We start from the raw sequence: 573150 nt of genomic DNA, 5'->3' as shown, positions 1-573150 counted from the left end.
TTGACTTTACTTTTTTGTTACTTTTTGTATCTTACCATGTGGATTATTATCACTATGCACATCACAAGGATTACATCTTCACCACAGCAAGCTCTACAGAGGGGAGGGAGAATTTGTTTAGAGTTTAAGCAGACAAGTCAAAGTTGGAAAAGGAAGTGAGATTACTGTTTTGTTCTTATTAGAAAAACAAGGCATCAAAAATCTCCTGTGCAAGACAGTGAATTTGATCAATAGCTTAAAATGGCTTCTGTAGTAAAGTATATCCCCGCATCACAAAAAAGCAGAAGTATCAGCTGCAGGAAAGGTGGTGATTTGCTTAGAGGCAAATGGAGGTGGTTCATTTTGACTTGCTGTTGAAATGGTTTCTTTAAACTTTAAGAGCTAACTAGGAAAATAAAATCAGATTTACTGGATACTGACCTTGCTTTTTTGCCATGCATGGCTGGATCCCCCCCTCCCCAGTCCACTTAGTTACCAGTTCTCTCTTGAAGGAAGATCTGTGTTGTAGGAAGAACAAATCAAGCAGTTAGGCTTGTTTCTGAAATGGGTTAAAACTCCTTCAGATTTCTGTTGGCTTTGATGTTAGCCATTTAGATTTTAAATAGTACATAATTGCTTGTCTCATTGTTCTCTGAAGACCTTCAAAGTCATAGTAATACAGATGAGTTCATGTAAGCAATTTGCCTCCTTTAAGTTCCTATCAAGAAGCCTGATGTAACAGCTGTCTGGAGCCCTTTGCATTCCAATTATTTAAAATGTGCATTCAGAAAGCGTGTGTGAATTCAGGTTTACTTGTTAATGTTTCTAAACGTGCTTCTGAATTCTTTGGCCTACTTTGCCAACTATTTGTGCTCAAGAGAATGGGACCAGAGTTGGTTATAATTATCCCTTCTTTATTGAAATAGCTTTTTCTTTAGCAATTATTTCATATTAAAAGAAAGTTGAATTCAGCTGGTGTTTATTGTCTTATTAAAATGAGTATCACTTAAATTACAGAAGTCTTAAATACACTTAGTCTTCTCCAGAGCATGTTACTCTGATACATTTAGAGGAAAAAAAAAAACCCAACTTATTTCTGCAAAGGAGATTGGTAAATATAATTTTATTCCTGTTCTGTTGCTCTTTACATGTTTCTGCTTTCCTGAAGAAGTAAGTTTAGTTAATGGTGTCAGACATAGCCAGTCTCTTCTTGCAATTGAATGGCTGTGTTTAAAGCTGCTGATGTTCTAATGACTTCTGTGCTGGAATCTTCTGATAAAGGAGTAGGTTGTCACTTGCTGCCTTTAGAGTTGGAAATTTCAGGTAAGTAATTTGTAAGCGCTTATGTTGACCAGGGTCCTTTTATGGAGTGCTTCACCTACTCATGTCTCCAAGGAATCCTTTTCCTTGTTAGTGTTAGTGGAGAATCTGTAATGAACATAAGGAAAGCTGAGATGGTATTAAGCTAAATTTAGGATATGGTAAGTGTTTGGTTTTTTTTTTTAATAGAATCTCACCTTGGTTCTTTCTTCTTGGCAGAGAAATTTCTCGATGTCTGTAAACAGTGCTGCTGTCCTGCGGTTGACGGGACGTGGAGGAGGAACGGTGGTAGGGGCTCCTCGAGGTCGAAGTTCCTCTAGAGGTCGAGGTGAGCTGTTGCTGGGGTGTGCTGCAATATATGCAGGTGATCCAGGTCAAAGCTTCTGAAAGATGTTAAATGGAGCTTGGTTATAGCCATATTTCCCCATGTCCAGCTTCTTTTCCCTTAAGAGACTGAAACCATTCCAATAAGATATTGTTACAGAATGAACATTACATTTAGTGATTGTTCTGCTCACCTTGGTGCACATCTGGTCCCTGTGTTATGTGTCCTTGTCAGATTGGTGGGTGTGGAAAGCAAAAGGAAAGGTAATTTTGAGGTGGGCTGGGAATTTTTTTTCTTCAGAACTGTTAGAAATAACTTTAATAAAGGTATAAAACAAATTTATAGGGAAAGGGGGGAATAATCTATAAATGTATTTAAAACACTAAGATTGTAGCAAGTGGTGTTCAGAAATGTCATTTTTATTTATTAACATGCTGAGAATAAACAAGAGAAGGTTAATGGAAGGACATAATTGGATTTGGGAGAAATTTAAGTCTTGCCAATTTCAGTGCATCACTATAGTCTCATCCTGGATCACTTCAAACATTTGCAAATTAATTGAGAAGATGTCCTCAAGCTGTATCACTAGATTCAAAACAAATTGTTATATCCAGGGTTTATCTTAGCAGTTCCCTTTCAATGTACATACTGCTGTGAACGCTAATTTGGAGTTTTTATATAGAAATATGATGGGTTACCTTTAGAATACTGAGAAACTAATAACTTGGAAATACCATCAGGAGTAATTAATCATGTAATCTCTGTCTTTGCAGGTGCTTAGCTGAGGTTTCTTTTAGGGTCCTTTCTAATTTAATTCTAAATGTCCTTAACTGGTGGTATTTTCAATAACATCTTCAGAAACCACTTCCATACATAATTAAATGCTTGACCAGAACTTTGCTCTGACTTAATTTGTCCTCTCATTTTCTGTTCTCATTTCTTGCTCCTGCTTTCTTCTTGGCTCACATCTTTCAAATATTTGTAGATTGTCATCTGTCCTCTTGTGGTTGCTTCTCAGCTAAGGTATATACATTTAAACTTCTGCAAGGCTATCTCTGGATTTCCCTGTAACTTGCCCTTCTTTATTTAGCGTTGTCTTTGCCTAAATGCTCTAGGCTTAAAAAAAAAAAAAGGATGTGCACATACATAGATGTGGGGTGAGACTGTTACTTATTTCTTGTTATATTTCTGTTGTACATTTGAAAGCTGTTGCTTCTTTACTCTGTGCTTGTAATGTGCATGTTGCATTGCTACCATCTACGTTTCACTTTCGCTAGGAATACATGTATTAGCTATTTTTTTCTAGGTGCATTAAGGTTTAATTCTGCAAATGAAATGAATGCTGCTTAAAATTTGGTGATTTAAGACCTTATGACCACTAGTGTGCTCTCTAGCTTCAATCTCAAGATACCTTGACCATTTCTAATTTGCCAAACCCTTTCTTTTTTTTTTTTTTTTTTTTTTCTGCACCATTAACAGTGAACGTCATCCTTATGCAGTGAGCAGTGGGTTGCTTTTTAATTGCCTCGACAAGTTTCAATGAACTCATAGGGTTAAATGTGGTGGAATATGGCTTCTAATTGAGCAATTCTGTTATTGAATCTATTTGTATGCGGAGAGATTTTGTTTGGCAGGAAAACTTGATTTCATTACACTTCTGTGGACAGAATTTATAATTTATGCAATATTATTAAGGCTGTTTGAAAGCTTCTACTCCATATATTTCTGTTTTTTCATACTTCATTTTTGAGATATGTTAAGAAATATTAGCTCAAGAACTTTGTTGCAAAATTAATCTTTTTCACCTGTTTTTGTTTTCATCCTCATTTGATCTTTTTCTCTTAATTTGTATGAATTGTTATATGCTGTGATTGTTAGGCCATTCTGTCATTCTTCTGCTAAGCTGTAAAGGACACATTTCTCCACCTTACCCCATATATTTTTCATTCTTGATACAGTTTGAAATTGTAAATTACTGAGCTTTCCCTCTTTCATTGCTTGTTTCTTCCACTCTTCCCTTTTTCTTTCCATGAGCAATTAGTCTTGGGCTTTGGGCATGATGATTCTTCCCAAAGTTTCTATATCTCAGGAAGCAAATTAGGGCTTCTGCCAGGCGAAAATTGTAGATTTTTTTTTTTTGTCATTATATACACAATGTTCTTGTAATTAAGGACTTTGTTTCTAATAGTTATTTGAAAAAAGCTCAGTGTAGGGCTGTTGACATGTAACTTGCAAAGTAACACTTGCAAGTGGCAAGCTTTAAATGCAGTTCTTTTTTTTTTTTTTTTTTTTTTTTTTTTTTTTTTCCCCAAGTCACAGTGAAAAGGACTTAGAATGTCTTTGGAGTTTGTTCACTAAATGGGCTGCTTCACTTAACATGTGGAAAACATTTTTCTTTATTCCCTTGCAAAATTGTCTGCCTTCAAAAAGTTATCTGGTGTTTTTCATGAACTTTACATCATTGTATGCAACAAAGCTGCCGCTGATCAAATGCGGGCTTCAGCTTTACTAAAACAAGATTACTGTCATGAAGTGACTTGCACAACAGTAACTTCAGGGAAGAATTTGCATGTACGGTTAGTTCCCTCACTGAGACGCAAATCACAGTTGTGTTCCAGCATTTTGGAGCCTGAGAGGGAATCTGTGGCAGACTGGCAAAGGGAAGAATGGATAACCTGCTGGTAAAGGAAGGTTATTGTTAGAACTCTAAATGTGACTTCCTGTTTCAGTATTTAAAACTAAACATAACACAGTAGATATTTTCTCAATAGTCAAGTCCTACTGATAATGATTACGTTTAGCTGATGTGAAAGTTATTACTGTGTGGAGATTGGTTTGATTTTATGTTTAAAAAATTTTATGACTGTGTGCAGAAGTACATCTTTGTGTTACTGTTAAAAAAACACTTGCAGAATATAACTTCAGAACTGAATAAAATATTTTGGATTTATATCTCCACACAAGACGCATACAGTAGTAGTCACGGCAGTTCTGAAGTTATATTCTCTAAAGAAACCAAGTACTTGCACGTGACCTTTTTTCTAATTGACTTGTTTTCCTGGGAGCTCCCTGTGGTGTGCAGTTAAGCCCTGTGCTTTGTTCTGGCGGGACTGGAATGTCAACATTCATGAATAAGAGCCTCAGACAAGGAGAGATTTAAATAGTCCCTGGAATGGGCTGTAAGCTTACAGACACCTTGTTTTGTAGCTGTTCTCCTTTTTGGTTAAGACCCTTGTGAAGGGTACTTTGCTTCCCATTAGAGCTCTCTCCCCTCCCACCCTCTCTCCCCTTTGTCATCTGTCTCTTCTGCTGTTGGAAAGTGTGGAAATGGTGTGAAAGTGGAAAGATCTCATACCTAAACAGCAGTAGTTGAATTACATTTATCCTGCTTGTCCCACACAGTATTCTGTCTATGATCATAGGTCCTAAACTCCAGTCATGCTCTAATTTCAAGAATTTCCATGTTGTATTGTGTTGGGTTGTTTGTGTGTGGTGTGTGTTTTTTTTTTTTTTTTTTTTTTTGTAATGACAATTAGAATCACAGTGTGTGCTGCTTCTTGCCCTCTTGCTCGTCTTGTACTTTTCACTTGGATTCAGACTTGTCTGTTTTTCTGGTTAGAGACTTTTGGTGGTTGACTGCAATATCCAATGGATTGAGATCCTCATTCTGAGGTTTTTAAGGAATTACTGAAATACAAATGACACAGCTGCTCCATTCGTTTCTTAAATGGAAGAGTTTATTGATGTCTATTGACTTTGCATTCAATACTTTGTGCAACATCTACACTTTGAAAGTCTGCTCCTCCTGTGCCAGGCATTTTTTTTCAGAAGAGGCATTCTATTTAAAATAAGCATGTTGTTCATGTTGTTTTAAATTTATAAGCCATTAAAAAAAGCCAAGAAGTGCAGAAACAGCATGGTGAACGGTGTGCTTATATGTGCAGTTTTATCCTCTCTGCAAGCATTTTTCATGTGTGTCCCAGTGTGCACTTTCAGGTCCGACTCATCTATGTCATACTTGCTGAATAACTGACTTGGTATACCACAGTTTTCCTTAAGTAGCTACTTATCTTCTCTAGCTTGGAAAGATCCGTTTTAACACAGTGTGCTTCTCATATAGTGGGATACTTGGTTTCTGCTGGAGTTGCACATGTACTTCTATGGGGAACTGTTCAGTGGGCACATCTTATTTCTGCACCTCAATGGTGTGCCTTGGAGAATGCAGTGCAGGAGGGTGGCAACACAACTAGAGCAAAGGTGGTTTAAATAGGTCCTGTCCGGTACTGTGTGGTATCAGTGCAGCTGGGAGTTGAGTACTGTGGCCCCACAGGCAGCCTTAATCTGAATTGCTGAGATAATTTGTTTAGACCTTTTGCAAGGTTATCTTTTAGTTCAGACCATTTCGGTGGCTGAGCACAACTGAAATACTGATGAACTGTGGCAGGGGGGGAGTGGAGAGAGGTTTCTCAGGCTGTTGTTTAACATACTTTTAAAGCTGCCATAATCATGCTGCTGTTAAAGCAACTCTGATTCTGTTCTTCCCCTAATACAGGGCACTTACTTTATTTGCTGATGAAATCTCCCGTATCGCCAGCCCTCTGGCTGTGCTAGTTGTGTGTGTGCTATCATAATTAGTGTACTTGCTCACACTGCAAGGGGAGCACTACAAATGTTGCTGTTACTCACTGTAAAAAACAAAAGGATGACCGGTTTTGTTTCTGTTGGAAAAGTATATGCAACTTTCCACCTCCACTACCTCAAGAGACATGAGATGAGTCAGTGCCTTCATTCTGTTTTGACTCTGCCTGCCTGTGGCTTTCTTTTGTGAACTGCTTTTGCTTTAGTATCTCCTGTGAGAGGAAGGAAGAGAGCTTTCCTGTAGCAAAGAAACTAGGCAAAGATTGCCATTGCGTGCCATTCCTGGGCTTTTATTTGTGAAGAACAACAGCTTGGAGTCCTTTTCCAAGATCTTAAGAGACCCATAATGCCTTAGCTGAATAAACATTGTGCTACTTTTCATGTTGTGTCACATCTTTACTGTTTCTTGCTTTTGCAACTTACTTTGCACTCATGACTATGGTCAAATTTATAGTATTGGACTTCCCATAGTGAAGGTATTCATATTTCTAGTACAGTCATAGGTCCAATACTAACCTCTCCTCTCTTGCCTTACGTGTTTGGTCAACTCCTGTCTCCACCTGAGTTTGTGTAAGAACAGCTGTGCTGAATCAGGAGAGGGTTCCTTTAACTCAATATGTCTCTAGCAACAGCCAAAAGAACTTACCTTGGCAAGAGAATAAGGACTGTGTAAAAATACAAAGGTGAAGAAGCATCACGTATATGCTCAGCTTCCAGGCATTTGCAGCTCAATGCACTTCCTGAGCCAGATGTGGTCTCTGTGTTTAGTAAATTCAGTGTTATTTATCTTTTATGAGTTTGTCCATTCTCCATCTGAACTTAAGCATCCCCAAAACCGTGGTAAGGAAGTCTGCATCTCTGTGACAAGGAGGTCTGCCACTGGTCTGTGTTGCTGGTGCTAGGAGCAGGATAGTTTTGTACAAAGAGGGTGTTTAAATCCTGTTTCTGAAGCAGAAAGAGAAATTGTACAGACATTAACTTTATGTGGCTTCCTCATACACCCTGCAAGCTGTGCTGCCTGATAGAAAATCAGTGTGTATCTGGGGAGTCTGACTGGATTATCTGGGGATCGTTTGTCTTTTTCTCTGCCTGGAAAGCAACTCCCCTCCGCCTTCCCCGAGAGATTTGGCATAGAACAGTAGAGAAACTTGCAACTGCCTTAATTATTTCAATTTTTTTAGACCTTTTTTCATAAGACACTGAAATAGGGTACAGTTCCTTGATGCATCCAGGGTTCTTTAGATTTTAGATGCAGAGGCTTGTTATCGTTACTTTCTTCAGAAGACTACAGAGACTGGAGTCCATTCTCAAGGTGTTTATTTCCTGTTTCATTTGGTCCTTCTGTGTTACTCCTCCATGTCCCTGGCCTGGTTTGTACCCCATACTTTGAGGTGTTAGTTTTCTTGAAGCCAGGAAGAGAGATATATGAAAGGATTGAGGTTTGTGGTAGTTTCACAGCCAAGAATAACCTGTATCAGGTGCTTTTTAGGTTCTTGGACTTGACAATAGAGACTCTATGAGTAGGTAGGCAAGGAATTGTCTTGACAGCCAGCTGATTGATGTGTTTCACTGTTTGTCTTCTTTCAATGACATCCTTGAAATGCTAAGTTAGCTGATAAAAATCTCCCATTTCTTCTGCTGTAGCACTTTGTGAAACAGTGTTTATCTTTTATGGATCTGGAAAATTCACCCCAGCCATTAATCTAACCGGTGCTGAAAGCTATCTTGAAGGTCTGGGGATGTGTGTGGGTGTTTTGTTTGGTTTTTTTTTTTTTTTAACCAAACACCCCACGCTTACTCAAACACTGAAGATGTGCTTCAAGATGCTTTTACTTGAGGATATATCCGTAGCTCTTTGGCTTGAGGCTTGATAATTGGTAGCCACCTATAGAAAATAATTTCTAGAAAAAGCAAGGAAGATAATTTTTATTCTGTAGCTGTTGGGGTTGTTCTTGCTGACCTGCCTATACTCATCCAGTGATCCTTCTTTTTTCCCCACTGCTTCTGGGGGGAGATTTCTGCTGGGAATCACTAAAACTGAATAGTGGTGAAGCTTCCCTTCTCCCTTAATAACCTTGACAGCAGTTAATTATGAGTACATCTGCAGTGCAGTACCATTATACTGGATTCTGCTGTTAAAAGCAATCTGTTTTTTATGTGTAAAGTACACAGGTACTGTGTGGATGTTGTGTGAACAATGTATTCTTGTTTGGTAATTTCTGTTGGGTAAGTATCTGTTTTCTGTGTTTTTCTGCGTAGAATTGTTTGCCTGTTCTGTCTGATCTTGTGCTTCTTGATAATTTTTACATAAGACTCTTTCTTCAGTCTTTGTTCCTTTTTCCCTTTGCCCTAGATAATTTCACTGGGGCTTAAGACTTCAAGATTAGTTCAGAGGGACACCGGGAAAGGGAAACCTACTTGATTCTTTCAACTTCTGTTATTATTTGTACAAATGCTTGTGTTTTTTGTCTTTTTCAGGCAGAGGCCGAGGAGAAAGCGGTTTCTACCAAAGAAGTTTTGATGAAGTGGAGGGAGGATTTGGGCGAGGAGGGGGCAGGGAAATGCACAGATCACAGAGTTGGGAGGAAAGGTAACATAACTCTAGCCCTTAAAGTTTTTTACATACATCTGCTCAGCTTCCATTTGTGCCTTTTGACTTCATAAAAACATGGTAGTAAAGTTGATTAGGTGTATCTGTGAGTGGAGCGTCTGAATTTCTAAGATGGAGGTGACACAGTAGTGTTTCTAGAAACTCAGAGCAAGTAAAAGAATATTTTTGCAAATAATTTTTCTGCTGAGTTCCTGGGAAGAAGGAACTAATTTAAAAGAATATAAATTATGACAGTTGCAGTGGAAGTGATGTGATGGCTGAAAATATGTATTGCTAAAGGATTCACTTCAATTTTAGTCTCAACATTGTTGACAGTACTTAGGGTCACATTTCAAAACACACCTAGTTGCCAAAGGCTGTGTGTGTATCAGTGTTCCTGAAAATTTCAGTTGTCCCTTGGACCTTTAAAGATACTGTCCATCAAGCTCCAATTTTAAGAAAGCCCCCTACTAAGAAAAAAAAAAAAAAAGATGGGAGGGGAGCCATATCTACAATGAGAGGAGTAGTTCCAAAACCTTATTTGAAACTTCTATTCTGCCTTTCTAGGGGAGACAGACGCTTTGAAAAACCAGGGCGAAAAGATCCAGGTATGGTTTTGGTACTATATGGGCAGAAAATAGGAGGGAGGAGCAGGGGGTGTTTTGGGGAAGGGATCTGTATCTACATAAACATTTCTTATTCCTCCAAGTATATTGTTGATACAAGATTCATGATACTGTGCCAGGTTACCTAAATGTGTTCTCAAAGTTGTTTTTCTTATTTTGTGTTGGTTTCACTATTAGATGTGTAAATGTTTTGGATAAGAAAAATCTGCACTAAGTAGGTTCTGTTTATTCAGTTAAGATGTGATGTCTGCAGCTGAAACTGAATTCCTGTACCTCTGTGAAAGGAGTCTTTACAGATTAACAGGTGTGCTGTGGCAATAATGCCTCTTCAGTGCAGCTTTTAGACATTCCTGGCCTTTGCTGTTTTGGTACCTAGGACTTCTGGACCATGCGAACTGTTAATTTCTTGAATGCTTGCTAGTGTGAGGTAGATCCCAGCAGCAGTGTTTTGAGGTTCCCATGCTGATGGATTTACTGTCTGTCAAATTAGTTTAAGTCATCGTACAAATCTTCTGTTCAGTCAGGTTATCAGGTTATTCTTCTCCTATTCTGTTTCTTAAGTGCTTCACACTGGCCACATTCAGGCAGAATACCAGATCCTTAATTTTGACCCAGTATGTCTGTTTGAATGTTCAGTTGAACTTGGAGTGAGTTGTCATCTTGGAGATGGAACATATCCACTCTATATTCTGAATGGTAAGAACATTGAAGCTCTCCTCTGTAAACTTACATTACACGTGCAATGATTTCTGCTTGGTGGGATTGTGCATTGATTGTTCTCTGGTATGACCTTGCTCTTTCTCTGTGGCATGTTTCCACATACACGTATCACATCTGTGCTTAGTGAGAGTTGTGGTACTAGTAAAAGCTTGCAGACAACGAGTCTTGGCCTTTTTAGAACCCAGAGGATCTTTTCATCTTTGAATATCTTTCATAGTGAACGTATTGATAAAGGATAGGTCAAAAAAGACAACTGCAGTTTGGGTTTCAAGGCAAACAAAACCAAAGAGATTCAGTTGCAATTAAAAGTTGACAGGAATGTATTTCAACCGCTGCTTAGCTGTCAATTTTTTTAGGGAGAGTAGCATAAATTTCTATCTTAATAATATTCCAGATTACCATGGTGGCACATGCCTTGGGAGTCTTAATTTACCGTGTTTGCTTTCAAAACCCTCCCAATCCTCTCTCCAGGTATGAATTGATTTTCATATAGCGTGCTTTTATTTTTCTGCTTTTTAAGTTGAAAGACAGCACAAACCTAAGATGGTGCTTGTTTTCCTCATTGTTTTCCTTAAAAAGAGGTTACTTCTAAAAAGAACTTGAAAGTGGTCTGAGATTGTCCATCTTAAATGCCAACAGTGAAACTTTAGTATTTTACTGTGTTTTTATATCAGGCACCTTTTGGGGAAAAAATTAAAATAGGAGAAAAAGTACTGCTGAGATTTCAGGACTGCATTTTTTACAAAAGGCAAATGGATGTAAAAGTAGTATCTACCACAGTTGATTCAATTTTATTTATTTAGCCCCTTCCTTTTCTTGTGATAAAATTACAACACTTCCAGACCCAGACTATAGAATGTACCACATTTCTGATTAAGCCTATGATAAAAATACCACGTGCCAGTTTAGGATGAGATGTATCTCTCAACTGAAATAGAGAAGAACTTACAGTAGGCAAGATGTCCTTACTGAAGCTGACTTCTGCCTGAACATGGGGGGTTAATGCTTCAGCTAGTATAGAGCATATCTTGTTTGTCGCAACTTCTAGTGATCAGGACTTTGGAATGCATCTTCTCTGTACCATTTTCTAGAGAAGCTGGTGTCCCCGTGTGCATTGTTGGAAGTCCTGGTTTATTGTGAAGGGGTAGCGTGCTTATTCTCAATTCATCAGCATCATGGTGAATCTTTCTGTAGTACCTGATTGCCCCTCTTGTCTCTTGTTCTATTTCTCTTCTAGTTTGATTTACTTAGCTAAAAGCTGTGTAGCACTGCATGATAGAGGCAAGAGACCTACAATCTTTCTGAAGTTTTAATAAACAAAAATTGTTTAAACGTAGTAACCATTTGCATATTGCTATGCTAGAGATTAATGTCCCAATAATTGGGAGGACCATTTCTCTCCTTTTTACCTTCAAAGAGAAAGAAGGTGGAGAGCACAAAAATACTAACAGAAGGTGTTGATTTGTTTTGACTTGAGCCTTGATAAACAAATAGTTACTGTTATGTATTTTTCCAGTGACAAAATATTTTGAGAATGAGATAGGAATACAGGTGTGCCAAAAGAAGCTCCATGATAATACCAAGCATTAGTATACCACATATAAAGCAGTGAAAGCAGAAAGAGTGAGTTGACATGCAGTTTATAATTCAGGCTAATATGCTTTAGCAAATGCATATATCGATTTCTGTTTCTCTGGTTAAACTCCTTAGTTTAGGATTTTATTCTCCAACTTTATTGTGCTTCAGTTTCTCGTTGTTCTTTTGTAGGGCCTTGGATTAGCCTCAAATTACGTAATTTACTGAGTTGCCAGCTTTTTCATATTCCTTGTTCTGGGTGATCACATTACAGAATTAATAAGAGATCAAATATTAAACTCTTCTGGGCATTCATAATGGATCACAATGCAAGAACCCTTCAATTAAAAATCACGAGATTAAAAAAGTAATAGACCTTCAACAAAGAATTACTTCTCAAATATGATCAATATGGTGTTCTTAAAAATTAATGATTGCTTTTTCAGTGCTCACAACAGTTTGCAAGGTCGCATTTGACTCAATATAAACAATATCTGTTCCTAGTTTCAGTATGCAAACTGAAGATGCAGAAAGTGTTTGTGAGTTTCTGTTGCAGACTGTCACAGCTCTGACAGACTTCATTGAGAACACAAATTGCTTCTGGAAGGCTGAGGCCATTAGCAAAGAAAACGAGCAAGTTGTTTGCTCGATCGTGGCTGTCTTCTAGAACTGCACAAAAGCTGCTTAATTTTCTGTGCAGCCCCTTGACTAATACCAGCTTAGTAGCTGAGGGGATTTGATTAGTTACCAGCAATTACACACTGGTAGTTAATAATTGTAATGTAGATTAAACAAGACATATAGAAAGTCAGTTGTGGAACCTGATTGAGTGCTGTTTAATGTGTATTTTTTGGTTAGGTTAGGAAGACTTGAATATAGAAAGGTTGACTATAAAAAGGATGTTGAATTTCTTTGAATCACACTTTCCCTTACAATGCCTAGCTCGTTTTTCTTCCCTACCTCACTAGCAAGAAGTGCATCCAAAGAAGGTTCATCACCAGCTTGCTCTTGAAATGTTAGTCAAAGCATAGATCAGAGCCCATCAGCAATTTTTCTAGGCTTGTGTTCCAGTTTGGGCCATGGCCTATTTCCAGTACTTTATGAAGCATCCATGGTTCACCAGTCTCTGGAACTGGTGAGCTGGGAACTAAAAGCAATAGGGGTGTTTTGTCTGCACTTTGTTCTGCACCTGTTCTGAATTAACTACACAGTTGTGTTTGCGTGTCTAATTTGCTTCTGTATAGTTCTTCAGCTTTGCATTGGAGAGTGTAGTATTTGAAGATTGCATTTAGTGTATACTAAACATATTTTTTCTTTACACTTGCTGTTCTACCCCCTTTAAAATGAAATCTATAAATAGAAAGTTATTTGAAAAACAGGATAACTGTAAAGTATCAAGTCATTTAGAAACCAAACAAAGCAGCCCACAATTTGATTAGATGTTAATGGAAATGAGAAATATCCTTTTATGTCTTTGGCTCTAAATGGTGAGATTATATTGCCGTCCTGCTGGGTTTATGCATCTGAATTTCAGAACAATTGGTTTGTCTGAGACTGGAGTATGTGATATATGGGAAAAACAATACCTCACTTAAAATACTGCTCTGTTTTCCTAAGTGGTTATTTCAGACTTGACACAGGAATCTGTTCTACTGCTCTTGCACTGGTTCTTCTCAATGTCTTCTATTGGTAGAGAATGTGGAAATAACACTTGCAAGAAATACTTAAAAATTACTGGCACTGGTATGAGGGTTAAAAAGGAATCTTTAGACTCTATATGGGTCAACAGCTAAGAAAAGTAGGGATGAAGGCAAAGTAACTTGATAGTGTGTTGCTCTCCAAGCTCTGCAATATTCATGAATGCTTTCACATAAAATTAAATTTAAAAAAAGAGATTTTGACGGTATCTGAGGTCTGGAATGTGGGGAGGCAATACAGTTTGGAATGAGAGCTGAATTGCAATGAAAACGTGAGCCTTCTGCCTTGTTCCCCCTCCTTGTGTGAAATGCGTCTATGGGGCTGCTTCCCATTTCCCCAGCTCCTAAAACAAAGTAGTTTTTTGCTAACATCTTTAGAGTTGTGAAGATACTTTAGTTAACAGAGTTTTGGGGCTTGAGAAGGATTCAGTTAAACAGTATTGCATCAGATAGCTTGAGACCATTTTTCCTGCTGCTGACCACTTCAGTGAAGTTAAAAGGAAGTGTGTTTGGTAGTCTATAATGCTCTTGTCAATGAAAGTTGGCTATTTATGCCATCTTGGATTCTGGGAAAAGTCTTCTACCTTTGGAAAATAACTTTTACTTTTTTTTGATCCTAGACTTCTAGTATGAACAGGCACTGCTTTTGTTTAGAGCTTGGAAATAATTATCCGTCATTCTGTTTATCCTTTAGCTTCTTAAATTATTTAGGAGCTTCAGAACAGTGTCTTAATTGCAATAGGTTTATGAGGCACTTAAATACAAAAGTCTCACGTATAGTTTGTTTTAATTTTTTATTTTAAAATTGATTCAAGTGTCTCTAAATATTTTTGTGCGGTGTGTACAGGCAAATATTGATGTTAAAAAGCATAAAATATAAATGGATGCAGTTCTACTTGTGTATATAGCGCATCCTTCTGGGTCAGATCTACTTGAGATAAGCAGCACAAAGGTGACAATGTGTGGAATGTATGGTCTTTTTAAAAAAAGTACATTAATTCTTTTAGAATAGTCTGTTTTCCACTGCTAAATAATTTATTCAGTGTTTCCAAATATGAAAAAAAATTCCACCGCAGCATTTGTTGAACATGAAGATTTTTGTGATAGTGTCTTGAAATGAGATGTTCTCTTATTTGGCAGAATGAAGAACTACAGTTAGTATTTACAATTTTGCTTAATAAGCACAGCAGGAGTGCTTTTCACTGCCATAAGAGATTGGCAGTACTTTCTAAGAGTGAATTCAGCCATCTGAAAACTGATATAACTCTGTATCCCCAAAGAGGTAAGAGAACAGGAAAATTAGGATCTTGGATGAACAGAGTTGCTTATCCCAAAACTAATATATTTACTGAATGACCCCATATGGCTTTTGACTGAGAATTTTCTTTTGTATTGTCCGTTTTGTCACAAGCTGCTTAATTATGATTTTGGTCAGCTTTGGGAGTTTTGAAGGTCTCTCGTTTCGGGGTCAGTGCGGCTTTAATCATAGTCTGGTGAATTCAGCAGGTAGCTCTTTTAATTTCCAAGAATTAGTACTGTGATTCTTGTACCTGACTTTATCCTGGCTGGTTAATCCAGCCTCTCCTCAGTTTACACGGGTACACCAGTTCTCTTTACTCTGCATATCATGTTGTAATCAAAAGGAGGGGAGTACAAGAGAAAGATCGCTAGAAGATGGCAGGGCAGGCAAGGAAGGAAGGTTGTAAGTGGAACCTGAAAGTTCAATGTAATAATAATTAAAAAAAGCCCAAAGTTCACAGTCTGTTCTTTCTATTCTGTGAGGCCAGTCTCGGAGAGCTGGAAGCTGTCGGCATGCTGTCCATTGATGCGGATCTCCTTGTCAGTCCTTTTTGGACTATTTGAGTCAGCCGCAGCTGGGAGCTCAGGAATAGTCTTGTCAAAATTCTCCATCTTGATCTGATATTCACCCTTGGGGCTGCGGGCTAGCACGGAGGCGAAGCGGTGGTACAGTATGATCTCTGAGGGGAGGTAGGATGTTCTCCTTTGACACATTTCTCCTGTGCCCTCCTGCACCGCTGACAGAAAAACGACCAGCTCAAAATGGTGAGCGGCTTCTCTTTGGAGGAGAGCAGCCAGGGGGCTGGATGGAGTGATTGAATGGTAGTAGGTCAGTGGAAAGATGAAGAAAGGACACTCCTCCAAAGTAATGCTGTCTAGGTGGAAGTCAACGCTAGTTTGGTGCAGCTGCCCATTCTCTTGTTCTTGGTAAAGTATAGCAGAAATCTGGACGCTAGTCAGTGGGCTGGAGCGTGTGTTGGCCACCTGGAACATAAGGTATGGCTTCCCCTCAGTGTGTGCCACTACAGCAGAGCGGGTGAAGCGGATGGAGAATGCCCGATTCTTTGGTCGGGCGATCTTTGCCACAAAAGCACCTGCATCACAGAAAAGAACAAACTGAACAGGAGCACCGTGCCTGGGTTGGGTCCCTGCAGCCTCAGAGCTCAGCGGTACAGTACAAAGGAACAGAAGCAGGCTTGGGTGGACATGGTCTTTCTAGCCTCAGCCTGTGTGTTAGAAAACTTCTAGGCTGGCATCACACTAACCCATTTTTGGTGTAAAAAGTATAGCTTTCCTAAAATGCTGCTTTTTCTAAGCTGTGTTCACTTATTAATCTTTGGAAAGTGAACTCTAGCAGTTGGAAGAAGAGCTGTTAGCTTGCTCCGATGTACTGTAACTGGTAATACTACCTGATCTTGGTGTTCTACCACAGGAGAAGCTTGCTTTTACTACGTAGTAAACTAACCTGTGTATTTTTAGTCTATTGAAATACTTTAAATCAGAAAATTATTTTAAATAACTTAAAATACCTCGAAATAGCTGTGACCTTTTTAAAAGGTTCATTACATTGGGTATTGAGGAACACTGAATTAAAGATCAACAAAAGTACTTCAGCTAGACGAAAGTAAACCTTAAAACTGTTAATGAAAACAAATTGACTTTAAATACTGTAATTCCATGGAAAAAAAACTTGGTGAGATAACCGTATAAGAAACAAGTGATTGACAGTGGTAAATCGGGAGTTGCCACAAGTATTGTCCAATGAATAGTGGAACTCTCAAGCCCAAATCTTGATGCCACCTAGTTTGTCTTAATGAAAGATATCTAACTTTTACTACTAGGTAGCTTAAATTTCATCATCCTTGTAGTGACTGGCTTAATTCTTCTTTCAGGTATCAATATGATCACTATTTATTTCTAGCTCCATTTCTTAAATCTGCCACACCTATTCTATCTAAAGATTAAATGCGAAGGATTACCTGTGATGAAGGCTTCCAGCATGAGCCCCAGGACCATCTGTATTGCAAGCAGTGCAATAGCACTGGGACAGTCCCCACTTGGGAACATAGTGCCGTAACCAATTGTGAGTTGCGTCTCCAGTGAGAAGGAGAAAGCAGCTGTAAAACTGGTGATATACTTGACACATATAGTGTGGTTGTCAGGTGGAGCATCATGGTCCAGTTCCAGGTCCCCATTCATCTCAGCCAGCAAATACCAAAGCACTGCAAAGACTAGCCAGTGAATGACAAAAGAGGCAGAAAAGACAAGCATCATCCATCTCCAGCGCATGTCCATTAATATTCCCCACGCATCTCGGAGGTATGCCAGACCTTTTCCTTGGGCACCATCCATCTGGAATGTGCTGTGTCCATCCTTGGTCACCATTCTCAAGTATCTGTGGGTCAGGAGGGGAGCACTGGATTTGGTGTTATTGCTCTCTATCACGTCTGTTGTCATCTTCTAGGAAAGAGAAAAAAGGAAATAATGTGATACAACGCAGAGTGTTTGTATTTTGCCTAACGTTCACAGTTTTTGACACATCAGCAGGGGTTGAAATACTGCAGCCAACAAAGGAAGGCTTATACATTGCAATCCAGAGAAGATTAAGTCAGGAGCCTGCAAAGGAATTTACCACTGTTTGTGGTAATACTTTGCTAAAAAAGATTAAGTTCAAAAATCTGACTAGTTCTCAAATTTTCCCTGCTTAGTTGTTTAAATATAACTTTCATACTTTACCTTCCTAAATTTTTATTTGCGTCGCATGCTTTAGTTCTTTAGGGGTGAGTGGGATAGGATTAAACATACTATATCTGAAAAGAAACTTAATTCTGCCTGATTATATCAGGTTTTGTAACTTCTTTTTAGCAGAGTATACTAGTTTACCAATACTATTATGAATATTATTAGCAGTAGTACTATGGAAATGATGTTTATTATTTCTCTAATATATTTATGCGTTTTTAGGGGAATGCTGTAGTTCACCTGGTAGCTCTTTCAGACTTTTCTAGCTCAGGAGATGACTGCTGTCTGCACCCACCATGTCCAGTTAAGCAGAATTACAGTGTTCAGGGCAGAGCTGCTTCTGTGAGTCTGAGGCCGTTTGAGTAAGGATTGGGTAAAAAAAAGGCAGGAGACCGATACTGAAAATATACTGTGATATAATTTGAAGTGTAGTCTGCCTAAGCAGTGGGTTTTTTTGTTAGTGACTGAATAAGAAAATAGGACAGCGAGTGTGTGGGAGTTAAGAGGTGAAGGTGGAATTGCAAACGTGGGAAGCCAAATGGATACTTGTAGGTATTTGAGATGTTAGGCCCCTTTGTTTGCTTTCAAACCTCAAAACTTGCCAAACTTGTCAGAAATGCTGAGTGTCTTTTGAAGAGACACTGGCCACTCTAATCTGTAAATTTTATAAATGCTTGAAAGCTTAGCTGGGAGAGACTAAAATAAATAAGGGCTCAAGTAAAAATAGAGACTTCATAATCTGTGCAACCCCTCGTAAAGACTATTGTGAAGAATCTTGTTTATAGAACAACAGAGTATTTTAAAGGAAAATGTAGATTCTACAAGTCATAATTACACACGATGTATTTAGTAAATTTTCTCATCAATTTTGACCTCTCTCTGAATTATGACTATTTCAGTGTGTAATACAAGTGTACAAACAGGCTAGAGGAATGGGATTTTATTTCCCCAAGAGTGCTTAGTTTTATCTTGAAACACGTTAGATCTAAGGTTCCTGAATTTCAGAATGAAATTATGAAAGGTAAAAATCTTCTCTTCCAAAGAATACAGTGGACTTTCTGAGATTTTACTGCTCAGTTGTACCAGGCTACTTTTCTTAGGGGATTCTGATCACAGTCCATTCGGTTTATAGCATGCCCCCCCTCCTTATCAAAGTTTGATCTTTGGTCTACTGTGTAGCTCTCTAAATGACAGTTTTCAGTCTTGCTGCACTGTTACACAATTTACAATAACCTGAATACCATTTTAAATGCTTCAGGAACCAGATGATATAGCGACTTGTAGAGCAGAGTCCTTCTGCAAAGAATTAGAAGAGCCCTTCTGGATGCCTTGAAGGAGCTGGAAAATGGGCATCCCTGAATGGGAAGGATGATGGGGACCATGCACAAAATGAGCTGCGGACATGCCTTGGTTTTATCATCTTACAGTAAGCAGTATTCGCAAGAAGCACTCCCTCATTTGAATAGAGAACACTTACAGAACAAAATGCCTCTGGGTGTAAACCTCATGTGTCCTTGGGGAAAAAAAAAAAAAAAAAAGCCTGACAACCTAGTGTTTGTGTAAATTCTCATGGTACTTTGAGGGCAGCATCTGCCTCATAGCCTCCGAGTAATTTGGGCTTGCAAAACAAGCATATGCTGAGAGAATGAGTCTGATACTGACTGATTGGTGACAGAAGGCTTTTCTACAGTGTTTTACATACTTAATGTATGTTTTTCTTTTTCTCTTTATGTGGTACATTTTTCTTGGCTACACTTCGGACCTTCCACGCATTAGTGCTAAGGTGGTGTGCTTGAGCCCTGGAGATTTTACTCGGAGCAAAACGCTGTCAGCGTTGCAGGGTCTCAATTTTGTCGATTAAGGGGCTTTCGAGAGTTGTGATTAATCAGTTAATGTTGGCTTAAAGCTCTGAAAAAAATTAGTTGGTGTTCACCATCAGGTTGTTTGGGATCTTTTTTATGGGGGAGGATCTATTACTGATAGGTTTCGAAGGTACTTGAGAAAGAGAAACCTCCATTAGCCCCCAGCAGCACGTTTCACGGCAGTCCTGTGTCTCTGCTCCTTGAGACTCCCAGCAGCGGAATTTGCCTGCTGAGGTTAACCAGGTTACTACTCTGGTCTCATTTGATATAGGCCTCTATTTTTCTTGTCTAGGACTATTTAAAATATCGGGTATCTAATTAGATGGCAGTGATAGCATTGGAAGTCTGTAAGCTTGAGTTCCAAAACTTTTTTTTTTTTTTTTGCAAAAGCTACAAGTCTCAACTTCTTGGGGTGGGGAAAAATGGGTAAAAAAACCTGCAGATAGTCTCTGAGAGCGATGCCGTTAGTTCAGAATAAGAGGTGAAAGAGCTGCCCTGTGAGAAATAGTTTAGTCGGGCTGGAGGATTGGTCCTCTATATTGTCAAAAGTATAGTCAACTTAAAAGTAAATCTGACTTTGTATTTAAAAAGAATTATTGTATTCTGTCTACGCCTTTCCTTGTCCACTGTAGTAAAAAATACAAATGCCTTCTTTCCATGTTAGTGATAAATTAATGAACTCAGAAAGTACAATTTAGGTCATCTGATCTGATCCCCTGCCCAGTACGGTCCTCGATGTCCCCACGTTAATCCCAGTTTCAAACGGTGCATGTTGTAGGAAAGACATTCAACTTTGACTCGAAAAGAAAAATGCTGCATTGTTTGTTGGAGAATACTTGTCTCCACTGCTAAATGCATACGGCGTTTCTAACCCAGATTTGTCTAATGTCATCTCTTAACCTTTTATGTTATGCTGTTTGTCTGGTTTTGCTTTTCCTGGTTCCTGACTTGTGAAACTGTTGTATCTTTGGGGTGTTCCTTCTCCCTTCATCTCCCAGCTGATAGCCGTTGACTGGAAAGACAGGAACTGTCAGAAAGTACTTTTCTAAACCTCTTTTGGCATGCTGACCAGTCTTTTATCATGCATTCAATGTGTCTAATCCTTCCTATTTCCAGTCTCTTGAAAATTAAATGGTTATCATCAACTCCAGTGCATGTGTCAGTTCTTAGCTTTTTTTTTTAATCTCTTTACCACCATTGTCCTTCATTCTGGCTGCTTCTGTACATTCTTCTACGATAAGCCAAGGTAGGGTGAGTACTACCTTCTTAAATCAAAGTTACAGTTTCCCCTTTCCTAGCAGTTGGACAGGTTCTAAACTGACCTGGCTTGCTAATGATTTGTGTGTAATAAAACTTTGCCTTGCAGCTCTAGGATATTGCTTGCGTTTCTGAAATTCACGATCCAGCACACAGATCTCCCACGCTTTGCCTTTTTGATTGAGATCTTCTTTGTGTTGTAACAGCTCTTTGCGTTGCTGCTTCATGCCACCACGTTTCTTTCCTCTTGCTTAGCTTTTCTCTTGACATCAGGCGCTCAGCTGTTAAGGCTCTGGTAGGATTGCAGGGGGACTCATTTGCAGCAATGTCTTCATTTTCTTTGTTTGCCTTCTCTGTTGAAGGCATTTGAAGTGACACTTCCAGCCTGTTTTCAGCTCAGTATGCTAATGCACCTGCAATCCTTCTAGGAGCCTGAATGCCGTTATGTGGAGCTGTGTTCAGGGGAGACTTCTGCAGTGTTGCCCTACCTGCCCAACTTCTACTCTTAACACAATCTATTCTAATTGACCTTGGAAGGGATTTGTGGCAGTTTATAGTGCACTGCCTCATTGTGACAGCAAAGTAGTCAAGAGAACCTGCTGTTTGCTGGGGCTAACTGCAAAAACTGCTTACAACTGTAGCATAATTTGAAGATTTAATAGAACCCAGGTGGTGCTGGCATGCCCCTCTGGGAATGTGTACCTTCCCTCTTTACTTGACCTGGGTCCACATAATCTTGTACTAGTTTCAGATTTAAACATCTTCTCTCTACTATAAGCTGTGATCATTCAGATGTGTTGCTGCCTCTGTGCTTTGCGACACGAACAAACTAAGTTTATCTTTTTTTTTTGATAGGCACTTTCATGCTATTAAAATTTCAATATTATTATTTTTAGACTGAATGGCAATCCTTGAGATGCCCTGACATTAATATTAGGAAATGAAGGGTGTTTTTTAGTATTGCTGACATGACTGGATCATATAACTTACATTAGGGGATAATCTTAGAAATATAGTAAGTAATTTGGTTAGAATAACTGCTTTGGTTGAAAGCTTATGCTGCAGTTGTTAGTAGGATAGCTAAAATTGCAAACATGTTTGTCCTTCGGGTTTTGTAGCTAGTGCCTCATTGAGATGAATGGGAGTAGTTTGTGACAAAACTGTTTTTTCCAAGCAGTCTGCGGAATTAAGATAACAGTTTTCAGGACTTGTTACATATATCAGTCTTGTAAAAACAGGAACTTTAATTTGTTAAGCCCAAGTCACACTTTTCAAAGTAGGTGCCACAAAGTATAGGATGTGAGAGCTCGTATTTTGACCTTCAGTTACAGAATGCACTTTAAAAAAAACTACAACCAAACCCCCAAAATTTTGGTGAAATGGGAGAGTATGTCTTTTTTTATAGTACAGAAAGCAAAGCTGCTTATATACTTGCTTTTGGGGGACATCTGTAATGCTCTGTTTTATGTATAATGTATTTTCACATAATACAGCATGCGGAAAATACTGTGAGGATCCATATGAACCCTAAATGTTGATTATGAGATAGCATCTGAGTGGACCAGCTAGGCTGGCCACCTTTAGAGAAGTAGAAAAACTTTACCAAGACTTTGCTTAAATGTTGTTAAAGGTTTTAAAATATGTTAGTATATATTAAATCCTTACAGAGAAGCTTGAATGTAAAATTAAGTATTGTTAATGGAGGAATAAACTTAGAGTTAAGAGGGGAGGATATTTGATGTAAGGCTGTAGTAATAGAAGTCAGCTCCCATCCATTTTTGTGTAGAACTTGCAGTTTTTGAAGAGCCGTCCTGCCCTATGTGATGCAAACTTCCTAATGGCTTGCCTAGAATGAGTTTTCTAGGATGTCGTAGTTTGTGCTCGATGCCGATGCATGTTTTCCTGAGCAGCAGTGCTAGCTCACAACAACGTGTTCATAAGCCCCATCAGAATACAGTGGTTGAAAATTATTGAAGGCACGAGATATAATTAGACATGGTAAAAGCAGGCTTGAAGAGGTGAAGCTAATTTCTTTAATTTGTGGAGTTGAAGTTAAATGCGGAGTTACAATAAACGCAGCGAGAAGGGGAGGATGGCTCTTTCCTAACGCTTGGCTGGGTGACACCCGGCTACCTTGGCTGTGGACTTGCAAGTGTTCCCTGTTTGCAGAGCATTATGGAGTCTTTCCAGCACTGTTTATCTTTGAAAGCTTTCTGAAAAAACATTGCATGGTGATTTTGGTTTTGCTGATAGGACTATGGTCACCTGAGAGAGCATTTTCTTTTTGGACACAATGAGAAACCGTTTTGTTTAAGGTGATGCTTAGTTGACTAAGTGTTAGAAATAAAACTCTGCTCTGAAAACAACTTTGATTTCTTTGATTACAGAATGACAGAAAAATTGCTAATTGTACAATAAGAAAAAAGAAAAAAATTAAGATTGTTTTGTGTACTTACCGGTCTTTGAAGGGTTTGTGTGCAGGAGAAGGGGAAACCTGTGCTCCAGGAGAGGGATTGGGTTGGTCTTGTGTATTGGTCCCAACACTGGCAAGAAACTCCCACAAGTGCTTGGTAGAGGTCTTTTTTTTTTTAAAAAAAAAAAAAAAAGTAAAAAAAAATGGGTTTGTATGTCTCATTCCTGTGTTTATAGTGTTGAGGGGGGGTTGGTTTTCATCTGAAGCTGATTCGATTGGTCATTTTGCCTGCAGGGGGGCTGGTTAGCTCTGATCATGTGGAAAAGAATGCTGGTTTGTTAGGAGCAGTTCCTTACCCAACACAAACCCATAGCAGCCAAGGAGAAATCCTCAAACACTTAGATGGAGAGGAGGTGCCTTCCCCCTCACCACCTTAATAAAGAAAATTTTTTTAGGTTTGTATAATCTTAAAGTTTTACTTAAAAGTTGAAAAGGCCAAAATTCCCCTGGAAAAGCTGAATGAAAAATGTTCCCTTATTACTGCTGGAAAACACACACTGTTCTCTGGTACTTTCTCCCTCACCAGTGTCAATTACTGGGTTTTTTTTTTAGCTCAAAAGGGAAACTCTTGTGTCTCACTACTGCTTGTCCAGTACCACCTCTTCTCATGAGGTCCTGAGCTCCGGAGTGTTGGTGTTAACAGAAGGGTGGGCTGCAGCTAATGGTGCAGCCTGCGGTCTCTGAAGGGTGTTGCTGAACTGTGGCTTAATGCTGGTCAGAAGATGTAGATCTGGCCACTTCTCTTCCATCTCCACAGTGCTCCTTTGTGAAAACACGGAATTAATCAGAGGATTTTGCTAAAGCCTAGGAATAAAACAATGCAGACTAGGTGGGTTGCCGATTCCATACATCAAATGAAACCACTTTCACTTAAGCTGTTTTCTCTTTTGCTTATCAAATTAGAAGAGTTATTTATGGAAGATATTGTAGCTGAACAACCACACAGAGTGGTCAGCTTGCTGCACTACTAAACTGAACTCTGAGGACAGCTTTGTAATGCGGTAGTATTTCACACTTTTTTTTTTTCCCCCCTTGGTGAGCTGCTGATGTGAGGGCTTTGATCGAACGTCAGATGTAAGAGGATCTGCGAAACAAAGGCTGTGGTTGTTTGCAGGAAAACTACTGAAGGCCTGCTGGGAAAATTATTAATGTAGACTTTCCTGCTTAGGAAACAAAATCCTCCTTTTTTTTTTTTTTTTTTTTTTCTTTAACCTTCCCCCCAACCCTAAATTGCAAAACATTAATTCTTTGCTTCATTAGTATGGAACATTTTAATACATGTTCAGGCACAGCACCGAAAATTGTGATAGGCATAGTCTGACCTTCAGAACCAGGGCAAATAATAATGTAGTGCAAGGGGACTCCCACCACTGTGACAAGCCTATAGGACAATGTGACTTGCCCTTGACCCTTCCCTCTATACCGCTGCAAAGTTGAACTTCCACTACAGACAGCCTCTCTTATTCAGAAGTAGGATTATTTTTTACACAAGCGGTATTTTCTTGCAAACCATATCTTGTACTGTAGAAGGCGTATGGTATCCGGTCACATGTTTTCTAATCTGATTCGACTGAATGGATCAAAAATCTAACACAATTGTACAGCAGATGAAATAGCTACAGTATGTGATTTCCAGGTGGTGTTGTGGAGTTAAACTGTGTTGTTAGTTCCTTTAATTTACTGGTTCACCCATACCCATGACGGTGGACAATTTAGTGAAAAGGTATGGAGTGATATTTGAGTAGTATGTGTTTGAGACCTACTGTTGAGATTGAGATTTTTAACCAGAGAGAGTGAAAACGTGAAGCTAGAAATGGGCATCAGAACTTCTAATCTGTCGCTGGCTCTGGTTACAAGTGAGTCACTTAATTATGTATGTATTCCTATAGTGTCCCTAGCATGTCACATACTGTTCTAAAGGGAAAGTAGTCCTTTTTTAGAAACATCATCTTAAGGCCATTTGTTTTATTCTTCTGTAAAATGAGCTACAAAATTACACATCTAGGGAAAGTTATTTGAATTCCTTTAAAAACACTAGCTGCAAAGGTTTTTCTTTCTATCTTTTTCTTGAGGAAGTGTGTAGCATGCAGCAGAAAGAAGAGAGCAAGTCAAAGCACTTAACAGACTCTCCTAGTTTTTCGCCTCTTTAGAGGAAACAGTATCGCTGTCGATTGTCGCTTTCCTGTTTATTCTCTCCAAACAATGAGCGTGTCATAGGAAATGTGGACTGACTGCATGGAGAACAGAAGTTATTTGCCATTCTGTTAGTAAGTCCTCTTCATAAACGTGTTGCCACGGGGCTATGTCCCAGAATCCTAGTCTTGTTCTTCGTGGTTAGTCTCCGTTGAACCCAGTGTTGCACAGCTGTAGGCTTTTTTGGCTGGAGCCCACTAGGCTCTATCTGAAGTTTTCTGTAAACACCATTGCTGGCTTTATGACAAACTTGAACAGAGGTGCCCTTTTACTGCTCCTTCTCTTCAGGAAGTCCAGTCAATTAGTCCAAGGCAAAACCATAGATTGTGTTTTAGTTTTTTTCATCCTTAAAAACGTTGCCAAATACTGCCTCTCTGACCTAAGTCTTTTCGGCTGAAGTGAGTGTTCTCAAGTCTTGGAACAGTTTGCAGAGACAGTACGTTAGGACTTTAGAAGTTACGAATTTACGTGTAAGCTATAGGAGTATTCCTGTATACGGTTTTGTTACAGTCTTTCTGTCACTTTGGTAGCTTGATTTTTTTTTTTTTTTTTTTTTTTTTTTTCCCCCTGATCCTTAACCTGTGACTGGTTTCTTGGATGGTCTGTCTACTGTTCAAGATAATCTAATGCCAGGTAATCTAATTTAAAATTAGAGGAGGGGTAGGATCCCACTTGTGTCTGATCTTGGGTTTTTTTGATACTTGATGCTTTTGGTGTTTTGTCACCTCTGTAGAGAGGCATGTTTTAAAACCCACAGCAGTAAATGGAGATGCTATTTTCTGCAAGTTCATAATACAAAACCTGGCTTCAGTAGTTCAGAATACAAAGTCTGACTTCAGTTCTTGGGAGCAAAGCGAGCTGTCTTAACTAAGAAAACCTGAGTTGCCTTAGGTATGCCTATAGCATGTATATATATGCAGAGAGGCTAAGAATATACAGATATTCAGTGTAGTAGACTTCACAATATTCTTTAGGTGGCTTTTTTTTTCCCCCAGATGTTTTTGGAGCAGCAGAACTGAGCCTGTGGGCTGATAGCTTGCCAGTGTTAAAGAGCAGTCTCCAGAATCTTAAATGAACTTCATAACAATGGAAAGAAATAACATAGAATCATAGAATGGTTTAGGTTGGAAGGGACCTTGAAAATCATCTCGTTCCAATCCCCCTGCCATAGGCAGGGACATTTTCCAATAGACCAGTTTGCTCAAAGCCTCATCCAGCCTGGCCTTAAACACCTCCAGGGATGGAGCTTCCCCAGTTTCTCTGGGCAACCTGTTCCAGTGCCTTCAGAGTGAAAAATTTCTCCCTAATGTCTAACCTAAATCTCCTCTCTTCCAGTTTAAAGCCATTCCCCCTTGTCCTATCACTACATGCACTTGTAAAAAGTCCCTCCCCAGCTTTCCTGTAGGCCCCCTTTAGGTAGTGGAAGGCCACGATAAGGTCTCCCCAGAGCCTTCTTTTCTCCAGACTGAACAACCCCAACTCTCTCAGCCTCTCCTCATAGCAGAGGTGCTCCAGCCCTCGGATCATCCTCGTGGCCCTCCTCTGGACTTGGCCCAACAGGTACATGTCTTTCCTATGTTGGGGGCTCCAGAGCTGGATGCAGTACTCCAGGTGGAGTCTCACCAGAGTAGAGTAGGGGGGCAGAATCACCTCCTTTGACCTGCTGGCCACACTTCTTCTGATGCAGCCCAGGATATGGTTGGCCTTCTGGGTTGCGATCGTGCATTGCTGGCTCATGTTGAGCTTCTCATTAATTGGCACCCCCAGGTCCTTCTCCTCAGGGCTGCTCTCCATCCATTCTCTGCCTCCGCTGTATTTGTGCTTGGGATTGCCCCCACCCAGATGTAGGACCTTGCGCTTGGCCTTGTTGAACTCCATGAGGTTGGTATGGGCCTACCTCTCCAGCCTGTCCAGGTCCCTCTGGATGGCATCCCTCCCTTCCAACGTGTCTACCTCGCCACACAGCTTGCTATCATTGGCAAACTTGCTGATGGTGCACCTGATCCCACTGTCCACGTCACCGCCACCATCTTTTTTTCTTAATTGGTAGAGTCTAAAACCTCTCAATGTTACTGAATGAGTGTCAGGTAATAGCTGTGAATTTTGATGAAAAGAATAGATACGTGTCTAAAAATAATATTTTTCTAGTCTCAGAATAGCAAATTGAGTAACTTTTTCTCTCAGTAACTGTTTTAATGAGGAAAAATGAGTGTCTTGTGCTGCAGAACAGGAAAAAAAAAATTACGTTTTTCTTCTTTCTTCTAGCATTTTAAAAATAAATTCAGAAAGAGTAAGGCATATTCCTTATCTGGGTCTTAGGCTCGCCTGGTCTGTTGGATTGCGGTTCTCTCCTGAGCACATCTCAACACTATCTCTGTGTTTTTAATTTTCAGCTGATGTGGTTCTGTAGCTCTGTCTTAGTTTTCTACTGCGCGAAGCCCATCCCAGGAGCAATACTGAGAAACTTCCGTGCACTTCCTGTTACGTTCTTCTACATGACGTTTTTCAGAGGCCTAAATTAAAAAACAACAAAACCCAAACAACAAAACAAACGTATATTTCCCACAGTTAGATTTTCTGTTGTCTTCCTTTATTTTCTGTGAAGCATGGGAAAACAGAATGTTGTTGACCTTATCTGGAATGCGTAAGTCTTTGCAGACAAAGTACATTTGCCAGCATTGCACCTATCAAATTAAGGGAGTCTCTCCAGCAATTTGGAGCCAGTGTCACCAGAGACTTCCCAAAATACACTTTTAAAATTTTTGTTCTCAGCCCAACAAGTACAGAAGTGGTCTTTAGCCAGATGTCCCCTTCAGTGAAGTAAATGTGTATCTGGGTTATATTAAGCTTCATAGCTGAGGTTGCCTGTTGATACTGATGATGTACTTTAAATTGGCCAATGTACTTTAGCTCGCTCTTTATATAGAAACAACATAAGAGGAACACAGTCCAATTACCTGAGGTCCTCAAGTAGTCACTTGTAGTCTCTCAAGTAGTCATCGGGGTGGAAGAACTCTTGCATCTTAAACATTGTGGTGTTTCCTGCCTCTGTTGTCTACTTGGTAGGTCAGGGGTCCTGTCATCTCAGAGAAGCTCGTTCCTGTGCCAGTGGTAAAAGGATTTCATATGAAACTGGAAACGTGGGGAATTTTGTACGCTGGATTGAATTCCACCTGTACTTTCTCACTATAGTCCCTCCCTAAACCAATATATGGTGGTAAATGTTAAGCTGGAGAAAGGAAAAGTTTTTTTTCCTCTGGTGAGATGGTGGAGAAAAGATGTTGTTTTTTCTCCAAGATATATGCAAAGTCCAAAGACAGTGTGTTTCCTGTTTCCAGAGTGCAGTATCTCTAGATAGGAAGAATTTCTGAGTTCTAAATGGAGGTTTGATATGCCATAGAATTCCAGGTACTGTTTCCTCATTTTTTTTCATTAACTGAAAAAGCTGCATGATGTCAAGAAAAGGGAACGCAATCTCCTGTCCTTCCTAAACTAAATTCTTAAAAATGTCCCTTTCTACCCTGGGAATCTTAGTGTGTAGTCACGCTTTCTTTTGTTTTTCCTGTCTAAGCCAGCAGGCATACTATACAATCTTCACTAAATATCATCTTATATTTTTGGTTTTTAAGACTCGAAGAAGGAAAATACCTTTCGTTAGTACTTGAATTTATTTTTTTTTTTATAGATAACCACACAATTTCAGGTTAACACTGGTTAATAGTATCAGCAAAGAAGTAGCATCACCATGGCTCCTGTGAGAATTCTGGTGCCACACAGCTAAACGTATTTAAAGAAATACATAGTCCTGAAGCTAGTATTTCCATTTATTTCGGTGGTGGTGTATCCTTGTCGGGATGAGTCAGTTGTAAAAGCGGCATGTATGTCTAACCTGAGTTACTGGTGTAGAATGTGGATTCTTTTTATAAAAATACTTACGTCATCCTTTTGTGACAGTGTTGCTCTTTAAGTACTTGAGGATTTTACATGTTTTATTTTAAATATAACTTAATGTAAATTAGGAACTAAGACTGTCCTACCTCCTAAACTTTTGGTAGGCTCATCCTAGAGCTCGAGCATAGTTGCTTCTAACACTTAATATGCTGACCTTGGGTTTCCAGAAGATGGATTCACAGGATAATGTTAATACTACTTTGTTTTTCTTGTTTAATCCTTAATCCTACTTTAAATTTCAGTCTTTCTTCAAACATTGCAAGAATGCTGTACATCGTATTGGATTAAATATATAGATCTCATGGTCCTTTTATTGCAGAAGTAGCAAATATGTTTGGTTTATAGAAAAGACGTGTAATGTTTATGGTTTACTGTATTCCCATTTTCCTTTAACGTGAGACTTTTCGTGGTACAGCAGTTTATTCTTTCTCTCTGCACACTTTGGCTTCTTCCTATGCTTCCCTATGTCTCTTAAACTCATCTTTTTCTCCTCTGTCTTTCCTACCCATGCCATAATTTCTTGTATGCTTTACTTTTTTCTTGTTGTTTTCCTCAGTGTTTCCATCCCAAGGTTCATAGGCATGTGGAGGGATTTCCTAAATCTGTCATCTGTTTCCTTCCATGAACTGCCATTCTTCTCCTAGGTTCCTATCACCACTTACTTCTGGTGCATTTTTGCCTCTAAGGGAGCAAGATTTCCCCCCTTTTGTTTCTAGGTTCCTAAAGATGGGATGCGTGTTCACTGGCATATGTTTTCTTTGCAGTGAGACCAAACTTTGAGGAAGGTGGGACAGCAACGACGGGGAGGAAGCATGAGTTTATACGCTCTGAGAGCGAGAACTGGCGCATCTTCAGGGAGGAACAAAATGGGGAAGATGATGATGGAGGCTGGCGACTGGCTGGGTCACGGAGGGATGGTGAGAGGTGGCGCCCTCACAGTCCAGGTGAGAGATCTGGAGAAAAATGCATCTGTGTTTCTAGGGAAGGGGCAGTGGGTGAATCGGGGCATGGGGAAAGCAGAGGAATGCCAGGTGGCATCAAGTTTCGAACAAAAGTAGGTAAGGTTCATGCAGTTCTGGTCATTAAATACTGTTTTGTCATACATGAGGCTCTGGGTCACAAAATGATCAGCACAAAATTACGTGCCTTTTGTTCTCTTTTTAATATCTTCAGTACACTAACGTGTTTAAGGGAACGATATTTTTCAGATGTGCTCTTGTCTGTGTTGCGCTCCAGGTGTGTATGTGCCTGGTAAAATCAAGGGGGTTTCTTAATAGTACTGTCCCTCTGTAGCTGTGGTGCTGAGAGGAGAGAAGTTACCCTCATCAAACAGCATATCTAAGGCTGTAGAGTCACGCTGACGCTAAACCATTCAGGTTATTGGCCTATTTCTAGTTTTCCAGATGTGTTTACAATGCCAAGAGGCATCCTTGGAAAATCTCAAAATATGTTGCTCTCTGCATTTTGTAGTTAATTATAGGATGTCTTTTCTCGCTAAATTTCGGGTGTCTGTCTGGTGTCACTCTCCCCTTTGCTGGCTCGACAAAGTCAATCTTGTTCACTTGCTTTCCAGCACTGCGTTGCCAGAGTTGCAGGAGAAATACAAAGTGAAGCTTTTTATTTGAGTAGTATGGCTGAAACGTGTGTGTGTATATATATATATATATATATATATTTAATACTATTTGAAAAGATCTAGCCAGTCGTACCTGTTGTGGGATCTTAGTTTCGGGTGTCTTTTGGCTGCAGGGGAAACCATGGGAGGATTGTGGTTCTTCTACATGTTACATTTTCACAGGGAAGCAAAGGAGGCATGGGACGTTTTGGGGCTGAGGTGGACAACTTTTTTTAATTGGAGAAAAGTCACGCTTGCTCTTACAATGGGTCCATCACTCTTTTCAACATCCCAAAGGACTTTCAGTACTATAAAAGTTGTGAGCAACCATTACCTCTGTTCCTAACCCTCTCCACAGCTACATGTTACCCTCAAACAACTCTTAGTTTGTACTAAAATTCAGCAGTGAGACCAAGGCTAGACTTATTACCAGATTTTTCTATTTAGAGCAGGGCTAAGGGGCAAATTTTGAAGAACGTAGTTTTCTTTTCCCCAATGTTTGGTCACAATTGTTCATTAGACACTGCTGCTTTGTAATATAGTTCAGATGACATCAAGCCAGCTATGATAGTACCTCATGATGATCAGATGCAGCATGATACTCAGGAGTGGAGTGTTTTGCAAGTACAAGCCCGCATACTTTAGCGCAAAAGAAAGCATAGACCTCAAAGTTCAGAAGTTCGTTCATGTCTTGAACTTTTTTTGGAAGATCTTCTGAGGAAAGGTTTTGAAAATTCTTCTTACTTCCATCATAGGAAAGATTACTGCTTATTTGAATTTTCACTGTAGGAGACAACTAACTTAATTTCACTTACGAGTCGGTTTTAGCAGATATAATAAAAAGCCTGTTCTAAGAGTTCTGTGAATCTACAGGGAAGTTGCTAATTTTGAGATAGACTGAGTTGACAGCTGTGTTGTACTAGTCTCAGCTTTGCTCAGAGCTGTATTTGAATTCTCCTGGTAGTAGTAGCCACAGGACCATCAAAACAGTTTAAATCACATTCTTGCTGTAAACAATTAGTTTAACTCAAATTGGCGTGGCTTAAACTGCTTCTTTGTACTTATTCTGATGTTAGGTAATAGTACTAATCATGTGTCCTGCTAAAAATAGAGAAATGTCTTCAGAGTACTGTCGTCATTTGTTTAACTGGACCTTCCTTTGACTTGGCCCTGCATAGTCCCTGCTAGATTGTATGCTGCTTGTTTTTTTCTTTTTTTTGTTTTGGGTGAGAACAGTTTAGAAGAATGTAGCAGTTGTCAGGCTTGAGTTTGTCCTCTTCTGTTGTTAAGCAAAGAATACTTTGATTCCCACAGACCATTGTTTTTCTAGCTTTTGAATGCCTCTTGCTCCTTCAGCTGTGTTTACTGCAGCATGGCTGACCTAAATCTGCTCATTTTGTGCTTTTTCAATGGGTAAAAAGGATGAAGAGAATGGGCTGCTTCTACTGAAGCAGTCTTTTGCCTCTAAGTCCAGTTTGCCAGATTCTGTGGTCTGATTTATTGTAGCTAAAGTTAACTCCCTTGACATAGTTGAAGGGATTTGTCATGTGTCCATGTTGCGTTTAAACTGTTCTCCTCTCACATGGCTATGCCTCATAGGAAGTGAGGGATCTTCTGAATATTGGTAGTAAAGTGAAGAAGAAAATTGGTCAGATGACTTCTTAAAATAGACAAGCCTGATGCCTTTTTCCTTTTACGACTTAATTCATAAGGATGTAAACTTGTCTAGTTTTGCAGCATGAAGGCTGTCTGGATTGCATCACTAGGGTTCCCCAGTCAGTTTATGGGGTTTTCTACTTTTTCTACTACTGTCTGTGTGCTAGGACTTGAAGTCTGATGAGAAGACATCTTTCCTTGGCTTATACAATGGAAAAGTTGTTTTGCTAGTTGTTCTGGGTAAATGTGGTACTGCTGCTATAGTAGATTGGAAATAAGATCTTTAGACTGGGTTAACTATCTGTAAGAAGAATGTGACAATAGCTTTAAATTCACTGGCAGCTTCAAAGTTCTCTTTTAATTTTTTTTAGACATCTTTTTTTAATGATTTAATGACTGCTTACCTAAAAAGCTGCTTCTTTCTGTTTTTCCAGTTCTTGCGGTCATACAATGATTGCCCTTTAAATTTGCAGAGCAAGTCTGTTTTATCAGATATATACAAACTTTTTTGGTCCCCAAACTAGTGAATGATGTATAGAAGTTTTTGGTTTTATTTTTTTGTTACCAATTCATCCTTAAAGAATAGGAATAATCTCTTCTTGCCTAATTTTTTTTTTTTTTTGGTATGATTTTTTTTGTCTTTGCTTAAGCTGTTCTATTCCTGAAAAGTACTTTAGAGAGGCCTTAGTCTGTAATCTGATATAAAGATTTTTTTTTTTGCTGCTTTTTTGGAAAAGGTTTTCAAATTCATCTTGGTTCACTCCATTTTCAGAATTAACTGCTGTGAATGAAGTAGACTGCTTATTTTTTGGCCGTTGTACTTTGTGTTTCCTGAATATCTTAAAGCAGCTGAAGTACATCTTGCTCTAAAATTGAGCAAAATAAAAAGGAGGTTCATATACAATATATTCCAAGAAAAGTAAAATGTGTCTATTCTTGCTTTTGTTTAATATTTAGTATTTTTTAGTTTAGTATTTAGTATTGTTTTAGTGGACACTAGAAACTTCTTTACTGAATTAGAGACTATAACTTTTAAGAGATAAATAGCTATTAGTAATTGAGACTTAAAGTGTACTTGGATTTCCTGAAGCAGGCAGTAGTCCTTTCTTTCACCTATAATGTCACCATAAATTGCAAGGGGTAAATTTAGCTTAAAATTATTTTTTAACCTTGGAATCTTGATCATATAACTGGTGTCTGATGATGATACAAGAATGAATTTAAAGCTATGTTTGTGTCCTAACTGTTGCTTGAAAAGCTTTAGGTAAGAATTTAAAGTTTGCCTTTACTTTGGCTTGCTTTAAAGATTGGCAGCCCTGTATTTCACACCTCAGTTGCTCACTATATTCTAAATAGGCTTTTATAAACTTCTGTTGTTAAGAAACAAGGGCATGAATCTTCTCCATTTACCTCTCCTTTTTGCTTGTCCACCTAGCTCTGAAAATGTGTGGGATGTAAAAGGAGGTTGTGTGACGAAGTCGTTGCAAGCAGACCACATAGTAGACAAAAACTTAACTCGAATTTTGAAAATACCTGGCAATAACACAATGCTCAGAATTCGCCTTCAAAAACCATGTTTCCGAGTCCCACTATGAAGAGCCTGTGCTGCTGGTGTAGGGATGTAAAGCCGTGTAAAAATAATTGAGGCTCCTCAGTGCGTGGTCTCAAGATGGCCCATTTATGGCTGCACAGAAGGTACTTAATACCAAATTTTCCTCCTCTACACAAAAGAGAGCTGAAGAAGGGATACTTGGCTCTTTGCAAGGAGGGTAGCACGCAGGCAGAGATAGTAATTTGCTTGTAGGATACAGCATTGCCAGGTTCAAGCCATAGTTCTGTCTTTCCATATATTGGGAAACCTGACGTGGACGTTGCTGGGTGTACTGAGGAGATGTCTGCCTGTGGTTTTAATCAGAAATGCAGTCTGGTTGTCAGCAACCTCGCACACTTAAACCTCGGAAAAAGCCCTCCGATTTCAAAGGAAGTCCTGGTTTTGATGCGTTGATATTCCTAATGGGGACAGGGGAGGGAAACTTAACACTGCTTCTCATGCCGTGTCGGTGGAATTTTCGTGTCAGGCCTTTTCTTTCAGGGAGACTGTTGTCCTGCTTAGTTGCTGGTTGCTCCCAGAGATGCTTTTGTTCTTTTATTATTGGGCAGCATTTTAATGAGGCGTTCATATGCATGACTTGCTTGAAAAGAAGGCCCTTGGAAACCCGCACCTCCTGAGCGCGCGCTAGGCTGGAGCCCAGGGCGCTGCGGGCAGAGGTGCAGGGGGCGTGATGCGGGCATCCTCTTCTGAAGAAGATGGCGAAATGGTTATTACTTGAGCTCTCACTCCATTCGTGTGTCTTCAGTGAGCCTTTGTCTTTGCTTCCATATTTTTCAAGAAGGTCTTAATGAAGAAGAGGCTGACGTAACAGGCCTAAGATGTTAAGAACTGCTTTAAAGCAGGCAGAAAAGATAGGATGAGTGCAAGCTTAGAGTGCCTTCTTTCTTTCCTTAATGACATTAAAAAGGCTGCCTCAGAACATTGATCTGACAGTTTTGCATACCAAAAATGTTACTTGTTTGATTCCCAAAGCATGACTAGAAGCATATACTAAGTTATACGGTGGAATTATTTGCAAATAAGCACAGACGGTATAGTGAAGGCCTTGTTAAGGTCTAACCTTTTGTGTTTCCTTGGTAAAATATAATCTTAAAAATTCATAGTGTTTCTAGAAGGAGCTTGTTTTACGATTTCCTGTATTTGTGAGGCAAAAGTGGATTTTTGCATGGTTAGTATTAATACTTAGGATATTAGGGTTGATGTGGAAACATTGCTCGCTTGTATGAAGCAAATGGAACAGAGGACAACATTTCTCTTCTTTTCTGTGATTTTTTTTTTTTGGTAGCCGTTTGATAAACATTGAGACTGCACTGATAGCACAAATTCTGAGACCGAAAAAAGAATTTTTTGTTTTCTCCAGAAAAGAACACAGCCACCACTAAAAGCACTAAAAACTAAAGTGCTTTCATTTTTGCTTTGCACCTTTCTGGTAGAGACAGCTTCTATTGGCTGGAAAGCTGTTTACAGTCCTCTCATGCCCAATTTGTTTTCCTTAGCAGCATGTTCTCTACAGTTTAAATAGCATTGTTGCAGTCAGAGGATTTTAAGCTTCGTTGAATGAAGATGCCTTCTGAAAAGATTAGAGAGAAAAGTGAAATAAGATTTATACTTGACTTCGGAAAGCTGTCCCTCTTTTCTTATTACCATTCCAAGTTTCGGTATTCCATGGCTAAAAAATTACCATTCGAGAGATGTAACAGTCCTTTCAAAGGTATTTGAACAGTCATCAGTCCACTTTTCGTGTATGTGTGCAAAAGAGTCTCTGAGGGGAAGAGGAAAAAAGCATGGCTGGCTTGTTCAGGAGGTGACTTTCACAGATTGTCTGAAAGAAAATATAAAATCTTATACATACAAGGGTGCCAAAAAAAATGTAAGTCAATGATGGCCAGTAAATTGAATCAGCATTTAGTGTCACTTGTCTTATTTTGATGTTCTATCGTGTTTTAGATTATGTAGCCCAGCTTTCTTAGCCTTATGTGTTTTTTTTTAATGCCCATAATACAATTTATGATGTGGGGAGATACAGTGGATAATATTTGAAACTCTCCTGCTCAATGGTAAGGTCCACCTTTTCTCTCCCTTTTCCTTTAAGATGCCTGTTCATAGTCGGATCGTACCCTGTAGGGGCTTTCTGAATTTCTGTCGCTGTTTGTCCTCCCTTCACCCACCCCTTCACCCTTCCAAGTAAGCTACTACCCTCGGGACTGCCTTGTAAAGTTACTTTCCCCCCACCTTAGACGGCCCTCGTTCTGCAGGCTGGCGAGAACACATGGAGCGACGGCGGAGGTTTGAATTTGATTTCCGGGAACGAGATGATGAACGGGGTTATCGACGAGTACGATGTGGGAGTGGCAGCATGGATGACGACAGAGACAGTCTCCCTGAGTGGTGCTTAGAAGATGCAGAAGAAGAAATGGGAACATTTGACTCCTCTGGAGCATTTCTCTCTTTAAAGGTGAAAAGCTGCCTTGGGCCCTTTGTTCACTTTGAGCAAATGTCCTGCTATGTCGGGTGGATTATGGATGATTATGTTGACTTTGTAGAAGGTGCAGAAGGAGCCAATCCCTGAGGAACAGGAGATGGACTTCCGACCTGTGGAGGAAGGGGAAGAAAGATCTGACTCTGAAGGGAGCCACAATGAAGAAGCCAAAGATCATGAAAAGACCACCAAGAAAGAGGGGGAGAAAACAGATAGAGCAGTGGCAGGTAAGGGGGACTTCTCATGCATCTGTTCTATGCTGCAGTGTAGAATTGCCGTTAATTCAGTTACGTAGAACCATGCAATGTTACAGAAGCAGTAGAAGAAGCAGTCCAAACATCTTCACCGGCTGCCAGGTCAGATACCCCACCGAAATCCCAGCCTCCAGACCCGCTGCAGACAAGCCTTTTTGAAAGGAAGGAAGAGTCTGTGCCAGAAAGAACAGAAAAAACAGAAGATAAAGAGAATCGAACAGAGAATACACCGCCAGCCAAAATGTCCAACAGAGGTGAAGGTAATAAACTTGGTAGATAAATTTAGTAAGTTTCCAGTACTTGCGATTAGTCTTGGTCTCTTTTAAGAGACGAGGACTGGATTATGGTGATGAAAAGCCAGAATTCGCCAACTGGTTTTATAAATTCAGGATTTGTTGGATATGCTATCTCAAATGCTTGCAGTTCACTGGTAGTCCACGTTGCAGTGCAGTTTAGAGAAACGTGAGCTAGCTGTGGATGTGTCTCATTGTGGTAGAGCAGATCAGTCTGGAAAAATGTATATGGCCAGGGAGTGGCATATGCTGAAATGTGCCGAGTTCTGCACTGTGAGAACTAAACTGTTTGTTCCTTGAAGCTAGGTTACAGAAGATCTGAAAATACTTTTGTTTTGGTGCTAATTTTGAGCTGTTGAATGGTTTCTACAGTAAGTTCTTAAAAGTAATTTTCATTTACTTTCATGTTAAAGATACTGACTTAATTTTAACATTTTTCTTTAGATTTGGCTTCTGTTGCTCAACCTTTGCCACAGATTTCTGCAGACACAGCTTCTCCTGCTCATCTTTCTCCTCCTGTTTCCAATTCAAATCCTGCTCTGCGGCCAGTTCAGACACCTGTTACAGCTGCTCCAGGCATGGGCAACATTCCCACTGACCCAGATGACGAAGAGGGCCTCAAACACCTAGAGCAGGTAAAATTTCTCAAATTCCTTTGTTGTTGACAATCGTGAGACTGGAGGAATGCAAAAAATATTTGAAGCCCATAAATAAACAGGAAAGCAGCTGAAACTTTGTACTCCACAATGTATACTGAAAGCTACTTTTCTTACCTCCATTTCCATTTTTTTTGAGAATAATTCAATGTAGTATTTTTATGAATAAGAGTACTATACCTAGTGTTAAGAGCTACAGATACTAGCACTTATGACCACTGTCAAGTAGCCTTTACCATTTGCCTTGAGAAACCGTAAAACAGTATGCCCAATATGTTTAAAAAACAAAACAAAACCCCACCCCGACATACATAAATGAAGCGCAGACTGTGTTCGTGAAAGTTTAGTGCCTGCTGGCATGTAGAGCATGCTTCATGCGAGTGCTCCCATACCTGTTGTATTTTTCACCATGATACTGTGGGGGACCTTCTGGGCAAGTTGTTGTAAAGCTTTATTTATGCAGGTGAACCATGCTTGTTCATGATTCCGACAAGGTGGTAGGCTGAGCTCAGGGCTTGTGGTGCAGTTACACTAGCCCTTGAGTTGCCTGTAATTAATTACTGGTACATTCTTGAGCCCTGGGTAGTACAAGGTGGTTGTATTTGGCGTGCTCATTTCAAATCCGTAAGCACACATCTAACTCTTGCATTCCTTGCTGGTTTTGATGTCTCCTGCAGCAAGCAGAGAAAATGGTGGCATACCTGCAGGACAGTGCTCTTGATGATGAAAGACTAGCAGCAAAAATTCAGGAACACAGAGCAAAGGGTTCCTCTATGCCATTGTTCCATGAAGCCATGCAGAAATGGTACTACAAAGATCCACAAGGAGAAATTCAGGGTAGGTCTGTGCCCTTTACACTTCCTCTTTTGTTTCGCAGAACTGTTCGAGTTCTTCACAAAGTTACTGCTGACAGATACTGATGCTTGTCTTTACAAAAGCAGCATGGGGAATTTACCATTCTAGAATTAGGTTTTGAAAATAAATCTTCTGCTCATCACTGCCCCCGTCAGCTCAGCGTGCCTAATGTCCAGAATTAGACTTTATTGTGGCTCAGGTTTGCCATCACTTCATGTTTCTGTAAATTGAGGTTAGACTAAAACCTGTTTTTCATGCCAGTGGTTACTCAGATTTCCAGATAATGGTAGAAACAAAGCAAGAATGTGACCATTCAATAGGTTGTTGAAGAATCCATGAGAAATGTTGAAATCTGTTTTCTAGTCTCAGCCTGAAGACATTGGGTATTCAGGGAAGGGTAATTTGTTTAGAATCTAGAGCAAAGAGGAAGCAAATTTTCACAAGCCAGTGCTTGCACATAATCTCAGTTTAAATTATACTTGCAGCAGTGCATTGTCAGTTCATGTAATATCAACTGTTTCATGCTTGAAGTTTTCACTTAAGTAATCTTTTTTTTTTTTTTTAATGGAAATTGGAACAGGCCCTTTGTATAGTAGCATCTTTGTGTTCAGAAGGTACCTTTCTTTTGGAGGTCTCAGGGCTGTGTTTTAGCAGCTGCTTAGCTGCCTCCCCAAAATACAATTGAGCAGTGAGTTCCTTGCTTGCTGTTCTTCACTAAGTAGTTGCTAATCGTAGAATTGGTGAGGTTGGAAGGGACCTTTAAGATCATCAAGTCCAACCGTTAACCTACCCTGATGAAAACACCACCACTTCTAAACCATGTCCCTAAGCACCTCATCTACCCTTTTCTTAAACACCTCCAGGGATGGTGAATCCACCACCTCTCTGGGCAGCCTATTCCAATGTTTAATAACCCTTTCAGTGAAAAAATGCTTCCTAATATCCAATCTAAACCTGCCCTGACATAACTTGAACCCGTTTCCTCTTGTCCTATCACTTGTCACCAGGGAGAAGAGGTCAGCTCCCATCTCTCTAAAACCTCCTTTCAGGTAGTTGTAGAGGGTGATAAGGTCTCCCCTCAGCCTCCTCTTCTCCAGGCTAAACAACCCCAGATCCCTCAGTCGTTCCTCATAAGGTTTGTCCTCCAGACCCTTCACCAGCTTTGTAGCCCTTCTCTGGACACGCTCCAACACCTCAATGTCCTTCTTGTAGTGAGGGGCCCAAAACTGAACACAGTACTCGAGGTGAGGCCTCACCAGGGCCGAGTACAGGGGGATGATTACTTCCCTAGTCCGGCTCACCACACTATTCCTGATGCAGGCCAGGGTGGTGTTGGCCTTCTTGGCTGCCTGGGCACACTGCTGGCTCATGCTCAGCCGGTTGTCCACCAACACCCCCAGGTCCTTTTCTGCCATGCTGTTTAGTGTTAATGACTTCCTCACCTATCAACCCTAGATAGGATTTGTGGGAGTGTTATTTGTGGGATCTGTGCCAGTCTCTTGTCTGCAGGTATTACATATCTTTACATTTTTCTTGTCCCTTTAAGTTTAAAGGATGGTAACCATAAAGCATTTTTATTTGCATGGTGTGCTTCAAACTGTATGCTAGTCACTGCTGGGTGTCTGTCGCTCGGTGATGGTCTGACAGTTTTTCATTGGAGTAAGTACTTCCTTGAATGTGACCTCCAGAATTAAACACTCCCACATTTTTTTTTATTTTTTTTTTCCTGGGATATCTTTTGTGGTTTCATGGGCTCTGGGCGGCATTACGGTCTAAAGATACTTTTACAGAGAAGGCAAGAGTTGCTGAACATTCTTGCTTTTCAGAAGATATTTTTGCAAAAAAAAAAGTATTTATGTGGTTCTTACTCTGCTAAATAACCTATTTTATTTATACTGGCTTTGTTTCCATTTGGATATGTAAAATGAGTATAGGAGTCTTCCTTTGAAGGGAGTGACTGAAATCTTTCTCAGGAAAAAGAGGAAGAGAAGAAGTAGCGTTGCTTTTTGAGAAAGGAAAAGAGAAGCTGGTTTCCTCATTGTCTTAAAAAACGTAATCTTGCACTCAGAGGTGGATCCGCTCATCTGCTAAGTTCCAGAAACAAAACTTCTATAAATGATATGAATTCCTCTGATTTGAAGGCAAGAGTTGAAACAGGCTAAGATTGTTTAATTATCTGTGCAGTATATGTGGGGAAAGTAGCGCTTGTGCTTTTAGCGCTGCCAGCTAGCGGATACTGCTGAGTCCAAACTGGAAATTGCAACTGTTGTCAACCTTATGCTGATCCCGAAGCAGCGAGCTTTGCTGGAAGGCAGGATGCGTATTAGCTGGACCAAGGTCCACACCACGGTGGCTGCTTTGCTCATCTCCCTCCAATGCATGGTGAAAGCAGTCAGGCACTTTTCAATAAAAGCTGTCCGGGGGAATGTTTTTGCCGCTGTAAAACATCTAGATATGTGCATTGACACTCCAGTCTTGAATGTACTGTCTGTCCAGACAAGTGGATGAGATGGACAGGAACACGAGGTATTGCATTACTTTAACAAGCACTGTACTCTTTGTTTCCGGAATGCTCAACATGGCCTTACTTCCCCTTCCCCCATGTGTATTGGTTGGTGTTATTTCAGGTCCTTTCAGTAATCAGGAGATGGCAGAGTGGTTCCAGGCTGGATACTTCACTATGTCGCTGTTGGTTAAGAGAGCCTGTGATGAGACTTTCCAGCCGCTGGGAGACATCATGAAAATGTGGGGCAGGGTTCCCTTCACTCCAGGCCCAGCACCACTTCCACATCTGGTAATTATGTGAGAGTTACAGTATTCAAATAGTCCCGTAACAAATGGGAAGTGAACTATTTTCATGTCAACTGCTCTGTCTTGAAGTTGCAGTTGTTCCAAGCACCAAAGTTGAACCCTGTGTTAAATTACCTTTTTAAGAAGAGAAAAGACGCTCAGTTTAAAAATGCTTGTTTTGCCATGTCTGTGGCTGGAAGGCTTGGTCCTGTGATACATACAAGTGCTGTGTATTTCACAGTCACCATACTACAGGCTTTGTTCGTAAATGTTGATCTCTGTCTAGGTATTTTTCTACTTTCTTTGTCTTTTCAGTTCAGAATGCAATTTTTACATCGCTTGCATTTGCTCTATACTACTACTGTTATTATATGTTATTAAAATAGAATGTTTTATTCCTAAACACAGGGTGAGCTGGACCAAGAGCGGCTAACCAGACAACAGGAGTTGGCCCTGATCCAAATGCAGCACCTCCAGTATCAGCATCTTTTAATACAGTAAGACTGCCAGTCCCAGGGGTCTTCCAGTGGCTGTGTTCTGCTCTGCATTTTTAATCATCTGGGTTCAGCTTCTTGTCATTGTTTCCTTGGGCAATGGGGCTGGGAGTGCTTCACCCCCAACAGCAATAGCCTGCTTCCACAAACACCGGAGGCCCGATAGTCTACGGGATTAGGACAGAGCGTGGCTAACTCCGGCACGCTTTTCAGAGTATTTTTTGGTGTCGTGCATAGCTACTTTGGTGAGACCTACTATATAGGTAGTTGTTATGGTGAAACTGAATCCCAACTATCCTTGTAATGCAGTTTGGATGTTTTGGAGTCAGGGGAAGGCTTACATGTCTTTTGAACTGGAGATGGAGAAGGCAGAACTTATTTTTGGTCTGCTTGCTCAGCTTTCTGAACATCAGTGGAAGGTAACTGCTGGAGAAAGCAGTTTGTCATCCGTTTTTGCCGAAGTTGGCAGTTGTTCAGTTCTGGCCAGTTCCTAACAACTTGTGTTGTAGGAGCTTGGAGGAAAGAAAGCAATTGGGTAGTCTACTTGTTCAAGGGGTCCTGAAAGCATGTGCCACGATTATGATTTTTGGATACTGATTGTCATCTTTAATGATGTTTGATAAGTTTGATAAGGTGAGAGCCTGCACCTGTACTAGGGGATGCCTTGGCATACTGGGGAAAAGATCCATTTGTATAGGTGGGCAGTCATCAGAGCCAGATTAATTAGAGCGATCTGTATGTAATTTATAGAAAAAAGGAAGGAGTGTTGCGTAGCTTACAAGAGTAACATTGGACAGCAATAACCAGTTGACATAGCTGAGGGTGAAGAGACATTTGGTTCTGCTCATGTGGGCCAGTCTGTTGTATTCTTGTATTCTTATTCTGCCTGAGGCCCCATTCTGTGGTTTCCTCTAGTATTTAGCACGTACATTATATAGGTCAGTGGGCTTTAGTCCTGGAGAATGAATCTGTAGGCAACTTCTGCAACTTGGGCATTATATAATAAGCAAGTGAACAAATACCAGTGATTCTCTGCTTCTCTTTTGAAGACAACAATATGCACAGGTGCTGGCTCAGCAGCAAAAGGCGGCCCTCTCATCCCAGCAGCAGCAGCAGCTCGCTATTCTCTTGCAACAGTTCCAGGCCCTGAAGATGAGGTGAGTTAGCCCAGACTTGAACTGAATACCATTCTTCCTGTACTCTAACTTGTATGTAACGATAATTATAATCTTGGCGGGGGTCCATCCTATTCAAGTTTGCTCATATTTGAGGATTACATGTTTTAAAGACTGTGTGAATATGAAACAGTTGCAGGATGTTGAATTCTTTTTATAGAGAGAGAGTTCACCTCAGAGAATGTTTATGAAAATAAGGAGGAAAATCTTATAGTTGAAATCATACCTTTTGGACAGATCTGTTGTGCTGGTAACAGAATGGCTTTGCCAGTTGTGTTCTGCAGTACCGTATGCTTGTTCCTTAAACTAGCCTATACGCAGCAAATGCAAAACTATAGCAGTGTCTGGCTTAGCCCTTGACTTGGTGCAGGGATGAGATGAGCGAGAACTCTGCAAGCAAGTAGTATTGTCCACATCATATTTTTGTTTTAAATAGAGGTGTGGAAGGAAAGGAGTATGTTACAAGTTACTGAATCTCATGCGTGTTCAGAGCACTCCTGTCCCTGGAAGTGGCATGTTGACTCTTCCTGTTGGTATTGCAGAATATCTGAACAGAACATGATCCCACCCGTTACAAGGTCTGTGTCAGTGCCGGACACTGGCTCAATATGGGAACTTCAGTCAGCTTCACAACCTACAGGTAAGATGCTTAGCGTGTGTCGGATATGTTGAGAAAAGTTCATTGATTAAGAGCCAACATCTTCGAGATGATCGCTCCCTTTTTAATGCTGGGGAAATTATTTCTGCATCAGTATTTTTTTAACTGGTTCAGGCTACTTTGCCTTGCAGCTTAAATTCCATTTGAGAGCTGTGAATAATACGGTAATTTTTCCTGTGGTTATAGGAAGTCTTGTTCCAAAGGGATTGAGTGTTACATTATAAAGGTGTTCTGCTTTGGGAGGAGTTGGAATAGCTGGTTCTTGTGTGGAATTCTGTAGGAAACCCTGCCTTGCTTCAGTAATGGACAAGTCTTTTTCTACAGGAAGAAGGAAGATAAAGTGGCCCTCTACTGACTAAGACTAATGTATTGTCATGATTTTAGTTCATAAAATATAGTAACTGCATACACAAGATTTTCCCCCTTTAGTTGTTTTTTGGTGATATGCTTATTTTTGCTTGTCAATGTTTTTCTTCACTGTCTAGTCTGGGAAGGAAGCAGTGTCTGGGATCTCCCCATTGATACTGCGGCTCAGGGACCAGCTCTAGAACAACTTCAGCAGCTCGAGAAGGCCAAAGCTGCAAAGGTCAGAAACTGTTTTGTACTGTAAGAAGTTGGGATTGCTGTTCTGCAATGTAGCTGTGTTTCTTGAGCCGATGGAAGACTATTAGCTCTTCAATCTTCAGGCCGCTCTGTACAATTTTGATTAGATTTTCATGGAAAACACCATAAAGAGAATATGGGTTATAGAAACCAGTTACGAAATCCTTATGGACTGCTGTTTGGAAACCGTTGCTGTGGAGGTACTACTGACCTCTAAAGTAGGGGTTATATTTTTTACACTTGTGATTAAAAACTCTTCACTAGCCACCTCTGTTTTAAAATGGGATCATCATGAGCTGTCATGCCAAACCCTGAGTAGGAGCAGGTAGTCGTTCTCTTAATCCTTACATCTTTTCACCAGAATTGGTTTGGGGAATTGTAAGAGTCCTGTCTGTCAGGGTTGTTTCACACTCACTCTAGGATTAAATTATTGTTGTAAGTTTGAACCTGTATGATTCTGTACATTTCCTGAAACTGATTATTTTATGACATCTGCAAAGCAACTCGCTAGTAGCTTCTAAAGTCAGAGGTTATTTTAAGGAGCTGATGTAGTAAGTCTGACTAGAGAACTGGTGTTCGTTACAGAACAGAAATTGTCAGAAATTGTTCTAGACTATTTCAGCAATCTGACCCCAGCAGGCAGCCAGCTGGTAGGTAAAATTACAATTAAGGGAGAGTATCTGTCAGAGGCTCCACCTGTTATGTTGTTACTGTAATCTCAGCAGAGTCGCCCTAAGAAATGGTGTAGGAATACGTTACCTGCATCTGAGTATAGTTTTATGTGAATTGTAGCTAGAGCAAGAGAGGAGAGAAGTGGAAATGAGGGCCAAACGAGAGGAAGAGGAGAGGAAAAGGCAGGAGGAGCTTCGGAGGCAACAAGAAGAGCTACTTAGGAGGCAGCAGGAAGATGAGAGGAAACGACGGGAAGAAGAAGAACTGGCCCGCAGGAAGCAAGTGAGTTTCCTCAATGTAGTTCATCTCTAATTAATTGTAATACTTTATAAAACTCACTTTAAGAATCCTGTGGGGTCTAATTAATCTTTGGTAGGTGTGTATGAAGACAGTTCTAATATTTTTCATGTGAGTATATGAAATGATACTTCTGCTCTTGATTTTTAAGAGCCCAAATTGCAATCTGAGAAATGGGCTTAGATGGTTCACTTCAAGATAGGTTCCTGTTTGTGAGCTGAGAGGCTTTATTCCATGTGGAATATTCCCTCCCAACTTCTTAGTGTCAATACTAGACTTTAGTTAGTTGCCCAGTTATTACATGTTCAATTTTTATTCACCATTTATGCAGTCTAGTGTTTTGATAAGGGTGTGTTTTGGAGTAGACTGGAGCTCGAGCAGCTGTTTCAAATGAATAAAATGTAGAGTGCTATAGTGGAAAAAGTGAGTAATATTTAGCTTTTTCCTCCCCCCGTGTTTTTTTTTTTACTTAGTAAATAACTTTTTTGAGTAAATGAATAGCTGGGTTATATTGTAGAGTCTGTTAGCTTTATTTTCTTGAGTTGATATTGGGAAGGGAAGGGATGTAGTTTGGACAAGCAGATTTGTTAAAATGAATGACGTGATCTGTGTTAAAGTAGGAGAATGAATGTAGGAGTTGTAGTATGTTCTTAATCTTACAAGAACACAGGATGGAGACATTATTAGCTGGACGTTTCTTGCATTTACTTCTGAATTCTGTATGGAAAAAAAGATTAACTGTTCCTTAAGTGTTGTAGAAGAGAAAGACAGTGAAAGTTAGTTTTCACTTTGCATGTGAAGGATAAGGGTGAGCACATTGAGCTTATTCACTAAGGACTTAGTCAATAAATGCCCTGTAAAGTAGCACATGAATAATAGGTGAAAGTAAATAATTTTGTCCTTTATAATATCTTCTACATGCTTGGGTAGGCAGTTGTAAAGTGCATTTCCAGGTTTAAGGATCAGACATTTCTGAGGAAGCCTCTAGAATCTTTAGTTTTATTTATAGGTTAGTCATTTCACTCAGTGTTTAGGTTTTATCAATGAACATCTCTTTTAATAGACTACAGTGTGATATGTAGTTAGCTTTCACGGTATCTTTAAGAATCAAGTCTATAAATAAATGGCTCCTTGCTTTAATATATCTACTTTGTGTACAGCAAGTCATTACGGTATACAGTGGAAAAGCATCCTTTGATGCTCGAGTTCAAGCTTTACTGCAGCACTAAAGCAATAATATACTCAAAAGTTTTAACTTTTGAGTTAAGTTGCTTTAGATCTGTTTTAATAATAACTAACTTTTCAGCTGATCACCTGGTAACTCAATGTGTTTCATCCATGGTGGCTTGAAGTAAATAGACTTGGGTCGTTTTTTTCAGACTAACAGTTTTGCTACTGTGTATAACTTCTTAGAAATGTTCATTAAGTTCCAAAGTGTTTCGTCCACTTTGGATTTGTACAGTAAACAATCTGTTTCTCCCTTTCTGAGATGTCATGGGAAATAATTATTTACAAGGAGGAAGCAGAATGCGGTTGAAAAGCAGTAACAGCAAGTATTTTAGTTCATTGCCAATGGAATAATTGCCACAATGCTTAATTCTGAGCACTAATGGTCTTGAAAAGGTAACAAAATTTTTCTCTGGAAAGAGAAAATAATATTGTATTCTGTATTAAAAAAAAACAACAAACAACTGGTCTAATATTTGAATCTGACTTCTGTACTGGAAGGCATTGTAGAATCAGGGATGAACTGATTTATTAGCATGGATTTATACGGAGGAGATGATGCTTAACAAATTTGATTAACTTCTTTTGAGGAGATGACAGTGAGAGCTGAGAGGGGTGAAGCAGTAGACTTAATCTGCCTGGACTTCAGGAAGGCTTTTGATGTAATACTGCATAAAAGACTAGTATATAAGGTTAGTAAATATGCTGTTGATGGTGAATTCTAAATAAAAAAAAATAACTAATAGAAATTCAATTCTGTAGGATGAAATGTCATACCAAATGTTGAATCCAGTTCTGTTCATAGTTTTCATCAATTACTTGCACTGTAGAATTGCAAACAGTAATGCCCAGCTTGTGTAGCTGCTATATTTCTTTTTTGTTTCTGGTCTGGTATTTTCTGTTTTGTGATGATTGCTCACTTTCAGGAACAAAATTTGAGGTTTAATAATTAGCTAATAATTGTTTTCTCTGAATTATATCTTTAGTGCTCCCTTTAAAGTACCTGGTTCAAAGATGAGATCCACAAAACTAAAAGACTCGTAAGCCCTAGTAACAGACGAGCAGAATTGCAGGTGTTACTAACTGCAAAAAATTCTGTAATATTTTATTTAAGAATCCAGAGTCTACTGAAATGAGGCTTATTACTTAAGGATTTGCTGATATTTTAAAAGACCTGAAATAAGTTGTCTATACAGTAAGATATGTGTGCTTGAAAACAATTATTAGAAAAGATGCTCAAGAATATTGGGATTCTCTTGGAGCAGGAAGCCATGAATACGGGAGAAGAGCCAAAAGACTGAGTTTGTTTCCTATGCGAGTCAGTGGCAGAAAGCTGGAGAGCTGGGAATGTTTTTGGTCACATGCTCAAACAAAAACATTGAATAATAAGATACAGAAGTAAATATTAAGACAACCTTTTCTATAGCTGTGAAGAGTAGGAAAAAAGAATTACATCAGCCATGTGGTTCCCAGCTTTTCATAATCTTGCAGATTTTTTTCCTTGTGTTGTTACAACACTGTTCATCTTTAGTTCTCTAGGGGAGAGAAGGGTTTTTTTGTGGGTTTTTGTGTGTGTGTGTTTTTTTTTTTAATTGCTGTCATTCAACAGTGTCTCTCCTGGCATGGCTGAGCAAGAAAGAGATCCCTATAGTTTTATTAATGGCAATTCTAGCCTCATTTCCCAAAGGGAAAGTAGGGCAGAGATCTCAATGAACTGCTGCTGTAAAGGAGGACTTGGTGACTTTGTTCATCTCTCTCAGGTACTATGTGTTACGTCAGTGACTAGTGCTGAACATCCCCCGGTCTGGCTGGCAGCTGGGCATCCTGAGCTGAGATCCTGGTGTGTGGTCTCTAGTCAAACAAAACAGACTGGCACACCTCCAGCCTCCTCAGTAGACTTTTCAGCAAAAGAAACAAGCAGAAATTTTTCAGCCCTTGTATTGGGGACACTTGATTAATGTGACTTGACTGCATGTGTCCAGTTAATTCAGTTACAGGCCCGAGGAACAAAATGGTCTGGGTGTTGTGTGTTGCGCTTGAAGCTTTTGTGGATATGACAAATCAATGACTTGATTAATGAGAAAATGATTCACAGGCTACTGTTTTATGTCCAGCTAGTGGAAGAAAAACTTACACTTTTTGCACTTATATTTAGCACTAAACCATTTAAGAGACATACAGGAATATGAATTACTTCTTGGCTTGCAGCCAGCAGCTCTTCAGTGCCATAGGACTGCTTATAAAAAAAATGTTCTGTCTACTGACAGTTATATTGTAGACATCTGAAGTTAGCTGTTGTCAGAGAGGAACCTGCTCCAGTTGTTCAGTGAACTGTATTGCAGTTTATCTACACTGTATGTATATGAAGGTTTGGTATCAGATTTAGTAAAAGGGTCTTAGCTTTCAAAAATAACTTCCTTGATTTACCAGAGTTCACAATTTATATCCGTGCTGCACGATTAGTCTCCCTTCATCCTGTGAATAATATATTGCTTATAAAAAGCTTGTAAGAGTACTCTTGCACAGTACTGATCATTCAAAAGGAAAATGTATTTCTGAGAGCTTAAAGAAGTTCTTGTCCAAAAATTAGGATCTTTAGGTTGAACTGATAGGATAAGTCAGTAAGTGGAGAGAATAGAAGGGATGAGAAGCCTTAAGGGTGGCCTTAACGCAGTTGCTGGACTTCAGAGATAAGAAAAGGCAGCAAAACCCAAGGGTGTTTTATGCAAGGGCAAGTTAGAACCGGAGGAAAAATTGCATGGATGTGCTCCTGTTTAACAATATACAGGAAGCCAGCAGGAGGCTGGTTGTGCCCTATTCCTCCAAAAAGCAAGTAGCAGAATGGAAAAATTTCTCTTTATGTTAAATCTTCAGAGCAGTAGGAAAAGGTGCTGATGTTTATTTTTGAGTTAAGTAAATAATTGTGCTACTTGGAAAGCAAACCATAATTTATTGGAAACTATTTAAATAACTTGGGGATAGCCAAAAAATCAAAGCCCTCAAGAGACCTTTTGTCGCCCATAATGTTTAAACAGTATAGGAATAGCCCAGTCAAAGCCCTTTCATTGAGTTCCACATCTCTGGGACTTCCAAAGGTTACTGTGTCCTTAAATGCACTGGGCTGCTTCAGCTTATTTCTGGTGTCTGGAGATGTGGTTTGAGTTTTGTAATGCACTTGAGTAGTCAGCGTTTAGAAATTCCTATAAGTAGGAAAAGCTTCCACCTTACAGCTGACACCCAAAAAAGGGAATTATTGGTACCTACACATTAAAATACATATCTTCAAGTACAGTTAGTACATCTTGGAAAGAGTAGCCTCACCCTTTTGTTTTCATTCTCAACACCATTCTTTTTAAAACCAAAGATAGGCAATGATTTCATGTGTGTGTTTCTTCATTAAAATAATTCATTTATGTATGAGATGCACATTGCATCAAAAAACTTGTTAAACATGTGGGTCTGTAGTGTTTAATGTAGTTGTTGTAGTAGTGCTTAGCTTGGAGCTAAGGAGCTTTTCTTGAGGCCATTTATCTGGCCAGACCATGTTGTAGTCTGTGTTCTGATGTGGTCCATCAATAAAATGGCATTTATAGATTGTCATTTTATTCCCAACTCCAGGAGGAAGCCCTGAGGCGACAACGAGAACAGGAAATTGCACTAAGGCGGCAGCGGGAGGAAGAGGAGCGGCAACAACAGGAGGAAGCACTTAGAAGATTGGAAGAGAGAAGAAGAGAAGAGGAGGAAAGACGGCAGCGAGAGGAGTTAATTCGTAAACAGGTGAATGGCAAAAGGGACCTATGACATTTAATTGTGGACGCTGCCAGAATGAACAAGTTTTGAAACTCGCATCTGTGCCTGAGAGACCATCAGTTTTGGTGGAGGAAGGCAAAGCTAGTAGACAGTATCAAGTGAGTGAAAAAGAGGTGGTTTACCTGTATCCTGAGTTCAGACGAAATAATCAGAATCTGATCTGCCCTTTGGAAAATAAATTTGTGTTGAATGAGTGTTTTCCTTCATGCTTGAGCCTTAAGAATGGCTTTGCAGCATGGTTTTCCTACTCCTTTCTTCAAAACAAAGGTAGAGTGCAGTACCAGAATAATAATCTGTTTTGAATTGTCACTTTCTGAGCCTTTACTATAGAACTGTTATCTTCAACATCATCCGAGATGATCACTTTTGCCAGTCTTTCTGTACTGTGCCAAGACTATACCCACTATCAAAGTTTCAGCTTTTTTCTGCCCTTTTCTTATCTTACTATTAACAGGGTTGTTTTCTTTTGGGGTCAGCTTTAGAAGTCCATATTGGGGAACTTGAGCTTCCAGCCCTAGTTGATACTGTCACAGTCCCTAAATCAAATGCATCTTGAAACACAGTTGGCTTCACATTAGCTTCCAGGTCCATTTCAAAATTGCCAGTTATTTAAAAATTCTGTGTCAGGGCCCTCCCGTATAAGGCATTCATCACCATTTCTGTCCCACCACAGAGTCCTCTCCTTTGTTGGCAGAAGCATTTTTTCCTTTGCAACTCCAGTGTTCGGTAAAAACAGTAAACATCACCGTCTTTGTGACCTGTGTTTTTCTGTCGCGTCAACGCCTCTTTTGCCTTTATTCCTGTCAAGTTTTATTCCATTGAAAGTATAGCAGTGCTGGTCTGTAAGCAGTATAAGGAGCCGGAAGCAGCTCAGCCTTGCAAGGGGCATAACTCCTGGAAGGAAAGTGGTGTGAAATCAGCTAGTCTGAACTAGGGAGATGTCATTCTCTTCCACGTCCCTTGATGGAGCAATGGGAAAGTTACAGTGTGAGAGGATATAGACTATATTATTGGGCTTTCTTGTCTGAGAAATGTAAAGCTAAATGAGCAACCTAAACAGCACAGATCACGGATGTAAAGGCCTCTCTCTGTTCTGTGGGGCTCTCAATACCAGAGAGCAGAAGTAATTTAGATTTTCTAAGTCTGCTTAGACTTTACTCTCCTTTATGTCCTGGGAAGGAAGAGGAGGCTGCCAAGTGGGCACGTGAAGAGGAGGAAGCTCAACGGCGGCTTGAAGAAAGTCGGCTACGCATGGAAGAAGAGGCAGCCAGGCAGCGGCTTGAAGAAGAAGAGCGAAAGCGCAAGGAGCTGGAACTCCAGCGCCAGAAAGAAATAATGAGACAGAGGCAGCAGCAGCAGGAGGCTTTACGACGGCTGCAACAACAGCAGCAACAGCAGCAACTTGCACAAATGAAGGTAACTGGTTTCTACGGTTTATCTCCCGCCTTCAGTTCAGTGTAGTAAGTTAAAACCACAACTGGATTCAGGGTTGTCTGTAGACTGGCTTGAACAGAGCAGGGAGGGATGAACTGTCTGGAGGGGGAAGAGGGTGAATAGTTGACTTTAAAAGTGATGGCAGAAACAAGAGGAAGGTAAGTTGCAAAACCCAAAAGAAAAAGGTTCAGTTGATAGAAAAGTACTGGGAAGGGGTTCCTGAGTACAGATGTTTATTCTGCTGCAATGAGCAAGGGCCAGTGCAAAGTTTCTTAAATCCAAATGGATTGCTATTTGTCAGGCAGTTATGTGTTACCTTATTCTTGACACGCTGTGTCTCTGACACTATAATACATCAGAGGGCAATTGAAAGAAACATATAATTTATACTTTGAGTGTACTGTTTAATACTTAATTATGCCATATTATACTTTCCAATGTTTTGCTAAAGTTTAAAGCTGGCCTTTCTTTTCCCCTGTGCTGTGGGCTTATACTGATTTTTCATGATTATACTTCTGAAGTATTCTCTAAAACATTTTGTAATGCTTAATGATGTGTGTTTTGGCCCAGCTCCCTTCATCTTCAACATGGGGTCAGCAATCAAATTCGGGAGCTTGTCAATCCCAGACCACACTGTCGTTGGCAGAAATCCAAAAGTTAGAAGAAGAACGAGAACGGCAGCTTCGAGAAGAGGTAAATACACTAATGGTACACTAACAGACTCAACAGTGTGAGCGCTTAACTGTTGATTAAGTGATTAGAAGGGATAATGTGGATGAGGAATGTTTACTTGAAATATCAGCATCGCTCAGGTAAAATCCTATCTTTCTGGCATAGGTTCAATAAGTACTCGTTTGAATGTTTTTATTGCTTCTAATATAAATATGTGAGAGGAGGGGGAACTGTACTCTTTTAGCCCTAGGAGTATAATGCGTTCACAAAACAATATAAAATTATTTCACATCTATTCTATAATTTGTTTGCATTTATGCACAAGATGGCATTTTAAGGGGTGGGGGGGCAAGTGGTGGTAGGAGGAAAGGTATTCCTTCAAAACCCCAAATGCTTAGCTGGCTGCAGTCATGATTAGGCAAATTTATTCTGTCCTAGGCTAACGAGCAGTTTGTATTTACTAGTTACTTAGTGTCTCCCTTTGTGGAGGAACTGTAATGGCTGAAAAAATAATAGGTCAGCCACACTCTTCCAGAAGAGGGTGAAAGCAGTTTAAAACCAGTTTCCCGGCTAGACTTTTGAACAGTGATGATCTTCTGAAAACACGGACAAACACTTCTGTCTTGCACGCAACAGCAAAGGCGTCAGCAGCGTGAACTAATGAAGGCCCTCCAGCAGCAGCAGCAGCAACAGCAGCAAAAATTGTCAGGCTGGGGTAATGTCACCAAACCGACGGGTACCACCAAGTCCCTGCTGGAGATACAGCAGGAAGAGGCAAGGCAGATGCAGAAGCAGCAGCAACAGCAGCACCAGCAGCCGAACAGAGTCAGAAATACTACGGTACGTACGGTATTTATCTAATATGTGGAGGGAAACAGTACGTGACAGTTCTCCATGTGTGTTAATTACTGTTCCGCCGGGTCTGGTGCTAATAACCAGGATCTCTTTGTTATGTTTCAACAGCACTCTAACCTGCACACCAGCATTGGGAATTCAGTGTGGGGCTCCCTAAACACTAATCCCAGCAACCAGTGGGCATCTGACCTAGTCAGTAGCATCTGGAGTAATGCTGATACCAAAAACTCAAACATGGGTTTCTGGGATGATGCAGTGAAGGAAGTGGGACCTCGTAACTCGACCAATAAAAACAAAAGCAATGCCAGCCTCAGGTAGGAATTGGGGAAGAGCTTTTGTGAAGAAAGGCTGCCACTCCTGAGATGATCACTTAGCAGTTATGACATCTTCCTATGTTTTTCCTTTTTTTCCGTGTCACTCAGGATCTGTTTTGACAACAAAAATGGCTGATAGGTGACCGTTCACAATTTATTTTGTCATCTGCTAGGAAAATTAGTTGGTTCTTAAACAACATTTGCACCTTGTAAACTAGTGAGTCTTGTAACACTGTACTGTATACTATACTGTTGATAAGTTATGTTATAACTTATTTATAACTTATTTATAACTTATTATATGTGTTTATCTCAGTAAATCTGTAGGTATTACAAGTAGACAAAACAAGAAGGTGGAAGAAGAGGAGAAGCTGTTGAAATTGTTCCAGGGGGTTAATAAAGCCCAGGATGGATTCACTCAGTGGTGTGAACAGATGCTTCATGCACTCAACACAGCCAACAACTTAGATGGTAAGAGGTGGGGAGGAATGTAAGCGATCCACTCTGAGAAACAATATCCAGTTTGTTTCCTGACCAGATAGTTCTGAGGCAAAGTAATGACATCAAAGTAATGTTTTTAATGCAGTCAGCAAATTAAATCATTAAATAGTGGTCTGAAGAACTGGCTGTATCATTTTCTCCATGGTTTTCATTGGGCTAACTATAGCAAATCAGTGGGGATTGGAAACAGTTTTAAAGTGCCACCCAGAGCTCTGCTGAGGATTGTAGGTGGTCATGGAAGCATTATCAGGCAGATGGATGAGGATCCAGTTTGCATTTAAGCACAGGCCAAATTATACACCCCTGTGCAGAGCATGTTTTTACTAATTCTGCTGGAAGGCACGGAGAGGAACTCGCAGTCCGAGATCACAAAGTGATACCTCCTTGTAGCAAAACACTGCAGGCTTCCCACTGCCTCCGGCGTGGACCTGTGCAAATCCTTGTGCTCCAGCAAACTGCAAAGCTGTGGTTCTGTGGCACCCCTGAACCTGACTGGGGAACCAGCGCTGCCCCGAGAGCCAGGATCACACCTCACACAACTGCAGTGCCACAGCTGCTCTCCCAGAGGGGGGAGACTAGAAGTAACTTGTTGTCCCCATCTGCGATATACTGACTTGCTGCATGTGGTGTCTGAGGAGAGGCGGTGGCCCTGCAGGGCCATCATGGGTCCTACATCCACAGTGAGCTTCCACGCTTCCAAGGCTACTTTGTGCTGCAGGTGGCAGCCTGTTGTTCTGGTGTCTTCCTGGCTTGTGATTTGCTTTGTCCGTCTACGCGTTATTGTAAAACCCAGTGCAACAAAAGTAGTCTAAGGAAAAATAAAGATGGTAAAGAAGGCTTGCAAGGGAGCTAGCTGTTGAACTTCAGGTGCCTGCAGGTCAGGTCAGCCGCTGCGGAGTGCGATCTGTTGTGCTTCAGCCAAAGAGAGACTCTAGTGGTGACAGGACTGAGGAGGGTGCTGTGCCAAATGTAATGCCATTTGGGCCTGGCATTAAATTTGAGCTTTAAAGCTGGCGGTGGCTAAAGCTGATGGGCTAACGCACCCTTAGGATTGCCAGTTTATTTTTCCTTCTCTTCACATCAGCTGGCTTGGTGATCCTTGCTTTGACTGCAGAATAGATGCAACGTTGCACTGCAGGGCTTTGCTGTAGGGAACTTAGAAGGGTGAGCTGTTTGCAATTGCTATTAGGTTAGCAAATATTTGAAACGGAAATCCAGAGTTTGTGCCTGTTGCATGCACGTGTTCACACATCGACACTCATTCCCTCGTGGTCTGCCTTCTTCTTGCAGTTCCCACGTTTGTTTCTTTCCTGAAGGAAGTGGAGTCTCCCTATGAGGTCCATGATTACATCCGAGCCTATCTTGGAGATACTCCTGAGGCCAAGGAGTTTGCCAAGCAGTTTCTTGAGCGCCGTGCCAAACAGAAAGCCAGTCAGCAGCGACAACAGCAGCAGCAACAGGTAAATCTTACTCGCTACGGTCCTTACGAGTGTCTAGAGACTATATCTGAGTTGGAAGAGTCTGCGTGTCTGCTGGATTGGTAGGAGGATGAGCAGGATTTTACGGGTCATGTGAAACGCAGAGGATAAAGCAGACTTCAGATATTTACTGCAGAATCGAGTATCCTTTGTGACTAACAGTTGAGGCCAACTGTAGATCAAATAGTGCCTTAGCGTGCTGGTCCAGCATGTGCTTTAGGAAGATGTGTTGGATGGGCGCATCAGTGGCAAGTGCTGCCGCATGTGAGGTAGAAAGTGCCTCTTTAAGCTCTCTGAATGCTTTCAGTATAAATAAACCAAACCTAATTGCATTTTATGGCCTTGTACTTGGCTTTGTTTTCTAGGATTCCGTGTGGGGGATGAACCACAGTTCGCTACATTCGGTCTTTCAGACCAATCAGAGCAACAACCAGCAATCCAATTTTGAGGCTGTGCAGAGCGGGAAGAAAAAGAAGAAACAGAAAATGGTTCGTGCAGATCCCAGCTTGTTAGGTCAGTTTTAGTTTTTAGTAATTAACGTTTAATTTGGGAAAAGCCTTGTGGCGTGCAGAGTTCTTGTTAACCTTAAATGTGAGTACTGAATTTCAACAGAAAAGGTAGTTGTTGAAGTGTCTTTTGAATTTGTTTCAGTATTATTATTTAATGATTTAAAAAAATCTGTATTGGTTTAATGGAAAACTTGTCAAACTTTCGCTTGTGAAAAGGCTTCTTCAATACCTTGGTTATAACCTGGAAACCTCTCAGTGGTTCAGGTTTGTCAGTTAAACTGCCTTTCCTCTTTTGAGTTGACCTACATCAGTTTTATTGAATTAATGCGAATTCGTTCTTTTAAGAAAAGCATGTTTTCTGGTTCTTCATTGGGAGCAGCTTTTTGAGGCTTTATCCCTTCCTACCTTTTTACACGAGCTAACCACCCTAGTCAGAAAAGATAGCAAAGATCTTAAGGGGGGGGAAAAAAAAAAAAAGTATTGAAAAGTGGTGATGAGTTTTCAATTGGAGGTAGCGGAGATGGTGACATCACCGCCCCATTTTCTCTCTCTGAATTCTCATGCGAGGGTGGTAGTTAACCAGCCCCAGAGCATCGGTGGAAAGCTTTCTTTAAAGTGGCCTTCAAGATACAGGGGTGTCCTGTCAGTACATGAGTAGTGAGTGTTGTGGGATGTCATGTGTCGCTGTGGTATTCTTGTAGAATAAATGTGTCCACGTTTGTGCTGCCGTGTGATAAAAGGAAACTAGGGCACCGTGCTGGGCACCGCGCTGGTGCTGGTGCTACTTGGCTCGTATTTGTGTAAAGCAGCCTGGTATTGGCCACCTGGAAGTCACCGCTTTTTTAAGGCTCTAATTGCCTTTTGTTTTTTATCTTCCTTTTTTATTCTCAACAAAATCAATATTCTTCAATTAAACTGATGATTTCTGCGTTGCAGTACACTGAACTTTTCAGCGGAATCCTGAACGCCACCCCTGGATGCCGATCCAGGGAGTCTGATCTGGGTCTTCAGTTTAATAGTTTAAAAACCTGTTCATGTAATGCGAAGAAGAAGAAATCAGTAAATACAATTAAGAAGTTGCAGCTGTAAGAAAAGTAGCACATGCAGCTTCTTAAAAATCAGTACGCTCTATTACAAAATAATTCCAAAACCTTTTAGGTAACATACTGCCACGAGAGGGAGCCAAAACAATTTTCTTAAACTGACTGAGCAGAGCACGTTTTATATGTTGAAGATAATGAAGGTGAAAAGCAGTTTGTTTTCTGGCACAGAGCAAGCCTACGTAGCGGTCTCAAGACAATGAAACGTCAGGTTTGTTTAGCAGCCTTACACAGGAAAACTGTCCTTTTTCTCATACTCCATACGGTACAACCATAAAAATTGGATTTCAGTAGGAAAGTTGTATATGATATATTGGACTTTTTCCTTGTAGAAAATGTTTTTGCTTTTTCTCACGCTTTTGTCACGTGCATCATGTCTTCAGCACTTACGGTTAAAAGGTTGGGTAGAATTTTAGGTGCATCTTGAGCCACCTGCATATCACTACCTAACTTTGTACATTTTCACATTGTACTCCTGAGACAAAAGATTGTAAAAAAAGCATGGAAGTACATGGAATTGCCACTAGATTTCATAGATACATGTATTTAGGCCTTAAATAAGGGCTAGAATTGCTCACATACCCCTGAAGTGTTGAGCATGATTCCGCACTCGGATTCCAAGTTCACAAAATGTGTATTTCTGCCTCTTGGGCCATCTGAGTACAGCGTTGACAGGCGCTTCCAAGTACCCGGTGACTCAAACGCGCTCCCTTCCAAGACGTTGCTGGGCCACGTTGCCACTGTGCCTAGATGTGCCTTGTATGACCTCTGCAGATGACATCTTTTAAATGAAAGTTTGAAACCAGTGTTCTTCTGGTCTGTTTTTAAAGACCGAGTGATACTTACTTAAATGTACAATTGATTAGCTTTGATTTATTAAGGAAAAAAACAAACAGTTTGGGTAATTATATCTCTAGCCTTACTGAATCCCCCCCGAGTTCTTATTTGATATGTATTATTTACTTTATCTTACCCGTGCTACTACATGTAACAGGTGTATCGCTTCAAATACAACATACCACATCCAGATTTTTAACACAAGTCTCTTTTGGTTCACAGGGTTTTCAGTGAATGCCTCATCAGAGCGGCTCAATATGGGAGAAATAGAGACTTTGGAAGACTACTGAGCATGTGCAAATCAACTGGCTTTTCCTGCATCTGTTAACCATGGATTCTCCGTTTTGGACACAGTACTCTCCACCATGCGTTCTTCTTCGCCTTGCAGTGAATCACAGAATCAATCATCTCAGGCTGCTTCCTCTAGCCCCAGCAAACCCTTTCTGCCCAGGACTGCACAGGCGTTGTTCCTACTGTCAGCCTAGAGTCAAGTGGACTTTGTTCCGAGTCCTGGGAGGGTGGGAGATAGGATTCGTTCACAACAAGGCTGATTTGGGCAGCAAGCTTTCACTGTGCTGTGATTTCTTCTGCTGACATACCTGGGGGGAAAAAAAAAAAAAATCAATTGGGATTCTGCAAACCATTGCTTCCCTCTCCTGGTTACTCTTACCACATCCAACATGTGCAGTCACGGAGAGAGAGAGAGAGAGAGAGAGAGAGAGTTTGCGGTTAACAGATGTTGGTCAAAACCAAAATGCCACACAGATACTGACTTCCGCGCTCCATCAGGGCAAGAGGTGCTCTCCCAGGCCAGGAGTTGCATTCATAAGCTAACCTTAGAACTGGCAACAGCAGGAGAGGGGCGGTGGCGGGCGCAGTTTAGCTTGGGTTGGTTTGAAGTTGCACACCCCCTGCCAGCCCTTCTCAGCACATTATTTTTGGAGGGAAAGCTCGAGTCTGTCTTCATTAGGTGGTGATGCTGAAGCTGGTGGAGTTCCCCGTCGGCATATTCCAGCCTTCCTGGACAAGTGGGGACTTCTACTCTGGGGGGAAAAAAGTGGGGTGGCATCTCTTCTTTCAGGTTGACTTTACCCCTTAAATGCTACCTTCGGAGGTTTAGGACCAGTTTATTTTGAGCTCTTTTCCTGCAAATTTGTCTCGTTTAAGAGACAGTAGGATATTTACCGTGTGGATCTTTAGTCTTGGTGAGGGTGAACACTGGCTTTCGGATAGGTACCCCAGCAGTCTTTAGCTAGTTGTCATTTCAAGCAGTGCTTAGGTTAACGAGCAGAGATGCCCTTTTGTCACGAAGAGAGACTGTGGAGGGCGAAGCTATGTGCAATGAACGGCCCTGCTTATCTTCTACACCTTAAACTATTCCACGCACCTTCACTGGGATCCATAATCTTTAAGTATTTATGGAATCATCACCTTCCTCTCTCACCGAAAGATTAACACCACCTTCCCTTCTCCACTCACCCACATGCACACACCACAAAAGAAAGAAAACGGAAACTGCCAAATGCACTTAGTTTCAACCCCTGGTCCCATCTCCCATTCCCAGAGGGTTATAACCTGCCGAGGGAGATTCGCTACAGTTTTGGTGGAGTTGTGTAAAGGTGTCTGTCGTTCTGTCATCACTGCCTAAAGAAAACAGTTCGAGTTGCTCAAGAGCAGTTTGGCTTTGGATTTTATTTTGTTTGGTTTATTCATTTTTTGGGGTCACCTTCCCCTCCTCCTCTTCCTCCTCTTCCTCCTCCTCCTCCTCTCTCTTCCCCCTGCCCCCAAACATGTACAGTAACTATACAGAGACTGCTGCAGACTTGTATATAGTTTTTGGATCCAATAGCATGGAGAGACTTGGAACTGTTGCAAATCTGGTCTCCCTGTCTCCTTTGCTTTGTAAATTCATAAAAGGGGGAAGAGGGGTAGTTAAAATGTTTACAAAACTTTAAACTCCCTCTGAACTTTTGCCAGTGTGGGGGGGAAAAAAGAGAGAACTTAAATAAAACCTGGTTGTATTATATCTGAGAGAAAACTTTCTGCTTGCTTTTGTCAAAGCTGAGTTTTGAGATAATTCCTGGTGCTAAAACTGACCCCAAACTCGACTCGCATCAGTTTTCATCGAGAAACAACAGGCAAATACACAGGATGTGGAACCACAACTGCTGCTTTATTTCGTCCCTGGTGAGGAATACCGGTGGTTTTTTTCTACTTGATAATTTTAGAGTTCAAATAAACACCAGTAAGTTGAGATTTGGAAAATTCTGACAAGCAAGCTTTAATTTCTCTGTACAGAAACACGTGCATTCACGCTCATGTTGTTTATGCAGGAGAGATCAGGCCGCCGCTGGTTTTCTGTTACTACAAACACTTGGCCATGGAGCTTTTTTTTTTTTTTTTTTTTTTTTTTGCCAGTCGGTAACCACCCCACCCTTTCCAATTCCCTTCCCTAAATGAGAGGGTTTCTTTCTCCCCTCAGTGTAAAGTCCACATGGACACCTCGTAGGCTTCCCTTTTTAGACAGTCTTATTTTCCTTTTTTTTTTTTTTTTCCTATTTGCTGCTTGGTTTTGGGTGGAAAATCCCAGTAGAAGTTAATGGTAAAGGTCCTTCTACCGTTCACGTGACCACAAAGAGTATGAAGTCAGTATACTAACACCTAACTTACACAGTAGCTTTGCGTTATGTTTAACTGATGTCTTGGAGAGAACGGTACGTGTTTAGGCTGATAATTTGACTTTGTTCTAATATCTTTGGGTTTTTTAGTGTATAAGATGTCTGGTTCGTAAGTACTTTCTGGTTTTTAATGGTACGATCCAATTTCTGCAAGCTAATTTTGGACTATTCTCTACGGTGTAACAAATAAGCAAGAGTCTGTTAATTTCCAGCTCGGCTGGGGAGTGGGGAAGGAACAACTCGCCCATTGCTAAATGAAAATGCAGAAATGCAAGCAGGGAGAAGGCGCAATGATTTGTCGAACCCCGAGGACCTTGCTCGGCTCCTGAGAGTTAGTAGGTAATGGACCAGTGGGGAAGATCGTGCTCTTGATATCTTAATATTCTGGCTTCTGTGTTTAGTACACAGGTAAGATGCTGGTGTGTTCAGCACCTCAGCTGTATCCTCAAGTGACTGCCCTGTCACCTTCTGTGACAAACAGAGGGCCTGTTTCTGTAGCAAAGGTCACTGGGGGGGAAAAAATAGGAGCTACAGCGGTGTGTCTGTTGCTGGGTATGTATTTATGCCCTTCCAGCGTCTTTTCAGACAGAACATGAACCTGGAAAGCTAATGGGGCTTTGACCTGAGTTTGAAAGATGATGTTGATATGATGCTGGAGACGTCTGAGGTTTCTTTTGAGCACACTTCACCAGGTTACTTCCGAACTTCTCCTTTCGCTGCAGGGACAGTGCTCGGTCCTCTTTGTTTTTCCTGCTTGCCCTCGCAGCCAGGTGCTTTTGTAAAGAACCGCACCGAGCGGAATGATGTAAAAGGACAGCTGAACTGTGTCTGGCTGCCTGTTGGAGAAAGCCAAAAAGCAAAGAGGTCTTTACCAGAAAAATCTGAATCCGAAATTTAAGACAAAGCTACTTGTGTCATATTTTCAGAGTATAAAGAACTGACATTGGGGATGTTTATGTATTTTACTACAACATCTTTTTCTGAACAGAAACTGTGAAGTGTTTCATCCACATATTAACTTAAAAAAAAAAAAATCCTAATGAAATTCTTCTGTCCTCTGACAATAAGCTGGAGTGTTCCCCCTTTTGAAACACTCCATTCTTTCCCCAGTCTCTGTTGGTGCAAACGTGATTTGAAACAAACCTCAGTTTTCTCTGCTGTGAACTTTTCAGGAGCCCGCTTGGAGGGGAGGGACAGGGCGGCAGAGGGTTGCAGGAAGAGGTAGTGCCCGTGCAGTTCAAATCCGAGGAGGATGCTGGCCTTGCCTGGCAAAGGCGACTCTCCTGGAAGACTTACCAGCTTCTAACAGGCAGTTCTGCCAGCGGAGACCACACATGGCTCCTCGTCCACCTCTGTCAGTACTACACCCCAAAAACAAGGATGCCATGGAGCCGCTCTGGCTCTGTTTCAGAGCATTTTAGCCTCAAAAGATTGAGGCCCTTGTTTTTTGCTGTGCCCACCCTGGAAAGACCACCGCCGCCGCCCTGCACACCCAGGGGAGAGCAAAGCCCTCCAGCGGTCTGCTTGGTTTCAGGGTTAGCTGTCCCAATGGCTCCTGTGTTGTTTCCCGTGCTGCGGGATGGCGGGCCGGAGGGAAGGCATTCCAGGAGCATCCCCGCGTCCTCTGGGAAGGGTTCACCAACAACTGCTCGTGTGTGCACTGGCCTGGCAGGGTGACGGATGCTTAACGGCTCAGCTGCCTATGGGGTTTTAGGCACAAATTTTAGAGGGTGGAGCTGCCTTCAGGAGGAGGTGTGCTCTGCAATTCAGAGAGAGGGAGTCTCTGCTGGGCTTTGCACTCTTTCTATCCACTTGCTGCTGTGAAGGAAATCTATTTTTTTTTTTTTTTAACCTGACTGGACAAAGTTTTTACTATACCAGTGACATTTCCAAGTTGTTTCGAAGAGTTTTAAGAATTCCTGCCGACGCTTTTCCTGAGGGAAGCCATGCCCTACCACAGAGTCCTTCGCCTGGTCCTGCTAATGCTGTGCGGCATCCTGGTCCCTGCTGTGCTGGCAGGTAAGGAGCTTTGTTTGCATTTAAAGCCCAAAAGCATGTGAGGTCTTTTACTAACCTGCCTCTCCGTCTCCTCTCCCTGCATACCTCCTCTCCCTCCCCTGAAAACATCCCTAAGTATTTATTGAATTATAACTGAGTAATGGGAAACTAGGTTTGGAATTGGTGGCTGGTGGTAAGAATATATTCTCCGTCTTGAGACCAGGTTTCTGTTGGGGAAAACGGAGAAAATCCTTTGTAATTTCTCCAAGCCGGACAGCAGTAGTGCCTCCGTGAGCATTAGTGACAGTAGGTGAGTAGTCGGATCAGCCAACAGTAGATGGGGTGCTCTCGGCAGCTGATGGGACAGGTTATCCGTCAGCTTTTAATGGTGGGAAGAAATTACAGTTGTGAAAAGAAACACTTTTCCCTGGCTAAAGCCTGCGTGCCGATTTCTGGTTCCTTCTATGCTTTCTGCTACAGCAGAGCACTTCACCAGGGCTGCTCTAAGTAGAACTATGGAAGTGTCTATGGAAACGTTTAGCTCAGTCAGAAGCTGAGGTGTGCAGCTAAACTGTTTGTTTCTGCCTCGAGTTGGGTGCCCCGAGGCAGGCGGCAGCGCTGGGAAGGTACGTGGCTGCCACTCACGTTCAGCGGAGTGATGGGAACGGTCCGTGTGAGACACCTATTCCGCGAGGCGCTGGTTTTTAAGGAGGTGGTTAGTAATTCCAGCCTTATCTGCTCCCGCTTTCGGCACAGCTACGTGGGCTGAGGGGAACCGAGTGCACAGTCCGCTCAGAGGCTGCCTGGTCTCAGGTGGGTTTTACAAATGAGGGAGAACTGACTTCCAGACAGACTCCGTAGATGGGCTCTGAGCGTGCAGGTGGAAACTCCTACGGGGAACGGCTTCCCTCAAAGCCGCCTTCTTTAGGCGCAGGTGAGGCTGTGGAGGGATGGCTCAGGCCAAGATAACAGGCAAGAGCACAGCGCTTGTTTTCCTAAATTCTTGTCCTGCCTTCCAAGACCTGGAGCAAGGCTGGATCACAGTTCCTTCCCAGTTTGTTCTGAGCGTCTTGCCGAGCAGGGAGATCCTGGCCAGCCTTCTAGCAGATGAAATTATTTCTTTTTAAAGGAGCTTTCATATGGGTAGAGGAATTTATCGCTGTGCCGAGCTGGAACATCTGTGGGTGCAAGAACAGAATTACTGTAGCTGGTATTTCCCCCACAGATCCTCCCCTCGCAAGACACCTTGCTGGGAAACCTTTAAAGTAACTAAGAAATGAGCACTAAAAAGTGGATGTTTTTCCTTCTCAAACCCTGAGATTTGATTTTTTTTTTTTTTTTTTTTTTTTGCGTAGTGGAACATTAATCACTTAAGCACAGTTTCAGTTTGTAGCTTGCTCGTGCTCCCAGAAGCAGTGGCAGCGCTCTTCCCCAAAACCAGGTAAGGTCTTTTCTTAACTGTTAAGAGTATTTCACTCTGCAGAAACTGAATAATTTCCAGGGAAAAATTGACCTGTTTCCTCTCTGAGATAGGATTTCTTTTACGCTATTTTAAGTTTCCAATATTGGGTGCGTATTTGCTCTGTCCCCTGCCTTGCCAGCTGTCCTGAGCTCTCGGCTCAGCGTTGCAGCTATGGTTTGTACCTGTCGCTGCCTCCCTGTGTCACTTTGCTCCTGTGAAATACCTCAAGTTCACTTGATCCCTTTACTGGGTGAGTCACACTCGTGCAGCGAGGCCAATGGCTCTCCAAGAGCTTTGTGCTGATGAATGCAACATTCGGATCCTGGGGCGCAGGAGAGACTCCGGTGCTTTCTCTGTTGCATTTTAGAGGCTCGAGGCCTCTTAAGAAGTTTGTTCTTCTCCGCTACCTCCAGGCAGGACATGAGGGAACCAGCCTGTATGGTAAACCTTCCCAGGAACAGAAGTATTTTCTGCTGCGTTAGAGGTGGAGAGGTGGCTCCCCCCAGTACAGGAGCTTTTAGTGCACAGTGGAATCTTTTTCTGCTTTTCACCCCGTTAGAAAAGGAAATTTCCTGCCTTGTGCAGACAAAGAAGGGAAGGGCACACAGGCAGCCCTCTGGTCTCCGCGCATACACACGCAGCCCTGCCTTTCTGTAAACAAGTTTATTTAACATTCATCAGAACCGCAGCGCTCTGCGCTGCTCCACGCTGGAGCTCCCGGTGCTCGCACATCACAGGCTGCCCTTTGTGCTCCCAATGAAGGCCTCTTTTCATCCCTGCGCTGGCCCTGTGCCCGCTGTGACTACCTGGGGCTGGACAGCCCGTTGCTGGCCTCAGGGTTCACCCAGCCCCTGCCCTCCTGTCTCACCACCTTGTACTTTCCTTAGCAAAGCCCTCCGTGGTGGGCAGAAGCGGAGTCTGCCTCGGACCGGGCTGAAGTGATGCCGGCCATGCAGACCCGAGGTCCAGAACGAGTCTTCCCCTCCTTGCTGGATTTAACTTTATCTCAGTGGTGACTCAGAGCTATCTAGTACCAAAACCCTTGGGTAAGTGCTCAGGAGTTCAGTGAGATGTGAAGGATCTCGCTGGCAGTTGATGTTCCCATCTGGATGTAGCAGTCAGAACGCTTTTGGGGTGCTGGTGGGTTGTGTACCTTGATCTGGCTTCTTGCCCAGCCAGTCTGGGTTTCCTGGAAAGAGCGGTCAGGGCTCTGCAACTGGAGAAAGTGTGAATTTCTGCTCCCGAGTTCCTGAGCTCTTTCCAATATCCCATTTATCAAAGATGGGGAAACAACTGACCGAGTCTTTAACCTTCTTTGTCCACGTCATCCAGGTGCAACAGGAAACAGAGACAGTTTGAGGGCTTTCTGCACACCCAAATCTTCTTTGCTTCCACCAAACCCAAGTGGCACTTAGGCCCAGAGCACAGGAGGACTGTGAAGAGTTGGATTTTACTTTTTTTTCCTATCAGCAAAACCAGTTTCAATTCATATAATGGATTCCGAGCTCCAAGTGGAAGTTAGTAAAAAGCCTTTGCAAGGCTTTGGCTTCTGAATCATGTATTTATTTAGTATCTACACGCTCAGGTGGGCTCATGAATTTCCCTGTTTTGAGTTAATGTGGAAATACATTGTACTGCAGTAGCATATCAGAATGTGTATGGGGGGGAAAAAAGCAGCAGACCAGGAGATGACGTGCTAAAGGAAAACATACAGGAGAGGATCTTGTCCAAAGACATCTTTCTGTAGCAACTTGTGAGTCTTCATGCTCAACAACAGGAGAATAAAAGATTACTAGGAAGTCTTTAAAGTTCAAGTGCTGGAATGTGAGAAGTAGCAACTAGGTTTTGTCAGGCAAAATCTTAAAAATATGTGGTTGTTCCAATGGGTTCATCCAGTCTTACAGCAAATCTTTGTAGACCATTACTCAACTTTGCTCTGCACTAACACGCCTTACAAATTACTGACCGTAGTATCAGCTCCCGACTAAGGCTGCTGAGTTGGAGGTGGAGAGTGAGGATGATGAGGTGCTGAAACCAGCTTGTATGAGGAAGGGTATTGGTCACTGGTGAGTGATCTGCAGGGATAAAGATGTTAGGTGGCCACATCTGCCTGCTTTGAGGTCTTGCAGTCTGCCTGTGGAGAGGTTCCTTCTTGCTGAGCATGGAAAGAGTGGTTTTGTCAAGTTGCCTTTGGTGTCATCCCTTCTAGATCTCACCATGGTCCATGTAGCTGAAGTCCTGCGGGGTCCCTACGTTATTTGGAAAACTTAGTGTATTTCTTTATAGTCTGGTAACTCTGATATTTTCTTCCCTGGCCTCAGTTGTAACCAACCTGTGCTGTAGGGAGGGAGAAGACGCAGTGCAGTAGAGATATTTCCCTTAAATAAGGCAATTTGTAGTGTCAACATGTGGGAAAGAAGAGGTGCCATCCTCCACCTGGCCTGTTGCAAACACTGGAATACTTCTAGTCCATTTTTTTTCTGGGTTCCATCTCCACCCAGTAAAACCCCAATTACTAAGATTATTCCATATCTTTCTCTTAAGTGCTCTCAATCCGTATTTTTACCATGTGGGTGTCACTGGTAGCCTGTGGAGCAACAGTTGTCCTCGGTCTGTGCCGCAGTGCTGAGATGGGGTTAATGCTGGGGGCGAGCTTGTTTGTGCCATGGGGTCGAGGTTTCTCTCCCTTCAGAGCAGCCAGCACTGAGGCTCGAAGCATCGGCAGTGGGGGGGGTACCCATGTGTGTCAGCAGCCTGGTGGCCACCTCCGTGTGCCCACCTGCTGCCCCTGCTGAGTTGCTCCGGGGCAAACCAACCACGCAAGTGCACCAGGCAGGTTTTCTTAGAGATAGGACAGGTCCTAAGACTGATGCCAGCACAGCTCATGGATGGTGCTCTCACCCTGATGTTAAACATCTGGTCTTGCGATGGATGATGTGTTTTGAGCTTGTTTCTTGGTAGTTCTTTATTTCTACAAAGTTCTTGAGTGAACAGGAAAAGCCATCGCTACCTTCACTTCCAATCCTCGATTGCATCCCCCACTTAAGATTGCAGTGTGTTTGGGTCTTCTGCACGAGTGAAAAATGCTGTGCCCTGCCCCAAGGCCTTGCAGGTCCCGTGTAACTTGGCCTTTCCCCGTGAAGAGCTGCCGCTGGGTCTGGAGCTGTCACTTGGAGGCATTTGTTCAGGCGCACCGACTGCATCATCCTTGTCGCAGTCAGGACAGCAGTACCCGTGCAGACGGGCAGGCCTGGCCGCTCTGGTGCTTCTTCTCTTGTAGATCATGTTTAGAGTCTGGACTTCTGCTCGTGTGCAGAGAAATTGAGCCCAGGAGGGAGAGGGACATGATAGTCACACAAAATATCAGCAGCAGAGCAATTGAGTTCCACACCTGTACTCTCAACCTGTCCCGTCAGAGTGTATCCAACAGGCGACTGAAAGAGGCCCTCGTGTCTCACTTGGATAGGAGCACACCTTATTAATAGCCCGTGTGTTGGGTTTTGGTGCCTGACACAAGCTCTGTCCTTCCCCTTCGCCTTTCTTGCTTTTACTGGAGGACTGAAACGGGAGCACGGCACTTGGTGCTGCTCTGTTAAGAGTTCTGTCGCGCTCAGCCACCGGCAGTGTGGCCGACGCTCGCTGGGACTGTTGGGGTGCTGCGGAGGGGAGCAGGTGTGACTTCTCCGGTTGTTGAAGAAACCAGATGGATGTGTGGGGATGGCTGGATGGGTGGTTGGGCTGCTTCTTAAATGGGTGAGAATTGGCAGCATGTGACGACACGAGCTGTTAGTTTGGGAGGGAAAATCAAAAGTGAGTCTTGGAAAGAGAAGTGCTGGTTACAAAGGGGCGCTCTCCCGGGCTGCGGCAGTTTCCTCTGGAGAGACCTGTCTGCTGGCAGCTTCCTCTGGGGACGGTGCTTGCGCTGGATCTTGTGTTCCCCCACCCTGTGTGCCTGCTGCAGGGCTCTCTGCATCAGCTCTAGCAGCATTGAGGTGCAGGAACCGAAGAGGAGACCCAGCGGTAAGCCCTGGCTCTTGATGTTAAGGCGCAGGTATTTCACTTTATGCATGTGCACGACTCTGCCGCTTCTGAGCTGACATCTCCTGTTAGAGAGGCACTAAACCCGACTGAAAAGGAGTTGTGTTTCCCTTGGTTGAAGCACCGTTAAGGTAAAACCGCAAGGACTCGGGACAGAAAACTCATGTTTAGCACACTCTGCCCCTTCTGTGAGGGTGAACTGAAAACATGTTTTAATCGGGTGAGGGGAATTAACAAAATACATATCCAGAAGCCATCCAGGACTCTATCCAGGTCTTAAAAAAATCACTGATATCATAAACAAATTAGACAGTTTCCTCTCTATTTGGCTGTCAGAAATAAACTCTGTGCCCTGCTTTAAGTGAGCTGCAATAAATTTTTCAGGAATTAGATGTGCTGGGGTTGGGAGAGGCTTTCCAGGACCTGTGGGTCTGGTTAGAAAAAGAGCCTTTGCACTACAGTTGGACGGGGTAACGCTCCCTCCTCGTCCATTTGACAATGGGGAGTTAGAAGACCCTGTCCAGGTCCTACAGCCTCCCTGGATGGTGCCTGCATCGTCTGAGCTAACACCTTTTCCCCCAGTCAGATGCGAGGGGTACACCCAGCTCACTTGGCTTTGGAGAGAAAAACATTCTTGGGAAACGCAACAATGACGTCCTCCCAGCACGGTGTTCTCTTGCCAGATGGGAACGGCTGCAGTGTTGGTGCTGGTGCGGCCTGGAACCGGGGCTTCAGAAGCGTTACGTACGTTTGGTTTGTGCCTAAACCAACAGCTTCCTAATGCCACCATTGCTAACTAAATAGCCCAGCTCTGCTTGGCTCTTTTCCCTGTTGTTTTAATTATATTTACCACTAAATTCTGTATTTCCTCCTGATCTGTCCTCTGGTAGTCAAACCACAGGATTTATAGAAGAGAGGTCCACTGGAAATGGCACTTTCTGGAAGAGCCCATGGATGGGATGGGAGTCTCCAGCTCTACTGTTGGTTTTGCAGGACAGGTTGGGAAGGGCTGTGCAATGGGCTTGGGTGTTTCTGGGGAGCCATCGTGGAGCACAAACCTCTTGCGTACTCGTACCAGGGACCTGAGATGCCACCTCTGATGCAGTGACCACAGACGTACCAAGCACGTGAGGACATGGTATTCACTGCTGATCCCTGGGTGGGTCAGCCAGCCCGAGCCTGCTGGTGTCGCTCCCGTGCCAGTTAAGCCAGGCACTCAAACTGGGGGGTTACTCGTCTCTGTCATTGCTTGTTGGGCCAGAGTTAAACCTGGCAGCTGTCTCGCTGAAAATCCTGTAGCTTTTATGGCTGTAGAAAGGACTTTCTGAAACTAGTCTAGAACCCTGTTGTGTCCCGAGTCTGCAGGCAGCCTCCTATAGCTCTGGGGATGGTGGGAGCTACTCTTCTATGGTTTGTAGGTTTCTACAGGCAGCAAAGGTGAGTGTTTTGGTGTTTGTCCGCCTGTCCTTTTTGATGCAGGGCTCCTACAGGAGAACAAAGTGTGGTGGAGCACATTAGAGCTGATTCTTCAGCTTGCTCTCCTCCCACAAAGTGCCAGCTGCCTGCGGGGGGGGGGGGGGGGGGGGCAAGGAGGGCTCCAGGTACTTCAGTCTGGGGTTGGTGCTGCCAAGATGTGCTGCTGCCTCCTCTCTTGCTGGGCCAGGGAGAGCCTGGGACAAGTCTTCAAGTGCACCTGGTGGAGTGAGGGACACTGTGCTAAAGCTGGGGTGCCCGGGGATACCTCTGTGCCTTGCCCCAGGGAGCCCAGGCTGCTGGCTCCAGCTCCTCTGCCCTCTTTCCCAGCCCCAACAACCATCGTGTCGGTTCAGGTTGGATGCTGTTAGTTTTCTTCCCCGCCTCCGGCCCCCACTTTTTTTTCCCCCATCCCAGTGCAACATTCCCAGCGGTTTCAGCAGGGAGCTGTGGAATGTCTCCCGCTCCCGCCGGGGCCCACCTGAACAAGACAGGCATTGACAGGGAGCACTCGGCTCAGCCACACACAGACAGGGAGGGCTCTCTGGTTTGGTCCTTGACCCCACAGCGGGAAGAAATAACAGGAGGTGAATGGTAACATCAAACAGAGCCCGGCCCGGCTTTCATCTCCCCGGCATGGCGTGGAGGTGGCACAGAGGGAAGTTGAGGCTCTGGGGCTCCTATCTGAGGGATCAGTGTCCCTTGCAGTGCCAGCGCCTCTGGCATCCTACACTGCGTAGGCTGGTGGTGCGGGACAGAAGGGCCCTGAGATGCTGTGAATGTGGCCAGCACAGGTAGTCTCTGCCTGTTGCGGGAATGTGACAGCCCCTCCCTGCCCAGTCCCATGGGCATCCATGAGCAAATTGGCTGTGGATGTTCTTGCAGGGCCTGTTTGTGCACGAGAAGTCGCGTGGTTGCAGACAGCTCCCTGTTGTCCCATGTGTACAGCAGGTTGCCACAAAAGCTGGTGGCAGTGTGGTTTCACCCCAGGGCACAGGCATTGCCTTTGGCTGCTCCAGGTGTTGGTGCTGTGTGGTGGTGGCCCCCTCCTGGAGGAGGGCTCTGCCCCACGGGGTCATAGTCCATCCACCTGGGGGCACTCAGCGGGCAGCTGGAGCCCAGGGCCATGCTGAGGTGCCACTGTCCCGAGCTGCTGCTGTCACCAGCAGCCTGGCTGGGGCCACCTATGGCCATGAGTGACAGCGGGTGCTTCTCTCCCAGCAGAGTACCCGCAGGGCCCAGTCCCCACCCTCTGGAACGAGCCACCCGAGCTGCCCTCTGGAGCTGGCCCTTTCGACACCGCCACTACCACAGCCCGGCTCTCAGATGCCACCGCCTTCCCCCCGTACACCTCCGAGCTGGAGCCCGAGGACACCACCCACCTGCACCGGCTGGACACTGGGGACGGTATGTGGCTGTGCAATGGGCTGCCTGCGCGTTGCTCCCACAGCGGCTCAGAACGTCCTTGCTGTGGAGCTGTTCTTTAGAGCCCTGTCACCTCCCAGGAGGTGTTTGAGCCACTAGAGATGGCCCATCCTGAGCCACACTGCTCGGGGAGGGGGGCTGCTGAGGCCTTTCCTCCTGCCCCAGGTCTGACAGTCACAGCAGGCACCAGCAAGACGTGCCTCGAGCCCAGGTAGGCTCCAGAGCAAGAAACTCTTCAACCAGGGAGCGTGAGCACCTTTCCTGGCTCCTGAACTATAGCAGACACCTGTTGTGATCTGGTTCTGCAACAAGTGAAACAACTCTTGTGTGGGTGTTTAACAGAAAAGATGAGGGCCAAAGACCCTCTTTATGGCAGCTGTCCCTGTCACCGGGAGCTGGCTAAGGGGCAAGCAGCTGGCTCCAGCCCGCTGCTCAAGGGCACAGTGCTGCTGGGGCACAGGACCATACCTCGGCTACATGGGGACAGGGCCACCATGGCCAGTGGCAGGAGTGTGACCCGATGGCTGGGGACGTGCTGGGTGTGGGGGTGATCCCCATAGCCCTCCCCGTTATGGGACCCACCAGCTCTGCTGACCTCTCGCCACCTTGTTCTCTGTCCCTGCAGGCTCGCTGGGGCCCGGAGCTATCGGTGCCATTGTCATCGCCTCCCTCCTGGGTACGTCTGTGCTTGTGGCCTTGGTTGTCATCACGCTGAGAAAGTTCTCTGCCTCCTGAACTCAATAAAAGATTTTCCTGTAACAACCAGCCCGTCTCCTGCCCTCAACTCCTCCCACTCCCCCTCTGCCCAGGGCCCCGGGGTCAAATGCTGATGCAGGTGCAGCAAAGGGCACCCCGGCCTCTGTGCTGGGCAGCAAGGCTGCACCTCAAAGTGCTCTTTGCTCTTAGCATGCAGATCTCCTGGGTGCATGCAGACCTGACAGGCTCGACCACAGCAGGCACTGTCACCCCCCCAGTCAGGAGGGACCTGTGGCAGTGAGTGGCTTTAGGCTGGCAGCAGCTCTCTTGGTGGTAATGGTGTTGGGTATCACCTTACACAGCTTTGGGAAGGGTTGTTCAGTTGGTGTCAACCACCCTGACACTTGCCTGGTCTCGCCCCACTCCCACCCCCTGCCTTTGCGCCAGCTGCCCCCTACCAGTCACACTGGAGGGGATTGCTGAGGAGGTGAGTGGTCGGTGTGGGGGGAGGAAGAAGACACGTGCGTGTTGCTTTGGCGCTGGCTTGCTCAGCTATATTTCATCACACGGAAAAACGAGACGACGAGAAGTTCCCCTCAGTTCGCTGGGGCAGCCCGACGGGGACCGGGGGGGGCTCCAGCCCGTGCTTGTGGGCCCCAGGCCTGGCCCTGAACAACACTGGAGACCACTGAAACGGAGGCGTGCAGGGCTGGGTCCGAGGAAATAACACTGGATGTCACTTGGTGCCTGAAAACGGCACAGCCTGTGCCTAGGGTGTGGAGTCCGAAAAAGTCACAACACAGCAAGAAGGGCCAGAGCGAGTCCCAGGGCTTGGCGGTGGGTTGTGGGACAGTGCCCGGCAGCCCTGAGCCTGTCTTCCCTGGAGAAATGCAGTGAGGAACTACCGTCCTGGCACTGGGGAACCTGGGTCAGCCCCTCCACTAATGAAGGAGCTGTTTCTGAAGGGAAAAGGAGCGTTTCTGTGCGATGAGGAACATCCCAGGTGGGCGCGTGGGGCTGTAGTGCCTGGGCTGGGCTGGCTGCTGGGCTGCGAAGCTGAAGAATTTGGGATGTGGTGATTTCTCAGGCAATTTTAAAGACTTTCTAGAGCTGGAGCCCCTCTGGTTTTTGCATTAGAGAATTTGTGGCTGCTGCAAGGTCTAGACCCTGAGCTGGAGGTTTGGTTGAATTCAAAGTTGACTGTGGGGTGCTCTTGCAGGGGGCCTGACTTGCGATGTCCCAAGTGAGCCCAATGCACCAGACTGGAGGCTGTGCTCCCTTCCCAGCTCCGGGCTGGACACCAGCAGGTTGCCAGGAGGCTCTGGCTGGTGCGAGCTGCCCAGAAGCCCTCTCCCTGGGGTGCTACGGGTGGCCGGGGCAGGCAGAGCCCTGCTGGCCATCATCGTGTACTAATGTGGTGGCACTGAGCTGAGCCTGAGGGGGAGAATGCCTTCCCTCTCCCTTCACTGCTGCAGCTCCCACCAGTCTGGCCCTGGGGGCTGGCTGCAGCCTCACCAGTGCAGGGCTGACTGGGCTGGCTGTCTCAGGGCTGCAGTGACAGTATGGACAGCCCCAAGGACAGCCCCAGCCCCCCCTCAGCTGGGTCCGGCCTCACACCACATACCCCACGTGTAACCTGGGCCCCACATGGCCCAAAGACCAGCTCCAGAGCCCCCCTCCAGCGGCTCCCCGGTGTCCAGTTTCCTCCCCACGCTGCCACCAGCGTGGCCGTGCTCTGCTGCTCTGTGCACAGCTCCGTCAGCAGGCGGCTGCTCTCCATCCCCGTGGCACTGCTGGAGCATACAGCAGCACAGCCCACAGCGCCTGGAAGACTCTCCTTTGCAGTCTTACGGAATGATGCCAAATAATTGATTTCCCTGATGGACGCTGGCTGCAGGTCGGGAACAGCCTGTGGCTGAGAAGCCCTCGGCTGTGGCCATGTGTTCAGAGCAAGGCAGCTGAACAACAGGCGCTGCCGTGGGTCCGTCCCCTGGTTGGTCTCACTGCTGTGCCCTGGGCTTCATGCGATGCTCAGTGCCACAGCTGGAAGGAAGTGATGATCCGTCTCTGCTGGCGACGGAGGACTTGCATATATACACAGAGGTGAGCCTGTACAGGGGTTTTGCGCACGCAGGTTGTGCGTGCAGCTGGGTGGTGTGGGTTACAAGCATGCAGGCAGCGATCGCGGGACAACAGCTCCTGGGGTAACGTCACTGTCCTGCTGTGTGGCAGCTGGGGTCTGCTGGTGCTCCCATGGTACGTGGTGGTGTGTGGGGAGGCACTGCCACAGCCACCCTGCTCTGTGCCTCAGCAGCAGTGAGTACTGGAGACTGAGTGCCGGATCAACTGGAAAAGGCTGTGATACCAGGCTTCTGCAGCGGCTCTGCGGAGGGACGCAGGCTGTGGAAGAGGAGGTGAGCCATGGGGCACAGCCCAGATGTGCCATGAGGCAGAGACAGAGGTCAGGGCTGGCACAGTTGGGCTGCTGGTGGAGCGGGGCTGGGCATGGAGCATGTGGACTCTTTGAGTGGAAGCAGATCGAAGGTGGGAATGGGCCCACCAGCTTCACAGCAGAACTGCGGAGGTGGAGTTTGTGGGGCTTGTCCCAGCCTGGCGCTAACAGGCTGTGTGAGAGGTGGCAAGACAACTCCTCTGCATCTTACAGGGGTAGAAACTGAAACAGTTTCAGGAGAGCCCCAAACTCAAAAGGTAGCAATGAGCTGTAAGGGCTCAAACTGGGTGACGTTAATTGCTTAGTTACATTTGTGGCCAGGGGCATTTCCCAAGCAGCCTGTCCCAGCCCCAGCTAGCATGTGTGCAGGGAACGGGGGTCAGCTGGCTGTCACCCGGTGGCCTTTGGGCTGTGTCCGTTTGACTCATGCTCTTTGGGGCTTTACAGAATACCTGGAAAGGGGTTATTTTAGCCAGTTCGAAGCACTGATGTCCAGGGAAGGATTAGTGCTGCAGGAAGTGTGGCGGGGAGCCCAGGAACTACAGTCCGTTTGTTCAGGGGTGCATGTGCCTGGTCTGGCACACCAGGTCCTGCACCACAGCCCATGGCACCACCACCACATCCTTCCAGCTGGCAGCCTCTGTCCTCTGCCCCTCTCCCAGAGGCACTCCAGACGCTCACGGATGACAGCAGTCACTGGCGGTTTCTGCTGCCCAGTTTCCTCCGCTGACTGTCATCCGACTTGTGCACCCGGAAACACTCCTTCAAGTTCTGGGCTCGGATTTTGGGGTTCAGGATCTCCTCCCCCATAGAACTGGGGAACCAGCCCCTCTCCTGGTCGTGAAGACGCTCCCCAAATATCCAGCCTGAGCAGAGACAGAGACAGGCGTAAATGGGGAAGGACTGGCCCTTGCTCCTGCACCGGGACAGTTGCGCTGGAAAGAGTACGGAACTGGCAGTGCTTTCTGGAAGCTGCTCGGAGGCCTGTGCTGGAGCGGACCCAGTTTGTAACTCCAGCTAAGGAGGCCTGCTCACCTGGGCAGCACTGTGTTTGGACAACTGGCTCAAGGGATGCCAGCAGAAAGTGGGCACTGCTGCCAATGAGTGCTCTCCACTGCCCCTGATGCTACAGGAGCGGTCCACAGCAGAGACTCAATGTGACTCAGTTCACCACCTACAAGTGTGCCCCAGAGACCAGGACCAGGTGGCTGTGAAGCATCATCAAGGTAAGAACAGCTCTAGGTCACATCTGGGGTGGCTCTGCCAGCCCTGCCTTGGCCCACAGCTAGTACCAGGGTGGCTGTGCCAGCATTGCTGCAGTTCAGGGAAGCCTGGATTTGCTGAATTTTAGGAGGCAGTAGCTCCGTTGGCTGTGATGCCAATGTCAGGGTCTCCCCCTGACAGGAGGACCCTTCCTGTCTGCTCAAGTCACCTGCCTACAGTGTTGCCCACCCTTACACAAGGACTCCCGGCCCAGCCCCAACCCGTCCCTCGTACCGTCGTCTGTCTTGTCCAAGATGTTGAGGACGTCAGCCAGTTCTAAGGACAGCTCATCCGGCTGCTGGGCCACGTATGGGTGGACACACTGGATCTGTGGACAGTCTGCAGGGGAACAGGGTGAGAGTGAGGGATGGACTGGGACGTAGCCTGCTGCAGGACAGCATGGCTCGGGTGAGTACAGCATCGTGAGATCCGATCCAGTAAGAAACCCCACAGAGGCCAAGGGGCGCCTCAGCCACAGGGACCCAGGGAGCATCTCTGGGGGGAAGAGAGCTGGGTGCACACCACCACCGTGGTGCCACCCCATAAGGAGGTTGGGTGCGAGGGATAGTGGTGGTGCAGCCCAGCCCAGGTTGGAGGGGAGCAAACTGAGGGCCGGGCCCAGAGATAAGTGGGTATCGATGGTGGAAACACAAGGAGAGCCCAGGGAGAGGGTTCAGCAGAGGTCCCAGGCCTGGGGCTGGACTGAGATCAGGGTGGACGGAGGTACTCTGGGATAGGGGTGGAGAGCTCCTGGCTCCCATGCTGTGTCTCTTACCAACAAGTCTGGATGTAAATGAAACGAACTTGGTTCTCCGGTTTGGGGCCAGCGAAATCATCCAGCGCTTCATTTCGCTCCTGGATAGGGGAGACAAACCGGGGTCGTGAGCATGCATAGGGACCCCTGCGCTCCTGCCCAGCTAACTCTGGGCTCCTAATTCCTCCTCTCATAGCCCTCTCCTGCCTGCCTACCTCCCCCGGTCCCCGCCAGGGTCCTGGATTCACTGGTGATGCTGAGCCCCCCCCTCTTGCACGCACTGGTTGGGATGTCACACATGCCACAGTGCCCTGAGCCCTGCTGCACAGGCCTGGCTTGCTGCAGGCCCCCCCCAGGCTGTCCCCACAAGCAGCAGAATCCCCCTCTGGGGAGCAGCATGGCTTCAGAGAGCCAGCAGCAGGGTGGGGGGCCTGGCACCCCCTGAGCTCTAACCACCAAAGGCAGCTCCTGGCTCAGCTGGGTCAACAGGAGCAGTTCTTCCTGCAGAAAAGCAGTTAGAGGAACCATTTATTCCCGCAGCTGCTGTGCGGGAACGTTTAAAGGGCAGAGCTGATTAATTCACTTGCAGATAAACGCTGCGGCATACCAAGGGTACCGCTCGCTTGGCAGCGGATGAGACAACAGACCCGTGTGAACATGCTGCCAGATCCAGCATGCTGTTAGGCAAAACCTGGGCCTGCAGCAGGAGGGTGAAGATCTCGCAGGTGCTGGAGAAGCCCCAGGCCTGGTGCTCCCTTGAGGCCTTCCCTCAGCCCCGCTTGGAAACAGGGCAGTTCATCTTCACAGGCTCCAGCTCCTGCCTGGAGGAGCAGCTGTACTCCCGGCCCCGAGGGAGCTAGAACTTTCTACCTTCTCAGATGGTAGTTTTAAAGCCTGAACTTGACACACATCTAAAGCCACCAGAGTCTCTTCTGGGAGGAGAGAGGCCTAAAAGGGAGACATGAAGGACGAGTGCTGGCAGGCTGATCTGCAGGGCTGAAGCATGATACCAAGAACCAGTGAAAACACCTGCAGCTGCAGGTCGAGTGCAGCCCCTCATGCCATGAAGATGTGTAGATGAAGGCCCTGTGCACTGAGGGGTTGGAACAGAGATCAAATCAAAGGTCGTACCTTGCTTGTGGCCCTATCTGCAAGCTGGCCTTGCAGAGAGCTCCTTGTAGGGCTCTCTGGATCCTGCCCACAGCCCCGAGCTCCTCTCAGACTGTGAGGGGCCCACCTGCGCTCCAGTCCTGCCCCTGCGACTAGCTGTTTCCAAATGTACTGCCAGCTCCTGGTGGAGCCCACCCAGGGCATTAGCTGCAAGCTGCCACCAAGCAGGTCATCATTGCTGTATGGGTTCAGAGCTGGGAAATGCTGCAAGAGCTGTGGAACAGATGCACCGGTCTGTTTGGCACCCACTTATCCCTTCTAATTCTTCAGTTTTCCAGTTTGTGCCCGGTACAGCCCTGATCATCCCTGCAGCTCCGGAAGAGCAGCCTTCAGCAGTTGCTACATCACATCTCAGTGCATAAGAGCTGTTGGCAAGCAGTGTGCTGGATCACACACTCACTGTGGCCGTCTAGAAGATGGGACAGGCTGCAGAAGCACAGAACTGCAATTGCCTCCCCTGAGCTGAGGCAAACCCTGGCCTGGTTTATTGTTCTCTGCACCGCTCAGTCTCACAGACGTCAAATGTGCGTTTGCCCTGCATAACGTGACTGACATCTCTATTTTCAGTACAGCAAAGCTGCAGTCACGTGTCCAGGGAGAAGGTGCAGTTGCTTGCTGTGCAGGGGGATCGTCTTCCTGATGCCGGAGCTGCACTGTGCTGGGTGGGGGGGTCAGGGAGCAGCCCCCAGGGCTGCAGCAGGATGTGGTCCCAGCTGGGGCTGGTCTTTGTTAAGGGATATGGATGTTGAAAGCTGGACTACTGACAGCGAAGTAACATCAAGCTGGGGCTGCACATCATCTCTGGTAGCTGTTTAGCTGGTGGTACACATACACCTATAATAGTACAGATGCTGTGCCTAGAAAACGTGTGCCTGGCAAGGCTTGGGTCAATGAGAAAGCCATGCCCTGAGCTCCAAAACAATCAGGTCTGTGTTAGCGCAGCTGAATCATTTGCCTGGTCTGAGCTTGTTGGAGCCTAAAGTGAAAAATTAGTGAGCCAAAAAGATCTGTATCCAGGGAGACAAGGAGGCCCTGAGCTGCAGAAGGACTGCGCAAGATTGGCACCAGCTGTGGAAGGTGCTGAGGAAGAGGACTCTTCTCCACCTTTGCCTACAAGCAGGAGCTGCTTTGCTTCACAGAGCTGATCAGGCATGGCCTTGATCTTTGCGAGTGAAGGTGGACTCGGGAGAGTGATGCTGGGCAGAGGTTTGTAGGGCCAGCCCAGCTGCAGCAGTGGGACCCCTGCATGCCTGCCTGCCTGCCCTTGGTAATCCCGGAGAGCTGGTCCCCATGCACGTAGGGTGCTGCCCTTGCATGGGTGTAGGGAGAGAGCAGTCCTGAGCGCTGGCAGGGTGACTGTTGTACTCACTGGGACGATGCTTTCAGCATGTAGCTGGCCTCCCGGTCATCCGCATTCTCCAGCAGCCTCAAGATGAAGACGTTGGCCAAACTCTGCCCTTGGTCTTCTAACTCCTCTACTCGAAGAAGCCCCCGGGGAGCCGAGTCAAACACTTGGTACTTGTCCCTGGGAGAGATTAGAAGATTAGGGAAAATGGCAGTTATCCCAGGAGACTTTGGCTTCAGCCACCCAGAACTGTACTGGGGACACAAACTAGGAACCTCTGCATGGCAGGAGGATAGAAGATGCCCTGCTGTGGGAAGGAATGAGTGGGTGGCTACGAAAATGCACCGCAAAGCAAGAGACCCCTTCCTTGCTCTGCCTCAGGCATCCCGCGTGGCCTAGAACAAGTTGCTTGTTCTGTCTGAGCTCCCCGTGTACAAAACACAGACAGCGCTCCCTCAAAGGGGACTGTGAGGCTTAATTCATTCCTATTTGTAAAATGCTTCTGTGTTTTCTGGATACAAGCTGCCACAGAAGCAAAATATTTCCAGGCGTACAGACACTGCGGCGACATGTTTATTAGAAATGTTGGACTAGCGAGATGCTCTCTACCGGTGAGTCTAGTTAATGCTACAAAGAACGCGCTGTTCTCTGGGACCTGTCTGTTTGTGCTGCTGTATTTCACTAGTGTCTAGTTGCACAAGACATAGTACTAAGCATGATGACATTCTGGCTCCTCCTGAGGCAGGTTACACCATGTCAAATATAACTGCTAGCCTCAGGCCTAAATTTATACTCCTCCCTGCTGCTCAAATTTTCTAGCCTGCTTTCTTAGAAGTTTAACTGACCAAGTCTGAGCTGGGCTTCAGGCAGGGATGTGTTAAAAATCACTTCTTGATAGGAAGATGGGCCTCCTGGGTCAGCCTACCAGTGGATGTAGCTCACTGTCACTCTGCAGAAACTGGTGGATACGTGCTTGCTTACCCTGCTGGGAGACCTGGCCTAGAATCTGTTCAAGTCCTGTCTGCCATAAATTTTCAGCTGGAGAGAGCTGTGCCACTCATGAAGAGTCAACTGCGCTCAAAGGCAAGGTGACTGCTGGAGGGGGGTGTACAGGCCAGGCCAGGATTCCCTCCCTGTGCCTCGAGGACAGGACAGGGGCACAGTATCACAGCTTGGATAAACCCAGGGGCAAACAGGACTAACGAAGTGCCCCACGAACTACCCAGATTTTGCACTCACCCAGGAATTTGTCGGCAAATTACCAGCAGATCATTGAAAAGGAACAAGTAGATTTCTCTGAAGAGTTTCTTGGTGCGAAGCGTTCGTGATGTCTTTGGACCATTCATTTGTTGCAATTCCCCCTGTTTCAGCAGCCAGCGGGAGTGAGAGATGATGGGCACAGACTAGAAGTGAGGAAAAGGTGGCAAGGATCAGGAGAGCAGCAAAAACTCGTGGACTTATGCGGTCAAGATGCTGGAAGCAACAGGAGATGCAGAAGGAAGCATAGTGAGCTCCCATCACCACAACTTGCACTGCAGAGGACGGAGCAGAGCTGGACAGAGAGGGCAGTGCGCTCTGCCATCCACACCGCAGCCTGGCACAGAATGTAACAGAGCTCAGATGGGGACATGGCGGGGGCCTGAGAATGAACAAATACTGAAGGACGGCGATGCTGGAGTGCCAAGTGCTGGATTTAAACACCAGGCTACGCCCTGCACAGCCTGATCTGTCTCTGGGGGATCCCACGTCTCATCAGCCAGGCTGAGCCTTTCTAGCCAGGGAGACTGACTTTCAAAAACGTGTATTTGGCCTTTTGGCTACAAAAACCCCAGGTTAAACAGGTTCTCACTGGTTGGGTCTCCAATCAGGAGAAGATACTGCCCGCATAGCCACAACAGCACTTCTGCTAGAGTTTTACCATACATTGTGTTATAAACCAGAAGCCCAGAACAAAGCACATCTTCCATTAGAAGAACATGACGCTTCCAGTCAAATGACTGAAATATTGGAAAATATCTGCGTAACTGCTAATCTTTCTACCTTCACTCCCTCCCCGTGTCTGCCATGTGCATGGTGGCAGAGTCTTTCTTTCCACATTCTTGCACATTTTTCACCAGAGCGCCCTGCCTGCACCAGTATCGAAGGCAGACCTGCTCCAGGGATGATCAGCTCCTGCTTACCAGTACAGCCTCAGCTTTACAAGAGATGAAGGCAGTCTTGTGGCTACTCAAATCTACTACTGTCCTATGGACTGTGGTCTAGCCCTGACCCACTGATAAAGTGCTCTGGAAAATCAAATTCTTGGGTGCCCAGTGTGGCTTTCCAAACAAATGGTCTCTAAATTTTTTTGCTTCAGTTGTCCAGGTACTCAAAAAGGTTACTGGGAAGCTTAAATATCCTCCTTAAAGTTTGTGAAGCTGACAGATCTGAGAAGCATCTCCGCAGCACTCAAGAAAAGAATTGGCAACGTTACACACTCAGCGCTGGAGTTTCATGGCATACATTAAATGAGATTTGGTCAGACACCCCTAAATATTGATTCAGCCATTCCCTGAGTGGAGCTAAAATAGATCATCAGCAGGTAATTAGAGACTGTACATAATGCATAAATGTAGGGATTAATTAAAATAGTGGGACACTCTTCACTTTGGTATTTTCCAGCTTTGAAGAGTTTTGCTTTGTAGCTTTCATTTTCCTTTAATGTCATTTGTAATGGAAAATAATAGCTGAAAGCTGACCTGCATTTTGGAGAGGTCAGAAGGAAGAGCCAGAACTGAGTGCTGGAGCAGGAGCCACCCACTGCGCACAGGCGGTTTGATGCCAGCGTGTCACACCTCTGCACGTGCACAACATGTTGGCCTCAGTGCTGCCCCCGGCCTCTGCAGCACACATGCACGGAGATAACATGCACAGATGCAGTGCCTGCAGCAGCAGCACACCCTTCAAAGGCTTTGGAGGGGGACAGTGTGGACCAGGCCACCCTGAACACTCACTAAAAGGAGCGCAACCAGGTTACTGCTGCCATGTACGTGCACACAACACCTGGATGCTGTTGGTTCGCTGTCTGCAAAGCCTATGCTTATACCTTGATCTTGAATTCCAATTTCTTCTGGATGCTGATCATCTGCTCTGTTCGGCTCATCTTTCTGACTCCTTCATTACATGCTTTCACCACCTGGAAAAAAGAGAGTAGAAAGATTTGCCTCCACTGGCCTTAATCAGGTAAATGATGACAGCACAAAAAGGCCTGACAGTGACAGGGTAAGTGACCTGCTGTAACAGGAATTGACCAAGCCAAGCTCTTCCATCTGTGCTGTATGTGCATGATAAAGAAAAGAAAAAACAACAACGAAAACCCCCAAACACCCAGATGATGTTATAGCTGGAAACTGACTATCAGAGGACATGTTAAATGGCTGTATTGTTACTGAAGCAGACAATATTAAGCAACAGTCCTGGTTGCACAGCAAAGGGAACAGCTCATTTGCCAGACCCCGACACGCCATGTATCTCATCTTTCTTGTCCTCAACCCTTGAAACAAGGTACACATCCAGTATCATCTTCAAGAAGAGAAAGAAGCCAAAGATCCTCATTTCAAAGATGCAAAAGCTGTGGTTCTGCCAAGCAGCACCAGATGCCAAGCCTATGAAATGTCCCAGGGAAAGAGACATTCATCATACAGAGCCCAACTGTGTTCCAAGTACAAACTTTTAACTGAAAAACCACAACCAACGTGCAGGCACTACCCTATTACAAGGACCTTAACCTAGATGCCATTGCCTGTTTCGTAAGGAGCAACTCTCTTGAGAACTGGCTAGGTAGAAAAATTACATTGGAGAACAAGAGCTGCTTTTGTGCTCTGTTTCTGCTACTCAAAATCCATCAGAACATCAGCCACTGAAACCATGATCAGCTCCAACCTATCAAGTAGGATACCTACAAAGAAAATAAGCACCAGATGGTCTCTGCTGTGATGCCTGCGCCTAGCTGGACATAGGCATCTAAACTTAAACATTTTCAGACAAGTGACCATGCAAAGGGAGTTATGAAATTGATCACATGAGTCACTGACAGCTGAATATAAAAAGAGCATTTTTCCATCAACAGTTGTAGTCATCCGCATACTACAGGAACAGCTTTCCTCAGGCTTTTGACTGATGAAAAAACAACTGGCTAGCAGATACATCATGATGGACTCTGCAAATACGAATGCAGAACACTTCATTGCTAAGGTCTCTGTCTTTATCCCTAGCAATCTCCAAAGTGTACACCTCCTAGACTAGTTCAGGGCAAATCCAAGAGCCCATTTTATTCCAGTATTTCAGTCAGAAGGTGCAACCGTATCCTCAAGTCGATGTTCTAGCACAGTTTTCAACTTCAAATACTTATATTGATCTGCAGGAATCAAGAGATGTTCCAAGCTTCTGATGGAGAAGGGTTTAAACACTGTCCCAGCCCACATAGCTGCCCACTATGTCCAGATCATTAAGAGATGGGATCACCCTGTCTGACTGTGTCAGGAACAGCCCAGATGGAAAACACCCTGATGCCTTCCTGGTGTTTTGTACACAGCAGTAACTAGCACAACTGAATACCACACCTACCCACCAGCTTCAGGGAAGAGGGCTAAAAGCAGGCTTGAGTACTTCATTAAGAAACTGTTATTTTAGGTCAGAAGAAGTGGTGTGCTGTACTGGAGGAAACCTGACACAGTTGTACTCTACTGCCTGTTGCAGCTAATTACATGTCTCACTGGGATCCATCACCTTCAGGTATCGGCAAAAACAGTTTGTATTTGTGAAGACCCCAAGGGAAAACATTCTCTCTGCCCTTTCCTACAGCAGAACCATACACATCTGTTGTTAGCAAGGGATTCCTCATCACTGACATCTAAGTGCTGCTACATTAGCCCATCTTTGAGAGCAAGGAAGACTTAAGAAAAGAAAATTATTCTTGAAACACAATGACAGGATTCAAAGGGACAGCTCCAGGAGTCAATATAGTTTGTAGGTCTTTTCTGGAGGGGACAACTGAGCACGATGATTTAATCTTAATGGCCTTCAGTTAGCTCATTCCAACTTACTGTTTCCAGCTCTTTATGTGCGTCCAGGGCAGTGGTTTCCCTGTCAGACTTCTCTTCCACTTTCTTCAAAATGTTCTGCGGGGGAGGAAAGGCTATGTTAACTCTGATCCCAACCTGATGGCATAGAAAAGTCTTTGCTAGCCTCAGAGCTATTTCTGGCCATCAGCCTAATTACAGGATGGGTGACAGAGTACGGTGACTCTCACCTCTTAGCTCCTCTTTTTCATTAAAACCTGCTCCTATCTGAACTTATATCTAAAAGAAATATAGCAGGCAGACTCCTGTTTCATAAATATAAATGAATAAATAAAAATAGCTAGAGCTGGCACTAACAGACAGTGCTATTGGTAATCCCAGCAGGATAAGACCATTTGGGACTGAGCTGTTTCCTCATCCCTAGAAGTATGTCCTCTAGCACAGTGTTTAGACAAGCTGGCAAAGCACAGGGGGAAGATGGCTGAGACAGTCTGGTCCAAGCCACCATTATGTGGAGTATTACACATGGAGCATTTCCATGTTCTCCAGCTGTTCTGCACTGTGCAGCTGCATGTCAGCACCCTAACCATCAAGCAGATGGCTTGATGGACTGTTGCTATTCCTTCTAGCAGCTCAACAAAGTTCCTCCTCAACTCTTTTGCTAAGGAAAAGCTATCTGGCAAATTCAACACTAATTTGGGGATGGTTTCTGAATGACCAAAATCTTTTTACTATAGTTATTGAGAATGTCTGATTCCTCCACCTTGAGTCCTGATCATGGCTGTATCTAAGCCTCATTCACAACTGCTAGAAAGGAAGATTCAGGAGTGATCTAGAAGACCTTGGGGAGAGATAGAAAAGCAAAACTCTACCTGCACCAGCAGCTTGAGCCGAGTGATCCTTTGAAACGGCAGAATCAGGAAGGAAGAAAAGGACAGGCCTTTGCACTTGGGATCCAGCTCCAGCTGTGAGATCAATTCCCGGAAAGCTGGCTTGTCCTGGCTGAGAGGAGAGAGAGAGAAGGTGAGGGCTTTGAGTGCTACCCTGCCTGCGACTCTCGTATGTCGCTGGTGACCCAAAAGCAGCTTGGTCCCAGAGACAGTATCTGCCTGGCCTCTCCCAGTAAGAGAAAAGAAGGGAGGAGGGGACTGAATGCTTCTAGATGTATTTTAGTTTAAATCTAGAACTATTTATAGTGTTGGGGGAGGGAAAAAATAGACTTTTAATGTACAAGCCATGCTAGTGTTCACATGTGTTAGCACATCTAGCTCAGCAGCATACGCTGCGTGCGTAGGTGTGTGTGAATGGGGTGTGTGTCCAAGTAGATGAGTCAGAGGCATAATTATATATTTTTACACAGTTGGAACTCTGTGACAAGGTGAAATTCACACAGTCGTAAGAACAAGACAAGCCACAAAACAGCTCAAGCTTGGCTACTCCTGCCTGCTTAGCCTGAGGACGGAAATTGTTACATGGCCAGAGAAGGGTATGGGCCAAGCCCGGCCCTTCCCTGGTGGCATCTGCAGCAGATGAGGGCATTGCTGAGCCATGGACACAGCTGCACAGAGCAGCCTCACAAGCCCCAGCTGCCACAGTCAAAGACAATGCCTCTTGGCAAGTGCAGCGCCCTGAGAAAGACTTACGCTGCTGGAGCCCTGGCTGGCAGAAACAGCATGGATGAGAAGACATTGCTAACTATGCAAAACCTGTCTTTACCGTGTGTGACTTGCAACGATCCACGAGAAGCCATTGTAAGTATTTCTCCCTGCTGCAGCAGGTACTTGTGTGATGGGTGTGACTCACCAGAGCCACAGCAGAATGGACCTGCGTGTGTCTGAGGAACAGCCAAATAGGGGGAACTGTGGTACACCTCAGGCTTCAAGTTCAGCCAAGTGCTGCAAAATTCTTGTGCTAACTAGGAGCCTGTGGAAGGGAGTCTATTCTTTTCAATTTGCTTTAGGTTCTCCTGCAGACAAAAAAAAGAAATGCTACCCTCTAAATTAATACCTAAGAATACCTCTATCTCCAACAGGTCCTCTTCAAGCTCAAGTAATCCAGCCTATTGCTGCTTTGCTTCTGAGTGTTTAGCTAACAGCTCTAGGCAAACTGTTTATATTTTGCAGCTATACTGATCAATTCTGACTGAAGGAAACCCTGCGGTACCCTTGTTTTGGAGAGAACAGTTGGCCAAGCTCAACAGAGGCCCCTTAAAGTGTTTCTTTTTTGCCTCAAAAGCTGGAGCGCAGAGAAAGGAAAGGATTAGGGCTTATTACATTGCCCTGAATCAGATGCTGCTATGGGGAGGAAATACAGTGCATGTGCAACGGGCTGCCCTGAAAGAATCCAGGACATTGTAACTAAAGAAAAAATATTTCTCCTGCTCAAAGACAAGCTTGTAGGGCACTCTTTGTTTTGAGCTGGTGTAAGGGTATTCCTACTGGGCCAAAAGATTTGCTAAACTTGAAAAATACTGCAAAACTATCTTCGATTATATCCTGAGACCTAGGTAACGTCTGTGTGTCTAACATCAGAATGCAAAGAAAATGGCTTTTTTTTTCCTTTTAAGAAAATGTTGTTGTTCTGAAAAAAAAAAATTCTCAAATTTGGGTAGGTCAAATGACTTGCTGAGAAGCTCAGGAAAAGTAGTGGCTGTTCTTGTCATCAAAGAGCTGTATCATATTCTTGGCCTTTCAGGCTCTTGCCTCTACCTGCAGTTTAAAAATACATACGTTTCACAGGTGTGTACCCCAGTGTGCACCATAAATATTTCCCACAGTTGGGAGCTGCTGGTACGTTACTTGCATACTATATCATACCACCCTTACTATAAAGCCTTTTAATTGTGTTTTCTTTTTAGGGGTGCAGTGAAAAATCAGTGAAGTGGGAAATCCTGTTTCTGTGCTATCCAGCCCTTTCTCATAAATATCAAAATTACAGCTAAATCTGTGGCCTATACAATTATCAAAATAATTTAGCATCAAGCTCTGGAACTCACAGAAGCTGCTTGTAAGCTCTCTCCTGGTAGGTCTGGTTGGAGACGTAGGTGATGTACACAGAGAAGTGATTAACTGTATGCTGGTAGACAATATCGCACACATCTGAGATCACAATATTCTCCTCCACCCGCTGCTCCAGGTCCAACAGGAAGCTAGATGAGAAACCCAGCACTCTTGTTAATTGTGACCTGTCTGTCCCAGGTAGTTCCCAGAAGCAGCCCTTGGGGTTCAAAGCAATGAATGTGTCCACAGGCTCTTTGAAAAGTCAGTGGGTAACAGACTGCCCCTAGTCAGCTCCTCCATCCCCCTACAAATGAGGTTAGCTAAAGCGATACCATTCAGCCGGACAAAAATCCAGCAGCAGTTGTCTTACCGCTCACTAACAGCCATGACATCCAGGACATTGGAGAAGAGGATGTGTGCCTCAGACTGGTGTAAGATCTTTTTCATACGTTCATTTTCCATGAAGTGAGACACCAGCAGATTCAGACTCTTGTAGTACGAGGCTTCGGAAGTAACCAGCTCAAACATGGCCTGGGGGAGAATCCCAAAGAAGGAAATCAGCAGGTACTTTCCAATTCTAGAGGCACGCATAATGTTAATGAGAACATCTGTGCTGCATGCAGTCATGGACCTTGCATGCCCCCCCCCTCCCCCCTCCCCAGGCCTGGAGTATGAGGAGAGGTAAGCACGCAATGGCATTTGCCATGTGTTACACAGAATAGTGACTTGGAACGGGCGAGATTTCCTACCTCAACCATCAGCCCTGGCTCCTTCTGTCTTTCTCCTAAGTTGTTTGACTACATTTCTTTCCATTGAATCTCTCCAGAAGAATTATCTCTTTTTTTCAGTATATATAAGCAGTCTGATTTTGTGCATGTGCACACATAACGGCACTTCATGAGCTCCCTCCTTCCTTCCTAGCATCACTCAGTCTTGACCTGAGGCTGCTCCAGGCACCAGCCCCCTCTATGTCCACTTGTCAGTCCTGCACTTTCATCTCCCTTTCGGGGAGTTCCCCTTGGCAGTCCCCATACACCCTCCAACCCCCTGCTGATCACCACTGCGCTGGCTTCTTGCTCTGCTCGTTTGGCCTTATTGTGCTACCCAGGAGGGTGTCCTTGCACCATCTCCACTCCTGTTTTAGAAAAAACACGGTGTAGGGGCTGGGCTGTGCAACACCCAGCACACTGCAGTCCCAGTGCGCACCACATGCTCCTCGGGGCACAGCTAATACAAATACACAGCTGCGGCGCTCCAGGACCCTGTGTCTTCCCTGACCCGAAGGAAATACAGCTGTTACTGTCCAAGTGAAGCTCCCTGGCTATACGCTTTTCTGACCCAACTCACCAAGGGCTGCAACAAGACACAGTAGTCTTCAATTATTACTGTAAACCATAAATAATCTCCAAATGCCAGCCCTTGCTACTCCTGTTAAAAGAGAAGTCTCTGCTGCAAAGCTTGGCCTCCTCAGGCCAGGGATGTGGTCTGGGGAAGCAGAAAGACAAATTGATGGCTTGGTTCAGAGATAAATCATGAGTTAATGAGATAAGGATGTAAAACCTGCCCACAGCAGGTGCTGCAGTCCACTATTGCCACACAGAGTTCACTTACTGCTCAGGCAAACGCTTGTCTTTGTTCAGAGGTAGATAAAAAAGGTGATTATTTACACAACTTAACAACAAGTTGAAGATTAATTGAGATTCTCACAAAGGCTTCAACATGGTGAAAAATCATTCAATCCTTCAGACGTCTCTTGATGAAGGGCTACTTGTCCTGCGGCTGGCCCATGCTGTCAGTACTGCAAAAGGAACCTTTTTGTAGCTCAGTGAAAGTCTCGCTTCCTTGAACCTAAAGCCACTTTGACCCTTCAGCCCAAGCTCCTCTACTGCCCACAGCTCCTCTGCTGCACCCTGGTGAAGGTGGGAGCTGGCCAGGCAGTGTGGGTGCCAATCCCTGAGCTCTGCCAGCTCTCAGGCTGCAGGGACCCAGCTAGAGTCAAGGAGATCCAATGGAGCAGCAGGTATGTGCAATACTTTTTTTGTGCTGTGCATATGGAAAAATATCTTCCAAATTAGCTGAGGATCTGTCTTGTGGCTTGGTTGTTCTCTTTTGGGGTTGTTTTTTAATTGTCTTTTTTTAAGAAATTATTTGAAACTCTTCACTGATTGCTTTTTGGCCTTTTCCTGGAAATATTGCTATGCATCACAGAAGAACCTGAGGTACAGAGACCTGGGTTATATTTCTGACACTGCAGTCCAAGATCTGAGAGGACGGGCACAGCAAGGAGGGACCATTACTTAATCCAGAGCTGCTAAATTATCAGTTGAAGTGACGCTTCAGCTCTTTGTGGGGTTGGTAGCCTAGGAAATATTCCCAGTGGGCAGCTAAGTCAAACAGGTGGTCCTTTCCTGCACCAGAGAAGGAGGCTGGGTCTGCACAGCCCCCAGAAGGGAGACAGAGCAAAGAGTGTGGGTAGAAACGAACGTACTTGGTCACTGTACGTGAAACAGCTGGTGTTTAAGGAATAAAAGGATGTTTTGGTTTTTTTCAATGCCAGATTCCCAATGAGAAAAGCGGAGGAGTATCAGCTCAGCTTCTCCCAACAGCTTCACCAGGGCATCTGGTGAACCTGAGAGAACCTATTTCTCTCAGCACAACAGGCTAGGTCCTAAATGCACCTCTTACGGCTTTAACTGCACCTTTTAATTTGGTAAATGAGAGGAGAAGCGGAAATTGATAAAGATACAACAAAGAATAAGACAGGACATGCTGGGACAGCCTGTCCCTTCCAGATATCCTGGGGATTGATACCACCAGTCATTTTGCACTGCAGCTTTCCAGACACTCCAAACCAGGATCATTTTTTTCTGCCAGGTTTGATTGCAGGATGGCCATGAGAGCCAAGATCAAGACCTGCCACTGCACCACAGCCTTTAAACCCCCAGACAACTTGCTTAATCCAGGAGGTTGCTTCCCGATCTGCAGAAGCCCCTCTGCCTGTGTTTGGAGAAATTAATTTGTGTGTGTTTGCTGTTCACCATAGTGGGGGGTGCTATACCTGCATGGGCATGCGCAGAGTGCAAGCCATGCTAAAGGAATAATGAAATCCATAGTGAAAATATCAATTCACAAGGTTCTGATTTAAAGGAGATGCTAGGAAAAAGTCCCCCCCACTGGTGGGGGACAAGATTCTGGTAGAGTTCACAGGATGTGCAAGGCACAAGTTTCTTAATTTACTTTGGAGATCCAGCTGGTCCTCTGCAGACCCAAAGTACCTACTCCAAGCAGCCAACAGCTGTTTCCCTTTGAATGGTAAGTATGAGCTGCAAACCTAAACTGGCATCAAACACCCAACCACGCGATGCAATGATATGATCTCTGTGGAATAACTGAACTTTGCTAGCTCTAAGCAGTTGCTAGAAAAAAAGAACATAAGCGTCTGGTCTCAGAATTGCAAAAATAACTAGAAAAAAATTTGAACTAAATGTCAATTGAAGCAATACTATCTTCCTGAGTCTACAAATAGTCTGAAACTCTCTCTTGGAAACATGACCAACACTATTCCATCAGTCCTCTGGGTCATTAACTTCATGAAATTGAGTCACATTGTCGTGGTTAGCTATGCTAATCATTTTCATTGCTTATGTTTTGGCAGGGAGCTTGAGAAAGGAAAAGAGAAGTGAAGCCTAAGGAAGAAGGAAGTGTAGAAGATAAAAAAGGAGAAAAATTAAGAGTCATCAAAGACAAGAGTAAGTAATCCTACAGGCTAAATTCCTCTTGAGACAATACGGTGTTTTATTGCATAGATTGGAAATATCTGTTCCTAATGGCCCTGCTCTCTTCATGTAAACCACCAAGTAAGCAGGGGGAATTCTGGTCTAGTCTAGGAGGGATGTTGCTCTGATCTGATGCCACAGCACTGGCTGTGACCAGCTCTCAGACCTGGTTGCCTTCACAGGGCCAGTCTGACATCTACCTGCTAGAAGCGCACTAAGTCCAGCACAAGAGCTCTTTGGAGGCTGGAAACCTAAGGTTTGCTCAAAGAAGGAAAAGAACGAAAGAGAAAGACTGCCTATCTGTCAAATGCGCTCCTCCACACAGAAGCCATGTCACCAGTGCACACAACCAGGTTCAAGTCCCTCTCTTGCTTGAGCAACGAATATTTTCAGAGCAGCAGCTCTCTGATCTAAATTCACACCATGACACATGGTGCAGATTAGTCTGTCTCTGCCCCTTTTTCTAACACCAAAGTGACCTGAATCCAAATAATCCCTGGCAAAAACTTCATCAAAGCCCATACATCTCAGCAAAAATGGTTCAGTTCAAAGATTGAGAATGCTTTGCTAAACTATTTTTATTAGTAAATTGTTTTGTGCAAGTTCCACTCAGCTCAGAATCTCCTAAAACATAGAAGATGACAGTATAGGAAAATCAATACAGTTAGCAAGCAGAAAAGAACAAAATGAGGTAACTATGCAGTAAATAAAAGAAGGACAAACTGAAAGGTAGAGAACTGAACTGGGAAAGAGGAATAAACCAGAGCCACTCCACAAAAAGGCCATACCTATACCTAATTTAAGGTTCATGCTGAAAGAAGTTTTGCTGATTAAATGTTGTTTCTTCTAATCTCTGGATTGCTACCTCTTCAGAGCCTAGTACCCTGCTGCAGAATTTGTTTTAACCTAAATCACATGTAATACAGGAAGTGTGTTTTGTCTCTAGTCACTTGTTCCTCCTGCTACATATGTGTTGCCTGTCATTTCCTCCACGTTGACTCCATGTCAGAACCCCAACAGCATTTCTCTTGGCTTGTTCTTGCATGATTACATCTTCTAGATAGTTAAAAGAAAGCCCTTGGTGATTCATGTTTTGCTGTGTTTGATGCCCAACAGATGTCTGGATAATTAAAACTACCCTATCAATGACTTAGTCATTTCTGATAATTATTCCAGTAGCACATAATTTTGGTATTTCCCTGACCTCTGTGGTCTGTAACAAGTCTTTTGCTTTTTCTTTTGTTCTTCCTTTTTCTGCATTTGCACCCACATTTTTTGTGACACTTCCAGTCGTTGTTTTACATCTTGCTACTCTCACTTTGCTTCAGATGAAAAAGGCTGGTGTCGCAGAGGCCATCGCTGTCTGAATTCTGTTTGAGTTCCCAGGGCTAATAGGCCGTGCTGCAACATTTTTTTTGCTGAAATTGCTGGGGGGTGGATGTGGGTTTGGGGTTATTTTTGTGTTTTCTTTCCTTCCTGAAACTCCATTTTCTGGCTCATTTGTTCTGAGGACAATGACAAATTGCCTTCCATGACACTTTTCAAACATCCATTACTCTTCCAGTCAAGTTTCTTGTTTTGATGCTTGAAAAACACCTGTGTCTTGTTTTTTATCTTTTAACCTCCTTAGTAATTTTCTGTCATCGCCAATAACGAACACTGGATTCCTCTTCTTGTTCCTGTCTCTTTCATTTTGCAGATTACTGCAGATGAGCAACTTTTTCTCTGACTGTTTAAGCCCCGCTCCATCACAGCTATGATGGTGTTCCCTTCCTCAGCCGTGAACAGGGGTGTTTGTTTCAACCTGCTTTCCGTTTGTGTACTGGTATTCCTCCCCGTGGTCTAAATAATGCTCTTGTAGCTGGCTGAAGAGCTGCAAGCTCTTGTAGTCCCTGTGTTTACCACAGCTTTGAAGACAAAATGGGTCAGAAAGGTATGGTTTTGTCCTTAAGACATTTACACCAGAATTTCTGCTGCCCTGTACTTCAGGTAAATTCCTCCAATTCTCCTTCATGAAGCTGAAGAATCTACGTTCACTTAATCAAGCCCTCACGTACACTTCACACTCCCAATTCATATCCAGCATGAGTACAGTTCCAGCCCTGCAGAAGCAAGCCGTGCTTGCTTATAGCAAGGCTGAATTCAACATAATCTCTTTAATTGCCTCAGTGATTTCTCCAGCCCTCCTTGTTTTCTGTCCTTGACTCTCCCCACAAAGCAAATTCTCCACTTTATCTATTCAATGTTCAGCCAATTTCACAGCTTTCTGGCTTTGAGCAATTTCATAATCTTTTACTGTGCTAATCCCAGAACAAACAGGAAGAAAATTTCAGCTCTGATAAACTAACATCAGGGGGAAGCACAGCACTTCTTTAAGGCAGAACTGTCCCATCTCCATCTGCTTTATTTCTCTTGTTATTTAGACCGAGAGAAGAAAATTCAGAACACTTAACGTTGGGGTTTAGCAGCAGAGAGTTTTTTTCCTTAAACACCTACAGGTAACGAACATAACTCAACAGAAATGGCGCGTTTTGAAATCTATAATGCAAACTTTTAAGTTAATGTTTCTCTGTAAAAGAGTCTTCACTTTGAAGCAGAAAGAAAAAGAAAAGCTTGTCATTTTTCAGATGCCAGATTGTGTTTGTAATGCTGGCAGTTAGAAGTACCGTGTTTTGCCAGGTAAACAGAACAAATCTGATATGGAAATAACCAGTGCAGAAGAAGAACATGGAAAAGCAACAAATAATTTTAGTCACCTTCAGCCATAACCCTGACACACTAACAGCCTGTGCTTGCTAACCCAAGCTACCCTGTATAAACATCAGTCCCATCCACTAAGGGTGTAACACAGCCCTGTGGTTCCCAAGATGAGCCTTTCCAGCGTAACAGTGAAGTTAACAGCCTTGGCCAGGACTAGTGTATACACAAGGGATTCATAGATGTTGATTGTGCAAATCCAGGTAAACTTAGGGGGACCTGCTCACACCCTGAGATGCTGTTCTTCAGCATTTTGGCTACAAACTCACGAGCCAGGGCTGAAGAGATACATTGCCACAATGGTCTCATCAGAAGCAATCCTGGCGCAGGAATATAGTCGGACTCACAGGATCGAGCCTTTGAAGGCCCATCGCTTGTATTACAATGTACACCATACACTAAAAAGGGCTTGTTTTTCTCCACTGCCAGCCACAAACGCAGTCCTATGCATTGACAAAGAGCACTCGTGCTCCCAATGCTACCCAAAATAGCAACCAGTTGTAAATTGTCGTGTGACTGATGTTTTCGTTAATTGCAGCAGATACCCCCACCAACTCCTTTCACTGTTTGATGCAGCCCTATAAATTAACAGCGTATGATTCTTAAACAGTGATGTCACTGCACTATATGGCTAAAATGCAAATATACCTGTCATTATTTTTTACTGTTTTGCATAAGACTCCAAGTAATAGCATTTAAAAACAAGGAAGCTTATCAACCTCCATCTCTTCCCTTTCCATTAAGGCCATCATATTTAAAACAGATTACAGTTAACGGTTGAATTCTTGTAAGATTTCTGGCAGAAAGTATGTATTCTGCTAGTAACTTGATAAGAGGATTAATGTGCACTGGGTACCAAAAGGTCTATTGAAAGAGCCTCTTCGTTATCCTTCCCTTCCTTTGTAAATTACTCCTAACACTGAATCAGAAAATGGAAGAGAAGTTTGGTTTTGCTACAGAAATTTCTAGCAGCAATAGCACATAGAACAACACCTGTAGTTTCAAAAAAAGAGTGAGTGGTACCAGCAGTGCAACACAGAGAAGTACTCAGCAGGGCAAGGCTTGTCTGTGACTGCTATGAAGCTTTTCATTTTTAAATCTTAATCATTTGATTTAATTCACTCTCACTCTTTCAAGCAGCAACCCAGTTAAGAAACACTCCACCTTCCCCCATTACCTCCTGCAGCTTGATCTCGTCTGGCTGGAGGATGCTGAGCACCCCGCTGCTCCGGATCTCAGGAAGATCCTGCCATAAGTTGAATCTGGAGTTGGAGTTCCTCAGCAAACTGATTTGAGGTGGAGCTTTGCTTTCAGTTGTACTTGTAGGTTCTGCTTCAGTTGGGGTTTCTTCGCTGGGTGAACTCTCCTCAGGGTCTGTCTGTGAATCCTGCAGTCGTCGGGTTTCAATCTCCTGGCGTGTAGATTTATCTCGATATTCCTGATACAAGAGCCCTAGGAGGTAACATTAACAGGTCTGAGAGGTTACAGCTAAACAATGTATTGTGGGAAAGAATATTTGTTTTGCATTAGTTCACCTTAGCAAAGGTGAACTAATCCCTTCCGTGCTGAGCGAAAAAGCCAATTACAGCATTCCTATTTCAGCCAGAAGTGGAAACTATAAACGGAAGGCCATTTCTAAATCTAAAGCGTTGTCAACAATCTGCTCTCACAAAACATTTAGTAACACAGTCAGATGAATCCATGATCAATCGGAAGACATAAAGGAGCAGTTTGTTATTTGACAAGCTTTTAAATGTTTCTTTTAAACCTCGATTTTTTTTCTGCAATATTATTATGTTATAAGTTATGGAGATTGATAGGTATGCATAAAATAATACTGCATACATTGAAAGTACTTTAAAGGAGCAATTTGATGGTCATGAATATCCTTAAGGAGGAAACACTGAGCTGCTGTTACGGCATTGGACAGGTGAAGCCTTGGGACAAGTTACAGTTACTAGTTTGTCTTGGTGTTGATTTAGTGGTTAGCCTTGGACATGTTGCTTAATTTCCTTCTGTTTTCCTTCTCAGTTCCTATGATGACTGGAGATACGAAATTAACATTCAAAAGCTCCCTGAATACCACAGCACTAAGGAAAAGGCTCTGAATACACACCATCTTGCGGCAAGTCAATCACAGAAGGTGTCTTCTGAGTTTCAAGTACTAACTTCAGGAGCAGACGAAATTGCACTGAATTTGCCCCCATCCCTGATTTCAACTGACAGCACAAAAAAGTAGGAACTCTGAAATTCTTTGGCCATCTTTAGAAGATCTTTTGTCTCTCCCAGGGCTTTCTAACTGTCCCATTTCTCTTTCTGAACCATCTGTAGGACCCAGAATATTAATTGCTTGAATATAAAATGTAATTTAGAAAATATTAAAAGACAAGAGAGCATTAGCCTGCTCTGAGTCACTCTCTTCGCTTACTCAAATTGAAGGAGCGCAATTTACATTACCTCCCTCGGTTAATACTTGAATTACAAAGTGTAACATGAATGAATACAGAGAAAAGTCCTCAATGTTACAAACCCCCCAAACCCTATGTAACTTATTTTGTCTGAATCATTAGGGGTTAAAATCTATCTGGTCACATGCATTCATGATACTGGATCTCAGAAGCAGATTCTGCATGTAATAAGGTGAGAAACAACTGGGTCAGGAGTTTGTCCAGGGAGGGCAGAAATGTCGATGTTACTGCCTATTGAACGTCTGGGCCAGTTTTCACGAGTGACTGTACCAGTCACTGTTAAAACTGTATCTGAAATATGCTGGGAAAAGCGCAGGCACAAGGACAGCATTACCGCAGTCTGCAAGTGTATCCTGTTATCTGTTCTCCCTGGAAAGACGTTCGACACCGGATTAAAATAGCAATAAGGGTAGCTGTGCCTAGGAAACCATACAGTCTTCTGTTAGCTTCCTACACGATAACTGAAGAGAGGAGACTTCCCCTGAAGTTTTGCATGCTGCTGCTACTTATGTAATTTCTCTCTGCGTCAACTGGGCTTATATGGTTTTCCTAAGCATTTCTGCCTGTTATCAGCATCAGTAAGGGTGCTGAGGATGCGGTGGGGTGGAAAGGCTCCTTCAGGAATGGAGCGGAAAGCCTGCTAAATCAAAGCTGCTTTCAGTGGTACCGATCTATAAGCTCAGCAGGCTTGAAGGGTCTGGTGCAGTAGGGCACTGGGTGCTTTCTGCTCCACCGAACTGCACACCAGAGAGCAGGACAGGCTGGGAAGTATCAAGGGAAAACATGCTGGGAAACGGAAGCATAATCTATCGATTTTACTCATACTGGAGATAATTATACTTGCAGTGTCTGATTGTACAGCCATGTTGTGCTAGTGGGTCTGCCCTGCAAGTCAGAGGCAATTAAGGATATTTTGTGTAAGGGGGATTTAGTGTCCTTTGTGCACAGCTGGAGAGAAGCCCTTTAAAAAACATCCTCGAGACAAATTTCCCCTTTGCTTTTAAGGAAATAAAATCCAGACAACAAAACTTGATTTTGTTTCCAGGTTCCCTGTCTGACCAACCAAACAGATAAGACCTGCGGAGCCTTCAGTGACAGGCAAAGGCAAATACGGACACCGGGAGATCTGATTGACTAAAGGCACCTACCACCAGAACTCATCCAGAAACGACAGCAAGGTAACTCATTTTAAGGAGGGAGCTGAAGAGAGACTAGCTGAAGCTCTGCCACTGACAGCAATGTGGGGAGGAAGCAGAGAGGTGATACCAGAAGAAAGACAAATGACAGGTAGATGTCTTGGCAGAAGAAGGGTAGGAAGAAACAAAGAGGGTTGTGCTGGCAAGGATAAAAGATATTCTTGCTATCTTGGTGTAAAAGATCCATCCATATGTTGGTAAAGAGGTTACAATGGGTAGAGAAAAGGCTTAGATGAGAGAGAGAGGGAGAGAAGCCATGCAAAAGCCTACTCGAGATGAAGCAGGAGATGGTCACAGCACAGGATGGGTGGTGTAACAAAAGCAATGTCAGGGAACAGGGTTTTGACACACTGCAAGGAGAGCAATGCATCTGGGAACTGACTGAACGTGTAGAAAGACGCTGAGATCAGTAGTTGAATGTGACTCAGAAGATATGATGATTTAGAAAATGCTTACATTTAGTAAGTGAACAAGTACAAAATGTCAGAGACCTGTATGAGCTCCATTCAGTGCTTAATGTCCCAACTGTCCCTGCTGTGACCTGGCCAAAGGTTAACTGTGTGGTCAGAGCATGGATTTGATGTTGCCTGTTGACTTCAGTGGTTAAGGCTGATCTTCCTAAGGGGCATTTACGTAAGTTTGTATAGTACATAATAGACTTTTCCCTTTGTGTTTATTCCATTTAATTTTGCTATCACAGTCTCCCCGGCTCTCTCAAAAACTGAGAGGGGAATTGAAAAACTAGTTACTAATTGTGGAAAATGCCTGCCTTAGAGAGTTTGCAGTGCTCTTAAAGTAAACGTTATTACATTGAAAGCTATGTAAAATCTCAGGAGGTCCAGAGACATTTTCTCTGAAATTCTCTGCTCCAGTTTCAGGCAAAAAGTCCGTTAATGCCTCAAAGGCAGGAGGGAGGGAAGGGAGCAAGTGTGCTCCAGCCATTTGAAATGACCCCTCTGCTGGGGATTAGCGTAGCATCTCTGGTTGCCAAAACCCTCTTTCCTCCAGCAAGGTGCAACAGACCTACACTGACATGTGCAGAGCTATCGCACGGCTTCCCTCTGATATACAGCACATAAAAATATATATGAGTATCGCAACTGGGTTGCTTTGAAGTCCTGCTGGTTTTTAGTATTTTTATCATGCACAATCCCAGTAAACTGACAACGTACTGACAGATCTGCCCTGAGTGATTAGTACCTACACAGCCAAACGCAAGTAACAGATCCAGCAACATCTATGCAAGTTGTTCACCACTTTCCTCCAGAAGGCCCCAAACTCAGCTGTTTTGTCTGACAGACGCTGGCAGGCTGCTGGTTTCACACCAGTCTCTTTCCCCAGCACTGTCCCAGTGGCGTCAGCCGCTGCAAGAATCAGCCCTGCCTGCCACGACCTGAGACCAAACTGCAGCCACCTTCCTCTCCCAGAGACAGCATCAGAAGCCTCCTCATTCCTGCCTCCTAGGAAGGTTCGCCTTGCTGCTCATGAGAATTATCTATCTGATTTTCCCATGCAAAGTGCTACATTCCTAGCTCCAGATTCAAGTGCCTGGCAGTTTCATTTCCTGAAATTGAACAGGACTGTTTACGAAAAATGAAAACTTCTATATCCCCACCATAAAATCTGCCTCAGGACTGGGGGTTAACTTTGCAGTTGCCCAAATCTCTCTGAGGAATGTCATAATTCAGATGTGGGAAACCAAGAAACAAGCTGTGAGGGTCCTCTCTGCATCCCACAAGAAAAAAAAATAAATAAAAAATGCAAGAGCAAAAGCATAACAGTCCTCTCTTCCCCAGCCACCCAGATAACCTCAACTCTGCCTTTACAAATAGGCCAAAAATGAGAAAAGAACTCATTCCTCCGTTGCACATGCTACACCAGTGGCTGCTGCAAATACACGCTGACCCCGGTGCATACAGCTAACCTCCAACAGGACAGTTGACCCAGTACTTTAGTCTTATGCCTTTTCGAGTGCAAAACCAGATTTCAGCACAAAGTTGGCAGTAGCCTTAACGATTAACTGAGAGGGGAATAATTACACGAAGTAATGGCTATCTCTGAATGGAGGCAAAGCTGCTCAGTGACAGCATTAAATCGCCCGCCAGGCAGCGTGCACACCTGATGCCTCTAAAGACCGCAAAAAGCCACCGCTAAGGCCGTGGTTGTTATGTTTTACACCGAAAGGGAGAGATTTTCCCAGCAAGGACGGAGAGTTGGGTTCCCACAACACACACACCTCCCTCCTGCCATGTACCGCTTGGGGTTCGATCTGGGTTCCATTCGCTAAAAGCTGCCGGTTTGGGGAGCGGGGGGGGGGATTTAGGGGTGCGGGAGAGGGCGGCTGGGCTCGGTGTGAGGGGCTCGGTGTGAGGGGCCCGGCCCGCCGCGGCGGCACCTCTGGGGGCTGCTGTGCTGCCGCGAGTGCGGGGCAGCGGGAAAAGCGGCGAAGTTGTGGGAGAGCGCGGCCGCCGGACGCCCCGGCCGGAGGGGGGACACCCACCGAGGCGGGGGACGGCTCCTTACCGATGTGCTCGATGAGGTTCCTCCAGGAGTCGGCCGTCATGGGGTGGGCGGGCGGCGGCGCCTCGGCCGTGCCGGCGGCGGGGTTCTCCTCAGCGGCCGCGGGGGGCTCCCTGTGGGAGGCGGAGAGAGGTACCCTCAGCCGCAGCGTCGGGCAGCGGCGCGGCGCCCCCCTCCGCCCCCGGGCGCGGCCCCTCGCATACCCCTTCCCTCAGTATCCACCCCCCCCGCTCACCTGCCGGGCTGTCCCGCCGAGCCGTCCTGGTCGAGGGCGCAGGCGGCGCTGAGTGCCGCGGCCAGCAGCTCCATAGCCGGCGGCGGCAGGCGGCTGCCGAGCAGCTCCGGTGGCGGCAGCGGCGGCGCGGGGCTGGGGGAGCCCGGGCGGTTGCCACGGTAACGGGGGTAGGAAGGCAGCAGCCTGTGCGGGAGGGAGAGGGGAACTGTGGCCGCCCCCGGCGCTCCCCCGCAGCCCCCCGAGGCCCTCTGAGACCCCAAATCCCCTCAGAGCCTCTCTCCTCAGACCCCCCTCAGGTATCCCACAGGGGCTCTGCACCCAAATCTCCTCAGAACCCCCCCCAGGCGTGCCCCAGGGGCTCTCCACCCAAATCCCCTCAGAGTCTTCCCCAACCCCTCGGGGTCTCCCCGCAAAATCCCCACAGAGTCCCCTCAGAGCCTCCCCTCAGACCCCCTGGCATCCCCAGGAGCTCTTCGCCCAAATCCCCTCAGAGCCTCCCCTCAGAACCCCCTCTGGCACCCCCACAGATACTCCCCACAGAGACACCTCAAAATCCCCTCGGAGCCTCCCCATGGGCTCCCGCAAGCCCCTCGGAGCCCCCTAGCCCCTCGCGGCCCCTCTCCGTGTTCCCAGATCTCCTCCAAGGCCCCACAGAGCTCTGCCAAATCCCCACCGAGCCCCCTCAGCCTTCCCCAGATCCCTCCGGAGACCCCCTCAGATCCCGCTAGAGCTCCCCAACACCGCTCCCTCAGAGCCCCCCACTGCCCCTTCGGAGCCCCCACAAGCTCAGCCCTCAGAGCTCCCACCCGACCCCCCGAGTTCCCCCACAGCCCCTCGGAGCCCTCCTGCAGACCCTGTCAGAGCCTCCAAAATCCTTTCCGAGCCCCCAGCGACCCCTCGGGTTCCCTCCCCCTCCCTTCCCCCCCCCAAACCCCTCTCAGGGTCCCCGACCCCCTGCAGCCCCCCCACCCCGTGCCCGGCACCCCTGCCCGCAGAGACCTCAGCCCCCCAGCTCCCCTCCAGCGCTCCAACACAGGTCCCTCCTCCGCCGGGAGGCTGACTCCCTCCTCCCCAAGGGCCCCCCCAAAAGGCAGCAATCCCTGCCCCAGGGCCCCCCCACCTTCACAGGCACCCGTACCTCCATCCCCCCTGCTCTCCTGCAGAGAGACTCCTTCCTCAGATGCAGAGAAGCCCCTTCTCCATCCCTCCCTCCCTCCCCAGCAAGGCACCCTCCCACAGCAAGCACCCACACACCCCATCCCACCCCATGCACCACCCCGGGCCCCAGCCCCTCTCCTCCATGCACAGCGGGAGGGGGGTCCTGCCCTGGCACTGACCTCTCCTCCCTCAGACCCGGGGCATAGCGCTGCCCCCCATCCCCTGCACCTCTCTGCCTATCTGCGGCTGGCGCCGGCTTTGAGGGAGAAAAAGGGGTGGGAGAGGGGGGCTCTCCTGAACCGCTTCCAGATCTGGTGCATATGGTGCGTTTCTTCTCCGGGAATGAAACCCTGAGATGGAGGAATGTAACTGGGAAATTCAGCCTAATCCCTCCTGCTGGGAACTGCACCCCTGATTACCCCACAGGATTGACCGCTATCCTCCTTTCCTCCTCTGGCAGGGCTTTGCACCCGCTCGGTCATTTCCCCCGTCTCCCCTTCCTTAGCGTCGCTACTTCCATAAGGATATATTGTCTCGTTTAGGCAGTAAGTATCTCAGTACTCAATGATCTATATCTGTCTTCGTTCAGGTAATTGTTTTTCCGCCTCAGGGATAAATCCTCTTGAGCTTCAGACCGCGGTTACACCCTCAGACCGGTTGAGTGCTTGCAGACAGGTTGGGTGCAGCTCTTCCCTACACGTTAGTAACCCTCAGCAAAAAAAAAACGTCATCTGCACCACATTGCAATCGAGGAGTTAACAGTCAGAAAACGCTCAGCTATTCCTCGCATTCGGTTTCTCCCTGTTGCATAAATAACCATGTTTTTTTTCTGTACGTAATAACGTAATTTATGCAACAACATAAAATCTGTGTGTTGGTCTGTATGTGTAAAATGGTTTCCTTTTTATCATCTTTATATTGTTTTTGCTAAATGATATATCAGGATAGCTTCCAATCAGCACATGACTATACATTCAGAAAAACTCCTCCGGCTTATGTGAACTAGATCTCAATCTGGCACACTGGAGAGCTCGGTCTTTTAAGTCATTAAGAGGCAGAACAGGAGAGAAAAACAGCTGGAAATATCGGCGGAGGGATTTTAGAACTCAGAGAAGATTGTCAGTCCAGTTCAGATCCAGTCCCGGACTGGGAGGCTGGAAGGACCAGATAACCAATAGGAAAAATCAGGGTGAGGGTGAGAACTGGAGCCTGTTTTGTGCTTAGAGAGGAGGAGGAGGAGGAGAGCCTGACAGCTGGGGCTGTACAGGGGGAGATTGTCATGGGGGAGATGGTCAATATGGGATGAAAGTGGGTTATCGGCCATTAAACACTGGGACTAGGGGGTTTGGGGAGACAGGTGAGCGAGGGAGCAGCCAAAACCTTGTAGAAGGGATGAAGCGGCACAGACTATCTGAAGCTCTGGCTGATGACTGACATTTTGCTGGCTTGCTGCCAGGGCAAGAATATTGCCAAGGGTTTTAGTAAGTGGGTGGGAAGCTAAAAAGCTTCTTTCTTAGAAAAGGGGAGGGAGGATATTAACTGTACTGAAACTCTTCGTTATCTTGAATTCTGGAAAAGCAGGGATGCTGTTTACTATTTTCTAAAGGGAAGGACCAAGAGCAGTGGGGAGTTCTCCTTAGAATGCAGAGGGAAGTCAGTGCATGAGCTCTTAACTGACACTGCTGGAGCAAATATCTAACTTTTGGGTGTATCTACTAAAAAAAACCCACAATCTTTCAGAAATATGCATTAAGAGTTTAACAGATTCTAATGCCTCACATTGTTTCACTCCTAAGGGTTAAATCTGTTCCAAATTGAAATTTCTGTTTAGAAAAAGCGTCTGGGTCATGGAATGAAAAACATTCAAAAATAGCAAGCGTCTTTTCAGGATCCCATAACTGTCTGGTAATTTGATCCTGCTTGTCTTCCTTTTTCCTTCAGGTTTTCCAAAATAATTTCACTTTTGGTCTGAGATGAAAACCTGAAAAATGTCACTGAAAGTAACAATGATAATAAAAATGTTGGAGGCTAAGAAGAGGTGAGAACACCAGCTGAGAGTGAAATGCCCCCTGTGGCCATGGGAGTCCACAGCTTGTATTTTTGTGTCTCAGAGATCTGTTCCACTGTGTAGCAATGACTAATAGTCTACTTTTCCTTCCTTTAGAACTTCTTTCTTTTTTCTTTTTTAATTGTAATTTGGTCTTTCAAAAATGTTGCTTTTTCTTCCTTTCCAGATTTATTCTCATACTTCACATTGACATACAGAGAACGTCCGTAAACAGAACAAGTGTCCGAGAAATACTTTTTCTCCCAAGTGAAGTGACAGAGTGTTCCCAGCACTCTGGGACCGCAGTAAAAAATGATATTTAGAGAAAAGGAGATATTTTTGTCCTGCAAAAATTGTCAGGATTTTCCAAAGCTTGCTTTCTGTTTGGGGACAAAACAGAGAGCTTTCCAAGTTTGTCATGGAAAAGAAAGGCGAGTAAGTGATTCTCTCACAGCGGTCTGGTGTCTGGGATGTTCATGCTGGGTGTGGGGGATCCAGGTCAGAGTCCCATCTGTGTCATTGCCTCACATCCCACATGTTACTGCCTGTTTCAGGGCGGATCGGTCTCTCCTCCCAGAGCTACTCCATTTTCTCTGGTCACTGGGAAACGTGCTTGAACCTGGTGAATGCCTCATTCACAGATACCGCTTTAGGTCAGTCAATACTGGACTATTTCCGCTAAGTAGAATAGCTGCAACATTGCTGCCTCTTTCTTCCTCCCTACTTCCAAAAACTGTTAGGACTTTGTGTGCAGTTTAAGCTGACCTAGCTGCTCAATTCCACTTTTCACTTGACTCCCTGAGGCAGATTTCTACCTCCACTTTTATGCCAGCATTCACGCTCGTCTCATACTTGGTGAGCAGGTTTGGGCAGCTAAACTGGTGGAAAATGATTCATTATTTTTTTTTGTAGAAGTAGCTTTGTGTGTGTCTGGATTGTCTCACTACAGGATGAGCTCAATACGAGTGCCAGCACAGTGGAGGTGGCAGACATGCAGATGGATGGCAGGACCATGGCAGTGCCACCTTGGATTATTTTACGCTGCTGCGGAAATGCAGGCCCAGGCAGAAGTTCCCACTCCACCTAATCGTAACTGTCTGGGTAGGAGGAGGTTGGAGGAGGTTTTCTCTTCTCTCTCACTGTATCAACAATGAATATGATCCAGAGCCTAAAAAGCTTCCCCCCATATCATCAAAATCAGTAAAATCTCAGGATGACAAAACAGTTTTCTGACCAAAATCACTGTATTTCAATCTAAAATTCCCTGTCTAGGTGTTGGGGAAAAGAAAGAATCTGACTGTTAGAATAACATACATTAAAGCAAATAGCTAAAAATCTTACTCCGGCACCACGCGAGTTGTGCTGCGGGCCCCATGCTCTTGTTGGTGACAGAAGTCATGCAATGCCATGACAGACTAAAGCCCCATTTTCTCTCAGAAATTCTTAGGATCCCCGAGCACACAGGCGCTGGAAATGATCCTCATGGCCATCATTAGATGGCCGTGTTCTGGTGACATGGATCATGACCATGGTTCAGCTCCTTGCGGGCAAAGGAGAGCGGGTTTGAGCTTGTGTGCGTTCTGCAAAAAAGGGGTTCATGTGGTTGCAGACTGTTTCCAGCTTCACTGTTACTGCTGTTGGAAAAGATTTTAAATGTTGGCTGACCTGATCCATGGTTGCATTAAAAATGTGATAATTGGTGTGAGTTTATAATTAGTTTATTGCAATTATCTTATTTAAGTTATGTTTGCAGGATTAATTTACAATCCTGGCCTGTGTTTTCAGGTGCTAGTAATTTTGAAAAATGATTAATCATTTGAATTAAGACTTCTAATGTGCATCTAAACTCAAAAGCAATCCTTAGAATAAAGCTGTGCAAAGAGCTTGTTTTCAAATGATGCTGAAATGCGTTTTTTTAAAATGTTCTCTTATAGCAGTTTTTAGAAATTAGACCTCCTCTTCCAGAAACTAAAAAGAGAAGAGGCAGTCCAGCAGATCTTATTCATTAAAAATTCCCCAAACCCTTCTAGTCAGTGGGAGTTTCACACCCAGAAAGGCCACAAGATGAGGTAAGAAGCACTGTTTTAATCTGAGCTAACCAAATTTGTGGAGAAGTGTGAAGTTAGTAATAGATTTGAATAATGTTATACCTAGTCAAGGATATTTTCATACCTCAGGTTCATTCAGGTTCTCTCTGTTTATGTGTGGTTTTTAGCAGCATTTTTGACAATGGGTGTGTCTGTGCAATTTTTATTCCTGTTTTTTGACTTTGTAGTGGGAGATAAGTGGAACTCCTCATCCCTAATATTTTTAGATCCTCAAGGCCAAGAGCACATCTGTTTTCCTCTGCCTCATTAAGCATTCATCAAAATACCTTAATTGTATCTGTTGGGGCTGGCAGCCTTACCAATAACTAAAAATACTCAGAACTTCCTATTATGAGTTCCTTACCTTTAGGTGCTTCTAAGCTTTTGATGCTCACAATCATCAGGGTTACGTTTTTACTTACTGACCATCTGCCACAGATGGGTTATTTTTTGTATATTAAAAACAATTAACAATTTCTTAGGCTTCAGAAAATATTATTGGATCCCTATTAAAGGAAAACAGAAAACCTGCTGTTCTGTCCTTTGAGAAGCTTTGGTTTATGTTGAAATACAAGTTGAAATTTGGGGGTTGCCAGGGCATCATCTCTGCCACACTTATGAAATATCCATAGAAATTATAGGCCCTTTTCCACTCTCTGCAGTACACAAGAACTTTAGACTTAGATTTTAGCATCTAAAATCCCTGAGCTGCTGCGGATGGAGAGAACATATGCCCTGCTCAGGGCTGAGGGAAACATTTCTGATATTGCAGCTGTAAAAACTGCCCGGTCCAGTTCTAAGCACTGTGAATAAAGGCCATTTCTGTCGTATCCTCAGTGATTCTCGTGCTGGGTCCAGGCAGCGCGATGAGAAAACTACTTGACTGAAAAACAGAGGGAGCAAGACTCAAGCATGGAGAGGGAGGGGTCTACTTCTGGACCGGGAGACTGCTATGAAGAGAGGAACTCGCCCACAGCTGGGTGCTTCAGGAAATGGTGAGTTGGAAAAGGCTGTAAAATGTAGCACTGGAGCTAGGAGAGGAGGTGGGAGACTACGATTGCATCAGGGTGAAGAGCCTGGGGAACAGCAGGACACTGAGATAAGAGCCACAGGAGGGAAGAGAGAGGAATAATATGTTTGGGAAACAGTAGGCTGAGGAAATCGTGTGGGGAATTACAAGTTTAAGCTGATAAAAAAGGAGTGAAACAAAGAGATTGCTTGAGGAGCTGAGGCTCAGGGTATGTCCAAATGAAGCAGATCAGACTGGGAGAGCTGGAGGGCAAAGCCTAGACCTTGCCAGGTAATGAAACCATGACTAGGCTGAAAAACCTGGCAAGCAGAGAATGGGTGGAATAGGTGGGCAGGCTGGGATCTCTGGGATCTTGATTTGCTGCATGCTGGAAGGATACTTAATTGGAATCATGTATGTTATTGCTTACTATTCTATATGATCCTGTGAACTATGAGATTTTGACAGTAATATTTTAATACCTACAGTGGCTATTTTTACTGAAAATTTATTAGTTTTTAAAATTCTTTCTCCCTGCAAATACTGTTGCTCTCAGACTTTGTAAGATTCAGATTGTACAGAAAAAGTGATAGGAAAAAGTTCTCTGTCTGTCTATCTGTCTAACTCTAAAAGAGCAAACAATTGTTGTAGTGTGACAAAATATGAAGGTTTGGTCAACATGTGTTTGCACCAGATATTCCTGACTTCACCACTTGCAAACTGAAGCACCATTGGCAGCATAGAGAAGAGGTGACTATACGAAATTTATTTCATAGGAAGAAAGAAACTGCTCAAGTATGGTATAGGACCTTTTGCAACACAGGTCCCAGCCTCTCTAGAGGCTTTCACTGCTTTTCTGGTTAAACCAGGCTATAAAAGCAGTGCCCTCTGCTGCCCAGGACAAATACTGCTGTGCTAAGGGATGCTAACCCAAATTCACACGAGCATCCTTCAGAGGACTACGCTGTTTTACATGCATAGTGTTTCCTTCTAATACACGTGTTTGCATGAATTCAAACAAGTAAGATTCCCTCTTGCTGCTGAAGGTGACTATTTGTATTCACTGTTGCAGTACTTTTATTCTTCGAGCTCAGATCAAATGTAATCAAATGATTTTTAGAGGATGCTCATTTCTCTGAATTGGAGGTTTCATAACCAGCCTGAAGAAATAGTTTGCTCTGCACTGGTAGACCAGTGACCTTGCAGTGAGCTTTGCAACGTGAAATTTCATGTTGAGTTTCTCTTCCACTGTGTCTAGTGGCCCATAATAAAGACATATCATTTTTAGAATCTGACTCAGTGGGAAATGGTAGGTAAATAATAGTCATGCTGCTAAAACATCTGTATTGTATTAGAAATGAAGAGAAGTCAACATCCTATTAGCTGATAATATAGGGTAGACACTGATTAGTGAATCTCTAGGGTTTGAAATGACTGATTTTCTGGTCCCTGTGGGAGCTGCTTTCAGCTGAGGCTGACGGTTGTGGATGGACACCCTGGGTGGATGTTTTTCTGTGATGGCTTTCTGTGATCTCAGTCTGCGCAAGTGCTGCCATTCTGAAGCTGCAAGGACTGATCACAGTGGGAAAGAGCAGCTTTTGTTGAATTCATTCCCTCCAGGTCTTTGGCTCTGGTTACTCTGAAAAACAGAAGTTGTGCTAGAAGCTCAGCACTGAAATGTTCAGGGCAAGTCAGCCGAGTTGTTGGGAAGCAGCCCGTCATGTGAGGGGTTTGGATCTTTGTACGATGCAGAAGACTGGGAGGGAGCAATGTGATCTTGTGGAGAACTTTAGAGTGCTTAGGGGGAGCTGGGGATCGCATAGGAGAAACGTCATGGGAAAAAATAATTCAAGACTAGTTAGGCATTAAAATGGTCTTAAGAAATATCTTATGGAGGGCGTATGGCAGATTTTGGAACACCAGCAATAATGTTTGAGATCATCTTGTTTTCAGTCATCAATGTTCTGAGATCAATTAACTACTCTACTATTCTCAGAGCTTTGAATGACACATAGATTCAAGTCACCGGTGGGTTTGAGGGAGCCTATGGTGCTTTTCCTTAATCGGAGCACTGAAGTCCCATCAGTACAATGCAGATAACGATTCCTTTCCCCGAGCCATTTGCTACGTAGCCCAGCTGTGTTTACTTCCTGTCCTAAATTATGTAGCATGGCTATATGTGAAATTACATCCCTACCTGTGAAGAACCTATTTGTGTCAGACCTGCTGGTTGTCTTCATGCCAGGAGAAGGGATTGTGTCTGCCCAGCCCCAGCATTTATATAGTCGCTGTAGGACGCTGCTGAACGTGAGGAGATGCAGCACTGATGCCCCCACCTGCCCTCAAGACTGTGGTGGTTCACTCCTGAGAACCTCATGGACCTTCCCAGTACTGGTCAGAGGTGCCTGTACTGTCCTTTCTGCTATCATCCACTTTCAGAAGAACTCTTAGCTGACAGGTAGCGGTTTTGTTCTTTTGGGGAGAGATTAAATGCATTTCTTGACACCAGTGATAATATTTTAGTTGCCTTATCTACACGATGGCCTGTTTTCTCCATGGAAGGGGGAGAATACTGATTATTGCAAATAACGGCAGTATCCTTAGGCTCCTGCAGGCTTTTCACAATGCAGATTTCTAGTGGTTCTCTTATAAATTACAGCTGATTTTTTGGAGCAGGGAAGAGGAGGACATGAGCTCAGTTTGAGCTGGAACTCTGGTTTCATTCTCTGCCAAATTTCCCTGCTCAGTTGCAGGAGACGATGCCACTCCACAGCACTGCCTGCTTGTAGCAGACACATGACTTAGAACCTGTACTGACCTGTCAAGCTCTGTGCACAGCAGCATCTTTGATAAAACTGACTCCCAGCACAGACTCATTGTTTCCAGCTCCAGGGAGAATCAGAATTTGCACGTTTCAGCGCTGCCTAAGTGGCGGTGTCAGGATGTCAGAGACTGACAGTGATGATTATGCCACAAGGAGAGGAAGACAGATGGGTTTGACATCGCAGCAGACTGTAGCTGTCTAGTTTCATATGCTCAGTTTAATGTCAAAGTGCAATCAATTTTAGCCAGGGCAATTAATTTATTTAAATCCAACAGTTTGGCTAAAATTTTTTTCACTGGAGTCCTCTTCATAAGGAAAGGTGCCTGGAAAGGCACTATGCGTTACACCAACACAGCTGGGCTCAGTAATTAGGACCACACAGTGCAGTATAACGCATGCACCTTTAGAGGGCAAGTATTTCGCACTTTCAGCTTGGTCTTCTACAGTACAAGTAGGGACTATCTCTTAGTTATATACACAAGAGAAGAGGAGCTGAAGAGGCAGTTTGGGAGAATACCTCACTCATATATTAGAGAATGTAAGGCTGGGTAGCTGCTCCTCTCCCTGCCTGGCTGCAGTGGCAAGAGAGCAGGGGTGAGGGTAAATTTATGGGATGTATGTAAATGTATGGGTTGTAGGATCAGGGCCTTTTGCTGGACCTAGATTGTTAAGGGATTTAAGCCAAAAAGGGGTACCTCAGTGAAAGCCTCTCTTGCCTATCAGTTCTTCAAAGTAAACAGCAAACACAAAGTCGGAACACTTTAGAAAGCATCTTTGTAGCTACTTCTCAGCTATAATAACCTGTATGTAGGGTTGTGTAACAGGCTTCAGGAGAGCCCTCTGGGAAGGCCGAAAATGGGATCACCCTTATGTTGGGATGTTCCATAAGGAAATGCCCGCAGGCTCTCCTTATTCTCTCAGCAAGCTGCTTAAGGCAGTCTGCCCTCTTTGCTTACAGCACTAGGTGATAATGCATCACATTCCCCTTTTTTTAGTCTTCCTGTCTTCTTCTTCCCCCTTCTCCTTCACTGTCTTCTCTAAACTCATACTGGTAAGACCCTCTATACCACAGTGCTAGTACTATACAAGATATATCATTAGGACTGAAAACAGCACTACAAGTCAGGGTGAGAAGGCATGGACTAAGCTGTAGCTTAGTTTGACTGTCCTCCACAAAACAAGCGTTCTGGCTCTGACACCACTCTGACTATATTCTTCAGCGGAGACATGCGGAATACCTTGAGTGCGCACTTCCTTACCTTTGGATCCATAGCTCGTCTAAAGTTGTCTTATCAGAGTTTACTGGGGATGGTGATCCCTTATGAGATAAAACGTTCAGAGGTTCTTTGACAGGCTCGTTGTTTTTGAGTGAACCTGTGACATAAGAGAAAGCCAAGAGAGTGTTAAAACAGTCATTTTCTTAAGGGTCACCTTTACTGTTACTGTAGGTAGTGGTTTGCTTACACCAAAGGCAACAGGAAGACCCCAGACACAATGACGGCTACATTTTAGCTTGGATTTTCAAACAGGATTGAAGTGTCGTCGGCATGCATAGTGCAAGATTGTACAGCCTTTGTCACTGCTGCAGGTGCAATCCAGAAAAGGTGAAGGTAGATATATGATATCAGTCCTTATGTATGTGAGTAGCACTCTCACCACCGAAAACTGGGTCCCAACGTTAGTGATTTTCAGTGCAATTCTTTAAGCAGAAAAGGTTTAGCTGTTTGTGCCTGTGCATGCCAATATTTGGTTTCCCAAGTCAGGGCTTCCTTACTGCTCTGCTTTCAGGCACACAGTAGATGTTCAGTTTACTGGATAAATCAAGGCTAGATTTGGGTGAGACAGGAGCTTTACTTTTAATTGCTTCTCCAATTTCCCTCAGATGAACCTCTGATCCTTTCACAGGGAGCCAAAGTTGTATTAAGTCCATGGCTTACTACTGCAGTACTTGGCAGGAGAGGATGCATCACGCTTTTCAAATGAAACCTCCTGTTGTTTGAGTCCTGTTGATAAATGGCCTTGTTGTTTTTTATTAGAAAAATTTTGGTCTAAGTCATAATTCTGTTTGCATTTCAAACCAGTGGCAGCACAGGCAGGTCAATGCTCTGACTGAAGCTGGTTTCTGACACACCCTTTTAATCAATGCTACAAATTTTCAGAGGGAAAATGAAATTCAGACTTTTAAAACTCCCTGAAACAGTGCCAAGGGTTTATGAAATGCTAGCTTGAGTTATTCTCTTTGCCTTTTGAATAGTTTAAACATTTTATCCTTCTGTCAGAGGAGATTGCTTAAAAAAACAAACTTTCTTTCCAGTTAAAGGAAAGCATCTATTATGTTTTACAGCTCCCAGGCTATAAGCCAAAGCTAGGCTGGTGCAAAGGGTGCCTATATAGAAGTCTTTCTCTTTGCTGGATTTACATTCTTTTACATTATTTTTCTTGTTCTCATTTCTCGAGTCTTTCTTTTTTTTCCATTTTGTATCCTACTCTTTATTTTTCCCTGTATCTTTCCCTCCCTTTCATCTTTCCTTCCCCGCTTCTCCCCCCTTGTCATTCCCTAAGCAAAATGAGAACTGGTTAACATTTGAGCTTGAGTCAGACTCTTGGATAGCTGCTGTTCAAATGGGTTTGAAGTCAAGATAAAAGAGCTCACCCATCCCTTGCTTCCATGCACGTCAGCAAATGCTGTCAGAAGAAGTTCCTGCTACAAATGAAGCTGGTGTAGAAGCACCCGCTGTCCAGTTTCAGGGAGAGGGGATGGAATCAGAGGAGTAGGGAGAGGGTAGAAGAGCTGCTTACACAATCCTAGCTGAATTTAAAAGCTGTAGCTCTGAGCTGGAATTGCTACAGTCATACCAGAGAAAGAGCTATTTCTCCTAGCCCGGGTCTTGCTGTACAGACTGGAGTAAAGAAACGTTGTTCCCAGTGTATCCTGCTGAACAATTGCAGATATGGAAGAAAATACCCTGTTTGGAACAGATCCTGTTTCAGCAGTGGTAACACAGAGAGGGGGTGTGGGAGGGAAGCGCAGGTCAGCTTCTGTGGATGGTCTAGTGAGCTGCTAAGAGAGAATCCCTTCTTTTAGCTTGTCCTTCCTCAGTGACACTGGCTAGACAGGAGGGATGTCCTCCTGTGCTGTTGTCTTGATGCCGTGACGCTGCAGATGTATGAAGAAGGTGCGTCCCCCTGTGCTGGTCCTGCTGCAGTAGCACCAGCAGGTAACAGAGGAGAGGGCCTCCTCAGCAGCGGTCTGGATGCTGTGCTGCTCGGGGAGCAGGAGGGAGGGCAAGTCTCTTCTGTGCTTGCTCTGCAGCAGCGCTCCGGGAAGGCGGTGAGAGGATGGCTCTGCTCTGGTCCTGCTGCTGCACTGGCAGGGTGGAGAGCAGCTCGGCTCTGGCATAGACGATGCTCAGTTTATCCACAGACCTCATTGACAACAGTAGCAGAATATTAAACAGGAGCTCTTTGCTGCTGTCTGCTTGGAAACTTGGAGAAGGGAGGGAACTTTCCTTCTGTCCATGCCACAGGGTTGAAAGGGCCTTTATACTGCTGAAATAGCGTGTCTCCCTTGGTGAGGCAGGCAGGAGACACCTATTTTCTCAGGGACATTTCCCAGACCTCCTTTATTTTGGGGTGGAGGACGTCTGTTCTTTGTTTTCTTAGAGAACTTGGTTTGCTTTCAGGGACTGAAGCCGTGTGCTTTACTACTGCATAACAAAGTAGTAGCTTTCAGTGGCTTGCATAGCAGTCAGCATCAGGAGTAGTGTTGTATCACTTTGACTCATGCAGCTAGCCAAAGTTCAGAGTCCAGTGCATTGTTTCTGTTCGATTATAATCTGAAGACAGGATAGATATCTTCGCTGCCATTCCTTTTATGTACAAGGAGTTATAAAATTCAGTTTCTCTGAACACCTGGGAGATGAAGCAAAGGGCATTTTCTGTGTTCACAGTTCCAGGTCTCTCTCATTTACCGTTTAGATTAAAACCACTTCCAGATTTTTCTTGCAGCCCTGTTTCCAGTGCTTCTGAGTGTGTTGCGATAGCTCCTTTCCTGGCTCTCTTTTCAGCTTCTCATATCTTTATCTTGTTTCTTTCACAGACAGCTAGCTGCTCAGACAGGGTGCCAGCTCAGTGAAAGCCTAGCCTTGCAGTCTTGCTCTGTGCTGTTCGTACTTGGAGAAAGCCAACTTGTTCCATTTCTCCTGAAGCCATGCCTGAGTGCATGTATGCTCTGGATGGTGTTCCTGTTATTTCAGCCTCCTAGTTCAAAGGGAGCTTAGGTGTTTCTTACAGCTCTATTCAATGCAAGGTGGCAGCAACTGCATTTTCAGACAAGTCTTGCTCCCGTCTCACAACAGTCCATTGCAATTTGCACAGGCCTGGTCCCTAAATGTATTGCTGTTTTTTTCCGACTGTTTCCTCTATACGCCGCTCAGCTTGCCATACAGTTACTTGTATAGATCTCCCTACTTTTGAATATGTCCTTTCTGTACGCTAAAGAAGTTCCTACTTCGTTGACAGCTTCATGTCTTTCCCTGTTTAAATTATTTTTCTCTTTGAGAGCAGGGGGGTGGCAGAGCAGAGTCCCACATTTGTTTAGATTCTCTTCCATGAAGCATGTTTAAACATCCAACCATTTTGCATTTCCAGGCTGAGCAAAGAAGGATGGCACCCCTCTGCCAGCTGTGCCACAGGGCAGGGATGTTCTGTAATGTGCTGACTGCTGAGGCCGCTTTCTACCTTTCCCATCCCTTTTCTAATCTCATTGATTAGTTCCTAATCTCACTGGAAAAGGAAGCATAATGCTGTTTGGGTCGGTACTCACCTGTAGCACGCCCCATGTGCATTGTCTCTCTCGAAGTCTTTCTTTTCTCTCTGCTCGGCAACCTCATGGACCGGTAGTACCTGGAATTTCTTTGAATGGCAATGTAATGTGTGTGCGAGTCCCTCTCGTGGGCCACCGAGTTAGCACCTTCTGACTCTTCCTCACCTTCAGAGACTGAACCTGACTCTCTCAGTACCTGCTGAGAAAGGTCCTGCTGGAGACCACCGGCGGAGAGCCTGCCGGTGGCTTCTCTCCCGTGCCCATCCATGGCTTCCAGATCTTGTCTCTATGGCAACTGAAACGATGGATCTGCAGCAGAGCAGCAGAAGACAGGTAGCCTCCACAACTCCATCAGCTTTATCTGAATTAGAACTGGAGATGGACAAACAAAACACAGCAAAATAGGAAAAGAGAGGACAAAGTTCTGGTTAGTTCCGAGGCTACAGTGCATTATCTGTTTAGGATAATGGGGACTTTCCAGGATGTTTTGCCTGAGATCATTCTGAGATCATCACCTTACAAGCCTTATTCTAATGTCCTGAACATTTCTTTGACGTGCTCATGGTTTTCCTGCCATGACACATTGTAGTGCTATAGATGTCACTGGAAAAATGACTGTATTTGCTCAGTTGCTGACCACTCCCTTTTGTCACTTGTGAGCAGTAGATTACTCGTTGGTTTAGAGTGGATACAGGTAATGGCCGTGTCCTGTTTTTTGAGGCTGAAAATGTTACAGAATAGAAAGTAAAAGCTGAAAAGAAAGCTCTGTCTATTATGTGTGTACTACTGCCTGTAATAGAAGAATTAATGCCTTTTATAGGGCTGGGTGCCTTCTAACAGTTAATAACAACACTCACTCCTGTGGTGCAGATAAGTGAAGAAAAATCCGTAACTGTTGAGACGTGAAGGTAGAAGAGACAAGATTATGTAGCAACGGAGTGCACAGAGACTTGATTTTGTTTCCCAGAGTTGCCCTCAAGTGCCGATGTACCCCCTCAGTGACCCGCTGCTCTATGTGTCTGTACATGGACTATGCCAGTACTACCAAGCATTTTTAGGAGGCGAATCACTACAACAGCAAAACAGCAGTTGATCCTTCAGCCTTTGCAAGACTGGCTAAAATGTGAACTGATTACTTAAGCATTCGCTGCTGGCTTTGTCTTGTTGAATTCTTACAGCTGTCAAAGCCTTTCTAAGTACAGAATGTGATTCTGTGACTGATGGGGCTAACATGAAAGAGATGCTGTATAGGAAATGTGAATATAAAATTGACAGTTTGCCGAGAGAAGGGCATAAAATAGTGCTATGGATTAGTCATTAGATGCTGTTTTGAGAATGTATATGTATCACTGGTTTGTTACATTACAGTATATCCAATATACAAGATACTCTAGAAGGTAAGTGTCTCAATTTTTGTTCTGGGTCTGCTGCAATATCTATAAAGCCATGTGTGCCACAAACCTTTTCCTTGCTTGCCCCCAGGGTCACTCCAACTGACCCTGGGATGTCAGGGAGACCTGGGACATCACCTATGAATCCTCTGCTTTCCAAAATTTTTGAGGGCCTTATGTTTTGTCCTTATAAAGGGAGGGTCACTACCTGAAATCATGAGTTGTTCTGCTTCCTGGCTCTACAGATGAGAAAGTCTGCTTTCTCCTTTCATAACCTTAACCGCAGCAAGCAGCTTATACCTGTTAAATTTGGATCCTGACTTCAATTCTGCCAAGACTTCTGGACTGTTTGGAACCGGTGGTTGCTCTGGGACTGTTTCCAGTGTTACTGGAATTTTATGAAGGACCCATTTGTTGGTTGTGGTGTTAGGTTTGGTTTGTAAATTACTCAGAGGTATAGAGCTTCAATAAGCCTGTTTCTGTTTCTGTGGCTCAGCGAAACAGTGAAATAAAAACAGCTGCTGTTGGGGACATCTTGAAAAGAAAGAAGAGGCTGTTTCTTTTCCTGTGCCTTTCTTACTGTCCCATGACTAAAGCCCCAAAGGCTTGATCCTTGCAACTGTGATGGAAGCATTTCTGTTAACTGGACCACAATTAATATTAGACCTATAATCCTGCCTAACCCTAAACTCTAACAATTGCTTATTTGACAGGCTGAGAGAGTTGCGGTTGTTCAGTCTGGAGAAGAGAAGGCTCCGGGGACACCTTGTAGCGGCCTTCCAGTATCTGAAGGAAGCTGGAGAGGGAGTCTTTACAAGGGCATGTAGTGATAGGATGAGGGGTAATCGCTTCAAACTGGAAGAGAGTAGATTTAGATTAGATACAGGAAGATATTTTTCACTCTGAGGGTGGTGAGTCCCTGGCCCAGGTTGCCCAGAGAAGCTGTAGCTGCCCCATCCCTGGAGGTGTTCAAGGCCAGGTTGGACGCGGCTTTGAGCAGTCTGGTCTAGTGGGAGGTGTCCCTGCCCATGGCAGGGGGTTGGAACTCGATGATCTTCAAAGCCCCTTCCAACTCTAACTGTTCTGTGATTCTATGATTCTATGATTTTTTATTTATTTCTCTTCTATAAACTGTTTTATGCCTTGCTGTTGGAGGAGATGAACCTGTAACAATCTCTTCTATATTAAAGTTCCTACATGCTTCGAGCGGCCACCTCTTGTCTATGCTATTCATGCTGGGGCAGAGACCAGTCTCTCTTTTGTGGCCTTTGCAATGCCAACATAGTTTGCAATACTTAGCAAATTGCTGCTGGTGTTTTCTTGAAAAATGTATTAAAGTTTTCGCAGGAGCTGCTCACCAGTCAGGAGTAATTTCAAAACCATGTAACCCTCCGAAGGAATCATTAGCCGAGTAGATGGTGTGCATGTGTGTGTGTGTGAGTGCATGCATGCATGGAAAAGGTTATTTTCCCCTTTCACGTACCTGGTGAATATGAAAGTACATGGATGTCATTGTTGGGCTTTTACAAAGATAGTTGGTAGAGAAGGAGTCTTCTGGGTGGCTAAGTGAAACTTACTCAGCTGGGATGCCCAAAGATGTAACTATGTGTTCAGTAGCCCTGTCAAACCAGTGTAGTCGTCTTTACCAGATACACTTTTTTTGGTCCATCAGAGGATCAAAGGCTGTCTATCCTGAACAGTTAGCTTGCTGTCAGGCTACCAAACAATCCATAACAAACAAGATGTTTGACCAGAAGTGAATATAGCAGTGTGTTCGAGAAAGACTTCTATATTTTCTAGGAGAGGCAGGGGTAAGGGGGCACTTGTTTATTGTGATGGCTATAAACAATATATATTTTTTACTTTCTTCAATGAAGAGTTCAATAATAGAATGTATTTCTGAAGGCAATGCTTCCAATTCCAAAATTGATACTCTAAAAAATTATTGAGAAACCATTTACTGATATGTCAATCAAATAGTCCTGGCTTTTGCAGTAGCTTTAGGTGCATTAAAAACTAGGGATGAGTTTAAAGGATACGTTCCAATTCAGTATTACATTATTCTGGTAGCAGTCAAGCTATTCAGTGGCAGAAATGAATGATTCAAGTGGGTGTGGACCATAACTATCCCTGTCTGAGTGATCGTAGTGAATTTTTGAAGAAGGTGTTCACCTTTGATAGTCACAGGTATGTGAGTGTCAGGTCTTGCATCAGGGGTAACCCATCCCAAGTACATTCGCATGCCATCTTGAGATCACACGTTTTGCTGCAGCATCACCACCTACCTGAATGTGCGTTGCAGGCAAACATACTTCCCCGTAGTTCAAGACGACCAAAGTATCAGTCTGTAGGGAAAAAGAGGAAGATGACAACAGTAAAATCAGCAAGTGATACGCACAGAGCAACAGTAGAGATATGCATTTTGACTCACACAAAGTTCAGCCTCCAGGAATTTGACTGTATAGAAATTTTACTTGCCAATGTAAAAAAATGTCATTTACCAGCAAATGCCATATAAGAGCAGTTGAACTGGGGATGTTAGGCAAAATGCTAATAAAAATTGTAAAAGAGACTGAGGTTCCTCAAGCCTTGTGGACTTGGACACGTCAATGTGTGTGGGAAACAGGGATCGCTGCTGCTTCTGGGGGGGTGGGACTGGATGTGTTTGCAAGGCATGGTCTGTCGGTGGATGCCAACTGCTGGTCCCTACTGTGCGAAGAGAGTGGGCTGATAGGGATTCAAAGGGTATCAGGTGTATCAAAAGAGCAACTCCTGTTAATCGGTTAGATCTAATCAAAGATAGAAATGTTTTTAGCAGCAGAAGGTGCAGCCTGAAAGCTGAGATTGCAGCTGTGTAGACCTGCAGGTATTTCAAATGTGTTTAGTCTGGGCAGAGTTTGATCCAGGAGTCTGGAGCAGGAGGTATATTCTAGCACCAGTTGATCATCTCTCCCTTTTTGCACGCCTTGCGACATGCCAGGCGGGCGCAGCTGCACGAGCCACAGTAGAGGCAGACTGTGTGGTCTATCGCTGGTGGCAGCCCCGGTGCGTACTGGTAGCAGAGGGAGCTGCTGGGGTCTGGCACCCCCGGAAAGTCAGGCTGGCTGCCTCAGCTCTTGCTGAAACAGGAGGGGTGCAAACGGTGCCTTCGCTGCTGGGAAGAGCCACCTCCCTTCCCACCGAACCTGCTGCTCCACACGCCCTGACGCCTTTCTCAAGCAGCAGTTTTCCAGGGCTCCAGCACAGCAGAGCAGGCAGCTGGATCATGGCTGCTGTGCTGCCCCTGGTAATTTGCTGCACTGTGTAATGGGTTATTTTGTTATCCCTGGTGCTGGCCCTGAGCTGACAGCCTCTGTCTCTGGGAGGATTTCTTCCGCACACTCCCTTCCACTGCCATGAGAAAACCATTTGTGTGGGACTTAGCTGGCTCCCTGCACTCAGCCTTCCCTGTGACAGAAGGGGTGCAGTAGCTGCTTGCTGGTGGATCCAGTACTTCATTAACTTCCTAATTCCTCTTTAAAATGAGGAAGTGTATTGTCTGACTGGAAAGTGTTAAGTGCTATAATATGAAAGTATATACTTAAAGAATGCTTAATGATTTTGAAATGAAAAATGCTCAATTTGCCAATGTTTTACAATGCTGTTGTCTAGTCTGGAAGGGTAATGAAGATTGCTTAATTAATATTAGAGACAGGCTGAAATCTCCAGCTGTGCAACTCAGGGATGTTTCAAAGCAGGAAATAATAGGTATGAATACAACTTGACTGTATGGTTGTTCTATATAGGGGCACACAGTCACAGAAGATGCATTGCCCTTGTCTGGTTGTATAACGTCTCCCTGCCACCACCAGGGACAAGGTAACAGTATTGATGTGCCTGAGTGGCCCCACAAAATACGCCAAGATTGTGTCCCACCAGCAGGCAGGCAGGTGCTTTCAGCACAGAGGGCAGTGAACCCTTGCACTGACTTATCTAGTGGTGTGTTAGTTTTGCCATCACCTTAAATCCATCCATGACTGGATGCCCCTTTAAATTATGTATACCTCAACAGAAAGTTTTGAAGCTCAATGCAGAAATTGCTGTCTTGGCTGTAGGGTTTTTATGCTGTAGAAAGGCAGAAGGTCATATAATCTTTTCTTTCTTTTTATGTGTTGAAGTTGTTTCAAGTATAAGCCCTATTAATGACTCATCTGGAAGGTTTTGCACACTGAGTGTAGGGATGCACCTTTCATGTATATTTGATGAAGCAGATGGAGCTCTTTTAAGAAAAGATTTTGTCTTCAAACCCTCATAGTTAACATGGCTCCTTTAATATTTCTTCTTTAAATACAATCTGAATGCACATGCAAACGCTGATTTTGCTGCATCTTGTCAGTTTCTTTCTAAAGTGCTTTAATTATTGCAAAAGTCTTGTTCAAACTGAAAACAAACCTCTGCCTCCCACCGCCATCAGTCCCCCATTACATCCCTGCTCATGTATTAGGCATTGATTTTTTTCCCCTCTTCCTCGGTTTTAAGTGAAGTGGAATGTCATCTCTAAACTATTTCACTGTGCATCATAATAAGACGAAAACAGCTCTATAGGGATGGGGCACAGTCCAAAATCCAGCAGCAGGCCTTACTCATCAACTGCCGTTCTTGCTCACGTGGGTGCCAATCCCTTAAGGAGTGCCACGCGCGGGTGGGCCCCGCTGAAGGCACTGGGGCTCCACACAGGCTCAGGCCTGCATTTGCATCGGGAGATATTTCTGTCTGAGTCAGGGGAATAGTAACACCCACAGACTCAGCCCTAGGCTCTGGCAGATTTAGCTCTCAGCAGATGTAGCTATGAATTCGTTTAGCCTCATCGGTGGTTTAAGCTAATGCACAGACTTTAAGCCAGTGTAAGTGAGGCACTCTCATGTGTCCCATTGAGCCACCCCTGCTACAGGGGGACTAACTTCCAGCAGAAGGATGCACAGGCAGCTGGGCATGGTAACACCTTGACCTATAGCCCTCAGGGCCCTGAGCGGCCTGACTATAACCTATATTTATGTTTTCATTGTTACTGGTTGGGGTAACCCTCCTTGGAAGTGTTAACAATCCTCACCCTTTCTTTTAGGTGGTGGCAAGAGACAGTTAAGCACATGTCCCTGTCCAAAGCAAGGTACGTGACATTTCACAAAGGAATTTGAACTATTTAGGTGCAAGGCCAAGGTATTATTTGATTAAGGCACAGGGGTGGAGAAAAACAGGAGAAGCATGAGAACAGACTGACCAGCAAGTGAGACACAGACCAAAGAGATTCACAGCAGAAGCCAGAGAAAAGTAGACAATATGTTTGGGAATGCTGGCTGAAAGAATTTCAAATTGTTTGGCCCCACATGTTTCCAGAAAACAAACATTTTGTACTTATTTTGTAATAAGAATCAAACTACAACCACTCCAATTCTGAGATAGTCTTTTGGGTGAGAAAGGTAAGGGAATGGTTTTATTGCCATGATTTAGTGATGGTGCCTTATTTATAGCAAGCAAAACCAAGGGAGAATTATGCAGTTCATTACACACTTGTGACAATAAAACCTTTATGTCTTGCACATATGTTACAGAGAACCTGTTTTAGAAACACTTCAGAGACTAAAAAGAAATACATTGGATCCGTTTAACATAGCCTCCACAGCCATGTGCTTTAGACACCATGAGACCAAGTGAATAGGGCTTGGAGAGAGAAACCAGTACATTTAAAAAAACAGCTAAAAATGACTCGAATGGCCTTGCTAGATCTAAAAATATTTCCAGATTTAAGTCTGGAATTGTGGGACCTTCTATGGGTAGAGGTAAGCATACACGTGCAAACATAGGCACAAAATAAGTGTGTCCTATAAATGGTTACTTACACATAACAGAAAAAGATACATGCCTTCACACAATTCCCTCCACATGAAACACAAAGTATTTATAGCAGCTACTTTGTGTTAATTAGCTAATATATATCAATACATACTTAATGAATAACAGTAAATAACTGCATATTTTCTGCTGCCAGCATGAGTTATCTTTTTGACTGTTTACTGATTCTTTATGATTCAAAAATAATTATTAAAAAGATGTGCTTTCTTGCATGCCACTAATAATTGTCCTTTCTGCTCAATCCATGCATCTCAGAGTAGTCCTGACTTATCCCGTTGCATTCTAAGCTTCATCCCCTGGGTCTCATGTAGTACGCATAGCTATGGGCTATAGCCAAGATGTTAAAGAATTCCCCCTCTGGAGCTATTCTACATATGTGTGTATGTACACGCATATATATATATATATATGCATATATAAACACACAGCTCTCCAGCTGTGTAGGAGGAGTCAACCCAATTTTAAAGCCTACAGAAGAGCAGGAGTGGAAATCTACAAGCCCTTCTGATTTTCTTTATAAGGTCTTAAAACTAATTAAACAAAAACCTGTCCTTATTTTTATTCCTTTCCTTAAATTAGTGCACGTGTAATGGTGAAAGTACATCCTTGCTTGAAAATTTTGAGAGTCCTGAGAAGTAAAATGTACAAAACTCATCCTGTTCCTCTGACATCATTGACATATGTCTCTATACTAACAAGAACTAGAGGAAGCCCCCTTTCCTTTTCCTGCTGATTATGAAATGTTGTTGCCCCTGATGCCATCCCATTCCTTATTTCTGCTCAGAAGATACTAGTGAAATTGTTGCTAAGTAGCTGTGGTCTAAAACTCATGAGGTTTTCCAGGGTTATCCCTGGAAAGTAAGCAACTAATTAAAAACCAAATCACTGCATCTCCTAGGCTGGGGGGAGTACACAGCTATCAGCTCAGGGCTAGGTACAAATCACAGGACATAGCCTCAAAGCATAAGATACCAATGTACTATGCAAGTACACAAGAAGGCCCTCAGCAGTCTGCCTGGCGATCTCTCTGATTTTACCGAGTTGCACATGGGAGTTGTAAGTCCTTGTCCCTTTTTGCTTGTTCTCTTCTGTTTGGACCATGTAAAGCATTCTAGCTATGGAAAGAATAGGCAACATAAAGCTTGCACTTAAAAAAATGAAGGACTTGGGTATAGAAAGTTTAGTCTACGATTAAATGGTTTAGTTGAGAATACAGTAGGAGAAATAATATCCTGGGCATAATGCCTTGCTGAAAACAGAGAGGTTTAGTAACACCGGGATACTTAGAAAAGGATGTTAGCAGATGTCTTGGTTTGAAGCTTTTCATGAGAGACACGTTAGTGAGCAGACAGGCCCAGTGTCCCTAGGGCAGACAACACCTGTGCTGCTTTTGGGGAAAAATATAATGATATCCACTTCTATTTCTAGATTTGCTGGTTGTGTTATGAGACACTTGTTATGGAAGAAATGAGCTTGGGTGGTTATTTGAACTGCAGAGAGGTAAGAACTCAAAGGGGTTTTGATTTGAAAACTTTCACGCAGAAGAAGCAGGGAAAGAAGGCGGCTGATTTTGTTGACCAAGGAATAGTAAACTCTCAGTTTTTCCTCCCTCAGTGGTTATTGGGTGGAGGATCCGAGGAGTGCCTGTTCGGTGAATCTGCTTGCAAATTTGTAGCTGCAAGGGAGTCAGAAGTCAATAAGACATCAGAATCCTGTTAGACTAGTTTCTACTGGTTTGAAATGCCAGGCAGGGTTGGAGTGCTGCTGTGCCACGCTATCCTTGTCAACTGCATCAAGCTAATTTCAGCTAATTTCAAACCTGACATAAGCTGGTATTATTCTTATAGCCTGTTACACTGATCGCACGTGTCTTCGGTAACTCAGGAAGAATACTTGACAGACAACTCTGGAAACTACACAGCAAACAGCATCAGTCATGCAAACTTCCCCCCTCCAGAAGGGCTCTTTTTAGCTCCAGGGGAGGACCCTGGCAGGAGGGGAAGATTGTAGGACTGCAGCTCCCAGTGCAGAGCAGTTGCTTCTGTCCTAGGGCTGAGGCACCAGCTCAGGGCTTAGGCAGTCAAATCCAGAAGCCCCCTCACTTGCCTCCAGTTTGCCAGCTACAGCACTAGACAGTGTTGCATTTTAGAAAAACAGACACACGTGCATGTGCATCCACAGTTAAGTCTCAAATTTTTTTTGTCAATCAAGTAACCTGATCTCCTCAACCATAACTCTGTAGCTCACTCTACCCAAGTGCTGTGAAAGATTGGCAAACCTTTCCCTTTCAGACCTTTCCTTCTAACAGCAGTTGTTACCATCCTCTTCATCCCCAGGTTTTAAGCACAGAAAGAGGAAGGCTGGGATGCGGGTAGTGAATCTCATGGCTGTGGCACTGAATTGGGTCCTGTTGTTACCTGTAAACACTGTGAGAGCAGATTTTATTTCTCAGCTCTGCTGCAGTTCCCTGGGCAATCTTGAGCACATCAGGGATTTTCCTGGGTCTTAGTTTCCCATCTCTAGACTGGAAGTGGTATATTATAGTTTATGAATACTCCTATATTTCTCCCATAGTTTTTATTCTGAGTTACTTGAACAGGAACTCAATGTAAGTACAAAAGCATGGCATGAGATAGCATGACAGGTTCAAAAGAGCCCTGGGCAATGCTGTATTAAAGAAAAGAATGAACCAGCTTGGTTATTCTCTTTTTTGGTTATTTTTCATTTGCTATTTTCTACATTTCAGTCCCCAAGTGAAAAGCGGGCATTTTGTCTAGATTTCTTGCTCCTCAGTATCCCTATTACTCATCTTAAGTTTTATTTGAGCTGGTTGCAATTTCTCCTAAGAAGGGGTCATTGTTTCAGGGATTTCTCCCTTTTGGAACAGCAAAGCCCAAGTTTTGGGGATTGAGTAACCTGCTAGGCCTGTTTTTTCAGAGACATCCGTTTCAAAGATGATTTTGGCTAGGAAAGGAAGGCAGGGAGGAGACGAGGTTTCTAGATTGTTTTAGGTTTTACTGTCTTGTTGTTTTTTCTTACTTTAGATCTAATGGGGCTGCTTCCATGGCATGCTGCTTGGAAACATGAAATATTGCCTGTAGGCACTATTATGGGGAAAATGATAATTGCCTGTAGAAATCATAGAACAAGCTACTTCTAAAAGGAGAATTTGAGTGAAAACCCAAGGCATTGGCCACATACTCAGATACTGGTAATTATATAGTTAAAGCATTTTACATTGTCTTGCAAATGCCCTCTCCAAATTATGGCAGTGTGGGACAATGGATTCTTTGTCTCTGGGCTCTTCTGTTCTGGCAATTACTATGTCGTTTCAGACATACTCCTATATTTACAGTTGATCTTGAAGTGTATTGGACTTATCAGTCCCAATTTGAGTCTGGAGAAAATTAGACCTGACTAAAATTTCTGTCCATCTCTCAAAATGAATGTCAGCCAATTAGTCCTTTTTGCAGGTTCAGCAAAATGTTTTAAATTTTTTTTTGTTATTTTAGTCCAGTTTCCTCCTTTCAACTAGATCTGGAAGTGGGAGCTCCACTATAATGGTTGAATCCATCGATACTTTAATATCTCAAGAGCTAGCTTGTTCTTATGAAATTTGAGTCCCTGTTTACGTTGTGCGTTTAAAAATATACATAATTGCTGGGACAGAGTTCACAGCTACACTGGATACACAGCAATTGGTCTCCTGAGAATGAAAGGAAAGCTCGGCTAAGGCGAAGGATCGGCCTGGCGTTAGGAGGAAAACAGGCTGTTTTTCATATTTCCTGTCTTTATTTTATTTATATATATATTTTTAAGCAAGATCACACATAAACATTTGCCAGGAAAAATCACAACTTGTCCTGCCCTTGGAAAAAGACACAAAGTCTGGTTGGTTGGTTTTGGGGATGTTTGCTGTTTAGTTTGTCACATTAATGCCCGTTCTGTGCAGGCTGGGTCTCCTCTCTGCCTAGGCTTCCTCCCTGCGGTGGTTTTCATGCCTGTCAAGCTGTGCCAGTGGTGCCTCTCCTCCCCATCAGCCAGTATTTCAACAGCGTCATGGCTGTGCTATGTCTGGGTTGCACAGGACTCTTTCAGTGTGACCTCGCTTGCAGAGCAAAGTCAGTTCTTTGTCGGGCACTGGATTTGTGCCTTTGTTTGTGGCCTGAGGTTTCTTCCTCAGACCGTTCCAGCATCCCCCCAGAATAGGATTTTACTCACCTGACAGTCTGGGGCCGAACCAGTCTCTCATTTGCCATCGGGATGAGGTACATCCAACAAGTCTGGAGTAAAGTCCCCAAAGTTGTTAAAGATTTGCAATGCAGTTGTGAATCCTGAGGCAGGTATGTCCTCCTGAAGATCCCTGTCCTTCGGTCCTTGTACCTTCTGTCAGTTCTGCTTGAAAGTGAAGTTTCCCTCAGACTTTGTTTGCTTAGTTTCCAGAGTCACAGCAAACATAATTTAAAGGAACAGCTTTCCCTTTACCTAGATAAGTTAGTATAAACATGCCCTGAATGTCCTTTGCACTGCTTGTGCCAAAGGCTTAATCACAGGGCATTGTTAAACCTACCGTATAAATCTTTAACAAGCGGGTGAAACTTTGGTCCAAATCTGCAAACTCAAATAAGTGGAAACAGTAAATGGTATTTGCTTACACTTTTAAGGCCCACTGGCTGAGCAACCGCTCTTGCTTTACGTTATTTACAGCCACTTGAGATGAAAAGACATAAATGTTTATGACTATTTTTAGGTTGCCATTTTTAATTTCCTGTGAGTTCACATACCTGGGCACTGGGGTGGATATAGCAGAGCTAGCCCGGTTTTATTTTAAGGCTTTTTGGATCTGTTCGTCCAAATGCCTGTTATAATTTCCTTCCTTGAAGTACTTTGGTTTCTTATTCAGGTTGCGCTTACATTTGCTGTTCTCTCCACTGGCTTGCTTGCTATTATCTGAATGTCCCTCTTCTGCGGACAGCTTAGGGCCGAATGCTTCAAAGGAAGCCAAATAAGCCTGTAATTCCTGTAGATACCCATGCAGTGCTATACTTAGGAGACAAGTTTTCCCTCATCCTTCGATAACTCACTTGGTAGTTTTAAGTTTGAAAGTTTCTTACAAAAAGCATCATATTGCCACTGAATTTGATGCTAGTCTTTCCTTTGGTTTTTTTTTTTTTTTTGGAAGTTCACTGAACTTGCCAAGTGCCTTATTCGTCTCAAAATATTTTAATCGGTCACAACATTACCCTATTCCTTTTAAAATGCAGCTGTATCCCTAGCCTACTCTGTGGAAGGCCAAACATTCATTGAGTAAAGCTTTGGTTAATCTGAGGTCAGTCATAATAGCTTCATGGTCACTAGTGTCAGTGTCCCCTTACATCAGCTGAGGGCCTGGCCTGGGCATAGAGAGCTGTCAGCTATTAATGCTGTAATGATTAATCAAGGTCACCATCAGACCTGTGCACTCCTGGTCTGTGAACTAGCAGGACACGGGAGTGAGGGGTGCACTGGAATTTGGGCTCCTCTCTGTCGCAAGAGTCACTCCAGGGTGAATCTAGCTAGCCTTGTGCTTCAAACTCGCTTATCTGAGTGTCCCAGCACTGGCAGAGTACAGAAGCAAGGGACTCCAGTTTTATTGCATTTTCCAGTCACTAAATTGCTCCAGTGACTCCTTCCCAGTGTTGCTATTTTGAGGGCTAAATAAATCCTGCTTCTGCAATCTCCTTTCTGCATGTAAATCTCACCACCCCTCTTCCTTTGCTTCCCATAGATTATTGCATTCGTTTTGTTACAAAAATAAAGTATATTTAATTTTTTTCTGTTCCAAATGGGCAAAGTAAATGGAAAAATAGTGTGATGCGTATCATTGGCAGGCTGTTTGTTGGATGTTGTCTGTCACAGGGTAAGGAAGCTTCCCTGTGACAAACCCACAACTCACTGTGGAGTGAGCTTACAGGTCTGCTGTGCGGTGCTGTTGTTGCCCTTTGGGTTGAGGGAGTGTTTTTTTGATTTTGCCCAATTCTTTCCACAAGGAGAGGAAATAAGCTGTAAAAGGCTATTATTTACTGGGAAAGAAACACTGGCAGCACAATTCTTCGCTTACTCCTCCTGATGGAAATCAAAATTAACTTAACTGGAGTCAGTGGAGTGAGAAATGCTATGGACCCAGAGACTACCTGCTCCTCATACCTGTTGCTCCTGCAGCTGCTAAGGAGAGTGAGGTGCTAGTTTCAAATGTGCACCAAGGCTCACTTGGAATTAACTAGAATCGGAATGAAAAGAACACAGCAGATGTTTCTTTGTCTCCTTGTCCAGTGAACCCCATTTCCCAAAGACCTCTGCCATTAGCATTTGCATGTTACATTCATTATTATTATTAACTTAGCTTTTTCTTTTTCGGTGTCCCGTCCGTCCCGTCCCCCCCCTCCGCCCCCCCTGCTGACAGAGCAGACTCTCATTCAGACCCCAGGTCTATAGGATTTATGTTCTGCACAAATGATACCATATTCCTTCATGTCTGGAGAACAGCCCATAGCATTTTAAGTGCAAATTTGGAAAGCGGTGTAATTGCTTTCTCGCATGGCCTGACTCCATAGAGGACCTCTTGATTTCAACTCCAGCCACCTGACAACAAGCTGCCACACCATATAGCATAGCAAAAATACTGAACTACCTGAGCTGGGCTTGCTTTTCTAATAGTTTAAGGAATCAGTGGATTCAGGTTTGAACGTTTTTCAAGGGAAATACGCCATTGATAATTTTTAATGGACTGGGTATCACCCATTAAATGTAACCTCTCTTGTTTTCCTACTGATTTCTTTTCAGATATGCTCACGCGCATTAGCTTCTGAATTCTTTTTCTTAGCCTTCATTTGCAGCTATTGCTATATCTTTCCTAAGAGGTGGCACCCGAAATTGAACATGGTCCTCCAAATGCAAATGCTCCATTGTTCAGTATTCTGTCGTTACATTATCTTCTGCATTATTTTTATATCCTCTTATTAATGCACCCACACACCCCATTTGCATTTTTTAACCTTTTTAAAAACGTTTTCATTACAACAATCAGATACAAGGGCAATGAAGTAAGTGTGGAACAATAGAAGTGAAGAACTTGATTCTCCTCAGACCTATACCCATTTTAAACTTCACTGGTGACACTGATTTTGATTTATGCCACAAGGAAAGGGGGGGAGGGGTGTCAAACCTAGCACGTCTACACTGAGACATCCAATTCTTTATAGTTAGCAAGGAATGGTTTTGTAAAATAGTTGCAGCACACAACCTGTTGTTTGGAAAACACACTTTTTCTTTTATGGGGAAGGAAGCTGTTTTGCAGACAGAGGGCTGTGGTATGGGCTAGTGTCCGAGGAGCTGCGCTGGAGGCCTGGATGCTGGCAGCGCTTGGCAGTGGCCATGCAGGGGAAGTACCGCGGGGTGCCTGTGTGTTGACTCTGTGGTTGTCCTGCATGTTATAAGTTGATCCCACAAATTGATGCGAGACAGAGTCAATTAAAATTTGGAATATTTATTTAGCAAGCGGCAGCAAGCAAAACAGCGCTGGGCGGCCCGGGAGTCTCACTCCGCCGACGGCTCGCGCCCGGTTCCCGAAAGTCCCTGGTTTTATACTCTTCTTTTTCCGGTAGAGAGGTACTCTGCATCTGCACGACACGACTTGTTGCTAGGGGGTCGTTTTCTGCTTTCCTTTTCCTCCTGGTTGTCGCAGGGATGAAAGATTCATGTCTTCCTCACATCATGTACTCTTCGTCTTCATGAGCCCCCCTCCCCTCCTCCAAGTCTTTTTCACATCCTACTTTGTTTGCATAACCTGACCTTTGCAGTTTTAGCCTTGCCCGCTCACAGGATGCTGGCTATCTTGCAACAGCAGGTTCAGCAATTGCCTTTTTGTAAAACAATGTGACAATGCGAGTTTCTAGGTTTGGTGAACAAACAGCGCTGAGCTTATCACAATTCCCCCCTTTTACTTTTTACTATTTTGTTCATCAAACCGCTTAAGCGCTTGTGCTTGAGCTTTTATTGTGCTTGAGATAACCTACTGTCCAGACAGTCCTTGAGCGACTGGTTGGATCAGCAAATGATCTTCTGTTACTTATTACAATCCTTCCCCTCTTTTTCTTTTATTTACAAGAAATTTGCTGATCAAACCTGGACAGTACTTCACAAGCTGCATTTAACTCAGAGTTTTCATCTGGTATAATCTTCATTTCTAGTTTTGATTGCTTTATTACCATTAGTTGCACTGTTTTTAACTTGTTCTTAACAAAAGCTACAAATTTGTTAACAATAACAAGGCCCGAAGGTTAAAATTAACCACAGTATTATGAGGGGCCCCGCCAGGGTGGAAATTAAGGTAGTTAACTATGGTGCCAATTGAAGGGTTGGTGTTCATTTTTTTTTTTTTTGAGGCCGTGGTAGTGAAAGGATACCAGCTTTCATTTCCCCACTGTTTAATACCTCTCTGCCTGTCCTCGTCTACTCTCTTGCAGAGAGCAACGGGATATCAATATCTTCTCGGCAGCAGCAGGTAGTCTTCAGGGGAATTTTCTGGCTTTTCTTTTACCACGCCTTTCTCACTTTAGTAACTCTGCTGTTAATTTATCAATAATTCTTAAATATATTTCCACCTGTTTTGTTGCTGGACCTGTTTCCAGAGGAATCTTACAGCACACTGTCTTAAGGCTCAATACCAGTTCATTTCATATACCTCCTAGGGTTCAGATATTGATAGTTCTCATCCCCAAAATAATTTACAGATTTTTGCTTGACTTTCTGATTCTTGATATGTCAGATTTTTGCGACAATTCATACAGCAAGATTGCATGTTAAACGAGACACATGACCACTTCTTACCAAACTTTGCACACTTGCAAACAACGTAACATAGGTATCCAGAAGTATGGTGCTTTATACATGGTTAAACTATCCGTTACTTCTCTTCTGGAAAAGTGCATTTACCAGTCTTGTTCCTTAATCTTACTCAAAGGTCTCTCAGTTCCGACATCATAGTCCACCTTTCTGGGAAGATAGGTCCTTTTATTCTGCTAGTGTGAGTCTATCCTTTCTCCGCTGTCCATACTGCTGTATCTGTGGTAAGTAAAACAACAAAAAGGTCCCTCCCAGCGGGGCGTTAATGATGTTTCTTTCCTGGTTTTGATCAACACCTGATCTCCAGGTTGGATTCAGTGTATGGAAATGTCCAAGGGAGGTCTCTTCTTTTAGTGAGTTCTAAAATATACTCCGTTAAGATTTCATCTTCGACTTTCAGGTGTTTTACTAATATTCTGAAATTGTAAGGCATCCCATACAACAATTTAAAGGGGGATATACCAGTATCTGTTCTTGGTTGAGTTCTAATATGTAGTAAGGCTAATGGCAAACATTTAACTCAATTCATTCTCGTCTCTACCTTTAGCTTGGTTAGATGTTTCTTTATCTCCTCATTCATTCTTTCTACTTTCCCAGAACTTTGAGGATACCAGGGAGTATGGTATTCCTATTTTGTCCCAAATAATTTAGTTGCTTTTTGATTATTTTGGAGGTAAAATGTGGGCCTCTCTTCCAAGAGAACTTTAATAACTGTTTTCGCCGTAGTTCTTACCACCGAGAAGGCTTCTACAAAGACGATCAACCAAGACTAATAGATACTGATATCTCTCAACCTTCGGTAATTCAGTAAAATCTACTTGTATTTTTTTTTTTTTTTTTTTTTTTTTCTTTTCAAATGGTCTTTTAGCCAATTCACGCCCTTCTTGTACTTTTTCTTTAAGTTGTCTTTTATTCACTTTGTGACAGGTTAAACATCTTTCTAAGATCCTTTTTGCTAAACCGTATATCTCGACACAGGCATAGTTAGTTTCAAATTGATCTACAAGGGCTTGAATTCCTCAATGGGTTCTGCTGTGTAATTTGTTAAGTATGCCCCGGGCTAATTCTTTTGGTAGGATTTCCAAAGGTATGTACCACCTCAAAGGCATACTTGGAATCCATATAAATAGTCCCAATTTTATTTTCTAAAAGTTTTTGGTGCTTTCAACATAGCATATGATTCACAGGCTTTTGCAGACCCAGCCGTATTCAATGGCCCCGATTCTCTTATTCGAAAAGTGTACTTATCCATGATGGCATATCCCGATTTTTGTTTCCCTTCCACTACTCATGAGGAGCCGTCCACAAAGAATTTTTCTCTTTCATCTAATTCTTCTTTTTCTAAATCTTCTCTTATTTTGGTCTGTAGATTTATTAACTGGAGACAGTAGTCTTTCTTTGGGCTCTCCGTATAAAAATTGGGCCGGATTTTGAATGGAAGTCATTTCCATTTCTAATCTAGGGGAGTTAATCAGAATTTTCTCATACTTCGACAACCGACTGTCAGTAAGCCATTTATCATCTCGTTGTTGCAACACTCCCCGGATGTTATGGGGGGTATATACTTTCAGTTCACCTCCTAAGGTGACTTTTCCAACCTCCTTTATTAATAATGCGGTTGTCACTACCACTTGCAGGCAAGTGGTCCACCCCTGGCTTACAGGATCTAAGATTTTAGAATAATATCTTACAGGTTTTCTCTGCCCTGCCCATCCCTGGGTCAAATCCACATATGTTGTTCTATTATCCACATTGATGAAAATTTGAAAGGGTTTACGGATATCAGGTAAGTTGAGGACAGGTGCTTCTATCAATTTTCTTTTTATCTCTTCCCAATGCCTCTTTTCCTCAGAGGTCTACTTTACTAGTTCATTTTTAGTTAATTTCATTCATATAAATATTTTACTTTATTACTATAATCTTTTATCCATTGTCGACAGTACTCTAACAATTCTAATTGTCTTGTTTGCCTTTTATTAGTAGGTATTGTTAGAGGCAAGATTCCCTTTACTCTTTTGGGATTTAATTTCTAATGCCCCTTTGTAAGCCAGTGCTCTAGATATTTTACTACTACTTCTGTAAACTGTAATTTAGATCTTGAAACTTTTAGTCTTTGGAGACTTAGAAAATTTAGCAACTTAATGTTTTCAGTTCTAACATCTTCTTGAGTTTTTCCAGCAATTAGTAAATTATCTACATATTGTATCAGAATCAACTCGTGATTTAATTTATAGGATTCTAATAATTGCTCTAAAGCTTGTCCAAACATATTTGGGGATTCTGTAAACCCCTGGGGCAAGACGGTCCACCGTAATTGTTGTTTTCTATGTGTTTTGGGATTTTCCCATTTGAAGGCGAAATAATCCCTGCAATCTTCCTCTAAGGAGGAGGCCCAAAAGGCATCTTTTAAATTTATGACACTATACCATTTGTAATCTGGGCTTAATTGATTAAGTATAGTGTTATACCAGACAATAGGACCCATCCGGCTGCTTTACGGGCAGGATGGGAGTATCGTGAGGAGACATACAGGGTTTTAAAAGTCTTTGGGTCAAAAATCTCTAGATTATTGGTTGCAACTCTTCTCTCCCTTCTCTGGAGATGGGATATTATTTTATCTTAATTGGTTGGTCTGGGTCTCTTATGGAGACTGTGATCGGTTTAATTTTTTTTATTTATTTTTTTTTTTTTTTTTTTTTTTTTTCACCGATCTTGGGCTATACTAGGTTTCTGGATTAATTGTGGCTTCATGTTCTGCAGTTAATAAGCATAATTTTACTTTTAGTTTCTCCTGATCTACTCTCAAATTAATTCCTAATTTTACTATCAGGTCTCATCTCAAAAAGTTATATTCAGCTTCTGGAACTAATAAAAATGTTCTCACTCCATATTTATTTGGAGTTTCTATTGTTACACTTTTTATCAGGGGCACTTTAAAAGTTTTCCTCTTTGCACCAATTACTCGGAGTTTTTCCTTTGATTCAACACATCCAGATGGTAACCTTTGGACGGTTGATCTTTTGGCGCCCAAGTTCACAAGGAACTCGGACACTTCGTGTTGGGGACTCAATTTTAACTTCATTTAGGGCTCGGTGACTTTACGAGTCCCCAGTAAATAGAAACTTTGACCCCTCTAATCTTCATTAAAATCTTTTTGTCTTATATTCCTTTTCAACAATGTTTTTATAAATGTCGGGGGGGTTATCTTTCCTTTGATATTCACTAAGAGTTTTATTTATATTCTGTCTTTGAGGAACAGATTCTTTAATTTCTTGATCAACTCTGGTGCGCAGATCCACCATATGAGTTTTATGTTCAGTGTCTTGATTAGTCCAGTTTGGCCGCTGTAGTAGCCATTTAATGTCTGCGCCTGGACTATGTCGATGTTCACTCTCCTCTATTATAAAAATTCTTTTTTGCTTAGGGCGAACACACAAACTCTGCACCTCACTCACTCAAACACTCACTCAGTCATATAAAAGAGCCTATTACACTTCTCACTCACACCAAAAGATTTTCTAATTAAAACAATAGCTAGTTACGTGTAACTTAAATCTTAAACTATTTGCCGTTTGCCACTAATCTGCACCAAGATAGTCAGACTGTTACCACTAATCTGCACCAAGATAGTCAGACTGATCACAAATCTAAATTGGCCAATATAAACATTTTCTTATTTGTTTCTTTCTCTCCATATTTCCATACAATAGTGAATCAATTTCACTTTGTCCTTACCCCGCCTAGAAGGGGTAATCATCCTAATATTTGATCATTAAACTCAACGGACTGTCTGGTGGTATTTGGGGAAGTCTCACATGAGGTCCCAATCCACCCATGGGATCAGAGGGCTTGCTCTTCCTCTGTCCCATCTTCCGGAGTGCCTTCTTACACACACACACACGCTCCCCCTATTCGTGGCCCAGTCCCTCGCGGGAGATGGGAACCGCACTACTAAGGGGTCCGCACTCGCTTCATCCGGTGGACTACTAAGTCCGGTGGACGTCTCACATTATCACACTCCGGGATACCCAACCCCAACCGAACGGATAACCGGCCTATACTCACGCGTTCCTGCGTCTTCGTTCGGGGCTTCGTGCACAAAGATTACAGGGTTTGCCGGCTTTCTTTTGCTTGTTGCCGAATTTAGGGTTCGTCGGTAGAGGATGTGATGCGATAGCACCCAGCCAGGGCCGCTGAATTTCAGCGGGGCGCCTCCCCGTATGGGGCTTCTCACCAGATTGCCTCTATCCGAGTCACGGCACCAAAATTGTTATAAGTTGATCCCACAAATTGATGCGAGACAGAGTCAATTAAAATTTGGAATATTTATTTAGCAAGCGGCAGCAAGCAAAACAGCGCTGGGCGGCCCGGGAGTCTCACTCCGCCGACGGCTCGCGCCCGGTTCCCGAAAGTCCCTGGTTTTATACTCTTCTTTTTCCGGTAGAGAGGTACTCTGCATCTGCACGACACGACTTGTTGCTAGGGGGTCGTTTTCTGCTTTCCTTTTCCTCCTGGTTGTCGCAGGGATGAAAGATTCATGTCTTCCTCACATCATGTACTCTTCGTCTTCATGAGCCCCCCTCCCCTCCTCCAAGTCTTTTTCACATCCTACTTTGTTTGCATAACCTGACCTTTGCAGTTTTAGCCTTGCCCGCTCACAGGATGCTGGCTATCTTGCAACAGCAGGTTCAGCAATTGCCTTTTTGTAAAACAATGTGACAATGCGAGTTTCTAGGTTTGGTGAACAAACAGCGCTGAGCTTATCACACTGCACAGGCCCTGGGGCTCAGCGGGGTTAACCTCACAACAGGACTAGGACTACGTTCTTCATTTTGGGAGTAGTTTTAGCCATCTTAGGCTGTTACCCCTGGCACAGCCATGTCTGATACCTGCCCTGGGGCGTGGGTTGGCAGCAGGGCACCCCAGCTGGCTGCAGAAGAAGGTGGGAGCCTTGCGTGGGGAGGAAGGGAGGGTAAGGGCAGGTAGGGAAGGGGAGCTGGGTGACGGGAGGTGGCCAGAGGCACAGCTGCAATGCCACCTGCGTGCTGCCAACATAGAGCAGGGAACCATTGCCACCATAGGAAGCCACATTTGGGACTTCACACTCTAAGAAGAGATGGACAACCAGTTTTAAGCTGCAGCTGGGCAGGGTGATTTCTATTAAACGTAGAACATTTATTGGTTGTCTGGCTGCAGAAGCAAAGTGTGTGACTCAGAACATCACCTGAGTAACAGCGCTGTTAGCCAGGGAGCAGAAAAAAGGTGAAGAAATCCACAAAGCAATCGTTCACGTCTGGCTTTCTGGCAGACTGCACCTTAGCAGCCTCTTCAGTGTCGCTCTTCCTTCCTTAATTGCTTCTGTTTTCTTGACTCTGGATTTTCTCCAGGAGTCACTGTTAAAAGCTATTATCTGGTGGATATCGATGTCATTGTCTCTGGAGGGACTTTTCCTCACATTGACTGTTGTTTGGTTCCAGGTAAAGCAGCGAGATACAAATGCCCTCAGGCTTCTCTTATGCGCCTCAGTTAAGGCAATGCTTTACTTGCCCAGTTAGGTGAGGTTCGTAAACACGGGGTGTGGTTTTACAATACAGCTAATGTGATCTAATGGCCAGCTGCCAGTCAGAGAAGTGAGTCTGCTCCTCCTGTCAACAGCTTCGTGCTCCTACTCCCTCTCCTACTGCAGATCTTGCTGCTTGTCTGACTTTTGCTGACGCAGTCCAGGACAGTGACCTAGCAGAAACTGTTCACTTTTTTTTTTTTTTTTTTTTTTTTGTGTGTGTGTGGATTAGTTTTCTGCCAGACTGACGTCCTCTGATGGCTCGCCAAGGTAAGATGAGCATCAGTGCTGGCACAAGAAGGGATACAGGGTTGCTCAAGAGAGAGGAAAGATAGTAATACAGAAGCATTCCATTAATTTGGTTGATTGGTTGTAAATCCACACCTTTGCAACTCCCTATTTGGCTTGCACAGATCAACCACAGCTGCCATCAAATGAGGAGACTTTTCTTCCTCCTTTTTCATTACTAGCAAGATCTGTTTGCAGGATTGTTATTTGCATTTTTTCAGATCACTTCAAAGACAAGAAGCATTAATGGCAGCAATAGAAGCACAGTAGAGAAGAGGGGAAAGCGGGAGGAACAGCAAGGAATGGCATAGGAGAAGTAATCTCTCACAGCAGCAGCACAACATTAGATCAGTAGCACAAGTTGGTTGTAAAATCATTTGCTTGGGTACTCCCAGCAGCCGCAGGTGCTGCTTCTAAGTCAGCCAGGGCACAGCTGGGAGAAGGCTGATGCCATCCTCTTCTTCCTCAACTGGGACCCTAGACTCATACTCGCCTCTGTTCCTCTGTCTGACTCTCCCCACTAGCTCGTTGACTGCAGCTGCTGGGATGATTTGGCCCTGGTAACACCTCCACAGAGGCTGCTGAGAGCTGAATCTGCATGCACCAGCATGTTATTCCCATAGCACTGCCTGGTGATTCCTGTGTTAACCCATTTTTTCATCCAGACACATCAACAGCACGCTGATGGATGGGAGGTAGGTGGAGCCAGCAGAAGAACATGTCAGATTATCCCAGCACTATCACCTGCTGGCTATAACCATTTTCTGGGTTCTTTTGGCAAACTTTCCCAGAGCTCAGGAGCACTCTGAGAGGAAGCTCTGGAAGTCTGTGTGGTGGGACCAGAGGAACTTTCCTCCCAAGGAAATATCTTATCCCAAGGGGATAAGAGGACCAAGAAATAAGACAGCAGGGTGAACTGTACAACCATTAGAAACAACAGCTGTTCCACAGCGCTGTCAATCCATGCAGGTAGAAATATGCTGTTTAATTACTATGATAATTTAAAAGTCTTTTCCTAGCACTTGTCCAGCTCATATGGAACCTCCCCTTATATGCAAAACAGGTTTGCTATTTAAATGTCAGCTTGTGTATACATACCAGCTGCTAGCTTTTCTTGGGGATCTGAGGCAGTTGATGTTGCTGCCAATATAAGTAATTTTGCAGGTTGGAGAGTAGTTGGTAAAAGTGTGGTAAGCCTCCCTTTTATCTAATCCAATAGGAGTGCTTTTTGGTTTGTTGGTTTGTTTTGTTGTTTTTTTCTTTTTTTTTTCCTTTGACGTGACTTCCAGGAGACACGGAGTGAAAAAGGTATTTCTTTTTCCTATTTTTTTTCCTTTCTTTTTTTTCTTTAAAAAAAAAAAAAACCCACAACTTTTTCATAACAGTGGCTATTGCTAGGAACTAAAAAGGTAAATACAACATTTTGTAGGTTCAAGTAGGAGTGCAGTTTGTGTATTCCTCCACCAAACATACGCTAAGAAAAATACTGCTGTTTCATGTAATTCCTCTCTAGTGCTAAGAAAACCTGCACTTTAAGGCATGGGAGCTACTGCCAGGCTGAACCACGACATTTTAAAAGCAGAACTTGATTGATTGTTTAGGAAAGCATGTATTGGGGAGGATGAAAATCCCCTTTTAAGTGTGGTATGAAGTTCCTACCACAAGAAAAACTTTCTGTTTCTATTGTGGTTAAAAAGTTTAATCCAATTGGCTGCTGGATTAAAGTAATTCCAGTTTTGCGCATTTTCAGTTTTGAATTCTGAATGTTTTAGTTTGTTTGAAGTTTATTCTTTGACAGGTTTCGCTGATAACTCTCCTTTCCAACTTTGCATTATTTGACTAAATAAATGGGTGCTGCCTGGCTCATTAAGAAATCCTATAGCCTAGATTTAGTGTAGGATCTGGGCTAGGAGCATAAGAAGGCTGGAGATGGAGCGCTCTGATGCTGGGCTTTGGCAGAAATAGGCAGCGTCATGCTGTTTAGCTAGGAGGAAAGGCTTGCACGTAGGTACACACTGTGTAGCAAGTATTCTAGAAGCAAACGGTCTCCTATTTCTTAGCCCTATACAGCTGGAACGTGGCTACTCCTGCCCCCCTTCTATGGAATATCCCAATGGAAATGTCTTATTTTCTTTAAGTGAAACAAGAAATATATTTCAGCATAGCACTTAGTTGACTTTTATAAGTTTGGAAAACACTCTAAGTCCAGGTCTGATGTTGGGTAGAAAACAACTGGACCTGGATTCTTGTGCTTGCCTTGAAAAGCAGAATTTTAGTTGGGTTTTGCACTTGACTTTCCCAGGTCTTTTTGTTTGTGTTTTCCCCCCCTAAACCTCCCTGAATGGGTTGGTTTGGTTTTTTGGGATTTATCTGAATTCCTTCAAGAGCAAGCTGCCTCCTGCACAAAGTGCAGAGAACTCTGACAGGGACCAAGGGATAAAGTACAGCATATTACCTCATTTCTGCTGATTTGTTTTTAAAGGCATACTGTCATTTCAGCTTGGATCTGAACACGTTAAGGACAGGTTTTTACAGAAGCTGAGGCCAGTGGAAATGTTATCCGTTTTAGTCACTTTTCTTGGAGAGGGTTAAAGCAAATAAACATGCAAGGGTTCATCCTGCTATATGGACAAGTCCATGTGAGCTGCCTTGAAGGACAGAAGTGGAAGGAACAAGTATCCTCTCCTGGTGCCTTCTGGCACCTATCCCTTACTGCAACTTGGGCTCCTTCCAGGCATCAGATCCATCATAGATTCATTTGTTGACAACTGTTATTTCTTTTGACTCTTCTGGTGTGCTGGAAACAGTCTCTGCTTTGGAAATCATTACAGCTGTATAACTTGCAAACTATGAGTAATGGTTTCCTCTGATTTACCCTCACCCCCTCCCTCCCCTTATGTGTTTCCATTGTGACCGTCTTTCTCCTTGTCTGCCCAGTTCTGCCTGGAGGTGAGGTACTGGATATCAGTGCAGCAGCTTCCCTGGTGCCTCGGAGAGGAATTGCAGGTAAACATCAGTCTCTCTGAACAGGGCCCTTTGCAAGGATAAGTCTGGGAAATAAATGCAAAACTCCAGTAAATACCAAAATGCAGAAGGGAATACTGGCTTAATGGCTACGTGATAAATTTCTCTTCTCCTCACTACCATCTCTGTCATCTGGAAAGGGGTTACCAGCTACCTCTTTTTCTCCTAGGAAAAAATTGCCACATCAACTCCACTTCCCCTTTCTCACCCCTTTAACTCACAAAACTACAGCTAACTTTTCTCTCCCAGGTGACTGAATTGATGCAGGTCTGAGCAACTGTTGTCGGTTTGTGTACAGCTCTCCAGTCTCCTGCTTGTATTTCAGGCCTTTGAGTTCCCAGAAGTTTGTCTTTTTTCCTGTTGTAGCTCTTGGTCTTTCAAAAGATACTGTCACGGTCTACAAACTTTGTCTTGCTAATGTCCTTAGATCATGCTGGCTGCAACACTGCCACCACCTTCTTCCCTGCAGGCCAGCCAGTGCTGTTTCAGTAGGATTTGGGAATAAAGCATCATGGACATATGCACCCCTTGGCAATTTAATCTCAGAGGGACTGGCATGTATGATTTGAATTCCTGCAGTGCTAGAGTATGAGCTTTTGAACACTCTTCATGTAGCTGTTCTGTTGATGATTTGTTGTCCTGTCAATGATTTGCTAATTTTACTTGTCTTTTATTCATGAGGGTGTAGCTAGTGGTTTTGCCCTTGAAAATGGGTAGAGATCAAGAGAAAAATCAATTCCTTTCAATTGGCTGGGGAAGTAACTAAAGCAGCGCTATTTTTTTTTATATATATATATATAAAGATCTTTAAGCTTATTTAAAGATTCTGCATTTTCGATTCTGTGTGAAACTCAAACTGTGGTGACTCAATCTCTGCTTGAGGATCCACGAGGGACAAGGTAGAAGCAGCTGAATATTGACTTTAAGTGTGTTTAAAAAAGGATTGAAGAGTTTCTCTGCAGATGGATACATAGTGTGTATGTGTATATATATGCAAACAGACATAATATCCACACTGTGTGTAGGGAGTATATATACAAATGTGTGTATTTGTGTATACACACATACTCACACATATCCCTGTTTAGTCTCTGAATAGATGGAAGAATCACTTGGTTCTAGTATTTTCCTTTATTATAGTTGCGGGTGCTGTGTCCAGGAACCTTGGGCTTGTTTCTATGGCAGCTATTCCCAGCCTTTTAACATCCCACCTTCCCTCAATCCCCATGTGGCAATGAGAGGAAAAGAAGAGCGCTGTGACACCCACACTGAGCATCTGACAAAGGGGCTTAGAGCATGGGCAGAGATGTCCACGGATGACAGCCTCATACAGGAGGGACTCGGGTGCAGTAGGCTGCAGTACAGTCTCCTGTGGTACTGATCTCTTGGTTTTGCATCAGGGGCTTCGTGGGGCAGCCCAGATCTCTCTCTCTCTCCCTTTCTTTTCTTTCCTTTTCGCTTTTGTTTGTTTGGTTTGGTTGGGGTTTGGTTTGGTTTGTTTTTGGCCTCCTCCTTGCCCTGCCCTAGAGCAGGATTGCAATATCAGAATGGCATCATGAGCAGGAATTCTAGGGAACCTGTGCTGCGCTAGGCAGGCTGACTAATCCCCCTTTAAATAATCTCCCTTTAAATAGTCTGGAAGCATTCTAGTGAGCTTCTGTTTCAGGAGCTATGAGAACACAGCCACGACTGTGGTCTGTATAAATAGCCAGATCCATGCTGGTAAGTAGTGAACAGCACAGTTACTTGTTCTAGGAAGGTCTTCCTATTTTCTTTGTGTTGTTGCATGGGTAGCTGAGATCAAATTCTGGTAACATTTCTGTACAGTAGCAGTTCTGTTGCCTTTTCCCAGGTTGCTGTATTGTCAGTGACAGTGAGGAGCAAGCAGCTACTCTTTGGCAATAGACTTGTGTCTCCAGTGGCTTTGCATCTGAGTGGCAATGGGGCTGTGACTTGCTGGGGTCTGTACAGCTGGCTTTAACTAAAATAGTGCAGTTCAGACCCTTTTGATCGGACCCTGTGGGTTCAAAAATCTCGCTGATATTTATAGCATCTGGAAGGTGAAAGCAAGGAATATTTGAATACTTGCTGCCTAGCTATGGGTCCGGATAGAGCATAATGTCATGGTGCTGTCTGAGGAGGATTAACTTAGCTTATCTGTGCTGTCCTAACTCAGTAATCAGCACTGAGAGAGGGGAAAAAAAAATGTTAGATGAGTCTATGTTAGTTATGCTAGCTAATATATCCTTTCTCTTGTGATATGGAAGAGTGGAAACTATTCTCCAGGTAGGTACTTGCACTCTGCAGCTGCATAAGCAATCTTCAGTTTGCCCCCATCTGGTCCTGAATTATCAAGACAGTCTTCAAAAACATAAGGATCTGATACATGGCCAATAGCCACTCTAGCGCTTTCCAAGATTTAGGTAAATAGGAGAATCCTCAACCAAGAGCGCAGCGAGTCTTGCCTCAGCTGAGGTAGGAGGCATTTGAATTTCTTACTCATAGTGTATTGTCATCTTCTCCCTGCCATTCCTACCCACTCAATGCGTCAGAGATCTAAGGCTTGATTTTTATTTTTTTTATTTATTCCCCCCCCTCCCTTGCTGAATATCCCAGAGGATATTCAGGCCTTCAGTTTCTGGTGCATCATGTCAGAGATCCTTTTTCTTTCTTCCCCCCCCCCCCCCCCCAACCCCCCACCCCTTTTGCTCAGACATAATTCCCTGAGCCAGTGGGTTTTTACCAGGCTAAATGAGTTCACAGGAGAGGCTTGGTGCAAGAGGACAGAGGGTTGAGTGGGTCTGAGGAGAGGAAGAGAGACTATGTGGGGGCATAGCACAGACCAGTTAAGTAGAGACAGCTTCCCTAAATGCCCCTTCATGTTTGCCTTCTTAATATGGCTTTTAAGTCACTGTACAGATGACAAGATTTTTGACTGGCCAGAAGTCCCACCCGATGTGGTGGGACACAATTCAGACTGTTCTTTAATCTTATGCGGGGAGGGATGTTCTCTTTCTTTCTCTTTTTGTGCTCAGTGCTTACTATCCTCAAACAGGGGCACAGCTGGGGTCAGGGATTGCTTCAGTGTGTTGTTTATGTGGGATTTTAAGTCATATTTGGCAAAGCAGAAGTTCTGTGCTGGGTTTTTGAAATGCCATCACCAAAGACAGTAATGGTCCTCTGAGGGAAAATACTATAATGTTTGATTATCAACAGTCTTCTGAATTACAAAGCAAACCCACAAAAATCCCAGCCTGCGAATTTAATTAAAAAGAAAAAACAAACCACAGACAGCTTTTTCATTAATTGTATTTAGTGTACTTACCTTACATCACTCCAGTAAGATCAACCAGGCTGTTCCTGGGCTAAGTCTGGTCTGTGTTGCTAGCAGGCAACATGTAGGTTCTCTTTGGAAAAGCACAAGAAAAAGACAAAGCTGAAAGGAGCAGAAATTATGTTTCAGTGAAGGACAGGTCCCACTATGTGGGGAGGGCAAAAAGCCGTGGAATCTGCCCCGTCATGTTTTTCTGGGCTAAGGGTGGGTCAAAATGCAATGCATTTTGTCTTCTTCTCCCTAGCACAATGGCTTCGTTTCCTGTCTTGAAGCAAGAGACGTTGTTCCAGAATGGTACCTGGAGCTATCGAATTCCAGCCCTGCTCTACCTGCCGCGTTTCAGCATCATCCTGGCATTCGCTGAGGAACGTGAGGATCTGGTAGATGAACATGCCAAGCTAATAGCGATGCGCAGAGGCATATATGACCCAACTACACACCATGTTCAGGTACCAGTGTGGGGAGAAAACGGGGGAGACTGCCCACCTGTACTGCTCCCCTGTCCCCAAATGAATTGAATGTGGGGAGAGGGCAGCCGCTCCTTCTCCCCAGTTATAGGAGACATATCTGCTTATAAGTAACGTGTGTGTCATTATAACTGCTGGGATTCCACCCCATCACTGGGTAGCTGTTAAGAGAGACTAAAGCAGGCAGGTGCGGCAGATTTTCTGGGGATAGCGTTGACCTATCATCACAGAGCTGGGGAAGCAGAGAGATGGGACAAAGTTCTGTTGTGACAGCAAAGATGTGGAGGAGAGGCAGAAATGGGGAGTACCACAGGGAGGGGGAGCAGTGAATTAGCAATCAGTGACATTTTTTTTTTAATTCATCTTCTTAGGACTAATTTCAGGTTTAGAAAACAATTGAGAACAGCTAGTCTCCCCACGCAAAAGAGTGTCGTCTGGTTTGTCTGTGCCAGTGAATTGGCTACCTTATTAATCTACCAGTTATTATTAACAGTTATCTTGCTCGGTGACTGGGGGAGGTGGATACTCTATTTTTAATCTTTTTTTTTTTTTGCATTTGCAAATGAATTAATGTCTTTGGAAGAAAAAAAGTCAGTATATTTTTCTATTCCAATCCTTCGTTGGTGACTGGTTGTCTTAGATTATAGACTCTTAAGAGCTGGAGTCTGCCTAGCAGAAGCAGCCTCTGAGTTCACCTGCAGTGTCATACCAATCAGGTAACTTCTTGTGTAACCCCCCTGTAATTCAGTTAAGTAGGGCTCAGTTGGTCATAAACTTAGTAATTTGTGTTCACATGCCAGAGTTTCTTAAAATGGAAATGTTAAATATTCCAAAAAAGTTAATACTGGTTGAATAGACAGAGATAAGACATGACCAAAAAGGGTAATCAGCAAGTCAGGGTAGAAAAACTAATTAGTATAATCTTACTGGAAAATACTGCTTCTTTTACCAAACCAATAACACTATGTAGGAATAGTTTTCTAATTGCAATGTTAGTGTTAGAAATGTGATCGTGTTATGTACTATTCATTTAATGAAAGACAGGGCTTGGAGAGTAGTTATACCTGCTCTGTGACCTATTTTCTTTGTAGGAGAACTCAGGGTCCAAATTTCCACACCACATTGTGTAAAGCCATGCAATCAACTCTAGCAAGGTGCCTCAGTGAAGGCTGGGATGCACATCCACGCATGGATCAAAATGGAGGAATAGGAGTCTGAATGGAAAGGAATTTGTCAGCATCCAGGATACTTGAAAAGGGCTTAGTTATCTATCTGACTTCCTAAGAAGCACTGACACAGCACAATGTCTGTACCAGCACACCTTGACCACTGGGCACGTCTGTGTCTCTCATATATATATATGTGATATGTATATATGTCTCACACATATATATGTGTGTGTGTGTGTACTTGTGAGAATTTCTGAAAATTTAGCTACTGCAGTTTTTTAAACAGTGTCATCAGACACTAGCTGCATTGAGATACAGAGCTACCAGCTCCTTGGTGAGTAGTAATTAAAAAGGACATAACCCACCTGTTTGGTGAAGTGCATGTGCATTGTGTCATCCCAATAATTTTCACTTATGTTTGGCGATGCCAGTATAGTGTCTTCCCACTTCTTGCTCTATCTGCTAACTTGCTTCTTTTCTGTTTTTCTCATGCTCTTCTGTAGCTTTTATCCAGGCATCCTTACACTGTAACGTGGATCTCTTTGTAATGGTGTGTTTCATTCTTGTCTCCCTTCACACGGGCCCTGGCAGTGGAATAGCATGGAGACCATTGTCAGTGCGCAGCTGAAAGACCACCGATCTATGAACCCCTGTCCCGTTTACGATGAGGTCTCGGGGAAACTGATCCTGTTCTTCATAGCTGTCCCAGGAAAGATCTCTGAGCAGCATCAGCTCAGGACAAAGATCAACCTGGTACGTCTCTGCTACGTCTCTAGCATGGATCAAGGACGCACCTGGAGCACTGCCCAGGATGTCACCGATGGTACCATTAGCACAGAGTATAAGAACTGGGCCACTTTTGCAGTGGGGCCGGGTCATGGATTACAATTGCTCAACGAGGCCCGGAGCCTTGTGATTCCTGCCTATGCCTATCGTATTTTGGACCCTAAGCAACACCCCACCCCTCATGCCTTCTGCTTCATTAGCTCTGACCATGGGACAACGTGGGAGATGGGGAACTTTGTGGGGGAGGAGAGCGCGGTGGAGTGCCAGGTAGCGGAGGTGCACAGCTGTGGCAGGAAGGTCCTCTACTGCAATGCGAGGAGCAGCAGGGGAGCCAGAATCCAGGCTGTCAGCTACAACCATGGGGTGGACTTTGAGGGAGGCCAGCGGGTTGAAATGCTTGTAGAACCTCCCTCTGGATGTCATGGAAGTGTTACTGCCTTCCCACCTCCTCGTGATGCCAGGTGCCAAGATAGTTGGTTGCTCTACGCTCATCCTACAGACCCAAAGGGTCGAAGAGATTTAGGAATTTACCTCAACAAAAGCCCTTTAAATCCTGCACACTGGACAAAACCGAGTATCCTCTTCAAAGGCCTGTGTGCTTACTCGGATCTGCAGTACATGGGGGTTGGGCCAGATGGCTCACCGTTGTTCTCCTGCCTCTTTGAATATGGGACCCACCAACAATGTGAAGAGATGATCTTTGTAATGTTCACTTTGAAGCAAGCCTTTCCATTAGAGTGCTGAGTCTTGAGCCTTTCCATCAGCATCCCTCTGAAAACCACCTTTGCTGATGCTTCTTTTCACTGTCACTTCTCATTTTTTCAGCAAAAGGGTTTTTTGTACTCCTCCTGCACCCTTAGTTTGGCGTGGCTTGTGGCGTCTGTAGATTACAAGGTCTATTAAACATACTAAACCAGAACATGTGTTTGATTTTGTTTTCTGTTGCCTGTTCTCCCTTCTCGCCTTTCCATTTGGCTGCTATCTTAAACATCATGTGCTCAAAAGAAGCACGACCTTTGTATAGGGCCTCTTGACTTGAGGCCTCCGATAGACTTGATTAGGGACGTGCCCGCTGACAGTGTAGGGACTGCACAGGAACAGAGGGAAGCAATTTTATGCGGAGCGGTATTTAGCAAGTTGTGGAGAAATTGCGAGAGAGGACACTGAGCTTAATGCCTTATATCTGCAGTTACCTTCTTCAGAAAACTGCTTTGGCTCTGGTTAGGTGTGCTGCTTCTTGCACTCAGGATAGCACTCGCTGGCAACTCTAGCTTTCAGCTCTTGCTGCTTTTCTCATTTCAGCAAGGCCATGGGATGCCTTGCTCTTGGGATATTCCATGCTTACTTCTGCGGTGGATTTCGGGTTGCCTTGCTGTATTCCCAGGCCCCCCAGGGACTTCTGTCTAACTTAGCCTTCTCCTTACTTCCCATGCTGCTTATTTGCCCTTTTGCTTACACTGCATTGAGAAGCTGCAGTTTCTCACGTGTAAGAAAACCACAGCCTCGTGTGTTCTAGCTGTTCCCTCTCCCTGGGTGGTGACAGCAGGACCCATGCAGGACGCCAGGACCCCCCTCCGTCTTTGGGGACAGGGCAAGTGCCTGTATTGAAACTGCAGGATCAGGACAGGACTGCAGAGGGAGCTCCCAATTTATAGTCAGGAGGGGAAGTACTTGCTGGTCTTCTTAACACAAGTGCTAAGCTATGATCGACACAGCAACAGCTCTTATCGCTGACAACCCAATGTCTTGCAAGCATGGCTGTTATTATTACAGAGTATTATTGGCGTATGAGGCAGTGTGTCAAACAAATAACATCGACCCACTTCCAGCAAACTGCAAAGGCACAGGTGCCAGAGGAAGTGGACCTCACGAAGCCCAGAGCAACATGAGAGTGCTCAAGCTGGAAGGCATTCCAATGTAGACAGATTTTCAGCAGGTTTCTGAAGGAAACAGCCCCAGTTTTTGTGAGAGAGAGACTATTCTGAGGCTATGGTATGATTTAAAAGGAGCCATTATGCTGCGAGTAGACAAGGGGAGTGACCAGAAATGAATGGGTACCAAGGGAGACATGTCAGAGCAGATGGAGCTAGGAAAGCTTTACCCATGCCTCTGGACAAAATTCTGCTTTTTGAACCAGTCTCCGCTTGTTTGTTGTGTGCTGTATTCTGTATGCATGCACGTGTGGAATGGCTCCAAGGAAAATATATTTGTTTGCTCTGTTGGTGAAGAAAAATACTTGCTTTTCAGAGTGCTCTCATAACACATCCCCTTTGGGGCACGCTGGCAGGCCCCATAGGATTCTTTGCGCTGTCACTGTTAAGGTATGCGAGACTCTGCTCAGTGTCCCCACCCTTGCCTTTTATTGCTTATAGCTTTCAGGGGCAGTGGGACAAGGGGCCCTAATTTTTCTCACTGTCTAGGTTTGTTTCAGGGCACCTGGAGGCTGCAAGTACCGAGGGAGTGAAGAGATTTCATGGCCTTCACAAATACACCTGTAATTTGCCGAACCTTTCCTAAGCAGCAGGTCAGTAACATGCTGGGCTGGAGTAGCACAGAGTTGCTCAACTAACCAGTACTTTGTGGGTATTACTCATGTGTTCTTTAGATGTAGGGCAGAGTCCAAGTAGACCTTTGTGGCCAAGAGCCTGTTACTGATGCCTAATGAGGGAGTGTTAAATTTAGACTTCAGCGAAGCTAAGTGCTGTCCTATAGACTTAGCTTCCCTCATCAGCCATACTATGAAATACTTTTGTTTCATTACATGGAAATGCATATTTGAGAACTTTTCATCTGACCAAGCCTGGAAATGCCCTTGCTGATGCACTGCACAGGCTGGATATATGTGGGGTTTTGGGTGACCAATTATGCATCTTTAATGGTGCTACAGACAGTATTTATCCACTGGTCCTGGACAGGCTGGTGAGACAGATTGAACATTAGGAAGAAGTTTTTCACTTTAAAGGTGGTAAGGCGCTGGAACGGGTTGCCCAGAGATGTTGTTGAGGCCCCATCCCTGGAGGTGTTCAAGGCCAGGCTGGACAAGGCCTTGGGCAACCTGGTCTAGTGGGAGGTGTCCCTGCCTATGGCAGGGGCGTTGGAACTCGATGATCTTCAAGGTCCTTTCCAACCTAAACCATTCTATGATTCACAGCAGGCTGGTACAATGCTACCTGGACATCTGTAGCAAACCCAGTTTAGATAAAGCGTTTATTACAATATCTGAGCGACCACTTGGAGTAATACCCTAATGTGGGGAAAAAATGATGTTTGCTTCGTCCATAGACTGCCAGGGCTGCAATTTTTTATTATCCAACATCAAGATGTGTCCCAGTTCTTTGTCTGTGGCCTCATTCTCTCAAGTAAGTTTAAATGAAATACTGCTGCTTCTGCAGTTATCCAAAAGCTTCTTCTGAGTCTGGGTCGGATTCGTCTAACAGATGTACCCATTATTCTTCTGTTTTACAAGGGCAGCTCTTATACAGTGCTTTGTCCCAATGGTGGGATAATGGTGTAGACTATTCAAAGCACGTCCTATTCCTTGAGGAAACCTTAAGGCTGTGCTGGCTACATTGGTAGTGTCACCTGGCATGTAACTGGTGCAGGCTGATCACTATGCTCCCCCTCTATGGCAAGCACTCTAGCTTCCCTCTAGATAACTTCTCTAATCTCTTCTTCCTCAGATCTACTCACCAGCCTTCTCTGACATAGGCATGAATGGAAAGAAAATGAATGGTCTAAGTATCTGCTGCAGAACAACCTCTTGTCTCTGTGTGGGACAGAAGAAGCTACCGCTGTCCTTTGGCAATCAGGTAATTCAGGATAAGCACGTGCTTGTGTGCTGACCACGCAGGGATCGGTCTTTCTCCAGCGCTGCAGAGTTCACATGCCAGTGCCACGAGAAGTAAAACAGATGCCATTTCCTCTGCAGGCTGTGTTGTGAGCGGGCCATTAGGGATCACAGAGCTGTTTATTTTAGGGGATTGGGATTCACCTTTTGAGCAGCTGGAGTTGTACTGTGCTTCTTTCAGAACCAAGAAATACTCACAGCAACCAGCCCGTACATATTATTGCCACAATCGTTGCACGTGTTTGAATCCCATCGCATTGCTTATGTCTCCAAGTCAAGGAATTGTGTGTGGCTGGACAGGGGATTCACGTTTTAAGGAAATAGCAGCAACTTGCTAAAAACTGAAGTTGGTGGTGGGATAGGTAGGATAGATAGGAGTTAAGTGTTAAGTATTCAGCTAATCAGTCTTTCAGATCTCTGACCAGGGCTTGCACCTCTCTGTTACCTTGTGTTAACTTGCCGTAGATCAGGAGAAGCTCTCCACAGTTTCATTCCAGCAAAACTCAGGTTGTGCAGCAACTCTGTCCACTCTGCATCCACATATGGATCCACTGCATGGAGAGCACTGTGAGGTCAAGCAGAGGTTTGACATTCAGAGTTGTTCTGCCTGCTGCTACAGCTATGCTCCAGACAACCTACTGTGAGTATCAGACATCCCAAGGAGCTCGTACAGGTGAGACTAGCAGCACACTGTTGCTAGGCAGGACTGTCCAAGGAGCTGCACAGTCCCTTTGCCATATGCAGATACTCTCCTCAGTGGGGAAAATAGGGTTTGTAGCCACTCTGTAGCTTACAAGAGCTTACAGCTACTGTCTGTGCAGAGCTACTTCATGGCATTCAGCGTCTAACTCCACTTAGGTACCTGAATCCATGGGACTTACGCTCCTAAAGCCCTAGGTGGATCTGGGTGAAGCTGAAAGGCAGGTCCAGCTGAGCTAATTGACAGTGCTTGCTCAGCATGGACAGGAAGCCCTGCACATTGCAGTTCTGCCCATTTAGCAGGGTCCTATGCTGGCCACACAATTTTGAATTGCTGGTGCCACAAATTTAATTTCAACAGCAGAGATTAAGCTGGTCACTGCAGAGCAGATATCTGGATAACTGAAAGCACCAGGAAGGCAGGCAGGGATGAATGCTGGGCTGTACTGTTCCACTCTCCCTCACGATACCCACAAATTCTAATCTCTCCCAGTTTGGTGATAGGCTGCTGTCTCCTGCCTTGCTGTCCGTGCTGTGTACAGGGGCACCGCTCTGTACACGATCCAGGTACCGTGGTTCCAGCACTTCTCCTGGCTCTGAGAGGTGAGGGTGAGCAGTGTCTGTGCCTTTCCTGGGGACTCTCCCTCTGTACTCTGAGTCCCAGGCAGAGTTCCAGCTGCTTTTAGTTATAGTTCAGATGTGGATGTGTGGAAGCACTGCTTTCAAAGACAGAGTGGTTGGAGGTAAAGGACAGGCAACCAAATTTGCCATGGAGGCAGTGCCCCTGTAGCAATGCCCGTGCTTGCTGCAAACATGCCCCTCGTTGCTCTGCCTTGGAGATGCAGCACAGAGCATGCCACACAGCACAGACAAGGGGCAGATGTACAGACAAAGAAAAGGGAAGTGAAAGCTCCAGTTCTCCCCTCTGTGACGCAGGTTGCCAGAAATGGCTTTGCTCCATCCCACCTTTGGGGATTTAAAGTAGGAAAGGTCTTTGAATCCATCTCACAGTAGCTGACAGGGAGCTTTGGTCACAAATCCCCAGAGCAAATCAGCCTCTAAGTCTGCTTCTGTGCGTGGAAGCATGTGGGGGTAATTTTTTTTTTTTTTTTCATTTCTTTAAAGTCTCTTTCTCACACCTAGCTAGATGTGAGGACTAGACAAGGCAGGAATGGGGCAGTCAGTGTTAAGTATCCTAATGCACAGTGTGTTTCTGATCAGTCTGGGTTTTATTTATTCCCCGTGGAGACCTGTAATGGGTAGGACAGACAGACAGGAAGAAGGTGGAAACCCAGCGGGTCTGGCAAGTGATCGTAAATGGGACGGCAGGCCACCAGAGCCTTGGGGACTGAACCAGTGGGGGAGCAGAAGGGATCCCCAGCTGGGACGTTTTGATACAGAGTATTAGGACTTGAAGGGGAAGGGAAAGGCAGGGAACATGGGCTTGCTAGTCACTTCAGCTGCAGCATGAAGAGGGAGAGCGGGGGCTGCAGGAACATGTCACGCTCACTCTCTGAGCTGTTTGAGTTGAGGAAGTTGTCCGCGGCTGAGTTTCCTTTCCCTCTCTGTACTATTGAAACAGGAAGCTGGTGAGCTGAAGCTGCCTGATCGTTACACACAGACACACAGGCAGCTCTGGCAGCTCCTGTATTGGCATTCAGGTTTCCTCCAGCTCCAGCGATGGATCAGTGCTGGTACCACGGCAATATCACTCGATCCAGAGCCGAAGACCTCCTCTCCAAAGTAGGCAAGGATGGCAGCTTCCTTGTGCGGGCCAGTGAGTCAATTCCTTCGGCATACGCACTCTGCGTGCTGTAAGTACAGCTTTCAACCTCGCGCTTCACGCGGACACTTTTCTCCCAGCTTGTGCAGGGTGTTACCCCCTGCATCCTCTCCAGCACAGAGGCAAACAGCCACTGTACCCACTGGGAAGGTGCAGCCCACATCAGAGCATGGCTGGTTTCACCTCACTGGGCCATGGGGTAGGGAAGGGTTGGGAGCAGGGCCCGGCTGAACAAACTCATGTTCTTTTACTGCTGTACTGCTCACGCTACTCTTGCCCCTGATTCAAAAGGAGAGAATCATCAAAGATACTGCAGCTGTGCTCTGAGGAAAAAAAACCAAAACCCTCTTGACCTCTTTGAGCCTGTTAACAACTTGGGTCAGGTATTTACATTTAACAACTCAAATACTGGGCTTGGTACCCTCCCAGGCACTTTTCTTGCTCTGGTTCAGTGTGTGTTTGACCCACCTGCTTGTACGGTGCCATGTCCCATTCAGCAAAAGGCTTGAAATAGTTCCTGGAGCTATGCATGATACACCTGCCACAGCGGTGACTCTGCTGATATCATTCATGTGGCTCTCAGGGTAAATATTTTGTGTGGGAAATAGGGAGAGGAAAGAAGTGCCGGCAGCCCTGACCCCCTTGTTCTGGGTTGGGGCTGCGGACCAGAAAGCAAGGCCTCCTGCCCTGGGTTTGTGAGGGGCAGGTGTTATTCCTGGAGGCAGGAGTGCAGGGACAAGAGGAGATTGAAGTCAGTAGGTGAAGTCTGAGGCATTTGACTTTGCATTACAGAGAGATAAGACAGTTGCTGTCTGCTTAGGAGAGATCAAGAGAGCCTCTGTGGGACCCAGTTCTGCCTGTCAGATCGTCTTTGCTGCCATTGTGAAGGAGATTAATAAATCTGGTTTCATCCTTACACCCCATGAAATTACAAGCAAGTTTCTCAGTGTAGTTTGTTTCTGAAAGTAGCTTTCTTGCCGTGGTAAAGGTGGTGCTGCTGTTTCTAAGTCTGGTCTAACAGCTTGTCTCTGAGGTCAGACTTCTGGTGACAGCACAGTCTGCTGCAGAGGATTCATCCGCAGAAAAGCGTGGGGCTGGGTAACTGCCCTCTACGCGTAGGTGTTGGACTGTCAGAGATCGGTGGCTGGGTAATGGGGGTGTTCACAAAGTGCAGAGAGCCTCGGTACCCGCCTGTTAAGATGTCTGTAATAACGTGGGGAAGAGTTTTGTCTTTCTGGAGGGAGCAGAGAGAGAAGGGCAGCTGCAGATGAATAGCCAGGAGGAGCAGGAGGAAGGAGGGGCAATCATGTAGCACTGTCTGAGGGCCCAAGTTGCAAGTCAGGGAACATTTTACTAGAATAAACTGTTGCTTCCATTGAGTGTTTTTAGTTTAGACCCCTTTGATTTGCCCTGTAATGAGTACGTACACAAAATATTTTTACAGCATGATGGTAGGTATTATAGAAAGGAAAGGTGCTGTAAAAATGTCTACTAACATGCATTTGCATAAGTTTTTCCATTGTAAATGTTTACACAGCCAACTTTGAAAGCCTTTTGTGACTTGAGAGACATGGGATCAGGAAATAGAAACAATATCATGACCAGGATTTTCTGAACCGGGAGCCAAAGGTTATGTTCTTAAATCCATTCTGAGGTGGCTAACATGAATGGCTTGATTAAAGAAATGGGGAGCACCCAGCCTTGTCAGCCAAGAGCAGCCGGATCTGTGGTGCGAAGGCTGGCATTAATTACAGTCTGAGAAATGTCACACAAACTTCAGTCAAAGTACCGAACTAGCTTTCAGCTTATGCTGGTTTGTATTTAGTTTGTGAAGAGAAAGGGTTAAAGGTGGTGAATAAGTATTTCCCTCTGAATGTCATCCTGACAAAATGGGCAGCTTTGCTGAAGCTGAAGACTTCCTTAGAGATGTATCAGTTTCAGCTGTGTTATTGACTGGAAGGTGTTTGAAGTTTGAGCTCTTCAGTCACTCCTGTTTAAAAAACAGAGAGGCTGGAGACAAAGAATGAGAGAGACATGGGGGAATAATGAAAGCCTGCCTGCAAAAGGTTTTCACAAAAAAAGAATTACGCTGAAAGTGAGAAAGTGTCAACTGCATTTAGATAAGGAAAACAAAAAAACCATGAAATTTGCTCTGAAAAAGAAGTGTCATATTCTACAAAGCTCTAATATTTATTGGGCAGATCAGTCAGAATTCAGCAAAAGCACTTATTATATCATCGAATGAAATAGTGATTTTGTTGAAGAGCTGCTTTAGGAAAATAGGGTTTGTATAAATATAGACAAGTAAAGGAGGTGTATTTGCAGAGCCTTTTAAGAGTGTCTCCCCTCTTTTTCTGAAACTTAGAGCAGCAGCATTTAACTTAGCAGAGAGCTGAAACAGCAAATGCAGAGGGAACGCTCCTCCCCCCCGCACTGTTGTCCTCTGCTCTACTGGTCACACTGCCCCATAAAAGGCAAGAAACAAAACCATTTTCCTCCTCCTTTCTCTGTGCCTGGATCATTTGATTTGCCAGTTTATTGACAAGAAATGGGCTCTCTAACTTACCTGGAGGGGAATACCTGGATCCTGAAATCAAAAAGAGCCTGCTTAGCATTCACAGCTTGCTGCACCTGAACTGGTGTCATTCCTCCAGGGGATCTTCTGTTTGGCAGTTCATGTGTGAATGGCTGCAGGATTAACTACGCTTCTAGAGATGACCCTCAAAGGCTAGCTGCAACTTTGGGGTGCCTCTCAGAGGACACTGCCTGTGAGATGCCATTTCCAACCTCCTGGGGGAACAGCCTCTCTCACGGTGCACTTAGCACCATGCCTAGCATGGCAGTCCTGTTTAGGATTTCCAAGTGCTCCCACTATGCTCATCATCACCTGTGCATAAAAACATGTACAGCAGGAGAGGAAAGAGAAAATAGAAGCCTTGTCCCCTCTCCTCCTCTGGTTGGTTGAGAGGGGAGAGAGATGACAAAGTACTTGGAGACATCTTTAAGCTGAGGCTGATGTTATGTTTATACCACCTCCCCCCCCTAGACAGCCTGAACAGTGGTTGAGCAATTCTGAACTCACCCCAGTTTTTAGGGAGGACCTGGAATGCGACAGTAATTGGGACTACGTAACTTGACAGTCAGGACGCTGAAGAGAGAAAGCCTAAGGGCAGAAATGGAGCAAGAGTCCCAATCTTCTCTGTCCACGCGCACTAAATTAAGGGACTGCTAAAAAGGATTCCTGCTTTTGATCCTGGGAAGTGCTCCTCCCTGCTCTAGTCTCACCCAACAGCCATTCTTTCCTTGCTCTTCCACTGATCTTACCTGTCCTCAGCTTAAACCTCTTTATAAGTATTATGACAGCAGCCTTGTAAGGCCTGTGTGATGGGGTACTTTCTGTGGAGGTAACAGGGAGGGTCCTCTTGTGACGCAAGAGCCATTGAGCTGGTTTGTGTATCAGTTTCATAATCTCCACACAGACAAATTTTCTCTCATCAGCTGCATGAGCAGTTCTGCTTAGTCCTGTTTGCATATCAGCAGGAGGAAATGGTGTAAGAGCGCTGCATTGACAGATAAAAACAAAACCCATACCCTTCCTTGGGGCATATCCTCATCTGGCGTTGATTGCCCTGGGCTTGGTGAAATTAGCAGTGTTATGGCAATCCAAAGCAGTTGGGGATCATGTCTGTGACTTCCAGCTCTGTACTAGATTCTCAGATGTGTTAATGAATAGGTGCCTTTGAAATGGTCTTACATTGCTCAGTGAAGTGGTACTGAGCTCTGGGAGCAGTTCTGATTCTTCTGTGTCCTTTGCATTAATGCGATCAAAAGATACAGGTTCATGTGGTCACATGACAAAATCCTCCAAACACCCTAGAAAAACTCAACTATAATTTATGCGTAATTTCTTTTCATTTCCAATTGCGCTTTATGACTCCTTGTATGAGGCTGCCTAAAATCCTGGTGATCTCTCTCCTGCATGGAGTGATTCTGAAAGGCATATGATGAATAGACTCACAACACAATGAATAGACTCACAACATAATTGTAGAAGAGATGAGGATGTTTTATTGATCTTCCTGATCTCCCCAGCTGGGGGGCTGACCTCAGCCCACATTTCATGATGATTCCACAGGTAACCTGGTGTTTCTGTTACAGCCAAGGAAGCTCTGAGAGTGCATTCCATTTTTTCCTTTGAGAGGAAGGGGTTGAAACCAGCACAGTTTTCTGGCTTAAAGCCATATTGTATGTTTTAACAGAGTGCTTTGCAGGTGACTTAAAAAATTTGATCAATCTGTTGTTCACTTGGGAGAAAGGTAAAAATGTATTTTTTTAGTCAACACTTCCTGGGCAAGCTCCACAAAGCTCAGCAGCTGCTGAGGAAGGTCATGCTTACCACACTGCAGTACTGCTCAGGCTTCCCTTGGGCTCTTGTGCACTAATGTGGCCATCCACTGGGCAAAAGACTCCTCCATCCCCCCATAAATAATAATGTCAATTAATTTAGCTGGTATAAAATGTTCATTATGGCTGAGTTACAGACGTGCATGTACAGTGTGCATCTGCACCAGGAGAGTGAGATGGGTTTTCATTTAGGCTGTTGTTTAGGAATTGTGTGTGAAAATGTGCCTAGCAATCAGCTGTCTTACTGTGATTTAGCTGAAATCTATTATTTGTTTTTTCCAATACAAGTTGATGCACATACTAGCCCTTCAATTTACTCATTCATTGCTGATTTTGGCCCTGTGTCTTTTGGATTTCTGCTTTTTCATTCCTTCCTGAGACGCCTACTCTACTGACAGCTAGAGCCATTTGGTGTTTTCTTTCTTTCCGGACAGAAGAAGTTGAATAACTCACTCTGAGGCTGATGCTGGTATCACTTTCTGCAGTGACATCTGCAAACACATCTTAGTGACCAGGAACACTTCAGGTTTGTGTCAGTTCACAGACTCCAGGGAAAGAAATAAAGAGAAATGTTTAAAACCCTTGTGCGTGAAGCCATCTATGCGTCTGGGGATCTTCCAATATCTTTTCTCATGGGGAGAGGTGCCATGGTGTGATTCCGTTCTGGAGATGGTCTAACCATATCACCTCTGATCTGTTCCAGGTTCCGGAATTGTGTTTATACCTACAGAATTCTGCCCGATAAAGAAAATAAGCTAATTGTCCAGGTAAGCCATGCTATATACCATTTGGTTTCACAAAGATGCACCTAAGACTGATCACTGCTTTTTTTTTTTTTTTCCAAAGTAGTTCTAACACCAAAGAGAAAAAGGATATAAGGAGTTACACTAATGCCCCTGGCCAGCACAGCACTAGTCTCCAGTCCACTGCTATGGAGATCTTAGTCTCCAATCTGCTGCTTTGGCCATCAGAACGCTCTTTAACATGCGTGCCTTCAATGCAGTGGCACTGCCGTGTTTTATATAACTGAGAACCTCCGTTTCTGAGTAGGAGCTGGCAGCAGGGCACCATGCCAGACTTGTTCTGGGTCTGTATGCGTTACTATGGCATGTCACCAAAGCTAATCCATCTTCCCAGAGCACTGGGCAACACTGTGGAGGAACTTGTGCAGTCTCTGCAGGTTGCTAGCGTGGGGCCAGCACTCAGCTGGAACGAATAACCTGTCATTCCGATCTGGCTCCACACAGTATGCTGCAGGCTGTTTGTAGTAATACTCGATTTTTCCCCATCGTCTGATATACGTCAGCCTTATTGTCCTAAATAATGTCTTTTGGCATATTGTGCTGATGTGATGATGTGTTGTGATGGTAAGATAGGTGTCCAGAAGGTGATATGGTGTTTATCATTATTTACAGTACCTGGAGCACCTGCAGAGATCAGGATCTCATTGTGCCAGATAGCTCAGAAGTGAAGTACACCGGGCAGGGAGGGTGTTGGGGAGACCTGAGGCCCAGGGAATGGGGACAACTCTCCAAGTCCCACAGCAGCTCAGTGGCAGAGCCAGGATGAGAGCCTGGCGCTGCTAATGATGTCCTTGCTCTTTGCACTGGCACCTGGATGAGGAAGGGAACTTGTGGAACCCTAACTTTGAATGGGTTTGGGATGGGAGTTTGGCACTGCTTTGTCTTTTAGGAAACAAGCACAGAAATGATCATATGTTGGCTTTTCACCTGAGGTGGGGGAAGAAGGGAAGGCCAGAGGTTACCTGCAAAGGCAGCAACACAACCCCGTGCTTTGCCCTTATGTGGACCCTGGGTGGGTCTCAGCACCCTGGGCAAGCCCTGGCCCCCTCCTCACACCCCAGCTGCCCTGCTGGCCTGATGTGTGAGTGATGCTGAACGCGCAGCCTGGCCTGCAGCCTTTTCTAGCAGGGCACAGAGACCGCAGGTTATAAGAGGGTTTGAAACCTGAGTTCAGGTACGGTGCAGACTTGGCATGTTCTGTACAGTACAACCTGGGAAGATGCGAGTTACGTTTCCCAGTTTGTAATGGATTTGTAATTGTTTCTGCCATGAAAAAGGACCTATTTTTGTGCACAACTATTCCATTTGTCCACCGATCGGAGCACTGCAGCCATAAGAAATCAGTATTTCAGCTCTCATGCAGGATCGAGGTTTATGAACAAGCAGAAAATGTGACAGATGTCCATCAGCTCAAGGCTTTCTCCACCACACACGCACACACCCCTTTACCTTCTCACCTTCTAGTTCTCTGTAGAGAATTCTGCAGAGTATTATTTACAAATATGTCCTCATCCTCTCTGGGGAGGATTATTGGACTACGGCGGGCTCCAAACAGTGTTATTAGGATTCCAGGGGATCTTTCTGAATGAGACTTTTTGAAATCTACTAGATCTGTTAAGGAAATACGATCTACTAGAAGTACACTCAAACCGATTTGTAAGATTCTCTTGGGCTCCGTGTTATGGTTGTGAGGGATTTCTCTTGTTCATAAATTGTGGGATGCAGAGGGACTGTGGTGGAATACCTTTGTATGCTGGGTTGCCATGAGCTGTAGGAGAAATATCGGGAGTAGGCTAAATAAAGTGTGTTGTTAACTCATGTTTTGAAGACACAACACCTCTTGTGTGCTGCTTTATTCCAGTTCTGTCGGAGAGGGAGAAGAAGGGGGCTGGCTTCTTCTGGCAAGAGAGAGATGCAGTGAGAGTTGTAATTGAGGCTCAGAGCAAAACAGTCTCATGTTGTTGGCTGCTGTTCTTGGTACGTTGTTCCAGCTGGGCCAGACATTTTTGGTTGCTTGTCTGTTGACTTTTGGATAAAACAAAAACTACTTCACGTGTATTAAAAGATCAGAATTTTGAAAAGAATAGTTCTTCTGTGCAAGGACGTAAAAGCTGTTGAATAGGATGGAGTTTTGAAATAATAAAAAAAAATATTAAAAAGAAGAGAGTCTCCTAATCCTGTGGAATTAGATCAGGTGTTAAATTAATACAGCAATCAGTAGATGCTTCTCATTTCTGGGTTTATAAAAAAAAAAAAGACACAGGAAAGATTCAATACTAAATCCCGAGATTAGCCTGTATTAGTTACAAATATGGGCCCTGATCGTGCAATGTGACCTTTTTTGCCTGCACAGTGCTCCTTCCTGAAGCTAACAAAGTTGTCTTCGTGCCTAGATCTGGGCTGTTGTCTGTCAGGCATTTTTCATCATGACAGCAGGTTCAGAAGATGTGTAATATCACAGCTACATACACAGCACTTGTGACATGACAGTTCTCCCTCTGCCACTCTGTGGAGTTTTTTCACCTTTAAAGCTGCAAGTTGCTTCACATTTTTTGAGTCTTGGAGAGTAGATTTGATTTTTCTTTTTTTAATTAGAGCCCGGTCTGGCACTAGTGGAATGATACTCAGGGTCATTTTTTGCATGGTTAAATTAACTGTTTGAGTACAGGTGGCAGAAAAGGAGGTGCCTGGTTTTGCATTCATGCTGAAGAAAAAAATATTTGCATATGTCCTTCCAGCATTTTGTGGCATGCTATGTGATCTGCTATTTGGTTTCTGCATCTGCAGCAGCTCTTAGAGCAGTTAGCATAGTCAGGAACCCCTCTTGCCTGCTGTATCTACAATCATAAACTGCTATCCCCCAAAACATACCAGGCCATGGTGGTTACAGTCATAGACTTTTTTCTTTAAAGACAAATATAAATTCTTACCCTTCTCTCCTGGGACTGCTGAATTTTCTCTTTCCGTTACTTGAGACTTCAAAATGTAGGCAAAGAAATCCGTGGCTTGGATGAATCAAGCTCGCATCCTGCTGATGAAAACGTATTTAAGGAAGGAGGGGAGGAGTAAGAAAACCCCCTTCAAACACAGGATCTGTAACAGCAAGTAGAGATCTTTGTCCTAGGGCTGAGAACAATTAGTCATCAAGATATCTCTGTTACCCTGCAGACTCTCACTGTAGTAAAACACTGAGAAGCTGAGACGGGAAGAGGGCAAAAAACATACAGTTACACAGAGATCCAGGAGGAAGGGCACGAGGCTGGAAATAACTGCCCCCGAGGTAGCTCAGCTGCTGCCTGCCCGTCCGGCAAGTCACATCTGGGGCACTTCAGCTTTCTTCTCTGTAAAAATAAATGTGATTTTTCTGTTGCTCAAATGGAGAGGCATAAGTAATGCAGAGTTGTTGAAAGTTTGGGGACTAGCTGAGTGTAATCATGTTTGTGCAAAGAGGGCTGCAGCAGCAAAGGAGTCCTTGGGAATCACAAGATCAAACTAAACACTAGAGACCAACTAAAGACACTAAAACTGTCTTTCTAAGCCAGGCATCTATAGTCAGTTCTTGCCATCCAGATTCATAGAAGATAAAACTTTCCTATGCTGTCACTTAAGCATCTAATTTATACGACTAATTGAGGTGTCAATATGAAACTCATCACTGCACAATCTGAATTCCTTGTGATCTCAGCATCTTCACAATGAGGGGAAGTGGTCTTGTTCCCATTTTACAAATGGGGAACTCAGTCCCAGTCTGTTAAGGAGGAATGGGTTACCGAAAATTATTTTAAATAGCTGTCCCTTGCTGACTTTCCCAGGATCAGATGTGTGTGCTATATCAGTATTCATCCCCCCTCATATTAGATGTGCAGTCAAACCTGTCACATAGTCAAAGCTGAGGTGCATCTCTGTAGTCAGCAGGGAAGAAACAGGTTTCTGACCTGGGTGGGCTAAAATGTTCTTGGCAGCTCTTGTCTCTCTCTGTTGCCTAAAGAGCCCAGAAGACCCCCTTAGACTGCCAGACTGGGCAGGCTGAAGTCAGGTAAGGAAATTCCCATTACAGCTGACTCTTCTTCAGCACGAGAAGATGCTGAGGTCAAAAGCTGTTGTTGAAAAACTGTGGTACTGCCTTTGCCTAATGCTTTACCCTGTATTGCCCTTATGTGCTGCGATTTAAAAGCTCACTGTCAAGAGTGTAACCTGCCCTCCTGAGTGAGGGTGCTTGAAAGAGGTGGTGAGAAGGAAGACGACATTGGAGTTAGCTGGTCAGTGAATATGGATTGGAATAGGGTAGTGTGGTAGCATCTCTAAAACCCCATGGAGTTTGATCTCTCTAGATTTCAGGCTCATCTCATATAGGAGTTCACAGCTTGTGTTATCTGATGGATGTTCAGCAATCTAGCTGCTGCGCAGTCACTTCTCAGTGGCAGCTCGATTGCATCTTAGTTCATGCTCATAGTCTATCAGATAACACTTCATGGGTCGTTTGCATGACCAAGGACTTACCTCCTGTCACTCTGTGTGAAGGCTGGGGGGAGATATCCTGATGGACACAGGCCAACATTGCACAAACAGGGCTGTCACCCAAAATGCCACTGAGAGAGAGTCAGCCTCGTAGTTCTGGAAACAGCTTTAGAGCGTTGCTAAAGATGAAGTCGTCTTAAGAAACTGGGGCATCTGCAGAACAGGCTTCTGGTTGCTCAGTGCCATGGGCAGATTTTATAATCGTGTGCTGTATCCTCCTGTGCTGTGCGGTACAGTCTGGTCTCCGAGTTTGAGGAAGGCACAACCTGCTAGTGCTTTCCTGTGGGCATGACCCGATGCTTTAGCTCAGTCATGTAATGTTCCCATTCTGCAACCCAGAACTTGAACCAGACACGTTTGTCCACCACCTCAGGGCACAGGCCTTACCAACCACTGCTGCTTCCTTCTGGCAAGGGTGCTCTTTCCTTTTTCTTCTTGCAAATCTGGTTGGTTTGTTTGGTTTTTTTCTTCCTTGTATTACCCTTAAGTCTGCTTTTCCATTCGTGCCACTATCAGAGCTCTTGCCTCAAGTTGGGTACCTGCCTTGAGATGTTGTGGGCTGCCAAAGATTGAAGCTTCCAGTCACCCACAACACCTTGAATAGTGTTTTTATCTGCAGGAGAGGGCAGAAATAGAGCATGGCTTGAGCAGGAGTAGGAAATACTTTACATTTTCAAGTAAACTGGAATTTTTTTAAAAAAATGCGTTCAGGTGTGAAATGTTTTATTTTGATTTTTTTGAGCTTTTCAGAAGTTATGACAGTGTTGCCAGGATGTTGAAGCAAAATGTTATTGCAGATGGAAAAAATGGATCATCCTTTTGAAAAAGTCCAGATAAGCAATTTTGAACTTTTCACTTTTTTTTTTTTTTTTTTTTTTGCAAATTAGTGGGGGAGAGGGGAGTTGAATTAAGACCATGCTTTGCATAGCACATGCTCCAACCACCTCCTTTTTTTTTGTTTTTAGTAAACTGGGATTTTTTTTTTTTGCTTTGAGCAAAACTGACCAGCTCCAGAGTCTGGCAATTTCTGTGGATTCCCTTGTTGTGAGAAGGAATCGTGAAAAGCTGCTGCCTTCTCACGCTGCATAAGAGACTACATTACAGTATGGAAAATATTAGTATTTTTAAAGTTACTACCTGCCTTTTTCTTTTCACTTCACCTTTCCGGGCTGTCCTAGCTGCCTGTCTCCTTGACAGAAAGCAGCAGTGTGTGTGCATCTTCCTGTGCTCTGCTCCGTGGGTAAATGTTAATTTTGCAGTTCTGGTGCCAGATCATCATTTCTGTGAGCATGAGCACTGCTTGCGTTCATGCTGAAACTTACCATTGCTGCAAGGGGCTAATTAAAAATTACTTACATTTATACTAACTGTTTGTTGCGGGGGGGTGTCTGACTCTATTTACTTGTAGGTTTTGCTGACTTCAGTGAAAATTATTGATGCCCTGGCAGTGCTGTTTTACATTGAGTGATCACCTAGCTGCCTTTTTTTTTTTTTTCTGGTAAAATTTTCTAGTCTGGTACGAGGCTGTGTGCAACAGGAAACAAATGGTGCTATGTGAGCAGTTAGAAAGCAGGCCAGCAGCTGTGACTCACTGTATCAACTGACACTGAAGCTGTAGGTTACCAGTGTACTTGCAGCACTGGCTCCCAGAAGGTAGGAGAGCCGCTAAATACTGTATATAGGGTTTCCTGCTGAAACCCTCCCTTGCCAGCCCACTTCTAGAAACACGTTTTGGGGGAAACATCTAGATTTGTACTCTGTCTGCATACGGGTTGGCTAAATATGCCAGAAAGACCAAAATCCTCTGTCCCGGGACGGGCGAGACATACAATGAGAGGGCTGCCTGTTCTCGTCACCCAGTCGGCAGGATTGTCCCTGCCTTTAGGCAGAATTTGTTCTGGCTTCTGTTTATGAGTCCTACAGGGTGGAGCTCGGCGTAGAAGCTTCATCTGGCGCGCTAACCTGCTCTCAGAGTGCAGATGTACAGCTGCCCATCCTGCCAGCATGATCTGATAAGAGCGTGAGTTTAGGTCAGTTCCTGCATTCCTGGTGTCACTGCTGTTGTCACCAATTCGGAGGCAGTGTCTGGCTGTGGCACATGCAGTACCAAGTCCTTTGTGAGCCCTTTGCAGAGAGATGCAAAGTTTTTGTCCTTCTCTTTGATGCTGCGCTGCAATCTCTATTTGCTGTGCTGCTCTGATACACATGGCCAAGAAAAGGTTTTCTGTAGTAAGGATTTTGTGATTTGCCTTGAATCTATCTATATCTGATCAAAACCTTTCTACTAGGAAATTGCACTTGAGCTGGTTTCAGTGGGAGATAATGCAAAGCAAAATCCTTTGGGTGACACTCACCCATTCGCAATGTTGCAGCCACTTAACAGCTTGTCAGACAGCTGTGTAAGGATTTTTGTACTTGCTCAAATTGATGTCAAAACCTCATGGCCTCCAGTGGGGACAGGGCAGGCACAGGCCTGCCCAAAATATCACTTGCATGCTGCATGGAGACTGTAAGTCGTCCATGGTCTGCTTGCAGCCGAGAGGTGTCGGGCGCTGTTAAACTCCCTCTGCGTTGAAAGGCAGAAGACGACCAAGAGTCCCACCAAGGAGGGTGCCTGGTGGGCTGGGACACACCGGCTGGACAGCCACCTGCTCCAGGCGCACGTACACCGGTGGGCGGGGGTGTATGTATTTGGGCTGGTGTGCTGCCAAGGTGAGAGGTGTGCCAGCACCAAACGGTGGATGCTGGCGTCCCTGGGAGTTAAGAGGGGGGCAATCAGCACCTGCATTGCTGCAGGGGAGGGGAAGGGACAGTGTTGTGGTTTAGCCCCAGCTGGTAACTAGGACCACGCCGCCGCTTGCTCACTTCCCCCGCTTGGGATGGGGAAGAGAATGGGAAGAGTAAAAGTGAGGAAAACACCTCATGGGTTGAGATAAAGATAGTTTAATAGGTAGAGCAAAAGTCATGTACACAAGCAAAGCAAAACAAGGAATTAAGTCACTGCTTCCCATTGGCAGGCAGGTGTTCAGCCATCTCTGGGAAAGCAGGGCCCCATCACGCCTAATGACTACTTGGGAAGACACAAGCCATCACTCTGAACACCCCCCACCCCCCCCCTCCTTCTTCTTCCCCCAGCTTTATATGCTGAGCACGATGTCATGTGGCACGGAATAGCCCTTTGGTCAGTTGGGGTCAGTGGTCCCGGCTGTGTCTCCTCCCAACTTCTTGTGCACCCCCAGCCTGCTCGCTGGTGGGGTGGGGTGAGGGGCAGAAAAGGCTTTGACTGCTCAGCAAGAATTAAAAACATCACTGCGCTATCAACATCGCTTTAATCCCAAATCCAAAACACAGCACTATACCAGCTGCTAGTAAGAAAGTTAACACTATCCCAGCTCAAACCATGACAGACAGCAGTGTTGCCTGAAGGACAGAGGAGTGCAGGGGGGCTCGGAGGGAGTATTCGGTAGGAGGCAGAGAGGGGGTCACCAAGGGGAAGGGAAAGAGCCAGAAGGTGCAGCCCAGTGATAAGGTGAAACTGAGCGGTCCTGGCAAAGCCTTGGAGTTGGGGACCTCACTGAAGAGTCAAGAGCTCATCAGTGTGCAGAACTTCTACGGGAAAGTGGGATTTTGTGCTTTGCGTAACAGTGGATTTCAACAAAAATTAGTGCTGAGGATGGAATTGATTTTGCCCGAGTTAGTTATTACCACGGAAAACTTGCCACTTTTGTGGTACTCTGTTGGCACTGAAGGGCTGAGGTATAATTAGGGTGTTTACTTTTCTTGGATAGACACGAGGGACAAGTGGACAACCAGATAATAATTAGGAGCAATGTCTTGAAACATGGTTAAGGAAACACATTTCTAGTATGCCCAAATACGTAATTTAATTATATTAAGCTTCATTTTATTACTGAAAATGGTAGTTATTCCAATTTGAATATTTTTCAATATAATTTAATGTTGATTTAAATCAGTTTGTAAAACTTTAAAGAGTCTTTACATATAGGACTGAAAAGAATTTGCAGTTAGGGCTTAGCAAAATCTGTGTACTTCATGTTTCTGCAAACTATCCAAATCTGTTTATACAAGGAAAATGTTTTTTCCACTATTGCATCTGAGGTAGGAATAAACATAATGCATTTCACAGGTTTTAAAAAACTGAAAGGAGCAGCATTTAATAAGAGAACTAAGTATTTCCTGAAACATGCAGATTCCTGCTACTGAATCTCTCAGTATACAAAATTCTTCATACAAACAAACCATATCCAGCTTTTGTCTAGTTTGAACCCTTCCAGAATGTTTCCAGTTTCCTGAAAATATAAAAAAAAAAACATTCAGAGAAGACGGTTTAAATCAGGATAAAGTTATATTATTATTTTGTTTTTCAAGCTTCAAAAAATGAGATCAGGCATTTGAAAACTAATGCATGCCATGAAGTGAAATCTCTTTTCCTTTTATCTGAATGTGGTTTCAGATAAAATTTCACTCGAAAGAGTGAAATGCCAAAGAATGTCATCAATTTTTGTTACAGGTTGCCCTCCAAAAAAATGTGTTATGTCATAAAGCAAACAATTGAAAATTGCAAATCCTCACTGAATGTTCAGAAGCAACTTCCAGGCACTGCAAAATACTTTAAGATTCAGAAGGTAAAGATTAGGGCTGTTAAACAGTAACCAGTTTAGCAATTATTGTTTTAGAAGAATAATTGTTTCACCGTATTATCCTTTTGAAAGGCTTTGACCACCCACAACCACATACCCAGCGGCTCTTCCCTACCCCGCTGGATCTTTCAGTTCCCGCTATGAGAGCTCAAGCGCACAAACAATCGAGTTAGCTCTTGGCACAAAAGTGGGGCAGGGAGTTCGGCTGGGGAACGGGAATGAGTGGTTGGGAGGTGGTGGGAGCCTCAGCCTCCAAAAGCACAGAAATTGTCTCCAGCAGCAAATATACTTTAGGAAGTTCTTGCTCTCCCCTCACTGTCCCCGTCCGTCTGTCCCTGTCGGTCGTCTCCCTCCCTTCCCCCGCGGCATTTCCATCCTGCATCAAACATTTCTTTGGGCAGGTTTTAAAGGAAGAGCTGGTAACCTCTGGCCACGGACTGAGAATTATAAGAAGAGGTTTTTTTTAAAATACACTTCTCAAATTAGCTACAGTCTGTGCTTGAGAGGCCAAATGTATAATCCTAACTGAGATGGGCACCCTGGGGACACACACCTCAACATCTCCAGGAGTAGCAAAATGAAAATTTTCCTGAAATTCTAAACCTCTTCTGGCTAATGAGGAAAAATAACTGAAAACTTATACAACCAACATCATTGACAAGAAAATACACTCGCTTTTCCAGTAATTTGATGGATGCTAGCTTTAATATTATCAGTCACATAGCGTTTAAACCATATGATTGTCTTATCCTTTTTATATTTCCAAAAACCTCTGATGAAGCTTCATAACCGAACTTAAAGTATCCAGGGAGACAGCAGATTATTCCCCTTTCAGCAGTGTGGTAATGAAGGACTGTGTTTTATTGCTTCTGTGCTTTGAGGCACGATGGGTCACAGAGAAAAGTACTTTCAGGCAAGTCTTGAGTTGTTTTCTCAAAGAAAGAGAAGCTAATATATTGTTGGTGCTATATGAGGTTTTTTGTCCTGATCATTTAGGATAGAAATGAGTCTTGGAAAACATTGCTATTGCATTTGTATACAATGAGCCTTATGGCAAATGTTGCCATCTATACAAAATTGTTTCTGCGCTTGCTACTGACGGGGTGATGCCCTTTCTTCTTTAGAGATGTATCTTGATTTGCTGATGAGAACTATCATTGCAGGCTGTGTCCCCCATGCAGAGATGTAACTCACCCAGCGGGTGACAAGTAATACTTGGGCTCCGGTTAGATCTTGCTCACTCGATCTGCTCTGCTGCCTTGGGGAATGGATCCAAGAAACCCTACGTGCACTGCAGCTTATTGCTGATTTTAATGTAAAATATAAAGACGTGATCACTTTTAAATAACAACACGTTCAATTTGAAGTATTGTCCTGGTTGCAGTTGTTTTAGGTAAACGAGGTCTGCTCCACCAATACTTTTCAAATTTACCTTTTGGTGGTTGAAGCTATTTCTGTTTAAAGTTTTAAAAGAAGTGTGGAATCCTTTAGTTTTACGATTGCTGCATAAAAGCAAAGCACACAGGACTCGATTTCAAATGACAAAACCGTTTTAGGGAATCAAAACAGACTGTAGCAAAGATAGCTCAGATTCAGTCATTTCAGAGTCCCTCTGAGACAATGAAGTCACAACGCAGCTTTTTGTTGTTCCCAGGTCTTTGCCCCACTCTCTGACTTTTTTTTTGTCCTCAATTCGTAACTTCTGACAGAGTTTTCCATCTTGGTTCTCCTCTGAAAGTCTAAGTCGGTTCCCTTCTCCTATTCCACCCTATTCCACCCCAAAAGAGGGCTCTAAAGCTCTCTTTTCCCAGTGTTTTAAAAGATAACACCCAGCACAGCTGGGTTCAGCTATGGTTGGAGTATAGCAGAGCTCTCTGTGGGCTGGGGTTGCTCTGTGTTAGCAGGCTTTTAAGCCTGAATTAAAATTTCCAGGTAACTCCAGATTAGACCTCATTCTCCAAAACTTGACAGGGATATAGTGACCTGTGTTGTTTAAAGTGTTGGTATAACATATTCTTTGTGATTCAGCATGGTAGAACCCACATGCAGCAAGCACTGGTTGTTCACAGAGGCGCTAGGTGGCCTTTCCAGAAATTTGTCTTCAGCGTATGCCACGTGCAAAACCAGGCACCTTGGGTTGGGTCCAATTTTAGGGGGCAAAGTTGAACAAAAAATTTGTAACACCACATCTGCTATTTTTATACTAAGGGTTCAGTTCAGGGGAGCACGTAAAAGGAGAGGGTTTGAAGGATGTTTTCTGTTTGGTTTTAGTTTTGTGGTTAGTTTCGTTAAATGACAGTGCTTCTCCAGGCTGGATTTGGTATCTGTTCTGTTAGCAGGTATGGCTCAGTGCTCACTTCTAATTGAGTGAGGGTTTGTCTTATGCAGTAAATGAATGAAATAAGGGACAGTCCCTTGAAAGACAGGACAAATGGTCACCCTTAGTGTCACAAAAATAGAAAACAGTTGCTGTAGCTTAAAGCCTGAGAAATTTTGCAGGCTGAAGACAGGAAATTGTAACACTAAGGTGCTCACCCTTATCTGTGCATTGTGTATGGTTTTTAATTATGCAATCCCAGAAAGTTATGCAGTATGATGTGGTGAATGCAGCTGTTCGACATGCGCTTCCTGCCTGCATTGCTTTGCTTCAATAAGTATGACTTCTTTAATCTTACATTTTCTCTTTTCCACTCATGCATACTTGGTGCTTGGTGTCTGTGGAAACTGGGATCCATTCAGCACTGAAGATGATAGGGAAGGCAGAGAGCTGATTACAGATCCTCCACTGTCTGCCTGCACAGGTTAGAGGAAAACTCCAGAAATGTAGTGTAGGGCTGAGCTGAGCTGAGGGCTCCTGCCCTGCTCTGCAGGCAGAGCCAGGGTAGGCATGCCGTCACCTGTCTCGAGGAACAGTTCTTTCTCATAGGACTTCAAACCCCCCACACTGTTGCCTGATGTATCTGTTGCCTTCTGTAGAGGGAAAAGCTGAAGGGCACTTGGGAATTTCCACTGAGAAGCAAGTATCGGTGACCTGCACTGGCTTCCCCAGCTCAGTTGCTGTCAGCAGTGAGCGCTGACAAAATCAGAACAATGACTTACACAAACTGCCTTCAGAAATGATGACTATGTTACAATTGCTGCCTTGGTTGCCTTGCTAGCTTTTGAAAACCCGTCTTTTCAAGCTTCTCTTGGTAATCGCTAGTGCTAGATACTTTGTGAAGAAATGAAAATGGAAATTTTTCTTTGACTCCAAGCACTGAAGCTTTTCAGCGGAAAACCGAAAAGCACAAGGCTTGTGATAAAATTACAAAAGTTGCCAGAAGTAGCGTACTCCAAAACTTTTACTTAAATTCTACCCACACGCTACAGAAGTGCTAAAAAAAATGCATCAGATCCCCATGGATCTGCAGTCCTTGCTCATTCATCATCAACTCATCTGACTTGCACCCTCTAGCTAAATTTAACACCAGTGCCTCGTGTTCTGTCGTGGAACTGTACTGTTGTTTGCTTGTTGTTGATGTAAATCTTATTTATTATAACACAGAGAAATGCTGAAAGGCCCAGTTACTGAGGGGGTTTCTCTTGGTGCTATGAGTTGGATCATTATGTGCTGAGTTGGTAAAATCTTTTTTGATGACTAGAGTTTGAATGGTTTATTTAGTGTGAAGGACTACCTCAAGTATGTGGTATTGGTGCTTTCTGTTATTGCTTGATGTTCTTACTGCCTTCTATCTAACTATATTCATTAGATATTTGGCAAATAACCAACTTATTGTGTGAATTGTAGAGTGCTGGCGCAGAGTCGAATGGAGTCCTTAAGTAGGATCCGAGTGCATTGTTTTTGTGACCTATGTCTTTATCTTGTGCGGAGGAATGCAGGTTCAAAAAAACTTCTGTAGGTCCTTTACCTTTCAGAACTTCTAATATGTTTTTCTTTAGGATGTAGAATTTTAACAAGGAACTTGAGATAAAAATTTGGCAGCCAGCTATACTCTACTGAAAACTCCTTTCAATTTTTTCCTTTGCTTCAACAGACTCTTTTAATTTGCAAGAGTCCCAGTTCTGCCACAGGAGCACTTGTGAACATGACCAATCTTCGGGCTGCCAGAACGAAGCCTGAGTGGGATCATGTAGAGGAAAACTTGCAAGCACAGAAGAGATCTGAAGTGGCAGATATGACAGCCAGGATCTTTTTAAGATTAACTCAAACTGGGCTCACATTCCACCCACAGAATATGTTCAGCGTTTGAAACCGAGCATAAACAAAATGCATTGTGCTTCCCAAGACTTTTCCATGACATTGCGGATAGGAAAAAAGCGAGATGGCCATTTTGGCCAAAATTGGATCTGGAGGGAGTTCAGGTTTCAATCTAGATTTGCACTGTACCAGACAATTTAGAAGTGAAGTCATGATGTGCCCCCCCGCTCAGTTAGCCACAGAGGCAAGAACGCTTATTTGCACCTGGTTGACTTGTTTCCAACTAGCAGCAGTAGGATTCAGATTTCATGCACGTGCTGCAAGCAAGCAAGGAAGTAGGTGCTGGACTTTAACATATGTTCTGTGCAAACTAGTGTGAAAGAAAGTGAAAATTGTTTAGTGTTCCCATTTTTTAATAGGTATAATAGGAAAAGAATTGTGATGCAGTGCCAGTAATTCATATACGGTGTCTCTTAGGTCACTAATATGCACGAAGAAATGGAGCTTGTGGTAGAGGCAGTGTATAATGGTGGCCTTCAGTTGCATTTAAGGAACAGAGAGAATTTTATAGAATCATAGAATCATAGAATCAGTGAGGTTGGAAGGGACCTTTAAGATCATCAAGTCCAACCATTAATAGGATTCACAACACAGTAATTTATTGTTTTCCTCTTTCTTTTCACTTAGGTTTTCTTGTTTGGATGTCTGATTTTCAGCCAGGAACACAAGCTAGAAGTCATACATACTTAGTTGTTATTAAATTGCAAGTCCTTGTTTCCTTCCATGAATAATCTCTTTCAGAAATTCTGAAGCTCTCTTTCCCAGAGCTCTCCGATTTCCATGATTTTCACCCAAAGTCAAAATGTAAAAGGCCACTGTAGCAAAAGTGACGTGAATAAGCAAACTTGAGCATCAGGACCAAACCATATGCAAAATGAGACAAGAAAGCCTTCGTCATCTCTTGTCTCAGAGGAGGCGGGGACCGTTCACCTTCCATTCTCTTCAACATTATTCAAATTATATATTTTACAACTGCACTTACGCTGTGCCATTCTCCCAAAAATTCATATGATTTTCTCCAGGTGAGGAAGCACTGCTTCAGCCATCCGCTGGCATCCTCTGCCCAGGTTCCCTGGATTCCTCCTCTTGCCTCTTCAAGTCGTGCTAGTTCCCCTGCCAGGGACCCTCTTGCTGAGCTTTACTCACCATCCAAACTCCCCTGCCAGCTTGCAGGTTCCCACCACTTATTAAAATCCCTTCCTTTACTGACCCTCCATGTCACAGGATCCCCCTCTTCCTCAGCCACGTGCTTGCTCCTCTCCCTTTGTACTCCCTACTCAGCTCCATGTTCTTCCCAGCCCCGGGTGTTGCGTTCAAAATAGGGTATGTTTCTGGGTGGCTTGTATTTTGGGAAGTAGCTGTTTCTGCCAGCTGTGATTCCCGTCTATGATCCCATTCCTGTGAAATGCTCCTGAAATTTCTTAGCACAAGATTTGATCTAAAAATAAGAAATGTTTTCTAACAAAACAAAACTGAAACGCAACCAGGTTGCTTTAAAATGCTCTCAAAAATAAATTACCAAGAATTTCTTAGCTATTAGGTTCAGGTCTTTTGTGAAATACAAAAGCTTGCCTACATGAGAGCCAAAAGTAAATTTAAAAATGCCACCTAGACTTCCTAGCTAACAGACAGTCTTGAAGGCAACTTTTTTCCAAACCAAGAAGCCTAAGAATATTTTTTTTCAAATCTAAAAGGAAGAAAGTTCCTGCCAGCCTTTCGCACCAAAGTAGAAGTGACCTGATTTTCAGCTTCCGTTCAAGTTGGTGGGTATTGCAAGGATTTTATAACTTTGAAAAACTTATTGACTGCTACTGAAATGCCTATGTATGGGTTTAAATACCTGGTTTAAGGCACTCTGGTTAGAAAAGATTGCCCTTTAGCAATACAACCAGATGACCAGTTTCCTAGTTCCTCCTTGTGCCTTGGCTCAGGAAAGGAAAACACTTCCTCTTCCTTCTGAGGGCCCCAGACTTCCTGTGCCATCTATTTATACAATTGTTGTAATGAACCCCGAGTTAACCACTTCCTTGCCCTGCTTAGCATAGGCTTTACATCTTTTAAATCTCTTTTCACTTTGTCTTTATACTCTACTTGCAACTTCTCTTCAAGGTGCATTCAGAGGTGCTTCTCAGCAAACCCGTATTTGAAGTATCTTTGCCAAGGTGTTCTGTTGGCCAGATGGCATTGCTTGGAGATAATGAAGAAGAGGAGAGTTAGGTTGGGCGCTGTTGGCCTCTTTACACTAGACAGAAAGGAAGATTAGATGATCTCAGCCATACAAAAAGCTGTTGAAAAGTTTAGGTGGATGAATTTGGAACGGGGATCACAAGATTTAGCCAAAGACCAGTGATTAAAGGCTTTGGTCTTACCTGTTTTCATGAAACAAAGAACCCAGAAGCCTATTCAGCATGAAAGCAAGAACAAGTTGGAGCTAGTTGGTTTAAACCGTTGTACAGTGAGTGTTGAGAAGATGGAAGGGAAATTGGTAACTGGAAGGACCTGAAGAATTGAGCGCACATTCTGGAGGACAGGAAAACACCAACACATCCTGTGGGAAAGGAGGTTTCCAGCCAAAAGGGCTGGAGTCAGAAGGACATGTGGAAGATTTGAGAGTCCATGGTTTGGGATGCAGTTAAAATGGCTGGGCTGGTCATGACAAGCATGGACATGTTCAGTTTTACCAGTGTCCTTCAAGGATATAGCAGGATGTAGATAAAGAGACAGCAGGCAGATTTGGAGAGGGCTTCCTGCAGTCGCAGAATTAGGGGTGACAGGAGACCTTGCAAGGTCTCTGAGCCCAGTGTTTGCCCTATTTTCAGGCTGAATCAGGATTAGGTGCTCACTAGCCAGCTGTGAGGAGTGCCTGGGTACTCTGCCCTGCAATGCTTCCAGAGACATGGACACACGCTGTCCTCCTCTTCACTGTCTCTGCTTGGCAAGGTTCCCCGAGATCTAATCTAAACCTCCTCTGCTGTGAGGCAAGCCAGCCACATCTGCTGTCCTTGGGGGACTTGCAGCACAGCTGGTTGCCATCTTCTTTATAAGAGAATTTTAAACTTGTAAGACTGCTGCTGTGATGTCTCCAGGCTGTCCCTTTGCCAGACTGTACCAGTCCCTTTCTTCTGAGCTTTCCTTGTAAATCACATTTTCCAACTCTTCAGCCATCCTCATGATTTTTCCTTGGGACTCTCTATGGTATTTTTACATGTTCTGTAAAAAGTGGTGCCCCAGGCTGGATACAGCAGTCCAGCTAAGGCTTTATGGCACCAAGTACAGTAGAAGAGTTTCTTCCTGCATCTCATATGACATTCCCATTAATAGATCTTAGAAAGACAGGCTTTTTCTGGTGCAGTTTCCCACTGTAAAATTGCTACACAGCCTCTGATTCACTATTATCCAGATTCCTTTGTGCAATTCTGCTTTTTTTACGGGCTGTTCCCTATATTGCATATGTTCACTAGGTGTTTCCTTGCCATATGTTACGGCTACTGTCAGCACAAGGCTGAGGCACCAGTGGTGATGCTGGAGGAATCGCCGTGGAGGCAGAGCCCACCCTCTGCACTGCTTCGGTGTCCTATAAGCTGTGTGAGCACGTTTCTGGGGATGTGATGTGTTGCCGTGGAGATGACACTTGCCATCCACGTTTCTAATGACTTGAAACAATTCACTTTGCAATTAAAACAAGATCTATCCTGTGATAACCCTGAGGAAACAGTTACTTACTAAACGAAGGCGGGGGGGGCGGGAAGTGGATTTCATTGTTGGGCTCAGCTCGGGTGGTTCCAGCTTGCTCTGCACTGCCCCGTCCTGCTCGGTTTTGTTTGTCGTGCCCCGTTCCTTGTCTGCTCCCTGTCTCAAAAAACAGAGTAAGTTTGCATAAAGTTTGGGCTCCATTTTGCCTCGTTCCCATCATCCAGCGTGGTTGTCTCAAGGACATTTATTCAGAGTGCACCATCAGTCCAGTTTGTGCTAATGCACTCCGCAGCCAGATGCGGAGCCACTCAATGCCAGTAATTTACTATCTACCACTGCTTTTCCTTCCCAACCCATAAAACTTTGCCACAAGTTCAAGTGTGAAGAAAGCATATGTCCTAGCTACATGCTGCTGTCCTTGCTCGCTGGCGGTGAAAATTGTTTGACCAGCCTTCAGGTAGGTCATCCAGCAACCCAAGTGCCAGCTGCAACATTAGTGAACCGAGTTTTCTGTGTTAAACTGATGCTATGCAGGCATTGTCCCTGCAGTCCCAGGCACTGCTGGGCTGGGAACATCCCGTGGCCTGGGGGATGGTCCTATTGCCCTGCGGCCAGTAGCACAGTTACCGGCTGGTGGATTTGGGGGGGCTCACACGGCACTCGTCACCAGTGGTATCTGAGCAACTTGCAGTTGTGTGTTGAACAACGTGACTAACATCTGTCACACAAGCTTTGTTTGCATCCTTTACCCAAGGGGAGAAGCAAGTGTAGCGAGATCTTGCTTTTGCTGATTTCTCTTCCAATTCAAAGAACATACAGTTTTTGCAGTGCCTCTGTGCAGAGGGAGGCAGTGCAAAGCAGCATGCCCTGCTCTCTCTGGGGGGAGTGGGGAAATTTAGGGGGTGCCTTGAACAGAGAGAAGCTCATTTCATAGTGCAGGCAAGCAGGCGGAGAGGGTTGTTGGGCACTGCTTTGTGCTGGAGCGGCACAGCCCTTCCCGCATGCTTCCTCTGTTGAGGTCCTTGCAAATAATAACAATTATAATATGAAAAAAAAAAAAAGAGCGGGAATAATCCAGCGATCTTTGCTTTCAGGCTGTCGTGATGGCAAAGCTGCTGTGCAGCAAGGCGGTGCTGCTGCTGCAGCTTTCGTGGTGTGGTGGAGGGCCCTCGAGCTCCCCCGCTGTGAATGGGCGCTGAGCAGGTTTGAGGTTCCCCAATCCTTCTCTCTGTGCTTGGCCACTGCCGGTTGGAGCTCCTGGCCCCGCCAGTTCCCTGTTCCTTATTGCAGCACTCGCTGTCTCTGTGCAGCTGCTCGGGACACATGCTCAGCTCCCTGCTGAATTCTGTCTTAAAATATGAAAGTACTGTCCTTTATTTTTACTGTGTGTTGTGGGGAGCTGGTCCTTTTTATCCTGAACTCGCTTGGGGAAGGAGGGCTGTCCGAGCAGCCAGCATGGCTGGGATGGAGATTGCCTCTCTTTGGGAATGAGTGGCTGGATTCGGATGCGTGCAAAGCCCAGCTCCTCCACCTGGCCACAAATACGAGTTATCCTTGGGAGAGGAGATGGCGGGTTTCATCGAGAAAGGTGGTTGGAGGTGGTGGGCTGGCTGCCTGGCCAGGGTAGAAGCGGGGGCATAATGGTGGGGCCTCTCTGTGTGCGCATCCCGCTAGCCTGCATGTGAGCTGGAGCTGATGGCCACTCTGGGGAATTTGAGCTGGACCACAGGCTTCAGTCCACTCTTGAAATGCAGTGCAATGAGTTAGAGGAAGGAGGCCTGTTACAAAATGCCGCTTCTTCTGGTTACCACAGAGACCAGCACGGTTGCAGAGCCTGAACTATCCTTGGCAGCAAAAAGTGCTAATTCAGCCTTTCCTCCCACTTAGATCAAGGCTCCATTTGGCCTGAAAAGAGCTGTGCAGGGCATTCCGTCTTCTTGCAGGCGCCCTGGGAGAGCAGGAGCTGAGAGGCAAAACAAGGCTGAGAAGAGAGTGTTTGGGTGCGGGGGGAGGGAGGGATGCTGTGCGGGAGTGGGATGGAGGGCTGCGGGGACAGTCGTCAGTCAGGGGGTTCTGGGGAAGCGGGCAGACAGTGAGGTCTTTGGAAAGTGAAGTAGGAGTGTGAAGACAGCTTTGGAAAGAGGAGGAGCAGAGTAGGCTGCAGTAATTCAAGGGGTGGGAGAGAGCAGCGCTGGCAAAGCTTTCCTCCTGCAAAGATGCAGATGGCAAACCCTGACCATCCTGTTTACCCTCCATGTGTTTTAGGGTCTGAGTGTGCACTGTGATGGGGCTGATGCCTTTTTCCAGGTGCCCCTTGGGGGGTAGCTTAGGGCAAAGCAAACCATCACAAGCCTTGTCTCTCATGAGCTCCAGCCCATCTATGGGGGCTGTAAGTGGTGGGCAGAAGGCAGTCCAGGCAGATTGAGTCCAAAGGACGAACACTGCCATGGACTGGGCACAAGGGCTGCGTGCTGCCGTCCTGCAGTGAGTGCTGCTAACAGTGCACTCTGGGCTGCCAGGGAGACTGTGGATCACAGCTGATAAATAATCAGAAAAACAGGGATTTTGGAGCAGAGGAAGGTACCACAGGGAAGATGAACAGACAAACATAAAAGCGACTGGTTGAACGATTCCAGGTCTGTCTCAGTGCAGCACTGAGACTTCAGCATCCTTTCATATGATGGATTAGAGCTGAGTGCTTTTCTTCCTCAACAGTTTTCCCTGATTCCCAACCTTTGCAGTTGGCATCAAGAAGCAGAAGAGTCTGGAGGACCAAGACACTATTTGTATTAATTGGTGTAAATCAGAAGTCGTTCTGATTATGCTGAGTTTGTGCCGGTCTGGCAGAGCGGGGTCTTGCGAAGTTTTAACCAGCAATTTGTTTCAACACCTCTGGCCTCACAAAAACATAATCCAGTGTTTGCCCAAGCACCGCTTTCACGCTGAATGCGACGTTTTCCAGTGTACGAGAATAATAAATTTTGATAAATGCAGGAACACCTGGGAGACAGAAAAGGAGGCTGTACAGCCAGAGCTGTCAGCAACACCGTACGTATTTGTTATGAAAATGTGTCTTGCTGTGCCTTTAAAGACATGCAGGTGTAGTTAAAAATGAAAGGTATTTTTGATGGCAGGCCTGAGGGCACTGAAGGCTTCAAATGTGGTTCAGTATTGAAAGAGCTGTGCTAATTTCTGGCCTGAGTTTTTATTCTTCAGGAAAATTAAAAAGAAATCTTGTTGCTGCTGGGACTCACTGAAGACGTTGTTCTGTGTTCTGCTCACTGTGGTTTATGCTAGCATTTCTCTCGTTTAATCTCTTGGTTTTGCTACATTTGCATTTTAAACAAAAAAGTTCACAGATAATAAGAAACAGGGCAAGCACAAATGGCAGGTAAATAAGCTTGTTCAAACGAGTATTAAAACTTTGTGTGTGTGTGTTAATTTTTACAGCCAATAATTGCAATCCAAAAAGAAATTAAAATGTCCTGGCTGTTAGTCAGAGGCAGAATGTCTGAAGTATGGCTGCATAACAAGTTATTTTAAATTGGAGGCAAAGCTTTTATTTGTTATAACTAATCGTCTTTCCTGTGCAAAATCTAGCTTTATGCATGTAAAAGAGTGCCAATCAAGCCTGCCATTAGGGTGATCAGCTCTTCCTTTTGATTGCCCACTGCTGCTGTATCCCCACAGATGCACAGTTCCCAGTGTTGCTCTTTTTAAGTCAAGAACAACAATCTTGCGGGGCTGGAAAACATCTAGTCTGCACTGTTCTGCCCCTGCTCCTCGATGTTTTGCTGCATGTGTAGACAGGGCCTTCTTGGGTTGGTTTCTCTGGTTTGCAGTTGTCTTGGGTTTGGATGGTACTTAAGAGCAGTTCTGGAGGTAATGCAGAGCTCTTCCTTTGGGTCAGGAGGTCTGTGATAAGCCGTGACAAATCATTTCTCTCTCCTTGGTAGGGCCCTTGGTTGAAGCAACAGGGCAGAGCTGCAGGGGTGGCAGCTGTTCCTGCTTGGTGAATCCAGCAGATTTACCGTTCACGCCGATGCATAGATATAATTGCACTGAAGCTTTGCCTCTAAAGACCTCTAAAACCTTATCCCTGTGTTTGCCCTCCGCAAGTATCCATTTCCTGAGATTAGCGGCCAGGGCTGTGCTAGAAACAGGTTTAGTCACAGTTAAAATTCAGCTGGCAAGCTCGGTGTCATGCCTGATGCATTCACAGTCCTAGCTGTGTCCTCAGCCTCAGCTTTCTAAATCTTCATCTGAGCATTTTTTTACCTAACGGTACCTTGCTAGCTTATTTCATTTGAACCTAGTTCTGAGCCTTTGAATCCTGGAAGGGATGGTAGCGTCTAGATTTAGACATGTTTATCTTGCAGTTTCACAGAAAAATTCTTCCTGGATACCACAAAATTTAACATAGTCCAGGGGTTTTGTGCTCAGTAAAAGAGGGAATGCAAAAACTAATCCGGAAGAATCCTTTGTTTTTAAAGTCTTCCTTTGCTTTGAAGCCAAACACACTGAATCAAATGAGAGAGCTCTTCCATTTGGCTTCAGTGAATCTTTGAGGTTGCCATTTTTGCTGACACTGGCTGGAACGTGTGTGCATATCTGTTTGTGTTCATACTGCAGGAGTTGTTCTGCACAGAGCCTGTGGTCAGATGGGCAGTGAGAGCTGGGCTGCCTTTCTCTGGACAGCAATGTAGTGGGTTTTTCTCTCTCTATGACTTTGTTTTTCCTTCTGTGAGGAGCAGTCTTTCTGTGGTAGGAAATCCCAGACTATGACAATCTCTGTGTTTTGTTTCAGGCATCAGAGGGTGTTCCCGTTAAGTACTTCGAGAACTTAGAGGAACTGATAGAATTTTACAAGAAGGAGAACATGGGTCTGGTATGGCACCTCAAATATCCAGTGCCGCGGGAAGAAGAGGAGGCTGCAGATGAACCGGAGGAGGATGCTGGTAAGAACCCTGTGATGTGACTTGGTGATGCAGACCCTTGACACTTTCTCTGAACTGGGGATATGCAGTGCAGGCAGAGGGATTGGAGCATGTCATGCAATAAAATGTAGCAGGGCATGGAGAGACCTGAGCTGGCAAGACCTTGAGGCAATGAGTCGTCATGGCTCTGGGGCAGTACCGCATCTGGAGCACCATTTTGGCTCACCTGTGGGAATACATTGAGACTCTCTGCAGAAGTATGCTATATTGAGTGCAGGTCTGACTAATCTGTTGTCCTTCATCTGGATTCAAGCTGCCTTATGTCCAGCCATCTCGCATGTCTCTGTACCCCTCTCCCTGCGCTGCATCCCTAGGGCCACTGTCTCAGCAGCAGAGATGTTCCCTTAGAGACTCGGAGCACATCTCTCTGCAGTGCCACACACCTACAGCTGCTGTGGGTCTTGGATCATCTGAAACTCAGGCCCCCTTATCTGCTCTGATCTAGAAGACGTTTCTAACAGTCATAACCAGAAGGCACAGATCCTTCAGTGGCAGACAATCTAACTATGCATAGAGGCAGATGTATGATGAAGAGGTGTGATTGGCATCGTCCCAGCTATTTTACATGAAATGTCACTGTGGGTTCCTGACACTCACTGGTCTTGGATCGTTCCTTGGATTTTTCCCGGATCATCCCTTGGATCTGTCATTGTTCTCCTGAATCCCAGGGGAAGGTCATGCCCACAGAGCCATCCTTCCTGTCCTTCCTGACGTCTGTCCGGAAATGATGAGCATTACAATAAAACTTGTCTGAAGGACATAATCCTGTGATAGACAGACAGGCATGTGCATTAAAGCAGATTGATGTGCCTGTGTACATTTATGCAATCCAATGGATATCTAATAGGAGCTGGAAGATTTTGGTATGCAATTCTCATGGAGAAACAGAACAAAATTTTGCAAGGCTGCTCAGGAAAGATGTTCCTGCTTTTTGGCCAGCTGCTCTGAGTCTCCAGCTCTCAGGGCGGGGGAGGCAACTATAGCAAAAATAATACACAGAGAGGCGAGCAGCAGGGAATGACGTTCTAGCCAAGACTAAGAGCCTTTAGATGAAGAGATATTAGCACTGGGGTTGGGCTGTTCACATACAGAATTTAATTTTGTTAAGGCACTTTGGTGTCATTGTGCTGGAGCCATGTAGAGCCTATAGATGTCTGGCCACCTTACAGGTAGAATTGCAGAGGTGAAAGATGAGGACCCAGATACCCTGCAGATGTACCACCCAACTGTGCCATTGCTCTGTGCTGCAGTGGCTCTGTGAATCACAGCTTCTGCCCAGGAGCAATAGATTGGTTTTGGGTATCTTTTTGTAATGAAAATTCCACCATTAGGAAATAACCAAACAAAACCTCACAACTCAACCAGCTACGTGTGACAGGTGTAACAAAGTGTTGGAGCAATTGGTATAAACAGAAGGGCAACCACATCTGGGATAAATGGAAGTGAACCCACTCTTCTGCCAGGAGAGGAAGGTATACTGAGCAGCAGGATGACAGAGCAGGAAAACCCTTTGTGCTTCCAGTTTGATGCCCAAAAGACAAGGCAGGATACTCAGCCCCTCTGTGTTGGATTATGGGGTCTGTTTTCTCTGTGTTTGCTTACTTTAGCTGTCCGCTGCTTTCCATTAGCAGCTTCTGGTGCTCTTTCCATCATGCCCTTCCATCCATTCTGCCTCCCTAGCAGATCTCCTTGATAATGGTAATGATATGGATGAGGTACAGCTATGTTCCTTAAGCGTTACATTCAACGTAACTAATTAAGCTTCATAGCTACTGTGCAGATGAGACAGTCAAACTGACTTGGATGAGGTTACGCTGCCAGGCAGAGGCATACACTGCCTGCACATGAGGTCCAAGCCTGGCAGCTCACTCTGCTGGTCTCACACCACTGACAGCCCTGAGAACTGGGCTGGGTCAGTATCAAGCCCTGAGCTTTCCAGCTCTGAAATCGGAGGCCCTTCAAAAAGGATGGTTTCTGCAGTGACTGACACTGTGGTGCAGACTGCCCTGCCTGTGAGTGAGGGGGAGGAGGTCAAATTGCCATGCTGGGATGACTGTGCCTTTCCCTTCCTCCTTGCCAGACCTGGTACCCACGCCTCCTATCCTGCCCCCACGCAACATCCTCATGGCATTGCCGAGCAGCGAGACAAAGGAGGTATCTTCTCTCCCTGAAAACTCCAGGGTGGCCGACGTTAATAAACTGTCCCTTTCTGAGACACTACTCCAGCGACTGCAGTACCAGGACACAAGCAGGTGAGGATGGCGAGTCACAGGGCTGCAGAATCAGCCTTCAGCCCAGCTCTGAGCTTTCCAGGGTGCTCTGTTTTGGAACCGCTGAGGACCTGTTTGATTCAGCAAAACTGCTCCTTATTTATACTACCAAATGAAGAACAGAATCAGATCTACAGTGTGTTGGCTACTCTTTACAGTCCAGCTGTCATCTAGAAAAATATACTTTTCTGAAGTATTAAAATCACCAATAGGCTTTCTTCACTGAGGTATAGTTTTCTAATATAATGGATGGTAATATCTGAGAGAAATTGGTGTATTAGCCGTGTGCCTAAACTACAGATTGTATCAGACAGCACCAGCCAGTCCTCAAAAAGAATAAACTTGTGTGTAGATTTCCAGGTACTCATACTTACGTGCTAGCTGTGTGAAATCTGGACATTCACTGCAGCCTTAGAAGAAGCCGCATGACATTAAATGACATGCAAAGTTTAAAAATAAAATCAGAAGGCATGCCTGTTGGCAGGGCAGTGGGAGACTGTGAGCAAACAGTGGTCATGCGTGGCAGCACAGGTCCTGTTGTGGTGGCCCAGTAGCAGCTGGCTGACTGGGAGAAACCCAGTTTTGTTCAGCTGCCTACACTATTTCATCTGCTAAGCAGCCAGCTGGGGCTTTTTGCGTTTGTCAGGGCACATACAGTCTGCCTGGTTCATCCTTCCATGTGGTGCTGGAGCCTGGGCACCACAGAGACAGGGAGGAGGGCGGCATCCTGTACAGCTCTGTGGTCTCAGCTCCCCTTGTGTGGAATAAAACCTTCAAGGTGGAACTTGGTGAGGTGAAAGGGAGTCTCCATCTCCCCAGAGCCCCTGCGCTGCTGACTATTAGCAACCTTACAGCAGCCTGGCTTTACTTGCCAAGGCTAATGATCCCACCGTGGCTTTGGCAAAGCCAGGCATCACAAGCCTTCCCCTGGCACGGTAGCTCAGCAGTCACAGAGGACAGGATTTGGGGTGGGGAAGGAGGAAGAGGAGAAGGTGTCAGCAGTGTGGTGGGGGATCCATGGTCCAATTCTGAGAACTGCATATTTACACTGAAATCCAAGGCAAACTGCCCCCCATCTGTCTGTGCTGGCAGTAGAAATTTCAGAAAGGTGATAAAGCTGTCTGATATTTGGGAGCAGAGAGAAGAGCTGGCTTTTGACTTGCCTGTTTCTTTCACAGTGTCTCTGACGAGCATCTTAAACTCATCCAGGATTACCTGCGAGTTCACATCATCAGTGACTTTGAGATGGTACAGACTGGCTCAAGCAATCTTCCTCAACTGAAGAAACTACTCACAGTGCTTTGCAAAGGACTCTTCAGGTAACTAGAGGCTGGTTTTCAGAGATCACAGTGTAATGCTGTAACGCTGTAGTCTAACATAGCTTCCACGTGCATGCATTCAGAACCTGCATTTCTGGCATAGGAAATTGGCTTATCCTCAAAAACATTATATTTAGATTTCATGACCTGTGATTCTGGTCCAAAGATGTGAAATCTATATAAAAGACAGAGTTCTGACAGTGAAGTTTCCCCGTAGGCGGTTTCAGTCAGTGAAGTATTATTTTTTATGCTTTGTTTAGAAAGAAACAAACAAAAAAATGCACTAACTGATTAACTGCATAATTTGGTAATGTATAAATGACACCCACAGAATTGTCAAGCACAAGTCGTTTATGGAAACAAGCGCATATTGGTGTATAGCTATGTTTTAAATGCTGATTTTCCTTCCCACTAATGCACTGTGAACCTGGAGTGATTCCACTGCTGTCAGTAAAGTCCAGCTCAAATGAAAAGAGAAACAAGGCAAGACTACAAATTTTACCTTTCCTATTTATAGACTTTCCAGGTCCCAAATGGAAAAACTCTGATACAGAGCTAAAACCTTGCAGAGCTCCCTGTTTCTCTGGTGGAAGGATGTGATTTCCCCCCCTTGCTGCTTGTAAGCAAACAGGAGATTAGCCCACACTTCTGCAGAGATCTTCCAGAATTCTATGGCAGAGGGCACATACTTCCACGCTGATATCTGTGGCTTGTGATATCCTTCTTTCTCATGTATTTAGAAGTGAGGCTGGCGGTGCTACTGCCCTGCTCTTGTACTCCTAGAGCTCCCCAAGGCAGAAGAAAGGGCTAAAATGAGGGGTGGATACTGCTGATTTGCTTAGCTTTAACTTACAGAAGGAAGGCAGGGAGCGAGTGAGGTGCTTGGGACCACGATTACTCCTCTGAAGCGGTGGGCACTGTGCATATTTTACCAGGCAAAGGGGGAGGAATATGCAGCCCTGCTCCTTCTTCTGGAAGCCAGCCGCTCACAGATGATCCCCTGGCAGGACTGAGCGTGGGTGTGCAAAGAGCTGCCCTTCTTCTGCACCCTGCTTGAGGGTTTTGCTTCTCTACGCCCACAGAGGGGGGACCCAGGTGGCTGGCTAAGAATAAACTTGAACAATGGAAACAAAAATCTAGTGAAATCACAAGTGAGAGTTTTGCGTTACTAAAATATCTCCAGTAGTGCTGTTCTGATGATGGCTGGCTTTTTCCATTCCCAACTTTTTGTTCTTCTTCACCTTATCTGGGTTTCACAACCGTAGTCCTCGTAAACGTACATGGGATGGCAAGAAAGGAGATGCAACAGGTCCACAATCCTCTCAAGAGTCAGGACACTTCTTACATTTCCAGATTTTCTGTAGGTTTTTTTGGTGACTGGACTTTGCAAAGCGTCGTCCTAGAAGAGAGCCGGCTCTGCTGGTGAAAGCCTGCTGCTGAGCACAGGGGCACTGCACCGCTGCAAGCACAGCAAAGGGCAAGCTGCCCACCCTCTGCCCCTCTGTTGGCGTGTAGCTATGGAAATCTATGTCTCCATGCAGTTCTTCCCCCCACTTCCCCAGCAATTTCTCCCCATACCTGCATTATTTCAGTTAGATGGAGCTGCCTTCTCAATTTTTTCATGAAGGTCCAGAACTGTCCAGGGCTGTTTTCAGTCCCAGTCAGATCTCCCTGAGGAACCTCTCCCCTGCTGTTTGGATCGTCCCATGAATTTCTACTATTCAACCAAACTATTTGCTTAGCTTCAGCTGGCTATTAGCTTGGGTGTCTTATTGTTTCCTGCAGTCTTAATCTCCGAGGTTGTCTGGGGTTTTAGCTCACTTCCCTGATCAGACTTCTGATTTCAAATTTAATCAGTGGCATTACCTAAATTTAGTTTTTATTTACCTTGGCTTTCTTCAGCAGCGCAGGGATTCCAGCTGACTGCACAGGTAATTCCTAGGCTGCTTCTCAGTGGCTATGTCCTCTTTTTCTTAATAATGTTCAATTCCATTATTTTCACCATATTTGAGAATAGGTTAAAAGAACAAACAAGCAAACAACAAGAAGTAAAGTTAATTGGCACAGCTTGAGCTCTTTCACTGGAGTTAAAGCTCCTTTGAATTTCCTGGCACTGCTGAGGATTAAGAGTGTGCAGGCAGACACTGGCGGTGGCTGAGCTGACCCCGGCTGCTTGTAAGCCACACTGATTTGCTGCAAATCTGAGATTTTTGCAATGCTGTATTCTGGCTTCTTCCAACCTCCCAGAGCTCATCTGTGCCATCTTTCAGGGTCCCTTTCAGACACACTTGCCATTGCTGTGAGAAATGGAGAAATGAGCATCCCGGTGCCCTTTGGCTGACTCACTTCTGTGTTTTGCTACTGGGCTGTGGGCAAGCAGTGGCTGCCAGCCTGAGCAAGGTAGAGGGGATGTGTACTGGAGCTGTTCAGTGGTTAGGAGAAGAAATGAGCTTATAGTGAACCATGGGATTAGAAGAGGAGTTGGCCCAACAGTCTGTGGACAGCCTGTACCTTTTGCAGTTCGTGTATTATCCATGGACAGGTGCAGGATTAATTTCTGACCAAAGAGCTCAAGCACAGCTGGGCCACAGCAGAGCGGGAGCGCAGGGTTTGTAATCTTCCCCTCGCCCTCCTCACCACTGATCCCTGATTAATTCAGCGAGGGCCAGACCCCCAGGGTGCATTAGAGACATTGAAAGCTGGTTTTAACTCTGCTGGAAGCTGCTGCTACCTTCTGGGGCTAGCTGTGGCCAAGGGGGTCAGGACAGCCATGGCACATCTTCTTATCAGAGCCTGGGGGACAACCGGGCAACCCCTTGGGAGAGGCTTTTCACTCTGGCAGCTCATATACTAAAAATGAAACAAAACAGAGACTCGTAAGGCAGATGAGTGCTTTCATGAAGCATTCAGTGCTAAAAGAAATTGGCATACAAGGGTTTTCCCTAGATAGGGGAATCCTCCAGGGGCTGGAAAGCTGACTCATGGAGAGCTGGGTGCCAGTGCAGCAAAGAGCGGGGACTACCCATGCAAGTGGACTTTATTCAGAGTTTCCTACCAGCTTTAGGTGAAAAACAGTAATAGTGGCCTATACTATAAACACGAATAGTGGTGTTGGAGGACTAAGTTTAGCAGATCCAGGTTCCTACAAGTGTCTTGTACTTCTGTGTGCCCCATGGCAAGTCTTTCAGACTGAAATTCCAAACACGAGTGCTTAATTTAGGCAATTAATCATCTATGGTTCAGTACGTAGACAAATATCTAATCTTCAGACAGGCATACTTTCGCTTTGGAGCACTTTCCCCAACAAACAGGGAGTAAAATCCGGTTCATTCAGACTTGGGAAAGTGTGGGAAATCATTAATATCCACTGTTGACTAGGCACAATGCGAGCATCCTAGCACTGCTCCCCACCATCACCTTCCTTTTGACCTGCGCTCCCTGGCTGCTCTTTCCGTGATAAGTCTCGTCATTATTGGAGCACAGCTTCTGTGCCAAATCCATACAACAACGTTTTGACAAATGAGCATCCTGTGGAATCTAATTGGGAAATGCTGAAGGAATGTCATTGTAACCCATGAATGGTTCCCGTTCAAGAGATTAAAGGCTGGCTCTTCCACTCCCTCACGGCGCCTGGCCCCTCTTGTCATGTGACCTAAAAGAATCTAAAAATTAGTTTCCTTTTCACCCAGTGTCCTCAGCATCCTGCGTCAGCCTCGGCAGCTGTGCCTGGACTGTGCAAAGCCGAGCTGCTCCTGCCACTGGGGCATTCACAAGCACCAAGCTTCCCTGGGCTTTGAGATTTTTGGCTGCACTGTGATCTATGAGCTGGCACAGTTGTGTTGATGCTGGTTTTACACAGTGTTTTCTGGTTTGGCTCAGACTGGAACATCTTTCTAGGGAGATTTAAGAAGTTACTCCCTCCAAATCAAAACCCAAGGAACAGCCAGTATGCCCATGCGTCAGCCATTGCAAGGCAAAGTCCACTGCCGAACTCTAAGCTGCCTTTGTTAGCAGTGTCACTCAGGCAGCTGAGAAATGCTCTCATCACCCGTCCCACCACCTCAGAGGGCAGTAAGCAGCAGAGGACAAGAGCACGACACATGGCAAGAGCAAGCCTAGTGTGAATGTGTGCCCGTAGTCTCTGCTGCATGGCTGTGTCCAAAGAGACCAAGTGCTAACCTTCCCAGGGACCCGACCACAGCCTTAGACCTCTGCTGTGTCTCTGTTCCCAGTGAAGCCTCTAGGACTCTCCCGTCTCTGGAATCCATCCAGAAGGTGTTTGAGCAGCAGCTGCACCCTGGTATCCATCAGCGCTCACAAGTAAGTCAGCTGGAAGGTGGGAAGAGAAGAGTGAGGAGCGCGGGTGGCTGTCAGCACCAGGGGAGGGAAGGGTTCTGGTTGCACAGCAATGACCAGTGGGATTCAGGTGATCAGTTACCACTTCTGTTCTCTCTAGCCTCTTTCTGGCTGCAGTGCAGAGGGCACACAGTGAGTTATATCCCCACAGTTTCACTTATCCCATAGTGCACTCTGCCTGCTCTCCCTTCCAGCCCCAGAAGAAAGTGCAGCAAACTGCCTGAGGGCTTCCATCTCCCCATCCTCCCTCAGCCTGCAGGCTAGGACTGCGCATTTCACTTTCCATAAACTTCACTCCAGGATGTTTCACTGCCAAATCCTTCCTTCCCCCAGCCCACTTACATCCCATGACCACCTTCTCCCTGCCAGTAGCCCAGAGAACCAAAAGCCCAGGACTTCTGTATGTTAAGCCCCGGACCTGGTTATGCAAACCTGTACCCCAGCAGCAAGCTGACTCCCTTGCATGCCCAGCTGCCTCTAACCTATGGACAAGGTTTGCAAATTTGTCCTTCCACCCTGCCACACTTCTGCATGTTCAGCCAAACTCTGTGCTCTTGTGCTGCCCATTACGTATTAGAGCAGCAGAGGTACAAGTGCTGCTCCTTGCTCTGTGTGCGAGGTGTTCCTGGGGCAAGACTGCTGGGCTTCCAGGCCATGCTCTGTGGGTTTGGTAATTATATGTATCTCTCTCTCTTTTTGTTTCTACGCTGCGGTTATCAGATGATCGGTGAAGCTAGTCCAGTCAATATTGTAATGAAACTCAATCAGCTGATCTCTTTGCTGTCTTCCATTGAAGAAAAGGTAGAGTTTTAAAGCTATTTTGTATATATTCTTGTATATATTCGTGTCATCTTTTGCCTCTAGTTATTCTTCTTGTTCCTCATCAGTGCAGTCCTCTGCTACAGTGAGATTTCTTTGCTCTGACTTTGTTACTCTCAATGTAGTGCAGAATCACCAAATGCAATTTGGTACACATAAATTCTTTTACAGGTGAAAACACTGTTGATTGAAGGTCCTGATTCAACACACCGACGCTCCCTTATCCCCCCTGTCACTTTTGAGGTAAATATATTTCTTTAACAATGCTGATCACAATGTGAAAGGACAATAATGCAGAAGGACAGCAATTTGTGTCAGTATCTCAGTTCCTGGGAACTTTGCTGTGCTGCCACATAGATAACAGCTATATGGTTGCTGTTTAGCACCATGCAAATGCTTAAGAGATGTCTAGTGGGACTGGCACAACAATGATCTGTGTCCATGAATTCAAGCAAGCGTTGCATTTGTAGTACACGTGACTGAAGTGTAGAGGATCGCTTATGAAAAAGCTCTCTGTTTTCCAACAGGTGAAAGCTGACTCCCTAGGAATTTTCTCAAAAATACATCTCAAGGTTGATGTGGAAATGGGAAAACTGATTATCAAGAGAGCTAAGGATGGCCCAGAAGACAAGTTTTATACCCACAAGAAAAGTAAGATGCTTAAGGTCACAAATGCTGGACTAGACTCTCCGTCCCTTGGGTGATGGGGAGGGTTTGCTTTTGGCCCCACTGAGGGCAAGGTTTGGCCCAGAGTGCAGATATTTCTGCTAGGTCCTGGGTGGTGTCTCAGCTCCAGTCAGTCTAGACTGCGTATCCCCAAAGCGGCCTGCAGGGAGTCATTACTGGGGTAACCAACTTTGACAGATTGTTTTAGACCTGGCCTCCTGGTCTCAATGAAGATAATGGTAGCAGGACTGCAAAGAAGCAGGTTTTGATAGAGGATTCCCCATAGAGCTGGTTGCAATAGACCCATTTTCTACTGAAAAGCAATGTTACTTGAAAAACAAATATTCTGCCGGAACATATTGACTTCTGTGATGATTTTTGATGGTAAAAAGCCAAATACTCAGTTTCAGTAACATTTTTCAGTGAATTTCCCCTTGATTTTTTTTTTTTTTTTTTTTTTGTATGTGAATCAATATCTCTGCTGATAAGCAATGCCAGTTTGGTCTGTGAAGGCCCAATTCAAACAACTTCCTTTTTTTTCTGTTAGTTTCTGGACAGGCAGCTTACTGAGATTGAGCCAAGCAGGGTAGAATTTGTCAGAGAGTAAACGATGCCCTTGGGCTCTCTCCTGCTAGAAAATCAACCTGTTGCTGGCAGTGATTGAAAAGATTAGCTTTCATATATGGCTTTCTCCAGCTGGTGTTCATAATTACTTAGCTGCTATTTTAGATGGGGAGGAATCACCTTTACCACCAAATGAGGTCTTACCTCCTCTTTCACAGATGGGGAAGGAATATATGTAGGCTGATTCAGGATAGAGAGAGATTGCCTGCAGGAAGCCAAGGCTTCACTTCAGACTGCAGGGCTTGGTATGGACGAGAACTCCAGGCAGAATGAGTTTTGGGGGTACTCTTCACCTGTTCCTATGGGAAACAGGATTAAGCAACATTAAAATGTAGTTATGCAGGGCAAAGTGAGCCTCAGACATAAAAGACTGTGTAAGTCCTAAGCCTGCGAGCAGGGTGCTGTTAGTTTTGGTGGGATTCTAGTTTCAGTGACTGCAGTTCGTGACACCCGGTCTCTGTTTAGTCTTGCAGCTTATCAAGTCCCAGAAGGTCCCCAATAAACTGGTCATCGTGCTGGAAACAGAAAAAGAAAAAACGCAGCGGAAGGAATATGTTTTTTCTGATTCCAAGGTACATACACAACATTCCCTTCCTGCCAGCCTGGAGCAGGTACCTGGGTGGGAGTGGTAAAAGGGGCATTCCTTGGCAGAAAGAGGAACTGTTGAAGGATGGTGGTTGTCTTAGCAAAACTGAAATGTCTTCTTTGTTCTGGAAACATCCAGAAAATGAACAAGTGTGCTGTGTAAAGGGAGATACTGGAGAGGGCAAACATACCTAGATGCTGTCGCTGAAGCAGGAGAACAGAGTGTCAGCAAGCAGTGAGAAGAGGCAAGGAGTTGTGTGAGGGTAGCTGCCAAAAGGTTCATGTAGACAAACAAGGGGGAAGTCTAGGCTTTCTTCTGACCAGCTCAGCACTTGTTAAAGTAATGCACAAGCCAAGTGCCTAAGGAAGTACCACTGGAAAGACAGCCTCTTCGAAGGTTTTAGGATAGTGGAGAGCTAATCTGCCCTTCAAGTGTGCTGGGAATTTCCTGGTTCAGCTAGTTTTTCAAGAGGTCGTGTTGGAATAGTTAAGCATCTCAATTAATTGTCTCTGCTCCTCCCTGTCTAGAAGAGAGAAGGCTTCTGCCAACTTCTGCAGCAGATGAAGAATAAACACTCAGAGCAACCAGAGCCTGATATGATCACCATCTTCATTGGGACCTGGAATATGGGTATGGGCTCCCTTCTGACCTGGCGTTCCTTCAAACACTTGCCAAAATGTGGGCTCACCTGCCATGATGAGCTTCAGACACTGTTCTGTAGCAGATCTGTACAGCGGGGTTGTCTTTGGGACAGGAGAAGAGCTGATCTCTAGGCTTATTCTTGCATATGGTTTGACACTTTGTATGGTTCCAGTCAAAGGACCATAAAGTTGGCCCTGATGGGTACTGAAGGATTCCTCCAAGGACAGGGAACTGTGGCTGGCACAAACCTGGTGCAGCAGCGTACTCTATCCTCCACCTTACAGAAAGGGCAGGAACAATTCCAATAACTGCAGGTCAGCTGCTTCTGAACCTGACTAGGGACTGTTTGTGTCCAGCCTGGGAAGAGAACTGAGTATCTGCGATATTTAGAAAAGACGACAGGGTGTAGTTGAGCACAGTGGAATTTAAGTTATTTTTCCCGTTTTGGGAGAAAAGCCTGGTTCAACTGCTGTTAGCTGAGCTGTCTGTGCTCTGTTATACTTAAGGGGTAAGGTAAAGGCAATGGCAGGCCAGGCATACAGCTCCCTGCCTTTACACTTGGCTAGCCTTGGCCTTGGCAAGCTAATGAAACAGAGGAAGATGGCCAAAGGGGAGTCACTCCTTCATCAGTGAGTCAGGTGGGGTTAACATCTTTGTCATCTTTGAACAGTATGCCCCGGCTGACACGAAACTGATATGGGACAGAGTGAATGTGAAGCCTGTTATTTCTGTCACCATGGGTTGTCTGTATCCTGGGTTTGACAGAACATACTCTGACTTACTTTGGTGTTTGATTTGTTAATAAAAGGTGCTGCGCCTTCTCCAAAGAAGATCACCTCCTGGTTTCTCTCCAAGGGACAGGGGAAGACCCGTGATGACACTGCTGACTACATTCCTCATGACATCTATGTGATTGGCACCCAGGAAGATCCCCAAGGGGAGAAGGAATGGCTGGAGACTCTGAGGCAATCCCTGCAGGAAATCACCAGTATCAGCTTCAAAGTGGTGAGGGGTTATTCCAGCTATTGCATGTAACTCAGGCTTATGAAGAGAGTACATGTTGTGCAAATAAAAGAGAGAGAGAAGTAAGTGGCATTTTGCCTACGCCTCCTCCCCTTTCCTCCCTTTATTGTCATTGCATTTGGACGAGGGAGAGTGAACTGAATCTGTCTGTGGACTCCATGAGATCCTACCCTGGAGCTGGCTAGATGGGCATATTGCTACGGACAGTGACGCATAGCCCCAGCCAAAGCAGGGACCCTGCCAGGAAGCTCTGCTGCCTGCCAGTCTGGGAGCAAGGGGCAGATGCTGAGCACCTGAGCGAAGTGGTGGTGATATTTGACCTTCATAAAGGAGGAGACTGTAAAACTTTCTGAGTTGGCTGTAAGCTAGATCGCACCCTAGGCTACTGCACTTTCACAATGGGATGCAACAGCCCCCAGGCATAACCATAAAAGAAACTGAACCTTGTTAAGACCAGGTTTGGACATTCCTGAGTTTCAGTGGTGTCAAGAAACACATCTAAGCATATCTGGAAGGCCACGGGAGAGCAGGACTTATGACTCTCACGGTGATTGGGACACTGTATTCTGTGCAAGCAAGGCGCTCCAATGATTACCTAGAAAACAGCACTGGCAAATAGCTAGGTACTTCCACCTTTGGTTAAAATGACTGAAAGCAGATCCTGAGCATAGGAAGAGAATTTGTGTAGGAGAAGTGCTACAGAAGGAGTCAGGAAGGCTGCAGCTACAGAGCAGCTCCACAGGTACATGCAGAAATATAACCTCTAACCTTCCCATCCCTGCAGATAGCAATCCATACCCTCTGGAACATCAGGATTGTTGTACTGGCCAAGCCAGAACATGAGAACCGCATCAGCCACATCTGCACAGACAACGTGAAGACGGGCATCGCAAACACGCTGGGTGAGGAACAGACCCGGTCCTCTCCAAAGGACTGAGATCTGTTCAGTCTGTGCTAATACTGTCCTTGAAATGGAACACCTCTTTCTCCACAAGACTCCTTTGACTGCATTTATGTGACACTAGTGTTACTAAAGTTATATCCCACTCGCACTGATTATATCTTACCCTGTAAGAGAGGAAATCTATTTGTGTGTATACTTAGCACATATATATATATTTATACTCCCAGCAAACACCTTTGACTGGCTATTGGATTGCTCTTTCTTCGGTTTCACAAGGAAATTGCACTTCTTTCCCTTCGAGTAATTTTTTTAGCATCCTTAGAAAATTTGTTACCACAATCTGTGCTGTATGTACTAATTCTTTCTGTACTGATTAAGTTAACTTATTTCTCTTCTCCATCCTCCACTTCACTTAAGATGTGCTAGGTGCTTTGTTATCTTTGCTAGGCTCAGCCTGGAGGTGGATTGATTTCTTGATGTTTTTGGCTTATCTTTTTCCAGGTAATAAAGGAGCCGTGGGGGTGTCATTCATGTTTAATGGAACCTCCTTTGGATTTGTTAACAGCCATTTGACTTCAGGAAGTGAAAAGAAACACAGGTAAGATACATCCTGCCCTCTCAAAAATGGATGTTGAGCCAGGGTGAAGTTCTCTGGGCCATGTTTGGAAGGATGGCCTATGAGACAGTCACAAGCATGTTTTCCTGACCGTAAAAAATTGTTAAATGTCTCCTGGGAGGGCAATGTCTGCCAAAGATGCTGCTCACTGTCACCATTTAAATGAGGGATTTCTGCTGTATGGTCTCATGGGTGCAGGTGAAATGGACAGCAAAATGATTTCAGAGCCAAGTGTAAATGTCTCGCACAACACTTGTGTGACCTGTCATGCAAGCCCAGTATGTGAAGAAAACACTTCCCTTATCTATAGTGTTTTGGAGAGGTGTGGGAAGGCTTTTCCCGTCCCAGAATAACGTGTCAAAGGGGACTGTCTGCCCCCTCACTGTAGGCAGTGCTGCGAGCACGGGAGCTGTGGTGCGCCCTGGGGCACAGCTGAGGGAGATCCTGCTAGGCAGAGCACGCTGTCAGGAATACCAGGAGGGAGGCGTGTAGCACAGAAATATCTTCACGGTGGCTAATTCTCTATACCCAGCTGTGAAATGAGTTTCCATGGTCCGGGCAGGTTCTGTGCAGCACAGGACTGGAAGGCAGTGGGAGATCTTTGCCCACGCTGGGAGGAGCTGGAGCAGTTGGAAGGAGTGGTTTTGAAAGCAAAGAGGACTTGAAATGAAGAGGTTGGCTTTGCCATCTTTCCCAGTCCAGGACCGAGAAAACAGATGGTGTGGGATTTCTGCACAGGGTCTTTGCCACTGATGGAGTTCTATGGAAAGGTTCCTTAGGGCCTGGAATAACTGCCAAAATCTAGTTATGTGTTTGCTGCTGAAATCTGAAAGCAACAATCTAATGCTGGGTTTCTAGGACGTGCAGCTCAGAAAAGCACAGCCCCAGGAGGGAACAAAAGTAGCTTTAGGACAGCTTTCCAGCCTTTCAATTCAGGTGGAAACAGTCTGACACCCACGGTAGAGCAGCCCAGAGCTGCTGTAAATGCCACCGCCCCTTCCTCACAGCAGACTGCCCTCCTGCCCCCCACCTGCCCAGACCACACACAGTACGAGCTGCAGCACCAGGGCTGTGCTGCGTTACTGGTTGCATGAAGTAGGTAGGCTCACCAGGAGACACTGAGCACGTTACCTGGGCCCCTCTGCTGAGGCGCAGAGCCAGGCAGGGGTGGCGAGTTCTCGGCTTCTGATCTGCTCTTCTCTCTAGATGTTGAGCCAGATCGGTTCCTGCTTGGTAAAGCGGCAGTCTCTGCCAGCCCAGGCATTCAGAAATTGCATAGCAATTTAGTATGTCAGGCAGATGTTTCTTGTCTTGACAGACGCAACCAGAACTACACGAACATCCTGCGCTTCCTGACATTGGGAGATAAGAAACTGAGTCCGTTTAACATCACTCATCGCTTTACTCATCTTTTCTGGCTGGGAGACTTGAACTACCGCGTGGAACAGCCCCCAACGGTTAGGGACTCTGCTTAAATCCCTGGAGAGACTAATTATTGTGTTGCTATAGAGGCGCAATCTTTTTCTAATCTAGGGCAAGATGGCAGAAAGAGGGGAGGCAGAAGGGGTCCCCAGGGCACGAGTGTGGCACCAGCTGAGGGAGACTAAGGAAATCCCCTTTGCCCTCTCTGAGGAGTAATGGAGCAAGGGCATGCCAGGAATGCCGTCTGGCACACTTGGCTGCTCCAGGCAGCATCGCTTCCCCAAAGCTCCCAACTCCCCTTCCCACTGTGAGTGAGCATCTGTCCCTGAACAGCTGGATCCAGAGATTGCCTTTCTGCTCCATTTGGTTAGCTTCTCATGTCCCAGAACAGGCCTTCAGAAACAGGCAAGCCGTAATAAATACTGGATAGGTTTCATTAGGCGGGAGACAACAGCAAGCCTGGTGTTGATGTGCATCTGGTTGTGTATGTGTGTATGCTTGTGTAGGAGATGCGTGGGCATGCTTGTGTAGGAGATGTGTGGGCATTTTGATGCCTGTTTTGATAGACAAATGTTCAGCCATGCAGCAAAGACTGCAGCCTTTCAGTGAAGGGAAAGGTGGGGAAGTGGCAGGGGGTACAGCTCTGGGAAACAGTTCAGAAGCACTTGCCGGCTCACCAGTGAAGGGAGTATTTATAAGAAGGTTTTGCATCATCTGCAGCTCTGCTGTTTCCCTGTTGGCAGGAAGCAGAGAATATTATCCAGAAGATCAGGCAGCAGCAGTATCCGGAGCTGCTGGCTTTCGACCAGCTTCTCATAGAGAGAAAGGACCAAAAGGTGTTTCTGCAGTTCGGTAAGATTCTGAGTTTGTTGGCAGGTTCCTCTCCCATTTCCAGCAACTTTCTCTGCCAGACTGGATGTGGGGCAGGGTGTACAGAGCAGTGGCTGTCTTGCCCAGATGAGGGTTCTTAATAGGCCAAACTGTAACAAAACTATCTCTCTGTTTTAGAGGAAGAAGAGATTACTTTTGCGCCAACCTACCGTTTTGAAAGAGGTACCCGGGAGAAGTATGCTTACACCAAGCAAAAAGCTACAGGGGTAGGTGAAATTTGATTTCCCTTCAGATATATATGGCAGTGCAGGGAAAGTAGCTCCTACAGAAGAAAGTGACTTAAACCAATCTCTGCATTTTCTGCTCTTGTAGTGTTTTAAAAGGAGTCAATGCAAAGAAAAAGATTTGACACAAATATATGGTGCTTGGGCAAGTGAATTTCCTGTTCTTTTGCAAACTGGTCCTTTCCCTTCTTCTTGACATCAGTTCTCCTTTGGTTTGCAGATGAAGTACAATTTGCCATCCTGGTGTGATCGAGTGCTCTGGAAATCATACCCCATGGTGCACGTTGTGTGTCAGTCCTATGGTGGGTAGATAACAGATTGTAGATAGCAAAGCAATCAGTCTGAAACGGAAATGATTCAGAGCAGAGTCTGTAGGATCTCCCTGCACTGCCAGGCACTCAGCATAGAGGGACCTGATGTTAAACCAGGCAGAGTGGAGCCAAATCTCTCTGCCTGTAACCTTACAAGGTTGGGAATTAATTCTGTTATTCTTTTATGTGCAGAATACCACTCAGACAGCTGCAGCTGTCCAGCTTTAGGCCATGCTGTAGGATCACTTTACACCAGTTATTTCTTGGCAACAACAACCACTTTTCCTGGGCAGTTACCACCAGGAGCTCCTTACTTGATTGTGCCAGCAGGGCAGACCCTGCGTACGCAGTCCAGTCTGCAGAGGCTGGAGCTGCAAACATCTCTTTTCTATCAAATCGTATTCCAGAAGGACTGTGTGGTACCAAGAGCCTGTTCCCTTTCTTGCTGAGAGGCATCACAATAGTGCAGTGCAGTGCAGAGAAGAAAGGAAGCCCACGAGACCTGTTTAAAAAAAAGACTCAGATACTAGTTCCTGAAATGTCATCGACTATATAGGATCAAGCGTCTGAGTATAATGTTGATGGCTTCCTACGCATGGGATCGGGAAGAGGGCTGTAGAAGTCTCTTGGGGGATAAGGTGGATTGGTGTGATCACAGAGCCTATGATGATGAGGTGTGTGGTCAAATAAGCACCTCCAGAAAGTCTGGCATCTGCCTTTGTACACTTTTCTTTTCAATGGACGGGGCTTGCTGGAATTCAGTGTGCGCTTAGGTTAAGTCAAGACTTCATTCACTCATTGTTAATCTTGGGCCGTGAGTTGCTCTGTAGCAGTGAAGTAACACCAGTGTATTCGTGTGTGATTTCCTGCCATATTAGAGCTTTAATTAGCTGTGCATGTTGCAGAGGCAACCAGGAATCCTGCAAGTGCTTTTTGTACTGGGGGGATCTAACACTGACAGTCGCTTGCAAAATGATACGGTAAAGTTGTGTCCGTTAACCAAATCTTTATGTATTTTGACAAAAGAGTTACATTCCTATATACTAACATGAGATTATGTACCTTTGACTAGAGACAGTTACCACAGCGACAGTTATGTTTTCTGGAGAATTACCGAATAATATTTCTATTGCAGCGATCTCACTGGAGTGGGGCAGAAACGCAGAGCAGTAACTATCCTCCCTCTCTCGTTGGCAGGCTGCACCACTGACATCATGACGAGTGACCACAGTCCCGTCTTTGCCACCTTTGAAGTGGGAGTCACCTCACAGTTTGTTTCAAAGAATGGTTAGTCAGGCTGGGTGCAAGTGTGCTCTCTTCACCTTTGCATATAAAATGCTTTGTATATGCTGAAAGAAAAAGCTGATTCTTAAAGAGCCCACTCAAAAATGCCTTCTCATTATCTCCTACTTAAAATGCCATTATCTTTCCCTCCTCTTTCCTAGACTCCAAGTACACAGATTCCCAAGGGGAGATAGAGTTCCTGCACTGCTACGCTACTCTGAAGACCAAGTCCCAGACCAAGTTCTACATCGAGTTTCACTCCAGCTGCTTAGAAAGTATGATTTTGCTCATCTTTATTCTTTCGGTCCAAGTTTCCTGCTTGTTTGGATTAGTTCCCCTTCCGCTTGCTTTGATCTGAATAAACAGCTGTGTAGAACTGTGTTCCAGTGCAAAAAAAAAGGGACATCCTAGATTTGTTGTAGTTTACAAGTCATCCTATGCTGTCAGCAATACAATCCAAAAGCCACAGCCCTTCAGCTGTAATCCGTGCTTAGAGATGTGGCCTTCCACCATTTCTTCCATCTTGCTTAGTAATCTGATCATCTCTTTCTTGAAGAGAAATGTGTGTTGTTCTTGCTTATCACACAGAAAATCTCTACTTGGCAAACACTTGATTGATGAAATCTCTAATTGTGCCACCTAGAAACAATCAGGTGCTTTCAAAATAAAGCATCTGCATTATGCTAATAAAAATAATTTAATTACCCTGGTTTGAAAAGAATAAGTCAGAGGATCAACTTGAAGTGAAAGATAGTGATTTGATTCTGTAAACGGGACTGCGTACCCACCAGTGCTGCAGATTTTACTCCCTGTCCCTGTGCTGCAGGGCTGAGTCTCAGCTGTTTATGTAACGCGAGCCTACATGCCCTTGCTGTGGTTTTTTTTAAGCGATTCCCCATCACAGGACTGCTCCTGTAAGTGGGACAGCATGCCTTGGGTGTATGCTTCATCACATTATCGCATGTCAGAGCGCTGTGTCAAAGACAGTTCCATAAAAGATTATTTTTTGGCTGTATCAAAATTTGCATAAATTTCTATGGAAACAGTGTATTACGAATCTTAAATTAGAATTTCAAAAGTGTGCTATCTTGAGTGGCGTAGGAAGAGCTGTCATGTTCTTATCCTCCAGTCCATGTATGCACTGAGCTTTTCAGTGCCAAGTTTAACTGTAAAATAAAACCGTTTAACAATGCTCCAGTAAAATCACTTGTAAGTTTACTGTGTAAACATTCACCCAAAGCTCAGACTTTAGGCTTCTTAATACTTTTCAAACTTGCGTCCAGGTGGGGAAAACAATTGTAGGCCTTCTGGAGATCTAGCATCTGAGAAGGATTTTTAGCCAAGTTCTTGCTGTCTTTCTTCTGGTGGACTCCTTTCTCATCACTTTTCAGGTTTTGTGAAGAGCCAGGAAGGAGAAAATGAGGATGGGAATGAAGGGGAGCTTGTGGTAAAGTTCGTTGATGCTCTTCCAAAGGTAAACTGGGACTATGTTTCCATATCCGTATGGAAGAGAAGCCTTACACTTGCAGCCCATAAGCAACATTGCATCTTTTGCTGATATAAACATTACTTTCAGGACACGGTTGTGGTTTTGTTTACACTCAAAAGGGTCTGTAAGAATGCAGGATGGGCTTAAGCTAAACAGAGTATGTTATAAGCAGGAAAGAACTTTCTTGCCAGTATCCTTTTATCTGTACCAAGAATTTTGCTGGCCTGATTATGTCACTCACGAGCGTGACTTTTTTCTCACCTTTTTAGTGAACATAACTACGCCGACCAGTCTTTTAAGCAGGCCCTTTATTTTTAAGTTTTTTTTCAGTTAAGGAGCATAAAACAGCTCTGCTGGAGTTTCTTTGCCCTGTGAGGCAAAGGGGTTTTTCTTGGTATTTCTGAGAAAAGTTGACTAAGTATTTTTTTACCTGTGTTAAAAAGACCATGCATGGCTGGAAGTAGTGTTCCGCACGTTAGTGTCAAAGACAAGTCCTGTCCTTGAGATCGGAGCTGTTCTCCATTTCCTGGCATGGTGGGAGCTGGAAGAACTATCAGAGCTCTTAGGTTTGGAGCAAACATGCATGTTGGTACCCTTCTGAATAGCCCAAAAGAAGAACTGCTGACTTTGGAAAGAGTGCCTTACGCTGAAAGACTGGGGAAAGACTACAATAAGTGATCATAACAACAGCCAAACAGATTTTTGTGAACAGACTGTAATCAGAGTCCAGATCACTTCCTCCTAGAGCAATTTTCAGTCTGCACTGTAGGAAAAAACTGTAGCTCAGCCCAATCTGAGTGTTTGATTTGTAGCATTCTGTCTGCTGTGCTGGAAGTGAGAGTGGTGGGGACTCTAACAGTGTCCTTCTACCACAAACATCATTGAAGAGGCTGATCCTGGGGGTGACAGGATACCCTCATGGGTCTGTCCAGCTGAGTTTTGCTCATTTGGGACTGAGGCACAGGGAGAACTGTGTTCATGCAGACCACCTATTGTATTGACTCACATTAACTCGTCTTTGCAGCTGACTCCAATTATTTCAGACCCAGAATACCTACTGGATCAACACATCCTGATCAGCATTAAGTCATCAGACAGTGATGAATCTTATGGTAAGTGCTTAGCTCTAAAGTTCTGGATGAGTCAAAATCTACTTAGATTTTTCCAAACCGCCAAAAGAGTGGGAGAGAACAGAAGTAACTCTTATAGACTGAACATCTATGATGCTCTGACTTCTGATTTAGAAGTCAATACATACAAAAATACATTGCGGGCAATATTTTGAGGTAATGACGATTAGAGGAATATGAACTAGAAGCATCAATCTGTATGACCTTTACCAGCCCTAAAAAAGCAGTGGCTTAAAAAGAAAGTACTTTACAGGAATTAAATCAGGAGTCAGTCCGTTCAAATGGGTTTATTCAGAACACACAAATCCTGTTTCATTTGCACTTACTTGGGGCATTTCTCCTGGCTACAGAAAAGTCATGCAGTGCTGCTTGCTTCCAAATTCTAACCAGCCAGAGATTGCAGTTCTTTTCCACAGAAGGCTCTTTGCTGAAATCCCGTTAACTGAAATGGCAGTCACAGGCTCATGTTTTCCTTACCAGTAATGGAAGCTCAGAACCCTGTAGTCAACTGCGGGTGTCTCCAATGCCCAAATCCTTCACACGTATGTGAAGAAGTAAAATGAGTGCCCCCAATTTCTCAAGAGATATTACACTCTTTTCTGTGATCCAAAGCAGATTCTCTCCAGTAATCTCAGCTCCGCCAGCACAGTGATAGTAGATGACTGACACGAGAAAGAGATTTCAATGCTTTTTTTTCCCAGTCCCAAGCTCATTGTCTCCTTGTCATCCTCTAGGGGAAGGCTGCATTGCCCTGCGAATAGAAGCAACAGAATCCTTAGTTCCTATCCATACTGTGCTGACACACCATGGTGAGAAAACAGGGGTCTTCCAAGGTGAAATCAAGTTACAAACATCACAAGGAAAACAGAGAGAGAAACTGTATGGTAAGGAACAAAATCATCTCTGCAATGCTCGCTCTAGAGACTATCCATCTCAAAAGATTTCTGATAACTGTCAAGGAATTGAAAATTATCCTTGCAGTGCTTTTAGTCCCAAAGAGGCAAGAGCTTTTGGTGCTAATTGCAAGGATATGTGAGTATCATTAGTTCTCAGGAGTATACCTGCACTCTTTCAGAAAGACACAGCAAATCCATTTGGGTTTTTCTTTTTCATCATTCAAGTAAATTTGGCAGACTGAGAGAGCCCCCTGTCTGCCACTGATACTGATTTTATTGAATGGTGATAACATTTCCACTTACAGTGGCTATATGACAAGCTGCGGAAGCCCTCCCTGCTCCAGTCACCCTGGGGACCATCTGCAAAGAGCGTGTGAGGCACTCAAGAAGCAGTTCCTCAGTTAAAAGATCACAAACTTTGCTTATTCTCACCTTGCTACCTGTTCTTCTCTTTCAGAATACAAAAACAGCCTCACAACATTTACTATTGTTGTCAATGGTAAAATGACCTGTATATGAGTGCTTGAGGGATCATCGCCTATGTATTTCAAGATACACACTTTTTCCTATGTCAACAAATCCTGATATATATTAGCGGGCAGTTGAAAAACATAATAGCAACAACTGTTCAAAACTGACTCACTGTCATTCTGATAGACAGAGATGCCTTAATACAAGCAGTAACACAGAAGACTTAGGGAATCAGACTCTGAAGCTGCCAAAACACATTTTTATGCATTTTATTTCCTTCAGATTTTGTCAAGATTGAACGTGATGAAATTGCTGGGCAGAAACCAAAGAACATCAGCAACTTAGAGCCTAGCAAAGACTGGGATCAGACTAACAGGTAAAGAGCAAGTGGGTAAGTCAGTTACAGAAAACTAGTTGGCTCAATAAACACAAAGCTGGGTTTGCTGTGGGATCAGTATTAATAGGCATGGTGAGCACTGGGAAGCTGCCTTTGCAGCTCTCTGGTCAGGGCTGGTCAATGCTTCTGCGCCCAAAGCTTCAAAAGCTGAGAATCCATTAGTCAGACTGGGTGCCTGCACCTCGCTTAAAAAGGGCCCTTTTATTTTCAACAGAAAGTCCAAATCTACTCATCTGATGGCCAGAGAGGCAGCAGCCGTTGCTCGCTACTGGGGGAGTGCTTCCTCTTGTCCAGACAACCCAGGAAAGGAGGATATGTTACGGTAATCTTGCTGCTTTACCTCTGCCAGCTTGGGGTGGGAAGCTATGCTCAAACTGCCTCTCTTTTCCTTTCCGAGAGTCATAGGATGCTTCTGGGTAAGGCTGTCCTTTCTCTCCACTTTCTAGGGTGCATTTCTTTGCAGGCAGCTTCCTGCCTGCTAGTCTATATGGGTACACCTCAAAAGGCCGAATGTCTCTCCTGTTGTTCCAGCAGCACATTCCTGTGCTGTGCAATGCTGCCCAGCGCTGCCATTTGCCTCTTGCTTGGAGCCGTCCTGCTGCAGCTGCCAGCTGAACTGCTGGGTCCAGAAACCTGCAAAAGCCCCTATATGTGGCTGCAGAAGCTGAGTGCTCTCTGCAGCCTGGAAATGGAAGCGTCTTCTGCAGCCAGAGGAACTATTTGGGGTTGGGGGAGGTGGCCTTGACCCAGCTGCTTCCTCTCCAGTGACCCAGGGGAGGGAGGCACTAACAGGACTCCCACTTATTCTCTGATTCTGAAGCAACATTGACAAAAAAAAAAAATAGTAGGTGGTATTGAATCTGAAAGCCAGTGGGCACTAACTCCTTTGTAGCTGGCAGGGAGACAAAAACATAAATGTATTTGTGCATGTATCTTCCTAACAATATTTCTTCTCTTCAGCAGCTCCACTCCCACAGACATCAGCAACCCCAGCTACCTGGGGATGGCTGCTTTCTCTCAGCAACCCTCCGCAACCAGCCAGCTTAAGCAGATACCTTCACCAGACCAGCCACCTTCTCTCTGGACCTATGAGCAGCAGCCCAAAGAGACTACCTCCGTAATGGGGCAGAGTCAGTCATCTTCCACATCGCCCTCCTTGTCACCTCTATCTCCAAAAACATCCCTCCAGCCTCCAGGGAACAGAAGTGTTTGTAGTCGGAGTCAAGAGTATCTGTGAGTTTTGAGTTTTGCACTGGGGCTTAGTCCCCTCTCTCCTGTCATTCTGTGCAGTCACTATTTCATTATCTGTACGGAGTATTCAAGGTGCAGCATATTCTTTGCCTTTTATCTCCAGAATTAGAAAAAGATAAGTGAAGGTCACAAGCGCAAGCATTGATACTCAAAGAAAACTAGCATTAGTAGTTTCTCAGACTTTTGTGAAGGGAAAGCCAAAAATATATGTATGTTTAATTCTCTACCAAGAGAAGAAAAGGAGAAGACTACAGAGTTGACTGTAGTAACAAAGAAGAAAAGGGAAGAGTGTGGCATAGATCTTTCCACTGGATGGCAAGGAGAGCTCCTTCACATGTCATATGTGAAGTGCTTTAACTGAATTTCTGCTTACACTACTATACACATATCCAGCTTGCTATAGAAGTTAGCATCCACGTGCTGCATCTGTCACAAGTCTTGATGCAGAATTGCCATCCAGCAACTGAAAATATCCCATCCCTACCCAACTTAGTAAAGTGATGAGGCTACTGCACCCTAGTGCATGTACACAATTACTGCCCTCATTCCACATCTCTTTTGCACAGTGACAGCTGCTTTCTGAGCCTGGGCTAGAGTTCACTGGTAAATGTATGTGGCACTCTGTAAGCCAGAACTCACAGAAGTCAGAGCTGCAAGCACTGCCTCAATCTGTTATGAACCTGACAACCCTTCATCGTGCTCTCAGCTCTTTGCTCCTGCACGTACTGACTTCCAGAAAATAATTTTAAGCAAGAAACAAAACTCATTTGAAGATACCCAAAGAACATGTGCCTCTCACCCCTATTCCACTCTGTTCAGTGATATTGTGGCTGATCTTTTACGTGACGGTTCTCCAGATGAAAGCCTTGCCAAATCAGGTCGAGTCATACAAAACCCATGAAACCTCCCTTGTCCCATTGTACAGCTCTGCTGTCATTCCAGTCTGAGCCTCAATTCACAGGGCTCAGCTGTGATTGTCTCACCGTACAATATATAGCTATTACTTATATGTTGTGCATTTGGGTGCATTAAGGAGTTGTATCCCTTCCCAAGGAATACCACGTGGCATTGGTAGCAAAAGGAGATTGACCTAATTGTTAAATGCTACAATATGATGTGAGCTCTTACATTAACTGTCCAGACAGCCATTTCGATCCTCTCTGCCAGATCTGAAGATTCTTATTAATATTTAAATTCAGATTTGTGCGTGTCACAGAGCCATCAAAGCACTTGGCACAGTTTGGCTCAGTAGCTTATCTCTGTTTAAAGAGAAGCCGAGTATCACTTTCACAAGGCTGTAGTCCAGCAGGGAGTTTATACAGTACCATGCATATCTGCTCTCTGCTGTCATGTTAATAATGATTAAACAAAGTAAAAACAATACACGTTTGTGTTTTCTCCCCACGAATTTAATTGTTATCCTTTGCACAGCCAGTTTAATTTTATTGTGCTCATTCCCTATTCATTTTATCTTTAAATCAGTCAGTGTCTCTTGCCTGCTCTTTACAAGTCTCCTTTTTACACTGCTTTGATGACTGTAGGCCACCTGAACTGGGGAAAACCACAGCAGAGCCTTTGCTTCAGGAGGAGGGACAGCAAAAGCCAGAGATGTTTGAGAACCCACTGTATGGCTCTATGAGCTCTAAGGGCAAGGTGGCATCAAAGAAAGAGCAGGACTACCCCAAGGCCTTGCGAAAAGAGCAGCTGCCACTGCCTGATCAGAGCTTTCATCTCACAAAGTCACAGGAGCCTGAGAGCAGCAAGACCTCTGGCAAACAACCATCGCCACCTTTCCTGGTCCCCACACAGCGGTTTCGGTCCTATACTTGCTCTGGCCAATCTGAAGAAAAGAATACGGCTGAAAAGACTCAAGGCAAACCGAAGATGACTACATCATCAGAAAACTCAGCGCCGCTCAAAAAATTAGTCAAGCCATCGAGGTCTGAAGTCAACCCAAGCACCCAGGGGCAGCACAACAAGCCACCCCTTCCCTCAAAGAGCCGGGCAGTGCTGGACATGCAGAACTCCAAGGGCCGAGACTATCGGGACAGTTCAGAGCTGCCGCACTCCGGGAAGCATCGCACAGAAGAGGGACCAGTGGGCAGGACAACGACACCGGTGTGTTACTTGTGGGAGTAAGGCAGGGGGGAAGTTTTCTTAGACTGTGGTGTCACAGCAGAATACTACTAGAGCAGTACTGACTTGATCCCTGTGCCCTCGCGCTGTATTTCCTAACCAAGCTCGGAGCACTGTCCCACAAACCTACAGGGCTTGAGGAGCAGGGGAGTATCTTAAAGCAATATTGCTGCAGAAGATGTCATGTTGTGAAGCCACGACCTTAGTTTTGCATGAAGTTTTAACTTCTTTTGGGCAGTTTAAGCTTGATGGCCAGAAGAGGAATGCACATAGTCAGCTACTTTGTTATTGCTCGTTTGGTGCATACTGCATTGTTTCTGAGAATGTCCAAACTTGGCCTGACAGCACAAATCTACAGTGTTGGCGAATAGATTTGCTTTGCTGTAATTAATAAAGAGATGATTAAACGCAGTTATCTGTGGGAAAAACTTATCAACTTAGAGCAGTGGTGTCCAAAAACATTACTGAACCCTCTACAGAAATAATCACACATCTACTTTTCTGGGCTGGTGGTTTTTGGAGGGGTGCTGTTGTTTGTTTGGTGTTTGGTTTTGCTTTTTTTTTTCTCTGGAACATCATGAGCTGGATGAGAAAGGAGTAGGGAAGGTCTTAGTAAATGGGTTTGGGAGAAAAAGAGAGCCCACTTGAGCAAGTGGTAGGGGTTTTTTTTCCTTCTCCATCAAAACTTTTAGAATTGACAATTGACAAGCTGATGTCTTCTCTTGTCTCTACAGTGAAAACGACACGGCAGATGGCACCCTAGGAGGAATCCTGATGGGAAGAAAGATGGAGATTACTGCTTTGTTCACACTGATGTCCTCTGGTCTGGTTCTAAAAAGACTGGGGTTTTTTATTTTTGAGGGTGTGCCCCTCTATGATTATGAAAGTGTTCTAGCTGAGAAGTTTATCCTGTGTTGCTCAGACCAAAAGGAGCCCGGACCACAATACCAAATGCAAGTTAGCCTTTTGTAGTGTCACTTTGGTACTTCTATTAAGAGGCAGGTGGTTAAGTACATGCATTAGTAAATGTTTTGAAAAAGAGGAAGGTACGGTATAAGAACTAGCAGATGGAAGGGGTGTATTTAAAGAACTCCCTTTCTAGAAAAGCAAAATTTTTATTTTGTGTTACTGAATTCCTATTAAAGAGCGATATGTAAAAGAAAGCATTTTGAAAGCGGTACAGCACCAAAAACATGTCCTGTCCATGGAGCAAGGAGTTAGGGGCGGGTGGGAAGAGAGTCTGACTAGTGGATACTGATGAATGTCACACACTGTCCACAGAGCCAGCTTTGCCTCTAGTGTGAGCTCTCAGCCAGGCTGCATATGTGCATTATTCATGCAGAGGGTGAGCGCTGGCCCTTGGCACTGTAGATTTTTTTTTTTTTTTTTTTTTTTTTCCTAGCAGGTAGTGCTTTTGTACCCCTAACAGACAAAGGGAAATGTCAGAACTACATGCAGGACTGGGAGAATAGGCAGCCCAGGAGTACAGCTGCCTGAAGGGACGGACAGCAGTCATTCCAGCCCGTCTTACAGCAAGCACTCTGCTTTTGAAGGACACTGGCTGGCTGGTTTTGTAGCATTCTTAATAGATTAATGCTGACCTTACTGTACACTTTTGTTCATTGACTGAGAATGAATAATGTTAACATACTTGTAACTTCTGTTATATTCACATTAAGTATTAATGCCATGGTTACAATTAGGCTATGCCTGTTTGTGACTTAATCGTTGCTATTGTTTCCATGTTGATTACTTAAAAATAATAAAATAGTCACCCGTCTGATCATTCTTTACTGAAAATTTAGAACTGCCTGCCATACGATTCAGCTTTAGCTGGGTGTTACACCAGCTCATTCAGTGATAGTAGTCCCTGCCCAGAAGAAACATCAAAGGCACCGAGGAATACAGGGAAGATGCCACAATGCTGCTGCAATACTGCGACTGAGGACGCATTTGTCTGTGTGCACAGACGCTTCGTGGATACAGCTGGTTTAAAAATTCTAGCACCTGTTAGCAGGTACAGTTCCTAATTGTATGAGTATAGAAAATATACAGTAATTTTACTGGAGCAGAAGAGCCCAAGCATAGGCTTGTGAGAATGGGTGGAAGAGGACAGTCTGTAAGGTAGAAATCTTTTAAAGAGTGTTTTTTTCTGCCACACAGGCTGGGGTTTCAAGGCATCATTACTGAAACACCTGGCTCTCTAACTTACAGGTCAGCAAGACAAGCCATAAGCTTACATTCCTCCTACTTTATTCAACAGAATCCTCTCTGTAATCCCCATAATTTAATAGTTGTCCCCTGGCTCTGGGGAGTGTTTCACTTTTCTGTTCCAGATTCCAGAACTTGTATGGCCACGTAGGAGTAAAACCTTCCTGGAGCAGGTGAGCTTTCTGTCCAATTTGGAGAGTTAGATTCAGTTCCCACTAATTTTGTGGTGTGCTCATGTATGTTCAGAGATGGAAATGTCACAGGCTTTCTACAAAAAGTTTTAACTTCTCAATAATGAGACAGGCTCAGATTTTCTGTGATGCTAGTGTTTATCCACTGACTTCCTAAGCCGTAGAAAAGAAAGTATATTCCCCAAAGTTTGCGAATAACAGCTTAATATAAAGCAAGGATAGCTTCTTGCAAAAAATATTCTCCTAATTGGGGATACTGCTTACATTTGGCACAGATTTGCAGATGAGCAGAACTTGAAAACACTGGACTTACTAAGGCTTAATATAAGATTTGGCCTGTCCTTTAGAAAGGCATATTGCTGGGGGAGAAGAGAAGGGCTCTGCCAAGTTTCCAGAAGAAAAAAATACATTACTATTCCCATGCTAAAAATGCATTACTTACGCAGCTCAAGAGCTGGCTATGAATTATCACTTGAGGCTCCAAAGAGAGTCTGAGTTATTCTCTATGACAGGAATGATGGCAAATGCCACCCCACTTTTTGCAAGAGGAAAATGTTCAAAAGAAGGCACTGTGAAGAGCTTTCTGAGGCCTCTGCAGAAGAGACGGTTTTCAGGTGAGCAGCTTAGACATAGAGTGGTAGAGCTGGGCTGGTGCAAAAAGGTAGTGGGACGCTGCTTAATACTGGTCTTTATAGTAAGACTGGCTGTACCTTGAGATGGTAGAATTGATAACGCCACCTGTGGGAGCTTGCTAGATGTGAATATCAGACAACTAAATTTAACAAATAAGTCTTGTGCTTGTGTTGGTTTTATTTCATTTTTACTTTCTGTTATAAAGCCTTTAAGATGATCTCTACTGGGTTTAGTGCCTGTGTCCTGAGCCAGATGAAACCAGGACTGAACACAGAATCACAGAATGGTGAGGGTTGGAAGGGACCTTTGGAGATCATCTAGTCCAACCCTCCTGCCAAAGCAGGTTCACCTATAGCAGGCTGGACAGGAACACGTCCAGGCAGGTTTTGAATATCTCCAGAGAAGGAGACAGCACAAGCTCTCTGGGCAGCCTGTGCCAGTGCTCTGTCACCCTCAAAGTAAAGAAGTTTCTCCTCATGTTCAGACAGAATTTCCTGTGTTCCAGTATGTGCCCATTGCCCCTTGTCCGGTCGCTGGGCACCACTGAAAAGAGTCTGGCCCCAGCCTCTTGGCACCCGCCCTTCAGACATTTATAAGCATAGATAAGATCCTCTCTCAATCTTCCCTTCTCCAGGCTAAACAAACACAGGTATCTCAGCCTCTCCTCATAAGAGAGGTGCTCCATTCCCTTGATCATCTTTGTAGCCCTCTGCTGGAGTCTCTCCAGTAGTTTCCTGTCTTTCTTGAACCGGGGAGCCCAGAACTGGACACAGTACTCCAGATGCAGCCTCACCAGGGCAGAGTAGAGGGGGAGGATGACCTCCCTCGACCTGCTGGCCACGCTGTTTTTAATGCACCCCAGGATACCTTCTTGGCCACAAGGGCACATTGCTGGCTCATGGCAACTTGTCCACTAGGACTCCCAGGTCCCTCTCTGCAGAGCTGCTTTCCAGCAGGTCAACCCCAAACCTGTACAGGTGCATGGGGTTATTCCTCCCCAGGTGGAGGACCCTACACTTGCCCTTGTTGAACTACATTAGGTTCCTCTCTGCCAATTCTTTAGCCTGTCCAGGTCTCACTGTATGGCGGCACAGCCTTCTGGTGTGTCTGCCACTCCTCCCAGTTTTGTGTCATCAGCAAACTTGCTGGGGGTACACTCTGTCCCCTCCTCCAGGTCGCTGATGAATATGTTGAACAAGACCAGAGCAGTACTGACCCCTGGGGAACACCGCTAGTTACACACGCTGCTGCTTTCTCCTATGTCCCTCTGCCCGTGACTCTCTCTTGCCAATCCAGGCACACTTTTCTGCAGTCTCTGTTATTGCCCAGTATTAACTTCAATACAAGCAGTACAAGTAGAAGATATGAAGCGAAGCGTATGAATTGTCCAAAAACTGACTGATTTCTCCCAGATGTAGTACCTATCCGTAGCCTTCCGGCATCCTTTATTTTAAGTTCTTAAAATAGCCGCAGTCTTAGCGTACTTATTTCCATGGAGACCCAGCTGTCAAAAATGCTTTAAGTTCCCAGCTACAGGATGTAATGTTGTTGAACACAGTAACTTTCTAAACCCCTGTTTCCTGCCTGCACCTGATGCATCTAACACAAGCTTACTTGTCCTCTCCACTGTAAAACTATCACAGTGTGCTGTTAGAGCTTTTTGTAAAATGTTGTAGTGGGCTATATATTTCCTTCCTCGTAAAGGCAGGGTCTTACAGAAAAGAGCTCAAGGAGGAGGGAAAATAGAAAAAAAAAAAAAAAAAAAAAAACAAACCAAGATGAACTAGTCACTCCAAAATAGCAAGCGGATAATTTTAATATTGTTAGATATTATGTTGCTTAGACCTCCAGTCTGCTGAGGCCAAGCACTCTTCTTCTATACAGCTTAAAACTAATCATTTAGTCACTATCCTCCCATCTGTTTTAAAAATTAAAGTTTTTCTGAAATCTTTACTATATTTTTCTGTTGTCCTTGTGATAGCACAATTGAATTAGTCTGTATTGTGATTGAAGGGATGTACTGTCTGAAAATTAATCGATCCCCCCCACCCGCCAGCAAAGCTTCTAATTTTTATAACATTTTCAAGGCTCAGATATTTGTGTATGTTTGAACTATGGGTGCCAGGACTAGTCCACTGACCAAGGTGAGCCAGGGCAATTCCCAGAGATCTCTTAAGCAATGGTCCCAGATGGCAACAGATTGGTTGGAAATGCACAGTATCCAAATACTTATTTTTTTTTTATTTCTCTAGTCTCTGCCTGAGAGAAATCCACACTTTCCCCTCTAGGACATTTGCTAAAGAGACTCCATTCCTATGCTTATTTGTTGTATCCCTTGATGATAACGTAAATCAGAGGTGCAGCAGGTAGACTGTGCATTAGGAAAGTTTAGGTGATGGTGAAGGCTCCTCTTAGTCTGCAGTAACAACCAACGGTTTGGTGCCCTAATATATGTCAGCTGCATCTACGTGATGCTTGTTTTGTTGAGGTTGAAATATTTAATGAAGAAGTCAATGACTTTCCCTGTTTTCCATGCCCAGCTGAAGCAAGAGAGGAGTATAGCTGGAACTCTGTCTCGCACAGCTGCTCACATCTGCCACTTCAGAGGTGCTGCAGTCACCAGTGCATTCCTGCAGGCGCCTATGGAGGGGGATCGTTATGCAAGTGCTGCAGAATCCAAATAGTCCTATCAACGTGCCAGATTTCCCAGCGTAGAAAAGGTGTTAGCTGTAGAGGTACGAGATGTTCTTTATATATATATATAAGCAAACATCAGGTTTATAGTCACATGAATATGAAGAAGATCTCCTTTCTAATTCCACAGTGTGTGCACAATGTTTCAAATGTGGGTCTTAATAAGAAGTGTTTTAGGATTACATTTGGGTTAAAACTTCTGAAGTCTCTCAAATTCTTTCGCAGTTGAATCCCAGGTTGACAGAAGAGAGATTTCTTTTTACCTAGTGTAATTTGCTATATTTTTTGATGCACAATGAGATAATGCTTTGTCTCATTATGCATCACCAAATTTCCCTGAACTTCTGTTCCCAGTTCATTACCACTACCCTGTTTTACTAATTTTATTTACAGATCATCTTTCTACTAGCTCCCAAGTCAGCTAAACAAAAGGTACATTAGACATGCAGAAATTAATTCAGCTCTGCAGAACTATCTGCTGGTTCACAATGTCATGTGTATGAATCCAGCCTTTATTGCAGCCATGGTTCATTTTTGTCACAATTCTGCTTTATTTGATTTCAGCTTCTAGAGATGAATAAAAGTTTTGCCCAGAAAGACTCGGTTGCTGCAAACACGTGGAAGGGCTTCAACATATCCTTTTAGATCAAAAATAACTGACATTCTTCTGTAGTGTTCAGAGAACTGAAATCAAAACCGTATCCTCAAAACCCCAGTATTGCAGGAGACATCACAAAGACTAGCCATGAGCGTTTGCTGAGATTCGGGGGTTGGATTAGATGCTCTCCAGAGGCCCATCCAGCCTCAACTATTCTGTGCTTCTGTGATTATATTTAAATTAAACCATTCTGTGCCAGGGATGGTAATCTGCTACACATTGTGGTTATTATTAACATTTTATTGCATTTTTTCCCAAGGTCTGGACTAGATTACGTACAGAATAAATTAATCTCTCATATCATAAAGCATTAGATTATATCATAGCTAATAGATAAAGACAGCACACAACAGGCTAATAAATGTCTGGCTCAGGAAAGAAAGAATGAATGGGAACGGATGAAGGAGTCGGGGTCCAGCAACAAGCAGAAATGTTGCAGGAAAGCAAGTAGAGACTTTGTAGAATGAGAGAGAACCCAGCAGAAGGGAGGTGGGCAAAAGCCGTCTCCAATAGGAACAGGTCAACCCAGAGAAGGGAAAGAAGGAAAGGCAGCAAAGAAATTGGAAAAGAAACAAGAGACCTTTGCAGTGGAAAGGATGAAGAGTTAGCACTGGAAATTATGTCTGCTCCATACTTTACAGCAATTTGCATCTTCACAATTAGAGCTTGTAAGCACAAAGAAAACAACCAGATGTGGGAAATGTTCCCTCTTTTCAAATGTAAACTCAAAGATCCAAAACAAAGCCTAATTTGAAAATGGAGCTTTGAATTTCACTTAGCCCTTCGGAAGGACACCAGTGATCAGCATCTTCCTGGAAGACGAAGATTTCAGGTCCTAAGTCAGAAAGCAGTAGAGGAAGTGACTGATTCCGAGCACTAAGCTTCAGTCCGCCCTCGCAGCAGGTCTAAAGGGAAACTCGCATCAGAAACTCTTCCATTCACCTTTTAGCAAGGATCTGTTTCATTGCTTGAGTGTCAATCCCAAAGCAGCCATCACAGCACAGAATCACCAAAAAATAGGCTGGAAGGGACCCTGAAGTGACCCGTGCAATCCATGCACCATACCAGCAAACAGTAAACTACAAAATTCTTCACAGAGGAATGTTTTTAACTGGCCTGACATACCTCCATTGTGGGAGTTTCTCATCTTCCTCAAGCAGTCTGTTTCAGAGCTTCACTAGTCTTACCAGCCCTTCCTCATCTCTCATGGGCAATTTTGGGTGGACTTTAAGCCCTTTTAGTCTAGTCCTGTTCCCCGTGAACATGCAGATCAGGTTATTGTCTTAATTTTCTGACCCACCATATGTTCAGAATGACACACCATGCTTCCCATCAGCTTTCTCCTCTTTAAGCAATCCCAACTGCCCAAATCTTTCCTCTGGGTCAATTCTTCTATATATTTCGGTCATTCCTGCTAGGCTACTTTGACGCTCTCGATTTTTCTTGAAATGTGCTGGCTAAAGCTGGACAGGTGTCCACCAGAAGCCTTGCTCTTGCTGACTAAAAGGGAAGGATCATTTCATGTCTCTTGCTGATGACAGCCCTGTTTATCTCAGTCTTCAGCTGCTGCGGGTGTTAGAGCTTCCCATCAGAAACAGAGGTGGGTTCAGAAGCACAACAGAGATCTCGCAAAATGGGCAGCAGCTTCCAGGAGTGCTGAAATTACGCAAAGGGAAGGGCCAAAGACTCTGAGTGAAATCCTTCTTAAAAATGATCTGTATCATATAGCTTTTGTCTGTACTGCACTTTCTGGCTGATTTAACGCAGCATTGGACTACATTTAGATATTGATTGTTACCCACAGTATGCTTTCTATGGGAAGCAAAGTTTCAACCTCTATGGATGTAGAATACAACATACACTTGCTGGAGGTATAGACTTTACTTTTTCACTGTGGTGTGAGTTTTCTGAAAATCGTTAGATTTGTTAGTCATCTTAAATTTTTATTCCTACGTTAGGCTGTTGAAAGAATTGGCAGATTTTTAATGATGATGGTATCAGAAAGGTGCTTCAAATGAAGAAAGAAGCCACTTTCAGTCTGAATGAGCTATTTTATCACGTGTGTTCTTGTAAGTCTTGTTGATATAAAAGGAGAGCAAGATGACAGATGATGACATGGAGCAGGCATGTGTTATTGGAAAGGCTGCCAGAAGCTTAAGCTGAATTTAAGAAGAAAGAGGAACTTTGTATTGGAGTGGAAAAAGCATCATTAGCAGGTATTGTAAAAAAAAATCAGGATGTCCTGCACACTACGGAAATCATACATTACAGAAAGGTGGACATCTTTAACATAGTGTTATTTGTCTACAATTCAAACGTATACAGATGACAATTAATTTAAATCCTTCCCTTGGAATAGTCTAGCAGTTTTTGCAGACAGTGAAACATATACAGTGTTTCCAGTAATTTATCTAATGCTTGAGGACACACTTTTTTTTCTTTTTTTATATGCCATTTCTGCTCACACTGATTCTTTTTCTTGTTGCACTGAAAGAAATAACAGACAATTATTTTCTCACCTGGTTTTAGTGAGAAAAGCCTACTCTCAAAAATGAACTGAAGGATTTTTGTTGGAGAGGCTGAAGGAAAGCAGGTCGTTGGCAATTCAAAGGTAGCGAGAGACTTTGGGGCTGATTATATATTAAGGGCAAGGTAAGAGCCTCAGGAGAGGAGTAACTGAGTCTGATCCCTGTATTTCTGCATTTTTGTCTTCTCCCTTCTTCTCATGCTTCATCTTTGATTTCTTCTTTCTCTGAAGGGGATTAAGATGTAGAGAAGAAGATTTGAAAGGATGAATTTCTCTTAGGAGAAAGAGTTACTGCCCTTCATGAGTTCAGTAACTATATCCGTAGGATTAGGGCTTAAGCTTACAGTTACAATTAATTTTACATTTTTAAACATCTAATTTGATTTTATGATGTCTAAGTAGAAAAAAAGTATGCTGTGTGCCAAATTAGTTTTGTAGAGAACACGCATAACCTTGTGTATTGTGTACTTGATAAGACAGAGCTGCACATGAACTATTATTAACTCAGCCAGCAGTGCGCTCTTCTCCAGTGTAATAATCTAGTGAATCATCTATTTTATTCTGTTACAATTTAATAATTGCCTCTTCATTCATTTACTCAAAAGAAAAACAAAACAATTTAGGTAGTCCAAGACAAAAAGCTTTATGAATCCTACCCAGTTTCAAATTAAATTACAACAATATGGTTACCTAACACATTACTTAAGAAGATACGCAGTTAAAAGTAAAGCAATGAAGCAAGCCGTGACGGACTTTTACATTTGCCAGAGGACGCGTGGTTTCTTCGTGACACTGGGCAGGATGTGCTAGTGAAGGCTGCCTTGTAGTTTATGCTGTGTTCCAAAAAAATTTTCAAAGTAATCCTATCTAAAACCCCCCAAACCGCATTTCTTTTCACCACCAACCTCCCTGAACAGCTCAGTAAAGCCTCATAACTGGTGCTCCGTATGCCCTGCTGGAACTGCAGCTTGTCTTGTGGTGGGAGACCTGGGGACAAGACTACCAAAAAAAAACCACCCCAAAAAATAGTATTGCAGGTCTCCCTATTTTGGGCCATGCAGTACATCACCCTTCTGCTAGCTGCACGGCTTTTGGTAACTATTTAAATGTTCACCCACGGTAATGATGTTACTTTAATGTTCATGCCTTTGCCTTTTATTTTTAGCCTCGTGGCTGGTAGGTAGGCCAGCACGTGCCCTCGGTGCCACACGTGCACCAGTCCTGTAGTTCACCCAAAGCCCCATTAAAGCGTCACGTACTTCTTGGCTCTGCTGGGTGACATAATGGCAAAAGCTTTTGTTATTCTTTTAGGGAAGCTATTTATGTACATTGTGAGTCACGCTTTCTGACATGGTCCCCTTTCATCCCCTTTTTTAATAATTAGAAACATCAGGAGATCCTGGTGAAGCTGCGGCACTCTCTGCCCTCCGACTGTTGGAAAAGTGGTGTTAATCCCATCGACTTCTCCGAGTCAACTTGAATTCCCAGACTCATCCCGTCAGGCGTGCAGGGGATGGAAGGGAATCCATGCAGCCTTCAAAGAAAAAGATGGGATTTTTTTTTTCCCCGAGAGGTGACCTCAGTCAGGGCCGCGCTTTCGGGGCGCCAGGCATTCACCACCTTCCTTTTGGTCCAGCTCAGAGCATTCAATGCCTAAAATAGCCCTCTCCTGGCCCCGGCCCGAAGCCACAGGCAGCCGAGGGCGCTTTGGTGTGTCCCCAGACCAAGCCGCCGGCGTCCCCCTCACTGACCGCGGCTGCCGGTATTTATTTCGGCCGGCACAGCGGATGCCGTGGTCCCCTGAGACAGCCCAGGGTCGGCGATACCCCCCCTATATCGCGAAACCTTAAGCGGGCGAGAGGGGACACGCGCATGCGCCTCTGTAGGGGTGGGTAGAGCCCTCTCAAAATGGCGGCACGGGCTGGATGGTGGAGCTCGCCGCTCTCAAAATGGCGGCAGCGCGCGGACGCGCTTCCGGGAGGGGGCCACAAAATGGCGCGGCGCGAGGTCCCCTCTCCTCAGAAGGGTGCCCGCCCGCCTGGTGAGGGAAGCCGGTGCTGTGCTTGCAGGGCGATTTCTCCGCGGTGCTGCCTGGTGCTGGGGGACGAGGGCGGTGGGGCTAGCGGCGGTGGGAGGGAGGGCAGGCAGGCGGGTGGCGTCAGGCAGCGTCGGGGCAGCCTCTGTCGCCATTGCGGTGCGCCGCTGAGGGGCGAGGGCCCCTGACAGAGCGCGGCCGCAGCGCCATGGCGGGCGTGGGGCGGCGGCTGCGTGCCGAGCTCCGATTCTGAGAGGGCGTTCCTCGCCGCCGCACTCGCCCCGCCGCGGGCCGGGCACCGGCCTCCCGCCTCCTCCCTCCCTCCCTCCCTGCCTGCCTTCCCCTCCCCTCGGCCGCCCTTCGCAGGCCGGGCGGGCGCTCGCCCCCGCTGCCCCTTCCCGCCTCGCCGCGGAGATGGCGTCGGGGCTGCGCGCCGCCGGTTTCCCCCCGTGGAAGCGGCACATCGCGGCGGAGCTGCGGCGGCGGGACCGGCTGCAGCGGCAGGCCTTCGAGGAGATCATCGGGCAGTGTAAGTGGGCCGCGGCGGCGCGGCTCCCCCGGCGGGGCCGAGGCCGAGAAGTGGTTTTCTTCCCTCCTCATCCTCGGAAAGTGGGAAAAACGCTGTGGTAAAGGGCCCCCGAGGCCTCGCGTTTGTCGTTTTCAGAAGACTGGTTGGGAGATGTTTATGAGAAGTGAGAAAAGTTGGGGTTTCTACCTTGTAGAAAGTAAGTAGTTGCTTCTCTCAGTCCCCTCACAGGCTAAACCGAGCTTGTGCTGTGGGCAGTGATTGAATGTCTAAATTGTCTGTACAATGCCCGCTCAGGTGTTTGCAGAATTGAGAACAGTAGTGCTATTGACCACGTTCATGATCTTTTGTAAAGTTTAGAGGCATTCAGGGGCCAGCACTTACTTGTCTGTCCCTCTCCTATCTCAGCTGTGACGGGAGCGAGTGGAAGTGGGGGTCACCTAACGCTGTGGGCTCACGCTGAGGAGCTGTATGTTACAGGGGAAGGGGGAGGCAAACAAACCTCGTCAGGGCCGTGCAGTGTTGGCTATGACCAGTTCTCTGGAAGGTCTGTTTTCCTTGTTGCTATCAGCTGAGGGGCTGTAAAGAGGTTGAACTTTGAACTCTTTCTGTTTTAGCAGATATCAATACACTTGAGCAGCCTCTCTATTAAATTTTTTTAAGACCGGTCCCACATGGCATCGGGATTAATGAGGAAATTTTGGAGTTTTAGCTAAATACTGCCTTAGCCTGCTGGCGTCAAAGAGGAGCGCACACCGATGCGCTGGAGGCTTACATAATGTTTGGTTGTGTCAGAATAATTAAAGATACTAGATCTTAGCTGGTAGAAGAAGAGGGTGGGAATCTGGTTTTGCTTTTTGGTTATCTTCTTAATTGCCCTTTTTGCCTTTTCAGATAACAAGTTACTGGAGAAGTCGGACCTTCATGCGGTGCTGGCTGATAAGCTTCAAGCAGAAAAATATGACATGCAGAGCAGACACGAGATCAGGTATTTAAAATTTCTTTTTTGTCAGTCAGCTTTCTGTCATGCACACTGTAACCTAAATCACTGTTTGATGCTTTACACAAACAGCTTCCAGGTTACTACAGTAACTTGGAATGAAACAAACTGGGAAATGAGTTGAATTAAAAATAAATTATAGCTAACTCTAAACATGATAAAATTAGAATACATTTGTAGTATGCAGTGCAGAAAGATCTGACCAAGTTTTGGACAGAAAGTAATTCATCACAAACTTGAGGTACGAGGGTGGACCAGAATAAGCTTCTGCTTCTGATCTTATTGCCTTGTAGTGCTTAAAATGTTTGCGTTGTGTTGGTTCCTAATGATTATGATCTGACTCTTGAAGTTGTCCAATATTACAAGCATTGCAGTGCAGCAAGAAACCAACATCTTAGTTTCTTTCAATCTGTGTTATCACATAGAATGGAGAGAATGGAGAAAATCATGGTTGTGAAGCGTCAGTCCTAAATAAGCACCATATGCTACAAAGAATGTGTCTTCTGCCTGCTTCTAGCAGGGTTTTTTTCAGGAAACTTCCTCTCAAACCTGGGAATAGCACTGTAGGGCTGCAGGCAGGGGTCATGCTGCTTATTCTTTTGGCGTTTGAATCCACAGCAAACCAGTATGCTAGTAGTATATCCTATGTCTGGACAGCATGTAAATCCCATCAGGTACAGGCTGTTGGGTTCTGCTCTTGGTGTAACTGAAGAAAAGTCAGGGCTAAGTAGCTCAGAATTTCCTACTTCTGTAGGAATTGCTTCCTCCGGAGCTCTTTTCGCTGTATAATGCAAAACTGCATATGTGTGTCTCATTGGGTTACAAAACAAATATAGTTAAGTCTGTTGTGTACTATTACTAGTAAGGAAAGAAGAACTGATTTTATAGGAATTGCAGGCGAACTGTGAGCGTTTTGCCAGCAGGCTGGAGTTAACACCTGTGTGAAAGTTCTCAAAAGCTTTCTGATGACTGCAGTTGACTTGAACCATCTTTAGTTTGTGGGAATCTGATTCTGGCTGAACACCTAGTCTAAGAGATGAGGATGAGAAGAAATGCACAGAAACAGCATCTTCAAAGTAAATACTAAGCTGAACTCTGATACTGCCCTCAGTATATGACATTTTTTTGAAACAGAATGAATTACCTAATCCTAGATAGCTGAGGAAAAATGCTTTTACTTACCTTAAGGCCAAGGAGGAGTATCCAGTTCTGGCTATAGATGGCCAGAAGTTATAGGACACATTGGATATTACCACAGGACTTGGCTTCCTATCTGTTTGGACGTGTTTTTTTGGAAATGCTTCTAGTACAGCATTGATTCAGTTAGGTATTGTTTATTGTTTGTTTGGTTGGGTTTTGAGAAGAGCATTAAGTTACTGATATCAGTATGGGATATTTCAGCTTCTGAATGCATTATCTGTTTCCCACTGGACTGTTATAATGCAGAATGCCTGCAGAAACAGATGCTTGCAATTGCCTTGTTCTATTTGTCTGATATAATAGTGATGAACTTAAAATCATTATTTTTAAAAGCTGTACCTTACCATATAGCTGCTAACTTGCTCAAAGGCTGTGTGTATGATATATATATATATATATCTGCGTAAATGCTTTTAAAAAAAACCCCGACTTGTTCCTGTCTCTGTGCTTTTAAAGACATGAGTGATAAATGTTACAACCATAGCTGTGTGGGGGGTGATATGTGTGTTCTTCTGTTGTGTAGGAATTCCAGATTATGTCATGGTACCGCTGTGTTGTAAAACACAAAAAAAAAAAATCAACAAAAAAACCAACCAAACAAAAACAAAACAAACCCTTTACCCAATAAGAGGTTAGAAAGTAGTTAGGACAATGGACAAGCAACTTGTAACACCTGGGACTATAAACCCAAACTAAAAACTTGGCTCGCTGGCTTTTGGTTCTGTGCCCTGTATTGTGCTGTATTCAGATATGTAGCATCTTCGAGGTCTACCAGCTCCCTCCAAAACAAATTTCAGGTGTTAAAATATTTGTAATTCTCCCAGAATTTGGAGAGTGTACTTTTAAGACTCAATTGTCTTCATGCAAATTTAAGTAAAGGCTAGTTATCTTTCATTTGAATTCTGTTTTAGAAATGTACGAAAAGGTGAATAGAGTCCTCAGTAAATTTAATTTTCCTGTTTTTTTTTTTTTGTTGTTGGTGGTGAGCAATGTGTTGCAGGGGAGCTAGCTGTGGTTTAGTTTGTTATGAATGACCTGTATCTCTGATGTAGTACAGAAAATCCGAGGGAGTTTGTCCTTAGACTAACTGGTCAAAGGCACAGGAAACATTGGATTCTAGTTTGTGATGTCTCTTCTTCCTCTCTCTCAAACTCCAGTCCAGGACATGATGGCACATGGAATGATGCTCAGTTGCAGGAGCTGGCACAGCTGAAGATAAAGCATCAAGAGGAGTTGACAGAGCTGCATAAGAAACGTGGCGAGGTTAGAAAATCCTCGTGTTCTGTATTGTTCATATGCGGCCATTTGTGAATATGACCTTAATTTTACCAAGCTTATTCATCATCATTTTTTCCTTGTTTTGTGTACAGGCTTTTTAAGCAACCCATGTTGATGATTAAAATAAACCATAGGTGGCTGATCTTTCAAACTGACAGCCAGGAAGCAAGAGCTTATGTTGTCAGCATAGCATGATTTTTAAGAAGTGCTTAATTTTTTTTCAAGAATAAGTTTTTAACTGTATCTATTAAAGGAGGAAGGAACTGATCCTGTTTACAGAGCTGCACTTGACCACTAGTTCTACACTGGAAAGATTTTGAATGAGTGGAGTGAGAGATCAGGTGGCTGTGTGTAGTTTTGTTCAGTGCTCTCCCTTTGCAGGACTGCTGCTAGATAAGAGTGGATAAAAATAAACAAGCACAAGCAAAGGTTGAAAGTGTCATGTTGTTAGCCTAAAAAGAGAGTACTGATTCTGCCATGTCAATGCAGTAGGGAGCCCAGTATTCTCTCATTAGTTATGAGAGCTGGGCCTGGAAGAGAGGAAAATCACTATTTTAATTTTTTTTTTTTTTTAATGGAAAGATGTGTATGCTTCATCAGCAGAATTAGGTTTCTAAAAACCACAGCAGCGGATTGAATGAGTCCAGGAGGTGGTACCTGAATGATACTGCAGACTTTTATAGGGAGAAGGTGGGAGTGACCTGACCTGGAGAAAGTTACCATGCTCTTTTGATCACACCTCACTGGAGTTGTGGAGAAGCTCCAGCATCAGTAATTCTGAGCTTTTCAAAGAGGAGACGGCTTTCTACAGGAGACATGCACCAACTAGCCAAAGCACTGAAAATTCCTTCTTTCCCCCCAACCTCATAACCTAAACCATGTACCCAGGCAGGCAGTCTTCTCAAAACTCAAGCCTGCCCTCTCCCCGGGCTTGCTGCTGCTCACTGACTGGGTAGCTGTGAGCTGGCAGGAGCAGCTCATTAGTGTTGGCCCCTGCCCCTCTATTTCCTCTGCACTGCAGAGACTCCACCAGCAAGTTTCTGTGTGGGAAAACTCTCCACGAAACCTGTGTTTACAATATGTCTTCTGTAATGGCTGTCCTGGCTGTAACAGGAAGACTTGTTGCTTGGTTGTTAAAAATAATTTGTTGGTGTACTTACCTGGCAATTTTTAGTTTCTGTATTGATTTTTCCACTAATTTAAAAAATAAATTTTCTTCCCTATATGCATTCTGTTTGAGCTGACTTTATTCAAGAAACTTTTTGAGGGAAGGGAGTGAGGTATCAAAGGACAGTAACTTTTTGACAACTCATTTTTGAAAGAGGATTCCCAGATTTAATGACCTGTGTGATAGGGGTAGAAAACAGATCTGTATAGAAAGCGGTGAAAGAAACCCTGAAAGGTATGCTTCATGCTTGTAATGTTAGATTGCTCTGTACTCTTGCTGATTGCTGCTCTGTGTGTTATCCAGCTGGCATCCCTGCATTTTGTAATGTAATTTTCTCCTCTCCCTAGTTGGCCCAGTCTGTAATTGATCTGAATAACCAAATGCAGCAGAAGGACAAAGAGATGCAGATGAATGAAGCAAAGTGAGTAGGAACTGTTTTGTCTGTGTGGTTGGTATGGGACCCAGGCTTCTGGCTGAGTTATTTATTAGTGTTACAGCATTCTCTCGGAGTCCTAGCCACAGGCTTAAAAATTCCTTTGTTAGGCATTGTGCAAATAGCACAAAGATGATGGTATAGGTCCCAAAGGAGATCCTCATTGTTTTGTGTGTTTTGTTGCTATTTCAGGATTGCAGAGTATTTGCAAAAGATCTCTGAACTGGAAACAGAGTGCCAGGAATTGCGTGGCAAACTGCAAGATCTTGAGCGAGCTAATCAGACACTGAAAGATGAATACGACGCTCTGCAGATCACCTTCAATGCCTTGGAGGAGAAACTAAGGAAAACTACAGAAGACAACCAGGAACTGGTCTCACGCTGGATGGCAGAAAAAGCACAAGAAGCCAATCGCTTGAATGCAGAAAATGAAAAAGATTCAAGGTGAGATTGATGACCTCTATTTGATAAACTACTTCCCAATATATTTTTGAATACTTATGAGTGCATAGGATAAAACCAGATGTAGTTTTCATCTCTGAGATCTCTCTGTTCTTGCACAACACAATGGGAGTCCAGAACTTTGTGTTCCTTCTTCTGGCCAACAGAGACGGATGCTTTGTGGAAGCATTCCTGTCTTTTAAATGAATAAAATATGTTCTTTTGTTTCTGCAGTGACATTTAACTATGGCCTGAAGATCACAAATCAGAAAAACTGGGGGGTTTTGCTGGTATTAGATTTGGACTTCTCTTGTTCATATTGCATCTTGATACTACTCTTAGATTTATCCTCTTTTGACTTAACTAAGGTGTTTTTTTGTGTTCCACTAAAAGGAGCGGCTGCAATGAGACTGAACTATGTATAACTTGCAAAAATTAGTTTATACATTTGTTTCTTCTCATTGCAAAATAATAATTTTTTGTATTCTTCTGAATTGCTTCAGCTTCCTTGCCAGCTAACAATACTTGGAGACTAAAAGCTATGATACAAGTCTCGTAGTACTTGACAGTTTTGTATTATCTTTACTAACATAATCATCGTTTTTCAAGTTCTTGCACTCCAGCAAATCTGTATTCATATGGGTCATAAAGGGTTGTAGGTACACTTCACCTTATTGCCTCACTTGATTGATCTTGTCCTTCACTATTCACAGTAAGAAAACTGCCTCTCCTGCACTGAGTATCTTGAAAAGTGGGATAAAATTAGGGCAGTGGTCTGATATTTTTTTTTTTTTTTTTAAATCTTATGAAGGCTATCAAAACTGTGCAGGGTGACCTTTGGGATGGGATTAAGGAAGTTTGGGTTGTTTTTTTTTTTAAATAACCTTTCTTCTTTTTAGGAGACGACAAGCTAGGCTGCAGAAGGAGCTAGCAGAAGCTGCCAAAGAACCCCTGCCTGTTGAACCGTAAGCAGTCTTGATTTATAGAGTCTGCTTCATCACTTCATGCTTCGGTTTTATGCAGATGCATGATAAATGGTATCTTTGTTATTTCTAAATTTGGTGATGTAGAGGAATGTTTAAACTTTGTAAAGTCCGAAATGTACAGTAACTCTCCCTACTTGAACTTCCAGAAGAAGGAGCTCTGTTATGACTAAAAATAGATGCTCGGACTGAAAGTCCTAAGAACGGTTCATATGGTGAACACATATTCTTATCTCAGCATTAAAACATTTGTTATGGGGTGCCTTTGGTCTTCAAAATAGTTCTCCAATCATGAAACAACATACTCTGGAGATGCCTGCATTTTTAAGTGTTAGACTGCAAATATATTCAAGGATTTCCTGTAGGAACAGATACAGAGCGAGTTAAGATAGGTGAAAATATATTGATCACTTCCATACTGGGAAGGATTTATTCTGTAGGAAGAAAATAGATGTGGAGTTACTTTCCCTGGCAAGCCAGAGATAAATATCTGTAGTGTCTTGTTCATTTCACTGCTATGTTTACTCCTGGGTGGTATTTAACCAGATGACTGAAGTGGGCACGTATAGGTGCCTTGCATCAGATTGATAAGGTTATTGGCACATGTGTTAGCCAAATCTGGAAAAAATACACCTGCTGGTTACTGGAAGCTGGTGAGACAGTTTTCAGAGCACGCTGCCAGAGCAGTGTGCAGGCTTTTTCTTGGTACCTGTGGTCTTTATATTAGCATCATGTAACCATGTTAGGTCTCTGAGCTACGTGTCCTTGCACATGATAGGAGCAATGTGTCTGCTCTGGAAGAGGGCCCGCTCAAAAGTCTGGGGTAGGTACAAAGGGCATGCGTAAGGGGAGTTTGAGAAAGCTTGTAGCATTTGAAGAGAAAATTAAAACTGATTAACAATACAACTAGTTAGCACAATTTGCTTTGCAGTTGTTTGTTGTTTTTTTTTTTGTTTTTTTTTTTTTTTTTAAGAAACGTTTAAATGCTTCCATTCCCTTAGCTTATTGAGGTGTGACTCTCCATGACAAGATTACTGCTGACCCATGTCACAGGCCAGTGGACAGTCCCATGCCAAAGGACAGTCTTCCCAGCTTGTAAGAATAGTGATATCCCTTTTGTCCATGTTATCTGATGTAAACACACATGGAATATCCTAGAATATTAAACTCTTCAATAAATAATGTTGCACTGAGAGGGAAAACACAAATGTAATGTCTGTGGCCACTTTCCCTGTTAAGCTTCTTCCTCTCCATTACCCCAAGCAAGAGCTTCCTATCTTAGAGCTGAGCTCAGAGGGAGCTGTGGCACAACAGCTTGAATATTTTGCTTCCTGTTGTGGTGGGGATGATGATCTCTGTGTTTCATAAATGATTTGATATGAGACACTGAAGTTAAAAAGAAGCCTGTTTGAAAAAAAAATCTAGAAAATAATTGCTTCTGTAAATTGCTCAAACTCTGCTTTACAGATGTTTTTGATTCCTTTTTTTTTTATTTTGTAATTTTAGAGGGTTTGTACTGTCTAAATGTGCTGCTTACTGAAGGGGAAAATTACAACATTTCAAGGAGTGTGCCCTGCTGTTTGTATTCACTTCAAAAATATGTTAAGTTAACATGGAAAGTTTGGGTGTTTTTTTTTTGTTACATACAATTTTAATAGCTTAAACTTTAGATTGTAAAAGAGAAATATCAGCAGTACTTGATAGTGTTATTGACATGTCAGCCTGATACTTTCAGTCAGAGGATATATTTTCCATAGCCTTTTTATATATACTGTCCTCCACAATCTTAGAACTAAAAGTGCAGCTGTATTCTGAAATGAGACATTCAAAATGGTCCCATCCTCTTCAATTCTTTTGCAGTTCAGTGTTATCTGATAGCAGGAATTGGTTTGTTCCTACTTAAATGCTGAATTTAAACTTCTTGTTCAGTCAAATGGCATCAGGTTGATAAGTGTGTTTAAAAACAGTTTGTCCTGCAAAATCAGCAGTGGAGGAAAAAAATCATCATTGAAGGAAAAAATACTAGCTTGTCAGAGCCCATGATGACTAATAGGGGAAAACCCTTTTGGCGTTAGTTGAGTAGGTCAGCTGGATTAATTTATGTATTGGAACCTCACACCTCTGCTCAGTTGTACACCAACACTTTAGTGAAGTGTACCAAAACATCCCTCATACTTAATGGGGGAGCACTTGAAGTACAACAGTATAGAAAGTATCTGGGTGTCTTTGGTGTGGATGAAGAATGAAAATTCAAACTCTTGTGCTTTGTTCTAACACTTCCTTGTTAGGAACAGCAAAAAAGGTGCTGTGAAAATAGGGTATCACCTATATTTGGAGTTGCAATAACTCATATTTTTGCTGTTCTGTAACCATTCCAGCAAACATAGTAGCAAATTCTTGCTCAGATGTGATGGGTGCTTATAATGCTGTATTGTAGGGCTGCAAGCTGAAATACAATGCCTGTAGTAAAAAGAATCTGGTAAAGATGCCTATCAACATAACTACAGGGTGGGGGGGGGTGGGGCAGAAAATCCAACCCTGTTGTCAGTGAAGAGTGTAATTGACAGCTGGAGAGAAAAAAAAATGAAATTTAGGTGCTGCATGTGCTTGTTTTCAGACATTGTATGTTGAATGTGGTATCTCTGGCAGTGACAGCTAGATCAGTGTTTGTGTAGTCTGGATCTACCTACATGTTAGTACAGCTAAGTAAAGAGAGATGCAGGTTGGGTGCAGACACTGACAGACTCAGTGTCATCCATTCATTTCGTATACATCAGTGAGTGGTTTCCATAGGAAGCTCTGGCTGATTGAAAATGAGGTGTTATATCTCACTTCAGCAGGGATGATGATATTGAAGTGCTTGCAGATGAAACCTCTGATACAGCTGAGGAGACATCTCCAGTGCGAGCTGTCAGCAGAACATCCAGGTTTGTAGACAGAGATTTTTGTATCGTGTCGTTGAGTAAGAACAAGGGATATAAGTGTTGGAACAATGTTGGGAATGTTACAGTTTTTACTTACCTTTAGGTGGAACACAGTTTAGTACTTCCACCCGAGCAGCATGGAACTCATGTGCTGTGTTTTCTGTTACCATGCTCTAAATACGCTCTGGTTTTCCTTTGCTGTTTTAAATAAATCAAACTATTTTCAGGAAAACTTGTGTCTAATCCTGAAAGCAAAGGTTTAAAAGCAAAATTAGACAATAAAATAGGTATTTCGGTGCCTGTTCTATTATATCTTTGTTACTATACAAGATATCAAGATTTTACAAATAGCTGTGTGTTTTGATGTAGCTGAAATGCTGAAAGTATCTTCACCTAGATTAAATGCATCTTTTCCTTCCTCCAAAATGGCAGTGAGTGGAAAGTGAGAAGTAGTTACATGAGAGCATGGATTAATTCGATTAAAACTTCAGACTTGGCAGACTGTTATACCTAAAACCAGTAATTTATAGGGTGGAAGTTGAGGGAAACTTCACTCACAAATTGTGTTCTGAGTTGCAGTTACTGGTGACTTTTGAACTGATGCCTGCCTTGGGTGTTTTCTTTCTTCGGACTGGGTCTGCAGGGGAGGGAGTCTTTCCAGAGACTTGTTGCTATGAAATGTGTTTGTATTGATCTTTATGTGGAGAAGCTATTCATGAGGTTTAAACCTGTCCTCCCCTCCTTCAGTAAGCGACTCTCCCAGCCAGCTGGAGGCCTTCTGGACTCTATCACTAATATCTTTGGGTAGGTTAGAACACTTTCACCTCTTTGTTTTGTATATCGGTTTCAATGTACACCAAAATCTTGGTGATGCAGGGAATACAAACAAATAATTTCAGCCTTTCTTCTAGCTCTGCCTTTCTTTTTTTTCTTTTTTGTTCTCCTCAACTTCCTGTTTCTTCCATCTTGCCGTGTGCTGACCTCTGACCTTTCCCTCCAGTCTGTCTGAGTCTCCCCTTTTGGGACATCAATCTTCTGATGCTGCCAGGTGAAAACATTATCCACTCTTAGTCCAGCATGTGAATGTATTCCATTGAAGTGACATGGAACCCAGCTGCATTATCCTGATTAGACTTCAGATGTTGATAACACTGGCTAGAAACTGTCTGCATTTAGAGAAGCAATGAGCCCCTCTTTGTGGAGAGAATACATGGAGTTTGCTCTTTCCACTGCACTTTGCTCCTTTAATAGGGTTATTTTAAATAAGTCATTGGGTTCTCAGTATCCAGAGTGGAGCCAGTCTTTCTAAGTCAACCTCTGCGTTAGGTGGATGGTCTTTGCTTAAATGATGCAGCCCCGAGCCTTTGAATGGAGCATAGTGCTGCAATGGTGTCCAGTCTCCCTAGGCATAACGATGGAGTTGTAGCCTCTCCAGCTGAACTCAGCTACAATCACTACCATGTTTCTCTTTCCTATTAAAAAAAGAAAAGCTCCAAATTGAGGTCAGTAATCACTTATCTGGCGTACTCTGAGATATCTAAAGCCACAGGTGGACATATTGCTATATGATAAATGTAATTTTTGGAAGGTGGGAATAAAAGAAAGTTTAAAAACTCCTTTCCCCATTCTTTACTCGTTGTACAGTGTAGTTAAGTGACAGGTACAGATCTGGATGAACTCGAAACAGCATTCACTTCTCATTTTTAAAATATTTCTACTTTGTTTCATCTCAGGAGGCGTTCTTTGTCCTCGTTCCCTGCTCCCCAGGATAACGTAGAGCCACATCCAGGTGCCAGTAAAGAAGTGAGAGTGCCCACTACTGCCATATGTGTCTTTGTAAGTATAGAAAGAAATCTTGGTTTTACTGTTCCTTTTACTGTCTTTGGAGGAAGTGAATCCTATCTGTGTGGGAACTGATGTCCTGAAACTCTTTCTATTAACATTGCCAAACAAGAAGGCATTCTTGATTTGGTGGTGTAATTCATCCCATTTAATTCTTAGCTGAAATGCTTCTCAGAGCCAATGTGCTTGATGCCTGTCTTACTGAGGTCGATGATGACTAGTAAAAGGTCTGAGGGCACAGGGGAATTACACTCCATTACCCTCTTGGCTCCCAGCAGTCCCTGTTCTGTCATGCCGTAGTAGAGCTATGATTGAGGAAGAGATTGCTGACAGTTTGGGATTAATTCAGACCCAGTTCTCCACAGTGAAGGGAGTTGTGGCACTGAATGTCATCCAACAGAAATGGTTAAGAGGAGCTTGTGGTAGTGGGGTGTCTTCATTTGTTGTGTGTGATCTAAAGTTTTCAAGCTGAGACCTCCTCCTTTATGCATTGATTTGGCCTCACAAAATTTCTGTGGAGGGCATTGCCTTCTGAATGAAAGACACTGTGGTAAATTGTCTTATAACACAGCTACTTGTTTGAACATTCCTCTTGAGCTTTCTAAGGCCCTCCAGTGCTGGATGTGGATATTTCATGGACATAAAATGACTTTTTTTCATCCAGAGTAACAGAATGGCTCACTGCAGCACGGAGGCTTGTGTATTCCTAGCCTGCCTTATTACCGTCTTCTCTAGTGGACTTCATGGGGGGGAGGGAGTAGCAATGTTACCTTAATTGAGAATAGGGTCATAGTGTAAGCAACAGCCTGGAGCTGGCATGAATAGGGAGCATCAGAGGAGGTGTTTGTGGCTGCAGTATGTGTTGCAACCTCTCTCCTCTGCTGGTTGCGTACAGCAAGCACAGGTGATCAACAGATGTAAATCCTGGCTAATTTCATCATAAAAGGTATTGCAAAGCTATATAAGTGAGGTTTTCAAGAACCACGTGAGAGGTTATATTGTTTTCACCTTTCTTTTGATCTTCTGTAATGTCATCTGAACTTCCAAGAGCAGCGCAGCCTGTCTTCCCAGTATGGAGGGGCAAACCACAGTAGACTGCTGCTGACCCTTAATCTTGGCAACATGGAGAATGCTGCCCCATTCCAATGCCCCATCTTGCAGCAGGAGTGGGAATAGCTACAGTAGTAAGCCTGTCAGACTGTGGCAGTATGGAGGTGATCTGTGGTTAGCACTGCAATATTAGAAGGAAAAAGTCCCTACTCATTTCATGGGAATCCACATGTTCCTTCTGGAGGTGATCTGTGTTAAGGTGGAGTGTGAGGACATGTCTAGGCCCAGTAGAGCATTCCAGGAATGAATGCAAGGACTCTGTGCCAGAGGTTTGGCAGATACAGGGAGCAGACTGGGCTCACTTCTGGAGGGATGAGTAGAACAGGCTTGGGAAGGTGGAGAAGGTAGTCACTTCAGCCATCATACTTGGACATAGCTTCTAGGCAAGATCTTTGACCAGTTTTGTCCTGAATGGCTCTTCTGCACTTGTAGAAAAATCGGATTTGAAGTGTGATGATCCCTAAATATTAGCTGGCAAACCAAGTTCAAGCAATGAGTTCCAGAAAAATAAAAGTTTCCAGAAAAACTGATCTTGAAAGACCAGTTACTAAAAATACTTGAAAAGGAATGCAGTCAATGAATTAAGAATGTGGTACTCATACTGTGTAGGTAAGTAGTATAAAGCTGTGAAATTAACAGGGGATAAAAAAGGAAGAAATCTTAAAATTTTCATAGGTTTTAAAAGGCTAAGAATCACTACTAATAGGCCAACTCAAGCTTCAAAACATTGCGGTGTGAGAAAGCAGGGGTGCAGGGGTGTCACTGCACCTGCAGATAGGAGCCACAGCTTAAGCCCAAGTTCTCTGAGAGAAAAGGTGCGGTTCCAAGTCACAACTGTGCTGGTACTGCTTAATTGCCAATATAAAGTAGCATTATCATCAATACACTAAATGAATGCAGTTAATCTGTTATGCTGTTTTCTAGCAGACTTTCCTAACTCAAGCCTGACTTGAGTGTTCTGTGGTTGCATGAACTGATTGGATCATGTTCCATGGCTGGCTCTAGATGGAGAAATGAAAAGTTAGTTTCCTTCTACAGCATATCACCTGTTACTGTTTTCTGTCCTTTCCTTTCCTTGATCTTTTTCTGGTAACTTAAAAGCCTTACCTTATAAAGCCTAAACTTACGAAGCATTGTAAGGCTTCTGGCAGTTTATTATCACTGTTGAGTCCTTGCTAGTGTTTTTCTTTATGTGCTTTTGTTTTTTTTTTTTTTTCTTTAGATAACAGAGCCTTTTTGCTCTGTTTGCACACCATCAACCATAGTAGAGTTGCAGTCTCTGGCTTTGTTTCCTATATACTGCTGAAAGATCTACAGCTGTGGTTCCGTACCTTTAAGTTCTGTAGCTTTCTAATCTGTGGTGTTTTTTTGGCTCTATGCTAATACCATTTTGGGTGGCTGTTCTGTTCCTCCCACTCCTCAGGATGCACATGATGGGGAGGTGAATGCAGTGCAGTTCAGCCCTGGCTCCCGGTTACTAGCAACAGGAGGCATGGACCGGAGGGTTAAGCTTTGGGAAGTCTTGGGAGGTAAACTTTTTGCTTTAGGGTATGGCGGGATGCTAAACAAACTCATATTATAGTTCACTTTTTGTCATCTTCTGTTCTAATCCATTGCTTAAATTTTGTTTCTTTCTCTGTGCAGATAGGTGTGAGCCCAAAGGTTCCCTCTCTGGTAGTAACGCTGGGATTACAAGCATAGAATTTGATAGTGCTGTGAGTATCTGTGCAATATCCACTGTTTGTGATTGGGAATAAATTATTGCATTATGTCATGCTCTGCTATCAAATTCCATTCTGACACTTGGAAAATTTACCTAAGAAATGAGTTAAAATACTTACGAGAGTAACTGCAAATAGTTAAAAGATGTACAAAAGTTCTTTATTTGATATGCTGCAGTCTGTAATTCTCATCTTTGCTTTACAATTCAGAAGATGATATGCAGCTCAGGCATTGGCTGTTATGGGCTATTATGATAAAATTACAATAAAATACACCAGGCTTTGTCTAAAGAAAGAAATTAGTCTTCAGCTTCCCGTTAAAGCTGGCATAACAGCACAAAAGAAGCACATACACTGAGGCTTTATTTCTGTGAAGTTTATTTCCATAAGTGCCCTGCTGAGGTCTGTGATGAATAGTAAAAGGTCTGATTATCCTAAGACTTGTACTTCCGTGACCTTTTCTCCCAGCAGTTTCTCACCAGTCACAGCACAGTAATGGTGTGGCTGGCTGAGTGTTTGCTGACAGCTCGTGATGTGTTCAGTTCATGTTAACCTGAAGTATCGGAGACATGACTGGGATCAACATCCGACAGTCTTACTTGAAGGAGTTTGGGGTCGTGGATTTTTATAATTGGATATGTGATCTGACTTTTCTGCTGAGACCTCTCCCATAACACAATGCTTTACTGCATAAAGAGTAGACCAAAGCTGACATCATTTCTTCCATTTGGTGGTTCTACGTGCTAAATTTTATTGATACACACACAAAAGGATTCTTCCTTTGGACACTGACCAGCTCATTAGAGATTTGCTGACACTGTTAATTTGCAGGAGAAACTAGTTCTGATTTTGCCAAGCTGCTTGAACATGTTAGAGGTGAGAAGTGCCTGAGGTGAGATGCTAATGGGCTTTGAGGATTCAGGAAAGTCTTTTGAGATGGGTGGGAATGCAAGCATGAATCTTGTGGTGTCCATTCTGTTATGCATGATTTGGACAAGCTTTTAAGCCTAAAGCCATGAACAAGTCAATTTATACCTCCTTGGACAGATTTAGTTTTTGGAATTATAGCTTACAATGCTACAATTGTAATGAAAATGGCAAGAATCGAACTAATGCCACTCTGAGGCCTATCTAAGCAGTGGGGTTAGATGATGCAGGGCTTTTTCCCTGTGAAAAATCAAAAAAGAGTGGGGGCGAAATCCACAATAGATGAGGATAAACCAGAACCCGTTTCCTCGCTGCAGCAGAAGAGAAAGGAGAGCATCCTTTCTGGTCTGGTTATTGTTTTTCCTTTTTTCTGTAGTCATGATTCTACAAATCATGCCATATTTTGAGAAGAAAAGGCCATAGTCTTTTTGAAGGTTGTTACACTAGCTTTACTTAGTACATGCTACTGTGGTTTTTTTCTTCTTTTTTTTTTTTTTTCCCCTTGGCAATATAGCACTAGTATGGTTTTAATGATTTATTGGAAATACTTTTGAGTTCAATTTGCATATTGACTTGCAGAAGTAATCTTAAATCAATCTTGTGTTCACAGGGTTCTTACCTCTTAGCAGCTTCAAATGACTTTGCCAGCAGAATCTGGACAGTTGATGACAATCGATTACGGGTGAGTCTCTTGAAGGTAAAACAGCGCTCGGGCTGTTTGTCTTGTATTTCCAGTTTTGTCTAATGGGGACATGGTCATTTTGGAAGTTGAGCATTTACAGACACTTTCAATAATTCTTTCTGTTAACAGGATTGTTGTTTCTCTTAAGAGTCTTCACAACAAAACCTAAAATACTGTATTGGTCTCTGCATAGCCTAGCAGGAATCTCCAGTTACGGCATATTTTCACAGTACAGCCCCCCCCAGGTAGCAAAACCTTACCATGTAAGCCAGTACACTTTTGCATCCCCCTCTGAAAATTTAAATGCTTTTTATGGTTTAGGAGAACCACTTCAATGATTTAGCCTCAATCCCCAAGGAGTGGACTGCTGAAGAAGGGTTTGCAGAAGACAAAGAGCAATGTTGTGGTTTAAGTCAGGAGCAGCGTTCTTGAAAAGGAGTCCCTTGCCTTGCTGTTTTAGGCAGCAAGTATAGAAGTCCTTGATTTTATTCTTAATGTCTTTCAAAAGATTGCTCCTCTACTCCCTACTCCTTTGTACTCAGGTTCTTCTACAGCATGTAGCTCTAGTGTAAAGAAGGATTCACCTTTGACTAAAAGAAAAGTTTCCTTTCAGCTTTCTAAGAGTTTTTTTAATTGTTGTTACTGTGTACACTTTTCCTCAACTTCTTATTTTAGGAAGATGCTACTATGATGTTCTGAATCTTCTTGACATTTCACACGTCTGTTATAACCTACAGTTGCATTGTAATTCACTGGATAGTTCTCAGTGTGGAGATGTCAGGTCTCATTTAGGAAAGTGAAGAATATAATTTCTTTTGCAGCTTCTGTTTGGCTGCAAAACCTACTATTGGATGTGAATTATACTGAATAAAAATTTAGCAGACTATAGATTACTGACTGCAAAAAGTTAGTTATCCCTGCTAGGTAGTATCTTCCTGTAATTTTTTTGTGTCCTTGGTGACTACCAGCTTTGGGTGAGTGTATTCACTGTTCGCTGAGACAAAATAGTGCATTCTGTGTTTCGAGTGTGTGTGGTATGGATTTGTCATGGCCTGCACATCAGCCGGAGGCAGTGGAGCTGAAATCATGGTAAATTTTGCCACAAACTCCCTACTTAAACGCAAATATCTGTATGCAATGACTGCAGCAAGTGTGGAAGAAAGATGCAGAGTGAAAGTTTAGATCCTCCTTTCTGGACTTTGTGTCCTTTCTTAGGACAAAGTGGTCTTTATGGGATGATTCATTCTTTCAGAGTTTGTGTTATGTGTCAGGTTTTCTTTTTATCCCCAAACTTTGCTCCTATTCCTTTCCATTCTTAAGGATTTTCCTTTTGTATTTCCCAAGCCCAGATTGCTATGTGTATTTTTAATAGTCCTTTGAGTATTTAAAAATAAAATAATAATCTAACTATATACCAAAGATTTCTCTCTTGTTTTTCCACAGTTCTTACTTCAGTCATTCATTATCTGTTTTGAGATTTAGTATATCAATATTAAGCAATTTGAAGTGAATGTAGTTCATGTTCTTCTCAGCCCCACAGAGCCTCCCCCTGCAGTTACAGAAACCGCTGCAGGGAGTTTTTCCTGAAATCTCTGGTTGTCTCAGTGTTCAGACTTGAAGATGTAACAACAGTCGAGACCTTGTAGTATCCTTGAGAGACACTCATTATAAAATCCTGAAGGCACAATTTCCATTTTCAGCATGCTTTAACCCCTTCTCCTCATTGCTTCTGCAAGGCTGTGTTGCAGTTGCCACGTGCCCATGAAATGCAAGTGTACAGAGTGTTGAGGAAGAGAGCTTGCAGGTTTCCTGAGTAGCTAGAGAAACTGCAGCCAAAGGTCACCTGTGTCTCCCAGCTTCAGGCTGAATTCTGTGGTACTTAACACTCCTACTCAGTGTTAATCTCTGTTTAACTAAAATAGATTTATTTTTTTTTCTCCCAGCAATGCAGTAGACGTGAATTTGGATTTAACATTGTCTTTGAGTTGTTAAATAACAAAACTAGTAAGCTATGAGGAAAGGGAACAAGTGGAACTGTGTGACGTTACCATGTAAATCTCTCGTTCTCAGCACACCCTGACAGGTCACAGCGGTAAAGTTCTGTCAGCCAAGTTCTTGCTGGACAATGCACGCATTGTTTCAGGAAGTCACGACCGGACCCTCAAGCTCTGGGACCTCCGCAGCAAAGTTTGTAAGGAAACCAAACTTTTGTCTTTCATCTGTGTTCTGTGCTTCTACTGAATGTAAATGGAAGTCTGACATCAGCCAGATTACTTTTTTAGACAAGCAAAAAGATGAAGTAAAAACTAGCAGCCATGCCATCTTCTATTGTTATTCAAGTAATCAGATTCTTTCTGCGTGCTACCTGAAATAAGAATAAGAAATCATGTGTATGCAGGAAGCACTGTTAATGCTATTACTTTAACAGCAGCTGTGTTCTGTGGGCGTTCTTTGTTTACCAGTCTGGGGGTGAGTATTCTAGTCTTCCACTAAAAACTTGGAGCCAGGTCAGAGTTTTTAACCCTGAGGTGGATGGAAATGTCTATTGGAAATGTACCAAAAATTTTATCTCCAATGATGGAAATGCTTCTGCCCCCCAAAAATCTGGATCCTAGCACCTTATTTCCTTGGATTTTTTTCCTATTAATGGCTCTTAAACTGCTTGCACTGAGAGAGAAGTTGAGATTCAAGGTTACCTTGATTCCTGGACCTCAGACATAGGTCAAGGAGAGTTTTGTATTGTTTAACAGTAGCAAATTATAGCTGTCTAAATACGAAGTGGAAGTAAAGCAGCTGTCACGGGAGAATTTAAAAGGATATTAGCCACAGCAAAGGAGATTGAGAAGGGCAGAGAGGTTGTTGAAGACTTAAGTCAGGATTATTCTAAGACAGAGTTTGTCTGCCCTGTGGCACTCCTTGGATGCTGCTCTGTGTGGCCACTCTGTGTGTGTGTGTGGTATAGTGATTATTTTTCTGTCTGTTTTCATCATTTTGTACAGTATTAATTTCAGTGTGTCACCATTGGTTTATCCTTTTCAGGTATAAAAACAGTGTTTGCAGGATCTAGCTGCAATGACATCGTATGTACTGAGCAATGTGTAATGAGTGGACATTTTGATAAGAAAATTCGTTTCTGGGACATCAGGTAAAACTATCGTAAGAGAGCTTATAGTGTAGGAATGGTTATGGGATTGCTGCCTGAGTAGAATGTGAACTAGGGAACTCTTCTTCCTGAGCTTGGAAGCTAATGAGACTGTTCTAAGAGTTGCAGAAGGCCATTGAAAGAGACTTTTGTTACTACTGTTATACTGTTCAGTGTCGGGGGGGCGATGCTGTTTCTTTTCTGAAAAGGCAGTCTCCTCCCTTGTAAATATTTTGCGTTGGGCAGTACTTGCCATTCTAGATGTTATCTGGTTTTTCAGAGGGTGGGGTTGTGAAGAAAATGGTATGTAGCTATTGGCTGGAAACGTTATCCACAAAGTGAGATCTAACTTGAGAAAGAATCAAAATGTGAGAATAAACCAGTAATCCTTTTTCTCTTCTTCCAAATTGGGACAAGTCAACGTTTTGATGCAACAGTTTGGGTTCTGGGCTCCGATTTACTCTTTCTTTTTTCTTTCTCTCCTTTTTTTTCTTTCTTTCTGTCTTTAGGACTGAAAGCATAGTAAAAGAACTGGAGCTGCTTGGAAGAATCACAGCTCTGGACCTGAACTCGGAGCGAACAGAGCTTTTGACCTGTTCCCGTGATGATCTACTGAAGATCATTGATCTGCGGGTTAGCGCTGTCAAGCAGACATTCAGGTGAGTGTGTTCTCCACAAGAACATTACGAATTTCAGAACTTTGGATCGCAGATTACCCTCAGTGTTGGAGTGTTGCTCAGTATCTCCACAGAGAGCAGTCTCTTAAGCTTTTTTTTTCTACATGAGTAGCAAAGTTCTCTGGAGTCTAACAGCAAAGATTTGCTCTGGATCTTTTCATTTTACCTCTTCAAAGAAGATAGCTTGGCCTAGAAGCCTTTGGCCTAAAGGAAAGAATTTCTTCAGATGCGATTGAGAGGAGGGTGTATGAGAAATGCAAATTGTGATAAAGGGATACTGGAGCTTATTCTGAACCACATAGAAATCCTTACAATGCTCTTCAGTGAGAACCTGGAAGTCCATCTTATAAATGAATTTACAATTATGTAATTCCAATTTTTCAGCGCCCAGGGATTCAAATGTGGCTCTGACTGGACAAGAGTTGTGTTCAGGTAAGGTCAGATATAAGCACGGTATTTGATAAATCTTTCCCTGGTAATAGTGAGTGATTCCTGATGCTCGGTTACATTGTCCCCATTTACAGCTAAAAAAACTGGGGCAGAGTTTGTGATTTGCCCAAGGTTACCTCTTGCTTAAGACTGAGTATATCTGTAGATGACGATCGAATGTCTTGAAACTTTCTGATTTCAAAGTGCTTTCACCTCCTAGTGTTAGCAGCTGGTAACATGTAACTCTTAAAAGACTATTTAATGCCAAGTTGCTCGCTTAGGAAGTTGCGGGTGGAATGATGTTGTGTGCTGCTAAATTGCTGACTTGAAAATAGTTCTCTGCCTTCTGCACCTTCTTTAATCTCATAGCCCTGACGGTAACTATGTGGCTGCTGGTTCAGCTGATGGGGCCCTCTACATTTGGAATGTGCTCACTGGGAAATTGGAGAGGACGCTTGCAAAGCATCACAGGTGAGGGGAAGCTGGCAGTATAATTTAAAGCAGGGATCTGGGTTGTGAATCGTGCTGAGCTGGGAAAGAATTGTAGTTGTACAGCTTTTCAACTTGTATTGGTGCATGAGAGTTTTTAATATGCAGATTCTTTGTGGATTCATGGCAGTATTCTCTAGATTGAGTTACAGTTAGGTTTGTTACTGTTCAACTTCTTAAACTGAGATATTATTCTAATAAAGTGCGTCTAATATATTCTGAAGAAACTGTATCTCTCTTGGGCTTATTAAAAGCCAGAGTCTCTTGAGAGCTGAGAAAGTGTTTTTTCTTTGATAGCCAGAGTCCTATAATATTTCATTCCGGTGTTGAGCGCTGCTGTGGAATTCAGCTTTTTTGTAAACTTATACCTGGCTTCCATTTCAGTTCTTCTATCAATGCAGTTGCGTGGTCACCAGCGGGTGCCCATGTGGTCAGTGTGGACAAAGGAAACAAGGCTGTCCTGTGGTCTGAATTTTGACTGGACGGAGGGTGAAAGGCAGAGCGTCCAGCGCCTCTGTGTATGGTGGTGCTGGTCTGTTGGCTGAACAGAATGGAGACCCAAGCCCAGATCCATCCTGAGTCGGGATATTAACAAGCACATGGGTTTCACTTTCCAGAGGAAAGTTCTAAAGCAATGGAGAAGGAGCCTGAGTCAGAGACTTCTTATGGCCGTAACTGCAGTGTGGCACTCGGACTCAGCAAAGGATTAGCTGTTCTGGATGGAGAATGCTACTTAGTCATGCCTTTACATGCAGTATCTATGCACCAAGTGGAGCTGAAGATACTAGCGGGATTCCTCACCAGACAGCTGTGCCAAACATCCTGTCACATAAATGTATCTACAGCACTTCTGAGTTGGAACTGTTGGAAAGAAGTTACTGTGTATGCTGACTTAATACATGTCCTGTCTCCTGTGTTCTGTTCTTGTAGCCTAGTTCAGGCATGGGGTGAGAAGATCCTGAAATGTGGACAGGTCCTAGGCAGTCTGAACAGCTTTTCAAGAGACTGTCCCGCAGCTCTGCCTTTGAGTTATCTGCTCAATTCACATCTGCTCTGATCCTGACATGGGTTCCCAGCACTGTCATGTGAACTCTGTGTCAGTTTCATCTGTCCTTAGGGCAATGGTCCATTCTTCAGGACCTCTGCACCCTTTTGTTTAAATGCCCTTCAAGAGCATGGGTATCGCAAAGTAGGAGATTTTTAATCTTTTTATTCCACAGGCAGTTTGGTTACTGGGTGTGAGGAGACAGAAGTTCAACTTCTGTTGTGCTGCTGTGATAAGGAATGTAGTCATACTGTGACTTCAGTACCAGAATATAGACGTTTGGTCCCTTTTTCTGTTCATCCGTCCTGTCCTGGCGGCTGTCAGTAGAACACAGGGGAGCAGTGGGGTTAAATCCCAAATCCATTGTTTTGGTGCTGGCAGTTCCAGGCCACTTGCCCCCTTCTTGAGCACACGTGCAATATTCCTGTTTGCGCTGGAGCCCTGTCTGTGCTACGGAGCAGTGTCTTGGCTCTGTCCCTGTTTAAGCATCCAAAACCATGATGTGGCTGGGTGTGAGCTACCTGGCATAATTTTGTCCAGCTGAACCTTTCCACATGGTCTGGGCCTCGAGACAAGCCACCAGCGTTTTATTGCCTTTTTATTTGCACTTTATTTTCTTCTTTCTGATAGTATTTTACTAAGGAAGTGTGTTCTTTGGAGGGGCTGGATTAGGGGGCAGCTGCTATGACAGGCATCTCTCTAACCTAGCCTTTTGTTCAGACACTTTCTGCAGAGGGGAATTAGAGTATATGGGGCAAAGTTTTTATTTATTCAGCTGCCCATAAGAACTTGATTGTAAATAAACCTGTGTTCTGCTTTTAAAACCCCACAATGCTCCAGACTCGTTTATTTGTATGTCTGTGTGTGAGATCTTGTTCTGAATGAGTGCAGAGGGGAATCTGAAATGTGTTTTTCTGTGCTATGTTTTCCTGATGAATTGTGGATTTGTGTTCAGCCACACTGTGGGATTTGGTGTAGAGGGGGAAAGAGGATAATGCTCTTAGCTTGAAGCTGGACATCCCGCAGATACAACCTGGTCTTGCCCTGTCTCGGGAATACTGCCTTGAGAGACTGCAGGAAGTCGTACCACCTTGAACAATTGCCTCTGTCCTTGAAAGGCTGATGTATTATTGGCTGTTTTGGATAAATTACTGAATTGAGGAAATCAGTATCTGTATTTCAGACACTGCTGAAAATAGAAGTTTTTTTCTGCTGTAGTACTTTGTCTGCTACCTAGTTAAATTTTTAAGCCAGTAATAGGAGTTGCATGTTTCTTTAAAAACACGAGAACCCTTGTTGAAGATAAAGTTCTGGATCCTACTTCAGAGTAATGAAGCAAAGCCTTCAGCTGTTCAATGTACAAATTTCATATGTAGCCAAGAGCCATCACTGGCCACCATCCTGTTTTCATAGAAGAAGCCTTCAGTCCAGCTCTTGGAAGTCAGAACTGTAGCAAAAATGAAAAGATTCACATTGGCATTCTGAAGCATTTCTAAATGCAAGATTTTTTTTTCTTCTGCTCATTGCTGTGGCAGAAGGCCCTTCTTGAAAAGGCACCTGCCAAGAGTCCAGGTGACCTTGGTTACTGCGGAAAAGCAGATCACTAAATGACAAGTCAGCATGATGAAAGATTATTGGGAGATTAACGTAATAAAAACTCTGCAGGCTCTGCTGAGGAGGATCAGAATGGGTTTAGGATGTTTATCATTTAGGCTGCCGTACTTGTGTTTTTCTACAACATGGACACAGATCTTACACAAAGGGCTTTCTTTTTCCTGGTGATACTGTTACGAAGTAGGTTAATAATACTCAAGGATAAGGGCTAGCTAGCCAACACCTTAAGCATTTTAGATTAAAATTCCTTAAAATTCTAGTGACCAATTTTAGCTTTTTTTGCTATAGCTTATTTATTTACTTCTATTGCCCCCTTTTCTGCTTCAACCTGCAGAGGGAAGAAGAGAAAACGAAGGTACCTGCTGTGCAGAGGTGGCTGTTGCACTGTTTCTCTGCTAAAGGTGGAGCTGTCCTTCAGGTGGTTGGGGGGGGGGGGGGCAGGTGGGCATCTTTCTCCGGACATAAGGGTGCTTTAGGAAGTATGTGTTATGGAGAAGGTGCTTCCAAGCTCCCCTGAAGATGTTTGCAATGGCCCATGTACCCACACCTCCCAGGCCCTCAGAGGAGTAGCAGGTATAACAGGAATGCTCCTTCCTCTCCGGAAGGACTCATAGTCCTGCAGTGGCAGCAGCACAAACTCAACAAAACCAGCTTTCTCCTTTTTGTTTTTGCACTGTGTGACTGAATAGAACATGTCAATTTTGTGGGTTAATTTCTGGAGTGTCTTCCCTACTTCCTACAACCAGAATCTGGCTTTCCTTCTGGAACACAGGCACATGTGAATTTCTGTGGTTTAGGGCTGGCTGGTTTGTGTTTGCCAGAGTTGATTAAACAGAGTAGTGATTAAGCTTTTCAAATAATCCACCTCCAGTTAATAAAATGTTGCTGGAATTTGGAAAGCACTGAAAGAGCTGAGGAACACTGGTTCTGTGTTCATTTTTTGGAATAATTTGTGTACCCAGGCCACTATATTCAGGCAAATGTTGGTGATTGTTTGCAAAAAGCAAGCTTGATTTGTGACTGCAAGATTGCCTGAGAAGGAGGGTGCTGCTCAGGCTGGCAAGTGGAGAGGATATCATGTGATCTTTCTAATCAAACTAGCAGATGCAGCCCAGAGGAAAGCTACAGCTGTTCATGCAGCTTGCAAGCCAAAAATTACACATTGTTGGGTGTAGTATCAAGACCAAATTCATGGAGTGAGGGGGGGAAATCTGTTCTTGGGACATTCATGAATAGAAAAGCTAAACTGATTGAAATTTCTGTTCGTGTGTCTTAATCTTGGATGCTGTGCTTCACTCCATAAGTCAATTAAGGAGGGGAGATGTACTAGCTAGCAACATATTGTTTTCCATCAGCACGACAATGGGATGTTGGTGGAGCAATAATAAACTGCTTAGTGATTATGAGAATAACACATTGTTCTCAATGTTCGGTAGTCGTTCATAATGGCATCAATTTATAGAGGCTTGACTTGGTGTTTTATAAACTCCCTTATCCATAAATGGCTCTTGTCTGTTCAGCTTCTTATCAGGCTGGATGGCTTGCAAGCCTAGGAAGGAGAAGACGGAGAAAGAGCTTTAGAATAAAGCTGCTTTCAGTAGCCATCCTGTTCTATGTAAGTCTGTAGTCCTTACGAAGCGTGTGAATATGACATTGTAGACCTTTTCATTGACGATCTGAGCTTCCTTAGGTAATGCTTTATGTTGCTGACTTAACCACTTTCCGGTTGAATCTTAGCCCAGGTACAATATTTGCTCTTGGAGGGGGATTAATTCTTGAAATCCTGGATGGACGCAACTGGAGACGTGCTTTCAAATCCCCTACAAATTGTCTTCCTTGTTTGCTAAGAGGTTAGTGATTCCCTCTAGTAGACGTGAAGAAGCATAGGACACGGCTACGTGGAAAATTCATCTTTCCTCAGTGATTTAGGAGTTCACGTCTTTGTCCCGTGGCAGCTCCTGTGGCATTTGGAACACAGCAAGGTATTTCATGTTATTTGCTGGTTTGTTTATTTGGGTCTACAGCATGACTAGGGTGTCTGTTCAGCAACAAATACTATTCTGGACTTGGAAAACCTACCTATAGTTCATAAAAATAGAAATGCTTAAACACGTGTAAGGTCTGTCTAATCTTTTACCTTACATTTTTCCAGCTTTCTAAGAAGGGAAGTATTTCCTTTTCATACAGTCTGTTGTATGCAAATAAGCCCTAGAAACTTTCTACTCTCGAAACAGTTTTAAAATGGGAAAGCGAGAAGCAAAATAGGGTAGAAGCAAACTGCAAGGAGAGTCATAGACAGACTGTGGCTCTGACAGTGTAATACTGTATACTCATTCACACAGGTCCAATAGGGAGAAGCGTAAGAATAGGGCATGTGTAGCATTGTCCTTTCCTGATGCTGCTCCTCAGGTTCAGTCTTACAGGGTTTAAGGTTGTGCGTAGATCATCCTGTCCAACATCTGCCAAAAGCCTTTTCCCTGTGAGGATGTCTAATCCTGTGAATCAATTCATATTGTCGATTTCCAGAGCCTTCTGCAGCAACACACTGTACTTTTGAATCTTGTGTTATGCGGGGAAATGCTTCACTTCATTTTGAATTTGCTGTCTGATCACCTAATTGGATGCTGCTTTTTATGACTTGCGACAAAGTGAAAAACTAATCTCTCTCTGCTGTGTGCCACCTAGGTTTTCTGGACAGCTCTCTCTTATGTCCTTTTGGTCTGTGTTCCCCCCCTTACCTCCACCCCCTCCTCCCGATCCCCTGAAGAATCTTATTCCATCTGTTTTTTTTCTTGCCTACAAGCTGCTTCCTACTCCTGTTTGTACTTGTTACCTTTCTGGTAGGTAGCTGGACCATTATATTCTTAAGATCCATTCTCTTTTGAGTTCAATGAAACCCTGAAAGTAATGGGTTGCATTGGGTTCTGATTTAAGAAAATACAGTAGGACAGGTGAGTTCTCATTTTGGGTTTGGTCTGACTCCTTACCATTATATATCACTTTTCTAGGTCTTAGACTGAGCATGCTGTATCCAAGATGTGGATATGTAAAGGGTTCTAAAATTATATCAATGGCATTCTCAGTTGTGTTGATTTATTTCCTAATAACTTCACTGCTTATGTCAAGACATTCTTCCTAAGTGATAACAAGTATAACTGTGCATGTCAGACTATAGTTGTATTTTCTTTGAGTGCAATACTTCTCACTTACTGTTACAGGATATACGCTATTTCATCACCTATCCAGTCTGCATCTTGAAGCACTCCTTCAACTTAATTTAGACAGCTTTATTTTTGGGAATCCAGAACAGCGTTGTGTGTGTGTGCAGGCTATTCACTCCTTATCTAGGCATCTTTCCATTCATTCAAGGATATCCTCAACAGCAAATGTCCCAGGACAGATGACACTGCACTGTTGTATACTTGCAATGGTTAAAAAAAAAAAAAAAAAAAAAAGGCAAAGACCCCCCCCCCCAAAAATCCAAACCCTGAAAGAAGCCAAATCCCATATGTATTGATATTATTTATTTCCGATATTTTATCCCATTATTAATGAGTGAAATGACCTTCCTTCTTATCTCATGACAGTTTAGAGCCTCTGATGACAAATCTTAAAGTAGCCTTTGAAAATCAAGGTACCTTGTGTTGATCAGATTACCTTTATCTGTACTCTTACAGATTTCTTCACAAAATTACTCTCTACAAACCTCTCTGCAAAGGCTATGCTATCCCTTCCCCTCAAGATTTGTCTACTTTTTTTTTCCACATGAATTAAAAAGTTTTTGGTCTTTTGTAATGTTTCTGAAGAGCTGTTTTTAAATAGATATTTTTATGGTTTTTTTTTTTTTTAATGAGGAACTGCTAAAATGAAAAGAAACCCACCTTCTGTGCTGCGCCTGAGTATCTCTTGAAATAGTCTTTGATAAACTATACATGGGAGTATAATTCCCACTTTTATCTCATCCACCTATTTTTTTGCTGACATCTTTCCCAGGACCTTTTGGGGCAGAAAAGCTTCGTTCACCCACAGTCACATACCCATCTTTGACCATGAGCTGCCCTGAGTCCCAAAAGACAGGGGGGAGTGGGAAGAATGCTAGTTCTCCTCGTAAACAAGTTATCTTCAAAAAAAGCACCCGCGACAAAGCTGTAAGTACCATAATAATGGGTTTATATAGGTATGAGTTTTATTTGTAGTCAGACTGGAGACTTGTTAGAAAGCTTTTTCCTGTCCATTTTTTTTTTTTTTTTTTCTGAAGAAGGACCATGAATGGCATTTAGTGCTAAGTTTGAGGAGATGATGTAAACAGAGTTTATCGGGCAAGCTTCTCATATATTACAATACAAGATGAAGGCAACTCGCCTCTCACTCCTCCTGGGTTGTACTGTGTTTAAAACAAAGAGGTTTCATTGTCTTTTCAAACTGGTGGCACCAAAAATCTTTACATCTATAGTTCTTTGTCCTGTGCATAAGTATTTATGTTGTACTTTTGGGAGTTGGTCTACATAAGGTCTTCAATTCTGATGTCCTGAAGTATGTGAATAATCCTGTTGAGATTGGTGGCAATTGCATGTTTGCTGGAAAAAAAAAAATAATCTGTTTACAATGGAATTGTTCTAGTCTCTACAAGATTTATAGCTCTCCACTGTGCCCCCAACACACAACCACACAACCATCAACACTTTCTAGTTCAACCATGGTCATCTTTTCCCTACAGCTAACCATCTACCTGGGAAAACGGGACTTCATTGACAACATAGGGGATGTGGAACCTGTAGGTAAGTCCACAAGAATACATGCTGCCCTTCCTGCTTTCTTAACCCTGATTATCCTCTGTTAATCTTTTTTATTTTTTCCCTTTCTTTCAGAGGGTGTTGTATTGGTGGATCCTGCAATTATCAAGGGGAAACAAGGTTTGAGGTTTTATGCAACATACGTTTTCAGAAATTGTTAGTTGTCTTTTGAAATGAGATGCTGAAATAGAACCTTTTTTATTGTTTTAAGGGTACAAATGTAACTCTCTTCCTCAGTGAACGGGCTTCTTACTCAACATAATGTATGTTCTTACGTATGGTATGAATACTTACTGGGTTATACAACAGTGTTGAAATGAGTTTCCCTGACTCTATAGTGCAGGAGGGTTTTACATCCCACCCTGGCTGCGTTGTTAGCCTGCTGCATGATTTACCCGTCATGTGCTTCTTTCCAGTGTACGTGTCCCTGACCTGTGCTTTCCGGTATGGCCGGGAAGACATTGATGTGATTGGCCTCACCTTCCGACGAGACCTGTTCTTCTCGAGGGTCCAAGTGTACCCGCCTGCTGACAAGCCAGAGACTCTCTCCCACTTGCAGGAATCTCTGCTGAAGAAACTGGGGAAAAATGCTTATCCCTTTTTATTTACGGTAAGTATCTCATAAGAGCCTCTGATCCTCCTCTCCTTGTCTGTTATTACCAGGCTGCTGAGACTTGGTGGTGGACTGAAGACAGGGATTAATAGTAAATTTATGTTATGCAAAGTTCCAATTTTGAGTGACGGGCAATGTACCAATTTATGGTTTTTTCTTACAATCCTAAGTGGTAAAGTGCAAGAAGATCTTAACTGCATGTGAAAAGTGCTTTCCCTGAATGGGCAAGAAAACATGCAATGGCTTTATGCTAGCAACAGCCCCATATATCCTTGTCTTCCCTGTTCCTGAGGGGCTGGAATACCTTATATCATTGCCACAGTGCTCATAGAGAAATTGCCAAATCCTTTCTTTTTAAAAATTTTATGGATCAAACAAGCAGATGAAAAGTGTTTTACCAGATGCTGTCAACAAATAACAGCTCATTGCCAAACTCTGATTCTGACAGGAAATGCTTCCAGTACTGTCAGTGACATGTCTGCCTTAGCTTTCCCAAAGCAGATCCAGGTTTGAAAACTACATGCACAGATATAGCAACAAACAAGTCCTCAAATGATTCTGCTTAATGGGTTGGTACCTGTCATAATGTTATTAACCACGCAAATACAATCTAGTGATCTTCAAACTGCTGGAGTCTCTCGTGGGGTGTTAGCACTCGGTCTCCATGAGTTACTCTGCAGACTTCCCAGTTGATGTCTGGAGTTGCTGGCCCTGCCCAGGCCAGGAGCAATGGACGCTGGCTGGCGGCTGGCTGGTCTTCACGGCCTTAGTTGTGTTTCTGACACAGAGAAGCTTTGCTCAAGCTTCAAGCCCATGTGCACAGCGAGTAGCACTGCTGTGAGCCATGTTGATTATCTTGGACGGGGAGCCGGATGTTCTAGCTTCTACTCTAAGCTGTGCCTCTAGGGCTCTGTTTGGTTTTTAGACCAGGTGCTTCACATGCCTGGAATTGGTTTATGTTTTCTCTTTTTTTTTTTTTTTTTTTTTTTCTTTCCCCTTCATTGGCTATTAAAATATTTTTGGAAGAGAGGGACTTGTTCATACAAGGCAAGTATAAGGCCCAGTATATTAAGGCCCCTATCTTAGCCAGAACTTCAAGGGGTTACTACATTACAGCGAGTGACCTGCTGTCTTCAGGATTGCTTTGTACCTTTTGTGAGCAATATGTTAATTACAGTATCGCAGAGTTGGAAATCTTTGTAATACTGCTTTGGGTTATTTTTTCCTCTTCTTCCACAGTTTCCAGATTACCTGCCTTGTTCAGTTTGTCTGCAGCCTGCGCCTCGTGATGTTGATAAGGTGAGACCAATGGGACATTTGTGCTTATCACACATGGTTGAAGGAAATTATATGGAAGAAGTCATGTGACTTTATTTGGCTAGCTTGAGAGTAGAATAAAGTGATACTGGGGTTTACTGTGCTATGTCACAAATGTCAGGAACCTGACTTAAGAGCTACAAGTACGTGTCACAGATTTGGAAGTTAAGTCCTCAGAATAAGAAAGGGAATCTAGACAAATAGCAGTAAGACTACTGAGTCTGAAATGTTTGTAGTTTCTTTAAGGGTACCACATGATTTGTGGGTTGGCTGCACATAAAATGATTGTAGCTGTCAAGCTACATGAGAGAAAAGGAGACCGAGTGCCTAAAATCTCATAGATTGCTATAAATAGCATGTGTTAAGACTTGCTTCTGAATTAAAACAAATAGAGAGAAGGGCTGGGTTGCCCATGTGTGTAAACAAAACCAAAACCCTGGAGTGAAAGTCACCATGTAATGAGATGTTCTGCAAGATTTCTGACATGATTTAAAATATTCTTTTTATACTCCACTGGACGCTTCTCTGAACAGCTGAGCTAGACTAACAACAGGGCAAGGTGGGGTGCGGGCTGTAGAATCCAGTGCCACAAGGATAAGCTGTGTTTTGTGCCAAGGAATGATATTGTAGCAAAAATTCCCATATTGTTCTGTAGAGAGTTATCTGGGACTCAAACAGATGTCCCATGACAGTATAAACCCATTAAAACAAAGGTCAGCTTGGCCTGATCAGCCCTTAGACATTGGGAAGTAAGAAGGTTGACCCTAAGTCAGATATTGGCATTACAAAGCCATTCAGCAATTCAGTTCAGAAACTCAAGGCAGACTGGAGAGTCTTGCTGGCTGATCAGTCTTACAGCTTATAGCATGCTGTGACCTCTACAGCACTGCTCTCACAGAAAGCCTTTTAGGAGTAGGGATGTCATCTGTCAAAGGCTGGGAACTCAGCTGTATTTATCAGAAGCAGCCCGGAACAGGTGGATGCTGCTGCACCAGTTGGCAAGAATATCTAGGATAATGGTAGGAGGCCAGAAGAATTTGCAGCTGTCAGGAATCTGCCAGTTTCTGGTGTGTAGAAAGGTATTTAAACATCTGCAGATGTTCTTGGCTTCTGACACTGGTTTCACATCTGTCTTCTCTCTCTCTCTCGGGCAGAGCTGTGGGGTGGACTTTGAGGTGAAAGCTTTCTCAACAGAGAACTTGGAAGAGAGAATTCATAAAAGGTAACAGAACGTGTGTGTCTGTCTTCAGCGTTGCCCTTCTCAAAGGGGTGGGTGGTTCAGTAATGCACTTTGGTTGATTGTTCGGATTTTCCCCACTTGTCGTTGGGCTTCTTGGGTGTAAACCCATGTCAATGCAGAACTCCTGCCTCTGCTAAGCACAAAGTACCACCGTGTTGTCTTCTGCTGCTTCCCAGGAACTCTGCACGTCTGCTGATCCGTAAGGTGCAATATGCTCCAGAAAAGCCAGGACCCCAACCTTCTGCAGAGACCACCTGGCAGTTCTTCATGTCCAACAAGCCATTACACTTGAAAGCTTCCCTCAGTAAAGAGGTGAGGAGTTTGCCCTGAGGCTGTGGACATCATAGTATTGGCATGCCTATATGCATTTTGCTGCCCAAAGCAACTGCTTTGGCTGTTACTCAGTCTCAGCTGAGACTGACTTGGCCTGGCACGCAAGGGCTCTAATGTAATTTCTGTCAGTAGCTACTGTTAAGAGAGGCTGAGACCTCATTACAAGATGCGTTTGAGGCTAAATAAGTCGTTGAAGGAAGGGTCATGAATCATTAAGAAGGGTCATCTTGCCTTATCTGCTCTCTGTGAGGAGATTTAACCGGGGGGGACAAGAGGGGTTTAGGGCTCGGGAGAAGCCTCCTGGCTGGATTTCTGAGCATCCCTTTCCTTCTAGGTGTACTACCATGGTGAGCCCATTCCGGTCACTGTTACCATCAACAACAGCACAGACAAAACAGTGAAGAAGATCAAAGTCCAGGGTATGTTTTTAGTGTTGCTTGAGCTGCTTTGAGGGCTAGAAGACTGGCTGGAAGAATGGCGGGAGGGCTGAAAAAGAGCCAGAGTTTAGTGCTTGCTAACAGCTTAAGCAGGCAGCATGGGACAGGGCAGGAATTTGTTCCTCCACCCTGTCTGTTGCTGTTTCTTTGCTGTTCATCAAGTGAAACACTGCAGCCTTTTTCCTGACTCTCATGGTTACTCGTATGGCTTAATTTCAGGCACCAGTATGTCCCCTCTAGTACACAGAAAGGGTCTGGCACCTGCAGTGGGCAAGGCAGGTGCTGTGGGGAGAAATCCACCTCCATTGAGAGGCCAGCAGGAAGGGCTTCCCTGTCAGTGTGACGCTGCTGCTAACTGTGAATGTGCCTAGGTTGCATACAGTTTTGCTTGAGGTTTCAGAAACATCTGGCAATGTGAGAAACATCCGCTCTGCCAGCGATGGTGTAATTCCTCCTGAGGAAGTTGAGGGCAGGGGCTGAGCTTCAGAGAGGAGTTTCAGTACTGTGCCTGTGTTTTATTTGTGGCACTGTGTGTTTTCATCCCACAAGCCCGACTGCACTTGGACCTGTGGAAGACAGTCTGAGAGAAAGGATGAGAAAGAGAAAGAAAGGCAAGGAGGGAATGAAGTTGCTGAGGTTTTTACAAAACTCTGTGTTAGAGACAGCCGCTTCAACGCTGGTCTTGGATACGCTGTCTAGCGATTCCCAAATATTCTTAGGCTGACACACCTCTGTCAGGCTTAAAAAGTTGATCCCCAGATTCTCTCCTCATCAGTGCTTCAGTCAGAGTTACCCTGTGGGTTGTTTTGGTGTTTGATGGGAGAATATAAGCCATTTATTATCACAGCCTGTTGACTGCAGTATGGTATCCGGTCTGCTTGATGATGGTGTCTCCTGAAAGCAAATGTATCAGCTATAGATACACAAGAGAGACGAGTGACCAGAGATAAAAGCAGACATGCTTAGAGAAGAAGAGGGAGATCTTTATAATTGAAAGAGCAGGCTCCCCGGGGGAAACCACGGGTTACTGACTTTTTGTCATTGCCAAATCAGGCCTGGATGCCTTTCAGAGAAGATAGTCTTTGGCCATTTGTGTGCTGTTGGTCTCTGTCTAGGTCAGGCTGTCTGACATAGTGGTCCCTTCAGGCCCTAAATGGCTGGGTTTTACTGCTGTCCTCATCATGTCTTCCATTCCTAAGACCCAGTGGAGTGGGGCAGCTATGTTGTTTGTGATGCATATGTACAACTGATGGTCCGCTTTCTCCTTTCTCACTCAGTGGAGCAGGTTGCCAATGTGGTTTTGTACTCCAGTGACTACTATACAAAAGTGGTAGCTGCTGAGGAAGCACAGTGAGTGAATGCTTTGCTTATCTCTTCTTGCTCCTTCACACACTTTTAAATTACCCTCCTTCTCAGTAATGGGAGGTATTCCTAGCTATAGCCTTGCAGTTTTCTGCTGTTACAGTGCTCTCTCCTCTCACCTTGTGTGTGTATTCCCCACACCAGCTGTACTCTCTGAATGCAGCTGGTCTCCTTTTCTAACAGCCAGCAGGTACACTGCACCTTTTTTCAGAGAACAGGGGGAGGCTGCTTCAAAAGGGGTTGTGTTTTAAGAGTAATTACCTACTAGAAAAACTTAGCAGGGACTTGAAATCTTTAAATAGAGATGGAACATTTTTCTGAAAGGTGCTGCTGTTTGAGTGGAAGTCACGGATGCTGTAGCTTGAGGTCAGTCTTTATCACACCATTTCATTTGGTTTCTTCTGGCCTCGCAAAGTCCATGAAAACCCTGAGCCTACTGACAGCATGGAGAACCACTTGGTCTTTTGCATTGCACTGCATTGGCAGCACAGCATTGAACTTTGCTTCGTGAGGGGGATTGGGCACACACAAACGTTTTATATTTTTCCTGGGTGTTTTTGCTCTGTAGGGACATGTTTTCCATTGAGTACTGGGCTTCTAAACTAGGATTTATTTGTCCAAATTTAGACGTCTGCAGCATAGTTTGACCTACTTTAGAAGTTTGCCTTAATGTGACATTAATAATTTTCTGCAAGTGCTTGTTCCTCTCTGCTGATTATAAAAGGATTTTTTCTGATTAGTTTAGATATAGACATCTGTGTTGTAGACAACTAAATTTGAACAGATAAATTCCACTCCTTTTGGTTGGCTTTGTAATCTGTTTTGAAATTCTCTTGTTTGGGTGTGTAACAGAAATAGGAGAGTGTAACACTTTCCTTCTCTCACCTGCCGCTTATTTTCAGGGAAAAGGTACAGCCAAACAGCAGCCTGACCAAGACACTGATGCTTTTGCCCTTGTTAGCAAATAACCGGGAGACCCGGGAAATAGCTCTGGATGGAAAGCTAAAAGATGAGGATACCAACTTGGCTTCTAGTACCATGTGAGTAGAGTTTTAAATGGTCTTAGCTAGTGGAGGGTTATGAAGAAGAGAGGAGGATGGAGGAGGCACTCCTATCAGGAGTTTGTACCTGTAAATGTGTGTCCAGATGGGCAGGTCTAAGTTGCATGACTTAACCTATCATATTCGTTTAGGGTAAATAGAGATCACAGATCTGGAGAGGTAGTAGCTGTTGCTGAGGCTTCTCTGCTCTATCATTTTTGGGAGAATAGGGTGTTCGCCTAGTTCTTGCTCCAGCCATATATTGTCGCTCTGTTGCTGTGCTGCCTAACGCTGCTGTCTGTTTTCTCTGATAGTATTAAGGATGGAATAGACAAGACAGTGATGGGGATTCTGGTTTCTTACAAGGTCAAAGTGAAGCTCACTGTTCCAGGGTAAGAATAACAGATTTATTGCTACATGTATAAAGTTAAGAGGGCTGGGGTGGGGGGTGTACTTCATTGACAAGTGGGGAGAGGGCAGGACAGTCCACCCTGAGAGAAGGGGCACAATGTTGCAGGATATCAGACTCCCTCTAAGGCATAAACTGCCTGGAAGTCAGCCTTGGCCTATCCAAAGAACTTGTCCTGAGCCAGAGGGGTTGGATTACCTTCCTTAGATACCATATGACTTTACAGCTGGTACAAACCTCTGGTTTGCATTGCAATTTTTTGTTTCAAAGCCATAACTTATTTTGTGAGAACTGAAGTGAAACTTTGTGTAAGCCTTTATGTTGGCGTTTTTATTCTCCTAGAGCAGAAGGCAGAGACATCTGCCTGAGAGCCATAAGTACTGTAGCTCAGGTTCTGTGCTGAGCCAGCTTTCTGGGAGAAGCTGATGTTATCAACATGAGCTAGTTCCCAGCATACAGTGCAAAAGAAGACAAGGATAACTCTGGTGATAGTCACTGTTTACATTTGTATTTCATTCATCTATCCTTCTTTCTAGTGTAAAAATGAGCCAATGATTTGCCTAAAGTGTGACAAAAAGGACTGTGGTCCTCCGATTGCCCTTGTCCTTTGCTCTCAGAAAAGGACCTATGCCCAACGCTTGGTCACGAGTTTGAAAACTTAGACTCTTTCTCCATGGGAAGGACATGAAAAATTAAAATTACCTTTTTTAAAAACAAGTTTATTTGGATGTTATGCTTTGTGGCAAGTAGAGAAAATTACACGAGGCAGGTGATTTCAATAGTGATTTCAATAAAACAGCATTTGGTAGAGCACTGGAATGGAAAGGCACTAAATATGCTTGTGTTTTTCTCTGTTTTCTTCTGTAGCATGCTGGGAGACCTCACTTCCAGGTAAATGTCATCTTCCTTTTCAGATCTTGCAGTTGTACTTCGTAATTAATTTTTTTTACCTTCTTTCCTATTCCCTTTCCCGCCTTCCTTAAAAAAAAAAAAAAAAAAAAAAAAAAAACAAAACAAAACCACACCAAACTGTCCCCTAATCTGACAGAAATAAGAAGTCTGTGCATTCAGCTGTGGAAACAAAGCAAGTAAAATATTTCTCATTTGGTGTACATGCGAGTACGTTCAGCACATAATAAACCCAGTTCATTAAAGGAGATATGCCTGGCATATTTGTGGAGCAATCAGAGTTTAACTCTTTTTGAGGGGAAAATTATGATTAGAAAAAGATGAAAGAACGGGTAAAGCTGGAGTTTAGGGTTTGGGCTGGCCTGAGGTGGGAAGGGGACTGAACCAGGCATGAAAGGAACTGTGGATCTGATGCATTCTCTCTTCTCCCCAAAGTGAAATTGGCACAGAGCTGCCATTTCGTCTCATGCACCCCAAACCCGAGGAAAAGAACACAGCAGGTCAGTTATGCCTGTTTTTTCCCCTTCTTCGTTAACAGACTGATGTGAAATCTTACCATTGCAAGCCTTATTAGTGGTTTGTTCTACAGGAAGCCTTTACAACTGACAAGACTCCAGTATGGGGACTGCTTTTGTGTGTGTATATGTTTATGCATGTGTATACGTATCATTCAACCTCAGGCACAAAATAACAGGGAGAAGGTGGAAATGGGTCATGTTCCTTTTTGTCTTTCATCTATGGAATCACAATACAAAGCACAGGGGCTTGAGGAAGGACTGCACAGTTAAATCTCATGACTACTGTGCAAAATGACCTGAATGAAGCTGTCAGCAATGCCCTGCTGGATTGTAATGTAGCAAAGAAGAATCTGTCACAGAAAACACCTAAGACACATGAGCATTGTAAAAACCAAAATATTTTTAAGCAAAGTTAAGAGGTGATAAAACTGTGACTTTAGAATCACTGTTATCTTAATGTGGCATTGGCCAAGGTGTCTGTGCTGTGGCCTTTATGTTCAGTGGGTATCTGAGAGGAATGTCTCTTCAGTCAGGTCAGTAAATGGTAGTGTGGGAACTTTAAAGCAGTGTAAGGAACTAGCCTGCCCCAGACATGTCGAGGCTTGGGGTCAGATGCCAAAACTGCAGGCTCCCTTGAGCATCTGCGTTCTCCCACTTCTTCAGGCCCTGGCTGGCTCTGCTCTCTAACGGTGAACATAGAGAAACTGCAAGGTGCTTGTGCTTGTACTTGAGCTTGTACAGGAGCTCCTGAAGCAACTATGGAACACAAAACAGTATGCCAGCTTTTCGATGTTGGGGCTGTTATAGACGAGTTTTGTCCTGCCCTCTGTATTTGGACAGAATTGCATGGGCTTCCAACAAAAACCCATGCCTGCTTCTGCACTTCTTTTTCTTTCTTTTTTTCTTTGGGCCCAAACTTACCTAAAGCTGCTATATCTGAGAACATGACCACTGGAAGACCATGGAGGAGGCTGTGAAAGGAGTTATCCCAAGACAGATGTCATGTTCTATACTAGACGTATTAGAGAGGGGTAACTTTAGTCATTGTGTGAAATTATTGGAGGAATCACATGTGAGCGATGAGAAGAGAGACTGGTGGTCCTCTCCACACTCAGTTGCTCTGGTTGGGAATCACCGTTTGCTAATTATGGTTGTGTTGGAGTGGGCAAAGGTAGGTTCCTTCACTCCTCTTTGAGAATTACACCATAGGAAACTCTCACTCCCACTGGGAGAAGCCCTGCTGTGAGCTATGCCAGCAAGGCCTCTCAGCACAGACACAGAACATGCTCATAGGAGAAGTATTTTTGTGCATGTTACACCCCTATCAGAGTAGCACAATGAGTCTAGGAAGCACCTTCAGGACAAATCCACAAGGCCTATTCCCCTCTCATCCCCTTTCTGCTGTGGCTGCAAAGGAGACGGCTACATCACCGAGGAGTAGCACAGGACACCCCATGGCAGCATGCAGCCCAAAGCTGCTTCTGGCTGCCCTGTGAGGTGGAAATCAGGTCCTCAGGGTTGGTCCGTAGGACTAATAATGTTGGATCACCTTGGAGAAGCTGCTGTGAAGCAAGTGCTGTTGTTGGCATAGCTGTGCCCATGCTGCACACTGCACATGGCATTGATCATGACCTCCAAGGGGTGACTCACTGTGGGAGAGCCGCTTTGGCAAGGGTCTTCTGTCTCTGCTGGTAGCTCGTACATTTTGACCGATTTCCCTCAGACTTCCCTGCAGCAGTCCCCCTTCCCAGGAGCTCGGTGGGGGGCCGAGACTGGCACTAGAGGCCTCAGGAGCGGTGGCTGGTGAGGGCCATCTAGTGCCCGTGGGGAGCCTCGCAGGCTCCTCGCAGGGCAGAGGTGTTGGTGGGGCAGCTCAGGGCTGCAAAATCTGGAGCTTTCACGGATACAGAGAAAAACTTGAAAACTTCAAACAAGCATCGCCCAAAGGCTTAGGCAACGGTAAAAAATGTTGCATTTTTAGAACGGTGTGAATTTTGTTACGGGATGTTTTTTGGTGTTAACAATGCCGCAGCCCCTTTTTTATTACTTATGCTTCGGGCAGATAATTCTGGCAGAAGCATTTGTAATATGAGCAAAAATGGGAGTCAGTCAGTTCTCTGTTCTAAGATCATTTCAAAGGACGGCTGATACACTCCTTTATATAGTACACTCAAAAGGATGTGGGCAGAAGACTTTACAAGGGAAACGGAGAACTGCAATATTTCTCAGATCGCTTCCCCCAACACATCCTCTTACCAAAGGCACAGCCCACGTATTGTTTGCTACATCAAAGTCTTCTAGGAGCTTACTGTCAGGAGACAGCTATGGTTCATACATTATTTACAGATGGAAATTGCGAGTTTCTTATAAATTGAAAAAATTACAGGTAGTTTCAGGAGCTATCCCATGGGAAAGCCTTACAAATGGTTAACTCGACACATAAATGCTTTCTCTTAAAAAAAAAAACAACAAAAAAACCCAACAAAAACATACTGTAACACAACAGAAAATTCCTCTGAAGCCCGCATAGCTGACTTAAAAACTGTGCTGGAATGTGGTGTCTGAGCTCATTAGAGGGAATAAAACAGCCTTCCATATGAAGCTGGTAAATTAAAACTTTCTGCCTTTATTTGCTGGTAGTTTTCCATGCCCTGTGCCTAATCACTCTTCCCAATTGTGAATTCATGCTTTTGAAATTTTTATTCTACCACCTTAGTGCATAAACTCTGAGAAATAAAATGTGTTTCATTAGTGAAATACCATCTAATTCAGAATCAAGCAAATTAAGACTTAATTGCAGAGATGGAGCTTCAGCAAACAGCCTTTAGACTCTCAAAGGCCCCAAAAGATGGAATTTTTCTTTGTTGGCGTGTTCGGCAGCTTCTGCAGTGGGTGTAGGCAGGCGTGCATGCACAGGGAATTTTGAGATCACTCCTTATCTTCTTTTTCCGTTCTTTTTTGTTTTTACTGATGAGTCAGTAGCAACCAGTTTGTCTGTTGCACCTCCCTGCTTTCTTGACTGTCACTTCATCTTAAGCCACAGCTGGGAGAAAGGAAAGAAGTCAAAGCAACCGTTCTACAGAGTCAAAGCAAAAGCGGGATCAAAAAAGGCAATGTATTAGGATTTTTTCCTTGCGGTAGGGTAATGTCCTTTTCCCTTTTCTAGCTAAGGTTATTTGTGGCAAAAGTAAATAAAAGATGTATACCATTAGTATATTTAATCATGCAGGGCTGATTTGAGTGTAGAGAACCTCAGAAATAAGCTTCTCAAGAACATGGTTTAATTTTTTTAGGGCCAAACTGGGGCGAGTATGATCAACTGCTGTGTGCTTTATTTCGCAGGGAATAGCTTTGCCCTTTTTAGTTGTCTGTGAGCGAGCTCTGAAGCGTTCATCACGCAGTAAAACGCAGGTCTGTCAGAGTGCATGGCTATTGCAGTTTGCTCGCTCTTTCTTTTCCATGCCTGGAGGAGACAGAAAAAGAACGGCTTGCTACCTTTCCTTTCCCATGTTTATTTATAGCTTCCTTGTCTTGGACTTCTTGTAGGCCAGCATTTGCATGTTTCATGTGTGCTGGTTTTGCAACTGTTTTTGGACTCATGTGGTTCACAGGTGGTTATTTTTAGGCGAAGCAGCTCCTGTTGCATTGGCTGGCTGTCTTTTTTGCCTGTTGACAAAAATGGATAGAGATCTGTTTCTTTTAAAGATAGATTCAAACTGGGCTGTGTCTCTTCATGCTTCCAAGACCTTTCCCAGTCAGCAGTTAGCACAGAAGCTCCTGCTGGGTTTTTCTCAAGGCTGTGGTCTCAACGGGAGTTCTTTGGTCTGGGGTTTTCCTGCCCTTCTCCTGATGTTTTACGTCTTGTGGACCTATGTCTTGGACACTGGCCTCTGTTTTGGCTGTTGGTCAGCAAATGAGCTGGCTTCAAGAAACCCATAAATGCTTTGGCCCTTTAATATTAAAGCTATACCTGCCCTGTATTGGTATTGTAATTTTCAGAAATTAGTGAATTTTTTAAGCACTTTAATGTCTTGAAAAATAACACAGCCTACTCTTTTTTTTTTTTTTTTTTTTTTTTTTCCCATAAAGTTAAAAGAGGTTAAAAGCAAGGTTATAATGAAAATTACCATATGCCACAGCTTTAATTATATGGAATCATTTCTGTGGCTGCATAATAAAAGCGTACAGAAAACCCTCTACAGAAACTATGATGACACTCTGGAGCCTCGTTGATCCTTGAAGACAGCCCCCTCCCATCCCAGCCCTCAAAACAATTGCTGGGATGCCAGTTAAAAAAAGAAAAAGCCTACCCATTTTCAGGTTCCTGAGAATTTTTCAATGTTAAATAAGCCACAGGACAGCCAGAGAACTATTCAGAATGGCCTAACTCCTGCTAGGGTGTTAATGTGGCCATTTAAGAAGCTACATGTTAGTATAGCAGCCTAAAGGTAAAATAGTGCATCTTGGCATCTGAGGTATATGATAAGCATTACTCTACTGCCACAGTACCTACGTATTGATTCAATAAGCATTTATCTGACAGTAAAGTATATGCCCAACTGAAACAATACCTATTTTTCCCCCCCGACCCATTTTATAAAACTGACTTCAAACCACATTGGTGGATATCACTCAGCTTCACCCACATCATAGATGTCACTGTTCCCACAGTAATGAATGTACTTCGAAGAGGGCGGACTATTTAAAGAACAAAAAATTGGAGGAAAAATGAAATGAAAACGATGCTTTATGTGTTGGAAATTTTTTAAAGTTCTAAGTATTTCATTTTAAATCTGTTTCAATTGAGCATGCATGCCCTGAGACTTTCCAGACTTCATCTTGGCTTCTGTGAGTAGAGGAAACCATCCTTTCTGAGTCTGGATAGATGCCATCACGAATGTCTTTACATGATCCATCCTTTGAGGCATTTTGGCTAGAGTGGCCCCATTTGGCACGCTTTTAATGCTGACTTTTCCAGCAGTGCTAGTCGCCACTTGTTGCCCTTGATTTCAGTGTGCATTGTGGGTGGAAATTCTCTAGGTAGCCGGGTTATCCAGACACTGAAGCATCCCAGATCCCTGATGACTTCTGTAGAACGATGGCCTAGATGCGCTTTGCTCCTTGACTTAAACTCATGAGGAGTAAGCCAGTGAATCAGCTCTTACTTGCTAAAGTAACTGTGAGAACAAAAACAATCCCTGTCCCCATTTCATCACTGCAATACAGTCTATTCTGCTTATTTTAGGCTGTGCTGAAACAGCTTTCAAGGAATCCTGCTAGCAAGCAGGATTTGTTACGGTGTGGTTAGCAAAGATCCCATTAAAAACACAGAAGTGCCAATTGGGATTATATTTAGGTAAGGATGAAATCAGGAGTATTGCCTCAAGTACGTAAACTATCTAATGAGAGACCACATAGGCCTTTCTGTATTCCGACATTGTTTGATTTTAATACCCTCATGTTATTGAACAAGAACATTGTCTTCTCATCAGCGACTGCTTAAATCACAGTGACAGACCAACTAAGACCAACATGATGTCACACAAGCACTGTCATCTCTGAGTAGAAGTGTGTGCATAGATGTCTCTCACAGCTGTGACCGCTAGCAAGCATAAATGGGAAAATCTGTCTTTGTTTCTCAGCCCTTCTTATGTCTTGGGCAATGTTGCTAGAGTGCTTTTCCATTCAGGAGATCAAGTTTTGTTTCATCGGGTGCATGTACACTCGTTTTGAGACTTTCTGGAATTCTTGTATTGCTGCTTGTCACTGTTTTGTCTTGTCAGTTTATAAATTTTTGTTGGTTTTAGTGTTCACGGTTCTAACTACTTGGTCTGTCTTTTTTCCTCCTTTGCTGCATGCTGATGACTGCAGGGAAGGATGGGTAAGTTTCTATTAATGATATTTCATGTTCTAGCTGCAGTTGTACATTGACTCTTTGAAAACTCCTCAAAATTGTCCAAAAATCCACGGGGTTCACAGACTATGAGCTTAAATCCAAAGTGAGTAAGTTACCGTGGCTTGACAAATTACTGCTATCAGTTGAACAGCCATGACTGACCATGTGAAACTAGTTTAAGAAATCATGTTGGGGGGAGGGATGTGTTTGTGGTTAGCTGATGCTCTGTAGTTCTAAGTTTCAGGAACTCAATAGGTTTGACCATGTACCTTTATTTTGGTACAGAAGGAATAAGGTTGAAAAGTTTCACATTTTGTTTCTAGACAAAGACTCTTTCAGACTGCAGACTATTCAACTAGCTGATAAATATTTAGCTGGAATGGACATGTTTCAGTACAGATGAAAACCTCCTCAGTTTGTGTCCTGACTTGCTCAATCAACTGCTTTTCATACTAGCTAGAATACCACCAATGAAGATGGTGCCTGTGGGAATGTGATCCAAATCCCTTTGAAGACAAAGAAAACGTTACCAGAGTCTGCTCCAGGCTTCTCTTCTTCCTCCTATATTTTACCTTTAGTCTACAGGTATAAAAAAATTTCTAACATCATTTTGAAAGACCTGTGTTTCTTCCATTTCAGTGAAGCAGAGCTGGTATTTGAGGAGTTTGCTCGTCAACAGCTAAAAGATATGCCTGATGATGAAGATAAGAATATGTCCTCAACTGATGAGTGATTAAAAGAACAAGCTGCCAGAGAAGCTATGTAGTCTGGCATCAATTAGAAATTTAGGAGATAGGTTTCTAGTAAACTGCATGTTCTCAGTGCATGCGTGGTCTTCCAGGGATCAACCCTGGACATAAAATCATGAGTCTCTATTACTTATTAAAAGTTTCAGCTCGAGAAGAATGTAGCAAACTCAAAACCTGATGCAGGAAGACTGCCATGCCATGACTTCTGCTTCACGGCTACCTAATAAAAAGGTTGGTTGCTTTCACCACTGATGAGAGCTGAAGTGATGCTTCGTGCAGCCGGCCTAGACTTACTCTGTGTCAGTCTCTGACTTTGAAATGCTAGCGAACCAAGTCCTAGTCTGAAGGGCTGACTTGCAGCCTTTGGTGACTCATTGAAGTCTCTCAGCAGACTGTACAAAACTGATTTTATTTCCTTTTGGTTGCTTTTGCATTTATGCTTTACCAAACTCATCTAGTGAATATTCTCAGTGCTTGCACCGTCCCCCTGTGTGGCTTACATCCACTTTCTGTACCATTAAATGTCTTGCAAGTCACCTTCTATGTCGGCTATAATGCTGAGATACAATGTGAGCTCTCTAGCGATGTGCTTAACAACCACGTTATTAAAGATGAGAGAGAGAAATGTGCGCTGTCCACGAATTCCTTAACAAAGCTCCCTATATACAACCCCAAACAGAGAACTGCTAGTCCAGACTGATCCTATATTTAATCTAGTTTCCTGTATGCAACAGCACTTCAAAAGAGGGTGCAGTAAAATTAAGGAGGAAATTATGGGGCAGCCTGCCCTGAGGAGCCTTTTCCAACATCCATCTGCCAGAGATCGGTTTGTGCTCTAAGAAATGAGATTGTATTCTGCAAACTTTGTTCTCTCATGTTGATCTGGATAGTCTCATTATCCATGTAAATGTCTAATCCTTTCCTGAATCTCACTTATATTTTGGCTGAAGTGAGTTGCATCAGCTAATTACATTTTGCATGTAAAACGACTGGTGTTTTCTTCTTCTTGTTTTTGCTCTAAATCTGCTTTTCAATGTCTCTAGTTCAAATTCTCCTGGAAAGTCTGAATGCAGGGCCTACATTTTATTAATATAAACTTATGTTCCCCACTCTACACACTGGTAAATAGAATTAAGAGCTTCCCACTTATATCTTAGTTAACAACGATGTGCTTTTAACAGAGAAGAAAACGAGGGAGACTTTTTTGAGATGTCCGTTTCCTCCCAGCGAGAGCGGGACTCCTGGTGAAAGCCCGCTGTAAGCGCGTTGCGCTTCCATCCTGCTTCAGACCGCAGAGGCTGCGCAAACTGAGCTTGCCCACTCGCTGGCTTAGGTTACTATTGATAACTGTAACAAGCCAAAGCAGTCCGCTCTGGAGAAAAGCGTGGGCTGCACTCTGGCATTTCTGCAGAATTGTTCTATATACAGGCCGCGCTTTTTGAGCAGAGGCTTGTTTGTTCTTCCTTATTGGCACCATCAAGGTTACAAAGCCTTACTTGTGCAGATTGTCTAAAGGCTTTAACCAAACAGCTTTGGATGCGGCCTCTCACGCTTACAAATAGGTTGGGTTAAAAGTAAAACCTTCTCCTGTTTTGCTTCTGATTAAGCTGCTGAAAGCTGTGAAGGAAGACCACAGCTGATTTCACAGTTCCATCAGTGCTCTCACCTAATACCGCCTGTCAGCGTGTTTGGCTCAATTAGCCACAGCTGTCTCACCTTGGGTGGAATTGCAAGAAGCAGCACATTTGCTGCGCTGGTGAATATGCTGGTCTCCGGGAGCTGGTATTTGGGGAATCCTTTAAAGCTGCTGAGAGGAGGGGGGACAGTGTGTGACAATCTTCCAGTCTTGCCTGGAAGTGTGGCTTTCTCCACAGAGGTGTTTCCTTCAGCATTCCTGGCTACTGGACCTGTAAGTATGGGACTAGCAAACTTAGAGGCCTTTTTTTCTTATATGTCAGCCATATGAGGCACCTCTGTCACTGCCTCACGTTCATCTGTGGTGATGACTTTTGTAAGCTGTGTAATAAAATCGCAGTGCGCCGTGCTGTGCAGTGGGGAGGAGTCAAAACGGTTATTAAATCTGTTCTTTTGCCTGGGCTTAGGAAAGCACTTTCAGACATTGACTGTTTGTTTAGCCTGTGCTGGACGTTTGCTAATTAGCTGAGAGAGAGAGTGCTTTCTGCTGGCTCCTTCAGCTCCCGTTCCTCTGCCCTTCAGTCAGCAGACAAGAGGTCTCTAGCTGGAACTGTTTGCCTCTTATCTTTCCTTTCTTCTGGTTCTGGTGTGACGCTCGCTGGTCTTCCACCGAGTCAGACCTGCAGCCTGCTAGTCGTGTTTACGGCTGCAGGAGAGCGGTCCGTTTCCTGACCCTCTGCCTTTGATGTGGAGGGACTCCATTTGCGGAAAGCCTGCCAGCTCCAGCGGAGGGATGCGCTCCAGTAGCGATAGCATCTCTGAAACTGCTGCTTTTGAACAGAGCTTTTGTCAAATATGTGGCCTCTGTGCTTTAGCTGTCTGCTGACGGGACTGGTTTGGTGACAAATGCTTTTCCCTTGTGCCTACTCGTGGAATCCCGGCTGGAACGCTCCCTGCTGTCCCGTAGCTGGGGCCAATGGGGCATGAGAGAAACAGGGGCTGCAGGGCCCAGTTAGGCTGTGCTAACGGAGCCCGTGAGGAATGGCGTGTGTGGGGAAAGGCGAGTGTTTTCTGTACTGATAAATAAAGTGGTGTTTGGCAGCAGGAGCCTGCTCTGGTGCTGAGAGAGCAGCAAGCTCCACAGGGGTGTGTAAGAAGGAGCAGGTGCAAAAGTGCCTTTCCGTGCCGGAGGGTTGGGGTACGACCCCCAAACTTTCAGGGGGGTGCTTGGACCGAGCAGTGTGAACGACGCTCGGGTGGCACTGCTGCCGTGGGTCCGTGAGAGGGGAGCCCGCGGGCCGGGGAAGGCAGCCCCCCTCCCCCCCTCCTCGCCTCAGCGGTTCCCCCTCAGACCCGCGCCATCGGCCGCGGCCGCCGCCAGGGGGCGCCGCAGGGGCGGGCGGGCGGCTGTAGAGCGCGGCGCGCGGCGGGAGGGGGCGCCGGCCGCGCCGCCCCGCACCGTGCAGCATGGCGGCGGCGGGCGCCGCGCAGCCCCAGGCCGGGGCGGTCGCCGCCGCCGCCGCCACCACCAGCGCCGCGGCGGAGGAATCGTCGGACAGCGAGCCGGAGCAGGAGCCGGGCTCCCCGCAGAAACTCATCCGTAAAGTCTCTACGTCCGGGCAAATCCGCCAGAAGGTGCGTGCGGGGGCCGCGGGCCTGGCCTCGGGCTCCGGCAGCGCTGCGGCCGGCTCTGCCTCCGCGTCTCCCTCAGCGCCTCCGCCGCCTCCCCCTCCCGCCCGGCACGGCCTGCGCCGCCGCCGCCGCGGGGAGCGCCCGCCGGCCACCCCAGGCCGCCCCTATGGGAGTTGCCGAAGACCCCTCAAGCCTCCCTCGGGGGTTTGCTGGGGACTCCCTGAAGCCCACCCCTCAGGGAGCTCCCAGCGATTTCCCCCCCACACGCCCTGCTCCACAGGGACGTTGTGGTGACGGCCCCCCACGCCCCTCAGGGACCTGCCGGCGACCCTCCAGACCGCCCCTCGGGGACCCGCCGGCCATTCCCACAACTCCCCCCTCACGGACTCGCTGGTCACCCCCCAAACCGCTCCTCAGGGACTCGGCCGTTTCTGCGCCCCCCGTCCCCAACCGCCCCTCAGGGACTTGCCGGAGATCCGCCCTCCCTCCTCCCCCCTCCAAAACCGCCCCTCAGGGACCGCCGGCGACCCCTGAACCGCCCCTCTCCCCCAACAGCTTTTCATGGACTTGCGAACTCCTAAATGCTCCTCAGGGAACCCCATAGCACTGTTTCCTGGGTGCCTGTCAATGGCTGCCCCCTAAATGTCCTTCAGGGTCTGCCAGCGACCCCCGAACGGCCCCCAGGGCCTCCTGGAATTGTCTCCAACCACCCAGCAGGTACCATCCCCAAACTGCCTCTCTGAAGCCATGTAGGAACCTCCCCAGTAGCCCATCTTAGGCCACCTTCTTCCCAGTGCCCAGGTTCAGACCTGCCAGGGAGCCTCTCTGTCCGAATGGTGAAGAGTGTGCCCAGGCTCAGCAGGACCCTGTCTTACCTCTTTCCTTCCTAACTCTCCCCCTGTAATATTTTCTTGGAGTCATGGAAGTCAATTTTTAGCTCCTGCTCCCTGATACTGCCCCGCATTACCTGATATTTGAGCTCTAAGGACATCCTGTCCCTTACCACCCCTTGAAGTGGCATCTCCCCCTTTTTCCCCCCATCTCGGAGTTGCCAGGGGCTCTCTCCTGCCTTCCCCGAGGGCCCCCGCACAGCCCAGCCCAGCCCTATCGCCCTGTTACTTTGTGCCCTCCCACATTACCACTTTCCTAACCCCCCTCCTGTGGCCCTGTTGGACATGGCACAAGGCATTGTCTCATGTTCAGAGCTCTGTGCTCTGAAAGGTCCAGCCTGCGCTGGTGTCCCCTACAGTTTGTGCCTCCCTCAGCATCCTTCCATCATTTTCATGGTTGCATCCCAATTTTCCCCATCTTGTACTATGCTATTTTTCCTTTCTTGTAGCCATGCGGCAATGTTTAGCCTCCTATCTGCTCAAACAGTGATCTTATGACTGGTTAGTCTTTGTTCCCAGCTTTTTCTGCCCTGCTTCGCCTGCCTGGTCAGGTAACGATCCTTTCCAGCCTGATTCTCTTGGCCCAGTCAGATTTTACCCCTCTGTGGCTTGTTCTGGAACAGTAATGCCATTTTAGGGGCAGTAACAGTATTCTGCAACAACTGTAGTTCCTCTGTATTGTTACTGTAAGAGAAGATGCAAAGATTTCCTTCAGCTGTAGGCTAGGAACCACCCACAGGGAGTTGCCGCCTTCTGTACTATTTTTACTATAGCTGCATGATTTTTCTTTGTAGCTGTTAAAGTCCTGTATAACTCAAGGACAGACTCAGAGAATTATAGAATTGTTTAGGTTGGAAGGAACCTTAAAGATAATCTAGTTCCAACCCCCCTGCCATGGGCAGGGACACCTCCCACTAGACTAGGTTGCTCAAAGCCCCGTACCGGCCTTGCTTATCTTGTATTCATAGCAAAGGAGAGTAAATGTCTCTGCATAATGCAGCGTCTGAAGCATTATTCGTAGGGATCTTCTTTTCTGCTGGCTGGTTTGCCCTGCTTTCAAACACATAACGTATCATCATTCTGCTGCTTGTCATCATTTTGCTATATTGGCCCCAGTTCCAAAAGATCTCGTGACAAAGTGTGGTCATACATGAGGACCGTGTGCTCACTTCATTACGCATGGCTGGGCTGCTTCCTCTGTCTGCAAAGTGCTGCTTACACCATCACTCGCTTCTTGAATTAAGACACTGAGGGTCTGGGCTGCATGAGTGAGATGGTGCTTTTGGCCACAGCAAGAAATGATGAAGCCCTCTAAGTGGGTTGATGTTCAGTGTATCAAGCAGATCTCAGCCGGGCTGTAGCACCAGATGACCTGATCTAGTCTGTTAAGCCGCCATGAAAATATTAGCCTTTTGGGATCTTTTCCCGCACACAGGGTGCTAAATTTTAGAAATCTGTCTTGCTGGAGATTGGGTGTACCTAGTGATTTCTCCATACCACTTGTGGCAGGGGTCCTATGTGAGAAGGGAGAAAGGATGCCATAGTTAGTCTTTAATATCTACGTGGTGGTGTCTGTGATAAGAGCTAGGACATTAACTTTCTCAGCGCTAGAGTGGGAACTCTTGCTTGCAGTAGGGTGTAAAAGATGCTAAGGTAAAAGGTGCATTGGATTTTACTTTTGTTTGAGCATAGCAGAACACGTCCCCATGTCCCTACTTAATCATTTGTCCTGTTTTACATCACTTCCTGCGTCAGCATCGCTGGAAAAAGCCTAAACCAGCCACTTGTACTATGTGAACATAAACATGTTAAGAACAGGGATTATAAACAGATTGTCTACAGCTATTAAGCCTCCTGTGTGTTAATCTGCAGAAGACCTTCAACTAAACAGTGTCAAATTTTCTAAGTAAGACCAGGTATTATGATATCAAGGATTGATTTGTTCTGTTGCTTGTTGACATCTTTTTGTTTTATACTCATCTTTTTTGCATGCTGCTCTATGTGTACTTTTTCCTTGCCCTAAGGGCAAGGAGCAAAGACAACTTTGTGAGTAATCATAGTTCTGATGAGACTTTGAGGAGCTTGCTTCCTGTGTAAAGGCAGATCTAATTTTGAATTTGTCTATTGAATGACAGAGCCGACTACCATGAGCTGTAGAAGCTGTTGGACAGGTCCATCAGAGTGGCAGTAAGGGATGCAAGCAGACTTTTATTGTGCCCTGAGGATATAAATCTCTTCTAACCACATCTTTTTCTGTAGTTAGCTGAAGACCATGCCTGTAAGTACAGTTAAATCACCATGGAAGCTTACTGTTACGACAGCTTGAGTGCAAAGTCTGCTGTAGCCATGGAGTTCTTCTGAACTGGCTTGTTTGTCACAGTCACAAACACATTGAAGATATGTGTTCCTTCCTCTGGTCCTGTCATCTGTTTTCCCAAGAAACACTGTAAAATTAAGCTGCTTGCTTACAAGACCATAAAACTTCAGAGAACTTGTTTCTGAACCCACAGGTTGCCCAACTGCATTTGACTGAAACACATCGGTGTGGTTGTACTGTAGGGCAAAAAGAACTGTTGGATGTATAGGTACTGTGACTTTGACATGTCAGTGCCTGAAGGTAAATCATAGCTAATGTTGGTTTAGCTGAAAAGTCTGTCCCTTGTGAAGATACAGAGCAGGGGAAGGGGGAACAGAAAGCTAAGTGTTTGGAACGTGAAGTAATATGTTTTAATGTACTTATTTGTTCTTAGGTAGAAAGAATTCTTGAGGAAGAGAAGAAGGTGTAAGAGAAGTATGTTTAGGAGTCTTAATGATGATTATTTTGGGGAAAGAAGAAAACCTCATATGATCAGGTATAGCTGGTAGTGTAACTGCTGTTGTCTCAGCTGGCAGAGTAGTAGAGGCTGCATAGAGTGCTTGATCAGCCATTTTGAGACCTGTCGGACTTGTACCAGCATCAGACTTCATAGTGTACTGCTTTTAGCCCCTCTCCTGGTGTCAGGCTGGCATTGGTGCAGCTAGAGAAACTGTTGGTCAACTAAGATAAAGTGTTTTTGAATGGATGGGAATTAGGAAAGTATTGAAATAAAATAAAAGAAGGATAATGTGTGTGAGGAGATGCAACAGCAGGAGCCTTGCTTCCCACCTAAGCAGTATTGAGGACTCTGCTGGAAGCAGCTGAAGTGGTAATATCTCAGTTGTCATCTTGGCATGGATGAAGACATAGTAATATCAAAAGTGGTCCTGGGAGATGAGGGCGTGAAACAGAGGAACACGGCACCTTTTATGAGCTCTGACAGTTAAGCACACTTCTTTCTTTGCACTCGGCCTTTCATTGCAAGCGTCGCATTACAAACCTCAGAAAGGAGGAGAGTGGACGAATAGCCCATCTTCTCATTTCATTCATCAGTTAGGTGTGATTTCCAGCACGCTAGCTTTGGTATGTTGAGATCTCCATTTGTTTACCAGACAGGATTTCAGCAGCGTCCTTGGATGTCATCAGGAGGACTTCTTGTTTAGACTAATTCAGTCTGACTTCTGTTTACTTTTATGAGCAATTTCTCTGTAATATTTTAGATTTTATAACCATTTATCGTTACTTTGAACTTTTTAAGACGTTTGCAGTATATGACAGGATTTCAGCAGCGTCCTTGGATGTCATCAGGAGGACTTCTTGTTTAGACTAATTCAGTCTGACTTCTGTTTACTTTTATGAGCAATTTCTCTGTAATATTTTAGATTTTATAACCATTTATCGTTACTTTGAACTTTTTAAGACGTTTGCAGTATATATTTCAACAGAGTTGCAAACAGAGCAAGCAGCTGTCTAGTTCCAGTAGCAGAGATCTGTCAGGTTAATTTATATTATGAAAAATAGGATAAATTTACTAGTACTAAGCTTTATGCTGCAGTGGACAAACTTTGTTCAGTATCTGAACCTACTGAGTTTCCGATTTCTCTGCTGTGTAGCAGTCTGTGGTATAGATAACTTTCGCAGTATGGGAGGTTGTGATTCTCTTTCTGATTAGTACCTTTGAGGTCTAGGAGCCACCCTGAAGCATACAGGCAAGAAAAAACAGGAGAAAGCAAAATATTTCTCCTCGTTTTTATGCAAGTCTCCAGAGCAGACTAAACTGACTTCTCAAGATTTATGGTAGGCAACATGAGCAATTGAAGAAAGCTCATCTTATTTCTTCTTGTATTGCCTCATAGATAAAGTGTCCTTTTTATAGGTAAAGAAGTGTTATTTTTATTTCTGGAGTGCAAATGTTTTAAGGTTTCTGAGATGAGATTAGAGTGAGAAAATGGAGAAGTTTATTAGTTTGATACAAGTATTGAAAGAAGTATTATTATGAGAAGCAAAGCATTTCAGTAAAAAGGCAATGTAAAAGATATATGCAACAAGTGAGGGGGGAATTTTCAGGAATTTATGGCTTAATTCATGTTCTGTCTGTGGCATCTAACACATTAAAATGTCTGTCTGTTTTTGTTATGCTGCCTTCTAACAGGGTGTCTAAAAGAGGACATTTTAGGAGTTTCACATGTCATGAACTGTCACGGCTTGTGCAATAGTCCAGGTAGAAACTGGGAACACTTCACTTAAAAAGAGAGATGATTGTTGCAAAAGAGAAGCTCTTGTGATTGAATTGAAACTGAACATCTTGAGCACAGGTTTTAAGGACGTGAATTTTCTTGGATTAACACCACGAACAGACTAGTTCCTTCTCTGAGCACTAAGGAAGGGGTAGGATTTTAGGCCACGGTACATGGCTGTAAGAATATTTCTGTCCCTTAACTCAATCTACATTGTTTTGCATGCTCTTCAGGCTCATCTGTTCTGACAAAATTTGGGAAGTCTCCCAGTGCTATGTTACCACTGGTGTACTGTAGGTTTGCCTCACTGCTGGAGAGTTTTGGATGCTATGTGAAAGCAACAGCTGTTACTTCCTTTTTTAAAAAAAAAAAAAAAAAAAACAAAACAAAGCACAAAACCACACACACTTGTAGCTTTTCTCATTCCTTCTAACTATAGTTCAGGTTCCAGGAACTAAAGAGCTAACATTAAACTTTTGCATGTTTTGAGAACATGGATTTACTGAGACCACATTGCTAAAAAGTACATTGCCAGACAAGTAATTGTTCTCTCAAATAAAATTAGAGACAAAATAAAATGGGTGTTAAAGGGGTCTTTTTTAAAAAATAAAACTAAGTCAAATATTTAGAGTATTTCCCTCTACCCAAAACCTGTTGTTACAAAAAAATCATTGATGTTTTACTTCGGAGGAGTATTAGATCATAAATGAAAACTATAAATGGAAACTATAAAATGTCTATCTCCAGATTACCTGATTAGAAAATCCAGTATACCATGTAAAACACTGCATAACTTTCCTTAATTCCAAATCCAATGTGATTCTTTCTAAAATCGCAGATAAACCTGCATACTTAAGAGAAAGCAGAAGTGAGATAAAGAGAGATTTTTGTATTCCTTATTTTCTTAAAAGCTTAAGGTTTACGCTAGGTAGTGTCACAGCAGCATCGGAAATTTCAGGGAAAAATACTGTCCAAGTGAAAAGCACCTGCCTCTTGGAATGTGTTTTTTCAAGATTTCAAATGCAGAAGCCATTATTTAACGGAATTTTTATTAACTCTCCACTTAAACCATTTGTTCCCCACTTTTTCCCCACTAAGTGGTTATTGTTTCTTGTTTCACTAAGAATTTATGTAAGCGTCTCTTAAGGAAAGAAGATGCTTCTGTTTGGTTCTGCAGCCCTGCAGGACAATTAACCAGGGACAGTTCAGCTTCAGGCAGACAAATAGCTGAGGCAGCAGCAGTGATCCACATCAGCTGCCATCTTTCGTGGTCCCTTCTCACACACTTTTATGTAAGGCGCTCGGGAAAGTAACAAACTTATTGTGTGCATGCCTGGTTCAGCAGTCTGCACCTCCACTTCCAGTCCAGTGCTTCCACAGGGTATGGCACTTACTGTCTGTGGTCCCTGCGCTACACCTGCACAGGAAAGCAGTTATACAGAGCAGGAGGTCCAAAGCCTGCTGCCCACCTTTCATCCAGAGAGGAAAAAGGTGGCTTGCCTGGCTAAAAGATTAGTAATTGATTAATATGTGATTACTCCATTTGGGTTTAGAGGAAATATTTTTATTTCCTCGCAGTCTCATTGCTAAGTTGGAAAGCTTTACATCTGATACTTGTTCTGATGTTGTGGTTTGCTTTTTTTGAAAAAGGAAACGCCGTCTTGATTACATAATGTTTGCATCAAGCACGTTGTATTTAAGTCTTGCAAGTTTTAATAAATTTAGCCACGTAATATTCTAGCGAGGAGAGGCGATACCACCTCGATTTCCCATGCAGGGAATTGAGATCCACACTACTTGTATGAAACGCATAAAATCGCACAGGGCATCCCCAGGGGAACTGAGGCAAGTATCGCAAGCTAGGGGGTGATGTCTTGACTCGGACAGCTGCCTTTGCTTGTTCTTGAAAGACAGAATTGTGGCTGATAAAATAGAGAGGGCGTGTTGCCTGCTTTTCAAACCGCTGTCTGCTGAGGCAAGTCAGAGCACTCTTTCTGAATGTGTAGATGTATTGCTGAGATTTTATTAAAAATCAGTGTTCTGGGAACTCATGCCAGCCCCTTCTGTTCTCTTTAGCTGAAAGTTAACAAAACGGTGTTCCCAGGGCTGTGCTAATCTTCCTTGTTGTTACTGGTGCTGATCAAGATGTCTTGGCATGGTCAAAGGTATTTGCAGGACATTAAAACAGGGAAAATGGAAAAACAAATTAAAAACTTTGGAGTATCCTTTAAAAACGATGTTAAATGGATGAGGAAAAAAAAACTTAAAAGCATAGGTTGTTTAATACATAAATATGGAAAATCTGATAAGGACAATTGTTACAGATGAGATAAAAATAAATTCTAAGATACCTTAAGTATTAATTAAATGGCCGAAGGCCAAAAGCTGCTTTCTACTCTCAACAATGTAATCCCATTGGAATACCAGTTGAAGTAAAAGGATCAGGATTTGGCCCTACATCTACCAGTCACTACCAAATAAGGCTTCTTGCAGAATTCAGTAGCAGAGTTGATGGGAATCCAGACACAGTGGGAGGAAGCTGTCGTTCTCTCAGCCTCCTCGACACAAGGGCAAAGGATTCAGTTTTCTTCCTCAAGGTATAACTTTCACTTTCCCATGTCCTGAAGTTCTCGTACCAGTGCTTTCTGCTGGCTTTTCCTTCCTACTTGGCCAAGTTCTCCATGACATTTAGCAGTATGGGAAGGATGGGGTGGTTATGATTGCGAGGATGAGATCCGCAGCTGTATTCTGGATGTGCTTTCCCTTATGTTCGCTGTTCTCGTAATAGCACCGATCGCGCCTTCCCAGCCTGACACTCTTATATCAAATGGCCCTGACATGCCGCTATGGTAAGTGCCTGGCTCATTCTACCAGCTGGTGAAGTGGATGGGCGGGCTTAGATGGGCAACAGCACTTTTTGGTAATAACTTGGCTCTCTGAGTGAATAAAAGTGTTATTTAAGCTCTAGTGATACAGGCTGTAGCATTAGAGGGTTCTGTGTTCAATGCAGTGATTTACAATGAGGTTGTATTGCTGAGTTTCAGCAGCAGGGCAGTGCGCTTCTGAGTTAATACAGGGGAGTCTGCCGTGCTGGTGCGTAGCTGTGTGACAGGCATATCTCAGCGCTGAAGGTTTCACAGCAGGTAATGTGTTTTGACATTTTTTGTGTATGGGAAAAATGCCCTAAGGAAGGGGTGTAGTTGTGTATGTAATTTAAGATGGTAGAAAAAATAACAGCATATTTTTCATGTAATGTGTAAAGTTCATGTTTAATTAGTACCCTTTAAAATTTTTCTCCATTCCAAAGTTTTCAGGTGGCTTTTAAACTGTTGCCTTTTTGGCTTTGGTTATCTCTCTGGGTGGATTTGAGCCCTTATCTTCCAGCTTTGTTATAGTTTGCTGAGATGACTTGAGCTTCGTGCTCAATTCTCCTCTTTTGATAAATGGGTTTGGGAAGGACGCCTGGAGCCTATGGAAAGCATACTGAAGGCTTAAGCAGCTAGCGTGCCAGGAGTTGTCCAGCTACTAACTCATCCTGAATCAGAGTGTACTGGTATGTTTTTCATTCTCTCTTCTAAGTAGCTGACCAGAGTATTCATCTATTTTAAGTACTTTGCTCAGAGCTCTCTAACTGAGCTCATTTTACCAGGGAGCTGCGTGATGATATGCTGGTATGTTGTATTTCCTTTCCCATATACGTGCAAGCTTTCTGCATGCTTTCCAATTTGTTTTTCTTTGTTAATTTTTTCATTTTAGCTATGAGTGCTTGTCCTTTTAGAAGAGAATTGTTCACAATAGTAGCAGCTGAACGTGGTATTGGAAAGAAGCTGGTTCAAAGACCTATTCTTTGTTTACTGGCTGCAGCATTATGGAAGAATGAGGTGTTTGAACATTTGTTTATCTGTGCCAAGGCAGATGCTCTAACTCAAGCCCCATTTCAGTATTTTATTTGATTCAAACTCCTGTTTTTCACTGCTGGTCCGCAGAATAAGCTTGCATTTCCTGTTGCAGTGCCATCTCAGCTACATGATCAACAACGGATCGCTGCATGCTGCTCTAAATTCTACTTGTCTTAGTAGTTGCAGAGAGGCTGTAGCAAGAGCTATCGGCCGAGCTCACCCCTAGTCTCTTACTGGGTACGCAGAGTTCAAGTAACACTGCAGAGCTGGAGCTTAGAGAAGAGGGGGGATAGGGAGGATGGTTGTTAGGGGAGATTTTGCAGGTTCTCCCATGTTGTTATACAGAGATCCGTGCTGTAACCTGATATGAGTGCTTCCCAGTTTATAAGGCATAGGTTATTAAAACAAAATGGTATTAAACAATGTACACTAAAAGCCTAGACAGTACCCCCTTCATCAGTGGAGAGCTCGGCTTCTGTTACTGGATCATTGACTCGCAACCCTAGCTTCTATTTTGACATTTGATTCCTGTGGCTGACCTCTGATTTTCCTTTCTTTTTTCCCCTCTTCTGGTGTCCTTTTGTTGCAGTCAGTTCAGATGATGTCTTGTCCTTTTCATACCAGTGGAAGAAATCCCAAACAGCACTATGCAACCTGTAAATTTCTTGTCCTCCCCTATAGACTTGTACGGCTGGCTGTGTGTCCTGTACTCTAGAATTGCTTTACTGATCCAGGTTTCCCCCCTTCAAGCTTCCTGGAGTTAATTTGCAGGGTGTGACCACTGTCTGGTGGAAGGATGTTGCTCTCGGATTAGCTTGTTAACCCTGAGCCTTTTGACCTTTCATGTCTTGTTCTACGGGGTTGGTTAGATTTATTCCTGTACTTTCTTTGTTGGATTTACTGTATTTCACTTGATTTCTAAATAATTATTAGTTCCATATTTATGACCACAAAGAGCTTTTATGAAACCAGCTACTAAAACTGTTTTACCCACAAGGTACAGCACTCCAGATTTGTACCTGCCCTAACATGGCAAAACTATCTTGACCTGTTACAGTGACTGCAGTTCTACTCCCATCTTTTTTGCCACAGCTCACTCGAAGTCAGTGACTAGATGAGGTTGGTTTGGTCCCTGGGGATCAACTGCCTGTAAAATTCCTTAGTAAGCATATATAAAGATAGCCTGTCAGTTCCGCATATGCTTTTTCATTTTGCTTTCTCCTTCTCTGTGCGTTTAGTGCTTTCTTTAGTCAGTTATTTGTTGTTTGGCATCAGCACCCTGCTCAACGTTTTATAGTACGTACAAATAAAAACACTCTGTGCCCTGAAGTTTTTACATTCTGAAGACACATGGAAAACAGAGAAATCCAGATGTTGAGAACTTTGGGATTCTTTAGTTGCTGTTGAGGTAGTTTTGAATTATTTTGCTTTCACCTTGTATACAGTTCTTTTTCTGCGTTGGAAAACAATATCAGTGGAGCAAAATTCTTGTTTCAGATGTGCTGCACTGAATAACTGCCCCTAAGAATATGTCATGATCTCAGCTGTAAAACAGGTTGTATTGTTCTTTCTCTATATCGAACGCAGTTTGAATCTGCCCTGTGCCAAAGGACACTTGCCAGCCTGACAGCTGGGTTGATAGTTGCCTTCAGTCTGGCTAATAGGGTCTTGATTTCCAGATTAGGAAATTAGTTATATCAAGAGCCCTATTTCCAAATGGGGCAGGAGGCTTAAGCTTCAGGAAGGGATGGGCTGCTCCTATGTTTCATATAGTGAGCAGGAGAAAAAGCAATGTGCTCTGAAAGCAGCTGAATTCTGATGTGATTGTCCTTAATGTTTTACTAGAATCATTCACATTATCAGTATAGAAAGCATTTAATCTGTGCTCTCTGATTTCCTGATGTGGGTTACTGGGTACTGTACACAGACACTTCAGACAAGTAATGCTGCAAAAAATACAACCATGTCTTACTGGTTTTGTGAATGACTACTGTTAATCGTTTGGCTTCTTGTTCTTACAAGGTGGGACTGTATGAAGGGAAAGCACTGAAGCACAAGGCTCTCCCTGTCTTAAGTCCTTATTTTGAGTCCTTTAAGTTGTTTGAAACCATTCCCATTGAGGTCAGTGGCAAAACTTTTCTTTTGTCAGTTCAGGATTAGGCCTAAACCCTGCACCTGTTTTGACAGAAGAAATCTGAGAACATATTATTTCTCTTCCTAAGTGTCAGATTTTAAAAGGGGATGTGTTGCGGGGAGGGTTGTCTATTGCTTGCTGTGAACTGAATTTTTTTCTGCAGGAAGTTGCTTTTCTTCAAGGCCAAAGATAAATAGTGAAATGCTAGAAATTTCCTAGGCCCTGCCTTTTATCTGTCTAATCGTGTTCTTTGCAGAGATGCTTAAGACTCTCTGCTACATACAGTGGTGCTTTAAATTGTCAGTTTGTTCAGTAACCTTCTGTACACTGTTTTGTAATATGATAAAAGGGGGGCACAGTTGAAACTAGCAGCACATCTATTTAGGCTTGATCCAAGAAGATACTTCATTTTCACGGTGTTGTATGGAGTGCCATGCCATAGGACACCATGCTGGAGAGAAGCTCAGCCGGGTAGAAAGCAGTCTGGATAGTTCCATCACAAACAATTTTATATTTATCCTTGACAGGATGCATATAATCAAACCTCATGATGTTTCAGGGCAGTAGCTTTTCCCATAGGATCCAATATATGACACTAAAAACAGATTTAACTCTCTTTTTTTGTTATGGTGTAAGTAATTTCACTGTTGTCTTGATGAATTACATGGCTATTAATCTGATCAGAGTAGATCTTCAATTAAAAAAGCTACAGAGAGGCTGGTGAGCAGAAATAACTTTAGCCCCCCCCTCCTTTTATTTCATTTGATATCACTTTGCTGTCAGGTCCTTTCCCCAGTTAATTTTCTTCAGCTGCATTCCTCTGCAAGTAGCAAGTCCTTTGGCTGTAAAATTAAAATAGTGGAGGAGAAAGGCAGCGATGTCTGAATCATTTTATAAAGTCATCTTGATCTTATCTCCAGCCCTTTCCGCCCAAACCCACCAAACTCTTTACTGAGCTGTGTGCCTATAAATAGAACAGCCGCTCTCGTGCAGAGATGGGCAGCTCTGAACCAGAGCCTTGTTTTCTCTGAGCAGTGCATGCATGCGAGAGCTCGCTTCTCACTGGCCTTCCATGTCTCACTTACGTAGCCGTGAGGTTTTCTATAGATAGAGGCTGGCAAATGACAGAAACTGCGGTTTAGGGAGGGGCAAGGTGACCTCTGGGATTGTTGCCTTTTGGTTAAAAAAAAAAAAAAAAGGATTCTGTTTAAAAGAGGAATGGAGGAATGCATGTCTTGTGCAGAGGTGAGTGAGCCCTGCCGAGGTGAGGGAGCCGCCCGATGTGCGGCACTCGGGAGCCGAGCATGGCAGGTGGGAGCTGCAGTAGCTGAGGCAAAGCAGAGGTGTTATTTTGCTGAGGGTTACTCTCCTGGTGGGCTGGACAAAAGTTTGAGTGACCAGAGTGCTGCTGACCGAGCTTGGGGAGCGCGGGGCTCTGGCTGACCCCAGTTTATGCATATCAGTGAATACGTGTAGCAACAGATCTCTGAAATCTCCTCCTGCAAGTTGCTATTTTTTGATCAGATTCCTGGCTGAGTTGATATCTTAGAGTTTTGCATCCTGGGAGTCTTCCCCAGGATTTTTAATTCCTCTCTGATTTCAGTTCAGGGCTTTGCAGAATTCAGTAACTATCTTCTGTGTCATTTTTTAATTTTGTCCAAGGAGTGCAAAAGATCTCTCTGTGTTTCTGTCTTAATCTGGAAAATCTCTTGCTACTTTCTCATTTTCTTCCCTGTTGAAAGTGAACTGCAGAAATGTGTGTTTTCTTTAGCATGGTAATTTAGATGCTGTTTTTACATTCGTCTTTGATACTCAGGTGCTGGATGTTAAAGTAACTCATCAGATAGACATATATGTATTCTAGGAGGACTCCACAGAGTTGGGCAGTGCTATTTGTTCCACTCGGCAGCTGGGAGATGGTGACACGCAGAGTGAAAATTACTTTAATGGGGTCTCGTAAAATGTCCGTGGCGAAGTAGAAGCCTGAATGCACCCTTTCCAATTCCAGATGCATGCCTTGAGCTCTGGCCTCGGCTTCAGGGTTGTTTCAGCAAGGGATGCTGATGGGTCAGTCTTTGAACTCCGTTTTCTCCTACACTGAAGCTTCAGATTGAGATCATGGCTGAGTTTCAGATTCTTTGTGTAGCATCAGCTCTAAGTTAGTTTAAAATCTTGTTTCTGGGTATCACTATGTTGTGTTTAACTTCTGAACCCTAAAGCTGCTCCCATATGCCTTATGGCTTCTTATAGTGTATTCCTACTGCTGTGTTCCTGCCGTGACTTGTGGAAAGTGGGTTCCAAGGTGTCTGTTAGCCACTGCTTCAGAGCTGTGGGGAGCTGGTGAGGCAGATGGCCATTTTTCGGTACAAGCTTAGTCTTTGATTGTGCATTTTCATTATCTCTTCATTCTGCTGAAAATACCGTGGAGTTTGACGATTCCTGATTGAACCAGGCACACTAAGTTGGTGTTTGCCTGAGCACTGACAGGTATTTCTGCCAGTGTGCAGGTGGCTTTGTGAAACAGAGCACTGGGAAATAGTGAACTTTGGGGTTCAGTAGCCTCAGAGTCGGCTAGGTCCCGGGCTCCCAGGTAGATGATGTTTCTTTTGGACGAGATAGGGGAGCTCTCACCCTTTTCTCTTTCCCAACGGACCGTATATAGTGGTTCCTGTGGCTGGTGGCTCTCTTTCAGATCTGGGGGTACGTGGGAACCTGCTCTTCCCCAGCTGATTTGTGTGTAGAGATATCATCATGGTGGTCCAGGCCCTGTGATCTCTTGGGCCAGTTTGAGGATGGCTCAATCTGGTGAGAGAGGAGCATGTATTGTCAGACGGATGTTTCTTCTTATAGTCAGCATTTTTTTCCAAGTGCTTTTTGAGGAAACTTTGAGCTTGGCAAGGGCCAGTGTGTGTGGAAAGTATTAAAATCTGCAGCTGTTTCAAAAAGGAAAGACCCACATTAGAAATATATATAGCATTTTAAAAGCAAGTTTAGTGCCCTGGAAAGGATTTCTAAAATGAACTAAACCCTGTGGATCAGCAAGAGTATTTATTCTGTGCTCTGTAGTAGCCTGGCAGTGTACATGTAATACTGTGTTTCTAATTAATTGATACTCTGCAGTGACCTGACTTTGTTACAGAACTGAGTTACACTGAGACCTCTGGTATGTTAAAGCTGTGTCATTTTCGTTCCATCAAGATACAGAATAACCTGTCTTACAAGATTGTCGGACCATTTGTTTCCTGTGTTTTAACTGTGTGTTTATCGCATTGGGCTTTCTTGGCAAGCAGTGGGATCCTGGGGGCTGTTTCTTGGGGAGAGAAGTAGGTTCCTTGTGGTACTGAGGCATGACAGCGCTGTTTGCAGTTCCTGGGCAATATCTTCAGTCAGTAATTTGGGGCTGAACCCTCAGCTCTGACTTTTCTGCCTTTTGTCTTTCTAAACTGCAGGTTTTGAGATTATTTTCATGTAGCTGTCGGTATTCAAAATCTCTTCCCAGCGAAGGAATCAAATGTATTTGTCAAAGTAGAATGAAGTGCATGTGGATTAAATACATACCTCTATGTATGCATAGTATGTGAGTGAGCATATGGGACTGTGTATGCTGGTATGTCAATCTAGTTATAAAGCAGTTAAAGAAAAAAAAAAAAGGCAGTGTGCGTAGACAGTTTTGGCACTCCAGCCCTGGGAAATGGCAGGCAGCCAGAGAGTACTGAGGCAGGGCCAAGACTATCTGAAGAATACCAAATGCTGAAGTTGGATATAGCTCCTTCTTCGCTCTAGTTTCACTCTTCACCCTGTGGGCCTGCAGCTTGCCAGCTCTGTGCCAGGTAGATGCTGATAATTTCACATGGCAGAGATCGAGATAGGGACAGATACACTGTGGTGTGTATGTGCTTGTCATCAAATGACAATTAAATGAAAGGCACAATTACCCACAACTGAAATCTGACCTCAGTGAGTTTAACTGTTACACTCCTCGAGTCATTGTTAGACTTTGAAATGCTCACTCAATCATAAGTTATTTATCTTCTTTGGTATCGTGATAGGACTGGAGACAAGGATAAAACCGCACCCCAGCGTGGATTATGCATTGTGATGGTTTAATCTTGTTAAATTTGCTCGCTTATGTAGAATGACTTTGTTAAGCACTTCCAGCAGAGGGCACTAAGATTATTGATCTTAAACTCCAGTCTTTTTTGGTACGGGTATATAGTGGGAGACCATAAAAGATGCCTGTAAATAAAATGCATGTTTCACCCCTCTTGCCTCTTTGTGTTGTAGACTATCATAAAAGAGGGGATGCTGATGAAACAGACCAGCTCCTTCCAGCGCTGGAAGAGACGATATTTTAAGCTGCGAGGACGAACACTCTACTATGCAAAAACTGCTAAGGTAAAGTCTTGGCAATACATAGGAGTCCAAGGGAAAAGTCAGTGGTGGAGTTTTTGGAGGCAGATGGGTGTCTGTGAGAAGGCAGCCCTCAGTAGAGGAAAAAGCACATGCTCTGAAAGCACCTCTCTTCAGGTTTTGTAGCTGCTGGAAGATCCCTGTGGTTTGCCTCACACTTGGAAATCCTTGGTTTTTAAGTAAAGCATCATGTGGACTCGTGATACTGTTTTTTTACTTATTTTTTTCCCCCTTGGTGCATTTTAGTAGGGAATGGGCTCTGAATCAATAGAAGTTGAAAAAGAAGGGAGAAGATATGAATGAAAAGAGGAAATGGAGGAGATAAGCAAGGCTAGAATTTATCAAATCAGAGCTGCCGTGCATCTGGTTTAGTACATTGATAGTCAACTAGATAGAAATCTGTCTCCTTTCACAAGAACAAAGTCTATAATTATTTTTTTTAAATAATCCTTTAATAAAAATAAAAGTCATTATGTTCACTGACTGAAGACAGGCAAGTGCGAGCCCCAGCGTATGGAACTGGACTTCTGAGTCCTTCATGTTGTTGGTGCTGGGTCTTTCCTTCAAATCACAAAAGGCTGTGACGGGGTGTGCTACACAGACATATTGGTATATCCCTTTAGGTCTGCTGCTTATACATGGGATTCAACAATTCAGGTTGCACGTGGCTCTGAGCAACCTGATTTAGTTGAAGATGTCTCTGCTTATTGGAAGGGAATTGAACTAGATGGCCTTTAAAGGTCCCTTCCAATCCAAACGATTCTATGATTCTATGAACAATTCATTGAGGCTTTGATTTTTTTCTTTCCAGTCCATTATTTTTGATGAGGTGGATCTGACTGATGCCAGTGTGGCAGAATCCAGCACTAAGAATGTCAACAACAGCTTCACGGTAGGATTTTTTGCATTGTTTTCTGTTTTTCTTGCATCTTTTCCCCACATCACTTTTCTTTTGCAGAGTTTAAAAACAGGTGAACAATCTTCACAGCCTCCTTCACTAAAAAAAAAAAAATATCTTAAACTTATTTTTCCTTACAACATCAGAACTGATTTCCACATACATGGGAAATACCTTGGGTTACTATGTATAGTGCTAAAACTTTGCATTCAGGGATTTTTTTACCTATAAGCTTGGAGGGTTTAATAGAATCCATTTACACAGTGGGACAGAAAAATTTGTTCTGCTGAGGGAGTTAGGGGTGATGTTGGTGTTTATGTTGGAAATCTTGCTAAAGGAATTTAGTTTTCCCTTCAGGCCTTAAAATATGTAAACTTCTTTCTCTGACTTTATTTGTATGTGGCTGTATGTGTGTTTATATATGCACACTATATATAGTGGCAAAGCAAAAGGAGGACGAAAAGAAGTTACACAGAAATAACTGGAATTGGTTTAGTATACGTGCTAAATATTCGCAATCTGGAAATGTGATGGTGTCAGTATTGGTGATGTATTTCTGAGGGGCAGGTATTCCACAAGCTCCATTTTGGGGAAAACACCTGGTGTGCAGAAAAAAGCCTTTAACAGCAGCTGTGGAGGGCGAGTGTTGAGCAGCAGTGTGAGCTTCGGAGTTGGCTAACAGCATTATCTCCATGCAGCCCCCAAAGGGCTCAAAAGGAAGGAGAGAGGAGGGTGTGGAGAAAGGAGGCAGTCTTGGTCTAAGGCAGGGTGGAGGGAGGAAGCTGATCCTGTAGGATGGTGACCTGCAGGTGGTGACGAAGACTGAGCAGTGTACCTTGCGCTGCAGCAGTAGTGACCCACTGCTTTAAACAGCTAGCAAAGGATGTTTCTGTTACGTAGCTGTAAATTTTTGCTATTTCAGTACCTGCGCAAAGCAGCTATGGTGCCCACCCTATGTCCAGATGAAACCCCAACACTTCCTCCAAGTTTGAAAACATTTTCTGCATTCATAATTGGACGAGTAGGAGGACATTTGGGTCTGATAGTAAATATTAATATCAGGTGTCAGTGTGTGTGCACAGAGAGAAGAATATGGCAGTCATTTCAGTAGGGGATACATTTTCAAGAGTGTGAAGTTATTTACCTGTTAATAAAGCATTTTTTTCTTGGGTCTTGCTTCAGTTTTCCCACGTGTAAATAAAGACTGATTTTTCAGGTAAACAAAGTACTGCTACTGTTTTGCTTATTATTATAGTTGGGAAAGATCTAATCTCCGTCAGGGGCACTATGTGTAGGGCCAGGAGGAAATAGTGTGTTTGCTCTCTCGGAGTCCAACAGTGAAGAGTTACTTCCATGACTATGGTATCAGGCTCTGCCAGTCCCTGCCTTCCCTAGGAGGTAAAGAGTACAGGATTACTTTGAGGCTTCAATAGCAGATACAGCTTGCGCTGTCTCCAGCTGATCACTGTACCATGGGGCTCAGGTAAACTTGATGAAAAACATCTCTTAATTTCTATCTACTCTTTCAATAGATGGCTTACAGAGGGGTTTGACTATGGTTTACCATGAGCTATAAAAATACTTAGAAAATCAGAAGGTTGCCTAGTCTTGCAGCTGTTTGGTCTGCCACATCAATACCGTCAGTGCTTTCGATTCCTTGCAGTCTTGCCATTTTCTCTTGGTTTTCTTTGAGAGCACTCTTTCCCCCTCTACCTCCCCAGCTCAGTTCCTTTCTAAAATTCAGAGTTCTTTGATGCATTGTTTTTCCTGTTTCAAATCAGTGGGACTCAATAGTGAGTTTTTACCCTAACTTGGAAATATCCAATATTTGTTGTATAGCAGAGACAGTTATTCTAGAGTTTTAGGTGTTCTGGTTTTCTTTTTGTTTCTGTGTTTTCTTCAATGGAGACTGGTAGTTTTGGATTTAATAAAGAGTGGTTTCTTTCTGAGGAAACTCATCTTTCTAAGCATCTATACTGCTTAATGTGTAGATTCTGGTCAGGTTGCATGAATGACACTCCTGAGGTACTAACAAAGGAGATAGGAAACAAAAACACTAGATAAACCACTCAGAGGAGCAAAGTGGATCCAAAGCAAGGAGGTAATAAGGGGTGACCAGTCAGAGGAGAGACTGGTGAAAGGGCAGTGAGGAGCACAGGGAGGCAGCACCACGAGAGAAGGAAACCAGAGCACAGAGCCAACAAAGATTATGTTGCATAAACAGAGGAATAAGGTTAAAAAATATAGCTGCCAGTAAACCTTTTACATGGGACGTAAGTCTGACAGCTAGTTTGCTTGCTGTCAGCAGGCAGGAGAGTGAGAAAAGTGATTATTAAGACGAAGACCTCTTCCTCTAAAAAGAAGAGCGTGTAATACAGGCTCCACTGTTGTTTACTTAGTTGATCTTGCATAGATTTCTTCAGTAAATGTATCCTGTTGGCAATGGGGACGATTTTCGGGACTGCTACCCAGAGTTAATGGATATGTGACTATAGCATGGGCTGGGAGCATGTGACTAGGGGCATCTTTTAACTTAAGACGTTGTACAGCTCCGTCCCCTGAGAGGTGTAAGGAAAAGCTTTATGTTTAGCTATTGTTCCTTTAGATCACGCAGTGTGGCTGCAGAGTTATTTAGCAGGAAGCCTCTGGGAACAAATCATATAACAACCCCACGCCAGGTCTCTCTTCTGTCAGGAAGACTGTAGATGTAATATTTGCTGGTTCTGTCACATCTCTGCAATCTCTGTCCTTCTGAGTTGTCTGTCTATGAGGTAAATTCTTCTCGGATGTCTGGGCTGTGACTGGTTCTTTCCACGTACGATCCCTTAGTACCTGAGTTATATGTAGATCTCTGACCAATGGATTTGGTTAGGACTGCTGTCTTTCACAGGGCCTTAGAGAGGATCTGTTGTGGTACAAACTCAATGATAACCATGTTGTCCTGGTACTTTAGACCCATTTATTTCAAAGAGAGTGGTCATCTTTTAGCCTGGATTCTTGCTGTCAGTGTGTGCCTACGTTTGTACTCCTTATGAAATAGAGATCCACAGCACTGGATGGGTGAGGTCAAAGCCTGACCCTAACTTCTGAGCAGAGCTTTCCCAGCCGTACCTTCAAAACCTCTTGTGATTTCTAAAAAGCAGATGATTTGGGATCACGCTGGGTACATTGGGTCTTCATGAAACTTCATGAATGAAACTGAATGAAACGTCAGCTGTTTCCATGAACTGTTTTTTCTTGGACACTGCAATTTCACAGTAACTTGATTGGTTGATGTGCCTGTCTAAAGCATTAACCTGCAGTTGCTCCAGGAGCATTAAAACAAAATACGTGATGAGGATGAGTTCCATACTTTGAACCTGGAGTAGTTGTTTCTCTGGATCATGCCAGGAAGCCTGGGCTTCGGAGATAATTCTCTTAAAATGACTGCTTTACCTGTGTCATGGACCTGAACCATCCAGTGTGCCCATTCTCTCCTACAAAGCCTGTAAGGTTTGGGGGGGCACCAGTCCCTCTATTGTCTATTGCTCAGGCCAGCACTTTGCCACCATGGCTGTCCCCCCCCGAGTCTTTGAAAGGACTTTGGATCATCTCCTTAGGCCCATTTTTTGTAAATGTTTGTGTGGTGAACAAATTCTTACTCCTCAGGTTGGTGTGTTGGCTGAAGATCTGCTCTTTTCTAGAAGGTGCCAACTGAATTGAGCCTGCTGCCTTCAATGCAATTGGCACAGCCGGTGGACTGATTCCTTATGAGTTCATTGACCCTTTCCTGCCTTGTGCAGAATTTGTATAAAGCTAAAGGGGAAAAAAATCTAAAATACCTGTTCTTTAATACTAATAGAAAATACCTGTCATCAACAGGGCTCAGGAAGGACATCAGATCTTTCCAGGTATATATTTTGTGTTTTGATATGATTCTCACATGGTGTTTTTGTAAATGTTTTCCAGTTATTGCTAGCAAGTGGTGGTGTGGACTTTCACCCTCATTCACATAACACGGATTACAACATTCACTTCCCATCCCTTCTTATTCAGACCTTTGAGATCCCATAGGAGAAAGCTTCTCTCTGTGGAGAGAGATGTGTGTAGTTTGATTTCTTCTTTCTGACGCTTTAGTGGAAGTGAAGCTTGATCAGAGCGTGATGTTGAGTGCCGGGAGCCATGCTGTTGACCCCTCCTCCGTAGTTAAAGGTTCTTCACTGGAAGAGGTGGAGCTTGAACTCCTGAGCTCCTGTAAACCCTTTTCTGTTGGGAAGTACCTCTCAGCTCAGCCGCAGACAGGAAACAGCATATTATTACAGTCAGCGCCTGCCTCTCCACTTCACTGCCGTCAGAAGGAAATTTATCCCAGCTCCTCCTTAAGCAGACAGCTAATCAGCTTGTGGCAAATGGAACACAGCTCAGAAAGACTGACCACAGAGGAGGCTAACTCTATTAATTGCATGTCAAGCAATCTGTTTAGGTTTTTTTTTCTGAGGGAGTAGTCTGCTCTGGACACTAGTTTAGAGGAAGATTGAACGTGAAAGGTAAGAGCAGGAGTCCGAGTTTTCTGGATTGAGTATTGAGAAACATGGCACCTGTGCCAGCATAACAGATCAGCAGGAGCTCAGGTTCTTTGCAGTAAGTTTGCTACAAGCTCTTACTGTTCAAGTGTTCTTTCCTGTGTGGATTTATGTAGATAAGTTCTTCAGAATCGGGGTAAAGGGAAATGTGCCTGCGGTGCTGTTGGAAGCGCTGCACCCATCAGTTAAGAAATACTGTTTATTAGCTGATGATTCACCCTGACCAATGTCACAGGAGAGAGGAAGTATTGAGATTAGAGTAACACCTCTCTTTCAGAACAGTTGCATGACTGGAGGCGACAATGGTTGTGCTAGCTTGAGGAACAGGGAGTTGCTGGTGCTCCTGAGTGAGAGCATGCTGTCATCTCTGAGAAGCAGTATGGATGTCACTCTCCAGCTGTACGGAAGCCTGAGGTGTGCTACAATTTTTTTGTTATTACAACGTTGTTACTTAGTGCTGACTTTATTCAGCAGCAAAGATGCCAGTTTCTGTCTTGTGATGTGACTGCCTGATCTCCTTCAGACTGTATTTTTGCTGTATTGTCCTAGGGCTTGTTGGGGCTGTGGAGAAATAGCATGGGTCTTCATTTTGGGGTAATTAACCTTTCCTAAAAACACAGGGTAAAGTGCTTGAACTTTAACAAAAGATAAAAGTGCTGAGGGTGCTTCCTCATGGGCAGAGTATTGTTGTTGATGTCTGCAAATCCATTTCACAATGAAGTGAAAGTGCCTTGGCCTCTTCTGTGATTTTGTGTTAAGTAGAATAATTTGTATTAGTGCTTTTAAGTGAAGATACATTCTCTGAAGAGTTTGGTTTCGAAAGAGTGAATAGAGCTGCTGAAACTACGTCAGGCAGAAAGTCTGCTGCTCGCGTCTAGCGCAGAAGCTGTGTGCCTGTAAGGCACTGTTGAAGCAAGAGGAACCCAGATCAGAGGTTATTTGTGCTGGTTTGAAATACAAGCTTCAAGAAAGAGCATGTGACTTATTTTTATGAGGAGAAAGAATATAAGAACTTTTGTTACAAGCTGTTTGCAGAAAGTCAGACTTGGACTTCGAGCATGGGCTGATAGAGATCAGGGAAATTTGCGTGGTTTGACACTTACACAGATTCCCCAAACTGCCCTGTGTGGCCTCAGCCCTTTGAAAAAGATGGGCTTGAACGTCTGCTGCAGGGAATCAGCGGGCTGCCTAGCGAGGGAGGGGATCTTCCTCCCCTGCTTCCTCAGCGCGGGGCGAGGAACCCAGAGGGAAGGCATCACCTCTCAGAAGCAGGCAAAAAGACTTACTACTCTGGGGACATAGTTAGGCAGGGGAGTCACCAGGTGTCCTGGTTCCTCCCCTCGCTCCTTTGTACGCAGTCATGGATTGCCTTGTGGAGGTATGGAAAAGGGAAAGATTAGAAAAGAAGAACTTGTGAAAGGGATGATTCCTCCCTCCTTCTTTTTAACTCTCTTCTCTAAATTGGACAAAATTAGAGTGCACGTTGGAAAGTCAGGCTTTGCTGGGGGTTGTTGTCTCTTCCACACCCATGTGTGTATACACGTTCAGGAATTGTACACTCTCTGCTAGTGCTCTTACTCTGTTTATATTGGCAGCTGTCAGAATTTCCTTTATAAGCAAGTGAAAATATGAGTAGAGCCATGAATTGCCATGTCCAGAATTGCTCTGCTGTTTTTCCCCCCTCCCTTCATTAAGTGCAGTTCGGTCCCCATTTCCTGTCAGAACTGCTGCAGTTTCAAAATACTTTGCTATTTTAGTAGTTTGTAATCCAGACTTCGGGGCAGTTTTTTCTGCTTGAGAAAAGGCCCTTTGGTAAACAGACCGTTCTGAGTCACTGTTAGTCAGTGAAAATAGTCATTTAAAATCCTTTCATGTCAAGGATTTTTAGGACTCTTAATCCAGCCTTCTGCAGGAGCTGGTCATTATTCTGCTTGCGCAAAAGAAGGAAAAATCTGGAGAAAAACCATCGAAGAGAAGATAACCATGGAAGAAGAGTTAGAGAGTCTGGAAGAAGTTGCTGTGGGTGGAGAGATCTGGCAATTGCTACTGTACGTTACAGAATGACCCCAAAATATGCTAGGAGTTTTTGAGAAAGATGAAGCTACTGTAACAGAAAGAGGTCAGGCTGGGCTTTATGTATTTTACTGTGAGAGGGGTAGAGAGAGAGATGGAAAGTGAAGGCGACTGTGAAGAGCTTTTGTTTCTCTAAAGGGAAGTTTACTGCTTTGAAATTAGTCTCTGTTATTGCCCTTGTGCCTGAACACTAGGAGCTTTTGTTTGATAATCTCTTTGCTCTTTGTAACCTTCCTGCTGCGATGGTGCTTTATCTACCTTCCTGAGCAAGACTGCAGATGCCAGCGTCTTCTCCCCCTCCCAGGTGAGGACAGAAAGGTAGAAAAACCTCTGGTAAACAGAAGGTCATTTGAGAACGTTTAGGTTTACATAGGAGTTGCTTTAGAAGGAAAAGACTTCTTGTTATGCACATGTTTACTCTGGTCATTTTGACAAGCAGGGAGAGGCTTGCTAATATTATTTGCAGAAATGAGGTCTCCCTACTTGTGGTGCTTGTGGTGGTCTCACTGTTGTGGTGCATGAAACAGGACTTGTCTTTGCTGGTGACCTAGTGTGGAAAGCTACTGGGTTCATCAAGCCGTTGAAAGCTGTTAGTTTCCTTTTGTGCTAGCTACCAGCCTCTTTTCAACACAGCTGGGGTTAGGGGGCTGTGAGGAGCTGTTACTAACAATAAGCTGTCAGTAACGGGTCGTTTTCCTACCGTGGACAAGGTCTTTTATTGCTCAATCCTGTGATTTATTAGCTGCTAGCCTTGATGTGTATGAGCCCACTGAGACAGCAGCTCTACCACTGGGGAACATTGACCTGCCCCTCTGTTCTTCATGGTTTTGCTTCTGTTTGAGCGAATAGGAAGGCTTCTCTGAAATAGCCTTTACCTTCCCAAATGTGCTGCCCTTTCTGAACAGGGTGGTTCTGTTTGGGAACTCTTTTCCTGGCAGGACTGTATCCTTTGGACAACAGATGAAGAAGGGATGTGTGTGCGCATCTGCTGCATGAAGTGGAGGGTGGGTGGGTAACGGAGCTTTGCTAAGATGCTCTGGCAGTTGGCATGGCAGCCCTGTCCGTTCCCATTTGGTGCCACTTCTGTGTAGATCTCTAGTGATTAATATGCATGAATTACCAGGATTGTCTGCATTTATACCCGCTAACAGTGGCAAAGACGTTCTTACATACTCTAGGTTTTGACATGTTAAGTGGTTGCAAAAGTCCTAAAATCCTCTCTTCGTCTGTACTCCTCTTACCAATTGCCAAGAACAGGAATGTGCCTTGTTTAGGAACAGAGTTTCCAGAAGCATGTAGGAATGTGACCCTGGTATGAGAGATGATAATTTTCCCAGGGAATGCTCTGTCTCGTCTGCTTTCCTGCTGCAGCATGGGGGGAGATAGGGAGTGGGAGAGAGCACAGATGGAGGGTCAGCATGAGCTGAACTTGATCTGCGGGCACAGCATAGCGGCGGTAAGTGCCAATGACAGTGCTCAGATAAGATGTGCTTGTAATGTGCAACCCCCTGGCAGATGAGGTATATATTGCAAGATGAATGAACCTAATAATATAAAAATGGTCCTAAAGAGACCACATTGCATGCTGTACCTGTTTTCCTATGCAGATGAGCTGTCTTGGATTTTACAGGTTGAAAATTAAAGTAAAACAGTCACGTGGAAGTTGGGGGTAAAATACCCAGCATAGTGCAAACAGAGATTCGGGCACTTGAGGAAAATCTTGTTATTGCTATTAAAAAAAAAAAAAAAAAAAAAAGGCAGAATTTGGTATAACTATAAGAGCATTAATGACTGGTTTTATTTGGTGGAAATGAGAGTTTCCGTAGTTGGAAGATGGTCATTTTAGCAGGAAATAAAGATCTTGCACTATAAAAATAAATGTAAAACTGGTACATTCCTCCAGTGTCATATGAAAAGCTTCTTTTTTCTTTCCCCTTCAGGGTAGCATCAGGTTTTGAGGAAAGAGAATCAGTGCAATTCTAGAGAACTCTAACTGACCTCTGCAGTGAGTTAACAGGACTGAATTTGTTGGCAAAACTGGGTGAAAGCTGAATTGCAAATCGGAAGAGGGATATTGTCTGTGGAGGAAGGCAAGCCTCGGTCCCCCATGAGTCTAAGCATTGATACTTGTATTATTTCTTGATTCCAAACTATAGACACCTACTGAAATCACGCTGACTTGCTGTCTTAAGGCTTTGCGGGCATGATGCTCAGCTCCAGATTGTTTCAGAAGCTGACATCAATGAGACAGGCTTTTAAGATTTTTAGTGTAAAGGACTGGATTGAGTCTGAAACTCATACTTTCGTTTTCCTTTCTTCTCCCTTTTCCACAGTCCTCTTTTAAACCTTGTGTATTTGCTGAGGGAGTAGCATTGCTTAATCCACACTTCGTCCATTTTGCTGCCTGTGAGTTCAGCAATGGTGTTTGAAACACATAGTGACTTTGCTGATAAACGCAGGCCAGGTGTTTTAATGTATACCAGTGTTCGTTTAACTACCACTGTTGCTGGAGCAGGAGCTGAAGTGGATAAAATGGCTGAGTCCTCATTATAATCTCACCCAATTTTCCTTCCTGACCTTTTGGGTTCATGGGATACAAAAGCTTACTCCAGTATACAAAAGCAGACGTAGCAGTTAGCTACAGAGGGTGGACGTTTCCCCGCCTTTGCCATATGTGATCAAGCTGAAGTTTTTGCCTGCACCAACACTGTTCTCACAGCTATTTTATTTTTCCTAGTTGCAGTTCCTAGGTCTTTTGAGCTCCAGAAATTCCTGTTGTCCCTGTACCCAAGGCATCAGTTGTTTGGAATAATCCAGGACCTCTTTGGGGGATTTATGGCTAGCACCTTTGACTATATTTGAACAGGATGTGAGTAAAAGGAAGCAGTCAGAATGAGCAGGTGTTCTCACGCACCCGCTTTTGGCCACTCCGAGAAATGTGTCACATCAGAAAAACTATATTTAGCAAAGTTGTATGTCCCTCCCGCCCCGTTTCGCTCCGTAGCATTTCTTCAGGCAGCTCTGTGATTGGGCCAGTGTTATCTTAACTTGTTTTGCCATCTTTTGTGGTCACTGAGCTCACCAGATCTACTCTGATAACAAACGGTCCCAATGCATGTTTGGCCAGACTGTCACTTTTTTGATGAGAAGTTTCTGGGCAGCCAGAAAATGCTGAAAGAGGAAGTGAGCAGAGATGGTAAAGTTGTCTTTGATGGCAGCAAGACCAGAGAATGAAGTTTATGCTCCCGCTGTTGGGTGGAGGAAGGTTGCTCAGTCCAGCGAAACACCAAAGGGTGAAGCATAGCAGATTTCTATTTAAAAGTTGGTCTAATATAAGGAGTCTTTTTTGGGCTGCCTTTCTAATCCAATTATTCACAGCTGTTCATTGGGGAAGGACATCCAGGGACATCCAGTCCATTTTTAGAATGTGAAATGAGAAATTTTCTTTGGTTGGCTCTGTTGTTTGCCAGCTGGCCTGATTTGAAATGTCAGTAAACTGGTGTTAGTTTTGGACAGGGGAGTGTGGGTCAATGTGAGGGGTGAGGGTTAACGGCTGGTAAGAGGGCATGTGCTGTATGAGGAAGAGGCAGAGGGAGGTGAAGCTAAATTTTGGAGAATTGTCAGGGGAGCATCAGTATTTGCCCAAGACAGCCAATGAAGGTATGGCTTTTTTCAGATTTAGATTTTTTTAGGTTTAGAGTGACCAAGCTTGAAAATTGAGTTTCTCTGATAGATTTGAGATGGCCCATCTGCATAGAGGTCACGTAACTGTCTGCAAAAGGGTGATCTGGTGGGTAGTTGATTGTCACCATAATTCCCACAAAAGATATTTCTGGGATTTTATACACAGTGAGGTGTTTGTAAATTAAGCTGTGTCCTGATTTGAAACGTCTTTAAGCCTTCCTGCCATTCCCATCCATTCTTACACCTTTTCAGGACTGACTTAGAGGGATTGGCGTTTTTTTTCCCTGTTGTTGAGCTCTTTTGCTGCTCAGTGTTAGGTCTCAATAAAGTTACCACATGGTGAGCTCTGGGCACATGGGCATCAGGTTCCTAGTAAGGAGTGAAATCTAAAGAACCACACCCAAAAGTTCAATAACATTTAGGATCAGAAAAGTATGTTAGCTTTTAATATTCCCTTTTTAGGAAGAACAAACACTTTTAATTTACGTAATTGCTCATATCTAGATAAAATTCTGAGCTGTTTCAGGGCAGGAACACTCAGAGTTCTGCCAATCCCCAAACAGGCCAAAATATTTAAGATTATAAATAAATCTTAAAACTTTTTATTGTGGTTTTTTTTTTTTTAACTCCTAGCAAAGCAACCCCCATCCTAACTCAAAAGCAATCAGATCGTTGTTTTTGTGCTCTCCATTTATATGAGAACAAGAGGTCACTGGATGACATTACTGCTTTGTAAATTTAGAACAAATAAAAGGAAATACTGCTTCACCTAGTGCGTCGTCATCCTGTGGAATATACTGTTCCAGGATGTTAGTCAAAAGCTGTAGCCGGAACATAAAAAATAGCTGGACCACGCTCATTTCTAGCCATGTTTGCCAACAGGGATAACCAAGCCTCGTGTTCCAGAGCATTGGCTCATTGCAGCTGTAGCTGAGAGCAAACACCCCAGACTCCTTGGCTGGGAAAGGACAGATTTTCAGGGGGGAGATTGCTGTGGCTTCTTTTGGAGATGACAAGAATGACTTTTTTTTTTTTTCCGTGCAAGATGTTAGATTGATCGTCGGTCTCGTCTAGACAGTGCAGTGTATGTAATAGCCTTTCTCCCTCTATTAGTACCCTTCAACAGGTGGATGTCTGGAGGTGAAATTACTGTCTCGAGTAGAAGGAGGTAAAAGTGGTAGAATGAGTGTTTTTCTTTCCCTGTGAGTGAGAGGATGTTTCTGTTAATCTCGGTTCTGCCCGTACTCAGGACCAATGTTGTGGTGTGCCTGTTGCACATCAGCCTGCACAGGTAAGAGACCAGCGGCAGCCTGCAGCGCAGGGAAAGCAGGCAGGTCTTACACTTGTGAGGTACCCGCTGTCGGGCTGGGGGGGGTGTGTGAGGCTGCGTGGAAGGTGAGAACTGTTGAACCACTCTGTGAAGGAAGTGTTCCTATTAATGTGTTTCTGGATTCCTAATTATCCTCATTAAAATGTTTAACTGTAACACCACTGTGTGTTAATCAGAAAAACAGGTTTGTATGGTTTCTTAATTTCCCCAAAGAATTGTTACACTGGTTACATTAAAATCTTATCTGTCCTTCACAGAGAAGCCTGAATTGTCCCAATTTGTCCTCCTTAGAATAGGAGTGAGATTTGAGATTGTATTCTTTTATTTCCCATCTCTGATGATACCACTAAATCCCAATGCAAATGTTGCTTTAGAACTGACTAATGGGGAATGCTCTTCATAAATTTAACTTGCACAAAGTTACATTTTATTTGCAGTGTTGTAGTTACACAATAGACCCTTTATTTTAATTCTGTGACTCTTTGGATGATTCAAGTATGAAAAGCTTCTTGATCTCTTTGTTTATCCTCTTGTCTGAAAAACTTTAACTTTGTTCTTTGAACAGAGGATTGTCCAACGCTGAATGTGGGTTTTTTTAAGATGATGCAGTAGGTGACTTAAGGAGGAATTAGTGATTTTCTATATTGGACAGTCTCTCCAGTGATCCAGGAAATCAGTAGCCTCGGAAATTAATTCTTATCAAATGGAGTGTCTGCATTTCTGTATTTTATGCCAATTTTTTAGATACCGTGTCTTCCAAGGTGATTTTAAAATGATACTGTGTACTTTGCATTTGCCTTCCCCCCTCAAAAAAAGAGGAAAATAGGAAAAGGGACAGCATTGAATAGGAGTCTTCTGAAATGGGATCATGATGATAATAAATTAATTTTACCAACTGTTTTAAATTATTTTTCCCCACTGCCCAAGATTGTGCCAGTGGCTTGTTGAATCAACTGACAGTTCTTTATGAAAACTGGCTGGTTTTAAGGCGATGAAAGGTCCTTGGATGCTTCGTCCTGGGATGTTTGGACTTTACATAGAGTACTGTTGCACATATGCAATTATAGATGTTCTTGGCTTTGCTGCCAGAAAAAAGTGGGGCCCTGTGTTGTCTGAACAAATTACTTGAACTTGGGTTTACTTCCAGGGAAAAAGCTGCTTCCTCTTAGCAGGGCTTCAGAGATGCTGCTTGTTCTTCTCTAACTTCACGCTGGTTTTTGCAGTAGTGTTTCATGCTCTGTAAAAGGTTTCTCTAGGGTAGCCTTTCTTACGTACCAGAGTTTCTGATGGAAATACAGTTAATCACCCACTTCACTTTCCCAAGGAAAAAGAAAGACTCCTGTGTTTACCTTCTTTGGCAATAAATTTTATCAGAGCTGAAACTGTTTAAAGGAAAAGTCAGGGAAGAGAGAAGGAGTTCTTCAAAGTTTTATTTTTAGAAAATTGTAAATATTTATTTCTGTTTGCTTACAATTGATACAGATCAGGTGATTTTGTCCAAGATAGAATGCTCCATGCCAAAACTGTGTTGCTAATATTAATGGCCGGTCCTTGCTTTAAAAAGGTATTTAGCTCCATTGTCTACTTAATGTGCCGGTAGTGCCCTTTTCTAGGTATTGGTAACACCTCTGGGTAAAGTTAGTGTTATTGCAGGTGACTGCTGCAGTCTATCCTATGAAAAGAAATATATTTTGAAAGTTGAAGAGCTTAAAGCAGAAATTTACAAGCGTATCTTTTTTGCTGGCATTATATGCACATTTCTTAGTGGATGCTCTGCTGCAGTTCAATATCAACTTCAGAGGTTTTTATTTTTAATCTGTTCTATGAATCGTAATGAGAGAAGCGAGAAACAGACTGGAAAATGGTAGTTAACAGGGATCATGTGTTAGGGTGATGTGTGTGTTTTTTTAATGTTCCTTAATAAAACTTCAGCTGCATGCTTGTTAGAGCCACACAGGCTTTGTCAACCTGACACAATCCTAGTTTGTTTTCATCTGTTATTTCGGATATTAGGGTACAATTTTCTGGAAAAGCAGATGATATAGACAATTTTTTTCATGTACAAAATGTAGAGGGGCACAGGAGAATCTGGGCTGCTGGAAGTGTTTAGAGTTGACATAAAGGTGAGCCTTTTTATTTTTGTTAGTGGTGCTCAACCTTAATGCAGCTTCTCTTAAATCCAGATCTTGCAAACACTTCAATATTGGTCTAATTTAAGAAGTCAGTTGGATGGAAATCAGTACAGAGGTGTTCATAGGGAGACAGCTTTAGTAGGATAAGATAACTACAGTCTGGTGGAGAAAGTCTTTTGTCTTGGGAAGAATAAATGTTGATTTATAGTCAAGTCTGGACCCCAGCTGAATGGGCAGCCCTGTGGACAGCAGACGTCCTTTGAAGAGCTAGGAGCTTTTATTTCTCTCTGCTGCCGCCATCTGACAAAAGGAGAGAGCATTGGTGGTAGGCTACACAGAGACGCCTGCCTTCCTGGGCAGAGGGGAGCTTCGGCCGCCCTACATGTCTTCTGCTGGTTTCTTAAAACACCGAACAACTTAACACAGAGCAACTAATGCATGGGAATTAGCCTGGGGTAGAAATACACTGGGGAGAATATTTTCAGAGGAAGGCAAACTCACTACAACCTCAAGCTGCTAGTGGAACATTTGTTGGAATATCTTTTATGTAATAAATGTAGAACAAGCCCTCGGGAAACATAAGGGTTCAAAATACAGTGATTTCTCTTCTAGATTGCTTATTGTGTTTGATTTCTCCCCTCTTCCCTCCCCGCTTGTCATGACTCTAAACAGGTTCTTAGTATGATGTTACAGAGCATGTTATCTAATTTATTAATTGCTAGAAAATGGTGTATTATGGTGTTAACAAAATGTTTTCATGTTGTTGCCAATTTTAAAAGTCATTAAATACTTAAAAAAAAACTTGTGCAAGTTCTGCACATGTAATATATTAACTTTTACTGCTCTGTGCTTGATTTGTGTTGTGCTGTTATTTGGGCCCGAGAGATTTCTTTACTTGGTTCAGTATTGGGAATGACAGCTAAAATCTCTGTGGTTCTGTACATTTATGAAGAAATTAATTTGCCTTACAATGGAAGAGAAAAATGGTTGAAAGGTGCAAATAACTGTTCTGTTGTGCCTCTGAAAATAGCTTCAGTAGAGTCCTCGTGATAACGTGTTCTCTTGCTGTCTCTCACTGACATGCCCAGAATACACACTATTCATTTTCTCTCACTCTTAAGATTATCACTCCATGTCGGAAGCTTATCCTTTGTGCTGATAACAGAAAAGAGATGGAAGATTGGATTGCAGCACTGAAGACTGTACAAAACCGCGAACATTTTGAGGTAAGAGGAGAATGTGTTCCTTTGCACTCTCTGCCTCCTCTCCTAACTAACGATTTGTTTTGAGATTGGAGTCAGCTTCCAGTGAAGTTAATAGAAGTTTGGTTTATTGACTATAATGGGTATAGTGTTAGGCCTTCTGTAAAAACTATCCCAAATACACTGAAGTGTTTCTCCAAAGAATTCTTGTGGCTTTGTATATTCTCCCTTGGTAACTTTGAGAGCACTTTTCGGAGTATGGGTAGGTTATGAAACACAATTGTCCCATTGTCTTTTCACTCTTCAGTTATCTTCCCTGTCCTAATTCACGTCTTGCCTGCTTGTTACTCTGCCTACTTCAGTGCATCTATTTGCTTTCTGGGGCTGCAGTTAGACCAGCAGTGCCACCAAAAGAACCTGTCTTGTGTTTTCCCCACTCTGATGCTTGTCTCCCTGTTGTCTCCTCCCTTATGCTGACACAAGCATTCCTCTGCTATTCAATAAACCGGGTCAGGGAACTGATCTTGCTGAGAACTTAATCCAACAAAAAAATGGGGAGGGGAAGGATCAACTCTCCAGCAGATAAATTCTCCAGTTCATTTCCTTACACACACTTGGAGTGAGACAAGGATGGGAGGTAGGACAGGAGCAGGGACGAAGGTGTGGCTGCTTCTTCAAGTAGTCTCTTCTGGCTTAAAGACCTTCTTGAGTTACAGCTAGTATGTATAAACTGCACGTGGCCTACTCTTCACTAGTAAAAGTGTTCTGTTTCTGCCTTTCCTGACTGCTATGTGCAAATTTTTGTTTAAGAAAAAAAACGTCTTGTTGCTCTACTTTAGACTTTGCTGTAATACATTTATTTTATTAGTCTACCCAGTACAGCATGGACCATTTCTCAGGGATGCATAACTGGTACGCCTGCTCACATGCTCGGCCAACGTACTGCAACGTGTGTCGGGAGGCATTGTCTGGAGTCACATCACATGGGCTGTCATGTGAAGGTAAGCGTGCTCTCTTCTCTCCTGTTTCGGGAGCATCATCTTTATAGCTAAGTGCCATGTTCCAGAGATAATTTAAGAGGAATGTTGTTAACAGTCTGCAAAAAGATGTAGTAAAATGATGCATAATAAACTTGAGAGAGCCACAGGCTGTGTATGAAACTGAAGGTCTTTTCTGGACCTGACGTTGAAACCCTTCGCTGCTGAATCTCTTTGAGTTCACAGAGAATTTTCCTGCAGAAGTCAAGATCAGGATCTTGGCATTTTGTAAAAGGATGATAGATGTGATGATGTTTTCATGCTGGTTCTAGTGTTGGACCCAATAGTAAGATAGCTGATTTTTTTTTTTTTTTGCCATATACCCAAATACTGCCATCCCTTATTAAAATCGTGCTTCTGAAGTGAACAGATATGCACTTCTGAGGTATCAGAAAGAATATTCATAAGAATACTCGTGTTCGTAAGCATAATCGTACTTGTAAGACCATTCTTGTTAAGTGTTTGAACGCTAGGAAGTTATTCTTTTCAGCTTTGGCATAGCAGACATGCCTGGCTGCGCACAGCTCGTACTTCTAGCTTGAGTGAGGTTACACCCACACTGTGTAAAAGGATGCAGGGGTGTATGACTATGTAAATCATGTCGAATTTAACAAGGTGATAACTTAGCTTTGTACAAGCAACTGGCAAAAGTGACAAGGCAAGAATTAACAGCTAGCTCATCTTACTCCATACCTTAGAGCTGATAGTTTTGGCAGTGCTAACAAGGGTAGTGTGTGCCCATGCTTTCTTCTGGAGCCAAATATGGTCACTTGGGAAAGCTTTTGCACAGGCTGCCACATTACATGTTCTGGGGCAGGATTAATATATTTTTCTCTTCCTTTCTAGTGTGCAAGTTTAAAGCCCACAAGCGGTGTGCTGTGCGGGCAACCAATAATTGCAAGTGGACAACTCTAGCCTCTATCGGGAAGGATATCATTGAGGATGAAGATGGGGTAGGCATTAGTCTTAACTCTTCTAGCCTGATCTCGATGTGGAAGGACTGGCATGTGCTCTACAGCTTTCTTCACTGTACAGATGGCAGATTCTGCCTTTGTGTGTTAACGATGTGGGAAAGGCCTTTATTGTCAGAGCATGAGATTCTGCGTGGAAAGTCCAACAGCGTAGCAAGGACTCCGTAATAGGAAGAAACTCCTGCTATGGACCGGGGGAAGTTGAGGTTAAATGATTGGAGGCATGGGGAACCTGGTCTGGGTTTTGGCAAAAGAAAAACAAATGAGTGGTTGGAACAGTACCTTAGCATATGAGACGTCTGATCTAAATCAGTGTTTCCTGACACTAGCCTAGGGCAAGTCACCTGGTCTCTTTGTGCTTGAGCGTGATGTAAAATGCCAAAAGAGGTCCTCAGGTGTTTTCTAGAAATTGATTTTGCTGTCCTTAAACAGTGTGTATAAAGATTTACCTGTCTGTATGTCTAAGTGCCACAGTGCATCCTGCGCTCTTCAAGTTGCACTCTGGGAAGTCCATATTGCTTTTCTTCCTCTCTACTGTTTGCAGATATCCATGCCACATCAGTGGTTGGAAGGAAACCTGCCCGTGAGTGCCAAATGCACAGTGTGTGATAAAACCTGTGGCAGTGTCCTACGTTTGCAAGACTGGCGCTGCCTGTGGTGCAAAGCCATGGTGAGTTGAATAAACATGACCGTTTCGGTAAAAGGATAGTCTTTGATCAGCATTTTGGTGTGTTCTTTTAACAACATTTACTTAAAATGAAATCTCTAACCATGCTGTCAGTATTTGCCATGAAGGACTCTATTGTTCTTTCTCCAGATGATAAACAGCCTGCAAGAAATAAAAATTTAAATTTCTGCTGAAAAGTATCACTGTCGTGCATAAAAGACCTAAAATAAGTATCTGACTTCTCTGCAAGCTCATTTTCTTTTGATAGTGAGCTTTCATAGAAGAATCTAATTACACTAGATATGGATCAATGCCTCAGGCATGGGAAATTTTGGATTTTAAAGAGCCATTATTTGTCATTTCTGCAAGTTGAAAAGGCGCAACAAAAAAAGAAGATAAAGAATACTAAGCTATTTTAATAGTAATAATTCCCCTTCCCATTGCAATAGGTTTCTCTTGCTTAAACACTGCAGTGATGCAGATCTTGCTGTTTCCAGTTGTCTATAATTTTAATAAAAGAACTATAACAAAACATGTGTTTATAATGTGTGGGGTGAGGGCTCAAACACCAAGCAAATGCTCTGTCTTGCAATCTTCATGTACCAGAAATGACTGAAGTGCCGTACTCTACTTGGGGTTTCCTTTTTTTGGTGGCTTTATTCATTCCTTCTTCTCTTCCCTCTTATGTGCCTCATGTCTTCCTGCTTTATTTTTTGCTTTCTTGTTTTCTTGAATTTCCAACTTTTGTTGCTACTTTTGATCTCTCAACTGAGGCTAGAATTTTGAAAGCAGAATGCTTGAGGGCTCTTAAGGTCGCGTAATCTGTTACCTGGTCATCTCAGCACTCGGAGTGCTAGTCTCATAAATTCAAATGGCAGACAAAGTACATACTAATGGAAGGAGGAGAATTAGTAGAAGACTGATTAGATCATTCTTAAAATAAATTCATCGTTTGACATTTCCTTGGATTCCCCCCCTATTCCTTTCTTACCCTTCCTTTACAGCCTCTAGTTGGGTGGCTTTATTGGTTTATACTACAGTGCCCAAAAGAGTCTGAATGCATATCTTTTGTTGGTGTTTTCAGGTACACACAGCATGTAAAGAGTTGCTGCCAAACAAGTGCCCTCTTGGGCTGTGCAAAGTATCTGTCATTCCTCCTACTGCTCTTAACAGCATTGATTCAGATGGTAAGTATTGCTGGTAAGTAGTGCCTTCTTTCTCTTCCTCTCAGTTACAGTGCCTTCAGCTAACACTGTTAATGCCAGACTCTGTCAACTGAAAATTCTGTTTTTTGATGTTGCTGTAATTCCAGACTGGAAGATATTGCTGAAGTATGGCAGTGAACTGTTTGCTTTGCTTTTGCATTCAGTTTATTACCCTGTAACGTCAGTATTTGCTGAGCTGCAGCTGTTAAAATTTATTGAGAACAACTATATTGCAGAAGCAGTTTGGGAAGGTTGGGGAAGCTGAAAATTTTGGCATGCTGCTAGGAGATAAGTGTGACATTTGGCAGCATGAGGTGTGGTTCGTGCTGGATTCAGGCTGTGTGCATTTGGCGTTTACCCAGTGAGTGCCATAAGCACAAGGAAAGTATTAGCTTCTTCATAGCTGTGCAGGGGTGTGGGGTGTTGTTTTTTTCTCACTCCATCTCCATGGGCAGCTTCACATCTCTTGGCTTTTCCTCCCTTTCCCTTCCCTTTTCCTTGACAGGTTTCTGGAAAGCTACTTGTCCCCCTTCTTGCACAAGCCCTTTGTTGGTCTTTGTCAACTCAAAAAGTGGAGACAACCAAGGTGTAAAATTTCTACGAAGATTCAAACAGCTACTGAATCCAGCCCAGGTCTTTGACCTCATGAATGGAGGACCTCACCTTGGGTAAGCAGATATTCTATGGAAGCACACGTTCCTTGTAAATACCAGAAAAGTACGAGTGATTTATTTGATTATAAGCTCATCCTCAAATACAGAGTCATAGAATCATAGAATGGTTGGAGTTGGAAGAGACTTTAAAGATCATCTAGTTCCAACCCCCCTGCCATGGGCAGGGACACCTCCCACTAGACCAGGTTGCTCCAAGCCCCATCCAACCTGGCCTTGAACACCTCCAGGGATGGGGCAGCCACAACTTCCCTGGGCAGCCTCACCACCCTCAGGGTAAAGAATTTCTTCCTAATACCTAATCTACTGTCTTTCAGTTTAAAACCATTATCCCTTGTCCCATCACTACACTCTCTGATAAAGAGTCCCTCTCTACCTTTTCTGTAGGCCCCCTTTCAGTACTGAAAGACTGATATAAGGTCTCCCTGGAGCCTTCTCTTCTCCAGGCTGAACAACCCCAACTCTTTCAGCCTGTCTTCATAGGAAAGCTGCTCCAGCCCTCTGATCATCTTTGTGGTCCTCCTCTGGTCCATGTCCTCCTCATGTGGGGGGCCCCAGAGCTGGACACAGTACGGCAGGTGGGGTCTCACGAGAGCGGAGTAGAGGCCTTGACCTGCTGGCCACGCTGCTTTTGATGCAGCCTGGGATGCGGTTGGCTTTCTGGGCTGCAAGTGCACATTGCTAGCTCATGTTGAGCTTCTCATCCACCAACATCCCCAAGTCCTCCTCAGGGCTGCTTTCAATCCGTTCTCCCCCCAGCCTGTATTTGTGCTTGGGGTTGCCCCGATCCACGTGCAGGACCTTGCACTTGCCCTTGTTGAACTTCATGAGGTTTGCACAGGCCCACTTTTCAAGCCTGTCAAGGTCCCTCTGCATGGCATCCCTTCCCTCCAGCATGTCAACTGCTCCACACAGCTTGGTGTCATAGGCAAACATGCTGAGGGTGCACTCAATCCCACCATCCATGTCACCAACAAAAATGTTAAACAGCATCGGTCCCAGTACCGACCCCTGAGGAACGCCACTCATCACTGCTTGCCACTTGGACATCGAGCCATTGACCACAGTTCTTTGAGTGTGACCGTCCAGCCCATTCCTTATCCACCGAGCTGTCCATCCGTCAAATCCATGTCTCTCCAATTTAGAGACAAGGATATCGTGCAGGACAGTGTCAAATATATCAAGGAACCTATTCCTCAGAGAAGACTGAAAACATATGAAGTTTGGAGGGGTTTTCCCCTCTCTGTGTTTAGTGTTATTGATTAGCTAAAACAAAAAATGTTGTTGAAAAAAGTTATTATTTCCATTCACCAGTAACAGCAGGACAACTTGAGCGGTTTGGGGGGAATTCCAGAAACGCTGCCCTGGAAGAAGACCAAGCATGGGAAGCTTGAATCCAGAAGAAAACTTGTCAGCAAACAGACTTGTAGCAGGCATCCTGATGTACTGTTAACAAGAGTTAACTTGAGTTAAATCGAGTGAACAAACAAATGTCATAGATAGCAAATGAGCGTTGTCAAAATGAGATTTATCTAGAAATAACTTACCTGGAAAATATGCGAAACTTCCATCTCTTTAAGTTTTTATGGTAATATTGGGAAAACGTCTCTTATGAATGCTTTTGGTAAAGTTGGTTCTGCTCTGGGATATAGATGACATTTCAGGCTTGTTTACCAGATTATACTAGAATATCTATGGATAAAAAAAAGTGAGCCTTGTGGAATAAATATCTTTAGTGTATTTCTGCAACTCTGTTCTTAAAAAAATAATAATAATTTGGTCTCCAGTTTGCTCCCTCCAAATGTTTCTTGGTTGCATTGGATTTGAGTAACTTTTGCCATGAACAGGTGCTTCTTACAGTTAGTGCCAACACAAGGTGATTTTCCTTCATATTTTTCTAACCGTGCTCAAAGTCAGAGACTTAAGACCTGCAGGTGAAGGGTGCTAAATCTGGGAGTGTCCACTCCTGGATGAGTGACCAGTAAGTTCTGCTTTCCTGAGAACCATTTTGGTTTCTTGCCATAGTGCATTGGAAAACACTGGCCGTTAAAACTGCAGCATGCTCCCCAAGGAATATGTTTGGCTGATAAATAATTTATAGAAAACTTTTATAATTAAATAGTGTTCTCCTTCCCCTCCCCAGTTGGACTGACTGTAGAGAGGAATCTTGCTTTTAAGCAGGAGAGAAGGGAAGGGAGGGAATCAATTATTTTCTCAAGCTGTGGTGCACACTTCTAAAACAGCTGCTCTTGTTTGCGTTCTTAAAAAGGAAACGTTGGTACATGGTAAAGGCTGATTCTTAATAATTTAAATATTCTCAAGTGGTGCCAGTCAAACTGTACCATAAGATGTTGTCAGTTCTTATAGACATTTTTCATGTGTCAACAGGGCTTGAAGAAGTAAGGATTTTCATGTACTACAGTAAATCTTGTTTAGGTAACAATGAAAAAAAAAATATATACAAAACCAAAATAAAAGAAGGCAGTAGTTCTGGAAAATGTTCAGTAAGAAGCACAGTTTTAAACACCTTAAGGAGAGGTTGTTTTTAACATTCTACAAAGGGTGAATAGAGAAATTCACACTTGTCTTGCTGATAAGTTGTTTGCCTGCCTGCAGGACAGACAAAGCGCCAGAGCATTGATTTATGTTGCTTTCCCAGAAGAAGGACTAAAACTTGTGGGGCTTTACATCCTCTTACAGTTGTCTGCTTACAGAATGACTACATAAAGTTCCCACTTTTCAAGCTTTGCTTTAATTGGTGTGGCCTTGAGTGTGAAGGCAGTGACATCAGAGCACTCCAAACAGTGACAAATAACTAGTGTTAGGCTGAACACAGCAAATCTGCAAAAATGAATTAATTCAATGGATAATGAGCTTGTTTCATGCTTGTTTCCTCTTCTGTTCAGACAAGTGCCCTGCTTTAGTAGAGGAGTATATCTGGGACATGTTTCTGTAGTGAACAGCCTTTGTAAATTGCTTAGCTGTATTTGTAATTCCTTATTTATAATCATTTAAATTCATCTATAATCTGACAGTGCCTCATATTCATTGCGAAATCAGAACCTGCTTTAAGCAAATCTGCCATGTTTATTGTCTAGATTGGAATTGTTTATTGTTTCTTTCTCTAATATCTGATTGTTGTTCTCTCTTGCTTTTTTCTTTCCCGGCTCTGTAGTTTACGCTTATTCCAGAAATTTGACACTTTCCGGATTCTAGTTTGCGGTGGGGATGGAAGTGTTGGCTGGGTTCTCTCCGAAATTGATAGCCTCAATCTTCACAAGCAGGTACCTGCCCATCGAGCTCGGTTGGATGAAAGAATGAAGGAATAATGACAGCATGGGTTGAAGAGGACTTTTTTTGATCATACAGACATAGTTTGCCCCAGGACTATAGCTTACCGCAGCAGTGTTCTTGCAGTAGTTTTTGCGAGAAGCTGTACTGGACTAATTCATTATTCCTATCTCTGTTGCTCCCCCACAACTCCCTCTTACAAGATCCTGCTTTTGGAGTAGCTCTGAGTTACTCCTGCTCCATTGCCAGCAGAGACTTACACTCAGAAAGAGCTGCAGTTAGAAAACTGGGAGTTCCACAAGGGTAGTGCTCCTCATCTGTTCCCTTTAATTCTTGTGGTGGTGTTTCTGTGTCCTGGGATAGACAGAAACTTCTTTGGTGTAGAGGTATTATGCAGTGTTTAATTTGTTTCCATTTTGTCTTGGAGATGTCTACGCTAATTTTACAGGAAAAGCAATAGCACCACCTCATGGTTAAATAAATATATCTGTAGAAGGGGTTACTTTTAGTAAGATGCTCCTAGCTGTAAAACACTTCTCTTTCAATTAACAACTTTAGAGGAAATTTTTCCTTCCTTGCATGCTATTCTGGCTGTTTGGCCCACCCAATTACTTTCTCCTCCCCCTGGGACTACCTGTTTCTCAGTGACTGGTCTGTGTAAGGAATTGGTCATGTTACTTGTGGCTGTTTGTAGCTTGTGTTTTCCCATTTGAATGTTCTCTCTGATGCAGTGCCAGCTGGGAGTGCTGCCCTTGGGAACAGGGAATGACCTTGCCCGTGTGTTAGGCTGGGGGTCTGCTTGTGATGATGATACCCAACTCCCGCAGATCCTGGAGAAGCTGGAGAGGGCCAGTACCAAAATGCTGGACAGGTGAGTAACCATCACTAACACCCCTCCCTGTTCAATAGTTGTGTGAAAGTACCCTTCCAGGAGAACTGGGCAGTTCTTGATTCTACCTAGCTGCTGGACTTCTTACTAATGCCAGTTAATGTTTTTTCTTTGATAATCCTCTGTCACCCTTTAGCAAGAAAAGGCGGTCTGTCTTTCTATGTCACTGCTGCAGAATAGTAATGAGTGAAATTGTCTGATGTCCAGTGTCCTCTCTTGTGTTCCAGAGTTCTTGTCAATTGGATTTGACAGCCTTACAGTCATGATTTATTTTTTTAAGCTAATTCTTTTCTTGGTAAATTTGAACTAATTTATCTTGAGTTTGGCATAGAAATGAAAGCTGAATGCAGAAGTGGACATCTTTACCCCTAGTATTGATATCGCCTATATATCTTTGAACATTTAAAAATGCTTCTTGTCTTTAGAGTTGCATCTTGGCATCTGTTACATTGAATCAAGTATCGCCCATAGACTTTCTGTGAGAGAGGGAAGAAGTACAGAGAAGGTCCTTGTGCTGTAGGATACTTGTTCATAGTATCGTCCTTTCCTCTTCCCCCAGTTCAGCCCCTCTGCAGTTCCATTGCAACCCTGTGGCTTCCTTACATCAGTCATGCCCCTGCCAAAGTGCAGTTTGTTCTGCTTGAGGTTTTAACTTGTTATGTTAGCCTTTGGATAAAGGAGGAAATCATCTGCCTTGTAGTGACAGCTATGATGTCTCCTTTTCAACAGGTGGAGCATCATGGTGTATGAAACCAAACTCCCTCGCCAGGCCTCCACTTCCACAGTCACTGAAGATTTCAGTGAGGATTCTGAGGTACCTCGTGAGACACAGAGGGCAGGGGACTGGAGCAATGGCCTCAGAACAGACAAGATAGGAGGGAGTGGTTGAGTGCAAATGGAGCAGGCCTGAGCTGTGACTTGGGTGAAGCAGGAGCTACAAAATCAATGAAGTATTGTGGAGAAGGATGGAGGTTGGATTACCAGAGTCAACAACTAGAATGGGGAATGGGAGGAAAATGCTTTGGAACAGGACAGAGAGGAAACAATCAACTTTTATCTGCTGTCATGACATCATGTTACTGAAATCGTGGAAAGCTGCATGGCAGTCCTAAGACCAGTAAAAAAAACAATTTTAGATCCATAGGTAATCAGAGACTCTAAGAACTGCACTGCTGATGATTTCTAGGTTCAGAATTAGTTTCTTTATCAGATTCATATCTTCAATGGGTAACTGAGCCCTGGACCACAGAACTTTTCCAGGGCAAATAGAACCTGTTAGAATGATAGGTACTCTCTGGGGAGCCGGGGTTACACAGCATATGTTGTAACACTGGGAAGCAGCACCCCAGTGGCTTGTTTCTGACTATCACCAGGTGCAGAAGATTCTCTTCTATGAAGACTCAGTGGCTGCCCATTTGTCCAAAATTCTGACTTCTGACCAACACTCAGTAGTCATCTCCTCTGCCAAGTGAGTACTTACAGGACAACTGCTCTAAGTGAAAGTTGCACTGTGAAGATCCTGAGACAATCCTCGCATGACTTTGTTTTCACTACGTTCTTTGTCTAGGGTGCTTTGTGAGACAGTGAAGGATTTTGTAGCTCGAGTAGGGAAAGCCTACGAGAAAGCAACAGAAAGCTCAGAGGAATCAGAGGTCATGGCCAGAAAGGTAAAATTGGAAAAATTGTTTGGGTTTCTAATTCTGAAGTGGAAAACTGCTCTGTTTTCAGAGAACTAGGACAGCAGCAGTTCAGCAAGCACGAAAAGAATGAGCTACCAAGCCTACTGTTAGTTCTACTCAAATGTTCTTCTTCGCCTTGTAGTGCTCTGTCCTGAAGGAGAAGCTGGACTCATTGCTGAAGACACTGAATGACGAATCTCAAGCATCTTCATCTCTGCCAAACCCTCCTCCCACCATTGCAGAGGAAACCGAAGATGGTGATGGGTCAGGCAGTGCTTGTGATTCTTCTAGCGATCGGTCAGTGGGCTCATCATGTACTGCACGGCCCCAGATATTTCGCCCCCGAGAACAGCTCATGTTGAGAGCCAACAGCTTGAAGAAAGCCATTCGTCAGATAATAGAGCATGCAGAAAAAGGTAACCTGTTAGGAGTCCTGCTTGTGACTTGTTACAGGCTCTTGAGAAGTATAGATTTCCTTTATTCCAGAGGGGAGTAGGGTTCTTTATTAAAATCAGCTTTCCTGAGCTAGAGAAGCTATTCGGTAAGCCTGGCTGTTTGGTTTCAGTATCATCTCTGCCAAGCCCACCTGTTTGAAACATTGCTTGGTAAATGAGCCTGAAGTTCAAGGTATGTTCTCTCCCATAGGGCTGGTTTAGGAAGTTACTGCCCTCCCACACTCTGTTCATTTGTGTTTCCTGTCTGTCCCCACCCATACCACAATTGTGTCAGCGCAACTGTTTGTGTGGCCTTGCTGTAAAACAGATCTGAAAATGCTTGGGAAGAAAGTATTTTAAGTATTTTAACTTGGATTGTTTCAGAAATCTCTTTATAGTACAGCCCAGCAAAACAGTGCAGTGGCACAACTGCAAGAGAGGGCAGGAATTTCTTAAACTAGCTTTGTCACTGGGAAAATGTTATAATATTGCACCCAGATGCAAATCCGTTCTGCTCCGATGTAACTTCCTAGGCAGGTGACCCTCTTCTCCACATCTTGACCCTTCTCTTTCTCTAGCCACTCACACACATAGCTCAAAGTTTCATTTCCTTCGAAAGGCGTCAGTCTCCCAGACGTTAGTCATAAACTCAGACCAAAGGAAGTACTTAACAGCTTATTACTGGAGATAAAAGCATTGAAGTTGCAGATGTGATGTCCGTGCGCACCTAAATGTGCGCTATGAACAGCTACGTAGTCGGTTACAGGTCATTGCAATGCTGCTTGGATTTCCAGCACTGCAGTATTGTATAGAACCTATCCTGCAGGCAAAGTCAGATGAGATGATGGAAGTTGAGCAAACAGCCTGTTTCTGGTGAAGTAGAGGTCTTGACCTCACTGCTGCCCTATTTTGCTGCTGCTTACCTTTGCCAGTTTGATGTTGTTTGGAGTTCTTTTGGAGCCCAACCAATTTGCTTAATCCAGCAAGAAGAGTTTCTATTTCTGCTGGGCTAGAGAGTTGGATTGCCTTGTGGGTAGTTTTGATGAACTTCAGAGTCAGCACAAGGGAGGGGAAGAGAGTGGAAGAAGAGGGGCTCGTCCTCCTGCAGAGGCAGTGAGCTGGTAGATCAGCTGAGGGCTGTTCACAGAGCTGTCCCCTGTGAGGGGTTGCTGGGGAGGAAGGCCTATTGATTACATGCGGAGGAAGTTTTGATTTCTTTAGGCAACATGCTAGTGTTTAATTCTTACCAGCTTTTGGGCAAACTCCAGTTACGTTTCAAATGTATCTGTTCAACTTCTCCAAACTGTTTTTCTTCTTCTAAAGTATGTAATCTGATTCTTTCCTTTGTTTGTATTGTTTTATACCAACTGCTCTTTTCTTCCTCCTGATTATATGTGTCTAAGTGCCCTTTTCAAGTGGCTTGTCCTGTTGCCCCAGTACAGATTAAGCAAACAGAAAATTAAATTTATCATTCATTGTCCATCTGGTTAGAATTTCTGGCAACATCTAAATGCAAATAAATGGAAGTCCATCACCTGTAGCACAGTCTACATCTCAGGAAGGCTTAGTACCTGTAGTGTGGACACTTCTGTTTAGAGCCTCATTGCTAAAGAGCTCAGCAAAGAAAACAGGAGGCTAAGACAGCCCAGTTACAAAGGCTCTCCAGAGCAGAGCTTAGTTGAGACAAATGATATAGGAAAGCTTTTTGTTATTCCTGTTCTTTCCTTTAAGGGATCAGGGCCTTTAGAGTCCCATCCTGTTGTTGTTTACATCAGTGGGAGGTTTTCCGTGCTGGAAGAGCTGTGAGGCACTCGCCTACTTTCTCTCTCCTTACAGCTGTAGATGAGCAAAATGCCCAGACCCAGGAGCAAGAGGGCTTCCTCCTTAGCCTCTCAGCCTCTGAAGAGGGCAAGGAGCTGAGGAACGAGGATAAAATCTCCCTGCAGTCATCACACAGCAGCAGCTATGGAGTGTCCAAAGGGAGGAGCCAGCGGAAAGGTACTGCTCCAGGGCTGCCACCGTACAGCTCTTGCCTGCGAATTACAATTCTGTTACTTGTAAAAAGTGAGGGAGGTGTTATGTCTATTACCTTCCAAGTTCTGTTTTTTCCTAAGTTTTGAAGGATTGCTCTTCAGATGCCAGCCCTTGCACGTTTCTATGCTCTAGCCTGTGCATCATACACCCCACTTTTTGCTACATCTCTGATGGCTGGTCCATGATCTTAGCATATGGAGCCTAGAATTCAGAAATTTTCTTGCACCTTAGCCAGTAATCTGGGTTCTCTTGGCTTTCAGTGCTTCGACAAGGACAGTCCTGAGCATTTTTCATGTCATCTACCTGATGACGTTTCCCTGTAAGCCCCTGCTGTCCTTTGCAGATGACTGAGAATGGAAGCCAGTTTGCTTTAATAAGTGCGTTATGCGAGTAGTTTGTTAGAGGTCTCAGATCACTGTAAATATATTTGGAACTTATCTGAGTAGTGATTGGGGGCCAAATACCCTGTCTGTTGTGCTGCTGGCACCAGCGTTTTCTCATCTCCATTTCTCATATTTGCATGGGGCATTTTGGTACCTCCAATCTGTGAGGTTTTCTGGCTGCACATATGCCACATCTCTGTCTCTTAATGACTGGTTCTGTCAACTCTTTGTTTTATGGTGGCTAGAGTGTTCTGCTGTTGAGTGATTCCTTACCCAGTCTTGCTGCTTGGGCTCTGCTGCTATGTGCTGGTCTGAATCACAGCGTTATGTTTGTCAATAGCCATGTTTGTGTGGTGTTTTACAGCATCCAAGTCTCCTTGCGAAAGATTAATAAACAAAGGAAGTTTGTCGCTGGGCAGCTCTGCATCTCTTCCTCCCCAGACAGGAAACCGGGACAACTTGCCAATGCTGAACACAAAAATCCTCTACCCAAGTAAGTGTAACACCCACCACTTCCCATTGAAGCAGCCAACTGGAGTATGGGTGACAGCAGCACAGGCTGCAGTCTCCACCTGAAAACACGAAACTGCCCTGCCCGATGTCCTTTTGTGCAGAATCCACGTGGAGAGAAATCCCTTTGTGGATAACTTTCCACTAGGGCTGAAAAGTGGAGACTTGGAGGGAGGTGTAATAGTTTCCAGTTAGTAGCTGAGACCTAGTCACACATTTTTATTAGCCCTGTGCAGTGGCAGAATTTAGATGCCAATTACAAGGAGATACTGAGCTAAAAGTAACCTTGAGAAGGCTGATATGATGCCACTGAGAGAGGTTTCTGAAGAGTGGCATCCACAGACTGGGAGCAGCAGTCCATTCATGTGAAGGCTGAAGTCAGTGGAGGTGCTCAGACACAGCAGAATTCCCACCTCCCACATCTTACATAGCAGCATTGTGGTGCTGTCCTTCCACCTCTTCCCCCAAATTACCTGTTAAAATTGTTTCTTCTGGAAGCAGGTAATTTATTTTCTCTCTGACAAAGCTACTGTTTGTGGGTTACCAGTAATTCTTGAGCAACTTGGAGAGTAACTTCAGTCCTACTCTTCTCTCTCTACTCATTGAAGCAAGGACACTGCGTGTCTCACCCTGCAACAAAAAAGCTGCTGCAGTGAATACACTCCTATTTCCAGTTTCCGTGTGTCTGTACGCCTGTGCTGCTGGCCTGAGGTGATACCCTGTCAATCAGAAACCCTGCAGGCAGCACCAGAAACCTTTCGCCTTATTGAGAGCTAAGCCTTCTGGAGTGGAAGAAAGCACTATTGTTATTTGCTTTCCACAGTGAATAACAAGAGTTAATATATTCTGCCCTGTTCTCTTGTCCCTGAAATTGAAGTAACCTGTTTTCTGCTTATTACTAATCGCACTCTTCCCTGTGGTCAATTTTCCTACAGATATCCGTGCTGGCATGTCTGGTTCTTTGCCTGGGAGCTCTGTCATCAGCCGATTGTTGATCCATGCTGATCCCTTTAACTCTGAGCCTGAAAATCTGTGAGTATGCCCAGGAGGTTGAAGGGAGGGAGTGGGCGTTTCCGAATGGACCTCAGCAGAAAAGCAGATTAGTTTATAGAGATAAATAATGGACTGCAGCAGCCCAGAGTGTAAATGAATTCATATGCTGTATGCCAGTGAGGATCAGCTTATGTAGTTATACATGCAGTGACACATCTGACTCATGGTAGAAGATTTTTAGGTGAGAATGAAATCTAGATCAGTCTTTTACCTACACTCAGAGATGACTCCTTCCCCAGTAACCTATGGGGGAATCACTACTCTTACAGCATGGAAGCCCGAGAAGGGTCATGGTCAGGCCAACAACAGGGGAGGCAGTGGGGAGATGTGATGTGAAGACTTTCTCAGGCTATTTCTGCTAAACTGTTTAACAGTGAAAATCCAGTGGTACAGACTTCAAGGTTTTTTCATGAGGTTCAGTGCCGCTGAGATGAGTAGCGGAAACTTTCAAGCTCATTTGTCAGGCTCTGTAGGTAACACCTAATATATATATATATAAGCAATTAGCATGGCTAATGTTTTGTGAGACGTTTACACAATGTCAGTGACCAGCAGCATAGCTTTTTTTGTAAATGAAGTGTAGGCTTCTGAATATGTTCCTGTGGCAAGGGGAGAATTCCTCTGCAAATCTTGTGGCTGTGAAGTCTTACGGACAGAGGCTCCAGGCCAGGAACCTCTGCTCAATAGCCACTTTTATGGTATTCTTTGTGGGTTTTATGCAGTTCCCAGCAGTGCTTATCAGAGCACATTGTCATACAGCCTTCTTGTTCTTCACCTTTTTATGCAACAGAATTACAAGGTGGAAGAGGCATGTGAGATGTATACCAAATGGTATGTAGACCTAGGAATGGGAGTTTTGCTCTTTTGTTTTGCAGTGAATGTTACACAGAGAAGTGTGTAATGAATAATTACTTTGGAATTGGACTGGATGCAAAGATTTCTTTGGACTTCAACAACAAACGTGATGAGCACCCAGAGAAATGCAGGTGGGTTTGGCTTTGGCTTTGGCTGGCCTTTGGCTACTGCCACAAGTGACTGAAACCACTTTATGTTTCTGTGCAGTTTTGAAGCCGATTGGGTACAAGTGTGCTCAATGGGTATATTGTCGATCTTGTCTGCATAATCCTCTTTCAAGGCTTGAAATCATGATGGAGGACATTACCTACTGATTTATTACTGATTCATTATGCTGTTGTGGCTAGTGTAAGATCTTTAAGCAGCTACGTCAGTGTGGATTTAGTGCGTTGGTTCTCTTTACTTCATGATCTCACTCAGATTTTCTCCTGGGCTTGCTGTTTAGCCATGAGAGAATCTTCTCTCAGCTCTAAATGGCACTTAATACGAATGACAGGTTTTGGCCTTTTGAATACCTGGGCAACTACAGGACACTTTGTGTAGCCTGGGATTGGTACATTTGCTATACTTGAGCTAATACTGCGAAACGCTGTTGATGTCCTGGTGTACGAGATTGACAAGCTCTGTGCCAGGGGAATCTGTGTATGTTTCTGGTAATATGTGTTAGTCATCCTCAATTCCTACCTGACATTTATTTAAAGGGGAGTAGTTTTGTAGCACAAGCAGTGACCATTTTGAGTGCCTGACCCTTCTGGAAGCAAAGCACCTTTGTGTTTTAGCACTTAGGAGGTACCATTTCAATGTGTGGTTTTTTTCCCTCCCATGCTTATGCTAACTTTTTGTCTTTTGATTTGCCGCCTTAGAAGTCGTACTAAAAACATGATGTGGTACGGAGTATTGGGGACCAAGGAGCTGCTACACAGAACATATAAAAACTTGGAGCAGAAAGTCTTGTTGGAGGTGAGGAATTAGCATGCCCTTCTGTTGCTAAAACTGTGATGCTTAATTGCATCTCCTTCAGACGCTTTGATTTTGGCACGGTGATGCTACTTGTCGATGTTAGGGTGTTTCCCTTCCCTGCCTGAAACAATGTACTTGCTGTATCTCACCCGAAGCTAGCTAAAAGGGGCTTTTCCTGGTTCTGGAAGATAACTTTTATTCTCAGCTTATAAGGGAAGTGTCATCCTGAGGTGAAAGTATTAGCTGTCCCCTACTCAGTATTCAGCACAGATAAGATTGTTGTGTTACATGTGGTATCTCATGTGAATGCAATATTTTAGTAAGTAGGTGCAGTGAAAATCTCTTAATTTAACTACACTATAGTGTGCATCAAACTGGAAAAGAAATCTTCTTGTATGGGCTATGTACAGCATAAACAGGTAGCTTGCAGGAGGAGACCCTCATCACAGCAGACTGCATAGGTGTTTCAGAAGTTTTATTCCCCTTGCTGGAGGAATAAACTAAGAGGTTTTGCCAGGCCTCTCAGGTGTGCCCTGTTCTTGTTTGGGGAAAAGAAGCAACAGTATCCTTCTAAAACCGCCCTCTGCCAGAGGAGAGGTGATTCATGAGACGTCAATGGATATGTTCTACTCCATTAGTTCAAGAGTAAGCTGGAAGAAACCTGAATTAATTTTTTACCAAGCTGTGCAGGCTGTTTTCTGTTCTTAGAGGATGTGCTCTGGCAGGAGGGGCTCTCTGCTGCTGTGCTGAGAGTAATGTTGCCTTCTTTTCTGTGTAGTGCGATGGGAGGCCAATCCCTTTGCCCAGTCTCCAGGGAATCGCCGTACTCAACATTCCCAGCTATGCAGGAGGCACTAACTTCTGGGGGGGAACCAAGGAAGATGATGTGAGTATTCTCTAAGGCAATCCAGGAAGTGTTTTTACTTACTGTTGCTTCTGGAGTCATAGGCCCTGAGAATAGTGCTTGGAAGAAGAGGGCAAGGGGCCTGTCTGCATGTACTTTCTCCGTGAAGTGGACAGGATGCTGAAGTCCAGTCTTCAGCAGCTTTGCACCCAAGCAGTCTTTAATGATTCAGAAAGAATAAAAATGCTGTCCTGAGCATTTGGACTTCCAGGAAGTGCTGGAGATTGGCCTTTTCCCCTCAGACTGCCTGAGAAGTAAAGCCCCTTGAAGACAAAGGGAGTTAGGTCCAGTCAGAAACATATTATTTGAGATGAAAAAGTGTGTACTCTCATAAGAATAATTACTGCCTTGTAGCCCACAGCCTTTGTGTTAGCTGCCATTGGAAGCACAGTGGGAATACCAATATTTCTCCCTCCTAGATCATTGCAAATCTTGATCTTCTAGCCTCGTTGTTAATTTTATACAGATTAAAAAGTGCAATTAAAAGCCAACCCCCAAATCTTCACCAGCAGGGGGGATAAAGGAAACCGCTCCCAACAGAGCTGTAGTCAGCTGAATTCTCTCTCCCTTGTATCTGGCTAGACATTTACAGCGCCCTCCTTTGATGACAAGATTTTGGAGGTGGTAGCAGTGTTTGGTAGCATGCAGATGGCAGTGTCACGAGTGATAAATCTACAGCATCACCGGATTGCACAGGTATCAGTTGCTTTTGTGAGCTCTTCTTGCCTCCCCCATCTCCAGCTTGTGATGTTTTTTCCAATTTCAATCCATAAATCCCTCCTTTGTGCTCTCTCTTATCCATGGAAAGAGCATCCACCCGGGTGAAAATGAGCATGTCCAGGGACAATTTGGTCATGGAATCATTTGCTAGTATTCACCAATTCAAATACAGATTAGTCCAAAGATGCAGCAAATGGTCCCTGCCGCACGAGGGCAAGGCATGCTCTGCCACCAGGCATGTGTGGCTCTAGTAGCCCCAAAGCTACAGTTGCTGGGGAAGCATTTTGGCAAGAAAGAGAATGTCTCATGCTTTTGGAAAAACAACGTTTTAGAGCTTCTCTGAGGCAGTCATTTCTTGCAGTGTCGGACAGTGAAGATAGCAATCCTGGGAGAAGAAGGAGTTCCTGTGCAAGTGGATGGAGAGGCCTGGATCCAGCCTCCAGGTTACATTTGGATTGTCCATAAGAACAGAGCACAGACCCTCACCCGAGACAGGGTAAGAGCAGCCTTGCAAACACTTTGTAGTACACACATGTTTTGATGTCACATATTCCTGAGGGGCATGGCAACAGCCACACATGAAAGCTTATCTTTGTGAATGTAAGCAGCATATTTTGCTGCACACCAAAAGACTTTTTGGAAAGAACGTGATTAAACTTGCATTCACCACTTGGGAAATGGCATAAATAAGGTTGTTCATGCAAGCTTATTTTGCTTCCTCTTCTAGGTGTCTTGTGACAATGTTTCTTAATGCGCTTGCATGCTGTTTTTCCCACAGGATGCCTGTCTCACCAAGTGCTGCGGATTGTCTGGATTCAGCTGTTCAATATTTTAATTTCTCATTATTGTTCAGTATGTGGCTTATACCTCCTTGAGCAAGTAAAGCAGCATCTTATGCCTTGTTCAGCAGTGCGTGTCTGTCTCATCTCATAATTTTCAAATATATTTGATGAGTACCAGCACATAAGGCAGCATCCTTGCTGTTTTACTGTATTACTGAATGGTGGTAAGCTAAAGGAAGGGATAAAGGCCTCGTTGTGGCACAAACAGGCTTTATGGTTCCCCCCAACTCTGTAACTGTCCATGGATAAACATGGACATGGAGTTTAGTTGATACTTTCCAGCATAATGCCCCTTTACTCAGCTTCCAGAGCAAACTGAAGTCCTCTGCAAAGGACTCACCTGCTGCATAACAAGAAAAGAGAACAACCAAGAGGAAAAAAGGAAAGCAGGCTGATACAGGCCTGAGGCATATTCCGTGGTAGGATGATACAAATGTGATGGTATGAAAAGAAAGCCAAGGTGGGCGTATAAAGCTCCTGTCATGGATCTTGGGTATTGCCCTATCCTACCCTTGAGCTGGGAGAGAACAGTGGGCATTGGTGCGGATGTTGGGGAGAGGAGGAGACAGGAATAGTGTGCACAGTCTTTCCTGGACAGACAGTGAGCTTCTGCAGTGTCGTGCTGAGACTTTGAGGGGGGGTGACTGAAGGAGATAGCACAGATAGCAAGGGGGAACAAGATTCCTGCTGTAAAAGTGGGAGAGAAGAAAGGAGAGGAAACCTACATGCGGGTGTGGTGGGAAAGGCAGAGTGAAGCACAAGAGGCAGAGAGAACACACAAGCGCCTAGTGAGCATGCTGTGTGTGTAGTGCCATCTGAAGGCATGGTTATGATTGTGCCATCCCACTCTTCATTGCCTGCAGACCCGGTTTTGCAAGCGTGGAACTGCCACTGAGGAAGAGGTTCCAGTTTTGCAGAGCAACATTCAGCTTTTGTCTTGACTGTGGACTTACGCTTATTTTTCCTGCTGTCCTTTTGATTATCATTGCACACCCTGTTGCAGATGTGTCCTGTGCAGTAGATGAAGTGGTGTCCTCTCTTCGTGTGTGTGACCCTGTACCTTTGGTAGCATTTTTCAAATGTGATTTGGGATATTTAGTTTCCTAAACTGAAGATAGAAAAACTCAAATTCCCTCATGTGGCCTCCTCTGAACCTCTGAAAAGTCATCAGCAAGGTTGAGATGAGCAGATAGCTTGCACTGAGCCTGGTTTTGTCCTGTATGAGAAGCATTAGGGGAAGGGAATGCTTTACCACAGGGCTTCAACAGGTATTCACAGACACAGGAGAATGGTGTGTCCCCGGAACCTTGGGTCATCCCCAAAGGCAGTTGTGTTCTAGTGGATACTGGCTTTTCTGCTCCATCCGTCTCCTCTCTCTACCCTTAGTCCCGTGCTCCTTACCAAGTCTGTACTCACCTCATTTGACTGCCCAGGCCCAGGATCCATGACTACCTTTTTCTTCCTCTTTCCCATCCACCCATCACAGTCAATCTCCTTTCCTTTTCTTGCTCCCCAAATGCTGATTTATGTTTTTTTTTCCATGAAAGCTTCACACCCCGGCTTGTTAGCCTCATCACTTTCTCCGAATTATTTTTCCTATTTCAGTCTTCCCCTCCCACAGTCCCTTCTCTTGTCTAACCTTCTCTCTTGCCATTTCTTGTGCTCATTGATCCATCTCTCCGTGACCTGAGGCTTTGTATGTCAGTTTTCATTCTCACCATATCCAATTTTGATCCTTCTGCATCGGATCTGTTTTGCTTCTTCCTGTTCTGCTAGCTGATGCCAACAGGAATATCAGTAAGGGTGCAGGTAGGACAGGTCCTGGTTCAGTTCATCTGCTTGTCACACCGATTACTGGGGAAACCCAATTTACTTCCCGATAAGGAGGAGCCTTGAACATTTTTAACTTCCAGCTTTGAGATGTCACTTGAAGAGATGTGCAGTAATGCTGAAGCGTAGAGGCAATACAGCTACTCAAGGAAAAGGCTGCCAGCCATAGGGAATTGGTGGATTTTGCTAGTCTGGCCCTCAGAATTGGCCTAGCAATTTTGACTAAAACTAGGCTTAAGCAAAAATTGAGCCAAGGCAGGCATGTGGCATGGAAAACTTCAGCATAGCCAGCTAGTTAGCAAAGTTATAAGCAGCTGAACAACCGGGTCCTGCAATGAAAAGTGTCTATACCAGATCTACATGTTTTACAGGCGTAGGCACAGCCGTTGTTTTTTATAGGAGCTTTACAAGGTATCTCAAAGTTTGCTTGCTCTCTTTCTAGGCATTTGAGAGCACCCTGAAGTCCTGGGAGGACAAACAGAAGTGTGAGTTGTCCCGACCCTCCTCTTTCTCTCTGCAACCAGAGATCATGTCTGAAGAAGAATCCACCCAGATCAACCAGTTTGGTCAAGCTGCAGGTGCTCTGATCCACAGGTGGGACTCAATTTACTTTTGCTGAATAGAGCCCTCCTTTGGTGCCTGAGGTTCTTGTCCGACTCCCTATTCCTGGAGGTGTTTCTGTTCGCTCTTACCTTCTGCAGTGCTGGTCCATGTCACTGGGGGTAGCATCATTCATTATGCACTGTCCCAGCTGCATGAGGACTGCAGTCGAATAAACTTTCTTAGGTCATTCCGAACAAAAAATGTTACTTTCATGAGCAAACATGGATCCTTTAATCCAGAAAGAACCCGTTATCTTTGAATATCAACGATTTTTATCAGAAATGAAACAAAAGCCTCTCTAGCTCAGATGATGAATTGGATTCTTATAACCCTGATGCCAAGCAGAGATTTCTGGAAGTAGTCTCTGTGTGCTCACTTGCTCATCCTTTACTCAGGCATTCAGCTCCTTGGTCTGAGCCTCTCAGAGAAAATTCCCAGAGTCACATCAGAAGAGTGTTAATTAAACTGCCATATGTTTAGCTGCCTTTCACATCACTATGGCCTAGGTCTTGTTTCAAACTGATCCCAACTTGTGTGCAGAATTGAATATGCATCTGGAGTTGTGCATGTGAAATCTGCCTTGCTTTGCCTACGCTTGCTCACTGTAGCAGGGAGAATTGCCCTGCTTTACCAGAGGCTGTGCCCCTCCCGTGCTTTATCACTGCTCTTGTCACTCAGATGGGTATTAAAAGGAGATACCCAGTCAGAAAAGATCTCCTGCTTTGAGCATATGCTGATGCAATCTGTAATTCTCTCTTTAGCATTCGGGAAATAGCGCAATCCTATCAGGACATGGAACAGGAGCTTGCCCATGCTGTCAATGCCAGCTCCAAGTCTATGGACAAAGTCTACGCTAAATCCAAGTCTACAGAGGTACTTCACTCACTTGGCATCTCCCATTGTGTCCTTGTTCCATAGCTCTTGGTTTTCCTTTCTGATTGACCAAAAGTAGGCCTTGCTTGTCTGAGACTTCGTCCTTTTGACTGCTCAGACCTCTGCATCTCCAGGCTTAATTTGTGCATGAATTGCTTCCCTGCAGGGTCTGAACTGCAGCCTTGTTGTAGAGATGGTGAATAATGTCAAAGCCCTGCATAATGAGACAGAGCTGCTGCTGGCAGGCAAGATGGCACTGGTAAGAAGCACAAACCAGGAGTAAAGCAGCCTCTCACTTTCTCTCCTCTCTTACTGTTGCCTTGGCAAGCAACATTTTTCTGGTCTTGGTCTTTGTCTTTGTAACAAGTTGGTTTAAATGTTCATCATTTAAATTCATCTGGGAATTAGAATGGTGTTGCTACATAGGCATGATGAACAGTCAAGCTAGCTTGTGGGGAGTTTGGAGCTCAGAAAAGATGAAAATTGTTAACTTGGTAACCTCTGGGCAGAGTGCCTGCTGTGCACTTCCTTTTAAAAGGAGGAACTGCTTGGTTAGCTAGGAATTTCAAGGCAAGGGCCTCACTGTGCGTTCCACCATATGGCTTTTAACTCTGCCTTGCTTCCATTTCTGATCCAGCAATTAGATCCTCCACAGAAAGAGCAGCTCCAAGCAGCCCTGGCAGACATGGACCTCCAACTGAGGAAACTGGCAGACATCCCGTGGCTGTGGCAGCTTATGGAGCCCTGCGATGAGGAGGTGAGGAGGACCGAGGCTATATTCCCTTAGCTGTTCTCTTTTTCACTAGTTGGCTGTGTTTGACTTCCTGTGAACATACAACTGATGGGAGAAAAAATCATTAAGAAGGAAATTTGACTCCCTAGCACTAAAGAGAGCAATTTCCTGCTAAAGTCCCTTACCTGACATAGAATCAACTTTCTCTGTTTCCTTTCCTGTCTTGATCAGAATGAGTTTAGAATTTTTTTTCTTCTCTTAGAAAGTCATGGAGCTGAGCTTGACAGTACTTGTTGCTCGTGGTCTGTTCCAATCCATTTATGGCTGTTTGCCTGATTTTCCCTTTTCGTTCTTACAGAACCAGATGCTGGATTATTCTAAACGCAGCCGCAGTGGCAAATTCCGGCTGGTGACCAAGTTTAAAAAGGAGAAGAACAACAAAAATAAGGAGACTCATAGTACCATGGGACTGCCGGGTACCAAGTCTGCTCATTCATTGTGTCCCTTTGTCACACCCGTGTGGTCACACCACTGTTCTCTGTCTGTCTGTTTCCTCTCATGTTCTCTCCCTCTTCTGTTTCATGTGCATCTGCCTTTTCTTGGAAGTCTAGTCTGTCTTTTCTACATGGCAAAGCAGCTTTTTGCTCCATTCTAAGTCATGATCCCCCAGTACTACACAAATATTCCTGAGGAGAAACAGGAGTTATCCTCTGAAGAATTCTGCCTACATCTAGACATATTCAGGGACGTTTTAGGGGGTGCTTAGTAAAGTGAATTTGAGGATTTTGGCATTTTAGGTGTCAGAACGACTGTGGGGCCCAAGTCCGCATAACTCCAGTCTTTTCACTGCTAATTCTCTGTGACATGGTTAATAATGGTTTTCTCATTGATTCACCCTCAGGCTTTAATCAAGTTTCTTGTCTAATTAGCTGGGGATCAGCATCACCACAGGTGCACCCTGACCTTTAATCCTACTGGTCAGTAGATAAAAACTGGCCATGAATCAACAAATTGCCATTCAAGACACTTTCTGTCCAATTGGGTTAGTTGATTTTTGGTTTATATTCTCCTTATGAAGACTTTCTTCTTCTAAAATTCAGAAGTACTACCTGTTCTGTGGAGTCCTTGGTCCTGTCCTCTGCCATGGAGTTGTGGGTACAGTCTCTTCCTGTCTGACAGGCTGGTGCTTATTCATTGCCTCCCACAACTTGGGAACTTTGTTATTCTCTTATTTAGAGGCTGTGCAAGGAGGTGGAAGTCTAAACTCTTCCTCTCTCCCTCAAACTTGGGGGAGAGAGATTGCAATTTTTTTTACTGAGCACAAGTGCTTGTGCATAATAGAAAACAAATCTGTTCTTGATTATTCACAATATATTTTATGACTCCGTTGTTTTGTAAGCAAAGGAATATCACTGAATTCACTCTTCTTAAACATGGGGGTAAACTTTAAAAAGCGTATCTAATCCCATCAAAACAATCGTGGACTTCCTCCAGGCTAGCCTCTGCTTAAGAGAACACCTCTTAACTTTCTCTGCCGTACCTCCTTTGTTTGAAACTGTAGGTCGTGCTACCAGTCCTTGCCCTCCCCTTGGTTTGAGGCTGTGGTACTGCTTGCCTTCCTTCTCTGGCACTGAGTGCTGATGGTGTCCTCATCTCTCACTGTCTTCTGGGGTTCTGGGTACTCAATGCACTCCTGCTTTTCCGTCTCTAACAGTTCACCTCTGGGGAACGGAGGAGGTTGCGGCCTGGCTTGAGCATCTCAGTCTTTGTGAGTATAAGGATATCTTCATCCGGCATGACGTCCGGGGCTCTGAGCTCCTGCACCTCGAACGGAGGGACCTCAAGGTACTTTCATGATCAGCTCATGAGAAATAGCCAGCTGCATCTGCATGAGCTTCTGTGCTGAATGTGCTTGGAAATGGTCTGCCTGCTGTTCATTCCACGTGCCTTGGCAAGATGAACAGGTTCACTGCGGCCTCATTTTATTTTTTCACCATTTCAGGTCACCTGATTTTTGATAACAGGGAGATGGAACGGCTAGTTGAAAGACCAGCCGTCTGGTTCTGCCACAGCTTCCTGGAGATAAATGCAGTCCAGCACACAGATTGCAGATAGTGTTCTTGATAGTCTCTGATTTTAATGATGGAATGGAAGTTTTCAACTTCTCGGCTCCTGTACCATCTTTGCAGAACGTGCTGTGATTGGGAAAATTTGGGTCTTACGTTGTAGTCACTGGACAAATAGATCATCACACTTCTTTTGTTACAAGAAAAAAAATTATCATGGTCTTTGATGAGGCTGCCAGATAGAATCATTCTAAATAGTGCTTAGTAACCACATTACAACTTTTCATCTCCTCACCAGGAGATGCTTTCTCTACAGAGAAAAATTGAAAGTGGTGGTTCTTTGCATGTGCAAGAGATTTCTGTCATCATTCTGGTGACTTACATATAGTAGAAAAATACTTTGTTGTGAAGTAGTGGGTGGCATTTGTTGAATGCCCCTTGGATCTTCATTTGTGATTTTGACCATCTTCCTGTTCTGAAGTTTGCTGTAATCTGTGTAGCTGATTCCTCTGCATGCCATCCAGCTACAGCCTGTGTTTTGTTGCATGGTACCCAAGTGTTCACACATTTATTTGATGTGACCAGTGACGGGTTGGTTCTTTCTGCATGTTTTGGCTACTAACTTAGGTCCTTGAGATCGGTATGCTCTTTCTGTTCCTTTGCTTTGGCCTTTAACAGTCAAAGCAAGCAATTTGCATTTCTGGCTAATGGTCTGTAGTTGTTTCTCTCCATAACTCTGTGCCTGCTCATTATCCTGTCATGCTCTGATAGCTTTTTGGCACATGGTTTGAGGTTCCGTATATAACCATCAGGTTTGTAATCCTTCTGGTTGGTTTCCTCCTCTCTTTGTAACTGGCTGACTAGTCTGTAACCGTTGCTTGGCCACCTGGAATTTCTCCCCTGCCTTTCTTCTTAGGTAAGGTTTTCTCTTTTCTTCCAGGACCTGGGTGTGACCAAAGTGGGTCACATGAAGAGGATACTGCACGGGATCAAGGAGCTGAGTCGGAGTACTCCTGCCAGCGAGGTTTAGCCTCTGTTTTCACAGCCTGTGTCTACCATTCCCCTTAACTGCACAGCAGTCACCTCACAGAGCAGATGTGCTCACAACTGTTTCTACTGAACAGCCAAACTGTACCTGTTCAGAGCTCATATCAACCAAGCATGGTGCTACCTTTTTTCCTGTGGGGTACGGCTGCATCCAGTCAAGAGGCACCTTATCTGCAGTCAGGCAGAGCCTCCCGGAAGAGAACTCACTTGCTGTTTGAAGAACCATGTCGTCTGATGTGGCAAGTTCTGGTTCCAGTGACAGTGCAGGACTCCTGAGAATTGCAACACAGCTACCTTTACTGGATAACTTCATCACAGTAGAATTATTCAGGGCAAATGATATATTGGCCAGTCTTAGTTCAGGAGCATTTGACCGTCTTTTCAGACCCCAAACTTTCCCGCTCATCTGTGTATCACACCTGTGTATCACACCTGTATCTTAGAGCATTTAAGTGGGACAAATCTTGTCCTTGTGTCTTACTAATCCCTTTTTAATGCACCTGTGGTTGCATCCGATTTTCGTCAGAAATTCAAAGCCAGTACAGACCTCTTGCCAATGAATACCCAGTGATTCTCACTCACTTATGCCTTGCAACAAACAATGCATGTGGTTCAAACAGCAGTTCACACCAGCTTGCAGGGTCTTCTGCAGGGCCTGGCTCTCCTCTTCCAGCCAGTGGCAATGGTACAACCTTTAAGTTTTCAGGCATCGCAAACAATTGTTCAAAAATTCTTGGCAGTAAGAAAAGAAAAAATTCTGGAGAGCTGAAAGATTACAGGAGATCAGCTCTGACATTCCCCCTTCTGAATTCATCTTCAGGAGGTGAGATGAAAGGGAGAGGAACGCTAACTAGCTGTTTGGGCTGTGCGAGAAGTGTAACGTAATGGAGTGAGAAATGGAACAATTTGCTCCGTCTTGGTGGGGGGAACAGCATGACTGGCAATGGCCAGGAGCAGCTTCCTGCCCATTTAGTGCCACCTTTGTGGCCACAGACCACAGAGCTGTTTCTTTACTTCAACTTGCAGTGCAGAAAACTGTTTCTGTCACAAGAGATAATGATTTATCTGTCGTACTTGCATCTTTTCGCCTGTCTTGGTTCTAGTGGCTTTTCCACCTTGCTTCTCTCTCTTGCTGCCTTGCTCCTTCACTCCAAGGTGGATACCAAAAGATTAGGGTGGCTCAGTCCTCCTGGGTTGTACCCCTGAGAGAGATACTGTGTGCTGTCAAACATCAGGGCTTCCGTAAGAGCACTGAGAGAAAGAGGGTTGTTACTGAGCGGATGAGCATCGTAATGAAAACTGGAGTGAATTGGTAAATTGCCTTTGGTACCACCAGCAGTGGAGCATGGAAAAATTAGTGCCTCTGAATCAGAGTTCCTAGATGGCCTTCAAATTTCCACTGTATTGCCTGACCCCAATCGGGTGACTGTTAAAGCCCGAAGACCAGCATGCATAGTTATATTGCCATGTTTATCACTGCGAAGGGAATTTGGGAACATTCAGTGCTGTAAAACTGGAGAGACAGCATGAATTTTTAATTACTTTGTTGTTTTGTATGTATTTATTTGGTTTTATTATTGCAGAGTGGCACCTTTCTGGCTATGGTTGCAGACAGAAAAATGGCCACATACACAGTGGCATAAAAGATAATTTCCTGAGGACATCATTCTTTGTTATTTGTAAGGATTTTATCAAATTGACATCAGCTCTCTAGTCCAACAACAGTCAGTCAAGTTGTTTTATGTAAAGACTTGTCAGCTTAAGAAGGTCATGGGCTGATTTCATGCTGGGCAAACTCAATTGCATTCTTTAAGATTTCACAAAGGATTGTTCTGACTCTCACTATCTGTTTTTTGATTACTTGTCATTCACCCATGTGTCTCTTCTCAGTCTAGCGAGCGACAGGGTTTGCTCATAAGAAGTTAACAGAAGACTAAACATGCTTGATCTGCCTAGCAAAATTTCTGATATGAATACTGTGAGGACTGAGCAAAAAGTATGTTCAGCTTTGCCCTGAATTTGTTTCTCCTATCTATACATTGGCAATTGCTTCCATAGCCATATTTTTTCTTTATCAGTACAGCCCCCCCTCACCGTATTGAATTCCTGAGGTATCAAATAAGTAAGAATTGTAGACATACTGTATTTTCCCATTTGCTTGTTGAGGCACAGAGCAGTGTCTGCATTAAGAATGAGGAGAAACCTCCACTAAGGAGAGGTCCAGGACACAGCCATCCTCGCTGGTGACAGTAAGGTGCAGCCCACTGCCTCTCCCCAGGAGTATGCACAGTTAGGACATTCATGTGCCTGCCCAGGAGAGCACAGCAGGAAGCATAAGGCAGGTGATAACTCTGGAGAAGAGGTGAGATCTGTGTTTGTTCTTGTACACGGTGAAGGAGCTGTTCTTGCTGTGAAGTTTGTCCGGGCAACCTTATGGTTAAACGTGCATAAACAATATGCACTTGCCTTGCATAATTCCTGGGGGATTAAATTCCTGCCTCAATAGAAACAGCTCCTCTCTTCCTGCTCAGAGGAACAGGGGAATCCAAAGAGTTTATAGATTCAGGCGTATTCCTTAATTCGTGCCATATCTGAAGAGGCCTTACGGCCATTAGCTATCTACTGTGAGCGATGATGCCTGCACAGACCAGTCTTCATTTCTTTTATGATCTGTCATGTTGATGGGTTCAGATCCTTTTTGTGTACGTGCACGTTTTATCAAAGGTTTCATAGCCAGTATATTCCTATCTATTGCTTACCGGAGGCAGGGAGGGAGTTCTGCCTTCTTTTAAGAGCTAGAAAATGGGATCCACATTTAACTTGAGTGCCTTTGAATATGTATTAAGCTCTATGTGTCTCACTGGGAATAATGCAGATTTCTGTTGCAGAGCTTTTGTGTCAAATGTTAGTGAGAGCTATCTGCAAAGTAGGGAGCCAGGCTGAACTTCTGGCTTACATTATTATGAGTTCCTCTTCTGGCATCTAATAATTTTTGTGGGAGAGAAACTCAGGAAAGACAATTAGTAAAAAAAATCTGCTTTACCAAAAAAGAGACTCTCCTGCAGTCTCAGGTAAAACACCAGCTTGAGAGAAGCTAGAACTGCACATATTGCGCATATGTTTAGTCTCTTAAAAAATGCTACTCGTGTGAAAGCCATGCAGCACCTTCTGTTTATCATCCCTCACCCTTGGCAGTGATGCTGGGGCAGTGTCTGCTGTGAGCTTCTGCTAGGAAGAGATTTTACTATGTAATCTCACATTCTGGCACTGCCCTGGATATTTAACTTTAATGGCAGATTCTGGGGAATAACATACCCTGCGTTACGATATTTCGGTTCAGTGGGAGTGCGTGCGACGGAGCCTTGAGGGAAGTTTGGCCCCGCTGTCAGTGGCGTTCAGCTCTGGGCTACCTTCGGGAGGGCTCTTAGCGCTAATACAGTCTTTCTGGTTTTGCTTGTGGGATCTTAGTGCTGAGAGCAGGCGTCCCCGCTGCGGCAGGAGCCGGCTCTTTGCAGCAGAGGGGAGCTGTGCCGCTGGGTGCCCAGAGGAGCCGGCCTGGCCGGGCTGCGCAAGAGCCAGGCATTTGGGAGCCCCCAGCGCTGCCGAGGCCTTCAGTGCCAGTCCTGGGAATGTTTCAGCACCCAAATCATATGGAAAGCTTTGTTTTAGTATTATTTAAAAATGTGCATATTGTCTATGTGATTTAAAAAAGGACTGTTTACACAAAATATTTTGCATCTTAACATGTGCGTACTGTAAAAAGAAAAAAGAGGAAAGGATGAAAAATGATGTTTTTCTACAAGTGTCAGCAGTGACTGCATGTCTATATCATCGTCCACCCACCGTTGTTCCTCAGGGGTCTCCCCGCCATTCCTGTGATCCTGTCAAAAGCATAGGGAAGCAAGTGAATCCCTGTACAGTCTTGGGAAGAAGGTTTTGTGCCTTAAGAATGGGACCTGCTTCCCTCCTATTTATTGTGTTAATTTATACAGTGATTACCTTGGAAATGTCTCTTGTAATTTTTTTTTTTTGTACATAGTTTACTGTTGATTGTTGTAAATAAGTTTTTCTTGTATATAAAGTAAACATGTTTCTGAGCTTCCAGTAAAGGTTCTCTGTTACTGATTTCATTGTGTGAGAGGGCTGCAGTGCCTGTCTGGTGGGAACTGGCTAATAAAAATCTGTGCTGTGATAAAATGGCTTTATCCTGAGTTGGATAAGAAGTTCAGAGCTGTTCCTTAGAGAGGAGTGAAATGGTAAATGTGATTGTTGTAGATTAGTTTTGTAGCATTTCTTTGTGTTGAATTAATTGGCATGGAGTAGAAGACATCGTGTAGTTTATTAGCTGTATCATGTGGTTTATTTTTATTAGCTATATCTCTGCAGCGAACAAAAGAAGAGTTGTTTTAAACATGATTATTTAGTTACCTCCATGTGCTTGTAGACCTCTCATCAGGTGTGGTGGTATGACCCCATCTTCTGGTCATGGTGGTACAGTGCCATGACGAGAGGGGAACAGTTGTTTTCTACTCCACTTGGGCTTCTGTGCATTCAATTTATTGCAGGCAATGTATACGGTAACTAGAATAAGTGAAAGTGCATTTACAAAAAATGGGAGAAGTGAATTTTCTCATGAAATGTTGCCTGTAAACTTGAAACTAAAAGATTCGGAGGTGTTTGGGTGAGCAGTCCATGGATTGGATTGTGACGAGCTTTCTCTTCCATCTGTACAGATTGATGTGTTTGTAAGATGCTGACAAGAAACTTCTGGCAGATTGCTTTTAAACTGAGAGGATGGTCGAAGAGTTCCATAGTACTGTTGAAAAGTAAATGGAAAGTAACTCATAACGGTCGTGAATATTTTCTGTGTGAAAAAGACTATTGTACTTGGTAGTTAAACTGAAGGATTTACTTTGTCTTTGTGAGGAGGGAATAGTTTATGTGACAGCAACATAAGAAGTCTTAATTATGTTATATACTGTTGCAAGATGAAAATAGTAATATTGATCATTAAAATGTTAGTTGCCTAGTCCTAGTAATAATAAGAAAAGAAAAATTATTGCCTTTGCTCTCACACACACTGGACCTGAGTGTCAAGCTCTGCGTTAAGTAGCACTACAGGAAACACGCAAAGAAAGCAGCAGCAGAGAGACAGAAGATGTGCTTACTCCTCTGATACAGGTAATTTGTTTTGTTTTGTTTTGTTTTTTATTTATGTGGCAGAAGCCAATAGCAAGAAACTCTTTGCCCCCCTCAATGTATCTTTACTGAGATATCGGACCTGCTCAGGGCTGCCATCCTCTTGGCTTGATTGGTAATTACCTAATGGATCTTGGGAGGGTGGAGTGGGTTTGGAGAGAGATGTGCTGTAAAGATCTTGAAGTGCCAATGAGCCTTTTTTAAAAAATGTATTCTGCTGCACTTCCCCTTGCCCTATGTGTTGTTGGGTTGAGTTTTTTAATGTGTTTCGTTTTTTTAGTACAGTGTAAAGGGTCGGGAGAGTAGAGAAGTCGAGGAAATCTGCTCCCACTGAATGGACAGCACTGGAGACAAACAGGTTTAGAAGAAGGCTGGTCTATCCTTGCCTGTAAAGCAGTTTCAGAGTCATAAGGTAAATTCCTTGTTTGGCTGCTCTGTGCCTGGTTGGGATGAATAGCTGCACCCACCAGCGGGGCCTTGAGCAGTGTGAGGTGTTTAATTCTCACAAGGGTGGAATGGAAAGGTTCTGAGACCGCAGAAAGTGACATTTTGTGTTAACAACAGCTAAAAGATGCATTGTAACTAGCAACTTCTGTCTGAAGAGTTCCAGCATTTTGCTGGCTTACCAAATGACCTGGAAGGTAGTGAGCCATCGTGTTTTCACAAGAAAGGAAGAGGTGGGGGAGTTCGCATATGACGTAAAAGACATGTCGCTTCTGTTGACTTCAGGGTAAAGTCCGAGTGAGTTGTGGCCTGTGGCTTTCCCTCGAGGAAGCAGGGAAGGGTCGGCTTCAGGCCTCTCATCTTTCCTTAGGAGCAGGTTAGCCGGTGGGCTGCGCTGCCGATGGGAGGAGTTGGAGCAAGTGGTAGGTGCCCCTTTGTTAAAGGCTGTGCCAGCTGCAGCCTCCAGCGGATGCCAGCAGGAACCAACCAGGCCAGTAACAGGCTGGGCGGGAATGTGATGGGGGCAGCTTGCTCTCTGCACAAGTTGTCAAATTCCTCTCGCTGCCAGGCTGCAAACTGGATGCGCAGCAGCACTTCCCCAGCAGCCTGTGAGGAGGTGCTCTGATCTGCCTCCCTGCGCGCAGGCTCCCCACAGGGAGCTGTGCCTTCCTGGCCACGCGTTTCTGGGCTCCTGTGGGAGCTGTGCAGAACCTCAGCCTCAGAGGACCCTTCCTCTTTGAAGAGCAGCTCGAGGAGACATAATTCAGTGTGGTTTCCTAAGGAAGCGGAAGCGGTCTGGTTTGTCTGGTGCTGTGTGTATCAGCCTGTCTTTCCCCTTTTAATGCCTATTTGGAACTTACTGTCTCATGTCAGATGGTTCATGGGGAGACATGGCTCACAGAACATTACGTTTCTACAAGTCTTGCAAGGAATCAGTAGCCAGGATGAGAGGGAGACCTTGGGAGTGCTCTTTTGCAGTGAGAGGCTCTAGTGCTCATAGTGCTCATATAGGAAGTAGACCTACTGCTTTGATTGGTCAGTGAACTATTCAGATTTGGGCTTGCTACAAAGCTTTTAGCTTTTTTATACACAGGGGAGCCAAAAGAGTGAAGCCGGCAGTCTGGTGCGCTCTTTCCCTTCAGGTTGTAAGCGGGGATATCTTGTTGTGAAATTTGAAAGATCCGTGATACTTTTTTACTTCAAGGAGGTGATTTCCTTCAATTATTAATACCTGTTTAGTAACACTGTGATTCAGAACTCTCTACAGTGTTAATTAAAATAACGTGGAGCCTCTGTCTTGCCAATCTCTCGTGAAGTTTCTCTGTTTTTTCCTCTTTCCCCTCTTCTAGCCCTCCTCAGAGAAATCACTACTCTTTAATGAAGGTGAACTAGCAAGCAGTGATGCCAACACTGTAATCGTTTAGATTGAAATGGCTACCTGGCATTCAAAACTGGGCAAATCTTGAAGTATCCTGGAGCATCTTTTCTTCTGCATCTCCTCTGTGCCTGGAGTCACCTGAGAGCCCAAGTGCTGGCTTTTAAAATACATATTTTTGCACTGCAGTAGCAAGAGAAATGGGAAAGCAGGAATGTAAACCCCCAAAACACACAGTCTGATGAAAAACAAAATTCATTCTTTCTGAGTATCAGTACAGGTTTAAAAAAAAATAGTTTTGGATGGTTTAGGTTGGCAGTTGATGTACACGTCCTGAATTTCCAACCTTTACCAAATCTTAGACACAAAAGCGTATTCAAAAGCATGTAACCTATGTGGTAGCAAAGCACTATTTCTAGATAGCCAGATCAGCTACAAATATGAGTAGTACGTGGAATATATGGTACTACAGTTGTTTCTTTTTAGATTTCCTGTTTTATGTTTCTTGTCTTCAGGCGTGTTTCATAAACATTATTTTCAGCAAAAATCTGTTATCATTAATCTCAGCTGAAATTTTCTTGTTGAATGGCTGAATTGAGGATAAAGAATATATTAGTAGAGCTTTGCAGTGCACACATCTGCCTCAGCTGTAATTTTGGATGCCGCAATTATTATTTTTTTTTTTTTTAGCACAAGTCCCAGATGGATGAACTTTGAAACCTTTGTTTAAAGAGAGCTTGTTTTCAAGACAGTCCATGGCCAAGTTTGTAAGGGAAAAAGAAAAAAAAAGTTTTATAAGCAGTCGGTGCTCTCCTAAACAGTCTCACTGGATGTGAGCTGAGATCCTGGGAAGGCTCACCTTTTCCTGACACCCAGTGGCACTTTCTCCAGTGAAGGACCCCTAAGGACACGTGGTTGCACAGGTAATTTGTGTGAAGATGCTGGGTGCTGTACAGCTTGCAGAGGTGCCGCTGCACAAACTCCTTTCAGAAAAGGGGAACATGCTGGTTTGTACCATCTCCGATGCAAGAAAACTTCTGAAAAAGATTGTGTTTTTTCTCTAAAATGTTTAATATTCAAAATTCAATCGAAGATTTTGTGCTGATGACAGCCGATCCAGTACACCAAAATATGGAGCACGCTGGTACAAGCTTTTTGCCCTGCCTCCTCCCAGCTGGCAGCTGGTGGGGCAGGCACGGCCTGCTCATGGCTGTAAGGGGGATAGTTGTCTTGGCTGTTCTGGGATGGAAACTTTGACGAGTAAGTAAAGTGGGAGGACTCTTAAAAATCACAATATGTGCCTCTTTTAGGTGATTGTGTGCTGTGAGAAGCTGGTAGGATCTTGGTAGGATCTCTCAAGACACTTCAGCATTGGTGTGGTTATGCTTACAAACTAAATATAACTGCTCACCAGAGAATTAGAAGAAAAAAAAAAAGAGAGAGATTTGAAAAAGGCCGAGTGGATGCCTCAGCTGTTTCACTTTTCTGCTGCATGCAGGTAAATTGTCAAGCTCCCCCTGAGCACTGTTTGTTTAATGACTAAAAAGAAACCACTTCATGTCACTCCAAAGAGTAAATATTGCAAGTTATGGATTAACTAAGTTCCAGCAGAGCTCATGGCGGAAGAATAGATCACGCTGATTCACACTGAATAAAGAAAGCAGTAAGTGTTTCAAAAGTATTGTATCCTTCGGGATTTCAAAGTACAGCTTGCTTTAATGAAGCATAAAACTTGTCAAAAATGTCCGGTGACAAGGGGAGGATGTCGGGGCAGACAAGGAGTGTTCTGGGGGAGCTGCTGGTGGGTTAAAGGGAACTAGGAAACCAGTCTGGAGGGCCTCTGATGAACGGCTGCTTTGGAGCTGTAATCAAAGAGAAAGTCATGGCACAACACAGCATTCAGCAAAGGAGCTGCTCTGAGAAAAACAAGTGAAAGAGCTAGCTGAGCCGTCTGAATAGAAACTGCAGCACGGGGGTTGTGCTGCAGCTCAGCAGCGTTCTCTCCTTTAGGTGACTCCTGCTGCAGTATGTGGAAGCTCATCACCGTAGGGGTGCTGCTGGCTGCTTGCTCTTCACGAGTCTGTAGTACCTCAAGTAAGTTTTCATTTTAGAGGTACCCTTCACCCTTTTCCAGTCGCTGCAAGTGCGTTTCCTGCTTCTCTGTCAGTCACAGGGAGTGGCTGGAATCATTCCCGTTAGGGGGGTTTGAATTCCTCTAGCAGAGGTTCACAGACAGTGCTGGGCCGTGATGGCTGCCTGGTCACAGCCCTCCTGAGCCCTGCGAGCTGTCTGACTATCCCGGGGCAGAGGCTGGAGCTTGCTTCTGCAGCACAGCACTGACAGCCCATGGTTTCTAGGGCAGGCTGTCTTGCTGCGCTGGAGAGGGGCTATTGCTCTGAGAAGTGCCCTTTGGGAAGCACCAGTGCCAGTTTTCAGCCAGCTCTTTTTCTTGTTTGTGCTTTCACGTTTTTGCTTCAGTATTTTACAGCAATAAAGATGCAAACCAAGTCCTGAAAATCCAGAAGCGGGCAAACTCTTTTCTGGAGGAGCTCAAACCAGGCTCTGTGGAGCGCGAGTGCATTGAAGAGCGGTGTGATTTTGAGGAGGCCAGTGAGATATTTGAAACCAAGGAAGCAACAGTAAGTTGGTTTTTCTAAGGATGAACATCAGACTTTACCAATTGTTTGTTTTCTTAAAGTATCGCTATCCAGAGCATAGTAGATCTTGCTGTCAGCACTGAATGTGCATCACTCCTGACTCCTACGGTGTAGGCATGGTTTTGAATGTAATCGTGTTACAGTGATTGTCAAGTTACCATCTGTATGGGCTGCAAAACTTGGCTGCCTCATGCATGTCCCACCTGACCTAACTGTGAGGTTTAGGTCCCAGCCAGGTAATGCCACTCCCTGCTTGACCCCGTTGGCTATTCTTGCTGCCACTGAATTTTTCCCAGTCCTTCTAGTCCTTTTCCCTCTGTTGTACATTCTCCAGCTCTAGCTGCCTTTCACTGTTTCTCCCCAGTCTCCCACCTGTGCCTGGCAAACGTTCCTCTTATCACTAGGTCTTTCTTCTTCTCCAAACCTCATATTTTCAATTGGACACTACCTTTATTGTGAACATCACTGATTCCTGCCCCTTTCCACACCCAATCATTGTGTTGGCTTGGACTTTTTCTTATTGTGTTAAGCAGAGTAGACTTGACACATAGGATGAACCAGTCCTTGCTGTCCCGTAGACCCCAGAGTGGAGTGGGGTCTTTCTTCACGATGCCGACATTTTGTCTAACTGAGCACAAATGAATTGTGTGTTCAACAACACAGGTGACACTTACCTGGCAGTAAGAGACAAGAAAACAGAGAAGCTGTGGGGATATTGAGGGATTGTGGTGCTGGTGGGTCCGCAAGTGGGGCAGGGGGATCTGTGCCGAGTACGGGCAATACATGAGCATTTGAGTTGGCCAGTTTTGTTGGTTTGTAGTGCCAGTCACTATGCTGTCAAGGAGAATGACACCAATGCTGTTGACCAGGATGCTGTGCTCTGTTGGCCAAGACCATGATACACTTTAAGTCCCTTGATTGTGGAAAATCTGCTCCTAGCCTTAATGAAAGTTTTCTTTCTCCACAGCGAAATTTTTGGAGCAAGTATGTAGGTAAGTAGAAGACTTTCCTAATAATTTCTCTGTATTTCCTCAAGAGTAACTAGTATTCAGCCTTCCTGCTGCCATGTGTCACATACTGATTCAAATTCTCATTCTATCTTATACGGGGTTTGCAAAAAATGTTTTCCTGTCCTATCATACAAGCAACCTCCCTAAAAAACTTGAGGTGCATCTGTGCCTACCATCAGTCGTCTCCCTAGAGCTAAGGCACTGGGCAAAAGTGCTCCCTGCTACTCTAACCCTGCCTGACGTGGTCCAGAGAGGATCCCCACCCTGCTTTTCACTTCCGCAGTAACCTGCCTCTGCCCTGTCTGACTCAGGTTTTGCTCCTTCTTCCCACTCTGCTCGCTTTGCAGCTGTAATTCAGAACCCAAACAAATACCCCTGTCTCTGGGCCAACACCGTGGAGGTATCGCCATTCGGTGGCAGAAACCATGGATGATGCTTGGGAATCTGGGGAGGGTCTGTTTGTGTTAATGTTTGATCTGTGAGCTCTGTAGGATTTTGGAGACTGCGTTTTCCTGCCTCTGTTTCAGATGGAGATCAGTGTGACCCAGAGCCTTGTTCCAATGGGATCTGCAAGGACAACATTGGAAAATTTTCCTGCATCTGCAACAAAGGCTGGGAAGGGGTTTTGTGCAATTACGGTAATTAATCCACTATAAAATAACATTCTTCGTGATCGGGATCTCCATGTAATAAGGGTGGACACTTTTGTCATTGCACATATACTTGCTTTCTTTACTAATGTGATTTCTCTTTTTCTTCATGATGTGGTAAAAGGATTATCTGCAGTTATCTAAAGCAAAAGGAACTTTGTGTTGCTGTGGGAGAGCTTTGGAGATCTGAGATACCTAAATTTTACAACAATACTGGAAATAATTTTGTAACGCAGGGCTTTCACTTACTTTAGAACAGTCAGCACAGGGGCGATGGTGGGGTTTTTTACAATATAGGGGAAAAAACAATCCACTGGAAATATTTGATTGTCATTACTGTGGCAATTTCTTCCTGGACAAAAGCTGGATAGTATATTTAGGGATCACTGCCTTATTCTGGGCCGGGGTCTATTTGCTGTCTCAGGGCCCGAGTGCCATTAAAGCCCACAACCATCATCCCAAATCCATTGTCAGTTGTTGCTCACTTAAATCATGATGTCATTTTGCCACTTTACCTTCCTGTGACTCTTTGGCTTTCCAGCTTCTCATGTCTCTCTTGCTGTTCTTTTTTTCTGCAGAGGTCAAATATACCAACTGTTCTGTCAATAATGGAGGATGTGAACATTTCTGCAGGGATGATCCTGCCAACCAGCGCCGCTCTTGCAGCTGTGCATCTGGGTATCAGTTGATGAATGACCATACCATGTGCAAGCCCGTAGGTAAGAGGAGGATGTTCGTAGTCCAGATTTGATGGAGAATTATTCAAACATGACATAAGAGGGGTTTAAGGGAGAATTGTCTGCAGTGCACTTTGTACTGGTTTTCAAAACATCCATTCCACGCGGAGTAACTCTGCATCTGCATTTCCCAACTCCGTACCCACTTTATGGCCTTTAACCTGTGTTTGCCTCACAGAGACGTGCAGGGGAATCAGGAAAAGCATTGAGGGACTTCCATGAAGCCACTGGATAGTATTGCCTAGCTTAGAGAGATGGAGGGAATGCTGGAGAAAGAGGTTTTGTATTGGGTGATCTGGTCTTTGCTAGTTAACCTCTCTGCACCTCCTGTAGTGGAGTTCCCCTGTGGAAGAGTGAAAATGGACTACATTGAAGCCAAAGCAGGATTCAATATTCGGCTCATTGAGGGAAAAGCAGGAAGAAGGGGAGACAGTCCTTGGCAGGTAAGGTGAAAGTTTTTCACCACAGATAGTTCAGGCTCTTCCCGAACAGCTCTGCCTGCCTCGCTGCTCCAGAAAGGCTCCTACGTTGCTAGACATCACAGAGAAAGGGGAGACCTCGCAGAGCTTATCGTGGAACTAGTGAATGCATATAGGGGCACCTGATTCTTTTTCGCATTAAAGGCCCTTTCACACCGTAGCATGAGAGTTGCAGCCTGAGATGACGCACTGTCTTCTGGTGTGCTGTGGACACAGGAATAATCCCCTGATTTGAGCTCTGTGTTTCAAAGCTTTGAGGTACCAAAGTGCTTCTTTGCAGTGACCAGCATTGTCCCATGCTGATTTGGATGAAGCCAGCGCTCATTCAGGAAGAATATTCAAACCTTTTCTGTAGGTGTTCCACAGAGACCTTATTCATAGTGCTTTTGTCCCACTATAGAGCTCTGGCTTCAGTGAATGTGACATACTTTGGTGCTTGACGTGTCTGGGCATTTTGCAGCCACAAAGAAGAATGTGTCTGGTATTTTGTGAGCCATGCTCCATGCAGTGGCAGACCTCTCTTTTTTTTTTTTTTTGTTTTGTTTCAGATTATGCTGCAAAATAGCAAGGGGAGATTTCTGTGTGGGGGTGTTCTCATCCATCCGTCTTGGGTCCTAACGGCAGCACACTGCACCGAGGCAGAAGAGGGGCTCAAAGTAAGACTTGGTATGGAAAAAAAAAGTCTGTCCTTTTTTTTTTTTAAATATAACTGTTTCATTCCTAAGGTTTATAATATCAGGAGAAAGACCAGCAGGCTGTGAAGACAAAAGTCCTTCTTGGTTGTAGGAGTAGGTTGTCTAGGAAGTAGACCTATGCACCTTAGTACAAAACAAAAAAGTTTAGTAAAAATCTGATTTCATTTGAGCCACTATCAACCTTACTATGGAAGAGAGCTGATGTCTTCTGAGCACTGCTTCTTGTCTATAAAATAGAAGGACTTGGTCTCTTCTGCTTGTTTTTTTTCTGGTGATGAAAATATTCAAGATCATCCCAATACTGAAAAAAAAAAAAAAAGTCTTGACCCCAGGAGGAGAATGTCACAGTGCCTCTTCCTGCCTCTTCACACATTTGAACACCGTTACTTAAGAGAGTTTCAGTAGAGAAGGAGGAGAGGTGCTGCAGAATGGCAACACTGCCTTTACTGGCACTGCTGCTCTTAAGCATGAGAACATTTATGTCAAGTACACTACTGCTCCTGAATTAACGGACAAAAAAAATTGTTCTCTTCATATTTAAGTAGATTTTTTTTTTTATTAGTGTTTTCTATCCACTGTTGGTGGCAGAGGCATAAAAGCTCAACTGCTTTCTTTCTCCATTAGTGAAAAGATAGGTTGTTCCCAGTAATTGTGGAAAGTCTTGCAAATGTATTTTCTGTGTACATAGCCTTGGAAATATACTGCCTGTATGCATGTTCCACATACGCTGTGGATGTGCAAATGTTTGAGAACAGAGACAGTAAAGACGCATACGGGTACATATGTTTATGTACATTCTCCATTGTTCAACATAAAGGATGAATGGAAAAGCATATGATATACCCTTGGGTCCTCTTAGTGCCAGAATACTCACCTTTTCCACAGAGGGACATTAAAGTAGAAGTGCGTGTGGTAGTTTGGAAATATGCATACAGACTACACATCTCCAAGCACTTCACGTTACTAGTAAGTAATTTTCTTCCCTTTTAAGTGGTTGCCAATATGTGTATTTAGTTGTAATGAGGCCCAAGAAGAAGAAACCTGTTCAGTTTGCTTGGTAAACGATCTTGGAATGTTTTAGGGGAAAAGCAAGCATCAGATGTGGTGTTTGAATACTCTGCGTGCTAGGTACAGCTTTGAGTGTAACTTGAAGGGAATGGGTCAGTGGGAAAATGGTAACTAGGGGAAGTATTGAGGCTGCACTTTACTCCACCCTGACCTCGTACTGCAGGTCTTGGTAGAGATCTGTGGAGTCTGCCAAGCTTTCAGGTGGCATAGCCATGCCCCGAGCTCTGCAGGAAAGAAAGAAAGGGTGGGATCTGTCAAGAGAGTCCTGTGCTGTCCAAAGAAAAAGTGATTTTCAGTGGGTCAAGAAAAATGTCGGCACTTGAGAATGCTGATCTGAGAAGATTTTTTTTGTGACTTGAAACTCAAGAGACATCTCACCCATGAATTTGGGGTGTGTATACAGAGTAATTTATAGTGTAAGGATGACCAGGAATAGGGGCTCAGATTTCTTTCACTCTCCTAGCTGCCCAAAAGACTTTCCTTATTAACAGAGGAAGAAGCAAGTATGTGGTCATGGACTGTGAGCTGTGACACATGAGAGGAGAAGCCTTCTCATTCAGTCTCGAGCAATATTGCTGTGGTGAGATGGAAACCACAGAAGGGTCCTTTACTGTGGTATGGGGCAGGGGGTGTGTGGCACTGAGATGACCACAGCGTGTTACTTCATGAGAAGACGTTCTTCTCCAAATGATACTCCAGGTCAAGCAGAAGGGAACCTTTTTAAGACCCAGCCTAACATCACATGGTTGTCCTTTTACATGTATCTTTTGGGCATTTTACTGCCACCAGAAAAGCAGTTCTGATCAGAAAAATGCATGCTCTAAACCCTAGAGACATCTAGTGATGGAACAGCGGTTAGAATGGAGACATTACGATGTCTGTGGGGGCAGGTGTGAGCTCCGTGACAGCGATGAAGGTGTTCATACTGAGGCTGCAGAGGTGATATTCGACCTGCCTCTCTCAGGCTGAGATACCCAGCACTCTTCTGGACTCATCCCACTGCAGCTCTCTGCTGCAAAACTCTCAGAGCAAAACTGAAGTGGAAGCTTGCTTCTGGGTTTGCAGTCGTGAGCTTGGGGAGTAGTTGTGTAGCAGGCCTCACACGGCTTTTTAGTGTCTGAAGTGAAAAGTTAGACCTCGGAGTAGGTGGTGTTTTGGAAGATGGGTTTAAGAATAACCCAGTTTTCTTCTTTGTGGCTCTTGTTCATGCCTCTCCAGCTTAAAAGCATCCAGAAGTGTGTTCAGAGCTCCAAGAAAATAGAGCAGATAGGTGAATGTCATGATTCAATTCAAAATACTGTCTCTCCCTTCATAAAACAGGTCTCACTCTTCCCTTGTTTACGTAGAACTTCACAGTTAATATTTTTCTGCCAGTGACAAGATTATGACACTCATTGTGTGGAAGGAACTAGATACGTTTCACACAGCCTGTAGTTTCAGTACATCCGTGTGTGGATAGGGCTTCTGGAATTTGAAACTCTCGGGGTGAAAAACTCTACTGAGAAAGGAAGTATTCATGACCAAAAGTCAAAAGGGTTTTCTCCTGGGCTGGGGCGGGGAGAGCTGTAGCTACAGTAGCACCAGTGCGAAAGCTGTCACCCGCTTGTTTGTAGGTGTCTCAGGATACAGACAGTTCATGGCCATGCTTGCGTGCAGAGCACGTGAAACCTGGCAGAAAGTATGCTCCTACACAACTAAGCTGCCTTCCTCACAGGAGATGATCTGACAGTGTTCAAGTCCAGAGTTACTTCTGAGGCCTAAAGCAGTTTTGTATCTCTGGAGATGGGAATGAACCCCTGCCCCTAGTCAAACTAGTCAGCCCCCAACCACAGCGGCAGAAATAATTGGTCTGGAAGCCCAAGATCCAAAGCTGGGCTTAAGGGGTCTTTGGAGAATTTATTTCTGGAACTACTGTGGATCATAAAGTTTCTATGCTTGGAGTCACTGACTTTTTTACAGAAAAAAAAAAAAAAAAGCCAAACAGCTGCAGTATGTCATTGCCAGGCTCAAGCACAGGGGGAGCTTATGCTGAAGCAAGTGACTTCAGAAGACCTGGGTCATGCAGAGTCAGAGCAACTTGGCTTTAGAGTTTATATCTGGAGGCATTCAAATAAGACTGAAGGAAGGCGGAAGTTAACAGGGAGGTCGGGGGAACAAATTTGAAGGATAATATTGTGAATCACACATCTGAAAAGGTGGTGATAAAAAGCAACTTCCAACTCACCTAAGGAGAAGAAACCAAGAAGAAGGAAACCTAAGGAGAAAGGACCAAGAAGGAGAAAGGACACTTCTGCCACACACATGCAGCATGGGCGGAGGTGGGGCGTCAGCCTGGATGTCCTGCTGCCTCGTGTGCTGGGACATGTGCCTCCCAGCAGCTTAGATAAGCATAATGGACAGTTCCCCAAAGAAGTGTTTTTTTCCTGAAGTAGGCCTTGATATTTTAACCTTGATATGAAGCTTAAATTAACAACAGCACAGTTTAGAAATGTGACAGCCACTGATAATTATTCTTGGGGCTCTCTCTTCACAGCCTGTCAGAGAGATCTGTCTCTGTCTTGTCTTCTCCAGTGTATCACAAATGACTTGTTCTTGCCTTTCTGGCCTTTTTCAACTTAGTTGAAAAGTATGGCTTAGTGACCATGATCGTGTAGCGTGACCATGATCGTGTAGCACAAGTAATAACTGAGAAGTCAAAAATTCCTTAAAACACAGATGCGAGATTTCAGAAGCAAGTAGCCTTACCAGTCAGTCATCTTTATCTTAAAAGTCCCGAAGTTCAGTCGATTCAGGCGGTGGTTGTACAGCACAAAGCTCCTGTGCTGTTGCTGTGTGCTTGCTCTCCCAGCTTTTAACGCTGACTCCAAGAAGGTGGTTTTCCTCCTGAAGAAGACCTCCATAATACCATAATACCAACACAACAGGGTGTTTCAGTTTCTCAACTGATGACGATAGCTCTAGGATACTAATTCATGTAGTGCTGTATGTAGTCGTGATTTGGGTAAATACGGAAATGTACAGATTTGTCCATCTAGTAAGAGCACTGTTAACCTATAACATAAAATGAACAAACGTCTATATTACAAGGGAAGTGAAAACGTGAAGTACAGTCCTAAAGCCCAGTGTAATCCAGATGCCTTGGTGTTCAAGGTGAAGGAAGATTCAGCAGCATCTGTCATCTTCTTGTTTGCTCTTCCAGGTAAATTTCACCGTGTCCGTACTGAGGCAGAGGAGCAAACCATTTGGGTTGATAAATGTGTGAGCCACGAAAATTACACCAAGGAGACCTCTGATAATGACATAGCCATGCTGCACTTGGCTGAGCCCGTGATGTATAACAAATACGTGCTCCCTATCTGCCTTCCCACCCGTGACCTGGCAGAACAGGAGCTGACAAGAAGTGGGAAGCAGATGGTGGTAACCGGCTGGGGCAGCACAAGTGACGTTAACAACAATTACTCTACTTTCCTCAGTTATATTCAAATCCCTATAGTTCCCCGGAATGAGTGTGCCCAGGCGATGAGATTCGCTATCTCTGACAACATGCTGTGTGCTGGGAGCTTAGGGGACAAAAAAGATTCCTGCAGTGGGGACAGTGGTGGCCCTATGATCACTAAATATAAGGATACTTGGTTTTTGGTAGGACTGGTGAGCTGGGGCGAAGGCTGTGGAAGAAAGGAGAAATTTGGAGTCTACACCAAAGTTAGTCAGTATCTTGAGTGGATCCAGCACCGCATAGATGAGACGTCTGCTTCTTGGAAAGGTTGATTCTGATACTGAGAGTCTGGAATATTGTGGCTATGTGCTAGTGACAGTGTGCAGTGTAATGTACTGTCAGAGCTTCAGCATTAAATATTGAGTATGTGTTAACCTTGTGTACTGTTTTCCTTGGTACCTATTCTTTTTATGTCTTTTTTTTTCCCCTCTTTTTTACATTGTTTACATTGGTTAGTTTCCAGGTTATGTTGTTTATTTGTAGCATGGTCCTATGTAGCTGAGGTGCTGTATGGCATTGTAGAAAATAAGGTAGTCCATGTTCAGGTGACTCCGTCTTTGAAGTGTAAAATGACTGAATCGGTTGGGGCGGGGGGCAGGAGGGGACAGGGAAAAGTGTTTTAAAAGTCAACATAGTGATACAGTTCTGTCCTTTCAGCTTTACTCTACCGTATTATCCAAAGTAATTGTTTGGGTTTGCTCCGTATTTGTATGATTTTTCTTTCAGTACAATGAAACGTTAAGTATGTCATCACTGCCTCCACTCGTTCCCATCTTGCTCCGTTGCTCACAGATTAAGGTGATTCAGCAGATCACTGGAACTCTTCTGTGTTTTCTGTTCCTTGCACACTCGATGCCTGATTTTCCCCCTCAGACTTCCTTAAAAGTCAGTGGTAATTCTGCTGTTACTTTGAAGAGGTTGAATTGCAAGCTTTCCCATGCTCTGTTTCTTCTGTGGTCTATAAATTTCTTCTAATTAGCAAGCTAAGCAGACATTTTTGTTCATTCCTATTCTGGTGAATGCACTCAGCTGCAGGCTATGTTAGTGTTACTGATACTTACTGATAAATGTATTTGTGCGTGTGAGTTTGCATCTGTATCTCTTTGTGCGTATATTGGTAGATGAAATAAGGACACACAGCACCGGTAAGTTCATAGGATGTAGCAGTAGTCAAAATGAAGATTAATTTTTGCTTGTTTTTTATCTTAGCACCTAAGGCTGCTGAATATAATTAATCTTACAGAAAAAAGGTGAAATGAGCTCTGCTGTAGTGGTATACATTTCCAACATCTCAGTCAGGATTTGGACCCAAATTTGGATCAGTGAAGAAAGTCAGCCTGCTCTTGTGATGAGATTGTCAAATGAAGAAAACCTCAGGTACAACAAAATTGTATTAGAATTTGTAAAAAACTTAATGTGGTGTCAGCAAAGAAGTTTAATGCCTCTTAAACTTGTGGACTTAGTCTTGTTGACTTACATGCTTATTAAGCAAGTGCTGAAGTTGATTCATGTGCGAAAGAAGTAACAGTCAGGGTAAGGGCTTCACGTTGGAGGTAAGCTGAAACTGAAGTCTCTCTGTGTCACTGTCTCTATCTCTTTTTTTCTCTTTTTCCCCTCCCCTTTTTTATTTGGGACTGGGCGTAAGGATCAAGGAAAGATGCTTTGAACAGCAGCCGTCCAGCCAGGGCCGGCACCAAGAATACGTGCTTCTGAGAAGGCTGACGTTGCTGGTCATCGAATTACGAGGAAAAACATTATTGCATTCAAAGCCAGTAAAACATGGGTCTAATTAAAGGCAGAAATTGTTATGTCATTGAATAGCTGTGACTATTACAGGGCAGTATTTGCCTTCCTGCAGGTGACTGCTGTGGATCCTCCTACACACTCACAGCTCTGCATATTTCAACAGATGTTTACAGAGCAGCTTGTGTGTTTTCCAGATCAGTTGGTCTTACCTACTGAAAGATGATGGAGTGTCAGAAACCTCTCTTAAAAATTCCAGATTTTCCTGAAGAAATCTGTTGCAAAGAAGTGGCTTTTATTGTTGGAGGTTGTTCTTAAGGACTTTTTTTTAATGCATACGTGTATGTATGTGTAAGCATGCACCATGCACACAATTTTCTTCTGCTTTTGGATTTCAAATGCGTTTCATGGAACCCAGAAGGTTGTGTCTCCTCTGTCAATATTTGCAACTGGTTAATGATCAATCTCTTTACCTCATGGCTGTTCCTGGTGTACATCCAAATCTCTCTCCCGTCTTCCCCTCAAAAAATAAAGAAAAGAAAAAAGTGAGTATAATTGCATGGTTCTGTGTAAAGTGAATGCGTTCTGGATCCTGCAGTTTTGGAAAAATAATACAGGTAGCAAAGAGGTATGTGCTGTCGAATCCTGGTAAATTATTGAGCCTGGGAAGGTAATATGAAGAAATACAAACTTATGTCTTGTAACTTGTGCTGCCAGGTATGTGGTGGATGCTTTCCTCACTGGGGTTTGCACGTATGGTCTTACTTGACAAGACCATCAGTAATTAGACAGCCACTGCCATCGTTAGCAACTGCTGGCTGAAGTGTGCAGCTCAGGCCGTGGCCTGCATCCTTCGCAGTTTGAACAAGGCTGTCGCTGGAACTGGCTTCTGCTCGGTTTGGGCCTGATCCGTGCCTCCCGTGTTCATCGTGGCGATTTTATTACTTGTGTGGGCTTTGGGTCAGACCCTGCGCCACGTCCTGGGCTAGGTCGCTCTCGTGTGAACGGTTGGGATTCCTGTTGTGGTGTGCAGCATCGCTGGGGCTTGGAGAGACAATGGACATGGCTTTCGTTGCCCCTTCTCTTGTCCTGTTGCTTCTACTTCATCTTTTTTGCAGGCTAATTCACCCCTGTTGTTTTTGTGACGATATACCAATTTCATTCTTCTTTTCCCTCCAAAGGAAATCAGCAGGAAGTCAGAGTATTCTGAACGCTCACTAAAATGGAGAGCAGTTCCTCACTTGTGATGGTTCTCCTACTGATGTGCTTCATCAACAACAGCTGTCCGTTTTCCTATTCAGGTAGGTACTTCTGAATTACATTTTTAACTTAATTGCCTTCTTGTGGCAATCGTGTCATTTAAACTGAAACTACGTTCTTTTTCTGAACACAAAGCCCTGTGAGTTGAAGGAACACTTCCTGAAATGCACAAGAAAGAAATGAATATTCATATATATATATATATATATTTCCAAGAGAAATCAGCCTTTCTTAACTTCCTACTTAGAGCACTATCCCGTTGAAAAATATTCTCCTTGTGACATTGAACCCAAAATCTGAGTTATTTTTGCATGGCGAAGTTTTCCAATTTGGGAAGCTAAAATTAGGCACTTTCAGTGTGTGTTCTCGAACCTCATGTTGATTTTACTACAATGACTATGCAAAAGGCTTCAGAGAGCTTTAGAACATGCGTGAGAACGTACAGGATCTCACCGATCATTATGGCTGTCCGTGCAGAGGAGGAAGAGCAGAAATAGGAGTGTTATCTGCAAACCAGGCGGCTTTATACACCAGACGTATCCCGGATGGGGGATACCTACTTACAGTCCTTTACACATAACCCCAGACCTCAAGGGGTGGCGAAGGGACTGACCTAAGGGAGAGGCATTTTCCCCATTAGCAGACAGCAGGATCTGTCCAAAGCTTTTCTCAGCTCAGAGATTTTATGGGCTGTTTCTAACTGCCTAGAAATAAAGCAATTGAATATTAGTCTAGAATTTTAGTCATTGCTAATAGATACCGATCCTGCAACTGCAAAGAAATGCGTGTCTTTATGGTCCATCTCTACAACTGTGTTCTTTGTCAGAGGGTTTTGACTTGTCTAGGATGCTAAACCCTGGTTAGCAAAACAGAGTACCGTTAAGTGAACGGCTGTATGAATTCTTGTAGGCTTTGCAGGATTACGAAGTGAACTTTCTTCTTAGAATGCTTCTTAGCAGCAGTTTTTCAGTCTGTCGGATGTGTTTTGGATATAGGGCCACGCTTCTGGAGATTTAAGGCAAACCCCTCCATCTTCTCTAAAAGCAGCTGGCACGTGGTATCAGTACATCCAAAAGGGCTGAGTGAGCCCTCATTTTCCTTCAGAGCATCCTGGCTGGAAAATCCTGGGAGCGCTGCGCTTCAGCTAGAGGTCTTGTAGCAAAGACTCTCTATGGAGCAGCAGGGGGGTGGTGGGGAGGACCTGACTGCCATATTCCCTCTCCTGGTCACTCCTCCCTTCATTGATTGGCCATAATAGTTCTTAAGACATTGCAGGAGAAGGGCAGGTACCTTGGTGAAGCAAAGTTGAGATGAACTAACTGTAAGTACAAACCCCACACCTATATATTTCTTTTCCTGAGGGAGCAGTGTCTGTCCTATTGTGGCCACAGTAGCTACCTGGAAAGCACTGGGTCTCCATTCATGAGTAATGGTGCCAAACAGTTGGCACCAAATACAAACGCAGCCTCTCCTTTCAGCTTTACTTCCTCATGCGCGCGCAGCCAGGCAACTGGTAATTGTTGTGAATGAGGGTGGTTAGGCAGAAAAATATAACCTGCCTCCAAAGAAGCTGCAATCCTCAAGAGTCTCGTGGAATAAAAAATTATTTCTGCACTAACCTGCAAGTCTCAGTAGTGAGTCTTTTGATCCGCTAAAAGAAAGCTTTAACTACTAGTGTCTTTTGTCAGAACACAGACTAATTTGATTTTCCTTTGGGCTGTTGATGTAGATTCTCACTCCCCTTCTTTATGTCGTTTACCCAACTGAAAGCATGCAGGACTCTGACTGTAATGGTGCCGGTTTGTCGTCTTCCAGTATCAACTGTTCTGTTTTGGTTTTGTAGTGTTTATGAGAAAAGACGAAGCACACAAGGTGCTGAAAGTCCATAAACGTGCTAACTACTTTCTAGAAGAGATTCGTCCGGGGAACTTGGAGAGGGAATGCAATGAGGAAAAGTGTTCATTTGAGGAGGCTAAGGAGATCTTCCACTCGCAGGAGAAAACGGTGAGAAACTTTATTTTAGGAAAAATAGATGAAAGCGAACAGTGAGCTGTAAGTAATCCATCCCAAGCTACATGGCGTGGCTCCGGCAGGCGTGTGCCTATGGATTGTGCAGGTCGGTAGTCAGGGAGGGTCACTCACGGCACCTGTGAGATCTCACTGCCTAAGCCAGTGCTCAGTTTGTTATGTAAACATTAAACACAAGTCCTTTAAAGTATCCAAAGCCTCTTTCTGTGAGAGCCTAAATCCAGCAACGTGATTCTGACACTTTCAGACCCCTCCAAATACGGAGGAGGAGCGCCCCATTCATGAGAATGTATTTTATGGTTCTAATCAAAACGTTAATTTACATGCACCCTAAAAAAATAGTTTTCTAAATTATATCTTCAGTAATCGATGTGACCATTTATTGATTGTTTTCTTCACTTATTGTTTCTTGCAGATGGAGTTTTGGTTCAATTACAAAGGTAGGTTAAAAAGGAATTTTTAAGGAATCTGTTTGTTTCCCTTCTGGGTACAAAGAACTATGTGGTAGTTTAAAGCCAGGCTTCTCTTGATTCCTGGAATTACACTATGCCTTGTTTCTTCTTCTTAGGTTTAAATCCATGTAGTACAAATCCCTGTAACAATGGTGGAGTCTGCAAAATAAGACACTACAATTACTTTTGCATCTGCCCCCCAAAATTTGGTGGAGACCACTGTGAAAAGGGTGAGTAGAGGAACAGCCACAGTGGCAAGGAAGGATTAAGGCTGGAATTTGCTCCTTGGACGCTTGAGCTGAACCTTTGGACAGGCTTCTCACTGAGGTCACCAGTGGTGCCTGTGTCTGCCTGGTACAGAACTGGTCGGTTGTTTAAGATTCATACATTAGAACAGTGTTTTGTTATATGATGTGTTGGGGCACCACCACCTTAGGGAAGGGAGTCGTGTTGTGACAGCGGCTGTAGTTACCTCTTCTGCTGTGCAGAAGCAGCGGGTGGCATCACCTCCTGTCCTACAGCAGCTGCAGCTCTGTGCTTTGCACTCATCTGTGCAAACCCCTGGAAGGCACGTGGCCGTGTCCCGTCCTCCCCCAAGAAAGGATAGCGAATTACCTCTTTTTATCGCTTTAGAGTGACAAGAAGTCTCCTGCCATAGGCGTCTGCCCTGGAGATTGTTCATGGTGAGGCCCTATTCTCTTTTTGATTTTATTGAGTAAATGCATTAAACAAATCAGCCAAAGGTTACTGTAAACAAAGAAAATAAATATATTTATCTTGTAATATACAAACGATGAAAAGTGAAGTAGAAAAGCTGCTGATCTCTTACCAGATTTTTGCTCCTGTAAAATAGTATGTCTGGCTTGCAAATGACTGAGGTGTGAAATGACAGCAAAAGCCAAAATGACGTGGAAACTATGAATCATAAGTAATTTTTTTTTCTCCAAGTGCTTTTGTCAACTTTTCACAGTGAAGCAATTAAACATGATTGGTTTTATTAATGTAACAATGTATAAAAAAACTCAGTGAGTTTCTCACAGACTTGGCCCCCACCAAAATGCCTAGTACTTTAAATCTGTGTCATGATAGAAAAGATAAGATGTGCAGACTGATCAAAATTGGGTGCATTTAGACGAGTTTGCTCTTCCAGGCATTTTCTTGCCCCTGCTGTACAGGCGGAAAGGCCCAGGGCCCAGCTGTGGCCTCAAGACAAAGGCGGCACCTAAGAAAACGGCAGAAACGGGTGAACAACAATAGACAGAAGGCAGTAATCCACAAATCAGCATGGTTTTCTCGAGCTGTTAGAGGTTGCTCCTTCTGTTTACCTGTGAGATTTCACCAGATTTTTTTTTCCTACTTTTCTTTCATGTAATAACAGTGCTGGGAGCTGTGCGCTGCTCAGGGTCCGTGTGTAGCAATAACCAGGCGAATGCCTGTGTGTTTCCTTCGCAGAGAAGTTTGAATGCTGGTATAAGAACGGCGGGTGCTGGCAGTACTGCAGGGACAGCAGCAGCGCCTTCCACGTGGTGTGTTCCTGCGCCGAGGGGTACAGCCTGCACGCGGACGGGAAGAGATGTGTGCAAGCAGGTAAAGCGTGGGCAGCTCGGAGTAACGTCAGGAAAGGACAGATTTGCAGGCACCGTCTTTTCCTCTTCACTAGTTGTAGAAGAGCTACACACGCTGTGGCTACTGCAGCTTGCACTTAGTGTCTGGAAAAGATCTGTCTTACTTATAATGTTTTGTCTGTTTATTTTCAATTTTAAGGCTTTTCTCAATCAGGTGCCCCCATGAGCATGTGCTGGGTAAAGGAGTGGCGGTACAGTCTGGGGTGGGCCTGTTCCTCCTAACGGCAGCACAGACTTAGATCGAGTTAACTGAGTTACAAAGCTGAACCGCAGTGTTAGGAGGCGTGGGGACGGGACAGCGGTCTTTAAAACTTCGCGTTAAGCTGTCCAGTCACAAGGGGAGCGCTGGGTTTGGATTCTGTCCTGAAGAGAGCCCTGGGTGGACTGCTCCTGCAGCAACCAGCTGTGGCTGACACCTGTGGCTCAGAAAAGGCACAGCCGTGTGCTTTTTCTCAGTAATTCGCTCTACTCCCCTCAGTCTGATGGTGGGTAGGGGTGGGTGGTGAAAGTGGAGTCTGACATCCAGGTGTGGGAGTTGTTCCTGGGCTCTTACAGGAGGGCTGAATCCCATTCTTGGACAGGAAAAGTGCTGCTTTAGTGTTGGAGTGTGACACAGCACCACACACCCTAAACTCAAAGCTTTATTTCTGCCTTTCCTCCCTCCAGCACCGTTTCCATGTGGCCTGATTAAAGCCAGGCAGGTGCTGGAGGGCGAGCGTCTGGGGCAGAAGAGGCTCCCGAGGGGCCGACGTGAGCACGGCAATGATGTCACCAAATGGAATGAGAGCACGGAAGGCACAGTTCGGCAAACACAGCTGGAACAAAGTGTTGTTGGGGAACATGAGACCTTCAGGGCTGCCTTTGGGCAGAGCGTGCACGCGGAGGGTGACGCTGGACAAACTGGGGTGGCAGGAGAAAGCTGGAACGAGACACTGGTGGACTCCGTGACCCAGAACCCTCGGGGAGGTGGTGAGACTTGGTGGCAGGCGGGTGTCCCCGAGCACGAGGAGGCACTGGAGGGGACGGCCAGGCCTGGCGAGCCTGGGAGCAGCCCGGCCCCGTGGAGTGAGGCGACACAGGGCCCTGCGCGGCAGAACGAGACCACAGCGCCTGCTGCCAGGCAGAATGAAAGGGTGGAAGGTGCTGCTGGGCAAAACCAAACGGGGGTGAGCGCTGGCGGGAACAGAACGGGGGCCATTCAAACCGCACATGATGGGCTTAATCCAAGCAGTGACTGGGGAGGTGTTTCAAACACACCTCAGTTGGCCCAGACAAACGTCAGCTCTGCTTTAGAGCACAATGACGCCAGGATAACGGGAGGAACGTTGTGTCATCGTGGGCATTGTCCCTGGCAGGTAATACTTTTTTTCCAGGCTTACTGTAGATCCCACACCTGAATGCTTTCTCACTTTATCATCACTGGTTCCAGCTGGAGCAGCGTTCATCAAACCAGTGTAAAGGGTGGTTGCTTTTTTTTCAGGTCAAGAGCAATTCCAACCACATCTTTTTGATGCTCCGTGTCTTAGTTGCCTTATTTATCATTCTTCCCCCATCCTAGATGTGATCTCAGCTTAATATGCTCTCTCTTAACTACATCAGTCAGATCTTCCCCTGCACTGTTATTCGGGTTCTTTGTTTCTAAGTGTTCTTGGTGAAAAGCTTTGCTTCTGACTCCTTTCGGAATGGCTGGTGGTATTTTTTTCACAAAAATTGTTCTCTGACCAGGTGAGATTCTTCATTAGAGTGCTGCGCTTTTCATGCTTCTTACGGTAAGGAAGGTGCAACTGGGAGGGCTCAAGTGTGAAGGCGAGTGGCGTGTGGCAAGTAGGGAAACCTCCCTGAGGTGTTTCTTTTATTTCCACTATCTTGTTTTGTTTTTTTAATCTTGGGTTTAGGCTTTTATGTGTGTGTCCTTATTTGTTACTAATTTTCACTTATTTATATGGTCTCTATTTCACCAGTGTACTGTTACTGTTTATGGGCTTGTGGGTAGAATGTTAACAGACCGATCTAAAACCACTCAGGTTACTGTCAGTCTATTTTATTGCTGTCACACAGACAGATTTTCTTGTTCCACACATCAGGAGGTATTTCACAGGGGATATTTGTGTGGACCACGCACTCACTGTGCACTTTGACAAGCTGAAACGTCACTAGGAGTAAATTGTACAGGTTTCTGCCATCTGACACACTTCCAGAAGGAACCACCAGCTGCTTTCCTTTTGATTTGGGGTTAGTCTGAATGCTGCCTAACCTTGGCAGTTTCTTCTTGAAATAACGTATTACCATCAAGGAAGTTTTAAATTTTCATTACTGCAGGCAATTTGTAATTGAATCTTGTTTTTTATTTTTTTTATGTGCAAATCTTTCCATTCTAGTTCTTCATAACCTAAGGTAGAACTTTCAGGTAATTTTTCTTTGCTACTTTCCAATGGTTTGTTCCACTGCTACTGAACAGACTTAAAAGCATCAATAGTACATAGAAGTAAGTCACAATGTCTTATGTAAAACATGACATTACTCCAGGAACTACACCGAGGTAGGAGGCCAGACTGTGTCACACCTTCTTCCACTATTTGATTATTAATGTTACTGAAACAAAATTAAGCTTTTGCTTCAGTTTAACACATGAAATAATAGATTCAAGGAGGAGCTGCTGAGGCATTAATGGAGCTTAGAATTCTGAATAGACAAGACAAACATCTGACACTGTGCAGCATAAGGGTGTTTTTATTTCTCCATTTTCTACTCTGTAGATTATTCCAAATTTTATTACCAATGAAAGGAAAAATAATGAAGTTTCTAAACCTCCATGTACTTGTGCTTTCACTTGACAACTGGGAAAGTGAAAGTCTTTTCTATCCCTTGTTCATTTAGACAAACACCACTCTCTTCGTTTGTACCTGACTACACCTTGTGTTACTCTTTCCCCCACCCCCAAAAATTTGAAGCCACATGAAGAATCACAACCATGCATGTTTCCTTAGCAGAATGCCAGTCACCATAGCTCCACTCCTATTTTAGTTGTTAATCATAATATTCTGCTCCGTTGTTCACAGATGTGCAATCATTTAATTTTATTACTGTTTTATCATCATCATCATGTGGCGCACTGTAGTCATTACTGCCGGAAATGTTATTTTTGACAGGGAGCCTGCAACCGGCCAGCAGGAGACTGACAGTGCGCGTGTGTACCTAACACAGCCCTGCTGACACGGCCTTCCTCATCTTCTGTACAGGTGTTGATCCGGAACAGCAGGGATGTTGGTTTCTGTGGGGGGACTTTAATCAGCAGTCGCTGGGTGGTCACTGCTGCTCACTGCCTTGATCTGGTCAGACCACACCACGTTACCGTAGGTGAGTACAGGTTGTATGTTGTATAAACTTATTTAAAATGCGCTTTGCATTGTACGTGAACACAGTAAGGTATGGATGAGAAACAGATGGACAGATCCAACCTGATAAAGTGTGAAGGGGCTCCAGCTGGTCCCTTTTGTTTTCATGGACAGCCTGGGAGCCTAAGGCACAGATTTAGCTTTTTCTGTTGCCCGTTTTGGCAAACTCACTGTGCATGGAGACTGAGCACAGCTCAGGGTTCCTGTAGGTACTGTCAGTTTGGGGTTTTAATCAGCCTTAAGATTAGTTTCCTGGTGAGCTGATGGTTACTCATTGCCTGTAACTGCCGCAGGGCAGGAAGCCCCTCTCCCTTGTCGTGTAGTACAGCACCGATTACAATAGCGGGAACCAGAACCCCTCGCAGCAGGAATGCTGCAATAAACACAATCTTGTGCTTGAAACCTCTGGAAAAGAGATATGCCAGAGGAGCAAACAGAATACAGCACTGGATAACTGACAGGAAACAGCCTCAGCCACAGATGCATCTTAATGCTTATGTTGTGTCCACCAGGGGCAAAACACAAAGTCCCAAGGACGCTTAAACTGTTCAAAAACCAGTGCTTACTGAAACGTGTTGACAGTATTTACGGTAAAGTCCCTACCCCAAAGCCATAATCTCTCTTGAGTTTCTGTTCATCCAGTCAACACCTCTGCTTTGCCCTTGAAGGGCAAACTGGTAATAAATTACTATTACAGAGCATGATGTGTTTTGGTCTGTGCCTTCTCGGGACAAAAGGACAAAGCATTAAGTCGCTGTCCTTCCTGTTCCCCCCAGCTACACCATACAGGCTGTTCATAGTTTGCTTAACATTGTAACTTGTGACTGCAGGTGACTTTGACAAATACCAAAGAGAATTCAAAGAACAGAAGATTGATGTGGAACGGAGCTGGACGCATCCCCATTATGACTCAAATGACTACAACAGTGACATTGCCCTGTTGTACTTGAGCAGCGACGTTATTTTTAACGAGTACGTAATTCCCATCTGCCTTCCAAGCCCTACCCTTGCCACCCTGCTCTCAGAAGAGGGGAGTATAGGGATGGTGAGCGGGTGGGGTGCCACTCACGACAGAGGTTCCACGCTGCGCTTCCTCATGAAAGTGCGGCTGCCCATTGTAAACATGGAGACCTGTCAGCAGTCAACAGACAGACTCGTTACTGACAACATGTTCTGTGCAGGGTACAACACTGAGGCCGCAGATGCCTGCAAAGGGGACAGCGGTGGCCCTTTCACCGTGTCTTACCACAACACTTGGTTTCTCCTCGGGATTGTAAGCTGGGGTGAGGGCTGTGCTGAAAAAGGAAAATACGGTGTGTATACCAGAGTATCCAATTATATCCCATGGATTAAAGAGATTGTTGAAAGTGTAGCAGATTTGGAAAACTCTTCCATTAACTTTTCTTAATGTCATCTTTAAGACCGGATAATTAACTACGGAGTGTTTCAGTCTAAGACACTAAGTAGAGTAGTCCTTGTCCTTACTGGTGTAAAATCAAGAGTATCTTCAAAGAAATTTTGAGTCTCTACCATAAATGGCTAAATTGTTCACTCAAGTATTACTGAGTAAAATACTTGTGTATAATAAAGACCTATTCTGCAAATAACAAAGGAGATAACTGCAACTTTTCTTAATGTAAATTCCTTTCAGAGAGGTGGGGTATTTTTTAGAGAAAGCTTTCGCTTTAAGCCTGTGTATCACAAAACCAGGCAGAGTCCTCTCCGAGTTAGTTGCTTAGAAAAGGAGAAGCATTTCTGGTAGTGTTGTCTGTCCTCTAGTTATGAAACACCACACTGAACACTGCAGTTACAGATCTGTGAAGTTTTGTCACCAAGTAGAACTGTTACCTCGGGTACAATTCACTTTACCATAATACAAATGTTTTGACACAAAACCCAGTGTCTGTATGGAATACTGTATTACAGACTGCACTGGCACAACTCTCTGAGAGGGAGTCCCCCACTGCTTCCCCCGTCTGCAGCTGGAGAGACATAAAAGGACTATATGTATGGTGGAATTCTGAAATAAATAGTTAGCGGGGGGCTGAGAGGACACACTGTCCCCTGTGCTCCGTGCAGCTCCACTCCAGCAGCTGGTGAAGAAAGGCACTCTGCCCCCACCACATCCCACTCCAGGCACAGCACTACAGCAGTGTAACTACACCACAGTGCAAGTAACAGAACTGTCCATTTTTCATATTTTTTTCTAAGACAGAACCCCCTTTTTCTTTATTCTGAAGACAACCCCCACCCCCTCACGTACACGATTTACCTCACCCAGTTTTTGATGGAAACCAGTAATTCAGCTATGAAGTATTTGTGAACACGCTTGATGGGGAAAAAGCCAGCAATAAACAACTTTTCTATCATCCTAAACAAAAGGAAGACTGATGGTGTACCTGCAGCCATCACTCCAAGAAGATTTCCCCACGCAGCAGAAACTTCACATACTTAAGAAGTGCTCCATGCCAAAAATGCAAGTGAAATAACATACCTGTAGGTCAGAGCACTATCCCCCAACTATTTCCCTTCCCAACAATTCCCCTTTGCATACCTACATTGCCATCTTCATAGCGTTGTCCTCAGTTGCTTCTTTTTACTGCAACTAATAGTTGGGCTTTGTGACCCATTTGATTTTGTGACCTTTCTTACAATTCACTACAAAGTTTTAATTTAAAAAAAACCCAGCACTCTCAGCCATGAGACATTCTGTTCTCCCTCAGCTTTGTTCAAAGCCTTGTAAAAGTTCTTTATTACCACACCACAAGAAACAGACCCTTCTTGCTTGTCTTGGAGAGCACGTGATGCCCAGCTATTATAACTAATTTTGATAGCAAGAAACTGTACTAGCACTGCACAAGACACCAGGGTAGGTACTTTAAGGAAAAAGCTCTTAGGATTTAAAAGTAGCCCATAGCCCCCCATAACTGCAGTACCAGAACAATGTAAAAAAAAAAAAAGGGGGGGGGACGGGACACCCTAAACCCATAGACCTTCAGGGCCAAATGGTACCTGGGTATGAACAGCTCTACAACAGTCACTTACTACTCACACAGCTACACCTGCCAATATGGCAGTAAAGAATTCCATCTTTCAATAAATTCTTCATTAAAAAAGTGGGGGGAAAAAAACACCCAAACCCTTGAAACTCTGAGCATGCTAAAAAACACACACCTGAGGTCGGTTACTGTGTCATAAGCATACCTGGCACCAGCACGTGAAGTAGTCTTACGAGCAGCATTCCTTTAGTCAGCTCCATCCAGCGCAGGCAGCCTCCTTCAGATTGTGCATCATCACGTTCGTGTCCCAGCACACAGCTTTGTATTATTGCCGCAGTCCCGCAGCAGCACATTTGAAATGTGACTATCTACATACTTCCTTACATTATCTCCAGTATCAGTGCCAGCAGATGCCGCTGATCAGAGACAAGTACTGCTAAGTCAGCCAACACCAACATCCCTACCTCCACGAATTCACAGAATTACAGAATACACATTACAGCAAAAGGGCTGTACTCCTCCGGAACAAAGGTAACTTTCTTACTGACATCCCAACTGCCAGTTATCCATGCAAGAAGAATCCTGCTCTTGTAGGCAAGCTCAGCAGACAAAAACATTTTTAGAGGGAGAAGTAAAGAAGCAGAGGCACAAAATGCCGCTCTGCTGTCTTTCTGTAGCAAAAGGGACAAAGAAATAGCAGCATTATCCCCCTAAAAGAGATAGGAACCTTCTTACCACTGGTAAAATAAACTGTTCAGAAGGTCACTTGTGGGCTACACAGCAATACACATTTGAGCTACCCAAATACCAAAGTAAAACAAAAGAAAAAAAAAAAAATCACATGGTTTTCAACTCTACAAAAAAAGTCACAGAAGTATCAGCCCTAAGTGCTGCATAGAGCACCCAAAAAGGAAGCGCCCAGAATCTGATATTCAGTCTTCCTGAGCAGTCGTGCTAACCTTGATTCCAAAGTCCGGATTACTTTAAAAATGATCTATCACACACCACAGAAAAACCCATCAGCTGCAGCCCTCTGCTCTCCCATAGCAGCCACCCTTGAAGGCTCTGCCGTTCACATGGAGGATCAGCAGACGTGAAATACTGCTGTCTGTCTGACGTCAAGCACTTGCTGGGAGCTGCTGGAATTTCTAGTGGTCAGCCTGCTGGTCTTCTCTTGAACTTTCCGTCCTGCTTTCACAAAAAATTAAATCCTTCAAACAGAAGATAGTATTTCTTATGAAAACCAATATATGTAGATCTCCAAAGACAGAACTGATTAATATGAAAAAAGCACTGAATAAAGAGGAAATGGACAATAGTAAACAGAAAATTAACAATCGGCAGCTTTTCAACATACCAAGTGGTCCACACATACAGTCTCTTAAGCAATCAACAGACAGCCCCCCAAAAAAACAGAAGATGTTTTATTGTCTAAAGTATTGCAATACAACAAATAAGTGATCTGTACAAAGGACACAATAGAGCAAATTTAAATACAATCAGGAGAAAGAAGTTCCCATATTCACAGTCCTCAGACAACATCTTATACCAGAACCTGAACCAACAATTTAAAGATTCACTAAAAAAACCCAAACAAGTTGTTAAAAAATTTAAAGGTCTCCCAAGAGTCTATGGGTATATTGTCTTACAGCAGAGATCATGGGGTATTCTGTGAAGGGTCACAATGGCATCTTATTGCCCTCAATGCTGATTTTCACTGCATGGGCTGATCTGCTTTTTTTCCTGATATCTGTGAATTTCCGCATCTGTTTGTCCAGTCGACTCACCCCTTTCTTAGAGGTCCCCTGGAACTTAAAAAATAAAACTAATAATTACCACTGAAAAAAAGCAGACGTCCCAGAGGTTTAAGAAAAGCAATGCATGCAAGGTTAAACCTGCAAAAGGGAGGTGATGAAGCAACTGGTTCCAGGTGGGGGGTGTGTGTGTGTACGTATGCGCACACGTGCTCATATTCTCTCCCCACAAAGTGGATAAAATGGTTCCCTCGATACACGCATTGCATATATGGAGGTAGTCACGCTCACAAACACCACACAGTAAAGCTTTCACATTACAGGGATTAATAACCACGTTAGTTGTTCACACACTGGCTGAATATACAGTTTGGAATAGTTTTGTATCTATATCGGCTGTTTAGTGTCAGCAATACACTGCTCTACGGTGTCACACATAGAGGCTTCCTGCGGGGGAAGATTTTTAGATACAAATACGAAGTAACTGAGGTGGATTGAGTTGACAGATCCAATTCCGAACAGCAATTTATTTTAAAGGTTACTTATAAAGCAAGAGATTATTGGGGGGAGGGGGAAAGGAGGTGTAGGGGGAAGCAAAAGAAATGCCTAAGCTGACCATACAAGTTATTAGAGGAGTTACTGCATTTCATCTCTGTATTTTAACTGTAAATTGAAAACTGAGACGACACAGCAGTTATTTTTCACAGATAAAATACAGTGATTCAGAAAAGAAACGCCACTGAAAAGAAAAACAGCAAGGACCTTCCAATCCATAGCCATTACTTCCGAGAACGCAATTTGCTCTAACTATAAAGAACAGAAACAGTAAATTACGGGAACTTCACACCTTTAAAGTCTGGGAGAAACGGAGGTATCCAGAACATGCTGTTTAATATCTGACAAAAAACATCTATTAGAAACTGAACCTCTCGTTCCCATCACTGAGGAAGGCGCTCCTGTCACACTGATTTTAAATAAACTTTATTCATAAAGCTATTCACTAGTCATTGAAATTATGTCTGGAATTTCACAGTGATTTTTAAAAAAATATTTTTTTAAACAAATAAATATGAAGTTCAAACTCAACAGTTATCTACCATTTGTGCTAGGCTCTTCCTATCACTATTAGTTTGTGGCAACCCTGCTCACAGAACTGAAATGAAGACTAGAAATTGTCAAAACATTGCCCACATTGATGGATGTCATTGACTGATCTCCCTCCACCCTGCATTCACAGTGGGGGATTCTTCTCCCAGTAGTCCACAGAGGTCTCATTCTTTGCCTCCCGTCAACCACCCCCGTTAAGTCTCACATCACTCAACTTCTTGAAAAAGTAGGTGTGAAGAATACCTTACTTTGTACCAGTAAAACATCAGCCATAGATATTAGTATCCAGTGACATAAGGTCTTATACCGAGGGCTAAGAACTCCTGTGTGTCAGTTCAGGTAAACCTGGAGAACCTAATTAAGTCGGAACAGCATTCAAAACCATAGGTGGTGCAAAGCTATTTTTGAGTACAGGTATTTTCATTTAATACCTTCATACCCTAAAGCTGTCGAGGCAGGTATCGTGGCAGATGTTATGTGCTACAGCCTATTTTTTCCTGTACAAGTTCCCTTTTAGGTCACAGTACAGACATGAGAGAATACGAGGAGAGTTTTCCAAGTTTAAGTTAGGGTGTACACACTCCTTTCCTGTATGTGCAAACTGCCGACAGCTGAAGCACATGCACTGGTCACACCTCCCTTGAGGGATACCTCGCAAACTTGGGGAAGGCAGAGTATCATGGCTACAGGGGCATCCTGTTGCCTTCAATGCTGAACTTGATGGCCCGATGTACTTTGCTGAGTCGTTTCTGTTCAGCAAACCGTCTCTTGTGTTTTTCCAAGCGACTAATACCTCTCTTAATAGTCCCGGGCTAGAAACAATATCTCAATTAATGCACAGAAGGAGAGATAACAGCAGAAAGCACAGTAATTATTACTTCTTCCATTTACATGTGTTCCACCACCTATTCTGCTTTTTAAGTAAATTGTACAAGGTAGATGGATGAACCAAACAAAGCAAGGCAAAGGCCTCTATTGGAACTGTTAATATTTACCAAAACCTTCAAGTTTTCCCAAATGGGAATATTATCAGAAGAACATGATACAAAATCTGGGAGAGGTATAAAAATATCAGCGACACGCTTATTGAATTGCAGCACTTTAGTTCAAAACACTCTAAAATAAGAGGCCTGTAATCAGATTCTTATCCTTCAGAGAAACTCTAGAAGCATTAACATGAAAATCTCTTTTTGGTAAGAGAAGAAACAATACCTGAGTGAGAGTATTTGATGAGCTTAAAACAGCCCACTTGATAGCAGAACTTAGTATCTACTCAAATTAGAAGAGACACTTAGAAGAACCACCCTATTGTGCAGTAACGACTGCAGTAATGTGACACATTCCCAGGCTTAATCAGAGGCAGCTTAGGCAGAGTCACTAAGCCATCCCCACACCACAGTGCTTACCCTGGAAGACTCCATCTCCACATTCCACTTCGGCCTGACCACATAGTCCTTGTTAGAGGGCATTGGCACCCTCGCACGGGCACAGAACCCAGGGTCTCCGGGTCTAAGAGCCCTGCAGAAAAAGAGATGTGACTCTTAGAGACAAATCCTATACAGAAAGAACTACAAGCAATATAGCGTGTTCTACCTGTGAAACACACTGCATAACCGTTGCTTCTAAAACCTCAAAACCCCCCTGTAATATTGTTAGTACCATTAAAATACTTTTTTCTAATAAAAATTAAAAAAAAAAAATCCAACCTACTTTTCCTCCCCAGTTAACACTTTCTCCAGGTCCCTGCGGGGAGTCTGACCGCCAGAGCTGCAAGAAAAATGAAATTGTATAGGCATCTATACACAGAAAAAGACAGTACTTTTAAAAGACAGTCAAGTGTGGTAAAAGAAAAGAGAGAAGTCATAACTTATTATCCTTTTATTTCCCTTAATATTTACACACCACTTTGTTTCTCCTCAATGGAGTCTTAGAAAGAAAGAAGGATTTCATGTTTCTGCATGCTACTCCTACCTGCTCAGTCTCCTTCGCTGAGGCATCTGTTCCAAATCTCTCTGTTCCCTCTCTTCTCTTGTCATGCCTTTGTAATTTGAGGTAAGGCCAAAGATGGGTCGAGACCATTCATCTATTAAAAAAAATTTTAAAATATTGGTTAATGAACACTAGGCCTCTGAAGTGTATCTCCAAACCATTCTGGTGAACAAATACAGCTTTCAAAGTTTATGGCAAGTTTTTATGCTTCCTTTAACCCAAACAAATGATTTTTGAGCTCTTAACATTTCAAGGCAAAATCCAGCCTTGTGGAGACTAAAAGAGAGCTTTCATCCATGAAGTCTCTTTAGTGCTGTTGCCTGCTCTTTTAGAATCTCTCTCAGCTCTTAGAATACTTAGTGTCAGGAACTCCTGCATACCAAAGTGAGTATTATTTTAGAAACACGCAAAATAGTTCCTGAAGAACAGAACAAGTTTATAATCAGTTTACAGTCATTCAGGATGGAATGCACTACACGTAAGACTACAGCTGTCTAAGTAGTAAACTTTTAGTCATCCAAGATCTGTCTAAAGTCCATGGAACAAACAGTCTTCTGGCAGCACCTTCCTGACTTAGTAGCATATACATGAGGTCTGGACAACTAGACAAGAAAGTCTAGCAAAATAAATGCCATCCTCTGGTTTAGAACAAGAATGAAAGAAACAGAAAAATGTGCATGCAGAAATTAATGTATCAGCATTTGTTAAGAGCTCCGCAAACAAAGCACTGAAATGGGTTAGTGAGATTCTGACTTTGCAGAATTAATTCTACTACAGACAATAGCAAAAAACATGCAACAGAAAGACTGATGCAGAAATTAAATTTTCAGTGAACTCTCACTGACACAAGGCGAAGGGAGGTTTACATACTGATTAGCTTCCCTGCCATATCCTTGTTAGGTCTCGACTCTTTGGGGTGTTTGTAGAGGTACATCACAGCTCGTCCGATGCCACTGTGCTTCAGGGTCTCTTGGCTCACACTGGGCAGCTGCAGGATAAAGGAAAAGTCATAAAACAGCAAGAAATGGTGTCTGAACATTAATGGTGTTATTGAACTTTGCAAGAAGACCAAAAGCCACCTTCACAATAAGCTTGAAAAAAATTAGTATTTTTCACTGTCCCACTAGGAATTGGTTAAAGTATCAAGCACCAAAATCTAGAAATTTGCCTTAATATCCTTGGGTTTTATACACAAAATTAAGTTTCCAGAACTATTTATTCCAAATGGTCTTTTGCTTATATAACCCAAGAATTGAGTTACTGCCTTCAAAGCATTCATTTTATAAAGATAAAAACTTACGTGGCAAAAATATTCAAGTAATCAGCTTAGCTACAAACACTAAAAGTCTACACTGAGTATGATGGGCTTCCCGGTGCACCGCACACTTTAATAGGCCAGAAGAGAGAACGGACCACCAGAGAGAAAAACTGAGGGATACACAGCAAGTGACTTCACTAAACCAATAAACGAACAGCTCGTCCAACAGGGAACTGCACACTTTGCACATCAACCTGAAACAGGCAGGCAAGGCCAAATAATCTAAATTCAGACAGAACTCTTGCAAATTCTTAGCAAGGAGAAATATTTCTAGAGCTTCAGTCAAATAAAGCCAGCTAGCAGTGCTGCAAGAAAAACTGCACTTCTACTTTACTGTCAAGACTATGCCATGCTTATTTTATGAATATGGCAAAGACATTAACGTGACCAATAACAGTGTATGAGCCACTGAGAACGATGGATGCTAAGTGACTAAGCAGTTCAGATTTATCAAGAATATAGAAATGCGATAGCACACAGCTCCCTGACAGAGGGTACAGAACTTCATGTGTGTAGTTCACTTGAGACTCAGAAATGCCTTCTGGCCTGCCGCTAGCAGAGCTATTTGCTTTGTTGTGAACATGGGCAAAATTTTTGTAACAACAATTGAGTGCCTGAAGTTCCCTAGACAAATTTTGTTCAGCTAGACAGTGTATCAACAAAGAAAGACTCATTAAAATGATGCAACTTTTAAACAAACCCATCTATTTTGCAGTTTGTTTCCTTCTGTATTCCACTGCATGGCCCATTGGTAGCAGTCTACAGTACGTTTATCACCAAACATTTCCCTAAAGCACATGATGGTAAAACCATGGAGAAGCCACAAATCAAATATGGTTAAAAGTCAGTTTCAAACCTCTTGCAGGATCTTCAGAAGCTCCTCTCGTATCTTTAGCGCCGGCAGACTTCGGTCTGGAAGAGGAGAAAGCCACTCTTTGATGGCAGACATAACACCACTATCGATGAAAGTTTCTTTGAGGTCCTGCCTAGAAAGTTTAAAGTAAAAGTAAGCCACAACATCATTTAATACATCAAAATCCTAAGATGTGATGTTTCTTCAGCACAATAGTGCATTTGAGTTTGTCTCCTATAAATTAACGGGTAAAATCAGGTAGAATTCTAGGTTTTTGAGGGGACCTAGCTCCAGCATTTACTTGGAAGAAACAGAAGTGTTTCACTGCATACTCAGCGAAACTGTAATGTCACTCTATGAAATCTACCAAATTCCCAATATTCCCCAAGATGATAATTAACTGGGACAATGACAACTCACTTTTTAAGATGCATAACTACAGTTGGTAGCAAAGTTAATTTCTTCAGTGCTGGTTTCTTTTGTGTATTCAGCTGTCGATCCTCCTGTAGGGAGTTGAAGAAGTGCAAATTAATCAAAAGAAATCAGCAGCTCTCATCCCTTACAACATTTATAGGAAAAGGTTAGTCTATCAAACAAGAAGTGCGTCTTTGGCAGGATGACACTAAGTTTGTACCCTGCTCTATCTTCTTACAGCCCCAAAACACATTGTATAATGAATTCCCTTAAGAAAGGATTCCCCCACCTTAGCCAACATCTTCCTTAAAAGCATCACATTAGGAGATTCCCCCTAGAATTACATGTTTTTCTACTTCATGATTACGGTATACTGCAACGAACTGGAGATCTGCAGAGACCTCCAGGCTAGCTATGCATAGCTAACCAAGCAACTTTGTTAGTAAAATCTCACCTGCACAACAGAAAAACAGATAACCAAAAAAAATAAGTAGTGAGAATATGGATATTCCTTTCACCTAAGAATGTAACTGGATAACCTCAAACTTTAGGATGAAGTCATGTGCGAGCATATAAATGTGTATCATGTGCTAAAACAAAGTCTGGGTTTCAAAGTGACTATCATCCAAGGCCATAACATGGTAATTCCTTTCCACTCATCTTAACCCACTGAAGGCTCTTTCTGCACAATGTTTTTTTTCTTGCAAGGGAGAGATTCTTCTAATGCCCTTCTGCCCCTCTTCATGCCCCAGAACCATTTGACAGGCACGTAATAAGAGAACTTAAGACACCACAGTGCTGGAGATCAGCTCTTCCTTCTCTTCAGTATTTCAAACTTTATGGCTTCATTTGAAACATCTGGCAATCATCTCAAAGACCAGGAAAGTCTCAGTTGTCTCTCAGATCACTATCTCGCTCAGCCCTTCCTCCCCAAACACATTATCATTCTTGTTCTCAGGAAGATTCTTTAGTGTTATTTGTAAGATTTCTCTATCTAAAGTTCCCTGTACGTTCCCTCCCAAATGCTTATAATGAGTTTTGCAGTCCTGTTAATTAATTTGATTGCTACTGCAACAAAACTACAATCACAACACAAGATACCTGACAAAAGACAAGACCCCAATAAACTGTGCACAGTAATGTATTAAACATGACTCCTTGAAAAAGGCAGTCTGCCAAAAGAACTTCCCATAATTCTGTTGCTCTACCATCATTTATACGACAGTATTGTCATTCAAAAAGTTTAGAAAAAGGTTCTTCTCAGGAACAAACACTGAAGTACTACATATGCTAGTAACTGTATGATGAAATTAAAACATAGTCGCTTTCTCAGTGTTTCATATACTGATTTATATATTTTATAGAACATGTATTTATCCCTTTTTATAGGACAGGTGATCTCAGCTGATCAAGGTTTACCAGGTCAACTAATTTTAATCTTTAAAATGAATAAACATTTTCTCCAAATTTTAACAGAAGAAATGTTTTTAACTCAGAATAGTAGAGTAACATTTAAAACAGTTATTTAGATATTTGAAGCTTTCCATAGTGTACAGATTGCTCCTCCTGAGTACTAGCCAGACTTCTGTATTTTACTGATCACAAGATTTTCCCATAGAATGGAACCAGGCTGTGGAGCCTAGAAAACTCACCTCAGCAGCTTCATTCATCTTCACAATCATAGCACTGACCACGTCATCTGCATCACTAATAAAAGTTCCACCATCACGGTTTCGCCTACGTTTGCCACTCATACTCTTCTTTCGTTGCAGCATCATGTCAAAATCTGACATGAAGTCCATACTGAAATGCAAGAAGAGAGTTTGCCAACGGTCAGAAGAGGGTCCATCTTACGGTCTTTCGAGGAAATGATTTTGTATTTCTGCAGCATAACCTTTCAAAAATTCGCCAATAAGCAACAAGCATTATGTCTCAATGTCCCCATAAAATAATTAGTTACCCTCAGTATACAAACTGGGGAACTAGTAAAAGGCTTCAGTGGCTCTGAAATGCCCTTAGAAGTCTACAAGACCTTGCTGAAATAGCTAACAACACACACACATGTAATATACAGGGTTTAAAACATGCTAAAGCTGTCACTGAAGCTGGCAAGGACTTAGCTTTCCTGTACCTGCAATACACTGCTCTGATGCTACTGGAGCAGACAGAAGTTTTCTTCTTCTTTCTTCTTCAGGAGACATGCTGATGGCATGTCCCTTACCAGCAGAGAAACACACCTGTGACTCCAATGCTGAATTGCTTAGAGTTAGATGTTTGTTTGCTTAGATGTTAATTGTTGCAAACCATGAAATTTTTTTTTGTTTTGTTGCAAACCATGAAATACTATTCTTTGAAGCAGCACATATAATCTGCTATAGACTGCCAAGTGACTGAACTGTACAAGCTGAGAGAGGACCTTCTGTCACAGTTTATGAGAACAAACTTTCTGCAGAAACATAGTCCCATGCCTTTATAAACGAAGAAGTCTATTCAGTCTTTGGAGGAGATCTGTCACTAAAATCTTGCATTTGCTATTAACAAAGGAGTACGTAACACCTGACTTACTGCTTCCCTCTTTTGATGTTATCATCAGAATCCGATTCATCTGCTGTCTCCTTCATGTCTGCATCACCTTTCTCTTCATCCAAATCTTCCTGGTTAAAACCCTGATGGGTAAAGACAGTGCAAATCAGTGTATGAATTAAGATTAAGCATCTACTCAGGCACCTGACACTGAAACTGTAAAAGCTTCAGATAAGTCTGCAGAGGATCTACAAGAGGAACAAAGGCTTCCTAGTTCCATCTGTGACCTTCACACCAGTAACTCTCTCAACAGAAGAGCCGTAAATGTTACTTAACCCAAAGACTATCTCAGTAAGCCCAGCAAATATAAAGCTTCCCCAATACAGCATATCCTTGAATGAGTTCAAACCTAAAGAGTCATTCTGGAGTACCTTCCCATGAAGATCAGATCTAGCAAGTGAATAAGAGACATAGACAATAACACTTACTGTAAATTCCTCTTCTTCCTCATCACCAGATTCTCCAAATATATCTGCAATCAGGTTCCTGTGAAGGTAACAGTAACGTTTATCTAGACTGCAACAGTGAGAAGTGCATTTTCTAATGATTTTGCATTTTCTATTGACTGTGTGGAGATCCACCTTTCATTCTGTCGTCTACTACTGACCTTCTTCACACCACCAATGAAGGTGGACAATCATTCTCTGGTTGGGATTCATCCCTTCTCCACTCGCAATCAGTCATACTATCGGCAACCCTGAAGGAATTCATATTCCCAGAAGCACTTACTCTTGTTCATTTCCGGATTCACTGTCACTGCCAAACAGATCTTTCTCTTCTTTTTTCTTCCCAGCATTCTCTTTTCTTTCTTCTTCTTCTTCTTCCTCACTATCTGATACAATATTTTTCTTCCTTTTCTCAGACTTCTCTGAAGCAGCATCACTATCTGATTCTTCAGCATCAGAAAGAATTCGTACTTTTTTTGCAGCTGCCAACAGAAAAGAGCATTACTACATGTCCTAGTAACAGAGCTAACAACTTGTACTCTCAACAAACTATTCTCTCAAATTTGATTTGGACAAGATGGAAGCTGACTAGCCTTCCTACACAAAATCACTGCCATTTCTTAAAAAACACATCAATTCTAAAATCTATTTTATTCAATCAATAACTAAAGTTTCCATACACTACACCTATCCATAAAAACTTGTAATTTCAAAACTGACTCTCACCCCCTGTACATGAGAAAAATGGAGGAAAATTGACTACAGAAATAACAACAAAGTAGAGAAATGACTAACAGGAATAATTGACATGACAACATGACAGCATAAAGCAAGATCACTGCAGTAGCCTTCCCTTTTACTTCTATTAGACCTATTTATTACTCAAAAGTATATACGTTCACACAGAAATGTACGTAGAAAAATAGCCTCTACAAACGCAGTTGTGCTCTTTATACAAATTTGCTTTATGGTTTTGTATTTATCTTAGATGCTTTCTTCACACAAAACCAATGATTTAACTCTAACACTACTGCTTGCCATATCACATTTTTATTTTCAGACTATAGTTCCTTACGTGTTTTCTCATTGTCATCCTCACTGTCAGAAAGGATAGCTGTTTTCCTCTTCACTGTCTTCTCCTCCTCTTTCTCTTCTTCATCACTGTCTGATATTTTTCGTCTCTTAGGAGCTTCCTCTTCACTGTCAGAGCCCTGAAATCCTTCCCTTATGTGTTCATTATCTGAATGATGAGAATCATTCTGCACCTCCTCCTTCCTGTCCTCCCCGTCACTATCCTCAGACTCTATTTCTTGTTTGTGTCTGGAAACATCCTCGCTTTCCGAGTCACTTGCCGGCTGTTTGCGGAGTTCCTCACTCTCTGAGTCGCTAGCTGGCTGCTTTTGGAGCTCCTCGCTCTCCGAGTCGCTGGCTGGCTGCTTTTGGAGCTCCTCACTCTCCGAGTCACTGGCCGGCTGCTTGTGCGATTCCTCATTTTCAAAATCACTACTGTGATCCCTGTGGGGCTCTCCATTTTCAGAGTCACTTGCTCGATGATTTAAGGCATCTTCATTTTCAGAGTCACTTAAATGCCGATTTGGACGGTCCTCAGTATCAGAATCACTGTCTTTCCTTCCACGAGCTGCTTCATTGTCTGAATCACTTACATTGTGATTTGCAGGCTCCTCATTATCTGAGTCACTGTCTTTTTGCCTTGGGATATCTTCATTTTCAGAGTCTGTCATATGAGACTCTCTCATTTGCCCATCATCTTCTCCATCACTGTGTTCATTCTGAAAGAGAAAAATAATCTCAGGCAACTAAGAAGAAAACCCTAAAAAAATAAACAAAAAACTTCCTGAATTTTTGCTTGTCCTTCCTCCAATTTGATTACCCAAGGTACTGCAAACAAATATTTTCTATAAAGAAATAATTATTATACTATTTGCATCAAAGGACTATCAAATACTTCAGATCAATAAAATATGAAGAGATCAATGGAAATCTGTCCATCCCACAGCTCAATCATATTTTGGAAATGGTAACAGAACTTAAAAACCACTCAAATTAACATATCTAAGAAGGGTCCAGTTCCTCGAGGATAAATGCTTAGTGGTTTTATTTGAAAAAGTCAGGCCTTCAAAGTGGTTTAGTCCAAATCCCCAGTAATAAGGCAAGAAACAGTATCTCACACTTGTAATTTTCTTTTTCTTAAGAGCTGAAACATATGTTTTTTGTATGAAATGTATTTTACTGAAACTGTACATACATTACTTTCCAAGTGAAGCTCAAAAGAGCTTGTGCCCTTTCCTTCTTTGCCAAGAAAACTTATTTAAGAACACATAAAGACCAATGCCTACCAAAAAACAGGAATAAAGTTTTAGTCAGACCTTTCAGAGTACTATTGTTAACAACTTCTGTGTTTCAATATGTAAGAATACAAGAACAACTTCAACGCTTCTCTCCCCTAAGCCGATAGCTCCCATGCCTAAGGTAACCTATGCACAAACACAGCAATCTTTAAACTTTAGAAGTGAAATACAATCCTTTATGTCTTTTTCTACTTGGCAAAAAATACTGAGCCACATGCTCAATTTTTGGAAAAATCTTTCACAAGCCACCTGTCAATATCATTACTGGCAACATCTTGTTTTATCTTTCCTACAACATCAAATTTCTATTTTGGGAAAAAAAATCTCAACTGCATTTACCTGAGAAAATAACATTAGACTCTTGAACACTCATTTCATTAACTCAGTACACCTTTCTCAGTCACTGTCACAACAACCCCATTCTCAGCTGAAAATAACAATACTGTAAAAGGACCTTCTCTTCTACACACTCAACTCCACTCTTCAGCCAGGCTTTCCTCAGGGGTGATTTTGTCACAGCTATAGACTCCTTCCACTAATATATTTGCAAACTTAGTATTTATTGTCCTAGGAGATACGTTAACACCTATATGTCCTGAAGCTTCCAGATTTTTTTTTTGTCAGCCATTTAATTTCCTTGGAAAGACAGACATATCTATTTTTATTTTCTATAGTCATTCTACTCCCACATTCAGAGCCACACAAAATAATGCAGGTGTATCTATCCTACACCTACAACACACAATACTATTAATCTTTAAAACGTATGACTAAGAAGGAATTTTAAATAAAATTAATTTTAATTGCTCTTAGGAATGACTCCCTCCAGAATTATATAAGTGGTAAATAACATTGCTTTTTAAGATTTTGGACCTTACACATTTATTCCCTTGGCTAGCACTTGATAAAACAATAACTTCTAAATTACTGCAGAATTGCTAATAGAAAGTTACTGCACAACAGAAAAAAAAAAATTGTGACTACATAATTTTAAAACATGCGCTTCAAATACAACTTCACTATTTCTGTGTTACTTGATACTAGCTACAAAACAGCTGCTGTGATAATCTGAGAGTAATTTTCTTTCTACTGCTTGTCCCTGTCTCTACAGTGATGCTAGTCTTTTGAATCATGCCGGTGGTATTATTCAGTATTTCTCATTTCTCCTTAGAGAAAGGAAACATGGTTCTATTAAAACCTGAACTTGGAATTTTAAAGAATGAAACATGAAGATTACAGAATCTTAAAGAATCCTGTAACGTGAAGTTACAAAATTGAGGATGCACAGCTGAGGAAGACCATATGCATGCTCAAATGCTCTCAGCTTCTTACAGGTTGGGGTTTTTTTCTTACTTTTTTTTTTCTTACAAAAAAAAAATTTGATTGCCCTCTCCTGCCCAGTATCTCCCACATAAACTAACAACATGTGTACGTGATGTATTTTCTCTGACTGTATTATTTAAGATTAAAGAAAGCTGCAGCTGCAAACAGAACTAGAAACGCAGATTTTACAGCAGTGTTACAGGTAAGGTCATTGAAATCCAGACATCTATGCTCAAACTGATGGTTATAACAATATAAATTCTTTAATCCTTTTTCCTACCATTTAATTTTTGGTGGGTTTGTCTATATTCTCTTGATTTCAGATGACTAATGCTGAAAAGGTAGTGTAATTATGTCAGGAGCACTAAGGGATTTTGCTAAACAAAACCAAGGGAAACAATACAAATACTCCTGTTTAAACTATTAGGCTTGTCACCTTCCAGACTGCCAGTCTAGAAAGTGTTTGGTGAACAAGTAAACAAAACTAAAAGCTAACTGAATCCATAATGATTCTTAAATGTTTCTAAGGTCAGAAGTGTGGCTGCAGGTTATATATCCACCTATTTGGAATATATTACTAAATTACAAGGAACTTTCTATGCAAAATACGTGGTAAGAAGTCATTATAATTACACAGCATTATTACTGAAGTGCTTTACAGTATCTTGAATCTCTAATCTGTTACTGCAAACTGACAATCACTTTTGATAATGAAGATATTTGAGGATTGAAAGCAGACATGCATCCTAATTAGCTCACACTGTGATTGTACAGTGCTCTGTACCACAGAATGCCAGTGGTTACAGCCGCTGATCTCTACTGTGATATATTCACCTACAGAGGAACCACCTAGATAATACAGGTGCCCCTACACAGACTGGGCAGACAGGCACCATCTGCACTAGTCCAGAGTCTGGAAAAGCTCAACCAGCGCTAACTCTAAAAGCACAGTTATATACGTCAAGTCAGTAAACCCAGCAGAGAGATGACATGCACTACCTCAGACTCAGCACATTAATGTAACTGAGCATCTTCCAAAGCAGAGCTGACTCGCTCAGAGCCTACACAGGACAGGCCCCGTCCACAGCCATCAGCGCAAAGGTCTTCTGAATACAATTAATGAATCCGTGTATGTTTTGGAATATACTTGATACAAGAAGTGGATGCAACTTCACAGCAAGATGACTAAACCCTCTAGGATAGTCTCCCTCTGCCCTCGCCTTTGGGGTTTTTTTGGGTTGTTTTTTTTTTTGTTTGTTTGTTTGTTTGTTTGGGGTTTTTTTGTTTGTTTTTTTGTTTTTTCCTTCAACTAGCTTGTCTCCAAAAAGATGTTTTCAATGAAATCAAGTATTCAATTTTGGAGTTCCTTTTCCAAATATTTACTTAAAATACAAGATCAGACATCCTCAAAAACAAGTAGGTCTCAGGTACTTGCTACCGCATTTTTCTCTAATTCCTTTGCTTTCTTTTCTTCCTCCTCTTTATCTATAAACATTTTAATTGAGATGTCCTTATTTTTTTTTAACTGAAAGAATTCTATAACATGAGGCTTTAGTACAGTATAAAATAAGGAATACATCAAAATCAAATTTACAGTGTTATCCTTCTACATAAAAATTTCAGTTAGCAAGTAGTTTATTGGATCAACATACAGCCACTTTTAAGAGGTACTACTTTGATAATGTAGTAAGTTCAACAAAATTGACCCATCCACTACATTCTCATGAATGACAACTGTTAAACTGAGGCACACGTAACCATCATAAGCAGATCAGCAAGTTTCTTTTTTTCAGAATTTTAAGGTATTTGTATATGTTTGTTAACAGTCACAGTCAAACCATAACTTAATTCATGAAGACAGCAGCAACTTGGTGAAAGCGTAAGAGTCTAAGTTATTGAAGATTTCCATATGAGCCTGACTTGTACAAACACTGTAAACATGATTCCATATTCATTACTGTACTAAAACTATGTGTTATCTAATTCTATTTGTCTAAAGCAGAATCAGTAAGGACATCAAGGAAAACATTTATAGATAAAGTGGGATTGGGGGAAGGAAAGCCAGAAAAGAATTGTGGAAAAGAAAAACCCACATACCTGAGACCTACATAAGTAATTCCTCAGGCTTCCCCTTTTCTTTTAAGTTAAGAACCTGAAAAAAAAAGTTTGAAAGTTTAAAACTTCAATTCTTTACATCTGTGTTCTAAATTAGAGACGAAATAGTAATTAAACGGACTTAACTGATTAGGCTGTCTCAAAGGTTTTATTACCTTTGAGTGTCATTCCCACCTATTCCTAAAGATGAAGGAAATAAGAGGATGAGAGAATATTTCAGGTAAATAATATGATGAATCACTGAAAGCTACTCCTTTCAGAGACAGCTGTTCCACATCATTGCATTTTGAGTTGCATTTTGAATTTTATGTAGGGAGGTCTAAAAATGTAAGACCTCATAACAAAACAAAATACTCAAATGTTTATGATTTGAACTGAATCAAATAAAGCACTAAAGCTTGAAGGTTCCATTTACTACTGGACAGAAAGGTGTTTTAGTTCGGTTGTGGGTTTTGTGCTTTGGGTTTGTTTTAATGACAGAGGAATATTCAACAGCCATCACAGAACAAAGCCCTTAAAATAATGCAGACACATGAAGAGGATTAGTTAACAATGATAATAGATCTTCAGTGTGTCTTTCACATTTAAATAACCAGAAAGTACTAGGACCTAAGTAATAGTCAACTACCTGTTCTTTAGGCCAGATTTCCAACTACTTTGCCACAGTGAGTAAAATTAAAATCCCACAGAAGTATAGAGTAAGAACAAATGGCCAAGTTTCCGCACACAGCAGAAAAAGCTTATTATTGTAGCAGCAACATGAGTCTCGATGCACTCATCACCCTATTTTTTTTTTTCATCAAAACAGAAGTACTAAATCCCTTTGAAAGACTCTCCCATGCTGAAACACATTCTCCCCCACACCGAAATCCTGATTGTCACAGTAAGAGATGCTGCCTTGCACCAGAACAATTTCTTCCATTGTAAATATCACAGAATCATAGAATCATTAGAGTTGGAAGGGACCTTAAAGTTCCATCCCCCCTGCCAATATCAAGACCTTTTAAAAAATAAGAAAATCCAAATCTGCTTTACACTCAAATTCAAATACGTGCTAAGAACTTTCATTTATAAAAATATAAAATCTTCATCTACTTTCTAACTCTGAGGGAAGTATGAATTCAATAAAGGGATGGAGAAAAAAAAAGATTGCAAGTTATACCACAGCAAAGTTGAGCTGTTTGACACATCAGCCTGCTACAGCATATCACATTATGCATGTTAAGCAATTTTTAAAATGTATAACCACTGGAAACCCAGAGTCAATCCTGATCTTTACATAAAGTGCAACAAAATATGCAGAACAGAATGAAATGGCTTTGATTACAGTTTTTATGAGTACCAAAAAGTTCTCCATAACATAATTTTTCTAGCAGAAGACATAAGTTCACAGGCCAAAACTATTCCTTCCTAGTAAGACCTGATGTAATTCTATTTCAAGCCACAAAAAATTCCCCAAAATTAAAGTTAACTACAAAACTGTCCTAGAAACCTAAAGGGAACCTTTACTTTTACCAGAATCTCTTTACAACCAAAACAGTCAATCCACAAGTTAAGTGACTCTCCCCCAAACACAACCCTGGATCAAAGCATTACCAGCCTTTTCATGATGTAAACTTCTCCAAGGAAGAACCTCTTCAGAGGAAGAAGAGATCCCATTTAGGAACCTTAACCTGCTCCCGTTCCACATGCAGACCTACTCCTTTGCAAACAACAAGATGAAAACATAGCACAAAATAGACATGAGAGTCAATGCTCGCACCTAAGAGGAAAGATGGAAGAGCACTTATTCTTTGGTAAGGAAATCTATGCCTCCGTAATGTGTGGTTTTACATTACTGTGCAGAATTTGAGGTAAAATTCCAAATTCCTCATAAACCAGTCCTTAGAATTTCAAACCCAGACAGTTTATCTTCTAGCAATTGAGTATAACAATATTAAACTTCTCCTAGTACAAAGCTGTGACTGCTATTACAACAATCAAGAAAAAACATAAAAAGTACCCTATCCTGCTTATTGGTCAAGAGATTATCTGACACGCTTCCTTCTGGAAGTTAAGTTTTGCCCGATGGGACCCTGAAGAACAATCAAACACCTAAGAGTCAGTTAAACGAGCAATGACTCTAAAAATTAAAAAAATAGATAAATAAAAATAATTAATAGAGCAGTAATCTTTATCTAGACAAAGTTCCAGTAGTACCTCTGAATGGTGCCCTACACTTCCATTCTCAGATCCAGAATGCTGCTCATTTCCTTCATCTTCAACATCAGATCCTGAATCTCGTTCGTCTTGCACTGGAGTAGCTCCACCATCATCTGCTCCGAAGTTAAGAAAAGAAAAGTAAAACTCAGTGATATCTCCCAGCGTTTAAAAGAGCACTGACAGCGAACAGGGAGTGAACAGAGCCCTCACAGAACACGGAGCCAGGCAGTGCTACAACCAATCTCTTGTTCTGATAGCGCACTAAAACAGAGAAATGGAGGGTATCTACTGCGAAGATGTAGAACAGAATCAACCCACCACAGACACCTCTCGAAGAGACCACAAAACTACTTAAAACATGCACGCAAGCAGTGACAGATACACCTATCAAAACACCGAACTAATAATAAAGCGACGGCCGTGCTGCGATCACGGCAGCGGACCCGGCCCGGCCCGGCCCGGCCGATGCCACCCCCGACCCCTGCGGAGACGGCTGCCGACTATCGCCGGGGCGGAGGCGCCCGGCCCGGCCCGCGCACCCTCCGCGGAGCCCCGGGCGCGACTCCGCCGCCGCTACGTGACACAACGGCGAGCGCGGAGGGCCCCGGGAGCCGCAAGCGGCCACGGGGCGGACAGGCCAGGGCAGGGCGATCCCCGCCGTGTCCAGCACCCTCCCTCACAGGGCCCAGCGCCCCGGGCGTCCCTCCCGCGGGGAACTCTTCCGCGCCGCTACCTGACTGATCCCCGCCGTAGTACTCGCTCTCCATGGCGGGCCGCCGGCCCCGCCTCCCCGCCGAGGCCCCGAGGGCTGGCGGCGAGGCGAAGCCCCCAGCGCACCGCTCGCCGCTAGGGCCCGCCGCCTCCCGACGCCGCCCGCCTCACACAGGCCCAAAATGGCGCCTCCCCTCCGAACAGCCGGTAGCCGCCGCTGCGCATGCGCTGAGAGCGGCCGCCCCCTTCCCCCGCGCGCCGCTGGAGACGGCTGCTCTCGCGAGGCTTCCGGGGGGGGTGGAAGGGACGGGACGGCTAGGGGGCTCAACGCCCCGCCCCGCCCCGCCCCGCCCCGCCGTTAAGGCGTTTTCCCGCAGTTTAATGTTTGGAGAAGGTGAGTTCAGGCTCCGGTGGTGGAAGGGTGGAGGCTGTTCACTGCTTCCTTGCAGCGCCTGATTTAACCGCAGCAAACAATAAAACATTTTTTCCTCTCCCTAAACATTTTTTTTGCCTTTTGTTTTTTTTTTTTCTAGAAAATAGTTTGATACCTGGCGTGCTGGGGACATCGAAGGAGCCTTTTGAGAAAAAAAAGAAAAGATATTTTGGACCCTTGCATCAACGTGGGAAATGAACAGCTGTGCAGAAGTGTAAAACGGTCATTACTTTAATGAAGATGTCTCCTTGTGTGAGCCATGTGGGAGCTTCCACGAGACGAAACCCCAGAAAATGTGAGATGATTGCTGAAACCCACAATTGCCAGAAAGTTAACCCGCATCTCCCTTTGGCTGCCCAAAACGCTTCCAGTACTGATAAAGGATGGGAGATCAAAAGTTTCACCTACTGTCTTGAACAGAAAAGGTTTTACCCCTTTAATAGGTGAATGTGTCTGCTCCCGACAACTCAAATGAGCGAGAATCAATGCGAATCTCTACAAGAGGGCGGCAGAGCAAAGCCAGGCACACGTGCGGGGGCTCGGGATGCCACCATGGGAGCCAAGTGCTGCTTTAGGCTTTTTTTGCTTTTTACGGTGCTGCTGTCCAAAGGCGGGGCCCGAGGCTAGTCGTGGAAACTGAGGACTAGTTGTCTTAACAAATTTAGGTCTGACTGTCCTCACAGAAGCTGCGGTTCAATCTAGTTCATGTGTGGGTGGTTCCTCCAGATTTAGCCTTCAGGATCGACCGAAAGTTAGCCCTGAACTGCCCTGTAATTGCTGCTTTCCGGAGTAAACACTGAGGCAGAGCTGTCGATGTCTTTTTCAGGAATTGTCGTCTTCTCTTTTAATAACCTCTATCCTCTGAGCAGGTGCATTATTCAATTATTTGGCACACCAACGATATGTCAGTAGAGGATTACTAGGGATGACTTCCGTCGTTGATGCGTCATTTTAAAATGGAAAGCCTAATAAATGCATACGCTGCTGACCACCTGCCTCTCCTCTTCTTCTGAGGCGCACAAAACATCTTCATTCTCTAAAAGGGCACAGGTTAACGCGTGACAAAGAGAAAACTGTTGAGGTTTATTTGTGATATTTCTAAACAACAGTGATTCTTATAATCCTACGTGCCACACTCTTTTTCAGGGATGTCAAAATTTAGGAAGTGGAGAGCTCTGGGCAAAACCAGTCATTATTTCTTCTGTGCTAGTGGCACTTTAGAAGGGATGGCAGAGAGGTTAAGCCATTATTAACTAACACGCTCCAGCAGCAAGCGCTGCAGGGAGTTCAGCATACCATGCTAAATACAGCTGAACTCTCTGAATTGAGTCATTACTCAACATCTTCTTCATTGTTTCGCTTAGAAGGAGAAATTGGCAGTGGAGTCACATGTTTCTTGAATATAATCCTATATTCTTAGGAAACATGCAGAAGCCCCTTTTTTTCCCCCCTGAAAGCAGCATACATAAAACACTCAGGGAATCTCCCTGTTTACAGCCCTGTAGGTCTTTTCCTGATAGCCCTAAAGTTCCCTTAATGATCCTCAGGACCACACTCTTAATGGTATCGTGTCCTTTTTTCCTGCTCCTATATGACTTTTACTGCCTTTAGCTTTTTGCACTGTGTAGTTTCACTTGGATCTTTTCTGGAAGGAGCAGGCACACGGGCTAGTATGCGATAGGAAGCTCCCGCTGTTTCACTTATTTGACTTCTGTAAAGAAATGTAATGGCTTTTTACAACTGGCTAAATAGAAGGCAGTATAACAACTTCAATGTGACTCATTACAACACAACAAATAAAATTCTCTGCAGACAAAGCGCTAAGGTAGGAAATAACAAGTTAGGAGTAATGTAACAAAAAATAATGGACAAGTGGAAACAGAAACTAAAAAAAAGACACTGAATAATGTGTACCAATGTACCTGGAAATTGTACCAAGGCACCTAGAAAACACAGAAGTCTATCACATACTAAAGTTCCAAGCAGGAGTATGATTTATAAATATATGTCATATTCTGCAGCTGTGGCAAGCCACTGTCCCAAATTCCAGCTGCACTGAGGCTGCATTGATGAGAGAACAGAGAATTTCTGCATTTACTGAACATGGAAGGAGGCATAGAGGTTCATTCCTAAGAGTTACAAATTCCCATCTTTTTGAAATGAAACCTCCTAACCCCGAGCCTGGTCTTGTGACATCCCACATGTGCCGCACATCAGAGGGTGCACCTGTGTCACCTGCAACCTCACCCCAGCAATGCTGAATAACTGGACATCCCTTCTAACAGCTATTCTGCAAGTAACACGTGTGTGTGTGTGTGTGTGTGTGCACTAGCATGCACATTGGTGTGCACGTCTTTGTCCCTCTCGAGCCAGAACTTGGCACTTACTGGCCTGTAATATACTCTTGTAATACCATCTTGGCTGCATCCCAAAAGGAAGGATGGAGTGACACTCAGACCATAATGGGATTGCACAGTGGGGAAGAATGACCTGCCTTCTCGCTAGCAGAGTAAGCAGCACCCACTTGGTGTGTGTGAAGGTGTGTAATGACACAGTTTCCCGAGCCCCACGAGTCTGCCTCTCTGTACAACATCATGAACTGGCTGGAATGAAATAAGCCTTTCCCTGAGGGACAGAATGCTCACGACAACCAAGGGATGCATTTGGAAATCCTTTACTGGTATGTACTTCTTATTTAGTTTGCTTTGCTCCCTGCAGTACGCCTTTCCGAGTTAACAGACATCAGTGACTTAAAGCTACAAATCTGCTTAGAGGAAGGGAAGGAGGTTAGCGTAGACAGGAGGGCTTCTGAATGAACAGTTTAAATTGCAAATTGTTATATGCAATCCACCTTCCCTCAGAAACCTCAGAAAAAGAACTATAACATAAAATGATGCTTGGCATCTAGGGCTCGGTGATGCAGAAATGACAAGGCCGCTTTGATTTAACTGGAGAGGAAATGTGAGAGGTAGTGCCATGTGCAAATTAAACCCTTTGATCCTGACATCAATCTCTTAATTAGGAAGCTGTCAGGAAGAGGCAGTTTTGTTAACACATGTCTGTCCGGACAGACCTATTGCTCTGAACAACAGCAGGATTAAATTCACCGGGGATTATCCAATTCTAATTTGCTGCATTTCTCAGTGCACTATTCATCACCTAATCATGTCTACAAATGTGTCTGTGCCCTGCACAGTCCCTCACCAAACTATGTCTCCAGCAGCAACCAGAGTTGCTCACTCCTGGCAAGCTCCTGTCTCTCCCCAGTTGCATAGCTCCATGATTTCTCAAACCTGAGCTCCTCCTATTCACCCACAGCCACTTCTCTGAAGAAGTCTTTAGCAAGCCACCTGCTCATCTCTCATTAGGTACATATGCTTTACAAAGCATCTAGGCTGCTTCCGCTTGGTATATCGAGTCTCTACTCCTTCAGCTTATGTTTTCTGGCTCTTGAGAGGAAATCCATCTCCCTTCCAATGCGTATTTCAGCCATACAATGAGTTGTGCTTTTCTTTCAGATTACCTTGACTTCCCTGTGTCTCCATCTCCTACAGTTTATATACTGTACTAGGACAGAAGTACTGTAATTCTCTCTGAAATATCACACTCACTGCATCTTGGTCACAATTGTTAAAAAGTTACATATTTTCAGAATGAGATTCTCTGCCCCAAAACACACTCTGTTTGGAATTTCAGCAGGTGTCTTTCATTTGCTGAAGAAATACACATGGCACTTTTTTCCTTGCAGTCTAACTACACAAAAAACTTTGGGTTTAGATATCTGCATTGGTAGTATAAAGGTATGCACCTTGATTTATTTGCCAATACTTGACCTTCATTTAATAAAATCAGTACTTGAATTTTTTTTTAATCACATACAGCATATAGACTTCTTCTAAAAACTATTATATCAGAAATAAAAGTCTGCTAAAGAACTAATTTGAGGCAAAATCCTTGCATGAGCATTATTTGCGCAGTTAGAAACTTAAAGAAATCTCTCCTCTCTGCCTCGTGGTTTCCTGCCTCTCTCTAAAAGTCTCTGACCCCTGAAGGGCCTTAGCTCTATTTCTGCACCTGTATCATAATTTCTACTATAAAACTTAAACAAAAACCTCAGGTAAGGAGACTAATATCAAACACAAATCTGTAATGTGGATAAACACACATTACTCCACACTATTTATTGCTATTTGAATGCTTACCTCTGATCCGGATGTGGAACTACAGCAGGAGCCCCAAGAATCTGTCTCCCACACAGAGGCTTTTTGTTGTCTTTCCCATCGTACAGTGCAGCTACATTGAACCTAGGAAACAAGAAAATAAGAATTAACGTATTGGGTATACTAGCACATGTTCACAATTATTGCACATTTTCATTTGGGATATGAAGGTATCTGCCTCACTACAGGTATACTACATTTCTGTTTCTTTCCCAGACATCACGCCTAGTACTGGAATTTAACGGGGTAGGCAAGAAGGATGCAGGATTACTGAGAGTACATGCAGAGCAACCAGAATGAGAGAAGCTTTTGGCCATCCTGTCCTAATTTGGAAAGAGAGAAGGGGGCAGATAGGGAGTTAACATGCCTCTAGATGGTGGAACACAAGGACAGAGTGTTTCTTGGGAGATAAATTAACGATAACAAGACCAGGAAGTTTTAAAAAAATGGACTGGAAACCCCAGTCCCTTTATATGCATGTGCAACTATCAATTTCAGTTAAGTCTCATGAGTTTATTTTGCCTTCTGCTCTAGGTACTGTGAAATGTATGTTCACACAGGACATAGACTGATGTGCCTTTTCTGACCTTGCAGAAAGAGCTGTGCAAAACCAAGGGGAGAGATGAGGGCCTGATTTTCCTCCTATCTAACAGGTTGACTCCAAGAGAACCCCAGGGAAGTCAGTGGTGTTGGAACAGCATAAGACCAGATACTAAACAGTTTTCTTCTGGGTGTGCTTTCCAGAAATCTGAAAGGATTCGGGCACAGTGGAGAGATTGAAGTTTAAGGTTCACCCAGGCAAGAATTAGCTTTCCTGCTTACTGGAACGCCTGACTTGGAAGTGACATATATGCTGAACTGGGAGCAAAGTCCTGTAATAAATAACTGTGCTTCAGTCATTTCCTCCTTTGTGCAGTGGAGAACTGGCACTCGGTGAGGGATCCCTTAATGGCACCAGTACCAGTTTCACCTTTCTTTTCCTTCTTATTCCAATGCTTATGAAAAAGAGGGAACTAAGCTGCAGAAGCCAGACAGTGAAGATTTCTTCTGGAGAGGTAATGTCCTATCCGGTGGGGTGCAGTTTGGTTTACGATGTTGCATTTCTTTGGAAAGAAAAGCAACAGAGTGAGACAGGCGTTGTCAGAAAGTGGACATTCAAGCAGGTGGGGGGTTGGCCATTTATAATTTAACTGGGAAAAAGCATTTAAATGTTGAAAATGCGTATCCTGGGATCAAACAGGATCTCCTCCCTACGTGTCCATTCTTAGCTGCTATCATAGACTGGATCCAGAGCTAGCTATACCTTAGTTGTGACACGGCTGTGCGTTGTGTTTGCACATACCACTCCCTCTTTGTTCTGGGTAGACATTTCTGCTCTGTTGCAGTATTCTAGTTTCTGGCACAGGTGAAAAAGTATCTGTCAGTTGTGAGTCACTCTGGCTGACCATGGCCCATCTTTGGCTTATGTTTGCTAAGTACCATGCTTCTGTACCACCTTGCATCGCTCATAGTAACAGCTCATCACATTCTTGAATTTAATACGCAGATACAATTCCTAAGTCCTGAAAAAGAACATGAGGACTTCGCCATAAGAATACCTGATTATAAAAGACAAGTTCCTTCTTGACAAAGTGTAAAAAAACAACAGAAAAAAAGCCAAGCAGCCAGAAAAAACACATTCATGTTGCACTGCTAAATTTTCGTAGAGGTTGTTCTACAAAATTGGGAATTGTCTTAGTTACAGATGATCTCTGGAGGTTGCCCTCGTCTCACAGGGCAAATCAATTCTTAATATAGTCAGCAGGTGTTGTGTTGGGGATGCAGGACTTGCTGTTTCTCCATGTGGCAGCTTTTGCTACTAAGTGTGACATTCCACCTCTCTTGTTATCAGGTCACCTATGTGAAAATTACATTTAAAATTCCTGCTTTAAAATGTGTGTTAGCATTGGATTTCTACATCAGCAGTCTGTCATCTCTTGAAGTTTCTGTTTATTTTTCAGTTGGGGATCACCATACATTTTGTAATTTTGATAATTAGTTATTTTCAGCATATCTTATGATGACTTTAACGTGGTAAATCATTCTGGGCTTGCTTGGAAACCCTCTTCAATCCATGCTACTGTATAGCCCTTCATAGCCACAAATAGGGCACAAAGATCTTGCAGCTTGTCAAGCACTTCCTAGTTTCCATTTTTCTACCCTAATAGCCCTCTTTATGGTTAGGACATCAATGTAACCCACAACAGCGGCAGTACCTTGCATACAGGAATAGAATTGCTCCATCCATTTAGTCTGAAGAAAAGGTTGTTTATGCATCCATCAATTTTAAATAAGACCACGATTTATGGAAGCTATTTATACCTTTCCAAGTAACATGGATTAAAAAAAAGTGGGCAGCTATAGGAAAGCAAGTGATAAAATGAGCCCTAATTCTCCTACTGCAACATTTTCGTCGAACACTGAAGTTTATTGAAACATGTGATACCTCCAAACTTCACCTTAAGTTTTTTTAATGATAATCTTCATTTTTCAAGAGCATGAATTTCCAAAAATAAAGCGGTGACTTGAAACACTTTTCTGATTATTTAGTTGCAAATTTCTAAACCTCAAACTTGTATAGCTCCACCATAAAATGAAGATAAATCATAAAATTATTTAAATGATTCAATTAGAAAAGTAATGAAATCTGGGTACCTTTCAAAAAGAGATACCATCCATATTACACAGAATTGTAAATATCAGAAATTTTAAACACAAGATTTTAAAGTCTTTACACATGATAGAAGAAATCTCAAGGATTTCAGTGAAATTATTTATGAAGTATCGCATTAATCACTAACATTAATGGTACTGCAAACTGGTATTTTGATGATTATCTCTATAGCATAGGTAGAAACTGGAACTTTCAACAAAGTTAATTTCTGGTTTCTTGTTTTTCTCAAACTTTCCTGGCCAAAACCTAGAAAAGCATAATTTAGGGGCAGAATAAAATAACTTCTCAAAAGGCTATGTGAAAATAAGAAATTTGCATTTGAGTGTCAAAATTAAACTAGAGTATGTGTCTCTCTTCTTCGGGGAGTATGTTCCGAGAGGTCACTTTCGTGGTTTAGGCCAAATTGGCTACTGGGGATGTGGGGGACCCCAGATGGGACTGATGCTCCCAGATGCTCCCCTCTACCCCTCTTCAAAGAGAGAGGCAGAGGAGGGAAAAAGAGACTAAAGAGTTTAGAAGGAACTAAGCTACTTTAATGAAATATTAATAATAAAATAAAAGGAAATAATGAAATATATTAAAAACCTTGCCTAGAATAAGTGCCAAAGATCAATTTCTGGTCCTGTAGTGTCCACTCGTCTTTTTGTAAACTAGTTTCCAAGCGGTTTGCTGTCAAATAGAAATGTACAGAAGGGATGCAGATGATGCAATATGTCCTCATTGAGCATGAGTTGTAAAATCTGTTTGATATAAAATGATAAGAAAACATCATTGATAATAGATCATAAAAGGGCAAAAGTAAAATTGATTTTTGGTCCCAGGTTAGTATTTTATGGAGCATTTTGCTTATTGCAAGCATTTCATTCTTATTAGCAAGTTTGAGCTGAGCCTTTTCTCTGGGTGTGCTGGAACAATGGATAGAGGGAGAGATCCTTTAGAGAAGTGGAGGGAGCAGAATGGATCACACAGCTGTGAGAAGTTTGCAAATATGAGGCTGTGGAGAGCTGGGCTAATAACTGATGTCTGCTGCACACAGCAGCTACTGAATCACAGGTTAGTTAACATGCAGGGATCACTCCTGCTAATAGGAAGAGATAACAGGGAAAAAACCCTGTCTGGAACTCCGGAAACATTTAAAGGGAACTTTGCCTGTGGTTTCCCACACACAGTAAAAGGCATACAGCACCCTTCCCGCTGTAGCAAAAGTGGGAGCCAGCAAATCACACCTAGTCCCAAAATCCAACTGTCTATGGGACAGGAAGTAGCTTCTGAAGACTTTGGTTCCTCAGTTGTTCCAAGGATCACAGCCTAAACAGTATCATCTCTTAAAGCACTGGTGTAGATTTCTGGCCACCAATCTTTTCACTATTATGTTCTTGACCGTGAGCTCCTAATTTTATTTTTTTTTCCATCCTATTCTGTATTTTGCTGCTCATGCCTTCATTGCACCCCCTCCCATTCCAGCCAAGAAAAGTGAACTCTAGCCCTCAGTTTCTACATGGTGGTAGGTTCAAGGCGTGCGAGTCTGAGGGAACTGAGCATCGTAGGAGAGTATGAATTCAACCTGTGTCACTGGGCTAGCCACTTGTAGAAACTGAACTGCTGGGTCAATGGACCAGCCAAAGGTAACTCTATTGTGCGTTGAATTACATTGCATTGTGAGGTCTTTTTATTTGTGAGCCAAACTTGAAGTTCAGCCAATAAATGCGCCTAGCATTTGATTGAGGGAACTGTTCGGTATCAAAATGTGCACAGAGACTTCTTCAGGGTTGAGAGCATCTCCAGGGTTATGTGGTAGAACTTGGAGCAGACAACCACCCCAGTGCTGCAGGTCTTTGCTTTTGGTGGATGGTTTCATTGTTCCTACATTGCGTGTGGCTTATTATGATCTCTTTTGCTTTAATGAAATCTATAAACATAATTATTTTCAGGCATTTTGGCTGTCATTTTTCCAAGGAAACATCTCCACGCCACTGTCTGTTCTGATCAAAGCCTGAGCCTTTTTCTGGCCTAATGTTAAGTTCTTCTTCGCACTGCAGGTTACGTCCAGTGATCTGAAACATAATGGTGGTTTTCAGAAAGGTAAGTCCTTTTCTTTGCTGTGATTTACTGACTGGACTGAGGCCCAAAGAGGAGAAAATTACTTTAGCATCATGGTCCATCTCAGAATGAAATTAGCAATAAGCAAGTATCAACAAGGTATAAAATAATATCAATCCAGACTAGAGATGCAGAGGTGTCTTGCCTAGCCTGGCTGTGCTCATGCTGAGCTAGTGACCTCTGTCACAAGGTGTGGCACTGAAATTACACAGATTACTTCTGGAGTTTTATTCAACTGAAATGACAGCTGTTAGTCTGTAACCTTCTTCATAACCTTGTGCAATGTTTATAGATGCTTTACACTCCAATTGTTTGGTTTCAAACGTAAGCCCATAAAGTGTTTTGAGAGGAAAGAGAAATAATTTTTCAGTAAAAAACTTGAAAATTTGACAGCAAATGCTACAGTGTGTAACAAAAGTTGAGTGAGACGACACTCAGCTAGAAAGCTGTTCCTCAGCAGGTGTAAGTATGAACTACCCATTGAAGATCTGACCTACAACTTTGTTCAATTTTCATTCCAGCCATTACAGTAAAGCTTTCTGTTTGAATCTGTACTAGTGCCTGGAGCAAGAGAAGGTATTCCTGGGGGCTTGGAGTTGGGGAGCATAACCAGGACAGTAGTGCAGGACAGCGAGATGGTGCTCATTCCTAGGAAAGGGCAGCTGTAGCTCAGACCTTTCCTCCAGTCACAGCAGAGCAGTTCTGCTTGCTTGCTCTGCAGAGTGGCAGGATGTTGCCATGCTTCTACAACTGTGAAGATAGGAACTGGGCTGAATAAAGGATGCTTTCTTTTTTTTCATCCTGAAGAGACATCATGGATGCACTCACATTTCTACGTGATTTCAGCTATAGCAGAAAGAATATATATGTCTAAAAACTCTTTCAACAGAGCCCTCTACATTTCCAGGCATCTACTCGGTACACCTGTGTCTCTTCTGAAAGAATACTATAGCTAATGTGAGGCTGCCAAGGCACTTTACCAGCATTCACTGTGCCCCCCACCAGTCTCTGGGAGGTAGTGGAACTATCCTTGTAAAAGGTGTTGCCTCATTTCCTCTTGTAAGACAGCTGGGCTTGATGACTTGTCCAAAGCCATGGTCCAGGTCAGCTGTGGAGCTGGAAGTAGAACTCAGAGGTCCCGATACTATGACAGTTAGACTGTACTGCCTGCGAGCAGTAAGAACTTATTTGTTTAAACACTGCTAAAGAAATCAAATCACTAAGAGGTTAAGACCAAGAGATGTATACTTGTGAGCTACACAGCATAAAGTTTGTCATTGTGCCTGATGATATCTTTTCTTCTACCCAGGGTGATCATGTGTGGCTGGAAACTCACCCAAACACTGAATTCAATGTCCCTATCGGGGCAGTTGTGAAGGACTCTGACTCAGGACGGATCTTGCTGGAGGATGATGAAGGCAAGGTGGGCTATGCTATAACTTTCTGTAAAAGAGGAACATAAAATTTAGAAGTAAAAATAACAAAAGAATGGCCCTATTGTGTCGGACCAAAGCTCCATCTAGCCAGATGGTCTGACTTTGATGATGGCTGGTAGGATACACTGAAAGAAAGAACATAAAAATAAGGCAAGTATAGGGTGATACCCTTGAATCCCTAGACCCCAATACTGTGAAGATTTAGAGCTTCCTAAGCTAGAGGTTATACTTACATATTTAAGAAAAGGAAACAGACAGGCTACAATCTCTAAATTTGGTGGGGCTTTAGGTGATATCATGATCCCACTAAAGTCAGTTGGGCTGGGGTTTCATCCCTACTTCATACCTGATATGGCTGTGATGACCTGACAGAACTGCACTTTGAACAATGCTACACTTGGTGATGCCCAGAACCCACCTGAATGGCTCCACAGAGTGTTTTAAATCATCTAGTCCTGGGGAGCAGCAAACCAGTTAATTTCTGTAGTTCAGTCAGCTGTTTGTTAGAATATGCTGGTTTAAGAGTTGATCATACTGAAGCTCGTTCTGATCTAACATGGCTCTTCTTTGTTTACCTCTGAGCAACAGCATAACACATTAAAACTGCTGGAACTGTTTCAGGAACACTGGATCACAGCTCGGAACATGCACATGGTGCGCCTGATGCACCCCTCCTCTGCCCAAGGAGTGGAAGACATGATCAGCCTCGGGGACCTCCATGAAGCAGGCATGGTGCACAACCTCCTCATCCGCCACCAGGAGCACAAAATCTATGTGAGTGCCAAGGTCACCAGGCATAGTACTTTCAGGAACGCCTTGCGCTACTTATTTAGCCAAGTGACCCAAACAGCCTGCAAGCCTTTCATACATGGGGCCCTCTGCTTCCTTTACTGATTGAGGGTACCAAGGAGACACAACATAGTTTTTCTCTTCTTTCATTCAAGTACTTTGACTGTGAAGAAGAGAGCTAATAGCAGTCTCCAAGATCACAGAGATATGCATAGGAAGTGACCCTGCTTCCTTTCTCCTAGAGCGACCATTTCCACCAGTGACTGATAGTTAGCTAAATCCAGTCCATGTTACAGCTTAGTGCTGCTATTACCTGCAGCTGTGATACAGGATCAATCTAACTAGTACACAGTGACATGATTTGGATTGTCCTCTAGTCCAAGTCAATGGTTACTTGATTTTGATGTAATAAAATAGATGACAAATAAATCTGGATATTTAGGACAGCTGGTTTCATTTCTTGTCCATTACAGTTTTTATCTATGACTTTGAGCAACTTGACATTTTTAGTTTCTTTGTTCCTTAGTTCCCAGTTTGTAATATGACAATATTCAGGTTTTTGCATGCTTTGCCTCCCATGTTGTATACACTGCTAACTTCATAGGAGAGGAACTGTGTCTTACAACACAGATGTGGAGATGTTTAGTGTAAATGAGGACTGATTTCATAGATGCTGCAGTTATAACTACCAAGATACGTGTATAGACCTGTTCTATTAGACTCTAGCAGTCTGCAGTTGTCTTATGTACAAGTTCTTGAACATAAGTTCTTGAATGCCTTGCATTTCCACAGCCTTCAACATTTCAATAGTGCTGTTGTCTACAAATGTTACTAAATGACTGTATGAATAACACAACCGTAACTTTGTCCATTAGCAAAGTTCAGCTACATCTGAAATAGAGCACAAAAGCAGCTTAACAAAACACTGCAAAACAGCATATGATAATACATAAAAATGCCAAGTCAAATTGGACTTTCTTGTGCTTTAGCTTTGAGACATTGAACTGAGCTGTGATTTGGCAAGAAGATTATAGGTAGCATTCTTCCTCTTGCAGAACTTCCATATCCTGGGAAATTTAATAGCAGCTTATAGTGAAGAACCAGGCACTCGGCCTCACCTAAGTGCTGCTATGGATCTCCCAGGCTTCCCTCCTGACTCTTTTAGGTTTATACTGCAAGTGGCTTTGGTTGTATTCTTGTTTGTGGGCTTGCTGCTAGAGGTAACACTCATACCTATTTTCCAGACTTACACAGGATCAATCTTGGTAGCAGTGAATCCATACCAGCTGCTGCCCCTGTACACAGTTGATCAGATCAGACTGTACTGTAACAAGAGGATTGGAGAGCTGCCACCTCATGTCTTCGCCATTGCAGACAACTGTTATTTCAATATGAAGAGGAATAAGAGAGACCAGTGCTGTGTGATCAGGTGAATGGACTCAGAGAGGACAAGTAGCCAAAACCAAGTCTGGCATGTTTTTGAGACACCTTTGTGGACATAGGAGATCTTCCAAATGGAAGGGCACAGATAAGACTAGAGACAACAGAAAGGAAATATTTTCTCCCTCGCTACTTCATTTTCAGTTAGGGCTGCAAAAGGTAGAACATAAGCAAGGGATTTCTGAAGTCCATTTTTTCCCCCTAGAATCTTTGAATATGGTGATACATTCTGCATGTGGTCACTACATATAGAAACATAAAATATGAACCTGTGTGATATATCTTTTACCTTGGGGGCATGATACTTATGTTACATGTATTTTCTGAGAATAGAGATTTCCTGTAGAGAAACAACCTCTGCTAATCTGAAGATAGAGGGAAGCTTTCTTCATTCTATAAACACATAACATGTATTCATTTTCTGTTAATCATCAGTGTGAAGAACCAGATCATCTCATTGCAATAATATCTGATTATAGCTGAGGCAACTGAGTTCATGTGCTAAGACTAGCATTGAACACCTGGTAATGCATTAAAGAAGAAAAGCAAGTAGTCATTTAATTTGCACTGGTACAGAATGTCTTTCATGGATTTGCTTGTTTTTAATTAGTGGGAGAATTTAGTGCGAAAACCAACTTAAATTTTAGCAGGTAAAATGATGGAAGACTGAAGTTCTCCAGCTTTCCATGAAAGACAGTCTGATCTGCCATTCACAGAGTAAATCTGTGGGATTTATTTTTTTTTTAACTTGGTCTGCCATTTTGCCACCCTAGCCAAAAAAGAAGAAAGGAAACCTGTAATGATCTTGTTTCTTACTGCAGTGGAGAATCTGGAGCTGGGAAGACTGAAAGCACAAAGCTAATACTACAGTTTTTGGCAGCTGTCAGTGGCCAGCATTCCTGGATAGAGCAGCAAATCCTAGAGGCCAACCCCATTCTGGAAGGTGGGTTACTTAGTAAACATGCCTGATTTACCACCTTTATCTCAGGATTTTTCTATTAGGATAAAAAATTCAGAAACAGATCTTTGAGCCATTGTGTCTGCATAACTGCTAAACCCCCTGGAACACTGGTGATGCATGGTAGAAGTTCTCTATACTTTTCTGCCCTGTCCCCATGAAGTCCACAGCAGCTCCTGTGCTGTAGGAGGAGGTGCCACTATACTATGTAACCTGGAATTGCTGGGAGCACAAGTCCTTGGGAACGCAGAGCCCAAGGTAAAGATGACCAGTTTAGCATTTGCACTAGATAGTGGCAAAGTGACTGGCCAAACATGGATGTATCTATAGGGGAGCTCCCTGAGACAGCCATCTTTCTCTGTACAGGGATCAAGTGCTTTCCCAGTAAGTCCTTCTGGAGGTCTGCAGACTTGCTCAGCTCTCTTGGCTGGCCAGATAAAGGCTGCAGTTGGATCATTTAAATATGTCTTTTAGGACCCAATTACCTAGATGGACAGTATGGCTGCCTCCTGAAGAGAGAGAATGTCTGAGACCAGACATTCTTCAGTGCTTATCAGCACTGTCATTTGGAACACAACTTGTAAAAAAAAAAAAAAACAGCAAAAAAGAAGGGCATAAAAAATAGACTCGGTGTTCATTAACTGGAATAATCCAGATACTGTCTCTGTCCCTTGCCCATCAGCTTTTGGAAATGCCAAGACAATTCGAAATGACAATTCAAGCCGCTTCGGTAAATACATAGATATCCACTTCAACCAAAATGGTGTCATAGAAGGAGCCCGGATAGAACAGTTTCTTCTGGAGAAGTCCCGGGTTTGCCGGCAGGTGAGGGCACTGGCAGATGTCCATTCTGCCTGCTCCTGTGTCACAAGCCTATGTTGACAAGGCTGTCCATTGGCCTATTCCTTTCTTTTAGGCTCCAGAGGAGAGGAACTATCACATCTTCTACTGCATGCTAATGGGGATGAATACAGAGCAGAAAAAGATGCTGAATCTGGGCACTGCTTCAGAGTACACTTATCTCACTATGGTAACAGTCTCTGCTTCCTTCTCCATTATCCCTCTACCATTTTCTTCTCCAAGCAAGCAATTACACTCAATAGGAGCTGCAGATGAGCATTTACCAAGTGTGAACAGTCCTTTTCATAGAGTACCAGAAGCAGTAACACCAAAAGTGCTGTGAGCCTCAGAGATTTCAGAGATTTATTGTAATGTCCACCAGTGGGAGGCAGCTTGTGGCAGTTCAAAACTTTCTGCCAAAGTCAGACTCAAGAAACATAAAGGACATCTTAAAGCAGCTGGGAAATATCCCCCGCTTTCACAAGTACTCAGATTTCAGATCTCATGCCAGGGAGAATACTAATCAGGTATATATACTTTAGGGGGAAATTAATAAGCAAAAACAGTGCCAAGGATCCTAGTCCTTATATATAATAAATTTTTACATACATTAATGCAGGAATCTGGCTTTCAGTCTAACCTCCAACAGCCAATGTTAATGTCCATGTCCAGGTTTATGTTGCCATAGTGGCAGGAGTGGGATGTTCATAGGCGAGATTTTTTAAAATAGCTAATTGGTTGGTGTAGGCCATGAGAGACATCCTGTTCTTTAGCCTGTCCAGATACCACATATTAAATATGACGCTGGTTTGATTTGGGCTGTTCTACAGCTGTGGAAAAATAGGGTTAAGTCCTGTCTCTGATGAAGCTAATGGGAGCTGGGCATCTAGTTTCAGAAGAAATTAAATCAAGCCTATAAAGCTGTTTCTAGAGTCTCAAAAGCAAAATCATTAAAGTTGCTGGAGATTTTTTCAAATGTAATGTTTTTAAAATAGCAGTGATCTTGCAGCAAGAGCTGATGAGCGCAGTTCACACATTGGCCATTCCATAAAAAGGTCTGAAGTTCCTTGGGTCAGCAGTAGCACAGTATAATACAGAGCTAGGAGGATTAGATTAAAGGAGAACATATCCGTGGTTTTGTTCAGGTCAGCTGTTGGCACAAGCTGGCATGTTTACATGGTGTGAACTGAAATGCCTAGAAATCTAGAAATTACTTTTGTAATCATCACACTATATTGTTGGTAATAGCAAGGATAAAAATGGCATTTCCCATCTCCGTTAGCGCTGAAAATAATTTCTGTCAGAAGCAGCATCCTAGGACCTGCTGTGCAGGCTTTGCTGAAAGTTTTTCTGATGCTGCCTTGGATGCTTCCATTTGTCTTCCACTAGATCCTAATATTGTTATTTTGAGATTTGCTTTCTAGTACTGATCCAATCCTACTTACTTTGATTTGGGATTAGGGCTCCATTGACAAGATAGAGAGAGGAGACCAAGGTAACAGGCATGGCCTTGTTAGTGTAGGGAGCCTTGTCAAAGTTTCTTGTCCTTCTGTTCTCCAGAGCAGCCTTCCCCTCAGCTTTTCCTTTTGGCTTCCCCAGTATTCAGTCTAGCCCTGAAGAAATGCATTATTTAGCCCTTTGCTAATGGATTCTTCTTGAGAGTAGAGATGAGGGAAGAAACAGCCATGGGAAGAGCATACAGAATGTCTAATCAAGTTTTTACTTTGCATCTTGTGGCAAGTGGCTCACAGGGCATCCACGTTGTGTACAAAGGTTTTTCAGCCTGCAGCTCCTTTCTTCCTTGTATGGGTACCAGGAAGATTTTCCTTACCTGTGGGTGCGGTGTCTTGCAGGGCAACTGCATGTCCTGTGACAGCCGGAATGACGCGAAGGATTATGCCCACATCCGCTCGGCTATGAAGATCCTCATGTTCTCAGATTCTGAGCACTGGGACATCAGCAAGCTGTTGGCTGTGATCCTGCACCTGGGGAATGTAGAGTTTGAAGGTAAACTCAGCATTGTCTGTGCTTGGCCTTTCCTCAGACTCCATTGTAAAGGCCTAAAGGTGCTGTTGCCTCCAACTGTACACATTAGGTTGTGCTTCTCTGGGTGGACAGGGTTGGAAGGGTAGGCAGATAAGCACCATGAAATTCTGATTTGTGACTCCACTGCCTGGTGTTTTAAAAACATCACATTATTATTATTATTATTTTGTCATGCCATCAGGTTTCCCTGGTTATAAATAGGCCCTTATTACACAAACTGAAACAAGAGATAATATAATGCCATGTTAAATTTGCCAATTGTTGTGCTACGCAAGCCAGAGGACACAGGAGCAGCTGAGTGATGCTTGCTGTGGAGATGATAGCAGTCATTTTTCTGGCTGGGTTTGGTGAACACTCACCTGCACTTCTGGTATGGCACAGTCCAAGACACCCACCAGCAGGATGCCAGGAGCTCTCACATTTTAGAAAAGGAGTCCTTGTCCCTTTGCGATACAGAGGGCCCAATACAGTGATGCCAGCTGGATTCTCTGGAGGAATGCTGGCTGCTAAAATGAGGGATTTCCCTCATTCCCTTTCATTGTCTAAATTTCCCACAAGCCAGATATATGGAAAAAAATATTTTCAGAAACACATTTTCTGAAGTCAGATACCACTTCCTCAGGTCCCTAATAGCTACTATTTAAAATGAATCACATTGTTCGTTTTGCTGCTATTTTTAGCCTGGTGTTCTGAAGTTGTGAAGGCCCTGTACATCCTAGGATCCCTAGGTGAAATCAGAGCCCTCCTTAGTAAAATCATAAAACCTGTGAGTTTCAAAAGAGGACTTACTGCCTTGCCACATTCCCAGAGCTACAGGGTTACTACAGAAATATGGCTGCAATAACAGCACAGCCCCCAACTGTAGCAGAAATGATTCACCCTGAGATTGACTGTTTCCTCATTGTAGCGGCTGTATACGACAACTTGGACTGCTCTGATGTGATGGACTCACCGCACTTTTCAATCGCAACCAAATTGCTTGAGGTAATGGACTCTCATCTTCTCCTACTAGTTCTCTCCTTGCTCCCTGAGCATACTGACACAGCATGTCTCTGTGAAGTGCTTATGTATGGATGCAGACATAACGGGCACGTCCCCTTCTTCCTGCTGGCACTCAAGTGATGCTGTTGCAGATGTCTCTCTGAGATAGGAGATCTTCAACTGGAAGAGTAGGCCTCCAGTGAATGCTGCTGGACAGACAGTTTGTCACGGCCCTCTTCCTGAGATGGACTTTGCTGGATCTCCCTGATCCACCTGGAATGATCAGGTTGCCATGACTGTTCCTCCAGGTGGACTCCAGTGAACTCCAGAGCAGCCTCACAAACCTCTCCATCATTGTCCGAGGAGAAAGCGTGTCCAGGCCTCTGAACATAGTTCAAGCTGCAGCTGGCAGGGATGCCTTTGTGAAGGTACTGGTGCTTACATCTTCTCTGTTTAAAGATTGGGGATGCTTTCAAAGCTATCTGTCTTACTGGCTGAGGAGCCTTATGTGGCAAACATTCACCCAGAGGGCTCCTGTCCCTCATAGTTTTCAGTCATAGTTTGACAGCATTGTAGCAGCACGATAGCAAGCAGTAAGCTATGTCCAAAGACTAATGATGGGTTCTAATTTCTCTTTAATTTTTTTTTCTCAGGGTATATATGGACGGATTTTCCTGTGGATAGTGAACAAGATCAACTCAGCCATTTTCAACCCAACTTCTCAGAAGCCTAAAGACAGACGTCAGTCCATTGGGCTGTTGGACATTTTTGGGTTTGAAAACTTCAGCAACAACAGGTAGAAGGCTCTAGATTAATTTTCACTGGGAAGCTGAAAAGCAGCTGATGTAAAGGGAAAGAATGAAAAAACAGATAGACACATCACTATCATCCTCATTCTCAGAAAAGCAGTGAAATTTCCATCATTGAATTTTCCCAATGACGATCATGCACAGATTTCATTTTTCTTTGGTCTTGTTCATATTTCTGCCTCCTCCCACAGCCTTCATTTTGGTGCATTGCACACGTCTATTCCACAACTTCAGGAATTTTCTCAGAGGAGATGGCTATGAAGCTGCTATGAGCAGGGAGCCCCTATGTAAGGATGCAGTGTGTCCCCTTGTCTCTGTAACAAACTTGCTTGTTCTATAGCATTTTCACAATGTCTCTTGGGATACATTTTGCATATAGTCCAAAGGAGGACATATTGTGTTTCCCATTTCAGCTTATGCTGCTCACTGCTCACCTTGCTCACTGTTCTCCCATCCCTTTTTTGGGTCAGCAAAATACCTGGTCAGTATACCATTGTCCCACTGCTACCTCTCCTACTGGTGGTTTCAGTCCCAAAACACCATTTCTGTTTGCCCTTCTCTACAGGGGCAGCAATTCTCTCAGTTGTATGGTACCATATCATCAGTACTCCACAAACCATCAGCCCATATTTTGCAGTCTTTTCCAATCCATTTCAACAAGATAATATTCCTCACTGACTTTTGGAACTTGGTCTAGGATCTGTTCAGTCCAGGTTCTAGCTTTTGTGTTTTCTCCTATTATTTTATGCTATTCCCAAAGGCTGCAGTCCACATGGGGCCTTACTGTGGTGAGCACTCCACAGGCACACACAGTGTGCCACAGCAGTTACCAGGTAGTGAAACTCAGATGCAGCATTAAAGAGTAACTAACAAAAGAAGTGCTAGTGCCAGTGCAAGTAAAAACATGTCACACACTCATACAGTCAAGCTATTTTCACAGTTATATGTTTCCCTTTATCTCTAGAGTTTCTTGAATCACATACAAGATCTTTCCTTGCTTACTCAGCAACACTCAATTGTCAGTTGGCTCATTTCTGCTTATCTTTATCACAGCAGAAGATGCATTCCTTATATTGCTAAGATTGGCAACACGCAGTGGTGGTGATCATTGACACTGTGGAATATAGCAGTAGTATATCTGGATATTTATTTAATACAGAGAATAAAGAAATACCATAGAGCAGTGCAGCACTGGCCAAGGATGACCATGGGTTCCCATCTTTTCCCTCCCTAGCTTTGAGCAGCTCTGCATTAACATTGCCAACGAGCACCTCCAGCAGTTCTTCGTGCACCATGTCTTCAAGCTGGAGCAAGAGGAATACCGTGCAGAGCACATTGCCTGGAACAACATTGACTTCACTGATAACCGCCAGGCTCTGGATGTCATTGCCCTCAAGCCTATGAATATCATCTCCCTCATAGATGAAGAGAGCAAGTTCCCAAAGGTAAATTTCTGGTTTCACCTGTAATGCCTGGCTTTGCACACAGCTCACAGGTAACGCTTGGCTTTGCACACAGAAAACTGCAAAGGTCACTTTCAGATTAGGAGAGACAATGTCTTCTCCACATAGAAGTTCCTTTTAAATTAGCTTACTATACGAATGCTTCACTCTCTGCTGGAGTGTGCTCTTCCTGGTACCTCGCAGTTGAAACTCTCACAACTGTTCCAGACAGAGAAGGAAGGGGTCCAGATCATTTTACATGGGATTCTTAGGAAATATTTGAGTTTGCATATTGTTTGAGTATTGCTCTGTTGTTGGTCTGGGCTGCGGCTTGCTCTTTCTTCTGGATGACAGACCTAGTTGAGCTATGTCACCATTGTGAGGAACTGTTATTGTGCAAAGGCCAGGCACCTTAAACAGAAGAGCTGAGACGAAAGTAGCATCTGATCTCAGACATCCCTGCAGAGCATTTTCATAGTCTCCAGAGTATGGTGAGGCTAAGCAGGAGTGCTGGTACAGGAATCAGATGGCAACGTGGGCTTGTCCAGAAAAACAAGCTCCTGCCTCACCATATTTGTAGTCCTCAGGTAACAATTTGAGAGGATCAGGTACAGGCAGACAGTTTTCCCCTTTCTTCCCTAAGAAGAGGGTGGTCTCCATTGTATGCCCTGCAGTCAGGACAAGAAAGCATCTCCTCTATGATTCCTGGAGCGCAACTTCTCAGATAAAACAGCACTCACTACCTCTAGCATGGGCCTAACTCACAGCAGAGCTAAACTCACATGCACCACAAGGGAATGAGATTATGATGGCACCCCTTGAAGAGAAGCACCCAGCTGACTGCCTGCCTGTGGAAGTCACGATCTGGGCAAGCTGACTGGTATCTCCCCAGGGCAGCCTTCTTCCAGGGATCTCTGAGTCTTTCACCAGTTGGAGAGTGAAAGTGTGCCTGGGAGTGCCTGCCTGGGAGAAGGAACATGCACCCCTCAGAGCATGGTAGGATGGCATGGAAAGGTTGGTGAGGGGCTCTGCTTGAGAGGTCCAAATATTTGGGAAATTGTTAGCACACCTGGTGATGTTAGTAATGTTATGGGGGCTAGTGTACAGCCCTAAAATACCAGGCCTTATGCTCTGGTGGTGTGTCCTGTTCTGATGCTTGAGAGAAGGGTCTGTGAAAAAGAGAAGACATTTCTGGCACTACTTTCCTACTAGATCTGCTACAAAAATAAATGGCAGAATTTGAGATTTTGTTATCTCTGGGCACTACTTCTATTTGTTCACTGAGCATAGGCCAGTACTGGGGGGAATCTGCTTAACCATCCTTTTTTGCCTGTATTTGTTTCTAGGGCACAGAAGCCACCATGCTCGTCAAAATCAATTCCCTCCATGGCAAAAGTAATGTCTACATCCCACCTAAGAGTGTCCATGACACCAAGTTTGGCATCAACCACTTTGCTGGGGTTGTCTTTTATGAATCAAAAGGTGAGCCTATCTCTGCCGGATACAGAGAGTGACAAGAAGGGCATGACCTGTCCTGGATGTGCGGCACACCAGGGTAGTGTTAATCTGAAGTCAGATCAGGAGGTCAGGAGGATTACTTTAAACTAACCTGCAAGTTACTGTAAATGAAGTGGATTTTAGCTAGACGGAGTGGAACTAGAGTCAGCAGGCTGCAGAGATTACAAGCTGATTTTGTTTCCATCATACAGATTTCCTGGAGAAAAATAGGGACACACTGAGTGCTAACGTAATGCAAGTGGTTCATTCATCCAAAAACAAATTCCTGAGAGAGATTTTCCAGGTGGAAACAACCGCAGCTAGTCTGGGACGTGGGACCATCCGGCATCTTGGAGCTGACCAGGCTTACAAGGTTGGCTTACTGGCAGTGGGTGCTGGGAAACAATTCATTTTTCCTCCCTTCCATAAGGCTCTGGCTGTCCTTGACCTCCTCTTTCTTTTGCACTGTCTCTGCAAATCTCTGTCCCTTTCATTCTATTCATTTCTGCAAAGAAGTCTGCAGGGAAAGTCATGGTCTGGTGTTCATGCTGTAAGCAAGTGTAATGTCAGTCCTGCCTCCCAGTCTCACTGCCCTGCATATTGCTGCAACTTTAGCTCTCCCTCCCGGCCCAGAGGCTTTGTGACAAAGTTCATGATGGCTAATTACCACAGAATCATCTGTGCCTAGTGGTGTAGGGAGCCTTGTCATATGCCTAGTGAAAATGAGGTTGTAAAGTGCAGTGGACTGGAAACAGCGTGGGGCAGAGTTCAAGTTCCCTGCCCTGCTGCAACTTTCACACACCTTGATTTCTGAGCATTTCTGAGCAGTGTCATCAACGTGTGAAGGTACTTTTGCTTTTAATGTTTAGATCTCTGAGTTTTCCTGTCAAGGTACAGAAAAAACAGTCAGCTTGCCATCTTACCTGTTATCTGTCTGTTCTCCTGGCGTTGTTTTCTGATCCTGTCCTTTCTTCCTCAGTCTTTATCCCAATGTGGCTTTCTGCTGTCCAGAACATCTGGCCATGGACAGGTAAACATCCTGGGGGAGAAGAATGTCAGAAGTGGTACAAGCAGCAACAGAGAACTGGCTTAGCATCTCTTAAAAGCTATGAATACCTTCAGATGAAATATCAGGTCTATCTACATTGCTCTAATGCTGTAATGGTTTTTGTGTCTATAAATAAGGTTGTGTTATTGAAAAAAACCCTTTCTTTACATTTAGAAAGTACAGCAGCATGTCAAGAAAGGAGATACTAAATGTGGGCTACTGGCCATTTCAAGATGCACAGAAGATAGCTGAAATACCCCTATTAATTTCAAATAGGTTGGGCCACCATTGAGAAGCCTAAGAAGCAGGCTATAGAAAAGAATAGTGAATGAAGTGCCAGAAGAAACTTTGCCATCCTGAGGTCTCAGAGTTGTTCTCCTGACTCACTAGGGGAGAAAAGTCACCATCATCTCAACAATAAATTCAGCTTTAGCAATGTTATATGTGTAAGATATGAGGGTGCGGGCTTCAGGCTTGTGTGGCCATCCCACTGACTCATTGGTACAGCAGAAAGGCCTCTAAGATCTGGAAGTGCAAACAGCTTTTAACTCTTACACAGCTTAAACGTGTATATGCTGTTATCGTATATACCTCAAACAGATGCTTGCTAGCCCTAAAGATGCATCAGAGCGGTGATGAGACAGACATTCCCAGGAACTGTTTCCCAAAGGCTTGAGTGTTTGGTCGCTGGAGGGCAGCATTGCCCTGTAGCTCAATCAAAAGGCGGCAACTTGAGTGTTAGAAAGGGCACTTTAAACTTCAGAACCAGCAGAATGAGGTACTGTAAAGACCATGAAAGTGAAGAGAGCCACTGGACTTTCAATAATTTACTTGAGGGGAAAGAAAAATCCAACCAAACAAAAAACCCCAGAAAACCCGCAGCCCACCAACCCCCCACCCCACCCCACCCCAAACAAACAAATTAGCTGTAGTGTGCTGCAATGATTAGCTCCATGCCTTCATGTGAAAGGCCAGAGGAGTCCTGTTTCTTGGAATCTGCACGTTGTCACTGTAATTTAATGTGCCCTTAAAATGTACTAGGAGGTAGAAGCTTAGGCCTATTGTGATGATCTGTGTGAAAAAGACACAGGTGGAACTGTGCTTTCAGAGAAGCTGGGGAAGTCAGGAGCTAACTGCAGCCAAGTGCAGCCCCTCTGGGGTTACACTGTTGCAACCAGGACCAAATTTCACACCAGGAGCGGTGAGACATAAAGCACTTCATACACAGCCATAAATAAAGTAGCTCTTACCTTATCCTCCAGTAAAAGGTTGCCTTTTCACTGCTTACTGTAGCATGAATGAGCAAGGCAATCAGTCATCCTAATCACTAAGGAATGAGCTGTTTGGGATCTTTAGAATTCCTAGTTAGCTACGAGATGGCAGCAAAATGTCTGGCCTGGAGGTTATTATCGATTTGGGAGTAGCTGTTTTTCACCAAGCTTTTAGGCACACACCCATGAATAACAGCTCAGCACCCGGGCCCTACACTAAGCACAGCCTTGGTTGGAAGAGACAGGCCAATGTGGGCTCCTGTGGGTGGAATTTGTTCTACCACAGCCACGCCCAGCGCTAGAATTTAGTGCCCAAGTAGGTGAAAGAGCTTAGTTGGGTTTCTTCGCAAGAATAACCCCAAATTAGTAAGATACAGATGGCAGATGTAGCTCCCATGTAGGTAAATAATTTTTTTCTGGCAGTTGTGTGATACTGTTACATGGTGCAAAAATACAAAGATTTATTAATTGTCCCTCTGACGGTGAATGATGTAGCAGTCAGCATGTGTTTACTCTTCCCAGGGCTTGGATACCACCAAACGGCTCTCTACTCTGGGAGGACAGTTCAAGCAGTCCCTGGAAAAACTAATGAAAATCCTTGAGCAGTGCCAGCCATACTTCATCCGCTGCATCAAACCAAATGACTACAAGAAACCTCTGGTAATGTTTTAACAATATGAGGTCTTGTTTTCAGCAAACTTTTTAATGAGAAAAAGCTGTCAGTTGCTGTGCAGCATTTTATATTTGTACTTCAGCCAAGAAGAGCTGGAGTACAGGCTATTACTAGAATAAAAAGGATGGTAGGATATAGCATTGTTAATTTACAAAAAATATCTCTAAAAGCATCGAAGAGTGATAGATGGCAAAAGAGCACATAGGTGTATTCCTGAAAGGAGTTGTAAAATCCTTTCCTGTAAAGATAAAGACAAAACTGGAGAGTTTCTAGCCCCTCAACAAGGGGACAAACAAAAAACATTAGGATCCAACAATGATCATACTATGAAATAGCCTGAGAGAGAATAGGAGAGCTGTTGGTGTTTGAGAAGGGTGATGTGGCTTAATTTGACACTACAGGAGAAGAGAAATGAGTTTGTCATTAAAACACTCATGAGATCACAACCCAGTTCTACATTAAAACCTTGTATGGTGTTGGTCAAGTGACTTAATAATTTTTAAAGTACTGCATGTGGCTCAGTGAGCCTATTTTTAATCTGTACTCATGCTATGTTTTGCGTGGCCATGCCCAAAGGACCTAAGTTGCTACTGGAGTAATTCATACCTGCAAAATGATATGAAATTGCTGTTCTAGGATTGAAAAAGGTTGCTAAAGCCAGAATGAAGTTAATGGACTGTTTCCACTGCCGACAAACACAAATTTGAAGACCCTTTGGGGTGACTTGTTTATGCCTGTAATGAATTAATTTAGGGAACCAAAGAAATAAGTGCAATTAAAAAAAGCATAGTAGGCCATTTTGCAGCCACTCTTGAGGTTGGAGGTTAATAGATATGTTCTGAGGAATGCTTGCACGTGTAGCTTCTTTCAGTGCTAAGTCTCCTCCTTGTCTGCTTTCCCTTTCAGTTGTTTGACCGGGAGCTGTGTATCAAACAGCTGCGATATTCAGGGATGATGGAGACCATTCAGATCAGGAAAGCTGGCTACCCAATTCGCTACAGTTTTGAGGAGTTCTTTGAGAGATACAGAGTTCTCCTGCCGTGGTCTCTTCGAGAACAGGTGTGTTAGCTCAAACTCGGTTTAAGGCTAATCTAACTTCCTTATGAGGCTTTAGTCCTTCCCACAGTAGAAAGTTCTTGGATTATTGCTGCCACAGTTGAGAGCGCTGTTGTCACAGTAACTGTAACTAAATATTTAGATACTCACTTGGACCTTATCTGAAATGGTAGAGGTGCTTTTAGGTCCAGCTATCCTTGACCTGCGCCACACAGACATTCCAGGCAGGGTGGCATCCCCATTGCCCTTGGATATTTCTTTTCTGTAATCACACACCTCTGAGGCCTCTAACATCCTCCTCATACTTGAACTCTGGAACATTTGGTCATGCAGTCGTGTTCCTCCTTTTCTTGACCATTTGGGCTGAGCCACTTTCATTCCTTATACTGTCAGCCCAGAGGTCTGTAAGACCTCATCTGTTTCCATTCTTTGCCCTTTGAAATGCAGGGCAATAGACCCTTACGTAGCACAGCTGCTGTGTTTCACAACCAAGCCCTAACATGATAATGCTTTTGCACATCAGCTGAAGAATGATGCTCGACAGAGCTGTATCAGCATCTCCGAAGCAGTGCTGGGCAAGGATGAAAGCTGGCAAGTTGGAAAGACCAAGATTTTCCTTAAAGTAAGTAAGAAGGACAGTTTATTGTCTCTTCTAAAAAAAATGGGTGCTTCACAGTATAGCTTGACCTGCTTATGCAAGAGTGGTGATCCAGAAGGACTGGGTTCTCTTATAAACTCTCTCTTGAATCTGAGGCTGGATCTTTGTTCCTGAAGGCCAAATAATTTAATGGACACAGTTTGGTATAGGAGACACTGATCCTGTGCTCCAGTGTTACAGCTAAAACAGCACAGTGCAACATATCGGTCTCTGCTCAAGCCTTGAGCATAAAAAAGAACTGGATACCAGCACACCATTGCAGGGGACCTCCTTGTATTCCCCCAGGTAAAAACACTCTTACTGCAGGCAGATTCTCTGCTTGTTTATGGCTACAGCAGGACATGGTGTGGTCAGGTGGTGTGTATTCTTCCTACTGCAGTTCCACAAATGCATTTTAATCACACTACACCATGCTGATTTTGGGCCTCTTTCAGACCATGTGTCCAGTTTTCAGAAGTTGTGGGGGTATCTGCTCAGCTGGGGTATCCACACTTTCTTTTAACAGGATCATCATGATACAGTATTGGAGCTGCAACGCCAAAATATACTCACAGATAAGGCTCTTCTTATCCAGAGGGTGATGAGAGGATTGAAGGACAGGTCAGTGATCTTACAGAAGAGAATTTGCTTTGGTTTGAAGCAGTAATCTTTGTGGTGCAGTGTAACACTCTGTGAAGCATTTTCAAGTATGAAATGTATCAGTCCATACATTCCACTAGCCCTAAATTCAGCACTTCTCATGTAACGGTCCACAGTGCATCTATGCAGATTTTGCACAAAGATTTGTTGGCTCAGTTTCTTTATTTTCACGATGCTTTTCAAAATGCAGGGCTATGGCACATGCAGCTTGTATGGAGAGGAAGGGCTGGAAGGAGGATTTACACTTTGAGTAAACAGCAGGTATCTGGAAAGCAAAAGATCCCCATGGAATCTGTGCCCTTCTCAGAGTTACAAGGCCTCTCTTATTTAGGATGCTTCTTTGATACAAGACATAGAAGAGAATCAGATAGAAACTAACTAGTCCTCTTTGCCAAAGATGCACAATTCTTGCATTTTGTCTGGTTTAATTTGAAATATCTTCAGAAGTGAAATTTAGTCACTGTCAAGTAAATGTTTATCCTCATTAAATGCTTTACACCATGATTTGTACTTGTTAATCTTGTATCCCCCAACCAGAACCACGATACAGGACTGAATCCTGGTTTGGTCCTGACAGTAGAGAAGCAAGAACTATAAAACATGACACAAATGTCCAAAAACTTCCCCCTTTTTTCAAACTCTGTGGACTATCTAACATAGTATGGCCTCTCCCTAAAAGCTTCACCTCACTTTTATTTTTAAACATCAGAGCTATGTGCCACTTCTGACAGCCACAGTATGACAGCTTTTACCATGGGAAGTTCACCTTGCCCAGATGGGCTCCTGGTCCTGGCAGTTAGGACATTGGGGAGCAAGTGGTCATCAGATGGAGGAGTTAACTTATGCAGGCTTGGTGTAAGGGCTTTTTCAATTCTTACAGAGCTCTCCTACCACAGCAATGAATTTGGTCCGCAGCTGCTATGAGTATTTTTGCAGCATTAAAGGCAAAGTCAACTCAGATGTATCAAGGTGGATTATTAACACTCCTATCTCATCCTTTCTACTAGCAAATGGGAAAACAGGAAAACTCTTTGTGAGCTCAACTGATTCATGGTGCTCCTTCACTTGCAGAATGAGCTGAGCCTAGGTGAAATCTCCTAAGGCCTTTATTGACAGAAAAGGTCAGGCAAAGCAGTGTATTCTGGCCCTTCCATCAGCACGGAGAACATGTAAGCAGACAAAATGCTTTGAGTGAGGATAATTTTGAAGCATGTGGTACAAAAGTATCTGATCAGACTAATCTTTCTGCTGCAACATACTTTTCTTGGGGTACTCAGAAGCAGGAAGAACAGCCCTTGCTAGGCTTCAAACTTGCAAGATGTCTACTAATAATTGAGCTAGTTAGATTAACAATAGCTTTCCTGGCTCTAGTGTTCCTAGATGAGCAGATAAGGCTGAGATCTGACTGTAGACATCCCATAAAAGGAAAACAACGCTACCTTATTCTTTAGTATAGTCATAAGAAGCAGCAGAAATAACCTACTTTTTGTCACCTCACCTGCCTGTCTGCTTAGGAAGCAGTTTCTGAAGCAGAGGAAGTCTGCTGTAGCCATTCAGTCAGCCTGGCGAGGCTACTGCTGCCGGAAGGATTTCAGAATGGTAAGATGCAGTTATATATAAATATATATATATTTTTACATGTAAATATATTTCTCTGTGTGTTTATATACTATGCCCTGCCAGATTGAGTGGAGTATTAGGAATGAAGATATTCACAACTGAAGAGAGGAGAAGCAAGATGGCAGGGTGTAAAGAAGGCTGTAAAGTCCAAGGAGGGCTCTGGAACCTCTCCGGGCTTGCTGAACCTGTCACATTTCTGCTTTCTGGTGAAATAACAACCCAACTAACCTCTGGCAGGCCAGGCTCTGGCGACCTGACATATGAGTGATTCCACACTTCTAGTCAGGAGTCCAAGGCTAGCATTCTGCATCACAACCATGCTATGAGCTGTCTTCCACAACTGTTACAGGAAAACTGGGAATCTGTAAAAAATTACCAGAAAAATCATTATATCAATCTCACATTATAAAAAAATGCTGGCAGATCTTCTACATATGGTGGGTTTTCTGAGTGAGGAAAGCCACACTATATTGGGGGCACTCACAAACTGTGTATTTGTGTGGCAGGGATTATTATTAATATATCCTATACATCCCATTCATGAAGGGCAGAAGGAGAAACTGCCAGTTTTAGTCAGAAACATTTTCTGTTCTGCACCCATGCTGCAACTCCTGTCTGAAGAGCCAGGCTCTTGTCCTGTACTCTTCCCCATCCTCCTCTGCTGCTTCTCTTGGGATCATAATACCTGTCTCTCCAAGGACATCCCCCCTTTTGTTTTTTTAATTCACTTGCCTTCATTTCTGCTCTCTTCCTTTCCTTGTCATAATGCCAGGCTATCATTGTCACTTCTTGAAGCCACTCCCTAGAACAGATCCCCAAAAGAACTCTATATAATATAGTTTTAAAAGCCTTTTACTGGCAGAAAATAAAGTATAACGGGAAGTATTGCATTAGCCCCTTCCAGTGTCTTTATCCAGTTACTGAATTTTATCTTCTACTCATCCCAACTTGCTCCCAGTCTCAGTGGTTTTGAAACATAATCACTTCTTTTTTCTCCACCTCGTACAGGTTTTGCTGGGTTTCGGGCGCCTGCAGGCCCTCTACCGGAGCCGGCAGCTTGCTAAACAGTATGAAGCAACCCGGGCTCACATCATCAGGCTTCAAGCCATGTGCCGTGGTTATCTAATGCGTCAAAAGATAGCAGAGCAGAAGAAAGCCGTGTGTGTTATACAGGCATATGCAAGGGGCATGCTTGCTCGACAAACCTACCAGACGATGAAGAGGGAGGTATGCTCACAGATACCTGAGAACATGTTGTTTCTATGAAGTTCTGATAGAGATTTAATGACCAGCTAAGTCTAGCCATAGCATGGCACTGGATGTGGATATTTATTTTGGGATATTTCATTTTGAGCTTTTCTCTAGTAGGAAAACAGAGTTTTGAGCAGATGATGTTGTTTACATTTGCTTTCTGTATTCATTAACACAGATTAAAACTTCACTGACAGAGCTGAAATGCTTTTGACAGAAGGGAGGAGAAAAGATAAGATGTGCATGTGTATCAGTCACCCCTGCAAGGGAAGGTTAATTTCTACAGCAAAGCCTGATAATGTTACTTAGGGATCCACTCAAAAGGGAATCCTATTGCAGCATGTCTTGGTGTGCGCTGCCAGAGAAAATCCTTTGCTTACTACCTTGGCAGTCCGTAACACATGGGAGGCATTTCTATGACCTCCTTTCTGTATTAATGCTGTAAAAACAGAACACAGCCAGTTTGCAGATTTGTGCCTGTGGCCTGTTCCCTAAAAAGCCAAATCTAGAACTGAGACCCTGTTAGGATAAAGTCCTGGTGTGAACTGCTTGTTAATGGCAGAAGGGAGCCGGCTTAGCAGTTGTGGAAACAGTCACAGAATGGTCCTGTTGTCCACAGAACAAGTACAAGCTGGAAGCCAGGAATATCCGCCTGGAAGAAGAGAAACGTCTCATCCAAGTCCTTGGACCAGTGAAAGCAATGGAAGAAGCTATGAGATTAGAAAAGGTAACTATGTTGGTGAAGGAACACTGAATGTTATGTTTGTTGGCTAACAAGATGGCTCACACCTGTGAACTTGCTCAAAGATCTGAGCAATGATATATTTTAATAAAAAGCAGACATATTTATAAACCTATTGGTAACGATGCTTTAGAAATGGGACAAGGCAAACACATGCACATTTCTGTTTGCAGTATGAGCTGGCACTTTAGCCAAACATGCACAATGCTATTACAGACCCTGGACACAAAACATTTTTAAATTTTAAATAATGTGGGTTTTCCTGCTGTTAGGAATTCTGTGGATTTCCTGTATTATCTCTTGTTGATAAAGTTATTAAAAAATTGCACGTCATTACCAACAGGCCAACAGTGTATAAGGACAGCTGTAAGAGCAAGGCCCTGCTGCTGATGTGCTAGGTCTTTGTGACTGGTTAGCACAAGCAACATTTGACTTCACATTCCAACACTGCACTAGCAGAGCTGGACCTCACTGTCATAACACCTTTGTAATAGTGTTTTGTCCTCGCACCCATTCATTCTAGCAGAATGATGTTCCAGTCATGCCTAACAAGCTTCTATGTTTAAAGGAACACCTGGCTACTCTGGAGAGAGCAGAGGCAGAAGCACGACAAAGGAGGAATGCTCTTGCCAATAAACCAACAAATCAAGATGTTATCAGCGACCAAGAAATGGTGGACAAAATTTTTGGGTTTTTACCTTCTATGATCGGAGGTCAAGAAGGACAGGCTCCTCTGGGTTTTGAGGTACAGACCTGCAGACTGGTAATGGGTCATGTTCATCCCTTATGTAAGTCCATGGACTTTGTTGGAATTCCATCAGTGGTCAATTCTGTTTAATGAACTCCTGTACAGTGAAAGCCTCACCCAAAGTAGTCATCCAGACAGTCTCTTTGGGATCTACTTTCATAGGTCAGTTCCCAAAAGTTTTTGGTCCCATGCAGTCTGGGGACTATGTGTCCTCAAAAGCTATTGCACATTTTTTTCTTTGGCCCAGCAGACCCTCACCAAATAGTGTGAATCTCTGCATTTTGGCACCAACCACATCTTCTGCTGACAGTGCTCTCAGTGATTTTCCAGCTGAAACAAGCTGGAAGTTCATAACCCAAGTTATCCCATGTTCTTAAAAGCAAAATTTGAGATATACCGGTGCTGACAGCTGTGGAAGATGGAATCAGGTAGGGAGAGGTAGGCAGAGTAGAAGGGTCTGGGTTAGTGCAGGATGTGAACAATAAGATAGCATCTGGATTTTCCATGAGCAATGTTCTTGCTGAAGACCAAGACAGGAAGGTCATATGGAATGGATGCATCTCAAAAGGACAAGCTCTGAGTCACAATGATGTGTTGGTAGCAGCTGAAAACGGCTTTGGGGTTAGCTGGAAAGCCAAATTCTGGAGCACCTATGGCCAAAAAAAGGAAAAAAAAAGAAAAAAAAGAGACCATACAAAGAGTATCAGAGTACAGGGAAATAAAATATGCTTATTCCTCATGTTCTACACAGGATTTGGAAACAAAGCCTAACAAGCTGGATGAGGTGGACCTGGACCTGGTTCCCATGAGTGTGGAGCTAGAAGAGGAAGCAGATGGCTTGGAAGAGTACACCTTCCCAAAGTTTGCAGCTACTTATTTCCAGGGGTCATCTACACATACACATATCCGGAGACATCTGCGGCACCCACTACTCTACCATGATGATAAGGACAATGTCCTGGTATCTTGCTCCTTGTTGTTGTTGAGCCCTCTCTCTGCAGCCCTGGCTTCTACAGCTCCCCTCATCCCTGGGTCCCCCCGCCTCTGGCACAGCCCTGGGAACCAGAGACTTTAGAGCCAAGCAGATAGTCCCGAGCACTTGTATGGAAGTAGTAGTTCCCATCAGCGTTTTTTGGCACTTTGCAGACAGGCACTTCATACAGATACCTGCCCAACACAAGATCTCTGGTCACCTTTAGTCTGCCTAAAGAGTGAACTCTGAGATTTGTTTTGACTTCTCCAGATAGTCTTTGGGGGCAAAAATGGACTGGATAGAAAAAGCATCAGAGCTCACCCATTTCTCTGCTCTTGATAGGGTTGCTGGTCTGTGAGTTAGGACAGAAGGGGGAGGCCCAGGCCTCCAATTTTCCTGTTGAACCATAGGGTGATTGAGGAAGGGAGTTTTTCTTGACACTAAGCAGCCTTGCAGAATGGAGGATCCCATGCTGCAAAAAGTTCACTTTTACTTGGCTTCCTAGTTCTGGGCGTGAGGGCTCCTGGAAGAGTTGCTTATCTGTGCAGGTGGGTAAATGGAGAGTGCAGTTCAGCCAAGGTACTCTGCCTCACCACAGCCACAGCACATCTGCAAGGTGCCAGTAAAGGGAATGACGAAGGCTCAGCAATCACAGAGCAAATCTGACATTCCCACGAGAGCTGCACCCTCTTCCTTTACCATGAGAGTGTTGTGAATGCTGCCGTCATGTTGTTTGACATGAAAATAAACTCCTGGTGTAAATGGCGGAAGCAGATGGGAATTTTAACAACTTGGACTGGGTAAAGGAAGAAAATGCTCTGATCTAAACAGGCAGAAATGGCATTGATTCCCTTGGCAGTGTCTGACTGTGCTTTCTGCCACTACAGGCTTCTCTGGTTGTGTGGGTTATCATCCTGAGGTTCATGGGGGACCTGCCAGAACCAGCAATGTTTGCCAAGAATTCCACCGCCAAGAGCGGCTCTGTGATGACACAGATATATGACACACTTGGCAGGAAAAACCAGGTCCAGCTCAGGAACAACAGCCCAAATATGGTGAGAGGCTATGTTTGTATTTTCATTTGCTTTCCTTGGTTTCTGTGCTCTTCTACCAAGAGTGAAAAAAGCAAAGGAACCCTTTCATGCTACTGTACTTGAAAGGCCAGAAGTGCAAAAGGACCCCTGTCAGTCCTGGAAGGACACTGCAGCTCCTTCTGGCAGGAGGGGACAAAACAAAAACATCTCCATTTGAGCATCCTTCCATCCTTAATGAAACATTCTTCCTCTGCATTATACTGATTTCCTATAATGGTAATGTGTATTGTAGAGAGAAAGCAGGAAGGATAACAAGATTTCAAAGGGGATCTCTTCCCTGAAGCTGAAACGGTCATCCAAGTTGACAGGGAAGGTAAGAGATGGAAATAAATTACTTCCCTTAAGTCTTCTTGCCTGGAACCCTGTCTTCACCTTCTGACAGATGTTATATGACAGTAACCTCCCAGCTGGGAACTTGTTCCCCTGCCAAGCCAGTGCAGCCCTTTGTATGGGATACCCGGTGCACTGTTCTTTTGAAAATATCCCCCTGTGCACTACTGTCATTTATTCTCTGGCAGATTAACTCCATTGCTGCCTGCTGGAGAGTGACCCCCGAACACAGGGAACAATTTATTATTGTTGGTATTACCGAACAGTTTGTCCAAAGCCCTGAGCAGACTGAGAACCCTCATGTACAGGACAATACAAGAAAGTTCTCCTAGCCAGTAATAGTGCTGTAACACTGCATTTTATGAGTTAGCTTGAGAGGGAAGGGGGGAAATATGGCCTATTCCTAACTGCTCCTGCACTGAGCAGAAAGAGTTTTAGCTAGAAAGATAGAGAAGGAATGTCTCTCATTTCTGGGAGAGCTGCCTGGTGAGAAGGGAGTTTTCTAGAGCACTCTGGGGTACTGCTTGGTTTCTTTCAGGTTGCAGACCAGCTGAGAAGTGGAGAAGAGGCTTTCCAAGAGGACACCTCGATCTCTGAGAGACCTATGTCCAACCTAGAAAAAGTGCACTTCATTATTGGCAATGCAATTCTGCGTCCTGCCATCAGGTAGGAAATTTGTACCTCCTTTCTAGGACCAGGCACCCATCACATCAAGGAAATCCAGCATCCCCTTTCCACAGTCATGGGACATTTTCCAAATGCTGGAAATGTCTCACATTTGGCTCTGGGGATTCCTGACTGAAAGCCCAATCTAGTCACATAAAACAGACTGTAGGCCACACACCTCTTTGGAGGATGGTTCACCTTTATCAGAGGGGACAGAGAACAACTCTCACTGCCCTTTCTGGTATCTTCATGTGGTTGTTTAGGTCAGCTGCCTCCATATATGGCTTTCTGAATACCCCACAGATATGCAATGGGGCAGAACTCAGGGCTATAACCCAATAACACCTGAAGGTGGAACACAGTATGAGGGAGAAGAAACACTCGGAAGAGAAAGAAATATGGAGTTACTGTACACTACGTGTATGAGAGATGTTCATAACCTCAGTTTCTTAATAACCTGTTGTTGAGCCCTCAAGCAACGTCCCCAAATCAGAGATGGTTGAAGGTCTGACTTGCTGAGTATATCAGCCACTAGAAGAAGAAATCCTGCTCACAAGCAGTGTGAGGATGGACCTTAGGGCAAGCATGGTGTGAGAATAAGACAGAAGCTAGTTGGTTCTGACCTGACTGTGAATTCTCTCCTCCATTTTAGCCCATTTTAGCTTATGCATACTGTAACAAAGCCCACTGGCACAGGCCCTGCCTTGACCTCAGTCCTGGGCTTCATTCCTCCCTACATAGTTGCTTCGTTTCAGTCAAGGTGCTCCCCGAAGCAGATCCTCAACTGGCAAAAGTTGCCTTCAACTAATGTATCATTACAGCCACAGGCTAAGTATCTACTCCCTCAGTCTGTGTTTCATCATATGTCTTATCTGGGAACAAAAACCTCATTCACCTGGTGTCCTCCCACATCAGACTTGCCAAATGTGTGTTCCAAGAGTCCAGAAAATTTTAAATGATTTTTAAATAGGAGTTTTGTTTGTATGCAGATTTTTGCATCTGCTTCCCGTATATCCTTGCTGCAGGCAACTTGCCTTTTCCTCCATTCCTGTCTGAGGATTCACTCCAAGTTTACTAAAAACATAAAATTAAGCAGGGTGTCCCCCTATCCTTATCCCTAAATCCATGTACGAACAGACAGACAAGAGCCATGAGATACAAGCCACATCCTGTAGAGAGCTTAGAGCAATTTTCACATGTGGAGGGACAGCAATGCCATTTCACAGCTGGATGACCTGGCAGTTGTTATCCCTGCACAGTCCCCCTGCTTGTCACAGGAGGCAATCCAGCATGGGAACTGCACTTGAACTGCTCAAGTAAAGAGGGGTGGCAAAGGGCACTAGTTATACCTTGAGCCTCTTCCTGCCAAAGAAAATGACAGAGTTACTTCCTGTGGCACATTACAGGTGGTACCCTAACTAACGTGATTAAACCTAGCTCAGATCTACTTCATCATGCTGCAATCACGCCAAGCTTGCAGTGGAAACGTAGCCAAAGACAGTTCAGACAGTGAATCATTATCTGTTGATTTCACATGTTTTATTACAGAGATGAGATTTATTGCCAGATTTGCAAACAACTCTCTGAAAACAGCAACAGGAGCAGCTATGCTCGAGGCTGGATCCTTCTGTCACTTTGCCTTGGTTGCTTTCCTCCTTCAGACACATTTGTGAAGGTACACTACTAACTCTTTCCTACAGCATCTTAAATGCCTTAGCTGATCTGGCTTCTTGTGTATTTTGATGTTTTGATATAGATAGTCACATAAACTGGCTGCGAGAGCAGCTGGCGCTGTGATTTTAGCAGAAACTATATTATCTCACATACTTATCTGGGACTTTAAATAAATGATTGCTGTACTCACATGTAATTCTGTTTCATTACATGTCGTACAAGTTGGAATTCTGTTGTAGATCACAGCCCTCATTTTAGATCTGTAATCTCCAAAGAATCTGGGAAATTTTAACCTCTCCAGTTCCGCCTTTCCAACATTTAAAAGGTGTCTCCAGTTACAATCCTAATGATTCAATAGGAAGCCAGCATAAAAACACTCCCCATATTTTACCAGTTCTTACTCTACACCTCCAAGCCCTACACAATCCAACAGAGATGTGGGCTTTTTCATTATTCATCATGCATTAATTTCCAAATGTAAATGGCTGATAAACCCAGTTCACCACAGGAAAAAAACCCCAACAACCCGTGGCTCCAACTTGACATCAGCCTTCCTCCTAGATCTCAGAGGTAAACATATCCATAGATATGCCTGAATCTTCAGCCTTGCTTTATTGACACCCTAGCTCAAATGATTAATCTAATCATAACTACTGACATTGCCAGAGAACTTAGTAAAACTAAAAGTTTTACTTTTAGTTTTGACCATCATCAGTTACTTTTAGTTTTGACCATCATCAGTCCTAACCTGCAATTAGCCCTCTTCTCAGCACTTTTGTTCATATCACAAGACTTCAGGCTGTTCAATTGGAAACACTAACCCTTGCTCTAACCTAATCATAAGAATAAAGTCTCCACTGTCTAATATTTATCGTTTCTAACGTTTTGTGAGTATTAGTGTTTCATAACTCTTTCTTACACTCTCTGCATATAGTACCTGTTGAATTTCATCCACCATGGGCCCACAGGCTATGCACCATATTGTGCTGAACGTCTGAGACGTACCTATGTCAATGGAGCACGGACTGAACCTCCAAGCTGGCTGGAACTTCAGGTAGCAACTCTCTTTTTGCTTAATTATATTGATGTGTGTCATTTTATGCTGGATTGTGTTTCTCAGTTTGAGAACTGAGCAGGGCTTATGGAGGAGACGTGTCTGATAGGGCTATATCACACTCCCCCTTCCTTTAAATGTCACCTTAGTAATTAAAAGTCACATGCACGCATGCACAGAGACACCCCCCTTCAAGTGAAGACCTGAGTTCAATTCCTTCCTAAATCTGAGTGACTATACTGCCTAACACACATCTCCCTGGGCAAAGTACTTGCTGCAGGCCTTCTCTCTGCTCATGCATGTAAGGCTGTACCCAAAAGTCATTAGGCCAAATAAGGCTCACAAAAAGTCTATCAGTCCACACTGTTATGTGATAATCAGCTCCCCTGAGCTGTGGGGAGGAGAGAGAACTTGAGTCCAGTGCTGCTCCAGGAATGTAATTTATACTTAAGACTCACCGTTCATTGAAGAAACTGTGTGTGTGTTGGACATTCACTTAAAGATTGTTAACTAGGGTGTACAGTGTGTGGAGCTCTTAAATCTAAATGCCTTCTTCATTCTTCACAGAAAAGTAAGGTTTGCCCATAATTTGTTTCTCTCATTTAACTCTGACTTACAGGCAACAAAGCAGAAGAAACCCATTATGTTTAATGTCACCCTGATGAACGGCCAAAGCATCACTGTCCCTGCAGACTCTGCTTCCACTGCCAAAGAAATCTGTCAATTCATAGCAGATAAAACCAAACTGAAGGATGTGTTTGGTTTTTCTCTCTACATTGCTGTGTTTGATAAGGTAAAGTGTAGAAAAATAGACTGAAAGCTCCTTTCTCTTTCTGTGGAGTTGCTGCTGTCCACCCAGCCCCAGTGAGGACTCCTTCTGACTTCTGGAAGCGTCCCCATCCCAGTCCTACACTCAAACCAAATCAGTTCTGAATCCCAGCTGAATCTCAGGACCCGATAATCCTATTCTGCCTTTCTGCTGGCTAGCCATTTAGCAATTCCTGCTGTAGGCTTGTGAGGTTTCCTTTGCCAGGTCACATAATTGACTTGTGTCCCTGCTCCCATGCATGGACAGTGCAGCATTGTGGTCTCCCCCCATGTTCTGGGATCCCACCTGCTCGTCATGCATGCAGCACTGCAGAATTGCTAGAGCAGGGTGAACTAGCAGGTCTCACATGCTAAGGATTTCTGCTCAAAGACATATTTGCTACATGCACCGCTGCACAAAACTTTCTTGGCTTGTGTTACAGTGACGGTGATGCAGCCCCTACCACGTGGCTTTGAAAACCAAGATCCTTGCCAAGCCTCCTGCTGTTAGCTCTCATGCTGGCATTTTAGCTTCTCCTTCCCTTTGTTTTTTTTTTACAGTAATGCTGTAAAACAGACATACACAGCAGGATGACATCTTGGTGCTCAGAGTTAGGCACCAATAGCAAAGAAATTAATTCAGAGATAGAATTTTGGTTAAGATTACAGTAACACTTGCATGTGCACTTAAGGGGATATATAGAGAACAAGCAAAGTACAAGGAGACAAATAGAAGATTGCAAACCAGAATGCTTTGTCTTATCTTCCAACTTATTTTTCCCAATACCATCCCTGTGAATAAAAATACACATGTTTACAAATACATTTGCATTAGTATAACTTGCACATCCATCTGCTTACCTTTTCAGGGTTTTTCTTGCTGTCAGGAGACCAGAAGCTTTGGGTTTGTTGTCCTTCACTCAATCCGAAGAAGGCATGCCAGTAAATGCAGTGTCCCTTTGTTCTAGGTCTGGTCACTGGGTGGGGGACGTGATCATGTCCTGGATGCCATCTCTCAGTGTGAACAGCTAGTGAAGGAGCGGGGCATACATGAACGCAATGCGCCCTGGCGACTCTATTTCCGGAAGGAAATCTTCACCCCCTGGCACAACTCCCAGGAGGATCCTATCAGCACTGATCTCATTTACCACCAAGTCATTCGCGGCATCCGGTTTGGAGAGTACCGTTGTGAGAAGGTGTGTCTCCTTATTCGTTCTCCTAAAGAGATAAAACTATATTAACATTTCCCACATTAAAAAGGAGGAAAATGAATGAAGTTTGTAGTGGCTCTTAACAACCCTTCCCTTCTGAAGTACCCCAGAGGTATTTGAAAGACATGTAGATGTGGTGCTTAGGAACTTGGTTTAGTGGTGGACTTGGCAGTGCTAGGTTAACAGTTAGACTCAATAATCTTAAAGGTCTTTTCCAACCTAAACGATTATATGATTCTTAGTGGACAGTTCCTGTAGATGTGATTGTGCCCAGCTGTCACACTGGCACCTGTAATTAATACTTTTTTCTTCCTGCAACTTTCAGTTCATGTGGCAGCTGGAGGTATGTCCAAAGGGGAGATTTAGATCCCTTTAAAAGACCTTTGCTAATAATCTCTTTGATGCTATGATATTGTGTGAAGTTCATCTCTCCTTATGCTGGATGACCATCAAAAGTTATACAGACAAAAATGGAGAAAATGCCATTTCTAAACTAGCTTCAAGGTTGAACGAGGCTAGCTGGATTTTGTGATATCTTACTAGGCCTCTTTTAATGGATTAATTGTTTCAGGAGGAGGACTTGGTGGAGATAGGTGCAAAATATTGTTACATCCAGTTTGGAGATTCCATCCACAATGAACTTGTGCAGAAGGTGCTCCATGACTGTATCCCAGTGAAACAGCTGAAGTCCAAGCCCCTGGAAAAGTGGGTGAGCCTTATTACCTACGCACATGCCAAGGTAAGAGGTTTGTCTGGCACTGGTGGGTAACCACTCTCAAGCACCAGCTTCTGCTTCTTTCACCATTTCCTTTTATGAATAGTCTGTTGAGGTAAGAAAGAAAAACATCTCAGTTTGTATATCCCAAATAGTTAAAGACCAGGAGAGCGAAGAGGCTTTCCACTCACTCTTCCATATAGAGCTCAACAGGAGGGCAGAACAAAAAAAGTAGATTTAAATTTCTGAACAGAGTGTTTTTCAAGGCTCTCTATCTTACATCTGACAATTGAGTCAGGATGGGCATGGGATGTAATGATCTGGATGGGTTAACCAAATTATTTCTGTGGCACTCGAAGCCTGTTAGACTCCAAACAGATCAGTCAGTGGGGATTTGAGGTAAATTTGGGATCCAGATGCCTGTGGGCAGCTTCAGTTGCATGTCACTTGGGCCTCTGGAGGCTGTTTATGATTTGACTTTCTCCGGGTACCCTTGACAACAGTGATAGCAGAGGGCTGTTGGGAATTTCTGCTCTTTATTGTTTGCAGATCATGCAAACCAGATTTTACTGAGAAAACCTTGGGTATCTTTTTATATTGTAGGCCCCATACACACAGGACCGTCTCTCCCGTCAGACTGTGAAGGAACAACTTGTAGATTTTGCTCGCTTTCAGTGGCCTTTGCTTTTTTCCCGATTCTTTGAAGTCACTAAGTTTTCAGGTAATGCCTGGAGCCTGGGAGTAGAGGAGAGATAGAAGATCAATAGAGGAGGACTTGTATAGCATTGATAAGGAGTTTTTTCTGCATTTTCAGGTCCCAGCTTGCCCAAGAATCACTTTATCGTTGCTGTAAATTGGAAAGGTATCTGCTTCTTGGATGAGTCAGAAAAGCGGCTCCTTGAGCTGACCTTCCCAGAGATAACTGGCATCCACACCAACAGGTGAGTGCCCCAGAAAGCCAAAATCTGAAGAAGGCATCTCTGACCATATTCAGAAAGGGTCTTCCATGTAGGAGGGAGGTGTACTTTCTCTACCATCCCCCAAATGATTTGACCTAAGCCTGGAAGGGTGTTTTAGCCTAGGTCTGGGAAACAGAAAGGGACAAGTTCTGAGCATCTTGTAAAGGAAATACTGAAATTGCTGAACCTTCCCAGCTGGTGGAAGGAAAGATGATCCTGCTCAGTCAGAAAGGTGTAAGGAAGCACAGATATGCATCAAGACAAGAATGGTGAAAATAACTAACAGAGTTAAGCCATCATCTGTTATGCATGCTTGGAGTTCGTATACTTTTCAGGTGTGATGGACCTGAACAGGATAACTGAGGGAAAGAGGGTAACCATTGGCTTGCTCAGGGCCCACATCCTTGCATTAGATCACTCTGAGAATAAGGTCTTACATACACAAAAAGTACCTTTGTGAGGACTGTCAAAAATTTTACTAGTTGCCCAGTTACTCCAAAAGGAGGGTGTTCTTTTGTCTATAATGAAGCACTTTTGTATAAAATATGGTGGAGTCCAGAGTAAACGTGAACCACTTCAGTCCTTCACACCTACCAACTCATGAGAAGGCAAATTAAGAACTACCAATACTCACTGTAAAAGAGTTGTCTGCAGAGGGGTGTCTGCCTTGGCTGTGATTGCAGATGGATCTGTAAGTTTTTCAGATGCTCTGGTAACAAACTGTTGAATAATACATAGGGCAGTGAAGTCATTTGGACAGAGTTGCACTCTCATAACACTTCGTGCCGAGGAGTTTGTCCTGACGTCTGTGAACAGCATTGTCATTGCTGAACTGGTGGTCATGTTCCTGGAAGGACTGAAGAAGAGATCACGATTCGCTGTGGCAATGCATGAGAAAAAACCCCAAGGTAAGTCCTATAACTTTACTACATGTTAGGGAAGAAATCTTGAAAGAACCCACAGCACCTGTTTGAAAGAGCTCAAAGGGAAGTGGGAGAACTTCAGCAAGAGTCCCTTTGCTCCAGGAGAAATGCATAGTGATCAGCACAGCAATACAGAGCACAAGGCAATGTGATTTAATTCCTTTGCATACAAATTACCCTTCTTCTCCCTTCTACTTCTTTGCATATTTTATTTAGATATTACAGTGTCCAACAACTCAGCCCGCTTATAGTAGAAAGCTGGAGCTGGGGTCCGTGAAAATACTTTCCAGAAAAGTTTCACAGAGGTGGTAAACTGGAAGTTTCTGTGCAATACAGTTTGCTGGAACAGACAAGAGGGTATTAGAATGTAAACATTAACTTCACCTACTTACAACTAGTGAGTTTCTTTGCTCTGCTGCCAGTTCTAGACACAAATTTGGCATCCATTTGAATCAAATGGAGTTCTGCTGTTGCTTTCGGTGGATCAAAATCAGACTGTCAGAGGAAATTTAAGTGATTTCTCTGAAGTGTTACTGGATGATTAGCTGTATTTACACAAATCACTTTCTATTGCTAATGGCCTTGAAAATACAATTCCTGTCTTTTACATTGCAATCCCTTTGCATTTTCTTGAACTGTCAAGCCTGAACAGTACTCCCTTTTTCTGTTTTCCAGAAGACCCTGCCATCCTGTCCTTCAAGAAGGGAGACTTGCTAATCTTGACCGAAGACAAAAGGCTGGATGCAAAGTCTGACTGGATCTCTGCCCAGAATGAAAGGACAGGCAAAACAGGAAATGTATTTTTGGAAGAGATCTACATCATCCCTTCTCTCACAAAACCCTCTAGTCAAGTGCTGGTAAGAAAAGTTAAGTGCTCTTTTTGAAGAGACTGGAAGATAAATGATAATAACAGCATTAAATATGATTGAACTTGTAACTGCAAGTTAATTGTTCCTCCAAAGTCAGACAAGTTCTATACCTCCCACTGAAGCAAAGGATTTCATTCTGTCCTGTCTGAAAACAAAACTAAACCTAGCCCAAACTGTAAGGAGACTGCACTTGCTTAAAACCAATGACTTTCAAAATAATGGTCCATTCACCATTAGGGATTTCAGCACATGTAATTGATAGCAGTTAATGGAAATGGGTGTGCAGTTGAATTTTCCTGCATTCACACTGGGCTTGATTGGTGAACAAACATTAGGTCTCAAGGGAAACTCTAAGTGCAGCAGGTTGCTTTAAAAGAATATAGTCTTCAAGGGAGTCAACACAAGGTTTCCTATTGATCACTCTGCTAACAATTTTGTCTTCAGTTTTGGTGACTCAGTATATTGAATGCTGTGCTAACAAGTAAAAAACCGAAAAACACACCAGTGGTTAGCAGGTCCACTTTTAACAAGTGTTGTGCTTTGGATAATAACACACATTTTGATGGCCACTACTGCTGGGTCTATCGAAATCACTTCCTTGAGTCTCTCAAAGATGCTGTTTAGGGGACAGAAGGTCTCCTGCAGCACAGAGCACTCAAGCTCAGTATACACCATCTGCGCGTATATGCTGAGTAACACCTGACAATATGTGCCTGTGTACATGTGACATCTCCACACGGCTGTGTCATTCCAGAGTTTGCTCATGATGTCTCCAGATCAGAGGAGGACAGCTTCACAGAACTCCTACATGGATGAACCCGATGAAGAGGATCTCAAAGTGAAGCCTTACACTCTGGAGGAGTTCTCCTATGAATATTTCAGGTGAAGCTCTCTGTGTAGTGTGCACCCTAGGAAAGTTCTTGCTGATCTGCAGTGATCCTTAAAGCCTAGTATATAATGGCATCTCCCATTTCTGATTGGGTTTCTTCTCTTTGTTCCCTGTAATTAAGTGTGACTTTGGATGTGCAGAGATCGTGGCACGTGGCCTACTTGTATCTTTTTTCTGCAGAAATGCAAAGGGAATGGTAGAAGAACCCCAGCTGGACTTATTTCTTTCCAGCAGGCCTTATTCTTACTTCTCACCCCTTCTCCAGCACTTACCAGCTAGCAAGGATTCACAACGTCTCAGTCCTTGGAGACTAAGGCAAAAATTAGTCTTCTAAAACTTCTCTTCTTTTTGCAAGTCTTCTCCCTTCTGGATCTACAAGAAACTACATTTTCCTGTTCTTGTTGACCTGCATAATCAAAGGAGATATGTGATCACCATCTTGGGAAAGAACATGCTTAGAGATAAGTCTTTGTGATAATGACCTCCTATGTTCATAGCGGTACTGATTCAGTAATTTTGTGTTGATTACACTTGCCTGCATTCAGGACTCCTGAGAAGGAATCCATCAGCAAAGCTGTTCTCCAGAAATCCCGCGGGCGCAGTCAGCTGTGGGCACACTCTAAGGAGCCCTTGAAACAGCCCTTGCTGAAGACAGCGTGCACAGACCCTGATCTTCGGGACTTGGCTTGTCAGGCCTTCATTGATATCCTTTCACTCTTCTCTTTGGGACCTGAGAACACTAAGGGGGAGGAAGAGCTACCTACCTCCACTAAACTCACCTCCATTGAGATAATACTGCATCCACATTATAGGGGATACTTTACATCAAGGTGGGGAGTATCAACTCTGCACGACTTAACATTGTTTCCCTTGTCTACAAAGGAAAAGTTCCTTTATAGTTGCTCCACAACTCCTGATGGCTCATTTAACTGAGAATGTGGCTTTAGGAGTGAGTGAGATTTATGGCGTATGCCCAGAGCAAGCAGCTAACACAGTACAAATCACAAGTCACAAGCAGTGACTGCTGCATAGGAAAAGAGGGTAGGGGACAGGCAGGGAATATGTTCCAGACCCTCCTCCCAGTATTTGCCACTTAGACATCAACAGAGTGACAAACATGTTAGGATCCAGTTAAGACTTCCCATTTACCTTCCAAAATTGGCCTACTTTCATCCTTAACAGCACATTCACCCATCATGAAATTCATGGGGGACTATCCCTCAAAACAGGCACACTCCTCTGTGGAAGTCACGGATCAGATATTTGTAGCAGCTATCCAGGAGGAGGTCCTGCGGGATGAAATTTACTGTCAGATTATGAAGCAACTGACTGAGAACAGAAACAGGTACTCACCTGGGTGCAAACACCCTGCTTCTGCAGAGCCAAGGCTCAAGCACAGGTGGTGAGCAGGAATCCCTGCTACACCTCTGATGGGGTCAGGGCAGAGGGGAAGGCTGGCCAAATGTTGGAGCGACACCTTCCCTTCCCCCTTTTTCCCAGCAGTGCTGTGTCGCTCAACTTTGCAGAGCACTCAGGACCACTGACTGGCAGTGACAGGTCACAGAGCAGGACCATTACCTGTCTTCCTTGAGCTGCTGCTTTGTTCCCATCAGCATTCAATGCTCTTTTCTGGGCAGTAGGGTGTGAGGCAGGCAAGGTGTTACTGAAGCCCTCTTACTCCCAAGGTAGTCTGTGGAGAAAATATGGCACTGCATAGAGGTTTTGAATGCTTTCAGTGACTGTGCTGCCAGCCCTCCATTTATTTTAAGTTTCCCAATGACAGTATTTCCCTCCTATATGCACATAGCTCACACTAGATCTTTTACTACCAGTGAATACTTCGGAGTAGTTATGTTAATTAGGTCACACAACTGGCTCGCAGAACAGATGGGTTACACAGGCCTGGCTCATCCATAAGTTGCTGAAACAGGCTGGTGTTTGACTTCCCCATCCATAAAATGATAATTTGACCTATTTCCAGGAGAACTAAATTGCAAAAAGAAACCTACAATACTATTAATTATTAACAAAATGGTTTGCCTTTTTCTAGCTGCAGCGTGTCACTGCAAAAGTTAGAGAAGGAGCTTCTATTTGTTTATATTCTTTCTTACTGTTCAACAGATATTAAACTTAGTGGAACTTTTACCATGTGTGTAACTATTAAACAGTAAATTTCCTTGCATGCAGTAAATCTTACAGGCTATTTACTGCATAGTATGTAACCATGGTGCCAGTGCCATGCTTGATGTACTCCTACCAATTTAGTCCAGTGGGACATTCACTGTTTTGAGAGGGATCACTGATGTGGAAAAAACAATGCTTGAAAGGTGGCTATTTCCATATACTTTCATTAGAACAGACAGAGCAACAAATCTTTCATCCTTCCCAGGCTACTGCCCTGTGGACCATGTCACGCTCTCACACAGACACAAACACTACTGATCTATAGAGTATAAATGGGATTAAAATAGCGTGTCTTCATCTGCAAAATTAGAAAAGTAAATGGCAATAAAGAAGCCAGGACCTACTTATTCAGCAGATTCTGGTGACCATTCTGAGGCAGACCTGCTGGCTTTCCCAACGAAAACCACTTCACACCATTCAGTGTTTCAGAGTAATCCCTGGGACATAGCTGAAGTGTGTTCTGCTCCCGGCTTTGGAAGTAGAATGACTGACCACCTCCTGGCTGCAGTGGCTTTCTTACTGGTCAGGGTGAGATGCCAGAAGAGCTTCGACTGGCAGGTTTCACAGGTCCAGAGGCTGGAGGAACTGGCTTTCTGCCTGAAAATTGTACAGAATTGATCTGGAGTTTTTAAGAACTGTAACTAACTCATTACACAATGTTATCTACCTGCTCATTTTTCAGAGCAGGAGCATGCATAAGGGAAAGTCAATTACAAGCCAAGTGCTTGTGCCCTGAGCAAAGCTGGCTAGCAGAGGGGAGGTGAATACAAGCAGCTGATAAAGCCCAATCCAAATAAATGTGAGCTTGAACAGCAAATTGACAGCAGCTTTTCATGAGGATGGCACCAGGGTCACTGCTGCCCAGATGACTGTTAAACTGGAGCTTATATTTATTCATGAGGTTTGCAACTGTCATGAATATTTATCAGCCACGATTTAGCATATGGGCTGTGGTCATTGTACAGAAAAGGGTTGTCAGATCCTTTGTGAAAGCTCTGTTGATTTGCAGCGCTCTGCTGAATGGCACAACATACCATGGTGGGAGCGTGTTTCTCTTCCCTGTAGCTGGTGTGTGGTCAAACAAAGAATTATACTTGGCTGTAGCAGAACAGCTTGCTTTGTGTTCACAGGTACAGTGTGACCAAGGGCTGGCAGCTCCTTTGGCTCTGCACCGGCCTGTTCCCACCCAGCAAGTCACTGCTGAAACATGCCCAGAAGTTCATAGAGACACGTCAGAAAGAGACACTGGCCCTGGAGTGCAGTCGGAGGATTCAAACAGTGATGAGGTAAATGATCTGGCATATAACCAGCCCAAAGCAATCAAAAATAATGCCAAAAAATCACATGGGCTAAAATATTGAGACTATTACTTTCCTTCCTCTCTTTACGTCTTTTTCTTTTAAATGATCGTTATTTTTCATTCTCTCACAGACTTTGAACCACTAAGAGAAGTCTGTGTCACAGTTTCACTTTTTTTTTTTCACAGAGTTAGCAACATTTTAAAAAGTTCAGCATCACACATAATCACTGGACTCCCAGAGCTGAGTATTTCAAACATGCTCAAGGGGATGCACCTTGAAACGAAATCCTGAGTTATCTGTGATGAGGGCCTGACCTTGTTTTCCTTCGGTGAGGCAGCATGTCCTTAGCCCCCTTACATGTGCCTGAGGTTTAGTTGTGAGTTTGTTGAATCTCAGTAGCAGAGTTGCACACGTGCAGCTAAAAATACTAGGTTTTACTCATAGTGGGGTAGCATCATTGAAGTCACTGACATCTGCAGAGTGCTGATGTGATGTGGCTCTGTTGGTTTTCTGATGGAGAAGCAAAGCAGATCCAGGCTGGGAAGAGAGGATCAACACAATCAATTCCTGTTCTTTGAAGAAACCCAAATGAGCAAAGCCCTGACACGCTCCCACTAGGGCACTTCTCAGTCCTCTAGGCATTACCCCTGCCCTGGTGAGGGTTGAAGCAACAGGGCCTCCAGCCCACAGTGCTTCCCAAGCTTCTGAATGACTTGTTGGTGTAACGAACTTGCCATGACCAGAGATAGTGGAAGGGCTACCTGGTTTTCAGGAAGGATCAGTTGAACTGCAGGGGGAAGGTTTCCCTAGATTCCTCCAGGCACTGGAATTACCCAGCTTGACATTCTGGGAACACAGTGTTTTGGCATCAAGTTTAACCCTAGCCTTCTCCCTTTTGGTACTGCTGTGAGTTACTACCTGCCTGCACAGACCTCTTCAGAAAAGAAGCTGCCCAATGATTCCTCCCTCCAGCTCCTCCCATCCTCCTTCTTCCCTTAGGCTGGGCCCTTCGTTTGGTCTGTGAGCCAGGCTTGAGCGGAATGCTAATACAGTGGCTGTCCCCCTTGCAGTGGATGTTTTGGCACTGCTGGGGAAATGTCACCGCACATGGAACTCGCCTTTGAAGTGCCTGAAAAATGCATGGCGAGGAATGCTATTCTTTGTTTTTTCTCTATGGAGAAGACTGAAAATTTCCTGCCTCCCTATATCATGTGCTATTCATGCTCTAAGCCCTGTTGAGCAGTATAGAGCTGCTTTCGAGTGGGAAAACAGGAAGGGGAAAGCAGAATGGGCTGTTTGGGAGGAGAATTCTATCTGCTAAAGTGCTCCAGATCAGGAGCATAGGGGATGGGAAGAGGAACAAAGACAAATGTTGTTTTCTGAGAGCATTTCTTTGCCTAAGATTAAACCTACACCTGCTTAGACTAGACTAGACTAGAATATTTCAGTTGGAAGTGACATACAAGGTCCATTGGAGCCCACCCGATTGCACAGTACTAGCACTTTGGATGAAGCCTGTTGTTCCTGTGGAATACTCCCCAAAGATTAAACATCCAGCTCTGATCTCTTATGATGGTGGTCGTATTTTCCAGGAGTGGCTCCAGGAAGTGGGCACCACATCCTGTGGAGGTAGAGGCCATCTTACAGAACAACACTAAGATCTCACACAAGATTTGCTTCCCCAATGAAACAGAACAGGTGAGAACTTACTTGTTTCCCCAGCCTTGACCATTTTCCTAGCCATGACGTGTTCATGCAGGAGCACGTTTCAAGACATTCAGTGTTCTCATTTCTTCCTCTCCTCTGTGTAACAAGAGTCTTGTTATCTCATAGACATTTGATGTGGGAACAAACACCAAAATCCGGACTCTGTGTCAGAAAATTGCTTCCAAATTGCAGCTGAGCTCATGGGAAGGTTTCAGCCTCTTTGTGAAGATTGCAGACAAGGTAACTCTTCTTGATAATGGCGGGGTAGCCAGACTCCCCCCTCCTTTTTTACTTGTTTACCAGAGCACCTAAACAACCATATTTGATTGTCTAGCAATAGAGCAAGTCATTACTGCTTCTGTCTTACTGAGGGGATACAAAATAGACTTAAACTTTTAGCACCTGACAATTATTTTGAGTCTTGAAGGGGCTGGATGGAGATACAGAGTTTCTATCAGTCTACCGGTACACAGGTAGTACTAAAAGCAGAGAAGACACGGGCTTTCTTGCAGCCGCTGGGATGGTAGCAAATTGCATGTTGCATACTGCTGGATTCAGCCCTTTTCCACTCAGGCTTTGCCCAGGGGATGTGCTGCACATATACAGTACCTGCTAGTATTAGGTTCATTGCTCTCTAGTCTCAGAAGCTTGCCTTGCCTGAGCTGAAGCTTGGGCTGGCTGCCTTGCTGAGAGGCCCCTTCTCTCTGGAACTGTGATCAAGGCAAAGCAGCACTGAGTCCAAGCACAGGGAACTTCTGATGTGCTGCATTCCTGAAAAGCAGAACCAGGTATGTGTGAATATTTTACAAAGAGGAGATGGCTAAGAATAAGGTAGGCATCTTCAGCTTGACTTCAATAAGCAGGCTGGAAAGCAAAAAGCAACAGAAGATGCAAGAAAAAGCTCCATAAGAAATGTAAATAGTTTGAGCCTTCCTCCTCTTATTTCTCTACTTCTTTCCCCTCGCCTCCGTCTTTCCAGATGTAATTGTGCTCTCTCATTGTAGACAGGGAAAGAAAATTCAGCCCGATACTTGGATATGTTGGCACAGGCAGTATTTTAAATGATCTGCTAATCCCCTCTTTCCCCCTTCATTGTTTCGCCTCTTCCAGGTGATCAGTCAGAATGAAGCAGACTACTTCTTTGACTCACTAAGGCAGGTGACAGACTGGAACAGGAGGAACAAACCAGGGAAAGAGGGTAAGGAGAACAGCATGACAAGAAGCTGCATGAGATGCTGTGTTGAACTGGGGAAGCAGCAAATTTATCCAGTAGGATAAATCTTGGGAAGTGTGTGGCAGACATATATCATTTTTGTGTCTACATACATGGTTACTGCCTGCACCAGCAGAAAGATCCAGAGACCTGATGCAGCCAAGCACTGGCTATGAGAAACATCAGATCATCTTTCTGGGGAATCTCTCCAGAAATTTCAAATTGGTACTGAAGATTTTTTGGCCTGTTGCATCCAAAACACACAGCTAGATGCACATTAGTTAGATAGGTTGATCGTCTTTACAGTCCAAGGCTCATGCACTGCCAGATCAGGTATCAGCCACCACATGTAAATAGGTTCTTTACACAGTGTCACTCCCATTCCTTGGGTTGTTAGGAAATTGTTGTCTAGATTATTACCTGGTGATACCAAAGCACAAGTTGTATTGCCAGGGGAACACTTTTTCAAATAGAACAACATAACACTAATGACAGCAGATCTTTGCACTTCACCCCCATGTATAACATTCATTTTGAAATCTACATCAAACTCAAACTCCACTCAAATCTCATATTCATTTATCCTGACCTTTGCTTATTTCAGGACAGCTGAGGTTCAACTTCCTGAAGCACTATCTATGTATCTAAGAGTTTCTAACTTACCTCTTCTCCCCACAGCTGATGCAGCTGCTAGGAGCTCTGAGAATCTCAGCATAAAGATGTGGCTACACTAAATCACAATTCATTTCTGCAAACACAGCCACCAGGGACTGTGCACATCAGCAGGCAGCTGTCATGAGCACCCAGAAATAACAAACACTTGTATTGCAGGCATCCTCAACTTCTTCCTCCATCTCTGAAGAGCCTGCACCTTAGCTCACTGCATGATCAGTGCCCAGGAACTGACAACTAATCACTTTTTGGGTCATCTAAAATGGCCTTTTATACTTTTTTTTTTTTGTTACTAATTTTGTTACTATCAAAACCAAAATGACATTTCTGAAAAAACTCACATGCCATCTAAAAACTGCAGAACTCTACAGCGATACAGAGAATACTAACAAGATGTTGTTTCGTTAGGGGCTACTATGTCTGTGGCTTATGAGGTGTACTTCATGAGAAAGCTGTGGCTGAATGTAACTCCTGGGAAGGATCTGAAAGCTGATGTCATTTTTCATTACCACCAGGTAACCAGCTCTCTAAAGCATAAATATAACAGCAGGTGATGTGATCCAAGAGAAACTCGCTCCTGAGAAAGTAAGCCTGCTGCAGTGTTTCCATCTCCCTGCATTATAGAGTCTCCAGAGGAATGCCTCTGGAAGGCACAGCTGCCTTATCTAATTGTTCACTCATGGTGCTCATCTTGCTCTGTAATTGTGTGGAGAATCATAGAATGGCTTGGGTTGGAAAAGAGAACCTGCAGAAGGAGTCAAAAGTTCTTGAGATGTCCTTGGACTGTGTTTAGCAAGATGCACATCCTGACCTCACAGATTTAGAATGTTTAAGTCAGTGTTTGCTTCAGCCCATTCTGTTTGGATTCAGAGCTGGTCTCTTCCAGGAGCTGCCAAAGTACCTCAGAGGATACCACAAGTGTTCCAAGGATGAAGCCGTCCAGCTGGCAGGGCTGATTTATAAAGTGCGCTTCAACAACGACCGCACACAGCTGGCAACCATCCCCAAAATCTTGAAGGAGCTGGTACCAGACAATCTGCTCCGAGCAATCTCACCAGATGAATGGAAGAAGGTAAGAACATCAGCTTTCATTAATCATGTTACTTCCACAAAGCTTTATGAGAGAAGAAAGACATTGAGCCACACTACTTTTTTGTCTTTGAAAACACTATGGAAGGATGCTGCTGGATGTTGCTGTTTAGCCTCTTCCAATGCAGATTTTGCATCCTCTCTACCAAACCTCTGAAAGATATCTGCAGGCCTGGACGATTGATTTGACATATACATCTTTCTTGGACATACTATTTGGTTTTCAGTGCCCAGAAGAAGAGTTAGAGATAGGAAAGTCAATGATGGGACTCAGGATTTGAGGATCCTCTAGAGAAACAGAAAATTAAAATGTGTTCTAAATATTTCATAGTTTGGTCAGCAAATCAGTCAGTCACCTTGCACCATGTGCATGCTACTCATAGCAAAAGGCTCCTTTCCCCACCAAAAGGCAAGAAAGTTTCAGCAGGTACTTATCACTTAGTCCACTGAGGAAGGCACAGGCCATTATTTCAAATACAGAGGGAAAAATGACCCTACACATTTCTGCAGAAAATGTGATACATGTCTGTGGGTGTTGAACACTGGCTTTCTGAATTTTGTTTCATCCCATATTGCCCCTGCGCCCTGAAATCCATTCCTGGACTTCTGTCATCCAACTCATTAGCAAGGAACACTGGGGACGTTCTGGCTCCACCTTGCCTCATGGCATGGTAGGCTATTTTCATTTTCACAGTCTTCTGTTGCTGTGGGCACAAGCCTGATCTCAGGGATGGTCTGATGCTGTCTTTAGTGCTAATGCTGGACATCGGAAACCTGCCTGTCTCCAACTGAATAGGGTTTATATTCTTTTTTTCTAAACAGAGTATTATTGCAGCATATAGCAAACATGAAGGAAAAACTGTGGATGAGGCCAAGATTGCCTTCTTGAAAATGATATACCGGTGGCCAACATTTGGATCAGCCTTCTTTGAGGTGAAGGTAGGTTTAAAGGCCTGTATGAATGGCTTTGGTAGTAGACCAGCCTTGGGGAATATGGACTGGCTGTAATTCTGTATCTGTGTAAGTGAGATTGCATTATAAATCTGGCTTCCCATTGTCTACTGAGGAAAATGCAGTTCCTTGAAAGTAGGGAGATGGGTTTTTTATCCCTTCTGAACTATGCCTGTTATTTACTGGCTGTGGTGTTGTTCCAGTTGTAATACTTAATAGTACAACTATGTAGTAGATGGTGTCTTTTGGTTATATAGATACTTAACTGTCCTGTCATTGTTCTCCACTACAAAATACTGCCAAATGTTGTATCTCTGGGGACTCTTCCCTCAGTCCTAATCCTGTCCTAATCCTCTCATTCTGCAGTGGATACCTCCAGGAATCATTTCCCACTTGCTTCCTTTAATTTCTCCTTGCTAGGCTCTTAACTGGTTTGCAGCCAATCATTAAGCCTATTATCAGATAGCCTAGGAAATAATAAGCCTGATTCTGCTTTTATGTAGCAGCTGTGCTAGTCATCAATATACCGCCAAAAAGGTCATCCTTAGCAATAGTTACATAATATTGAAGAGCTTTCTGTTTCAGTGTTTGTTTAGTAAAGAGAACAAGCAGCACTAGACACTCTTAAAGGTCACTATGCACCTGATATGGATCATTTTTTCATTTTCTGCTTATCTTGCTCTGTTATTCACTTATAGCAAACCTCAGAGCCAAATTTCCCAGAGATTGTGCTGATTGCAATCAACAAGCAAGGAGTCTCACTGATACATCAGAAGACAAAGGTAACAGTTGCTTCTCAAGAGTCTGTCTAAGGAAGGGTTTCATTGACCGGGCTAATTTAGGGACAGCAACAGGACCTTCTCTGTGAAGGAGAGGATAGAGTCCCTCTATTTTCTGTGTGGAACCGAGTAAAATGTTATTGCCTCACATCACTTCTTTGCAGTTTCTGCACTGGAAACAGTGCAGAGCATCTCTGAAAAAAAGAAGTGGTAATCATGATGGACCCGGGCAAAGTGGTAAGATCAGGCAGATGGATGGACAGTACACTGGAGAATTTGGTTCAGAAAAATGCTTTGCAGACAACCCGGACTGTCTAAAAGATCAGGCTGAATGACAGGATTTACCAGCTGTCTATCCGAGACAAACAGTCTGATCTTACTGAGTTCCCAGGCAAAAGCATTTATGAATATCACTATTTGCTTTCAATAAGAGAACAAATATCCAGTAGGTTTTAGATTACTGTAAATATAATGGCAGTGTGCTAAGGCAAAGATCAATATATAATGAAAGGAAGTCTCATTAGAGTGATTAAGACTCACCTGCTTGGTGAAAATCCAATATACTGGCTGCAAGACCTACCTTGATCCACTATGTTTATAAATGAAGTGGGAAAGAAAAAGAATATTCTGGCTCTACATGCTTTCTTACATAACAGCCCATTTTCATTTGAGAAATGTTCCATAGTTCAGTTTGTTTCCTCTTACAGGATATTTTAACAGTCTACCCCTTCAATAAAATCTCCAACTGGAGCAGTGGGAGCACATACTTTCACATGACAATAGGGAACCTGGTACGAGGAAGCCGGATCTTATGTGAGACATCTCTGGTAAGAAGAGTTTTGTTAACTTGTACATAAGAAACTCCTAATTTTTCCTTTACGTGCAGAATTGCTACAAAACAATTGTGCCAAAACAGATGTTAAAACCAGTGCACATACAAAAAGCTTTCACTGCTAGGTCAATAAAATTGCAGTTTAGAGCCAATGCAGTGCTATATAATGCCATCTGATGCAAAGAAGTAATCCACAGTGGCAAGGAAAAACAGTAATTTCCCAAATTCTTCCCATACATCAAAATACTATCTATCTGAAGAGTTAAGAAAAGACTGCACTTAGCCACAAAACTACATAAGAGGCTTTCCATCTTGCATGGTTTGATCCATCTATGCAGTAACACCATCTTTGTAAGATTTTACACTTGTCAATGAGTGGTACCACTTTTTTAAGAAGTGGTTTCAAATTGTCCACAAACTCAGACAAGCATCACCAAGCATCACTGTATTGACGGTTAAAGGCAAATTTGTAAAAATAACATAAAAACATTTCAGGATTTAACTTCTGTCACAGAAAAACTTGGATTCCTAAGTACAAAATGTCAATCTATAGAATGAATGACAAGGAGACAGTAGAGCTACGATCTGTAAAGTTTTGTAAACCTATGAAAGGAAGAGCAGAAGGAGGAATAGACAAATAATTATCAAAACAGTGACAGCTGTTGCAAGAGGAGATGTTCATGCAGGAAAGAACCTAAGAAGATAAAGAGAGGAAATGATAGTTATTTTTGCTTCTGGATCTCTTTGAGAGACTTAAGACTTGTTTCTTTTCTGACAGGGTTACAAAATGGATGACCTGCTAACATCCTATGTACGCCTGCTAATGAATGCTGTAAACAAGCAAAAGAACCTCCCAGCTTAAGAGCAGAAATAGAACCCATGACCTCTATCTGTGCCAAACTACCTGTAATTTCACCTCTCAGAAGAAATGCCATTTAAAAATTATTAAACTTGTTGATCAGTCTTCTGATCACATACTGCATGAACTGTGTTGCTGAAATATTACCACAAGAGACGCTCAAGTGAGCATGCGCTTTCAAATATCTGTAACACTTGTCTGTCTTAGATGTAGTATAAGAATTCCATTCAGATTTTGGATTTAGACAAAGTTTAGCAGGATTTTAATGTAATATGGGGGCTGGGGGTGGAGGAATCCTAATATGAGACCCTTTTCTGATACTCTAAATCTCCTCCATTCTTAAAGATGACACACATTAACAGTTGTCTTCCTTTTGGAAAGAAAACATCCCCTTGTTGTATATGCTCTTACCAAATGCATAAACTCCTTGAGTCTTTGCAAACAGAGGTAATGTTATTTTTTTCCTCCTACTGGAAGTTCTAGAGCGGAGAAATACCCTTTAATAGTAGGATAACTGAACACCTTGAAAGGTAAGATGCTAGTTTTCATCCTTTTATCGCTAGGTTACGTGCTGCAAGTTACAGTAGACTATAACAGCCAGTTACTGTCAGAATATAACTGTCATTCCTATGTGCTGCTGAATTAGGAGCCTGTCCACTGGTTCACCATTACCTTGGTTAAATTAGTTTTCTTTCTTCCACATTTTACAATGCACTTGGAAATGAACAACTGCTTTCTACTATGCAGTCTCCAGTACATGTAAACAAATTCCGAAATGAGTCTGGATTTTGGGGCCATTACTTTTACTCAGTTGCTCCTATTTCAAGTTATAGATATGCTATTCAGTGCAAACCAGAATCGAAGAATTTAGTCTAATAGACATCTGTTGAAAAGAGACTTTTCTGCTCTATAAGAATGTTCTCAGCTTGGAGTTATGCAGACATTCATTCATGAGACAAGAATAATAGCTTTAATTTCTCCTGATCTTTTCTGTTTCCTGTTTAGCAGGCATTTTGAGTGGTAAAATTTGATTCAGCACTTGTTTGTCTCTCTGACCTTTGTAAACACACAACTTTGGTCCTGTGGTGCACTGTGGTGGTAGTAAGCCTAGATGCTTACCCCATCAGAGAACAAGTACTTTTTCCTCAACGACGAGCCCTCCCTTGCTCACAGTGAAACATGGATATGTCTTAAAGTATTTACACCAAGTTCCTTGAGACATGATCTGGCAGTGCTGGAAAAGCAGCTCTGCTAGATCTCTCAAATTTGCCAATGTATGCACAATGGTTCCCTTGTTCCCTCAGATGTGTGTGTGTGAAATTCAAACGCTAATGGGAGCTTTGTACATGGGTGGCAGGGAAGAGACCCACTCTCTTTGTGCATCTAAATGAGTGCCACACTTGTCAGAATAGTTCATCCTTTTGCAAGCAATTAGATATTCCTGTTGTAACGTCCATTGCTGGCAATGGAAATGTTTGAAACTAATGACTTTGATCTAACTGGCTAGCAGTGAGAAGCATTCAATACTTCACCTGTACAAAAAGAAATTTTGCAGCCAAACTGTATTGTTTCTGGTTTTTAAATAAACACTGCAGAAAATAAACCACAATGTCTTTTGTTACAAGAAAACTGAATATTTGCTCTAGATCCATATAACCTAAACCTACCAAACATCACCTACAGCCTGTAAACGATCGTAGCATCCCATCTACTCATCATATAACCAGCACAATTTGTACAGCACAGCCTCTAAAAGGATGATACCCCCTTTCTGCACATCCTCATCAACCAACACATCACCACAGAAGCAGCACAGATCCAAAAATGTGAATTCACCACAACAGTGCATCAGATTTGGACAATCCCCAGAGTTCCTCAGAGTGGATAATGCTTTCTGGCTCAGCATTGCAAATGCAATCATGTTTTTTTTGCTGTACAATGTACAACTTTTTTACATTTGTTTTTTGTGTGAAGATTTAAAATGTATTACAGTTAACTTTATTAAAGGAACATAAAAAGGTACAGTATTACAACATTTCAATCCACAATCACGTTTCGGTTAGACAGCAAAAGCAATGTGTGATAAATCGAGAGCTCCGCACAGCGCAGAATCCACACTGCTCATCAAGGCCTGAACCAACACAAGTAGCTGCTAATTCTTTTACTCAGTCTATACCATCCTTAGCACTTAATAGTGCTTTACAGACTAGTACAACCGCATTTATGACACGTTTGCCTGCAATCTACTCCTTCACCATCCAACCACTTTTTTAAAAAATGTCAGTCACATCATCCAATACAAAACATACAACACCTAGAAGCTCTCTCTACAGATGGTTGAACAATATTTGCCTACGTTGCACAGATTGCTGTAAAAATAAAGACCAGGATGCAAACCCTAGAGAGCAGATTAGGATGCCATAAAGAAAGATTGCAAGTGATTAAGATACCCTTTGAATACAAACAAGCTTCACATACTGTGGTTTCTAAAAGCAAAACCATTTTCAAGTGTACTCAGTGAATATTAGTGATTTTAATTCAGTATGTATAAATATGAATGTAAACTATAAATGTATATAATGAGACAACAGCTTTTAGTAAGTGTAGACTTCTGAGCCAAGTTCAACCTTGATATAAATCTACACTCTCCAGTGGTGTGATACCTAGGATGAATTTGGCCAGCATGTCTATCTACAGCAATGGAAAAAAGCATGCAGCTTATTTCTGACTGAGACCCTGACTTTATTTAAAAAAATACCAACAAGCAAACAACCTGTCAGCCTATCAACACACTAAGGGGAAGTCATAAGTCTGCATTATATTCTACTTTGTTTTTAAAAAGTGGACTCAAAGAAGTAGAGGAAGATGCATTTATTTAAACTATTTATATTTATTTCTCCTACTCCTTCAATTCCACTGTCTCATGAAAGGTATGTCAGTAATATTCACTGCTGTCACTGCACATTGCAGGCTATGGGCAGCAGGAGTATAGGAAAAATAATTGTGAAAAATTAATTATTTAAGAGATACTAATAGAACATCACCCTCTGCTATAATAGAGATCAGGCATTACGATGATTTTTTCCCCACACTAATTTTGGGAAATGCTCTGAAGATTAGGACAGAATCCAAACCCTAGAGAACATAACAGCTTATCAAAGAGAATGATATCAACTGTCCTTTGAACACTGAAGTTTACTAAGTCTACTGAATTTCTAGGATGAGACAACATGAGAGCATGCACTAAATCTCTACTTGCAGTACAAAAGTAATTCCATTCACCTCTACACACATGCATTTTCCATTGCTGAACTTGAGAGTGGCCACTGAAAGACTATTACCTATTGCCTGCTAGTTACAGGCTTTCCATATTAACCAGTAGCTATGCGGCTATTCCTCCACCAGCTTCCCAAGATGCGGAAGATACACAGCTGCTCAAATTTACCATTAGACATAGCCTGTGACTGAGATTCCAGGAACAGACTTGAATGCTTTCTGCTGGGAAGAATGCCTAACATACTGATTTGCACCTAGATCAGTAGTTCTTGTGTTTTATGCTGTGAAAAAAATGCCAAAGAATAGGCTTCAAAGACTGGTCTTTGCAGTGGCCACATACTACTGCACCAAAAGACATGCTGCTCTTTGTGCCCTTAACTAAAAGACCATTTAAAGGCTGGTGAGAGAACAGTGACTAGCCACATGTTCTCCTAAAGCGGTGACAAAAGCAACTACTACTACTGCAATCTACAATGCATATTGGTCAGAAGAAGATGAAAGAGTTCTTCTGCTAAAATTAAGGCCTATCCCCCAGCAGTGTTAAAGTGGATGCAGCATACCCCAGTTAAAAATTTATGGTAAGTTGCGGCAACAAAAAAGCAAAGCAGCTGACAGAAATTGAATTAGCAAAGCCAGGATCTAAGAGAAGGTCTTGCATACGGGATTCTTATCTGCACACAGTCAACTGGGATTTCCCACCAGTTTTACAGGTAGTAGGTACTGCAGGTGTGTTAACAGCTATCAATGCTTTAGCTGCTATCTTGTTTAGAACTATTCTGAGCAGAGTGTGAGGACAGTGAGGACAATTTTAAGGTAGATTATAGTCCCAATCCAGTTGCTGCTCACACATACAGTAGCTAATTCACCTGAGGCTGCAGGGTGGTGCCTCGACCCATCTGCTGTGTTCATCTGACTTAGTAAACTAGCCCCTTTTGGGAATATTTAAATCATGCAAGGGACAGCAGTCTTTCAGTGTATTTTCTCCTGTTTACCTTGCAAACAAGGCAGGCAGTGTCTCGAATAATTCATGGAGAGGCTGCTCAGCTTAGTTCTGCACAAGAAACTATGGGGGACACTTCCAGAGGTCTCAGAACTCCACTGTGATTACACAACACACAGGTGGACTCAGGAACAGCACTGCTGTTGGCAGAAATATCAAGAATGTTCAAAAGCAGTAAATTTCTCAGCACCTTGGGTTGTGACAGCAGAGGCAGTAGGATCAGTGAAACTTCCGCAATGACAGGCAAAACTACAGAGCAGGACTCTATGCTTAAGATATACAGATTCACATTTGAGATCCTCTAAGTACACTCAGATTTTCAGAAGAAGGGTGATGGGGAAACTCTTATTTGGGTGAAAATTTTAAGAAAAATACTTCTTGCGATTTTGCTGCATAAGATCACATTTGCTACAAACTGTAAATATTAGAAAAGCCTTCATGTAATTGGGACTTCTGGAGCGTGACCAACAAGCATATACTCATCTTTCAAGTAAGGTGAGAAGGACAGGTAAACTGAAGTGCTTAAACTGGTACCATATTATCAATTTGATTTCACCATGCAAAAGAATAACCAAGGCTCCAGCCACATTGCCTCAAAAAATGTCAGTTATGTCAGTGGATAGGACATGCTTTGTGTTGATCACTAGAAGCTCTAGTACCCATGTGGTAGTAGAGAACAAACAGAGAAAATTATAGAGTCAGTTTCAAACAAAATATTTAATTTCCCACAGCCACCTCCACCTTAGGGAGAGCCCAACTGAAGATGTTGACGTGGCCTTAACAATTGAAATCTCTGTAGTACTGAACAGGGAAGCAGCGAAGCAAATTTCTTCAGCTGTCTTAACATCGGACCTAAGCCAGACAAGTGGGCAGTGCAGATGCTGTAACTATCAGTTCCTGGGCCTTGCCAATAAACCTGAAAACCAGAAGGACCATACAGCATCCATATATGCTCAGTAGGAATCTGGAGAAAGACCAGAACATTTTGCACGTAGCAAAGAGTGACAGCTTTCAGAATATTTGCCTACATATTAAAAAAAATTAAAATGTCTTCACCCAGGGTAAGAAGAGAAATTTTTATACTTTAACTAAAAAAGAGAAAACCACACATTTCTTCCACCCCTACACTCAACCACCATTTCCAAATTCCTTAAACTATAGAGGAATGGAGAGACAACTACGGTTCAATTGAGGAAGGAAAGATTGTGTACAATTCCACAAAGGCAGAATAAGTTGTTATTAGCAAATTAATAACCAGCCTGTAAACTGCTCAAGCAGAAATCATATTCCTCTTTCCACCAGTGTTAACAGACAATTGCTTGAGAAAAAAGATAGTCAAGATGCTAGCTACATTACCAGAAGCAGGGAAAGGTACTACTTATCTTTGGTTTCACTTGTCCTTACTAATTGCCTCTGTAACCAACAGCTGCTGTGAGCAGCAGCTTATGACTGTAAGACTGCAGTCAGTAGACTGACAGACCTGTTTAAGCAGAGTTTAAATCCAGAGCTTTGGGATGTGCCTTCTTGGATGCCAGCTCTGACAACTTCTTAAGGCGTTTCTTCAGCTCCAGAGGGAATTTCTCATAGCACTTCTTGCATACAGGCTTCATGTCAAACTCCACAAACTTATTCCTTTAACACAAAGAACAGCGGGCTATTAAAATGGTGTTTGCAAACTATATGCTTTATTAAATCAAGTCTCCATGCATCTACAGAAATGCTATTGTTTGTGTTCTACTGCATATATAAAACAACTTCTTCATCTGGTCATGTAAGTACAAAGATTGGGTTCTTAGGGAACTAGGGTCTTTAGTATTGCTAGTTAAATAAGGACTGAGATTTTACTATATATTTGTATGTAACAGTCTAGAATAACAATGTTGTTATCATATAATGGAAGTGTCACTTCAAAGGGCCTCTTTGTGATGAATTAGAGCTCCTTCATATATAAGGCCAGCGGGGCCCACCCAGCATAGTAGGATAAGGGTTTGAACCTGCTTTATTTTCTGTCCCTCTTCTACATATTTGAGGTAAATAGCATAATATTTTATTTCAAAATAATCTATGCAGTTGCAAATACTGTCATTGAGGGGAACATACAGATTACAGAGACACGGAGGCTGCAGTGATTTCAGGACAGGCAGTTACTTAAAGCTTAGAGCCTTCCCTCTGTACTGCTGAATGAGCTCTCCTCTTACCCAACCTTCTTACAGAATAGATTAATGAAGGAAAATAAACTACAGAGGATGCTGAGTCCCAGATCTCTCTTAGTTCTGAAATCAGTGGAATTATAAGCACCTGCTCCCACAGAGAAAAGGTTTCTTGACCCTCTGGGAGGCACTGGCTCATGGCTCCCCCAGGCTGATGCCCTCCCTGCTAAGTGGCAAATGTCTCATATGGTCCAAAATATAAACACTGACTTACTTCAGTGTAAGCTTGATGTTGCAGGTGGAGCAGGAGAAGCAATTCACACACCAGGCCTTGTTAAGAGCTGATACCACTGCAAAAGCAAAAGCACAAAATAAAAGGAAACTGCTAGATTATTTGAATTCGGATTTGTATCCAAATTCAAATGAGGCCAGATGTGAAAAGAAACACTGGTGCCTTGCAACTGTGGGACTGCAACAGCTGCACTAACAAATGGACCAAGGACAGCAACCCAAAACAAGGAGAGAACAAATCTTACCATCTCCCTCTATCACATGGCTGCAGTTGTAGCAGACATCTCCAAAGAGCTGCACAGGAAAAGAAATAAGAACAGGAACTCATGTTACTGACTGCTCATGCTCCCCAAATTACACAGCTGGTGTGAACATTAAATCCTAACAATCAAAGAATTCCAAGACATTGCAGTAGCCTGGAAATATACCAATTTAAATCTTCTGAATAACTTCTCATACACTTGCCAAATAGTCCATGTTCCTTTGGATCTCATAACACTAAATACTACAAAACCTTTTTTGTTGATGTCTCACACTCTACCGCTGTTATGTGATCTTAAAGTCCTGTACATGGGGCAATTTGGAGAAAAGAGGATCAGTAAAGTATGATGCTTGCTGTAGTCAAAAATCTCCTGATGCTTAATTATAAACATCAAAATAAAACCTAGAGCTACTTTCAAAACAGTAACACTTATCTCTTATGAGAGAAACAGACTAATTTATCTGACAGAAGACAGTATCAAACTCATAGCTGTTCAGTAAAGTCATACAGAAAAAATAGGTTTTGGTTGGCTTTTGAAACATACTTTTCTTATGCTTTAGACAGCATAACATTTATCTTAGGCCCATGGAAGCAAGTAATTATCGAAGAAGTGCACACAAATAGTTTTGGAGTAGAATTACAAGGATTTTAATCACAACTCATGGTCAGTGTTGTTTTCTGTCAATGGCACAAAGAAAAATCAATATCCCCAAGACATTTCTATTGTGTTCTCAGCATCACTTTTCACATCTACCAAGAAAAACTATTTTTTCCATTAAATCTCACTGATTTCTTAATATTGCATTGCCTCTACAAACTCATATGTAAAATGCAAAAAAGCATTTGCCAGTCAGACCAAGTACCTCCAGTACAGATGGCAGAATTTACCTGGTTATAGTGAGTTTCACAATAAGCCAGTCCTTTTTTCTCATAGTGTCGGTGCCCCAGGAATGGCTTCTCACATTTGGCACAAACAAAATGCTGTAAAAGAAAAAGACATTTGGTGGCAGGCAAAGCGACTTTTCCATCCCCAGGAAAAAATGTGCATGGCTACAAATCATGCCTCAATACAAGACACTTAATCATAGAACAGTTGGAGTTGGAAGGGACCTTAAAGATCACCTAGTTCCAACCCCCCTGTCATGGGCAGGGACACCTTCCACTAGACCAGGTTGCTCAAAGGCCCATCCAGCCTGGCCTTAAACACCTCCAAGGATGGGGCAACCACAACTTCTCTGGGCAACCTGGGCCAGTGTCTCACCACCCTCACAGTAAACAATTTCTTCCTAGTATCTAATCTAAACCTACTCTCTCCACTTAAAACTGTTACCCCTTAATATTTTAATGAAACTTGGACAGGAAAATCTTTATGGAAGTCTTTTACTTCCATAAAGGAAATAAAGAGGAAATATTTAGTCTACTGTAGTAACTAAGAATTGTATTAAGGATAGGCAGAAGACCTGCTGAAAAGGCAACAATCTTGTGTCTATACTGACAGACTTGCGGTCTATTACCTTGCTTATTTCACATATGAGAAGCAGGAACATAAAACATGGTTGGTATGAATGCACTTCAAATGAGCAGCAGCATCTCTCTCAGGTCAAGCCCTAGGAGGCTTAAATCACTAAAACCATAAATCACTAAAAAAATTTAGAGCAAGCTGTGACAACTCAGCTGAAAGTTATAGAAACAATGAGCTGAAAAGGCTTAGAAAGCAAGAATTGCACTGGCTCTGCCTACATTACAAATTCTAACACTGTATGAACCTGTTAACTGGGGTTGGAGAGGATATATCTAAGTACATCATAGCAAATATGTATTTTATTAGTAAGTAAATGCTGTTCAGTGAACAATATTCTGCAAGAATTTTTACAATGCAACTTAGGCATTTTAAAATTAGTCACTACTGTTGTGAAAGCATAGCTTTCTTAGGCAACCCTGATGACCCTGCTGTACTTATTCGCTCCCGTAAAGTGAAGACAATCTGAAACATATGCAACTGTTTTTTGTCTGAACTCATATATTACAGATCACATAAATGTGCTTCCAACTAGCTCTAGTCCTCTTCCAAAATATCTCTTGAAGAAAGTTTCAGATTCAGAGAGGCCTCACCTCCACATGCCATTGCTTTCCCAGAGCATTGACCACTCGCCCCTCAATGGGCCTGCGGCAGGCTCCGCAGATGGGGATTCCCATCTTGTCATGGCAGGGCAGGCAATACAGTTCTCCCTTCAGTTCCCGGGCCTCAGCAGTCAGCTCCTTCCTGAAAACACAAACATGTCCCTGAAGTAAGAACACCAAGTGAAGCTCCTTAATGCCCGAGATGAAGTTTTGGAAGACCAAACTTGAAAGTTAACATGCTTTGGCAACATTCATGCTACAAATGCCGTCATTAAATTAACCTAGTTAAATACATTAATTGCCAACTCATCTTTCTAAAAATGTTTTCTCAGTTTGCCAGACAAGAGAACATATATGGAATATCACATATATTATGATATAATATCATGGATACTCCGGCAGAAATATGAGATGCACTTACATAGAACAATGCAGTGTCATGCAAAGACTCAAGCTACTGTTGAATAGGATAGCTCAGGTACAAGGACCATCCTAGAAGTGCTCAGCACTGAGACATTTACTTTACTCTTCAGCACCGTTACTTGTTCTAGGGCAGTCTGTGCTCCTATTATATTGCCTTCATGGTAACTCTGGTCAGGCATGCTAATGGACTGTGCCAGAAGACTGACACAGCTCACAAAGTCTTTCTTTTTTTTTTCTATCCAGGAATGCAAAGTGAAACTATTTTGAATAGCCTGGCAACAGTGATCTTTGGACAACACTATTGTTGTAATCTGCACACAGCCTTTCAGGTAAGTTCATACTAAGGAACTATTTTTGTTTTCAGTATAAAACTGTCATTCAACTTTAGGATAAAACTAAAGTCATTCAAGTTTAGGCAAAATAAAACTAAAGTTCCTATAGACTTTCCAAATTTCTTTGGATTTCTCCTCACACCATTTCTGTTTCTTCAACGATGTGAAGGCAGCAAAGCTTAGGCCTTGGAAAGGACTGAACTGCTGACTGTACTGTTTGTCTCTCTCCTCTTTGGTCAGAGTTTAGAATATGAGTACATACCCACAGTGGGTGCAGTTGAAGTGATCCGGATGGTAGGAATCATTCCTAAACATCAGAGGCTGCTCATCAATTATCAAGTGGCACTTCTGACAGATGTACTTGCCCAGTCCCTTAGCTTTTTCACGGTTATGGCATGGCCTGCACAGATGCCTGGTTGAACAAAGTAAAGAAAATACTAAGAAATTCTTTCTCCTAAAATAACATACAGTGCATGCTGTAGGATGTACTTTATGTAACAGAAGTGTCTTCCGAGGTCAGACTAAACATAATTTAGTTTAGTATCCTGTCTTTCAACCAGTTGCACAGAAAAGAATATGTGAATAGAGCCATCACTGAGTTGCATCCCCTTAGAATACTCCTCCAACATTCCCTGTTTTATATCCCATCAGGGATATCACCCTGTCATTCTTCTGGGTATCCTTTCCAGTTCTTCTAGAACTCTTCTTTTGAAATGTGGGCAAGGAAAGGTGGCAACACTCTCTCTATTATGAACTATGGGATCCAGCCATAACAGAGGCATTAGAGCACTGGAAGGGAGTTGAGGAGAGAGAATAAAAAGATATTAAACCAAAGCACATTGCTCGAATGCCTTTACCATGGCTGGATTCCTTAGTCTTCAATAGCTAGGGCAAGAAAGGGACCAATGAATACTAGCTCTTATGTTCACAAATTCCTTTTAGTCCTAAGTTAAAGAAAATAAAGAACTATGCAATTTTACAATTTTATGTGGTAAATGTAACTGTGTTCCTATCACATGTTCTAGAACATATTACAAGTACAGTCCTGAACAGGTAGATAAGCCAATTTTCTGGTAGAAAAGTCTGGGCAAAGGCATAAAAAACTTCTGTAAAGGCTGATGGAAGCCACCAGTTTTAGCCCAATATTTAGGAGCTGTGAGGAGAAGCTGTTCAGTTTACTTGCCTATTACCTAACCCTCTAACTGCAATGCTGCAGGCTGGGAAGAATTTATGATAAAACGAAAATGACAGAGAAATTACTTCTGTGGGTTTCTTTGTCACAAAACAGACAAGGCTGCTTAATTCCTTTCACTATATCACTATGTGAAACACTTGCTGAGATTTACAGGTCATTCTCAAAAGACACCAGACAAAAGGAAAAGTTCAAATGGAAAGGGTAGATTTATTGTTGAAGTAGTGGGTTCTTTGCAGGGCCCCTTCCAAAATTCTGCTGTGATGACTCACTCACCCTTAGATCTGTAAAATGGGGATAAGAATACAACACAGATGTTGTTGTGAGACCTCAAACATTTATGACCCTCAGCTGGCAGGCGCCTGGCTAAGTGTTAAGTATCATTATTATTCTCTCCAAATCTGAGTTCTCCTGTCAGAAAGTGTCTCTCTCCAGGGCTGGAACTACTGTCTGCCCAGACGGAGTCCAGAAAAAGCAGACAGCACCCCATTATAAGGAAACATGCAGCTGTGCTCATCTCAGCATAAAGGCATCAATTTTATTCGGCACTGTCAAATGCAGAGTAATTATATGGGGCAGGACACAGGGACCCTGAAGCAAGTGTCCTGAAAGAGACCCCTCTCATTCAGCTGAATAAGATGCCTTCAGCCATTTGCACTGATAAACCATTATCAAACCTTCCCCACTCACAAACCCTCTCTGCCATCCCATAGACCCTCCTCTATTGCAAGCAAAAGGGAAGTGTTGGACAGGCTAAGCTGTTACCATAGCAGCCGTCCCTCTCCCCCTCCCCACTCCCACCATTATGGAATTATCCCATTCTGAAATGTCTTGTTGTGCCTATTAATACCAGACTACCCCCAAACAATGCTTCTCTCCACCCTTCTAAAATAATCAGGGGACTCCAAGAAGTCTGTGTTCACGGCTGGGAGTTCAGTAGCAGCCTTCAGTAAGCACCATGAACACTGGAATATTCATACAATATATTCATATCTATAACAGCAGCAGCAACCGCAGTGCCAAGAGCTCAGCTGGGATGAAGACTGCTCTTCAGTGCTGGCGTGTCCTCTCCCCTGCTCTGTTGTGTGACTGAGCTGATAATGCGCTATCAGAGCTAGAAGGACTCTATATAGAGGGGCTCCCCTCTCCACCCTCACCAACTCTGCATCTGTGTGCTCTTTTCGGATCATCTTGTTTTCACCATTGCTGCTTCTATTTGATTTTCCTGTCATCAGAAGGAGTTCCTTGAGATTTTCCCAAAAAGGACCCTACACTCTACCCATAGGACTGCACTGTAAAGAGGTAAGAGACAAACTTCTGTTAGCAGAATAACGAAGGAGCTTTCCTAAGGGAATTAGTTTTAGCTGGTGTCAGTGAGGTGGAAAGACACACACACACAGGCAGAAGAATATAATGGAAATGTTTGAAACTAAGAACAGGCAGCATTTTTTGAAATTCAAAGAGTAATTACCTCACTCTTCTCTACATCACTCCTCCAAAACATAAAAGTTTGCAAACTTCTGTACTTAAAATACATCCATCTGTGCCAGGAAAACTGATAGTTGTATGGTACTTCCAGTGCTCTCTGACACTGCTTTGATGCTCACAAGAAACAAGTATTTCTGCTGAAGATTGGGAAGCTCAGCAAGGAGTGATTTTCAGAAGAATAATTTCAGTCAGAAGTGGACTATTTCTAATGAAGAGTACTTTCAGGGAAAGATAGGAGACACTCCCATTTGACAAGACATTGAAACCATAAACATAAAACCCCACAAACTAGCATAATCCCAATCCAGGAACTGCTCTAGCTGAGAGCAAGAACAAGAATTTCTGATATCCACTACAAACTCTAACATATAGTTCAAATCTACCTGCAGTGGGCATTATAACAAAAGCTCCAAACTAGCCAGGTAACTAATGTATGATGAGTTAAATATTTCTTCTGCCTATTGTTTCACTAACAATAAATAGAGCATCTGCTGAAAAAGTAATCAGGTTTTGTCTATACTGACAGCCTTGTGGACTGTTATCTTGCTTGTTTCTGAGCAGAAGAGAAACAGGGCATAAAATACGGTCAGTGTGCATGCATTTCAAACAAGCATTGACATCCCCATTAGAGCTCAGCCCTGGGAGGCCTGGGATAATGGCTCATTCCAGAATAGTGCTCTGTTTAGCAATACGTAAATCACTAAATATTCTCACAACATCAAGAGTGCAATCCAAGCGGAAATTATTGGACAATGAGCCAGACTCCTTTAGGAGTTTTCTGTCTGTGGAATCAAAGCCTCTTGCACCATATAGCTTAGCACAAACTACACATTCTAGGTAATTTGGGAAGGTTTCTAGTTTGCTCTTAGCATTCATACAGACTAGTACAACAAGCTTTCTGGGACTTTTGATTGCTTTTTTGTAAACATAACAAACAAAAAGAAAGAAAAACCTAAAACCAAAACACATTTAAACTGATAGGATAAAACCAGGCGAAATAGAACTGGAACTGTAAATAACAGCAAAGGGCTTTCCACGCTGTCTACAGAACACATTGTCAAAGAACTATTACTTTTGTAAAGTTGTAGCATCTTGTTGAAAACATACAAATTCTAAAAATAAACTTAACAATTGATTCTAGGGATGTGTCAGCTTTTTTCCTAACCTACTCAAGGGCTACACCACAATTTGCACATCAATAAACAGGATTGTTAAAAAAATAACTAACTTGATTCAAATTCCCTTCTACTTTAAAACCTAAGCAAAATTAGAAAGAGACCCACTTCCCTTTTCTATGATTTCTGACCAGGCAATGCAAAATACCTCCGTTCACCTTGCTCTAAAAAGTAAATTAGGTAACAGCAGCCCTCCTATGAAGGCACTCATTTGAAAAGGCTTGAACCTATTTCAATTTTACCATTCGTTCTAAGCCTCTCTCTTCCTAACACTGACATACTGGGCTTCCAGATAGGTCTAACATTCTCCTTTCTACTCCACCCCACAGTATTTTGCAGTGAAAGCAGGTCCAGATAGAAATCAATGGCAGACTCAACGCTGCCACCAGCGAGGACAAAACTCTCGATTTTGAAGTCCTGGCTATTCCAAGTCTGACACTGACACTCAGCTGAATCTGAATCCCAAAGATCCTCCTTAGGAAATCATCTCAAACAGAATCAGTTCAATGTATCATGCTGCTAAACCCCTAGTATTTAACTTGTAAACAGGGAAAAAGTCTGCTTACTGCTTAATTTCCTGAACTGATTTAAATCATTACCATTAAGACAAGAAACATCCCTGTCTGTTCCATTAGACCACCCAGGTCCAAGCCAGAATTTACTGCTTTCTCAGTGGTGTCATAACCACATATAGAGCAATGCTTAGCCATCAGACCACACAATCACTGACATGTGAGTTTATAAAGATCACCTGATTACATTTTTCACAGATGAAGGGCATATTTAAACAAAGTGCCTGACACAAAAAAAGGCTACATAACCAGAACATCAGGTGATAGGTACCATTGTAAATTAACAGCAAGTAAAAAGGCATGGTCTCATCATATTTCTCCTTTGGTATGCAATAGAAAAATACATATTTAAACTAATTCAGTCCAGGGAGGACAAGTGTTTGAGCATTCAACATTACTATCACATGCAAACTTCAAAATACTTGCAGGTTTTACTCTGTAAGGGACAAATAAACACTACAAACAAAAATTGCAGGCTTCTCTGCAAACCCAGGAAATTCACACAGAAAACTGCAACAGGGAATTTTCCTTTTGTACATGAAAGCAAGATTTCACATGTATTTTTATAGATAAAATCTCCCTTGAAAAAATAGGGCTGTATAGTCTTCCTTGCACATGCAAACCTAGTAATACCAAGCTAATAATTTGTTGCCATCTCTAGGACTACAAAGAAGCATGCAGCTGGCAGTAGGCAGCGAGTACCCATACACGCAAATTTAGAGTCATTTTGTGCCACAAACATGCAGGGTATCTAGGCAATGGATGGAGTAAGAAGGCCCCTCTGTGGCCATATGAAGAAATTTCAGTTTCTAAATTTTGCTCAGTCTCCCTTATGTTGACTTTTATCTATTCAACTTTAAACTAAACAGAAGTGGTCCAGCATACTAATCTCTAGCTATTGTAGTTTTCTGTCCACCTGAAAGTGCCAGCAGCCCAACAAAAGATGGTAATTACCTTGGAATTTTGTTTACATTTTCCAATATATTTGTCTGTTCCTACTCCCATTTCAATTTTTCAATGAGCCACCAATATTTTTAGACACCTGAATAATCAGTTCTGTTGGGAAGCCGGATGCATTGCATAATGTCTTGGATCAACTGTCTGATGATGTAAAATCTCAGCACATAGCACAGCTTCTGCTCAAGACTAAAAATTTTGTCTAACAATGTCAGCAACAAAATTTTAATCTCAATAGAGGAAAATGGAAGCATTTAAGGATGTATTGAATATTATGGAGAAAGAGTCAATCACTACCAAATGCAACGGTGAGCACAATGGAGGTACTCCTGCACATACTCTAACACCTCTGAGGAATCCAAGAAACAGGAGACATCACTAATTTCCATGTGTGTTTTTTTGGGTGGGTTTTCTGTTTTTTTTTTTTTTTTTTTTTTTTCTTCACAAAAACAGGCTCTTTTGTAATATACTGTCTCAATTCTTTCAGGTTTTTGGGTGTTTTTTCTTCAAAACTGTGGTGAAAAATGAATGGCCCAGCAGACCCCTCAAGCCTCCTCTTTAATTGCTCAAATCAATCAAATTTCTATTTGGAAACATCAGAGCACTGTGGCAAAGAGACACACCTCGAGAACATCCTTTTTGCCACCTTCTACTTCCTGGACTTCATCCTGGCTTTTGTTGGCAATGCCCTGGCTCTTTGGCTGTTCATCCGGGACCAAAAGTCAGGCACACCTGCCAACATTTTTCTAATGCATCTTGCTGTGGCTGACCTGTCCTTTGTGCTCGTACTTCCCACCCGGCTGGTGTACCATTTTTCTGGTAATCATTGGCCATTTGGTGAGATCCCATGCAGACTCACTGGCTTCCTTTTTTACCTCAACATGTATGCCAGTATCTACTTCCTCATGTGTATCAGTGTTGACCGTTTCCTAGCCATTGTGCACCCTGTGAAGTCCATCAAGCTCCGCAGGTCTCTTTATGCTCATTTGGCATGTGCCTTTCTATGGGTTATAGTTGGGGTTGCAATGGCACCTCTGCTGCTCAGCGTGCAGACAGTCGAGATGAAAAACACAACCGTCTGCCTGCAGCTCTACAGAGAAAAGGCATCACGTCATGCCCTTGTGTCCTTAGCAGTGGCATTCACCTTCCCATTTGTTACTACAGTGACTTGCTACTTGTTAATCATCCGAAGCCTGAAGAGTGGGAACAGAGTTGAGAAACACCTGAAGGAAAAAGCTATCAAAATGATCATCATGGTCCTGATGATCTTTCTGATTTGCTTTGTACCTTATCATGTCAATCGTTACATTTATATTCTACATTACAATGGGACCAAAACTTCCTGTAAAACACAGCATATTCTAGCCCTCAGTAACCGCATCACTTCCTGCCTCACGAGTCTAAATGGTGCCTTTGACCCAGTCATGTATTTTTTTGTAGCTGAGAAATTCCGTGAGGCTTTGTGCAATCTGTTTTGTGTTAAAAAGGCTGTAATGTTGCCACAAACATATGAGGGTAAGACAAATGAAAGCTCACTAAGTGCTAAATCTGAACTGTGAACATGACTGTTGTCACTGCTCCGACTTAAGAAAGCTCTATTCCACCAAAGTCAGCTGAGGGCACAAATACACAGTGAGATAGTCCACCCAGAGTACAACTCATCTTGAGGAGGGAAGTTCTGTTATTTTTATGGGACTGCAATTAGCAAGAACCCCTCTGACAGCAGAGATCACATGTTTTGTCCAACTGAAACTGCAAACAGAAGTACAGTTCTACTGATTTCCAAGATGTGAAACTGAGGGTTAAACACTTAGGAATAGGGAAGGGAATAAAGAGGCTATTAAACGGCCTTTTTATTTAAAAAAAAAAAAAAAAGAAAAAAAAAAAGAGCTTAATTCCCAAAGCAGAGGACTCTTCTTCTGCACAGTGCATACAATCTACTTTAAAATTCTATATTGTGCCAGCAGTAGAGGTCCACTCCTGAGACAGACCTGCCTGATGAAGACAGCATGCTTGCACATTTTGTTCAAGTCTCTGAATCTAAAGCATTTTTATATAGTAGACAGAAAACTGATACTAAATGGGGGCAAGAAAAAAAGACCAAAATGCTGCAATGCACCCAACGTGGACTAGAATTAAGATAGGGCTTAATATTTTTTTTACTTCTTCCCAGTATTCAGAGCAGGAGATGAGCACTAAATTTCACACTACCTTTTTTTCTATCTGCCCTCTGCCGTTGTCTCAAAGCTGCAGACAGAGGTTGGACAACATTTACTACACTGCCTCTTTTACATACTTCCCTGTTAAATGTCAGATACCCTGATAACCCTCAAACTAAAGAATGGAAAAGGGCTGTTTAGGAATACAGAATTAATCTTTACTATATGCCAAATCATAAAAATATGAACCCAAACGGCAAAAGTGAAGAAAAGTAAGTATATGAAGAAGTGAGGTCTACTTTGTCCAGAAGGGATTCCTATCTTTGAGGTGTTTTACCATTATTTTTTGTGACTTATCTAGCAAGACTATTCCTTTGCTATGGATAAAGTAGGGATTATCTTAACTATCCTCACTGACACAAATTGCATTCAGTGGAAAATGTCTGGAAATGACAGGAAGACTAGGGAAGACCAGGTACAATGAAAAGCAAGAAAAGAACCCAAGAGTTTCCAATAATATTTACCAGAAGACAGCTTCTATTTTATGGAGATAAATATTATAGTAAATCACGTGACAGATTAATTATATTTTTTATGTACAGACACATACACACACATATCCCCTTCCTATGCTTTCAAGAATGAGCTCCTTACCATTTTAGATTTGGTCCACAAATTATGAAATCAAACATACTTTATCTTGCTTGAACTGCTTCAATCCTGACTGCTTTCCCAAAACACCCTAGGTGCTATCACAACAGCCCATTCTAACAAGTTTAGGTATCAAAAGAAAATAATTTATGCCCAGTTCCAAAAACTAAAGCACAGAAGTTGCATGCACGATGGAAGAGAAGAGGCAGTTGAGAGGACTCCCTGCTGGACAGGGTACAAGTGTATAACCTTTCCTTCCTTTCTTCACCATTTAGTTAGTGAGAATATAAACGCTAGGAAAATACTAGGCTTTGCTCAAGACATACGAAAGCCTGAAATTAACTATGAATTGTGCAATGCTGTCTGCTAACTGCTGGATTGTTCTATTTTCTCATAATGGTAAGCTTTTGTACAAGTTCCCTTTTATGTTTTTATTTCTTACTTCTTAATTAAATGCCTTAATCAACCTTTAGGACTCATTTTTATATTTCTGTGTATAAAATGAGTGATTTCGAAAAACCAGGAGAATCACACGCTGAACAGGTGTTGCTGTAATCCTCGTGTTATTCCCTTGTCCTTTTGCTGTACCTTGACTTCCTCCTCAGCAGCTCACTTGATAAATAGCCCGCCCAGGATCACATAATTCCTTTTCCTCATGGGCTAATCAGACTTTCTTTTCCAGAACCCATCCACTAGCTACTAAAATTTGCGTTTCTGCTTTCTACATGTTTCATTGGATGAAGAACACTGTTCTTCATTCCATTTTCCATCTCCTAATAGGCTAACTCATTAAAGCTGCTTCTGTATCTTTTCAAGCTTTACCTCTCAGTGTACAAGTAACTTAACGCTCCCAACATCTCACTACTGTATCAAAAACATACTGACAAAACTTTCAGAGCTCCTGCTCTATCTTACCTGCCAGCATTCTTCACAAAACCCAGGTCAGCAAGTGCTACATCGCAGAGCTCACAGCGGAAACATTCTGGGTGCCAGTTATTGTTCATTGCCTTGATAACACGCCCAATAATGAACTCACCTGCAAAAGGAAAGCAACACCTTGGCATGCATGCAGAAAACAGTCTTATCAAAAGTCTACTGCCCTTCATAATCCTTCCAGTTTAATTCCACAAGAGCTATTACAGTCTAACTTTGAAAAAACCCACAATTATTCCCACAACCAGGATACCCCAAACCACTGCTGGTATCATGCTTTGTTCCCCCTCCCCGAGCTCTGGCTCCTTAAAATGACCTCAACAATCCCAGCCCAGGGCTGGATGTCACTGCAGTGGTGGAAGGGTTGCACAGCCCTGTAGCTGTTATTCCACAGCGCTGACATGCACCACATCTTACCACATTCGCCGCAGCAAGGAGCAAACAGCATCTGGAAGTCATGCTCACAGTACTTCCGACCTTCAAACTGTGAACAAAACAAGAGAGAAGGAGCCCTCATGAATAACTGAACTACTCTTAAATCTTGATAGTTCAGCATGATTTTCCATTGAAATGACCAATTAGTCAAGGTCAGTCAAGTTTTCCAGTTCTAGCTTCCACCTCACCTGTTTTTAAATACCTAAGGACTTTTCTTGAAGAAATATCCAGATACGGCTTCAGCCTCGTGGTGACTTTGTGTAGCAAACAGTTAAAATTAATAGCAATGCTGCTACAAGACAGTAAAAATCTTGGAAGTATCCAAAGCTCTTTTCCTATAGTTGGCTTTAATTTCATTTCTGCTTTACGGCTTTTTGTATTCATGTAATTCAGAACCACTCCTCCTACATGAGGCTAAAACTCACAGCAAATTAAGAATGCAGCATGTTTAAAATAGTATGTTATTCAAAATACGTGCTCACCCATATTTTGTAAAAATATTTCAACCTCATTTTAAAATGGGTTCACCAATTTCAGTTGTCCAATTGGAAAAGTCTGGTACAAAATGTCTAAAAATAAAGACAAAAATTCACTTACTTCTGACAAAATATTAAGAAACGTTTTCTATTTTCTTTTTGAAATGGCTCTTACCCAAAGAGCAAGCACACAGTTTTTGTTGTTACTAATACATAGGAAGGAGCATGTGAGAAGAAAAAAAAAAAGGAAATTAAGTCGGAAGCCCACCAAAAAAATAGCAACAAAGATTTAGGGCTAAGAAATTAAATATGCAAGAAAGACAGAAATTCATATTTCTGCCAGAATTTTCACCTAATTCTTTGCATTTTAATGGAGCTATTTCTCTTCTCTTACACACCATATAAGACCTCACCTCATAAAAAAGTCCATCTGGAAACTGACGAAAACACTGAGCACAGACAAAGCAGTTTTCATGATAGAGCTCCCCATTGCTGTTCACAATCCTCTCTGCAGGATCAAATCGAGTCTGGCAGCGTTCACATACTGCATTTGCAAGAGCATCAGACATATTACTGGAATAAAGACAAGAGTAAGAACATGAGCAATGTCACAGCCAATCACGTGAGTATAATCATACCAACCAAGTTTCCCCATCATCTATGAACACAACATTTCCACTGCTTTAAACTCTCTTTTACATGAAGAGAAAAAAAAAAAAAAAAAAAAGACCAATGAATCAATTCAGCACTGACATCAGCTAGAAATAATGTTCTTGCAACTCACATGTGGCAGAATGAGCTCATGTGGCAAACTTACCTATTGCTCACTTTTGGCTGCTTCACCAGTCTTTCACCCCATTATGTCATCCTGATAATAGCTCACACAAAATATCCACAATTTTAAACAAACCAGTAGTTCAGAGAGCAGCAAACACAATGAGTCTGACTTCTTGGGATTTCTGGTCTCAGGATGTGCACCTCCAGTGACTTTCTGATCCCTGGAGCACTGATATCCCACTGCAGTCTCCCCTTCAGTGCAGGAATTAACAGGGCATTTCCCCCTCTACCCAGCACCTTATGTGCACAAGATTCCTTGGAAAACAATTGCATACAATGCCTCTGTCTTCCTAACAAATTAGTTGAAACTATCGAACTGTTAAAAAGGTATGGGAAGAGAGAAGTCTCTCTATCTAGCTTAGCAAATACATCAGCTTCATTTCCTCAGAAAGTGAGGCTAAAAAACCCCAAAGCCACACTCGCAAATCATGTTAAGGACATTTCCTCTATCTCCCCTAAAATGTGGAATGACCCTAACCTCTTTCACAAAATTTTCATGCTTGCCAGAATGCAGTTTTTAAATCGTATATCACATGTCCAAACAGGGAGGGAAAAATTATTAGGAAAGACTCTCAGTTTCTTGTTGGAATGAGATCTTTCCTTTAACCACCAGACTATCCAGTAATATAAAAATTCAACATTGTTACACTTTTAGATATAGAAAAACTATTTTATGCCTTCTGGGCACCTTCTGCATTCTGTTTGGAAAGATCGCAGTTTTATAGGTGGGCATATAAAAAATTTCCAGCATGTTAAAAATCTCTGAAATATTTGTGTAGTAGTTCTCCTGAAGCACATAACATATACATAAAACGAAAGATGGCTTGGTTTAATTTTTTTCTTTCTTTCTTTTTATAGTCAAAGCTACCTTGAACTGAATTTCCATCGTTAGTGTTATTCTACAACCTGATATGGTACTTTCCACACCTCTTCATAGAGAACAGTAATTCAATAAGCATGTTCCAGTAGCAGAAAATTCTCATTGCTCTGGTCAGAGACACCCCTACAAAAACACAGCACTGTTTGTATTCCAGGGCTTTGTGGTCTGAGCGCAACTAGAACAAGCAGGCAGCAGCGCAGGCAGCAGCGCAGGCAGCAGTCTCATACTCCTGAGACAACAAAACCAGCCCTGTGCTTCAGCTGGCTCAGCTGAGCCAAATGTATCGCATCTGCAGCCTGTACAAATATCCTATGCTGTGACCTGGAGTGACCGCTCAGTAAAAATACACTTTCTTTCTGCCACCACAATTCCAAGGGTGGCAAAGACCAAGAGAGCTGGTAATAATTTCAAGAATGGAGTACCAATTTAGTAGAAATTTGTTACGACTCGTTTCCTTATTGCAGTACGAAGAAGCTTTAAAAAACAGACATGGACCAGAATTATGGACAAGCAGGAAATCCTGTAATTTCATAAACTAGAGATCATAGGTTAAAGAAACATTTTTATCCTGACAGAGCACCAAAGGAATAGGTCAACACAAAAACATCAGTGTTTGCAGCAAAGCTGAGAAAGACCTAATTGGCTTAGTTTTCAGTTGCCGCTCTTTCCGTTACATCACGCAAATGTGTACCAGGACCTGAAAATATAATCTCCCCATCAAGTATCTTTTCCCTTTTGAAAAATTTGATGCCTGAATTCCAAGACCTGAGCTAGCCAACAGCCATGATCAAGAAAGCCTCATGTCAACATCAGCTAAAAAGCTCCTCTGGGTTATGGAAGAAAACCAGGCAAAACAGCATTCCAGCGAGTCTCATTGTTTCCTACACAACAGTGAGTATTACACCCTACACACTAACAACAAAGCACTATCTAAGGTTGGGTTTTTTGCTTTATAAACATGAAATCAACATTTTAAAAAGCCTGATCTTATTCTTCTTTCTCCAAATGGACTTTAACAGCACTCTAGGGAAGGAACAGTACCCATCACTGCCACTACTGACTACCTGCTGGGTGAACTCTGCAAGAACAGAGCTGCCACCTAGACAACGCAACAATTACAGCCTGCAACCTGCACAGCCGTGGTCCTGTATGAAATACAGGGCAAGTTCACGAGTATGATAGTTCACACCAAACACTATTATATATATATACTTATCCCAGGAGAGAATCTGACACAAGTCCTGTGGCTGGATTGGCGAGAAAGATAAAAATTGCAACTTCAGCATTGCCCTAAATATATGACTTTGTATTTATTCAAAAGTTTTAGTTTCACGTATGCCATAGTTTCTTAATCTCCCTCAGGTACACACTCCTGTGTGCCCTCTTCCTTGTGCAAAACCAAGCACTTATTAACTAGCTCAAGGTAAAAAATAACCAAGGCTGGATGTAGGGGGGAGGACAGTTCTGATTCAGAGCAGTTTTATGACTCAGTTTACTACACTGCTGAAAAAACACTTCTGCCAGCAGCATGGAGAGAGAAAGAGCAACACCAAAACCATCCTTTTGATGGTGGTGCGGTGCCAAGAATGACCGCGAAAGTTTCATTTGCTGTGTCAATTGTAAGATATTTAGATCTGAATCTTTCCCACAAAGGACAGTCCCCAATATGGAGTGCTTCTTGTATTCTGCTCACTGATTTTTTGCAATTCAGTAAAATACAGAATCTTCCTCTGTTTTAACAATAAACTGGTGACACAAAGACAGGAAAAGCTATGAAAACATGAGCAGCTCCAACATCCTGAAGTTATCCTGTCCTGTACAAACCCAAAAATTACCAGGCTCAAGCAATGCTTTTTCCAATCTTTCACCATTATGTGTTGTATCTTTAACAAATTACCTATGTCAAAGTACCTAAGTTACATAAATTAATTATTTACCATTATAATTACGTGTGGGTTTCTCATGCTTTGACTTTTTGTAAGTATTTGCTATAAAGTATCAGCATTGGTCTCAAATGGAAAAAATATATAAATTCCTTCTTTATAAGAAGTGGAAGTTAATTGGGAGCCCCATTCTGTGCCACTGGTACAGGTGTGATAGAAAGATTTGAAAGCATTTCACCTTCTTATATCACTGAAGTCAATACAGATCTACCAAAACCAGTGGTTTCATATCTATTTGGGCTAGCAAATGTCTTTTTTTTTATCATATTCTCATACAGATTTGGGAAATTGGGCCTGTATTACTACAGAAAAAAAAATGTGGGGGTTGCACTTAAATACCAAGAAAGCTGGCTAAAATGCTCCAGCTTCTATACTGTTACCTCCTTTTAAAAACATTTGTCCACAGGGATCTAGCACTGGTGACAGGTTGAGGAAAAAAATCTAATACTTGCACTGCTAAGAGAGCAGAACAGAAGCTCCAGCCTTTGCATTAGCAGAATTCAGTATCTTAAACATGGATGCAAGACAAAATGATACAGACAACTACACACAACCAGGAGAACAGATGAACAGTCTCAGGCTCTGTCTGGTTCAAGAAAGACACTGCAGTCACAAGGAGCGCTTCTGTCAGAAAAATCCAGTCAAAGAAAAAATCAGTTTTCTTTGATTGGTCTTGAAAGTTTTTTGGTTTTAGCGTCAAAGAGAGTTTGCCTTCATCACAATGCTGAATGAGGAATTACTTTAACACAGAGATGACCAAAATCCTCACAGATACTACACAAAGAAAGGAAGACAACATTTCAAAATACAAGAGCCCAGGGCATCGTCCAAACCTCAGCAGACTGGCATCCTACCTATGCTAGGGAATCCTAGAAAGCTCTTCTCCACTCGTTCTAGTCTACTGCTAGAAACTAGTGTATACAGAAGATATCACACTATAACATTTACGTAGTCATTTCTAGTATGTATACACACACAGATGCCTAGGATAGTGAAAAGCCAAAAACCTAGAAAGCTATCACCACTTGTATATCATAGATGCCAGCAGCTAAGATAAAAATCAGAGCACTCCAGCAGAGGGGCTTCTTCCCACGCCCATAGCATGGCTGAGGATTTGTGGCTTTGTCTTTAATGTTGACAAAGAAAAAAAATATTTGTGAGGACAATACCAGACTTTATGATTCATTTCAAAGATAATGACTAATATAAAGAAAAAAGAAAGAGGAAGGGGTTTAGTTCATGAACTTCTGCTGAAAAACAGCCCTCAACTACCCTTATCATTCTTCCAAAATCTCTTCACTGCAATTGACTTTTATCTGAACAGCTTTCCTAAACTGATTTAACTTCTTTAAGGTTATTATTAAACTTGCCATAAAATGTTGGAGGAAAAAAATTCCCTTTTGTTCAATGTATGATTTGTTGTGCATTTGATAAAACTGTGCATTTTCAACATTTCTCCTTCTGCTTGCATTGAATTTTCAGTTCATTCCCTATTTAAATATTTTTTCAGATGGCTAAATGAGAAATCAGTAGTGTTTCTCTCAGCATATCTTCCTTAATGATGCAGCCCTCAATCTCCCAATGTAATAAACACTTTTTGTTCTTCTTTACTACACTGGGATAACCAAAATTAAGAAAAACATACAAAAGCAACTTATGGTCATAATATGGAAACAAATCTTTATGGCTCCTCATCTCTTCTTGGCCTACCAGCAACAACAATTTGCTATTAGTAGAAGCCAGGGCTTTAAAAAAAAAAAATAATCCACTCCTTCACACATTGCAGCTAAGAAAAGAATGCAATGTCCATAGGGTTGGCCCGCAGGGGAAGCCACAATCAGGTAAACCTTTGAGACCAGCAGCAGCAATGAAAGTCTGTTGGTATTCACACAGGAAAAAATCCTATGCCATGGGTACTTGGTAGTCCCTCTCAACACAATGCAACGCTTATTTCCAGTAAACCATGACCAATTACTTAAAAAGACACACATTTAGCAGTGTTCACTCAGCCCAGGGAAACATCAACAACATAAAGAAATGTACAAGTTTTAAACAGATTATACCTCTTACACAGGAAAAATACTCTATCAAGCATGTACCACTTCACCCACAATGTCTATTTCATAAATAACTTCTTATACACATTTAATCTTTCTCTTCTTCACTTCCATTATCTCAAAGGAACTAAAAGGTGATGTTCGTTTGCCAGCAGTGATAAAACAGAACATTCCTAAATGTGTTCATCAATTATCATCAACTAGCAGCAACACTATTGGATTACTCTCATTTGCATGAAGAAATGACATAAACTATCAGGACCTATCAGGAGGGAGGCGGAAAAATTATCTGTAGCTCAAAAACTGTGGATAAAATACAAATAATTCAGGAGACAAAATTCCCAAGCAGACTACAACCTTCAGCACTGTCAACTGCTGAGTAAAACCAAAATATGTGGCTTTATGCTTACTTTGCTTCAAGAACTATGATGTGAAAAATGTATTCCATTTACCTATTTAGACGTTTCCCCCCTAAGTCACTCTGCCAGCTGCAAAAAATTAATTCTTCTGAACCCGCCTGGTCTTATTAAAAATTCTGCCAGCATATAATTTACATGCAAGCACGGTCAGCCTTGCTCTGTACACGTGTCACTGCAGTGATACATACACAGCCTTCAACACAGCGCAGTATCAGCCCCTGAGCGTTCTCCCACCTACCACCATATATCCCTGTAGCCCTAGTTGTGCTCACCTTCAGAGCGAGCTCCCTGCCCCACTCTGCTCTTCCCAGACTTTGCCCCAGCCCAATGCAGTACATTTGGAGAACCATTACTATGGCATTGCTACGGCAGTGCTGCCCAGATCACCTCCTCTAGCAGCACACTCAATAGCATAGGTTTAAAAAGAGAGATCTCACACAGATAAACATTTTCCAAACACCAACCTCCAGCTCCAGAAATCTAGCTGACACAGAAGGCAAATGAGAATTAACCTTGTTCTCCTGTGAAACCACACTAGTGTGGTGCCAAATACTATCAACACGCTGTTCAGAAAAGGGCATTCTTTCTGCATAGCAGATTAACAGAGTTTTAAACTCAAATTTACAAAAAAAAAAAAAAAAAAAGCTTGAAAAAATCTCTGTCATCTTTACAAACTCAGAAAAAAAAAATTATTAGAAATAATAATTGGAAATAATGGGAAAAAAATAATGTGCCTCTGCCTTCTTTCTGGAAGGCTCTTACAGGTTACAATGAAACACAGTTAAATAGCCGAAAGCGAACTCCATTTTGACGATGTGAGATGACTATGTCTAGGCATTTATCTCCTCATCCTTCCTATCTTCAGGTCACACTCTGCTATTTGTGTTCCATTGCTGCTTTTTCAATGCTTATTTTCCGTTCTCTCACAGGCCCCTGTTAATTTCTCTCCTGTCCAAAATTAACTTCAATGAAAATTGAGAAGTAAAGTAAAATTTTAATCCAAAGCACAGGAGAAGTAATGATCAAATCAAGCAATAGAATTGTCTGGGCAGATTCAAGAAACTTTGGTTGACATGTTCTAAATAATCTCAAGAAGCAGCTATGCACATAGCTTCAGTTTTTGCTGGACTGGATTTATTTACAAAAACTAAAATCAACCAGCTTGCTGTTAGCAGTATAGATGAAGAAATGGACTACCGAGCCCTAAAAATCAAGGAACAGTAGAATTTTATCAACATTTTGAAAAGTTACTGTATTTCACCATTTCTTTATTCCCACAGTGCCTAAATACTTCACCATTATTGACACTAGCACTAATGTTGGTTCTGAACAGTCTACTACAGTGCTTCAAAACGGGAAAGGTTCTCCATTGTTGCCTTCCTGTTATTGTTAAAAACTGGAAGCTTTCTCATCAGGAAGGTCCTTTCCTTCATAATCTACTTGGAAATGAAAATAAACAGACTTCATCCCCTCTGGCTGCGTGCAGACAATTCCTGCTTTAAATAAAAAAGCCCCACCACCAAAACCGAACATCTGTCAAATCCTGGAAAATGCAAACCGTTCCCTTCATCTCAGAGACATACCCATGTATCCCAGCTGCTGTATCTGTCCTGTTGCTCAGGAGTGACCCTGTGCCACTTAGCCGATCCTGCCGGCGTTGATAAAGTTTGGAGGATGCCAGCCCCCGAAGTCTCAGGCCAGCCATGGCACCCAATGCCACTGTGAAGGGGAATGCAGAGAGACAGCTGGAGCGAATACTAGCAACACCGATATTCAATGAGTCACCTTCCTTTTGGGAGTTGCCTTTACATTTTAGAAGAGCTAAAGCAGGATGCATAGACCCCTGCTCGAGCATTGTTTCTTATAATTCATCTGCCATTCTGCTACAGTCTTAAAGATCAGACAACCTCCTTCCTGTACTCCACGAGTAATTACCTATTTAAGCCAGCACACTAGGAGTCTTCATCAGCAACTCATTCTGTGTTAGACTTGCATAATGTATCCATATAAATTTCATAAGTGAGACTAAAAAAAATAACCCTAAGTCTTCACATAATTAATCCACTTAATTTGAGAAGACTTTCTGATCAAAGCAACAGAGAAATACAGAAAAGCGAAACTGATTACTAGATCTCTTGACAATGAACACTTTAGTCTGCTGCCGATCAGTATCCGACCCTGGCATCTCTAAGGTGGTTCCCTGCAGGTTGCTGCACCACGCAATGTCTTAAGGATACTGCAAGCAACAGAACTGTTCCTTCCATTTGGATAAAGCATATTGCAAGAAACAAAACCACAAAGACTTTTGCTTTCCAGACACACTCCAGCCTGCAGAAGTGGCATGCAGCAGAGGGTCAGGAAGCAGGGAGAAGGAACATACTTGGCATTCCGGCCTCCAGAGCTCTCTGCTGGGAACTGAACAGGGCCTTCAAATGGGAGGTTGCCCTTTCTACTGCTCCCCCTCTCCTCCCACCCCTGCAAGACAGAAAGAAGATGGCAAAGCACAAATGGCTCTGGCCTAGTGTAGGGGGGTAAAAAGAGTAAAAATTTGAGAATACAGAAGTCAGTTTTTAAGACAACAAAGGGAAGGGAGCGGAGGATGGGAGCATCTGAGTCAGTGTCATTTGATCAGCATCGCTTTGAAAAACATCTCGAGTCATTACCGACAAATTACTTTTTAGTAAATTACAAAAAAAAAAAAGAGGATTTTTGTAGCATGAGAGTGAAATATATTCCATGACTACAGCCTGGCAAGTATAGAGGAAAAAAAAATGGGAGAAGCAGAAGTGATGACTTCATAAGTACTAAATGAGTATTAACCAGCAGAGTCCTTTTAAAGAAAAACAGAGGAGTTTACTGAGACACAGCAGAACAGGCACAAATAAGGAACACCATACTTTCAAATCCAGAAATCAGTAAGCTCAAAATCTACAATTCATCCCGTATTTCGTTGGGAGTTTCAGGCTCCTGACCTCTGACAGCAATCTGCCACTACCATTTTTTTCAGATCGCATGTGTGCTTTATTCATTTCTACTTTATGATGTAAATGGAACAGAAGAAGAAAAATGTCCTCCATACTGGGTGGTTTTGCTGACCTTTTAAATTTTAGAGCAATAAGCCACTTTTAAAATGCAGTATTAAATCATCTTTTTACTTTCAGCACAAAGCAAAATATTAAATCACCGCAACATTAATCTCCCTTAACCTTAATAAATCTGGCTAAAAGTCTCCTCTCTCAAACACCTAAGCTTTTACCCTTCTGACTCATAGGACATGATTTTATTGGTTTTCAAATAAAGTATGACTCTCTTCTTCAAAAGAGAACATGAGGGAATTGAAGGAAAAAAACACCAAAACAATAACCATCCTGTCTTCCCATCCCTCAACATAAGCTCTCTCACTCACTCCTCTCTTGCTGCCTCGCACATAAAGAGTGAAAATGCATGTTTTGTTTTTCTTTGCCTCTTGACAGATCACTTTTAAAAGACAGGGTCGATGCCAAAATCTTACAGCTGGTTACTTTCTAGGCCACAGCAGAGAAGAAAGCAACTAGACTTTTAGGCATGAACAAGTAGTTCTCCTTGGAGAAACACCTCTGTGTTCCCAGAACAGACTACTAAAGACCTTCCGACAAGTTAAAATTTATCTAGAGAGCCTCAGAGAGCAGATTCAGATTGAAAGATAATAAGATTAAAAACACATTTTTGAACCCAGAAGGGTATAAATGGCTGTTTATAACTCAGAGATGAGACATCTCTTAGTTTGATGCAGGTACTTTCTAGTCAGCACCAAGAGCTTTTCTTAATATTATCGAGCTTTATACTCCCATCTCCTCCCTCAAACCATTTTACTTGTAATTGCTTCATAAAATGGAGCACATGCACAGTAGCAGCTCTCTACTGAATTAAAAAGCACCTAGACAAATGCCAGCCTAATTGAAAATAATATACTCTTATTTCTTACCTCAGCTGGATTAGGAACAATCAATAAGCCTATCTGTAAATGCAGCTGTTTTTCTTTTGTTGACTGCAGGAAGTACATAGGCGTATCCAGATCCCAATTAGACCAAGTATAGTGATAACAAAAATTTCTTACAAAAATAATTATGCCCTGAAACATGCACTTAGGAAGCATTTTTCCTTGTGCTTTGTATTAGGTTAATTTCTAAAGGTAACATAAACCAGCACAGGCATTTTTTACCTTCATGTTTTCTAATCAACGCCACCGCAGTAAAGTCTTAAAAGAAAATATCTTCAATTCTGGTTTATTTTCTACTTTGGGAGTTCGATAATGTTTTGTTCACCAGCCATTCACTGACCCTCTTTCTTAGCAATAAGTCCACCACAAACAACAAAGGAAACAGGGTAAAACATAGCAGCAAAAAAAAAGGCAACAAGAAGAACAACAACCAACACCCCCACCCCCCCCAACCCCAACAATCCTCAAAAAGGCAAAATTGAAATGGAGAGGTGGACCAAACACATCAAATACAAATTATAGAAGCAGTCTTCACTTATTTGTTGGAAAGGAAGTACCATAGTATACTTCTAAAGACACCAAAAATCACAGACATTGTATTTCTCAACATTGCAAAATATAGGAAGGCTGCTTAGAAACATACTACTTTTATATCTAAGACATTATCTCTTATACAGAGTTTAGATCCAACTGTAGTTAAACAACATGTAACAATAAAACTAAAATACATGTATCTCTTCAATTTCTTTCTGTCCTATTATCTTTGGATCTTAGTTGGAACAGATATATACAAAGAAAGGGTGATTTTATATATTTTTTTTAAGTTAACAGCATCCCTTTAAACCACAGACTGCTCTTGAAATTAGGGATTATAACAGCCACTTTAGTCAAGACACAGAGAAATAAAATAGCTCAGCCAAGACGTGGCAGTCAGAACTACTAGTTGCAAATTCCAGTGATCTACTTATCAGTTTTTCTCTAACAAAACACAATCCTCACATTGTAATAATATAAGTCATGATACATGTAATATTTGAATTTTGATTGCTAAACAGTCGCCTATTTTTAATATTTTTCTACTGTGAATAGATAGAAGTGCACATCTATCTTTGTATTTTCTGAAATTGTATTTTTCCCTAATGCTAAAAATCGATAAATAAATTACTGCAGCTATTTAAATTCAGGAGACACCCTCTGCAGCTAAATGGGACAGAACACTTAAAAATGAAAATAGGGTTATTTTTCATCTATTTCAATTACTAATAATGCATCAATAATCATAGTACCTAGAAGTGAGTCCTTTTGTGTTTCTATTTGACAAGAAACTAGGGCAACTAAGATGATTAAGGGAGTGGAGCATCTCCCTTATGAGGAAAGACTGAGGGAGCTGGGTCTCTTTAGTTTGGAGGAGACTGAGGGGTGATCTTATTAGCGTTTATAAGTGTATAAAGGGGGAATGGCATGAGGATGGAGCCAGACTCTTCTCAGTAGCAACCAATGATAGGACAAGGGGTAATGGATTCAAGCTGGAACACAAGAGGTTCCACTTAAATTTGAGAAGAAACTTCTTCTCAGTGAGGGTGACAGAGCACTGGAACAGGCTGCCCAGGGAGGTTGTGGAGTCTCCTTCTCTGGAGACATTCAAAACTCGCCTGGACGCCTTCCTGTGCAACCTCATCTAGGTGTTCCTGCTCCGACAGGGGGATTGGACTAGATGATCCTTTGAGGTCCCTTCCAATCCCTAGCATACTGTGATACTGTGAAAGGTGAAGAGAAAAAGAACAATGTGTCAGCGCTTCATGTTCTCCAGTCTTCCTCACTTTAACACACTGTATGCCAACAAAATAATTCCCTTCCCTGTGTCAACAGTTTCAAGACCAGAGGCACATTTATGTCATGTTCCTGGCTCTGGAAGGTTCCCATTGATCGATATTGTGGGGGATGCTCCAGCTGTGGAACAGTCTTTATCTCCTTCCAGAACCCTGAAAACCTCAAATCTCGAAAGCTGGAGAACATTTGATTACATAATGTTGACAGATTTTAAGAACTACCACATAACAAACATCAAACATCTGGCTGCACACAGTTCAGCAGAGTGACCTGTAGCTGGATCTAAGGAAGCACCTTCTCGATGCTGAATTCTTTGTAACAACTTTGGAGTCTGTCCCAGCCTGAAAACAACACTAAACACGGTGCTTGTCAAATGACATCCGTCATGCAAGGGGCTGAGCAGTGCACAATGTTTCACAGACACTGAAAACTACAGATTTTGTTTTGCTGGGAAACTGCTACCCTAAATGGATTATACTATTACCGAGGAAAAATTCAGTTGAATTACAGCTATGATAAATACCTCTGATAGAACAGTTAATCATTCTGTCATAGGAATGACAGCAGACAGAAATTTAGCAATTTTCATAGCTGACAAACTTTCAAGGGCCAACATTTCTGAAAACATTAAATAACACTTGCATTCACTTTTCAAAAGCTAAAGCCAAGGCCTGCTCATTTTAACAACCCTCTGAAGGATATCTGAGGAAAAGGAGACAGAAATCCTGCATTACTTTGAAGAACTGCACACTGCAGTATCTCAACTACCTTGGAACTCTCCACTGAGCCTCATGCTTCACATCAGAGCTTCTCACTGAATACAGTGTTGTACCTTAACAGGCAAGGATTACCATTCACCGGCATTTCCCACTGTCCTCTGCAGCCGAGTGATTTCACCTGAGGTAATGATGTCATTCTAAACAGTACTACACTCCAGTTCTATAAAAATAAAATCAGCTGGGTTCATACAGCCACAATTCTTCCCAGGTCTTCCATTTAGGAGCTGCATGGGTACCTATGACCCGTGAACATTTAAGACTCTTGGGTCTTCCTCTAGTTGTAAGGAAATGAATGTAAACTTGTAAATACACACCTATTTCACATGTCAGAAGAACAAAAAAGGGATCGTTAAGACAGAAAAGACGAAGTAATCTAAAGATAGGAGGCAAAAAACAGAAGTGTTTTGAGCATGTACAATCACTCATCAACATCAATTCATCATCACAGACAGCAAAAAGCCACTCACCCAAATCATAGATGAGGCTATAACAATTATTCAGCACGTTCTCATGCCTAATAATCCATCAAACATGATCCACATTGAATAATCATAAGAAGCTGCATAATACAAACAACAAGACTTTACACAAAAGAAAAACTAATACTTACACACAAACTACTCCGGATCCATTTCAGTATTCCTAGTCAAGAAGAGCAATGCTCCAGGACTACAATAATGACAGTAGTATTCAGGAGGATGACTATCCTAAAAAAGGCACCCTACTAATTGTAGTACTACTTCTTCATGCTTTTCATCTTCAAGACATTTTACAAAAGCTTATTTTCATAAACTGTTTTTTAATGTCTGGGTTCTATTTTACAGATGGGAGAATAAAGTGATTAGAGACACTGTAGCATTTGTGCAAACCCTTGGAAGATACCAGTAAATGCTTTCCCCACTGCTTTTCTCATTTACATCTGTCAATTAGGTGACTTTACAGAGCTCTCCAGTGTCTGACAGCATGGGAGGAGAATCAAGCTCCAGATTTAAACAGCTCTTGGAACATGTAATTCCAAGAAGAGAGTGAATGCGTGGGCTGAGGGGCAGCATGTAGATCAGCCAGAAGGGCCCGAAGAGGGGGGGCGGCGGTGTGGGGCAGGGCGGCTGCAGGCTGTCAGCGCCTGAGCCACACCAGCCGGCTGGAGGGAGCCTGCCTGCCGGGCAGACACCGCTCACATCCACAACTGCTCCTTCCCAACTCTTTCTGGTCATCCCCGCCGCCCTTCGCCGTGTCCCCGCGCAGGGGTAAGGCACAGCGGAGCAGCCCTCTCTCTGCTCACCCACGAGGTCAACTTTGCGACTCCACTAGCGCAGGAGCTGGCCTGCCCCGGCCCCGCCTGAACCCCACAGCAGCAAAACCTCCTCTCCCCCCACCGCTTCCTACCGGGCACACCGCCGTTTTACCCAGGGCAAGGCGGGACTGTTCCCGACCCTCCACCGCCTGCCATCGGGGCGCTGAAGGCAGGGGACACCCCACCGGCGCCGGGGCGCGGGACCGCCCCCCCACCCGCCGGCCGGGCTGCGCTCCCCCCTCCCTGGCCTTACCTGCCCGTCATGGCGGCGGGCCCCCGGCCGGCGCCGGGCTGTGGCGGAGGGGCTGCCGGGCGGGACGGGCGGCTGAGAGCAGCGGCTCCGGCTCCAGCCCCGGCGGGCAGCAGAAACCCCGCCCCGGCCCGGCCCGGCGGCGGCCGGGGCCCCCTGGGCGTGGGCGGGAGCCACAGCCCCCGGTGACTCAGGGCAGCCCCCACCGGCCCCGCGCATACTTTTCCTATAAAGGGAAAGAAATATTGAGTAACGGAGCGGCGGGGCCGGCCCGCCTCCCGGCCGCGGAGTGGGGAGCCGGCGGCCCCGGGGCACGGCTTCTGCCCAGCAGCTGCTTCGCCCCACCTGGTAGTAACACTCAGGCAGCGACGGTGGGCCTGGGAGGGAGAGGAGAAACGCTGAGGGCAAGGTTCTAGTGCATAAGCCACTATCTGGCATACAGTCATATCGGACATACGCCTTGTAACCATAACCGTTTTTTCCTGCGAACAAAGAAGCCGCGCTTCCTGCCTGCCGCCACGAGCTGTGACACGCGTGACACATCTCCACGGCGAGGGGAAAAACCGCTTCACAGTGTGTCTTACCCACTGGGTAGCAGAAGACACGACTGGAAGGCCACCTTGCAGAAAGCGGTTAGGTGGCATCCCCTGCTGCCAAAAGGAAGAGGGATTGCATGCCCTCATGAGGACCTCTCCGAGTGCAGTAACATTTAATCCCTCCTTGCCAATGTTCAAACTTTGCCCTGAGCACTCAGTTTTATGTTCTCTGAAATGTATTGATGTTAAAGTGATCCCCCAAACGGGATGGGGAGATTCCGTCTGAAAGCGATTTCAAACTCTATTTGCCTCTCGCAAGGTAGCCTAGTACACGATATGACTCACCACTGCTATGGATATCGCTGCAGGCTTGGGACTGATGATGGAAACTCTGTGCTCTCTGATGTCCAAACATCTCAATTTTTCAGCCCTGCAGTAAAAATTTAGAATCATACAGGTTAAATTAGCATTTGATATTTTTATTACTTATTTAAACCAGGGTGAAGAATTGAGTTGATGTTTTTTATTTTGGTTTAACGGTTGGTTGAGGAAAGGGTAATTGGTAATCTTGTTAATAAACAGCCAACAATTTACCAGATTTGGCTGAGTGCAGTAACAAGCAGGCAAGCTCTTAGTCATTCTCTGCATCTCTAGTCACTCCTGTTGCAATGGTTTCTGGGTACCAACATGTAGTATTTCTCTCAGCTATCCCTCTGAGAGGCACAGAGATCACTTGGATGGAATGTGTGAAGAGGAGACTCCGGGTTGTGCTGAGGGAGGAGCACGGTGCTAAGCAGTGCTTGGCCTCCAGCTACCTGCCAGCCGCTGGGCCTTCACCCCGGGCAATCCTTCCTCTCGCCTGCTACCTCCCCTGTGAGCCGTATGCATCTCGAATATCATCTTTCTCTTACCAATCTACATTTTGCATGTGACACCATCTTCCTTCCAGCTGCTGGAACCGTAAACTGTTTACCACTCGCAGCTGCTGAGCCCTTTCAGTCGCTTCACGAGGAGCAGCCCAAGCGGGCTCTCCCTCCAGCAGCAACATGGCCGCCCCTGGCACCCCCCGCCTGACGGGCTGCCCCGTTCCTTTCCTCAGACCACTCTGCCTTTCCTTTACAGCTACGGGCAGGCGAAAAGCAGCGGTTACAGATAGCAAAGCAGGCTCGGGCCACGGCAGTAGACCTGAGAGCGGGCGAGCGACCCGCCTCAGCCCTCACGTCCCCAGGCACGCGCACCACACGCACGCGCTCCGCCTCCCGTGGGGGCGGGCCGCCGGAAATGGCCGGTGACCCGGATGCAGCTACTCGGCAAGATGGCGGCAGCGGTGGGGCGGGCGGGCAGCGCGTTGTGAGAGCCAGGCGAGCGGTCGCCGGCCGCGCCATGGCGGACCTGGGCCGGCAGTTGCAGGAGTACTTGGCGCAGTCGAAGGCCGCCGCCGCCTCCAGCGCGGCCCCCGCGCCGCCGCCCTCCGCCGGCTGCCCGCAGGAGGAGGCGGGGAGCGGCGGCGGCGGCCTGGGGGCCTGGCTGGGCCCGCTAAACCCCTTCCCGCTGGGCCGCGGCGCCCCCCCAGCGGCGGCTGCCGCATCGGGGCCGGGCTCGGGCTGGCTGTGGTCGGCCGAGGCGGACCCCTGCCTGCCGGGCCTGTCGCGCTGGCAGCGGCTGGCGGGCAGCGGGCTGTGCCTGCTGCTGGCCGCCCTCTGCTTCGGGCTGGCCGCCCTGTACGCGCCGCTGCTGCTGCTCCGCGCCCGCAAGTTCGCCCTGCTCTGGTCCCTCGGCTCCCTCTGCGCCCTGGCCGCCGCCGCCCTGCTGCGCGGGCCCGCCCGCCTGCTGCGGGAGCCCGGGCGCGGCTCCCTCCTCTACCTCGGCGCCCTCGGCGGTACCCTGTACGCGGCGCTGGGGCTGCGCAGCACCTTCCTGACGGCGCTGGGCGCCGCCGCCCAGCTGGGCACTGCCGCCGCCGCCCTCCTCACCGCGCTGCCCGGCGGCGCCGCCGGCCTCCGCCGCCTGGGCGGCCTCCTCAGCGCCGCGCTGCGCCGCCGCGGCAAAGCCCTGCCGGTGTGAGACGCCACACACCCCCCGGCCCACGCCGCCACCGGCGGGGAGAGGACCGGCCGCAGCCCGGCGGGGCGAAGGGACTGAGAGACTCGGGCGGACGCAGGGCACGAAGGCACCGCTCCGGGACGGGGATGGCGCCATCTCCCGCTGCTTCTCTTCGCCTCCTGCGCGTTCCTGCCGGTTCTCGAGGAAGAAGAGCCGCGGCTGTGGCACCCGGCAGCGGCAGCAGAGACTCTCTGAGCTCGTTCCGCCGCGTTGAGGTGTGAGGGTGTCGGTGCCAGCCTGCCGGGCCGCCCCCGGGCGCGGGGCTTTGCCGTATTGCAAAGTCAGCCCCATAGCCATGGCCTGGAGTCGCTCCGGCTGGGGGCTGGCAGCATCCCTCCTCCCTACCTCCGGTATAGGACCATGTGGCTGCTGCAGCCTCCTTCAAAACGTGAGTGAGAGTACGGAGCGGATGAAATGTAATTGTTGACTTGCCCGTTACGTGGACAGCAAGTGTCTGAACAGCTGAGGGGCTTAGGGCTGACTGGTGTGGAAACACAGAGAAGATTTAGCGAAATCTGATCGAGTGTGGGGGTGAACGCTCAAAAATAGTTAACTGCTTTTAGCTCATTTTTGGTGCCGCCCCCTGCACTCTGAACACACACTTCAGTCGCTCTGCGGTGCAGCCATCAGCTACCTCTTGCCAGTGGTGAATATGAATACTGTGTTCACTGAACTGCATTTCTCTCTAAAAACCATCTTTAAAATACCATCCAGTGGGTCACAAAAACTGTAAGGGTTAGTCTTCTTGCATGATGATTATAGGATGGAAGGTGCTAATCTTAATTAAGACCCTTGGCCTTTGCAGGTATTGCTGCCTTACAGTTGCTCTAAGGTAGCAAATACTTGGGCTTTAAAGGGTAGCTTCAGCTCTTAGAACTTTATTTTGACATATATATAATTATTTTTTTCTCTCTGAGCTTGGGCAGGAATTGCTTACTTGTCTCAGTATGACCTGCAAAAATAGATTTGCTAGTAATTAGAGCTTGCTTCAGCCAGCACAGCTGGGTTTCAATTCGGAAACTAAGCAGCCGTAGGAGGGTGCCGAATTCAGGCTGGCAGCCCCTGCTGAGAGCTTGGTGCTTCAGTTTGGGCTCGTGTACTGCACTACGGCAGATGAATGGAACTACGAGGCCTAACCTGCTCAGAGCCTAAGTGAAAGTATCTTACCAAGTATAAGTGCCTCAAATGAAATAAAGCCAAACACTGCAATATTTATCTATCACTACTTAGGGTTTAGCATATTCACCTAATACTTGCTCTGAATTAAACTGAACTTGTTAAACGGGGGTACTTAAATGTACATAGATTGCTTTAATAAAACTATTTGTGTACCAAATATCAGTATAGACATTCCACTAATGGTCACTTTTCTTTTTCCTTAAAAATGTAGACCAGAGCTATCTGAATAGCATTAAATTAGTTCTCTCATTTTTACAACTTCTAAGCTATAGTATCTAAATTCAATTTTATTCCTAAGAGCAGCATCAAATTAAACAACTCTTAGACAAGGCGGAGCTGTAAACTAGCAGGTAAAGCATAAGGATTCTCCAGGGAGCACTGGCAAAAGAACTTGATCCGAAGAGTACAGAAGTGTATTCCCATTAAGTAATTCTGTCCATTTTCCAGCAATAGTGGGTCATGGTATCACAGACTGGGAAGCTGCTTCTGTCTCTCCTGCTATGCTGTCTGTCACCTTCTAGGATTTTATACAAAAGCTAGCTAATTATCCAGTTTTTTTTATTACTTTCTTTGCATATTCCACAACTGTGAATATTTCAAAGCTTAATTAAAAAACCTGCCCCTTGATGAGGAATATTACTTAACATCAAGTACCATAGTGGTTTAAGGAGTTACCCATCCATCAGAGGAAAAACAGGCATACTTCCTTTTGTCTAGAGAAAGCTGGGTTTCCTATTATTAGGTGTACTCTTAACTTGTTTTGGTAGAGGACTGAGGTTAATTAAGGACTAGAGCATATTCCACGTACTCCAAATATTAGGCAAAAGTCACTTTCAGCCCCTTAAAAATATATAGGGCTTGTTAAAAAAAGAAAGAGAGAGGGCAAGTTTTCCCCTTTGCTAATGAATAAATCATTGGTATTTATCATTCAAGCTTCAGGATAGAACCTAACTCCCAGACTTACACCAAAAGTGACCAAAGCCCTTCTTCAGATAGCAATAAAAAGCAACTCCCCTCCCACAGAGGAGAAACTGTGTCATACCGGGTGCATCTCAGCTGTTTCCCAGTTAATTCCTGTAAGACCATTCTGTCTCTCTAGAGCCTCATGACAAGGATTTTATAGGCTAATGATCAGTTAATTACTATAATTTTCAAATGCCATTTTATAGACTACAAATTAAAAACTAAGAAAAAAACCCTACTTGTGACTGACTGAACCAAGAGAACAGCAGTTAAGTATCTATGCTTTGACGTCTTTAAATAAGAAAGGTCATCAGGACTTAAGCCAGTCTTTACTAAAGTTGACTATGAGAAGTCAGATAAAATAGCTGCTGTGGGTCGCTGTGTTGTTGCGGTAGCTTTGTCAGCTATAGAACTACATTGCCACATTATCTTCAGGATTATAACCTGAAATTCAAGGTGGGGGGAAGCCTGGTAGTGATATTTTTCATTATATCCTATAGTTTTAATGTGGGACCTTCCTGAGAGCTGGCTTTAGAATATGTACTTACGTGATAAAATTTTCATTGAGGCTTTAGGTATTAAAAAGCCTTTTGATAACCTGGTGACTGGAGATGATTAATATGAATGATTTATGGGGAAAAGAGAAAACTCGTGGTTGGTAAGCAGCTTTATTATGAAATGTGAGAAATGGGAATATCTCCCCTCCTTATTTCCCTCCCTTATTAAAACTAGGAAACAATGTCCTAAAGAAAAAGATACGTAAAAAATGTTAAGATGAAAGTGATCAACTATCAAGATTTGCACTTAAGCATTTGAATGCACCAGACTCTACTGAACACCCATTATCTTTAAGCAAGGCATCCTACAGCCATTGTAAAACATACACATCCATATTAATCAAGCTGCTAAGCTTTTTTCTTCCTCAATGTTCTGGTTTGAGATTTAAAAAAAAAAGCAATTTTCAGTAATTTTACATTTCAGTTAAGTTTCTTCTAACTGACTGCACTCTCTGAAATTAACTTCTAGCTGTGGTAACATCTGCTGTTTATAGTTAATACCAAGGGATGGTATGCAGAGAAGCTCCTGCTTATACTGACTGTTGTAACAACCAAGGCCAGGTAGCCTTTTTATGTACCAAGTTGGAGGGCGGGAAGTGGAAAAACACAGAGGGGTCCCACCTGTGGGGAGGAGCGGACAGGACAGGTGACCCAAAACTGACCAGCAGGGTATTCCATCCCATCTGCCTCATGGTCAGTATAAAAGCTGAGGGATCAAAGGGTCAACCCTCCTCTTCAATGGCCGGCGTCCGAGGAGGACTCTCCATTCTTCTGCCTTTGATCCCGATCCGTGTGTTCCTGAATGCAGTTCTTGAATCCAGCTCCCATCTGCCACCAAGTCCGGTCCTAGTGCTGGCCGGTGACGAGACTGTCATCCTGAGAGCTCGATACTGGTTTTGTATATATTTCATCATTTTCTTATTAATATTATTCACTTTTCTTTTTATTGTTAATATTTAACTGCAACTGTTTTAGGTTTTTTTCAACCCATAAGTCTCTCTACCTTATTCTCTCTACCTTCCCCTTCTGGGAGAAGGGAGAGGGACTAATAGAGAGCATCTGTCATTTGTTTAGTGGCCAGTGCAGCCTAAACCTTGACACCCAATTTCTATAAACAGATGCTATTTTTAAGAAAAATATTTGACTCACTCAGGTGAAGCATGGAATGACAGTATTTGTCATGATGTCTGTTTTACTAGCAGTCCAGGTTATAACTCACGCTATGTCTATGACAATTTTTTCTAAATGGTGTTCCACCTTTTTCTCTTTCAGGATGGTAGACTAGCAAGCAGCGGTGATTTCCCGTGTTTTGGAATTTTAACGTCAGCACCACTTGTAATCTGTAGACAGCTGTGGCTAAAGGTGAAAATGCAAGTTCTCTGTGCACGATAAACCAAAGAACTAGGAATCAGCTATTAGTATTTTAAACGGTTGAGATTTCGGGAGGTAGTTCTGTTGCTCCATCTGATACACAAGTTTGCATAAAGACAACCCTCTTTGTAGTAATAGGTGAGTAAAGAATCACACACTGTGTTGAGTTTTTGTTAATTTTTGCGCAAATTACATTCTGTATTCATACAAAAACAACGTAACTCTGACAAACTGTACATATAGAAACAAGTTTCTGCCTGGAGGTGAACTGAAATCTGTGGAGGTGCTCCATGTCTCACAACACTTAAAAAAAATTCCAGCTCTTCACAAAACAAAGTAGGTAAAAGAAGGTGAGGAAAACAGGGGTGGAGAGGGCAAAACAGAAAGCTAGCTACAATATTGCAGCTAGTAGCAGTTGATTCATCTAGGAAAAGACCCTTATTAGGAACTAATGCACATTCAGTTATCCCAGTTAAGAATCCAGGTTTGTGGTGTTGCAGGGTTACTTTATGAGTCCAGAGTAGCTGTCTATTTAAATATTGTCCAGCAAGGACTGGGTGTGACCCAGTCAAAGCCTCTTCTATCGGCCTCTTCCACCACCCCTAGATGCTCCTCTTCTTGACTGACCAGAGTTCATGTTATTTCCTCTTCCCCAATTACTTCCGCTCCTTCCTCCTCGAGAAGGGTTATTGCCTCCTGCAGGGCCTCCGCCGAAAGCCTCATCCCTGTGGAATCCATCGTGATGGTCTCCATCTAAAGAACTAGACCTCCCAGATTTTGGCGCTCTCTGTGAAGGTCCTGAATTTCCTCGTCCTAAAAATGAAGCACAATCAGTTACTGATGTTGAAGTCTAAGCTGTGCTTCTTCTCAGACATATCCTGTATTTATGTAGTTCTTCTGTGGTATAATCATTCACAGACCAAATGTAGTTGAGACCTGAAATTTTATGCCTCCTCCCTCTATATGATTTTTCTTACATAGATTTAGTGTCTCCATTACAGTCCAGAAGATGGACAGCAACGAAGCAATTCCTTGAGAATTAAAGGAGATTATTATTAGATCACTTAAATGAAGTAAGTTAGAACAGTGATAGTCATGGTGTCCTCAAAACGGCCAGGCATACCTGATTCTTAGGCTTTACCACCATCTGTGGTTGTCTGTATATTTTTATTGCAAAATACCTTTTTTTCCTAAACAAAGACATTGCACTGATGGATCGGTTGAGGTTGGTGGTGAAGACAGTGCGTAACATTACTGTTTCATTCCATTTTTTGCTAGAAAGAATGGAAAAATGCTCTATTTTACTACTAACCAGAACATAAACTACATGAGCTCTTACTGCCAGGAACAGGATTTTCTACTTCTCACAGATCTTTTTAGTACTGATATGGAAATTAACATTAAAAAAACCCAAAGTCATTAGTTCAAAATAACAAGTAGTATTTTGAAAAAGAAATTAAAATAATGGTAACAGTGCTTTATGGACATGTGCTACAGCTAAAGGAGGATATTTTTGCTCCACTTTAGCAAGAGTGTTTTTTTTTTGTTGTTGTTTTTGTTTGTTTGTTTGTTTGTTTTTTTTACTCTGCTGGGTTCTGTGTAAAATGGAGACCAAATTGTTCCACAGAGTTTATAATCCATGACATTTTAATCTTCAAATGACTTTACCAATACAACCAAAGGTGGTATAGCCCATTTATGAAAAAGTACTGTTCATGTTTTGTTTATCAGGCTTTTTGCCATTGTTCTAAACTGTCTTTGGTACAGCAATGAGTTGTCTAGGCACAAGCAATGTGGTAGTTAACAATTGTTTTGAGTACAATAAAGAATCTGACAGAGTTATCACAAATTATTACTGAAGCTAGAGAAGGGATCCTTACAGATTTGATAAGATGCTGGCTAAATGAGAAACACAAAATACAGTTTTGAAAGGAAAAATATTGATGCAGAGGGAGTTTACCAACAGAGTTCTATTAAAAACATTTGTGAACGAATGATAAAACCTGCTGTTAATACAACACTGGAAATACAATCCATGCAGAGGAGGACAGGCATACAGTTAAAAACAAATGATCTTCGGGACAACAATAAGAGAACCAGAATGAAATTCAGTGGCATCAAAGACAAAGCTGTGCAGTAGGGGTCTAACAACAAAAAACTCAACTATAGGCTGGCAGCTCAGCACCTGGCAGCAACTGAGAAGGATCTCTGTTACTGATCAGTACCTAACAGCAGGTGGTCAAGTATGCGGACATTGAAAAAAGGAAAAAGACAACAGCAATCCTGAGATTTATAAGAAAAAGGATCAAGAACTGATGCAAGGCTAATAGGATTACTGTGGAAATGTCATACACAGCAATAGGCTCTGACCCAGCTACTAACTCCAAAAGAACTATTCTGTGGGTTACAGTAGCGAGTTGCACGGCAGTGCCGTATGACTGTTTAGTAGTTAGTTCAAGAGGGAAATACAACATCAGGAGCTATTAGGAGAAAAGAGAACAAAACCAGGTGAACTGTAGAAATCCATGGTTAAACCACATCTTAAATAGCGTGTGCGATTCGTAGTTACCCCGTTTAATTTACAAAAGAATAAATTAAAATGGAAAATAGTATATACACAGTAATAAGGATAGTAAAAAATAGAGAACGAGTTCCCGGGGAGAACAACTAAACAGATCAGAGCTCTGACTTGGAGAAGAGCTAGTTCAGGTTGGAAATGGTAGTTTGATGCAATCAGAGGTGGCATTCAGAGATAATAGGGATCAACGATCAACTTTCAACTGTTATAACTAAAACAGGAGACATCATCTAATAAAATTAGTGAATGATACGTTTAAAACAAGAGAAAAACATTATTTTTTTTAAAACATAGTCTACTGCAATTAAGTTTTAGAGCTCTGTCTGTGGATGCTGTGGATGTCAGAAGTTTATATGATTCTTAAAGCAATTAGAGAAGCATGCAAAAGGTAACTGTCAAAAGCCGTTAAATATAAAAATAATATTTCAGTAAGTCACTGAACTACAGATCTCATAGGTTTAGAGAGCGTCTCAGGGGCATATCACTACAGACTTAGTGTTCTTAACACTTTTCCCTTAGTACCTGCTACTGGCTATTGTTGAAAACGTGTGGTCTGATCACGGATGGCCATGCTTACACTCTTACAAGTAGAGAACTCGTAAGGAAAGACTTAAAAAAAAGTCAGGGTTCGTTAAGTTGAACAGAATGAAGGTTGAGAAAGGAAAGACGTTTGAGTTAAAGGATGCTAGCACAAGCATGAATATTGACAAATAACTATTCTGAAAACTAGAGGGGAAAACAAGAGTTTTCCAACTGGAGTAACAGGGAACCAAAAACTAACTGCTTTTGAACAGGGCAATAAAGAAGAGGATTATGTGATGCTGGAGAGAAGATTTGGATTTGACGTCCTGGAAAACCCCTCTGTTCGTATGTTCCTTTAAGACTGGTCTTCAGCTTCACAGCTGGTAAGATCAAATATTTAACCAGCTCAGCTTTATCCCCTCTGAACAGGTAAGGAATTCTGGATAAGCCTACTGTTGAAAAACGTGCCAGTGTTACGTAAGGTTTTCAATACCCGGGGCTTTTTACCTTTGCCCCTCTCCTCTGGAGGTCCGCCTGGAGCATCCATTTCTCTGTGGTCAGAGGTCCCTGGTCCATCATGCCAGGGACGTTTACGTGGTGGCAATGAGGCCATGTCCATGCCCTGGAGCGAAGAAGAACGTTCTCTGTTTGCTGGAGAATGCCCGTCATGAGGAGGGTGATCTGGACGAGGACCTGAGAATGAAGAAAAAAAACACAGGACAATAAGTAATGTCATCTGATCTTTATTCCTTATTTTTGGAGGCAGTCATAAATTTACATACTTTCCACGCTATTTGTCACACAATTTTAAGCTTCCCCCCGCATCCCAACGGGCAAACAAGTAAACATTAGATGAACAAGTTGTAAGAAATCTGAAGGGAAAACAGGTTTAAAAGATGAGGGGAAAGAAAGAACTGACAGATGTAAAGTGTTTTTTTCAGTATAAAATATTTTCATATATTTTAGAGACAATCACATCTTCCTTTATTCATTTGTCATTTGTGCTTGTTTTTTCCATGACATTCTCAAACTCAGTTTTGCCCCATATGAGGTTGCCATTAGTAACACAAATGCAAACACCACTAAGCTCTCAGACATTGCAGTTGGAAACATTATCTTTGCAAACAATAGAGAAGATGCAATCCAAGAGAAAGATTACTATCGGCATTAATATATGTATCAAAAAACCCCATGAGATGTGGGTCAGTCATCCATAGGTGACAACAGGCAGTTCTAGGCCGTACAAGAATTCAACTTAAAATCAAGATTTTGAGGCCACAACCATTTTTTGTTCAGTGAGACAGTTGCATTTACAGCCAGTCAGATTCTGCATAGTTTTTTTTTTTTTCCTAAATTTGTAAGTCCAAAGAACTACATTTTGCTTTTCTCATGGTAAAAGACTGGTAACGAGCATATGGGGTACACGAAAAAGAGGTGATTTTTTTTAAATTTATTTTGTAAGTGGTTATATTGTAGAAGTCTAACCTATTATCCAAAACAAACCTCACTAATTTTTTTACCTGGTTCTCTGTTTCCATCCCAGGATTCTGGTTTCCGCCCTCCTTCAAAGCGTGGAAATTCATCTGGAGTAGGAAGCAAACCCTTCCGGCCTCCTGAGCAGTAAGAGATGCAGGGGACAGGAGTGAGAAGAGACATTGTATTCATGAAAATACTGTAACTTGCCCAAGAAAAGTCTTTGCATCCTTATCCTTGCGTTTCAGTGTAGAAGAATGTTCCCCTCACCTCTAAGAGCACCACGACCTCGCCCCCGAACACCATGGTCCCTTCCTCTTGAGTTTTCATCTGGAGAGTCAAAAGCGTCATCTGGCCCAAAATCTTCAGGGCCAGGAAAGCCATCTCTCCCCCTGGGTCCCCGGCCCTCGTGTCTCGAGGGTCCTCCTCTTCTGAAGCTACAAGAAAGAACATGGTACAAATGTGGTTTTTAGGCAGCATTTAGATTGCGAAACTTGAGTCAGCTTCAGTTTAATAATCAACTCATTTATGAACTATTTTACTTAATACTACAGCACATACAGTTACTAGAATGGGATTTGTAGGTGGAAAAGTGCTTATTTTCTGCCTTTGAGCACCTAATTTATTCTTTTTCATAGTTTTCCCTCATATTTCCTTCTGTTGATTGTGTTGTTTTTTCATACAAGAAAAATATTGTCAAATATACTGTGTTCATTTAATGAAAAGTGGGGGAAAACCAATCAGGAAGTGGCGATAGATTTAAGGTAAGGAAAACTATAAGTGAATTTCCCTTAACTGTGGTGGTCTTACTTTCCCCTTCCATTGTAGTGATAAAAACAAACTAAAAAATACCAGCAACGAGAGTCATGGCTACAACAATACACTCCAGCATCTCATTCCTATCAATTTGAGATGCTTTTGCTAGAACATTCTCTTTTGTTACATTCTTCTAAGTTTACAATTTTAGCAATTGAATCTAGACTTGGCTGTGTAGGGGTGACGGCTGTACAGCGTGCACAGCACCATTCTACAACCTGAAGAACAGTTCAGCCCACTGCAATAATGAAGAATTTTGGTTTGCAAAATGTAGTTATGACACTAAAGGTGATAATTTCCTTCCAGTAAGTACCATGGCATCTTCAGCAATATGTATGATTGAGTTCTGCATCTCATCTTAAATGAGTATAGCTCCTCCAGTATCACACACTGGGGTTTTAGCAGAGATCTTCAGAGAGAAGAATGGTTCTTAATGAACTGTCAGTGCCATTTCAGGTAAGCCGACAGATGGCTGCATGAGTACTAGTAGTTTTGGTTTTTACATCACCAGTTTAAACACTTGGAGTGCTTGTCAAAGCGCATACATGTTCTGTGTATTACTGCCACTCCAAAGGTGCGCACCAGCACCGGCTGTTGGGGTTGTCTCAGTCTACAGCCCAGTTTCTGTGCAAGCACAGGCGAGATGTTTAGGTGGTGCAGGCACACTGGTGCAGGAGTCCTCATGGTCCCACCCCACGCTGCTCCTGCCCCCCCTCAGCGACGGCACAGGTGATGCAGAGCACACTGTGCCCATTAACACTGATGCCCCCACCTCCCCCTCTCTTCCCAGTTCCGCACTGGCCAAACCGTAACCACCGTAATACTCAGATGGTGTTGGCTTTGTGCAACTTCCCCTTCCCCAACTCATTAACGACACAGTGCATCCTATTACAAGCAAAACTTTAGATACTTTTATTTAGAATTTTAACAACATTAACCTTTTAATTACAAATTTAAATATTTTAACAGTAGTCATAACACAATACAATATTTTTAAACTTTTACATTTTGTTTAATTAAAAACAATAGGTCTGTCTCCACCTCCCAGAAAACAAACACAATACAGAGAGGAGGCTGCTGTGCCCGTATAGGTACAACAGCAGGTGGAGGGAGTGCTGTGTATGGACAATGAACCATTTCACATTAACCTGGATGATTTGGGAAAACAAACTGGACAGTTTCAGGTACAAATGGTTCAAGTAACCACATCGCAATATCGTTTAGCCTTGAAACAGCACAGTCCTCTAGATGTTCTTTAGAGGGCCCCCCATTGTAATACTGACATGGTGCGATTCTGCTTGGCTTGTAAATCACCAAGATTTGCAGCACGAGGTCCTACGGCTAGCAGGAATAGGGCCTTTCCTTTTATTTCCAGGCAACGTTATGGACACAGTTTAGTTTTGAAGTCTATCATACCTATGCCTGACATAGCCACAGCTCCTAACATTGTGTCATGTATATCCTTTTTCACTTTTTCAGACCAGTCACATGTAAAAACCCTGCCTTGCATAGGGCTCAGTTCCTGTTTTGACTGCTCTCAGATCTTCTTCCTTGATGCCTAGGACCTTAACGTACAGAACTACACACTGTGCAGATTAGCAGGCAGGAAGAGGCAAGTCTCTGCGGTAGAAGCATCATGTTGATATGCACAGGTAGAGTAAGAACAGGACAGGGACGAAAAGGATGGGAAATTAGAGAGAGACACACGTACACACACTTCCCTCTCATGCTTGATCAAACCAGCTACCATCTAAATTCCAAGCCAAGTGAGCTAAACGAGGGGTTGGGATTCTTGAGTTCACCTCAGCATCTGCAGTAAATGGCACCTAGTTCACCTTCATTCAACAGAATTCATTAAGCTTGCAAGCACACTGAGCCTTTTACAGCCCTGTGCCGGTTGCTTTTAAACCGAACCCTCTGTACAAACACTTGTACTCTGACAAATAGACCCTTCTGAGTTCAGAAGTCAGATTTACCAGTCAAAAGGTTCTTGGACTCTCTTCCTGAAACCTTTTTAAAAATCAGGATCATCATAAAATATTTTCCAGTCCCTAAGCATTTCCAATATAAGATCTGAAAATCTCTACTGAGCTTCTAAAAGCGTTGTCTGCTGTATCTTTTAGAATTCTATAACACAGACCATTCAGCTTGGATTCTCTCTATTTTTACTTTTTTAAAATGGCTTTAATTGTTACCTTCTTTTAGTTACTGTTCATTTCTTTTCATACTCTTCACACAAAAGGAAGGTACATCTTTACAGAGCTAGGTAGAAAATAGCTAAAAGAAGAGCTGTATAGATGCAAAGTAAAAGGAATGTAAGAAAATGATTAAAAAGGCAACTAAAACACACAAGATTCACATTATGTGGAGACCACAATAAATTTTACATGTACACGTTCTTATACATATAGAGTTGGTGGTCAGTGAGAGGCTTAGGCCTTGGAGGCCAAATTTAACTCATTTAAACTTGCATAAATCTGAAGCAATTTCAATGACAGTTAATCTTGCTGACTTAGCGTAACTCCTCCACATTTACATTGGTAACTAGAAGCAAATTCATCCCTTTGTGATTTATTTGGAAATTGTAAGCAATGACGTGGACATTGCTGTAAATTAGATTTTTGAGTTCTTCGCGTGGTATTAAGAAATAAGTCAGAAAGAGAAATAAAATTTCTACAAGCAAAACCATGAGAAAATAGTCTCAACAGTCCAAGAGATGCTGTAGCTCTGCCCCTTATATTTGATAGTAGGATCACTGTTCCTGCTCCTTACAAGTATGTTACATCTCATTCTACAGTCTCTACAGTCATGCTGTAGTTTGTGACTGGAGACAGTCTCAAAATCCACTTCTAGTGTTCAAGAGTTTGTCACTTTAACCTTCAAGTTTCCTCTCAATTTTCATCAAAACGGTCTCAAATCTTCATCCTGTGTCACTGGATCTTCTCTACAAATTTCCTCCCTTCTCTTTACTTACTGTTTAAAGACACGGAAGCTGCTGTGTACAATGACCATTTTTCAAGTTTTCTTCTATTACTGAATGATTTTTATGGACTCTATACTCAGGTATATTAGAGTTTTCATTTCCTTATTGGTTTCCAGTTTATAAATCTGAAACAGATAGACTCCTTAATGAAAAGGAAACCAGGAAGAAAGAGTTCCCTCCATTTACCTTTTAACCCAAAAAAGATTAGTAGATTTATTCTTACCTCTCATCTCGTCTTCCTCGGAACCGTGCATCCTCAGGATCCCGTGGATATCTATCATCTGAAGGTCTCCGTCCTTCCCAAGCACCAGGAGGCCCACGGTTTGACCCTCCTCCTTCAAATTCCCTGTGATCAGGAGGAAAGGGAGGCCCGGGTCCACCTCGTCTCCATTTTTCATCTTGCAATGGTGGGCCTCCTCTCCCCTCAAATTCCCGTAATCGATGGCCAAATCTCTTATCTGGATGGAAGTCATCACGGAAGTCATCTGGTCGATCAAAGTCATCATGGAAATCTGGGTGAGGTCCTCGTCTATCTGGCATGCCCCTGCTGTCTCTACCATCACCCCACTCCTGGCCACCTCGAAACAACCCTCTCTCAGGCCCATGATCAGGACCACCACTGTTCTGGTCGTGCCTTCTATCTGAGAGAGGGCCCATGTGATGGTTTGGTGGACCACGGGAGTCACCTTGAGGGAAAAAATCATAGCAGATTTCTGTAACATTTTCTAAAAATGATCTAGGATGCTCTATTTCGTACAGTTCTACAAAGCATACACCATAAATTTCACATTAAATAATTTTTGGGGGAAAACTTTTCCTCTGTGTTCCAGCCTCAGTCTACAGAACCTGTCCTCTCAGCCAAGGCCCTGTGCTCTCCTGTAGCCTCTTCTGCCTAGAGGCACTGCACTGGAACAGCCTCTTTCAGGAGAGCTACTCACAGAAGAACAGATAACATAATTAATTACCTTTATTAAGACCAGGTCCTTGGTTGTGAGGGCCAAGACGACCTTGTCCTCCCTGCTGCCCCAGTCCTGGTATCAGTGGTGGAGGACCTGGGTTCTGTCCGTCCTACGAGCATATAATAACAAAAGCCATGTGAATTGCCATGTGTGACTATTTTTGCTTTTAAGCATTTTGTAAGGGGGCAAAACAATTTTCTTCACATAAAGACTGCATCTTCAAAGGTCTTAAGATAGAAACAGATGATATTCCAATGGTTTCAGCCTAATTTTTCAGACATTCGCATCAGTAATGCTATTCAGTCACTGTCTGAGAAACACATAATTTTATAGGAAACTTAGCAGTTTGAGGACTAATATTTTACCCATAACAACCAAAGATGAAAAAGTTCATATTCTAGCTGCCTGTTAGAGAAGATGAGGAAACTGTGTATATTTGTTTTAAAATATATCAGGTTCTGATTTATATGCAGTTTAAGAGCTGCATAGACCAAAGACTTCCTTTGGAAATGATCAAAAAAGTGAAACAATGAAAAAAATTGAAGAATGTTGGGACGGGGGGACAACAGGGCCATAAAATAATCTCTCCTATGGTCCTTTGGAAACTGTTACCATGGAAAGACATGAACTTCATTTTTAACATGCTGGCAAAGCTTGTTTTTCTTAATTCTAATTCTAGGACCAAAAGAAAGTACCAATACTTGGCTAAGCAACAAGAGACGAGTTGTTAATGGGTTATTAAGCACTGACAGGGCTAAAGGCAGAAGCTGCAATCACCTGCTTTTCTCAAGCAGACACAGTAGAGTGGGTAGAGGTTTGTGTAAGTTATATGATCCAGAAGAAAAAATAAAGTATATATGTCTTTTGTTATTTTCTCTTTTTTTTTTTTTTTGTGAGTTTTAAAGGGTAAAATAACGTCCTTTAAATTCAGCTACTGTCACAGACACATGAAAGATTTCTACAGGTACCACAATTACACTGGACCCACTATGATAACATAGGTTGGGAAACAATGAGGTTGAAGTGTCCAATTCTGCCTTTAAACAGCCCTTAACAGCCTTTAAACAGCAAAGCCTGGACAAAAAGTCATCATTTGGGGTTTGTTGACTGGAACTAAAAGGGGGCATGTACATAATTTACGCTGTCGCATGAGATCAAACAATAAAAATGTATCTCTGTGAACAAGACAGAGTTGAAACTTGCAAGAAAGCCATACAAAACCTTTTAATGTTGACATCACACACAAAAAAAAAATCATCCCGCCAAAACCCATACCAGAAAACCCTAAAAGTAATAATTTTTTCCTAGACATGTCTAATATGTGAGATTTAGACTTGGCCTTCATGTTGGCTTGTAAAAAAAAAAAAAAAAAAAAAAAACAAACAACCTCCAGCCTGCAGGTAGTTTGCAAATACTTAAAAACCTACATTCCATCACTGTCATTGTACTCATAATTACACTGCTTAATCTCTCCGTGAATCAAAGTTAAATAATTTTCATGCTCTACATTTTATTGTTGAGAAACACTACCTTTTTTTTTTTTTTTCTGGTTGCAGAGAAGCAATAAGTTCATTTGTGTATTTTTCCCATCATATCTTGAAATACTGGTTTGAAATTAAACATTTATATTCAACTGCAATATAGGTGATAAACACAAAAAAGCACACAAGTATATACTACATACATCACATTTGCATCAAGTAATTTTGTAAGGACTTTGAATAAAAAGGAAAAAGAAAAGGCTTGTCCAATGCATATTAACACCCCACCCCCCCAAAAAGAATACTTTCCTAGTGACTGAATGTTGACTTGAGTCCAGAACAAATAAGTTCCCTGACTAGGAAACAGCCAGCTATCGCAGTGCTTCTGCCATTCTAGACCTAAACCTTGCTGGAGTTCCATGATTTCTCATATATTTAGCATATGCTTACTTACAATAAACTTTACTGAACTTCTTAATTTTGTGCCACTAGTGTTTAACCAAAGAAGCAGTTTGTAGCACTTACTGAAGGAGTTTCCTTAGCATCTAGCAAAAACCTCTCTTCCAACCAAACAAATCAGGCTTTGACAAGATGGGAAGACAGAGCAGTAACACTGCACTTTCACAAGCCTTTCGTTTCAAAACACGTTCTGGGCCCCAAACTGGGCTCGAAACTGGAAAACAAATAGGTCCAGCCCAGGAGGAGATGGGGTACTAAAAGCTGAATGAGATGAAACTCAGCACATCTATCTAAATGAAATGTGAGAAGATCAAATCTAAATTAGCAGTAGCAAAAGAGCTCTATAAAGTACTACTGCTGACTTGGGAATATTCTATTTATCCATCTGCATTTTAATATCAACATGCCTATCTCCAGAAGAAGATTTTGACAATCGCGTCTCAGGCAATTTCCTTCTTATAAACATTTCTCTATTCCGTTTCACGTTTGCAGAAGGCAGCAGATCCCACGCTCAGGAAGAGATAGATGTACATGCTGCCCACGCGCTCTGCAGTGAGCCTCTGCTTTCCAATGTATAGCAGACGCAGGTAATAGCGGTAACTTATATGGAGATTAACTTTTCCAAATACGTAAAAATGTTCAGTATCAATGTCACCAGCCCTTGATAAAGCAGATATACATTCATACCCTCCTGCTACTGAAAAGGAAGGCAACTGATTTGTTCAAGTTTATAGAAGATAAATGTCAAATTCAGAACAAAAAACCAAGCTAAAGCCTGTTGTTTAAAAAAAAATCACAGATAGGGCCTTTTAAAAGCAGAACTACTATTATATTCAAGTTACAAAGAAGCAGACAGGAGCAAAACCTGACATTACAAACTTTAAAATCTGTTCATTTTTAAAAGACATTACCATACTAAAGCTGCACAAGGAAGGAAAAATAGCCCAAAATACCTCTCTTTGTCTTTTTTTAATACCTATAACAGACTTCAAGATAGCAGTATTCATTGAAAATAACGGGCCACCTGTCAAAAGCATCTTACGGAATTCTGACCAGAGTGTCAACAGCAGGGCCAGACAAGGACAGCCCTACACATGCGTGTAGACACACACAAGCCTTTAGACACACACAAGCTTGGTAATTATTCTCAAAGCAGAAAAGTTAGTCTCCCTGGGATAGCAACAAGAAACACTATGCTAGTTTCAGTTAGACAACTGTGGAACCAACAACTCAGCAATAGTGTCACATCAACAGACTTCTGGAGGGAATTATTGCTGATTCGTAAGGAAAAATTATTCAAACAAACCCACAATTTGTAGGCTACTCTGCCTCAATCTGAAAGGGAATCACTGAGCTAAAGCTCATTTCAACACGTCATCGCTCTTTATGATTGGTACTGGACTACACACCAAGGACTACATGGATACTTGTCTGAAGCTCTAAGTATAAACTATTAAGTGCAAGTGTAAAAAGAGTTAATTCCATTTAAAAAAACCCACACATTTTTTAAAATTGAGCAAGTAGAATTTTTTTTCCAAACATCCCCTTTAAAATTCACCTTAAAGCTGAAGACAATCAAGAGAAATTTTAAGTACAGAATCGGTGCCATACAAATAGGAACTTGTAAGAGCTAATAAATACAGACCGCTCTGTGTTATCTGTGGTAGATCAGAAGACGGAATAAGCCTGTTACAAAAGATGCTGAAGAGGGCAGAGCAGGTTGCAGCTGGTACTGAACCAGACTTAATCAAAACCTGATTTGATTCCTGCAGAATTAATTGGTGCATCTATAAGCGACACTGGTATCCCAGGTCAGCTAAGTGCAAATATATTGCTGAGCTGATGAACCCTTCTGGAGCTGGGTGCCAAGGCAGCAGGGCACAAGGACATCTCACGGGTAGCGCAGGGGTCAGCACACATCCAGACCACGCTCAGCAGGCCCAGCTCAGTGTCACCCTGGGCTGGTTCAACACAAACCACTCCGATACCTCCGCTCCCTCTCGTGCTTTTGGGTGAATGGCGCAGTAACGAGTTAATGGGTGTTCAATGCCAATCTCTTATCTTGTGCTCCAGAAAGGACACAGGTGGCTAAACGACCCCTATGCCAAGGCAGGAATCAGCATAGCTGTGTTCCTGCACGTTTGGTTCGAACTGCAAAGTTCAACCAGACCTAAGCTGGTTCCGGGTGTGTCAGCATCCATGGTAAATTCATCCGTTAGTTCGAATTGACTGCTCTGGGACGACTGACAGTTGGCAGTAACTTGCTTTAATTAATACATGAGTTTTCTTACGTTCAGTTTGCTTAAATTCAACTTTTATTAGTGCTTACCTACTACCTGGAAAATCCCCCATTTAAGACAGTTCAGTGTCTTTAAATTAAGAAGCCTGGAGTTTCTCTTAAGGTTACATATTTTCATAGCAGACCTATTTGTGTACCAGCATTTCCAATAATCCCTTTTCTACAGTCACCTTTGCTGTTTCCACACAACAGAACTCTTTTTGTTATCATTTAAGTTCTCCCGAGGCCTCAGTCCTGCAAGTACACCCAACCTCCAGCCTCTCAGCTCTTGCTTTGCATTTCTACTGCGCAATGTTATCATTCCTACATTCTTAACACTCTTCTTGTTATACAGACCAACACATACCTGATTAAATGGGGGACGAGGCCCGTCACCCAACAGAGGCGTTTTCTGCTGCTGGAAAGGCAGAGGGCCCTGGGAAGGGTGCGGCCCCCTCGAAGGGTTCGGTTGTCCCTGAGGTCCTTGCATGTTTCCTTGAGGCCCTACTAAAGAGCCTTGTGGAGGTCCCTGCTGGCCTTGTGGACCTGGTGGCCCACGCAATTCTTGTGGCGGTCCTAACATTGTACCTTGAGGCGGGGGTCCCTGGAGGCCCCTCATCTCCTGGGGACCGTGTCCTAGTAAACCACTTTGCATATGAGGACCTCTCATTTCTTGCGGATGACCCATCATCATCCCTTGTGGAGTAGGTCCCTGGTTATCTCTGGGTCCTGGTGGACCCTGCATCCCTCTTGGATTAAGTCCCATCAAAGGCCCTTGAGATATAGGGCCCTGCATCCCTTGAGATCCTGGAGCTCCTTGCATGCCATGAGGAAGAGGTCCTTGCATTCCTCGGGGACCGGGTGGCCCTTGCATTCCTTGACCACCAGGGGGACCTTGAGGACCCAAGTGACTTTGTGGGCCAGGCGGACCCTGTGGTCCTAAGTGAGTCTGAGACCCAGGTAGACCCTGTGGTCCTAAGTGGCCTTGGGGGCCAGCATTACCCTGTGGACCTGGAGGCCCCATTGGTCCGTGAGGGCCAGGATGTCTCTGCATTCCTTGATGTCCATGTAAATCCTGAGGCCGTGGCATTCCTTGTGGAGGCCCTTGGGGGCCTGGAGGTCCTTGCGGTCCCATGAATCCTTGTGGACCTGCACCTCCTTGGTGTAATGGAGGACCTTGAGGTCCCATTTGTCCTTGCGATCCCGGAGGTCTGAACTGTCCTTGTGGACCTGGAGGTCCCATCTGAGGCATATTCATTGGCATCTGCTGAGGTGGAAGGGGTTGCTGAAATCCTTGAGGCATCTGTGACATTGGGCCTTGCCCTGGAAAAGGCTGGGGTCCATGAAGTGAGCCTCCTGGAGGTGGCGGCTGCACTTGCTCAGCTTGCTTTTGTGCAAGTCTCTCAATCTTCAATTGCTGTCCAAAAAAGAGATCCAGAAAAACAACTAAGCACAGAAGTATATGAGACAACTGAAAATCAGAAGCAATCATCTAACTTTTCAGGAGTTTAAAAAGATATAGTGCTTTTCTCTTAATTAATAGAAATATAACTAAAGAGATCCGTAGATCAGTATTAATTAACTGAACTGTGGGGGCCTCACTGAAGGTTTCATAGAATCATGCTTTAAGTCCAATATCCTGTTCAATTAGATGTTTGTTTTGAAAAAAGGTGAAAACAGTACTGCTCATTTTAGTGTTGAGGTCCAAATATATCCCATAGAGCACGAAAACAAATTTGCTAATAACTGTCTTTACATACCTCCAAGAGTTGTGGGTTTGTGTACTGAAGTGCTGCCATTTCCTGTTCAATCTCTGCCTGTGTCTTCTTTTTCTCCTCCAGCTTAATATCTTCCTTTCTGTCATTCAACGGCTCAGGTGGGGGAGGCAAAGGAACTTTGTTCTGCATCCACGCCTGGAAAGAATAGTAAACACAAGATGAATTCTGTGGAACAACGTGTATACAATATATTGCTGCATTGGGAAAGGATATGCCGGAACACTGTGTAGTATGGATATTCAGAAGCTAAAAACAATGCTGAATAAAACTTCCGTATCTTATCCTATTTTCCAGGTACATATGCAAGATATAAGGGATTTAACCAAATATTTTATGTTTAAATAGTAAACAAACTAACTACTGTGGTATTATTTTGCAGTGGGCGTTGATATAAAAGAGCTGATACCAGAAATCCAAAACATTTCAACAGCCACACACTTTTTAAGTTGGGAAAATAACAAGTTACTCTCCTGTTGGCTGTGTATCAGGTACTTACCTGTTGAAACTGTGCTGGTATTGGTTTTGCATAGGGCACTTTTTTCTGTGGAACCTTCTTTTGGTCCTTTTGCATTACCTCCTCCATTCCCCAGTCCAGTCCAGGGATTCTCATTTCAATATCATTGGACTCATCTTTCCCTTTAGCACCAGGGAGACAAACAGTCAGAGCAATGCAGGTTGACAGAGAAATCCTGTTACTCTCTTTACAACTTATTTAGCAAAAGAGACCAAGAGGTTTTCAATTCTTCCTTCTTTCCATGGGAAATACACGCAATGCAGAACTTTAGAAAAAAGCATCTGTGCTACCAAAATATACGAAAGGAATGAAGGAGAAGTCACACAGTATCTGGATGGCTCAGGAAAATGCTTTCCCATAGCTACTACTTACCCATCTGCTCTTGCTCCATGGCTATTTTCAATTGTTCAGGTATTCCCATCCCAGGAATAACTGCTAGGCTGTTGGGTTCCAGATCATCTAGAGAAAAAACAATAAGTATTTATACCTGGAACATTTTTATTTGCATTATAATTTTATCCCTTTAGATTCTCACATGCTTTTACCATTGGTATCATTACATATTTCACAACTGGTGGGTCACTTTTTAATTCCATACATAAATTATGGGATATTAAAAGAACTGCAAATTCAGGTTCATAAACACACCCCAAAAAGTCAGAAATTATGTCCTTTCAGGAGAGTTACATTCAGGGTAGAAGCTCAGAAAAGGAAATAACAACCTATACCCATTCCCATTTTTGTTATAAAAAAATCTATATATTTTAAAACTTAAATCGGATTAAAGTGTTGCATTTTAATTAAAATTCCCAAACACAAAAGAGCAAATAATAAAAAAATCAAAAAAAAAGATGCAACTCCAGAGATGAAAAGGTTGCTGAGGCATGCCACGGAGCTGAGCCAATCCTGAACAGCCTAAAATTACCAAGACAAATCCTTAAGAGGGGGGGGTAAAGTTTTAAGATTTTAGTCAAGTTCAATAGTTTGAAAGATTTTCCTGCTGTAGTGCAGGACCGTGGGAAGTCTTGAAGTCACGTGAAGTTTTTGGGAAGAAAAGTAAACTGGAGAGATTGCCAGAGGGAGAGCCAAACCTCCTTCCTGTGATTGACAGACCAGGTCTTACCTCCCGGAGCTGTGGAAACAAAAGAAAACTCATTGTTGGAATGGCGATCACTGATAACACAGAGCATAAAATCATCCTTGTAAAAAAATACCTTTGTCTAGGTAGTCACCAATGCTATAATACCGTTTCATCATCTTACCCAGAAGCTGCACTCCAGTGTCAGCTAACGACCTAGGCTTGTTCCTGACCCCAACCCTCTTTCCGCCATACGAGGGAAATTGCCGTACCATATTCCACACCATCCTCTGACATCCCAGGCAGCAGATTCAAGTTGTAACGATCTCGCATTTTATCTCCAGGCCGATTTCTAGTCCAAAACTTGCTGTCAAAAGGAAAATATATGATCTCAATAAAGGGTCAAGAGTATTAACTACTTAATTTAATTAGTTCTTTACTTTTTAGCATGCTATCTTGATTATATAAGGATTCAACTCTTACTAAATCAAGTTCAGCATTAGGTGTGAGGTTCAAACCAAAAATAAAAAAACAACAATTATCATATTGAATTATATAGTTACAGTTCAGAAGATGTTTCAAAGTGTAAGGGCTATAAGTACAAGGCATCAACATCAGATCCTGAATAGACAAATACATTTCTAGTCCCTTCCCAAAACTTCTCCCTCAATTCAAATATATTCTTCATATACAACTAAACTTGTCATTACACACATCCACACACAAAAAATTTACTCAATTTATAAAACGCTCCATGTTTACAGCATGTTCAACCTAAAAGCACAAACTATATGCCTCCAAACTTGTTTGCAATGTGAAAAGACAGACACAACCAGCAGATGATCTGCACGAAAAAATGCCATGGAGAGAAGAATATTTCTTCAGCAAGAAACTAAAAATTCTTTTTAAAAAATTTCTTCAAAAGATTTCAAAGCTCACACAAACCCAAAATCCTAGTATATTTTAAGGCTTCCTTAGATGAAGGACAAGAGGTTAGATTCTACCTTTTAATGTAAAATGTCAGCGCCTTCCCGTTTAGATTAATTGGTCTCTCTGCTTTGCCCATCGGCTGTGTATCAGAATCATCCCAGTCTATTCTTTGTTCACTGATGCCACGCACCTTTCTAGTTTCTAAATATACATACAATCCCTTAGAGCTTTCTTTAAATACTTGAAAATACCTGGTGTGATCGTTTGAGCCTGAACAGAGAATGTGTCCAAGGGGATGCCACGCCAGACTCCAGATCATCCCCTCATGGGCCATTTCCATTCCACCAACCTCCTTCTCGACCCTGATGCATAAAAAAAAAACCAAAACAACAACAACAAAAAAAAACAGTCATGACACAGGTGAATATCTGCTACAGCTGCAACAGAAAACTTTTGCTATTCAGTTGTTCTCCTTCCTTTATCTGGTATTTTACTAAACTTAAGCCTCTGTTATTTTTCTATTGGGTGAACCAATCATTCCCAGTTGTTCTTAATTGAGGATCCAGTAACAAAGGGATTTTTAACTGTACATTTAGAAACAAAATAATTACAACATCTCAGGACAAACTCTAAGAAACTAGGAGTTTCAACGATTCGTCACCCTCTGAACAAAAGACTTTTCTGTGCAAGTAATTGTATCCTTTACAATACATCTGCACAGGAAAACTTATTCATAAATGAAGCATATTCATAAACTTCCTCAGGTATAGAGAAAAAACTATACCATAAAGGTGCATGTTAAATACAGATTCAAAGGTGAAAAGTATATTTTATGTTTAGTATAATAATAGCTTGCACATCTGACCAACATCTTTCCAATGGGCTGATGAAACTGCCACATACCCAACGTGCCAGAACAACAAAGAGCCATCAGATCCTCCACTGGCAAACAGCCCTTCATGAACAGGGTGCCAGGCCACAGCTGAAATACAAAGTAAGGCACAATCAGGATCTCAACAAACTTTATTTGGAATCCAAGCTTATTAATAAAAATCCACATAATACAACAAATTCTGACCTGTGGCCTCCTTCTTATGACCCCTGAAGACCTGAAGTTCTTCTTTCAGGTTACGAATGTCAAAGAGCTTACAGAGATGGTCACGAGAAGCTGTTAGTAGCCAGTTGCCATTCAGATTCAGTTTCACCTCCATCACTGTGTTTTTATGAGCATGTCTGCAAGCAGAGAAAGACAAGACTGTTTTGCCCAGATACTGATTTCTCAGACTCAAATAAAAATGTGATAATTTACCAGTCCCAAACATTCAGGCCAATATCAAAGTAGTTCAGGCTACTAAACCAGAACACTGTGGCTTTCTGTGCAAAGGCCCTACGCCTTAATCCTGTTCTTTCGTACTTCAGAGCAACTGGTAGTGCTCCCTGAGACAGCAGTCAGTCACTGTGCACACTTCTACTGCAGCATAAGAAATTTCTCATCAGCCACATGAAACTTCTCATTTGTGTTTCCATCTCTCAATTCTGTTTTTCAAATGAGAACTGTGTGACTAAGGAGGCCTATGCAGAAGGACAAAGTAAATTTAAATAAGGAATAATAAAGTCACATTTTTCCAAGTGTAGACTTGACTTCATCTAACCTCTAGATTTTCTGGCACAACTAAAGCACTAGCTTTGTATTTGAAGCAATTGTGCATGGCTGAAAAGATGTGGGGCAAAAAGCTAAGACAGGAATTAAAATTATTTTATGAGGTGAGCTTACATTTGAGCAAATCAAAGTCTGTGGGCAAGAACTTACAGTGTGGCAAGGCTCTGGCCAGTCTTTGGATCCCAGAACTTGATGGGCTGTTGGCTATCTTTACTTCCTGATACAACTAATCCCTTTGTTGGATGCCAGTCAACACATTTCACATCTGCTCCGTGTCCTGTTAAGATGACAAAAATTGCCCATTTTGAGATTTCACAGACACTGAAAAGACCGTGACAAATTAAAGAGCGCACACCTTATAACTGTAATGTAAAACTGAATGAAAAACATCACAGAGCACAGGTCACAAAACATAAAATCAGACTAAATAAAAGACTCTTCCGAGTTAGTTAGGTTGCATTCCTTCCCACTAATCACCAGGAGCATCTTCTTCTCAGACTACGCCCTCAAGCCAAGCTCACTTCACCAACAGGAAAATTCTCTAAGAAGTTGCTGCTCAAACTGGTACTTTTCTTTAGGCTTTGGCCCTATACTATGACCCAATATTTTAAACATAACGTTGATGAAGCATTTGTATGGAGGTGGTAAGGGAAATAACACTGTGACACTTCGCTTTCCATGAAATATTGCAGAAATGAAAGGCAAATACATATTTGTTCCTATCCTATCAGTATGACCCTTTTGCTCTCCTGTCATAAAATAAGCAATGAAATTAAATTATGGATCTGAAAGCTATGCATATGACGAAAAGAAATCTTATGAGATGTAACCTCTTATCAGAGGGATTCAGGTTTTTCTAACGCTCAAGAGTTAGAAGAAAAAAACCTTGTGATATCATTTCATTTTAAACTGACTGATCTTGACAGATAATCAGTGCTGCTCAGGTGATCTAAAATCTGTCAAGAAGAAATGCCTATTCCTGCTGCTCAACAAAATGAGGTTTCCAAGCTGAACTATAGGGATTTAGAGAAGAAATAACGAACAATAATTTCTTTCTCCAACCTCTCTTCGTGCCAGCCTGCTTCAAGGGAAAGCTAACAGTAACAGCCAATGCCAGAAAATGAGGCAGCATGCAGTAACTAAAGGAAAAAGCAAGATGAGAAAGGAAGGGCTGTCTGCGACATAAAGGCACTGAAGGTATAAAATGGTATGGAAGAACGGTAGCATGTTCCATGAAAGAAAAAGGGCTCCCATCAAAGTCAGACAGCTCCTACAAGCACTGCTTTGCTCCATGGTGGAACACGTAACTCCAAGCAGCGCAAGCTCTCTTAACACAGGCCTCAATTTGACAAGCAATTAAAAATTAATATCAGTTGAAATCTTCCTGAGGCCACACAGATATCAGAATAGGCAATATACTTCTGTCTTAAAATAACAGCAGAATATTAACACATAGATCACTCTCTTCATTAAATGAGTGCAACTATCCTCCTCCCTGGAGGAAAGGACAGGCATGGAAGAGATTCTTGACCCAAGAAGAAATGAATACAGCCTTGGTAAGTATACAATGAACAACTTTAAGGACTGATTGACGATACAGATGAAGGAACCCAATGCTCCTCCCCCAGCTATCACAGGCAGAATTGCCCTTGGAATATGCAGGGCCGCTGGGACGAGCAGGATCCTCAAGTTGCAAAGACAATAAATGTGCTCAGAAGTCACCGCTCTGGTGGTCTGTCCTACCAACAAAGGGGCACTCTGAGATTTTGTTTCCCTTCTCTGGCTCTTCTGATGCAGAAAGAAATGAAAGGCCCTGTCTGTCTGCATTTGAGCTGACTACATCTCTCTCTTCAACGAGCACGTGAAGCTGAACACTGAGCTTCCCCGTGTTTATTTGGGAGGAACGACCAGGCCAGCAGCAAGACAGAAAGCGCTCCTCCTCCACAGCGGAAGGCAATTCAAGCTTGCAGATTTTCAGCCGCCGATATTCTGTAGGTACTCGTTATCCTGCAGCCCCCAGGGAAAGACCGGGGATTGTAACTCAAAGGCAACAATAGGCCCTTCTAGAGAAACGTTCCGTTACGGTTAATAACTGGTTGAACCATATGAAAACGTGTTCAGACAAGAATACTTGAGTACTATCAGAAATACGAAAAAACCAAAGCCCAGCAAAACCATAAAAAACCTGCCCACACAGACTGGAATTACATTGGCCTTGCTGCTCCTGAAATAAAGCCAATTATTAATGGAAGAGCGCTGAGAGACAAACGGCCACTCCGTGTGGTGGGTAAGGCTGCACCCGGAACGCATGTTCTGCTGGTGAAAGGCCGTCTCTGGATGACAGCTCACCCCGTGCCATGCCTGACCGAGGCTTTTCTTTCCAGACATAACCTGAGTTAAACCAGCCCAAATACGCACCCTGAGGGGAAAAAAAGGCTCAGAGTGGGCAACCCGGTTCAGGTTCAGAGCCACACTCTGAAACACAGCAACTGAAGCATCATCCTCTAAAAGGTTTCAAAAGGGAGCGACGGTGACAGGAGAGGATAATGATGGGCTTCTCAGAAGCCAGGTTTGATAGCCACTACCCAGCAGCCCCAGACAGCAAAGCTGAAGGGTAGTAAAAGATGCCAGGACACTCAGAACTTGTAACCAGAGCAGATAAATCGTTAGGTACTTATCAGCAGGTCTTTGACCCTCATCAGCGCATTAAAACTGACCACAGGGATCAGAAGAAACCTCTCATACTTAAAAACACAACCATTATAAAGATAGATAACTGGTGTTTGCTGCAGAGAGTAATCTTTCAACCAGTGTGCTCTGGACTACGGCAATAGTGGGGGGAAACTGGGAGCCTCCTTTGTAATCTAACAAAACAATCTCTCCAGCCTGCAAGAGAGACACCTCTTAGACAAAGTTCTGCACTAAACGGGACCATCGTATACACTTAGCCATACGTTCCTAATGTGATGAAACTCTTCGAGAGAAAATAAATTCTTTCCTACAACAAATATGCTTTAAATAGACTAATCCCAAGGGACAAACTAACTCAGAAGAGTTACATAAGATGACCAAGATAACTTAACAGCATCGTCTAATCAGACCTTTTAAAATTTCTTTTTCTGTTTTTAATTGGAGCAAATGAGACTGTATATTTCTTTTCCGTCTTTCTGTAGACAGATGTATATACTACCATCTGTAACAAGACAGATGATGCAGAAGATACATCTAAAATAGAACTGCAGAGAAAAAGATGCCCGGTGGATTTTACTTCACAGTTGTTTTCAGTTCTTAGTTCGAGGCTAAGACCTGGGAATCAGATACTCCTCCGGTACAGAACCCCTGTCACCAAGCACCAAGCTCAGAAAACCTGACTCCATGCAAATCTCTGTAGTTTACATTCCTTATTTGCTGACCCTAAACAGCTTTTGCTCAACAGTCACAGGTATGGCTCTGTGGCCCAGGAGGGGCAGGATGGGAATTCCTCTCCGAACAACGCTCGCCCCCTTTCTGCCCTGAGCCCCTGCCTGTAAAAAGCACAGATGTTATATCATTTCTCTGTCTTGTAGGGACGCCTTATGGATAAATGAATCGAGATGTGTGAATTGTTTAGAAGTCATGGCAATGGAAGGCCTGTAAACAAACTGAAATGAAAGACTGAAGGTAAAAATTTATCATAAACTGAACTGGTTTAAAATAAAGCGTTAATCACAGAATGGCAGGCGTTGGAAGGAACATCGTTTATGTCTGAGCATAAAACAATATACTAACCCTTGTCAGTTTTACTTACGACAATTTTTTCTAGGCTTTTTAAAAAAAATGCAGAAAAAATAAATTAAAAATAAGCATATGTAGATTCTTTAAGTTCAGATACAAAAGTATTTCTCTAATGATACTTTTCATATGCATAATAAATTTTTGAACCAAGTGGCTATAGTTACATCCCCATTAATTAGAATACTGATTATTAATACTTCTAGCCAACTTATTTGAAGCTTTGTTCTTTAAAAGACACTGAACAGAAATACTGGCTGGTGAAAGGCATAAACTATAATAAGATTAAGTCTAATAGTGTTTGATCAAATCCAGCATGCCACAAGTCTGGAAAAGTACACATAAATTAAGGACTTTAATTTTTCCCTTTCACCTTAATTTTTGCATATATGACTTAGTGAATGTAATATATGGTGTAAAAAAGTTGGTTTGGATCATTGTCTATTTATTACAGTCTATAACATATCTGTATATTTTATAATGCAACTGTGTATAAGCTATCAATTATAGATATATCAGATTTATTGCTGCAGCAAATTTTTTTTCTATTATATCCTTTCCCCTAGGAATGTGCCCCATTCTGAAGGCACATAAAATGAAAAGAGGATTTTGTAGGATTTCTAGATGCATTTCAGCAGTTATTTGGATGTATATACACATATTGAGATGACACTCTGAAGGGATCTTCTTTTACTTTTTTAACATCTACGTTAAAAGAAAATGGATATTTGTAACTATAAATGATTATGTTCATTCTTTAAAACATAACTGCAACAATACTGCTTCTCATCTAGAGAGAATTCTATTTGCTTGGATTTTTTTTTTTAAGACACATGTCTCTCTTATGCTGTTTTAAGTGGGAAGTAATTAGAGCTGTGTATCCTCGACTTGAAGTGGTCAGACTTTCCATCACCACACAGTAACGTTCACCCTCCTGTAATCTGTATCCCCAAAATGACAGAACACCTCTCAGAAGAGCAGGCCCTTTGTAGGGGACGATTTTCAAGGGATGTGCAAAGAGACATCAGGTCTTACTAATGTTCAAGCTAAGGTTCTCCACGCCCAAAAAGAAAAGGACCTGCAAGTCAAAGACAATGGAACACAACCACATTGGCAGAAAGATGTTCTAAGTTTTCTACATAATTCCCTTAGACTTTCTTAGTTGCTTCCATCATAGCAGGCAAATTGGAACAGCCTGTTCCATTTTTATGGAAGGCTTTAAAAATGTTATTGGATGGTTACCCATTCCCCTAGCAATTCCCCGCTTCTATGTAAAGCTCAGGAACTGAGTACCTCATATCTACAAGAACCTCGGCACTATTTTGATAACATGATCAGGTTAGCAATGAGAGTAAGAATATATTTTAATTCCAGTAATTTGTGTTCTTTGCCCTATCACATTATATGAACTATACTAATATTGAAAGCTTTCCTGTGAGCTCTTTCACTTACTATTCTCCATCCCAAGAACGAATACAGCAGAAACCCTCTGTCAACAGATACACAGTATGCCTTTTCTTTTTAGCAGATTGTGGGAGGTTGGTGGTGAATAAGAAATCAAGGGAAAAACTCCTTTCAATCTCCAGTGGATTAAGAACAATGCCTCCCAACATACTTTCAGATCTCTGTTTTATAAACTCGTTTTATTTTCCTTTATTTGCTCATTGTCTCTTTCTAGCTCTCTGCTAGTCTATTAAATACAGTATCTAGAGAGACTGCTAGAGTTTTAATCTACCTACAGGGAATGTCTCTTAGACCATCAGTATTCCTCTAAACCAGCAGCAGAATGGGACATAATTAAGCCTTGTTTACAAATCCCAGGGTTTTTTTTAGCAGTTCTATAATTATAGTAAGTTTTCTTCCCAGACAAAAGCTCTTATAACAGGATAGTTTGTTTTTTATCATCTGTGAAATCAGAAGGTCAAAAAAATAACAATCAGTAAACACTAATGAAACAGGTGTGGGTAAACAAGGGATTTTTTCCGGAGATTACCCAGAACAGGTAATCATTCCCGAAAACATGTTTCCGTAAATGACTTTAGAATTTGCATGTGCTGGTTGCAACAGAACTTACACCACTCAGGGAATAGTTTGAATTCTACAAACCCCTCAAACACTAGCAAAAGACCAGTTTGAACGTAATGTTAGTTGTGTGCTTGCACAGCTTGCATAAGAGCAAGTGCACTGCAAAGAATCATGACAAAATCTTGTTATATTACATATAATTACCAGTAATGGCAAATAGTGACCTGAATTCTTCACATCTGTTGAAATTCAATGCAAACATCTCCTGTAAGGGTTTATAGCAAGGGCAAGAAATTCAGCTGGGTCCCAGTGTATGTGGGAACTGGGTCATGCAGGGTTCGGTCTTTAACTAATGGGACTACTCACATGTTAAGCTTAAACTAAATGTTTAAATTCTTCAGAGAATTGAAGGTAGAATGCTGAGCAACTTCCAAAGCTGAAATGCATTGCTTTGAACAGAAAAAAAATTGCACAACTGAAAATGTCTACTGTTTTAGATTTGTGGTGTCAGGTTTTGTTGGGTTTTTTTGTTGTTTGTTTGTTTGTTTGTTTTTAAATCGAGTATGTTCATGCTAGAGTCTACAAACACTACAGAGACACCTTTCCTTTTAGACATATTTGCTTTTTCCTAACTCCTGAATTTACTTTTGAGCATTATCACTACCAGGCTATTTCCTGTATATGTTGTAAAACATATAGAGACAAAACAAGTTTGACAGCAGGTTGTGCAACAGCACAGTAATGTCACCAGCATCTGTAATAGGCAAAGAGCTATTTAACATTCTCTTAGAAGTGAGAACTCTATGAAAATCAATTAAGTATGCATGTTACACAATTTCTAATTATAAGACATAGTTAAGTCATATCTAGTGTGATCACAGATAATTATCAACAGAAAGTTATTTTAGTCGGTAAAAATATTCAAAAATTTTCACTAATTTTGCTTACCCAGTGTCCAGATTTTCTAACTTACCACCACTTTTATGCACTTAATAAAAAAACCCCTATGTATAACATTAAGTGCATCTCTGTCACAGAGTTCACCTATGTGACGATGCTTTAAAATGCAGCATAATGCTTAATGCAATACAGTAGTCATTATTGCTAATTAAGAAGTCATTATTAATCTTAAACAGAAAGCCATCAGGAAGCTCAGCACTAGCTCAAGAGGAAAGACAGGAAAAATAGGGCAGAAAGTGTAAACGGGGAAGATGCACCACATTAAAACTGTCCAACGTCACCTTATTCAATATATGTATGCACTAGTGCTTAGCAGTAATGGCAGCTGAATTCAAGGACAAAAGCAGGTTTTCATCAGAGTTAAATTATTTATGAAAAGCAGCTGGATTCTACTTTGCACAGTTATCTATTAAAATTCCCGTGGCGTATTTGTTATAATTCCTTTGCAGGTATTCATCAGAGAATTACTAGGGCTTTTTTAAATTGCAAAAGGTAGAACATCCTTTCTTTTGCTGGTTACATTATCTGTAAAGTAGCTGGGACTAGATGTTCTTTTCTGTTCAAAAATTAGCCAGCCTACTTTGAAAGCAGCAACACACTTGCTTTTCATTGACAGAAAATATTTATTTACAATGGTATTTACAGTTAACGATATTAGAAATAAATGTTGTACAAGAAACATTAAAAATGAACTGCAACTGTAAGAAAAATTCTCATGCTTCATAACATAAACAGCTGACAGGAGACAAAAAACCACTCCCTCGGGGAGAAACTGTGCCACAATTTTCTATTGCTTGTTTTCTGGCACCTTCCTCTCAAGTATCTGGTACTAGCCACTGGATCTGAAAGAGCTCCCACTGCCCCTGATGAGTGTTTACTGTCTTAAGTCATCAGACAAGACTGATCTCCAGTCTAATGCAGCCTGGCAATTGCCGCATAACGCCATATAGAAAAGGGGAGAGTATAGCTGTGTCCAGGAATAGAATAACTTTCTTCAACAGAAGAAAAAGTGCAAACTTGAAAGATGAGAAATTCAGTGATTTTGTCAATTGGTAGTCTGTAGTTCCCATAGATGGGCGGCTTTCTATCTGGGTACAGAATCAGTTTGCTGGACAGCATGTGTTTTTTTTGTAAAAATAAAAAAAACCCACACCAAAAATATCCCCAAAAGTGTGAGCTTTCACATTAAAATGTTCCCAGTTAAGTCCTCCAAACATGAACTAAACAAGTGTTTTGGAGTTTGCTCATAGCCCGTACCACCAACTTTTAAAGAAAATAGATTAATCTGATTAGAATGTCAAATAATTTGAAGCCTCACAATGACAAGTTTATCTTAAAAGTAACTAAGTACTGCTCAGTCAAAACAGACACTTATGAATTGAGAAGTGGGGCATGTGTTAAAAACTGGTGCCTGAAGCTAAGCTTCTAGTAAGTGATGTAGTTTTAAGATCCTAGAGTAGCTTCAGTGAGTTTTTTTTTTAACACATACTTAAAAAAATAGTTTTATTCACTAATTACTGAAAATGTTGACTGCTGTGTTCACTCACTGCCAAAGTGTCAAAATCCCCAGCCTTTCCACCTGCAGACTTTCGTCAAGCCTTTGCCTGTTCCACCTGTATGAAACCCACCACAAAGCCAAGCCAGACCAAGTTTGATATTTCTACTGAATACTACAATAAGTAAAGCAAAGAAGGAATGTCAAAACCACAGTATTGATTTAGACATATTTTTAACTTGAAGCTAATAAAGAAACTTTGGGGCAGCCTAAAATTCTGCATGGCAATTTAGTGAAAGGAGGGGAAAGGAAGGAAATCAGGGAACATGCTGCAGAACTTAGTACCAGCTTGCCTCAAGGGCTGTGCTCTGATTGTAATGTCATTCAAGGTTGTCAGCGGTAGAGTCAGAATACTTAGTTCCCAACTCAGGGAAGAGAAACAAATACTTCCAGAAAAGCTAAGAGTAGCCATCATTAATAATTTTATTTCCTTTAACATCCTGTTAGATGTTCATTAAAGTTCTGCTGACGATTACGGCTGGTGCAAGAGAAAAGCATGGTCAAAATACCTCGTTTAGAGGTTAATCCAAGTTTCAGACCACTGTCTGGCCCCATGAGCAGACATCACTCTCAGCACTCTGTGCTAAAACCTAAGAAAAAATTGCGTGGATCCCAGCGAAAGAAGTTACAAGAAGTCTTTTACTTTTATATAACTTGACATATCTTCACTCCCAAGTGAACCCAGAATCTTTGAATAAAAACACCCAACACAGAAGTACTACCAAGATTTTTCAGTCAACTTCATCTTCCTTCATTGAAAGAATAGGTTTCAATGTGTTTTTATGGTTAAGACTCCAGGGCAGGATCCTACTTTTTTATATCCCATTGAGACGAGAGGTACTATCAACTCTCTTCTCTACCAGACAAATTGCTTTTAGAGACAGCCATGTTCACCTGGCCAGTTACAGAAGAACACTTATCCAGCCAGCTTCTCACTTTAAGGGACAGCAAGTTTTCCTTCTTGCCAACCAAAGAACCCACATAAGCTACTTTTGGTAGCCCGTTTACCAATACAGAACATCCCGTAAGTATGAGGTCATTATCATCTTAAGCAAAGAAATAATGAGGTTAGGTATAGAGAAGTTAGGAAAACTATTTTCTTTAGTTCTGGGGGAAATACTGCAAGAGCACCTGCTCTTCGTAGTAAGTGACCAGCAGCTGGGCAAGGGGTGGGGCGGGGGGACAACAGAGAGATTATCAAACTTTGTATAGACCCTAGGAAAAGATTTATTTGTGCCAGTCAATAATCTAGACAATTATCAAATATGAGAGATCCAAGAAGGGATATGAGAGAGGCCAGTAAACTTGCTCTTTGCATTTTACAAATTCACCAGGATTGAGCAAACTAGGAAACAGTAGGTCCACCAAAGCAAACCAGTGGCAGAAGGCGCAGCACACAATATTGGCCTACACTACAAAGCACTTCTCTTTCTATACAGAGAAGCAGCTGAACAGACTGGAGAATTTTCATCTCAAGTACAAGGGACCAATTTTCAAGCAACTGAAATATGAAAGGGTTGTAAATTATGAGAACAGACAAACACACACAATGAGCAGAGTACCATGAACTACAACAGAAGAAAACCCCCAGCATGTAATATCATACGGTGGCTTACAAATGTGTCTCATCTAGTGGTGATCTCGGGGCTAATGAGAAGAAATACAGCAAAATTTAAAAAAAAAAAAAAAAAAGTACAAAAATGTAACTAAAATGCAGAAGCAAAACAATGATTTGAATACTGTTACAGAAACATAATAGAGATAATACCTTCCACTGAAATCTCAATCCAGCAGCAAAGAACAGCTGATCTCAGGCGAGAGACAGAAACAAGGAATGTTTTATCACAGTCTCACTTCAAATTTCTGCACCATCACTGCTCTTATTTTCCTGTGCTTTCCTATATCACTACCACCGCATCTGTGGACTCAGTCCTCTTTCCTGCCACCTATTAATTCTGAAATTTAAGAAAATGCTTTCCTCTTTCAGATTTAAAGACAATACTGAAGTCCCTATTGAAGTAGAGGAACCCAAATACTTTCTATTTCTGTTTCAATTCTAAAAATAAGCCCCTCATTAAGATTAAGCAACTGTTTTGTACAGTGTGGCTGTACAGTGTGGCTGTATAAATATCTGTGAAGCTCTCTAAAATACCATGCATCCCCATGTATCATTTTAAATTCTATAAGTACATGAATGAATCAAATAGTAAAGTTCTTCACAGGTGATCAAACAGAGAGAGGGAAAAATATGGTGTTGAAAACTTACCAGGGATTTTGTGCGATAAAACCTAACAAAGAAAGGGAGAGATGTCAACAGGAAGAAATGGGATAAAACAATCCAAAGAGTACTTAAATAACTTCGATATATCAAAACAAGGGAAAAAAAAAAAAAAACAACTATGGAGAAGATGTAAAAGACAACATACATGGTTATGAGAAGAAGAAAGGCCAAGGGGCCCATCACCAGTTTAAGTGGGGTTCCAAACAAGTGCTGGTAACAATCTGTGGGAAATGCTGTTCTCAGATTAATTTACTAACATCACAAACAGATGTGAACAAAACAAATAGCACTTGACTGAAAGTGCATGGAAAAAACCCAATTATTTCTTCCTCGTGTAACAAAAAAAATAGGTGTGAAACAGGTTTCCTATGACAACATATTAAGGGTCTGTTCTTTCAAGATCAAAACAGAGGATACAAGAATTAAACAGACGCCCCACACCATATTATGGATACACTGAATACTTCTTTGAACCAAGTCCTTCTTGACATGACTACCCGTTAGATTTTTTCACTGCTGACTTCAAAGGAATAAAAAAAAAAAAAAAAAAAAAAAATCAGACAAGATACAAAGATTGTACTGGCATTTAAGTGTGGTGTTTCCCTCTGCGATGCAGTCTGTGACTGAATTTATATTTGAATCTACAGGTACATGCACTCAGCAGCATGTTACAAATTTCCAAAATAATCATAAAGCAACGATGCGGAGTTTTGCAGGAAAGCATCCAAAGAGTATATTGCAACTATAACTGCAGTGTATGTTCTCACGAATTAAGCGGAACTTTAATGGGGGAAAAAAAAAAAAGTTGATTAGAACAGGAAAATTTTCTCCCTAGAAGCAGAAAAATCTTCAGTTCAAATGCTGCATATCTAGACCTGGAGCAAGTAACTCCTAGATATTACTGCACACCCCTCCATGTTAGCACCAGAAACATTGTCTAATATTTCAAAATGAAAATTTCCCAATTAAAGGATAGACAGTAACTTTGTTAGTCAAAACCCTTACACTCCCAGGGAAAAGAAAGTTATTCTCAAATACTTTATGAACTCTACAATAAAGTTTTTAAAAAACTTTTTAAAAAAAGTTTATACAAAATTCTAGAAAATACATAAAGTAAAAATTCTAGAAAACACACAAAAAGCCAAATGATGTGGACAAAAGAATCCAAGACAGAGCATGTCCATCTATTTGTAAGTGCAGCTATAGCAGAAAAAGAACAATTCAGACCATCTCCTCAGCAATGCTGAGAAAAAACTTAAGTTTTTCTGAAACAATGATCTTGCCTGCAGTATTTTAACTCAAGTCTTCTTTGTTACAAGACTAGGACTGAAGCAGTAATATTAATGCTAGAGATTTTAATTATTACTATTCTGGAAATAAAAGTTGAAAATATAAACAAGTTATCTATGGGACACTTTTTTTCTGGGTTTTGGAGCATTTGTTTTATGAAAACTCCACGACAAAAGATACCTGCTAAACTTCAATCATGCAAATCATCCGCAGCTGTGTTAAAAATGTAGGCTCAAACCACCCAAAGAAAATGCCAACTAGATCACAGGTCATCAATTTAAAATAAAAGGCATAAGAGAACAAGTGTTTACAGGGCAGATGTGATTCAGAAAGCAGCTCTTTCTTAAGGAATCTTTAAATTTCTCTCAATGCTTTCTGTAACAGCTTTTAAAATTTTTAATCTTACACACACACACAAAAAAAGGAAATATAAAGTATCTTTCCAATCTCAAATGTAGAAACCAGTCCACATCATAACACTGAACTGGGTCCATATACAAAACTACAGAGATAGGAGACAGAAGCTAAAAAGCAGTGCTTTTGGGAAAATGGCATGTGTTTGCAAAATAACAGGAAGAACAAAGTAAGTAGGTTAGGCACACAAATAGTGAGGAAAAAGTCATCACCAGTAAAAGGCTGCTATCCTGACCCTTGAGTGGATCTGCTCTGTGCTCTTCAAATAAAACACCTTTTACAGCGCTGTCTGTGCTGTGTAGAGATAGCTAAGCTGAGGAATGGAAAACCACAGTGTTTCTCTTGTAGGAAGCTGGACTTCAGAAATCTTCTGTAAAATAAAATTACTGATAAATTGAGTCAGTGACTGTGGGAGAGGTAGTAAAGTCCCCTCTTCACTCGCACAGATAAATCCCCATATGTAGTCTCATTCAAATAGTAACAGAAGCAGAGACCAAAATAAGATGACTTTCATGAAAGAAGATGTCATCATTTTCAGAGAGCGTGCCATTGCTACTGAAGTAACCACTAAGGAGACCGAAAATACAAAAATGTACTTGTTGGCAAAATGATGCAAGATAACAGTTCTGCCCAATTTACATTTTGATTTTTAATATTTTTTTTAGAACAGAAACCCTGTATTTGGGAGCAAAGTGCATTTTTAACCTTAAAAAGTTAACCAAAAAAAAAAAGGAAGCTTTAACAGGTATAATCCGATGTCAACAGTTTATTTTCAGTGCAAGGTGAAATACAGTTATCGCTTTAATACACAGAGTACACCTTCATTAGACTAGTCTCTATTTTTGGAATACATATTCCCTTGTGAATTATCTGCTGCTAGAAGATGCAGTTTTACAAACGTCAGGGTGTCATGAACGTGCTCAACTGCGACACAAGCACTACATTGGAGAAAAAGGTACAGTAGGCTGAGAATAACCTGGCTTTAAAAATAACAGATTCTTCATCTGTTGGAGACTGGGCGTTAATCGTTTGTACTCCATCAGCAGTATCCTAACCTCCTCAAGACAGCACATCAATGAGGCTGGTTGTGCCTTTGTATCAATGCATCTTTCACAGAAAAGAAAACACTAGGGGTTTTCAGTTCTTTTACATGACGTCTACAGTGAGATGCACTACGCATGGCAGATACATTCTATGGCAAAACAAGCAGCAAAGCCCGTTATTCCTGCTATCATGTACAAACCAGTAAACTTTTACAAAAGTTACAATAGTTTTTAAATAAAAGCCTGATTTATCTGTCTATTACACAGTTTTAAGTCTTTTCTGCTACTGAGTGAATGAAGAGAACCTTTTTTCTGAGGGATAGATTTTCTAGAAGATTAGTGCATTTTACCACCTTTCACTACCAGATAATTATTCAGACTGATTTGAACTAGAATTATCACACGACCTCTGGTGAGAAGAACTTGTTACCGAAATCAGCAGGGTTAACGGTTGCTACCATGCAGATGTCCAATTCACAGTAACTGGCATCAAAGAGCCATGGACTATAATAAACTGAAAAATTAATTCACTTTTCACTCCTAAGCTCAAGTCCTCCTTTCTGGGCAAGGACAGCAAAGAGCAGACACGTCAAAAAATATTCTGATATTCTTCATGTCTAGTAAATGCAATATTAACTTCTAAGTTTTTTAATATGGCACTTTAATTACAGTCAAATTAAATTTTAATTATAATTCCCCAAATTGTTCATTTAAAAATATCACTACTAAACTATGTTTGTTAGATACTTGTGATAATTGCTGCTGTAGCAAATCCTTTTAAGTATTTTTCAGGAAAACCTGTCTCATGCCTATTCCTTATTTGCATTTTGACATCTTGCAAAGTTAAAAAAAAACTTATCCAAATTCTATTGGAACACAAATTACTAATTTGGTCAATAAAATGTTTTAAAATGGGTTAGAAATAGCTTCCAGTTTTTCTAGTAAAGCATTTCTGTGGAACAAAATACCATTATTCAGAACCTCCTTTGAATTTCAGCAAAGTGCTACGGCTTGCTATGTGTTGCAGTGATGATACCCGATCGGACAGTTCTGCAGAAACTAATGCAACTTCAACCACTGTGCAGAACACAGACAGACTTAATTGCCAGTATTTCCACATCCAGAATTACTAGGAACAGACATCCTCATGGTGAAATTGTAGACTGAAACATACACAGGAAGTGCTCTTGGGGAGAAAGATTGTATATTCCTTGAAGAATTCCATGACACAGGGAAAAGAAAAATTGCAAAGCAGGAGAGAAGCATGCAGTATGTGAAAAAGCCTTTGAGCAAGCAGGGTATTTTTTCCAGACAGGAAGCAGCAGTCACATCTCTACAAAAATGACCAGCAAGATTGCACCCGCTATATAAAGCCTCCACCATTCCCGTTTTATGATGCGAACACAGAAATTCTGAAGTTTAATTCCAGTGTTAAAATCTCTGATTACATTTTTATGAAAGTCCTGTTTTGTCAGCAAATGCAATACATACTACAGAAATGGAAAATCTAACATGCTTATGTAGGTGATTGGAATGATCATTTTTTTTTCTCCAATTCTTTGGAAGCAAAGGATATTCCTGATAACCTGGGGATAGTGTGAAAGAGAGAACCTACCTTTGCCCAAAGGTCTCCAGAATACAACTGCAGAGTGTAAATCAATTAATTACAGTAAAAGAATTGTCTGAGTGAATTTAGCTTTTACGTTCCTAGTCTTAACACCATATGCTTACTTGTAAGTCTCTGGAGGACAAGGACTTCCAAAAGGAGAATGGGGATCCTCAGAAATCCATATTTGTCACCATTATTGATATTCCTAATCACTAGATTTAGAAAACTAGCCAAGAGAATACTGAATTTGAGAACATACGTATTGCCAAAGAGAAAACACCTTATACATTCATCTTAAGTAGGTGGAGTTCCTGCTAGGATAGCAACAAAGAGTCGTTGCTGTCTGAGGATTTTGGAACATAAAGCAAGATCTGTCAGAAAAAAGATACCTTACTATCCAACTACATCAGCTGACCTAAAATAAGTAAGTTTCTGTGTCCTTAAGACAGGTTGGTGTGGCTTAAACAAAATAAATAAATAAATAAAAATCCTCCAAACCCAACCCTTTTTTTGAACTGTATCAGCTGGTCTAATTAAAAACATTATTTAAGCCTACAAATTATGCATGGATAAGAACCAGCAGAAAGCAGACATAAAGAAAAGGCAGGATTCTTCTTCACCAGGCACAAACAGCAAGCAGTAAAGCACTGCACCTATCAAGCTGCTGACCTAGTCAACCTTTAGAAAACAGAGATGTCTTACTAACAATTTTTAGATCTTGTTAAGTGTGCTATGTACAAGTATGCTTGCTAGCTGTCCAGGTAGTATTTTCCGTGTGCAACTGTTCCTTGCTATTGATTAATTACAATTCAGAAGGGGGAATTTTGTGTAGAGATTTTGAAATGTGTTGTTATTCCATTCTAAACTCATCTGTAGTAAGAAACACCAGAACAAACCTAGCTTGGGTTTTTCAAGTGCTTGAGAAGTAGCATGTTTCAAGACAAAGTAAATTCTAATTTTTTTTTTTTTAACTTTAAGATAATTGCAGTCTTAAAATTATATTTAATATTGTGCAGTCTTCTGTTAATATGCTTAACCTGGAAGATTAATTAAATAATTTGGTTGTAGACATAAAGGTCAGTCAAGACCTGGGACAGGTGTGGGCATGAGCAATGAAATACACTATGTACACGAGCTTTGGCTTGAAAGGAAAAAAAAAAAAAAAAAAAACCAACAAAACCTCTCTAACACTCATTTCATCTCAACATAAAGGCTGCTGTTTGTAAACACACCAGGTCTACTTATGGCTCCTTCGGAGAAGTTAGAAACATAAGCTAAAGAAACACACCTTCAAGAACAGTAATGACAAAGCAGATGGACAAACTTAGGCTGCTTCAGTTTAGGGAGCAAAGCAGTTACCTAAATTACTTTTTTATTTTAAAGCAAACACTTTCAATCTATTTTAATTGTGCATGTGCTTTAGAGCTCTACAACACTGCCTGCACAATCTATTTCAGGACTGCATAATTTTGAAACAAACGGAGAAAGCAGCAAACTAGTATTAAGTCCATAAAATGTTCCACTGGCCATTACAGAGGCTGTATACTTATAAAGACTGAAATTACATATGCATATATGACAACTGCATATACATGTATATCTATATATCCATAGGTATCTTTCTACCTCAGTTATTACTTAATCAGAAGGAGCTTCCAAGACACCGACAGCACACAATCGCATATTCCATCTTATTTATCTTATTATAATTCTCATTGCTTGTAGGAGTTATCAAAGCAATACTTAAACTTCAGTAATGATTAAGTTGAACAAGCTATTAATCACTATAGGATGACCAATCATTTATCATCTCTGGAAGAAGTTCCACTAAACATTAAGAAATCTTTTCAATCCAGATAGACAGTGTGCATTTCCGCAGGCACATTAAAAGCTGGAAGAAAAACAACCTAAAAAAATTGAATTTTCTATACAGTCTTTTGAAGATTAGTTCCTTATGTCACATATGCTGATGTACAGCTGAGGGTAACTAAAAATTAAATCACTAGGGGTTTTTGTTCCTTTGTTTCCCCTTTGGCAAAACAGGGGAATTTAGTATCATAAGATCACAGGATAAGTCAGGTTTGCAAGGAGCCTCAGGAGTCACTTGTTCAACCTCCTTCTGAAAGCCATTGGGTCAGACCAGGTTGCTCATGGGTTTATCCAGTTCTATTTTGAAAACCTCCAAGGACAGAGACTGCACAATATCTGATATTAAGCAAAACTCACACTATTCTACCACACTAGTAAGAGCACAGCTAAAAAAAAACAAACCTGAAAATGAGACCCTTCATGTCCCCAGTAAAAACGGCAATTAAAATGTATTTTCCACTGGACTAGAGACTAAAATGTCTTTTTTTTTTTTTTTTTTTTTAGAACTGTTAACTTTACCATAATACTTATTTTTCTAGTGGCAACATACCTGGAATGTCAAATGAGTCTGAACTCAAACTTCTGGGGATTCTCATTAGACTTGTACTTAAGTGGGAAATTACTTACCTGTGAATACCATTTATGTATCAATTTGTGCTATGTATCTCCAAATATTAAAGAATCATGAAAATTCCCTTTTCAAGGGAAAATGTTTTACTTTCATCTGAAACTCTATGCCCCACCTCAGGACAAGTTTCTACAATAAAAAGTTGGGGGGGTGGGTTGTGGGGTGTGCAGATTAAGCTCTTCATTGAATTGAAAGAATATACTTGGATATTTTTAATCTTTAAGTGCACTGGTCATTTACAAAGCCTGGAAGAACTTCAACTTCTCATGAAAAATAGTTCTCAATGAGCATTAGGTCTTGTGTTAAGCAAGGAAGAATGTTGAAGTCTTGCTATGCAAACTCTCAATCTGAGGACAGTAAATACATATCAGAGCTACTCCTTCCTTAAATCTCCACACACAGAGAAAAATAAAGCAGAATAGGATCATCTTGGAGAAGAAAGAAGTCCACTACAAAGAAGTTCAAATGTAGAACTACTGTAGAAAAATTTAGACTTGATTTTCCATAACATGTAAAAATAGTAATAATAGACTGGATCCTGAGCTACATTTTGTCATCAATCCATCCTACTCTTTGCTTGAGGGCTAGAATAGCTACAGTTAAGCTCCTAATTTATCAGGTGTTATGACTATTTTTAGAGGAAAGTTTTTTAAAGTGATAGAAGTTTAAAAAGTAAGATTTTCATATAACATTTGAAATATTTTCATGGTCCATCATTCTAAATAAAAAGGCAAAGAAAAAAAGCTATTGCAGATATGGTGGAAAATATGCATCCACCAGCACACACCAGAAAGCTGGGTTGGCTTCTTACTAAAACATATTGTTTTTCCCAATTTAATGCAGCCAAGGGAACACATTCCTCAGCTTTTTTGAATGGAAATTTCAAGTTTACTCTCCAAGATCTTGGGGAGTTGGTAAGAAGCACCTATTCCAGTCCTGTTATAGTTAAATTTCAGTTTCTCAGGTCAGGCTCGTACTTAAATAGCCATTATAAGGTCCCTTTAAAAGCTTATTTTGGTGAGCAAAATGGTACACACACAATTTCTATGAACGATTAAAACCAGTTAAAAGATAAATTTCTGTCTTCAAAGACAACATATGCAAGGTACTTGCAGTCCTTGCCTTGTCTACACCAGAAAATGATACTGAAGTGATTCAACCACTTCTTTATGTGGCTGTAGTTATATCTGGAATAGTTCTACCTTCCTACATACCTTATTGGAGCAAAATCAATTTATACAGAATATGACAAATATTAAGAAAATACTGAATATTATATGAGAGATACATAACTAATTCATCCTTTAAACTGTTGAACATAAGGCAGAACTTGATGAATTGGGTAATGTATCAAAATAATGTCTTGCAGAACTAGAAATATCAGATGCTTCCACTGAGATAATAATTAAAAGCAGTAATCCAAACTGGATGGAAGAAATGCCAAGCTTAGTCTATGAAACCTTTTATAAGAGAAAAATATTTTGAAAAGTAGCTTTCTCCTATATAGCTGTACTTCTAATGCTTGCAGCTGTGCTTCTTCTAAGTGAAGACACTTAACAGCCCTATCATTTTTTAATTTAAAAAAAACCTGTAAAAATATTCATCTATAAAACATGGATTTATGAAACTTCCAAAACAGTTACTTTACCTGCAATACACATATGTACTTTCCGCAATAAAAATCAAAATGTCTTCATTGGAAAAGTGTTTTGTTTTCAACAAAAAGCCTTTATCTGTAGCAAAATTAAATAAAAGTTTGTATTTTCACTGTGAAATGAATCTCAGTCAATTGGAAAGTTCTGGCACTGTACTTCAAAAGTTAATGTTGATCACGTTTCCATGCCTAATCTAATCAACTGCTTTTTGCAGAAGAAGGTAGAATGTATGTGCCTTGATCGTATTCTCAACTGATGCAATCCAGAGCTAACCTGAGGTCTGAAGAGCAATTATTAAACATTTCAGTTTTAGAGCTGTCAAATCAACAAAACTTGAAGTGGGGAGGGGGGGAAGAGAAGAGATCCACATTACTTCTTAGGGACTAATAAAAACATAAGGAGTTTTAATCAACTGGTAGAGACAGATACCAGTTGGACAGTAGGAATGATGGTATCATTTGCTCACTAAAATAGCACTCCATACTCATCTTGCAAATGGATACAGAACATGTTCCTAACTCTACTCAAACTCATCAACTTGAGTCTCTAAGAGTCATGACATAGGACATAAAATTTAAAAGATATTAGGGGGAAAAAAAATGTGTATGTATATGAGTACTGTTATTACACATTTCCACACACACACACATCACAGTATACACATACAGACTCTTGGTACATTATGTACTGTCCACTTCTGTCTCAGTGTGTCATTCAGCCATAAAACCCCATCCTCTTCTCTGGCTGCTCCGGCAACTGAGTCTGCCCTGATTTATCCCCACACTGCCAGGAGCATAACTTCTTTTAGTTTCTACCACCCCACTCATTTTCTTGCTCACACTGCCACTGCCTTCTCAATTATTAGACCAGTTGTTGTTTTAAGTTTTTTCATACTGACAGCCTCCACACTTTCCTCCCATTTGCTATCCTTCTCATTTCACATAGTTTTTTTCAGAATTCTTATTTATCCCTTTCTCCTGGTCTACTATATAATCCCATGTCAGCACATTCCCCAGTTTCTCTTTAGACTCTGTGTCTTCCTACAAACGCAACATATGATGAGTAAGACTAGCTTTCCCATGAGAACATAAGGCCAGGCAGGTAGGGAAGAGAGAAAGAGATACCACCATGTTTTAGGGAAAGCATTTGCAAGCTATCTCCCCATCTCCCAGTCAGTGCCTGGCTGTCCATATGAACGTGTAATCTTAAGTACGAGAACTGCAATGCTATTCATATGATAAAACTTGATGCAAAGTGTCTCACTACTAAAGCCAGAATATCACTCAGAGCTAAATGTACTATAATAGGAAATGTGAGTACGCAGAATTGAAGTGATGCAAGAGAAAATGTCAAATGCTTTGCAAAGTCTGCACTTACCTAAATGCACAAGAGCTTTTAGTACAGTAACTACGGGATACAAAAAGGGAAAAGAAAAAGTGGTCCGTTAACTCTACTTGTCTTTTGTGTGTGGATTAAAGAAGCCTGCAAAGAAAGTTTCTAAGGATAGACAGATTATTTTCACCAGGGAATTGTGGGGTTTTTGTTTTTTGAAAACGTCTACCATTTATTCTGTAATAGCATATTTCTGTAGTTACACTCTAGTAGGAAATGGTACATCAGACAAAAGAGTCCATAAAAAAAATAATAAAGTGCCCAATTCTGAGTCTTTAGCTGCATAAGATTTTATCAGAGATGATGAGTTACTAACATAACTTGCATAAGACTAATTCAGGATGATTTTGTTTCTGTTGAGAACCTTTGATATGACAAGTACCGGTGAGGAGATACCAGGAAGCCACCATCCTTAATGTATACAGCCTGCACCCTTTTCAGCAATTACACTTGGGCTGAGAAAGGAAGACTGGTATCAGCTTAGCATCAGTATTTAAATGCCTCTGTATTTCAGGACTTTTTTCATTAGTATCAATGTAATTGCTTAAAATAGTTTTTCCTCTCAACAACAATGAGCAGGGATTGAGGGCAAAGCTCACTGCAGCATCACTGGTTCTCACTTCAGGTGAAATCCTGTCCGCTATGCAGAGTATCATGCCATGTTATCACAGAATCACAGAATTATCAGAGTTGGAAGGGACCTCTAGAGATCATCTAGTCCAACTCCCCTGCTAAAGCAGGATTGCCCAGAGCACATTACTCAGGACTGCATCCAGGCGGGTCTTGAAAATCTCCAGGGAAGGGGACTCCACAACCTCCCTGGGCAGCCTGTGCCAGTGCTCTGTCACCCTCACCGTAAAGAAGTGTTTCCGTGTATTTGAACGGAACTTCCTATGTTCTAACTTGTGCCCATTGCCCCTCGTCCTGTCACTTGGAACCAATGAAAAGAGCCTGGCTCCATCCTCCTTTAACCCACCCTTTAGATACTTGTATGCCATAATAAGGTCTCCCCTCAGCCTTCTCTTCTCCAGGCTAAAGAGTCCCAGCTCTCTCAGCCTTTCCTCATAAGGGAGATGCTCCAAGCCCTTAATCATCTTAGTTGCCCTTCGCTGGACTCGCTCCAGCAGTTCCCTGTCCCTCTTGAACTGGGGAGCCCAAAACTGGACACAGTATTCCAGTTGTGGCCTCACCAGTGCCGAGTAGAGGGGGAGAATGACCTCCCTCGACCTACTGGCCACACTCTTCCCTATGCAGCCCAGGATTCCATTGGCCTTTTTGGCGACAAGGGCACATTGCTGGGCCATGGATAATTTACTGTCACAACAGATGACAGTAAAGCTCTTGCCACTGAAGTGTTTATACTAACAAACAGTAAAAAAAGGTTTCACCTAGTTCAGTATTTATATACCCCTTGCAATTATCAAACACACAAAAGGATGCAGATGCAAGAAATCCTCACGATGCAATCACAAAAATTCTTAAGAACTATCATGTATTTCAGCAGCACTAAGAGTTGGTTGTCCTGTGAAACACTAGGGTTTCTCAATATTCTTCCAAGCCTTTTTAGTGTAAAATTTGCCCTTGGACTCAACATGAGAGATTATATAACTTTCAGCTTCGGGATAATTTTCAGGGAGGAAAAGAGATCTCAAAATTGAATCTGAAATCTCATTCTCGCACTAAGAGCCTCTTCATTCTTATCTCATGAAATGCGTTGACAGAAGTGTCCAGTATAACTTTTTTTTATAGCATGGTGCTGTGGCTCATCTCTCATGATCTCTTTCATTAACTCTTTGAGAATTCTATATATTCTTAGTTATTAACTTTTCAGGACTTTTAAAGCACTAGATGAGAATCAGAACTCTAAGACTTATGTTGTACTTCAACGTTACTCAGAACTAAACTGCAATATAAACGAAATGCTTTTAGGCATATCAGATACAACCAGCTCCGAGAGCAGTCTTCAATACCCTCTAATTCTCCTGGCATTGTTTTAGGGAGCAGAGCAGAGGGAAGCTACCCCCTAATCATCACCTTTTAATCACAGAACCCAAGGACCTCAAGTTTAATTGATCAAAATAAAATTTTTGTCCAATCCAGAACACTTCACAAATAGAAACTCAATTTAAGTCAACATAGCAGGAAGCTTCTTTCTCAACTCTCAGATGGATTTTTACATTTAACACAAATAGAATTGGACATTTTAACAAGTCTACCTCTAATAAAGCTTCCTATATAGAGAAAACCAAGATGCTGTAGCCTTGAAAGTCATATTCAGGAATAAAACTGAGCTGCTAGATGACACCTGAACATTAATAGCCTCAAGCAAGAAGAGGCTGGATTCTTCTCATCTAGCATAAGTTATACCCACCACCCTAGTGAGCAGCAATGACTGAGGTTATGCAGGTGTATATGTATTCACACTCCAAGTCCTTGGTGTTACTTAACTCTGGAAAAAGTGTAGAGAAAGATTCTAGGAAAATATATTCTGCATGGTAACTTCCATTTATGAAACTAGAAATTGTATACAGTGTTTCTAACTTTTAATCTCACAAAGGCAATGGAGAGATTTCCTCATGAGATTAAAAAGTGAATGAACTGCGTAGAGAGTCCTCTATGCATGCAGCCCCAAAGCAGAAGCATCAGGGCTGGTGCAATGCATACAGCAGAACATAAGGGCTCCTGCATCACCAATTGTCAAGTGATCCAAACTGTTTGTGAAGAAAAAAAAAACACCCTCATGGATTCACTATTAACATCCCAGTGAGCAAGTTCCCTGACATTTCTTGTGTCTAAAACAAATGAAAAGTTTGATGCACACCCATTTGGAGTGCAACCATACCTCAAAAGATTTAGCTGCAACTTATCCCTCTCCCTCATCCCAAACTTTGCTTTGGCAGTGAAAATTCACAAAGATCAGAGACCTGCAACATAAGCCGCCGTAGTAAAATGTACAAAAAAGAAATTTAGCTGATTCAATACCAGCACTTCAAAAGGGCTCTTTTTTTTAAGTTCAAAAATTTGAGGACTTGCCATCTCTAGATTGATATTGTTGGTGCCTAAATCTGCCAGGTCTCATCTCATCTTGGGCTTTTGTTCTGAGGAAACATCCTTCTAGTATTCATTCATGTAGGGATGGATCAGTAGACTAAAAGACGTATCAGATATATCTGAAATCCTAATGGCACCAAGAAGCAAGCCCCCACAAAAAAATGAAGGTTTAAACACTATGTATCCTTACAAGAAACACAGTATAAACATACATGCACATCTTGAATTTGCTGGGATTTCTCTCCCTACCGTGACAAGGAAAATAAAAAAACCTCACATAAAGGGAAGAAAGATGGAAACAGCAACATCAGGATTTTTTATTGTTTTTAAATTATCTAATGTAGAGTTCAATTACATTCAAGGAAAAGGTAACGGTTTTCGAAGTTCCCTGCTTCAAGGGCTAAGAACTAGCTGCTAATGTATGTTTAAAAGTGAAGGACCAAACTGAAGATGTAGTTATGGTTAGTTCTGATTCTCAGGATCCTTTTATCTACCGAACACATAATCTTGGAATTTAGCACAGGATTTGCTATTTGACTGAGGAAGTAGATGTCAAAAACTTTGAAAAGATCCTTCCCTTTTAGACAGAAAGTGCAGAGTGTACAAACCATATGATAGATTAAAATGACTAAACACACTTCGTGGTATTTTATTTGCTAATGAAGATCGAGAAATGGAGCAGAAGGAAGGAAAGAAGAAATAAAAAATTCTCCAGGCTGTGGAGACACTGTTTCAGAACTCTTGAGCAAACAAAATAAAATAAGTTTACTGTGATTGCTGTGACTTCTGCACGCATGTACACACATACATGTTATTTTGTAGGTGATGAGGTTTTGCCCTGGTGTTATGCCCGAACAATGTTATTAAAGACAGGCAAAAGGCTTTCCTTAAGAGTAAATTACGTACTAGTAAGAAATTGCATGGTGTTAGAAACTGCAAATTTTAAATCCAGACAGAATGTAGAAGAATCATGATTCCTTTTAATTTTTCAAGTTAGGATAAGAAAAGTCTTTTGCCAAATATACCTTGTTGGCTGGAAGAACATTTAGTGTATTACTCATTTTACAGCCCGAAAACAGAAAAACTTATCTACAAAATATCTTCCCAAGTCCTGTGTGACCATCCTTCAGAGAGTTGGGTAGAGTCATTCTCCCCAAAAGACCTATTTAAGCCAGACAACCTTTGAAGTCCTAGGAACATACAGCTCATCTAGACTTCTGAATGAAAACCTTACAGTCCTCCCAAGCACACATTTCTACTGGATTTTGTGTGCTTGACTGTGAAAGGAAGAAGGAAGGATGGATAGTGGAATTGACAACATTGAAATGTGTTTGCAGCCTCCTAATCCATGATTTCACGCGGGGAATAATTAAGGAATTGTGTGTTTACTAATGATCTACCCAAAATGTTCTCAGGGATAAATTAGCACAGACCCAACACCCAAAGATTCACCGTCACCAGTCATATCATCCATAATGTTAATTTCTCAACAGAAATAAAGTGACATCAGGCTTTTATTGCATGTTTTTTCACTAGAAGTAATTAGCATTATTAAAAGCTATCAGTGTGTATGTTCTTATAGAAATGGGGATTGTTTACATGAGTCCTGGCATTGACTTCATTACAACTGCTTAGACTAAAGACCCAATAGTGTTTTATTATAAATGCCATTATTGGAAATGCCTTTCAGAGTAAGAGATCATTGACATGAAAACAACATACTGTCATACTATAGACTGTGTTCCATGTCATGTTATTTAAAAAAAAAAATTATTTTAACATCAGTTCGATTCCTACCAGTGTACTTTAGCAAATGCATCAAACTGTACTTATTATCATCATCAAGATGGTAACATTACAGAAATTAACATAGGCAAAAACTACCCGTGCAGAATTAAGAGTACAGCACCTTTCCTTCAAGAGAAGAGACAGACAGTAATCAGGCTGAGAGGAAGCAAGCAGATAAGTGACTATGACAATGCCATTTCCCCCACCTTCAGGTTCTTCCAAGATAATTCAGTTGAAGATGAATAACTTAAAGATGGATCCCCTAGAAACTGGAAGATTTTAATCCTATTTATTCCTTTACGATATTAAAAAGGAGCCTGATAAATTTGCACATACTTTTAACAAAACACCCAAACTCCACCTACTATGTGCTGGAAAGTCACAATGGTAGAACAGCAGAAAAGCAACATAAATTAGTGAAAAACTGGGCAGCAAAGGGACTCTGAGCCAGATTTAAAAAAAAAAAAAAAAGAAAAAAAAAGATCCAGAACTTCTAGCATTATGTATAAAGAACAAAACAGGGTGTCCTGTTGATTTTCATTTTGACAAATTAAAAGGAAGCTGGACACAGTTAAGTGGTGTTTCTCATGCAACCCACATATTCATGGCTTTAACTACTAAAAGACAGCTGAAAAAGCTCCAGCAAAACCTTAAGAAGTCCTATGTTATTTACCACTTCCAATTTGTTTTTACAATCCCCTTTGGAAAGTAAGACTAGAATTGTTCCTTCAGACCAGTTTCAAGTAAAGGGAACCATTTCATCAAATAACAGAAATAGATTCCATTCGCTCACTCCAGTGCAAACAAAAGCATCCGTAACAAGTCTATAGAATTTTGTCCTTTCTATATCAAAGCTTATCACAGTACCTTTAATACTCTTTACATAAATGCTTTAAAAGCATTCCTTAGCACTAAATTCCTTGAGTCTTTTTTTTTTTAATATATTCCTGAATTTGTTACTAAAAATCAGTAGGAATAATGATATACTGATATTGCATCCCTGTGAGTGAATCTTTTTTATGAACATATCCGACTGTAAATTGATAGTTTCATTTGATTTTTATAATTCAGTGTGATAACCTGAAGAATACCTTAACACACTAAGTGAAACTTTGGATCTAAACTACACTGTAGAATCCCTTCAATTTCACAGCACCAATATTAACCAGAATAGCTGAAGCATGGTTTGTGAAAGTAGGAAATAAAAAACATTCCTTAGCATGGTATTTGATCTGAACACTTTTTGTACATAATGAAATATATTATTAATGAAGTTCCACCGGAATTTTAATTTACAGATCACTAACTTTGGAATGGCAATGGCATGAATATTTACACACCTTGAAGGCTGTAGTAAGCAAAGTTTTACAGGTCACATATAAAAGCAGAATGCATGTGGAGAAGCAAAAAGCTGAAGACCTGTTTCCTAAAGCCATAAGCTCTAAACTCCAAATAACAAAATGAAATCTTGTATTTTCCACCAAGTAAGCTACCTGTTACCCATACAGCTCTTTCAAAAAAGTCTTCTGATCATATTAATTAATAGTGCTAGGAACCAAAACCTAATCTCAAACTTGAATGTTTTGCAGAAATATCCTCCCACCCTCAACACCCAGGGGTTTTGGTATTATTTTTCTTTTGTTGTGGGGGATTTTTTGGTGGTGGTATTTGTTTGTTTGGTTTGGGGGTTTTTGTTGCGTTTCCCCCGCCCCCCGACAGCAGAAGTACGCAATAATCTACCCTGTCCAATTTTATCCAGAGATATAAACTTTTAAAGATATTTCCAACTTATATAAAAGATGAAGTGTTTTATGGGTAAATCATATAAGTAGAAGTAAAGATATTCTTTATAGAGCTATTTTGCAAACTAGAAAGTGTATACTGAGACGTATAAATTGTAAGAAATTAAAGCATAATTCTATTTGAAATATAGTCATAATCACAATGTTTAAGTATGCAAGGTAACAGAAGGAAATGTAATGCAAGTTCTGTTCTTTATGACCTAAATTAAATGATTTACTCCTCCTACTTTATGCAGAACGTTAAATGAATGTACAACTGGAGAGATTTTTATAATCTTGACAACTCTGCATGGAGGCACTCCCCATTTCCTCCACATGCTTTAAATGAGTAGTTTGTACAAACCTGGAGGATGCTATAAATGTGTTTTGTACAGAATGATTTCTTTTGTAAAGCACAAAGCAAAATGGTCCCAAACCTCTTTGGGTCCTTCCACAATAACAGGATTAAGTGATACAGCCTAGAAATTTTCTTGCCAGCTCCTGCAAAGAACAGATCTACCATAACGTCTATACACAGATTCTGTTAGAATATCATCATTCAAGAACACTGGAGCCCAATGTCTTTTCGAAGTAGTGGCATTTAAAAGTAATGCATTAGTAAAACAAGAAGAGAGCTTAAGAGTCAAGAGAAATAGGGAGAGCTCAACTTCATAAAAAATGTAATGCAGGTCCAAATTGGAAGCATGATTTTAAAAAAGAAAAATCCCTAGTTTAGGAAAGCACTGAACAAGCTCACACTAAAACTGAAATCCCATGTTTTTATTGAATACCTTCTTTGCAGTTTATCTGCATCCCTACAAACCCCCAATCTCATGGCAGTCTTTAATATATTCTCCTATAAAATTATGTACTTTTGACATCTTGTACAAGAAAGAAATAGTTGTCAGAAGTATTGTTATTGCTCAGTAAGACTGAAACAAGAAAAGGAGAAAGGTAAACAAGGCCAGTAGAAAGGCACCAGAAGTATACACAGATGGTGGAGAGAAAACTACTGAACTGAAGCTAGGATGATCTGCATGTGCTATCCATGATGTGATCAAAATTTACTTGTTTCCTCTACCTAAATGCTCTCCTCCTCTTAAGGACTGAGAGAAAAAGTAACTACCTTGTCTCTGAAGAAACCAGAATGGAAGGCATTCCCATGAAAAGAATGGAATCCTCTGCATGAAGATGCGTATTCTGAAGTAAAAGTGGTCACAAAGATTAAGCTTTGGAGAAAGATAAATGTATTCCTGATCCAGAAACAGCTGTTTCTACCAACATTAGCAGTAGAAATAGTGTCCTTATATCCACCTCCATTGTTTAGAGCTTAAGTGGACAGTAAACAGAGTAATGCCATTGCGAACTGCAGCCTATCTGAATATTATAAGGCACCTATAGCAGCAGCCAAACAAAAACTTGTTTGGAGGATTTAAGACAGGGATGTAATACAAAAATGTAGACAAGCTGATACTTCTGTATTGTGAACACCTAATTAAAAAAAGGTTTTCCCCCTCCTGAAATACCCCAATCAGTACTTTTGGTACACATACCTCGCAGAATTCTCTCCTCATGGCAACGTAGAAAGTCCCAGATTCTAACAGTGCCGTCGTCAGAGCATGTAGCAAATTTATTATCCGTGGGTGAGAAACTGTTACATGAAGACACACAGCAGGGGAAAGAAGTCAGCATTTAACAGATTATCTATGCTTCTCAGACAGGGCAAAATTATACTGTAATGTGTTATACACTGAAGGATGCATTTGAACATAGGGACTTTTAAGTGAATACAGTGCCTGCCAAACGACACTTCATCACAAGACACGAATTTAGCATAGGATTTCTATTGCATTGCAGTCCCCTGCCAAATGAGGAAAAAATCCAGAATTTATTCTTAGCACCTTCCTACCTATGACTGCACACGGTAGCGCCTTCTCTGCAGGATGAGAAGCAACATCAATATGATTTGGTAACTGTCACCCTAGATTTTCATGTTTGGTAATACCATAAGAAAGTGACACTGTGTAGAAGGACAGGAGAACAGTTCTTAGGAAAAAACTCCTCTTCAGCCACACGTGCTTTGCAGCAGAGAAGCAAAAATAAGGGAAAGCTGGTCACAGGAAAATGCTAGTTGGATTAACTGTTGAAAAAATTTTATATAAAACAAGTGTACCACTTATTGTAAAAGTAATTTGGAAAAAATCCGTCTTATTGTACATCCCATCAACACCATGAAAAGAATCCTAAAGACACAGAAGAAGCTTCCAGACTGAGCAGTCAATATCGCTTGGTGGAGATCACTGGAAAAGCAAGGAGTTATTTAGCCATGTGATTAGGGCCAGAACGTCTCCAGCAACTGACACGCACTCGCTTCCTTTCTGGTACAGTGAAACACCATGATGGAGCCCTCGTGAAATCCTAAATCTTTATGATCAAGGAAAGGGCTTAAAATAGTACAGAAATTCAGTGTATGGCCATGATAGTCAGACAGTAACTGAATCCAATGTAAGCACTTCTCATAACCAAACTCTGGCAGAAAATGCTGCACTCTATCAAAGAAAAATGGTGACTTTAGTGGAAAGTGGTTTTGTGGCAGTGAACCTTTATAGCCAAGGGCCAGCACCTGAACCTGAAGAAACACTGCTTTAGCTTCATTTTGGATCTGCAGCTTCTCTTCAGGCTTACTTTAAAAACATTTCCATATCTTACTAAAGATTATGTGCAGATTTGCTTTAGAAACATCCTTCATTTACATCTTACTGATAGTATCGCTTTAGATTCCATTTTTTATATAAATAGACATTTGCACAACTGAGGCATCAACACTGAACCAGGAGAATATCCTACAGTCTTCTTTTCAATGGCTTGCTCACAGTTTCAAGCTTGATGAACCCATTCAGTATTAACATTAGACTTCTGTATGTGGCAGTCTGCGTGGGTATTTAGTATTACTGGAAGTCTTGGCTTCACCAAGCCAAGCAGTTCTTCACTTTATTTAGTGTTTTATTATTTTGTGAGAACTATGCAGGTGTTTTATTTCTGAAGGCTTTATATTTTATTCAGTTAGATTATTAAAGACTGAATTCTTTATTTGGAATGAAATTGTTGTCTTACACAGTGCGTATAAAAAGGAATAACTGATACACATCGTCACCATATAAAAATGAAAAGAATACCAGTGCAAAATGCGGCAGACAAATACATCTCTAACATATTGCAGAGGCAGATACTGGGACAATACTAATTCAGAAAGGTGCCAGCAAAACGGTGAGAATGTGGAAACAAAAGAAAATATTGTGTTTATGTGGTGCAGGAAGTTTCCCAGAATCTGACAGAACCCATGCATTTCTGCACCCAGAATACACTTAGAGAACAGTCTAATCATGGCAATAGGTACTACAGAAAATGGTATATTGTGTATAAACCTGGCCTCTCTAATCGCCTCCTTATGTGCCTGGAACATCTTGACGTTGTTCATGTTGGACTGCCAGTATTTCACATATCCCCCGTGGTCTGCTGTCAGCATCCACATATCATTGTGTGACCAAGTCATAGCCCTTACAGGGCTGTCGTGAGCCTGTAAATTCAGAAACAAAACTTCTAGCAAACATGTTCAAATACTATCTGACCCACACAAACACAAAAGTTAGTAAAGTTCCTACTTAACAGCTGCGACAAAGAAATGAAAACGATGATCTAGTTAGACTCAAGATGTTATTGTGAGGAAAAAAAAATAATTCCTTTACTCTGTATACAATGGTTTCCAAATAATAAACAAAGAGTATTTGCATTTTGTTTCCAAAGTGTTTTTTTATTATTACAAATACTCATGGTATGTTCTTGAGAACAGTTAGTATAGCATATGGAGGTGGAATGTGAAGCAATAAATGAATTGCCTAGCCACAGTCTAACACGGGGTCAAAGAATAAAAAAAAAGAATAAGACCTCTAAGGCTTCAATTACCGCACTTAGACTACAGACCCATGATGAGCAGGGTGAAGATGTGTTCCTAAAACATGCTCCAGGACCTCAAGGAAATACACAGAAATCTTGATGAGTTTACCTGCAATATCGTTTCAAAATTGAAAGTCAGTCCATTCCATAAAGTGAACTCTCCACTAGATGCACCAGTGACCAAGCGTCTCCCCTCAGGAGTCCACTGCAAAAGACAAATATAACTAAACTGTGCAAATATAACATTCAAGTATTTCTTCACAGTCCTCCAAATAAATAAGCTTCTTCCAGGGAATTTGCAGAACTGACTTTCTAGAGGATGCAAGATAGACAAAAATGCAGAACTGTGCCAGAGGGCTTTTTACTTTTGTAACAACAGGACAAAGCCCACTGTAAAAGCAATTAAAAAAAAAAATTATCTAGTTGTAGAGAAGAAACAGCTTATCTGCGACAATACATTTCTAGCACACAATATCCATACAAAACAACACTGCTAACGTCATCGAAAAGTTGTTAGAAGATGCTACAAGAGTCAAACAGCACAGAGACTGAATTGCCTTTTTTTCCTGTGAGTCAAGATATATTAGGCCCCTCAAAAAAAATAAATAAATAATGAAATTGAAGTGTGGAAGCACACCTCAAACTCTGAGAGTAAAAATTATTTTATACTCAGACCATACCATTTAATTTCCTAAAACTCTCCACAAAAAGACTGGACACAGGAGTAGCCCATGTATTCTACATGCTAGTTTTATCTGGAAATGCTGTTAAACTGTTATCTTATTTCTTTCTTCAGTTAAGAATATCACTCTAATTTAAATTAAGACAATACAACCAAGTCCATCCAACACTATACTCACCCTGACAACAAACACTGGGCATTTTACTTTATTAGTAGATGTCCGAACAAATTTTGTTGTTACAGCATTCATAGGGTTGTTCAGCATTCCTATAGGAGGGACCAACTATGAGAGAAGAAACAAAAGATTGAGTACTGACATTTCTAACCAGAAACTGCAAGAAAACCAAACATTCTGAACCCCCATTTCTGGAAAAGCAAGTTTTTCATTTGCAGGGGTATTATCAGTAGAGTCAGTAGAAATGTTTAAAAGTCTGCATGATTTACCATCTCAAACATCAAGAACCAGCATCTTCAAGAGCAGCTTTGCAAGCTCAGTGCATTAAAAGCCTATCCAATTTCAGGCTCCCTTTGTGGACATGGATTCCAACAGAACAAGATAATGTAGAGTGAAAATACCCTTGGTATCTTTAAGGCCTCTTCTATACAAAAAGATAACCTCAGCTGACAGGAAGAATCCTTCCAATTTTCTGAACAAATTTTATCTCTAAAACTTCAGGGAATAGAATGATTTTACTTACATCATTATAATATCCTGCATCAGGCTGGATTGCTCGCATATCTCGCTGGTCTCTCTGCCATACTCTATTCTGGAAAGAAGAAAACAGCCCCTAGTTCATACCACCACTATACTTTATTGTTAAAAAACAAAATAAATAACACGTTGACAGCCTGTTTGGGAAATTCCAAAGCACTCCAAAGATTTTAGAATAGACTATCTGGAAACCTGCAGAATTTATACAGCACAAGCAAAAGATTCAAGAATGATTAAAGTCTTAATTTCATCAGACTAAAGCAGCTCATTTAGAATTGCAGCTCAACAACATGAAAGGAGCAGTCCTACGTAATAAGCCACATTATTGTAACAAAGATGACCGGTACTTTACTGCCCAGGCTAATAGGTACTCCATAAGAAACACATTCAATCATTTCAAAAGTTTTACTTTCAGGATAAGCATTTACACCATCAGGATCTGTGTTGATGAACTCTAAATAAAATCCCACACAGTGCCATGAGCTAGAAAGGAAGCTTCTGCAGCTGAAGCATTAACAGATAACAAAGCTGCAGATAACAATGCATTCAAACAGATGAAACTTAGAAGGACAAGGGATAAAAACGCCTTCAATTAGTTAAATTTCGTGAGCTGTCAAACACAACTTTTTCAAAAACACTGTACATGAATTAGGAAAGAAATTACTTCAGCTTTGTGCTGTAGACTTTAACAATCTGTATCCGTGTACATATCAGAAACACAAAATTCTAGGTAAAACATTTCCACATACACTACTACAGTTTGCTAGAATTTCTTAAGCCAAGAGCAAATTACATATAAACCATTTTTCTCATTTTATATAGAACCACATCAAATTAACTCAGTAGTATTGAAGCTGGGACAGAAATGGATTTCTAGTATAACCTAATTTTGTGTAAGCATTCAAGACAGATCTGATTTGTTTTGTTTTAATAAACAGAAGTTTGAGGGTGTTTATTTCTGCCACAGTAAAAAAGGTTCTGAACTATTAAACTTTTTTTTTTTTTTTTTTTTTTACTTAGTCCACTTCTAATAGAATCTTTCCTGGGGCATTCCTGAAATGTAAGAACGTGTTTTAAATGTTCAGTGTTTAAACAGATCTTAGAAGATAATTTAAATTTATTAAGAAAACCTTCCAATTGTTAACACCTACAAGCACATGCACTGGCCACAGCAGATGGAATTAATTTCATCATGTTTTTGCAATGTTGCTGTTGAGATTCCAACAATGCCTGTATTTATAGATTTGATTCTATTGCTTCTGAGCTAATACCCAGTACTGGTACAGTACATCCTGATCATAAAATTATATTTCTTAAGAAATTAATGCCACCCCATCAGGAAAGCTAAATAAGCATTTTTACAGCAATATAAAACTTCATTGAAGTTGTTCTGTACCTATTAACTGTACAGAAAGGGATTTTCAGAGACTATAGTGCAAACTGCAGTGCAGTTTATTAGTAAAATGATGAGAAGACATTTTTATGGTGCCCTGGTTTTGGACAGTAAGAGGTAATGGTTTATTTACCATTTCAGGAAATTTCTAGTTAAAAACAAAAATAAGAACAATTACATTATTTATAATGAGTTTTTATGTCAACTGAAAAGTCAGAACATCACACAAGACACTCAGTTGCATTCCAAGTTGGAATACCAAGACCGAATGTAAAAACAGGTGTTTAGGCAAACTACAAAATCAGCTGTGTATGTGTGCAGTTTTATTACCAAAACCCCTTGTATTCATACTATAAAAAATTTACAACCATTTGTCACTTAGTTTGAAAATGCAGCAGTAGATCTCCCAGTACTCCAGACTTCTCTATGGAAACTCAAAAGCACAATCACAAGTCTCGGGAAAGAAAAAAGTTTTTCAAACCAACCCAGAAAATTAACTAACCTCCAAATATTTAATTACAGAGGGATTGTAGTCTATGGTCTTTCGGTTCACAGCTTTTCTCATCCGCTTTCCATCAAAAGTAAGCTGTTGCATTGCTTGCTGCTGTGCAAAATCAGGTCTTTTGTAGAACAACTGCCGAGGCGCCTGGTGCTGGAACCTCGGCATATGGAAAAATCGGGGCGGGGAGCCAATTTCTGTGGCCATGGCTATCTTGTTTCTGAAAGACTGCAAAAAGTGAAACACTAGGTTACTACATAATAATGACAAAAGTCACGTATTAGTATCTCTACTTATTTAGGTTTACAAGCATAAATAACAACTTCATAAAGCACTGTCTATCGGGAAGAAATATTTGCAGGTTCCTCTGAACAATTAGTTCTTATTCCCCTGTGCCACACAGCATTGGCATTAAAGCAGTTAAGTACTTTGTTCAAGAGGAATTTTGTATTGAAACAGATCACTATAAAGTTGTTAGAACTGTGTGGGAAAAGAATGTCCTCAGTAAAAACAGTGTAAGTAAATGCAAGAAACAGTAAGACCCTTCAACAGAAAATGGTATTTCAGATTCAATATACAACAGGAAACACCACATTGGTTACAAATCAATTTAACTATTAACAGGGAAAAAAAGTTTTAAAAGGTCTGCCTCAAAAACTTATCCTAGGACCTGAAAATAAAATTACATTCCCTTTACATAACTTACAGTAAATACACCACAGATTCTAATTGTAGGCATACTTTCAATTCCATTATTGCAAAATAAATGGATTACATATTTATCAAGGTTTGATAAATATAACCGAACATTACTTCCCTCCAAATAAGACCCACTGAGAATGTTAAGAAAATGTGAGGGGCAGTGAAAAAATTTCAATATTCAGATTTTTTTCTGACAGAGGAAAATGAGTTTAAAACCTAATTTTTCAGTCTGTAAAATCCTTAAATGATGAGATCAATCACAGCAACCTTTCCATAGCTGAAAACTACAATATACACTGTCTTTATAGTATACGCTAACTTCAGACTAAGCAGTGACACACTCTGAACCAGTGAAAGCTCAAACTTAATCTTCAACTTTTACTCCCCCCCATTTTGAACTCATAGTTTGCCAAAAGTTTTGAACCAAAATAAACTGGCAATGCAAAAAGTCTGAGAAACCCTCCTTTGCATGAAGGCTTAAGTGTTTACACAGAATCAAAGTGCATTTAATAAAAGGAATGGAAATAAAACTGGTAAATTAAAAAAAAACGTTGAAATAATCTGTTAGGAAAAGACATTCATGAATTTACAATTTAGTTAAAGTACTCATATCCTCAATTTGAAAGAGTTGGAAAGTTACTTCAACTGCTTAAAATTTTACCTTGTACTTTTCTATCCCAATAATTGAAAAACGTTTCCATTTAAAAAGCTCTTTATAACTACAAGGAGCAGGTTGTTTGTTAAATATCAGACAGTTTGTTGGCACAGGGCAGGGATTAGCCTTCACAGGCTTTGTAAACCTATGTCACACACTTTCCACTGCTAACTGAAAGTGTGTCAGGCCAGCTATAAAAGAAGTCATCTATGACACCTGGCTGTTAGCTGCACAAACAACTCTAATGTACACAGGGATAAAAATCAAACTAGAACCATTACAACTATTCTCCATTCAAGACAAACAAGTTCAAACTAAAAGAGCATGTTTCCTTAAATGAGGTAAGGACATTGAAGACCTTTGGCAGGAGTAGCATCTTTTATGAGACCAACTTGTGTAAGTGAAAAGAGAGACCAGCTTTCAAATAAACAAGCCTTCACCTTGTGGCTGAAAAGCTCATTTGCTTGAAAGCTGCCCAATACCACCAGGGGGTCTAATAAGACACCATGTCTAACTCCAAACACTGCCACATCCATAACACCACTGCAACAACACAATTATGCTCACCTGAAACAAGAAAAAGGTATCAAAACTTTCTCATGCAGAAAGCATTTCAAGTTCCCCTAGCACTATCTCAGATTCTCTTACAACTTGTCAGAAAGTAGCCAACTATCGTGCAGAAATATTCAGGTGTTAATTCTCAAAGATAAAATTAAAAGGATACTAGTGGGTTTATATCAAAAAAGAAAAAGCAGCTTCTTCCAACAAGCCAAGCAAGCTGGCATTAAACATGCAAGTCCATTAATAAAGTCTTTTCAATGTTGTTTTAAAGCTTATGCATTACTCCAGAAAAAAAAAACCTACAGAGAATTTCCAGTAATAGTCTCTCTCAAGTCTAAAGATACACACCCCCAATAGCAACTAATGCTTTAAACCAGAGGGAAAAAGACAGTTTTTAAAAGCCACCCATCTGTACATAGACGATGCAAAAATAAATTTAAGAACCAAGACCAAGAATGCAAAGATATATGCTGGGGCTTCCAAAAAGACTTTGATCGGATATATTCGCAAGAAAACATTACATTTTTAGAGAAACACTCCAAGCAACAAGTTAATTAATCTTTGATTCTCATCTTCCAGAAAACAAAATCTCCTGAAGAAATTTTTTCACTTACAAACATAGGTAAATAATGCATTAGCTACGATATAGATCAATTTAGATTGGACATACTCAAAACTATCACGAACAGTGTTTATCTTAGATTAGCATAAACATTCACTTAAATATGCAATCAACATCAGCAAAAACTACTGCTTAAAAGATGACCAAAGGCATAGACATGTTAATTGCACCTCTTCATGCCTACAGACCCTTCCAAGTTCATGATTATGACAAGACAACATGTGACATCACAACTAGGAGGTGCAGATGAGAGAAATCACACAGCATTAGGAAAGTGACAGTTTTTATGTTCTGTTTATGTTTTAAGCTGTTTCTCCAAGTTTTAAAATCACTCCCTCTATCACAAAAAGCCTCCTACTTGCAGTTACAAACTTTGAAAAAAGATTTTTGGTTACCCAGCTGCTCACAATCACTCTCTTCTAATAATGCCTCAAATATCATGCTTTTATCCACATAATATCCTTATGCCCAAGTCATGTTTGCATTCATTGTATATATATATATATATATGAATAGATACAGAAAAAGAGTGTGTGCACATGCACATAGATGTGTGTATATAGACACCAAGTGACATTTCCAAACAGATTCTCCTTTAGATCTTTTGTATCAGCTAAAAAAGTGTCTGAATTCGGCGCATCTATAGCTAAAGCTCCTGCTGTATTGGGAGAGTGAGTAGAAATATGCAAATAAGTATTAGAGGACAATGTCTAATCCAGAGTAGTAATATCCAAATTCCTACTTTAAGCAAAGTACCAAACTTTGAGTGGTTTTGTTTGTTTGTTTGTTTTGTTTTTTAAGAGCGCATCAACAAAGGTTTAAATGCAAGGCTCCATTGCTTTCTTAATGCACAGAATTAGAAGAAACAGCATGCTTTTTTCCAACATCAAGCACAGGTCAGCTTTTATTGTTTCTGGATAGTAATACTACCAATTAATTGCTATTCTCTTCTATTTCATTATACTTTTATCACAACTTGAACTGTGAATTGAATTTTTGTATGCCATTCCTTCATGCATCCTCATTGCTTGCAATAGAAACGTGACTTTTTGGAGAGCTGACTGTCAGTTTCTCCCTTGCTGTCCCCATGAATACCCCTTCAAAGCTGACTAGCTTTCACACATTTGGAGGTTAAATGTATTTGAGGATATACAGAGAATATAATGAATTCACTCAGCAAAGATAAGGCCATCCAGAAACAGGGGAAGAGAAGTAACTTGGCCTACCTTACAGCTAAGATGACAAAAGAAAGCCTGGAAAATGCAATCAAATTGGGGAATAAATGAAGGCGCATTTACATGAAACTGAAGGCAGGAATAGGACCAGGCTAACAAAAACCCCAAAGACAAGTTATAAGAAACACATTAAGAGTGGGAGCAAAAATAAAAGCAAAAATAGTAACTGAGGAGCAAAGGCAGTCAAGACAGAGAGCGAATGAGAAACCTGATAAATAGACACAGGTTAAAAAAAAAAAAAAAGAGAGAAATTAAAAAGAATTTAGTTGAGGGAGACTTGTGCAGAAGAAATTGCACAACAGAACTCAAGAAGCTTGTGATAGGACCCAAGATGTCCATCGCTGTTCCTTAACTGACAACAAATACATTTGCAACAGAGCAAGCCTTTTATTCATTCTTAATAATGCCAGAATGATGGCAGGTTTACTAATGCTATCAAGTAATCAGAGGGACACAGCTATAGAACAGAGTTAAAAATGAAAGAAACTGAGGATGGCCTTATACCCAGGGCAGCATGCTGTCCCAAGACAGATGGATTTGTGGAGTTTGTTTGCTTTTTAAAACAAGCTAAAAGTCACATGCAGTATTAGCCCATTACAGAAAATGGTTACCACCTACTGTATTCAAATAAGGCTATAGGTAACACTCGCATTTCACCTAGTAACAATGTTACTTCATCATGTTATTCAGGTATGCCTGTTTCTTCAATATCAAAATGAATCTCGCAATAAGTTTTGAAAATTGACAGATTTGGACTTTTCTGCCCAAAATCATGCAACCAAAGCAATTCACACACAACTTCAATAAGTCAAAATAAAACAAATTAGACTACTCAAAAAGCACTAAAGCATCCTTCTACACCAGTTTAATCAGGTAAAGTTTGGAGAAAAACTGTCATGGCTTATATTAAAATCCGTCACTTCTTACAGGTAGTTCAATACTAAAAGAAAAAAAAAAATCTTATTTACATATAAACTGACAAATTTTATATGGTTTACCCAAAAAGTAAAGATCATAATTGATGAAGTGCAATTACTGATAACTAAAACGCACTTGCCTATTTAATAGTTTTGACTGAAGCGAAAGCAACTTGGGTGCAGTACAGTGAGTAATAACCTGAATACGTCAAAAGAAAAGTATGTTTCCAAACAGTAGAACAGAAGGCTATTGTCCTGAGGAGCGCCAGCAGCCAGTCACTTTGCAAACCCTATACTGGCCACTACAACAGAACATGCTGCAGCTTCAAAGACATTCCCCTGAAATGGCTAAACCAGCAAAGGTAAACAGGTGCAACAAATTTCCTGAGTGTGTCTGCATACTACTTCTTTAAATGCATATTAGACAGTTAAACAAAGTATATGTAAGCTTTAAAACAAGTACTTTTACAGTGTAACAGAAAGTGGAAATTAATAGTAATTATTTGCATTGCGATAGCACATAGAAGTCCAAAACATGGTTCAGAAGATTCAATGAAAAACACACTATTAGAGAATAAACATGTCAGCTTTCTGAAGCAGAACACCACCACAACACAAAGTTAGCATAACAAGTTTATTGTTCAATACATCAGTATCAAACACCATCTGTCCAATTAGACAAGCACCTTTACATCTAACAAGGTAGCCAGTAACATTTCTGTTAATTCAAAATCCTATTGTAATGAGTAATCTCTGAAAAAATGTGCCACTGCATTTTTTAATTTGTATATTAAGTAATCTGTAAGCACATCTGAATAAATGCACCTGTTCTGGGAAAAAAAAAAATAATCAGACCAAATACAATTTAATATTATTCCTTCCCCTCTTGTACAGAGTATCAATATTAAGTTCCAAAAAAAATTTTCCTTTCTTTTGTCCTTTGGAAGAATGTGCATCTCTGCTCTGGAGACCAGCAGTGGGTCCTTCCATGGCTTCCCCTTCCTGAAACATTCACACTATTTTCAGGGAAAGCTCTTTCTTGGTCTCATCATCCAGCCTTTTTCTTTAACTGGGAATTGCACCTCTTCCCAGTGCAAAAGAATTGTGTGGAAGGATATATTCCAGACATAAAATGTTCTCTTTTTGCCATCTTCAACAATTTTTCTCATGTTTTACAAAAGTAAAAAAAAAAAACAACAAACATGCATGTGCACACATCATTTCTCTATTACACCGGAATAGAGCCAGCCATCCTGGTTAAGAGAGACTGTTAAGACTCACAGGCATTTCTTGAAAGCATAAAATCACCAGATAGGGGGTCACATAGAAAAAGGATTCCTCATTTTTGCAAGCCATGCAATCTTAAGTAAATGGTCTTCCTAATATTTTAAACTGCCTAAATTAGGTATTTCCAAATTAATTTCTCTTTTAATCTGGAAATGAATTCAGAACTAATCTTTTGCTCAGATTCACTTTCTAAAAAAAAAAAGTTATGCTAATTTGCTGATCTAGTGCAGAATATATTAACTTAACCAATTCCTTGAATTGTTTCTCAATTGTGTTTCAATTTCCCATTGTATTGGATAAACATTTAAACATATTTACAAAACAAGATCACCTGAAGTCTGAAAACTGTACCTCTGAGGTGCTCAAGAATCTCAAATAATTTCACAAGTACCTTTTTTTAACAGTCCTTAACAGACTTAACAGTCACAGATTTTGGACAGATAAAGCTGATTCATCAAAAATGCTACGTCTAAACAAATTTAGTCCAGAAAGCTGCTATAGATCTGTATTGATTTACAGTTCTATAACTAGATGCTATCTTTCCCACTAGTTATGAAAGATAATGGCTCCATTAAGCAGGAATATAAAACCAGTTAAAAAATAGATTCCTGTCTTTAAAGCCACTCTGTGACCTGTCTTGACTTTGGAATAGAGTTAACAGAATGTCACTTTTTGTAAAAACAGCATATACCCCAGCAATAAGGGAAGTTTGCATTGGTCAGTGAGATGCAACAATGAAGCACAAAGCTGCCCAACTTAGCCCTGTGGTCATGAAATGATGTATTTTTGCCAAAAGCAGACAAAAAAACCCATCTTACAATAGTAGAAAAAATGCATAAGGTTCTTGTCCTTTGAGTATTTACATATCTTATTCCCGCTTTTGAATTACATAGGGCACAGCAATAACATGTAGTTTTCTGCATTTTTATATGCAGACCACCAAAAATTTTCAAGAAGACATGCAGATATGAGAATAGTAAGTTTAAACCTAAGAAAAATAAGACCATTCTTACAATCTGAGAATACGCTCCTTAATTATCCACAGGTGCTGGAGGTCCATAGTACACCAAATCACAAAACTCAAGACAAAAACCACTGACCTATATTATACAAGACTGCTATTAAGCAACATTACTGCTCTCTGCAGCAAGCAGATCTCCCCAGGGCTCTACTGCTGTACTCCCAATATGCATTAGCATCCGTTCTCTATTGTATTCTATTTGTCAACAAAACTCTCCTAGAAATGGGTTTTAAATTCTGACCATGCAAAGTGGAGGGAAAAGGACTGGCAGCTTTCCCCATTCCAGTCATTCTATTTCAACAGAAAATGGAAGGAAAAAAAAATATCTCCTACATCTTAATCAAAAACACAGAAACAGATACTTATATTAATCATTGGCTAAGATTAAACTAAACTACTCTGCACAAAAGGTTAAATGACCTCTTCTTATTTGGAGACACTTCAAAGACTTTTGATTCAGACAGCCCTGAATCTACTACACTGGCATGATCAAGGACCTAAAGACGCAAAGTATTTTTTTCCCTCCTTTAACTTCAGTTCTGTACTTTCATTATGCACCGTTTCTCCCTGAAGTTTAAGTCTTTGGATATTTAACACAACCCATACACATACGCACACTTGATATGGAGTCTGAAAGAATAGAACATGTAATATTTCTAACACATCTATCAAGAAAACAACCATCTTTCACTGTACAGTGAGCAAGACCTGGCAAAATGTGATTACTTTGATGCAGTTCTTGATTCAAAGGGTTTATTCTCTGCAGTAAGCGAAGCAGTGCTGATATAATTGACAAAAGCCCTACACCCTTGAAGTTTCACACACAAACACACTATGCCCCAAAACCTCTGAAATAGTAGAGAAAGCATAGACAAATGAAGACATTTGTAAGCCCAAGTGAGAACAGCCCCTCTGAAAGCCTCCGCTTCAGGTAAGTTATATGCCCATTTAAGACTTCAAATTTTGCATTTCTAGTGCTAAACAAATACCTAATAATCAGATCTCAAACATTTCTCATTTTATGCTCAAGCTAAACACTTGACTCATTCCAAAGTAGACATACTTACAGAAGACAGGTGCTTACATACATCATAAAAAAGTCTAAGGACTCAAGAGACAGGTCCTGCTTTAACCACTTTGGCCACAGTAGAAAACACTGCTTTCACAAGTAAACCAGCCTAGAACAATTCCCCTTCTGCACCTCACAAAAGCAACTTGTACAGCAAGTTTCTTGAAGTGCACTTCAAAACAAACACGGAAGCAACAAATTGCACTAAGAGGATGTTTGGCAGGCTGCACCTAAACCTCAGTTTGAAGATGCACAGGACTTGGCCTGCTCCCATGATTTCAAGAGTTCTGCTTTAAGTTAAAACTTACTTGCAATATTTTAATAATTTTTTAATTAAAAAAATATCCATCCTCACTCTAAAATACCAGTATATTCCTTTATCTTGATTCCTGCTTAGCATTTGTCAAGACCTGTATTTAGTTTATAACCAACCCTGACTGTCTTTCACTACTGTGAGTCACTATGATAACAGTGTTTTGTCTTAACTGACTGAAATATATCCAGCTTGGTTTTCATGCTGAAGCAATGACTGATATTGCCTTACTTTTGTTTCCTGGCAAAATGGTAGCTCCAAACACACAACATAGGATGACAAATACTAAAAAACAAGAAAGAAAAAGCAGTTAAAAAGAAAAAAAAGCCTCTCGTGCTTGCTATTCCTAAATATCAAGGTATCATTCTACAGCTGATTATTATATCAGGACCTGCTGAACTAACACTAACCTTAGTGGGGAAAAAATAGAAGTCACAGCTGAATCTGCTTGAGATACTCCTAGTTTCACCCAATATGCAGTTCCTATTTGTGAGAACACATTGTTGGTTCGTATTCAACTTGGCATTCACTGTAACTCTCTGGTCCTCTTCAGTGAAGCTGCTGTTCAGCCAGTCACTTCGCAGCTTGTACAAATCCATGAGGCTATGCCTGCACATGAAGAACTCTACACATCTCCTTGCCAATCTTCAGAAGGTTTCTGCTGACCCATTCCTCAAGTGTATCTAGGCCCCTCTCAACTCAAATGCTACTGTTCAGACACATAAACTCCATGTCACCAGACTATCATCATCTTTCCTCCTCAGCTCACTTATGACTCAACTGGAACTTTACTGGATTTCAGAGACAAATTGTTACTAGGCACTACACAGAAGGAATGAGGCCATTTTGCCTTTTTTTTTTTTTCTATACGTGGCTTCTGGCAGAAGCCAACTCCTTAGAAGACTCAAGCGCTCATTTGTAAAAAACACAGAAACAGGGTGTGGGGCAGAAGGCAGAGTGGCAAGAAATCCTACCAAAAAGTCCTCAGAAAACTTTATGATCAGTGGAAGGGAAAGAGACCAGAAGGACTATAGCAGTTTGCCAGATTAAACTTAACTAGGGAAACACAGCAACCAGTATCTTTCCTTCAGAAACAATCTACTGAGATTCTGATGAAAAAGAGACCAAAGTCCACACAACCTAACGCTTTGATTCTCTTCACACTATGAAACAAAATCATATGTTTTAATATATTAAGCAAAGTTGAGTACCTGAGTCCCTAAGAGATGCAAATGCAATGCTGGCAAGAAGATATCAATGTATTTTTAGTAAGACGTGAGAATTAATGAGTTATAACTTGTTAGAGAGATTTACCTTTCATAACCTTTATCTATTGAATGCTTAACAAATGTACCCAGGACTCCTGCAACTTCTTTTATGTAAAAGCAAATGTTGAAAGCATCAAAAGAGAAAAATGAAGAAAATCTCTACTTTGTGACTCAAAGACTGCCCTTTTTTTTTTTTTTTTTTTTTTTCCCTTTCTTAGTGTTACCTGGGCCAACCTTGTAACAAAGCAATGCTGTTTGCCATACCACTTTCTGGGCCAAATAAAGGTAGAAGAATAGTGTCTTAAGTTTCCATAACTAAGAAACTGAAGTCCATAAGAGGGAGCAGGAGGAAGGGAAATAGTGCTATCATGTGATCATGTGAAAAAACGTGCCTTTACGTGGTGAGAAGTGTACGAAAGTAAGAGACCCCCACAACTAAAAGCAATGTTTTTCAGTAGTTATTAACCACATTTCAAAGACTCTTTTTTTACTTCTCTCCAAAAAGAGATTTTATAGTTCAGTAGAACACTGCAAGACAAAACAACTTTTTATTTAATTGCATATTTTAATGGTAAGCGCCATTTACTGCCCATGTCTACACCCTGGCTAACTCACATCCAGAAGCAGAAGCACTGTGCGACAGAGCCTCCATCTTCTGGACACATCAAGACAATTTACATACTTCATGTATTCAGTAAAAGAAATGAAGATACTAAATACTTTTACAGCCACACTGCAGAATAAATGCCATATAACATATTACCCCACAGTTTTTTCCTAGCAATATCCAAGCAGAATTTTTCTCCTCAAGGGTTTTTGCTTCTCTTTTGATAAAAAGATGTAGCAGATGCACACAGAAAGATTTATCCAAGATAGAAATTTATTTATCCCCACCAAACCAAAACTCAAATTTTTCAAGCATTAAATTAGCAGCTATGTTTACAGCAAAAGATGCAAATTAATACCTTCAGTTGCTAGGCCCAGATATAGCTAATACAGAGACACCCTTAACCAAGAATAGTGGAATTGGAGAGAAAAACTCAAACTTTATCAAATCACACAATGCTGCTAAACAAGCCTTATGGACCCTCCTAGAGAAATTCAAACCATACTTACATTAACAATACTCCCCACTATTGACTTACTGGTGAATCAGAGAAGTTTAAAAAAAAAAAAAGCAACAGAACACCCCATCAACCAAACACCCCCTAAGTGATGGAAATAGTGAAAGAAAATAGCACCCCTACATTACTTTGATCAATTAAAGTCCTGACTTTAGATTATTTATGTGGATAAAGACAGAATTCAAGTGTAGCTTCTCAATACCTGCTCCAGTTAAGATTTAAAAGTCTAGTGTATACGTGAACTACTCTTTTGCCACAGTTCGGCGTGGAAGATCAATGTACAGTCCCTGTTTGCTACTGGTTAGACTAGAAAGTGTTTAATCCAATGAGGAACAGACTTACAATAGGAAGAAAACTGTGATAACTATCGTAATTTTAAGCTCTCAATGTTTAAAAGTCCACATAATACCACTAAATCAGTTTTAAAAGTTTTGTCAGAAACATGCCTATTTTAAAACACAGTCAACGTAGATATTCTTCTGTATAAAAGAATTAGAATGCTTTCTAAACTGATGGCTGATGCATATACCACTTGCTCACAAAACTGAAAATTAATTAAACACACACTTGCTTTTAACTGGAATCACACAGCCAACTCTTCCATGAATAAGTTTCCTGATCTTTCCTTGTCAATTACAAGCCACACAAGTGCCTGTATATGATTATGAAGATATATATACACTGCTCAATGACCACCTTTAAGCTTCTTTAGTAAAGAACCTTCACATTTACCATTTAGTACTGTTCAATAAAAGCATGTGTTCATCTTCTCTATCAGTATATTTTTTGGGGAAGGAAATTCAAGTTCACATACATCAGCCCCACACAAAGCCTTTCAAAGAGACAGAGTTCAGTATAAGATTTTCCCCAATTACAGGAGTAGTCAAGCTCCCCATGGGAATGACAATTCAGTAGAAATGCATGTCACCAGAGACCCTCAGTTCTGAAAACTAAGTTCTCCAAAGGTCTAAAACCCTTTGGCATTTCTTTCCTGCTTTGTATCGCCTGCCTTAAGAATATCAGCAAACTTTCCTACCAAAAGCAGCACTTCAGTCAACAGTTCTAGGTCAGTATTTTCAGCTGGCAGCTGCGGTTTATTATTATATTAGTCAAGAGTCTACAGAAGATATTATTAGGAATGGTTTGTTCATTTATTAGGCTTAAATTTGCTGAGGAGACCAAAATATTTGCATCCAACAGAAAAAAAAAAGATTATAAAATATGGTTTAATGACTGACTCAATTATGAATTTAACTCCAAACTGCATCATTTACAAACAGTGCAAACAGTATGAACACACTATAATAACATTTACTCAGTCTGCAGTCCTCCTACTTGCAAATTTGGGCAATCTACAATTTTTCTTGTGGTATAATCATAAAATTTCACTAGTCTCTGTGAAAAAGTGTAATGGTTTGCTTACACATTCCCCAAGAGAAAGAAAGGCATTTTCAAAATTAAGTGGTGATTTTTACTGGGGTTGGCAGAAGGAGGACAACGGTAGAAAGCACAACTGCTCATCATGATCACACAATTTGACTGCAGCAATAGCTACTGAGTGAACTTCAGCATTGTGTGAGGAGTCTAGAGGATTGCTGAGATAAAGTTCCATAATGACCCAAACCCAACCTAAAACTGCTGCCATGAAAACAAGCAGTCCTGCCTTGACCCCAATCATGTATTCCTGTCTTATATTACCACTCCTTTAAACCAACATAAACATCTGGTGACCACATTGGCCATCCACCTAAAACTGCTCTGTGTTAAGATACCCTTTTTGCTAACGTTAGTCAAAACACAGAGCAGCTTCTCAGACAACTTACTGTGGAGCTCCAGGAATGCCACTACTGACACAGGAGAAAAAACAAATGACAAGAAACAGGGGAAGTTACCACTTCGGCTGCAATGTTAGTTCAGATGACTGCAAATGTACACCGGACAGGGTAGAGCTGCACCATTACGCAGCCCTCAGGCTGTAAGTCAGCTGGAGCTGTGGCACTATTTGTCCAACAAAGTGCAGCTCCTGCCAGACTCAAATTTGCAGATGAATACTCATACACTCATGGTAAAATACAAATCACTTTTGCCAAAACTTCACAATAAACACAAAAACTACACCAAACCCATAAAATAACAGACTCCTTGTTATCCAGCCTCCAGCTTCCCTTAAAAAAAAAAAAAAAAAAGACACATTAATATATTCTTTTGTATCATGTTTCTTTTGGATTTGGGACAATGATTTAAAGGAGCCCTCAAACATTTAAACCCAAAAAACGCAGATTATTTCAAGTACCTGTCTGCTCATCTTGAAGTGTACAAAAAAACCCACTAATATACAGAATTGATCAGTGCCAACACATTTATACTTGTAGTTGGAAAACTGGTTTTGGCCTATCCTGGCACATTGTTCAACTTGGGGTACACACTTTTGGCTAAAGTTACAGGTGAGTGACTAAGAGCAATCTAAATTCAAGCTTCACAACCAACTACCTTAAATTAAAACTTGGTACTAAATAAACACGATCTTAAACATTTAGGGATATATTTTACAAAGAGTTGATATATCTGCTATATTAACTAAGAACAAAGCATCCTGCCTTTCAACACATGGTAACAGCCACTCAGTGCTGTGTAGGTCAATGCTATGGCAAAGACAGATAGTTCCAGTCACCTCCTGTTTCCCTACCGCCTGAGCAGTTCCAGAACTAGTGTTTCTAAGACACAGGCCAAAACAGAAAACCGAGCCCCCTTCCCTGGAGATTTTCAAGACCCGCCTGGATGCAGTCCTGAGTAATGTGCTCTAGGCAATCCTGCTTTAGCAGGGGAGTTGGACTAGATGATCTCTAGAGGTCCCTTCCAACTCTGATGATTCTGTGATTCTGTGATTAAAAATAAACAAACATCGTATTTCTGCCCACAGAAAGGGTCCCCCTGTAGAGCTGCCTGCACCATGACATGACTCTGGTACCAAGAGAAGAAAGGCAGCAGAGTATTATGATTTTAATTACTTAAAAGAACTAAAAATTCTAGGTTACATCAAATTTACAACTCCGCTGTTAACATTTTTCAAAGCTTCAAAAGTTAATAGAATTTATTTCTTTGAACCAGCACATTTCATTATGGTGAAGACTAATTAAATAACCGCAATGAGCTCATGACAAGCATGTTGTTGTTCTTTGTATCAAGATTAACTCACTAATTAAAAGTAAACAGAAAATGAGAAGTGTTCAGATTTAACAAGAATGCATGGGAATAAATCCTATGTAAATGAAAAAAATAAATTGAAGATAAACTTCTAACTCCTTTTTGATAGGAAAAAAATGCACCAGGATTACTTGTTGCTGTATATAAGTGCCCAGTGAGGAAGAAAATTTTTTGTGTCTGAAGCATGTGAAAAACTGCTTATACTTTTTATATTCTATAAATGTGTAGAACATTTCCATCTAATTGTTTGAAACAACACTTCTCTACAACACAAAAATTTTACCAGCATTAGTCAACAGTAAAGTTTAATACTGTAGAGCAAGTCTTTCTTCCTACAACTGAGAGAAATTGCAATAAAAGCAATGGCTTATGAAACTGCTTAGAACAGAACTCCCAATTCCTGGTAAGACTTCATTGCAACTCACTCAGTACAATTCGTTATTATTAAGGATTGAAAAACATATCAAGTGTAAAGTACATTTACACGGATTTTCAGCATTAAAGATCATCCCATATTATGGAAGTTGGCATTTATTCTTTCTATTCAACAAGGTATCTTAATAAACAAGGTTTGGGATTTTTTTTCCCCTCAAGTAAAAACCAGGTACCTAGCTTCCTAGATAAACTGGGATCTGTTTATCATGGCCATTCTTGCTACACAGAATCATACTTCTTCCATTTTATAACATGGTGTGAGGCAAAACAGGAACAATACCAGTTAGCTTAGTTTCAAAGCGTAAAATAATTTAGTCTCTAATATCCCTCAACATTTAAAGAATGCCTTACAAATTGTAACTGTGATCATTTTAAGCAATTAAGAAGGAACTGTACCAAAAAAAGGAACTGTAAAAGGAACTGTACCAAAAAAAAGTATAATGGCTTGAGGGAAAGTATCAAGTCAGTAGCACTTTCCTAATTACAACCTCCACACAAACACAGGCTTCTACCATGATACAAGACATTCAAGCCTTACCTTTTCCCACCATAAACTGTACTCTACATTACCACAAACTGAAGAACAATTTTAACTACTATTTCACATCACTGTACGTGCACTGTCTATACTAAACATGTTATCAAAAGTAATATTGCACAACATAAAGGAAGAGAGCTTACTTTCTTTCCTGGTAAATATATACTTCATATCACATTTCAAGTTTCACAACAGGATGATTGGTACGTCCAGCCTGAATGTGGAGAGCTGGTTGAACCAGAAGTGACATTCTATTAAATGCTGAGTAGGTTTTTTAAATACTAGTGAGCAAGAATGGATTGCTGGTATGTTTAGTACAATTTTAAAAGCATGGGATGATGGATGCTCTAAATCGAAGCAAAATTAATAAAAAAATACAAGCAACAAAGAACTATTTAGCTATCAAAGACTCCACCTCTCTGCTGTTACTTTCAGAGATTCTCTATGATAAAGAGAAGAAAACTAAGGTTAAGTTTTTAGTCTTTTAAAATACCTTTACCGTATCCCCTTCCCACCACTAAGCTTTAACAATGCTCATTTTAAGTGAGGTGTACTTACGAATGTCATTTCTTCATTAACTATACCATCCAAACCTGCCTATCTATATTTTTACTTTGCATAAAACTTTCAATGACAAAATGATAGAGTATCAGGAATGAAAATACAGCAAATAAAGAACAAATTTTGTAAAACTCACAAACACACTATGGATAAAGTTTTTGGCTTGTTTTTACAACTTTCCTGCACAAAGATAGTTTTCTAAATTATAAGCTAGAGTAACATCTGGGCAAGGCTAAAATTATTTTAAATTTCAGTGTTAGTGAACCAACTATGGAAATTGCCTAGATATCAACACCATGGCTAGCCAGATGAAAAAGGTTAAATTTTTTGCATTAAATCATCTCAGTAAATTCAACTGCACTCCTTTCATATCCCTACTCAACCAAGTGTCTTTTCCATGATATCTTTTTTCAGACAAGTCAGAAGACTAAAGTATCTGCTAGGGATGGGAACAAAACAGAAGCTTTCTCATCCCCTCCCCAGATCAAGGCCTGCCTCTGCTGCAGCCAAAGGTGGCATTTCTAGTACCTCTATCTCAAGAACAATTTAGGATCACTATGTTACTACTTCTTGTGCTAACCTCCTTGTGCTAACAGAAATACAAAACTGATGAGAATTTTTCAATCCCAACAGTCCAAACAGTTTAATATTTACTGCTGCAAGGATTCAATGGAGGACCAACACTTCAGGTAACAGGGAAAGACTGTAACTGTTTCAGTAACTGACATTTAATTTAAATGGTTTTAGCAGCTCTAGGACTATTACATTAAACGTACACTAGTTACTAGCACCTAACATTCTCTGCAGCTCAATAAGCTTCTTTCACTACTTCTCAAAATTGATGCTTTTAGTATCATCTGGTAGTTCTATCCACTTCTGAAAGAGTCAAATTCAGGAAGATAGTGTAAAGCTTACCTTCTAAACTGTAGACCAATTGGGCAAAGTACTCCAAAAATGCTAACAGCAAAGCAATCAAAGACAAGCCAGATTTTTCTTACCATGCTCAGACTGTTTAAATGAGAAGTTTTTAACTACATTTTCAGATCTTCCCATTAGAAATACTATAGCACAACTGAACAAGATGTAAAGAAACAGACTTTTATGATTACATAGTCTTATATTAAAGGTGATGGCAGAATACTGCAGCAAACTGTTGAAAACTAGAAGTCAATTTAGCTGATAAAGAATTCAGGAAGAGGGAACCCCAAAATATTTTGACACAATATTATTTGATACTATAAACTTTCTGACAAATATGTGTATCATGCTGCCTTTCTTAAAGGATGGATTCAGTTTCAGTTAGGAAAATTATCAAAGAATAAACATCTGTTGCAAGGAGAAGGATGAGGGACTAATACCTACATAGGAAAACAGATTCCCAAATACTATTCACAAATTACAATTAAGAATATAATGAGGTACAAAACCAGTAGAGTACAGAACTACTTACCAAGGACAACTTCTGTAACACAAGCAGATGTGCTCAAATGAGTACCAATGTTTCAAAATACTGTATTTGAAGCCATACAGCTATCTACTCATAAGAAAGAAGCTAACAGTCAACAAGAGAGAAATAACATCCATCTTCAAAGAGGCACGAAGTTTAATGAGTTGTCTCCAACAGAAAAATGCTAAAGTACCTTTTCGATTTCAACACGTCATCTAGGTTTGCTACCCACGTCATAATGGTAGACTGGCGAGTCTCTACCTATGGAATGTGGCACCATATCATCGTTAAATCCATCCACCCTTCCAGAATAAGCAAGTGCCTGCTACATATGGCTGTATCTACCCATGACGGCCAGGGCTTCCCAAGCCGTATCTTCAAGCAGTCACAACTCGATCTCTGCTCAAATCCAAGGCAAAGAGAATAATAATATTGCTTAAAAAGAAGAAAAAAAAAAAAAAAAAAGAAAGCAGAAGACAGGATTGAGACTCGGGCCAGGCCACAACCAGACACCTATTCAACAGACAGGAAAGGGGAGCACCTGCCTGCTCTCAACCCCAGCTTTCGCCGCCACCTCAGCCCTCCAGCACACCCCACCCCGCGGGCCCGGCGCCGCGGAGCCGGGCCTTGCGCTCACCTCATACCGCGGACAAGGCCTGGGCCCCACGCTCCCGAGGGCGCCCCAGCCCGGGCAGCCCCTCACTGCTGCAGCCCCCCCTCCCCGCCGTTGGCGGGCCGCGCCGGGGTTTTGCCTCTTCCCGGTCCTGGCCGCACCGCTTCTGGGCCGCGGCCTAAAAATGGCGGAGGCAACCGCACTTCCCAGGCTGCTCACCCCGGCGCCCGCCTCGCCAGCGGCCCAGCACCGAGCCGTACTCACCGTCCAACCGGTCTCTCGTACCCCGACACTGCGCCCTGTCGCCACTCGCCTCGTCCCTCCGGCCCCGGAAGCCGCCTCCGCCGCCTCACGAGCCCCCACAGCGTCCGGCCGCCATCTTCCTTCCCCCACCAGCGACCGGGCGGCGCACGCGCCCTACGTCACCACGCTCGGCGGCGCGAGATGCGGGTCCCAGCGCCCGGCTGGAAGACCGCGGCCAGTGCGCAGGCGCGCGAGGCGGGGCGCGCGCTGCTTCCGCGAGCCTGCCCACCGCGCCGCTAGTCTGCGCCTGCGCTGCCAGAAGCCTGGCTCCCCCGGACTCCGGGTAGGCGCCAAGAGGTGCGCGCACGCGCGCTGGGAGGCGGCGGGCCTCAGTTCCGGGACCGGAGGCGCTGCGCAGAGGAGGGTAGCGCCTGGCGCCCGGTTCGCCTTTTACTGAGGGAAAAGGGTGGCCAAAATTCAAGCCGTGGCGGGGAAAATGCGCTCCCGGACCCCCCCCCGCTGCCTCCCCCGGGCCTGGGCTTTGAGGACGCTATGGGCAGTAAGGCCTTTGCCGGCTCCAGGCTCTTCAGAGCGGGTAGCACCAACAGCTGGACAAAATATTGCCTCCAAACCACATCGATTTGCACCTCTTGCGTAGCTTTCTGTTAATACTCCACATGGTCACCACACAGCTACAACAAGCACACCTCTCTCCATTCCCTTGGAAGGCTTGAATTCCTCTTTCCCCAGCCTAATTACCACGTTTCAAAGCAGAACAATCAAGAACAACTAATCTCAATACTCATAATCATCTATTTGTGGAGGATGGTGCAAATCTCCTGGGATCACTTTCAGATCACTAAGTTGCTACACTCCTCCTCGGGAGTCTTACATTAGCTTACAAAGGTATTGACAAGTGGTAATACCTCCTAATTATTATTACGTCCTTTTACCCAGAAGTGTAGGTAAAGAGGTCTAGAGTGTTGGGGTTTGTTAATAAAAATGAGCTCTCATTAGGATAGGAGAGTCTTATGTATTCAAAAGATGAAAATGTTTTAAAGCTGCTTGAACAGAAACATTTTACAGGGCTGAGTTACAGCAGGAGCGGCGACTGGAAAGCAATACCACATCAAAAGGGGCCATTGAGCTACGTAAAATAAAGATTGACCATGCCACCTTGCTTTTATCTTTGTTCTTTAGTTATAATTATTCTGATCCAGTTAAAGTTACTGTGGTTAATTAAAAAGGCATGTCTGGTTAGTTGGCTTGCAGGAGACGCGATGCCACTGAAGCACAGAAACAAATGCTCTTTGAAGCAAAGCAATGTGCCTCAGCTGAGGTAGCCCAAGCAGTTGTTGTAAACCAGCTCGGCCTTCCAGCATGGCAGCAACATTACATTTCCAGTAAGAGCTGAAATAATGTTGTATTTCTATCCCTTTTGCAACATCGGTGAAACTCTATTGCTTATCTTCACAAGCAGTGCCTTGACTTAACACAGCGGTCTTGCTCTTTGTCCCAGCTATTCTTTCCTGCAAAATTCTCCTTCTTCCAGGCGTGGTGGTAAAATTATTAGTATTTAGGATTTCAGAGGGCTGGCTAAGAAGTTTATCCTAACTAAAGAACATTCCTTTCAACTAAAAGCTAACAGTCTGATTGTTGCTGACTCCCCACTTCTAAGCTAATACGAGGTGTGCCGCTGCCATAGGCTCCACCAAGAGCCATCCCGCAATCCTGTCGCCATATTTACTGTCTGATTCCTTCTTAGAATTGTGGCAGTTAGCAAGCTATTTAAGGAGCCCATCCCTCCCAGGATGGACACCTGGCTTCGTTAACATCAAAATAATTGTTTTTCCTCACCACCTTCTTTTCTGAAACAGTATATAGGTTGGGTCTCTGCGACCACTTGGCAGAGAACAGAGGAGCAGAGAGAGAGATGCTGCCCTAATGTTCTCTCAATATGATCATAGTTAATAATGCCTCTGACTGACCTGTCCTAAATTGTACTTGTGTTATTATGCACCTGGAGTCCCCAGATCTCCAATACAGGTTAATATTCACAGGATCTGTTTATCAAAAAGGTCCTCATTAGTAAAATCATAATATGCACCTTATGTTTATAAAACACACAGCCTTAATTAGAAATCTTTTAATTTACACTAAACAAGAATAGAAAATTATTGAAGGTGTAAAAATCCACTGTCCTCATCACACAATAAAAAACAACAAACCAAAAAAAACACCACAGAAATTGATGCTGCCTGTGACTAAACCTTCCAAGACTCAAGAACAAGTTTCTCCATCTCTTTTAGAATTTCACAAAAAAAAAAAAAAATCACATCTACATTTCTGCTAAAAAACAGAAACATGTTGAAAATTCCCAAATCAGGGAGAGGGATTTGGAAGAAACAAATACTTGAGCCACTGGGAAAAGGCTTTTCGGGTTCTTTGGCTCTCACCATACAGGCGTCCTTACCAACACACATGTGGAACAAACGTGAAGGACTATGCTGCTCTCCAGCCTGAATACACCTGTGGATGACACAGCACTGGAGTACCCTGTATCCACAGCTCCCCTCACTCAGCCGGGAGCTGGATTGCTCCAGAGGGCTGAGAAACAGCCACAGTTCCCATTTTTTTCTGTTCAGATAAAGGGGTTGAGGGTTAACCTTAATACTGGAAGCTGCGTTTAGTCTGAATGTCATCAAGAATCTGCTGTAATTCCTCATCTTCAAATCGGCCCTCCAGGCTGCAAAAAGAACAATGAGGGGACATTGAAGGTTTTAGAAATAATCTCCCCCCTGAATTCATTTCAGACAGCCATAATTCTCTCCCATCAGTCTCAACACCATCATCACCCACCTGTACGGTACCATCAGGAACCGTCTGTAGCATTACTGTACAAATATCACTCTAATCCCTATGCAGTGCGTCCTCTTTAAATGACAAAACTCCTTCCTTCCCAGAACTATCTGCTGAATAATTTCAAATCGTTTTATCACAAAGGCAAGGCAGGTACAGGTTTAAATAGACCTCCAAATGAAGTCCACATAGCCTCATGCTTATAAGCCAGTCCAGTCTTACTATGAAATCTCAGTATATAAAGAAGAAACGGTAATTCAGATGAGTGTTTCCTTCTGTCTTCTATCTCAGACCATGAGGTAACATATTAAGATATGAAGAAGTTACTGGTCCCCTGTACATTATCCACAGTTCACAGGAGAAATGTCATTTGCTCCAACAGAAAAAAAAAAAACAACATAAACCCACAAACCAAAAAAAAAACCAAACCAACAAACAACCAAACACAGCTGGGTGGGCTAAAACCCCATTGTTTACACTTAATCCAGTAAATGTCAGAAGTGTCACTGGGGACACATACAAAGATTGCCTCGCTGTCAGATCAATGGGTCGGTGAAGAAAAACTGACACTAAAATTTTTCTATCAACAGAGCTGAATTGAAGAGAGGGGGCATCTGCCCATAGCTGGCTTCAGACCCCAGGAAAGTAAAAAGTAGTCCTTTTATGATACATAAATGCTCACCTAGGAATCAAGGCTTTCGCTTCCTCAGCTGTTTCAGGACACAAGTTAGCCAAACATGCCAGTTCAAATTTATGGAGCTTCTTCTGGAGCAGCAAACTGTAAGGAAAGACAACAACTGGGTGAAATTACAAGCAAGCTAGAAATATAAAAGGGCATAAAGCAAACCAAGTATTTTTTTTTTTTTAACTCTGCTTTTGGCACTGAAGTCAATGCTTTTTCAGGAGGAAAGACTAATTTTATAACTGCACAGAGGGAAAAAAAAGTGACATTTATTAACTCCACTTCCCCAGAGTTAGTCTACAAAGTCTAGAAAATCCTCCCCTTTACTGCAATCAGCTGCCATTTAAATACTGAAAACAAAGTGGCTCAGAAGGTTTGGCCTAGACAAAGTACAACTCTCCATGAAGAATTATGATCAAATTTCTTGCCTCTTCAGAGAGACAAGAATCAGAATTATGGTACAAATCAGGAAACACCACAGAACTGTACTTTCATAAAGCAACATCAATATTATGCACAAAAATTCTCCAGTATAGTCTTATGCCCTGACTTTTCCACTCACCTACGGACACTGGCAATGGTTTCACGGTTTTTGAAGCGGCTGAAGCGCGCTGTGTAGTTCAAAGTTTTCATGAAGACTTCTGAAAGCTCCTGCTCATCTTCTGCGCTTTCATTCTGTTGCTTACGATGCTCAAGAAGCATATGTACTTCTGAATTTAGAAGGGTTTCCGCAGTTTCAAATTCTACATTTGAATGAGTGAAAATCAGCACAAAAAAGGTAAAGCATGGATGAAAAAGTCCACTTACAGAAGTTTTCTATGTAAATTTAGCCTTGGGAAATAAGGACATGAAAAATGTGCTTCACTGTAATTATGTGAGCCCTTTCACCAATGACTGGACAACATTTCATACTGAAAATGGTTATAAAAATGACACCATTTTGAGCAATAATCCAATGTCTTTCTCTTCTTGACCACACATTTTATATTTGCTGCCCTAACCTGATTTGTCACATTTCTGCAATATGTTTTCTTCACCCATTTTTGGCAGAACTTAAATAATGTATGACTTGTTTTAGAAAAAAAAAATTAGAACTGTAATGTTCAAAAATTCAAAAGTGATGCCTATGGCCTTTGAAAGCGAGTTCTTAAAGTACACGTGGATACTGCTGAACTTTTTTTAAAAGGCTTCATTTACTCGAAAGGTGAATTAGCCCACTGAAATTTTATTATCATAAAAAAGTTTTAACCAATCTTAACAGATCCCCCCGCCTTTTTAGGCGACTCTCTCTATTTTTGTTCATCATCACCGTATTTATTCCAACATCACCATATTTATTCCAATAACAAGAAGGTCTTTCCACATCAGCAGTACGAGCTGTTCAAAGCAGCGGGATCAGAGGTGGCATCCTGGGGTGCCCCTTCAGCACTGTTTTATAAAACCAGATAGATACGGGGCAGTGCGAGAAAGAGTATCGGCACAGAGTATCGCCATCCCTAATTACAACTCAGGCTCTGGAAAGCTGGTTTTGTAAACACAGCACTATCTTAATGTCAAGAAACATTAACGAAAAAGTAATGGTTAAATCAAAAAAAAAAAAAAAAAAAAAAAACAAGAACCTTTTTGCTATAGCCTGTTGTGTTTTTTTTTTTTTATTTTATTTTATTCCTGTGCACACGTAGCGCTCCACACAAGTAAGAACAGCCCCATCTTAGCCATCGTGGGGTCCTTAAACATACACACATGATTTATTATCCCCGATTTTTAACACCTGGGGCCCTGTAACCGCTGTGTCTCTGACCGGTGGGGCGCTCCGGTCCAAGCAGCCTCTCGGCGAGGCGGGAAGGGGAGAGGAGAGCTCCTTCCCTCAGAGGCGGCGGCCTCCCGCCACCGCCCGGCCCCCTCACCGCCCCCCTCCCCCGCGGCTCCCACCTTTGGGGAATACGAGCTGCGAGGCGTCCTCCTCCACGTCCGCCGTCCGCGGGTCGCTGCCGCCCGCCGCCATCGCCTCAGCCGCCGGCAGCGGAAGCCCCGCCGGCCGGAAGCGCAGCGCCGCCCCGGCCCCGCCGCCCCGCCAGGGGGAGCCGCCCGGCGCTGACAGGAGGTGGGTCGGGGCGGGAGGTTCCTTCAGCGCTGGGAAATAACGGAAGGGCTGAAACCTGCGCTGGCCCGCCTCAGCGGGCTGGGCACAGCGGCACCGGGGGGCGGAGGGGAGCAGCGAGGCGGCAGATGCATCTTCGCCGCTGTGGCATCACACCAGAATTGGACGAAGGAGCTATGGCCTACTCCATATAGCCACCAGAGCATCCTCCAGCTAGGTAGCAAACCCTGACCTTAAAAACTACGGTACAGACAGTTACAGTTTTCTTATCTAACTCACGATGAGCTGTCTCACTGTCTGTGAGGCCGCATGGGATCCACCCAAAGGTACTGAGGGAGCTGGTGGGCAGTGCTCGCCAAGCCACTTTCCATCATTTATCAGCAGTCCTGGCTAACCGGGGAGGTGCCAGTTGACTGGAGGTTAGCAAATGTGACGCCCATCCCCAAGAAGGGCTGGAAGGAGGATCCGGGGAGCCACAGGCCTGTCAGTCTGACCTCGGTGCCTGGGAAAGTTGTGGAATAGATCATCCTGAGTATCATTACATGGCACATGCAGGACAACCAGGTGATCAGGTCCAGTCAGCATGGGTTCATGAAAGGCAGGTCCTGCTTGGCAAACCTGATCTTCTTCTATGACAAGGTGACCCGCTTAGCGGATGAGGGAAAGGCTGTGGATGTTGTCTACCTAGACTTCAGTAAAACCTTTGACACCATTTCTCACAGAATTCTCCTGGAGAAACTGGCTTCTCATGGCTTGGATGGGTGCATTCTTCGCTGGGTAAAAAAACGACTGGAAGGCTGGACCCAAAGGGTGGTGGTGGATGGAGTTAAATCCAGTTGGTGGCCAGTTGCAAGTGGTGTTTCGCAGAGCTCAGTATTGGGGCTGGTTGTCTTTAATCTTTATCAATGATCTGGACGAGGGGATCGAGTGCATCCTCAGTAAGTTTGCAGATGACACCAAGTTGGGTGGGAGTGTTGACCTGCTTGAGGGTAGGAAGATTCTACAGAGGGATCTGGACAGGCTGGATCAATGGGCCAAAGCCAATGGTGTGAGGTTCAACAAGGCCAAGTGCCGGGTCCTGCACTTGGGTCACAACAACCCCATGAACACTACAGGCTTGGGGCAGAGTGGCTGGAAAGCTGCCCAGAGGAAAAGGACCTGGGGGTGTTGGTCGACAGCCGGCTGAATATGAGCCAGCAGTGTGCCCAGGTGGCCAAGGCGGCCAACAGCAGCCTGGCCTGTATCAGCAACAGTGTGGCCAGCAGGACTTAGGGCAGTGATTGTCTCCCTGTGCTCGGCCCCAATGAGGCCCCACCTCAAGTACCGTGTTCAGTTTTGGGCCTCTCACTACAAGAAAAACATTGAGGTGCTGGAGCACGTACAGAGAAGGGCAATGGAGCTGGTGAGGGGTCTGGAGCACAGGTCTGATGAGGAGCGGCTGAGGAAACTGGTGTTGTTCAGCCTGGAGAAAAGGAGGCTGAGGGGAGACCTTATCACTCTCTACAACTACCTGAAAGGAGGTTGTAGCCAGGTGGGGGTCAGTCTCTCCTCCCAAGTAACAAGCGATAGGATGAGAGGAAGCGGCCTCAAGTTGTGCCAGGGGAGGGTTAGGATGGATATTAGGAAAAATTTCTTCACAGAAAAGGTTGTCAAGCATGGAGCAGGCTTCCCAGGAAAGTGGTGGAATCACCATCCCTGGAGGTATTCAAAAGACGGGTAAATGTGGTGCTGAGGGACATGGTTTAGTGGTGGTTTTGGCAGTGTTAGGTTGATGGTTGGACTCAATGATCTTAAAGGTCCCTTCCAACCCAGATGATTCTATGATTCTATTTTATGATTTTATATTATGATTAATATACCTCTGTCTGCGAGGAAGGAGTATTGACACCATTAATGACACATTTTGAAAGGGAGGTTACTTTTCCAGACTATCCTGAAGTAATTTGTAGACCCCTAAAAGTCATAGGTAGGCTGAAAATGATGATAGTTCTTCTGACACTATGTCATGGGAACAGTGCCAGCAAAATAACTTATGGAGTAGTATTTTCCCTGGAGGGCTCACACGTACGTGCCTAACCAGCCTAAGACTCTTAAAGTATTATCATCTTATCAGACTTTACTATGTCATCCTCTGCCCTTAAAGAAAGGCAAAAATAGACTGTTGGAGGATTTATGATGAAACCACTCCTCTTCTCACAAACTTGCATCTGTGCCTAGGTGAATTGTTTCCTGCTTGCTGGGAAAAGGAATGCATTAAGAATAAACCATAAGAATATGAAGGGGTCAAATCACAGATCTTGTTATCTGGATAAATGAATATGGCAGAGAAACTGATTGAAAACTAATTTGTTAAGTGGTATGAGCAGAATGATATTCAGGAAGATGGAATGAAAATATCTCAAGGAACATCTGGCAAATTAAATAATTTCAATTAGGTTTACAAGAAAACATGGAAATCTGTGCTAGATTGATGAGAGAAGCATTTAAAATCACTTGGAATGCTGATGGCTTCTGAAATAACCCATCTACTCAGAATATCATGATTCTCAGAGCAGTGGGTAGCTTGCAGAGGTTTAAGTTATTAATTTCACTTCTGTTTTTCCCCAAGGATCCATTCTACTTAAATGTACAAAACCTAAAACAATTAAGAGAAAGCCAGATACTTGCAAGAGTTTATAGATACAGCTAAAGATGCTATCATGAAAGATAAAGGTTCATTATCACTGATGTGTTTGGGTAAGGTCTCAAGAGTCAAATAAGAAACAAACAAGAACATTTCTAAATTGAGCCTCCTCCCCCCCCCCCCTTTTTTTTTAAGAATTTAAAAATGCACTTATAAAACCACAGTAAATATTGTTCAGCTACTGCAATAAAGCACATAAGAGTGCCTGACTTTTCCTTTGTTATTTTTAAAATGCAGTGGCTTCTTCCTCACTAATAATGACTTTTCCAGCATTTACCAATTCAATTGAAAAATCAGCATAAAAAAGGAAGATGAGATAGATTAAAGTAAAGTGAATGACTACAGGAAGTTTCAGGCATATGTACTGGTCGTATCCTAAAATAAACTGATTAAAAAAAAAAAAAAAAAGACTTGGCCAAATCTAATTTATTGTGAACACAGCTTCTAGTACTTCATATTCCACAGCAAAAAGCATTGACCCTTGCTGGAGACATATTAGGTAGGGGATTGTTAGACAATTTCTTTGGTAATTTCTGCATTGCCACAATTTAAAAACAGACCCACAACTAAGTGCACCAACACAGATCTTAAAAAAGCTTAGCTAAATACCTCTGTGTAATAAAAAGTAGAAAGAACTAATAACAATTCTCTTATTAGTATAACCATACTTTGTAATACGCTTTTCTTCTAATTCGCCAGCAGAAGACATGTAATCTTCTAGCAGTTTTTAAGCTTTCTACCAGTAATTATGTATTTTGTGTGAAGTGTCAAAACCCCAAATTTTAAAGATGCAAAGTTTGTGATGGATTAAGAGTGATAAGATTAGGATATCGAAACCTTAATATCTTTTCATTATCATCATCATTTCTAGTATGTTCTAGGAATAGGTCAAAATCCTTGTGGATAAAACATCACCCACTCAGAATACTGTGTGCCATAATAGCCATTATTGCACAAAACATGCATGCTTTTTCATCTATGTTCTTAAAGTATAGCTCTTCAAGTTTAGGTTTTTATATCACTTTACCTTTATTTATTTTTACTCCATTTAAAACTATACAACCAAACCTATAGTTAATGAAAATGTATGAACAATATAAAGCTATAGTAACACCCAGTAATAAAGTGATAATAAGCATCTGAATGCAAAACTATCTCTTGCATGATCTGCTAAGTTTTAAAAGACATATATGATGACATCTAAACATACTCAACTGGTTGTATAATACATAGTTTATGTCAGAATTCATCTGATTATAAGAATAGACTGACTATAAAAAAGTATGGTTCAATAATCTGGATATTGGTCAATTTCTAGAGTTATATACTTGTTTTAAGAACATGGTAACAATAGTCCTCTGGGCTTTCTGTGTTTTGGGAGTGATCACCAAATACATTCACAGGTCATCTTTTACCAGATTGCAGCAAAAACAGTTTAGGAACTTTTCTGTCATACTGCTCAATGTACTACAATTCAGTTTGAGAGCAATCCTCATAATACATAGGTCAGTATAAATATTAATTTATTGAGTCACATGGAGAAGTGTTCTGGTTTTCATTTTTATCCTCAAGAAGTAGCATTTCTCAATAACAATTAGGTATCTTATAAATTTTGTCAAAAAATTTATTTTTTGTGTGTTTAGAATAAAAATGCTCGTGTTCTTCATTTGAAGTATCTTGTAGAGATTTCTCTTAATCTTTCTGTAATTTGTTTTGAGAAGGAAGTGAGTACTAAATGACTGATTCATTCTTACTTCAAACAGAAGTAAAAACAGATGAAAGTGTTTTTTGGAGAATTATCCTGGTTTATATTTAGTCTGGATTGAACTATTGCTGTGTGCAGTCATATGTACACCTTTCTACCTGGCCTCATCTTCATTCTGAGCTGCTGAGTGTTACTCCAGTTACAGAAAGCAACATGCACGGAAGAACCTCTGATGAAAGACACCAGACAAAGATTTTATGTCTGACTGATTCAATGTGAAACCAAAAGAATCAAGTAAGGAAAAACATGCCATAAAAATACACAAATAAGTCACTGTGTTCTAGCCAACAAAGAAGCTGAGAGAATATACCTGATAACTTACCTGGGCACACAACAGCAGTGGATGCTAGTTTTATGGTTGACTTCAGAATTTATGAGTCACCTGGCAATCATGTTAGCCAAAGAGTCCTCCTCAGCCCACTCTTCATATAGCATAGGGAATTTGCTTTCTAGCTTTACTAGTACCAGAAGCATATTTCCTGAAAATAGGCTTTTTGCTTTGTAGTTGCACTGAAGTCAATGAGTTTCTCAGGCATATTTAAGTGAAAACTACCCTCTCCCCCTTTGTTTGGCTGGGTTTTTTGGGGGGGTTTTATACCTCTTCATCAATGATATCTGGGCCTGCCCTTCCTAAGAACCACAAACAAGAAATGTAGGATCTGCCGTAAATAAAAAATGAGCAATAACATGAAAGTGTTTTAGCCAGAGGGATGTACATCAGAACTATTATACAAATCAATTGATCCTGTCCCAAAGCAAACATTAAAATATTTAGTAAGAATCTGGAAAGATGGGTGTTTCTTTTTCCTGAAATAACATTTTTTGATCACCTGAAGACTACAACCTGTAAAGTGCGGGTAATCTATTTTCATTAGTTAATTTTAAAAAACAAAAAAAAAACAAAGAACAATTCCGGTAGTTGAAGCCAGATTTACAAATTCAGGATTTTCAGTACGATACAGAATTCTGCATGTATGTGCTTTATATATTTCATCATCATGACAACTAATAGAGTTTTTGTCAAGAAAACATTATTTCAGGATGCAAAGACACTTTGCTATACTATTATTAATGAAACATATTTAATCTTTGTTTTTAATTTTCTTACTATTTTTCCTTGCTCTCTTCTAGCAAGCCTGTCTTCACTATTTCTGTGCTTCCAGACAGCTGTCATGCCATTCTGGCAACCTCCCTGGTTCTGAACGTTTAATGTAATTTAGAGTTGTGGTATTCGTACACGTAGTATATTGTTCATCGTTCTAGACGAGAAAGATTTCATCTTATCCCCCATAAAGGCTGTGAGAAACAATATAAAGAGGACAGGACAAATAATCTTTATCCATTATGATTTATTCTCTACAATACTTCATTAGAGGATAGAGTTCAATTATTTACACTCAGAAGTTATTATATAGGTAGGAGGCAACCAAGTGTAATACAAAGAATTGGTCTGACATCTCTGCACTGAAGGTCAAAAGAGGTCTCCTGCTTTAAGGAAATAAATTAACCAAAAAAAAACCAACAAAACAACACGTAGTTTCCAGAATACAAACAGAAAACAGCACTAATAGTCAGTGAAGATTGCAGATGTTTGTTAATGTCCTATGAAAACAAATTATTCTGTGCAAAGATTAAAATGAACTCTTAGATTTTCTTATAGATTTTGTTTTTGTTCTGATAAATTGTAGATATGTGATATTTTGACCACAAAACCTTCCCAAACTGAAGTGGCCTCAGTTGAGATAGACTGTTGAACATTATGAAAAAAAAAAAAAAAAGTATTAAGAACCTCACAGTGGAAACATTCCAACACTGACAGACTCCAGTGATCAAAGACATTCTCCTGTAGTTACTGTAAAACAAAGACAATTCATAATTGCAGTGAGATTATTTCTCAGTTGTGGTTGTCATGAGAATAAGCCCTTCTAGACCAAAAGGCACTTGCTTCTAAGGATGAGTTAAATCCAGATCAAACCAGGTTAACAGTTGCTTTGAGAAGGAGTAGTTCTAACCTGCTGTCCCAGCCAAGTAAACACAGAGAAATTCTTAAATCAATTGGCCATTGATTTTGGTTGCCTCCCTCTTGAAGCAACTTAAAGTACGTTTTGTTTCTAGTTCACCTCTTTCATCCTTACGCATAGCTGCCGTGTAATGATCTAGAAATGGGATTATTTCCTGAGACCACCTGTCCTTGTCATACATTTCTCTGAGCTAACTTAACTATTGACACACTTTTCAACTGATTTTATAGCTGGACCCTTGTGGGACTAAAGCTGAGAGGGCCTGTTTCTTAGGCAGCAGACCAGTGTTTCTGATTTGCTAGCTTCTCTTCTCACTGCAACAAGACAAGAACACAGTACATATTTTAGAGGCATTTCTGTTTTGTTTTTGTTTTTTGTTTTGTTTTTGTTTTTGTTTTTTTTTTTTTTAAACAGTCTGAGTGGGGAAATGGAAGTGGGAGAGGATAAGGCTTCCCCAGTCCCAAACCATTGATCCCACTTCAGGCTTAAACCAACCAAGTCACTCAATCCTAAAATTCTGTTCTTTAAAAATGACAGCTAACCCTCCCCACCCCACCCCTTAGTTGTCCCCTATTCAAATAAAATGAAATCAGGAAAACACTATACACTGTTGAAGACACAGAACAGGGCAAACATTTGAAAAAGAAACAATATTGTTGAAAAGCCTGGCACTATATGCCTGCATGACCAGTCTCACTGAGCGTGCTCAGGGGTGAAGTTTTAGCACCATTTTTTTGCTTTTTTTAAACCTTTTGGAAATTAAATTCTAACATAGAACACTTGAACAGTAATGAGTGTAGCCCTATGTATCATACTGTTTGACAGCTGAAAGGTGAATGGTGAATGTCCAGAGCTGACCCCACCCTCCCCCATCACTACACGGCACCTGGGAGAGTAATTACAAACCACTCGAGTTTGTAACAAGAGCGATTTATTCTCAGCAGCAGGAAATCAGGAAACAATCCCTCAATCTTCAATTGCTTCTCGACAGCATCACAAGGGAAAAGTGGCAATTTGTAAGAATGACCCAGTACAGGAGGAAGGCTGGGTCAATATTGCACCGTTATCCAGAATAGGACCCCCTCCTTTCCCTCCCATCTCTCTCCTCCAGCAGAAGAACGTTACACCTACTTGAAGCAAAACTGCACAATTCAGCTTGCTTCTCTAGGACCAGAAGGAGCAGCAGCATGCAGTTCTGAGCTTTCTACCAGCCCTGTTCCCTGCCATGCCAGGAGAGAATTTCAGGCTTGAAACACCAGCCAATTTTAAAAGCCATCATTACCACACGCAAGCAAACTTTAAAGATATATGCAACCAAATAGCCATTACTCTGCTATGCACTTGTATTTTCCTTCCTGATCATTGCTGACCCTCCAGAAACTTGGAAAACAAAACAAAACTAATACTCCAAAATTATATTTTGAAGTCTAGTAACCTCATTGAGAGAGTGTCAAAATTTAGAGTTTATGACATCCCTCAATGACGCTGCAGAATAACAACTGTATAACTTATCTTCCTCTTAGATGAGAGTATTTCTTGTAATCATCAATGATGGGAGAAGAAATACAGAATGCACCTGAGTTTCACACAGTTTGGGTAACACAGGTTTCCCCACTCATTGCCTTGATGTGGTAATGCCCAAACTGTATAATTATATAATTTACCAGTGAAAGTACACAGCTCTATTCCATAAGCCTGCTACAAACTGGAACACTCACAGTTTTCAAGATTGTTAGTCACACCAGAGAAAGTGGCTGTCCTATCAAAAGGAAGGTCCCCAAGACTGTTAGCTTAAGTTAAACAAATTTCAGTCACTAGTCTCACTTGTATGACTACAGTCAATGCCCTGCAAATCCCTCCCCATCCCTAATCCAGTCAGGCTCCGTTACAAATGTTTGGACACAAAACTTGGTTGTAACAAAGAAGAGTGTCCAGGGACACTCAAGTACCTTGTCCTTTGCATACACAGCATGTGCTATGTTGCTCTCTTACAGGCATAACAGCATTCTATTTCATAGCAGGCTACATTACAAAGCGCTGCCTAAAAACCCAGAAAACTGTAAACCAAGAGGATTTCTAGAGAATCCAACCCACAGTGGGATCTGATAATTAAAGCCTTCTAGGGTTTATTTAAATAATGGATTCTTCTGCAATACCATCCAAAGGTTTTTCACATCTTTTAAGTGTTTTCTGTCCATGAGGATGGGGTGCTATCCAGATGTTCAACCCTCCCCAATATCATAATGTCCGCCTGTGATGTGCGGGGACTGCAATCAGCTCTCGGTACACAACAGATACCAGAGGTTAAAAAAAATTAAAAAGAACCTAAAAAATGTTTTGTTGGACTCCGTTGCCCAGGCTGCCAGGGGAATGCTCCTACTTGATCTGGGGGGGCTTCCATAACGAACAACTCAAGTTTCCGGAGTGTTGGTAACACACAAGAACAGATCAGTCCGAAGTGGCACTTTCACTCCTAGAGGTCTTCTGCACCTCACGACAGTTCGTAGGCATGGAGCCCCAATCCAACTGAACCCCCGTTCAGAGGGAAGGCTGAGATAAGGCTTGGGCCCCTGAAGTTCTGTCATGCTCTCATCCTCCCCCCAGGTCAGCTGGAAGGCAGACTTGGCAACGGAAGCTAGCATCATAAAATGGTGCAGTAATAGAAGTAACTGGACCAGGAAGAGGAGGCGTCTGCCCCAATGATGTCGTAGCCGTTGGCAGCAACTGAGGAGTGGGACTGGTCATGCAGCCGTGTGTCAGGAGTAATGATTGTAGAGGGGGGGGGCATGAAGAGTGCCATTCTGGAAACAATGCTGACGGGAAGCCATGTATTCTGCATAACTGATTGTCACCTTCTCACTGCGGTACCTATGGGAACAGTAAGAAAAAATAACGTAAACAGACTATGCAATATGAAGGGACTAGACCTAAAAACGTTCATCCCAGATCACCTTTTTGCTCACAGCCAATAACCAACAAGAGGAACCCATGTCATAAACTACTTTGATATTACCTCATGCAGTAATCTGACTAACCCATCTAAGTTTGCATTAGCATCAATATCCCAAAAGTTGAGCCCTATTCAAGGCAATCATAATTAAGGGGATTCCTGAAGTAGCACACAGGAAACAAATGATCGATTTGGATTTTTTTTACCCACTTGCTGTGGGAAAAAAAAGGGGCATGAAAAGTTTGCTGCAAGAATACTCAGTTTCAGAGACCAGAAATAACCGGTATTTCACTATTATTTACTTTTGTGGTTACCTTCACATTTGAAAGACTAATGAAAGAAAATGATGGAGAGTTGGTTAAAGGCTGCTTTTTTATAGCACGTATGTGACTTAGTCCATGTTGTACAATCAGAATTCACAAAATGTGAAGTCCCTTCTGAGAGACCAGAGATTTCCAGGTGCTTCTAAAGCTTCTACACAACAGATAACTTCAAAGTGGTCATAAATTGTACTAAGTCCATGTTACGCTAGATTTTAATGGAAACCTTCATCCTGTCCTCTCCTGTTAAAAAAACCCTGCATACCCACCTCATTTCTCCAGAGGTAAGGAATGACCTGATAAATTAGTGTTTCTATACAAAACCAGAATGTTCCAATTTTTACTAACATAAAGGGAGCTGAAACCAATAGGACGGCTGGGGGTAGAGAAAAGCAAGCAGATCTGAAAACCAGACAAATTTGAGTGTGGTTTGGTTTTAAGACAGCTGTCACCTCCAAATAGCTACACCATGCACAGATGAGCACACTGAGAAAAGGAAGTCCGTTGTAAAGATACAGAAAAAAAATCAACCTTTTTAACTTTCAAAGGTTCTGCTTCTTTTGGTCTTTCACGTGGATGGCAATATTAAAACCAGTGGCACGTCCCTTAGAAAATGCTAACTTTGATCCTGCATGGACTGAACATATTGCGCTTCATTCCATATACACGATATGCCTAACACGTGGCATTTATGATTTTGTCTTTCAGACTACATCTCATCTGAAAGAGGCATGAAGACTTACATCAGGCACAAATACTTTTAAATTACCCACAAAACACTACAAAGTAAAATTAAAAGATGACAAATATATCAACTTACCTGGTGAGTTTAATCGTTTTCCTAAAATCATTGGTAATCGGAGCCTTAAAGCCACCTTTCCTGAGTAAGGAGTCTATGGTCTGGATCTGATCCCAGTCTATTGAAAAATAGAAGCAAGGGACATTTTTCTATACAAAAAAGTTTCAAAAAGATAAGAAATACATTAAAAGACCTCTAGAAAAGCAAACAACTAAACAGGAAACTTTGAGCTTTAGAAATACCAGTGCTGAACTGGACATACATGGTGTTATGCACGCACACTATTTGCACATGCCAACCCCTTTTAAGTCATATTGGAACTGGTGTATAAAACAGTAATTACGTTTTCCATATGGCCTCCCTTCTTATAAAGGTCTGTGCCTTGCTTCTGTTGCAGGGACCCCAAACCGTTTTATCACGTGCCACTCAAGTTTAGCTCCCTAAGCCTTAAAATAAGATAATATTTAGCTCTTTACACAGACAAATTGGGATCATCCTGATGCTCTAGTGATAGCACAGTGCACTGCTATGTGAGAGATCAGAGTTAAAATTCCTACCTTAGTCTTTTGCCCCAGAGCCAGGAGGATGCGACCACTCCACTCTGCTAGGTGGAGGAAAGGAGGCAATATTTTGAGCAGTTACCATGGTGACCACTACTATATTTGAGTGGGAAGTGTGCTCCAGAGGGGCCCTGTTTCCTGCCCTCATCTGGAGGATGCTACTTTAGCAAGAATGAGGAGGAAAGGGACTCTCCTGTTGGTGCTGTGCAGCCTGCAGTTATCCTAGTTGGTGGGAGAAACATAGAAGAGGAAAGATGCAACGCTGAATGAAGCTGGAAGATCCATACTTTGAGATCCTCTATTTCTTAAGCCCTAAAACATTTTTACACTAAGATACAGCTGTGCACAGATGTGGAATGAGAGAAAGGCCAGATGAAAACCCAGCAGCACCTGTATCAGGTGTCAGTTATCCAGATTAACCCTGGTGGCTCCACGGCACTACTATGAGGAAAGGATTGCAATCCAAACCCAAAATGCATAGATTTATGTTACCCAATTCTGTGATGCAATGTGTTGACATGTTTGGCTGCCATCTCAAACCCACCTTGTTCCTTAGCAACCTCAGGTAAATACGTGGCTGTGCGTTTGACACCTTTCTCATTGATGAACTCTATTCTGATCCCATGGATCCCAACCTATAGATGGAAATGAATAGCCAAATAAGAGGTGTTTGCTAGCACTGAGTCCATGATTGAGTTGTCATTCCCACAACACTGTGTCTCTCTCTCTCTGGCCAGTTTGGCTTTTGCCTGCATAAGGACATTCTCTTCCCCACTCTCTGTCCTTGCCAGGCAGGTCTCACAAGCAGCTCTCTTCGCAGCATCGAGGAGCTGTGCCACCTTTCCCGGATGAGCCTAACAAGTCTCCCTGCCACTTCTGAAGTAAGTCTTGTCAGAAGTCTGACTGGTTTAGATCTCTTATGTTGGGCAAGAAAGACAAGATTGCTACACAAGAATCATGCCTAAAGTAGCCCAACCACAAAGCCTATTTAATCCATCTTGAACTAAATATACTTCCAAGTACAAGGTCCTAAAAATGATTAACACCTTCAGTCTTGACTACTTTTTATTCCCAGTTTCTATTCACAGCATCAAAGTACTTCCCAGGTTTTTACGTATGTATTTATATCCCATCTCCTATTGGGCCAAATCCATAAAACACTTTTATGTCTCTTTTCTTCCCATTCAGATCCCCTCCCAACCGAAGGCATATTGCTAGCCCATCCTCCTCCTCCCTTCTGGTTTTCCCCATTTCTTCTATTCCCGGTTTCAATACCCGTCCACCCCTATAATGAAGGAGACACATCACCATGTACTAACCCGAACCCGAACGGAACGAGAGAGTGATGCAGAGTTCCAAATGCACCTGTTCTCACCTCCCAGTCCAGGTAGTCACTGGCATCCTCAAAGTTAGTGAGGAGGGAGACAGAGCAGAAGAGTTTGGGCAGCTCCTCGCGGGTCAGGGGGGGAAATCGGCTGTCCTTAAGTGCACTAAAGGGAAGAGAACATATGCCTAATACAAGCACCAAATTAAAGTGTCAGATGCTCAATTATTCCCTTTTTGATTATGTCTCTGTGAAACATGTTCCTCTTTGCTACAGCAGAGAAAGTGATTTGCATCTCTCCCTAATCTAATGAATGCAAATTCTAGTGCAAGCTTCGTGATGCTGTCCTCCACTTTCTGCAGCTGGACAGAAGGTATGTGCTACATAAGATGTCAAAACTGTTAGTATGCAAGACGGATTCAACATTACCCTTAAAATGTGAACCAAAATTCACCTGTTGCAAAGATGTTCCACTAAATCGTGATATATTACTTTACCCTAACTGTCATACATTTCTCAGGTTTATTTTACTGTGAAGCATATTAAATTGAACCATGTCAATCCAACATCTTAACCCTCAGTCCTTAAGATCTTCAGCAAATTAAGCTAATTTCAGATTTATTTCAACATAATTACCTGGTTAATGTGTATTCCCTGAGTCCTGAGTGAAGATTCATGGCTGAAAAGGTCCCGATGCAGCCACGAAGCCGCTTGTCTCGCCCCGTCTTCCACGTCACGAAGAGTGGACTGAAAAGGCAAAAACCAGAAATACTCCAGCCTCTAGAGGTATTTGTTTGCTAAGGGGAGACCAACAAGGTTTAAAAGAGCACATATGTGTGCACTTGCTTCCCCTCCCTCTAATAAACCCCAATAGACATGTTTTCTTACCTGCTACCTAGCAATAATAAAAAACCACACACACCCAAGTGCAAAACCCAACATCTCCCCCCACCTTTTGGCATACTCCTTTCTTTCCACCAGTACTCTGTAAGCTCTCCACTGACACCTTCCTGGCCAGATTCTGTGCTGTCTTCTAACGAGTGATATGGTTATTTGACCCCACTGATTACTTCTGTAAGAAATGGCCTCACTTAGTAGCGTGACAACCCATATCAAAATTAATATAGGTGAAGCAAGTAAGATTACTTATTTATAGTACCATAGAACCTGAAAGATTCCCAAGCATTCTGCAAATCATCTATAATTCAGGTTTGCGATAAAAGCTTTTTTTTTTTTTCCCCAAAGGATAAAAAGCGAGCCTAGGGTTTTTTTCTTCTGTTATTTCCATGAGGATCTGACTTCTGGGTCTGTCTCTAGTGCTCAGTTTATATTCACATCTTTTGCTTACCTTACATTTGATTTATATTTACACAGATTCTCTCCTGTTGAACATGTATCTAAATCACTATATTGCTGCTACTCAAACATCACGGATTTCCATTTTCCTGTCTACTATCATGAATTTACAGGCATAACAGTAGATTCTCAAATTCAGCAGGCTCATTTCAATCTGTTAAACTAGAAGCCATGATTAAGCCTTTAAAAACAAGAAGTTCAGAACAACAGTATTCAGAAGAGGTCTATGAAGAGGTAAATAGGTAAAGATGACTGTGAATATTAAATGCAAAAAGTTCGCTTCTACAGCTGCAGAGACAAACAGTGAAGAAAGGATAGTGGAGGCTGCAGCTCTACAACAACGCCTAAACATCTGGAAAATTCTGCAAAGCAACTGATGATGCTGATCTAATTATAAAAACAGGATGAATGATCTTACTTTTTCAGATTACAGAGTACTGAATACAAGATGTGGCCACTTAGAACCCAAGCCTAAATGAGAAAGTTAGTCATCAGTGATTCCAAACATCAGTCTGTGGATTTCTACTGAACTTCAAAAGAGAAGTAATAAGATAGAAAACATGCAGTGTTAAGAAAGTAATTTTCTGAGATTAAGCCAACATTGACAGGAGTTCTAAAACATAAAGACAGAATAACTGATTTCTACAACAGAGCTCAGACACTTTCCTCAAACTCTTGAACCTCCTCTAAGCAATATATCTTTGCAGCAAACATTACAAAAAAATACTAAGAGATTCTGTTAAGACAATAATCCCAGTGTGATTTCCACATGGATGACCAACCAGTGTGGGCGATTTCTCAAATACAGGCAACAGAGCTTCTCATGTCTAAGTAGATAGAACATAATTTAAAACGTAGTGATAAAGCAATGCCCAGTGATGTTCCTCAGAACAACAATGGAATTAAAAAACTCTATCACAGCATAAATCCATCACTCAGGATCTAGTTAACAGCTGTGACCAATGGCAGAAGTACTACCCAAAATAGCAAATAGCCTTTAAGTGATAATTGTGAAGTACTTTGCCCACATAGGAAGTGGAAACATTCATCCACAACCATCAGCCACCTTATGGTTGCTTGACCAAGACAGAGGATTTACTGTTCTAGTTTTCCAACAAAACTTCAAGGCACTTTCAGGATATCATTCCTCTACATTTTCATCTAGCTACCATACGTTGAAACAGAAAACAGAAACAGAGCATAAGAAAATACATTAGAAAGCTTACCAATAAAAGATACCAAACTTACAAAGGAGATTTCTGAGAAACAGGACTGTCAAAAGCTTAGTGGAAATTTAGCTTAATCTAATTAAAATTTTGAAACCATTACTTAGCCCACATGACACTCACTCCAAACAGAAAAGGGAAGGCAGAAAATGAAAAGCATCACTGACAGAATACAAATCTAAGTAAGTTCCTTCTCTTCTTCGATTCAAATTATGGGTTCACATTTCCAATTTACCTCTTCCCCCCCCCCCCCCCCCCCCAAAAAAAAAAAGAAAAGAAAAAGATGTTTCCACTGAGCCGTGACACAGCTTTCTGCATCTATAATAGAAGAGATATTACTAGAAAGGACAGGATAATTACATTTGGAAGGCTGTCATATTTTAAGATATCTTAAAGCACATTTTAAACAATTTTGCACTGTGGTCATAACAACTGAGGCATAAAAAAGATACGATTTTGTACAAGTATATAAAATTTCACCATTATAAAGTTTTTGACTGTAGAAAAGATGTTTCTGTATCTGAAGAATAAATGTGCTTAGCAAATTGCAGGTGCAGCAGACAATAAGTCAATTGTTCCATAGCCCCTCTCTGAAAAGTGTATTTCCCAGATCTACTGAGAAAAGTCACGACAATCTTTTGCCCATGTTCACCCACAAACACCCGCACTTTGCAGTCATACCCTGAGTAGATTATGGCAACCGTTTCTCCCCCAGGCACAACATCCTACTCAGGTGTGTTTGATGAGCATTTGCTAGGCTGAGGAGAGGGGAATTTCAGCAACTGAAAACTAGCTTCTTCAATTGCAACTACAAAGGGAATTTTAAAGTAGCAAAATATAGTTTGTTCAAATCAGAATTTAGCCTGTATTAGGAAACAACCTGTCACAGTACAGATTTTGTGATGCAAGTATCTTATTATGTGTCTTGCATGGCAAGTAGTAACTTGCATGGTGTGGTTTTAGTGCCAGTTTGTAATACCTACAATTAAAAAAATCAAAGACTGAAGTACAAATGTGGAAGGAGTAACCAATTAATTATTTGCATACCATACAGGTTCAAAACTGTAAATTTTTCTATAACCTGAATAGCAAAGGGGATGTTTTCTTCATTTACCAAGTTAATTCAGACATAACTACAACTCTTGCAATGCCACCTTCTCTACATTGATTTGTGAACGTCATTGCTAACATGTATGTAAAGTTCCCTGACTCCAGAGTTATCTACCAGCTCCATAATTCCCATCAAGATTGTTGCCCACGTGCACATCCTCAAGCTGGTAATTGGAATTCATGTTGGTTTTTGAGTTATTACCCTGTTTATGCAGAATCCTGACCTTCATGACTACTTCTATCTTTACATTAGGGTTCAGCACCAATTGCAAAGATCTGTTATCCAAGAAATAGGCTGGGACAAACCCACACATCTTTCTGCTCCTCCCATCAACAGTCTCTTTCCTGTCTGTCCAGAGAGACTTCTGGTGTATACCTTTGTTTTGTTCAAAGATCTCTTACATCGACATTAATTATGTTACAAAGGACAACAATGCAAATTATTTATGTATTTTCATTTTGCTTACCCTTCTATTTGATAACATTTGACTTGAAGTTCATTACATCACTGTCTCAAGCGTGACAGATCATCCCTGTGTGCTGCTCTACAAGAGTGCAAACCCCATGGCTTGGCCCTGGGGTACATACAACTATTTGCTAGAAGCAACAGCATAAACGCTGAAACACAAGAAAATTCAGGTAAGCATTTGCCCAGAGGGCAAGACAAGAGAGGAGCTGTTTTTGCTTTGGAATGCTGATCTAAGAGAGTTTTAAATCACCAGCACAGAAGTACCTGGTTTCATTTTTCAAATTTGGGCATAAAATTCAAACAGCTGAGATTCCTGAAAGAACACCTTTTCAGAAAACTAGTCGACAGGAACAGCAACAAAATCCAGCTAGAAATCTCCTTTAATGCCAAACTAATGAATCTATATAAAATAATCTCTCTTATTGACCAAAGAACACAACACCACAAAAAAACACCTTTGCTTTTCAAGTGACAAAATAATAAGCAGATTAATGTATCATTTTCTGAAAGGAGCCTACTTAGCTTAGGTATGAAAAAAAAAAAAACAGAAATATTTCAGTTTAGGGAGTCCCTGGAACTATTCTATATTCTAGTCCAGAGTATTTCTCCGTTCACTTGTATTTACAATATTAAACAGCTTAGTCTGTGGTAGCATTCAGAACATGTATTCATAATCCTGCTCGGATAATAACTGCATGGATGCACAACCTACATCTACACTGACAGCCAATAAGGTGGGGAGACATTCAATACACGGAAAGAGTCCTTGACCCGTTTAAGCCGTTGTTCCTTTACATCAATTTAAAATTCATTAACTTAAATTAAGGATGTCAACAACTTTTTATTTTATCTGTTGTTCTGGAGGTGGCCCCTGGAGGAGTGTCAGAAGGTGTATCTGTCATTGATCCTTCCCATATAATTCTTCCACTAAACATTTTAACAACATTAACATTTCCGCACCTACGCATTCAACCTTCAGATAAACATTACCTAAATCTCACCAAAGTGAAACACCTTCATAAATCCTTCCCCTCGCTTCTTCTCATACACACCTCCTTTCTTCTTAACCTTGGTATTGTCCTTGAAAGTTAACTCTCCATTTCTCCCCATACTGCCCAACTAGCACTATCTCTAGAACGCACTTTTTCAGTTCCACAACCGGCAAATGTTTGGTTCCCCTCCCCTGCTAAACCCATTAACGTGGACAACTAAACACCCTTGTGAGTGTCCTTGTCCAATTCTCACCAGCTCAGCAGTTGTCTCCGTTTCTTACTTTATTCCCTTCCACTTGCTTCACAGAAGGACGTCTCTCCCCTTGTCCCTTTACCAAGTTAGTGTCTGATATTAGAAGCAGGATCCTCTTCAAATCACTGACATTATTTTAACTGTTTTCCGAAAACTCTAATTTCGGTTTCATTCATTCTTTTAGTACAATTTTATGGGAGGCACAGTGCAGTTAATTTTTTTTTTTTTTGCAGAGGAATCTATTCACAAAGAAGGGAGCAAACTTTAACAGAACATTATCATGAGGTGGGTTTGCACTCCTCAAATTACACAGCGTCTCATGCAACACATCAGGCTGCGAGCTGAAGAAGCACCACTCTTCATACTTTGCCTAGCTCTCTTTCTGTAGAGCTAAGCATGTTCTCCCTTGAAGGCTACTCTTCAAAGCTCCACTCATCTCCACCAACAAACAACAAAGTTTTTACTCTTTGGTGCACTTACAGTGCATAACTTTTTGTTTCTGGTAGGCAAAGCAATCAGCAGAACGTGCCCCCCTTCTCCCTCCCCCCTCCCCTTTCTCCCTGCATACCAGTTTTCCCATTCCCCAGAAGAAACCCTTCATCCCTCCCCAACCAAACCACAGCTCTGGATGCTGGTTTCTCAGCTTTCCTCGCGCACATGGATTTACTCACTAGGGGTCATTGGTAAATCGAGGAAGTCGTGGCTGAGGGAAACCATAGAGATGACAGTAGAGTACATCAAAGCAGTAGCAGCACATCTCCGCTGTCACCACCAGGTTCTTGGTGCTGTTGGCAGTTCCATTGGGCCGAGTAAGTGGGCTCAGAGCTCCTGAAGTAGGATTCATTCGAGTAATCGGGGAATTTCCTGGGCCCAAAGTCAAGTCAGATACGTTCTCCCTTCCATTATTCCCGTCTGTATGCTGGTGGTTCTGAAGAGGACCTGAACTGGAGCCTGGTACAGTTGTGGCCTGATTCCCATGACTGTGCGTTCCACTCCCGGATAATTTGGGCTTCTTTACCCCACAACAGCCAGCTGCCAGCTTGGGCTCAAGTGGAGGAACACAGCGTCTTTTTCCCATCCTGCTTCAAAACTCGCTCCCTGGAGCACTGCAGAACCCTGTCAAGGAAGGGGCAGGGGGAAAAAAAACAATACACAAAACAGTTACAGGTGAAAACCCAACATCTGCTTCCATGCTTCTGCTAAGGTGTCAGAGAGGTTTGCTTTTGCAACAAAAAAAGGAAGAAAACTCACACAACATGCAACTAAGTACAGAACTAAAACCAGTTCAGCAAGCAGAATGGGTGTTTTTACACATAAATTGAAAGACCGTGTATGCAACATGCATGAAATCCCACTTCTAAAGTTATTGGTGAGGTGTACTGAACACTGTAACAGGCAACTCATCACAAAAAAAAAACCAACACCATAACCAGTCTTCCCATAAAGAGAATGAAACCAAAGGAGAACAGAAGAAAAAAGACAAAAAGACTTTGTAATACAGATATACCCCATCCACTACTTTTCCGGATCACCCGTTCCCTCTCCGTCAATGTCTGCACCAATGGCAAACAGCTACTTAAAAACCACAAGTGCATTTCAGTAACAAATCTAAATGACACCTTCAGTTGGACTCCCAGGGGTGCTGCCCTTGACTTAGTGCTAGCCTAAGCAAGGCACAATGAGAAGCTACAAGCATCGTACCACCATTTTCTAAACAACAGATTATTTTCCAGACCTGAGGATCTAGAATCTGCGTTTACTTTCTAGGATTAAGTAAACCAATAGTGCTCATAAGTGAAAATGTCGGGTGTACAGTCAGGACATGCAGGAGAGGAAGAGCTGAAGACTGAGCACAGTCTGAACAGAGGGCAGCGGTAATGGCAGGAAACAGATACAGTATAAAAAAAAAACCCCAGAACAGTGTTTTGCTTGCAGAGAAGAGAATGCTAGCTCTTGCATCACAAGAAGGGGTGGAACAAATACAGGGAGGAAACCTATGCAGACAAAAATGAACAAAGATGATAGGCAAGTACCACACATCAACGGTAGGCATTTAAATTAAGTGTAATACCGTCATCACCATGAGATCTAAACACACGAAGGGAGGGAAAAACAGTTCCCTATATGTCATATGGAGCTAAAAGCAGACATGTAAGTCACAGAGAACACCATGGAGAACTGGAAGTCACACTCAGCTCTTGTGAGTACCAGGCGACTTGTTTAACCACCAGCACACCCCTCCAGCTCTTCCAAGTATTTAACTGATGGCTGAACTGACAGCATGTACACAGAATGGAGGATGCGTGATATGCACTGAAATTCATGATGTGACAGTCCCCTCCCTTCTCTGCACGTGGAAGCCATGTAAACTTTATCCATGAAGTTTCATCAGCCATCGTAAGAGTCATACAATCCTGAACTGACCCAGAACTGGTATGGGACATGTTGAGAGACGTGCCTCTCGACACAAAACACGTACACTTGTAGTGCTTACTCTGCTTTGGAATCCTCACCTCGAGGTTTTAGAAAGACAATCTGCATAAGGAACAATTCACAAGACCTAATGAAAATTATCCTTTTTCCTTTGATCTCTACCTTTGTAATTAAAACCAAACCAAAACAAAAAAAAACCCAAAACAAACAAACAAAACCCAACAGGAAAAAGCATAACTTTGACAAAGTAAACATATATTTTTTTCCAGTGCCTATTAAAAGTTATGCTACTATGGCTCAGTGAAGCTGCTGGGATAGATGAGCCTTTTCAAGTTACCACTGAAGGCCAGCCGCACTTAGGGCGAAAAAGAATTATTTATTTCAAACCGTAACTCTTCATTTCAAATCGGAGACGTGGCAGGGGGCAGAGGAGAGGTCTCCTCTTTTTATCCTCCCCTGCAGCAGGCAGAAGGGGCCTAACAAAGGCGGCTGCCCTGCCCGGCGGCCGGCTCCGGCGGCCGGCTCCAGCCGCGGGCCCCGCTTCCCGCCGCGGGAGGCCTTCGCAGCCGCCCGCCTCCGCGCCCGCCCTGCCCAGGGGGCGACTCCTGCGCCCAACGACCCGGTTTAGCAGCAGACGCGAACCCGGGGCAATGCTAGCCCTGCACCGGGCCTCGGTGTCCCAGTGTGCCCCCCCCCCCCCCCCCTCCGTTAACCCCTTCCCTGCCGCCGCGGCGGGCGGGACGCCGCCGCCTTCCCGTCCCCGCTCCCCCCGCCCCGGGCTCGCCCACCTCCTGCACCCGTCCCGGGCCGGACGCGGCTTCTCCTCCGCCTCAGCCCAGCCGCCGCCGCCGCTGCTGCCCCACCGCCGCCACCGCCGCCTCCTCCTCCTTCTCCCGCCTCATGGAGCCATGGGCCTGGGCGAGGCTCCCCAGAGAAGCGGGCCCGGCGGGCGGGGGGAGGGGGTCCGGGGCCGCCGCGGCAGCCGGGCCGGCAGCCAGGCTTCCCGGGGCCGCCTGGCAGCGAGGGGAGCTGGAGGACCGGAGCGAGGCCGAGGGAAGGTCCTCCGCTATCCCGGCAGCCTCCTCCCCGCTCGTGAGGTAATGAAGGAAAAATGTTCATAGTCCGCCAGCCTCCCGTCGGCCCCGCGGAGCCAACGCGACCATAGAGAAGGGATGGCGCTCTTCCCTCCCCCCCGGAACCATAGAGACGGGGGGCTTCCGCTCGGGGCGGGCCCGTCCCGCCAGCCGCCTCACGGCTGAGAGGGCCGCCTCCCGCCCGCCCACAACGCCTCGGCCCGGCCTTGCCCAGCGGCGGTGTGAGCTTCCCGATGAGGGGAGAGGCCCAGAGGCCTGTTCCGCCGAGGGTTTCACGGGAACGAAGGTACCGACAGGGCTCCGCCAGCGGGTACCTCATCCGGCCGGGCAGGGAGCGAGGGCAAAACCCAGGTTTAGGCAGGCTGGCGGTGGGTTTTGCTTGCAAAGACAGTGATAAAAAGGGCCCTGGCCGCCGAGCTGATTTTATTTACCGTCGGATGTAAACCACGTTTCTGGCAGTAGATACCGAGTGTCACAATTACGCCAGAACGAAACCTACTTTTAAAATATTTCTAACTGCTTCTCGTCCCCCGGACGCCCAGATCCTTCTCTGCACCCATTCTACACAACCCTATTAGAAATACTACAGAGAAACAGTTATTCCATCAGCATTTTTTGGACGTGTTGTAAAAATAAAGGCTCAAAATACACTCTCAAGGGAAAGCATTCTCACAGCTGGTTGTCTCGGGGATGAGGATTACTGTAAAAATCAAGGTGTTCCACCTATATGAGATGTTCTCTGTGTAGAGCAAGTTATGTGGCAGAGGAACCCTGCAGCAAACCACACCACCACTTTCTCATTTCTTTCTGAGAACACAGGCAAAACACTTCAGAGAGCTGAAGAACAGGTTTTGCGCATTCCAGAATAAGCATGCAACACATTCAACCTCAAGAGACAAGTAAACTAGTGTAAGCCTTCAGGATTGTGAAGTAGAATTTCTGTACACCATTCCTGATCTAAGCATGGAGAGGAAGTAAGAGGTGAGAAATCAGTTAGATAAATCCAGTTGAATGTCAGTGGCTTTTACTTTCTCCTACAGAATCCATATGGTTTCTGCACCACTAGGACAATGCTGACATTACAGTTCTAAGGTTATAGAATAGCACAATCCTTTTAGTCTAGATAATAGCCTTGAATACCAGCTTATGAAAACTATGGTTACTACAGGAATCTTTCCAAAGAATCAGATAAGAATAGCTTAGAGAAGGGATTACAAGCAAGTTTTAAACTTCTGTGAACCTTTCCCTCCCTTTCCCCCCAAAATACCTCACGCTCTGCTGGTAATGCCTTTGATTTCATCCAAAAGCCCTTTGCCAACAGTGTGAAACAGTTGTCAGCCCTACAAAAGGCAACGGTAGAATGTGAGCAAGCTTCTTGCAGGGTCTTTATGACCCTCGGAGCACTGGCGGTGACAGTGTTCTGTTACCATGACAACATCAAACAAATACTTGACCAGTTGTGCATGTTCTGTGCCTGAAGCACAAGAAATACATGACAGTAAGCAGCAGTTTATTTGATTCCCACCTTTTCATGTCTTACCTCTAACATTTTAATTTGCGCTGTGCCAGAGTCTCTTGCATTTCAGCATACACATGTATATGCACACACTCCTTGCAGGCTTGTAAAACTGTAGGGATATTTTGATGTTTTCTTTCTTCTAGCCAAGGAAATTAGCAAACAATTATCATAACTTTCCTATTACCAAAGTTACAATATCATTATACTAGAATTGTATCTTACAATTAATATGTTTTTTTTTAAAAGTAAAATCAAGCTAATATGAGACTGCCATCCAGGCAAATCTGAAATAAGTTGGGATTTTTGCATGTGTTAAAACACAACAGTGTGAAAATGGACATTCTACTTACTTCTCTAGTTAAAAAAAATGAGAAATAAGGAAATAAATGCCATTTCTTATAATCTAACTTCTGAAAGAACAGAGTTCTGAATAAAGTCAAGATAACAGCCCTATAGCTGGATGAAAGAAATAAAGTATTCTTAAACCAGAATTAGTTCATGAAACTGAAGTCTCCTGATGAAGAGGCTAAAAATGAACTGACTTGGCAACCTTTATAAAAAATTAAGGTTAAATGCACAGGTGCATGGGGAGCAATTCATATTGCATCTTTAGCAGCTGAAACATGAATTAAGTTATCCTTCCCTCCACAGCACAAGAGGCTGACTACTTTCCAACACTCTGTTTTTTCTCTCCAAAAGGCTTCTTTCAAGGCTTTAACTTGTTTTTGAGTTCTCAGGTTGAATAGTTTCACTAGTATAAAGGTATGCAAACTGCTCACGTACAAAAACCTCCAAGTCCTTTATTAATGTTTTCAGGATGTATGTGGTACATACAATTAACATTACACCAGCTACATGAAGTCCTCTGTTGCAAGAAGTACTTCAAAACAAGTATCCCAGAGCACCAACATAGACACACACACACACAGACACTACAAAATCACTTTGAAATGATTTCCCCCCAACTTTTTTCTTTTTTTTTTTTTTTTCCTTTTTTTTTTTTTTTTTTCTTTTAACTTGACAGCTAGGACTTCTGAGCCATTGGAGATTTTCAGTGTGGCTGATCTCCTAGTGCAGTGGCACTGGTTTAAGAAGGCTACTTCAGACACTGGAAGGTCAGAAGAAGAACTGAATGGGATAACTGAAAGCGGTGTCATTTTCAATACTTTGAAGCATGGCTGCTGTCTGGGTCAATATCTGTGCATCAGCCTCCTGGTGTCCCCTGCAGAATCTTCTCCTGTGTTACAGGTGTACACACACCTTGTGTAGATTTACCCCTAAATTGCAGAACAGGAGGAGAGCACTGTCCACCACACATTGCATCACCGGTTCCAATTAGTAGGCACCGACACATCAGGAGGGTTAAACAAATGGGACTGGAAAGACTTTAAAAAGGGATGAGCCTGAGAGAAATCTTTGTTCATTATGACAGATCAGTGACAATCCCTTCAGGTCACCAGGCTTCACGTGTCCATCTGTTGCCATCTGTTCCCTAAACTCATCCTTTTTATTCAGATGCTCTGCTTAAAAATAAACCCAAACTACGAAACGCTTCAACTCCATTGTGTACAAGTTCTCCATTTCCAGAGTTATTATTCTGGCTTTACACCTTCTCCTTTCGCTTTAATTTGGATACTTTCTTGACAGTTCCATTCTTGTTGAGAAGCTTCAAAACACGATCCTTGTGATCCAAGACCTTTAGCATGGAGTCTCGAGCCTCATTGATTTGATCCATCACAAGTTTACACCTCTGCATATTCCCCTGAAATAAAACACCGTCATCATTAACAGCAGACCATCTAGTCTAAACAGTCATTGTACCTTTTCTTAACACCACTTCTAAGTGATGGCACTGGAAGCACAGGAAGTGTACCTATGGGAATTATTTTATTTTTTTTTTTAAAAAGCCAGCTTTAGCTCTTACTAACCACAGTAGAATATTTTGTAATTAAGGGTAAAGCAGTTCTGCTGGGTTGAGAGGCCACAGGAACTCACCTGTATCAGTTCATTGATTCGATGCAAATCATCATCAGTTGCTGCTTTTTTCTTAGGAATGAGTCCCTCCTGCAGGGCAGTCAGTCTCTCATACACGTCATGCTCCAGGTTTGTCTAAAAGACATCAGCACTTCATGAGAAGGTTTACCGCTAGCCCAGAAAACATTTGCCCACATTAAGAAAGCTACACAGAGAAGATGATAATCTGTTCCCCTCTCAGCTGCTCATGTTAGTAATTCAGAAGATGGAGCCTCTAACAAAGAGTGTGGCACTATCATTCTTACTAACATCCTATTTACAGGATTGCTCCACTTCTGAACAAACATGGATCCTAACCAGAACTGTTTCCCCTATTTCTCACAATACTATTCCAGGAATGCAGAGGTTTTGGGGAGTTTGGTGCTAGAATGCAGAGCACCTACCTCACCCCCAACCTGAAACAGAAGCATCCAGGAATGTGGATCAGTGCTGCCTCCTCAGATCAGCCGCACCATCCCAAACAGACGCTTCTTCAGACCTGTGCATCAGCAGGAGGGAGTTGCCAATTTTGATCATCTGTACAAAATACATCAGCTCTTATGTCTGGATCAAAACCAACACTCTGTTTCCAAGCCACTTATGCCACATTCCTGAGAAAGGGGAAGGCACGTCCCACTCCCTTTGGGCACTACACACCAGCTCCTTTATGGTACCCAACGTCAGATGACCATGTACTGAGTTTGTAAAAACATCCTCCTGTCTTACACAACTCTGTGTCCCCCCACGTTGTAGGAAGCTGGCAAGCCCCATTCACCTACCAGCTGTAGCAGTTGTGCCGCACAGAGATGGACCTTCCACCCTTGTGCACGACAGGATACACCCTTCTGATTGGCAATCTCCTGCAGCATAGCCTTCTTCTCTTCTGTCACCACGAAATGCAAAAAAAAAGTTATTCAAATTTCAGGAGTTCACAAGGCCTCTCCTCTAACAAACTCATTAACACAAATCCTGCTCTCCATACATCTTATTAAATGAGGATGAGCAATGTTTTGATTCAAACAGGAAAACAGCTACGCATCTGCCATGTATCTGACTGCTGCTCTTGCTCATTAACAGGTTATCTGCATTTCCAGAAAAAAAAAGTGTATTATATCCCATTTTTCCCTCATTTAAAGAATGTAGCGCTCAGTGTTTTAAACACCCTGCATGAAAAAGTAAAGGGTCCATCCTCTACCACTGAAATACACACCTACTCCCTTCCTTGAGGTATTTACAGTCACAAAACCCCAATCTGCTTAAAAAAAAAAAATCTAAGATATGAGCTAAAAAGCCTAAAAAACAGTATCTGATCTCTATTTTCCTCATATTAGGAAAAAACGTTCTTTAAAAGCCCATTTGTTAGTTCAAAAGACTAGTTATGCTAAATCTAGAACGTTCTTGATTAAATTGGCAGGATTGTTAGTAAGAAAATCAGAAAACTAAACTGTAGCATATCACCATAGCGTGTCACTTCTTTAAGGATTACTTTCTATAGTAAGTTTCTATCACTGTATGTGAATACATTTGTCAATTACTATATGATTGTTTCTTTTACAAAATTACAGCTAGCTCTATCTGATGTCCTTTCCTTCTTTTCTCCTCTACCTTGAGAGCAGAAGAGATTTAGGCAACATCTAGCTAAAAGTCATTAGCTTACTTGATCAACGTTGTTTTCCAAATTGCAAGAAAAACCTTTTTGTGGGATTGCTTATCAACACCAGCCAGTTAAGTACTTCTAAGACACCCTAACAGGTACGTTGAAGCGGATCATCCCAGATGAATGAAACTGTCAAACTAGAAGAAGCAGACTGACCTTTTACCCGGACATCACTGTATCTCTGAAAGTGGTGGTAAGCAGCTTTCCAAGGATTGCGATAATGACGGAGCAATGTGATAGGTGGCCTTGGACGCACAGGGACGTATCTTACACCTTCTTCATCTAGAAAAGGATCCAGGGAGAACTGTATTATTATCATCATTAATTAAGTAGGTGAGGGAAGGAGATCAGCATGACACAATAGCTCCATCAGAAGATCAGCAAGTGCTACCTCATACAAAATGCTTTATGTATCAAGAAAGGTTATTTCCCCTGAACATGACTATACAGAAAGTGCTGAGAAACCGACACTTGGATTCTGTATTACTTGTATTTTCAAAGCAGGAGAAAGACAGCACCTTCTCTGAGAAACAAAAGGAAGCAAAAGTAGAGACATTCAAATAGGAAAAAAGACATTAGAGATGACATTACCTATATACTCCTTTGGAGGAGACTTGCGCTTCTCTGCCTTCACCAGCAAACTTTTGGCAGTGGATTTCTCATCATCAGTGCTGTTTGTTTCCATCATGTCCCCTTCCTCTGTGGAGATGACGTGCTGCTGCTTACGGGGTTTCTTCCTCGGGGAGGCACCAGGTGGCAAATCAGTTGGAGGCATCGAAAGGTTGTTGGCCAGCAATGCCAAAGACGGAGACACAGTACTCGTAGTCAAAGGAGGGACTGCTGAGAAGGAGGAAAGAGGAAAAGAACCCAAACCATCAGCAGCATACGAGTAACACACTAGCACTGTTTGAACACTACATCCAACAGTAGTTCCTGTCTCAGCGCACTGTGAGGAGCATGAAGTGTACGAGCACTTCAGCTCTGTATGTGTAGAAGGCCAGATATTAAGGAGCAGCAATTACTAGGACAAGCCTACACAGTAAGATCTTTAGTGTCATATACAAAAGCATAAAGAATGAGAGCAAACTGTCCCTCAGTTCCTTCATATTTGAAGCTTATGTTAGTTTAATGCTACAAAAAGGAATCCATGCTAACATCTGTCTTGTGTTACAAAGATACCTTTTTTTTTTACAGTATGTGTGCTAGCATGGATTCACAGTCCCTAGCAAGCAAGTCCCTTTCCTCTTGTAATATTAGTAGAGAGTCATACACAATCGAATCAGGATTGCAAGAGTCTACTTGTACTGCTGAGTCAACAGCACCATGTTAGTAGGCTACTGCACCAGTCAACACACTCTGAAGGTGGGCAGTGGAGTGGCAGGTAGCTTGAGGGAACACTCCCTGACATTCGGAGGGAAAAGCTCAATCAGCTGTGACTAATGCTGCAGCAAAAAATTCTGGGACGGGATGGATCTCTGAGCAATTTGGCATACCCACAATTGCCAGTAAGAGACAAAAGAACCCTGAAGAGCTTAATGCTATCTGCCTGTGGTCCAGAGACATCTGTAGCAAGCAGGTTCTTCCATCACAGGACAACATAAAACTTTAAGGAGAGTGATAAAACCAAAAACTAAAACAGAACTCTGATACTCATGAATGTGGGATGCATTTGTATCATTTTGCCACTGTATAGTGCCTGACCTGATATCCATAAGGATCTGAATATTACTGATCATACCATCTAATAGCAACTACGGCCAAGCTGGATAAATAAGGCAATATAATGAATATTTTAAAAAGTTCTAGCGAAAGATATCCATGAATCACAAGAGGGCCCTATGATGTCGTACTCTCATCACTAATTCTTCACATACAAGAAAGGCCCTTGGACCTGAACAGTAGGATTTGTGAGAAAACTGAAATTAACTGACCTGATATATTGGTACTGCTGTTGAGTGCTTGCACTTTAGGCAAGGAATTCACTCAGACTCTTTGGAGTTGGATCATTTGAACATGAACAAAGCAGTCCCAATGACAAGTGACTTCACGGGAGATTAGGCAAAGAAGAACTTTATGAGTACCAAGGCATACGGGAACCCTTTGACTGGTGTTCTGTGCTACCATGAAAGAGATGGAGTTTCATTTTTGGGATGGATGTGTTGAAGTCCTCCTAATTTCTCCACAGTCTCAACAACAAAAGAAACAACCTGATGATTAGCAACCACCTACCAGATACTGGTCGCATTATGTCCATAGGCTCCACTTCCTCTTTGATTTTTATCTCTGGTACTGCAGGACCCAGCACTGCTGACAGGGCACCACTCATGGTTGATGGAGGAGCAGGTGCTGCCACAATTGTGGTAGAAGTTGGTGGAGCGGCCGGGACAGCTCCTGGAATGGTGGACAGAGCTGCTGCAGGCTGTGAAGTGGGACTGGCTGCGGCAATGATTGTTGGAATGGCAGAGGGGGGCTGCTGGGAGGTGGGGGGGACTGCAATGGTGGGCTGCTCCCCGCCTTGATTAGACACTGCCTCCATAGACACAGTGACGGGAGTGGCCATGGACACATGGATCTCCGGTTTTGGCTTGGCACTGTAACATAAAAAAAGCAAAACAAAGTGAAGTTAACTGCATCTCAGTCATGACCACCTAGCACAAAGCGAGTGAGCCGAGCTGGATTCAGACTATCCAGTTTTTCCTGCACCCGCAAGTAACACCTGGCTCAGTAATGTGTTTAACAACAGGAGAAGGTGTCATCTCAGTTACGTTTCCCTCTCCACTCCCTTTCTAATCCTTTTCATTTATTATAGATGCTATTTTCTTCCACTCACTGTAACAAGCAAATCTCATGACTAACTCCAGGTAACTTCAAAATACTTGTAAAAGGAGCAAGGCAGTTTCACGCTGCAGACAAGAGGAACTTTTACCCAAATCTGTACTGCCCCCCATGCTCTGTTTGCAAGAGCTCCCACTATGGGTAATAGTTATAAACCAATAAATTGTAAAGCCACTGAACTGAACTGAAGCGGGGTAGAAGCTACATTTACCTTTATTCAGCATTAATTTCCCGTCATTATAGAAAAAAAGTTTTGAGGCCTATCCTTTACAACATTTTTTTGTTTATTTCTAATAAAAGCTCATAAACACACTTTTTAAAAGGCTACTGCCTCACCTTCACAACAGCAGAACCTGTTAAGTCCGCTCAAAGTTGTCACAATGACAAATTCTAAATAGATTAAGTTTCCC

The 573150-nt window shown here is 42.7% G+C and overlaps 20 protein-coding genes and 2 long non-coding RNA genes across 35 annotated transcripts in view; 13 read left to right on the top strand and 9 right to left on the bottom strand.

Annotated features, from left to right (window-relative positions):
* The window catches only part of GIGYF2 (GRB10 interacting GYF protein 2), an 80650-nt gene extending 20533 nt beyond the window's left edge, over positions 1-60117 (top strand). For 2 of the 6 annotated variants that reach the window (XM_082486888.1, XM_082486889.1), the window contains exons 5-29: positions 1519-1627; positions 8741-8852; positions 9420-9460; positions 30012-30191; positions 36368-36585; positions 36674-36836; positions 36923-37123; positions 37601-37791; positions 38490-38649; positions 41295-41461; positions 41866-41954; positions 43001-43108; positions 43669-43766; positions 44270-44370; positions 45180-45341; positions 47174-47275; positions 50202-50360; positions 51573-51809; positions 52398-52520; positions 53136-53339; positions 53463-53668; positions 53985-54139; positions 55460-55629; positions 56013-56160; positions 58316-60117. In XM_082486888.1, coding sequence (XP_082343014.1) covers positions 1519-1627; positions 8741-8852; positions 9420-9460; positions 30012-30191; positions 36368-36585; positions 36674-36836; positions 36923-37123; positions 37601-37791; positions 38490-38649; positions 41295-41461; positions 41866-41954; positions 43001-43108; positions 43669-43766; positions 44270-44370; positions 45180-45341; positions 47174-47275; positions 50202-50360; positions 51573-51809; positions 52398-52520; positions 53136-53339; positions 53463-53668; positions 53985-54139; positions 55460-55629; positions 56013-56160; positions 58316-58383 — 3672 coding nt within the window. In that variant the 3' untranslated portion in view covers positions 58384-60117. The remainder of the gene's footprint in view (positions 1-1518; positions 1628-8740; positions 8853-9419; positions 9461-30011; positions 30192-36367; positions 36586-36673; positions 36837-36922; positions 37124-37600; positions 37792-38489; positions 38650-41294; positions 41462-41865; positions 41955-43000; positions 43109-43668; positions 43767-44269; positions 44371-45179; positions 45342-47173; positions 47276-50201; positions 50361-51572; positions 51810-52397; positions 52521-53135; positions 53340-53462; positions 53669-53984; positions 54140-55459; positions 55630-56012; positions 56161-58315) is intronic. The other 4 variants (XM_082486891.1, XM_082486890.1, XM_082486893.1 and 1 more) reach the window with 4 other exon arrangements.
* Positions 15241-17226, bottom strand: KCNJ13 (potassium inwardly rectifying channel subfamily J member 13; the record flags this gene model as incomplete). Its single annotated transcript, XM_082486894.1, has 2 exons — positions 15241-15863; positions 16749-17226. 2 exons carry the CDS (start codon positions 17224-17226, stop codon positions 15241-15243), a joined length of 1101 nt encoding a protein of 366 aa, XP_082343020.1.
* Positions 60118-62705: 2588 nt separating the features above from the next.
* SNORC (secondary ossification center associated regulator of chondrocyte maturation) lies at positions 62706-71926 on the top strand. Its single transcript, XM_082486937.1, has 3 exons — positions 62706-62790; positions 70964-71149; positions 71793-71926. The coding sequence occupies exons 1-3, from the start codon at positions 62718-62720 to the stop codon at positions 71900-71902; spliced, it is 369 nt and encodes a 122-aa protein (XP_082343063.1). The 5' UTR covers positions 62706-62717; the 3' UTR covers positions 71903-71926.
* A 3082-nt stretch (positions 71927-75008) lies between these two features.
* Positions 75009-125336, bottom strand: NGEF (neuronal guanine nucleotide exchange factor; the record flags this gene model as incomplete). The annotated part of the gene is made up of 17 exons (XM_082487406.1): positions 125310-125336; positions 117485-117544; positions 113809-114180; positions 110243-110357; positions 99859-100041; positions 99627-99736; positions 94617-94891; positions 87277-87437; positions 86903-87055; positions 84780-84909; positions 83932-84006; positions 81933-82022; positions 80087-80250; positions 78872-79027; positions 76354-76433; positions 75813-75917; positions 75009-75181 (listed from the first exon to the last, which is right to left on the bottom strand). The coding sequence occupies exons 3-17, from the start codon at positions 114074-114076 to the stop codon at positions 75009-75011; spliced, it is 2238 nt and encodes a 745-aa protein (XP_082343532.1). The 5' UTR covers positions 114077-114180; positions 117485-117544; positions 125310-125336.
* Positions 106017-145414, top strand: NEU2 (neuraminidase 2; the record flags this gene model as incomplete). Its single annotated transcript, XM_082487407.1, is given in 5 exon segments — positions 106017-106034; positions 106038-106082; positions 106084-106145; positions 142422-142626; positions 144405-145414. Coding segments are annotated over 5 exon segments (1269 nt in total). The 3' UTR covers positions 145344-145414.
* A 5378-nt stretch (positions 145415-150792) lies between these two features.
* Positions 150793-205766, top strand: INPP5D (inositol polyphosphate-5-phosphatase D). The gene is made up of 28 exons (XM_082487037.1): positions 150793-150959; positions 156036-156099; positions 178073-178223; positions 180343-180514; positions 181711-181851; positions 186084-186171; positions 186928-187008; positions 187198-187269; positions 187554-187677; positions 188782-188888; positions 189430-189532; positions 190353-190549; positions 191352-191469; positions 191973-192069; positions 193406-193544; positions 194253-194361; positions 194518-194606; positions 194845-194926; positions 196133-196222; positions 196381-196494; positions 197611-197693; positions 198733-198820; positions 199573-199722; positions 200488-200581; positions 200817-200924; positions 201566-201835; positions 203395-203971; positions 204724-205766. Exons 1-28 carry the CDS (start codon positions 150826-150828, stop codon positions 204724-204726), a joined length of 3645 nt encoding a protein of 1214 aa, XP_082343163.1. The 5' UTR covers positions 150793-150825; the 3' UTR covers positions 204727-205766.
* Positions 205767-215147: 9381 nt separating this feature from the next.
* ATG16L1 (autophagy related 16 like 1) lies at positions 215148-237842 on the top strand. The gene is made up of 19 exons (XM_082487144.1): positions 215148-215467; positions 216359-216452; positions 218822-218927; positions 220458-220531; positions 220736-220987; positions 221884-221949; positions 224805-224894; positions 225639-225695; positions 225892-225939; positions 226625-226727; positions 229267-229372; positions 229488-229558; positions 231102-231173; positions 233244-233364; positions 234213-234318; positions 234825-234974; positions 235377-235424; positions 235791-235892; positions 236295-237842. Exons 1-19 carry the CDS (start codon positions 215353-215355, stop codon positions 236386-236388), a joined length of 1875 nt encoding a protein of 624 aa, XP_082343270.1. The 5' UTR covers positions 215148-215352; the 3' UTR covers positions 236389-237842.
* A 4737-nt stretch (positions 237843-242579) lies between these two features.
* Positions 242580-258725, top strand: SAG (S-antigen visual arrestin). The gene is made up of 14 exons (XM_082487186.1): positions 242580-242717; positions 243287-243347; positions 243438-243482; positions 243779-243972; positions 245215-245274; positions 246447-246514; positions 246709-246844; positions 247200-247284; positions 248580-248652; positions 249567-249704; positions 250019-250096; positions 250981-251004; positions 251458-251522; positions 258076-258725. Exons 1-14 carry the CDS (start codon positions 242619-242621, stop codon positions 258117-258119), a joined length of 1170 nt encoding a protein of 389 aa, XP_082343312.1. The 5' UTR covers positions 242580-242618; the 3' UTR covers positions 258120-258725.
* A 2562-nt stretch (positions 258726-261287) lies between these two features.
* DGKD (diacylglycerol kinase delta) lies at positions 261288-320185 on the top strand (the record flags this gene model as incomplete). 2 transcript variants are annotated; one of them, XM_082487289.1, is made up of 30 exons in its annotated part: positions 261288-261455; positions 277253-277363; positions 278190-278270; positions 293179-293283; positions 294128-294260; positions 295143-295249; positions 295812-295937; positions 297019-297121; positions 297645-297807; positions 300986-301094; positions 301833-301972; positions 302720-302804; positions 303364-303458; positions 303558-303657; positions 303812-304085; positions 305940-306101; positions 306885-307013; positions 307966-308062; positions 308959-309069; positions 309802-309898; positions 310677-310784; positions 311385-311498; positions 311884-312018; positions 314637-314788; positions 315559-315670; positions 315837-315929; positions 316308-316427; positions 316762-316879; positions 318118-318248; positions 319410-320185. In XM_082487289.1, the coding sequence occupies 30 exons, from the start codon at positions 261288-261290 to the stop codon at positions 319497-319499; spliced, it is 3669 nt and encodes a 1222-aa protein (XP_082343415.1). In that variant the 3' UTR covers positions 319500-320185. The 2 variants fall into 2 exon arrangements, with proteins under 2 accessions (XP_082343415.1, XP_082343416.1); XM_082487290.1 differs by lacking the exon at positions 261288-261455 and adding an exon at positions 274187-274213.
* Positions 320186-324002: 3817 nt separating this feature from the next.
* On the top strand, positions 324003-327297 carry LOC309675055. Its single transcript, XR_014269445.1, has 3 exons — positions 324003-324697; positions 325001-325127; positions 327225-327297. It is a non-coding gene; the product is annotated as an uncharacterized lncRNA (long non-coding RNA).
* A 618-nt stretch (positions 327298-327915) lies between these two features.
* PROC (protein C, inactivator of coagulation factors Va and VIIIa) lies at positions 327916-337684 on the top strand. The gene is made up of 9 exons (XM_082487258.1): positions 327916-328032; positions 328545-328628; positions 329013-329173; positions 330159-330183; positions 330729-330839; positions 331430-331570; positions 331922-332031; positions 332616-332733; positions 337030-337684. Exons 2-9 carry the CDS (start codon positions 328562-328564, stop codon positions 337596-337598), a joined length of 1302 nt encoding a protein of 433 aa, XP_082343384.1. The 5' UTR covers positions 327916-328032; positions 328545-328561; the 3' UTR covers positions 337599-337684.
* Positions 337685-340279: 2595 nt separating this feature from the next.
* On the top strand, positions 340280-349501 carry LOC309674739 (coagulation factor IX-like; the record flags this gene model as incomplete). The annotated part of the gene is made up of 8 exons (XM_082486861.1): positions 340280-340370; positions 342173-342333; positions 342773-342797; positions 342926-343039; positions 344262-344396; positions 345101-345789; positions 347674-347791; positions 348660-349501. Coding segments are annotated over 8 exons (1911 nt in total), but the record flags the coding sequence as incomplete, so codon positions are not given.
* Positions 349502-352233: 2732 nt separating this feature from the next.
* IWS1 (interacts with SUPT6H, CTD assembly factor 1) lies at positions 352234-370191 on the bottom strand. 5 transcript variants are annotated; one of them, XM_082487428.1, is made up of 15 exons: positions 370035-370191; positions 369299-369414; positions 362368-363082; positions 361576-361774; positions 361275-361332; positions 360829-360929; positions 359916-360066; positions 358270-358352; positions 357853-357982; positions 356549-356666; positions 355658-355772; positions 355400-355456; positions 355096-355207; positions 354341-354501; positions 352501-352639 (listed from the first exon to the last, which is right to left on the bottom strand). In XM_082487428.1, the coding sequence occupies exons 1-14, from the start codon at positions 370066-370068 to the stop codon at positions 354373-354375; spliced, it is 2118 nt and encodes a 705-aa protein (XP_082343554.1). In that variant the 5' UTR covers positions 370069-370191; the 3' UTR covers positions 352501-352639; positions 354341-354372. The 5 variants fall into 5 exon arrangements, with proteins under 5 accessions (XP_082343552.1, XP_082343553.1, XP_082343556.1 ...); XM_082487429.1 differs by having other exon boundaries at positions 355661-355772; XM_082487426.1 differs by lacking the exon at positions 354341-354501 and having other exon boundaries at positions 352234-352639.
* Positions 370192-374732: 4541 nt separating this feature from the next.
* LOC309674724 lies at positions 374733-401886 on the bottom strand. The gene is made up of 5 exons (XR_014269422.1): positions 401373-401886; positions 398910-399043; positions 392640-392755; positions 386773-386926; positions 374733-374749 (listed from the first exon to the last, which is right to left on the bottom strand). It is a non-coding gene; the product is annotated as an uncharacterized lncRNA (long non-coding RNA).
* MYO7B (myosin VIIB) lies at positions 379443-425350 on the top strand (the record flags this gene model as incomplete). The annotated part of the gene is made up of 48 exons (XM_082486837.1): positions 379443-379460; positions 380788-380901; positions 381536-381688; positions 382948-383132; positions 383965-384086; positions 384784-384926; positions 385018-385131; positions 386795-386948; positions 387895-387971; positions 388277-388396; positions 388622-388764; positions 390012-390222; positions 391566-391701; positions 391929-392089; positions 394558-394695; positions 395615-395767; positions 396288-396386; positions 396928-397022; positions 398576-398660; positions 399690-399908; positions 400552-400659; positions 401243-401419; positions 402174-402383; positions 403283-403450; positions 403722-403802; positions 404358-404485; positions 406034-406160; positions 407094-407213; positions 407833-408006; positions 408989-409216; positions 409803-409970; positions 410550-410667; positions 410761-410887; positions 411644-411813; positions 412504-412685; positions 413452-413579; positions 414132-414289; positions 414769-414931; positions 416901-417056; positions 418664-418769; positions 418905-419018; positions 419889-419976; positions 421072-421178; positions 421550-421735; positions 422575-422691; positions 423402-423485; positions 424190-424309; positions 425093-425350. The coding sequence occupies 48 exons, from the start codon at positions 379443-379445 to the stop codon at positions 425174-425176; spliced, it is 6537 nt and encodes a 2178-aa protein (XP_082342963.1). The 3' UTR covers positions 425177-425350.
* Positions 425351-430933: 5583 nt separating this feature from the next.
* LIMS2 (LIM zinc finger domain containing 2) lies at positions 430934-459448 on the bottom strand (the record flags this gene model as incomplete). Of its 2 annotated transcripts, none has more annotated exons than XM_082487382.1 (10): positions 459338-459448; positions 445480-445639; positions 444573-444639; positions 444138-444258; positions 435291-435440; positions 434265-434415; positions 433041-433133; positions 432136-432184; positions 431874-431949; positions 430934-431081 (listed from the first exon to the last, which is right to left on the bottom strand). In XM_082487382.1, the coding sequence occupies exons 1-10, from the start codon at positions 459346-459348 to the stop codon at positions 430934-430936; spliced, it is 1026 nt and encodes a 341-aa protein (XP_082343508.1). In that variant the 5' UTR covers positions 459349-459448. The 2 variants fall into 2 exon arrangements, with proteins under 2 accessions (XP_082343508.1, XP_082343509.1); XM_082487383.1 differs by lacking the exon at positions 459338-459448 and adding an exon at positions 458401-458444.
* GPR17 (G protein-coupled receptor 17) lies at positions 440520-441971 on the top strand (the record flags this gene model as incomplete). Its single annotated transcript, XM_082487347.1, has 1 exon — positions 440520-441971. The coding sequence occupies exon 1, from the start codon at positions 440937-440939 to the stop codon at positions 441969-441971; it is 1035 nt and encodes a 344-aa protein (XP_082343473.1). The 5' UTR covers positions 440520-440936.
* Positions 459449-461253: 1805 nt separating the features above from the next.
* On the top strand, positions 461254-463255 carry SFT2D3 (SFT2 domain containing 3; the record flags this gene model as incomplete). Its single annotated transcript, XM_082487161.1, has 1 exon — positions 461254-463255. One exon carries the CDS (start codon positions 461254-461256, stop codon positions 461932-461934), a length of 681 nt encoding a protein of 226 aa, XP_082343287.1. The 3' UTR covers positions 461935-463255.
* A 2956-nt stretch (positions 463256-466211) lies between these two features.
* Positions 466212-537859, bottom strand: WDR33 (WD repeat domain 33). Of its 2 annotated transcripts, XM_082487355.1 has the most exons (22): positions 537741-537859; positions 519908-520132; positions 517999-518067; positions 517479-517583; positions 516728-516823; positions 516090-516241; positions 514218-514315; positions 485703-485829; positions 484971-485125; positions 484796-484874; positions 484144-484254; positions 483235-483329; positions 482257-482343; positions 481867-482006; positions 481353-481505; positions 479960-481009; positions 475381-475483; positions 474639-475101; positions 470887-471053; positions 470664-470756; positions 469651-469836; positions 466212-466856 (listed from the first exon to the last, which is right to left on the bottom strand). In XM_082487355.1, the coding sequence occupies exons 2-22, from the start codon at positions 520109-520111 to the stop codon at positions 466624-466626; spliced, it is 3966 nt and encodes a 1321-aa protein (XP_082343481.1). In that variant the 5' UTR covers positions 520112-520132; positions 537741-537859; the 3' UTR covers positions 466212-466623. The 2 variants fall into 2 exon arrangements, with proteins under 2 accessions (XP_082343481.1, XP_082343480.1); XM_082487354.1 differs by lacking the exons at positions 466212-466856; positions 469651-469836; positions 470664-470756; ... (9 more) ...; positions 484796-484874; positions 484971-485125 and adding an exon at positions 496130-496151 and having other exon boundaries at positions 485754-485829.
* A 1997-nt stretch (positions 537860-539856) lies between these two features.
* On the bottom strand, positions 539857-543268 carry POLR2D (RNA polymerase II subunit D). Of its 2 annotated transcripts, XM_082487381.1 has the most exons (5): positions 543193-543268; positions 541823-542003; positions 541261-541356; positions 540386-540465; positions 539857-540248 (listed from the first exon to the last, which is right to left on the bottom strand). In XM_082487381.1, the coding sequence occupies exons 1-4, from the start codon at positions 543263-543265 to the stop codon at positions 540387-540389; spliced, it is 429 nt and encodes a 142-aa protein (XP_082343507.1). In that variant the 5' UTR covers positions 543266-543268; the 3' UTR covers positions 539857-540248; position 540386. The 2 variants fall into 2 exon arrangements, with proteins under 2 accessions (XP_082343507.1, XP_082343506.1); XM_082487380.1 differs by having other exon boundaries at positions 539857-540465.
* A 9318-nt stretch (positions 543269-552586) lies between these two features.
* On the bottom strand, positions 552587-564630 carry AMMECR1L (AMMECR1 like; the record flags this gene model as incomplete). Its single annotated transcript, XM_082487431.1, has 7 exons — positions 564411-564630; positions 561861-562305; positions 556420-556530; positions 555835-555949; positions 555004-555094; positions 553921-554017; positions 552587-552698 (listed from the first exon to the last, which is right to left on the bottom strand). The coding sequence occupies exons 2-7, from the start codon at positions 562265-562267 to the stop codon at positions 552587-552589; spliced, it is 933 nt and encodes a 310-aa protein (XP_082343557.1). The 5' UTR covers positions 562268-562305; positions 564411-564630.
* Positions 564631-567010: 2380 nt separating this feature from the next.
* SAP130 (Sin3A associated protein 130) overlaps positions 567011-573150 on the bottom strand; it is a 21272-nt gene continuing 15132 nt past the window's right edge. The window contains exons 16-21 of the mRNA XM_082486936.1: positions 572135-572496; positions 570497-570745; positions 570062-570187; positions 569028-569131; positions 568231-568344; positions 567011-567997 (exon numbers count right to left, since the gene is read on the bottom strand). Coding sequence (XP_082343062.1) covers positions 567839-567997; positions 568231-568344; positions 569028-569131; positions 570062-570187; positions 570497-570745; positions 572135-572496 — 1114 coding nt within the window. The 3' untranslated portion in view covers positions 567011-567838. The remainder of the gene's footprint in view (positions 567998-568230; positions 568345-569027; positions 569132-570061; positions 570188-570496; positions 570746-572134; positions 572497-573150) is intronic.

This window comes from Vanellus vanellus (genome assembly GCF_965231255.1).
Source record: "Vanellus vanellus genome assembly, chromosome: 8".
Classification (NCBI taxonomy): domain Eukaryota; kingdom Metazoa; phylum Chordata; class Aves; order Charadriiformes; family Charadriidae; genus Vanellus; species Vanellus vanellus.
Note: the sequence above shows the minus strand (reverse complement) of the source record. Positions and strands in the feature narration are given on the sequence as shown.

Coding starts and splice junctions, on each gene's coding strand:
- ATG16L1 (XM_082487144.1), top strand. CDS start 215,353: ATGGCGTCGGGGCTGCGCGCCGCCGGTTTCCCCCCGTGGAAGCGGCAC. Junction 229,559..231,101: donor GCATAGAATTTGATAGTGCT/GTGAGTATCTGT, acceptor TTGTGTTCACAG/GGTTCTTACCTCTTAGCAGC. Junction 233,365..234,212: donor GGACCTCCGCAGCAAAGTTT/GTAAGGAAACCA, acceptor TATCCTTTTCAG/GTATAAAAACAGTGTTTGCA.
- WDR33 (XM_082487355.1), bottom strand. CDS start 520,111: ATGGCCACAGAAATTGGCTCCCCGCCCCGATTTTTCCATATGCCGAGG. Junction 516,242..516,727: donor ATTTTGAAACGATATTGCAG/GTAAACTCATCA, acceptor CTGAATTTACAG/GCTCACGACAGCCCTGTAAG. Junction 469,837..470,663: donor GGATGGAAACAGAGAACCAG/GTAAAAAAATTA, acceptor CTTCATTCTCAG/GTCCTCGTCCAGATCACCCT.
- INPP5D (XM_082487037.1), top strand. CDS start 150,826: ATGGATCAGTGCTGGTACCACGGCAATATCACTCGATCCAGAGCCGAA. Junction 187,270..187,553: donor TCCCCCCTGTCACTTTTGAG/GTAAATATATTT, acceptor GTTTTCCAACAG/GTGAAAGCTGACTCCCTAGG. Junction 188,889..189,429: donor ATGTTTTTTCTGATTCCAAG/GTACATACACAA, acceptor CTCCCTGTCTAG/AAGAGAGAAGGCTTCTGCCA.
- IWS1 (XM_082487426.1), bottom strand. CDS start 370,068: ATGGAGAGCGAGTACTACGGCGGGGATCAGTCAG. Junction 355,457..355,657: donor CGAAGGAGACTGAGCAGGTA/GGAGTAGCATGC, acceptor TTTTTCTTGCAG/CTCTGGCGGTCAGACTCCCC. Junction 355,208..355,399: donor GTGTTAACTGGGGAGGAAAA/GTAGGTTGGATT, acceptor CTTTTTCTGCAG/GGCTCTTAGACCCGGAGACC.
- SAG (XM_082487186.1), top strand. CDS start 242,619: ATGAGCTGCCCTGAGTCCCAAAAGACAGGGGGGAGTGGGAAGAATGCT. Junction 247,285..248,579: donor GAAGAAGATCAAAGTCCAGG/GTATGTTTTTAG, acceptor TTTCTCACTCAG/TGGAGCAGGTTGCCAATGTG. Junction 248,653..249,566: donor GTAGCTGCTGAGGAAGCACA/GTGAGTGAATGC, acceptor GCTTATTTTCAG/GGAAAAGGTACAGCCAAACA.
- SNORC (XM_082486937.1), top strand. CDS start 62,718: ATGCCCTACCACAGAGTCCTTCGCCTGGTCCTGCTAATGCTGTGCGGC. Junction 62,791..70,963: donor GGTCCCTGCTGTGCTGGCAG/GTAAGGAGCTTT, acceptor CTTCTCTCCCAG/CAGAGTACCCGCAGGGCCCA. Junction 71,150..71,792: donor CCGGCTGGACACTGGGGACG/GTATGTGGCTGT, acceptor CTGTCCCTGCAG/GCTCGCTGGGGCCCGGAGCT.
- PROC (XM_082487258.1), top strand. CDS start 328,562: ATGTGGAAGCTCATCACCGTAGGGGTGCTGCTGGCTGCTTGCTCTTCA. Junction 328,629..329,012: donor ACGAGTCTGTAGTACCTCAA/GTAAGTTTTCAT, acceptor TTTTTGCTTCAG/TATTTTACAGCAATAAAGAT. Junction 332,734..337,029: donor GGGGCTCAAAGTAAGACTTG/GTATGGAAAAAA, acceptor TTGCTCTTCCAG/GTAAATTTCACCGTGTCCGT.
- POLR2D (XM_082487380.1), bottom strand. CDS start 543,265: ATGGCGGCGGGCGGCAGCGACCCGCGGACGGCGGACGTGGAGGAGGAC. Junction 541,357..541,822: donor ACCATTGCCAGTGTCCGTAG/GTGAGTGGAAAA, acceptor CTTTCCTTACAG/TTTGCTGCTCCAGAAGAAGC. Junction 540,466..541,260: donor GCGAAAGCCTTGATTCCTAG/GTGAGCATTTAT, acceptor TTCTTTTTGCAG/CCTGGAGGGCCGATTTGAAG.